This window comes from Sylvia atricapilla, chromosome 15, assembly GCF_009819655.1.
Source record: "Sylvia atricapilla isolate bSylAtr1 chromosome 15, bSylAtr1.pri, whole genome shotgun sequence".
NCBI lineage: Eukaryota > Metazoa > Chordata > Aves > Passeriformes > Sylviidae > Sylvia > Sylvia atricapilla.
Genome location: NC_089154.1, coordinates 8,345,797 through 8,842,001, shown reverse-complemented (window position 1 = coordinate 8,842,001; position 496,205 = coordinate 8,345,797). Strand labels below are relative to the sequence as shown.

Genomic DNA, 496,205 nt, shown 5'->3' with positions numbered 1-496,205 from the left:
GGGTGGCTTCTCCCTGTGGATCCTGTTGGGCATGAGCTCGTTGGAGTGGTGAGGGAGTGCTTGTGGTGGCACCCCTCAGCCACAGCCTGCAGAGGAATTCATGTGTCCACAAAGGGCATGAAAGTGCCTCCTCAGACTCCCTAAGGAGCCATCCGTAGGAATAAAGGATCTCCTTGGGCTGGATCTCAGCAACAGATTATCAAAGAACCACAGAATATCCTGAGCTGCGAGGGACCAACTAAGTACAAGGATCATCACATCCAACTCCTTGATTGTGGTCACGGTGAGAATTGGCACATCAGCCTGTCATCATACACAGCAGAACCTGACAGTGGGAAGGGACAGGAGAGTTGTACTTTGTCCAAAGACATCAGGCAGCAACTCCCTCAGAGATTCTGGGCTGCTGAAAACTGGAGCAAGCACTGATTTTATCCAGCATCTACCCAAGCTTTGAGTACAACAGGATTCACTGGCAGGTTTCTTGGAGAAAAACCAGGCAGGGTGCTGTGAATGCCACCAGGGCCACTGCAGTGACAGGTCCCAGCGAGGAGAGACTGGTGTTTGCCAGGGGGAGAACAACTCACCTCCAGCCTCCAGTGAGGACACGAGGTCTCACAGCAGCCCCTGCACTCAGGAGCTGCTGGCTCATCTCTGAAGCCCCCTCTAATTGGATGCATTTAAAGATGCCTCCTGAGCTGTCTGTGTCTCCAGCAGGACACACATCCCTAAAATGACACCAGCTAATTAAGGCCGTGGAAGCCCAAGGACTCTTCTGTGCCTTGTTTGTTATCCAGGAGCCTGAGGCAACGCTGAGGCCAGTAGGACCCTGACAGGCAGCTGGAGAAACCTGGTAATGACAGGGCCACCAAACCAGTCAGGGAGAAAGAGGCAGGAGAGCACAGAAATCAGCAATGACAATAACAACCGGCCACGCTGACGGTGGTGAGGTGCCTCCTGTGCCTTGGAGAGATGGGATCAATGAACCAGAGAGCTCCTCACCTTCTCCCAGGTACCTCCAGGCCAAATGGGATGGAGGGTGGGGGTGGCACTGGTGGGGCCCTGGGGATGGAGTCTGCTGCTTGAAGGTCAAGATACAAGTCTCTTTTCAGACTGTTCTCATGATTTCTGGGAAAATGCAGCAGCACCCCTCTAGTTTGGCTGGAGAACTGTCTGACTGCCCAGGATGATAGCTTGGAAACCCCTCACCCTGCACTGTTCACAAAATGTTGGACCAAGCTTCCCAGGGCAGTGGTGAGTGCCCATTGCTGGAGGGATTAAAAAGCCATGTAGATATGCCACCTGGGGACAGTGTAGGGTTAATGGTGGTCCTCAATGATCTCTGAGGCCTTTTCCTGCCTAAATGATTCTGTGGTTCTATGAGATCTCCTTTACAGGGTGTGTGTCCTCTCCACTGTTCCCTTTTCTCTGACACCACCACACCAGAGAGGAAAAGAGATGACTTTCGTGTCTGCCATGGCTGCAGCACCTGAGCAGACACCAGGAGTGCCACACCATGGTAATGGTTAAGGGTCTGCTTGTCCCTCTGGCCATGTTCTGGTGCCAGAGGAGCTGCTGAGGGGCTTCCAGATCTTGTTTTGAACTATTCCGAAACAAAACCAGAGAGACGTGTCTGGAGAGGGCTTTCAACCTTTCGAACAAGGTTTCCCCAGCAGCATCTCATGGTCAAGGGAACCCCATACAATTCTATGGTTTTTATGTTAGTCCTCCATTGTTTGAGCTTCTCAGGTCTCCTTTATACAGGTGATGGTGTGTGAGACAGTGACCTACCTGGAACAAAGGTACTTGGTAAGCACTTTGGGGGACAAGATAGCTTCAGAACAAGAGCAAAATTCATTTTACCCAATTTCAGACGCCTGGATGGTGCTCACAGTCCCATGGTGGAGTTCAGGGTGGTCGTGTGAGGAGCAGGGAGTTGCATTTGATGATCCTTATGGGTCCCTTCCAGCTCTACAATTCTGTGTCTGCAGGTGGGAGGAGGTGCAGAGTTCTGGGTGTACCCAGCATTTTCCCTCTCTGTGGTCAGGACAAGGAGCAGCCTCAAGCTTGTCAAGAACTGTTTCCAGTGAGGGTTGTCTGTCCCAGTTTCTCTGGTGTGAATGATTATTCGTGTCCATGGATGGACCATCAAATTCAGCACTGACCAGTAACAGAAATACCCAGCTTGCACATGAGTGGGGTGACCTTGAAATGGAGGAGAAAAACAAGGGTTAGAACCAGCAGAGAACCCTTTTTTGCCATGAAATCCATTCATTTATTGTAATAATAAAAAATAAAAATCAGTTTTGGCTCTTAATGATGAATTTTTTTCCCCAGCAATAAGCAAGTGGGAGGAAATGGATGTGCTCAGCTCAGAGGGGTCAGGGGCTGTCTCAGCTCTGCATGTGAGTGCCACGTTCCCACAGAGGCTCTGGGGAGCCTGCAGCTCTCCGAGACACCACGTTACATTTTGCCTTCCTTCTTCCACTTACTTATGATTCTCTGAACATCCAAACCCTGCAGTTTACATTATATGACAGAGCAAAAATGTCCTATGGGCAAGGGTCTAGGGAATCACACAAATAGCAATTTACTAATTTCATGCTGCCCGGAGAAATCCTAAAGGCCTGGGGGCCTGGAGATGGGATGTGAAGCTTTTCTCTTTTGGGGCAATTAGTTTCAATCCAGCCTTTCTAATGACTGAAGGTTCTTGGTTGCCTGAAGGGACTTCAGAGGCCTGAAGGAAAAGGGTCAGGGTCTCTGTGTATCTCTGGTCTCCAGATCATCAAACCCATGTTGGTCTGTCATGGGATAAGTCAATGAGGTTTCACCCTTCGGGATGGTGAAAAGACTCATCATAAAGATGGTGCAGGTGGACAAAGGTATGGAGTACCCTCAGCTTTCCACATTTCCCTGGAAATTGTGGTCCTGAGTGAGATTGCATAGAAAGCTCCTGGCTTGGCTGCAGAGTCTCTACAAATAATTTTTGTCTGGTCTTAGCCAGACACAACCAGACTCCACATCCCATTGCAGAGCCACAGCAGTAGAGATTCACCAAACACAGGAGCAGGTTTCTGCTCTGAGCTGGTGGCCCCTGGGTGCTGAGCTCCCCTGGCCAGAGCCTGAGAGCTCAGGCCTCATGGAGCAGGACCTTGTTGCTCCCCTGGATTTTGCTGAGGAAGGCAAGCAGCAGGTCCCAGCCTGCTGTTTGTTTTGTTCTTATGGAGGTGACATTCATGAGATGTGGTTTGGATATATATTTTATCCCATGATGTGATGGATAAATGTTTGCCTGAGTAAAGACCTGGTGAGGACTCCAGGATCCTCAGAGAAGGTTTGGAGTGTTTTGGGGGGTTCTGTGACATGGGTGTGACCTGAGAATTTTGGCCAGGGAACTGCTCCCATGTGAAGCTGAGAGAAGACCCTTGGGAAAGGCAGTTGGAACCAGAAAACCCCCAAGGTCTCTTCCAACCCAAACTATTCTATGGTTTTGTGAATCTTTTACAGAGAAAATCTGGGACAGATATGAGACAGAAGGACCTCCTGGGGACCATTTCAACTGCCCTAGAACAGGACCTTTTCTGCAGGGAGCAGCAGTGACCTGTTCCTGTGGCAGCTACAGGACGACCCCACAGCCCATCCATCACTCAGCTCCATAGCTGCACTTCCACTGGGTTGGCTCCTGCAGGTATTTCTCCTGGGGCTTTTCCACGGGCTGGGGATGCTGCAGGGGTGCTCTGAGCAGCCCAGCTCAGCTCCAGTTGCAGCAGAGCAGCCCCAGCTCTGGCTGGCAGCTGCAGAGAGCCGTGCCCATCTGTTGCTGTCCCCAGCCGCTGGCTGCCTTCCCCCGCGCTGTCACAGCACTGACACGGAGCTGAGGGCAGGAGGGAGGATCTCACCCACTGAGAAGGGATTTTAGCTTTGCTGGGGTTGCTAGGAGGCTGAGCCGTGCCCTCAGCGAATTTGCTGACCGTGCTCGGCTCCTTACAGCTGGGAGCATCTTTTCTTCTGGAGCCCCTGGCCCAGACAAAGCAGGTGGTTTGAGTGAGGAGCAAAGAGGCCTGGCCTGACCATGGGGCACCGGGAGGGCTCTGAGCCAGACCTGCAGGGACCCCAGCTGTCCGGGAGAGACACAGACTTCGGGGTCCTGTGGTTGGTAACAGGAGAGGAGCATCCATACAGGCCAAGCTGCTGCGCATCCCACCCTGTCAGGGACACAGACCCGGCTGCCTTTGCCTCACCTCCTCCTCCTCCTCCTCCAAGCCGCCATTGTCCCACCTCTCACCCAGCGCCAGAAGAGGCTCCGCTACTGCAAACACAAACCCGGGGCGCGTCCCCTGCCCTCAGAGCCCCCTCAGAGCCCCCTCAGAGCCCCTCAGAGCCCCTCAGAGCCCCTCAGAGCCCCCTCAGAGCCCCTCCGAGCCCCCCCAGAGCCCCCCCAGAGCCCCCTCAGAGCCCCCTCAGAGCCCCTCAGAGCCCCCTCAGAGCGCCCTCAGAGCCCCCTCAGAGCCCCTCAGAGCCCCCTCCGAGCCCCCTCAGAGCCCCTCAGAGCCCCTCAGAGCCCCCTCAGAGCCCCTCAGAGCGCCCTCAGAGCGCCCTCAGAGCCCCTCAGAGCGCCCTCAGAGCCCCCTCAGAGCCCCCTCAGAGCCCCTCCGAGCCCCCTCAGAGCCCCTCAGAGCGCCCTCAGAGCGCCCTCAGAGCCCCTCAGAGCGCCCTCAGAGCCCCCTCAGAGCCCTCAGAGCCCCCTCAGAGCCCCCTCAGAGCCCCCTCAGAGCCCCTCAGAGCCCCCTCAGAGCCCCCTCCGAGCCCCTCAGAGCCCCTCAGAGCCCCTCAGAGCCCCCTCAGAGCCCCCTCAGAGCCCCTCAGAGCCCCCTCAGAGCCCCTCAGAGCCCTCAGAGCCCCCTCAGAGCCCCCTCAGAGCCCCTCAGAGCCCCTCAGAGCCCCCTCAGAGCCCCCTCAGAGCCCCCTCAGAGCCCCCTCAGAGCCCCTCAGAGCCCCCTCAGAGCCCCCTCAGAGCCCCCTCAGAGCCCCCTCAGAGCCCCCTCAGAGCCCCCTCAGAGCCCCACGCGTGGCCAGGAGCCACGACCCTCCGCCACAGCCCCGTGTCGCCGTGCCGCCGCCGCTCCCCCCGAGCCCGTCAGCGCTGATGGGCCCTGACAGCGCTGCTCTTTTTCTCAGGGCCCGCCGGGTGCTGCGAGCGGGGCCAGCGGGCCCGGGGCAGGCGGCGAGCAGCTGTTCCCCGTCACATCGCCCGGCGCCGTCCGCGCCGACGGGACGCGGCTGCCGCAGCGCCGACGCCTCGCCGGGAGCCGCGGAACCGAGATCCCTGCGGGCAGGACGGACACGCCGGGCGGGGATGTGGCTGTCGGAAACCCGCGGCAGGTGCGGGAGGTCAGGCAGGGCTCGGCACAGCACGGCAGGGTTCACCCTTCGCTGCGCTGGCCCAACGCGGCGGTCCCACCTGTGTGCCCTCCCTCATCCCCTGCGAGACATTCCTCTCTCATCTGCCACCTCCAGAGGTGCAGCCAAGCAGGCTGTACCTTTCCTTTGCTATTCTTTGCTCATCCAACCTACGGTCAGTTCTGGCCGGGAGCGTTTTCCTGCTGAAGATGGAGGGTGCCCTGTGCTCCTCCGTTTTGCATCCAAGCCTACTCCTTTTCTCGGTGGAGAGCAGCCAGCTTTGCAAAGCTGCTGGTGGGTTCAGCCCGGATGCAGTAGCCCCTAAAATGTGTGGGGCACAAGCCCGGTGTCAGGAGCTATTCCAGCTCCTGCAGAGAGGAGGTGGAAGATGAGGGGTAGAGATCCCTTTCAATCCAGATCCTGAACAGAAATAAAACAGAGCAAAGGGACCTGTGCAGGTCCTGCAGCCCAGTGTGCCCGCCACAGCAGTGATGTCCACAGCGCTTCCCTGAGCTCAGGCTCACTCCTCCTGGCCTCCCTTGGGCAGCAGAAGTTCCCATTCCTGGTGCTTGCAGGAGTTCTGCAGCCTCACTGCACAGCTTATCCATTTTTAACGAGCACACCTCATAAATACTTTGTAAAGCACCTTCTAGCCAAAGTGCTTTTTTTGATTATTTTTTTCTTCCCTGGCTGCTTGAAAGAGCTGCTCACCCTCCCGTTTCTCTCTGGTCTGCGGCTCCTGCTGTTGTCTTGCACACATTTGCTGCTCTGAAGTTACAAGGCTCTGCCTCCAACACCTGTGGTGAGTCACAGTGAAGGACCACAGTGCTCCCCTTTGCTCCCTACACCTTTCCCAGCACCCTGCAGACCCTCTGGTACCTCCATTGACCCCACTGAGCACTGGGAGCAGCCCAGGTGAGCTCCTTCAGACCCTCACCCAGACCTTCCTCACCATTTCCATCCCACAGGGCCTCCTCCTCTGCTGTCCACCTTGGCTCCGTGCAGGACTAGAGAGCAGGACCTGCCTTCTTCCTTCCCCATGGCTCTCACATCTTCCCACTTGCCTCCAGCTCTGCCATTTTTCCATGAATTTCCATCTTAGGTTAAGAAGCAGGTGGGTGGCGGAGCAGGAGAAATGACAACCCAAACACAACTTGCCAGAGTTGACTCCCTGCCTGGGAGATGTTCCCAAGCCAGGACGTGGTTGTTCCACATGCAGCAGGGTATTTTTACCTTTCTCTCTTTCCTGAATGAGTGTGCTGGATGGCATCAGACCAGCACTTCCAAGGCAACTGGCCATAGAGCTGTTCTGTCACTGGCCAAGCTTCATCCTCTCCAAAAACATGTCAGAGCAGATGAGGGAAGCCAGTTTGTGTCAACTGACATGGACTTGTCTCCAACTCCTCATTATATGGCTCCAGCAACCCTTGACTTTGCCAGGTGCTGGTGTCCAGTGAGCAGCCCAGCAGCACCAGCTTATCCCAGTTCCCTGTTCCCAGCTCCTGCCTATCCTGGTGCCTCTTACAGTTTAAATGTACTGCTGTGAGTGCAGCCTGCTGGGTGAGGTTCACAGGGGCATGCTGGCTGTCCCAGCCTTCACCCTCTCTAAGTGTTTGGCCCCATTTCAACTGAACTGGACAAAACAGCCAAAAATCTGAAAAGTGGTAAGAATTTTTATGAAGCTTCTTGGGCTTAGTCCAGTGAAAGACCCAAATTTCCAAGGAAATGCTGCCATGTGAAGTCACAAGGACCTCGTAGAAGCACCACCAGGGCAGCCAATGTGTGCATGGGCACCCAAGCAGCACCAAGGCTCCAGGAGGTCCTGCAGGATAGGATAAGACAGGGGACAGGAATGGGAAGGTCTCACTAGAGTGGGGAAGTGGGTGAATGTAGTGTGTCACGGGACAGAGACCACAAAAGTGAGGTGGGAAAAGATTGGGATGTAAACCCAGGAAAGCTGCTCCTGCTGTGGCTTTTCCCATCCTTTAGAACCTCTTTTGCTGGGCTCTGAACCTGATTTCCTCTTCACTGGGTGGTAAAAGCATCCCAGACAAGTTGAAGAGGCTTTTTGTCATTTTTCTCCTGCTGGTTTTTAATTTTGTTCTCATTTTTCAGCTGTGAGAGCCTCACTTTTGTCCAGCACCTGTCTTGTGCAGGTTTTGGCACCCCCAGCCCGGCGAGGACTTTCCCAGGGAGGAAAGGGACAACTTCAGAGCCTTTTGTTGCTTGTTCTCTCCCTGCCTTGGTGTTAATGGCTCTTGAAGGCAGCCGGAGCCCATCAGGCAGCGCGGAGGAACCCGAGCATCGAGCGGACACGGCCGCCCCCGGGCGGGACCCGCCTGCGCGGGGTCAGCTCGGCTGCTGTCACTGCCCATCGCATCCCATCCCATCCCAACCCATCCCATTGCATCCCATCCCAACCCATCCCATCCCATCGCAGGGGCAGCCCGGCCGTGCGGGGAGCGGCACAGGAGAGGAGGGGCTGTGCTGGAGGCTCAGGTGTGTCTGCATCCCCGCTGGCCATTTGTGGTGCCGGAATTTTAGGCGGAGATCCCGCACCTGGCAGACGCCAGACATCGCCGGGAAACTGGGATTGGGGCACAGGAGCAAGGGGGACAGAGGGCTGAGTGACTGGCAGGTGACACGGATCTGCCCGGCTCGGTTGGCTGGAAGGGGTGACAGGTGCGAGCTTCCCTTGTGGCTTTGAAACCACCAAGCCCCTGGAAGGGGGTGGAATGCACATGGAATAGATCCCCACGTGTGACTTTGGGATCCAGCAAGGACACTTAGCAAGGAAGGGAGAAGCCACCCCTGCCTGGTCCCTTGTTAGCAAACCAAGCTGTGAGGTCCAAACACAGAGAGGGAAGGCAAGGTGAAGGAGATCAGTTTTCAAAGGAGTCTGGGTATTTACTGGGCTGGTGAAAAGCACTTTCCCAAAAGAGCAGGTGTGGTGACATGTGCCCATGGCAGCTGCTCTCCAGGGCAAACAGTGGGAACATCCCAACAGGAAAAGAGTAGGATCAGCTCTGTCTGCAGCCAGAGTCCTGCAGACTGGTGGCTCCACGGAATCATGGAATTGTTTGGGTTGGAAGGGACCTTACAGATCATCTCATCCCACCCCTGCCATGGGCAGGGACACCTTCCACCATCCCAGGTTGCTCTAAGCCGCGTCCAGCCTGGCCTTGGACACTTCTAGGGATCCAGGGGCAGCCACAACTTCTCTGGGCACCCTGTGCCAGGGCCTCTCCATCCTCACAGGGAAGAATTTCTCCTTATTAACTAATGTAATCTTGCCCTCTGTCAGTTTAAATCTCTCCCAGCTGCCAAGAAAAAGGCCAGGCCACCAAACACTGACCACAGCTCAGTCTTGGGAGAGTTTTGAGGAGGAAGGATCAGCAAGCAGTGGAAGGACCTGCCACGGGGAGCATTATTGGTATGCAAGTCACATGTCCCCATGAAATGCTGCCAACCAAAGACCTGTGGCAACCAGGACATCTGTGAAAGCATTTTACAGTGATGGAACAGAAGATTGGAGGGGTAAAAAAGCTCCCAATCTCTCTGCCCAGCCTAATCTTTCAGAAGACATGGCAGAAGTGATGATGCAGCAGGTGAGCTGGATGGGGAAGGTGCTGACTGACTGGGTGCTGTGCAAAGCCTCTCACAGCTCCTGTACTCCTGGAGAGGTGTAGAGATCAATCCCTGAAAAGAAAAGCAAAGTCAGTTTCTTTCTCTGAGTCACTGAGCATTCCCTTATCCATCCTGTTACTGCATTTTCTGGGCAAGTGCACATTCTCTGGTGGTCTCAGTTGCCCAGATTTAATATGAAATATCTCTGGGTACATGTTTCATCCAGGCACAAGATAGAGGAGCTTCACACCAACTGAACGGAGACTTTAGATTTCCATTTTATCTTATTCAGATCTTTGTTTCAGCCATCTTTGCTCAGTTTGGAATTGAGGACAGCTTGATCAGAGCAGTTCTTGATTCAATGAATTACTGGAATTACTTTCCCCTTGAACACTCTTCCCCTCTGTTCTTCAGGGTTCCACACCCAAATTAAGATGTCACTTGCTGCTTTTTTTGGAAGCCCCTCAGAGATCTGCACATCTGCTCTTTGGAGCACCTTTGGAAGCTGCCTGAAAGTCAGGAGTCTGACCCAGCTGCTCTGACCCTGCCTCCCTGTGCTTTGCCCCTCATGTGATCATTTGTACATGTTCAAAACAAACACAGGCTGGGGATGAAGGGCTCAGCATCCCAGTGCCAGCAAGGCAATCAGAGAAGCTGCAATTTTAATGATATGGAGGAAGTCACTCTTTTAGAGCCTGATTCGTGAGGCTTCATTGCCCGTGACAGCTGATGCTGGGACTATATTTGCTTCTGCTCTCACCTTCCCACATTTCTGGGACAATTTTTATTCCTCAGATTACTTTACCTCATCTGTCCTGATTCCCAATGCTCCTTAATTGGTTAAGAAATACAGAATTAATCATTCTATAAATTGTGTCATATTTTCAACACTTTCATTCCCTCTGTTCATAAGCAGAGAACTCACCTCTGCCAGGCCAATGTGGCTTTTGGTAATTCAGTCACTGAACTTTCTGATTAACTTTTTTGTGCAACTATCCCTCCAACCACCTTGGGTGTTGGAAACCAGCTGGGAATTACCTGCATGTCTTTTCCATGTTTTCCCTGTGGAAACACCTTTCACTGGCTTTGTTGGCTGACAGGTTCCTGTCTCTCAGACAAGGTTTTAGCTGTGTTCACTGCTCAGTTCAGTGCTAAGTGGTGTTATAAATAAGCACTACTAGAGGGATTATCATTCAAACCCAAAGGGAAGAGGAATATGTTGCTTATTCTGGGATTTAAACTGTAATTAGCTCTGATTGCATGGAGGTTTTGGTACGAAAAATGGTTGAGATCACTCATCTCTTCACGATGTTCCCTTTTCCCAGCTGGTGGACTCCTCTCCCAGCCCCCTCCTCCCTGCCCCACTGGCTCCACTTCTCTGCCCCCGTGAGTATTCCCAGCCCCCTGCATGGGGCTGCCAACATGGAAATGTCACTGCCTGTGCTTTGGGGACTTCCTCAGCAGCGCTGTGGCAGTGATGGAGATGTCCAGCTTGTCCTAGCTGGTGCCAGGGATTTCATGCCTCCTTTGTTGGAAAGTTTTCCTTGCAATTCTGGTGAATTCAGAGGAAACAAGAGCTTTATCTTTCTGTAATTCCCAGCTCCAGATGCTAAATGGATTGCAGTTGGACTAGGTGGCCACTTTTGGTCTCTTCCAACTGAACTCTCCCATCCCATCCTATTCCATCTCCTTCTATACTAGAGAATGGACAAAGCTCTTCACAGTCATTGCAGCAGCACTCTGAGCCAGGAAATGCCCCAGGTCTGGGGAGATGTCTGGCCCAAGTTTGGGATCTGGGGCAGCAAACTGGTGTTTTGTCATTACAGAACCCATACACGGGCACTGGCATTCCTCTCTGCAATGGGTGTGTCCTGCTAGGAAAACTTAAGGCTGGAAATTAAATTGTTCCTGTGGCCCACCCGTGACCAGAAACAACCCAGTTTACCATTGCCAACTGGAATTTGGAGTTTAGCTGAGACCATAAAGCAGAAATATCCCAGAGAAAGACCCAGACCTTGACCTCCTATGCACCTTCTTTTAGTTCTGTCCTCCAACCTCCACAGGAACAAGGTCAAGCTCTCCCCCTTCCAAACTGGTGGAGGTGCCTGCACAGTGCTTTTGTTCAAGAATGAAGAGTGGGCTTTTGGCTGCTGAAGGACTCAGGTTGCTGGTCACTGTCAAGGTTGAGCTGGTGACAAGGTGCGTGTGTCACCGATGGCTGGTGGCCTGGAGCTTCCAGCTCCTTGGTCTCTGGGAATACATGGATTGTACTCTGAGCAGCTTTCCACAGGACAGACTCCAGTTCATGCATAGTTCAGTAGGTAGCTCCCCACAGCTGGTACAACAATTCCAAGGTTTTTTCATGCCAATGGTAAATTTGTGGTAGAGGATCTCAAAAGGTATTATTGGAAAAGCATCAAAAACACAGGCCGGGTGAGCGGACTGAACTTTTTGGCTATCATCTGAACAAGCAGTGAGTGGTTTGCACTTATCAAGTTTTTCCAGCCCAAGAAATCTCCTCTTCAAGCACATTTGAACAGGATGAAGAAAGAAATTCAAGGGAAGAATCTCCATCACCTTTTCTCTGTTAACCACGTGGACCTGCTTCAGAAGCATGGTAAAACAAATGCAGTTCTCATGGTTGTGATGTCCCATTGCACCAAATTCAGCCAGGATGAAGAATGCAGTGTGGTGAAAAGAATAGGAGGGGAGAGGATAAAAGGGGGAGGTGATGTCCATCAGAGGAGAAGAGACAGGTTGTCCCACCATGGCCCCAATGCCCAATCCATTCTTTGGTTCTGAGTAGCATCAGCAGCTGGGGTGATGCTGGGACTTCTGCATCCTCTCCCAAGTCTGCTGCACCTCCAGCCATGGCCTTGGACAAACCCAGCTGTCCTCCTCCCTCCACTGTGGCACCAGTGACACCACTTTGTGTGACAGCTTTATGGCATCGTCAATGTTTATGGTTTGGAGCTCCTTGGGTTGGGAGAGCAAAGGGCTGTTGTTTAATGGGCATCTCCACAAGCACTGGAGGCACCACCACACAACAGCCTTTTGTTCCAAGACCCTCCAGGACCCTTGGCCTTGCTGGGTTAACGTGTTGCTGGTGGTGTCCCCTGTTGCTGCCGCGTTTCCCCCCTCTCCCTCACCCTCACTCCCCCTCTGTCTCTCTCCTCCTCCTCTCCCGGCTCCGTAGCAGTTTCCTCGGGAGTGTTCAGCTAGCTGACACATTTGCCACAGATGGATGGTGCACACGGAGACAGCTGTCACTCCCGATTTGTGGTCCACTGCGTGACAGCAGGACTGATGCCTTCTGAAAGGCCGTCTCGCGGAGCACATGCACTCTGACATTCTTCGAGATGAGCCCTACAGACACCTCTCAGTGGACCTCAGGAGGAGCTGGCAAGCGAACCCTTCCCGCTCCCCCTCCCTGGAGCAGCCTGCAGGCTGGAAGAAAGCAGCCACTCTGGTGTGCACACACACACACACAGCACGGCCAACCTCCTTGGGTAGTTCTGTGCCACTACTGGTCTGCCAGGTCCCAGCCCGGCTGTTTGCTCCTGATGCTGGAGGATGAAGTGAGGCAGGCTGAGATTTGCAGGAGGGAAAGGTCACCAGCGAAGCTGCTCTTTTCCCCTTTTCCGCCTTTTTAATTGCAGGAGGGAAGGATGTGGGCTCCAGATTCATTCTGTCACAGCAGCTGCCTCCAGCCTCTTGAGCTCCTCTGTCACAGCAAAAGCTGATGGACTTTGCAGCCGCAGCCCCTTCAGGCCTCTCTGTCTTCTCCATCACCTACAATGGTCTCCACCACCTCTGAACCACACAGCAAAATGGAAATCCCTCCTCTTGGCACGGGTTTCCTCCTACCCTCCCACCCCAGCATTGCACAGGGCAATGGGGCAGCTGCTCCTGCAGGGCCCCAACAGCTCCCAGGGAGTTCCTCTGACCAGCTCCAGGCCAGCTGCAGAGGCAAGGCTGACCTAGGCAAGGCTGGTTCCTTGGAAGACAAGGCTCTGCCCCCTTAACCAGGCTCAGGCTCATAATTTCAGGCCCCAATCACAGATACCTGTCCTAGGCACTGATGTGTAGACACCTCTGTGTTCCATTTTGAGACCTTCAGCAAAACTCTTCTGGTGGGACTTTCAGCTGAACAGACAAAGTAAACTGGAGGAAATTGTCTTTAGTTCTGGGCAGAAGAACAAAACCCTCCAGATTCAAGACTCTGTGGCAATGGGAACTGGTCCTTCCTTTGGTCCTCAGAGAAACAAATTCCTTCCAGAGAACAGATATGCAGGCTGTTAATTGTCCATTTGATTTGTGAAAGATTATAATCAAGGCAACAGGTCTTCCTAAAAGGGAAAACTTGTACTAATTCTAGAGAATATCATCCGGGTGCCTCTGAAACTCGCCTGAGACTTCCCCATCTTCTTCAGTGTCTGAACCCACCACAGGAAGCACAAGAAGCTGGTGGCTGCACAAGGTCATGAAAAAAGTCCTTCTAGCAAGATCTCTGGTGGTGCTCAACAGTGGAAAGGGGAGAGGACACATGTGGAGCAAACTGACAGGAGACTTCTCCTGAGCCCTCTCTAAGCTTCCTGCTGGTCAAAGCTGGGGAACTTTATGAACCAAGTGTGATTTCTCCATATTCAGTGACTGCTGCTGGAGCTCCCACCTCAGCACTGAGTGCCTGGCTAGATCATCCCTCCTACTCCAAAGTCCTTGTGAGCCATTCAGTTCCTGAATATTCACAAGTACAGAACCACAAGGACATCAGTTATCCTGGCTGCTTTCATCCCTCAACTCCTGTCCCCATCCCCTGGGAGCAGGCTGAGCCTCCTAGCAGGAGCCTGCTCAGCAAGGAGAAGGTGTGATTTGCCCCAGGACTCAGATTCCCTGGATCCTGCAGCAAAAGGAAAAGCATCTCCCACCAGGGTCTGGGCTGTGTTGCCTTTGAGCTTCCCAGCTGGATGCAGCTCTGTTATCTGAGCAGGAACACCTCCAGCCTGGTGGGAGGTCTTGTCAAAGTGGCATCAGCATGAGAGGAAGGTGTTCAGTGGGATGGGGATCCTGGCAGTGGGATGGGGTCCTTACCCAACCCCAAAGCTGGGAAAGCATGCTTGTGTATGGCCAAATGCTAGGATAAGTGTGGATCCAGTAAGAAATTCCATGATCAGAACCATGAGTTCAAGATTTCTGAAAGTCACTGAGAACCTCAGGAAGAAGCTGAAGGGGAACCCAAATGAAGTTCAAACTAAAGAGATAGGGACAGTGCCATTTCCCTCCTGATGAGAGCACCCAGAAAAAGAGAGCACCCGCTCTGGAATGATTTCCCTGCACTGTTCCATCAGGCCATTCCTAAAGAAGGTGGGACTGCCCTGCTCTGAAGATCATAGCTGTGGCTGAGGGGAAGAGTCTCAACAGGAGACTGTGCTCCTCAGCTGGAAAGAATTGAGCTTTCACAAAGCCTCAGCAGGTTCTGGTCTGACACACAGCAGGATATCCCTGGGAATGGAGATCCAGGGAAATATCCTTGCTCTGACACAGCTATTTTTACTGAGGCTGGGAAGACCAGACCTCCTGGCATTGCCATGGGCCCCTCTACAGCAACACCAGAAAGCCCCAGAGCACACAGAGATAGCAGAAACAATTATGCTGTGAGAATATGGCACTCTGAGGAAATCCTGGTCCATCTGGACAAGACATGCTCAGACCAGGCATTGGCCTCTCCAGGACTTCTCCTCCAAGATCCTCAGAATGATGAGAACTGGTAAGACTGAGCTTTAGCAGGATGGAGGTGTGAGCTCCAAGGAAGTAGAGCTCAGCTCAACCGAGCTCCGATGAACCAAAGGCAGTAGATACAACCCCAGCTGGAGCTCTGGCAGCTTTTTGGGGACCACAACATAAAGAAGAATAAAGTCAGGTGAGGAGTAGCTGAAGTCACTTGGTTTGAAAAGAGGAGACTGAGGGGAGACTCAGACATGGGACTGCAGCTCCTCCTGAGTGGCAGCTCTGGTCTCTGCTCTGTGACCAGGGACAGGACCTGAGGAAAAGGCTGGTGCTGTCTCAGGGTAGGATCAGGCTGAAGATTAGGAAAATGTTCTTCCCCCAGAGGGTGCTGGCCCTGCCCAGGCTCCCCAGGGAATGGGCACAGCCCTGAGGCTGCCAGAGCTCCAGGAGTGTTTGGACAGCACTGCCAGGGATGCCCAGGGTGGGATTGTTGGGGGTCTGTGCAGGGCCAGGGTTGGACACATGATTATTTTGGATCTCTTACAGCTCAGGATATTCCATGGCTCTATGATTCCAGATATTTTCTGCCCAGAAAGACCCTTCAATGCAGACACATCACCAGCCTGACCCTTGGCCCTTCAGTTCCCAAGGTGTTATAAGGAAATCTTTGCTCATGGGGTTGGTCCAGATGCCCCTTATTTAGATGGTCCTATCAGATGCCACCTCAAATTCCCCATATTTGTGCCACCTGAAGATGGGAATCCCTCCCCCAGGTTCAGCTGTGAGTGTACCCAAGGTTCCAGAATTGTTTCAATTAAGTGGCGTAACATAAAGTTATTTTTTCCCAATAGTTCTGAAGAAGGTAGAAATGCAGTTCAGAAGAATATGCAGGTTTGTGGGCAGGGTCTGGGACCTTGGGAGCACACTGTCAGCCCAGCCAAAGTTGGGATCTTTGGAAACAGAAAAAATGATACTTTTGATGAAGAATTCTTAGGTTTTGAACCTTAACAAAATACAAATTAAAACATTATGTAAAACCCCCACCACATTCATAATTAAAACAGGAACCCATCATTACAGACAGAGGAATGGCCCATCTGTGCTGTATGTGACCAAGTGCACCAGAAGACATCAGACTCCAAGGACGAGTCTGGGTTTGGGAGGAACTTATCACCTCGTGTCCCCTTTCTGGGAACAGGGAGGCCAAGGCTGTCCCGGAGAAGCTCCAGCCAGGAATGCCCTATCCAAAACAGGAGAGTGACATGCCCTGCTTGGCTCCCAGCCGAGACACACAGGAGGTGAGTGGGGAAGCAGGACCTGCACATTGCCCTGGGGAGCTGCTGAGTGGTGGCAGTGGTACCAAGGATTGGGAACTCCTCAGCTAAAATTTGGTGCAGAAGATGGTGAAACTGGGATTTCTGCAGCCTCTGCTCTGCACAGCCAGCTGTGCACCCCTGCTGAGGGAGCAGATAGGGAAAAGGGAGGAACTCCTGCTTTTTCTGGAGAAATGTCCTCAAACCATTAGGACATCTGGGAGGACAGTAGGTGCAGCAGGCTCCTGCTTATCCTTCCTGTCCCCATGGCAGTGGTGACCAGGACACTCACGCCTGACTGTGCTGGGAACTCCCCATCAGCCCCTTTCCCTTGGGTGGGTGAGAGGAGCAGCCCCATTCCAAGCACCACACAAAGCTTTCCTGGCCAGCACTCCACTCCAGGAGGTGCCATCTCAGTGACTCTGCACCCGTGTGATGCCCCAGGGTGCTGGTTTGGGGCAGGATGGTTGGGAAGCCCTGGGAGTGCCCCATCCCTGCTCTGCCTGGCAGCACTGGGGGCATTGCTGGGCAGGGATATATATATATATATATATATATATATTCAGTGCTGAAGAGCTGTAGGTGGATGGCAGCACTCGGCAGAAGCTGCAGCCCCTCACCTGCTCGGAGGTGAGGCAGGAGAGTGATCAAGGTGAAGGCTCCTCATCTCCCCGGCCTTGAGTAGCAGATGAAAGGGGCACTGGGAGCCAGGGATAACAAAAGGAGAGCAGGGAAAGTTCAGGTCAGGCAGGGATTTCTGGCTGGTGGGTTTTCCACTGAGAAATTCTCCCTGCCTCTTTCATGGTGATGAAGATCCTTTTAAATTTTTTTTTCCTTCCCCCTTTCTCCTCTCCTTCTTCTTTTCCTCTTTTGCCAGGCGGATAGCTGGGAGCCGCGGAGCATGTGATGCATCTTCCATATAGGGGCAGGAGCAAAGCAAGACCAACTGATGGACGCCCTAGGGCCAGACTTGCAGACAATATATAACCTACTGCATGATCTAAAACGCTTCCCACTTCCACAGAGCGAACATCAGGCAGAGCGGAGCCGCAGCGAGGGCAGAGGAGTCCTGCGTGCAGGTAAGTCCCCTTCGTCTCCTCCTCCCGGAGGCTGTCCCAGGCAGGGGGAAGGCGCGAGGGACCTGCTCCGTGCCCAGCTGCCGTGCAGGCAGGTGAGATGGGGCAGTTGTTGCTGTTATCAGTGGGGATTTTTAAAGTCTTTTTGGTGCCAGCGGAGCTCAGGACAGTGGTGGAGAGTGTGGGAGATGGAATCTGGCAGAGCCCAGCCTCAGCCTCTGTCCCTCCAAACACGGACATCGGGAGTGGGAGAGCATCCCGGGCCAGCCGACGTTCCTTTACTCGCATTAATTGCTGTCGAGGTCCGCCTGGGCTGTGGGAAGCTCCTGGCTCCTGCCCGGCTGCTCTCCGGCATCTCCCGCCCATCCCTGTCCCATCCCACCCCACCCCGTTGGGGGTCCGTTTGCATTTGACAAAGCAGCAAAAGGAATCATTAAATAACTTTAAAAAGCACTTTTGCTCAGCCCGCCGCCTTCAGCGCCTGCCTGGCTGCCTTCACCTTCCTGCACTGGAATTTCCTTTGCAAGGGAAACTGTTCCCAGCTGGGACTGAAGGGGGGACGTGGGCTGGAGGCAGCGGGGTGGCAAAACACAAACCAAAGTGTGCAGACGAGGGTTTGTGTGGGTGTAGGGGGGGCTCTGTGCAGCCCAGCTGCTGCGGCGTCCCTATACCACACAGCCGGCCTCGCGGAGGGGCACCGGGCTCCGTGCCGGGGATGGTTTGTGTCCCGCTGAATGGAAAATCATCCTAGCAACAGCTCCGTGCTCCGCGGGGCCTCGCCGAGTTTGTGGCAGGGAGGGATTTGTTCGCTTTGGGGTATCCACTGCGCCTGCTGGTGAGGTGGGGGTTGAGGAGCTGTGGCTGTGTTTGGGGCTGGGGAACCTCTACGAATTGCCAGAGTCCTGGACAAGCCCTGGCAGTCCCAGGCAAAAGGGACTCCATAACTTCATTTGGGATAAAGATGGATAAAATCATTAAAATTAATGTTTGGGGGTATTTGGGGTTATACACCCCCAGCAAGTGCAGAGATGATAAAACTGCTCTGTCGGTGCAAGGCTGAGAATGTTCCCTTGCTCTGTGCCTCAGTTTCCCCATCTCTGCTCTTCCCTGGGTCAGCCTTGTGCTGGGCAGTGCTCAGTGCAGTGCCCCAGATCACGTAGGAAGGGTCAGCCCAGGGGAGCATCAGAACTCAGACACCGAGTGTAATTGAGATCGCATTCGGATAAGGTGACTCAGAGAACCTGCAGAGGCACCTCTGTGACCCTGCGGCTGCCACGGGCGGCAGGGGGACAGCTGTGTCCCCACCACCCACCCCGGGACAGGGCTCACCCGGCAGCACCCTGTCCCCTGCTCTGGGCACCGGGGCTGCTGGCACGGCTGGAGAAGTCCATCCTGAAGGCAACCAGGTGTGATCAAGTCGGGTTTTCACCCGGGGTCTGACACGAGGGGCCAGGGATGTGCTGGGGGTTGGCAGGGATTTGAGGGTCTGTGCCGGGTGCCCAGTGTGAGGTCGGTGATTTGGGCCAAGCTCTCTCTCTGCTGCCATGAGATTTTCCTGCGTGAGGGGTGGAAATCTGAGGGCTCTCAGTAGCTCAGCACGGCCGGGATCAGGCCGCAGGGACTTCAGGGAGTCCCCTGCCCTTGGCTTGGACCATAGCAGACAAGAGAACACCCCATCCCCTTGGCTCTGGACCTTTAAAAATCCTTCCTGACAGCAAGTGCTCTCAGATTTCTCTACTGAAATGAGGACAGCTCAACCCCTCTCCAGCTTTTCTGAGCCACCTTGGTTGTGTTCACACCCCAAAATCCCAGCTGTGAGCAGGGCACAGAGCTGCTCCCTCCCGGGTGCACAGGAACAAAGCGTGGCAAGAACTGAGCAAAATCTCAGCTAAATCAGGCCTGGAACTGCTGGGTGCCGCATCCTGGTGCCACTGGTAAAGCAGGAGGTCCCCAAAGCCACACACTAGTGCTCAGCCAGAGGGAGAGGAAAAGATGTCAGGGATTTTTCCCCCCTCATGGGATAATGTAAGCGTTTTCTCCCATCGCTTTTCTCCTCGCCATTTTTCTCCTTTCCCACCCTTCCCAAATCTCAAATTTGGGACAAATTTCAGGGCACTTTCAGCCAAGGTGATGCCTAAAATCAGCCCTTCTGGCTCTCCCAGGCTCTAGACTGGTTTTGGCTAGCAGTGCTGGGTTTGCTGGGGGAGACAACGATAGCATGAAGCATCCACTCCAGCGCCATTTCTCGATGTTCCCATCTCGGTGAGCACCATCTGGAGAAGGTTTTACCCCTGCAGCGCCTTACCCTCATCCAGGGATTTTTCCCTGGGTTTCTCAGTGACACAGCTGCGAGGGCACTGCCTGTAGGAACCACCAGCCCTGCTAGGAGCACCAGCTCTGCCAGGACCAGAAAAAGCACAGCTCCTAAGCTGAGGGCAGGACTTGTGTTCCCCATGTCCTGCCAGCACCAGCTCTTGCTGGACCTGGAGATAACTCAGCTTGCTCTTCTTGGTCCAGGAGATGGGCTGAGTTGCCCATCTTCATGCTTGGTTGCCTGCCTTGGAGCCCACACTCGAACTTGGACTGTGTCCGTGTTTGCATCAGGCTCAGGATAATAATAATAATAATAATAATAATAATTATTATTATTATTATTTCTGATTAGAGTGGTACAGAAGTGTGGGGTGGCCAGGAGACTTGATAGGCACAGAGGGCAGAGCTGTTGCTGTTCCACAGATTCTCCTTATGGTTCTGTGGAGCCTGGGAGGAGAACCCTTTGGATGTGGGGGAGAAGGGACTAAGCCTATTTCTGACCTGCCTTACGGCAAGGAGCGAGCCGGGATGGAGGGACCCTCACACAGGGCAGGGATTGCGGAGGATCCGATCACTCTGCGGGATCCAGGGCGGTTTCCTGACACTGAATCCCAAACCCGGGGCAGCCACGGAGCCTGGCACTGCTGGAAAGGGCTGGCACAGGCATCTGATCACTGCAGGATGAGCTCCTCTCCGGGATCCAGGGGGTTTCCTGGGCACAGCATCTGGCGTCCCATCCCAAAGCCAGGGCAGGCGCCGAGCCCGGCACCGGGAGCACCGGGAAGGGCTGGCAGAGGCAGCGGGGCTGGCACAGCTGTGTGGCTTTCAGAGATACTTGATCGATAGCTCCTTCCTCCCACTCCCCTCGCTCCCCCAATCCCCACATGCATTTTTCATGCTAACCCCTCCTGGGCAAAGACTGTCTGTGTAGGAAAAGAAACAGGAAAAAAAAACCCTACAAAACACAACAAACCGCAACCAAAACCTACGTTTGTTTCTCTTCTCCCTGGAGATTGCTGTAGTTTAAGGGCCAATCTATAGATTCAGGGCTGGGAATATCTTTGCTCCATGAACAAAGAGGGATGAAAAAGCTCCCCGGGGCTTTTCTCAACCTTCTTCAGGTTGGCCCAGAGCTGGAAAAGGCTCTGTACTGTGAGGGGTGCAACTCTGCCTGGGCAAACTGGGGAGGCTGGAAGGCGGAGCTGGGCTCCTCTGCATCTCCTCCTGGGTTCACAGCCCTCCCAGGATATGCTGGGATGCTGTGAGGAGTAACGGGGGTCTCTCTCTGGGGTACAAAGGGTCTCCAGGGCTCCTTGTGCAGCTGAAAGTCAACTCACGCATGCAGAGCTGGGTCCAGGGTAATCCCAGGCCACAGCGGCTGGGAAGGCTGCTGGATCCCTGGGCTGGTCCTGCCTGGCCCCCAGGAAGAGCTCAGTTGAAGGCTGGGGTATTTCTCAGAGTTAGGAAAAAAAAAAAAAAAAAAAAAAAAAAAAAAAAAAAAAAAAAAAGGGGCAAAAAACTGCAGGGTTTGAGCAAAGGGCAGTTTTCAGGGTGAGTCCCCTTTTTCGGTTTCCTGTTGCCAGTGAGGGGTGTTCCTTTTTTGCTCCCCACTTTTGGGTGGCAGCAGTAAGACCCGGGAGCATCGCACAGCTCATGTTTCTCCAGTGCTGGAATGCTCCCGTCACTCTCCTTCCCATCACCGGCGCCTGCCCAGCCTGCGCAGGGAGGCTGAGAGCTGACCGTGTGTGTGTGCTGAAGGACCGACCCCGAGCGAGGTTCCCGGGATCCCTCCAGACCCACGCTCCCCGCTGCATCCCGGGCACCCGTCTCCTGGCGCAGCACCGACTGCTGAAGCCCCGGTACCTCGGCAGCGCCAGCGCCGGTGACAACCCGGGGCCAGACCCACCTCCTCCGGGTTTGTACCGCGGTGATTCCTGTAGCATCCCCAAATTTCCATTATTTCCCCGTGAAGCCGATGGCACACGGCTCCCCCCCGCCCTGCAGCGGTTTCTCCTGTCCGTGAAGAGCCTGGGCGGCGTGGGCAGGCACAGAGCATCCTCCCCGTAGCGCTCCCACCGCCCCCGGGGCCAGGCGCCGGGGACGCGGCCGCACCGAGGCGGCGTGTCCGGGGTCCAGCGCACGGAGCGCTCCCCGTCTGCCGGCGAAAGGGCACGGGCCAGAAATAGAAGGGGGAGGAGGACGCCGTGACCTTTCCAGCAGCCGGTGACGAATAAAACTTTCCGGCTACCTGTAGGAAGGCGCAGGGCAGGCTCCGTTATCGGCTCATCAAAGGACGACGTCCCCTGTGAGCAGGACAGCCACAGTCGCGGCGCCCGGGGGATTCCTGGGACGAGCCTCCCGGTGCGCGGCTCCAGCGGGTGTCGGCACGCGGTGGGCTCCGACCGCTGCCGGGAGCTCGCAGGATGCTCCTGCAGCTGAGCAGGGAGGGAGAAGAGGATGATGAACAGGGGTCCTTTGGCTGCTCCCATTGGGGCACCCTGGGACAGGATGTCCCCATGCTCAGCCATGTGCTCAGTGCAAGAGGGTCCGGATTCAAGACACCTCCAAAGACCCACCCGGGACCCACCTCTGCGTCCCTGAGCCAGGGGACACTCAGAGGTAGAGGGGAATGAATGCTGCAGCCAGCCAGGGCGGCCGGGGTTGAATTAAAGGGCTCAAAAATATTCCCACAAGCCCCACTGCAGCAGGAACCTGCGGCGGGGCTGCCCCCTTCCCGTCCTCTTCCTCTCTCCGGGATGCAGCGGCATCCACCCGGGCGGAGGGACGCAGCCGGGCTGCTCCCAGCCCAGTTGTCCCCCTGCTTGCTGACCCGGGCGGGGGGATGGCAGCGCCCCCCCGGCCCGCCCCTCGCAGATGGCGAGGGCAGCCAGCACAGGTGGCCCTGTGCCACGGCAGATTGGGGCCGGCTGCCTGCGGGGTGCCCGCGAAGGGCTGTGTCCCTGCCACGCTTCGGGCACCAGAGCAGAGCCAGGGCCCTCTCACGGCACGAGGGGTGCAGAGCCGAGGGGTCCCCACAGCGCTGTGCACAGTGCTGGATCCAGTGCTTCAGCACCGACACCAGAGCCCCGGAAAATAATAAAGCGATGAAAAGGGAGGGTGACAGGGAGCTGGTGGGTCAAGTGCGAGGGGGGACAGGACACAGGGTCTCCTCTCTTGGCCCCGAAGAGATAAGCTCGCCCAGAGTATCAGGAGGTTTTGGAAGGGTCCGATTTTAAGGAATTGCATTAAACAATGCCATGTAGGGACAGCCCAGTGCAGATGTCTGGACTGGATCCAACATCTCGTGAGGAGATTATGGGGATACAGCTTCCCACAGTCCTTCCAGCCAGGGCAAACACACAGGTAGGTGCCAGACACCCCAGCTGGATGGTCTGGGACTCACTTCTAGGAGAAAAGGACCTGCGAAGGGAGAAGGGAAGCACCCAGACTCAGAATCACCCCCACGTGCGGCTTCTGTCTCTCTCCATGGGTGATGGTGCTCAGCCCACGCAGGGCACGAGTGCCAGTGTGGGCACGATGTGGCAGTGATGGTGTCGGCTCCAGGGTCGGCACAGGGTGGGGATGATGGTGGGGTTGTCCCAGCCCGAGGGGACCCATCTCGTGGCATAGAGGGGGATCTTGAGCCGGAGATGTGGTGCAGGAGCTGTCAGGGCAAGGGTGGTGGCTGGAGCAGGTAAATCATTAATGCCTGAGAAAACCAGGCTGGCATCCTGCCCATCACTCGTCGATAGGAAAAGTTGATGTTGGAAGGGGAATTTTCACATGTAACCTTCCCCTCCCTTCTCTGCCTTCCCTGCGGGGGCACAAGGCTGGAGCGAGGAGCCAGCCCGGAGCCACACACGCACCCAGCCCCAAACCAGCCTCTCGCCGAGCACGTTCTCTTCCAGCCCAGCTGGTTTTGCTCCCAGCCTGCTCCGTCTGTGCACATTAAAGCTTTTTCTAGGTCTGAACTGCTTTTGGCAAGCCAGGCTCCTGTTGGTCCCCACCACCCTCCCCGTGGCTGCTCCCCCCGATCCGCTCCCCGTCTGGCTCCCGCTCCCCCTCCCCGGTCGAAGCCCTGCCAGGGACATGGCAAATCAGCGCGAAGCCTGCGGGGCAAATCGGTACAAATGAGACCAAGCAAGAGGGTGGGGAGGGACGGCGAGGGGGGGGCGATGACTCCTGGGTTGGCGCTTCTGTTCCCGAGTTTGATGTTTCCTGCAAACAACCCTGTAAATGCTCAGGAGTGACTCCGGACATCACCTGTCCCCCGCCTCGGCGGGGTTTGGGGACGCTGGGTCCCAGACGGGGGGGACGGCCCTCGCCCCGCTCCCAGAGCCTCCCCGCAGCCTCCTGGCCCTGAGCAGGGACCTAGCCGGGACGGGGGCCGAGCTGTAAGTCCTGACATTTCAATCTGTTTTGGGGAAGGATGGGGTGGGCGGAGGGTGGAAGGTGCTGGAGGCAGCAGAGACATTCACTGCGGGTCCGGGCAGGGAACAAAACCGACCACGGACTTGGAGCGGGAAACAATCCCCTGTTAAAAACTGCCTGCTCCTGCCAGTTTTCCAGTTTCCCAAATAAATTTCCGGGCATCTGGCGGTGCCCAGGGAATGCCTGTGCCACGCCAGAGGCACGGGCTCTGCCAGGAGCAGCAGCCGGTACCCGGAGCGGGATGTGCAAACCCGCCGGGAGCAGGGAGCCGACTGTTCCCAAGTGATGCTCTTTGATCCCGCTCTCCGGTCTCTTTGCAAGCCGTGTTACTCCTGATTATTAAAGGCACTCGGCACCGGGGAGGTCATATGGGGCCTTTCTGCTTGGGTTGCTCTCCTAATGACACGTCCGACTGCCTTCACCGGGGATCTGCTCACGCGAGTCCCTGACAATAGAAAGTTTGTGGAGGATTTTGGATGCTGTCCCCGTGACCGTGTGGTGGTTGCAGAGGTCTGACTGGTTTCCCCATTGAAAAATGAAAGGATACGTCGCGAAAAGGGAACCAGCCTGGGAGGACACAGAGGGCAGGTTAATTTTAACGTATTTATCTCTCCATGTTTGGGTAATAAGCAAAAAGATCAATGGTTTTCTGCAGGTTGGGAGATGTGATGAGTATTTGCAATTGTAAAAAAATACAAACCAAGGGAAGGGGGGAATTTCACAGTAAGACAGTATTATCTTTGTTATCCATATTTTTTTTTTCCCTCTAAATCCTTCTTAAAGGAAGTGAAAACTAAACTGAGCTGTTGGATTGCCAGAGGAGGTGAGTTACTGAGATGCTTAATGGTGTCAACTAGGAATATACTTCCTCACACCAGGGAATGCGTGTTTGTAGGAATTTTGGCAATTAAATCAAAAGGTCACATAACAAGGAATAGTTCACAGCAGTCAGGGGCTTCTTGAAAAAAGGTAAAGAAATCAGGTCAGTGAGGCCCAGCTGTGCATCAGGATGGTGGCAAATCCTGGGACTAGCACAGGGAGAAGTTTCTGGCACTCACTTGGATGCTGCTGCCCTGCTCACACTCCTCCTCCATGGCAAGGATTTGGGTTCCCCTCTGTGAAAATCTGCGTCAGGAGGTTGTGGATGTGTCACCCCTCATTCCCTTAGGTCTTCTCACCTTTTCGTGGAGATCCCAAGGAGTTTCAGAGCGCTGCCTCACCCAGAGGCAGTGGAGGGGGAGCCCGATTTGGAAGGGGGATGCAGACAGACCCCCTTCCTGCACAGGCATCCCGGGGACTGTCACAGCGGCTGCTCCCGGCACCGTGCGGGCACTCGGGACCCGCAGGAATGCGGCTGCACGACCATTCCACCTCGTCCTGCGGCACAGAGCCGGTTAACGAGCTGCATTCCCGCTTCCTGCACCAGCTAATAACATCCCTGCCTCCCCCCGGTGGCTTTGCCTCGGGCCCTTGTTACTCCTCCTGGTCATCCCTGGGCCAGCACAGACCTCGCTGGGCAATTTGAGAGCCAAGTGCTCCCTGCCCGCTCGGCGTCCCTGCCTCTAGTTACAGCAGCATCCCTCGGCTCCCGTCCCCGCGCTGCACCAGGCACTGCTCAGGGTACGGGGCCAGGGCCTGAGCGGCTCAGCCCGCTTTGGGGTGCAATGGAGCTGGGAACACAGGGAGGATCCCAGGAGGCAGCAACACTCTTGGTCTGCGTTAAAAGCCCAACCAAACACCACCAAGTATCAGGCAGAAGGTAGAGGTACCTGCTGCCCACGGGTCAGCCCACAGCACTGCAGAGATTCCTGCCCAAGATGAAATATGATGATGATGATGATGATGATGATGATGATGATGATGATAATAATAATAATAATAATAATAATAATAATAATGTGTTTTGGAGAGAAATCTGCATGCAAAAAGGCTGTAAAGAGGTGTAATGTGCTCAGGGTGTGATGTGCTGCCTGATGTGCTCCGTGTCCCTGCCAAAGAGCCTCCTCTCTACTGGGAGCAGGGTACCCCCCAGGAGCAATCTGAGTTCATCTCCTGAAGGGTTTATGGACGTTCTCATGTGCTGGCGCTGCACCAGGGTGTCCCAGCCCTGTGAGAAGGAAGGCTTCTGCCTGGCAGAGCTCCTCCACATTCCCTGGAGTCCATCCCGACCAGCTTTTCTGCTCTGCAATTTCCCTGTTGTTCCCAAGCTCTCCCAACCAGCACTGGACTGTTTTCCCTTCAGATTTTTATTTAGTGGGCGGAATTGTTTGTGCTCCTCTAAGGATGGGGAGGGAGAAGCAGAGGATGCTCCTACTTAGGACAATTTTGAAATGGGTTTTACAGCAGGCTGGATTTCATGGATATGGTCACAAAACTGCATCAGTGTCGCTGCCAGATCAGCGTATCAAGCCCCCCCATCTCAGTTTGCTTTATTTGCCTTAACCTTAAACATACCAAGTCATTTAGCAGATGGCAGTTGCTTGGTGGCTGGTTAGACCTCGTCATTATTTAAATGGCTCCATCCCAAAATTGCTGGCTGAAGCCAGTGCTGGGGGCTGGCAGGCAGGAGCAGGGATAAGCCCATGTTCTCCTAGGTGGGGCCCCAGCATTGCAACAGCCCCCCTTTTCTAGGAGTGGTTGAAATCATGGCCCAATCTTGACCATGTTTTGCTAAAAAGAGACCTGTCCTTTAACTTAGGGGAGGGGGAATCTTTGGGCAATTACCCTGGGAGAACAACATCCCAGCCAAGAAAATGAAGCTGTGTACTGTGTATGAAGCAAGGTCTGTTCCCTGTGACCTGTGGTCCTCTTTCCTGCCCTCCCCTGCCCCCCTGAGCTGACAGGAGAGCCCATGAGGAGGGAGGCAGTGACTGCGTCTGCTGGCAGGTCTGGATCCTGAGGGTGTCCTGAGCAAAGTTCTTTGACTGTGTGGGGTGATCCCAAATGAGGGCTGGGTGCCTGCCACCAGCAATGCTCTGCTTTGCAAGCCCCTGGGGACACTGACCCAAGTGAGAAAGCCCCAAGAGGGCCAGCTGTGGACACTGCTGGCTCCATCCCAGTCTCTGCTGAAATGTGCAGAGGTCTCTGCAGGGACACGATGGCCGCTGGCCCTGCAGCACACATGGCTCAGACCCATCAGGGAGCACCCAAAGTGAGCCAGACATAATCTTGGTCTCTAGGACAGCTGTAAGCCCTCCTTGAAGTCCTTTCCATCTTCAAGGATGGCAAGAAGGTGCCAGGGTGAATTTACTGGGGGCAAATCTTGCCAGAGCAGCAAAACTGCCCACTGTGAGGACTGGCTGCCAGAACAGGGGAAGGAGAGAAAGGAATCCTGTTTAAGTGACCTTAGCATGGCCCCTGACAAAGTCTCCTGCAGTGTCCTCAGGGCCAAACTGGAAATGCAAAGAGAAGGTGGGTCAAAAACTGGCTGGAGTGCCAGGCTCAATGGGCTGTGCAAGGTGCAGCTCCCAGCTGGAGAAAGGGAATGGCAAAGTCCTGCATTTGGTATTCAGTAATACCCTGCAACAGGGCATGTCCTGGCAAATGGGCTAAAAAGCAGCTCTGCAGGAAAACAGCCATATCCAAGACACAAGCAGAGACAGAATATTGACTGCCAGGAGCTGGACCAAGAGAGGAGAGGATGGGAAAGGCTCTGAAGATAGCAGGAAGAATGGAGAAAGGAAAGGGTGAGGGAAGTGCTTGGGATGTCCTTGTGCAAAGCTCCTCTCCTGTAGCAAAGGATAAGTGAGGACACAGCAATGGACACATCCAGGAACAGGAGAGGGCTGGGCTGCAAGGCAGGAGGGGGGCAGGCAGGAGAAAGGTGAAGACTCCCTGTTGCTGTCCCCAGAGAATATGGAGTGGATTTGAACTGCAAGAAGGTGCATCTTCTGGTGGGAAGATGGAAAGTGATTTGGTGGAGCAGGACACCTGAACAGAAAATACAAGAACAGCAGGTGGGAGAGAGCTGAGGGTGTGAGCAAGGTTGTATCAATATGGGAACCTGTGGCCATTTTTTTTGTCTAGGAGACACAAAAAGAGCTGGGCTCTGCCAAGCCAGGAAAAGCAAAGTGGAGGAAATCTCCTTCCTTTCTTACCATTCCCATCCCCATGAACTGTCCAAGGATAAATGTAAAGTGGAGGAGAACATTTCTAGTATGAGGAACTGGGCTGTAGGAGTTTGGGGAGTCTCGGCGAGCCTTTGAGTTGGTCAAGGGGTGACCAAATGCATCTCAGTGTATTGCAGAGCTCATTGCTTTGCAGAGGAGGTGGCAGAGGAGGTGGCAGAGGAGGTGGAATCTTGTGCATATCCAGACTGGGGATCTGTGCTCGTGTGGGCAGAGAGATGATCTAACCTCTGTGTCCACACTGAGGACACCCATGTGGTTTGGAGAAGTGGATTTTGGTAATCAGAGCAGAGCTGAGCCCCCCACTGCCAGTCTTGGAGTGTTGCTGGTGTGCCACAGCATACAGAGGGGACAGGTACTAGTGACCAGATAGGGATTCCAGAGATTGTCACCATCCCCAGAGGTCCTCCAGATGGAAGGCTGAAAGGGAACCTCCCAGTGGAGGCGGTCACAGGCAGTGGGATCCATCCCTGCTGGCTGCCACACCAGCGGGAAAAGGAGAAACTTGTAAGTGGGGAAAGGAATTTCAGAGGTCACAGAAACTGGAAGAAGCTATGGATTGTTTTTTCTGGAAACAGGAAAGCCCAGCACGATTCAAGCATGACACAGACTTTAGCACAAAGGATGGCAGACCTACATTCCTCTTCCAGCTGCACACATTTCTTAAGCCCCCCAAGTTCTCTCCAGCTGTCCATCACTTTCCCATGCTTACCATGCCAGCCCAGACACCACCTCCTCTGCACAGCCCTTTGTGCCTACCACCCTGTTGATCCTCCTGAGTTGCACAGACACCTTCCCCTCTATCCAGCTGCACAATTCGGACACTGACGATGTCTTAAAAAAATTTGAGATCATTTTGCCAATGAGCTGCTGACTTCATGGCTGGGAGCCTGTGGTCTCCTGAGGCTCCATTAGCAGGTAGAGGGAGGTGGAGGAAGATGTAGGAAGCTCCCACAGAGGGGCTGAGGCAGGAGCTTTGAGGGTGGTTGATATAATGAGGAGAGACAGTCTTATATCTCCTCACCAGGACCTGCCTCTTCCCCCGAAGGGTTTGCAGCAGGAAAGGCTGTGGAAGGAAAGCCTTTTGCGGTGGAGGACCCTCACGTCTCTGGAGAGTAGCCTGGAGGCTGTGACGGCCTGATCTCATCTCTCAAGGAGCCTGTGAGTTGTGCTGTAAGTGTCACAGGCAGACGATGATGACTCCAGCCCATTGCCACTTGGTTGAATGCTTTTCACGGGTGTTGGGGTTGCCACAGGGAGCCTTCAGGCCAACTTTTTGTGGGTGGAGGCTAGAGGAGAGGTCAGAGACTAGCAACACTTCTTGAGCAAGTGCACAAATGGGAGAAGATTTGACCCAAAATGAGGCAAAACTTTTCATGTGGAGGGGCTGTGACTGCAGTGGGTACACTCATCACCTGGCTGAAGGACACCCCAAGGCCAGGCAGGAGATGCCAGATAACCTGCACATCCAAAAGCAGCAATGCTTACAAAGGTGGACCCATGCCATGTCTGGGCTGGGGTTTGGGTCTCACCAAAATCCACCTGTAAGGAGAGCTGAACTTCCCCAACCAGAAACTCCAGATCCCTCCAAACGCTGGAAACCCAAAGGCTGGGAACCCAAATGCTGTCAGATCTGTAGACCATGACTCTGACTTTGACTTGCCCCTGGGATGTGAAGCACATGGTTTGGTGAGCCCACATATGGAGACACAGAAGTGGTGATAAAGAACCCTCCGAGCAGCAGAGCCACGCTGAGCTACAGGACTTGAGCCACAGCCTCTAGCCTTGGACATAAAGAGGTGGTGGGTGGGCAGACATGGAAAGATTGACTCTTTGGAGGAGACAGGAAACCCCAGCTCTTCTGAAGACGTGGTTTTGGGAAGAGATTTTGGTGCAACAATTGAGATCAAGGTGGAGGAAGGCACAGCTCGAGGTGGGAATAGTTTCAAAGCTGCTGATGTAAGGACCCAGGGGCAGAGGTGGTGGGACAGCCTCACACAGGCACTCACACAGGAGCTGGACAGGGTGAGGCTGGGGAGGCGCAGAGCTCCCAGCTCCACTAGCCCCGGTCCCTCCTCCTGCCGAGTGCCTGCTGCTTTGCCATGGCAAATTGCCTTCATCCCAGCTCCGATAAACGCTTAAAAGCTCAAATCACACAACTCCAGGCTATGAAAACGAAAAGGGACCCGATAGCCGCTAATAGCCGAGCAGCCCCTGCGGCAAAAGCGTGTAGTGTAGGGAAAGTGGTTCGCATTGATCAGCGGCTCCCGCCCCAGCCGCTCCCCTCCCGGCTGCTCCAGCCGCGGCGCTGGGGAAAACGGGATAAAGCCCCACGGGAATTTCCAGAGAGGCAGAGTCCGGGTAATTGCAGGGGCAGGAAGGTTGGTGGGATTGGTGTGAGATCCCATCAAAGAGTCATCCTTCTGCTCCACACGGTCCTGTTCTGGCATCATCACCAGGGCAATACATCCCTAGATGACAAAAAGCAATGCCAGGGCCACACAGCCTGGAATGATGCTGAGCCCTGAGAGTGGCCTGGACGGCCTGAAAGGAAGCAACTGGTGAATGTAGGAGCAGGGAAGAGTTGTCCTGGGATGGGTGCTGGGTGTGCAGGGCACCACCAATGAAATCTCACCTGTGGAGGGTAGGACCAGCTTGTAAGAGACCACAGGAATCCTCAGCTGCAGGACAAGGTGCAAGGCAGAAGGTTCATCACAACAACACTGACTGGAGAAGAACTTCAGTGCCTTTCTTGAGCCCATTCCTCTGTGCCATGTCCTACAGCCATCTGGGAAAGGTTGAAGGCAGCCAATTTCCATGGGAGCGTTGCAGCTCACTGGCAGCCTCCCAGTCAGCAACTGCAGCACTTGGAGGTCAGCAGCAAAGAAAGGACATCATTTTGAGAGATGGAGTCTTTGCTCTAGTCAGAAAAGCTCTTGGGAGTCTGCAAAAGCAGATGGGGCAAGTTTCCATGCCCACCTATGGGCAGAGAGAGTTCGTACTGGTACAGGAAACCCACTGGACTGAGCCCCTTCCTGCAAGTGGCTACCACACACCCGGGAGCAGGCTCAAGGAAGGGGATGGGATCTGGAAGGGTCTGACCCTGTGTCCAGCTTCAGCCTAGAAAGGAGATGGTGAAGCAGGGGTGTGGTGATGAACCATGTGTCTGGAGGGTGGACAGGAGCTGTGGTTGCCGCTTTTACCAGTCAAAGAACTGGGGGGCATCAAATGAGACTTGTGGGGACAAGCTGGAGGATGAAGCTCTGCGTGATGTGCCAAGAATTCCCTGCAGCAGCATACTTCAGGGGCTAAACAATTCCATAGCTTCCAGAGAAGCTCCTGCAGATTCAGAGTAGGGATGTGCATTCTTTGTGCTGCGTCCAGTGGCACCCAGCCTGCTGGGATGGCTGATGGGTTTGGAAAATTGGAGCAGTACCATAGATGCTTGTCCTGTGTCCTGGAAATGGAGTTTTGACTGTTATTTGAGACATGAGCTGGATGGAAAACTGAGGTGCTTGATGGACAACTGAACTCAGCTACTCCAATGGCTGTGTGCCCTTCCCTGCATCCCTGTGCCTGGAGACCAGGCTGGGATTTTTTTAAGTACTGGAGCACCGGGGATCGCAGATCTCTTTCGTGGGCATCTCTCTCCTTCCTTCCCTTTGTCTCTCCTTCTCTTTCTTCTCCCCTTGCCATCGGCTCCCTCCATCGGAGCGTGCCCCTCTCCCCTCGGCAGTCCCGGGGAGGAGAGCGGGGATGCTGCAATTCCCAGGCACAGGTGCGCGGTCCCCGCCGCGCGCTGCCCCCAGGCACGGCCCCCACCGCCGCGCCTGACAGCCCACTGGAAATAATGTGTTGTGGCAGAGAGAGACTCAGCAGACCACGAAGATCTGCTGGTGCGGGAACTGCTCAGCAACCAGGAGCCACAACGCCTGTCTCCCGGCTCCGCGGGGCCTGAGCCGGCTCTGGGGATGCCTCCGCTCCGCCGGAGCCTGCCTGCCTCACACGCAGGGCACTTCCCCACTCTCCCCATTCTTCCTCTTGGCTCTTTCCCGTTTCCTTCTCTTGCTGTTCCTCTCTGCAGCGTTAAGGATGTGAAAGCAGCCAAGCTGCCTGTCCTTACCCGGGACATCTCTCCGCCATCCTCTGCACCACCGGGCACAGGAGGGGAACAAACGGCTCTCGCAGCAGCCGAGGAGGAGGAGGATCAGGTGTGCAGGAATGGAACAACCAGTTCCAGTCTTCCAGCAAAGATTTAATCTGCCTCTGGCATATAAACAGCAAATGTTTGTTCAACTGACCTGCAAACAGGCGACGTGCATCGCAGCAGGGCCAAGGCGCCCAGCTCCCTGCTGCGCCACTCTTGGTTTCTTGCCCTCTAGCAGGGTGACATGGGGCAGGGGACCAGGGACAAGCAGGTGCAGGATGCTCAGGGCACCCCCAGGCTCAGTGGCTGGAGCCAGGGAGTGATGCTTGGAGGGACCCCATCCTGCCCAGCTGCTGCTGCATCCCTTCTGTTCCCCAGGGCAGCGCAGCGTGCGTGGAGCTCTCACACTCACAGGAGTGACGCACACACAGCGTGGCTGATGGCTGAAGGACAAGCGTGTCCCCGCGGGGAGGCTGTGAGCGCTGAGGTGAACCTGCAGGTGGGAAGCCCCAGGCTCTGCCCACACATCCCACTGTGATGGGAGAAATCAGCCTGGGCTGCTGCAGTTCAGGGCTGCACCCCTGGGGCTCCCCTCCACATCCCAGGGGACACGGGTTCGGTACAAGAGCGTGTTTGTGCCTGTTTTCTGCACGAGCAGATCTTAGTGGCAGGGTCGACTGCCAGCTCAGCCCATAACGTGGGCATGCAGGGGGTTGTCCCTCAGCCCTGCCTGCAGCTCAGCCTGCCCCTGGGAAAGCCACAGTATGGCTCATTTCCTGTCCCCATGGCAGGTGGGAGATACTCCACTGTTTGATGTCAAACTTCAGAAAGGAATTTAAAAGAGTTCTATGCATGTAATTCAATCACACAAATGCTCTCACTGTGCTCCCAGGGGAATGGGATGCCCCTGGGTCCCCGTGGTGAGAGGAGTGGATACCAGAGCATGGGGGCATCCTTCAGCCCAGCACAGCCACTGCACGGGTCTGGTGAGACTGTCCCCAGGGCTACTGGTATTGCAGCTGCAGCCAGAGCATCCCTGTGTACCTGGAGCAAGATGATCAGGGAAAAATGCACGGGGCTGTGGGGCTGCAGGTGAGAGGCCAGCCCCAAGGTGTGGGCTCACCAAGGGGAGCAGGAGGAATGCCATCCAGCTGTGGGAGGTGGGCACTCTCTTGGTGCCACGTGGCAATCCATCCTCTGGTGTGATGCTGCTGCAGGAGCCCCTTCCCTGCCCATCCCACTTTGATGCCAGCCCCTTGGCACTGCTGTGCCAATCCCCCTGCCCTGGGAGCTGCAATGATCTCCCCCAGTCCTGCAGGGAAGCCTCCAGACCATGTGCAGACAGATGTGGGCTATGGCTAGGCACACTCCAGGCCGCTGGGGAGCAGGGCCCATTGCAGGGGCTGCCAGGTTCTTGAGCCACTGCCTGGGCCTGCCCCCAGGCAACTCCCTGTCCCAGCTGCCCAAAGTTGCAGAGACACACGCTGTTTCCTTTCCAATCCTCCAAATCTTGTCTCCTTCTTCCCAGAAGCCAGCGAGCAGATTTTTCCCCAAATGGCTCCAGCTGCCACATTGGTGCCAATCTGGAGCTGCTTCTGGCCTTCTCCTTTCTGCATTCCCATACCAGCCTGGCTGCAGGGTCTCTGGGGCAGAGCTCTGCCCTGAGACCTGATACATGGGGGAAGGGTTTGGGCCCTGAAAAATGAGCCCCAGACACACAGAATGAGCCCTCAAATTCACTGCTCTTCCCAGGAGAAGCTAGCAAGTCTCTCCAGAGCAAAGCAGTGTCCGGAGGGGTGGCATTTGCATCAGTGTTGGGTGCCCTGTGACTGCTTGGCCATCTGTGAAGGAACCCAGTTTCATGACTGTGGTGCCTGTGCAGGTCTGGCTCCTCTGTGATATGACGAGTGGGGGGGCTGTGCCCCCTTCCCATCTCAGTCCTGGTGGGGGCCAGGCTGTAGGACAGGCATGACACTGCTGCCCCCAGGGAGCTTGTGGTGGGAAGCACAGAGGGGGCAGCCCAGTGTCAGAATCCTGCAGGAGATTTTTGCCTGGACATTTTGATCTTGGCATCACCTGGAAGTGGGAGAGGTGTAGTTTAGGCTGGGTTGGTTTTCCATGCCAGATTATGTCTGTTCTGTCACAGGACAGTGTCAGTCCCAGGAGCTGTGGAGGCTGGGCTGCTTTTCCAGCAGTAACACCAGGTCACAGGCAGTCAGTCTGCAGCCTCTCCCATCCAGTCCATCCATCCCACTGCCCTCTTTGCACCTCGATCACACATGCACATGCAGGGTTGCAGGTATCAGATTTAGCTAAGCTCTGCAGCAGTTTTGGTGCCAGGGCTTTGGAACACCTTGGTTGGCTCTGGCACTGCCATACCCCAAAATGAGTCCAAATGAGCAAGGCCAAATGAGTCCATGCCCAGCGTGGTATTTGGGCTGCTGAATCTTTTCTTTTTTATCCCCTGCCCTCAGCAGGGAAATGGTCCCTGAGCTGGGCTGAGGCTGTCCCAGAGAGGCTCTGGCTGGCCAGGCAGGTCACCTGGACACCTCAATGTCAGTTGAAGGTGGTTTAGCTCCAACGCCTTTAATAGTGTTTGTTTTCCTTGTCCTCTGGGATGGTTTGATAGAAGAGGGTCAATAATGGGATCAGTGTATACAGGCATACCTGCAGGGTTTGAGCAAAAATTCCATCACTGGCCTGGGTTTAAACCTCAAACCTGGGAGCTCCATACTGTGGTTCCAGAAACTCCACTCTCTGGGGCCCCACTCTCTGAGGCCAGGAGGTGCCCAGAGAGAAGAGCCATCTCCCTGGGAGCTGCAGGCACAGCTCACCACCTCCATGCTGTCCCTCTTCCAGGGCACACTGTGCTTCCCAGAGAGGCGTGGGAAGATTCACCTGCCGTGTCCCTCCATTCCCACCAGGAGCCATCTCCAGGCAGCCTCCACCATGTCCAAGGACGACGGGGGCTGCAAGCTGACCTCAGTCTACAAGCACAAGGAGAGGAAGCCAAAGAAGCCTCACTACATCCCGAGGCCGTGGGGCAAACCCTACAACTACAAATGCTTCCAGTGTCCCTTCACCTGCATGGAGAAGTCCCACCTCTACAACCACATGAAGTACAGCCTGTGCAAGAACTCCCTGTCCCTCCTCATCGAGTCTGATTGGCCCTACAAGAAGGGGAACCTGCTGCACCCGGAGCTGCGGCTGCTGCACACGGAGAGCGCCCGCCTGCGCGGGCGGCGCGATGAGCAGGACACCTGTGACACCTCGGCCACCCCGGGGGGCTCCGCCCGGGCCAGGCACGGCCCCACCAGGGACGGCCACCAGGAGAAGCCGATGACAGGGGTGGAGATCCTGCCTGCTGAAGGGGCTGGGGAGGAAGGCGGCCAGTTCCAGGAGGAGGAGGAGGATGTTGCCGGCCTGCTGAGGGAGATGGATGCGGGGGAGAAGAAAGAGAGAAACGAAGAGGCAGGTTGTCAAGGTGACCCAGCTGAACCAGAAGTGAACACTTTGGTCTTCGGTTTCAAGAACAAGAGGGACAACAAGCCTTGCAAGGAGATGGAGCCCGACTTCATCATCACAGATGTCTTCTCCCTCAAGAACCATGTCATGAAGAGCAGGGAAATGGCCTCCCCTGACCTAGATGCAAAGCCAAAGCATTGCAAAGTGCCAAAGAAATGCCTGGCCAGCGGTGGGATCTTGATGGAGCAGTGGAAACTGGTGGCAAATGGGCAAAGGAGGAACACACCTGAGGTCTCCCCACCTTGTACTGACAGCAACATCATCCCATGCTACCCCCCTCCAGCCTACAGTGACTACCATGAACCTCAGGGCCTGAACCTCTCACTGCTGGGTATTAACTACCCTTTGAACCCCAGTCTCTTCTCCTACCTGAGCCCCACCATGGCTAACAGCACGACAACACACCCTCACTTGGCTCAGCTGCCCTTCCTGGCCTCCACAGCCCAGCTGATGCACCCCCATGCCTCCCACTTCCAGCCTCTGCAGAGCCCCGAGCGCTCAGCCTTCCTGCCCCGCTTCTACTACCCCCTGCTCTTCGAGCACACCTTCGGCTCCATGGAGAGCAAGCTGTCCTCCAGCAAGCCAGACCCCCAGCAGCTGGTGGGCTCAGTCATGCCCACGCCACCCCAAACCAAACCTCCCAGTGAGCCAAACAAACCCGGGCTGCTGAAAGTTCCCGTGCTGAAGACGGGTTTTCCTTGGTCCAAAGGTGTCCGAGAGGAGCCAGGCTCCGAGCTCGGCCACTCTGCTATGCTGGGGCAGGAAGAAGAGGAGAAATGGTTGTCCCAGGAGAAGGACAGCAACCCAGCTTTGGGCCTCAGCAACCTACGCAAGAAGTCAGCCACTGACATCTACCAAACTGTGATGGGGATGAAGGATGGTGCTTTCACTCACAGCAATGTCAGGAAGACAGAGTTGCCAGTGGTGACCTGTCTGGAGACCAGCAGCCCTCCAGGAAACCCGTTGAAGAGGAAGTTCCCTGCCAGTGGGTTGGATTTGATAGGACCTGAAAGGATGATGCCTGGGAAGCTCAGCTACCAGAGCAGGTAAGGTACTTGAGATCTCTCTGCCCCTTTTTCACTTTAAGTTGACATTGTTTATCTCCATATCCCGTTGTTTCTCTGTTCCCTCCACTAATCCATGGGATGAGCCCCAGGGAGCTCAGCACTTTTCAGGCTGGTGGTCCACACCAGTGCCCACCCAAGCAGAGCTCCCTGCCCTCCAGGGCCTCAGAAGTCCCCAAATGCACCTGGGCTATGTCAGGCTTGCTGTCCCTTGCCTTCCCCTGATCTGTACGGAGCCAGAGGTGATGTGGTGTCTGTGTGGGGTGGATCTGTGCTCCTCAGGTGCCAGGAAAGCACCTCTCATGTCCCCAGATATCCCAGGTTTGCTGGAACAATCGTTGTCTATTTTTAAACATACACATTTGCATTCCTTTGATTCACCTTCTGGTTTCAAAGCCCAGAAGGAGGGTCACATTCCCAAACATTTCCTTTTACCTGGGGCTAGAAATGTGCACAGCTCCTTTAAACAGAATTTGAGTTCCTCCCCTGGTTGTGCAAGTCCAGCTGTGGCTCCAAGAAAAATGTCACAGTAAACCCACTGCTTTGACACCCAGAGGAGCTTTCTCTGGAGAAGATCCTCTGTGGTTTTCTATCTCCACCTGCCCTTTCCATGCTGCCAGGCTGGCTGGACAGATTCCCTGCAATTGAGCCTTCAGGACTGTGGGATGGTCATTTTCATCAGCATTCTCCAGTGTTCCAAGAAGAGGGGGAATCCAGGCTTGGCTAGATGAGGTGGGATCAGCACCATCTCCCTAGACTGGCCTCTCCCTTTGTCAGTGCCATGAAATAGTGTGTGTCAGGGTCTATCCTCCTCTCAGAGAACAGTGCCAGGAGCAGGTCCAGCCAGGCTCTGCCTGCTCTGACCAAAGCACTTCCTGGAAGTGTCCCACGTTGGCAGCAGCCAGTGGAGGAAACCTGGCTAAATCTGGTAATGCTGGCCCTGGACATAAGTGTGAGGATTTTCCTGTGTTTTTCCTTACTGATTGTATGCATTTCTTCTCTGCAGTGGTTCAAGGGCCAACCCTGGCCACATCTCCACGGCCCTGGACCACTGGCACTCGGATGTCCTCACAGGCCAGCCTGAGGAACCAGAGAGGGGCAGTGACACCGAAGTCCTTCCCTCTGTGGGTGGTGCCCTGGACCATGGCCTCTGCAAGCAGAGCAGACCCCAAGAGACTTCAGCCATGACAGGCTCTGAGGCCACAACTGTTCTTATCGGGGACCTGTCCAAAACCTTGGAGGAGTACCAAGAGGTGGAGAAGAAACTGTCAGATCTGGCAAAGGAGGACACCCCCGGGCAAAAAGAGCTGAGGGACCAGCTGGTCAAAATCCGAAGGGAGCTCTACCACATCCACCAGGCACTGGAGAAAGCCACCAAACCCCATGAAGGGCCTCTGGACCTGTCGGTGAAGAGATCCTCGGAAGGTCTGGAGAAGGTCCAGCAGGCCAAGAAGGAGCCCTGCAACGTGAGCCTGGGAAGTGAGAAGCTTCACAGCAAAGACCAAGGGCCCCCCAGCAAATGTCCAGCCAGCGGGGAGGCTGGAGATGGGGAGGGGCTGCCCGACTGCCTGCTGGAGGCTGAGAACAAAACCATCGACCTGCTGATCAAGATGAGCCGCTCCGAGAGCCTGCGGGCAGCCTCCTCCGAGGCCCCTCTGGGCGCCGTCATCAAGGCGGAGGTGCTGCCCCTGGCCGTGCCCCTGGAGCTGCGCCACGTCATGGAGCCCTACTACAGCCGGACCACCAAGTGCGAGGCGGACTCCAGCGTCCTGCTCTGCTCCGACGGCAGGTCCAGCAGCACGCAGGGCCCACAGCTCCCAGCCAGCGCCGAGGATGGGCCCCTGGGCTGCCGGGCCGTGCAGCGCTCCCTGTCCTGCAGCCTGCCCAGCGACACCGATGCCGTGTGTGTCCACAGCCCTCTGCATGCTGACCCCTAAATCCGCCTTGCTCAAAAGCTCCCGGATCTCACTGACCACCTCATGCTTCACCTTCCCAGTGTCCCACCTCTTCACTCCTCCTCTTTGAAAGCTCCACCATATGCTGGCTGGGACCATGTTGGGAGGGGTTCCAGCAGCTCCCCCAGCTGAATCCACCAGGTGTAAAAACCCAGTCCCTATGCTCCCCAATCAATCATGGACAGTGCTGCTGGGCTCTGCATGCTCCCAGCCTCAGCACCCCAGTCCTGGAACTCCCTTCGAAAGGGGAGTCACCTCAGCAGGCACCAAGAGAAAACTGCTAAAAGCACCAAGCTTTCCTCAAAAGGCTCACCCAGTCCTCTCATCAGGGACACTCAGGGACATTTGCAAACCAGTTCCCATAATCTGTGGACAGGACACGGACTACAGAGGGCCAAGCCTTGGCCCAGGTTGTGCTCAAACAGACCATGGCTGTCACCTTGTACACAGCAAAGACACAGTGGCTTTTTCCCACAGAGGCTGGAGGGTCACAGATGCCCAGCTGGGTTGACCCAGAGGCCAAGAGTTTTCTGCACTGTGGAGACAAGAACATCCTGCCAGTACAATGACAAGTGCAACACAGGAGCCACCTTGCCAGCTCCAAGCCTGGGTCCTGAGCTCTCTTGCCTGGGCCATTTGCCATGTGTATGGAATACTGGGCTATGGGGATTTGTTCCTGCCAGTTCACTGGCCATCCAGTGTCCTAGTCCTCCTTTTGCATTCACACAGAAAGGACCTTCCCTCTCTCTCTCCCCATGCAGACGTGATGCATGTTCCTCACCAAGGCCCTGATCCTGCAGAGTTCAGCTCCCAGGAGCTCCTGCCCACTAGTCCTAATCCCCCAAATGCTGGCCCATGGGACACAAAATGGGTGAGAGGATGCTGCTGTGAACCACAGAGCTCAAGGGACACAAACCCCAAAACAACTGTGAAGGGACAAACTTGGCCTGTCCCAAGCTGGAATAATGTGGAGCCACCACCCCTGAGCCAGAGCACTGGAGATCAAACCACCCAGGCAGGTGCTTATGGGACCAGCACTGGCCTTCCCTAAAGACCACATCCTCCCTGTGTTCATTGGGGCTCCTGATTCTTTGGGCAGACTGGGACCCACTGCAGGGCAGTCACACATCTCTGTCCCCACCACCCTTCTGAGAAACATCTGTTCTGGCTCAAGATGCCCTCATGCTTGGGCCAGGAACTCTTGGAGTCCCTCCCTGTTGTGCTTTCCTGGAACAGCATTTCCTCTCCCATCCACACTTTGTATTCAGGACATGGTGGGGTGTTCTGTTAGCACCCAGGGCCTTCATCAGCTTGGTGGCTTATTTCTTGAAATGGGAAGCGCTGGGCTGGCGGCCAGGAAGGCAAGACAAAGAAGACAGTGACAAAGCCACAAACAAGGGATATAGACAGCACATCCCAGGAGCTTTACACACTCTGGGCCCAAAGAGGACAATTCCACTGTGGTAGCTGAAGAAGGCAAGGCCCCATGTGGGACCTGGGACTCCCGGTGGCTTTGATGGACCCAGACAATATGAAGGCTCTTCTCACCTGATTGCTCTCTAGACAAAGCTTCCACATCACCAAAGGGGTTTCTTTCTCATTGCAAGAATTTGCTTAGGGCACAGGGCCCTGTGGGGTTATTGGCCTGTTCTCTCTGAGAGTGTGGGGTGGGAGGGAAGGGGACATTCAGAAGGAGAGATGCTCAGCTCAGCAGTGTAGCCCTTTGGAGCCAGCTTCAGATCTTCCTGATGGGCCATGTCCTGCTGCTTCCCAGCATGGCCTTGGTCCCACAAGGGAAGGTGGGAAGACTCCACCAGAACAGACCCCAGAACCTGGGTGGAAGTTCCTCAGTCCCAGAGCCCAGGGAAGTGGCATTGCCCAACCTTTCTGGGTGTGAATTGTGCTGTCATCTCTGGATGCCAGAACACCATCAGCGCAGCAGATTCTCCACATCAAGTACCTTGCTCATGTCACCCTCCTCCAACAGCCTCCTGTCTCGCTCCAGCCTCTTCTGCCATCCTGTGCCCTTCTGTCACCCCATGCCCTGCTGTCACCTCCTCTTCCCAGCTCCCTAACTGCCCTGGCAGCTCATACTCCCCTGCCAGCACCTCTCTCTTCCCATATCTCAGGGCTCCCTACTCTCCCCCCTCACCATCTCTTCTTCCATGCCTGGACCTTGACTCCAGTCACAGGAGGAAACTCACAGGCACAGCCAGGCAGTTGGAGTCCTATTTTCCCATTGCATCCTTCCCTGCCCACTCTGCCTTTACCTGCTCTGAGGAACAACAAGTAATGTAGGTGTCTCTGCCTACCTGGAAACCACATCTCTTCCCAGTTCCAAGCATCATCCCATATTTTTTAAAAGATTCCCCATCTGAACGTGGGCACCTTGAAGGTCCAGGACACCAGAGGGGTAGCTGGGGTCAGGGACCATCAGCCCTGAGCTTCAGCAGGAGATCCACACCCAGACCACCAGGCAGTGCTGCCTTTCACCCCTTTTTAGCTGAGATGTTGCCTGCACACTGTCACCTCTCTGTCCCCAGACCCGGACTCCAGCCTGTTGCCACAGCTCGAATGCTGCCTTGCTCTGTGGTGCCCGTGTTGTGAGCTGGGCACCTCCAGTGAGTAGAGTAGCCCTCCCTGAGTCACTCACTGTGTCCCTCACCTCTGCAGAAAGCTGGGGGGGGCAAATGGAAGCTGGGGGCCGATCACACAGTATTTATTGTTCACAGTTTTACGAATGTACAAAACAAAAACCAAACCATTAAAGGGAAAACCTCCAAGCAGGAGCTGCTGCTGGCTGCTTTGTTCTTTCCTGGGAGTTCTGCCTGCTCTGGCTGGATCCTGCAGCAGTCTCATGACACAGTTCCTGTCACAGAGTCTCTGTTTTTGAGGTGCCAGGTGAGCCACCAGCAGGATGTGGCCAGATGTTAACACTGGCTGAGTGTGGTCTGTGTTTGCATTGGTGAGCTTTGACTCTTGCATTCTGCTGGATCAACCAGGATCCCACTGGCTTGTCCCATGCTGGGGAGAGGGGCTGCCCACTGTGTCTTACAGCAGAAGTGAGGCAGAGATATGTCCTCACAGAAGCCACAGGTGTCCTAATTCATAGAATCCCAGAATTCCAGAATGGTTTGAGTCAGAAGGAAACTTAGAGCTCATCTCTTTCCACCACCTGCCATGAACAGTAACACCTTCCACTATACCAGGTTGCTCCAAGCCCCATCCAGCCTGGCCTTGGACATTTCCAAGGATGGGGCAACCTGTGCCCAGCTTCTCTGGGCAACATGTGTCAGGGCTTCACCACCCTCACAGGGAAGGATTTCTTTTTAACTGGTAAGCTAAACCTACTCTCTTTCAGTTTGAAGTAATTCCCCTTGTCCTATCACAACGCTACTTGCTCCTGCAGAAGTCCCTGCACACACACATAGCCTTTTCCTTCCATCACCTTTACAATTGACCATGGCTGGACTTCGGGACCACAACACCAGACCCTGTGTTCTGGTGCAGGGAAGAGTAGAAGGAGGGTGCAGGGTCATATCCCGTGTCCCCAGTTCCACCCTGTCCATCAGCCTTGTCCCCAGAGGTGCTGGTAGCACCCCCGCAGAAGGGATGGCTCTGCTCTCTGCCCTGTCATGGCTGTCCAAGGCAGTCCCCTTCCCAAGGACTCCTGCCTGCAGGCCACCAGGGAGGTGGCTGAGCTGGTGGGCACCGTTCCAGTTGAAAAGATGAAAGCATTTACCCTTACATTTAAATAATGGATGGGAGTTGAACTACCAGGGTGGTTTATCCAGGCAGCAATCTGCAGCCCCAGGGCCCTCAGCCCACTCCAGCACAGGACCCATTACACGGCTATTTGGTCACCCTAAAGGCATCTGATAGTGAGCCATTACCCACCCTTTACACACAGGACCACCCGATAGCCATCGTTCTTGGCCATGGTTGACCACACTCACCCTACTTGCATGTCCCTCTCATTTTCCTGCCATCCAAGCCCACTCCCAATCAACAGGTGGAAGATCCAGCCAAATCCCTCCCCTGCCCTGATGAGGCAGCAGCCCCCTTCTCCTTGGGCTGGGGGGATATGGGGTCACAGCAGGTCCCTGGCACAGCTCAGAGCCCAGCAGGTCCTGGTCAATGGAGCTGCACAACTTTTATGGGTTTCTAACCCCAGGTGGGTACAGCTGCTCCTGCTCAAGTATTCCTCCTCCTCCAGCTTCAAGAGCAATGTAGAGCTCAGGGATTGGGAGGGAGGGAAGTTTCCTAATAAACAAACCCTGAGGGAAGGCTTATCTCAGGCAAGGCAGTGGAAGGAACCAGATTCCAAGGTTCCTTGTAAAAGCGGAGGTTGTTATGCTGCCATCCCACTGGCACAAGGACACGGCCCCAGGGAAGCTGGGAATGGAGGAGTGGAGGACACAGAGGGTGGGTTTGCTGTATCCCCAAGCAGTTTTCCAGCAACAGTTGGTGTGACTGTGAGCTCTGGCTGGACGCCCTGCCAGGGTCAACAGCAAGGGGAGAGAGTATGGGGGCAAACCAGACACCCTGGGACAAAGGGATGGGACCAGAGCTCCTGGGGAAGAGTGGCAGGACGTCATGTCAGGCTGCTCATTGTGCGCATGGCAGCCCCGAGCATGAGGTGGGAACATCCCAGAAACCCCTGAAAATGCTGTGTCCCCAGATTTCCCCAGCTTGGTGGCAAAGGGCCAGTGACAAAATTTGGGGGTTGATCCCACGCTGGAAGAGTACATTCGCTGCAGAGGTACAGTCAGCAGGAGTCCCAGGAGTCATCCACCCACATCGAGGGTGGCTGGAGCTGTGATGGGTATCACCTCTTCCCACAGCACTCCAGCCTGGCAGGGAAATCGTGGTCCAAGGGATGGAGCTGCAAACTCCCAGGGGTTTGCCCACAAATAAAAGATGTGGTAGAGCCCATGCCATGTCCAGAGTTGGATGCTGCCAAGCATCAGATGGGTGCTGGGTGTGACACCAAGAAATGGGGACACATTTGTTTCCAGGAGGAGTTCACCCCTTGCGCACCGCAGCATGCAGCTGGGTGGTGGAGATCCAAATGATTTGGGACCACACAAATCCAGTGGCTGAGATAACCAAGAGAGTGAGTGCTGAGGTGCCCCACCCCGCTGTGCCAGGGCACCCGAGGCCCCCCACCTGCGGCAGGCCGGGGAGCTGGGCACTCACTCGGAACTGTGGGCTTCCAGGTGGAACCAGCTGGGGACAAGAAGTGGTTCCTGCCCAGCACAACCAGTTTTCTCTTACCCCAACATGGGCAGGCCAGAGCTTGGAGCAGTGGAAAGTTACCAAACGTGGGCTCAAGAAGGGCCAAGGTCGGCCAGGAGATTTCCGAGCAGACATGTGAAGCTGCAAAGACAACCTGGAGCAGAATTTGCTCCATCTCTGGCAGGAGGGAAGCAATGACCCGGCCTTGCAGCGGTGACAGGGCAACTTTAACTGTGAGCTGAGGGCAGGGAAAGACACCAGGCTGAGAGGACCCTGCAGCTGGGAAGACAAATCAGGAATTGACCCCAAGGGGGTCTCATCACTCCAGAGGACCTGTTCCAACCCACCTTGCACTTCCCACCTGGAGAAAGGCTGGGAAGGTTTTCTTTCTGCCAAATGACTGCATGCTGGGGGGTGTTTCCCCATTAACTTAAGTAAGGACTGGCATTGTTCCTGGGAGCTCCAAGTAAAGTGTCCTGGAAGGTACTAACAGTACAAGGAGATCACCCTTTGTCTCTTCCTCTCTCCTCTTCTCAGTATTGTTCCTCCCTTGGCCTGGAAGCTTAAGCACAGTAGGAGCAAGCAGGGGAGGCTGTGACTCCCCTTGAGGCAAAAATGTTGCCCCCAGGGCTGGTAGCACACTAGGGAAGCAGCACAGATGTGCTGAGACCTGGCAGGGGCTGATCTGCCAGGGCAATGCTGATCAGAGGGACAGCCCAGCCCGGGCCTCCACCTGCTCTCAACCAGACTGCAGCTCCTGGGGAGGAACAGCAACTCCTCCTGATCCTCCTGGGAGCTTCTCTGTGGGAGGAAGAGGAGCAGAGGCAGCCAGAAGCATCACTCCACACATTGCCTGTGGCTTCTTTTGGATGGTCTGCTCCCAGCTGTTTGTGGAAGCAGCACTACTGCTCCACTCTCCCCACCACAGCCACTGTGGTGGCATCTCTGCCTCGAGCCATCTCGCTGTGCCCTGGTGATTGTCCCCTGGTTCTGACGGGAACATTGCTGCACTGCAGGTGTATTTTGAGTCCCACATGAACTCTTCAACCCCCATCAGCCACAAACACTGAAGTGCAGAGCAGTGCCTGAGACTGCAGCTCCAGATCTGCTCCGGCAGCAGCCGTGTTCTCCATCCCCCCCATAGCACATAACCAGTGTAGAGGAGTAGCTATCCCATCTCCTCAGCTTTAAATGAGGAACAACAGTACAAAAGGCTACAAAATTTCCCTGCTGCATTTTCCCATCTGTTATTGCAATTGGAGGTTTCCTTTCCCTGCTCCTGGATGCCTCCAAATGGATCATTTCCCCGGGGTATTTGCCCAGGGCAGAACCTTTCTAGCTTTGGAGCTGGATCAAAGGCCCAGGGAGTGAAACAGTGAGGGTTTAAGTACTTAAAAGAGCAGGGGAGGGTGAGAGCAGTGCTCTGGGTGAGAACAGTGCTTTGGGTCTCACCAGAGCTGATGTTTCCAAACGCAGCCAAGCTGAGCAGAGAGAAGGTTTCCCTCAGGCTTTGCAGGCTAAGGCAGGGTGAGATCCTGGCTGCTGCTGTTTGATCAGCTCCTGCCTTCCTGCCCACTTCCCTGCCTGGAAGGGGCCCATGCATGCCTGCTGGCACTGGGGCAGCACAGGAGATGCCAAGTGGTACCAGGGCACCGCAGCTGCGTGTTCCCCACTGCTGCCTTGGGATACAGGAGAAGATGCTGAGGGTCGAATGGCTGAGAGAGAAAGAGCAAACATTCCTGCAAGGCAGAAGCTTCTTGAAGACCCAGAAGCACCTGCACAGCTGGGTACTGTGCCTGGGCAGCCCTGGCTCCCCCACCCCAGGCAGCAGCTGCTGCAAAGCAAAAACACCCACATAATTTTCTCAGATCCAGGGCTCACGGATTCAAAGCACTCAGCCACCGTTATTTTCTCCATGATTTTAAGTGCAGGGTACCCAAGGATGTTGACAGTTTGTGGTTTGGGTGGGAAGTGGGAACAGAAAGTGCAGGTGCAGGTGCTTCCTTGCTCACCTGTAGCTAATGGCCACAAGCTTGTGGCACACCAGCAGTGCCAGCCTGCCCCCTTCCTCTCCAGAGGAATCCCTCATGGAAGACCAATTGGCTCAGTACCATCCATAAGGGAATGTTTCCAGCACATCACTTTGTTCCAGTAATAACCATTCCCTTGGGATTCTACAGATTTCCTGGACATCCAGAGTCCTTCTCCTCAGTAGGGTGACCATGGAGCTGTGTTTGCAGAAAGCTTCTGTTTGTTTCCCACTTCCTGCATGGCCTTGGGATGCTGTTCCCTGCCAGGACAGGAGGATGCTTCTTTCCTCCCACCACCCCTCCAGACCAGGGGGAGAGGCCAGGATGGGGTGGATTGAGACAGCCTGGTGAGACCATTACCCAGCTCCCATCGCCCTGGGGACAGGTGCGTGCCCCAGTGGGGTGGAGAAGGGGGTGGCAATGGGGATGCTGCCACCAGGGCAGGGATTCATCCACAGGGCTGTTCCTGGCATGAAAGGGGCTCTGTGGCAGTGCCCCACTCTGCTTCACAGCTTCTGGCCCTTCCCAGCAGGCTCACCAGGGAGCTTGATGTCTCAAAGAGGATTAACTCCCTAATCCTCTTGTGAGCCTTGTGAGCAAGGAAGGCTTGGAGGAGGAGGGAGAAAGGGAGAAGCTGAGGCACCAGCTGAGCCTTTATCAGACTCTGGAGAATCTTTTCCATTGGTTAGCTAACCAGCAACAGGGATTCCCGGGGTGTCCACACTGGCCAAAGGGCAGAGCCAGGTCAGCTTTAGGGACCAGAGTAGTTACAGCTTTCCTTTCTGGAGGGATTTCTGTGATGCCTGAACAGGAGCTCTGTTCTTGCGCTCATCTCCATGGAACCAAGTTTAGGAAGCCCCAGCCGAGTCTCAGTCTGCATGGGGGATGAGAATTCAAGATCTGTGTCCTCCAGTGTCCCCAAGACCCTGCATGTCCCCAGGTGGACACTGCAAGCATTCCATAGACAGTGGGAGAGTGCAGCCAGGACAGAGGCTCTGCTCAGGCTGGGGATCGTGTTTTCTGTGTGTAGATGTGCAGTGGATGCTCCAGCTGTCCACTGAAACCACAGTCCCGGGATACGACTTTCCCTTGCACACACGCACACACACACACACAGACACAGACACAGACACGGCGCATTCCAGCTGTTCGATGCTCAGTGCCAATCATCCCCGGTTGTTCGGACAGACGGGGCCGCCTGCTGTCCGCGCAGAGCAATGACCAGCCCCTGTCCAGCCCGTGTCCATTCAGCTCCGTCCCTCCATCGCCCCTCGCTCCCAGCAAACCACCACAACCCTTGGCCGCAACCTTCTTACGCTGACAGTGGTGTGGAGCAGGCTGCGGACTGCTGCAATCCTCGGGGCCGGAATCTCTGGTGTCCAGCAGGGACCAGAGCCACAGGAGGGTTTTGCAGCTCCACAACTGACATCGGACTGACACTGTGGAACTTTCAGGTCCCACCACACTCTTCCCAGTCACAGAGCTGTGCTCTGGGTGAGGAAATAGTCTCAGTGGATGATTGTGTGTTGTTTTCCCACGAGTCTGTGACTTGGGGCAATGACCTTGACTTCTCGTGTGGGATCTCCTGCTGGCTCCCTGCACACTTGTAGACACCGTGCCTGTCTCCCTGGGCACAGGGACTGGCAGAGACCCAGGGCTTGTGTGTTCCTGGTGGACACACAACCAAGAGCTGCTGTCCGTGTGCCAGGGGAGAAAAAGCCACAAGGGGTGAAGTCTGCCACTTATACCTGCAAGGAATGTGCTTCAGGAAAACCTGAACTGAACCCAGCCTCTCTTTCCCTCGGTCCATCTCTGGCAGCAGCAGGCTGACCATGCCCATGTCCTTGAACCCTGCAGCTCCTGGTGCTGGCGTGAGCATGGGCTGTGCCAGGGTTCTGCCATGACACAGGCCTCTCCTGGGGTCTGGGGTGGCTTCTGAACAGGTTGTGACAGAGCCACGGCCCTGGAAAGGTGAACCGGAGCCCCAGGGCCAGGCTGTGTTTGTTTATCCTGGTGATGGAGCACACAACAGCGAAACAAAAGGTCAAACCCTGTTGCCCTGGGAGATGGTTTTTGAAGCTGCCTCCCATCCTGCTGGGGCCCGGATGGAGTGGCCCAGCGCTTGTCATATCAAGTTATTTTTGTAATTTTGGCTGGTAATAGGTCTGAGGCAGGCAGTGTGAGGTTCAGGGATACATTGATCCAGGACCAAAAGGGACCTAAACACCTGGTGAGAAGAGGACCCAGCCCTGAGGCTTTGGAGGCAGTTCCCCATCCCACAGCTCCTGCAGCCAGATGGACCCCAACCTGCTTCCTTAGTCCTAAGGAAGCAGATGCAGCTCCTCCAAATACCCCAAAAGGTGGCTGAGTCTGACCAAAACTTCACTTACATTTTGCCCTTCTGAATAATGAAGAGACACAAACTTCTTCACAAATTGGCCAGGTTTAAGGTGGGTGGTTTGAGCTCACCGCGGGCAAGGGCAGAGAGGGAACTCTCAGGAAGCACTGTCAGAAATCACTGCCAGGGAGGGAGGGCAGGTTCTGAGCAGCCCCTTGCAGGCTGCTCCTGCTAACTCTGCTTTTACTCCTGACCCTCTTTGCTGGGGCAGAACTAATAAACGCCACCATCAACTCCAAGCATGGTTTTGTCCATTTGTGGGTAGCCTGGCTTGAGCAGCATGAAAATGGAAAGGGGGGCTGCTCCAGCAGTCCTGGTTGATGTGCCTCTTCTAGAGATGCTTCTCCATCCCTGCACCTCAAAGCCTGACATGGCAAAATTCACCAGTCTCCTTTTTGTAAGTGGGGAGACTGAGGCACACACGTGCACCATGGCCAGGCTGGGGCACATGGGGAGGCAGTGGTGAAGCCATGAGGAGCCCTGATTCACCATGTGAGCCTCCTTGTCCCTCCTCAGCAGCTGCCAAGGGTGAGGAGCAGCAAATCAGCCCTTTTGCCTCTACATGAAAGCCCCAAATCCCCCATGCAGCAAGGTACCTCCCTCTGGCAGGAGCAAGTAGGTGGGACAGAATGATCCTGGGGGAAAGGCACCTTGTCTCTGGACAGGAGACCAGCACAGAGTAAAAACCGTGTGGTTCAGCCCTTGTCTTGCTGCTTCTGGTTGTCAGCACAAGGAGTTCTTGTGTTTACCCAGACTTCAGGGCAATCGTCCGTCACTAACAACACAACATCCCTTGGTCCCACTGCCCTGAGCCAGGCGAGGCAGCAGGACAGAGCCAGTGGGAGGCCAGTGCTGCCAGGGAAGGACAGGCAGCCCCCAGGACAGCAGGACTAAGGTAAAGGATCTGTGGTGCTGGGCTTGTATCCACAGGTGGTTGGCCTGAGCTGTGTGGGGGACAGTGTCAGAGCCCTCTTCTTGGTTTGGACCCCAAACAGCTCAAGCTAGGCTCAGGATACACCATTAAGGGTCTGATGGCAGCTTTGGGAAGCAAGGTGGATGTTCCTGATGAGGGGTGTGTGGCAGCTGCACATTGCCTCCCTGGCAGTGACTCAGTTTCCCCATCTGTAAAATCCAGCTTCTTGGATTGAGGACTCTTTCCATCTCTGAAGGAGCACTCTGACAAGCAGTCCTGGGATATGGAGGGCTTGTTTCCACCAAGCAGATCTCTGCTGCTGGAGACACAAGGCATAACCAGCATGGGGAAGAAAAAGCTGTTCCCAAGCCCCAAAACAGCAGAAATTGGTACTCTGTATCCTCTCATCCCCACCATTGCATATTTGCATTTGGTAACTCTGCAATTATTTAGGGATGATGTTGTAGTATTTGCACATGAGGAGGACCCCTTGGCACTGTATGCCTTAGCTTTTTTCAGCTGTGGTCTGGAGAAATGTCACTTTTGTGAGCAGCATAAGGCACATGATTCAGGCAATCATGGAACATGGGGCAATAAAAGTGGAGTGATGACTTGCAAACAACTCAAAACAGGCAGGTGTGCCCATTATAATATAAATTATAATCATATTTAAAGCAAAGTAAAGCCATGCCTCTCCAGGAGCTTCAATGAGGTCATATTTCTCTTAACATCTCCCTTGCCAGCTCCTGGCTGTGTGTTATAAGCCATGCTCCAGCCAGGTCTGGGGAGAACACAGCAAAGTTGGCTCCCATTGCTGCCTGGTTTTAAAACAGAGGGAGAGTGTGAAAAGAGAAATTTGGATTCTCATGGTGGCTCACTTGTCTGAAAAAGATAATGAAGATTGAATGTATCTTGCAGAGCAGAACCTCCCTTTTGCTTCCTGACAAGCTGTTGGCTACTTCAGAAATAACTTGATCAGCAGGTGCTGATTTCTGCTCCCTGTGACAGGGACAGGACCAGGGAACAGCTGGAGCTGTGCCAATGGAGATTTAGATTGGATATCAGGGAAAGGTCCTTCCTCCAGAGGGTGCTGGGCACTGCCCAGGCTCCCCAGGGAATGGGCATGGCCCCAGGGCTGCCAGAGCTCCAGGAATATTTGGAACAGCACTGCCAGAGATGCACAGGGTGGAATTGTGGGGGTGTCTGTGCAGGGCTGGGAGTTGGACTCCAAGATTCTTGCGGGCCCCTTCCAACTCAGGATATTCTGTGATTCTATGAAACTATTTGGATGGGACAGGGGCTGCCCTGAGCAAAAACATGCACTGGCTACATTTGACATCTGAGATGTGGGACTTGAGGAATGGTCACCCTGAGTGACTCAAGTGTTATCATGAATTGAGCTTGGTTTGGAGAGATGAGGCTCACAGAAAATAGGGGTAACAAGTGTTAAAGACCTGAAAAAAGCCACTATCTCAGGAAATGGAGAGTCTGAGGTCTCATTCAATATGTTCACACACACAGGGCTGACCTTCACATATAAATCTTCAGGCCACATCTGACATCAGTTGAGCTGTTGGAGCTGTTGGATCTTTTTGGCTTGTTCCTCCAGCTGCAGATCCAGCTTGGTGACCCTTTCATTTCTGTGCCAAGGTCCATGTTTGTCTTTATTTCATAACTAGCTGGGAATAAAGTGATGTGGTCTCTCTGGCATGAAGTGAATCCACACTAGCACCAACACCTTGACCCTGGGTAGACAGCAAGCACAATAGCATGGCCCCAGAGATGGCAGCAGGCAGGGAGAGTCATGGTCGTAACTGCTTCCCCCAAACAGAAACAAGAGATTTGTCATGGACTACACGGTAGAGACCAGCCAGCTAAAGCAGAAGCTTCTGAAAAGCATCTACAGCCTCCAGGTGAAGTCACTCACCACACTTCAGTCAGCCAGCCCACTGCTGCACAACCAGCGTGGCATGGGCATGGTGACCCAGCACCAGGTCCACCAGCTGGCAGATAAGGCCAAAAGCCTGTGTGGAGATCTGGACAACATCAAGAACCTCCTTCACTATTGCCAGGATAACTTGGTCCGGCAGATTCCCAACCCCACCGGCAGCCGCTACGGGGGTGTCAGTGGGATCCATTGCTCCTTGGATGGCTCCATCTACGTGACAGCTGAGAGTGCTCCCTGGGTCCACGTCCTCAGCAGCACAGGCTACACACTGCAGGCCCTGCCCTGCCAGCAAACGGGCAAGGGAGGCAGCATTTTCTTGCCAGAAGACGTGACTGTGACTAGGATGGGAATGGTGGCTGTAGCTGACATGGTGAATGAAGCCATCTGGATCTTCAACCCTCACACCAGGCTCTCCAAGAAGGAATGGATAAAGATCAGGAAGGTTGGTTCCCCCAGGGGTATTGGAATAGACTCCACGGGCAAGATCTTGGTAGCAGACTATGCACAGGGCCAAGTGCACAGCCTTGCTCTGGACCATGCCTTCAGGACAATCAGTGTCCAGTCTGTCCCCAATCTGCAGGGACCTCGCTACATCAGTCCAGCACCCAGGGGAGGCTTTGTGGTGAGTGAGGAGTGTGGAGACGTCAAGGTCTTCATGAGCAGCCACAAGCTCCTCTCCTCCCTCAGCAGCAAATATGGGCACCAGTTTGGTAACCCTGCTGGGGTCTGCGTGGACACGGATGGCAGCATCCTGGTGGCAGATGAGCAACGCCGTACAGTCCACTTGTTCCCAGAGCATGGAGCTCCCATCTGCCTGGTGTCCACAGGGCTGCAGAGGCCTGCTGGCATGGCTTGCTCCTCCTCTGGGCACCTTTTTGTGGCAGACACAGTGGAGAACTGTGTTAAAGTCTTTAAGTACTGTGTGAGGCCCCCGTACAGACCCACCAATGCTGGGGCATCATTGGGGGCATCACCAACGCTTGGTGCTGATCCCAAGCAAACATAGGGGTGGGGAGGGGAGGTGGTTCCCCTGTAGCTGAGATGTGCATCTGTTGGTGGGCTGGGAGCTCCACTGCTCTCAGACATTCATGTAATAGAATCATAGAATGAATTGGATTGGGAGGGACCGTAAAGACCATCTCATGGCAGAGACTCCTTCCACTATGCCAGGTTGCTTCAAGCCCTGTCCAACCCGGCTTTAGACACTTCCAGGGATGGGACATTGCCCCCAACCTGACTGCCCAATGGCCCCCAGCTTCTCCAGGGCTAGACCAGCTCTGGACCCACCACAGTATGTAAAGGATGATCCAGCTACTCAGAATTGGTCGTGCATTGGTGCCTTGGCAAACTTGGCACACCCTCAATTCCCTGTGTTTTTTCCAAACCTAATATAAATATTTCTCCTCTCTCCGTGCAATTTTGGTGTGCCATGGTCCCATCTTCCTGATGTCAGATCATGGCCGGAGGGGTGAGGTCATGCCAGAAGTCCATGAATCATGGAATCACACAATGGTTTGGATTGGGTCCTTAAAGATCACCTAAGTCTACACTTTGCCATGAGTAGGAACACCTTCTACTAGATCAGGTTGCTCCAAGCCCTGTCCAGCCTGGCATGACTGAGCCAACTGGTCTTCCCGAATTCATTCTCAGGCTATTAGGGTGAGTTTTGCAATCAGAGAACGGCACACTGGGTCTGCAGCAGACATCGGGAAAACGGTAAGATGAAGGTAACTCCTTCTGTGCTGCATTCCTGACCTCTACAGGGAAGCAATAACCACTGCATGGAGTAAATTCCGTATGGAAACGTGGAACTCCTCACACTGCCCACGTCCTGGGGCTGGAGCTGCCCTGTTGTGCTCTGGAGAGCAGGGCTCAGCACCTTTATCGGCAGGGGCCAGGGGCAGGCGGGCAGGGTGTGCCGGCACAGGGCCGGGCGTTTCCTACTCCCTGCTCCAGCCCTCGGTGCGGGCACGGAGGTCAACGACTCCTCGGTCTGTGCTGATGTCCCAGACCCGAGTCACCTCCTCTCATCCTAAATGATCCCTGGAGAAAGCCTCGCTCCCTCCTGGCCCTGGAAGAGGCAGGGAACACAACAGACACGCCGCGGTGCCCTCCAGGCCCGCTGTCCCTGCAGAGTGGGGCTGCACGGTCTGCAGGAACCGGGCGGGGGAATCAGCCTGCCCCATCCCGGGAAGCTGAGCTCCCTCCGAGAAGACTTAATCTCCCCTATCTTATTCCCAATTCTGTGGCATCCAACAACAAAAATAAAACCCCAAACCTTTTCTCTAGCCCACCCCCACTTCTGCCCCTGCTGTCCCTTTCCATATGGGACCTTCTCATGCTGCCCAGCATCTTCCCGAGCTCACTGGCCCCAGACCACTGCCAGATCACAGGACAGAGCCCTTGGGCACCTGTTGGCACCCGAGGGCCTCTGCTGGGCCAGACATCCACTGAGGCAGCTAGGATGGGGGTCAAGAGGGTCCCACCAGCACAGCCGAGCCCCTTGCCAGCGGCATGGCGGACAAGAGAGTTGCCTGAAGAAAGGCGAGTCCTTGGACTTCAGGGATGAAGGACAGTGAGGTCCCACAGGGAAGGGGGACTGCCTGGCCTGTGGCATGAGCGACGGCAGTGTCCTGTGAGAACAGCGGAGCCCCTCGATTTTGGGAAGAGAGGACAGAGGGTCCTGTGAGCTCCTGGGGACGGGGCCGGCAGTGTCCCGTGGGCACGGCCGAGCCGCTGGCCGCGCTGCAGCCCGGGCGGTGGCAGGGCAGGCGGGGGCCACTGCCGCTCCTTATCGCGCCGCTCAGGCGGCCCCGCCGCTCTCGGGGCCCGCGGGAAGGCGCCGGGACGAGCCCGGGGAGCGGCGCTGCCGGCGGCGGGGCCGGCGGGAGCCCACACGCCGGGAACCGGGAGCCGGGACACCGCGGAACGCGGGCGGCGGGCGGCGGCGCCGGCCGGGCCCGTCCCGCTGCACAGCCGGCGGCAGCGGCGTCTCCGAGCAACCGCGGGCGGAAGCGGCGGAGCGGAGCGGGCGGTAGGAGCGGGGCGGGCCGGGCCGGGCGCGGGCACCGGGGAGGCCCCGCCGGGCCCCTCGCCGCACTGAGGGGCTGGAGCGTGTCCAGGGAAGGGAACAGGGATGGGGAGAGGCTGAGGGAGCTGGGAAAGAGGCTCAGCCTGGAGAAAAGGAGGCTCAGCGGGGACCTTGTGGCTCTGCACAACTCCCTGACAGGAGAGGACAGCCGGGAGGGCTCTGCTCCGAGAGAACGAGGGGCAGGACAAGAGGAAATAGCTTGTAAGTTGTGCCAGGAGAGGTTTAATTGTATATGGATAGGATAGATGGGGAAATTTCTTCACATTAAGCATGGTCAGGCAAAGTCACAGCCTGCCCAGGGCAGCGGTGGAATGCCAGCCCTGGAAGTGTTTGAAAAGCCGTGTGCATATGGCACTTGATGGCTTGGTTTGGTGGTGGTGGTGCTGGGGGAATGACAGGAGCTGATGGTTTTAGAGGGCTTTTCCAACCTTTACAATCCTACGGTTCTATGATTCTTAATATCCTGGCCCTAACCCCCCTGCAAGGAAGATGGGATGCTCAGGTTTAGGTCTGCTGTGGGATCAGTCCCCCTTGGCAGCCTGTGGCCACAGGACAGTCTCTGGGGTAAGATCAAGGGCATATCCCACCATTCACCTTTGCTTTTCTAACAAAAATTCTGGAATTAATCAGTCCTGGCGTCCTGTATTTATTTGTTGGTTGCATTAACACATTTTAGGTGGTGTTTATTTTGTTCGTTTTGGTGACTTGAGATCATTGCATTGATGCTTTCAGGGAAGATGTTTTCAGCAGAAATCGGTGTATCTCGAAGATTTTAGGCACTTGATAAACAGGGGCTGCATGAGCATTGGTAGAATTTTTCTGTTAAAATTAGCAGCAGTGAAGCAGTTGACTGTGATGACATTTGATATTTCAGTCTATTGAAATGAATGAGGTGGATGCATGACAAGTCGTGGATTCGGGAATATGAGACACATTAACATAACAATAGTTGATCAGCCAGGTTTTCAGCTATCAAGATATTTTTTACAGCCTGAAAATCATATCAGAATCTTCTCTTCCATGTCTCCAGCAGCCAAAGGGCAAATAATTTGAGCTATAGCCAGAGTAGTTGGGTGCATAAAACTATGTTAATTTAAAAAGTTGGGGAAGGTGTAAGAGGAAAAACTGACAAACTAGAGAACATAAGGATGAGAAGTGTTTCTACTCCATGAGAAGTTTTGCCAGAGGATTGTGACTGTCTTTAAAAACAATCTCAGTGAAAAATGTGTGTATGAAGAGTCAGTTGACAGTTCCTCTCTGAAATGTGCTGTGGATGGACAGACCTTTATGGGCAGCCGTGCACAGACACTGAGAGTCTCTGGTAGCAATACTCACAACAGCTCTCTCCCCTTTGATGGGAAAAACATCATGGAGCTGTCTTCGATGTTTTTTCTTGGACTGAATTTTCCCTTTTACTTTGCAAAAATGCAAAGTACATCCCAAGGCTTCCCTCCTGAGGGATTTTGTTGGCAGTGTGGTCCTGGAAGCACAGTGTTTGGAGGTGCTGAAAGCAGCCAGCACTGGCCCATGCTGCTCCAGAGATCCTCCAACCCCCAGCAAGATCTGGAGGCCACAGAGGGAATTCATTTCTCCCTGTTTGACCAGAGGGATAACCTCAGAGACCTGGAGTCTGTGAGGGAGCCGGATCTCAAAAGAGTCATAGATCATGGAATGGTTTGATCTGGAAAGGACCTTACAGACCATCTCATTCCACCTCCTGCCACTGGCGGGGACACCTTCCACTGTCCCAGGGTGCTCCAAGCCCTGTCCAACCTGGCTTTGGACACTTCCAGGGATGGGGAGTCCACAACTCCCCAGATTACCCCACTGTGAGTGATTAACCCCAGAGGTTAATCACTCCCCATAGCTGCTCCTCCATCCCTCCATGCTGTAGGAAATTCCCAGGTGCTGAGCTTTACTGGCTCAGCTCTCCTCTACTAAGGGAGAGGAAAACAAAGCCACCAGGCCCTTCCTGCTGCACATCCTCTCTCCGTGTTGTAAATACCCTCTGTGTTCCCTTTCCAGCTGACTGGGTCCCTCGCAGAGGAGCAGCCTCGGGGGCCTGCAGAGTTTTCACATCTCTAACAAAGCACTGAAGGACAGGAAAGGACAACGGGCACCGGGTGCCGCCTGTTCTGCGCCAGCGCCCTCCTTACTGCAATTACATTCCTGTTAAAGCCTCCACCTTATTTAAAGAGACACTGTCAACTGCCTCAAAGTTCCTTTCTGGAAAAGTCTCCCAAGGCCATTGAGATGTGTTCTTAATGATGGGGAGAAAAGCACTAAAGATAGAGTACTGATAAAGTGGAGACGCTTCTCCTTTCTTAGGCTGTTGAATCAAAGGAATTAAAACTGCTTCAATTAATTGCTATAGTCCTTTCTGACACAATGATCATGTTGGTTTCCAGATGAGAGGAGTGAGGCAGGAGGAGCTGAGTGATGAGATCAAGGTTGCTCTGTAAGTTTGCTGCAGAACAGAGCTCTGGGTTGTAAGGTGGTAAAGGAGACTGAACAGCGTGAACCAGTGTTGGATTGTTGGTAGCAGCAGGAAATACTCCCCAGAGGCACCGTGGTGTACTATGATTTAGTCCCTTCTTTAGGAAGTGCTCTAGCACATCCAGTGTGAGATCCAAGATCTAAGGATGAGTGAATTCCAGATCTTGGCTGGTCTGATGGGCTGTGCTTATCTGTGTACCACCATGAAAAATCTTTCCAGAACTGGGAAAAGGACTTTTGTGGGAAACTCTGGGCTCGCCTTCCCTCACTTGAAAGACTGCAGATCATCAGAACCTCCTGAATGTGTGTGTGGCTGTTGGCTGTCACTAATGTCATTATTCAAGTGGTTTGGCTTAGTACTTTCAAACATGCTTGGTTCTCCTCTCTGCTGGCTTTGGCCAGCTCAGATTTTCCTTGCCTTTACTCACCATCCTCAAGTTTAATTTTTGTGTTTATTGTCAGGTATACGTCCGTCCAGGGTCACTGCCATGGTACTGAAGGTGTTCTTTCCATCGTGCTGCTCCTCAGCAGACAGCGGCATTTTGATCGGCCGCTGGATCTCCGAGCAGAACTCTGCTGTCATCCTTGCCGTGGTGCACTTCCCCTTCATTCCTGTCCAGGTGAAGCAGTACCTTGGGGAAGTTCAGCGTGTGACTAAAGTCAGTGTTTCTGTGCTTGGCTCATGGAACAACAGCAAACAGGAGAAAGAAGAGAGTCTCAGTGAGTTCTTGGAAGACCTTGGGACCATATTCTGTCATGAGCCGTGGATCCAGATAAGCAAAGAGGGAGACAGCAAATTCTGGAGCTGTTCTACCCTTAAGAAACACTCTAAGAACCCTCAGGAGGAGGAAATCATCTTGGTGTACTATGACCAGCGCAAGGTCATGCTTTCCCATCTTCACCCCCCTTTGGACACGGCTGGCCAGGGTGCAGAGGATGCCTCAAAGCTCTCGGCCATCTTCGACACGGTGGCCAGGAGCCAGGTGCTGTTCATGACAGACAGGTACGACGAGGGGCCCATCAAGCTGACCCACTGGCAGTCAGATGGGGTGGAGGCCAGTATCATCGTGGAGCTGCTGAAGCAGGCCTCTGTGCCGGCCTGCATGCTGCTGACATTCCTGCTCTCACTGGTCTCTGGGGTCTGCAGGAGCAGGTAGGTGATGTGGCATCACCCAGCTTGTTTTGCCTGGCAGTGTAATTCGTGTTTTTTGGCATTGCAGGGCTACTGCTCAACCCCAGTGAGAAAAGTGATACAAAAATGTTCTGTTGGAAATGGGTTGCTGCAAGAGGTCCTGTTGGAGTTCTGCTGAAAATAAGGCCAAAGGGTCCCTCAGAGCTCCTTGTGGTGCTGGGAGATTTTCTGGGGAGGTATTCACATCCTCCCTATTTGCACCAGGGATAGCTCAGCCCTGCTTCAGTTTCATCACAGTTGAAACAGTGGATTTCCAGCCATTCTGTGGCTTAACAGGATGACATGAGGCTCTCCTTAATGGCTCAGTAGCTGGGGACTCCTTCCTCCCTGTCTGCTGTGAGTCCCTCTGCAGCTGTGAAACCTCAGCAAATACTGTTCCTAAATCCATCCTCTCTCCAAAAGACTGTGATGCTGCAACCTTGGCACTTTATAGCAATTTAGAGGGATTGCTGCTCAGCCTGAATCCTTAGTGAAATCCTGTTCTCACAACTGTGAGCCTGAATAGGGTGCTCTAAATGTAACACATGGCAAGTGCTTGGACTGAAAGCTGATTTCTGAGGAGATTTGAAGGGATGAAACTTAGAATCATGGAATTGTTTAGCTTGGAAAGGCCCTCTACGATCATTGAGTCCAACCATTAACCCAGCAATGCCAAGGCCACCACTAACCTATGTTTCCAAGTGCCACATGGTTTTTGAATACTTGCAGCAATGGTGATTCCACCACTGCAGCTGCCTGGAGAGGTTGTGACAGAGAGGGGAGTGGAGTTCTGGTTCTAAGCTGCAAGGGGACACTGTAATTGATGAAATCCTTATCCAAAGGAAGGCACTGCTCCTGCAGTTTCTAGCAAGGATCAAGAAAACACGCAGGAGTTCTGGTTAATGGAGCTTAATATTTGCATGTGATCCAGATTTGGAAAGACTGTTTCTCATCTGATATCTGAAAATTCCCCTCTCACTCTCGGGAAAAAACTGAATTGGAAAATCAAGATTTACTCATGGAGGCTGTGTTAATTTATTGCTATAATTCCATATATTTGGAAATACCCCAAAGATCTCCTGCTGCTTAAATAATGCAGTGACACGTCACTGGATTTTCGTTGGTTTTTTTTTTTTTTTTTTAATCTGGTTGGTTTTCCATTGAAATTCTGAAAAAATTGTTCTATATAATGTGTGGTAAACAAGTGGGAGTATTTCTGGCAATGCACAGTTGATGTGCAAAGGGGTAGGGGACCACGCAAGGAATATTTTTTGCTTTCTTCAGTTCTCACAGAGAGGAGATTTCCCACAGCACATCTTGCAGCTGCTCTATTGAGCTTTTTGCAGTATTCTTGTATTTTTATTTCAATAAGTATGTGTAGGTATTTCCTTTCCAAAGAAAATATGTGAGTAGAACAGAGGTTGTGCTTGTGATGGTGAGTGAAAAGACAGTCAGTTGTAGCACAGGCAGTGACATCCCTCTGACGTGGTTTTGGGCCCAAGGTGTCCGGTTGAGGAGCTGAACCATTGCAGGTTGCACAATGTTGTGTTGCTCTGGGGATGAGGCTGCTTTGGGAATCATTCCCACTTGTGCAAGACATTCCCCAGGCAGACAACAGCAGCCTGTCCTTGCCCCTGGCTGGGGATGTCAGACTGGGGGTGACCCAGGGGCTGGCTGCCTCCAGCTTGAGGAGCAGCCGTGGATGGTGAGAGACACCCACTGCTGAGGGAGGATGGGACTATCACCCAGTGAGTGTGTGGTGTACCACAGGGCCCTGGAGCTGCTGCTTTCTGCCTGAGCTGACAGGGTCTGGCAGCTGGTGTTTGACCCATAATTCTTCACCTTCAGCCATCTGTACATAATCCCACAGGTAGAGCGTTCCTCCTTCCCCTTCTTTACGTTTCAAGTGCAATTCTCTGCTCTAGTCAAGTTTTGCCACACCAGAATTTGTAACCACTGAGGTGGGGCATAATCGGAAGGGAAAACTCATCTGCTCTTGTGTCTCGGTGAATCTGTGAGCCCAGGTGTGTGTGATCAGTGGCCAGAGCAGTCATCCCCCTCTCCCTCCCCTGCACCGTGCTCTTTTCTCCACCGCCTCAGGTCCCTCCCCCTGACAAGTCAGCTGAGAACAGTGCATTCATTTGTCTCCAAGGTGGGAGGCTGTAGCGCAGAGCTGAGTAACTTGGAGACCTCAAATTAAGAATGATTCACAGTACAGTGCGTGTGTTTCAAACCCGATGTGTCTGAAATTTGAATGGTGAGGGAGGGGGAAGGGGGGGAACTTCAACACTCTGGTCCTTAAGCTGACAAACTGTGCACAAAGTGGGGTTCAAAGGGCTCAGGAGAATGTGGGGAGGAAGGGGACAGCAGCCCCAGGGAACTGAGCAGGGTTTGGAGGAATGGAACCCTTGTGATTGGTGTGAATTGTATAAAGAGCAGTGGGCACCCTGGGTGCCCATCCTGGCCAGTCCAGGGGGCATCTCCTGCTGGGCATGGGCTGGCACACTTCGGGTGAAATCCATGGAAGGCACGCACAGGTTGCAAGGACATCCATATCCAGGCCATGCTCAGTAATGATCCAAGCAGCTGTGCAATTTCCAAAGTGAAGCAGGATACCAGGAATAATGGTAGTGTGTGAAATGAATGTGACCTGAAAGACCGTCCCAAAGCAGCACAGGAGAGTAGATGAAGTGACTGAAAGTGACCGTGGATTCCTGGACCTGTAATAAAAACACTATGAAAATAGTGCAACAACTGCACTGGCTGGTGTAGTGTACTCCTGTGATTTATCCCCCAAACCAAACCTGGTGCCATGTGTTGCTGTGGTTTTTGTGACCAGCCTGCACCAGTACTGTGTCACTTCAGCCTGCACAAATTGCCATCTGTACTTGCTTTATAGGTTGTGTGTGAGGTTATAAAAGTAACTCCTCAAAATAATTGAGCATCATTTAGTACTTTGCTTCTGAGTCATAAGAAAAGAACCTTGTGACTGTTTCCTCCCCTACAAGCTTACTGTGGATGTTAACTTTGAAACCTAATTAAATGCTAAATGTTGTGTTACCTACATAATGCTGGTCACGGCAAGGCAGTGGAGAGAAGGTAGAAGTGAAGACCTTGAAAAAGGATTTTGGAAGTAATAAAGGAAAAAAAAAAAAAAAAGAGAAGGATCAAGTGGAAGAAAAAAGAAAAAGGGAGGAAAAGGGGCATAAACTGCGTGTAGGGCACAGCTGCTTGTTTTACCAGGCTCACACAACACAGAGACTTGTGATCACCTCTGCTCTGGAGCCAGGCTAGGGGAGCTGGGGCTGTTCATCTGGAGAAGGGAATGCTCTCAGGGGACCTTGGAGCCCCTCCCAGGGCCTAAAGGGGCTCCAGGAGAGCTGGAGAGAGACTTTGGACAAGGGATGAAGGGACAGGACACAGGGAATGGCTTCCCACTAGCAGAAGGCAGGGTTAGATGGGATATTGGAAAGGAATTGTTCTCTGTAAGGGTGGGGAGTCCCTGGCACAGGGTGCCCAGAGAAGCTGTGGCTGCCCCTGGATCCCTGGAAGTGTCCAAGGCCAGGCTGGATGGGGCTTGGAGCAGCCTGGGATAGTGGGATGTGTCCCTGCCCATGGAAGGGCGGGTGGAGTGAGATGAGCTTTTAAGATTCCTTCCAACTCAAACCATTCCATGATCCATGATGAGTAACACTGGGATTTGTGCAGCAGTTACATTGCTGTATTGTTGCACTGAACACAACTTGACTCTGCTCTCCTGGAAATTGGATGCTCTCCTGGCATTGTGCAAGCCCAGTGATGTATCCAAAAGCAGAGGTTGGAATCAGGATTGCCTTGTGGCTTTCTTAGGAGAGTGAGACATGGTTTGACAGAGTGTAAATGAGAGCTTGGGTTGTGTGCATGTTTTGGTCTGGCAAGGCTGCCTTAATTTTGTTAACCTTTCAGAGAGTCATTACCATCTAATCACCATCTGTGGTTGCACAACCTTAACTTAAACACTGACTGTTTTACATGATGTTGGATGCTGGCCTGCCTGCTGCATGGCAAAGGCAAGAGCAGACGTTCCCATGTGTTTCTGCAGGGTGCTGAAGTTTTGGCCTTTGTCTTTCTTGTGGAGCAAACTCTCAACTTGTGAGCAGCTGGGACATCGCCTGCAGCACCTCCAGGTCATCAGCAGCAACAAGAAGGCTCAAAACCAAACTCAGCTGATGAGGTATGGAGTACATGTAAAGTTAGGTGTGTCTTGGCTCTATTCCTGTCTCCTGTGTGGAACCCAAACCACGGATCTCATGCCTTGACAGCGCTAGGTCCTCACTGCACCCTATCATGTTGCTCTACTCCATGCTAGTTTGCACATCTTTACTTTGCACTGTATTCATATGCATATATATATGTATCTTTATATGTTAATTATGCCTTTTGCCAGATACCTGCCTTTTTTCCCTGGCCCAGGAAAGGCAACTGGGATATTGCACCCCAAAAACTTGTACTGCACCCATGTGTGAGTGCTTTGCTGTCCCTACTCCCACAGGCTACTTGCTTTCACATGTGGTGCTGTCAACCATGACCATCCATCAGTGTTCAGTGGCACTTTCCATAAGACCAGAGAGATTTAAATGCTCTCCTCTTTCACCCACTCTTTTGGGGAAGCTTTTTGTGCAGAAACTGCAGACCAGAGATTCCACTTACACTGTTCGAACAGTAACAAAGTGTCAGAAAAAAAGCAAACATGCAGCACAGTGAGAGGAACAGAGCAGAGATCTGAGACAGATATTGGATGCCCTAAGGCTCCTCCACAACCAGTCTTGTTCTGTGTGGTTCTCTGATCTGCAGTAATAGACTCCCAGGGAACACTTAAAATAGATTAGCAGATTTGAAGGCCAAAAGTAACTGTGATTGTTCAGTCTGATCTCCTGAATAACTCTTGTAATGGAATTCCATTCAGAAACTCTAGTGAGGAAGGGGCAGCTCAGCAGCCTTTCTGGGTTTCTGAATGAACCCAAGACCACTATTTATTCCCTTGTCTGGCAAAACCATCTGATCTCAGTGTGGATGTGCCAAGTGCTGGTGCCCCCGGTACTGGTAATTGGTAAATCCCCCCCTGAGTGTGTATAAACCTTTTTGTCTGACATTCCTCTTTGTAACTTCAATTCCCTTTTTGCTCCTTACCAAGAAAAGTTTCATGGCGTGGCAGGCTCTGAGTGGCTCTGGGTTTAGAATCATGGAATCGCAGAATATCCTGAGTGGGAAGGGACCCACAAGGATCATCCAGTCCAACCCTGGCCCTGCACAGACACCCCAACGATCCCACCCTGTGCATCCCTGAGAACTTTTGTCAAACACTCCTGGAGCTTTGGCAGCCTCGGGGCTGTGCCCATTCCCTGGGGAGCCTGGGCAGTGCCAGCACCCTCTGGGGTAGGAGCCTTTTCCTGCTATTCAACCTAAACCTCCCCTGGCACAGCTCCAGCCGTTCCTTTGGGTCCTGTCCCTGGTCACAGATTGGAGCTGCTCCTCAGGAGGAGGTTGTAAACAGCTGTGAAGTCTTCCCTCAGTCTTCCTTTCTCTAGGCTGAACAAACCTGTCCTGTGCTTGGCTACAGAAGGAACAGCACACCAGTGGAGGTGAAAAGTTTACAAAATTTCTCTTCTTCAGTGAGTTGTCCTGGTGTCCCTGGGCCATTAAAGGTGCTACATAAGCAAAGCCAACAACTGTCTTTGAAACATTAAACATTGTCCTTCCTTTTTCTCTAACTCTGTTTCTCTCTACCCTGCCTGCAGGAAAGCCAACATCTTTGTGTCTCTGCTGATTGATGTGGCCCTGGGGATACTGCTGATGTCGTGGCTGTACAGGAAGAACCGCATTGGTCACCTTGCTGACACTCTCATCCCTGTGGCTGATGTAAGTCTGGCCAAATCTGATCCCCTTTCACCTGCTCTGGGCACTGCCCAGCTCCTGCCTTCGGTGGTTGTAAGGAGGCAATGCCTCACACACAAGGGTCTCAGAGAGACCTGTCTTAAATCATGCAAATTAGGTCTCCTCAAGAACACTGAAATCTTCAAATCAAGCCTGTTGGGGCTGCTCAAAAGAAATTCAGCTCTACTTTGCACGTGCTGTGAATAGTAATTAGATGTTTATGGAAGGGCTCCTCCAGCTTCTAAAGGAACAGTTATCGCTTGGACAGAGCTCTGCAGCTGCAGATTGGCTGGTTATGGAGCCACAGTGGTTTTGTTTTTTTCTGTAGTCAACCGAAAGTGTCCTCAAGATGTTGCTGTATGGGTTGTTTGTGGTGAAGAAAAAGCTGTAACCTGGGTTGAATCTGATAAACTGTTGGAAAGTCAGACATGATAAGCAGTGCAGCTGTGCTTGTGAAGGAAGTTTTGTGGGGAAATCCAAAGGCTTTGCTGGTCAGGGTACAGACACCTGAAATTCTTCCTAAGAGCTCTGGGATATGGATGCTAAATTAGGAAAACTTGCTGTGTCTTGTGATTTTCTTAAACATAACTCCACTTGCCCACTAAGATCCCTCAACATCAGCAGAAATTCATGGATAGCGAGTATGACTCACACTGTCCTGCTCTTCTGGTGGTTCATTTTAGGTGCAGAGCTCCAGTATATCTGTTTAGTGGCAGTAAGGAACATATAATGTACTTCAGAGGCTGGAGACCAGACCATTAATCTGAGGTCAGCTCTGTTTTAAGAGCTTCTGTATCTTGGGAATACATGTGCAGCAAATTTTGAGCCCTGCCATGCAGCTGCACAGCCTAATCCTTTCTCTGCCCACTTTTCTTTCGTTTCTGAATTGGTTTGGAGAATGTCTTCTCTCTGCTCTTTCCCCAGCTTCTTGGTTGGGAAGAATTAGATTTTGATCAGAGATTTCCAGCAGTGGTTTATTTTTCCTACTTATGCTGCACTTCCTGGGAAGAGCTCACATTTTCCTTCATGATGATCTTCGTGGTTCGTGTCTAACTCCTTAATTATTACAAGGTCTCTGATCATTCTTGTACATGCTGGACTTTCAGAAAGCATGTATGGAGTGTCCAGCATGGCTGTGGATCAGGATTATTCCTGGTTTTCTTACCTTTCATAGTCAAACTTCTAAGGACAGCATGTTTGTTGTAGACACTACTCAGCAGTGGTGGTGGGTAGGAAGAACCACATTTGTCGCAGGACACTTGCTCTTGTGTTTGAGCTGTAACTGGAAATATTCTTCTAGGCCTTATTCCTGCATCTTTTCCCTTACAGATATTTTAGTTGGAGAAGTTTGTCTAGAGCTTTCCCTTTGGGATTACAGAAAGTGCCCAGCTCTCAGAAATCTGATTTTTTAACAAGTCTGCAGGGAAGTGGCTTTGGCTGCATTCCTGGTTGCACAGGTGGCTCTGGGAGGGATTCCATCTGCCCAGGGTCTTTGGCAGATGGACACTCGCCGTGCTCAAGGTGTGTCCAACCCCAGCACCTGTCCTGGACAGGCTTTCTTGGGAGGGTTGCTTGTTTGTTCCTCTTTCAGTAATTTAGCTCATCTGTCACTCAACTTTTGCATCACAGTGACAGCTATCTTCACCAAGTCTCCTCCATGTGTGGGCTCTGTTACCTGGCTATCACCAGGAGCTGTTTGCTTTCTTTCCTGGAAGTGTTGACTCCTCCATGTCTGGAGGAGCTGATAGCCTGTCAGTGCCTTTCTTCCCTGTTTTTCCAGGCTTATCAGTTCAGGCCACTCACAACTCTTCTTTTTTCCAGCCTTACTTTCTTCTTCCAGGCATGTGAGATTGTGGGCATAAAATCATTTGGAGTCCTTTTACTCCCTTTGCTGGGCATTGATTTATATGCATTATGTGCAGGCCTTAAAAAATGCAGATCTGAGTGATCCCAAAATATACCCATGACTTCAGCATGTGGTGTGCAAGCCAGCACCACTTCTTTTCCAGTATGACAGCAAAATCTCCCCTCAGCCATTCAGCAGTAGGTTTCCTCTCTGCTGCTGAGTGTCCATCTGGTCTGCATTATTCCCATCACTGGGCTTTCTCAAGTGCTTGTGTGTTGCCAAGTTCAGTAACTCAGCATTCCCTGTGTGCACAGAGCTCCTGTTCCTTCCCTAACACTCTTCTGCTTTGAGCTGTGCTCAGATATGCTGATAGCAGTGACCCTACTCCTCTGTCTGTTGGTAAATAGAACGTTGGATATCTCATTTGCTCTAGAGGGTGCTGGCACTGCCCAGGCTCCCCAGGGAATGGTCCCAGCCCTGAGGCTGCCAGAGCTCCAGGAGTGTTTGGACACCATTCCCAGGGATGCCCAGGGTGGGATTGTTGGGGTGTCTGTGCAGGGCCAGGAGCTGGACTGGATGACCCCTGTGGGTCCCTTCCAACTCAAGGTATTCTATGTTGCTATTATAATAAGGTTGTTATGTATAATAAGGCTATATATATAACCTCACTTTAACCTTATTGATTTTAATATTGTCAGGCTACCCTTATATAACACATAACCTTATTGATTTGATTGATTGATTTTACCATTGACAAAATCCCAGCACTGGATACAGTGCTCGGGTTTTTTTCCAACCAGCATCTCTCTGGAAGGAAGCAGTGCAGGTGGGTTATTTTGACTCTCAGCACTGCCAGGGTCACAAGCTCAACCTGCTCAGGTCAGGAGTTCAAGGTGTGTTCCCTGGCCATCCCTTGTCATCTTCTGATAAAATGGATCTCAAATCAGCACTTCAGTGCCAACTGTTGATGCTGCACAAGACATCACTGAGTGCAGCTCCCACTTTCGCAGTGTGGTGAGCTGTGCTGTGCTGGCTGTAATAACAAGTTACTTTTGTCACTCAGTGAGGCAGATGTGATTCAGAGACACCCAGGGAGTAAGTGGCAAAGGATCATTTAGGAAGGACTGATTTTTGAAGCAGGCTTTCAAATCCAAAAATGGAAAGCTTGAATAATCTTCTCTCTGTAGATGCCCTCACAACTCCTACCTTCCTCCTTCTCTTGATCCCACCAGGCTTCCCAATGGTTGTCCTTGCTTTTGCCTTCCACAAGACAGCCTTTTCTTTCAGAAATACCTGACTCAAAGCTCTGCACTGGTTTTAAACAGAACTGTATACCATCTCCTTTTTTCCCTCTTCGTCTCTTTTATCCTTGCCGATGTCTCTTTTTCCTAAGTTGCAATCTGTTTGAAACAGTTACATATTTATCGTAAATTGTGCCTGCAAAAGCTTTACTGGGGCTTGGAGATAGTTGGATGTATGTTCCTACTCAGTCTTGTTCCACTGATCCATGAACAAAGCAAGCAGAGAGAACACTTCCTGAAAATTAATTCTAGATGTTAATTTATAAAATAATGTATCTTAGAGCCCCAATCACCTGCAAAAGACACAGGGCAGGTGTGTCTGACAGGGAGAGCTTTGGCTCTGTGTGCTCTGACTTGCACCATACAGAATGCTTAAAGCTCGAAAGGACCTTTAGGATCGCTAAGCTCAACCATCAGCCCAGCACATCTGTGTTCAGCACTAACCCCTGTCTGCAAGTGCCCGCAGGGATGGGGACTCCATCACTGTCCTGGGCAGCTGTGCCAGTGCCTGACCACCCTTTCAGTGAAGAAATTTCCCCTGTATCCAGTCTAAACCTCTGCTGGTGCAACTTGAGGCTGTTTCCCCTTGTCCTGTCCCTGTTCCCTGGGAGCAGAGCCTGACCCCTCCAGGCTGTCCCCTCCTGTCAGGGAGCTGTGCAGAGCCACAAGGTCCCCCCCTGAGCCTCCTTTTCTCCAGGCTGAGCCCCTTTCCCAGCTCCCTCAGCCTCTCCAGGTGCTCCAGCCCCTTCCCCAGCTCTGTTCCCTTCCCTAGAGCATCACAGCACCCTGTGTGTCCTTCACATCAACATTAGTCCTCTGCACATGGAAACCAGGAAGAAGAGCATGACAGTAAAGGGAATATTTCCACAGTGAGCTCATCTAACCCTCATTAGCTCCAGTCTCTCTCCAGTTTGGTCATGTCCCAGCACCTTGTTATGAAACATTTCCAGACCACTGTATCTGATTTATTAATATGTCCACATTCAGTATTCATGACGGCAGGAGAGGAATCGGACTCACAGTCACCTTTCCTCATTCTACTTGCTATTGATCAGTCCTAAAATATCTGTCTGGGAAACAACCTGCAAGAGTCCTTCAGGACTCTGTGTTGAGATTTCTTGCCCAGCTAAGTAACAGCAAGGTAGGGCACCTTTCCAGGGCTACTTGCCCCTGTCAGAGTTTAGCAGCACCTCTGGGACTGGCAGCCTCCAGAAATACTCACTGCTAAAACCCAGCCTTGCTGAAGGACTGCTTTCAAGCATTTAAATATTTCATTAAAATCCCCAAATGCTTTTTCTAAGTTACCAGTCCAACACTTTAAATATTAAAACCAGTCTATTTATAAAGCAGCAAAGGCTTCTCAGCCACAGAGGTGAGCTCCATGGGATCCAATCAGTCCTGACTTGCAGTGAGACAGAGAGAAAAGGAAGGAATTAGACAAGCCTTTTGGAGGAGTTGAAAATGGAACCATTAATTTTGCCACTGCACTTAAAGTAAATGTTTACAAACTCATTTTGCCAGGATGTGTTGGTTAATAAAGAAAATGGAATCATTCCTTGGAAATAATTTTTGCTTAGGGAAATTATATGTGTGAATGATAAGGAAAGTAGACTACAGTGCATCAGCTTTAGGGAGCGTGGCTTGATGAATCTACACGTGGGCAGTTTTCAGTGCCCTTCACTTGCATGGGCTGTAAGTGGGATTTTTGGAGAAAGAGGGCCTTTCCTCACAATCTCTGTCCATGTGGAACAGTGTAAGAGGTCACTTCTTCCAAGTATTTCCCCCACTTCTTTGCTGAAGGTTATCACTTCCCTCAGTTCAGAGCTTGGTAACGAGCTCAGCAATGGTTTCAGCTTGGGAGAGCAGGGCAGGTGTGAAGTTCTGAGGAGAAAAATCACCCAGTTGCAAAGGGAGTGTGGAGTAGTGGAGTGGAGAGAGAAAAGCAATTAATAACACCAGCCTGGGCTGAAATCACCAGACACTGTGAATCACATCCCTCAGTGAAGGGTCTGGAGCACATGTTTGAGGTAGGGAGGAACAAGCCCAGAGCTGGGGTTTAGTTTGTTCTGCAGCAGTGAAGTGACAGCACATGGGGCTGGAGTGTGTCCAGGGAAGGGAACGGAGCTGAGGAAGGGTCTGGAGCACCAGGAGAGGCTGAGGGAGCTGGGAAAGGGACTCAGCCTGGAGAAAAGCAGGCTCGGGGCGGGGGGACCTTCTGGCTCTGCACAACTCCCTGACAGAAGGGGGCAGCCAGGTAACAAGGGACAGGATGAGAGAAAACAGCTTCAGGTTGCATCAGAGGAGGTTTAAATTGGATATTGGGAAAATTCCTGTATGAAGAGGGTGGTCAGGCATTGGAACAGGTTGCCCAGGACAGTGGTGCAGTCACTGAAAGTGTCCAAAAAGCCATATGGATGTGGCACTTGGGGATGTAGGTTAGTGGTACACCTGGCAGTATTAGGTTCATAGGACTTGATATTCTGATTCAGTGATGTGGGGAAGAAGCTCCAGTAGTGTTTTTCCTCAGTGATTCCAAGGCTGCTTTGTTGCTGGGATGCCATGAATATCTGTCCATGAAGCCTGCAGAGAGTGACAGGCAAGATCAGGGCTGTTGCCTAGTACACCACAAAGTATCAAGAGAGTTTGTGCATGGAATACATTTGTGTAATTGTGCTTTCTACCCTGCTCTAAATGAACACAGATTGTGTATAAAAATTCACTCTCTTTTGCCCATTAGTTGGTGTCATCTTCCTCCCTTTTAAAATCCTGACAGCCTTCCCCCAACTCAGCTCTGGCTCTTCACGTGACTGTCCCCAGAAGTGGATTTGTGCACCAGCAATTGCCATTTATTTTCAGAACCCTCATTGCCCCAAGAAATCCCACTGTACAAGCCTTCCAGAGGTGGCCAGAGGTGACACATATTCCCAGCACAGAGACCACGGAAGCAGTTCAGGTTCCTCTCAGCTGTTGTGATTGATTCAGTGAGGAGTTAATGAAGGTGCATTTCTGATTTAGGTAGTTGTCTGTATAGCAATTGTTTGGATTTTTTCCCATTAGTTTGAAGGCTCTGGTGGAATAGTTTGGGGGGGGCAGCAGTTACAATACACTGGCCCTGTTCAGTGTGATTTTCTCCTTTTCTCTCCATGGCCTGGCTTCCTTGTGTTTGCAGCACGTGGCTGAAGAGCTGCAGGACCTGCTCCAGTGGCTGATGGGAGCACCAGCTGGACTGAAAATGAACCGAGCCTTGGATCAAGTTTTGGGCCGCTTCTTCCTTTATCACATCCATCTTTGGATCAGTAAGTGAAACTGTTTAACTTTCCAGCCTCCCTTTTCATTTCTTCCCTCTGAGTGTTTAATGTTTGCCTAGAGGTGAGTAATGAATCAAAATGCACTTCTGCAAGTACAGACTTGTCTGGGAGTCTTCCTGCTGTGGGAACTGAAGCCAAAGTTGGATTCCCACACAAGGAATTCATGCATATTAAATAAAGTGCTGGTATTGATGCTCTGCAAGAAGTGCAGATCCTACTGGGGTTTAGTTCCTTGGTGTCACTGGTGGTGAGTGTCCAAGGGAAGGCACTGCTGTGAGGTCTTTTGTAGGGATTCATGGTCTTTGCCATGTGAGAGGCAGCTCTTGGGATAGGGATGAGACATATGCAGGGATGCAAATGCCAACCCTGTCCTATCACCAACTTAAGCTTTGTGCAATTTTATTATTTCGGGTTCTTCCTTGAAATAGCACACCTCTTGTTATCCTTGATGGAGCAGTGCAGGCATGATAGTTATCTTACTGATACTTTGCTCCAGTCAAGTATGGTCTTGTTTCTGTGACTTTGGCCCACTTTGGTGGTGAAAGAGGCTGTTTGTCTGCATTGCTTTATTTTACAAAAGCCATATGAAGTGGCTTCTGTGGGAAGAACAGAAAAACATGGAACGGTTGCAGTAAAGGTTGATATGTGCAATTAAAAATGTACTTAAGAACCTGGACACAAATGTAGAAAATCAAATGTTATATCCCTGGAAGTGTTCAAGGCCAGATTGGATAGGGATTGAAACAACCTGATCTGGTGGAAGGTGTCCCTCCCCATGGCAGGGAGGTGGCACTAAATGATATTTAAGATGCCTTGGAACCCAAACCATTCCATTAAATCCCATGTGGGGAAAGGTGACTGCTGTGACTGCTGTGTTCAAGCTGTGCACTCTCCTCCCCATCCTCCCAGTACTGCCCCACCTTGGGCAGAAGGAGAGTTTTTGTTGGCCCTCCTAAAGAGAAGATCTAAAGGAGTTTTCCAGCTTCACTTCCATGTTTTCATGGCTCTGATTTCTGGAGCAGTGTTCTGGGGCGAGGGGAATTAGCCTTTTGAGAGAGTCAAGAGGGAGATGAGCCAGTTGAACACTGACCCTCTGCCATGCCCACCAGGCTACATCCACCTGCTGTCCCCCTTCATTGAGATGATCCTGTGGTACGTGGGGCTCTCGGCCTGTCTGGGCCTGACCGTGGCTCTCTGCATCCTGTCCGACATCATCGCGCTCCTGACCTTCCACATCTACTGCTTCTATGTCTACGGGGCCAGGTGAGTCCCCCTCCCTCTCTGGGGTCTCTTTGGAAACACCTCAGGCCACGGTGAAGGATTCAGTCCAGGTGTAGTTCTCCTGAATTTACATTTTAACCCCCAGTTAATTTCTTGCAATCTTTTAAGCCTGTAGAAATGATGGCCATGGTAGTACAAGGAGCCCATCTTTCATTTCTCCTGCGTTTAGTTATTTATCTGTCGTGGTAATGACCTGGAAAAATGACACTACACAACAGGCAGAGGACAAGAAAGCAGCTTACCCCCTCCCTTTGGTTCAGCCTCATGGTGCTTTCCTCCATTGCACCCTGGTAGAGATTTGGAGGGGAACCCCTGTAGTTTTGGAGAAGCCTCAAAATCCCTGTCTCTGTCCTGCTTCAGAGGTCCTTGACTGCACTGTGGAGCACACGTGGCAGGTTTGGGGTTACAGGGGGTCTGTGACACTGTCCTGGTATCATTGTCTGGAGGGTCCTGTGGCCTGAGAGCTGGGCAGAGGCTCTGAATGAGGAGGAGGAGTGCAGGGGGCTTTGGGGCACATCTGGAGCATGTTTGAGTTCCTGTGCAAGAGGTGCCCATCACTGTGCTCTGTTCCTGCTCTCCTCTAAGGAGTCCCACAGGATGTGCTTGCCAGGGAGATGGGATACAAGAGATCTTTTTTGCCTTATAAATGGCTATCATCCCTCTTCAGACTTTACATAGCAAACAACACAAAAAATAGTAAATCTTTAGATATGGGTAGTTTAGGGAATGGTTGGATTGGAAATACTGACACCTGATTTATGAGCTGGGTCTCTTGTGAGTATAGGTCTTACACCCAGAATCAGTAATGTTAGGAGTCGGAGGTCTCTTCCCAACTCCTCTAATTACTGGAATTTCTGTGTTGGTCTGTGAGGAACGGCCTTGCTCATCCTTGTTGTGCACAATGGTAGTAGAAAGTAGGAAGAGTATTTTGTCAGCTGATTGCTCTTCCCTGGAGCTGCATGGAGCCAGCAGTCTTATCTTGTGTTTGTCAGAAGTTCAGAGAGCTGTGTTCTGTCCCCATGGAGAGCCAGGAAGAGTCAGCAGTCACCCACAGCCACCACAGCCCTGTGAATTCTTGCAGCTGGCAGGAGGAAGAATTTGCTGGTTCAAGTGCTGGTGAAGGCTGACATCTCCTTCTGGAGCAAACCACAGAGTGAAACAAGGGCAGGCATGTGCGTGCAGGCAGCAGGGCAGGCAGGGCAGGTGCCACTGCAGCAACACCCACTGGCTGTCGTGTCGGGGAGTGCAGGGAGAGCATGGCCTCAGTCATACCATGGGCAGGTGTGTGCCAGAACCTGGAGGAGTTGTCCTGGGCTCCCTCCTGCCTAGAGATTAGTGCACTAAGCTGTGCCTGCCAGTCTGGAGGCACCCTGCCAATTCTTTGAAGCAGTTGGTGTTCCTCAAACCAGATTCTTCTCTTGGATGAGACTCCTTGCCTCTGCTTTCACATTGCTGTTGTGAAATCTGAGCAGCCTCCACACCTTAGCTAGCCTGGTTTGGCAGTCTGGCTTTTGTAGCTGAGGCTTTCTCAGACTCTGTTGTGTCCCACACATTGGCTATGTCCCCTTTCTTTACATCCCTGTATGTTCGCACTGCTGCCCTGGGCATTTTGTGCCTCTTCTCCATCCCAAGGGCTCTTTCTTCTTTGATGTTATTCCATAAAGAGGTGTCTGTTTCTCACCCCTTGCCACCCTAAATTTCCCTCACTGTTGTCATTTTTTTGTGAGGGAAGTAGCTCCAACTCTTATAGCACAAAGTTCTGAAGGCCTAAGGAAGGGGTGCAATAGGAGCTACCAGGTATTTCACTGGTCTCCTCCCACTCTTAGGGATTTTTAGAGCTATGGGTTACTAGAGAAGCTGCAGGGACTCTACTCCTCTCCCTTGCATCTCTGCTGCAGAGGCACAATTGCATTTCATTGACTTAGGTGTGGGGTAAGACCATGGCCAGCCCTGTCTGGAAGGATGTGAAGGCAGGGGAAGGGACAGATCTGAACTGGGAAGACACAGGTGAAATGGGATTGCTGGTTCTTTTCATAGAATCATGGAATGGTTTGGGTTGGAAGGGGCCTTAAAGCTCATCTCGTTCTAACTCGTGCTGTGGCAGGGACGAGTGTCCCAGTGTCCAGTGTCCCAGGCTGCTCCAAGCCCCAATGTCAAACCTGGCCTTGGATGCTTCCAGGGATCTAGGGGCAGCCACAGCTTCTCTGGGCACCCTGTGCCAGGGCCTCAGCCCCCTTTTGATGCAGGGGAGGTGTTGCCATGAGGCTGGTGATTGCTGTGGCTCGAGGGCATGGCCTGGCCATTGCCCTTCAGTGCCCAGAGCTGGCTGCAATAGCCCCTGTGCCAGGAGGCAGCCCAGATAGGGTTCCCTGAGCCATGAGTCTTTATCTGCACCATTCCCAGTGGATTTCTTTTGCCACCCCTAGCTCTGCAGGTGGGTGAGTGGGTGTGGAGCTGTGCTGATGACAGCTGGGTAGTGCTGGGGCTGGGAGCTGCCAGCTGTGCTGCAGAGTCTTCTCTTTGCTCAGGCTCTACTGCCTGAAGATCTACGGCCTGTCATCTCTGTGGCGCCTGTTCCGGGGGAAGAAGTGGAACGTGCTGCGGCAGCGGGTGGATTCCTGCTCCTATGACCTAGACCAGGTAGTGCCACAGCCCTGAGGACACCCCAGGCCACTGCCCTTGATGATGCCCTTCTGTCCTGCTCTGACTGATACTGGGACACAGACACAGGAGCCTTTGTGATGCCCAGAACAAGGACATACCCCTGCACTGAGCCCATGGCTCTTCTGCTGCCTTACAGCACTGCTTGACTACCCTGCAGCACCCCTTCATTGCCCTGCACTCTTTCCCTGACCTCCAGCACCCGTTCCTTACCTGCAGCAGCCCTTCCCTTCCCTATACCACTGCCATTCCCTGCACCCCTCCCCTTCCTTGCAGTGCCTCTTCCCTGCCCTGCACCCCTTCCCTGCTCAGAGGGCCGAATTCTGGCAAGTGTGGAATTGCCTGAGCACCTGCCAGGCACTCAGCGAGCTGCGGTGGGTGGGTGCTGCAGATGCTGGCAGCTCCCAGAGCCTGGAGTGGGAATGGGGGAGGGATGGAGGCAGTTGGAAATGTGGTGCCCAGCAGTGTTGCCACAGTAACAGCCGTGGCAGCGTTTCTATTAAAAGGCCCCGTTTCATTCACGTTGTGCTGGAGCCTGGCCCACACACTCTCACTCAGGCAGAGGCAGTTTTTTGTGGAGTGCTGTAAGCTCTTTTTAATTTCTGAAATGCCATGCAAAAGTCCAGCAGAGCTTCAACTGCTCCAGGCCAGCAGCTGCAAACATCACTGAAATAATACAATAATATTTGGAAACTTGCAGGGTCAGTGCCTCTCTCTATTACAGCAGATAACGTTGAGCTTCTTGCACCACAGCTGAGAGCTGGTTTTCTGTTTCTTTGGTGATTAAAAACCTCCGTGCCAGGTTTGCATCAGGGCTCACTCCCTGTGTACTTTGAGGAGAATTGGTTTGGCACTTCAGGCTTCATCCTGCTGCTCTGGAGACCAGTGGGAATTGTGTCACTGGCTGGGTAGAAAGAGACATTCAGTGCAGACCTTAAAAGACTTTTCGAGGTTTAAACAACTGCAGTGGAATGACAGGAGAAGGGAGAAACAACTGCTGTGAGGAGAATGGATTGGGTTGTGATCTATTCCTGGTGAAATCCCTAAAGCTGCGATGCTGATCCACCTCCATGCCGTGGCTGCTGGGTTGTTGTCTTTCATGATATCCCGCAGCTGTGGTCACTTTTCGCAGAGGTTGCAGTGCCCTGTGCTCCTTTGGCCTCTCTGGTCTGGAAGTGGTGACTGGAAATAGAAGAGTCAGGTCCCTGTTTGGTATAAATCTGCATTTCTCCCACTTGGAATTACTTAGACCTACGCCAACTGGGCTGGCCCAGAATAAAAATAACTTTTTCTGTGGGCAGTGGAGCTAATGACACCTGCTTCCTTGGGGATTTTTCTCCTTCCTCCTCTAAATATTGCTCCCTGACTCCAGTTTCTTCCTCTCTCCCACCTTCCCACTGAGCAAGAGGCAGAATTCCTGTGGCTGGATAACTCAGCTGGTTGCTGCCTTGGGGAATGTTTATCACCCAAATTCTGTCAGGTTTACACCAGGTGCCTGCACTGCTAAAACAAGGAGGAACATAAGTACTTCTCAACTCTTTCCAGTATTCCCATTCAAATAACCACTTCTTTGTTATTTTCCACATTTTTCTGTTAAAATCTGATCAATGGCTCTAAAACTTTTGGACATAGAGAGTGGAAAAATTGCAAGATCACACAAGTTTTGTTTCCTAAGGAAGCTGACCTGAAATGGGAAATCTTGAATGTTGTCTGTAAATGAAAAGTGCTGTCAGGATCTAGCTTTTATTTATCTTTCCAAATGTACTCCCATAATAAGGAGTTTTGAAAAAGGCCCAGTGAGAGGAGAAATACTGAAAATATCCAAGGTAACAGCATTATTCACACAGGCAAGATAAAAACACATTAAGGAGTCCTGCAAACTTCCATTGCCTCAGAGTCTCTTATTTTTTATTTGCAATGTATTTTATTTTGCCACTGCTCTGCTCATGATTGTGTTTCCTTTTTCCCTAGTTATTTATTGGCACTTTGCTGTTCACGATCTTGCTGTTCCTCCTGCCTACAACTGCACTGTATTATTTGGTGTTTACCCTGGTAAGATTTAACCCTCGAAACAAGTCAACCACTATCTTCTGAGGTAGTAAAAAATGCTTTCCTAGACATTTTATGGTCATCCATAAAGAAAATAAAAATGTGGGTATCTTAGGAAGGATTGTCACACAGCTCATGTTTGTGTTTTTCCAAAGGGAATTCCCAGCAAATCTTGGACAGCAGGACAAACTGTTCCCCTCTCTTTCTCTCAGAAGTTGTATTTTATGTTTCCATCCACATCTGCAGTGATGGCCTCTCTAGTCTGACCCAGAACTTTTTTTTTTTCAGGGAATTTATTTGCTGTACTAAAAACTGTAAATGTTTTCAGCCAAGCTTTCCTCAGAGGCTGGAACTTCTTTTTTTTTTTTTTTTTTGTTTCCCCGATATGGCTAGTCCTATACACGGTCTGCCCGGAGCCAGATTTTCCACAGACTGTGTCCATCACATGCTTGTTGCCCTGATTCTTTAGCTTTCTGATTGTTTACATTCTTGGACTGGAGAATTTAACATAAACAAAGTAGATTGTTTTCACATACCTCTCTGTGATGGGCTGCTGAATTGACCACTAGGGTCAGAGAGGTGTTCCTCTCATCTCCCAATCCTTGATCAAATCCCAAATTCTATTTAAACCCCAAATCAGAATAAACTGCTCTTCTTTCTCTGTTCACCTCTCAACCTAAGTAAGTGTAGTTCTTTCGTGTCCCTAACAGTGACACATGCTTTTAGCATCTTTTTTGGGCCCTCTCTTTTCAGATGAGCTTGGCAGCAGAAAATAACTGCAGTGTGAAAAAAGGAGGTGCTTTAGTCAGGGACAGAAAACACAGAGCAGGAAGCTCATTTCTGCCTGCTCTGCTCTTGCTTAAACTCTACATGGGGCTTCTTCAGGCTGCAAAGAGCTGTTGCAACTCACTATTGGAGAGAGGAAGATTTACATTCACTGGTACACAGTGATGGAGTTGACACAAAGTAGGAGAATCTGGGCTTCCTTTTCAACTGTGGCTGTTGAAATTGGAATAGTTCTCATGTCCTTCCTTGCTGGTCACAGCTGTAAGAGCTTCATTACAGTTACAGCTTAAACCCAGATTGCTGAGGACCCTCACACAGGGTCTGGATGCTCAGCACTTTCAGACATTTGGGAGGCTTTAGCTTAGCTCACTGCAGTGTTAGATCCCAGCTCAGCTCAGGAATTTTCAAGTGTTTAATCTCCTGTTTCCTGAGATGTTCTGTTAAACTGGTTTTTGTAGCTCCGGTTGCTGGTGGTGATTGTGCAGGGCCTCATACACTTGCTGGTGGACCTGATTGACTCCCTGCCTCTTTATTCCCTCATCCTTCGCCTCTGCAGATCCTACAGGCTTGCAGGTGAGTCCCTCAGCTCTGGCCCTGCAGCACTTCAAGCATTTTGCATTATGTGCCTGATTTTGGTGCACTGGGTCACTCCTGAATTGAGGATGCAGTGCAGTGGGGGTGGGAAAGAACCCAAGGCTCAAGTTGTCAGGTGTCCCTACTGTGAACCAGTTCCTGCAAGGAGCAGCATAAGGATGTCAATGGAAAGAAATCTGAGCCTGAAGCAGAATCAGGAGCACCTTTAGAAAGCCTTTGGCCACTAAAAATGACATCCAAACAAGCACATATAAACGAGGTCATCTTTTATTCCAGTTCTAGACAAGTCAGATAAAATTTCTGCAAGTCAGACGTGGATGGAGCTGTGCCACAGGAGGTTTAGGTTGGATATTAGGAAAATGTCCTTCCCCCGGAGGGTGCTAGGCACTGCCAGGGATGCCCAGAGTGGGATTGTTGGGGTGTCTGTGCAGGACCTCGAGTTGGACTGGATGATCCTTGTCCCTTCCAAATCAGGATATTCCATGACTCTGTGAAACAAGCTTTTAACTTTGAGTGTTTGATCTCTGAAACAAGCCAAATCACAAAAATACTTGGAATATCAGCCGTTCCAAAGGGTTGGATCTACAGTCGTTGTAAATCAATGGAGCTCTTTCAGTTCTGTGCTGACTTTGACTGACTGAAGCCCTGAGCTGAGGTGTTTGGATGAATTTCAAAGCTCTGGGCAGAGTTCAGATAATCATTCCCTTTTTGAGACTAATCTGTCACCATTTTGAAACCAGTCATTGTTTTTCCACTTTGGGTAACCATAAACCATGGCTGGCACTAGAGTAAGGACTCATTTTGGAATGCCTTTGACTGTCCACAGCTACGGCTGATCTAGTTAGAGTCAAGCACATCTAAATTATTATCTCCCATCCTTTTCAAGAACATGCAGCAGGAATTTAGCATAGAAGAAAGAGCTTGATCATCAGTAAACCAAGGCCAGTCATCAAAGGCAGAGGAAGCTCAAGGCAACATCAGCAGCTTTGTCTGCTGGAGTGCTGCCAAGTTCAGTTTTGGGAAGGTAGAGCTGAGCTGTATAACCAACTCTGTTGCCTTTCCATGGAAGCCTTCAGCAGGTTCCTGTGAATTTCCTGGCAGAAACGTCTTAAACCCTTCAGGCATGTCTTTGAGGAACAGGCGATGCTGCTGAAGAGAACTGATGTGGTAAGGAGCAGGATGTAGGGCAGGAGGAAATCCTGGTGCCACTGAGAGGTGTAAAACTGTGAATTCCTTTAGGTTATGTCAGGCCACAGGTTACTTCTCATTCCTGTTCAGCCAGGTCTCTGCTGCAGGAAACAAGCCCCCACCCGAGCAGAGGATTGACTTCTCAGCTGAGTTCTTTAACTGGCACTGCAGTGCCCTGGTGCCTGTGAGAGGCAGAGGCATCTCTGAGCATTTCTGCAGCCTGTGTCCCTACCCCAGCACAAAACTGTGGCGTGGCAAGAGGAACAGATGGAGCAATTAAATCCAATGCAAAGGACTTCAGAGAGTACACATCACGTGGTGTCCTCACTGCTGAGGTGCTGCCTCTCTTGTCAGACTCAGAGCTTGGAGAAGACATCCTCTGGCAGGTATTAGGGCAGCTGATTCTACAGGCACCATCAAGATGGTTCTACCAACATAAATGGATAGTTTTTGCTGGTAGGAAGGGGATTGAGTTTAGCTCAGTTCATCTGTGGCATGTGGCCTCCAAGTTCTCTGACTGTTCCTGGGGTGAGACTCCAGAGTGGTTGACCACATATCTCAGCCTTCAGTGCCTGCTTGTTTCTGTCTCTCTCTGACAAAGTCTGTCAGAAAAGTAGTTCCTGGAATGGCTTGGGCACTTACTCATAGCCAAAGCTCTGTGAATCACGTTGAGCACTTTGGTCATCCAGTACATTTGCTTGTTGAGGCCCAGGGTACTCAAACGTCTATTTCAAGACTCTGGGGAAGCCCCTCTATCAATATAATCCAGGAAAATGCAGATAAATCCCTCCTGTCCTGGACAGAAAAAGCTTCATGATTTGGGGAGGGGGTTTAAACCAGAGCTGTGTGCTAGAGAAAAGCATTCTATCCCAGGACTGAACTGTGTGATTTTAATTAATTCAGAGCTTGAGGAAAAGGAGAAAACATTTTGGTTTTTCAATGTGTAAGAGACATAGAGATACTGCAGCAACGGCACTTACACTTAAAATAGTGAAGAGTTTTATTTCTGTTTGTGCTGCTGTCAGTGTTTGATCTGTGCCTTAGTCTTCTCTCATCTTCTTACCTGCAGGAAAGAATAAACAGGGCATGCTTGGCTGGAAAAGGTTTGCAGAGATGAATTGGTCTTATTCCTGTGAAGTAACTTGACATCTTTGCAAGAAAAATGCCTCTCTGGTCCAAGCCGTTAGCTTTGAAACATTGTATTAAATCTGTGTGTGCACTGTGTCACCCTTGGAATCCAAAATCTTTCCTGTTTGTCTTTACAGTATTGGCAATGAGGCAAATCCAAGAGGAAATAGAAAAGTGGCAGGTTTGATGGGGTTAGCCTGTTAAAAACACGGATGCTGGTTTTAATGGGCAGGGATTGCTTTGAAATGTTTTAATGCCTCCAGGTCAGCCACTTCTCTCCCTCAACCTGAAAGAGGGACAGATTTGCACATGTGCTCTGTCCACATGAGCACAAATTAAAGGCAGGCTCTCTGCCTGCTGCTAACATGGACTTCCTATTCTGATGGAAGTTTGGGAAAAGTGGAAGGGTTTTCTAGTCCCTCTGTGATCCTCAAGTCTGGCTGGCTGATTGCTAGACTTTGTGCTTGCTCTAGGACTGAGTTTTCAAGCTGGAGGTGAGAGGGGTTACTTTTAATGGAGCTGTGTCATTAGGCTTAAGGCCTTGTAGAGACAATCCATGCTTCCTGTTGAAAATGGAGAATGTTCCCAAATCCAGAAATGTTGAAGACAATTTCTAGGGAATCAGTGCTCAGACAACAGCACTGGGCAGCAAATGCATGGTCTGTGCTCCTGGCATTGAACCCTGGAATATCGTGAGTGGGAAAGGACCACAAGGATCATTGAGTCCAGCTCCTGACCTTGCACAGGACACCCCAACCATCTCACCATGGGTTTGCTTTCCCTGTTTTGTGTCTTTGCAGCTGGAGTGAAATTCAAAGTCCTTGAGCAGCAGGATGGAAAACCTCTGCGGCTCCTTATGCAGGTAAGGCTGCTGTGCCTTCCATGACAACTCCTTCCCCCAGAGTGACCTCAGTCCATCTGTGCTGCTCCCATTGAAAGGCTCCACTTCAAAATTATCAGCTGTGAAATGCTGAAACAAGGGAAATAATCTCGTGTTGCTTTGGCTGGCTGCTGCTTTCTGTGCTTTTTGATGCCCTGCTTGCATCGTATGTTTGGAGAAAATGCAGTGCCCTGGATAGTGTGAAATGAAATGTAGAAGAAGGGGAGGTAGGAGAAACATAGAGCTGTGTTACTTCTGGGATTAAGACTTCATGCCATTATCACCTCCTGGCCCTGTGCAGTTTCATGTGATAATTGCTGAACACTGGGAGAAGCAAAAGTTAAACCATCCAGAATGAAGCAGCAGGAAAAGCTCTTCCCCTCCAGAGGTGCTGGAAAGCCTTGGCTACTCCATAAGGCCATCAGGACAAGAGCTTGGGCAAGATGCTAGAGGAAAGGGCCTCCTCCTTTTCTCCTGAGTTGCTCTGGTGAGGGGTACTGGCAAAGCTTACCTGTGCTTTTGTAACCCCCCATTCCCATGCTCTGGCATCAAGGATTCTAAAGGAAATTATCTTCTGAAAAGAAATGAGGTGTTGTGAGCAGGGAAGTTCTCCTTTCACTTTCAGGAGTGAAATTTCCATCTCCTGACCCAGCAGGAGCACAGCCATGACCCAGGGCAGCTTTTCTTGCTCTCTGCATCCTGAAGAGAAGAGACTGCCAGTAGTGTATAGCACTTATAAAAGCATTTGGACACTTGGGAGAGTGTGTGGGAAGGATTTAACTGCAGCTTCCCAGTAGTTTTGCTTTTTCCATCAGCAGTCCCACCCTATTTCAGCAAAGGTCAGACTAGCAGGGAACCAGCAAACCAGCTAGTAGCCATTCCAGAGGGAATCCCTTCTACATATGTCTTCTAGGGCAAAACTAGCATTCTCTAAGCAAGGTGTCTTCCCAGCTCCTGCCTTTCCGTAGGATAGTGGTGTAAGAACCAAAATCTGCCATCCTCTGTGGCCAGGAGATTCCAGGAAAAGGAAACCAGACACCAGAGAAGAGGCACATTGGGCTCACAGGAGCTGCTGAGCAGAGGCTTTGGCATGGGTGTTTGTGAGAGATGAGGTGGATGGAGTCTGCAGAGGGAAAAGACCACGACTTAAAGAGCAGAGACAGTGAGTCATATGACTGATGAGTTTTCCTTGGACCACTGCAGGAAGATCCATTTTCTAGCTGGAATATAGCACAAGTCATCACCTCAAGAGGTGGAAGTGCTGCAGTAGATGTCTGTCCTGGCTGGCCTTCTGTTCCAATAATAATGAGCAGACAGTCAGAAAAGGCACTTTTTTGCTCTCTGTGCTGGTGAAAATGAAAAATGAGCTTGTATCAGAAATCCTGCTAAATATCCCACTTTCTGATAAGCCTTTGGAGACGGTAATAAAAAACCTCTATTTTAAAGTGAAATTCTTATTTATTGTACATGGTGATGTGCTTTTCTTGAGAATCTGCAGTGGCTTTGCCCCCTGTCTGTATGGAAGCCCTCTTGGAGCAGTGCCTGGTGGAGGTCAGGCTGGATGCATGGGCCGATGCCCTAAATAATTGCAGCTGTAGGTGATAGTCTGAGCTGTCCTGTGGGGCACTGGTAATGGATTAGAAATCAATAATGCTGGCTTTGAGTATTCCAAACCAGCTCCTGGTTCAGCCAAGGGATTATTTTTGATTTTTAAGATAGTGTCTCTGGATTGCAAAGTCCAGACCCTGGAGCGGGGCAGAGGATGGGGGATGATATTTCCATTCCAAATGCTACTTAATATTCTTCAGCAACTCTTTACACAGGTCAATGTTTTCATTAGTGTTTCAAGTAATTTCTTTTGGTGCACAAGAAGAAATAAGTCTGGCAGTGTGGCTCAACTGAACTGATAGCCCAGGGAGAAAACTGGTTTTGAGCTGAAGGAGGGGTGGTCTGGAGTAGATATTAGGAAAAAATTCTTCCCTTTGAAGGTGGGAAGGCCCTGGCTCAGGGTGCCCAGAGAAGCTGTGGCTGCCCCTGGATCCCTGGAAGTGTCCAAGGCCAGGTTGAATGGGGCTTGGAGCAACTTGGGATGGTGGGAGGTGTCCCTGCCCACAGCAGGGGTGGAACAAGATGGGCTTTAAGTTGCTTCCAACCCAAACAGTCTGAGATTTTGGGATTCTAGAATGCAATGAGTTTGATCCATTCATGTACCTTCTGCTGAAAGTCTCATCTTCTCCAGCAATTGCTCTGGAAAGGGTTGAACCACAGAGGAAGGGAAAAAGGAATATTCTAGCAGGGTTTATTATAGCTTTGACCTACAGAACTTTCATAGGGGGAACAAATATTGCCTCTTCACTGATAATGAGTTTTGCCTGTTTGCTTCCATTTGTAACAGGAGAGGCAGAGACGTGAATTGCTGTGAGTGTAAAAAGCCCTGGTTATTACAGTGGCCATGTTACCCCTGGGTATCACCACTCTGCCCAGGGATGCTTCTCAACAAGAAATGTGTGCAGACCTTCCAGCCCACACAGCTAATAGTCGAAGGAACACACGCTGTGTCTCTCCCTTGTAGACCAGCAGTTCCTGTTGTCCTCCCCCAGCGTGTTTGCACTTAAGACACTCTGCTTTTCCCACAGCTGAAGAAATGGGCAGAAATAGTTACAGGGGTTTTACTTGGGTTGTTAAGTGTTGAGGACAGGTTTCTTTGGCCTTCCCCCCGCCCCCGTTTATTCTTTTATTGTAATTTTCCCTGCAAGCAGCTGCCCTGGCCTTTTTCCTAAACTTCCCATGGATGCTTCTGTGTACAGGCATTTCCCCCTTCTACTTGAGCAATCTTTTACTTTGAAACTAACTTGACAAAGATCTCCAGGATTAATTCTAATGAACTTGTAACTCAACCCTGCTTTCCAAGATCTCCATCTCTGTAGGCACTGCGGGTTCATCACTCCATGAGCTCCAGGCAGCTGAAGCAAGCTGGTGGCACAGGCAAACTCCTAGAAACCCAAATGCTTTTTAGTGGACAAAAAAAAGTTCAGCTTTGACTAAGTAGTGACTGTGTGCATACAGCTCTGTATGCTGTCTCTCTTTCCTTTTCTGGCTGGATTCTGTGCTGTGAATTACAGTCCCCTTTCCCAGAGCTGCTTGGTTGGTTCCAGCAAAGCTGAACTCTTTTACTAGAGAAGGATGTACTTTCATTTCTCTCCACTGGCCAAGCTTTCCCTGCCTCTGTAAGTCCTCATCCCTGGGCAGATGCCCTGGGCATCTCTCATCATCTGTGCTCTGAGCCCCACCATTTCTATGCCATCTTTTTGGTCCTTTGGAGACTGTGCTGTACATCCTTTACATGCATCAGATCTTGGCTACACTGGATCCATCCTGTGGCCTTCACCTGTCTCCCTGCCCTGAATGCTTCACTGGGATGAGCATTTCCGAGGTCTGACATGCTTCTGTCACCCCTTGTACAGTTAATGTGTCTGTTCACATCCCTGTATTCAAAAGGTCAATACAGCAACTGGAGACCATGGGCAGAACTTTTGTAGGCACAGACTTGGGGTGGTGATTGAAGTCAAATTAAAAAAGATTAACTCAGCCAAGGAGACTTAATTGAAAATGGTAATGAGGAGCTCTGTGATGTGATCCTGTTGTGCTGGGACTTGGTTCTGCTGGGTGGTTTTGAGTGATACCAGGTTTAACTTAACACACACCTGTGGGCTGAGGGTTCATGAGAGGTACAGCTAAACTGGTCTGTTCCAGAGGAGTCCTTGGAGTCCCAGTGCATCCCTGGTGCAGTATTAGATGTAGGTTTAAATTAGATATTAAGAAATATTTCTTCACTGGAAAGGTGGTGAGATGCTGGTACAGCTAGGGCTGTGGTGGAGTCACCATCCCTGGAGACGCTCAAAACAGTGTGGATGTGGCATTTGAGGACATGGGTTAGTGGTGGCTTTGGCAGTGCTGGGTTAAAAGTTGTACTCAGTGATCTTAAAGGTCTTTTCTAAGTTAAAAAAATTCCATGACTCTGTGATTCTGTTGCTGTTTGCTGTCTCTCCAGCCACTGTCCCCTCCACTCCGGTGTGTAACACACACCCCTCTCATTCCCCCAGCTCTTCATGCTGGTGCTTGAACACGTGTCTTGTGTCAGGTTTACATGTGTATTGCTGTGGGTGAAACAATGCATGCTTACATAAGGAAGGATATTATCCATGTCTCTTGGAAGTTGCCTCCTGGTGATTAATCCTTTACCATGTTTTTCCCTTCATGCTTGAAGAGGGCTTCAACCTTACTTGGAGCTGGTGTGCTTTGAGCCATCTTCTTTAGGATAAAGGTGGTGTCATTTGAATGCAAACAGCATTTTAAGTAATTTCTTAATATCTAGATAGCACTTATACAAATGTTTGGATAACTGAAAAGTCAGTTTATAAAGGCTCCTCTGCTTGGGAATGAGTCTAGTGACGCCCATTGCCAGGTTCCATTTGTTAATGTTGGGGGACACTGGGGAAGGATAAACAGCCTTAGCAAGCCAGGGAGGGATTTTGATGCTGTGTGAGGAGCAGGACTGAGGTTTTCCTTGCTGCTGTCCCCTTTTCTCCACACAGATCAACCCTCTCTCCTATGGAGGTGTGGTCCAGATGTACAGACTGCCCACCTACAGCTGCTATCCCAGGGACTCCTGGGCATCTCTCTGCAAGAAGCTGTTCCTTGGAGAGCTCATCTACCCTTGGAAACACAAAGGAGACAAACAGAACTAAAGACAGTGGAACAACTTAGGAACTTGACCTGAAAAACATACTGGCTCCTAATGCTTTGGGACCAAAGGCTGCTCAGAGCCAGCAACTGCTCCATCCCTTTAAATAGATTTTGGTACATAGGAAGGGCTGAATTTTTAAAGGCAAGTATTTTTAAATATTATTTTTCAACTTTCTCTTCCCCTACATTGTGTTTGTATATTATGCTAATAATTATTTTGGAAGCAAAAGCTTAAACCTGTCAGTGCCTCATGAAACCAGCACTCAGTGTCATGGAGAAAGCAGCTCCCAAATGGTTTGGTGATGAATTTCTCCTTCCACATCAGCTCACAGGGCCATAGCAAAGCAGCCCCTCAGGTGGTTCAGAGCCACAATGCTGTGGTCCCTTCAGCCAGAGCGTGTTTTGGACCTTTTATGCTTCAGTCTTCAAGCCAGCTGATCAAAACCATGTGGAGAATCAGCTTGTGGAGTCCTACACTGAAAACTGAACAGCTGGGTATCTGACTTCATGGGATATTTATTAATTTCTTTTGAGGAGGGCTTGCACTCACCCTCCACCAGAGAAGGTGTTGAAAGGATGAGGCTGGAGGCCCAGAAGCACAGACTGTTGTATCATGATTCTGTGATTTCTCTTAGTGGAGTTTTTTGCTTTGGATACATTTCTAAAGTGCATCAGTGCATTGGCTTTCCATGTCCTGGGCTCATTTTGCTGTATCTCCTATTCTGTCTCTTGGAAAGGGTGGCTGTGCACTGGGGGTGATGTCCCACTGGGCATGCTGTGGTTGTGTCAAATTTAAATACAGTCTTTACCCAAAATACACCTCCTCCAGCTCTCCTTGTTCCTCTGCCCCAGCTCAAACAAGGAGTCAGTGTCACTGTACCCTGCTATTTGCACTGGCAGGTGAGGGCTGTTCTGGATCTTGCCCTTTTCCCCCTGGCTGGGCAAGGAACCAAGAGTGGAGGAGGAAGAGGAGAAGGTGCTGTGGCTGCAGTGCCCAGCCCTTCTCTGGATGCCTGCCTCTGGATTCCAGTGGGTGTTGGCTGGGCAAGGTGCCCTGTGGCTTTAGGATCCTTCAGTCAGCACTCCCAGGGACAGGGTCAGAGTTTCCTACCCCAGCCCTGTGTCTCATCCATGTGCTGGCAGCTGTCACGGAAGGGTTATGCCCTCCCTGCTGTGAGGCATCCCTGGCCAGATGTATTCGGGTTGCCTGAAGCTGCTAAAAGCCCATCATGGTGCAGTCACTGCCTCTACAGGCACAGCCTGAGCAGGAGAAATGGAAGCTCTGCAGGCAGGTGCATGGTCCAGACATTCCTTAGCAGGCAAAGCTCCAAGGCCTTTGAGGTTTCTTAGGGACATGTGAGGGAGGCTGGACTACATGGGCACTGCATGATGCCCTGTCACCTTGAGCCAGGGCACATCAGTATGGCAAACTCCCACTCAACATCTGCCATTGCAGGCTCTGGCTGGGACATCCCTGTCTGCAGAAACTGGAGAGAGCTTGTTCTTCGATGGTCCGTGCTTAAAACTCTTGTGCAGCATCTCCTTGTCTTGGAATTATCACTGCCTGAGTAATTCTGTGCACTCCAGGTGGGAAGAACTGCAGGCTATGATGCATTTAGTGGATGAATGGTCTAAATAACATTTTCAACTGGAGTCAGTCATGAGCCATCCTCACCTGGCACTGAGCAGGGCTTCCACCTTACCTCCCTCTCACCTTTCCCCTGGAGCTCCTAAATTACATCCCCTGGTTCCTCCCACGCCTGCACAGTTCAGTTTGCCGACTGCTGTGAGAAACTTCGTTGTTTCTGGTCTTGTGGAAGTAATGTTTCTAATATCCTGGCTTTTAAAATCTTTCTGTGGGACCAGACAGTTCATTATGGTTCTAATCATGGTCCTTAGGGATCAAATGCCATGAAAGCCCCAGAGACAGGACAGAGCCATGAAAACCAGCAACTGTGACCTTCCTATTGGTAACCTGCCAGATGTATCAGATGTTCCAGTGTTGGGTTTGTTTACTAAAGGCTGATACTGACTCTGGGGTGGGGAAATAAATACCAAACTGAGAAAAAGCTCTTCCTCAAACCTGAGATCCTGAGTCTTCTGCAACAGAGAACCTTGAGCCGCCTGGCTGGGCGGTGGCAGCTCCTTGTGGATGCAGTTCTCCTGTGTCACCTAGAGCTGGTGCCTGAGCTGCCTTTCTGCTCCTCACACTGGGTGTTCTCCTTGTCCTCGATGATATCTGAGCATCTGAGTTGCTTCTGCTGGATGTTTGCCACGTCTCTCCTCTTCCTTTCCATTCTCTGCTCTGAGTCTTTCCCCACCCTTTTCCGACTCTGTGCAGAGACATTACAACAACGTAGCAGACATCCTGCTCAAGAGCACTTGACCTTATGTCATCTCTCTAATTAGAAGTTAGGATCAGCCTCATCTTCCAGGGCAGCACAGACTGCCACAGCGCTGGCATTTCCTCAGGCTGCTGGTAAGGCTCTGGCTCTGATTTATCCTCAGATCCACATTATCCAGAGCAGCCCTTGGATGAGAACTAGTTAAAAATTCTAGATCTCCCATTCTTACCACACACCCCTTATAGCAGGCAGCAAGCAGGCTTTGCCAGCCATCAGTAAAAGACTCTAATCTTACAGACTTTTTAAAATACTGCATTTCCTTATTATTTCTCCCACCTTTTGGTTCCCAGTGCTGCCACAAACCCCGTCTTTACTTAGGCAGGGGGTTTGTGAAGGAAAATGTGATTCACTGCGTGAAAAACTGTATCCTAGAGAGAAATTCTGTCTTGGAGAAATACTTTTTTCCTCCAACCAGGACAGCATGTGACAATGCTGAAAGAAAACCTCAGTAATTACGCTGTACTGTAGGCTGGTTATGGGTTTGGGAGTTTTCCCTGATGCTGCAGCTGGACTGTACTCTGTTCAGGCCCACACAAAGACTCTTGCACAAATACACAACCCATATATTGACTTTGAGTAGTGTAAGGCAGGAAAATCTGCATTTCATCCTACAGAGAACAAGCTGCTTTCCTTCTGCCCTGTGCTGTCACTTCCTGCTGCTACAACTCCATCTTCATGCTTAACTCTATCCCTCAGTGATCTACTCTTTTTGCTTGGACCTGCTGTTACACCATCACAGGAAACTGGTGGAGGTTGTGATTGTCTGCTCCAGCCCCTGCTCGTGCAGGGCCACCAAGGGCTGGTTGCCCATGGCCATGTCCAGATGGCTTTGGGATATCTGCAAGGAGGACAACTCCAACACCTCTCTGGACAACCTGTGCCAGTGCTTGGTCACTCCCACAGTGAAAAGGTGTTCTCTGCTCTCAGGCAGGGTTTGATGTGTTTCAGTTAGTGTCCCTCATCCTTGTGCTGTGCAGAGCTTGGTGACACCATAACTCAGATTGCCTCAGTAAATGTGAACATTAGCAGACCCGTGTCATATCTGCTCCTGTTCCCCCTCTTTAGGGACTGATCAGCAGCCCTTTTGCTTTTTTGGGGGCTAAAGCCTTTTTTAGGGATGTGCCTGTGCATTGATTCAGATCCCTGACCTGCTCCTTGGTCCTTTTCTAGCCTTGGTAGCAGAGAGCACTTTCTCTCCAGCCACACTCATGCCTGTGCTGAGCTCACAGTGGGAGCTCTGGGGACTTGGGCAGCAGAACCCCAAACCTGGCAGTGTCCAGATCTGCAGGGTCAGGGAACAGCCTAAATGTGAAGCTCTGGGGCTTTGCAGCGTTGAGTGCTGTGCACACACGGGATAGGTGTGGATCTCAGCTGATCCTCCACACAACAGGAGGCCACAGGGCTTCCCATGTGGATTGGGAGTTTTGGGTGCAGGATAAACATGTTCACAGCAATCCAAGCCTCATATGGGCAGCTGATCTGCCTTCCTGAGTGAGAACAGAGTGCTCACCACCTTTGCCTCTGGCTCACCATTTTGCATTAGGAGTTGCTGCAAGAGTCTGTTGCCTTTGGTTCCAGTTCTTATCCACGCCTGGGCCTCAAACCAGGAATGCTCAGAGTCCCCCTTTACCATCTCAGCAAGCTAAATAGGAGTGTTCCTGCACTGATGAGTGTTGCAGGTGACAGAACACAACCCCCTGCATTCCCAGGCAGGTGCTGGGGCTGGGAGCAGTGGAGGTGTTTGGAGGAAGCTGCAGAACCCAAGCCCAGCTCAGGGCAGGGATAGGCTGCAGCTCCTCTCTCATCCACTGTGTTGTTTAACATCTGGCACTGGAGAAATTCATGAGAACTCCACAGTTCTTGTAATCAATCCTCCTCGCAGTGTTTTCTGGTTTTAAGTAAAGTATTACAAAAGAGCACTGACTCATTGAGAGTTTCATTAAAAGTGTGTGAGTATTTGTGAGTGAGGTTTGGCAAGGAAGTTAAAAGCCACTGTGCATTTCTCCTTCCCTCACGTGAACCACCAGGCGTCCAGCAAGAGCAAAGTGCTCCTGCAGCAGCGACTCACTGTTTGTTTTAAATGTCAGCACTAACCCCAGCTGAAGGTGACTTCCTTCCCACTGCAGCCCTGATGTGAAATGCAGCCTAGTGATGTGAAACACAGACCAGTCCCATGAACCAGTCCAAGAACAAGCCCTGGCTCAGGAACCACATTGGCTCCAGGCTCATGGCAGCTCCAGTTCTGCAGGCAGGAGTGCTGGGCTAAGCAATGGCAGCCAGCAGGACAGTGACAATGCCAGCAGTGCCAGCTGCAGTGGGGATGAGGGATGCTCCACATACCAGTGCTTGCATGTGAGTTTAGGAATGGAGACCTTTGTTCTACTGATAGGTTTTATTGGTTAGTTCAACCTTTTAACCTTTCAGAACTTAAATGGATTTTGATTACACCAAAATAAAGATGTTGGGAGGAAAATGGGATTAACTGGAAGCAGCCAGGCTGGAAACATCAATGGTGAAGTGTCCAGCTCTGGAAAGATTAGCAGGATGCTTTGTTCAGCACAGGGATTTGTCAGCAATGATGGCAGGGAGAGGATCCTCCACTCCTTCCTGTTGGGAATTCCCTAGGATTGGATTTGGGATTGGTTCCTAAGGGATGTCAGGCCAGTGCCAAGGGATTCCAGTGGAGAACATGCAGGAGTTCCAGGTACAGGCTCAGCCTAGCACCCACAGCCCCACTGCCACCCCATTCCCTGGGGACATGCTGGATGTCACCATGGCTGCTCCCTGCCCCACTGACAATGGGCTGCACACACCTCCCACCCCATAACCCACTGCCCGCCATAAATTGGATGTTCACCCAGCTGGGTGCCCCCAAATCGTGGGTGCCTCTCTTTCTGGATGCCCACACCGTATCTGGAGGAGGACACCTGTATGTCCTCCCTCCCTCCCACGTACCCACACACCTGGACACATCTTACACCTGGATGGCCCCAAATCCTGGCTGCCGCCTCTTCTTGGGTGCCCCACACATCTGGATGCCGCCCCCCCCCCCCCCATCTACGTTCCCCTCCCATCCGGATGCTCAGCACACATCTGGATGCCCTCCCTTCCTGGATGACACCTAGGTGCCCCGCACACACGGGTGTTCCCCAGTCCCGGTTTCCCAACCCCGGTCCCCAGTCCCCGTTCTCCAGTCCCGGGTGCCTCTCCCAGCGTCGGGTGCTCCCCCGCCCGACTCGCTATCCCATCATGCCCCGCTTCCAGCCAGGCACGCCGGGAGCTGTAGTCCGTAGCAGCCCAGCAGCCCGCTGGCCCTGCCCCCTGAGCGGTGAGGGGCGCGGCGCTTTTGATTGATATCTGACTAGGCCTATGGAAGCGGCGGATATGCGGGGGAGGCGGTGCCATCTCTGATTGACGCACGGCTCAGCCTATGGGCGTGGTGAGAGCGGGGTCGAGGCACCGCCTGGGCTCGGGCGGACGCGGTGGGTCCGTGAGGCGGGGGCGGCCCGGCCCGGCCCGGCTGAGGTGGGTGGCGGGACCGGAGCCGGGGCTGACCCGGCGCTGTGCTGCGGCCCGGCGAGGCGGGGCGGGCTCGGGGCCCGGTGGGGCGGCGGCGCTTTGTGCGAGTGGGAGGGCGGAGCGGAGCCGTGTCAGCGGCGGGGGCGCTGCGGGGCCGGGTCGGACCGGGCCCTTCCTCCGCCTTCTCCTCCTCCTTCTCCTCCTCCTCCTCCTCCTCCGCCGCAGGTCCCAGCGCGGCCCCGGCGGAAGATGCGCGACCGGCGGTGAGCAGCGGCGGGGCAGAGGCCGCAGCCCGAGGCTGGCGGGCGGAGGATGCGGGCCGGGCCGCCCCGCCGATGAGAGGCAGGATGGGCACCCAGGGCAGCCCGGTGAAGAGCTACGATTACCTGCTCAAGTTCCTGCTGGTGGGCGACAGCGACGTGGGGAAGGGGGAGATCCTGGAGAGCCTGCAGGACGGCGCCTCCGAGTCCCCCTACGCCTACAGCAACGGTAAGGGGGGCTGGGGGAAACCGGGCCGCAGGACCCCCATCACTGTCACACCCCTATGGCTGTCACCTCCCCCCGCCATTGCTGTCACCCGCATCCCGCGGGGACTCCCGAGGGCCGTACTCCAGCGCCGAACTGGGAGGCAGCGCCGGGCAGGGAGGGGTTGTTTTGCTTTTTCCTTTGTTTTTTCTTTTTTTTTGTGTTTTTTTTTTTTTTTTTTTTTCATTAACTGGGAGCGCAGCGCGTGGCAGGCAGCTCAGAGGCCTCCTCAGCTTCTTGAAATACCCCAAATCTGGAGGAGAATGTGGGTAGAAGGGGCTGGTGTAATCCCTGGATGCGCAGCCGGACCCTTCCCAAGCGGTCCCACCAGCAGGGCAGGGCTGCCCTCCCTCTCCCCGGCTGCCACAAGGATTGAGCCATCCCCAGAGGAAGCAGGGGCTGTAACAAAAGAACTGGAGCCTGATTCCCAGCCCGAAGTCGCTCTGGCTCGGTGGCTGTACCGGGAGCGGCCGGGTTGGCTGATCCACCTCCTGCCAGCGTCGAGATTCCTAATGGAGCCTATGGCAGACCATTAACTACCGTATCACAAGACCGTAATTAAGAGCCAAGGAGCGTCGCTGTGCGTTTCCTGCAGTTACAGTGTAGCACGGCCTGGCGGGGTGCGGGTCCTGCTGTGGGTTTCAATCTGTCATCCGTCCCCCTCCTCCGTGCATAATAACATCCCCACGGGCTTAGACCCTGCATCATCACTGCAGCCCAGGGCAGGAGCAGGCGGTGCCGAGTTTTGCCTGTATCAGGAACCCGAGGGAATCGGAGCTCCTTGGTGCTCTGCACTGGCCAAATTCGGAGCGTGCAGAGTGGTGTGCACGACCACACTCGGTCCTTGGAGCCACCAGCAGCTCCCCAGGAGCTGATGCAAGTGCAGCACCTGCTCCACGGAGATTTACGGGGAGGTGGTGACTCAGAAGTGGAGCTGCCTGTGAAATGGGAGCAGCTCTTCAGGAAGGAGAAGGCTTTGGTATCGTTCATCTCCTCGGGTGGCTGGCTGAGCTGGTGTGGTTTGCCTTCGAGGAGAGCTGCGCACTTTCGAGCTTCTGTGAAGAGAGTTTGTGTTTGTGGAGAACCTGCCTCACCGGGGAGCTGCTCTGTGGGGTTGACGTTTACTATGCGGAGTGTAACGGGGTGGCTGTTTTAAGTTAAGTGTTACAGTTAATATTGTCTCCTGACTGAAGTGGGTTTGAAGCAGACTGGGTAGGAATAAGGAGTGACTTAAGTGAGGTCTTTGGTATAAGCATGAAGTGCAAAGAACAGGGATTTTGGCTATGGCTATAGACCTTTTGTCTCAGAACCCACTCTTCTGTAGCAACTAAATACTGGCATCTTTTTGTTGGTAAAAGAAATCTCAGTGAATAGTTGCAGAATCTTCTCTTGTCCTCTGTGGGCAATTGAGCCCATTCCTAATTAGAGAATTAGGTCGCATACTGTTGTTTCACAGTAATATAGGCTCTGGTAGTCTCTGCTTCTGTTGATTCTGGGAAGCGACGCACCTTTAGGATAATCAGCTGGAGTGGCTTTGATATCCAAGTGAATTTGATCCTGCTGATGCTTCTGACAGCCTTGGCAGAGGAACTCCCTGTGCCTCTGGCACAGCTGGGATGTGCTGACAGGGTGTGCTGCTCCCCTGTCCTGACAGAGACCATCCCCTGAGCAAAGGCTCTTGGATTTTGAGAACAGCTGGAGCCTGACATCCTCTTTGACACGTACCTAATGCCATCCCAAAACAGCAATGCCAGAATGTTATGTGGAGGTCGTGTTTGTAAGTCTGCTTGTAAGCACGTTGTCCTCGTCCTCATCCCCTCCCAGATCCCACATCCCAGTTTTTAAAAGTGTTGTATCATCTTACCACTATTTTGGTCAGTGCAGAAAGCACAACTTGGCTGTGCTGATGTGTGCTTTGGGCTGCTCTTGTGGTGGGGACATCTCGTGTGGAGCTCAGATCCCTGACCTTGGCAGGGAGGGGAGAGAGCATTTGCCTTCTCTGTCTGGTTGGGGTCTGCTGCTTTTACTCTGTTGTGTGGAAACATTTGTAAGCAGCCAGGTTTTGTGGTGCAGTGTGGAATGGATTGTCTGTCCAGCTCAGGGAAGGCACACCCTTAGGAGTGAAGCTCTGTAAATGTAGTTCTATGTTCTAGCTGCTCTTATCCAGCCTATTAGAAAAGAGATTGAGGGATTCCTCTCTACTCCTTGGGCATCTGGGTGTTGGATCAGCACACAACTGAGAGATGAAAAGCCCTTTTTCTCTTGGCTTTCAGGTGCTGTAAGCAGCCTCTGCCTGCCTGTGTCCACTATCCAAGAGCCTTGGATACAGTGGGAGCTGTGCCTGTCAAACAGCACCACAGGTGCTTCTGTCCATCCTTTTTCAGGATCCCTGAACAGAAGTGTCACTTCTCAGCGCAGCCTTGGAGCTTGGCACCTCGTTCTAAATCGGGCACATCTTAAATTAGCCCCTGCATTTCCTGTGGTGCATAGCAAGGCCTCAGCAATGTCCTTTCTTTAAATTGCTGGCAAAATGAACCTGCTCTGTGGGAGCAGAGGTGGTTGTTACTCCTGGTGCAGGAGAAGATGTGAGCAATGCCCTGACCATTGCTGCACCAAGCTGTGAGGGCACTGAGTATAGAACTTTTAGTGACACAAAGGTGACATTTTGAAGAGGAATTTGAGGTCCAGTTGTCACTTGTGTGTTCTTTCCTAGGTTCATGCTGGAACTATGGAGTGTGTCAGTCTCCAGGAGCATCAGCCAAGCACACTCCCTGTGAAGAACAGGGAGTGTTGTTTTTGTCCTGTGGCTGGATATTGTAACTGATTTGGACTTAACTTTTGCTTTTTCTTGGCCATCCACAGAAGCCCCTGAATTAAGCCTTCCTACTATTGTTTTGACAGGGAGAACATTCATGTTCTTCTGGACTTTCAGTGTTGTCCTTCTTCCCAGCTTTCATCCTCCCTTTCCCAAATCTGTAGTTGTGGAGGCAGGATGCTGTTCTTAGAGCCTCACTGCTGCTCTGGACAGCTGGAGGATCTCACCTGGGAACCAAAAATCCTGTACTTCCCCTGAATGCCCTCTGCTGTCAGTGCTGGCTCCTTCTCCCCAGGTGCAAGGAGGGGCTGCTCTGGCCCCTGTACCATGAGCCACGGAATGAAACTGCTTTATTTGTGGATATGAGTCCCCTGCACAGATCACTTTGGTCTTTAAACAGCTCCCTTGGGGTCTGTCCTTATCCATCCCCACGTACTGAAGCAGGACAGAAATGCCTGTGGTCACAGGGTGGTTTGGGACATGAGGTGTGGTGGAGCTGCACATGAAAGTAGGGGCAGTGTGCATGCCGTGCATTAGGGGCACGAGGCAGCTCTTCACCTGAGGGACCCGTGGCTTTGTCACCACCGTGTCACACATCCACTCTGGAAGGGCTGGTTATTCATGTGCTGGGATGAGCTCACCCAGCAGGTTTGTTGGCTTGCTGGAGCAGCCAGCCCCGAGCCTGGCTGAGTCAGGGCAGGCACCAGGGCCGGCAGTGCCGGTGCCCCAGGAGCAGGGCCGGGGCTGGGCTCACCACGCAGACGTCAGGGTGATGTGCTCCCTTCTCACATGATGGAGGGCTTTTTCTGCGGCTGCCTTCCCCCTCACCTGCTGCTGTTCCCACAGGAAAGCAGAAATGTGTGTTAGGGAGAGAGTAGAGCATGTTTTGGAGCAGATGGCTTTGACTGGAAAGGGGGTGGATTTTTATTTTTATTTTCCCTGTCCTCAGCTTGTATTAAGAAAGTGATGAGGATGCAGCCAATGTCCTCACTCTGATCTTGCAATGTGCACACAGAAGCTAAAATGAGAGCCCTGCCCTGCACAGAGTTGGTGCTGACAGCAGCCTTAATGCACTGAGCTCCAGCACCTCCTTTCAAGCCTGTCTCTTGGCTGGATTTTAGTACCCTGATTCAAGCACCATCCTTAGCTTCTCTGTATCCCACTGCTATCCAGACCCAAGGCAATGTCAGGGAAAAGGCACCTGAAGTGCTCAGTGGAATAGCTGCTGACAGATTTTATGGTCCAGGTGAAAACTGGATCTTTCCCAAGAGCTCTTCCCCTATAGCACAAGTGCAGGAATTCAGCTCCAGGGCAGCAGCAGCACTAAGCCCACCAGAGGTGGGGGTCCATGCCAGGAGCAAGGGCTGGGGGAGTGCAGCTTCCTGCCCTTTCCCTGGCCAAGAGGAACAGGAGAGGCAGCTGAAGACGCTGCCCAGCCCTTGGAAGTGGTCGGTCCCCTCCAGCTGCCTGTTTGCCTGAGGACTGCTCTTTCTTAATTAGCAGGTTTTTTATTTGAGTGATCCACAGCTTTAGATGTCTTTCCCTCTGATTGTTTCTGTGCAGCTGTGTGAATCTGGAGATCCCTAAGATGTCTCTTTCACATCTTCCTTTACAGCAGTTCCTCTCCTGGTATGTCCCTATGACCCCTCAGGCACCAGTGTGCAACCAGAAACTCCCCTGGTAGTTCCATGCCAACCAAGAGAGAACCTGTCCGACAGCAGTGTGCGCTGGCAGGCAGTGAAGAGACACTGTGTCATCCTCCTTGCTGCCCTGGAGGGCATGTGAAGGGATGTTTCCCAGTGCTTCTGCTCCTTGCCTGCTGAGTTTCCAAGACTGAGCATGGAGATGGTCTCTTGCTTCTGATCTGCTGCCTCCTTGGTGCTGCTGTGTTTGGCTGGAGGTCCTGCTGCACTGGTTCACTTGTCACAGCATTAAAAAGTCTGTAGTGAGCAGCTCTGCTCTAAACTTGAACTCATGTAAGCACAGGACCTCTCTTGAGACTGCTCACCCTTCTCAGCAGACAAGAATTGCTGGGTGACCCCATGTGCATTAAAACCTCAGCCAGGGCCGGCACTGATGTAGTGGCATCTTCTGGGCACAGACATGACAGCTACAGGTGTTGAGCCCAGGTTTCACGTGGCAGCTGAGTCCTCGTCCTGGTGCTGCTGCCCTGTCAGGGCCCTCTTTGGCATCAGCAGGGAGGGAAGCCTTGGTTCTGGCGCTGCTTTGCTGTCTCCTCCTCCTCCTCACCTGGCCCAGTCCCACCCAGCGTGTCCTGCTCTGCTGGAGCAGCACTGTCCCTGTCGGTGGTAGACACGGGCTGCCCCACTGCTTCAGCTGCTGCACACCAATGGAAACTGCTCTTTGTTTGCTGGCAGGACTCTATTCTTTGGAATAATGTTTGGAATAATATTTCGGTTTGAGGCTTTAGCTCTCTCATGCAGGGAGGATTGAGGCAAAGTGTTCCAAGTGTAGCTCAGCCATCACGTTCCTGTAGTGGCTGCGCAACTGATGCGCAGGAAATGTTTGAGCTGGACTGTGCTAGTCGTGCTGCTGGAAACCTCTTTGGATGGCTTGCAGAGTGGTTGTTACAGCAGTTCCTGCTGTCTGCCAGCACTTACATCAATGTCCTTCAGAGATGTTCACTTCCCTGTCATCAGAGATGCAAAGCTGATCTCATCAGAGCAGACAACTCAGAAACAGCTCCAGCATCTCTTATTTCTCCATTGTTTACTACATAACCTTTGTGTGAAGAATAGTTTCAAAGACACAGTGCTGAACCTCCCGCTCTGCTTGTTGTGGGACTAACCAGTTGCAGTTTAAATTCAAATCTCAAAACAAAGGCAACAAACAAAAAAATCCCCATCAAGCCAAAACCCAACCCCCAAACCGAGTGCCTTGCAGGTTTGGGCTCTCTCTCTAGTCAGGATTAGAGGTGCTCAGCAGTGTAGGTTGTTTTGTGCGCAGAACTTTTGAGGAGGGTTGTGTTTTTGTTGGGGTTTTATAAAACTGGGGACCAACTCTGCAAATTCTGGATTGTGCTGCAGAATTCTCACCACCTCTAATCCCTCTATAAAAGCTGTGCTTCAATGGCTGTTAACGTGTTCCAGAGCCATGAGTGCACAAAGGTGATGTGAGCCAAGCAGAACAAAGCTGTAATGGGTGGAATGTTCTTCTAATAACTGGGATTAAAAGTTTCTCTGTGTTTTTTGTTTGTAAAAAGCAGGCAGGTTTTGGTCTCTCCAGATTCCACGCCAACACTGTCCACTTCTCTCCTGGTGTGGGGGTTTTTGGTTGATTCAGTATTTAAGCTGCATAGGAAAGACCATGGAAATTAGTCTCCTCCTCCTCCTTCATTTTTGTTTCCAGCTGTTCCCTGGCATGTTTTCCTCTGCAGGCTCACTCTCTCAGAACAGCAGAGCATCTTTCCATTGCACTTGAGAATAGCTATGCACTGAGCTGAGGCTTTGAGCTGTGGTTCTATAATCTTGCTGGTTAAAATCTGGTTTTCTTTCCCTTTGCCCCTTGCTGTCCCCTGGCACTCCAGCTTGAGCTCTACAGGAGCATTATGTCATGTCAGTTCCTGTGTGATTGCAGGCACTGGAGGAGGAAGGAAGCTCTAATGTGAAAACCTTCAGCTTTGTTTTGCTAAAGGCTTTGCCATAAGGTGAGACTCACCTGAAAGAAAATTACCTTGGGGCACAGAGGGTGGTGGCTTAAGGCAAGAAACCTCCATCAGAGTCTCTTTGCTTCTGAAAAAATTGTAGTAAATAGTAAGGTTGCAACATAGCTTGGAGATTGTTCCTCAGAGATTGTTTGTTCCTATAGAGCTTCTATTTGCTGAAAGTATTTTTACGTAGCCACAGCTTTTTAGATTTTCTTCCTCTTTTCTGCTTCATGTTTGTTTCATTTCTATCGGCCCATTCTAGACATTGTTAGATAATTTTACAACTTTGACACGTGTTCTCCTATAAACACAACACCTGAAATTCTTGATGTCCTGTATGTTCTGTGCAGTATCAGTCATTGAACTGGGACAAAAGTCCTTGTGCAATTCAAACATAATATTTGCTGGTTAAACTAACCGCGGTTAAGGAGGAGACAAGCAGAAAGGGGATACTGAAAGGCTGAACTTAAATGGCAGTTTAACAGAAGGTTCTGAGCATCTTTGGGGTAAGCTTTTAAATAAAATGCAGAGTTAAAAAAAAAATATTTTTTTAGGGATTTTTAACTTGTTTCCAGCCCAGCTACTGAGTTCCTGGGCCCATTTGGAGGTGTTCCTGTGCTGTTTCCCTCTCTGTGCAGGTAATTGCCCCTGCTCTGTTCATTACCCTGCCTTGTTTCCTTTGGTACCAGCTGTAACAGACCTTTTGCCCATGGTTCTGGAGTGGAGGCTGAGTGGACTGGAGACAGAACAGATGGAAAAAAACCCAACCAAACAACGAACAATGAAAATGCAACAACCCACCCTCTCACCCAGTTTTGCCCATTGTTTATTTAGTCTTAAATCCTCTCTTGTCCCAAGAGTTGCTATTTTTCAAACTGTCTTAGTAACTTGGTGGTGAAATCCATGCAGGAAACTGCTGCCCTGTGCTGTGGCACAAGGAGATGAAACTCTGTAGGGTAGGTCTTACCTGGGTCTTACCTGTGCTGCTCACCCTGCCAACAAATGTGTTTGCTGTGGGTTGAGACACACTTGGGTTTGTGTACGGTTCATCTGTATTAAAAGGCTGAAATTCAATACTTTATCCTATTTTAAAAATGTCAAATGCTGGCTTTTCCCTGGTGGCAGCAAAAGTGCTCCAGAGAGTCTGCCAGGGTAGCTGGAGTGAGATCTATGTCCTGTAGGTCAGGAAGGGACCTGGGAGGCTCCAGTTTGGGCTTTGAAAACCTGGTTTCAGGCTGGTGAGAGCTGCTATGAGGCAACAGAGTTTGTACAGGTGTGTGGTGAGGTGCTTGCTGTGCCAACAGGCCCAGTCCATCCTTCAAGGACAAGGAGGGAGAACTCAGCACGCCTGCCATGCACCCTAAGTCAAGTCCATGGAGATTTGTTGTCATTGGAAACAGCACATGGAAAGGTGAAACCAAAGTTAGCAGCCATCTTGGTGCTTCCAGCATCGACCAGCCCTTTCCTGGCATTTGGCTTGTGGTTGGTGCAGCAAGACCAAACTTGGAAGCCAGAGAAATTCCTGAGGAGTGGAATCTCTGTAGCTGTTCTGGCAACTCTGCAAGTGTCTGCTTAACCTGTCTACACCCAGCTGAAGAGCTGCAGCTCTCTTTGGGTGTTCAGGTGTGCAGTGTAGGTCTGGAGGTGCTGTTTTGTTGCTGGCAAAACCTGGAGATGCCAGCTGGGGTGTGGATGGGAATCCCAGGGATCAGAGCCAGCCTCTGCTGGGTCCCTGAGCAGGTGGCACCTGAGCCTGGCATGCACCATGCAGGCTGCCCAGGCATGGTGTGGGGATTGCCACAAGGATATGATGCTGCAGAGCAGCATTGCCCTGCACAGTGTCCACAGATGTAACTGTGGAGGGATAGGATATTAAAAGTATTTTGGACAAAAGACTTGGATTTTTCTGAGTGTTGGGATTTTTTTTGTCTCCAAGCATATCTTGATGTTTGTACGGTCATCCAGCAACAATGCAGACTGTTATGGTGCCCTCTGATTTCCCGCACAGGCTGCCTTTGTTTCTGCCTGCAGCTGTGTAGTTTTTATGGAGATCTGAACTGCAAGGCATGAAGAAACTCTTTTGTTTGTTGTCGTTTCTGTGCATAAAATCGTTCTTGATTTTCTTCTAAAGCACAAATCCACTTCACATCGCTGATTCTGGACTGACTTTGGACTGTTTCTGGGATTTCCCGGGTGTCTGCTGAAATTGTTGGAGCTTTAGGAACAGATTTGCTCCTGGCTTCAGATGCCGTTTTCTGATGCAATTGTCCCCCTTATGTGCGCCCAGGACAGAGTTCCTCTGTGTGAGGACCATATAGCTGCTCAAATGCTGTTGGGCTTGGAGCAGGCAGTGGAGAAGTGAAATCTGCAAATCCGGGCTTCCTAGAGGTCTCCAAATCAGTGTTTTCCTTTTGGCTGGTTACAAAACCAAACTGCAATTATTTGCCAGAGATCCCCACCTACGAGCCCTCCCAGTTGGAGCTGAAGATGCCTGGGAACTGATGTGAGCAGACTTCCTGTGAAAGTCATCCAGGCTAAATGGAAATCCCTTTCAGCTGAAATAAGGCGTCTATGAATGAAAGATGGGAGCGTGTTTTTCAGGAAAAAATCTACAAATCTGGGTAACTACAGATAATTGAAAGGCGTTTGTTCTCTCTCTGTTTCAATATGTGTGTCAGTACAAGGTGCTTGGCAGCCCGTTGGATTTCTCACTGAGCTGCCAAACCCCGCAGCAGCTCTCCGGGGCTGGCAGAGCTCACGGAGCTGTGGGTTCTGCATGGGGCTCCCCTCCTGCCCAAAGCAGCTCCCGCTCCTCTGCTGCACACCGAAATGATGGGAAGCTCTTGTTGCCTCCCAGCGAGTGGTGCAGTGAGGGTGGGTTGTGTGCGGGCTGCCCTGAGCAGGCGATGAAGGCAGGAGCAGGGGGCGGGAGCTGTGCTGCTCTCCTGCGTGCCCAGTGGCAGCCGAGACCTCTTGATCCTGTTCCCAAAGCTCAGCTGCAGTGCGGGACAGGATCACAGAGGTAAAATCACGTGCTTGCTGACCTTCAGTCCCAGCTCTGCAGGCAGGAGCTGGGCCATTTTGCAGTGGTGCTGTTGAGGAACTTCTATCCTCCTGCTTATAACAGAGTAATGATACCGTGAGGTAAACTGTGACACTGAAAGGCACAGATCTGGGATGAATCTACCTGTGTTTGGTTGACTCCTGCTGTTGGTGATGACAATTTGTTTCTCTCTCTAAAGAGTAGGTGATTGAATGCATGACTCAAAGGGATGAGCTCATGTGTTGTTTGGAAGGGATTTTTCCCATGGCTCACAGCTCTGAGCTGACTAGTTAAATTGCTGCTGTTAATGTGCTGCTGTACACACTTTTTAAGGTTGGGTGACTTCATCAGTTGTTATTTGAATAGCTTGAATTCTGTTTTTTTCATCTGTTACGTGTATGCCCTCATACCACATTTTTTCTGAACAATTTTAGTATCACTTACAGATGACAAAGGCAGTAACTACTCCTCTGAAGTTCACAGTAGGAGCTGGGGTGGAAGATAATACACCTGTAGTATTTTCTTATAGATGTTGCTACCTCTTTTTAAAGTGCTCATGAGATGAGAGGATCTCAAACCTGCATCTGTCGGTGCTGGCCCCAGCAGCTGCCTTCTTCCTGGGAGTGGGTTTGGTGTTGGATTAGTACATTTGGTTAAACCTGTTTGCTTTCAACATGCTTTCAGCAGCTCCTGGCAACCTGTGATTTCCATGCCCGTCTGCCTCGTTTGACTAGAAGTGAAGCAACAACTCTTCTGTATCAGCTTTTGCCCACAGACAACCAGTTCTGATAGCTGCCCTTTTGCTCACAGGCTGCTGAAGGCTTGTAAAAAAAACCCCAAAACAAAAAAAAAACCCAAAGTAGGACATTTTAAACCACATTTATAATGTGTCCTAGCTTTGAATGCTGCTCTTGGAGCAACTTGGTTACTGGCCTTAGTTGCTGTTAGTGACATTTCATGACCATCTCCACCATAAGCAGTTCTTAAACAAAAAGGTGCAGGATGTGGGGTGTTGTGAGAGGGTGCAGTGAAGGTGGTGTCGGGGGTGTAGTCTCTGTTGTCTTGTGGAATATGGTCCTGTCAGAAAATGAGTGCCCACTTTGGTGTGAGGGAGAGCCTGTGGAGAAGCCAGTGAGTTTCTGTGGCCCTGGCTGTGTGGGAGGAACGTGCTGTGGAGCTGCTCTGGAGTAGCTCTGTCGCTCCTGGTCTCACCTTGTGTAATGCTCCCAGCTCACCCCCAAGCTGGGCACTGGAGAGGCTCTGCTGCAAACTCTGCCTGAGGGTAACACCTTGTGGCTAGGGGGCTGTTTCACCCTGAAATAACCTCACCAGGAGAGTGTTGGTTCAGTGCTGCTCCGAGCTCCTCTGCCAATGTCCGTGCTGTCCAGATTCCTGCTGTGAGCCCCATGTGTGAATGTGGTTTGCTTGTGGAGGTGACCTGGGATCTTTGCCTTGGTTTTAGGGTGAGGTTTTTGCATGCTGAGGATTGGAAGTGGGAGTGATGTTCCTATTCTGTAGCTGATCTGCCAGCAGATCTGGGGCTATTATTCTCACCTTTTGGCCTCAATTTTGTGACCTCCCAGCACTCCTCCTCCCTCCTTTATTCTCTTGGGCTTGTTGAGGATGGGACATAGCTGTATGTTGCTGCTTCTGCCTTTTTGTCATACTCAGCAGGGGTGGGGGTGTCTGGCCACTGGCTGCTCTCCCCCCACAGTGGTTCCAGCTTTCAGGAGGATCTGGGCAGCCTCAAGTGGTGCCTGCACACAGAGGGGCAAGGCTTTCTATGCCCCAGCCGTGTCAGTCATGACTTGGAAAGGTATGGATCATCTTGGGAAAGGACTGGTAACATCCTGGAAAGGTCTAGTATCATCTGTGACACCGAGGGTCTTGGTAGAATAAGCAAGTGGCCTTTGGACACTGCTTGGGTATTGCTGGCACTTGGGATAAGTGAATTTCTGCACTAATGGCCTTAGGCTGGACTTAGCAGAGCACAGAAGGGCTGCAGTTGCAACGTAGTCATAGGGGCAGCCTTTGCACTCTGTGCAGCACAGATTGTTTTTTAATCCAGCAGGAAGGTTGGCACAGGCCCTTTGGAGGGAAAGGGAGGGACCTTTCAGCATACACACCAATAAGATGACAGCTAGTCTATATGACAGAAAACATGCTGGTACGTCCCCAAAGATGTGCCAGGGGACTGTGGCAGAGGGAACCTGAGTAATGCCCTGCCAGCCCTGCAGTAGGGCTCAGAGGAGGGGACACCCTGACTGGACCCCTCATGGAGAACCTGGCTGGAAGGGGCAGGATGCATAATTTATATTCTCACAAAAAATCACAATTGCTGCTGTGTTCTTGGCATCCATGGTCTTGTCTAAACTGGTGATAAGGTTTAAAACCAAATTTACCCATCTCTGCTTAGTCACGGTTCCTGGAGTCCTTGCTGTTGAGAAGCTTCACCACAGATTCATCCTTAATGTTTTCCTTTTGCAAACACACAGTACAGGATTTGCAGTCCACTGACCCACTCTAAAGTGTTTCTAGGTGCTTATCTGCCTTTGTAGCAGTGAGAACATGCATTTAAGCCCAGCTGCACAGTGGGTGATTGTGACTTTGATCCTTCCCTGTGTAGTAAGGAAGGATTGTCACAAAACAGGTTGCAAATTCCTGGCTGGGTACTCTTGGTGTTGGCCTGTTTTATAATCATGGCATGTCTCTGAATCTCTCAGCTCCTTGTTCTCAGAGCTCTGCATCTCTCTCTCTCCCAAGGCTCCTCTCTGGTGCCACACAGCACCACCAGCCCTTCACATCTGGTTACTCAAGTTCACTGAAATCTCAGCAAGTTAAATATTTGATGTGTATTCTCTGTGTTTTCATTCCAGCCCTGTGCTCTCCCCTCTTCCCAGCAGCCAGTGGTCATTGTGGCACTAAACCTATAAACCTTTAGGGAGACCTTTCAGGAGCCTGAGACCTTCTGCACTCAGCAGAGCTGACGACCTGTGAGCAAACAGAGAAGGCTGCAGGTTTGGGGGAAAATCCAACATTTTTAGTTAGACATCTGTGGTGTGGTGGCTTCGACTGCACTAATGACAATCACAAATCAAAGTCCATCACCAGGCTGGCTGGGTGAGGCACTGAGGTGACACAGTGAGTCTTTCTGGTGGATTCTGAGCCAAACTTAAAACTTCCAAGTCGAGCAGAGCATTTCTGTAGGGCTGCAACAGACCAGACACAGCTCACCCTCAGCCTTCTTCGGAGTGCTCAGATGATGTCAGAGTTGCAGAATGCAGCCACTGTGACGTAATTATGTCTGTAGATAAAGGAACAATCCACTGAATTGCAGCATTAGTCAGGTAACAAAAGTCCACTCAGTTTATCTTATTTCTTATTTATATGATGCACTGAGTAAAGGCTTGGCCTTGGTTCATCATCACTGTACACGTCCAATTTTGCCTGTTGACCTTATGTATCACTTTGCAAGCAGGTTGGTTATCTTTTTTTGATTTATGCATAAATGAAACCAGATTTAATTTTTAAAAGGAGGAAAAAAGCTGAGGTTGCATTATATAACATGTGTCTATAAACTGGGGGAACTGAGTTTTAATGAAGTTAAAATAATGTGCACTGGGTTTTTTTTGGTGGGTGGACCAACAGCGAGGTGGATTCCCAACTCCCACAGACAGAAACATTCATGTAAGAAATGAGGTGACAAAAGCATTTTTGGGCAATCTGACTCATGCAAATTGGAAATGACTGCAAGTGACAAGGAGTCTCTCAGAAGGAAAGCAAGCTTGTCTTAAAACTATATCAGTGTTTCACTTGAGTACATTGATTTATTTTTACTACTTTAAATTTTTTTTTTCCTTTGGAAAGAGCTTTTTAAGCATCACCTGGAATGTCTTCTGTCCCAGATTTGTGAATAAATTACATTCTTCTTAGAAACACTGCAGATGCAAACTGGAGATGATGCTGGCAGCTTTTGAGGAAGGTCTCAGGAAGACCTGCTGATGGTTTGGTTAACATGGGGCACGTCCTGGTTATACCTTTGTGATATCTGTGTAGGCATTTTTAGCTGGATCTTGGATCATCAGAGCATCCCTGGAGGAGGACACGATTTGGACCAGTAACCTGAAATGTGATGTTGGCTCTGGCATTACCCAGGGAGCTGGAATCACCCTCTCCACAGTGTGGAGCAGAGATCACCTTGGAAAGCTAAAGGAGGAAAGAGGCACATGCTGCTGTTAGGTTTTGCTCAAACCTGCCTTTTTAAGGGGAGGTGCCCTTCTGGCCCCCACCCAGGTGTTAGCGCAGAGTCACCTGGTGAGTCTGCAACTGCAAACTTGTCTCCTTTCTCTGAAACAAAGACACACACAAAACCCAGAAACCACTGTGTTTCAGTAGTAAATATTTATAGAGCTTTGTTCACTTGAGCTATTTAAAGCAGTTTTCCTGAGAGATCCACCTCTTTAAAGAGAGAGCGTGAAATGCACATCTCCTCTGTGTTTTTCCCTTTTCCAGTGTGACTTCCAGATCCATGTACCTGCTTGGTTGCTGCCTCCTCCTTCTTGTTTTTGCTGCTCGTGCAGGTGCAGGGCAGAGCAGAGGCCTGGCAGAGGGGGCATACACCTGTGTCCAAGCCATGAATTCCCAGGGGGAAAGGGAACAGCCTGATACAAAGTGGTATGAAAAGGTTCCGTTTCTCTTGGAGGGGTTTTACTTTTGCCATTCACATCAAGTATCGTCTTTTGGGTGAAAGCTTTAAGTAAGGTTGAGTGTGGAGTTTTCAGGTGGTACTGATCTGAAGTGTTTTGTGCTTGGCATGAGTAATTTGGAAGAGATTAGAGTTTCCTATAACACATCCTGTGGATTCCCATGGGAAAATGACTTGCTTTCTTCGGTTTCCCTTATAGCAACTGGCAAAAGAAAGAAAGGAAGGTTTGGGATTCCCTGGAGCCTTGCCCAGGAGCATGAAACCCAGCTCCGTGGAGGAGAATCGTGTGTCCGACATCAGGCTTGGTACAGCAGATCCCTCTGCACAGTGCCCGATGCCAGATTTGCTCTCTGCTCCAAGAATGGGGCTGGGATGGCATCAGTGTAAGCAGGAGTCTAAAGCAGGGCTGGAAAAATAACACAGGAGTCGGCCTGAAAGCTAAATCCAAGAGAACAGCCCAGACTTGTTCTCTGAGCCTCATTCGCTTTGTTGCATCATGCTAATATCAGTGCAGAAAGAGATCGGTTGATATAAAATAGGCTTTAAAGAAGAGTGTTTTCTCTTTTCCCCACCAGCACTGCTGAGCAGGGCCAGGCAGGGCCGGTTCTCTGAGCTGTGTGTGCTGCAGGAGCAGCCCAGTGGTGGGGCTGGCCCTCCCTGTCAGGGGAGTGTGATCTGAGCCACTCCGGCACAGCAGTGTCTGCCCCAAAATGAGCTGTGCTCGGCTGTAAGCAGAGGTGATGCTCAGGTCAAGGAAACCCTGTCACCTGCAGAAAGAAAGTTCTAAAAACTTCCCTTGTGTCTGAGCTGCCTGAAATGTAAAGGCAGAGCAGCAGCCCTGTTTTGGCCGTGGCCATGCACTGCCATGCTGCCCACAGCCTCAGTGCAGAGGTGGCATCTAGTGGCTGCTGTGACCCTCTCTCCCCAGATCCCTGGGACAAGGGGGGAGCCAAGGCTGAGCTTGGGCCTGGGAAAGAGAGCTCGACTGCTCAGCTTCCCTGTGAGCTGTAAAATGTGGGAATGCCTTGGGCTGCAGCTTGGGACATGGTTGTCTGTTACTGGGACTGAAATATAAGGGACCTGTACTGCCGTTTACCACCGTGGTGAGTCCCATGATTTTGAGGGCACCTCTGATTGATGCAGATTTTGTGGCACCAGTGAGCCATGGGAGAGCTGTACTTGTGAACTGCAGCCTACTCAGTGCTAACCAGTTAGAATAACAGACCAAGACCAGGGAGTGCCTTTGAGCTGTCCTGATGCACTGAGTGTTTATGGTAAAGGGAAGCTTTGCTTTTGGAGAAATTTTCTCCAAAACACTGCAGTTGTGCAGGTTTTTGTCCTTCATTAATGAGCTTATAGGCAAAGTTTGCTCCAAAACCTTTTGTAAATTCAGTCTTAGTCTCAGTTTGGGTGTTTGCAAGTTGAAAAGTGCAGCACTATATCCTCAGCCCATTACCAGATACCAGCTTGCCTTTAACTAGAGTGTGTGTGTGACCTCCTTGTGCCAGTGTATGTAACACCCAAAGACTGGTGTCCCTCTGGATTAAAGGATGTGATGCCATTTCAGATGAACATAGATTATTTAAAGCATTTCTCTGGTGACCAAGTGATGAGTTTTGAGGACAGGGAGCCCATGTTCTTCTGGGGATGTAGGCTGGGCAGTTAGTGGGCAAGGAGCTTAATGAAGATATCTGTGTATTTGACATTTCCATTAACAAGTTTCCTTCTCTTCCCAGTTAAGTTGAACCTCTCTCACTTTTAAAAGCTGTAATTAAGCAATTTGTTTCAGCTCAGTACTGGCATTTTGGAAGTTTGTGGGCTCCATGCCCTGAAAACTGTCCCTGTCCCCCCTCCGTGGTGCTTTCATGCAACTGCTCCACCTGTGCACTGCTGGTACTGAGGGTGATAGGGACTCACTGCTGACAGAGAGCACTTGTGCCTGAGGAGCAGGTAGAGTCTCTGGGAATTTTGCATCTGAAACAGAGCGGTGGGCTTGATTTGTCCCTTCCTCAACAACCCATCAGATCCTGGTTCAGAAACTGGTAGAGGGAGATGTCTGCATGCTCCCTTTTGGTAGCAGAGCAGCCTTACTCCCATTACTCCTCACCACCCCTGGGGATGAGGGAGATTTATATCTGCCTGAAAATAAATACAGATCATTCACTTGTCTCTGGAGGAAGATGAAATGTAAGCTGGCCATTTTCTGTGATACAGCACTGGAAATAGTTAGAATTTAAGATAATTATCTTTATTGCTTTTTATAGCACCCTATGAAGGCTGAAATCTAATTTGTTTTTCACTAACAGGGAACTCCTGTGGATGACTCAGAAAAATCCATTTGCTTTATTGACAAACTTGTCTGGTTGTCAGGGCAGTGTTCTCCTTGCAGGAAAAGGGAAATGCAGGTCATAACACAACAGTGTGGGGTTTTAATAGAGATTCAAAGTTTGATATCTGTTGGCAGGAGGAAAAACTGAAGTTGATGTAATTAGAGTGAAGTGACTCTGCTTTATTAAAAGGTTGTAAATTAGTTGATGCTTCAGTGGGTGTGCAGTAATGGTGCTCTGTGCTTTGTTTATGCAATTTCACAACACTTGAAGCTTATTAACAAGAGCTTGCCAAGAAAGCTGCTTTTCCTGGGCACCTGGTGCCCCTTGGCTTTGGGAAGGAGGTGGGAGGTGCAGTTGTTGTGCCTCTTGCCCTCTGCCTGGGGTTGCAAGGAATGCTGTGTCCAGTGTGCTTTGGGCCTATTGCTTGCAAAGGGAGTTGTTTTTCTTTTTTTTTTTAATTTCTCAGTCAGACTGTGAGACAGGCTCCCAGTTTTAACAAATTTCTTGTGTGTCTGAAGGTAGTGGACACCCCTTGTATGAGTGAGTTGTGTGCCAGCCCACGTGGGTGTTGTGGTTTGGGGGTTTCTGCTGCTCCAGTGCTGTGGCTCCATGAAAAGCAAAAGCAGATGTCTCTGTGCTGCTTCTCAGCCCTTCACAAGGGGGAGTGTGTTCTGCCTTACCTGGCCCTCTGTGATCCACCCCCCAGAGGTGCTCAGAAGAGGCAGCAATCTTTGGGCAGCCTTCCTGTAAGATCTCCCAAAATGTCATGTGGCTCCAGGCAGTGGTGTTTGAGAGATGCTGGGACTGCGTGCTGATGTAGCAGAGATGTATCTAAATTGTTTGCCTGTGACTCACTCCCCGGAAGTCTAATTCATATTTTTATTATATCCATATGGGATAATGCTACAAATCATTGAATCTCAGAGAATCATTAAGTGACTTGGGTTAGAAGGAACCCTAAAGCTCACCTTGTTCCATCCCCTGTGCCATGGCCAGGCACACCTTCCTAGGTTGCTCCAAGCCCCATCCAACCTCTCCTACAGCTCAGGTTCTGAGAGGTTTAAAACCACAGTGAAGAAGTCAGAAGCAATGTAGGGGTTAATGGTGTTTGCAGGGAGGAGGGACGGAGCTCCATGAGAGCAGTCTTTGCCATGGAGCAGAAGTCTGTTCCTGTCACGTCTCTGTAGCTCTCCTGGAATAGGCAGCAGAGCAAGGAGGAAAAAAACATCTCTTTAGGAAACATGAAATGAGAGCTCCATGTGGACAGAGCAAGGTTCTTGTGTGTCTCTGAAGATGTTCTCAGAGTTTGCTCAGTTTTTCATTGCTTTTCTTTCAGGAATTGACTACAAGACCACTACTATCTTGTTGGATGGCAGAAGGGTCAAGCTGGAACTCTGGTGAGTGTTTCTGGGCCTTTTTAATCCAAGCCCTGGGAGCTCAGGGCAGGTGAGCAGGGACACAGGGCTGGGGAGATGCTGTACTGGGCTGTGCAGACAGAGTGTGGGCCAGCCCTGGCTCTGTGGTGAGACTTCCTGGCTGTTCTTACCAGAAAATATTCTGGCAAGTAAAATTCCTTTCTGTCAGTCAATTGGCACAAACACCATGCTGCTCTTTGCTGGAATAGCTTGAATTCAGTCACTGTCTGTCATAACTGAGCATTTTCAGTGTTACTCTGCACTTGAGACCCTGCCTGTAGGTCTGTTGTCCAGAGCTCCTGGCAAAAGAAAGACATGAATATGATGTAAAAGGTTCAGAGGAGTCTATGAACGTGCTCCAAGGGCTGGAGCCCTCTGCTCTGGAGCCAGGCTGGGAGAGCTGGGGCTGCTCACCTGGAGAAGAGAAGACTCCAGGGAGAGCTCAGAGCCCCTTCCAGAGCCTAAAGGGGCTCCAGGAGAGCTGGAGAGGGACTTGGGACAAGGGTCTGGAGAAGGGGGAATGGCTTCCCACTGGCAGAGGGCAGGGTTAGGTGGGATATTGGGAAGGAATTGTTCCCTGGGAGGGTGGGCAGGCCCTGGCACAGGGTGCCCAGAGAAGCTGTGGCTGCCCCTGGATCCCTGGAAGTGTCCAAGGCCAGGCTGGACTGGGCTTGGAGCAACCTGGGATAGTGGGAGGTGTCCCTGCCCATGACAGGGGGTTGGAGCTGGTTGGTGTATAATGTCCCTTCCAACCAAACTATATCATCATTCTATGTTCCCATACAGTTCTTGATCAGTGAGGGACTAGTATTGTTTTGGAAGCAATACTGGATTTTCCTGAAATCTAAGAATGAGAAATAGAAACAAGAGAAGGGAAGTAGAAGAATAAAACAGGTGAAGCCCTTAGTCCCTCAGCAGCTGGATATTTCTCAATGTCTTGAATAGAGAATTAAAACAAGCTGTGAACAGACATCACAGCATCAGGGTGGGGTGAATCCCTGAGAGCAGGACTGACTGGGGTGACCAGACACTGGGACAGAGATGGGAGAACACTGCATGGGAGGAGTAACCCCTGCTTTATCTGTCAGCACCGGAGGGACAGCTGGAGTCCTTCTGGCTGAGCTTTGGCTGAGGTCTGACTTGCTGAGGAGCTGACACAGCAGTCTGTGGAGATGAAAGAGGAAGGGAAGTACAGGACAGGATAGGTAAGGACAGGTAGTCTCTCCCTACCCTGGTTTTCACACAGATCAGTAGGGAATGACAGAGCTCCTAAAACATGGAATTAAATATCCCCTTACAAATGCTTAGGTCAAGTAACAGGAATATTGTGAACATGTGTGAATTGTTAAGTAGGAATGAACTCCATGTTCTCAGCCTCAGTGACTGACTCTAGCAGTGTGTAGTTTGGTGGTTTAATTACACCCCTGCTCTCTGAAGCTGCATGTCCTCATTTTTCTTACAAAAAAGAACAGAAGCAGCTAATTTATCTCTTCTAGCCTCCATGGTTTTATGTGCCACTTGGATTCTTGTCTCTCTTGTAAGATGCCTATTTTAACATTTCAGCCCCAAGTGTGTAGTAACTTAGTGCTTCCCTCTTGAAACCATCTTTTTATACTGTAATTCTTAAGCTGGAGAAGAGCAGAGGAACTGGAAAGCTGATAACACTGATTGATGATGCCTTAGTGTAATTTTTTTTACCATTACTTACCCAGTATTTGATTGTTGAGGGAGAAGGACATGTAAGCACAGGCTGTTAGATTGATGTCCAGGATCCTACAAAGCTTTAGATCTGAAAAAATGACTGTCCTGCGTGTGAGGTCAGTATGTTTTTCCTAGAGCTGCAAATCTGGGGCTGAGGGATTCCTCAGCCTTCTCAGTGGTCATTAAAGTGTCTTTTGTCCTGGCCCAGGGAATAGATTTGAGAAAGACCATAATGTGTCTCTGATTAGCCTGACACATTTCAGTATATCCTGGTTTAATCACAGTGCTGTTCCAGAAGGGCACTGAGGGGTGCTGGTAATGTTGTCAAACCGAGTTACACCTTGTCTAGACAGGTGTGACTGAAAAGCCCCTTATTGTCACAGTGGTCTAGAGACACTGTACAACACTCCTGTTCCTCAGCTTTCTGTAGGGTGTATAGACCAGCTCTGTCAGGGATCTGAGTATAAAAAGAATTCCCTTAAATTTTGGTTAACATGTGTTTGAAAAGTAAGCAAATCCTAGTGCAAGATTTTCCCCCTGTGAGTAGTCACATTGAGGTTGGCTGTTCTCCGTGGCTGGGAGACCTCTGCAGACTCACCCTGACTTTGAACTCCTGTGAACTGAAGGGAACTAGGCAGAAAATCCTTTGCCCAGGGGAGTAATATGACTTATACTCTCACACATCATCAGGTTGTGCTGCAGCTGAGTGGCTTGGGCTTGTACCTGCTCCATGGGAAGTATGATGACGGTGACAACCTGTACCAAAGGTAGAGATGTACCCACCAGTTCTTCCCCAGAAGAACTCACCATGCAGGGCACTTTGGGTGCCAAGTACATCCTAAAGATCTGACAAGATCAACACTGATTTTTATTTTATTTTTTATGGCCAGTAGGAGATATGCTGTAAGGGAGTCAATTCTCCGCATCTCATAGCTGTAACTGTTCTGTGTTTTAGGGACACCTCAGGCCAAGGAAGATTTTGCACCATTTTCAGATCCTACTCCAGGGGAGCCCAGGTAAGTGCTGCTCTCGGGGCTTTGATGGGACACATTTGCTTTTCCTTTAGGCTGTGTAAGTCTTTTCTGCCATAGTAAAGAGCTCTGAAGAGGAATGCACTGATCACCAGAAGAATCTCTGTAGATGACAGGAGACACTGAATGTTGTCTTGTTGCCTGGGATTCTGTTCTTATGAAGTGGTGGGAGAGAAGGGGAGTGAATGGCAGACTTAGCTAAACTCCTACAGAAAAGTTCTGAGCAGACAATATGCAGTCTGAGTTTCTAGAGGAGGGCTGAGAGGTTTGAGTTAGAGAGGATGAAGCAATTATCGCTCTAGATCTGCCTTAGCTTTAATGTGGGACCTCCTACTTTCTGAGGTTTTTAAAATTTATTTAAATATGGCACTGGCTTTCCCAGTGGGGTTCTTACAGTCTGTGTTGCTTTCAAGTCAGTTCCAAAAATAGGGGTGGCTCCTACATGAGGCAGACTTGAAACTAGAGCAGCTCAACTGGAACGTAAAGTATGTATGTTCCTCAAAACATGAGGCAGAGTGTTACATTTTGATTTTCTTCTTTGGGCCCTGCTCCAGGATAGCATCAAGATACTCAACAGCACAAAAATCTTATGGTCCTCTGGAAAATTGCTGTTTAATAGTGTTTTCTCACATTTTGCTGTTGTCCTTTTAGTAACACGTCAAGGTCCTCCCAGGATAAAGTTTACCCAGGTGAAATGTTACTTTATTTTCCTTACTCTTTTCAAGTTGGAAAACTTTTGAGAAAATTCCTCTTCTGTTAGACACTAGGAGTAGGAAGCTGTATATCAGCCTCCTGAGCATGCCAGTATCCTGGGAGATTCCCAGCCTTTGGGAAATAATGTACTTCTAGTCAAGCTCTTACCATTCTTGCATTTTTGCCCCGTGTATCTGTAACCCTTTGCTTTGCTAACTGGTAAATCAATGTTGTTCTCTTCCTATGACTTCCTGCAAATTCACTCATGCCATACACATAGGTGCACCTCATCTGGGGTGTGCTGTTGAGATCTCCCTGTGTCCTGTTTATTCATGTTAGTGCACGTCTCTGGTGGTCTGGGTGCTTTGAGGCAGTTCCTTTGAAGCAGAGGCCAATTTCCTGGTGCTTGCAGGAAAGTGCAAGAGAAGGAGAGTTGGAGTTCTGCAGTGGGAGAGTGCAGGATCTCTGATTCACATGGTCGATCCTGTGTCTGAGTTTCTTTCACCTTCTGCATTTCATTTTCTTTCAGCTTTTGCTACATTTCAGAAAAATCTGGAACTCCAATCACATAATCGCAGTTTGCGTTGGAAGGGAGCTTAAAGCTCATCTCATTCCAACCCCCATCCCCTGTGCAGGGACACCCTCCACTAGACCAGTGTGCTCCAAGCCCTATCCACCCTGGCCTTGAACACTTCCAGGGATCAGGAATCCACTCCCTCCTTGTGGAACCTGTGGGCTTGAGGCCACGTTGCTTTCCTCACCAGTTAGAAGTGAACAGAACTGGTCAGTGTGGTTTTCTGGTGACCACAGAACTCAGCTTTGGTCAGGCTCTTTCTGAGACCTTGCTTTGTCAGATGCTCAGATCAAACTGGGAGTAGAAAGCAGGAGCTACTGTGTCCAGGAATGCCACCTGGGAGTTTTTAGGCCTGTGTGCAGCCCTGTGTGACCTGGGAGGCCCTCAGAGCAAGTGCTGTGTCTTGGCAAGGCTGCACCCTCAGAGCCTGAGCTCACATGCCAGAACATGTACCTGCTGCTGCCTGCATGTACCAGGGCAAACTGGGGCACAGGACAAAGCTGCAATGAGCAGTGATGAGAAAACACTCGAATTGGATGGGGGGAGAGACACACATTTGTCTGGAACCTGCATGGAGCTGTGAGGCACTGGCACAGCCCCTCCATGGGATTCCTGCAGCCTGTTCTCCCTGGACACTGCATTTGGGTGCCACAAGGTGTCATGTACCTGGCTGCCCAAAGGCTTGAAAGGGATTGATTTTCTCTTCCTTCCTCGAAGCTGAACCTTCTTCAGCTGTATTTATCAGTAGTGCTGGAGGAGCTTCACCTGAACATCAGCAAGGTTTGCCTCATCCATCTCTTTGCCTACCCTTCACAAAGAGTGAGTCTGAGAGGCAGTGAACCTCATGGAGCTCTAATGGGAATGCTTTATATAATCACAGAATCACTAAGGTTGAAAAAGCCCTCTCAGATTGAGTCAAACCAGTAACCCAGCATTGCCAAGGCCCCAGCTAAACCATGTCTCTCAGCACCACATTCTACGTGGATTTTTTTTTAAACCTCTCCAGGGATGATGACTCCACCAGTGCACTCGACAGCCTGTGCCAGTGCCTGACCACCTTTCAGTGAAGAAATCACCACACAATGCAATCTAAACCTCTCCTAGCACAACTTGAGGTTGTTTCTTCTCACCTTGTCACTTGTTACCTGGGAGAAGAGACCAATCCCCACCTGACTGTCACCTCCCTTCAGGAAGTTGTAGAGAGCAAGTCACTGCTGAATGCTGGGGAATGAAGCTCACTTGCACAGCAAGGTGTGGCTCACACCTTTGCCTCAAACCTGCCCTCTGCTCATGCAACAAATGCGTTTTCTGAAGTGCTGTTGTGATACCTTAATCCTGGTCTGCCTAAACAGTCAATGCTTAAAAGCAGCAAACCAGCCCTAAGGAGCAAGCCTGCCTCGGAGGAGGAGAGGTAATTCCCAAGGGAAGTGTCTCCATGCCTTCTGAAAGTGCCCAGGAGATGAGCACAGGGAAAGTGCCTCTTGAAAATGACTGGAGTCCTTGTACAGTCTTCTCCAGGTGGCTTGGAGTAAAACTCAGATTGTTTTCAGCAACAAGTGGTTGCCTCCCATATGATGTTCCAGTGTTACTCTTATATTAACGGGAATACAGATACCATGTCCCTTAAATAAGTCACCACTGCTTTCAATGGGAGAAGAAAGTATCTAAATTCTCTGAATGGTTAACTAAAGCAAGAGGACTGTTTGTTTTGAATAACAAATACCTGTGTGACTGCAAGGATGGACTTCCCAGTACCTCCAGTTATTTTCAGTATGCAGAAACTGACTTCTTCTGACATGGCCTTAGCATAAAAACAGCATAACCTGTGTGTTCTTGGCAGAGAAGCACAGAAATGCTTCTGAGTTCTCTCGTTTAGAATAATGGAATGACTTGAGTTGGAAGAGACCTTAAAGCCCATCGGATTCCAGCCCCTGCCATGGGCAGAGACACCTTCCACCATCCCAGACTGCTCCAAGCCCCATCCAGCCTGACCTTGGACATTTCCAGGGATCCAGGGGCAGCTGCTCTAGGCACCCTGTGCCAGGGCCTGCCCACCCTCCCAGGGAACAATTCCTTCCCCAAATCCCATCTTAATTCTGTCCTCTGGCCATGGGAAGCCATTCTCCCTTGCCCTGTCCCTCCATGCCTTATCCCCAGTCCCCCTCCAGCTTTCAGAAGCCCCTTTAGGCACTGGAAGAGGCTCTGAGCTCTCCCTGGATCCTTCTCCAGGTGAGCACCCCCAGCTCTCCCAGCCAGGCTCCAGAGCAGAGAGGCTCCAGCCCCTGGAGCATCTTCATGGCCTCCTCTGGACTGTTACAAGATGTCCACATCCCTCTCATGTTGGAAGCCCCAGAGCTGGGTGCAGCACTCCAGGTGTGGTCTCCAGGATGTATTGAAGGCTGTGTGCTGTACTGGCTTCTTTAGCTGCAGCTGTTTGCTTTCCTTTCTACTGTCTTGGAATCATCAGACTTCAAGACTTCTGCTGTAGGAAGGCTGACGCAAATCCCCTTGGAGGCAAGAGAAACAGCTTATTTAAACCAAAAGCCAAAAGCTCAGGAAGAACAAATCCAGCAGAGAAGAGAGGTGCCAGCATGGGAAAAGCTCTGTTTGAAGTTCAGTGTGATATTTGTACAAGAACAGATTGGTGTAAACTGGTCTTGAGCACCTTCACACTGAGACTGAGTGGAAGGTTCTCACTGAGTAAAGGACTAAAGAGCACAAGGGGAGCTTGAAGAATGAGGTTCCAGAGAGGGCTTGTACAGGTTGGCTGTGAGAGCAGTAGGCTGGCAGCCCTTTCACAGGTCTGAATAGCCAGTGCTCAAGAGAATGCTTGGTATGAAAAGTGCCTCCAAGCCAGAGAAGCATGCCTGACTTTCCCACACACTCTGTATTGTTTCTCAGGTGTAGTGATAAGAATTGCATTTTCTGAAGTAGACCCTGGAGAGGTTGCAACACGGAAAAACAGTCTCCAGTCAGTAGGAAGGCCTTCTTGGGAGTTCTTTTTTCCCCACTGCACAGCCTGGTGCAGTGCTCAGGCTGAACTTCTGGCTGGTCCCTCCCTAGGGAAAGGACTTGAGTACCTTGATGCCTTCTCAGTTTCAGCTCCGTACCAGTGGCCTGGGTCCCAAGCCACATGACTTTCATGTTCAGCAGGAACTTCTTCCTCTTGAAATTATCTGCAGTAAAACATCCTTGCTGCTCCTGATGAGCTGGCTCTGAGAAGGAACCAGCCCCTTCTTCCAGTATGATTGCCTCAGGGTTTGCTGTGAGGATCACAGGTCTGTTGCCTTCCTCCCTGCCCTGCCTTAGCAGATCTAATCTCATCAGGGACACATTGAGCTCTTGGGCTCCAGGTGGAGGCTTGTGGTGCTGGTGTGTCTGACAACCCTCTCTTCAACCTTACTTCCCAGGTGTAGAGTTTTCACTTCATCCCCTTGTCTGTTGGGGACTGCTGGGCCAACAGATCCTGAGCACATCACTTCAGGGTTTCCTTTTGGGGCAAAAGAAGAGCATTTGTGTCTGGGATAGCAGAGCACTGACCTCCAGCTCTGATGGGGCAGGGGGTGTGTGCAGCCAGTCATGGTGGCTTCAGGGCCAGGGAGAGATGAAAACCAAGTAGTGTTGCACCCCACAGAGTCAACTTGCAGTCTGCAGCCTTCTGTGTTGCAGAAGGATTTTTATGTTACTTGTCACAGTACGGGGTACAGTGAAAAGTATTTAGTGTGCTTAAAGGTGCTGCAGAAATCCTTTCTGCTCTTGCACTTGGGTTCCTTTTCTGCTTGGCTTCAAGGTCTCAGTCATTCCAGCAGAGCTGGCTTGCTGATCTCGGCTGTTGTGAGCAGCTGTGACTCTTCTGGTGCTGTGAGCAAATGCAAACTATTCCAAGAGTGATCACAGAGGGGAGAAAGAGTTGTGGTGGTACTTCCTGATCTAGCCAGGAAGAAGCAGTGATAGGATTGGTCCTAATGTCTTCATATGCCAGTGATTTAAACTGTTTCTGAAAATGTGGCTTGCCAAACTCTTCCCAGACAGTGTGATAAAATGCTCCCATCTTGCAGCAAAGCTACAGCCCTAAAGAAATGATGAATATTGTAGACTTCTGCTTAGGCAGGTGGTTTGAAGAAGCTGATGTTTATCCTGTTCGGGGCTTCTTAGTATGCAGGAAGGTGGTGGAATTTTGGCAGCTCAGCAGACTCAGGGTAGATTCAGCCCTCCCTTATGGCTTTTTTGGTTGCTGCAAATACCTCACCTGCCTTGGGTCATTTGGACAGGATTGTCCAGCTGCTGGAGGAGCCTGCCCTGCATACCAAAATACTTATCAAAAGCTCAGTAATAAATACCCTCCTGGTGTACTATGCTGTTGGGAAGAGGTTTGGCAGCAGGATGTCACTGCCCATGAGCCAAGGTCCAAGGTGCCAGCTGGAAAGCCACGAACAAATGGAGCTGAGAGAGCAGACAGAAGACAGTGTCCTGGTTCCTGTCAGCAGTGGACCTTCTGTTTAAGGTTTATTTCATCTTGTGGGACAGAAAATTCACTGAGGGGCTCTTCAGCCTTCTTCAGCAACAGCTTTTTTCCATCAGTGGAGAATATCAGCAAGTGACACTTTCCTGGCCACTCTGTCACCTGCCTGCATTGGGCTGAAGTCCTTGGCAATTGTACAAGTGTTCCTAGCAGCTTGTGTACTTGAAGCCCCTTAAAGCATCCGAGAAGCCTTTATATACAAGCCTGCTTTGCATTGACAGTGTGCAAGCTGATTTTCTCTTACCTTTAAAAGCTTTTTGCTTATAAATCTGGTCCAAACCTGCTGCAAGCAGGCAGAGATATTTCCTCACCACCACCTCAGTTATGTGGACAGCTCTTTGTGTAAGCTTCTGCTGGAAGCAAGTTGTGGGTTTTGGCAGAGTAAGTGTCCACATGTGCTGCTGGATACAATAACTGGTGGTCTGTCCGTGTTCCTTGTTCATTATGCAAGGCACTTGTGGAAATTTCGGTCACTGTTTGCTGAGGGTTGTGCCAATCCCAGTAGTATGGAACAAAACCAGAGTGGGAATGAACTCTGAAAATCCAACTGTGAAAAGACCCCAGATGGATCTGGGGATGAGTCTGGTCATCTTCTACCTACACAAAAGCTGTAGGCAGACTGAGGAGTGAAAGGAAGGCTGTTGGAAGGTTGTGAGGGGTCCAGGTCTCCTTGGTCTGAGAAGCTGAGTGTGGAGCTTTTCACTCCATACTGTGGGAACCTGGGGTACATAATGGTACAAAAGGGCTTTGTGAAACTAAAAATTGAAAGCTGTGAAGAAATAGGGTGTTGACAACCATCTAAGCATTTAGAGAACAAATTAGGCTGCGAATGGGAAGCTGTTCATTTGTTGATTCGAGGAAATTAAAATTCTGTGCACATTATTCCAAAGGAGACTTTAAGAAAGCCTGACAGATCTTACTTGGAACTGTCTGCAGAGATGGAGCCAGCTCCCTCCCTGTGCATGGCTGAGTGCTGTTCTCTCTGGGGCAGAAATGGCAATGACAGAGTGGATTTGGGATGCGTGCTCTGGAAACATGTATGCAGCATGCCAGTGCTACTTGGAAGCAGTGTGAGGTTATCTGGCAGGACCAGAGCTGGCCAGGGGTTGAGCAGCCTTCTTCCTCCCCCTACTGAGCTGCAGCACAGCTGGGCTCCATACCCAGCTGGTCAGGAGGGGGATGGAGCAAGGCAGGGCAACTTGGCCTCAGTGTCTTCTGATCTTTATAAAGCTTTCCTGGACAAACTTCACTCTAAAGGTGTGTGCTGAAGCCATGGTGTGGCTTGGAGGCTCAGCTGGCAGACAAGGTGTCATCTTTTGCATTTAGAAATCATGGTCTTGACCTTCCACCCTGCTGAGGAAGTAGGGGTGTGTTTTTGCTGAAGCTTTTTACCCTTATTCCCATTCAGAGAAGATCCAGGGAGAAGCTGCCAGCAAACCTAAAAACTCTCTCCTCGTCAAGCATATTCCTGGCAGAAATAGTCATCACAAACTAGGTCTTGGGTCTGTTTCTCTTGGCTGAAGGAACTTGTCAATCCAGAAATGAAGCAAGTAGACTTTATTTATCTTGCTGGCCATTTGTGTTGGAAGTGGCTCATCAAACCCTTTGCTTCATTATTTCCTGACTGTCATTAATTTTCACACGCAGCCTTGGAAGCTGGAAATCAAAACAAATAGAGGAAAAATTAAAAGAAAGCTCAGAGTATTTTTTTTTCAATATGCAATTAAAATGTAACGTATCCTGCTAGTAGGTATTTCTAGATTGGGTCCTTGACAAGCAGTATCTTTGGTTTTGTAGGATTTTTTATTATGGAAAATCATTACTCTCTTCTTATTTTTCCTCTCTAAATCTATGAGAAACTGATCCTTTTCTCCTCCAAAACAAAAACTACCTCCATTTCTTTTGATTATGAAGTTTTTGGACTGTTCTAGAAATGAGATTACAAAAAATTATTGACTTTAGGTAGGAGCTGCAGACTTTCCTTGGAGGAAACTGAAGATGCTTCCCTCACCCCACAGATGCTTCTGCCATTATGTAAACTCACCTTCAGGTCCTACAGAACAGCCTCAAACCCAGCCTTTGAAGGGCTTGCTCTTTGTGTTGGGCTGTCAAACATGAAGCCAACCCACCTGACTTGCCTTCTATGCCCTCTGCCCTTGTATTTTTATGCATTTGAGCCTTTTTTGGGGGGTACAAATGCAGATGTGGAGATGTTGGAGGGCCAGCAAGGATAGAAAAAACAGATTTCACCTGGAGAGTGACTGCCTGGGATGGAAGCAGTGGGCAGTGAGACTGAGGGTACAGCTCAAGAATCAGAATTGTTCTACAAGGAAGAATCTGAATTGTTACAAAATTATAAAATTGATCAGGTTGAGAGCTGCTTATTCCAAAAGAGCTGAGAGAAAGGCAGACAAGGTCAAGGCACACCCAGTGCATTCCGGGAAGGGCTTCTGTTCCATGAGGGGTAAGCAGTGCTAGTGCCAGCTCCAGATGTGACTTTATTGTGAGGATTCAGATGCCTTTGTGGCCCAGATGCCAGTTTATCATTCCCGTGTGCTTCACATTTCATGTTAGTGATATTTTTTTTGTAAATTTGAGGCATATCATACGCAAGTCTTCTGCAGAGGCTCCTCTCAGTTCACCACAGGGGTTGGCAGCTACAAGGATTGTAAAGCTGGGGTTTGGGAGGACTGGCTAGCTTGTGTTTCCTATCTGTGTAGCACATTTTCCATTTCAGCAGGTAAAGGAGCAATTCCACAGGTACATGAGGGTGCTCCATGGTCCCTGACTTGTACCAGGACAGATGCTGGGAGTGTATCAGCTCTCTCCTTCCCTGTGCTCAATCCAGGCTTCTCATAGGGAGGACTGGGTTGAAAGCTGAGACTTTCCTTTGCCAGTTTAAGATCTCTGCTTATACTGAGGCTTTGCTATAGGGGATGGCTGTTCCTGGAAGATACTCCTGATTCAGGGAAAGCTGATTCTGCAGAACCAGTGATCTGGTTTGGTTTGCCCTTAGTCTTGCTGCTGCTGGGTTCCCTTTCATCCAGTGCTGCCTTCCAGCCGGATTCCTCCTCTCTCAGCCGGATTCCTCCTCTCTCAGCAACTAGGAGGATTCCTCCTCCCTAGTTCCCATTCCAGATATCTTGTACTGTGATTCTGCTGAGTCAGCTTGGAGTGCCTGTTGTCACTTGGAATGTCCTTGATTACAAAGAAGAATGGCAAGAAGTCAGAAAAACAACAGGAGGGTTGCAGAAAGGCTCTGCTGAGGACAGTTCTGTAAATGCTGTCTGTGCCCAAGCAGTGCTGAGCAGCAGCTCCTGACTTGTGTGCCTGCAGGGCCAGGCACAGCCTCCTTTCCTCATGTCTGTCCTCAGGAATACTCAGATTCAGGAAAAGCTCACTTGCTGGGAGATGCTGTGGACCTGAGTGGTGTCCAACAGTCTGGCCATGCTGCTGGGTCCTGCCAGCGTGGCTTGGGGTGAGATGGAGACTCTTCAGGGCTGCTCCGTGTCTTTCCTGCCTTGAGTCACTCCTGTGTTGCTGCCAGCACGATGTGCTGCACCTCAGGAGGTGACTGGGAGGCAAGTCATGGATGTGGGTGGTGTTCAGGGACAATGGGTGTGAACCCGAGGATGCTGTAGGTACTGAAAAAAGCCTGAAGAAAGCGTTCTCTGCCAGTGTGGCAGTGACAGTGGGAAACACCCTCAGCAAAGTCTGGATGGACCCTAGTCCTGAGAGCTCAGTCTGTGGAGATACTGTGGTGCTTATTGGCATTATTCATCTTCTTCCTTGTCAGCAAAGGGCCCACAGTGACACAGGTTCTGGAGAAGAGGGGTGTGCTTGAAAATTCCTTCCTATCCTGCTGCCACCTCAACACTGACTGCAGCTGTTCTGTGTAAGGGGATAGAAAAAAAAGGTGTGTTTCTGCCTCAGCGAGTTTGTAGCAGATTTGTGACAGGAGAAGGGTGTGTTTTGCTCCTCCAGATACAGCCACCAAGGCAGTTCCTCCTCCTGTTTAGAGACTACAGCTTCAGAAATTATTTGGGGGATACCAGAGCCCAAACAGGATTAAAACCTTTCCTAATGACCTGGGACTGCATTAGGACAGCCCTGTGGTCTCAGTTCTTGCTATAAGTACACAAATGGTGCAGCTGGAACAATGTTCTGTTCTTTGCTTCTTGGTTTCTTCGTGTGGGGGTCTTCCAGAGGTATCCTGCCCCTGTTATGTTGCCTACTATGAAACTTCCTGATTGCTTCTGGTTGTCTTCCACCAGGGAATTCTCTTGGTGTACGACATCACTAATCGCTGGTCCTTTGATGGGATAGACCGATGGATAAAGGAAATAGATGAGGTAAGTGAATGGAAGAACATATGCAGTGATCTACAGCAGAGAGATGGGGAGCAATCACCCAAGGTGTTACCTGATACGAGGACAGGAATGGCTCTGCTATGGAGGGGACCTGATGGCAGTGCAGTCGTAAGTGAAGCAAAGCAGTAAGTGTCTCCCCTCCACTTCTGTGTAAATCTGGAGTAGTAGGAAAGGGCTCAGGAATGGTAAAGAAAGACAGGAGAGTTCCCTCAGAAATGAATGGACTCAGAGGTTACAAATGACTTGTCCTCACCACACAGAGGAGCTGCTGGGCAGCCCCTCGGCCACAGAGCAGCTTCTGCTTCTTTCCCTTCACTGCTATTGCAACTAAGCAGAATGCTGGGTGTCGCCATGATTTCCCCACTTGTTCCTTTGTTGCAGCACGCCCCAGGGGTCCCGCGGATCCTGGTGGGAAACAGGCTGCACCTGGCCTTCAAGCGGCAGGTGCCGACGGAGCAGGCGCGCGCCTACGCCGAGAAGAACTGCATGACCTTCTTCGAGGTGAGCCCCCTGTGCAACTTCAACGTCATCGAGTCCTTCACGGAGCTCTCCCGCATCGTCCTCATGCGCCACGGCATGGAGAAGATCTGGAGACCCAACCGAGGTCAGTGGGCAGGACGGTGCTCCAGGTGGGAATTTGGGCTCACGTGGAGCCGTGGGGCTCCGGCTGCCCGGGTGGGAGGTGTGGAACTGTGGGAGCTGTATCCACCTGACGTGGAGAAATGCCTTGGGCCAGACAAGCTGAAGCTGAGCCAGAAGCAGCCTGTGCTGGTGTAGGGATGGGCAGTTCCAGAGGGCAGTTCAGCATGTCTGGGACCTGAAGCGCTCTGGGGCATCCTCCACCTTTCCACTTACTCTGAATGGGTTGAGGGCAATTAAGCTCCCAGCTTGAAAGTACTTCAATCAAACAGCTGTGTGGGATAATTCCAGGTGTAAGCACCCTACTCCTTGCCTGAGCCTGTCCTCCTCGTTTTGGAGGGAAGCAGAGTGTGCCCAAGCAGCTGAAAGGGACTTAATCCCTGCTGTCAGCCTGCAGCAGTGGGCTGGGTTATTCCATATATCCAGGCATGTGTGCCACAGGGAGGGAAACCACAAGCAGATTCCATGTTACGTCTCAGCCTGTTGAGTTTGAAGCAGAATAATCTCAGTTCCCACATTATTCCTGGCTGGAGGTAGCATTGTGTCCCACTACAGTCTGAGCAGCAGCAGATCTGTGTTCCTGGGGTGACCCGCTCTCGTATGGACTTTCAGCTCCTGCTCACCAGGGTGAGAAAATCCTGTTTGCCAGCCCCAGTCACCAAATTTTCTGCCTGGGCTCCCGTCCCCAACCTGGGTGCTATGCCATGGTCTGCATGACACAGAAGGATGGTGGGCAGAGACTGGGCTGAATGCACAGACCTTTCCTGAATCTTTTCCAAAGGATTTGTAACTACAGGCTGCCTGCTTGAGAATGGAAAGGGCAAAAGAAAACGGCCACAAATTGTGCCATGGGAGGCTTAGATTAGACATGAGGGGAAATTTCCTCACAAAAAGGGTAATCAAGCACTTAAACAGGCTGCCCAGGGCAGTGGTGGGGTTGCCATCCCTGGAATTGTTCAAAAAAGATGCTGATATGGCACTTGGGGACATAGTTTAGCGGAGGCATTGGCAGTGCTGGAGGAATGGTTGGACTCGATAGTCTTAGAAGGCCTTTCTAACCTAAATAATTCTGTGATTCCATGAATGAGGAGCTCCCTAGCAGGGAATGGGAACTTGCCTGGTCGGGAATGGCAGTGTGGCTTTGGCAGTCGGATAAGGAGTGCCCTCGTGTGGCCTCTGGCTGGGAATTCCCCGGCAAGGAGAGAGACTTCAAGACAGGCTCACATGGTGCACCTCTGAGCTGGGAGGATGCTGGGAAGCTGGAAAGGGCAGAGTGGTGTTCTGGCTTGTTGAGGTCTCTGTGGCCTGGGGGTTCTGGAGAGAGCTGCCTGCTGAGCAGGTCCCAGGTGACACTGTCCTGTTTCAGGACTTGCTGACCCCTGTGCCTCTTTCCCAGGCACACCCTGGTTGCCAGAAGATGGGCTGAGAAGCCAAGTGTCTGTCAGGAATGTGAACCAGGCCCTGCCAGCCCCAAGTGCTGAGCAGAGCAGGGCTGGCAGTTCCTAGCCCTGTGTTCACACTAAAGCTGGTGTCTGGTGAAGCGCAGACCTCCAACAGCAGAAGTCACCTTGATTTCCCAAGCTTTTGTCCTAAATATCCTGCTCCCTCCTCCTGCCTCCTGTGCAGTCAATACTGACATATCTCCCTGAGGAGCTGGAGCTGTGCAGCATAAGGAATAGTTGTGGGGGAATGGCAGCCTGGGAGATCTCCTGGCCCTTGACTGTGTGGTCCTTTCTCCCCGCAGTGTTCAGCTTACAGGACCTGTGCTGCCGAGCCATCGTGTCCTGCACCCCAGTGCACCTCATCGACAAGCTCCCCTTGCCTGTCACCATCAAGAGCCACCTGAAATCCTTCTCCATGGCCAACGGGATGAACGCAGTGATGATGCACGGCCGCTCCTATTCCCTGGCCAGCAGCGGGGGCGGGAGCAGCAGCAAAGGGAACAGCTTGAAGAGATCCAAATCCATCCGGCCGCCCCAGAGCCCCCCACAGAACTGCTCACGCAACAACTGCAAGATCTCTTAGCAGGATGGGCGCTGAGCTTCTGTCAGATCCACACCCACCCACCGATGTACAGCTGTTTGCACACCGAACCCTTTTCCACCGGATCCTTTCGGATGGGCCACGGTTGCTTTTCCAATGGCACGCACAAGCGTTAGGAATGTGCTCACGTTTTGGCTTGGCATAGGAAGAAGCATGGTGCCGGCTGGATCCCACAGCGCTGGCGGGGAGAGGATCTGCCAAGTGACCCTCCAAGAATGCTTTGGGCTTTGCCTCTTGGCCTGGGGTGGAAAATTCAGCAGCTGCCGGGTTGGGGAGGGGGGAAGGGGAAAAAAAGCTCATCCAGTCTCAATGGAGCAATGGATTTAATGGAAGATTGAGAGGCTTAAGGGAGTAGGCAAGGAGAGTCTGTGCTGCAATTTTAACTCTTGGCCTCCTGAACAGATTGCTGGTGCAATAGTGATCATTGGATGTAGACAAAAAGAAACGGGGGCAGGGGACTAATGACAGTTTTCACCGGGATGTTAACCTGCTGTTGCCAAAAAAACCAGAGAACAAGGCAAGAGTTGGCCAATTGGAAAGGGGAAGGCAACGCTCCGTTTGCCGCCTTCACTTATTTATGTAAATATTATACATATATATAAATATCACTTGTTTTTTAAGGGTTTTTTTAAAAAGCAGTCAGGGAAAATTTTATGCAGCCATGTAAATACAAGCACTGGATTGACTTTCCCAGTGTCAGCAAAGCGGACAAGTGGAGGATTTTCCAATGAAAACACATAAATGCTTTAAGAGACTTTTCCCTCACCTCTGGGCTCCTGCTGGCGTTTTTAAATACTACATGTGCAGAAGGAAAGGATGATTGGTGTGGAACATGCCCCAAGCTGCTCTATTGCTGTCATTGTCTAGAACTTGTGAGTGCCGAAGTCAGGGTGGGATGGCAGTGCGTGGAGAAGCAGAGCAGCAAGGCCTGGGTCCTGGAGGGTTGGACTGTTTTGGCAGGCAGGAGGAAGAGGCAGCTCTGGGGTCAGACTGATGCCTTGCTCTGTTTGTGCTTTCTTGTTGGGGATTTGAGAGCAGGGGGAGGAAGCATTGTGCCTAAAGCAGAGGAAAAATGCTGAATTTTGTCCCTTATTGCTGCAAAGCCTCAGCCATTGCTTCTAGTGCCCTCCATCCATGACAGCACCCCATGTGATAGGCCCTGGATACTGGCTGCTTCCAGCTTTGCTTTCCCGTAGATGCTGCCTGAGCTCATGCTGCTGTGGCTCCTCCTGGATGAAAGTGGGAAAGGACAGAAGCGGCTCTTCCCACTGGAGCATGAAGGAGCAGGGACTGGGAAGGTGGAAGATTGGGGTGGGGAAACAGCAATCTCCACATATCGCAATGGCAAAATCACTTGGCTCTTGGGGCAGTCCCAGAAGACTGGGAGAGCAAACTGCTTTGCTCCATGGGATGGCTTCTGGATCTTGGAGGGGCAAGAGCTTGGGATGGATCTTCTGTCAAGCAAGTGTACCTGCCTCCCTGGCTTTGTTCCACAGCTGACCTGTGCTGGAAATTCACCTGGAAACTGAGAAATAGCACCCAGCCCTTACCGCAAAAGCTGAGGGAGCCTGGCAGTGGGGCTGGCCCGTGGTGGCAGGTTCTCATAGGTGGCCAGAGTGTGTAGATTGTGAGTAGCGTGGTAGCAAGTGAAGTGTACAGTGCTGCCATCTCATCCAGGGATCAGCTTGCTCTGCTCCCCCTTTCCAGGCAGCCTGGGGCACTGCATGGGCAGAATGAAGCTGCTGCAGCTCCTGCGTGGCCGATGGACCCACTGTGTCCAGGCAGCAGGGACAGCAGGGACACGTCCCCCTGTGGGGACGTGGCTTTCCTTGCTCCCAAGCCAACCTGGGAGGTGCTGGAGGCTTCCCCCTCCCCTCTCTGCAGAGCACAGCACGGGCAGGTCTCTTGGCTCAGCTCTCTCGTGCTTTATCACCCAGCTCAAGTGAGCGAGGACAGAATTAAACCCCAGGCAGGTGGAGGGGGAGAGGAATCCTTTGAAGGGGTGCTTTGGCTCAAGAGCAAAGCCGCAGCCGGACCGTCCTGGTGGCACGAAGGCCGGGGGATTTGGAGAACCTGTCTGGGATGGCTGGCACCTGTTTCCCATCACTTAACACGCAGCAGAAGACAATCGCTGGCTCAGCAGCACAGGGATATACAGCCAACAGGTGACCGGCACCACCAGCGGTGGCTCCTCCCGGGAATCACCCCCGGGCACCACGGCCCCGGTGTGTGGGACTAAGAGGGATAAAGGGATCCTTCCTGAAATCACCAAGCTGCTGCATGTCTCAAAACTTGCTGTACCTCTGCTTTGGTTTGGCTGTGCCACGTGTGCCACCTCCCCATGCTGTTTCCCTGTGGTTGGTTTAGGTTTTGTCACCTTGTGAAGTCTCACAGATCCTGTCTGGAGTGGGGATGGAAGATTTCCCTGGAGTGATTGCCCAGCAACAAACTTTTTTTTTTATTTTTTAATTTAAAAGGAAAAGATTCTTGCATCTGATGTCAACACTAGTCTGTAGCTGCTCTCCAACACTTGTACCATTCCTGAGTTGGGTTTTTTGGACTATCCTTTTATTTTTTTATTCCTTTGTACAGTCAGTGTTGTTTAACTGATTCTCCATGGTTTTGTTTTGTATAAATTAAAGTCTTTTTGTTTGTTTTGAACTACCAACTGAAAAGAGAAGAGGTTGTATCCATTTTTGTGTGGGCTGAGAAAAGGTTGAAGGGAAAAAGGTGGTGGTTTTGCCCAGGCTTGGAGATTTGGGACTGTTTGTGGTACAGGTGTGTATTCCCATTTCCAGGTCATCCACAAAATAACTTGAATTACATTTTCTGGGGAGCCATGATTCCTTTTCTGTAGATGCAGAAGATAAATCTGTTCTTGATTCTCGGAAGAGAACCACTGATTCGGGATAATGGAGCCCTAAGAAAACACAAACTCATCTCCAGCAAGGTTGGTCCCTTAGGTGGCTGGGGAAGCCAGGAATGGTGCCCAGTCCCTGCTCCACAGGGACAGGACAAGTACCGTCAAACCCTAAATCCCTTCTTTGGGTCTGAGTGATCCCAGGGAGCAGTGAGTGCTGTGGCAGCAGTCCCCCATCCTGCCCAGACTGGAGCAGTACTGGGACAAATGGGACTGAAAGGGAGAGGATGCTGCAGCGAGCTCGGAGCACCAGTGTCACACCAGGGTGGCCTTTGGAGGCACCAGGAGCCCCAGAAAAGGGGGATTTGATCCTGGGGTGGAGGGAGACTTCTTGTCTGATCCCCTTCTCCCAGCCCACCTCCCCTTGACCTCCCTTTTCCCCTGCCTTCTCACTTCCCTAGGATCAGATTTTCCACTTCGTACCAGACTGGCCATGCTTGTTTTAACAGCTTAAGTAGTAATTGCTGGGGCTGGGAGGGGGCAGGGGGAAATGAGATCGTGTCTGCAGCCTGGAAAACCCTGGAGCTAAGGTGAAAGCCTGGTCAGGGAAGAGGCACACAGCCCTTTTTTTTCACCCTTTTTCTTCAGGGGGTTCTGGAAGTGTCTGTTCCCTCTCCCAGGGCCGAAACAAAGGCTGTGTGTGGTTTCAGGTGGGGTCGGGACAGCCGGAGCCCATTACGGCGGAGCAGCGGGGGCTGCCGGGCCGCAGCTGTCTGCTTGGGAAGAGCAGGGCAGGAAAACACTGCACAGCCTGAGCCGGGTGGGAAGGCTGCGAGAGCTTCAAGCCTCTCTGCTCCTTGGAGAAAGGAGGAGGGAGCAGGTTGCTCTGGGATGTTTTTTGTCTTTGGTCACTGAGTGTGTTTCTCCGCACCCACCTTTCTGATGTGCGGTTTCTTGGGTTGGTCCCATTGTCCCATGGAGGCTGGAAAGTGGTGGTGACCTTTGTGCAGCTACAAGATGCTTGAAAATGAGGGTGCAGCTGCCTGTGAGTGCGTTGGTGGGGCAGGAGCCCACCGGCTGGAGCAGGTTCTGGGAGCAGGGGCACGTGGCATGGCATCCTTCCCTCCAGGACACGGTGCTGAGCTGATTCCTTGTCCTGGAGGGAGAATATGAACCATAAAACCCTCATCTGTGTCTGAGATCTTTGAAAGTGACCCCAAAAATCCCTGTTCTAGCGTGCGGTTGGTGCTTGGACAGAAGGAGGTGAACAGTTTGGAACTGTTGAGATGGTGGAATTACTGTGGGCTTGGTCAGGGTGGGAAAAGTTGCTTTGTCATTCACGTTCAGTTAAAGAAGTACTAGAAGAGGCTGGGTGGGGGTCCCAAGGTGTGGCTGAGGATTTCCAGTTGTTGGGAGCTGCTTTTCTTGCCACATAGCAGCTGCCATCCATCCAGCCTTGCACCACTGAGATGAAGGTTCCTGGCTTGTCCTTGCAGGCATGAGGTGCCTCGGGCTCTGATGTGAGACACGTCACCCTCTGGGGCTGCTTCTCTGGCTCTGGAAAGGGGCAAGAGCCAACCCAGACCCCAGCATTGTGCTGTGACCACATGGAGCCCAGCCATGGGTGCGGGCAGAAGTTGGGCTCCGGGTCTTGTTCCCTCTTCCCTCCTGCACCAGCCCCTGGAAGGACCCTGGGACACCCCCAAGTGGCCCTATGCCTCTGGGCTGCATCCCTGGGGACCAAGGTGTCATGCATCTGCCACGTTGCTTCCCAGCTGGAGTTGGTGTGCATCGGGGATCTCCAGACAGCAGGTGCCTGGGGCCAGGTGGGTGGGTCTGGGGGTTTCAGGCTGCCAGGGCATGCAGGATACAGGCCCTGGCAGCTCCTGGCTGGGCTATCCTGATGCAATTCCATTTGCAAAACATCAGCCTCCCCATGAGTGTCCCAAGGCAGCATAACCTTCCCTCAGCATCCGCAGCTGGATTGGACCCTTTGGTGGCTGCTTGGCTGTGGAACAGGATTTGGGGCACAGCCATAGGACATGCTTCAGCCTTCCATGCATGGTCATGGCCACCTGGTGACAGACCTGACTGTGCTGTGGGGTTTGGGGCCCCGGGGAGCCCCAGAATCAATGGGCAGCCCAGAGCCAGCAGCAGTGCAGCCGTGTGCTGGCCCCAGCAGGGAAGTGGCAGGGGTGGCCGGTCACAGCACTGTGTCGGTGGTACTGGCTGGAGGTCACCGTGCCAGAGCATTGTGGCTGCACCCTGAACACAAGTGTGGGGGTGTTCAGGGTCCCCAAAATCACCTGGTCTGGTGCAAAAGGGCTTCCCCAAGGAGCCACAGCCTGGGGGGGCGTCAAACCATTACATGCAAAATCAGCTCTGGGGTAGGGGTGAATCCCCCCCCAAAGAAAAACCCCACAACAAAATAAGGAAAAGGCCCCCAGCCGTTTGTGGGGTTTTTTGTTTGGTTGGTGTTTTTTTTTTTTTTGTCCCCTTCACCACCTGGACCCCAAGAAGAGAGACTGGAGGTGCTGAGCTGCTCCCTGGGGCAAAGCACCCTCGGGTTTGCCGTTTCACAGGGGCTGCAGACCCCCCTCAGGGCTGAGGCTCTCACCAGAGCCGGAAGAGTTAATGCTCCCAAAATGCCATGAAATGTTCCTGCTGCAGGTCAGTCTCCGTCGGGGATTAGGGGGATCTGGCCGGGGAGCCGGAGCCGGCTCCTGCCAGCTCGGAGCTGGTGCGGGAGGGTGCTGGTTGAGCCCAAGCACAAAGTGCCGGGATCTGGTGTGGCTCAGGCGACATCCTGGCTGTAAATCATCGGGAGGGAGGGCTGGGAGCTCCAGGGGCCTGGGGGAGCCCCTCCAGGGGGCCTGGGTGGGCACCCACCCCGCCAGGCGAGACACGGTCCCGTGCCAGCAGCACGGCACTCGTGGGATGCGGGCTGGGAAGCGGGGATGGATCCGCGCCGGTGTCCCGGTCCCGGGCGCCTTCGGCTGTGGTGCCGGTGGGTGCCCAGAGATGCGGCGCGGGGTGAGGAGCTCCCGGAGCAGCCGGATCCCGGCCGCCCGAAGCGCGGGCTCCATGGGCTCCGCGTACCTCCCGCCGGCCGCCCCGTCCGAGGGGACCGCAGGCTCCGGCTGTTTTCTCATCCTGCAGGAATTCGGCTCCGTGGGCCGGGCGGGTTTTTGTGTCCCCCCCTACCCCCCTTTCACTCTCCCTCTTTGGAGACTTTCTGCATTCTGCCTTTGATCTCCCCCCGTGTTTGCCCAGGGATCGCCGGGCTCGCCGGGGTTAGAGGCTGAGGTCAGCGCCTTTCCCATTCCAAACACCCAGAAACATCAGTGGGAAGGGAGGGGATTCAGATTACAACCTTCCCGTCCTCCCCTTCCACCCCACTCGCCCCGCTGGCCGTGCCGGGGATGGACTGAGCCCCGAGAGACATCCGCCACCGTCGCCGTGTTCCCGGCGCCCCGAGAGCCCAGCGGCGGCGATGGATGGAGGCGGCGGGCGGCATCGCCGGTGGTCCGGCGGGCGCCGGGTGTGCTGAAGGACAGAGGTTTGGACCTCTCCTCCTCCTCTTTGTCCCCCCGCCCGCCCGCCTTCTCTCTCATCCCGTCCGTCCTGAATGTGATTTCTCCCGAGCCCTCGCCAGCGAGCCAGGCCGGCGGCGCGGGGTGGCCCGATGGCTCCTCGTGGGAGAGGCGGGCGCGGGGCCCGGGACCAGCGTGCGGGCGGGCGGCGGCGGGTCCCCGCGGGCGTCGCGCTGCTCCTGCCCGTGCTGGCGGCGGCGGCCGGGCTGAGCCTGCAGCCGGGCAGGATGCGGCACCTGGGCGTCTGCCCCAACCAACTGAACCCCAACTTGTGGGTGGACGCGCAGAGCACCTGCGAGCGGGAGTGCCAGGCCGACCAGGTGAGCGAGGGGGCTGCGCGGGCGGCGGTAACGGGGGTTGGGGTTCAGTTCCCCGAAGGAGATGCTTTGGGGTGCGGGTCCTGTGCCGGGGGGGCACAGCTGGTTCAGTCGTTTCAGTGCAACGGGCTCAACCTTGCTGCAGCTTTGCCCCCTAAGCCCCTCCTGTCTGCTGGGCTCCCCAGTCCCCCACAGGAGGAGAAACTGCTTGTTGCCCCCTCATGTCACCCCCTCAGACCGTGTGCCATGGTCAGAACACCCTCCCCGTGCAGCCCCAGGATGCTTCCACTCTGTCAAAGGGCTGCTGGGATGAAGGGAATGGGTGTGCTGGGACACGGACCCTATCAAGCCGAGGACAGAATCCTCTCCCGGCTTTTCCCTGAGGGCCGGAGGCCACCCACGGACCGGGCTCTCCATCCCAGAGAGCCCTGGCTCTGAGCTCCACCAAGCTGAGCAGGGGCAACCCCACCCCGGTTAGGGCTGTGTGAACCCAGAGGGTAAATTCCTCCACAGTTCACCTGTACGAGTTCTGCCTGCCCTCGGCCAGCAAAGGCTGAGAAGGGCAAGTTGTTCTCTGCTGTGGGGGAGAAGGGACCGTCTTCACTGCGGTGCAGCCCCGAACATCCTGGGGATGCCGAGGGTGGGCTGGGGCTGGTGCAGCTGTGCCGGGGAGGTCTGGCTCATACCCAGAGCCCAGGGTGGTGAAGGTGCACAGGGCTGTGCTGGGGACACCTGCCCACCCGAAAGTCCCAAAGGGGTGGGAACCGCACCCACAGCCCCAGCACAGCGGTGACCTCCACGTACTACCCCCTCCTCTCCCCCCCAAATCTCTCCTCCCCTCCGCGACCAGGACTGCGAAGACTTTGAGAAATGCTGCACCAACGTGTGTGGGCTGCGGAGCTGCGTGGCCGCGCGCTTTGCCGACGGCAGCGTCCCGGCGCTGGCGCTGGCGCCCGCCGCCTCCTGCGAGAGCTTCGTTTGCGCGCAGCAGGGCTCCGACTGCGACATCTGGGACGGGCAGCCCGTCTGCAAGTGCAAGGACCGCTGCGAGAAGGAGCCCAACTTCACTTGCGCCTCCGACGGCCTCACCTACTACAACAAGTGCTACATGGACGCCGAGGCGTGTCTGCGCGGCACCCGCCTCACCACCGTGCCCTGCAAGCACATCTTCACCTGGCCCGACACCAGCCCCGTGCCGCAGGAGACCACGGCGCGACCCACGCCGGGCGCCGGCCCCGAGGTGCCGGTGCCTCCCGCCCTCTACACCAACCCCTTCCACCAGTCGGTGCGCGCCGGCGGCACCGTCAGCTTCCGCTGCGACGTGAGCGGCCGCCCGCAGCCCGACATCACCTGGGAGAAGCAGAGCGAGCGGGAGGAGAACTTCATCATGCGGCCGGACCAGATGTACGGCAACGTGGTGGTCACCAACATCGGCCAGCTGGTCATCTACAACGCCCGCCACGAGGACGCCGGCATTTACACCTGCACGGCCCGGAACGCCGCCGGGCTGCTCCGCGCCGACTTCCCGCTGTCCGTGGTCAGGCGGGAGCCGGGCGGAACCCCGCGGACCGGCAGCCCGCAGCCCTTCCCCAGCGCCGAGTGCCTGAAGGAGCCGGACCGGCGGCGGTGCGAGGCCACGGAGGTGCGCTGGCATTTTGATGCCAAGCAGGGCTCCTGCCTCACCTTCCGCTACGGCGGCTGCGGGGCCAACAGGAACCACTTCGAGACGTACGAGGAGTGCCAAGCCGCCTGCCTGGGCAGCGCCCGGCCCACCTGCCTCCTGCCCATGGTGCAGGGGCCCTGCCAGAACTGGGAGCCGCGCTGGGCGTACAACCACCTGCTGAAGCAGTGCCACTCCTTCGTCTACGGCGGCTGCGAGGGCAACACCAACAACTTCGAGAGCAAGGAGACCTGCGAGGACGTGTGCCCCTTCCCCAAGAGCCTGCAGTGCAAAGCCTGCCGCCTGAAGAGCAAGATGGTGCTGAGCCTCTGCCGCAGCGACTTCGCCATCGTGGGTCGGCTCATGGAGATCGTGGAGGACCAGGACTCCGGCATAGCCCGCTTCGCCCTCGAGGACGTCCTCAAGGATGAGAAGATGGGCCTCAAGTTCTTCAACATCAAGTACCTGGAGGTGACCTTGACCGACATGGACTGGAGCTGCCCCTGCCCCAACATGACGGCGGAGGACGGGCCCCTGATCATCATGGGCGAGGTGCACGACGGAATGGCCACGCTGGACCCCAGCAGCTACGTCCGGGCGGCCAACGACAAACGGGTGAAGAAGATCTACGAGCTGATGGAGAAGAAAACCTGCGACCTCCTGAACCGCTTCCAGGACTAGGGGAGAGCCGGGATGTGCCGGCGGGGGGAGCTGCAGACACACCACCGAGGGGACAGCCTGAGGGAGCCCCTGCACCAGGGCCTGTGTCTTAGAGGTTTTCACTGTCATGTAGCTCCCCCCAACCCCATGCTGAACCCCAGACCAGCTACCACTTCCACTGTAATTTATCTGCCGCATGTTCCCCCACCGTGTGACACCCCCCAGCCTGTCCAGGAGCAATAGAGAACTGGGTTGGGTTGCAGAGGGGTGGGAGATCTGCTAGGACCACCCCACTCATAAAACCTTCCCACCTCATCAAACCCTCTGGGCCCAGTGTAACACCCCCGGTGCTGGACCTAACCCTTTCACTGGTGGTGGAGGTGGAACTGGGGGCACCCCCACCCCCAGCGTTTGTGCTGAAAACAGAGAGCTGCTGGCCGTGTGAAAGGCAAAGCCACGGAGTTTATTGTGGAGGGAGCAGCACAATCCTGGGAAGGGGGGGAAGGGGGACGCTGTCAGCACAGCATCCCCCGAGGAAATGGAGCAAGGAGTCCCCCCATGCCCAGGGGTGTTGTGTCCCCTACCCCACACCTGTGCCCCCCGTGGCTCCTGTGGTCCAGGCTGGAGCACCCCACTGCAAAGGGACCCCAAAGGCACCAGGGGAGATGGACCCCCCCCAGCCAAGTCAGCCCCAGCTGGGGTGAGTGGGGCTCTGTCCCACCACTGCTGTCCCCAGCCCCGCTGGCAGCCACGGTGGGACAATGACAGCCCTGCAGGAGGCATCAGTGGGGACAGCAGTGCCGGGAGGCGCTGGGAGTGCTGCCAGGGCAGGTTACAACTTGCGGAAGATCAGGCTCTTGTTGTTGGCCGGCATGTCCACCTGGAAGCACAGAGCCGGGGCTCAGCGGCGCACACCGGCACGGGGAGCAGCCCCGGGCCCATCACCTACCATCCTCTCCAGGCACAGCCCGTTGGCCTCGGCCAGCTCCCGCAGCAGCGCCGTGTCCCGCAGCCCCCAGGCGGGATTGCTGCGGGAGAGAGGCGTGGGTCACCTCGGGGACACAGCGCCCCAGAGCAGCTCCATCTCCCCGGGGCACCCCCGGCTGGGGGCTGTCCTCAGGCGTGCCTTATCTTGAAGGACCACGCTGGGAGGGAGCTTCCTGCAGCTGCCGGGGCGGGGGCAAGATGGAGAGGACTGGATGGGCCCCCAGGAAGCCCCTGCTACCTCTGCCTCAGGCTGCGGTCAAAGTCCACGTTGCTCTGGGGGGTGATCCGGCCGTCCACAGCGTAGGGCTGGTGGGACACAGCTGGAGCTGCAGGCATGAGCCACCCTGTGTCCCCCCCAGCCCCCCTTCCATGGGCTGCTGTCCCCACCAGGCACAGAAGCCGAGCAGGAAGAGACACGACCCCCAAGGAGTCCCATTACCCACTCTGAGTCCTGTCAATCTCCACAGGCCCCCCCAGACCTTGCCTTGGATAAGGTGAGGGAGGACAGGATGTCTCTCGTCCAAAACTGCCCCTTTCAGGGCTCAGCATGTGCTCCAAAAGGCAGAGACCCCCCCCCAAACCCAAGCCCCTGCATTTCCCAGTTCCCTCCCTAAGCCATGACTGGAGCTGCCCTCCCAGCCCCAGTGTCCACTCTGACACTGCACCCCCAGGACGCTCCTGCAGCAGGACAGGTGACCCACCCCGTAGGTGAAGAGCACACCTCCAGGCTTCAGCAGCACCCCGGCACCCTTGAACAGGCCCTGGGGAACGAGAGAGGTGGGGACCAGGTCAGGGGGGCGGGGACACCCCCGGGAGCCCCCCCCGGGCCCTGGCAGGGGACAGGGGCTGCCGAGGGCTGCTCACCTCGGTGCACCGCAGCTCTGCGATGTGCATCATGTTGATGCTGACCAGGAGGTCCAGGGTGGCGGGCTGGGTGCCCCCCCAGGTCTCCCAGCCCTGGGACACGTCCAGCACGATGGGGGGCAGCAGGTTGGGCAGCCCCGTGGCCTCCACGTAGGCGGCGATGCTGTGGGCACCAAACCCCACCTCAAGTCCTCCCCGGGCAGCCCCCAGCACCCGCTGCAGGCGGGGACAAATCCCTGCATGGACTCCCAGATGTGGAATAACAAGTATGTGGGTGCAGCACAGCCTGGGGGCTCTTTGCCCAGCCCTTTGCTTCCAGCTGGCAGATGGAGAACTGGAAGCACCTGGACAACCAGCAGCATGTGGATGGAGAGGCCCCAGGGCCTAAACTCCCCAATTTTGGAGCACCATCCCCTCGTGGAGCAGCCCACTTGGCACCACTGCACCAGCACCTCCTGATTTTGGTGTTATTTACACCCTTTTTGGCACATTCACCACCCAGGTCTCAGCTCCTGCAGCGTCCCAGCACAGGGATTTTTTTACCCAGGTTGATGAGTGCTGCTGGCTGGGCAGCACAGAACTCCCCTTGGACAGGAACTGGTTCCAGCACCTCCCCACCAGGCTTTTTTTTTTTTTTTTTTTTTTTTTTCCTACGGTGGAAAGCAGGATTTTGGGAGTTTTCTGTGAAGAATAAATTCCTCAGTTGGGGCGCACGGGTTGTTTGGGAGCTGGATATTGGGGATTTATTGAAAAAAATTTAGTGAGTATTGACCTGGGGAGCCTGAGCTGGGCGAGAGTTGAATATTGTGGTTTGCCTGGAAAAAATAAAGCATCAAGCCAGAGAGCCTGGGTTGTCCAAGAGGGTCTTTGCTGGGAAAAAAAAAATACACATTAAGCTCATCTGAGGGCAGAATATTGGAGTTTTCCTGAAAAGAATACGGCCCTGAGCAGGAGAGCCTGGGCTGCTGGAGAGCTGGCTACTGGGCTTTTCCTGAAAAAAAGAAAAAAACTGTGGATCCTGGGCCTACTGTTGAGTAGGTCTTTTCTGGGGGAAAAAAAAATGCATCCAGCTCATGCAAGAGTTGAATACTGGGGTTTTCCTGGAGGAAACAAAGCACTAAGCAGGAGACCCCGGGCTACAGAAGGGTTAGACACTGGGGTTTTCCCAAAATCATCATACGAAATGAAAAAAAAAAAAAAAAAAAAAAAAAAAGGGGTGGGAGGGGGTGGGGAGGAGCAGGGAACCGAGGCGGCGGATCCGTGTGCCCACGGGAGGAGGGGGCTGCAGGCGGTGCCCCCCGGGTTTCCCCCCGGTTCCCCGGCCCCGCTCACCTGCGCAGCGCCCGGGGGTCGATGTCCGAGGGCTGCCACAGCGCCCGCGGCAGCTCCCGAGCGAAGTGCGCGGCGTGGAGCCCCGCGCCCGCGCCCACCTCCAGCACCCGCAGCGCGCCCGCGCCGCGCCCCGCGTACTGCCGCAGCACCTCCAGGATCGGGCCCCGGTTCCGCTCGGCGGCCGCCGGGACCTGCATGGCCGCGCACAGCGGCGGGCCCCGCGGCGCCGGGCGGAGCTTCCCTCGGCGGGGAGGGGAAAAAGCGGACGGAAGGAAAAGCAGAAAGAACTGCGCCGCCCGGGAATCGAACCCGGGTCGCAAGAATGGGAATCTTGCATGATACCACTACACCAGCGGCGCGGCCGGCAGCGCTCCCGCCCCGCGGCTGCTCCGAGCCACCGCCCCCGCGGGGACCCCGGCCCGGGCACTGCCGCTCCTCCGCCCCGGCACCCCCTAAAACAGCCAAACTGAGGCTTTGCGCCGACACCTCAGGAAAAGGGAGGTGACGGGGACCCCCACCCACCCTTTCTGCGACAGCTGTCACTGGTGATGGAGGTCCGGAGGGATCCATCTGGAGCACAAGGATTAGGGGTTCAGCCCGCCCAAGCCTGGAGAAGCTCAGGGATGCGCCAACAGGCAGTTAGAACCCCCGGGCAGGTCCGGGGGGAAACTGAGGCACAGCCCCCAGCACGTGAGAGGGCGGGTGACAGCCAGCAGTGACATCTCGTGGGTCGAGGTTGTACTTGGGCACAGTAACAGGGCGGGAGGTGACAGCAGTGGATGCACACCCGCGAAGGGTTCACACGTGCCTGGCACCCACCAGGGTCAGGCGCTGCTGGGCTTTTATGGGAGGTCCCCTCCTGCACCCCTCCCTCCCTGGCCACTACCGTGGCAACGTGGCGGAAAGGCAAAGGTCGCCTTGGTGGCACGGCTTTGCAGCCCCTGGAGCCACCCAGAGACCCCAGTGTGTGTCACACGATCTCTCCCCAAAACAGAGGTGGCCGGGGGACCCTATGGGATGGCCGGGGTCGTGTCCCGGGTCTGCACCTCCTGCCACGTGGGGGGACACCTTAGAGGGACCTCCCCGCTCCAAAGGTCACACCGTGCTGGCCGGGACCCGCTCCGGCTTCCTGCGCTGGTCATGGGATGTGCCGCTCAGGACTATACACAGCGTGGGGGGCACATCAACCCCTGCCTCTGCACCCCTTCACTTTTCCCTGCCTAGGTCCTTTGTGTCCCTGGAATGACCCCTACCTGTCCCCTGTGCGTGCCGCGGCTCCTGTGTCCTGTCCCCTGAATGTCCCCTCCGAGATCCCCGTGACTCCCATGTCCCCTGAGCGCCTGTGCCATCTTGTGTCCCACGTGCCTGCTGCGCCCTCTCCCCTACTTATGCCCCGCATGTTCTAACGTCCCTTGTGTGTCCTGTGTCTCCCATGTCCCCTCTGTGTCCCATGGAAGTCCCCACATGTGCACCCAGCATGGACCCTGCTGGTCTCCAGTGCGTCCCTGTGTCCCCATTAACCCCCCACGTGCACCCCGACATGCCCTACGTGTCTCCAGCGTGTTCCCACATCCTACAAATGCCCCCAGTGTACCCCACGAATGTCCGCGGTGTCCCCACGTCCCCCGTGTGCGCGGTGAGCGTCCCCACGTCGCACGGGTGTCCCTTGTGCGCCCCACGCAAACCTGATGTGTCCCGCTTATCCCCTGCGTGTTCCACATCCCACGCGCGCCCCCGATGCGTCCCGTGGGTGTCTCCTATGTGTCCCCACAGCCCAGACATGTCCCTTACACGGCACGCATGTGTCACACATGTCCCCGCACACCCGCCGCTGTCGCCGCGCTCCCCGCGCTGTCCCTTTAAGCGCGGGGGGGCGTGTCGGGCGGCGGCCCGGCCCTTTAAAGACCCCGGCGCGGGGGGCGCTCGGCACTCGGGCGGCGGGGCCGTGGGCCGGGGCCGCAGGATGTACACGCTAACGCGCGGCCCCAGCAAACTCGCCACGCAGCGCCGCACAGGTACCGGGGGGCGCGGGGCCGGGGGGCCGCGGGGGCTCCGCGCCGCCCTCGCCGCTCCCCTGACGCCCCGCACCTCCCGCAGGTCCCACGCAGCAGGCGGTGGAGAGCAGCAAACTGGGCGAGCTGCGGGGGCGGTCGCAGCCCGGCCCGTGGCCCCCCGCCAGGTGAGCCCCGCGCCGCCGTTGACCTTGGGAAAGGGGACCGTGCGCTGGGGCGGCCCGGCCGTGACCTTGGGAACGGGAGGCGGGACAGCCGGGCCACCCGGCGGGACTCGGGACGGGCACCTGGGGTCTCCGCTCGGTGCCGCTCGCCCCGGGGGTCTCAGCCGTGCCCGTGCCCGCCCGCGTCCGCAGGAGCTGTGTGTACGCGCGGTGCGGGCCGCCCCGCGCCGGGGACGCGCCGGAGTCGCCGTCCCTTCTCCTCCCCACGGGCCGTCCCCGGATCGCGGGCAGCGGGAGCGCTGGGGTCACGGCGAGGAGGCGGCGCGGGGGGGTCCCGGTGCGGGGCAGAGCCGGGCCCGGGATTGTCCGGCCCCCCCGCGGGCGGCCCCGATTGCACAAACCGGCGGCGGGACCGCCCGCCTTGGCCGCGCCCACGGGGCCGCGGAGCCCACGAGGAGCTGGCCATCCCCCTCTGCCCCGAAAGCCGGGGCGACACGTTCTGGGTGAATTCTAGTGTCCAGCAGCAACACCTGGAGCTGGTGGCTGGGTGCCGTGGGGTGTTCCAGCGGCTCGGAGGTGGTGATGGGACCCTTAAGGTGACCCTTTCCTGGCTGGGGTCAGAGCACACCCGGCCAAGGCAATGGGACCCTGCTAGTTCTGCACGTTCTCTCCAGCTCCAAGAAATGGATGATCACCTCCCCCTCCCGCCCGCCCTCCCAATTCTTCTCCTTCCCAGGATCCCTGGATTCCATCCGAGTGGCGTTTGCCACACTTGCCCTCCTGCCTGCCCACTCCCCCTGGCTCTGGGGACTTGAGGGTCACTGCTGTCGCCAGCCTCTACCTGCAGGTCTGCAGGAGCTGCCTGCTCCTAGTCTCTTCTGCCCTCCAAACTCACTCCTAGGGCCCCTTAGACTTTGTCCCATGAGGAACGTGGCTGTTGCAGACATGTCCTGCCCTAGACCTGGGCAGAAAAACCATAATACTGGCGTTTTGCATTGAACATGCTGCTAGGTCTCATCCCAAGTTTTTTCTTTGGCTCTGGTGGGTGTTGCTGCTTCTAGGCCAGGGGGTGGTTGAAATGCCCCTCACCAGAGGAGATCCCAGCTCTGAGGAAGCCTGCTCTGCTCCCACTTTGCAGAGTGTTAAATCCCAGTTGTGGAGCACCTTGGGGACATGCTGGTGCCAGAGCTGTTCCAGTGAACCTGGGTGCTCCATCTGCAGAGGATGGCACATCTCCTGTCCAGTACTGAACTGGATTTCACTTCCATTTCCTGATAATCCTGCAGTTTTGGTGGCAGATTCTTTATGTTAGGGGCTGCACTTGGTGCTAGGTTGGAGGATGGGGGATGCACCCTTCCTGTGTCAGAATCCCCTATCCCTGGGGGCTGGATCCCTTTCCATCCCGGTCTTTGGGGACAGGACAGGGTGACTGCAGCTGTGGGTGACTTTGTGCACCGTGGGGCAACCCAGGACACCTGAACTGCCCCAGTTCTTGCTGGGGTGGGCAGACCTGCCTGTGTCCTCACCCTCCCTTACTTCCCTCCTTCCACAGCCCAACGCAGAAACTCGTCTTCAACAGAGTGAATGGCAAGAGGCCCCCACTGCTGCTGGCACAGATCTCGGCCCCTGAAGAATGTTACACCTTGGCCCACGAGGAGAATGTCCGCTTTGTCTATGAAGGTGAGGGCAGAGGGTCCCTGAGGCAGGCCCCAGGGGAGCTGGGGCAGATGTCCCTGTGCTGGGGACATCGGTGACAGGGATGGAGTCCCCGGCCTGGGGACTTGCCCTCCTTTGCTCTGTGTCCTTCTCCTGTCCCGCAGCCCCCCACACTGGGAACCCCTGTTGCAAACCCACCCAGTGCTTGTTCCCCCTCCCCAGCCTGGCAGCAGGTAGAGCAGCAGCTGGACAGCAGCCGGAGCGGGGAGAGCGCCTGCGGCCCCGTGCAGTACGTGGAGAAAACCCCCAACCCCCGACTCAAAAGTAAGTGGGCAGTGGTTGTGGTACTTTGGGGGCATCAGGCTCAGGGTGCAGTGAGTGCCTGTGGGCTCAGCCTGCACCTGAACAGGGCTGTGGTGGAAGGAGGAGGAGGATTCCAAGGCTGGATGTGACAGAGGGGCTGGTTGGGTCTGTCCTGCTGGTGCTGGACGCTCTGGGGGTGCTGAGGAGAGACAGTTGGCCCCAGAAACTCTGGTGGGGGTGTCCCACTGTGTCCCTTGGATGTTCCACTGTGTTGTGGACTCTTCTGGGATTCAGGTCTTCTCCTGCCACCAATGGGTTCAGCATCTTGCTGGAGAGAGAGGAGCCCCCTGTGGGGACCTGCTTCTCCTGGGGCCAGCAGGACCAGTTGGGTATGGGTGCAACACTTGTCTGGTGACACCTGGAGTCAGGGCAGTGACAGCAGCCTGCGATCTCTCACAGTGTCTGAGAACTCCCCAAGGAAGAGAATGTTCCTGTAAACCCAGTCAGGCCTTTTGGGGACATGGCACAGGCGTGGAGGAGGCCTGGGGTGTCATTAGATTGGATATCAGAGAAAGGCTCTTCCCCCTGAGGGTGGTGGGGCACTGAACAGGCACCCCATGGAATAGGCATGGCCTCAAGGCTGCCAGAGCTCCAGGAGCCTTTGGAGAATGCTGTCAGGCCCAGGGTGGGATTCTAGGGTGTCTGTGCAAAGCCAGGAGCTGGACTGGATGATCCCTGTGGGTCCCTTCCAGCTTAGGATATTCTGTGATTCCATGGTTATTTTTTCTGGGGTTTGGAAGGGAGCGCCCAGAGTTCTGCTCCCGCTCCAGCTGCTCCACTCTCTCCCTCCCCTCTTTTTCAGACTTCGTTCCCATCGACCTGGAGGAGTGGTGGGCACAGCAATTTCTGGCCAAAATCGAGAACTGCTCATAAAAGGGAAGAAAAGGTTGCGTTTGGTTTCTTCATAAGAGAAACGAAGCTGCGAGCACCTGGTCACAACCCAGAATCGGCGGCGCTTTTGAGCCACGTTTTAAAAGATGCCCAAAGTGGAGTGACCCAGCCCAGCAGGACCGGACCACAGCCATGCCCGGCCACGCGCCCTCTCCACGTCTGGCAGAGGAGCAGCGTGCGGCCCCAGCCAGGATTCCTTAAGTGCCAGTTCTCGGACTGCTGCAGCTCCTGCAGCCTCCAGCTCCCAGGGACACTGCGGTGCCACGCTGGGGCGAGGGAGCGGCTCCCCCCTGCAGCCGTGGCCACAGGGAGCACAGTGGGATGCTGCAGCAGGACCGCCAGACAATAAAGCGCTGAAACTGCCCGTGGAGACATGCTTGTGGGATGGGGAGGAGGGGGAAGCAGAGGGCTGCAGCATCACGCCCTGGAGAGGGGAATGCTTCCAGCTGACGTGGCTCAGTGGGAACCTGGCTTCTGTGCATTCAAAGGGTTGGAGCTCCTCATCCTTGCCCCAATGCTGCCTCATCTTCTGGGGCTCAGCCACGGGCTGGTGCTGTCTTAGGTGATGTTTGTGATTGAGGGGGGTGGCATATGAGCATCTGCAGGGGGCTGAGCACCCTGGCTGTGTTCCAGAGCTGGGCTGCAGCATGCAGCTGGGCAAAGCTGCAGGAATGGGAGTGCCAAGGGCCAGCTGCCCACTGCCATGGAGGCCAAGAGGCATTTTGAGCACCAAGCTTGAGGTATCCCCCTCATCTGTGGTTGTCTGGGGGAGCTGAGAGAGGACAGCTGTGGCTGGCTGAGGTAGAAAGGATGGGGACCCCAACTTCTGCTTTTACAAAAAAATCTCCTCAGCTGCTGGGCTTTTCCAAGCCAGACTGAGCCTTTCCAGTTTTGGTTTTATAGGACACCCCTCACCCCCCATATTCTTCTCCCCAAGCAGAGAGCAGGAGGCCAGCACAGCCTGAACAGAGTCTGATTCCAAAGGAGGCCAGGAAACGCCCACTGGAAAAAAAATTACCTTTATTATTCCTATGATGGGAATAACAACCACACTGCAGCCAGTGGGGAGCAGAAGCTGCCCAGGAGCTGTGTTGCTTCACCCACGTGGCAGGCCAGAGCAGGTCCAGGAGCAGCTGTGCCCCTGGCAGCACCTGCCCATGGAACACTCCTGGTTCTGCTCCCTGCCCTGGGCTGGCAAGCCTGGCACTGTGGCTGTGACTGAAATCAGGAGCAGCACCATGCACAGCCTGCAGTGCCTGCCTTGCTGACAGGCAGGGTGTTACAGCCCCCCCGGACAGGGAAGTGCTGCTTCCACAACACTTCCTTCATTTAGGCCAGGGTGGCCTCAGAGTGATGGAGGGCTGGGGGATGTCATCCTTGCCATGGACTCTGCCAGCAGCTCTGCCACAGCATCGTGGACGGTGTGGGGGTTATGCTGCCTCTGTGTCCCCACCCCAGCGCCACGCCTTGCAGGGGGCACCACAGCCAACAGGACATGGACTGTTGCTGCTGTGCTCAGGCCACTGCCAGCCTGTGGCAATTTTGTATCTCACCCCCTGAAAACCTCCACATTCCCACTATTCACCATCCAGGGCAAAGCCTGGGACGCTCTACTACATCCTGCTGTACTCCCCTTTCCAGAGAACAGTTACTGGGAGTTTCAGCACTTCAGCCATCCTCTCAGCAAAAAGCATACCCCCCTTTTTCTTCCCTCCCTAGGAAAGTCACTGGTGCTGGGATTTCCCCCTGCACGGTGCCTTGGCAGTAGCTGGCTCTGCTGCCCACCAGGATGCTCCCAGGGTGCAATCCATCCCTGCCAGCAGCTCCACAGGGCTACAAGGTGTCTAGGGAGGCCATTCACCTGGTGGCTGCTGACTAATAAAAACACACATTTTTAAGATCCGGGGAAATTCTTAGTAACGTGATGCACCATTGTTCTGAACAACAACATTAGGCAAAGGGAAGAAATGGAACAGGAAAAATGAGTCCGTCACAAGGGAAAAAATGAAAACCCAACCCAAAAATATAACCCAACCCCTGACAATGCAATCACTGGGAGGGAATCACCCCTCCCCCCCTTGCCATAAATATTAATTAGTTATGTGCAATTGTGTGTAGTACTATAGTGCAAATAGCTCTGCATTGATCATGGGGCAGCACCCAAAGGGCTGCCCCAGGTGACACAGGGACTAGTTAAGGACAGACAAGAATCAACACAGATTTCCAACAAACAAAAAAACCCCAACCCAGCCATTGGGAAACTCCAAAAAGAATTTGCCTCCTCCAGCTGGGCCCAGGCAGGACTGGGCAATGCTGGTGGCCAGCAGCATCCTGGAGCCAGGCAGGGGCAGGACAGGGCCTTTGCTCCCTGCCTGCTGCCAGCACAGCCTGGTGAGGGGCAGAGGGGATGGGGATGAGGAGGGGGAGGCAGGACAGTATGGTTTGGTTGGAGCTGTGTGGGGTGTAAGGGGTGAGCTCAGCAGGACATGGGCACAGTGAGGGCATCACTGGCTTCAAACTGGGTCCTGTAGCTGCACTGCACAGTGTGGGGCTGGCAGAACCCGTGCATGGGCACAACTCTGAGGCCAGCATTCCTGGGCACCATGTGACACTTCACACCCATCCAACAGAGCACAGCCGAGACCCTGCAGCACCTCTCACTCAACCCAGCAGCAGCCCCAAGGACCTTGTGGCACCCCTCACCCATCCCAGCAGCATCCCTGGGCGCCCCTTGCTGCCTCCAGCTCTGGCTGCCCAGCCGTGCCCATCACGTGCTGCTCCTGGGGCCAAGCTCTGGGCATTGCTCCAGCAGCACGTTACCTCTCACCCAGTGCTAGCACCACACAGCTCCCCCTGCACGGCTGGAGCCCAGCGCCAGCTCATTGGGCCAGCCTTGGCAAGCAGGCAGGAGGAGAGAGTTTTCCCAAGCATTTAAAGGAGACAGAGCCTCCTCTTTCCCAAGCCAGGCAGCTGCCAGACAGGAGCTGAGCCAGCCCCTCTGGCCGGACAAGAAGTGCTTCCATGGGCAATCCCAGCGCATCCTGCTGACCCCAGGGACGGTTTGGATCTGAGCTCTGTGACAGCCTCCTGCTAAACTATGAGCAACCACCCAACAACACATGGACAGGGGTGAGGACCACGGGGCAGCGCCGCGCTGGGTGTGAGCGACAGGCAGGGAAGAGGGGAGCAGAGGGGATCCCACTCCTCCTCTACAAGCCCAAGTCCAACACCCCGCTCCATCCACCCAGGCTCCTCCTGGCTTTTTGGGCAGATTTTTTTGCTGTATGGATGGATGAAGGCTGGAGAGTGGCAATGTCACATGTGATCACACATGCACACCCACACATGCCCAGAGCCAGTGACGGCAGCAGGAGCACTGCCATCCTCTCACCCCTCCCCGGTGAAAAGTTTTACATTTATACAGTATTTAAGACACGCCGATATATAAATTACTGTCTCTATATATACTATGTATAGGCTGAGGGCCAGTCCGTGATGAGGGGCACTGGGAGGACTCATTTCCCTCTGTCCTCTGTGTAGTGCTGGAAGCGAGTGAAGCTCATGAAGACCTGCTCCAGGGAGATCTGGCTCACCGAGTAGTCTTCCAAGCGATACTTCTCTTTGGCTTTCTCCAGGGCCCCAAAGACCTGCAAGGGAGGGCAGGGACATGAGGGCAGCATGACGTGGTGTGGGGGGACTTCCAGGACCCCAGGGGGAGCCCCAAGCTGTGACAGAGGAACCCCCAGGCTGTGATAGGGAACACCACACTACGATAGGGAACCTCCAGGCTGTGGACCCCAGGCTGTGCCAGGGAAAGCAGAGAAAGCTTTTTTCTCCAGGAAGATCTAGGAAAACAACCTCTCCCCTGGCAGGAGAGTAGGAGGAAGCTAGGAATATTTGACATAATTTAAAAATATATGGTGTGGATATGATTGTTTTATACATTTATATGTGATAAATGCATATATATATATATACACACATATACAAATACATACATATATATATATGTGAATATATGTATTTATATATATATACACACACATATCTGGGTTTGAATCCCTGCCCAAGGTTTCTGCTAACACATTAGATACAGAATACGTATATAATATAGAAATAACTACATAGGATACTATATACACTATACATAACTATCTGCATCTAGCATACACATTATTTTTATATTGAGCTGTATATAATACACATATTTATAAACTCACTCTTTAGAGTTTTTATATAATCCTATATAAACCTATATATATAATCCTACCAAGAACACGGGAAGGGGCAGGAGGAAGGTGCCCAGTGCTCCCTTACCTGTGCCCAGCTGAGGTTCTTGTTGGTCAAGTGGTAATGCACCATGCCCTGGTGTTCATGCTTCAGGACACTGCCTGGGGAATTGAGCAAGGAGAGGCTCTGTGTTAGGGAATGTGCTGAAGTCCACACCCAGCACCCTGTCCCTGTTCTGGCAGCAGCCACTCCAGCAGCTCACGGTACCTGGGAAAGTCTTCTCCACAAAGGCCTTGAAGGCCTGCAGCTCACCCTCCTCCTCACTCTGGGTTTTGGCCAGCAAGGTGTATCCACTACCAAACTTGCTTTTGAGATGCTGGGGGCTACCCAGGCACTTGAACTGCCCATTCACCATGATGGCCAATCGTGTGCACAGCGCCTCACACTCCTCCATGCTGCAGGAAAGAAAGGAATTGTTCAGAGAATCCCAGGATGGTTTGGGTTGGAAAGAACCTCTAAAGATCATCTCATTCCACCTCCTGCCATAGGCAGGGACACCTTCCACTAGAACAGGCTGCTCCAAGCCCAGTCCAGCATGCCCTTGAATGTTTTCAGGGATGGGGCAGGCACAGCTTCTGTAAGCACCACGACACAAGCAGAAGCTTCTGAGAAGGGGCTGGAGGTGTATTCCCTTCTCTCTGGACTCTTCGAGGAGGGAGATTTGGGTAAGGCCAGGCAGTGGCTGCAGGCAGTGTATTCCCACCCACCAGACCAGGTGTGTCCCATCCCTTGGATCCCACCACTCTCCCTCATCTCTCATGCCAAGCCCTGCCCAGCCAAGTGTCACCTGTGGGAGGTGAAGATGATGGATTTGCCACACTCCCGTGTCCGTGTCACTGCATCCCAGAGCAAGCGCCGGGCCACAGGGTCCATGCCAGTGGAGGGCTCATCCAGGAAGATCACGGGGGGGCCACCAATGAGGGCAATGCCAGTACTCAGCTTCCGCTTGTTCCCACCACTGCAGAGGAATCACAGAACCATTAAGGCTGGAAATGACCCGTGAGGTCATCAAGCCCAACATTCAACTGAAATTCAACGGCAGTCAAGAATGGGGACAGAGACCCAATGTAAGCACAGGGAGCATCGTGCAAGAGGAGGGACAGCAGTTAGTCCAGGCCTGTGGAGATCCTCGTGCCATTAAAGGGATTTCCAACTGCCCTTCCCTGGAAAAGTGAAGATTAAGGATACCTTATGATGTAAAAGGCTTCCCCCCATGGATCCTTGCAGACATTGTGCAATCTTCTCCCTGGATTTCGCAAGTCCTTCACCCACCACATGGTGTCCCCTTTCCCTGTTTCCCCATTGCCTATGGGGCTTGGTGTTCTGTTCCTCTCTTCCCTATGGTCACTTGCCCCCTGCCCTGCCCCTTGTACCACCCATGAACCTGAGACCCTATAGAACTAAGAAAGACCACATGTTCACCCTCTTTGCCTCTGGATTCACCTTCAGCACACTGGAATAAACGCTTGCTGGAAATTGATCTGGGGCTGGAAGCCCTCTGCCTCTCTGCTGAGCCAGCCTGGTAAGGTGTGTGGTTGTGTGAGTTTAATTGCTGCCTGAATACTTCTCAGGCAGTTTCTCTAGGGAGAGGCTGGCTGGGATTTAGAAAGGCTGTGGCTGCACTCCAAAAAGACACACTGTTACACAGGCCTGCTCTCACCTGTAGGTCCTGACCAGCTTGTCGGCGTGCGGCTCCAGGAGCAGCCCCCGCAGCATGTTCTCCACGCAGCTGCCGATGTAGCGCTCGGGGATGCCGCGCAGCCGCGCGTACATGCTCAGCGTCTCGCGGCCCGTCATGTGCTCCAGGAGCGCGTCGAACTGCGGGCAGTACCCGATCCGCTGCTGCACCTGGGGCCGAGAGGGGCACACGGCCATCAGCTAGTGGGCTGATCTCTGAGCTGGAGGTGCCTGGGCACCCACAGACTTTGCTGCTCCTCTCTGAAGTTTTGCTCAGAGTGATGAGAGTTGAGCCGTAGCTCTGAAACCGTGGGTGGAACGAGAAGGAAATGCCCCTCTGGGGCAGCTGGGCTGATAGGGATGGACAGATGTGTCTCTGGACAGCAACTGGGTAGGCTCACAATGCTTCTGCCAAGCTGGTTCCTCACAGGAGGGACCATTTTGGGGTGCCCAGGCTCTCAGAAGAAGGAAAGTGCTGGAGGGCTGGGACCTTCCCCATGTCTTGGTGACTCCCAGGGACAAGAGCATGAGAGAAGGCATTTTAAGGGAAGGAAGCAATCTGGAGCATGCTCTCAAGGAATGTTCTTCATGTCTGACCTTGTCTGGGATCCCCATTCATGTAAGAGTTGGACTTAATGGTCCTTGTGGGTCCCTTCCAAATCAGAATATTCTGTGAAATCTGGGACAGTGGTAGAGGAAGGATTGGACTGAAAGCCTAACCCCTGCTAATCTCCTCCTCTTCCAAAGGGAGTGGGCAATTTCCAGCAAAAAGACCCCTAGTAGAGGTCTGGAAAGGTTTGATACACTCATTTTAGAGACCATCCTCCAATATTCTCCGCATTTCCAACTGTGGAGGTAAACTCTTTGATGAAGAGTTTGCTACCCTCACCAGTTTTGGCCGCCTTTGTATTGCATCTGTGATCCCAGTGGACATTTAATGTCCACATGGACAGATTATGGAGAGCTGAGGCAGCCAAGGACACAATGTCCCCGGGATATTGTCTCCACCTGTGAAACTGCAACCATGTCCTTCTGGAGGCACCCACAAGGTGGCTCAGCCCAGCCGAACACAGGACAGTCTGCAACACCACCCTCACCCCTGCAGCCTTGGCTACCTTCTTGATGTTGGCCAGAATGCTGTGGCCATCCACAAAGGCGTCCCCCGATGTGATGCTCTCGTCACCTGTCAGCATCTTGAAGGTGGTGGTTTTGCCTGCTCCGTTGAAGCCAAGGAGACCAAAGCATTCCCCTTTGCTGACGGCCAGGGAGATCCTGTCCACTGCCAGCAGGGACTCCCGGCTGTCGTAGACCTGGAGGAGACCACACATGAGCCACATGTCACTGCCTGATGGCCCAGCAAGGCAGGCAGTGGCTTTGCCAGCCCCGAGAGGACACGGCTCAGATGGCAGCAACATGCCCAGGTGATCTCGCCTCACCTTGGTGAGCTCCTTGATGACCAGAGGGCTGCTAATAGACGACAGTAATTCTGGTGGCGACTCCAAAACCTTCTTCCTCTCATCTGCCACGTCCCTGTCCTCTGGCAGCACAGACACCCTGTTCAGCAGGGCCACCTGAACACAGGGGTAAGACACACTGTGTCATCTGGCTGCTGGGGGATGAATGGGTTCCTCCAGTGTCCCCAACCCTGGCAGGATCCATCCCTTCCATCAGCCACCTCTGGGGAAGCCTCACTCCCTTTGCCAATCCATACACTTAACAGGATTGGCTCCTCCAAGTTCCGGGGATGCTCCCTGGGAAGATGATTTAGGTGATGAAGACCTGTCTCTAGCTCACAGGGACTCCTGGGCTGGGCTTAAAGAGCACAGCTCCCTCCCACGTGCTTCACTCACCCACTTCCGACGCCTGCAGATGCCACAGACCAGAGTTCTCAGTCTCCAGAGAAGGTTTGTCTCAATGAGGAAGAGGAGGAAGAGGAAGGAGAAACCCTGGACAGCCAAGGAGGTCAGGTACCGCCCGATCCCAGGGGTCTCCCAGGAAAAGTAGTTCATCTGGTAACTGATATCTGAGGAAAGATGGAACAAAATCAACTCCTGGATCAATCCACATTTTGGGGAGGGGCAGATAAACTCCAGGATGGAGGATGCTGTGAGCCCAAAGCTTTGCCAGGTTCATCTCCATCCCACACAGGCTCCCTGCCCACAGCTCTTTCCAAATGCTTCCCACAAGAGGATTTGGGTCTGGAGGGGATCTGGCAGAAGATGTCCAGTGGAAACAGGCAGAGGACACCAATCTTGGTATCAGGATTTCTTTACTCATCTGTGAAACTTCCCTATGCCCATGTTTTCCTCCAAATCATGAGTAAGGTGATCCAGTCAAGGAATTTTTTTCCTATATATGTCATAATATGCTGCCAAATTTTTGCTCTAAAATGGTAACCTGCAGCTACTGCCCAGGCAGAGGCCCCATGATACTTCCCAGTTCCACCATCCACCCCACACAATCCCCCAGTGATACTGTGGGGCTTGGCCAGGTGAGGACACAGAGACTCACTGAAGGCCTTGCAGATGAAGATGGCTTCAACGGAGGAGGTGCAGAACTGAATGAACTCATAGTTCTGGTAGAAGTCACTGATGCATTGGCCCAAGCAGTAATTGGGTAGGACAAGAAAAACTTTATCCAGGGTTTTGGAGAGGTCCACCAAGCCCAGCTCTGAAAGAGAACAGGTGAATCACTGGATTAGAGACAGCTGGTTTGGGAGAAAAAAACCTGATACTGCCAAGTTTAAAGGGAAACCAAACATATTTTGTCACATTTAATGGGTGGGAATGGACTGTGGTAGGGTTTTATGGCTATTGTGGGAACAGCCCTGGGGTGAGAGAGCCCCCTTGGGGGGTGGACCTTGTTGGTGATGGCTGGGCAGGTACAGAGGGCAGTGACCCACCTGGGATGCTCATGATGGTGACGGCGAGGAAGGTGGCAGTGCCGGAGAGGATGTTGAAGATGGTGAGACGGGTGTAGGCTGTGGCTGCCACCGAGAAGAAGAAGCTGAGGAGGTACATGAGGGGGATGATGGCCCAGCCATAAAGGAGGAAGATCAGCATCACATCAACAAGGTGGCTGTCTTGGGTGAAGGCTTGCACATTGAAGGCTTGGAATATCACCTGGGGCACAGCAGTGTGGGGAGAAGGAACATTTGGCTTGACCTCAGGTGATGTCTCATTGTCCCAGTGGCCCAGGGTAATATCAGCACTGCACTGACCCATACAACCCCTCATGAATGGGTCCTATCAGCAGCCCATGGCTGTCCCCACAGGAGGCCCCTTCTGCAGACTGGGATGCAGAAGCGCAGATCTGGGGAATTTCTCTCCAAGATCCCATGGATTTAACATTTTCTAGTCCCAACAGCCAAGCTGCCAGAGGCAACTGTCCCAACTAGATGGCCGTGGTCCAGCTCCCAGCAGAACCAAGGGACAGCTTTCTTGCTGGTCCTTTCTACAGAGACAATGCCAGTGGCCCTGTCCTTCATCCCAGAGGAGCAGCACCCAGCACTCCCACAAACAGGGAGAGCATTGGGGTGCCAGGGGTGACTCACCAACATCAGAGCACAAGGGATGAGGAAGTTGATGATGTCCCACAGCAGGGCAGAAAGCCAGAAGTTGACCACATAAACGCCACTGACGAACTGGACGTGCTTGGCCTTGATGGCGCGTTCGCTGACCAGCAGCAGCGCGAAGGTGCTGGCGAGGGAGGCCATCCCATACAGCAGGTTGATGGCAATGGCAAACCCAGTCTGGCCTCTGTGGGGACAGAGGAACACCTTAGGGCAGGGACACCTCAGCAAGACAATGCCAAGGCTACACATGGACAGCACAGAATCATAGAATAGTCTCACTTAGATGGGACCCACACGGGTCATCGAGTCCAAGCCCTGGCCCTGCACAGACACCCCAACAATCCCACCCTGGACATCTCTGAGAGCACTGTCCAAACATTCCTGGAGCTCTGGCAGCCTTGAGACTGTGACCATGCCCTGGGGAGTCTGGGCAGTGCCTAGCACCCTCTGGGGGAAGAACCTTTTCTTGATTTCCTGCTAGCCTAACACTCCCCTGACAGCTTCAGCTGTTCCTTCAGGTCCTGTCCCTGGTCACAGAGAGCAGAGATCAGCACATGCCCCTTTGCTGCCCCTCTTGAGGAAGCTGTGTCCAGCACACCCACACAGGGCTACTTAAAGAGGCTACACTCTGCCAACATGCTGAAGAAACTCTCAAGTGAGACAATAATTCCCCATGCACAGCCCATCCTGCACACCACAAACCTCCACTCTGCCTTGGTGAGGTCACAGACATGGCCCTTCTGGTCTAGGTGAGGTTCAGAGACCCTGGATATGGGGTTTTGTGAAGAGCACAGCTACATGGCCTTCCCTGCTCTAAGCACCCGGGAAAAACTAACCCCAGCCATTTTCTTGAGGGGAACAGCCAGCCTCTGAGATGTGCATGGTATGATGTGGCTGCCAGGCTTGGCAGGGAAGTTATCTCCACAACTTTGCTCCCCTGACCTCCTGAGTGCAATCACAACTACATTTGGGTCTGAGAAGCTCCAGCCTGGCTTCTCCACTGACCCCAGTACAACCAAGGCAACCTGCACCCATGGGAGCCCTGAGCCCTAGCAGGAAAGCGCCATCATCACACATACTCCATGAGCTGGTCCTTGGCCTTCTCGGTGATGTTGCGGGGCTGGGGGTAGTTGGTGACGGTGATGGAGGCGTTGGGGCCTGCCAGCACCCTGAGGATGGCGCTGTCAGCCAGCATGAGGGCAGTGGCCGGGGAGTGGTAGGCCTGGTTGTTGAAGAGTGCCGTGACCAGCGTGCGGTTCCCCGTGCCCTCAAAGGAGGCAGCTGCAATGTAGTGCTCGTTGAAGGCTCCTCCTTCCTCAGAGGCTCGGGAGATGAGGTACTCCTCCAGCCCACCTGCCAAACACCATCGCTGTTAGGGTGGGCTCCATCACACCAGAGCTAACTGAGGCCGACTGGAAAAGACCCCAAGCAGACTCAGCTCTAGTGGCCCACCCTAGTCCTGATCACAGAAACAGATCCATAGAATCTCTTGAGTTGGAAAGGACCCACAAGTCCAACTCCTGGCCCTGCAGAAGACACCCCAACAATCCCACCCTGTGCCTGAGAGCATTCCCCAAAGCTCTTTGAGCTCTGGGAGCATTGAGGCTGTAACCATTCCCTGGGAAGCCTGTTCCAGTGGCCACAAACATGGGGTTATGGAGAAGACAGCTCTGCTCAGGTGAGGAGAGGTCCTGCCAGCAATGTGACACTCCCACACAGGGAAGAAAAGCATCAGATATGCCGCACCTGGGACATAAACCACCCACACCAGTGGCCCCTGGACACCCCACCAGACACCACCTTCTCCAGGAGTGCTCCCTGTGCCCTCACCCAGCACCTCCAGCGGTGACTGATGCTGAGCATCCAGCAGCTCCACATACTGCTCCGCCAGCCTCTGTGGCAGCCCCATGGTGCCCGACACTGAGAAAGGCACGACGGTTTGGCCGTAGGGCTCCAGGGTCAGCCGCAGCAGGGACGAGTCCCGCGGGCCCGGGAAGGTCTTGGCCACGATGAGGGCAAAGGCAGTGAAGATCAGAGGCACGAGAAACTGCGCCGCCACCATCTTCCAGTTGCGCCAGCTGTACATGGCCCGCTTCATGAACATGGCGTAGAACTGCTGGCAGCACAGGCAGAACTGCAAGGGGAGAGGCCGGGTCATGGTGAGCCCTGCCAGCTGTGGACACATCACCCCATGCAGCTGATGGGGAAGATAACCCCAAATCACCCCCATCCTGTACGCATCTGCCAGCCCACAGCAGAGTCTGCTCTCCAGCTAAGCCTATCAAGGGATTAGCAGGGCAGCTACCCAGCTCCAGCACATGCTACTCCATGGCTTCTGAACAAGTCACAGTCACTTTGAGATCTCAGGTGTTAAAAGCAGCTTTAGCCATGACCTTTAGCTTCCTCTACCTCCCAGCAGCTGAGGCTCAATCAGGATTACTGCAGGGCAGCTGAAGGCCAGAGTGACTGGGTGAGACACCTGTGAGTGCCCAGCCCAGCCCCTGCAAACAGCTTCTGTGCTTTTCAAAGCCAGCAACATCCTTCTCCTCCTCTGCCTTTGAGACATGCCCTTGAGAAGACAAGGGTTATTGATCACAGGTGCTGAGGCAGCGGGGCATGAAGGGCTGCCAGGGAACTGGAACACAAGTCTAGCGAGGGAAGGAAGATGGATTTTCTCATCTTCCTTCTGGAAAATGCCAATGATGGAACACCAGCAGGCGGAAAACCACATTAGATCACCTTCAAGAGCAACTTCAAGATTAACATGATGAGGGTGAAAGTGACCAACCCTACCAACCCTAAAAATCATCTGCAGATTCCAACCTGATCTCTGAATTGGATGCTCCAAACCACAAGCAACAAGAGCAACCGAGGAGGAAGCTCCACCTGGTAACCCTACTTCAAACCTTCCCCTTCACATGTCCCCTCCCTGTTTGTGCTGCACGGGCCCCCAGCACTGACCCCGGTGTTGAGCTTGATGCTGGAGCAGTCCTCAGTAATGAGCGCCCCGCTGTCATCCGTCATGTCCGTCATGCCACTCAGGCTGCTGGAGTCATCCATGGCCCAGTCGTTGGAGCGTCTCTCGTGCTGGTACTGCAGAGCAGGCAGCTGGATGGCCTGGATATCCATGCTGGAGTCCACGAGCTTCCCAACCCTGTGCCACGAGGGAAAGCGGGTGATGAAACAGAAATCCAGGCAGGATACAGCTGTTCCGAGCTGGGGAAGCCAAAGCCAAGACACCAAAGCCAACAAGTGCCCCAGAGAGCTGTGCTGGACATCACCAGATCACACGGGCACTGGTCATCCCTCCACCTACCTGAGGAACACCTCCTCCATGGTGGTGACTGAGGCCCCATAGCTGGCAATGCCCAGCTCCTCCCGCCTCTGCTCCAGCTCTGTGAACAAGGCCTCAAACCTGAGTGGAGAAGGGAGATTTCAGACACCAGCACTCATGGGAGGGGGCACTCAAGGGTGAAGGCCCTCTGGTCATCAGTTCTGCAGCTGGCTGGAGTCCTGCATGCAACCCCAGGGCGACCTGTGGCATTGAGCACACCCCTGACCCTGAGGACAGATTTTGGGCTCCACTAGCTGTTTGTTCTTGCTTCAGCTATCACAGAAAAATGGAAACACAAAAGGGTTTGAGTTGGAATGGACCTTACTGACCATCTCATCCCACCCCCTGCCATGGGCAGAGACACCTTCCACTGTCCTGGGCTGCTCCAAACCACATTCAGTCTGGCCTTGGACACTGCCAGGGATGCAGGGCCTGCCCACCGTCCCAGGGAACAATTCTTTCCCAATATCCTCTTTGTCCTGTCCCTCCATCCCTTGTCCCAAGTCCCTCTCCAGCTCTCCTGGAGCCCCTTTAGGCCCTGGAAAGGGCTCTGAGGTCTCTCTGGAGTCTTCTCCAGGTGAACACCCCCAGCTCTCCCAGAACAGGGAGGCTCTAGTCCTTGGAGCATCTCTGTGGTCTCCCTGGACTTGTTCCAGCAGCTCCACGTCCTGCTGCTGGTGCCTCCAGATCAGGAAGGAGCACTGCAGGAGGGGTCTGATGAGAACAGAGCAGATGGAGACAGTCAGCTCCCCTGACCTCCTGGGTCCACAGTTCTGATTTCAGAGCCAGTACATCCTGCCTCAACTGTGCCACCCTCAGCACTACAGGAAGAACTGAATCCAATTTTCCATGACCAGCACTGATGCAGGGAGCAGCTCCCCTCTCCAGGAAGCCTGTGAGACAGTGTGTTAAGACAAGGGGATCCCCTCAGGGAGGGGCAGCAGAGGACAATGCCATTACCTGTGTGTGCTCTCCTTGGGCAGGATGAAGGACAGCTCTGCCCCAGCATTACTCTCCATGGTGGCGTTGGGCACGTACTGGCAGATGAGGCGGGAGATCTCCCCCAGGTTGCAGTAAGGCTCCTTCACCATCACCATGTGATATCCTGCCCCTGGGGGGAGCCACGAGAGAAAGGAGAGGAGGGTCAATCCCAGCCCAGCCTGGCCGGGAGTGGGGGCTGGAAGAGAGAGTGATGCACAAGCACCAGGTACAGATACAGTGCAAGAGCAAATGTGGAGATGAGCCTCAGGAGAGGCTGAACAGCAGGATGGGGAGCAGCCAGCCAGCCATCAAGCAAGGAGCAGTGGATCCCCTCCCTGTTCTCTATTCCCCTGCTGCTCCTCCCTGGCCAGCAGAAGACACAGAGCACTGCCTGTTGCTGCTGCCGTACCATATTTGCGCTTGAGGAAGAGCGAGGAGCCGCAGCACTGCAGCTCGCCCTTGGCCATGATGGCTATGCGGTCCCCCAGCAGGTCTGCCTCGTCCATGAAGTGAGTGGTCAGCAGGATGGTTCTGTTGCTCCGCTGTTGCTGCAGGAGATCCCACGTGGCTCTGCGAGAAACTGGGTCCATCCCTGATGTTGGCTCATCCAGCATCACCACCTGCACACAGGAGATGGGTACAGGTCAGAAAGGGCTGGGAGAGGCCCAGCAGCACAGGAGGGGGCAACCTCAGGGCCCAGAAGGAGCCTTGGCCTCACAGTAATGATCTTGGGGAGCAGCTACCAGACAGCAGAGCCTCAGGGCATGACCCTCAGAGTGGGAGTGCTCCTGCCAGTTCCCCGCTGTCCTTGCTTCTCCCACCAGCTCACCATAGATGAGGGACAGCCTCAGAGCCACCCCAAGGACCTGCGCTGGCCCCAGGTGAGAGGGGAGACCACCAAAGCCACCTGCCTTGGAGTCTCCGATGAGGGCGATGCCGATGGACAGCTTGCGCTTCATGCCCCCGGAGAGAGCCTTGGTCAGGGAGCAGCGCTTGTCCTCCAGGTTGAGGATCCTCAGGATGTGGCTGATTTCCTCAGGACACTTGGAGGGTGGGTATCCCTTCAGCTGCCAGACAGGAGAAGGGACGGATGAGCCCACCTGCAGGGCTGTCAAACCCCACCACACCCACTCCTCCACGCACAAACAGCAAAGTGGGGAAGCAGAGATGGACTCCTGCCCACCCCTGCAGGAGCTGGCACAGCTGGCAGGGGTGGTTTCATGGAGCTGTGCTGTCTGAGACCCTCCACTCCTCCACCAGCCTGCAGATGAGGTGGGAAGAGGATGCAAGGGCTCTTCTGCTTATCATGGAATGACAGAATGGTTTGGGTTGGAAGGGTTCTTTAAGATCATCTAGGCCAGCTGCCCTGTCACAGGCAGGGACACCTTCCACTAGACCAGGTTGCTCCAAACCCCATCCAACCTAGCCTTGGACACTTCCAGGGATGAGGCAGCTACAGCTTGTCTGGGCACCCTGTGCCAAGGCCTCATCACCCTCACAGGGAAGAGTTTCTTCTGTATATCCCATTTAACCCTGCCCTCTCTCAGTGTGAAATTGTATCCCGTTGTCTTGTCATTCCAAGCCCTTGTCCAAAATCCCTCTCTTGGAACCCCTGTAGTCACTGCAAGGGGCTCCAAGGTCACCCTGGAGCCTCTTCTTCTCCAGGTGAACAACCCCAGCTCTCCCAGCCTGGCTCCAGAGCAGAGATGTTCCACCCTCTGATAATTTTTGGACCAACTTGATAGATCTCACAGCACTTCCTCACCTCCAGGTGCCTCCCCCAGGGCTGCCCCCCTGCTCAGTGCCAGGCTCACCCCTGCATAAAAGTGGAGGTGCTCTTCCACGGTCATGTTGTCGAAGAGGACGTCGTGCTGGGGACACAGCCCCAGGCTCCGGCGGATCAGGACCATGTCCTGGGAGATCTCATAGCCATTGATGTAGGCCTGCCCGCCCGTCGGGGAGTGCAGACCTGTGGGGAACAGGACACAGAAGCTCAGGGTGACTCCAGTGGCAAAGAGCCAGTGGAAATGTGGAGGGTCCTGATGAGCATACCCCCCCTGCCACCAGCTTTCTGCCAGAAAACAGAGCAAGTCTGTCTTGTGCTCAGGCTGGGTTATAACAGCTTCCTGCTGCCTGCAGGATGGGCTGCAGGGCACCCACCAGCTGGAACTGGGCCTGCCAGTGCAGAAAGGAGAGGAACAGGCAGGTTGAACATGGTTCTGAGCCATGCAGAGAGGCAGGCAGGGCCAGGGCAGAGCTCCAGGAAGGTCCCGTGAGCCCCCTGAGTTGCCAACGGCAGCTCAGAGCAATACAGACCAGAAAAGGACCATCAAAGGTCACTGTGTCCATCATGCCAAAATCGGTATCCTGGAGCCCAGTAGCTCAAAAATGACAAACACCAGCTCTACCTTATCTGCTTTATCATGGCAAAGCCTATGGAGAGCAATCCTGCAGCAGGTCCAGTCTTTTCTCATGGCTCTCCAGCACAAAACCTGGCCATCAGTTCACCCACTGGCTGACCCCACTCTTGTGGAGAGCTGAGCAGGGACTCCTCCATGCTCCTTCCACCTCCCTCTCCGTACCCTGGCACTCCTGGCTACTAGCTCAGCAAACTGAAGGTGTTCCAAGGGAGATCAAAAACCCCTTCATGCCTTCAGAGACAGGGTCTGGCTCTTCTTTGACGGTCAAGCCATCAGTTCCCACAGCAGGATGCTCCTACCTGTGAGCATGGACAGAGTGGTGGTCTTCCCAGCACCATTGTGTCCCAACAGGACCGTGATCTGCCCTTCGTACATGTTCACCGTCAGGTCCTTCACTGCCTCTTTTGTCTTGTTTCCCACTTTAAAGACCTGTGGAGATCACATCCACGAGTTGGTGCTGCACTTCAGCCACGTGCCTCAGCTCTACCCAGCAGGCAAAGCCCAGAATGCTCACAGGGTGTTAGCAGTAGCCAGTGGGTCTAATTCAGCTTAAATTCAGATGTCAGTAAGTTAAATACAGATGTCACTGCACCTCTAAATACCCAGCACTTCATCCCACCACAAAATGCAGCCAGCTCTGGGGAAGAGCCATACCCAGCCCTAGGGCAGCACAAGGATACACAAGCTGTCTGCAGGCAACAGATTTTACAAAACCAACATTACAGTGTGTTTGTGCCCTGCTGGGCAGTCAGTACCTTGGACAGGTGCTTTATTTTGATGCCTGACACGAGGTCAGCTGGTTCCTCCTCAATGTACTGACTCTTCAGGGCTTTCTCGGGGTCCTCCTCCTCCTCTTTCTCTTTCCCCACAACAGTCCTGGGCCGCCCACACCAGTATGAGGGCTGATGGAGGAGGGGAGAGGTAGAAATGAGGCACAGGCAGAGCCCATCTCTTCCCAGCCTTGGCCACCCTCTTCCTCCCACGCACACCTCCCAAAGATATCCCAGACTGCTCTCCTTGGCCTGGGAATTACCAACCAGAACATCTTCAGCAGGCAGGGCTGACATGATGGAACACCTCTTCCTGCCCTCTGGCCTTCCTCCATCTCTCCCTTACAGCAGGACTGCCTGTGATTACACAGCAGCTTTTCCCCATCTTCATCTCCATTGAAAAAATTCCACTGAGAAGCAAAATCACCCAGGCAGAATGATCCTGCCCAGGAGCGCCCATGGATGACCACCCCCTCCAAAACATCTGAGAAACTCTAAATACAGACTGGGGTCCAGCTGCTGCAGTAACAGCTCCTTTTTGTTGACCTGGCTCTCTAGGAATGAAACTAACTCTTTGGGACCTTAAATGCCAGTGGGAATAACAATTCAGTAACTCCTGGATGCAAAATCAGCTTTTGTCAATGGCCACATCTCAGTTTCTCTGGTCTGACTGCAGGAGGGAGTGAGACGCTGAAGTGAAGCCACTCTGGGATGAGAATTTAGATAAGCCTCTCTATCAAGTAACAAAGGATCCATCTCCAATATCCAAATAGAACATATCCTCTCTGCAGCCATGGAGCCACAGTGCTCACTGCAGCTGCAGCTGCTGAGGGTGATGCCAAGGGCTTGGCTTGGCAGAGTGAGGGCGACTCAGCTGATGAGGTGACAGTTGTCACCCAGCCCCTGGCATGTGGCGGCTGGCAGTGGGACACACAGGTCACATGCCTGCCTGCACGGCAGCACTCAGGGGTGTCAAATAGCTGGATCTGGCTGCTCCCACCTGAGGTTTCTCTCCAATGCCTTTGTTTGGGCCTGGAGACATTTAAGAACACCCTGCATGCCAGGAAGTGCTTCAGAGAAATTTAAAGCAAACACAACTTTCATCCACAGTAAAACCCTACAGCCGCATCAGCCTTTAGTGAGGACATGCTGCAGGCCCTGTGATTTTGTTGGCCAGATGGTGCCACCCTAGCCCATCAAACTGGCCTGCTGCATGGCACGGAAGTGGTGACTGTCCCAAGTGACACTCCTTAAGCCCAGGGCAGGGGTGTAAGCAGTGCTCACCGTGAGGAAGAAGTACCAGGGCTGTGGCACACCATACTCCCCAGGGAAGACGGCCTCCACATACCAGGCCACCACACCATAGAGCACCGAGTCCAGGAGCAGCATCCCCAACACCTGGGCCAAGGTGAAGTTGTCATCCACGCTGACAGGCTTCATGAGGTCCCTCCACTGGATGCCAGTCCCTGTGAGGCACACGGAACACTGCTACCTCTGCATCCCCAGGTGGGATCCATCTTGTCCAGGACTGGCAGAGAGCAGCCCCTCTGCCAGCTCACTGCTCCATAACCAGGAGCACCTGCACAGCTCTATGATCCTCTGCAGATGGAGGGAAAAGAGGCACTGACACCTCAAGGCTCCCCACCTTGCCATGCTCCTTCCATGCCATTCTCTGCCACTGCCTGGGAAGAAACAATCCCTTCTGCGGCATCATCCCTCCATCACTACAGCCACCAAGCTACCACCACACTTACTAAATGCATGGCTCTGCTCGAACCAACGGCAGACTCTTTCAAATTTAAGATATATATTTTGAAGGAGGAAATGCAACTGTTCCCAGGCATTAGAACAGAATTCCTTTAGTAATGAAAGTGAGGATGGCATTTTGCACAGATCAGGGGCACAGGGACAAGTTAGGAGAGCCCTGGTATGAGAGCAATCAGCTCTAGTAAGAAGAAGGTAAGTGCTTCTTCTCCCTGATGTCTTTCCACCAAGCCAGTCCCACCCCACCACAAAGTCAGGCAGACAGGAAGAGGATGCTCCTCTCCCAGGAACAGATGGCCCTGCTCACCTTTCCCTTCAAACATGCCGATGAGCTGTGCCCCCATGGCCATGGCCACGTTGGAGATGAGGCAGGATGCCAGCTTCTGGCTGTGGGACATTAGGTCGTAGCGGGGCGAGATGAAGAAGTAGGGGATGTAGGAGAAGAAGTAGAGGAAGCCGCCAGCAGCAGCCGCAACATTTGCTGCCAGCACAAGGAAAAACAGGAGGGAAAATGTCAGGGTGATGCCACCCATCACTCCTCACCAGCTTCCCATCCAGGGACATTCTAGATTTGTGCACAAAGCATGGTTATGTGAGGGCAGGACATGCCAACATCCCACAGCAAGGCAGGATCCTGACACCAACCCTGACCTCATGGGGGGCAGCTGCAGGAGCCTCCTGCCCATCCCAGAGCAGAGTCTGGGGTAAGCCAGACAGATGAGGCCCTAAGACAGGAGCAGGTCATGGTTCCAGGGAATGGTCTGGGTTGGAGGGGACACTAAAGACCACCTTGTCCCACACCCTGCCATGGGAAGGACACTTTCCACTGGACTAGACTGCTCCAAACCCCATCCAGCCTGGTCTTGAGCACTGCCAGGAATGAGGCAGCCACAGCTTCTCTGGGCACCCTGTGCCACGGCCTCAGCACCCTCACAGCCAAGAATTCCTTCCCATATCTCACCTATCCCTGCCCTGTCCTCTGGCAGTGGGAAGCCATTCCCCCTCATCCTGTCCTCCAGGCCCTTTCTTTATACACTTTTAAGTTTGAGCCTGCTTTGCTTTTTCTCCTAACTCTATCTCACAGCAGGAAAAGAGTAAATAATTCTAGTGGGCACTCAAACCACTACACTAATTGGTGCCCTGACTCAGATATCGAAATTGTCGAACCTGAAACCCCTACACAGCCCTCGTCTCAAGTCCCTCTCCAGCTCTCCTTTAGGCCCTGGAAAGGGCTCTGAGGTGTTCCTGGAGCCTTTTCTTCTCTAGGTGAACAGCCCCAGCTCTCCCAGCCTAAACCCAGAGTAGAGGGGCTCCAGCCCTTGGACCTGCTCTGGTTTGGGAAGCAACAGTATCCACACCCCTTTCTACACAATCCGTGGAAAATGCAGCCAAAAATGGGAAGAAATGCCCAAGTCTTAAGTGGTCAATAAGAAAAGGAGGCAGTGTGGGGAGAGACTCACCTCGTGAGAAGAAGGTGCTCACCATGAAGTTGAAGGAGATGGAGGAGATGGAGAAAATGGCAAGGAAGGTGAACACCAGGGTGGGGTCACTGTTGGTGAGCACCGCTCCCTGTTCGCTCACCTGCCAAGAAAATCTTGTGAAGCCCAGAGCTGCTGGAGCCAGCCATGGCTTTAGCAGCACAGACTTGATGTTCTCCAAGTATTGGAGACAAATGAGTGAGATGAGTGAGAACACCCAGAAATTCCCAGACCACTCCAGAGGGAGGAAATACAGATTGCTCTCGTGTGATGCAGGGTCTAAGGGGCAGGGGACACCCCGATCAGCACCCAGACAGCCCCCTCCTGTTTCTCCTGATGTGGGCACATCCAGAGGGGAGAGCTTGAGGCCCTCCAGAGGCTGTGGGAGCAGAGTGGTCCTGCTCTGCATGCACTGTCCCTGGGGCTCCAATCCCCACCTCCCTCCCTGGGGAGTCACCCTGCCATGAATACAACTGCGGGGCAGCACTGCCCATCTCAGTCTGGGAAACCCAAACTCCAGGCTTTGGAGGAGCCCTGGGACACCAGGACAGTCCCATGGTAGAGCAGCCCTGTCATCCCCATGCCTTGCCCCACAGCTCATGGCCTGGGGACAGACGCTCACCTTGACACAGAAGAGCACAGTGACGAAGAACACGGACACCAGGAGGAAGAGGAAGAACATGAGGAACCAGGCACTCCAGTGCAACCAGTTGCTGAGGCCCATCATGTGCATGTACTCCTGTGGGAGGTCACAGTGTCACCTAGGGCTGCACCTACTCTCCCCAGGCACGGCTGGGACAAGGCAGAGGTGGCTTTGCCTTGTGACACAAGCCAAGAGATGGCAGCCTCAGGGATCACCAGAGTGGTCCTGCACAGCTACGAGCATGGCATGGTGTCCCCCACATTGCCAAACAAGGGCTGCCATGACTGCAGCAGTCCCCAGAGAGCTGAGCTGAGCCCAAACCCAGATAGGGTGCCAGTGGTGCTACCGGGGCCACCCAGCACAGGGCAGGACACCCAACATCTGGGGAAAGCCAAACCCTGCTGTTGTAACCATGCAGCTGAACTCCAGGTGTTCCCACAGTACATGCACAACGCAAAAGGCAAAAATCTTCCTTCCAACAGGCTGAACTCTTGAATCCACAAACTCAGGAACCCACATTGCCCTCTCTCCCAGCCCAGGAGAAACACCACCCCTGTGGTCCAGCACCCCCGGGTTGCACAGCCAGGAGAGCCCAGCCTCCTCATGGCAGCAGGGTTAGCAACACTTCCCTGGGGCTTGCTAATCCGCTGCCATCCTCACCTCATGCTCACTGGCCCTACATTTAGCAGGGATTTTGTTCCTAATCTAAAGGTATCATCCATTGGGAAAGGCCCCAGGGGGAGAGGAGCACATCCCAGGGCTCACCTTCAGCTTCTTCTCCTTCTCGTGGACGACGGCGCGGACGATGTTGAGCGAGGTGTAGGTGAAGCTGAGCATGAGCAGCAGTGGCAGCTGGTTCTGGATGGCCAGCAGGAAGAGGTCGTTGACATAGGCTGGGAAGGGGAAGCGCTGCACCACCACAGTGATGTTCTCCAGCAGGCTGGCAGAGCTGGCACTGGCATGGTATTGCATGATGGCCCTGTCCACTGCATGCTGCACTGCCAGGAATCCCTCCCGGAGATAACCTGCACGGCAAGAGCCATCGGGAATAGAGATGTGTCTGAGCTTTGGAGGGACAAACAGCTTTGTGGGAAGGATTGCATGGGAAGAAGAACAGGGACTAAAATTGGAGTGCAGAGGAAAAGCAATATGAGCATCACTGTGACAGGGGACTGCGGAAGGATTGAAAACCACAGCAAATTCACGGAATCGCTGGTTTGGGCTGGAAGGGACCTAAAGTTTATCTTGTTCCACATCCTGCCATGGGCAGGGACACCTTCCACTAGACCAAACCGGTATCTTGCACAACCATCATTTCGAAGGAACTGCCAGGAAAACTCTCTTCATGGTTGCTGTCCTGCAGCATGGCTGTGATTTTGTAATGGGGAGCTTCTCTGTCACCATCACTCACCACAAGTCACTGGGCTTGCGTTTCACCTCTTTTTCTTTGTAAACCAAAAGAATAAACAACACTACACAGGTAGCAGTGAGAAAAAGTACATCCTGTGACTCACACATGTCGCTTACATTTTTGCGCATTGGAAAACACTGAAAATATTTTATTTTCCCAACAGCATCTCCCAAGTGGGAAGGGACCCACAAGGATCATGAGTCCAACCCCAGGCCCTGCACAGACACCCCAACAATCCCACCCTGTGCATCCCTGAGAGCATTGTCCAAAGGCTTTTGAAGCTCTGGCAGCCTTGGGGCCATGCCCATTCCCTGGGGAGCCTGGGCAGTGCCCCAGCACCCTCTGGGGAAGGACTTCTCCTAATATTCAATCTAAAGCTCTCTTGACACAGCTTTAGATAACAAAATAAACTTAAAATCGTTTATTTTTAAGTGGAATTGCTGCCAAGTGTTACCTGAATAGGAGCTTAAGTTCTCTTACAAAATCCCAAATGAACATTTTGAACGTGAGTCGGCTAAAATGACCCACAGAGAGAGAAGATAAAAGTGGAATTATGAGATTGGGAACTTTGTTTGATATTAACTCAGGTACTAAGCAAACACTCTGGGGTTCTGCTTTATTTACACACTGTGAGCAAAACCTGTTCACCCACTTCCTCGCCCTCACTCTCCCCGGACATTGCAATGGAACATAGAGGGAGAAATCCCACTGAGGGAAATATTGCCTTTGCCACCACAGAAGTTCCCAAAAATCCAGTCCTAAGCCAGCACCAGCTTCAACAATGTCCCTGCTGGCTCCTGCTCTGCCAGTGGTTTGGCTGCCCTTAAATACCTCAAACCACAGAACTGCTCTATTTACTTTTCAAGTACTTAAGCAGTACACTAAACACTGGGCAGTTTGGATTGTGAAATAAAATTTCCATTAAAAATCGAAATGGGAAAAGAATTAAATTTTAAAATTATTCATTCAAATTGGAATTTATTCTTATCCAACTCAGCTCAGCAGAGGTGCCCAGAGGCCAAGCAGTGCCCATGAAGTCACAGGATAAAATTTAAATAAAGGATAGCTATAAGGAATATAACAAAATTGTAAATATAGTCCAATTATATCTCAGTAATAAATAATAATTCAACAAAATAAAGACATATGACTTAATATATAAATAAATATTAAGAAGCTCTATAGTTAATACTATTATTTAAATGTTAATTTAAAATTGTGCTATTATTTGTTAAATTGCATAAAACTGAGTATAAACATATACAAACATGTAACCAATTAACTATTTATGTATTCATAAAGATTTAGATGTAAATTTACAATTTTTAATATCGATATAAATATTTAATAGTTTGCCTATTTATATAAAATAAATATATGCTTATAATAAACACATATTTAATTGCTTGCCTTTATACAGATACAAATTCAATGCTGGCATAAATATAAATCAATACTTCATAACAACTAACAGAATTTAATTACTTCTTTTAAATGAACCTATTTATTTAAAAGCTCAGAGCATGCCAGGTGCTGTAGGAAGGTGACCTCATGTCCTCAGCCGTGCTCACCTGGTGTCCCCCCATCAGCAAACTTGGCCTCCCGGGGCCCGGGCAGCTGGAAGAGCGGGAAGAGGTAACTGGTGTGCCAGTCCCTGTCCAGGTTGGGGTTCAGCCCCGTCTGCTCGCTCCGTGGCGCATTCCTCGGGCTGTACTTGAAGCGCAGCTCATACTCCACCTGCAAGGAGCACACGGAGGGTCGAGGTGGGTGGGACAGACAGCGGTGACACCCGGATGGCAGCTGGGTGGGGGATGCTGTCCCCACCTTCCCCTGGCTCACCTGGAGGGGCAGCGGGGCCGAGCTGTGCGGGAAATGGTGCCGGAACACGACGGCGGCCAGGACGTTGCCCGAGCGGTTGTCCAGCCTGACGTACTCCTCGAAGTCCCGCTCCGAGGGGAAGCCCTGAGCTGTGCAGGGGAAAACAGGGAGATGCAGGGATGGAGCACAGCAATGCAGCATGCATTGGTGCTCAGCCATCACCAGGAGCATCGTTGGGTCCATGACAGGAGGGATGTGCCGTGCCTGCTGTCAGACACGGGGGAGTTGCACAGGATGCTGCCCTGTGTATGCAGACATTCTTCCTCCTTGAGAGTAGGAGTCAACTTTCCCACAGAAAATCGTAATAGTTTGGAACACCAAGTGCTAAAATTTTCTGTGCCAAAAGATTTACAAAAATACTCTTTCACAGGGAAGCAGTGCCACCTTCTTTAACTGTTTTAGGGTGATATTTTTCTAGATGGAAACTGTAATAAAATGAGACCAAAAAGCAACCCAAAATCCGGTCATCTTAGTGGAAAAAAAATAAAAAATAAATTGAACTATAGCCTTGAAATTCAGGAAAAAATGGTGTTCCAGGAGCATGAGGATTTAGAATCAGTCACAGAACAGTTTGGGCTGGAAGGGACATGGAAGACCATCCAGCTTCAAGACCCTGCCATGGGCAGGGACACATTCCACTGGGCCAGGCTGCTCCAAGTAAGGATTCCCACCAATTTCTGGGGTGTGAGGGGCAGCCCCAGCCCTGCTCACCTCTGATATTGATGGGCAGAGCTCTCTCCACCGCCTCGGCGATGCTCCGGACGGCGCTGCTGTTGGAGGGGACATAAGCCAGCTCCCAGGGGTTGCTGGCATGCTGAGAGGAGAAGAAGCTGGGCAGGTCATCCAGAGACTCGTTGGGATAGAGGGTGGCGTTGGGGTGGCTGACCGAGTGCACACGGTGCCGCAGCGCGATCAGGATGGCCGCGAAGAGCAGCGGCAGGCACACCTCGATCACTGTCACCAGGATCTGCCGCTTCTGCAGGGCAGGAGAAAGACACAAACATGGGCAAAAGGATATAAAATATTTTATGTATCTATATATACAGACATCTAGATATCTACCATAGGTATGTATCTATACACAGATACCTATCCATATATAGTACACCCTCTCTTCTCAAGAGATAAAAAAGAAGACGCAAACACAGAAGGTAGACGAGCACAGTCACGAGGTTTGGGGCATGAGAACACCAAGGAGCAATAGCATTTTTACATTCCACAAGGTTTCACAACCTGGGTTTTTCCAGAGGCCAGGAATGACACTGTGCTGGTTCCCACATCCTTGAGGACTCTCCAGCCAAAGTGTCCCCTACCCTAAGCATTGCTCCAGCTCAAACCAGCCTCCATCAGAGCCTTCCTCACCATGCTGCTGGGTCAAATGACCAAGGCTGGTCCTTTGCTTCTTTCCTGTGCCCTGGGGCTCTGCCACATGCAGCAACACTGCTGGAACCAGTGCAACTTTTCCTGCTGGAGCTGAGTTGCTCCAGGCAGCTGGATGTGGGATCTGCATCCCAGGACGGGGCCCAGCAGAGCCTCTGGCTACAGGATGGCTACAGCACAGCAAGCTCACCTATGGGCATGCCCAAGCCACTGCTGCACTACACACATTGGCTCATATTTTTAATTGAGGTTCAAGTAACTGGAGAATTAATTCAAGCCCTGGACCTTCATCCATCAATTCCCCCAGGGCTACCTCTCCTGCATCACGCCCTCTAACTAGTAACACCCCCCACCAACACAGGTTTATTAGCATCCAACCAGGTCAATTGGCATTTCAAACTGGTGTCCCATGGTAACTGTGGTCATATGAGCAACCTGGTCTAGTGGAAAGTGTCCCTGCCCATGGCAAGGCAGTGGATGGATGTTCCCTTCCAATCCAAACCATTCTGGGATTCTGTGATTTCCTCCTGCAAACCAAGCTGCCTTCATCCCAGGCCAGGCTCAAGAGCAGCACAGCACACTCAGCCTCACACAGCACACTCACACAGCAGTGACAGCTCAGAGATGTCCCTGGCCACTGGGGTTCATGGCTGCTCACTTGGAGCACGTGCCTGGAGCAGCAGCAGCAGCATTAACCTTTTCTAAGGCCTCTGGCTAATGCGAGCTTCACAAGTCGTGGGGATTTTCCACCTCTCCTTTGCAAAGCTGGAAAGAGGAGCACCACTAGGAAAGAGGAGCACCAAGAGCTTTAGTCTCACAACTTTGCTGTTTCAGCAACTGGATTTTATCCAGCAGCCAGTAGGCAGGCTCAGGTGGGCAGAGTCTCCAGTGGGGCAGGTAGGGAGCCCTGAACACAGCCTTGACATCCTGGGAAGAGAGACAGCCCTGCAGGAACCAGGATGAATGGGATCTTGGACAATTTGTCAGGAGATGATATGGGGCCTACCATCACCCTGGTTCTCAGCACCCACTGCCAAAGCCCAAAACACCTCTTGGGGCTTCCCTTGGGAGGAACAGTCTGCTCTAGCCACAGCCAGCCCCAGTAGCACAGGCAAGAGGCAGCAGCTTTGGGCAAGCAGGGAAAAAGGAGCTTTCCCAAAGCTCATAAAAGCAAACGCTGCAGATGTCTGATGGGTTTATAATGCAGCCCTGGCAGCCCAGCTGCCTCTTGCTGATTTACTATGGTACTAAACCTCTCCCTGTCTCCTGGGCTGCCTCCAGAACAGTTCTCTGCCTCCCTGAACTTGCAGGCTCACACACATTCACCAGCCTTGCGGCAGAAATCATTCAAGCGCTGTGCTCCAGAGGTGACAGGGATACTCATCCATAATCACCACCTTCGCCTGGCTAGAGCAGCTCCGGAGAGCCCACGTGTGCCTGCATCCATCCTCACAGCAGGGTGGGGGTGACTTGCAAGCTCTGTGTCTTTATCAGGAACAGGACTTTTAGCTATATCCCAGCACAGTAGACCTGAGTCAGCTTGTGGTCTTGGAAAACACACTGAGATGTGTGCCCACCCCAGAGCACACCCAGAAAACAATGTTTTTCCCCTGCAGAGGGCATGGAGGATGCTCTTGGCTGCAAATCAGCCCTGCTGCCAGTCCCTTTCATCCCCTCCAGGCCCTGCTCCCTGTTCTGTGCCTGCCGGAAGGCCGGGTGCAGCCAGCACTTCCCTCTTCCTTTGGTTTATTTTTACAGCAACGCTGTGCTGAACTGCAGACGGGTAATTGAAAGTGTAAAGCCAGGCTGCAGCCACTCCTGCTCCCTCCTCTGCCCCCACACTCTGCCAGGGCTGGCTCCTGGTCCCAGCAGAGCCACAGCACCCGCCCAGTAACACCCACATGCTGCTTATAGGGGCTGCAGCTTTGGCCAGCACCAGCCAGGACCTGCTGGCCCTGAGGTGCCCAAATCCCTCAGCACCACCCAGCTGCCATGGTGGGAGATGGGCTGGTAGTGGGTTTAATATCTTTAAGACCCCAAAAAGCTGCTCCTGAAAGAGAGAAAGCAATGAAAGAAAAAACCCCAGGGCTCCAGTGGGTTTTGGAGGCACCAGCACTTCCAGAAGAAGTTGTGCAATGAGAAGCTCAAAAAACCCCACTGTCACATGGGTGGGGTGTGGGTTACCCTGTTCCAGGGAAACAGCAGCTGAGCTCATTGCCAGAGAGCAGGCGGGGGATGCTGGGGACAAGGAACTGAGTACATAGCACATAAGGTCACACAGCCCAGCACAAAAGACACCACGTGCACAAATAACCCAGCTTTCCTCCTTTCCTCCTCCCCAGCCCTGTGTCCATGGAGGAGGTTTCCTGGAGGAGCCAGAGGCTGGGCAAGCTCTGATATACCCCCATTCGGCAGTGTCAGAAGCAGCCCCTGGGTGGAGTGCCAGCCTACCTGCAGGATATAGTTCTTCCACAGCAGCAGCCTGAACTGCCTGAGCACAACCATCCTCCCATCAGAAGGGGTCCAGCGCTGCCACCACTGCTCCACAGGACCCTGGAGGAGAGGAGAGAGCCATGAGTGCCAGGTGCTAGTGGAGCCAGCAGTAGGAGGAGCAGCAGGAACCCACCCACATCCAGTCCAGGGCAGCTCTCTGCTTCCAGCCTAGTGCCACAGTAGCTGGCTTAACCCCAAATAGGGCAAAATAACTATTGTGTTCCCTCTGCTAAGAGTAAGAGCCCCTGGTTTCTGGCATGCTGTTCCCAGAGATGGAAGCTGCTGTTTCAATACCCGACCTGGGTCGTTCCCAGCAGCAGACAGGAACAGCTTTCCTCGAGCTGCAGGAGCACAGGGTTACAGAAGTGCAAACACCACCCCCAGGAAGGCTGTCAAACCTCTGGCAGCCCATTATTTCGGGATGGGTGGAGACTTCAAGTTGTGCCTCCACCTCCTGCCGGGCGAAGGGTTGGTTCTGCAACACTGCCGTGCTTTCCCAGCAGAAACTCTGCTCGGAGACGCAAGGATGAGAAAAGGGCAGGGAAGCACAAGGGAAGGTCGGTGCTTGAGGACGATCCCCCGCCACCTCCTCCCCCTCTCGGGAAGCATACACCATCCCTTCAAGTTGTTTATGTCTCCATTTGCAGTGGCATTTCCTGAGGAGCACTGTTGTCCCACCACAAGACTTGCTGGGATTTTGAGCTTGCAGAGCAGCACGGAGAAGAGGAAGGGGCAGCCCTGGCACAAGCACAGCCTCCTGCCCATACTGTCAGACTCTCGGCAGCTCCCACGGAGCAATGCCAGCGTCTGAGCACGGCAAATCCCGACAGGATCACAGCGGGCAGCTGCCGGGCTCAGCTCCGAGCCGGTGCTCGAAAGCCTGGCAGCACTGAAAGCTGCCACAGGGACACGGATGGGCACGTAACTCACGAGCAACGCCCTGCAGATGCTCCACTGCACTGCTTGAGATGGTGTCAGCTCCTCGCATGCAGCCGGCACCCAGCAACCCCAGCAGGGGTTTCGGGGTCCCACAGTATGAGGAGGGGAGGTTGCTGACCCAGCCTGGTGCTGGTGAACGCACACAGCAAGCACAGCTCCAGTGGCAGCAGAGCTGCAGCAAGAGTAACCGGAGACTCACGCAGGGCTGCAGGCACAGCAACACCCACCTGCTTCACCTTGCTCCTTGCCACCAGCTCCTCGAGCTCTCCAGGAGCCTTCTCCAGCCTTGGCACACACCTTCCAGCCCCAACCCTAAACCCAGGAGCCTTCTTCTGCCCAGGCACACACCTTCCCAGGATCAACCCTAAAAACCAGGAGCCTTCTCCTGGCTTTGCAAGCACGTTCCCAGCCCCAATGCTAAACTGAGATGTGTTCTCAGAGCACAAAAAACCCACTGTCTCTGCCACTCCATGCACAGGAGACAGATTCCACAACAGCAGGGACATCTGTGTTCGAGGATTTTTCTCCAGTCGGGAAAAAGCAGAAGAGATCTTATGCTTCAGCCCTGAAAAGTCCATCGGAACCCCCACCCAGAGCAAGCAGGAAAAGAATAGCAGCAATGGGGACTTCAAGCACCTCACAAAGTGCCATGTCTCCAGCTGACCTCTGGTCCACATGTGGCCAAGCAGAACCCTCCATGCTGTGCCAAAGGATCCCTTAGCAGGTCCCAGAGGCCCACACACACATGGCAGCATCTGAAACACCCCCCAAGTAAGCCCCCCCACCCCCAAGCAGAAACCTTTGTCATGCACCCCCTTGAAGGAATCCAGAGCAAACCAAGGGAATCCAAGCTGTGGCTCACTTTAAGGAGTACAAATGCTCCAGGTCAGGCAGGAGCAGGCTGTAGCCCTTTCAGAGATCCCAAATCCTGCTTGCCCCGCCACACCCTCAAAATCAAACTGTCCCCCTGACTGCCCCCACGGGTCTTATGGTTGCTGCTGGGAAAATGTCAAGCAGCTCTTGGGTAACACAAACACTATGCAAAGGCTGAAAACTCCATTATTGCCAATAAATATTTTGCAAGTTTTTAAGTGTTCCAATAAAACTCGAACTGGACCTCTCATTTGCAGGAGGATGAGAGGAGGAAGAAGCTATGTTACAAAAGTTCTTACTAGATTGGAGAGCGAAAATGGTTTTCCAGGCTCTGGCATCCAAAACATGATTTTTTTTTCCAACCCAAAAGAGAAAACCTGTTTTGGGAGGTGATGCCTGGATCAGCCCTGAGATGTCCATGACCAGAGGCAGGACCCAGAGTCCATCTCTGGGCCCATCTTTGGCAGGAAGGGAGGGCTGAGTGTCACAGGTTGATGATGATCTTGGAGGCACCAAGGTGCCTCGCAGGAGGATAGGGAGGGGCAGCACACTGGATTATCCCTGCCGGAGACGCTTCTACCTGACCTCAAGCACTACAATACAAAACTGAATTTCCCACCAAGAGGCAGGGCCAAAGATCTGGGAGAAGAGAGAGGCAACTACCACCAGCTTCTGGGAGAACAATCCAATTCCTCTCCCTGCTCTCTGCATCTGACCACAGCAGGAGGAAGGGTCTCCTGAGTACATGAGTGTGGACACACCCTGGCCATCCCCAGGGAGGTCAGTGAGGAAGGAGACACTCCTGCCAACCCACGGCCTGCATGAGTGGATACGAGAGTGATCCTCACCACCTGGTCCTCACCAGACCCTGCCACAGTACCAAGCTGTGCCAGATAACGTGGTGGCACCAGCTGCCAGCCTGGACCAGAGCTGTTCTGCTGGTGGATTTAGATGAGAACAGGCTGAGGATCGGCAGGGATCAAGGCCACAGCATCCCACCTCCTGACCCACTTCCACATTGCCTCAGTGCCCAGAGGTGGCTGTACCCAGCTGCCACCGCAGCAGAAAGGGCCGAGCAGAGGCCACATGCTCCCGGGAGCTGGCAGTTATTTTAGAGCACACCCCGCATTTCTGCTCTTCTGATGTCCCGTTCCCATAGAAACCAGCCTTGGAAACAGCAGATGTTGCCTTTTTAATATAAACCCGGCGTTTCTTCCTGCTGGTTGACAGAAACACCGTGTCACCCCTACAAGATGAGATGCCAGGTGCCTGCACCTCCACAGCCGTGCTGAGGAGCACATGGTGCCTGCGGTGGTGGCATCACAGACCTGGCCAGGTCAGTCCCTGGGTACTTTCCACACTGTCACTGGAGCAGGAAATTCGTCTCTGCTCCTCACAGTGTCTGTGTTGGAAATTAAGCAGCCATAGCAGGGCAAGGACTTTTTATGGCCACTGTTTTCAGGACGAGTGAGTGATTTCCAAGGCGAGTGCATCCAGAAAGTACGGGGTCCTGGCAAAGAGCAACCAGGGCCAGCAGCCACCAGACCAGCCATGAGTGTTCAGTGACACAAAGCTCTCACTGCTAGGGTGTTTTCACCTTTTCAGTTTCTACAGAGATCTGGGAGTCACGATACAGCCAGACCATAAAAACTTCACCTTGGTTGTGCAAACAGTAATAAAATTTTCTAAGATGCTGTAAGGCTGATGGGGTGCTGCAGGGATCAGTGACCTCACAGCCATCTACAAATCCAACACCCAGTGCCTGACAGATGCATGAGTCTGGGTTTGACCCAGACAGGAACTTCAGGCCTTGACATAGAGAAGAGAGCTGGGGCTGGATCCTGTCAGCAGAATGAGGGGTTGGCTTGTGCCCAGCTGCTTCCCTGCAGTGGCAGGAGTTGGTGGGCATAGGGAGCCTGGTGGGCTCCATGGGTGTGTCTGTAACTGCCTTTTTGCTGGGGCAGCAGCAGGAGAGGGGGGACAGAGCTGCTGCAAGAGCTGGCCAACGCCTTTGCCTTAAAAACACCACTGGTTTGCCCAGTGAGTTTGCAGTTGCCTGTGAAATGGGAAGCTCTGCAAACTCACTGGCTTCATGAATCTAGCAAGAACAAGGTCTGTAGCTTAACACATGGATTTTTCATTAACCCTTGTACAACCCTGCTCCTGCCCTGCAGTGGCCCAGGGGCTGGGCAAGACAGGCCACCCGGGCAGCTGTGAGCAGAGGACAGGGATATCCCTTCTGCTTCTACTTGAACACTTCCAGGGATGGGGACTCCACCACTGCCCTGGGCAGCCTGTTCCAGTGTCTGACCACCTTTTCCATGAAGAAATTTTCCCAATATCCAACCTAAACCTGTCCCGGCATAACCTGAAGCTGTCTTCTCTTGTTCCGCCACTTGTTCCCATGGAGCAGTCAGACCCCCACCTGGCTGCACCCTCCTGTCAGGGAGTTGTGGACTGAGAAGGTCCCTCCTGAGCCTCCTTATCTCCAGGCTGAGATTCCCCAGCTCCCTCAGCTGTTCCTCACTAGAGCTGCGCTCCGGACCCTTCCCCAGCTCCGTTCCCTTCCCTGGACACGCTCCAGCCCATCAAGGTCGGTCTTGGCATAAGAGACTTTCTCATCCCGAGCCAGGGCACCGGGGGCAGAGGGGTCGGCAGACGCCCCCTCGGTGCCCGCAGCCCCGTGTGTTAGTTCCCCGGCAGGGAGGGGTGGCCCGATGTCCCCCGGGATGCCGGCGGGTCCCAGGCAGGCGCGGCCCCGGGAGCGCCGGACCGCGGCCGAGCATCCCCGCGGAGCCCGCGCCGCCTCCATCCACCGCAGCCTCCGGGGCCGCGACCCGCGCCAGCCCGCACAGGAGCCACGGCCGGCATCGAGCCCGAGCCGCGCCGGAGCGCGGAGGCGGCAGCTGGAGGAGCTGGCCCCAAGGGCCCCGGCGCTGCCGCAGCTCCGGGCGGGGCCGCCCCGCCGACCGGCCGAGAGGCCGCGGCCCCACGCATCCCCTGCCCCGCCCGAACCCCCGCTCCTGCTGCCATCCCCCGCCGGTGCTCATCACCCCCCGGCGCCCATCGCCCCCCGTGCCGGTGCCGGTGCCGGCGCCCACCGCCCCCTGCTCACTCACCGGGCCCGGCGGCTCCGGCTCCGGCTCCGGCTGCGGCTCCGTCCGGCCCCGCCCGCTCCCGCCGCGGGCCCGCGGCACCGCGCACGCGCCCGGAGGAGGCGGGACCGTGGGAGGGTGAGGAAATGTGTGTGTACGGCTGCGTGTGTGCATCTGTGCATACACACGTGTGTGTGTGTGTGTGCACACCTCTGTGCCGCTGTGTGCGTTCATGTGTGTCAGTGTGTGCGTGCCTGTGTGTGCACGTCGTGTGTGTATTACTGTGAACCTGTCTGTGAGGGATGTGTGTGTTCACATCCCTCTGGGTGTGAAATCTCAGCGTGTGCACACACCCCCCTGGCCACTGCATGCAGCGGTGTGTGTGTGCAGAGGGCACTGTGCACTTGTGTGTGTCGCAGGCATTGCGTGTGCCAGCTGTAAGCGTGCAGCCATGGCACTGTGTGAGTGTACACCTGGGCATTGCGGCGCTGTGCGCGCATGGACCGGGCATTGCACGTGTGCCAGGTGTGGGACACACACATTCACATGTGACCACTTGGACACCCGAGTGTTGTAGGGCTCTGCGTGTGTGTGTAGGGGCTGTCGCGTGTGTGTGCGACAGGAGCTCACACGCACTGGGGTGGGGGAGCAGTGGCTGTGAGCAGCCCTGCTGGTTCCCAGTGTCAGTTTGTCTGTCCACCCCAGTCCCTAACAGCAGCACTCCACAGCAGGCCCTGCCCTGGTGCCCTGGTTTTTAGAAGCAGGTGCCAGCCCCCGTGTGTGGGAATGCAGTGCTCCCGGGCCACTCCTGGGGTCAGGTGGAATTTCCAGATAAGGATGAAAGTGCCGGCGGTGGAGTTGGGGTCACAGTTGCTGCGAGACTGTGCACAGTCTGGCTGCCCTGCCTGCTGGCTGCCAGGTTGGCAGGAGAAGTGCTGCTAGTGCTGTGAACACCAAAGTGGGGAAAGTTTGCCTAGTATGGGGAGAGGGAGGAAGAAGTGAAGGGTGGGGAAAGGAGACTGCAATGGAGACAAGGACAGCCGTGGCTCGAGGCAGCCCTACTGAACAAGGGACACCTTGGACACCTGTCTGGTGCTGTGAGCGTTGGGGGGGATGTGGGGTACCCCAGTGATCCCAGCCTGCCCCAGGACATGACAGGCAGGAAGCAGGGCAGCCCCCAGACACAGCCACTGCCTTTTCCACATGATAAAGAGCATCAGAACAGGCTGCTGAGAGAAGTGTGGAGTCCCTGAAAGTGCTCAAAAATCATGCAGATGTGGCACTTGGGGACATGTTTTAGTGGTGGCCTTGGCAGTGCTGGAAGAACAGCTGGACTTGATCTTAGAGAGCTTTTTCAACTTAAACGATTCTATAATTTTTGGGGGTCTCCATGTAGCTGAATGCCACAATGATAGCTTTTGAGTATGACTGCTTTGGAAACTGTGTTCCTCTCTGATCTTTGGATTTTTGTAGCTGCTTGCTTGGACCCTGGCTGGCCCTGGGAGAGGAGGAAATGAACTGAGAACCAGGGCAAGGGTAAAGGTGTCTGGGTATGGGAGCAGGAATCAGCAGCATTGGTGTTAAGATGAGACCTGTACAAACAGAGAGTGACACTTGTGACTGCACTGCCAGGACCCCCTGAGCTGGGAGACCCCACTCTCCACCTTGGTGCCTTTGATCCCAGCGATGGCCAAAGCTAAATTTTGGCTCCCTGGGGCACTTGAAGCAACTCACAGCTGCAGGTCTGGCCCAGGATGGGGTGCTTGCAGTTGATGTTCTGACTGTCTGGTCTGTGCCCAGATCCCATCTCCCACTGGGCTGCACTGGGAGAGGCCTGGACCTAGAGCTGCAGCTGGGAGCCCTGTTCCTGCCCTCCTTTGACGGGCTCCACAGACACCAGAGGAACTGAAGCTGTCTGCCATGGGTGACTGAGCAGCCACCAGACCACAGCAAAGCTTCCCCGCTCACACTCATGTCCTTAGCAGCACACAGCAAAGCTCATTACAGTGCTCAGAGCTGCCTGGCTCAGAGTTGTTATCCCTCAGCAGAGCCACACGAGCATTTTGAGATGCAGATGATGCAAGTTGGCCAGGCGTGGGGATGGCACGTGCCTTCCCTCCAAGCATGGCCTGGCTGAGGTCCTCTCCCTGTTTGCCTTTCCCCATCATGTGTCACCCTTCTGCACGGCATCCTGCTGTGGCCACCTTGGGAATGGTGTGGCCTTGCCCAGCATCTGCATCATCACAGGGCCCCTGGCACTGTCTCAGGTGATGCCAGCAGCCAGCTAAGTAGTTACAGGTAACTGTGGGCCTCGGGAGTATCTGGGACAGTCATTGCCTGTGGTGACACGCTGGTGTCATGCCAGCCCGCGCTGAGCAACCTGTCCACACCCCTGCTCAAGCCTGGGTTTGATCCTCCCCAATTACAGCTGCCTCACTTCTCCCTGTGACCTTCCCTGTTGCCTCACACAGTGCCTCTCCATGCCTACCTTTGAAGGAAGCTTAGCCATTAGATCAAAACAAAAATCTTGCCAAAGAAAGTATTTACAGGCTCCTCATGGTGCCTGGAACAGAAGACGGGAGATGTTGCAATGAGGTGCAGTGGCATTGCAGTGACTCAGCTCACACCCAAGGCTGGGAGTGTGCAGGAGACTCAGCAGGAACACGGGAGAAATCCAGAAAAGGCAGGATCAGGCAGAGAGGAATCAAGCAGTGGGGATCAAGCAAAGAGGAGGCAGGAGGGACATCAGGGATTAGGTAGTGGGGAAGCAGTTGCCTGGGGATGTCCCTCTCTGGCCTCTCACATCAGCCTGTGCCAAACTTGTCAGCCCTGCTCCTGCCACTTACTGCTGGCATCTGTGTCCCTGAGATCATGGCTCAAGCTGTTCACCACCTTTACGTGTTGGTTGTTGTCACCCCCATCACCCATGGGGTTATTCCCAAGGGACAGCGACAGGGACCATCCTGTCAGTGGCAGTGGGGTCTTCCATCCTGCTGCTTCAGACCATCTGGGGTTCAGAAACCCCAGCCCTGCTCACCCCATACATGGTTTCAGGGTTTAAGGTGCTCAGAAAACCATCTTATCTCTGTCCATCAAGGACATCAAGGACCTCGCCTTCCCCATCCAAACAACACCTGAAATACAGGACAGGTTGGCAGGGGTGCTGGGGGGGAGGGCTGTACCAGTGAGTCCCCAGGCCAAGTCCCCAGGCCAGCTATGCCAGTGTGGGCTTGGCACAGGGTGCTTTGGCCCCTCATCTCTCAGCCAGCAGCCAAATGCAGACGTTGGGAATAGGGACTTGGTTAAGTAATTCCTCATTCAGTTCCTCTGCTCTCCCCACAGCCATGCCACCCTGGGCAGTATCTAGGCAAGGATTTTGGCTGGGATTCACTACCACTGTGCTCGTGTGACCACATCTGCATTGCTCCTTGCCCTCCATCCCAGCCTCCTGCTGCTCCCTGTAAGGGAGGAAGGAATGTGAGCAGGGCATACACCCCATGATGCCCAGTGGCACCTTCCTCCAGAGCAGCTGGTGGCTCAGGGCCATGCAGTGAGGGCTTCCTTGGACACATTTTGGGAGCTGTGGGGCAGGGACAGACACACCAACTTCTGTTGAGAGCGTTTTTCATCTTGTCCTCATTTCTTCCCATCCTTAACTTTGCTGCAGTGCTGCCGTGCAGCCCTGACATTTTTTACCCTGCAGTGCCATCGTCCAGGAGTAAAATGCCAGGATGGTGGTTCCCACTAATATGTGTGAGTGGATCCAACACTTTCTCTTGTTTCCCCAGACTTGCCAAGGACCAGATCTCTTTGGCTTCTTTTCCCCAGGGTGGATTTCCTATTCCCTTTCATCCCAAGGCATCCCAGCCTGCAGCCCCCCAGTCTTGGCTGCCAAGTTGGAGTCTCCTGGTGTATCACTTTGCCCTTTAAGTGCTGGGAAGATGCACAGTGAAACAGACTCCTCTTAGAATGCTCAGACACAGGAAAATCTCCATGAGCTGGGAAGAATGGTATGGGAGGAAGCTTTCCAGAATACCTGCTGCTCTTCCTAATCCCTGCTCTCCTCAAGTGTCATTTCCCTGGCAGTGTTCTGCAGGAAGCTGGCACATTTTCTGCCCACACCAGCCTCCAGCAAAGTGGGCCCAGGGTGTCCCTGCTCTGTCCCCGTGTCCCTGCTGAGGATAACAGAACTCCAGGCCCTTGACAGATCCTGGTGCATCACCAGCATGGAGGAAATGTGGCTGGGAATTTCAGCTACCATTGCTCCTCTGTGCCTGAGGGAGCCTCCTGCTGTGGTGGGAGCTGCAGAAGCAGCACAGCCTGGGACACATGGGCAGGCTCTGCCTGCACTGCCCAAAGGCAGCCTGGTTGTCCCTTCAACCCAGAGAGGCAGCTGGTGTCCCCAGGGCCACTTCCCACAGGTGTGCCAACAGCCAGGACCTCTGACAGCTGCTGGATTGGACCTGGCAATTTGGAGCTGAAAGGGTTCCAAGGCCTCTCCCAGGACTCTAGCATGGCTTCTCAAGAGGCAGCACTTCAGGATGCAAGAGGCGTGTAAATAAAAAGGAACAGCCTCATTTCATTAAGAGGTTGAAGAACTGGCAGCTTTGGGCATTCTGTCAAGCTCAAAGATCTCTGCCAGCACCTAAATCCGATAAGTCACGTGTTTGGGCTGCTGGCAGTGTGCTGTAAAGCCAGGGGTGAGATAAGGGAGACATAACTGAGCTGGTACCAAGGAAACTCCTGCAAGGGGGACACAGGGATCTTTCTGTTGCCACCCCAGCTGTCTGCACTTTCCCAGAGGGCACAGCAGCACAGACTTAGAGTGGGACTCAATGATCCTTGTGGGTCCCTTCCAACTCAGGATATTCTGTGACTCTGTCAGACCATCTTCAACACACAAAGGTCACAGGAAGACAGGTCTTCTCCTAAAAATTGAGTTTTTCCTCTTCAGAGAGCAAGGGAGAGTTAAAAATTCACCCAACCCACTGCTTTAGAGGAGGCTGGAACAGGGCAGGCAGTGCTGCAGCTTGCTGCCTATGGGGTGTGGAATTTCAGCTTACAGATAAACCATAGAAACTTGGGGGTTAGAGGGAGCATCTCCAGGAGAGATGAGCTCTGGCTAAGGGAAAACAAAACTGGGGTGCAAACTCTCGAAATGAAACCCTGGGAGGGGTTTTAAATGACAACTAATGAGTGAGATGGGTGAGCAGTGCAACAGGGAATCATCCAGAGGTAAAGCCTTCCCTGTGAGCGTGATGAAGCCCTGGCACCTCACCCAAGGACTTGAGAGCTGAAAGGTTCAAAGAACCAAAGCTTGACCTCGAGATCTGCTCTGTCATGCTCTCCAGAGGCTCTCCAGGAGCCTGAGCCTTCTGCAGCCCAAAATCCAGACTGGTTTTCAGTGCTCGAGGTAGGAAAGAGGGAGCAAATTCCTGCTGAGACCAGGCAAAAGGTGCACTGCTGCAGACGCAATCCCTAATGGAGTGACTGTAGGCACCCAGATTGGCATGTTGATGCAAATTACCAGTTATGAACTTGAAAAATTTGTTAATTATTCCCCTTTTCATCTATGTATTATGGGTTTCTTTTTTATTGCTAATTATCACTTTCAATACAGCACTAAGTATGGATGGAGGTTTCTCTTCTCTGATGCTGGGCTGGTGGCTCTTAATAATCTTAAACAAATAAAGAATTCCTTTTCCCACTATTTTCTGTCTGCCTTCCCCTATCACTCTGTTTTTCCAGTTTTTCTTGTGTTTATGGGTCTGACTTCTTAAAGGATTCTGTATTTCTGTTTACTGCATGGATTCTTCTCACCCCAAACTGGGTATAATCAGGTCGTGCTCACTGTTCACTAGGCAACCACCAACGAAATTATAGAGCTATGATCAAGAATTAACAGCTTAAGAAAGTTTAAAAAAATTAAAACTGTAATTGGAAGACTTCATAAATCTGCTGAACCAAGGTATTCCCAACTAAGTCACTGGTCACCGAGAGAGGCTTGGGGACAATGATCTTGATTCAGGAACTAGGGGACACAAAACACCACCCACCAGCCTGTTAAGGTAAATTCAAACAAAACTAATAAAGGGCTGCTTCTTTTCTGTCAGAATTCTGAAGGGATGCTTCAGTTAACAAAGGAATTGAGGCTGTACCTGCATGCGATGTGGGAAGAGCTGGAACTGAAGTGGTTGTGCAGGGGGCTGGCAGTGGAGGTGAGGCAATTCAATGTCCTGCTGCTGCCTGCAATGCCAGGGGAAGTAACAGAGTGATTGTGGAGTGCAGTGTCCTGGTGGCTGTGGTGAGCAGAAATGGAAGAATCCCTCCAGCCTGCCCTGTCGCTCCTGACAGTGTCCAGGTGGTTTGAAAAAATCATAGCAACAGGCTGCAGAAACCGATTCAAACACATGCCAAGCTTCCCAGAGTCATTTGGCAGAGTTCTGGCTTTGCTGAGACTTTTTGTGTGCTTAGTGAATGCAGGAACACGCCCTGGCGTTTGGAGTGATTGAGAAGTGGCAACCATCCTGTGGCAGGACGAGGTCTGTGCAGGACACTCTTATCTAGAAATGCTTCTTCCAAGCCCTGCAGCCCCGTGGTGGGCTCAGTCAGGGGATTCATGCCCCGGGGGTTATTTCATGCTGCCTTCCACCATTGGCACACGGAGCTCGCTCCTGCTTCACGCTAAGCTTTGGTGGGGAGCGGCTGCTCCGCTCAGCTCTTCATGCAGTGGTCAGTCACCTTCCAGATCTGCTTCGCTCCTGCTCGCCCCCAGTGAGTGGCGTTCCATGGCACACTGGGATGGACTTTGAAAAACATCTTTACATGTTCTGTGGGACAAGAACCAGGTCCCTGCTGTCCCCACCTCGCCTGCCTCTGACACCCATTGCTGTGAGGGCTCGGGGGCCAGGCACCTTCGCCCGCCAAACCCTGGCCTCAGCCCAGCAGATGGGAAAGGTTTAAGTCCACATACACGTCACCTTATGGAAACGGTGTGTGCTTGAGGTGCAGAATGTACACAAGGGATGGGACACACGGGTGCCGTATGCTGAATACACAGCCCTGTGCCGCACATTCACTCCTGCGCTCATTACCCTGTGAGCACCTGTTCCGCAGTCCCACACCCAGAGTCCTTTCTGAGTAGATTCTGAGTAGTTTCCTGGTGTCTTTGATGAAGTACTCTGGAAACACTCCGCCCCAGAAGACAGTGCTGGAAGCACAGCCTGAGAGGATCCCGAGTCTCCCCCGGCCCCCACCGGGGAGGTCTGACCGCCCGTGTCCCTGCCCGGCCGGACCATGGGGAGGCCGCGGGACCGCCGTGAGCCCCGGTGCCCCCTCACATCCCCGGTGTCCCCTCAGAAGCCGCCGTGTCCCCTCAGATGCCGATGTCCCCTCACAGCCCCGGTGTTCCCCTGGGCACCCCGCGCCCCCTCAGCCGCCGCCCCTCCGCGGCAGTCCCGCTGTCCCGGCAGCCGAGGCGCGGGCGGGCGGGCGCATGCGCGGTGGCGGCGCGGCGGGCGGCCCGCGGTGCTCGGCGGGGCCATGGCGGAGAGGAGGGTTCGCGGGCGGCGCGGGGCGAGGGCCGGGACACAGACCCCGGAGCGGCCGCGGGCGGAGCCGTCCGGCGGCGCCGCAAGGTGCTGGGGGCTGCGGGAGCGGGGCGGCGGGAGCGGGGCGGCGGACGGGCTCTGACGCTGTGTCCCGCAGGCCCAGCCGGTACTGCCCGCAGTGCGGGCTCGCCGTGGAGCCCGCGTTCCGCTTCTGCCCGGCCTGCGGCGGGAGGCTGCCCGCGCCGCCCGAGGAGCACACCGAGCCCGCGGCGCCGGCACCGAGCCCGCCGGCGGCCCCCGGCCCCGCCGCCGCCCCCTCCCCGCGGGCGGCCGCGGCCCGGCTGGGCCCCTGCTCGCCCCGCTCGCCCCGCAAGTCCCGGCCGGGCCCGGCCGCGCCGCTGCCGGCGGACACGGTGCTGACGGACCAGGGAGGGCGGCGGTGGAGGCTGGTGCGGCTGCTGGAACAGGGCGGCTGCGGGCTTGTGTACGAAGGTGCTGCGGGGCCCGGGAAGGGCGGAGGGGTCGGGGAGGCGAGGGGCGGTGGGGAGGGTCCTCGGCTCTGGGTTCGGCGAGGACTGTAGGGACATCCCGAAACCCCCAGAGCCCGCGGAGTGGGTGACACTGCCCTGTCCGCCGGGCTGGCAGTGACCCACAGGCTCCAGGATCCGTCATTCATACAATATTCTGGGCTGTAAGGGATCCACAAGTACCCTGGAGTCCAAGCCCTGGCCCTGCAGACACCCCAACAATCCCACCCTGGGCATCCGTGGGAATTGTGTCCAAACACTCCTGGAGCTCTGGCAGCCTCGGGGCTGTGCCCATTCCCTGGGGAGCCTGGGCAGTGCCAGCACCCTCTGGGGGAAGAACATTTTCTTGATACTGAGTCTAAACCTCCCCTGGCACAACTTCAGCCGTTCCTCACTGGGCATCTATCTGCCTGTCAGCCACTCTGCCACCAGCATAATATCAAGCCGAGGGCAGGCTGCTCTGTTGTTATGGAGTTTCCATTGTTGGGGCCGCACTTCCTGTTTCTGTTCTTTTAGGTCCTAAAATTATTTGCTGGCACTGTACAGGAGTTCCTGTGCTGTAAGTGGTGTCAGTACCCACTAAATGTCAGTTCTCATCCTGTTTTGGGCCAAAGAAAAGAACTACACCACACAGGCTGCATCTCAGCCATTTAGTAAGAGCTGATCTTTTCAGTCTAGTTGTAAACTTCCAAAGGGGAGTTTTTGATCTTCTCTCTTGTTAATTTGGAAACTCTCCTGGAGGACTTTTCCTGTTACCAAGTTTTGCCTGATGTTTGGCTTTACTTTCTTTTTCATTGTTCAAGCTGTTGCATAACAAAGTGTGAACATCCACCTATGTTTTTAAAAAAATGTGATAAAAAGGAAAATCAATAGTGGAGGGTGCTTTTATAGAAGTAGGTTTAGGTGATGAGGAGCGGGTTACCTGTGGACAGCACTTGGTCTAAGAGCAAGAGAAGAGGAACTGCACTGCGGCCAAGTCATGGGTGCAAATCCTTTTGGAGAATGGAAGCCACATACCACTCTAATGTCAATACAGAGCAGAAGGACTTGGATCCCTTACAGACTTTTCAAACCATGGAGTGAGCTGGAGGGAGTGCTCAGTAAATGAATTTGAGGATGCCTTTGAGATTCTGCTAATGATCTATTCTTTACAAACTCCTCAAAGCCCACTCCCCCCCCCCCATACTGTAGCCATGCCCAGATGCCTCTGTGACTTAAATGGAACTGCACTCACAGCATGTCAGGGGGCTGAGTTCCTGGAGCAAGGTAAGAATTATTTTGTAGTGATCTGGGAAGGTGCTTTCACAGAGGTTGCTTTGCAAAGCTCAAGGGAAGGAAGCAGAGGATGAGTTAATCCAGCTGCACAGGCTGCATTTAATGATGCTCAACCTCTTTTCCATGCTCCTGTAACAGCATCTGTTCCATCCTTCCACAGCACAGTCAGCATCTGGAACCTGTCCTCAAAAGCAAAGCTACTCCCTCAAACTTGTGAGTTTTGATCTGTTTGGGTAACAAATAGTGCATAGAGTACCGTGTCCTGACCTGTTTGGCTGAGAGTATCTGAGGAATTTGGAGAGAGTGGTCAGAGAAGTCCCTGTTAACTTAGGAGATGGATCTAACCTCCTGAGGATGTTGTGCTGGAATTTTGGTTGGCTTTTCTGCTAAAAGTGTGAAGCAAATGCATATGAGGTTTAAAAAAAACCCCTGAAGCCATAATCGGAAGGCTGCGGCTTTGATTGACCAGGCTCAGAAACCTGCAGAACTGAACTTGATGGTGTGATGTGATCTTAATTCAGGAATGTCAGACCAACTTTTCTCCTCTGGCAGGTGTGCGCACACCTTGCTGAAGTCTGGGGAAACTGGAGAGGTTGGAATTTGGTGCTGTGCTGAGACTGTGAGAGCCAGCATGGAGACACTGTGTAAAGCCAGAGCATACTTTGAAATCAAATAGGAATTATAGTTGGAGTTCCAAGCCAGCTTTCCAGGTACTTGTCAGTATCTTGGGTTCTCCAGAAATATGCTCTTTCCAGTAACAGCTGTTCTGTGGTGGAAATTCAATTAATTGATTTTCAGTAGCTCACAAACCAGAGCTGAAAGAGTGTTTTCTTGTCTATTCTGGCTCTTGCTGGTCTGTAGGAGGGCCAGTGCTGACTGATGGCTCTGTGGGGCTCTTGCAAGCACTTGGATAATCCTGCTGATTTTTGTCAGAGGAGACCTGTAAGAGGATTGAGAAGGAATACAGTGTGGATGAGAAAAATCTGCTAAGTGCCACAAAACTAGAACCAGTAGGTGGGAAACTAATCACTTTTGTAGGCAACACTCCCAACTTCTCTGTTTTGTATGCTTTGGCTGCTTGGTGGTCTGCTGAGCACTATGGAGTGTGATATGCCACATGAGAGCATTTTGGCTCTGGAGTTTGATGGCCCAGGTGGGCTCACAGGCAAGATGCAGATTGAGGGACATGGTCTGTGTTGTCTGCAGCCTGCTGTTCCTCCAGCTATCTTTGACACCGGTTTTGTATCAGACCAGGTAGGATATTACACTGCTGCTTTCTCCCACACACAACAGCAGCTGTCCTGAGTTACTGTTGAATAGATATGTGAGTGTAGGCAAACACAGACATTCTGAGTGTGAACTGTGTGCAGTTGAGGTCAGTCAATGACAGTAATACCTCAAATGTTACTAATACAGACTTTTTTCTCTCATTTTCTGACAGCTAGAATAAATGTTACAGCTCTCTGTTGAGACTTGTGTGTTTGTAGAAATGCCCTCATCTTTGCTGTGGCTAACAAGGTCACCTCTGGCTCCCTTTCATGTAACAGCTGTGGGGCCAGAGCTCTCTCCATGCTGTGCCTGCACTGCCGGCTGTTGTTAACCCTCAGACAGCTTAAACGGACTGCTGGAAAGGCCCAACCTGAGATGGCCCCTCTCCTGTTCTGTGCTGATGCTTAGAGTTTATGTGGTTGTTAGGGGCAGCATTAAATAGGCAACCAAGACACCCAAGCTCTGCTCTCAGCTCTGTTAGTTGATCTTTGCTTTCTTTAAAATGAGTAGTGAAGGTCTTATAGCAATCTTCCCCAAGTTTCCCTTTCCAGCAGGATGTGTGTGGCTGAAATAATGCTCCTTCCTGTTCCCTTTAGGATGCCAAAGATGGGAGGATCTACAATGAACAGAATTTCTTTCAGCGAGCTGCAAAGGCAGGCACAGGTTGGTGCTTCTTGGGAGGGTGAGGACTGAGGATAACTGGCATTCCTCTCTGATCAGTTATGTGAATCTCTTGGAAGGCCAGGCTAGGAGAAATTAATGCCCTGCTCGGTTAGTGCCAGAGTGCTGAGGAGTTCAGTCAGTGCCAGTTCTCCCAGCAGTCTTTGTGCTGTAGGGCAGTGCAGTATGAGCACAGCTTTCTTGGGCTCCTCACTCTGTCTTGATGTGTCTGGGAGCTGTCTAGCCCTGAAGCCTGACTCACCTTGGCTCACTCTCCTGTCCCTCTCCCACGGGTAGTCCTGTCAGCTGCTCTCTGGTATCAACTCCATTGATCCCAAAACTTGAGCAAGAACAAAGCTGCCCAGAGAATGTAGGCAAGGGGGATGGAAAAATTTATGTAAAATTTACACTTCTGGGAGAAGTGTAAAAATCTGCTTGTCCTCCCTCCTCTCTCTCCCCCCTCTCCTTGTTTTCCCCAGCTGTGTAAGCAATCCCTTGTCATAGCCTGCTCTGGTATTCCCAGAATCTTCCCTGTTCCATTCTTGCTCTACAGTGCTATATGCATTGACATGCCAGTGCATACATCAGACTGGAATTCTGGGGACAGAGTCAGGATGAGAGGCCACTGTCAGCTGTCCAGGGCAGAGAAGACCTTCAGAGGAGGAGCATCCCAAACTCCTTCCTCCTGGAACTCCTCAGCAGCATCTGCTGCACTGTCCTCTTCTCTTGTAGTGGAGAAGTGGAAGAAGTGGCATTCTGTGCCGCTGCTGGGCATCCCCAACTGCTTTGGCTTTGGACTGCATGCAGACAGCTACAGGTGAGGTGACTGAGCTCTTGGGCTGTCTGAGCTTTTTTGTTTTGTTTGTTTGGCTTTCCCTCTCCTCCACTTGCTGTCTGCTAGTTCTTTTGTCATTGTCCCCCCTGGGTTCCTGACCTTATGCACTACACCTGTCATTTACTGACTGCTTTGCCTCTCATTACTTTGTTTCCTTCAGTCCTTATGTTGCTGGTGAAGTTACTGCTTTTGCTGCTGCCCTTCAGGCCAGGGGATCACCTTATTCTGGTCCTTGACACTTGGTACAAAGGGGAGACTCAGGCTGTGTGTCTGCAGCACATGACAAGCACACCTGTCTCCTTTATAAGAAGTTTTCTCTTATCAAAAGTCAAGGAAGTGTTTGCCCAGGTCGGCTTGGAGTTGAAGTGGGGTCCAGTGGATCACTTGACAAGTGTCTGTTGCAGGGTCTCCAGACCAGGTAGGTACTGCCATGTGCAAAGCCCTTTTCTCCTATAGGTTTTTGGTGTTCTCTGACTTGGGGCGATCTCTTCAGTCGGTCCTGAGCGATGGCCTGCACCTACTGAGGGAGAAGGCGACTTTTCAGATTGCAATTCGTGTGGTATGTGGAGAACCAATCCTTCCCAAGAGACTTTTTCAGAAAAGATTTTTAACTTCCTTCTGGATCTCCCAGAGGTGTTCTAAGGCTCCTCCAGGGGCTTGGGTGGGGTCTCTTGAGTAGCATCTTTCAAGCCTACTGTAAACTTCAGTAGCATCTTTTGAACACTGTGTCATCTTGAAGAAATTTGGGATAAAAAGAAAAAACTGTGAAGAAAACCTGACCTTTGAACTTGAAGGCTGTGAGACATGGTGTTTTTAGTGTTCCTTCACATGGCTGCAGGGAGCTGGGGAAGGTCCAGCTCAGTGATAGCCAAGGTCCTGCAGGAGCCTGCATGGATCTGATATGTTCCCCTGTTTATTCTCAGCTAGACTGTCTGGAGTACATTCATGAGAATGAGTATGTGCATGGGAACATCACTGCTGAGAACATCTATTTGAACCCATCCGACCTCACCCAGGTAGGGAACAGGAGCAGTGCTGCCAGGAAAGGGCACTGGAGGTGGGACTGTGACAAGGCAGCCGCCAGGTCCCTGCCTTGGGCAGGGCAGCAGAGCAGGCTGGGCAGTGCTCAAGCAGGGGCCATGGGGCAGCACTGGAGGCTGCTCTGCACTCAGGTGGGTGCTCTGTGCTGCCCTGCAGGTGACCCTTGCTGGCTATGGCTTTGCATTCCGGTACTGCCCCGGGGGGAAGCACGTGGCTTGGCGCGAGGGCAGCAGGACCCCTCACGAGGGCACAGTGGAGTTCATCAGCCTGGACAGCCACAAGGGCACAGGTGGGTCTGGGTTTGTGACATGCTGGAGCTGCTCCTGTGGTGCTGCTCCCTGGAGCTGGGGCTCCCCGCTGGCATTGCTGCTTTCCAGGCATTCACATGCACCAGGAACCAGGTTCGTATTTGGGCTGTTCACTCCTGCCTCTTGATGGCTGCTGTGGTGGGACTTGCCAGGTCATTCAGTGGCTGCAGCAGGGATGTTCCTGCTCCATCTGGAGCAGACGTGTGTGGGGAATAGAAAACAGGGCCCTTCATGCTGGCTTAGCAGGGATCTGTTTCAAGCCAGACTGGATCCCTGCCCAAAACAGATTTGCAGCACGCTCTGCCCTGACCTTGAAGTAATGAGAGCTGGAAAGGCATTTAAATCATAGAATTACTTTGCTTGGAAAAGACCTTTGAGATCATTTGAGTCCAGCTGTAAACCCAGCACTGCCAAAGGCACTGCTAACCCAGGTTTCTAGGTGCCACATCTACGTGACTTCTAAATCCCTCCAGGGTTGGGGACTTCATGCTGTCCTGGTCAGCCTGTGCCAAATTCCGTCCTCCTGGTTGGGATGTGACTGCTCTTTTTACAGTATTTAGGAAATCTTCCTCCAGAGATTGGGTGGTGATTCCTGAACTGTGAGTTAGCAGGCTCCCAGGAGTATTGATATCCCAGAGCACATCCTCATGAACCTCTTGAATTTCTTTACTTCTGCCCTTTCATGAGGGACATGTGAATATCTCATGCTTTTCATTAGGACCATCTCGACGGAGTGACTTGGAATCTCTGGGCTACTGTCTTCTGAAATGGCTCTGTGGCATTTTGCCGTGGTCTGATGAGCTGACCAAAGTAAAAGCTGTGATGGAACAGAAAGAAAGGTAGGATAAATCATCTGTTCTGGGAAACGCTGAGCAGAAAGCTGTGAAGGGGGTGTTTGTGACTGAAGTCCCCAGGTCACAACACACTGTTGGGATGTTGTAAATCCCGCAGCCAGGGCTGAGCCTGGCCCCAGGGGGTTTGATGAGTCCCAGCTTCTGCTGCATCCAGAACATGGCCAGCTGAATTCAGCCTTTTGGGGATTTTTTTTGTCCTTGTTGTCAAAGCCAGGTGCCTGCTCCATTGCTTCTCACCTGACAGGAGTCTGTGCTGATTATTCCAGGTACAGAAAGGATGTGAGGTGCCTTCTCCGACTGTGCTTCAGGCAGAGATCCATTCCAGGTATGGGCTTGCTCTCAGTGGTAGCAGGACTCAAGGATGGAGGATTGTCTGAAGTACCTGAAGCCAGAACTTTCTCTGTGCTGGTCCAGAATGGTTTGCAATGGTGATGGTGACCAAGCATTGCATGGACTGTCTGGCAGGCTAGGAACAAACCCCTTGTTTTCTGTACTGAAGGACAAGGGCTGCTTTCCATAATCTGCTTTCATGAACCTTGCAGAAGGGACAGCTGTGCTGGTGCATTTAGAAATGAAATATCTGGGGCTAGAGGTCACTTCCCATCCCATTTTTTTCTCAGAGAAGCTGTGGCTGTTCCATGCCTGAAAAGCGTCCAAGGCCAGGTTGGATGGGCTTGGAGCAACCTGGGATAGTGGAAGGTGTCCCTGCCCATGGCAGGGGGTGGAAGGAGGTGGGTTTCAAGGTCCCTTCCAACTGAAACCAATTGGTGATTCTATTTTATTGTATAATTCTGCGATTCTTTGAGCTTTGTATTAGCCTTAGTGTGGTTTTCCTCTCTGCAGCTGCCTGGGGGGATGGGGTGACCTGACTGCAGGACAAGCAGCCTGAAATGGCCATGCAGCTGGAGTGTCTGTGCTGCTCCAGCGTGAGTCCCTCTTTGCAGATGCCCTGGAGAGCTACCTGGAGCAGGTGATGGCACTGGAGTACGAGGAGAAGCCTGACTACGTGGCCCTGCGGCAGCTCTTTGGGAAGCCACTGGAAAAGATGAAAGCTTCAGCTTATGACTCCGTGGATGTCCGAATGGTGCCCTGAGGTGAGTGCTGGTACCTGCTGCGTGTGCCCTGTGCTGCCACAGGCAGGTGAGGGCAGAGCAGGCTGGGCTGCTCACCTGCTCCTCTTGACATGTCCTTCCATGTCATTGAAACCAGTCCAGTGCTACACAAAGCCAGGCTTAGCCAGTGTTTCCTCAAAATTTTATCAAAATACTTGCCCATGAAGGAATACAACAAGGGTTAATAAAGCAAAGGCTGAAGGGGCTGCAGGGCTGTGGAGGTGATAACAAAATGCAGACTCAGGCCATCTGGTAATTTTTTCTTTTTATAAATCTGAAGCTCTGGGCTGTACTTTTTGCTTTTCTCTCTCAGAAAGCAGCCTGTAGTTCTGGTTTTAGTGCCTCAACCCTGAGGCACTGGCTCTCAGGCCCAGGTGCTATTTTAGCCATGAGGCACCTCCAAGAGTGAGGCTTGATACAGAGCCAGATCTAGTTTTAGTGCAGGGCTGCAGCAGCCAAGGCTCTGCATCCAGGAGCAGGAATACAGAGCCAGCTCTTCATCTAATTTCCTCTTCCTGGGAAGGAATTAAACTGATTCATCTTTCCCTTCTCTGCTTTTATTTTTCCAGATCAAGGAAGAGGTCAGCTTTCTGCAGCGAGGCCTTTCCCTGTGATATGTTTCGCTTTTACTAAAAGTGATATATTTTCACTTTTACCAGTTTTAGAATGAGAGAGGTTTTTTATAAGTTTTCTTCCCATGTTAATGTGACCCAGTGCTGAAGTTTGAGCAGCTGCTGTACGGAGTTAATGTGAAGACATTCCTGCATGGCAGGTCAGGGGAAGCAGCAGCTGGAGAACTGCAGTGGAGCCACCGTGAGCCAGGAAACTAAATCAGGGATTTTCTCTTTTGAACAAGAGGGGCAGTACATGGTTTTGTAATAAACTTTGTGGACAAGAACCCAAGGTTGCTGTTGGTTATTTGGCAGATTCAAGGCCTTTCTGGAGCTGCTGTAGGGTTGTGAGGGTGATTTTAGCCCTCACAAATGTGTGCTCCTTTGTGAGATTTGTGTAAAGAGTCTTCAGGCAGTGCCACTACAACTTAACCATCAGAACTCAGCTCAGAGCTAAACCCTGACCTTATTCCAGCAGTTATCCAAGCATCAGGCCAAGGAATGGGGGGAAGGAAGACTGCGACCCATCTTTACTAACAAAACAATTTTATAAAAAATACAGTCAATAAACACTCACTACACTGTGTGTATGTGAACTGTTGCCAATGTCACAGTAACTTCTAAAGAGTCCTGGAGTCCAGTTCCAGTGTTAACTTCAGTGACATCTTTTTGAAGTCTTGTACCTTGGAATTCAATTCCTCTGCGTTAAGGCACTGAAGGATTTTTCAGGTGAGGAAAACATGGCAACAAGAGAAGAGGCAAATGGAGTTTAAACCATGTGAGAGGTAGGTGAGAGAGCAGCTCAGACCTGCAGTGAGCCTTCATTTACCTCTGGGGTTTTTCAATAAAAACCTTGTATCAGTGCAGCAAATGCCGTAGACAAGAGCAGAGCTGAGGGAGACCTGGACAGATTAAAAAGGCAGTACGACCTCAAAAGAGGTCTTTCAAGTGGAAGAATTCAAGCATAGTGTTACATTCAGAAACTTGAGAACTGATGTCAGTTCATTTCATTCCTAGTGCCAGGCCTCAGAGGAAGCAAGGGACAGGACAGTTCTTTTCTATCACTAAAGAGGGATGACAAAACTGGGCTATGAATTTCGTAGAGAGAGCAGAACCTTAGCAGAGAATCAGACAATAGGGGGTATGTAAAAAGGCAGCTGTAAGGGGAAGAAATAGCCCAGATGTACAAGACAGACAAGGTCGAAGGGAAGGTATTTTGGAGGTATTTACAATTATTCACTATCATCCCTGTATGACTGCAACAGAAATATGTTTTCCAGGAATCCTGGAAAAGTTAAAAGCATGGAGAAATCAGAGGCTTAAGAAGCCCAAGTTCAGCCTTTCTTCAGTATGTTCTGCCATGTTTTTTCTCTTTACTTGCCTCCCGTGCAGGTAATGAGGCTGGCACGGCTCCTTTTTCATGGAATTGCCATGGGGCAGTGCTGAGGTAGGTTTGGGAGGAGCTCCAGGGCTGCCTTCAACAGAAGATGTAGGACTGGCAGTGTTGACAGAAGAGTAGCCTGAACTCCCCTCTGGGTTGGGATTCCTTGGGGTGAGATATGCCCCTGGCAGCTCCCCCTGCCTGTGGGGTGCCCCAGAGCCATCCCACTCGCCAGGCAGGCTGTCCTCATCACTGGAGTCCTGGGCACAGTGCTCTGCAGGGTCCAGGTACAGCACTGTCACATCCAAGATCCCACTGGGGCTGGTCACTGCAGGATGGGAAAAGAGAAACCTTAGTTTGTCCCAATCCAGAACCAAGCAGGGCACTCAGCACACAGCTGAGGAGAAAAAAGCCAAGCAAGAGTCAACCTTCTGTCTGGTCGCACCTGAAGAGCAGAACTAAGTTCACCCTCTATTTACACAGCATCTTTTCTTCCCTCAGACTATCTGAACAGGTACTAAGAGCTGTTAGAAAATGAGCAGCCAGGCCCAAGGTCAGCCAGACCCAACAACTAATTAGTGTTTCTAAGACAGTGGCTCATTCATCACTGCAGTGCATTTGGTGCACTGCAAACAGCCTGACTTTGAAATGCTAAGCAAATACAAAACCCCTCATCATGATATGAAGCAGAGCAGAGAAAGAACAGATAGATACCTCTGAGAGAGTTTAACAATTATAACCACAGGGGAAGGGAAAGAGTTTTTCCAACTGGTCTTCAGCTGAAAGTACAGGCATCTGGTGCCCGAGAAATAGTTTTAAGCAAAAATGAGAAGACGAGTTTAATCCTCTTGGCTGGTTTTTATAAGAATAAACTGCTCACCATCTCCTTCTCGCTCGCCTTCACTTTCCTGATCACCTTCATAACCAGAGCAGGAATCTAAACTCCAGTCAAGGAAGTTGTCCAGCAGACTTTCTTCCTGGGAGGACAGCTCTGCTGTGGGTGTAGTCACAAAGCTGCCTCTGTCATCCTGAATGCTGTCTTCTCTCCTCCTGTAGCAAAACACCCCAGAAATCACATGTTAACAGCCAAGTCTTTTCCAGCCCTTTTAATAGGTATGTCAAGATAGTGACAAGAAAATTGATTGTATTTAGGAATGAAACCTCAGGGTACCAGAGAGGAGGAAAGGCTCTGGCTGATCTTTAGAGCTGCTGACAGCCATGAGCTATACTCACCTTTTAGCTCTCTTTCCAGAGGGAGAGCTAAGGAAAGTCTGAATTTCCACTACATTCCTGTGCAAGGGACTGGGCTCTGGGTCCTCTTGTTTCACACCCAACAATGAGCAGAGCTGGCTGTAACTCATAACCTAAAATATTAAATAAATAGATTAAACAAAAGCACCTGTAAGAATTAGACCATGAGATTCTTATAAGAACTAAATAGCCAGAAGGACACTATTTATTTTCTAGGAGAAATCTATCCCAGTGAGTTCTTCCCACAGGCACTCAGACATCAGTTGAGTCCCTGCAACTCAATTTTTAGCTCCCACTTTATTCACACAGCCTGTCATGGGGCAGCAGCTCTGCTCTGGTGTCAGCCAGCAGCAGATGCAGCCATAGCTCACTCACCTGTTCTTTGCCTATTTCTTCATAGCGCTCATCTTCAAATCGCTGTTTCACTGCCATTAGGGACACCTGCCTGTAATCCTTTGGGACATCATCATGGAAGCTGCAAAGAAAGATTAAAACCCCTATTTTAGAATGGATTCTATGAAACAATATTAAGAAAACCTGCCAAGTTAGCTAATTTCTGCCTGTCCCTCAGTGCTGTGCTAAGGGAGTTGGTGTTTCAGCAGCTTCATCAGGATACCTGGTGGCTTCTGAGTATGTGAGCATCTAATTACATTTCTGTCCCTGTTTTATGTGACCCAGGGCCAGACCAGCTGGCAGAAATAGAACTAAGGTCCCTGAACTGAACCTTAGTGCCTTGTGGCAGGAGAGCAAGGCAGATAACCAAAGGCCCCTCCTTCACTGGGAAGGGCTGACTGTACAGGTTCAGCACATTTGCAAGAGCTGCAATCCAAGTACTCATGTGCCCCCCACTAAGAGTCCCAAAACCATTACCACTTTTGGTGGAGGCTCAGCACACAGGGCAAGAGGTCTTCTTGAGAGAAACCAGTGCACTCAGACAGCTGGCTGGTCCAGGGGTGTGCTGGAAAAAAGAGTACATATTCATGTATTGAATTGCATATTCATAAAGTATAGTAGCTCTGTAGTGAGTCAGCTCTTTTTTTAAATAGGATAAGGATCGTGATATTTGCAATCTTATATCTGTCCACAGTTTGTTCAAGTTCATAACTGGCTTCAGGAATAGGTTTATCTGCCAAACTCATGTTATACCTAACAATAGAAATCTTCAGTCTCATGTAAACACAAAGCTTGCATAGTCTGATGCTAATGCTCTAGTTCATCACTGCTATTAAGAGGTAAAATAGAATCAGAGAATCATGGAGTGGTTTGGGTTGGAAGGGACTTCAAAGCCCTTCTTATTCCACTCTCTGCCATAGGCAGGAACACCTCTCACTATCCCAGGCTGCTCCCAGCCCCATCCAACCTGGCCTTGGACACTGCCAGGGATCCAGGGGCAGCCACAGCTTCTCTGGGCACCCTGTGCCAGGGCCTCCCCACGCTCCCAGGGAACAATTCCTTTGCAATATCCCATCTAACCCTGCCCCCTGGCAGTGGGAAGCCCATTCCCCATTGTCCTGTCTCTCTAGGCCATTGTAAAGAGACTCTGCCCATGTCTCCTGTCAGCTCCATTCAGGTACTGGAAGGCCACAATTAGGTCACCCTGAAGCTTTTCTTCTCCAGGCTGAACAATCCCAATTCTTCCAGCCTTTCCCCATAGCAGAGCTGTTGCAGTCCTCTAATCATCTGAGTTGCCCAATACAGCCAACCAAGCTGAACTCAGCTCTTCATTCTGAATTCTTATACCCACCCCCTCTTCTCCACCCTTCTCTCCGCCTTCCCCAGCCAAGTGACTGGGACATCTTGCCTAAAGAAAAACTAACACCCAAAAGCCCTCAAAAAAATCTCTCTAAAAAGAGAAGGCAGACTGGCACTCTGTGCTGCAGCTCTGCTTTAGGTAAGATTGGTTACCTTGCCCATGCAGCATCTTGGCCAGCAGCAGTGCAGCAGCAGCCAGCCGGGCTGGGGAATACACACTGAGGCTCGTGTTCAGGAGGGACAGCTCACAGATGAAGCTGTAGAGGTGAAAAGTTCTTCTCTCCAGCGAGACGATGCTTGACAGAACTTCTTTGTAGTCCAAAATGGTGGGTATCTAGTGCAAAAAGGAGAACAGAGGTTGGAAATACAATACCAGCAGTGTTTAGAACAGCTGTTTCCAGGTGCTGGGTTTTGTTTATTTGGGGCTTTTTTGTTTAACTACTACATTGACATTATCTCTATAGAAGGCGGAGGGTTTTGTTATCTGCATGCTCTGAGCAATGCACAGGCTCCACAGTTGATTGAGAACACTGACATAAACCCCCAACTTTTTAGATAAGAACTGCTGCAGCCCGACTTGAACAGCAGCCCAGAGGGAGGAAATATTCCATCCACTTTCCAAACTCACCCTTATCTTTCCTTCTAAGGCAGAAATGATCTCGCCCATCATTCTGACCAACTCTTCATATTTGTAGGAGTTGTCTGTCAGCCACACAGCTTCCCGAATCGTCAGCATCTCTTTGCTGATGAAACTGTAATGTTAAATAATGAGTTAGCCCCAGCAGAAAGGGGATTTATACACTTAAGGCAGATAACTACACCCACAATGACCAGAGTTAAACAACTTCACAAGGCATTTTTCTCAGGCAAAGAAAGAATTGCAGCTCTTCATTTCACCTGTAAGATGGAACCACCTACTAGAACATTCCTAATTTGAAATGATCTTCCTAATACAGAAGAAAATCTTGGCTGTGAGGGTGGGGAGGCCCTGTAACAGATTGCTCAGAGAAGCTGTGGCTGTCCCTGGATCCCTGGAAGTGTCCAAGGCCAGGTTGGACAGGGCTTGGAGCACCCTGGGATAGTGGAAGGTGTCCCTGCCCATGACAGGGGGAAAATCACATGATCTTTAAGGTCCCTTCTAACCTGATCCAATCTGTGATTCTCTGATCCTAATTCTTCATCTATGAAGCCTCTCTTAGGTTAAGATACAAGATATTAAGGAAATTAACACAGAAGGATAATCTTTGACCACACCATGCAGTTCTTTTGAGTGTAAACAGGCTGAACTATGGAAGGAACACTGCTGCTGTTATTCCTTTCCAGCTTTCTCATGTCAGTATGGTATCAAAGACTCCAGTTGCTGATGGAATGCATTTAGAGCAATCCACAACTATGACCATGTGTTTAAATAAGAAAAAAAGCTGCAAGGAACTTTTTTGCCTCATTTACAGAGTCTGTGTTTGCATGTAAACACAATTAAATTGCAATCAAAGTAGGGGGAAGTCAAAGAGCCTTTCCAGTGTTACAAGCAAAGGGCGGGGTTGGGGGAGAAGTTTGAGCTGTAGGAAAGAATTTGGATGCTCACAATGAGCACCTCTGCCCACCAGCCAGAACCTCACCGTGTGCAAATGACCATGCAGGCTATTCCCAAAAGCTGGAGCCGAGCACGAGGTACAGGTCTCAGCTTCAAGTAACGGTCCACACATCCCACTGTCATGTGAAGGCACAGGCTAGAAAAGTCCTTCATGGTAGCCACTTCCACCAGCCAATCCACCAGGATATACCTAGAAAAGGAAGAGAGACTTAAGGAAGAAGTTGGGAAGTGGTGTGCCACATGATGACATCCAACTGGGGGAAGAACCAGGCCAAGCAGAGCAGTGACAAATGTTCCTGAGATGCCTCCTAAGAGAGGAACCAACTCCCTCGAGCAGGATTGTGGCTGTGCTGGATCCTCTTGCAGTTCTTCTGGAAAACCTGCCTGCTCCATCCTCTCCCTGCACACCAACACACACAGTGTGGGGAATAAACAGGAGGAGCTGGAGATGGGTGTGTGGTCACAAGGCCACGATCCCATTGCCATTACAGAGCCATGATGGGACACCCATTTGGCTGGAATGCTGCCAGCGATGGTAATGCACTTTTTCAGGAAAGGAACAGTGGCAAGGGGAGGTGGTGGAGCTGCCCTACACATGACAGAGCAACTGGAATGTATCAAGGTCTGCCTAGGGAAGGATGAGGAACTTATCCATAAGGATTAAGGGGCAGGCTAACACAGGTGACACCGCTGTGGGTGTTTATTCAGAAAAAGAGGGTCAATAAGGACTTTGGACAAGGCCTGAAGTGACATGACAAGGGAGAATGGCTCCACACTGACAGACAGCAGGGCTAGATGGGATATTGGGAAGAAATTCTTCCCTCTGAGGGCTGTGAGGCCCTGGCACAAGTTGCCCAGAGAAATTGTAGAGGGATTGTAGAGATGTAGAGGGAAGTAGGGAATGGTTTCTGCTGTGGGGCCTCACTCCTGGATCCAAGTTCCTACCTCATTATTTCATTCATTCCTTTCTGCACAGTGAAGATGCTTTGCTTGCTGATAGGAAGGGAAGCTTGAAAGATTTGAGAAACCATTTCCCTGGAAGACTTTGCTTCTAATCCTAGTTGGTTTCCATTCCCACAAGCTTTGGCTAAAGCTATCTGTAGTAGAGAGAACACAAAATAAAGTATGCTTATTTTACCAAATGCAAATTAAGGCAACAGAGGATGGTCCTCTATTTTTCTTGCTGAAAACAGGGAACATGGCAAACTATTTGAATCAGTAGTTCTTAGTTTGGTTTAAATATTGAACACACAGATTATTTGGGGCCAGTCTTTTAAGTACATCAAAAGATGCATTTTTACTCCATTCTGCAACAGGTGTGCTGTAATTTCCAAAGGGGAGAATCTGCAGAGTAGATACAGATGGGTTTGCAAAGACACTACTCAGCAATGCTGGTCCTGCTTCTAAAAAGAGAAATCTAAACCTATAATGGCAGCACAGAAAGACTGTTTTTCTAGGAAATCTCAGTCTTACCTGTGCTTCCCAGCAGCCCTTGGCTGCATAGTCTCGTAGCTTCCTGAGACTTTGGAGGTATCTGCCAGGATCTGACATCTACAGAGAGGAGCACAAACAGATGTAAAAACTCACAGCCTTTACACAACAAACAGAAGAATTGTAGCACCAATATCCAGAAAAAGACCACTGCCTGAAGGTACATCTATTATTTCAGCAACAAGGCTGTTTCTCATCTTTACACCACTGTTTTTAAGAACCTCTTTTCAGTTCTTGCCCAAGGTCTCACAGGAAATGAGAACAGTCACTCAGGATTCCAAGGGGACAGCTTTGGCAGATTTAATAATGACAAGGCAGGAGCCTCCCCCTCCTGTTCTCCAGAGCCCTGGGATCACTGGCCAGCAATGCCCAGGCCTTCAGCAGAGCTGGAGTAAAGCAACCTCTGTGGCACCTTGGCTACAACTGCTTTAGCCTCACTCCAAACATCCAGGCAGACACCAGAGCTCATTTCAGAGACTTCTTACCACCCCCCTTGTTTATGAAGAAGGTAAGCTCTGAGGAACAGCAATTTCTTTCTGGGGACATTCCTTGCACATAACAGAGGTGCAGAAGTTAGTGTAAAGGTTGTTTGGAGATAAAAAATGACTACTTACAGCAGCTTTTCTGTTGTTTTCCCAAAGGAGGTAGGAGCTGATTAAACAACCCTGTTTTGATGATTCTTCAAGCATTTCAAGGGATTCCTTCTTTTTTCCTTCATCCTAAAAACAAAAGGCATATATTGGTATAATTTCTGTCCAGATGAGTGGATGCCTCAACACTTCAGAAGCTACAGAACACTGTACTAAAGCTACAGAGAATCCATCCCTCGGGAATGCCCTTCACCTCTGAGGAATGCTCCCACATCCACTCAGTGCTGCCATTTGCAGATGCAGGCTTTAGTTAGTGTTTTTCATCAGCCAGACAAATGTTTTTTTGCTTATTTGCCACTGAAGGCTTTTTACTTTATTTTTTGTTTTGCTAAGCATTACAACTGGAAGTCTTCCTTTGAGACGTGAACATACTGCAAGCCCATGATTAAGCCAAAATTAATTTCAGTGTTTGTTCAATTCAATAAAGTAAGTTAATAATGTTCCTTTAAACAACCAGTAAATTAAACTCATGAGAACAGAAATTCTTGGGCCACATGGGGAGTGAAAGAACATCTGGCTGATTTATGTTTTTAATCAAGGTAAACAGCATTAGCACCACCAGAAAAAAAAACCCAAATCTGAACATATCACATCAGAAATGCTGCTCACCTCAAAGAAATTCAAAACCTTAGCCAAGCTGTGGAGAATAGATCCTTTCTGAGCCTGAAGAAAGCATAAAAATAAAGCATTGTTAAACCACAGCAATTCTTGGTAGTAATTTCAGACTACAGTTTTGGTTTATCTTTCAGTCATTCCTTTTCTTTATGTTTTGTTATCATTGAGATGGCACTGAACCTTTTTGAAGAGACAGTACAGGCTTTCAGCACTCATGATCTATCACATGCAGCTTGGCAATAAATTCAATAAAATGACTGAGCCACAGTCATTGAAGCAACAAGAGCACAGGAGGCTCCTTGGGGAAACAAAACTATTTTTCCAAAATAACGAGACTCAGTTACTGACGTAGGGTAAAGCCAAGGGCAGAAAGAAACCAGACCTTGTCAAGCTGACACTCTGCCTTGAGACTCTCATAGACCACAGCTTTACAGCAGCTTCCAGAGAAGGACCAGGGAGGACGGATGAAAAGCCAGATAAAGGGGACTGCACACACATTCAGATGCTCTGCCAAGCTGAAGTAGTGAGATGCCTTTATTCCGTTCACTTCTGCACGCCCGTGACCCGTGATGGACACTGGACCAGAGAGAAAGCCAGGAATCAAGTAGTGTTTGTTCATAATGCCTGCCTGGTGTTCAGTCAGGCCAAGACAGACAAGAGGAAACCATGAGGAAAAGGTTGAACTCTCTCTCTTATTTAGAGCCTTAGAAATCATCGAGACTGCTAAAGAAGAAAAAAATCTTACTACAGTCAGGCTTTAGGAACACATAATCTAAGTTGCGGGGTTCATTCTGCAAATACTAACTGCCTTGCCAGGATCCTGTGTGAGGAGGCTTCTCCTGTCACCTGTGGGGCCCTTTTGATACATTTATCCTACTCCCAAAGTAGCTGAGTTTTATCACAAGTTTGCAGGGGATAACTCCTAACCCTGAATTCCCAGGCTCTATCCTGCCCCATCACTGAACATCTGGCAGCTCTGTGGCCAGTGCCTAAGCAGAGCAATGTAAAACTTCCTTGTGCTATGCCACATTCACCAAAGCCCCAAGACAAGCTCCCACACTCACAGCCTTCGTTATACAGGTACGCCAAGCTCAGCTTCACAGCAGCTTCGAAGTTCCCACTTTCAGCAGCCCTGAAGGACAAACAGAGAAGGCACTTGAGGTTGAAATCCTTCCTAGCATCAGAATCCACAGTTTGGACCTTGTGCCCTCAAGGACATGCATCAAAACATCAAGCCCATCAAGCCCTTTTGTTCCTCCCTCCCAAACTGATGTGCACATAGTGGTTTGCCTCAGAAAGAAGTGACAGTCAGAAGCAAAACTACTATCATGGCATTTAAACCTGTTAAAGAAATCACTGACACCAATCGAAATCCTATAAATCAGATGGATAAAAAGATGGCCCCCATCTTTTTAAAGCAGATTTATTATTATTACCCTTTCAAATTTTGTTACTGAAATTCACCTGTTTTTCAACACACTGGTTTGCACAAGAAGTGACCAAGCCAACTCAGACTTAGAAACAGGATTGTTCTCTGGAGCCCCTGACCTCACTTGTTCATTCACATGGGAGCACCAGAAAGAGGTTTTAGGGAATATGTTACGTTCCAATCTGGAATATTAATGCCTATGAAGAGAAATAACTTTGGTATATGCAATATGCTGCTCTGTTTAAAGAGACAGCAGTGACCAGCTGCAGCTTAGACCTGAAATTAACCATATTTTCATTTTCAAAGCAAGTTTTTCCCCTCTTTGTACAACTCGGATCCCCCAATTACACTCAGGGCTGGTAAGAACAGTTAATCTCCCTTCAAACATCCTCTGCTAAAAGGCCAGACAAATCTGATGTTTAAAACTTACCTTTCAAACATACTCAGATGGTTTGGAGATGGCCACAGGTCTTGGAAACTTGCATGAGCCCAAACACTGGAATGATTATCCACAAGGTATTTAAGATGTGAGTGCACCTGCACAGAGAGAACACAAAATAATGACTACCAAAATAAGAGGACCAACAGAAAAACAGGTCTCTGCAATCTTATTTTAGGGACATAATTAATTGCAAGGTACGTTTAACTTGTTGCCTGCCTGATAATTAGTAAGGCAAGCGATGCCAAACCAAACCAATTTGTTCAGCCACAGTAATCTGGTAGGACAATTGCCACAGAAAAGGTACAAAAAGCAGTCAAATACTGCTGCTACTCTTGACTTGAGCGGTGAGAAACAAAACTGTCCCTGGGATAGCAAAAATCTCAACCCTGCAGGCACTCTTTGGGTTTCTTCAGGCTCTGTGACATGAGAAGCCTGTTCTGTGAGCAGTCCAGGCTCCTGAAGGCAGAGCTGAGTACTGGTGCCTGCCAGACGGGAAGCTGCAGCACTTACAGCTCTGACTGAGAGGATGTCTGCAGCAGGGAGCCCCTTCAGGATGTGAAACAGAACATCCTCGGGGAGGTTCAAGAATGTCAGGACTCGAGGCCGTTTTATTATCCTTCGCTTTGAGGGGAAAGAAAAACATCTGGAACATCTACAGTGAACCACTGGAAAAGAAAAACACAGGACACCTCAGTCAGTGATAGAACAGCACAAGGAAAAAAGGTACTACATAGTATTACACATGTACATAGGTGTTCACTTGAGTACCTCTTCCTCTTGCAGCACAGGACACTTGCAAACACATTAACCAGGGAAATATAGCTCATGCCTCATAATGCCACAAGACTAAGCTACAGAGTAGAAAGGGCTTGTTCAAATTGATTAATGAACCCAAGAGACTCAGAAGGGGTGGCTCAAGCTCAAGTGCATTTCACCCTCTGAGCCCTGACTCCTGTGATCATGTTCAGTAGTGACAAACTGTTCAGCTGTCCCTGTTCAGTAGTAATAGACAGTTTAGCTGTCACTACTATCACTTCATTTACCTCCCCATGCCCCAACTTTTGCTTCTCAACTGACAGCAGTCGCTGGAACACAACCAGAGCTATTAGGAAGACCACTCAAGCCTATCTTTCCAAACAGTTGCTGCCAGGGGTGCTAATGGAAAATCCATTGCTTATATCTTCTGGAGGATTATTTCAATGCAATATTAAATGTATATGTATGTATATATATATAAACACACACAAGAGATGTTATCCCCAGCAGTATTATTGCCATGAAAATGAAATGGACACCCAAACTGGGATGCCAGTTCAGTCTATATGAGCATCCAAATAGGGACCAGGGGGTACAAGAGCAACTCAGTGAGAACTCGATTTCTACAGACAGGAAGCGGCACAGGTTCATTTCCAATGTGTTGCTTCATGAAACCAGAGTGGTTTACGCTGGAAGAGAACTCCGGGGGTCACCCAGCTCAACCGTCCCGCCAACTGCGGCAGGACCACATCCAGGTGGGTTTAAACATCTCCAAGGATGTGGATCCCACAACCACTCTGGGCAATCAAGTACCATCGTTCAGCCACCCTTACAGTAAAAAAACCACTTTTTCTTACTTTCGAACGGGGGCTTTCCTGCACATTCCTGTGCACCCTGCAAACTCACAGCGCCCGAGATGTTACCCCACGCACAATACACATTTGATCCCTTGGCTTTGAGGCCAGGAGCGCTCAGGTACAGCCGCCAGCCACAGCCACGGACGAGCTGAGGCACGGCCCCGGCGGGGGACACTGCACGGCCACAGCCGGTCCCGAGTCCCGGCCGGACCGGGCCGGGCCGCACTGCCCTCCTCCCCCGAATTTGAATTTGGGCGCGCAGCCGCCGGCCCGGCCCCCCACCCGCTGCCGGTCTCGGCCGTCCCTCAGCCCAGGCTCGGGGCAGCCCCCGCCCTCAGACCTCCTCAGAAGGCGCCCTGCAGGCAGAGCCCTCAGCGCAGGAGGACCCGGGAAAGAGCAGCGCCCGCGGGCAGATCCGCACTCACCGCCCGCCTTCATCGCGGCGCGTCCGCGGGGACTGAGCGGACGGACGGAGCACCCTGACCGGCTCCAAAAGAGCGGCACGGGCGGAGGAGGGACCGGAGCGCCGGGGGCGGGCGGGGACTGCGGGGCTGACACGCCTTGCTCGCAGCGCGGGCGCGCCCAGTGGGCGCCGGGAGCGGCGGGAGCTCCGCCCACCAGACCCGCCCGCCGCGCTTTCGCCCCGCCCACCGCCCGCGCTCACTTGTTTTAAACACAGCAGACGCTGTCATTGGCCAGGAGGCCGATAGGGCGGGGCCGTATCCGCCCCGCGCGCTGTGATTGGTCGGCGAGGATGCGAATTCGAATTGGGGCAGTTGGCGGTTCGAACCTCTGGTGCAGCGGCGCATGCGTGGGCTGCGCGGCGCCCCCTGCCGTGCGGGGCGCTACAGTGAAGGGGGCCGCAGGGGTTCCCCTCACGGTGCGGGCGCCATGTTCCCGTGGTCTCGTTACCTCGGGCACAGGGGCCGCCCCGGTTTCCCCGGGGGCCAGGACTCCCTTCCCTCTCGGCCCCAGCCGGCAGCAGCCGTGCGTGCTGGCGCTGTGTCGCTCACAGTCATCTATGCTCAGCCGAGGCTGCCTGGCCAAGGGAGCTGTTGAGGGGAGGAGTGGGGGCTTATTGCTGTCAGATGATTTCCACCTTGAACATCCAGCGCTTAAGGGTGTCCGTGCTGGAGCTAAAGCATTAGGGAAGTCGTTGCATGTCCCAGCCTGGGGTGGGTGTGACCTGCTGGACAGCAGCTCTGCAGAGAAGGCCCTGGGGGTCACAACTGTCCTTGGCCAGCCCTGTGTCCTGGGGCCAAGGTGGGGGATCCTGGTGTGGGAAGGGCATTGCCAGCAGGTCAGGGAGAGGGTCCTGCCCCTCCGTTCATCCCTGGTGAGGCACATCTGGAATGCCGTGTCCAGTTCTGGGCTCCTCAGGACAGGAGGGACATGAAGCTTCTGAGTATAGAATCATAGAATGAAAGGGACCTGAAGGACCATCTGGCTCCACTCCTTGCCATGGGCAGGGACACCTTCCACTATCTCAGGTTGTTCCAACCCCTGACCAACCTGGCCTTGAACACTTCCAAAGATGAGGTGGCCATAGCTTCTCTGGGCAACTTGTGCCAGGGCTCACCTCCCTGACAGCCAAGAACTTCTTCCTAATAAGCTAACCCTATCAGTGTGAAGCCATCCCCTGTTGTCCTCTCTCTCAAGCCTCATGTCCCAAGCCCCTCTCCAGTTCTCTTGAAGGCCCTTTAGGCCCTGGAAGGGGCTCTAAGGTCTCCCTGGAGCCTTCTCTTCTCCAGGCTGAACACCCCCAGATCTTCCAGCCTAGCTCGAGAACTAGAGGGTTCCTGCTTTTGCAGTATCTCCACTGCTTCCTCTGGACCTGCTCCAGCAGGTCCACAGAGGGAAGGTGATGAAGGGACTGGAGATCTCCCTGATGAGAAAAAGCTGAGGGAGATGGGACTATTCAGCCTCAAGAGGACACACAGCTGAGAATGGCCCTCCTCCATGTCTGTCAGTGTCTGCAGGGAGAGGTCAGAGCACAGACCCAGGATCTGCTCCATGGGGCCCAGCACAAGAGGCAATGGACAAAAAGTGAAATCCAGGATATTCCACCTGAACATGAGGAAGAACTTTCCTGTGCACGTGACTGAGCACTGAAGAGGCTGCCCAGAGAGGGCATGGACTTTCCCTCAGTGGAGCTATTCAAAACCCACCTGGAAAAATCCTGTGTTATGTGACCCTGCTTGAGCAGGAAGGCTGGACTCTTTAATCCATTGTGGGCTTTTCAGGCCTGAACCATTCTGTGATTCCTGCTTGGCAAAGGAGGCAGGGGCTGCCTGGACAGAGTCTGTTTCTAATGTCCTGAGTTGCAACCTTGCGCCATCCCTCCCCAGCACACCCCTGTGCCTGCCCCTTCCTGGCCTTGTGTGGGGACAGGGGGAATTAGGCAGACAACTGAGAGTCAAAGTTCGAACCTGAGAACAGGATTCAGAGGAAAGCCCTGATCCTCACAAGGCAAAGGGCAGAGTGGGTTAAGGAGATGTATTGAAAAGGCTGGCCGGGAAACAAAGCAACGTATGGAAAAAGCAGATATTTAGTTCACCCAACTGAAGACTTTTGTGAGTCTTAAGACTTACAAACAAGACTTAAAAACAGTGAGGAGCTCTTGTTTTGTAGGACATGAAATGACTGCACCCCAGTTAATGGTGGCTGGAAACTTTCCCAGCGTTGTACCTTGAATAAACATCATCCATCCCAGCAGAGCTGAGCTTTCTTCCTGGTAGTGTGAAGATTGAGGATTTTACAAGTGCTTTTCATTGTTAGAACATGAACTTCTGGATGCTTCTTTGCACCCACACCCTTCCACCCCGCAAGGGGTTGGAATAGCTTTGAAATCTCACTAGAGATCTCCTTTTATGGTTGGTGAGGCTGGAGCCCAGCCCACAGCACTGGCTATGCTGGGCCTGGCACCTTGTGCATTGTCCCCCAGTCCCGTGGGGTGACCCCAGAGAGAGGAGCAGCTGTGGACAGCCTTTCTCCTGTGCAGCCCCACCTCCACCTCCATGTGCAAAACTGTGTTATGCTCCTGGGAGCACAGCAGCTGCCAACATGGAAAAGTGGCACCAGGAGCACAGGGAGTATTTAGCTTCGTTTAATTGAGAAGCAATTTGAGTTAAAAAGTTAATCATGCTGTCAGCTTCTGTTCCTCATTTCTTCTCCCCCTCACAGCTGTTTCTATCAACTAAAAATAAACTGAAGCAGCAAACAAAACATGAATAATCAGCTGCCTACAGAGAGCTCAGATCCCAGCAAGAGATGCTCCTTGGATGATCTGCAGTGCAGAGTCCCCTCAGGTAGATCCCATTCTTGCCAAACATGGCAGCAGCAGAGCAGGAGATGGTTATATTTGAGGGACAGGTATAACCAAAACTTGGGTGGGCACTGGGAGGTGGGAGGTGAGATTCTCAGCAGCAGTACACCTTGGCGTGGTTTGTTCTCTCCAGAAGGCCTGGTTTGTTCTCTCCAAAATAGGATGGCAGGACATCCAGGTGGTTTTATCACTGACAGACAAACCAGAGCAGAGGCTGACAGGTGTGAAGTGGCACTTGTGTTACCTGAGCACATCCATCTGACTTTGCTAAGCCTGTGGTTCGTAACTGCTGCCCAGAGGTGGCAGGCAGGACAGGAATGTGACCTGCACCTTCACTGACAGGCAGCCGATGCTGGGTGGGATATGCCAATCCTAAACACACTTGCACCAATTGGGAAGCCATTACACAGCAAAGAGTCAGTCACTACAGAGGAGAAGCCAGATTTGTGCATGTCTTAATCTGTATTGCCAAGTCCTGAGCTGGGCTTCAGATCAGTTTAGAGAGGGACTTGTCACAACAGGGAATGGCCTTAAGCCATTCTTAAGCCTTATCCCCGTGTGATAGCACTGTCCTATCACATCATTCGCTGTGAAGGTGCTGAGGCCCTGGCACAGGGTGCCCAGAGCAGCTGTGGCTGCCCCATCCCTGGAAGTGTCCAAAACCAGGTTGGAGAGAGCTTGGAGGCATCTGGGATAGTGGAAGGTGTTCCTGCCAATAGAATGGGATGAGCTTTAAGATCCTTGCAACCCAAACCATTCTGTGATTCTGTGATTTCCCTTATATGCCTTTTTCTCCACTGAAGAGCCCGCAGAGAGTTGTGTTTCTCTTCAATCCAAATGGCTCCTTGTTTTCTTCTTTTCTGCTGACTCTGAAAATGAAGGTAAATACAAGAAAGGCATTTTGTTTGCCTTGATTGCTGTGATTTAATCAAAACTCAGCACAGGTGTAACACTTACTGTTACGCCAAACCTGGGATTCTCTTTAGTTGTTTTTACCAGCTCTGGTTTCACTCAAGGTGTTGATCCCTCTTCTGAAGAGATCTAAGGGCCTGAGACCAATGGCATCTAAGCAAGACATCCAACAACATTCTCCTAGGAAAACTGGAAATTTGCTGAAAATATCTCTTAGCCAGAAAATATCAGCTCCCACTTTGACAAGTCCATGTGTGAGAGAAAGAGGTTTATTGCTACACAGATTGCTGCTCACTTACTGCCTCCATCACTTCAGCCTTTAAAGCCTCTTCAGATGGGCATGTGTGAAAATCTCTCCTATTTTTCCACCCAATTTGTATATTGTGATCAGATTCAAATGTGCAGATTTTAAGGAAAGAGCGAAGATGAAGAATTTCAGTCAAATGGGTTTTTGAGAGTGATATAAACAAAGATTAATGTAACACCCCCTCTAAACTCTCAGACAGTGAACAGCTTAATAAACAGCTATATTTAGACATTTGTAGTGTTCGGTCTGGTGAAAAACTTGCAAACAAGCACCTGAACACTGGAGATTGCATTACACACCATTGCAAAAGCAATTTCATTTATATAGACGGTGAAATGACATCTGTCTCATTGCACGGCAGAGCTGCGTGATTTGCAGAGGTTTTTCCCCCAGATTAACACTATTCCAGATAGTTCCAGTATTGAAAACAGAATGCCTGTGATATTACAGGGCTACATAAAAGTTAATCAGCCAAGCTGAAACCTAAGAGTAATTAGCTCAGCTGCAGCAACGTCCCAGCTATGCTGCCATCAGGATCCAACACTTCTGCAGGGCCTGACATGATGCTGTCATGGATATGATGGTGCCTGAGGCTCGGGGAAAAAGCAGGAACAGGGAGTCATTTCACTGCAATTTGTACATGGTCTGTGATTATTCAATCAACGAACATGAGAGCTTGATTTTAAAACAGCCCAGGAATGCATTCTGGCAGTTGTAAAGTGGTGTCTTTCTTGCAGTTCAGAGGGCAAACAAAAGCAATCTGGGCCATTTGCTGCATGAAAGGCTCAAAAGCTTCATGAATGCACCTGGCAAATCGCTCTCTGCTACAGTGGCGAGAGGGGAGGAGGAACAATTTTCTTTTGAAAGAGCCAATTCTCCGTTGAAATATTCGTACCAGTCCTAGTATTTTTTGTTCCCCTTTTTAAAGGGTGAGATAATTCAGCTCTTTATTACACTCTTAGCACAATATAATGACAACTGGGTTGGAGGGGGAAGTTGCTCTTCAAAGGAGGAAAGAACTCCTTAAAATTTGAAAATCTAACGGTGAATTCAGTAGACCTGTTTGGTTCCAGAATGATGGGGTGAGTATGGCTAAATATCAGGACATCTCAGACTATTCTGCGATGGCCACATCCCTATCTTGAATTTCCACATTACTTTACAGAATAATGTGCAATCCTTCTGTTTTACACTCATACTAACATTTATTAACAATGCTGTGGAGCTGCAAATCAGCAGTGAAGAGCTGGAAATCCGTCTATCTTCATCCTTTTTCCAAACTGTTTCTCTCTCAGAAGGAACCTGCTCGGGAAATCCTGAGAGATCTGCCTTGCAAATGAGGACAAAGAACTACCACGAGGTGGCATCAAACCCATGTAATCGGATGTCGTACTTTCTTTTTCGGGGCGTTTTTCCAGTTTTAGGGCATCTCAGGGCAAGACTCCTAATCCAAAGGAGCTGCACTGATATTTTAGAAAAACTCTAGTTTCACGAGTCTTCTTCATGCTTACTACTGCTGTGTGTAATTTGACTGCCTTCAACCAGTAGTACTCCGTGGTGGTACATGAACAGGGATCAGGCAGTCTGCATGAGGTAGATTAATGTAGTGCTTTCCAAAATCTAGGGCTGGCCCCACCAAGGAGGAGGCAGGCTGAAGATGGCTTTTAGGAACAAAAGATTTAGCAGAAGTCTCATGCAGCAAGTTTCTTTTTTTCCTGAAAAGAGGGCTGTGGGTTCTGCTGGTGCTCTCTGCCACCTGCCCCTGAAGGCTCAGCCCAGGTGGTGAAATGAGCACGTGGCACCGTGAGCTCGCAGCCAGCTCACAGATGTGTGCCTGACCCGTGTGAAGTCGTCGTCCTGGCAGGGTGTTTGACAGGGTAGAGCCCCAGCACCGTGTGGGAGGTGATGGATCACTCAGGAGGACTCCTGGGGATACTGCAGGACCCAGGGTCAAACTGCACAATGCACACTCAGCCATGAGCAGCAAGGGGAGGCTGGGGTGGAAAAAGTGCAGTGGTGCTGCAGGAAACCCATGGAAAAGAGAGCATAAGGAGTAATGCTAATGTCCCATAGGCCCTGACAGCTTTGTGGCTGTGGTGGTGTGGGTGAAACCTGTGCCTTGGCTCAGTTGAGGTCCAGTGCCAACCCACCAGCTGTGATGGCCAGACACAGCTTGGGCAGCCCCAGGAAAGGCTGCAGAGCAGTGACTGAACTCCAGAGGTTCTGAGATGAATTCCAAAGGTTCTGAAGGAGGTTCTGGAGGCTCAGTGATTTCACTGTCAGCCCAGGCCTTTCCCATTCCCTAGCTGGTTGCATGTCTTCACTTTGGGGATTTCTCATCAGGGCAGTTTTTACTTGCATTCCATTCAAGGGAAAGCTTTTCCCCCTTCCAGCCAGAGAACACAAAATTTGGCCAACTTCTAAACAATATCTCATTATCTTTAAACTCTTTCACTTTAAACACTTGAGAAGTACTACTTCTTAAATAACCCACACTTCTATGGGAGTGAGGTGCCTGGAGCAGAGCCAGCGAGCTGTAATTGGGAGACAAGATTCCAGGAGGCAGGGAGAGGAAGCAGATATATATCTGCCAGACAAGCACTGGATGTCATAGCACGGAGCAAAAGACTCTCACTATCGCCAGACTTTCTTCTCCCAAGCTCTTGCTGATATGAGACATTCCGTTTATAACTTTTTGGTTTTTATTTATCTTTTTGTGCCACATTTACTTGAGGCAGATCCTCAGCACCTTAGAGACTGAGGTGCCAGCAAGGAGCTGCTTGGCCCATGATAGCCAAAGCCTCTGACACTACTGGGTAAGGTGAGCAGTAAGTTGGCTCTTGTCCATATGAGCAATTCTTTCCTAGAGGTCCTTAAATGCCACTAAAGAGGATCTGCCTCACGACACCAGGACAAGTCTCCAGAATTAACAGCCCCTTGATATCTCTGTAGCATTTTTGAATGCTATCCTCCTCTCAAAACAAAGTCATTGTGAGCTGGGTCTTCCTTATCTTGCAAGGCTGAAAGCACAGCTTCCCTCCTTGCATAAACCCATCCCTTGAGGACTTCTTACCTCCTCCCTTCCTTGGGAACCCCTCACTTTGGCCCTCCACCACAGGAGTTAGAGGCGCTCCATCTTTCTATTTTCCCCTCATCTTCCTAGGGAGTTCTTTTCTTTTTGCCTTCTTTCCTCAGAGTTAGGGAAGCACAACCCTGGTTCTTGCTGGGATGGTGTGGGAACATGAGATAAGGAGGATACTGGGATCACTGAGCTCAGGTCCCAAAGTACACAGCACCCATATACTAGGTTTGCTTCAGGAGAGACCCTGGAGCTTCTTCACTGCACATCCTGTGGCACTATGGACAACGAAAAAGTCTTCAAGACATTACTGTATGTTTTATAAGTACATGTAGAAAATGAAAACTTAGAAAGAAAAAACCACATACTTAACTCCAGTATGCACAGGGGGCTTACAAGAGAGCTGGAGAGGGACTTTTGATGAGGGCATGGATGGACAAGACAAGGGGGAATGGCTTCCCACTGCCAGAGGGCAAGGTTAGATGGGATATTGGGAAAAAATTCCTGGCTATGAGGGTGGGGAGGCCCTGGCACAGGGTGCCCAGAGAAGCTGTAGCATCCCTTGGATCCCTGGAAGTGTCCAAGGCCAGGTTGGATTGGGCTTGGAGTAACCTGAGATAGTGGGAGGTGTCTCTGTCCATGGCAGTGGGTGGGATGGGATGAACTTTAAGATCCCTTCCAGCCCAAACCATTCCATGATTCTGTGCCTAGTGCTTGCAGAAAACACCACAGCTCAGTGCTTCCCAGCAGCTCTGGGTCCTTGGGAAGCCCATGTGAAATCTTGGAATCAAATAATGAATAACATCATTACAGCTGAAGCAGTTTTTGCCATGATGAGCAGCACACAAGTGATTTTAGGAACCACTGAGTTCCAGCTCTCGCTGTGCTCCTCTCCTCGAGCTCAGCTCCCCTGTGCTGCTGACCCTTTACAGCCAAACACTAATTCATGGCAGACAGTGGCATCTGTGTCACGCCAAGTCTTGGGACACATCAGGGAATACTGTCCTAATTCCATGGCTCCATGCTGATTACACTCCCTCAGCCACTTAATACTGGGAGTAGAGTTGTTTTTATTTCCTGTTAAGAACAGAATGTTTGGCAAAAGAGGGGAGTGAGAATGACAACTGTGTACACATTTCACATGTTTCTAGTATTATTTCTCCCCCAGAGAAGAACAGAGGTGTTATTAATAATTACCTTGCCAAGTTTCAGAATTGATATTTTGAAATGAGCTGGGTATATAATTTAGGAACCACAAGCAAGGGAGAAAATGTGCTTTCAATTGAATTTGAAATGGGTGGAGAGTTGATGATGCAGTGAGATAAATGTTGGCAATTCTGGAGGGCTAAAGCTGAGTGAAGAAAGCTGTAAAACAGACATTTTGCAGATTTTGTGAAGTTAGAGGCATCTCAAGGGCTCAGGAAGTGAAAAGAGGTGCAGGTGGGGGAGACACAGGCAGAATCCATGCAGGTGAAGTCCTTAATCTGGAATGGAAAAGGCATTTATATGGGGCTGAGCATCATGAGACTGTGTCTCTGCACAAGCCAGACACAAGAGCTGGGGCCTGAGAGGTTTCAGGTCGGAAGGAGGCTGCAGTCTCTCTGTTTTGGTCCCTGGCCTCTGATGGATTTCTTGGCCTGACCTTGGGCCAAGTCCTACTGCATGAAGAGTCCCCTTCCCCAACACGCAGGGTTTTCTCTGCAGTAGCATATATCAACATGGAGTCTGGACCATGATGAGAAGGCTGGAGCACAATCTCCCGTGACCTGATTTGGATTAAATACAGCCCCGCCAGGCTGAGCCCTGTAAACAAGGCAGCTTCCAAGGAGCTCCCAGTGGTGCATCTGCACTTCTTGTGAAATCTAAGCCTCAAAGCCCTGAGCACACATGGCACAAAAACGTCAGTCACTTCCCAGGCTCAGCTTCAGCAAAGAAGAAATTTATGCAGAGCCACGATGGAAATTCATTTCCCTGAGTTTTGCAGTGCCAGAATTTCACAATGTCTCCTGTTACAGTTCAGTGGCAATTTTGCAAGGTAGATCTTTAGAGACTTGGATTCTTACTACAAAAGAGAAGTGGAATATGAAAGGTTGAAGAATATCTTCTAAGCTCTCTGCAGACTGAAAGAAGCTGCTTTCCCTCATGTCATTTGTCTTTTGCAAATAGCTAATGACATGCATTAAATACAGGTCCAGATCCTCAAATGTATTTTCCCAAATGCCATCGATTTTCTTTATGGATCTGTGACTGGTTTCTTTGTACTGTGCTCTTCTACACAGCGAACTTTGCAGAACTGTAGTAAAGACTCTGGCTGCTGAATCTAATTGCATGAGAATGAATCATTAGCACATTTCTAAACAGTTTAACTAGAACAGAAAACAGAATTAAGCTGTAAGACCATCATCTGATTAATTAGAAGGGCGAAGTTCAAGAATTAGGCTGGAAAAAGCTTCCCATATGAATTCTTTTGCAATGGAAAGTTAACGATTGTGAAGCAAAATCAAATTGGGCAAGCTCTGACAAAATTATTTTCGATTGCTTGGGTTTTGTTTTGTTGGTCTTTTTTTCAATTTGGGACAAATGATCTGGTACGTTCTTTTGAATATAATAATTTTCAGACACAGCTGTAAGCAGGGGGAGAAATTGCAACTCCCCCTGTATTCCACAAGGCAGGAAAAAGTCTGTGCCACTGTGGGACACTGTCAGTTTCTTTGCTGTTGGTTAATTACAACACAAAAACTTGGAATTAATTAAAAACATTTCTCTCTTCACCCCAATTGCCTTTGTTTCAGTTTATATCCCCTAAATTGTTATGAGTAGGTATGAGTGAAAAGTCTGTGTCCTGCATTGAGAGGCACCACTGACTCTGTACCGGCTGCAGCTGTGGCTGGAATCTAGGACAGAACAGAAGAATTGGTTCTGTATTCAGTGGATATTTCTTCGTCTTGTCTAATGGATCAGTGTAGAGCTTCCCACACGTAGATTCAAAACACAAGGTGTGTATACCTGGGGAGCCTTTGGTGAGGATGGGGCACAAAGCTGGGGAAGGGGCACAGCAAGGGGGAAGGTGGGCACTGACTGCATGGTTTGCATGAGCCTGAGCCTTGCAGAAGGCTGTCTGTGGGTCAGGTACTTCCACTGCAAGATGTGGATTTCTAAGCAAGAGATCTGTCATCCTGCTTGTTTGTACTCAGGAAAGTAGGCTTTGGGTGTATTTTCTGGGCATCTGTCCCATTACACTGAGGAATTTACCTGACTGATCCTCACTCTCCCTCCAGCAGATCAAGCCATGCCAAGTCTCACCTGTTCTTATGCCACAAAGGCTCAGCAGGAGGCCAGTTTCCACCTCCCAAATCCCCACTGAGTAGGCGAGTGAAATTTTCACTTTGTTCTGTGATGACCGAGATGAAAATGAAGAGCTTACACTCATCCAGCCTACATTCAGACCTTAATTAAATGATGTAACCCGAGTCTTGGTGCCCACTGGTCTGGTGGAGCCAGCAGTGAAGGGCCAGGGCCAGGGGTTCTATGGCATGTGGATCACACTCTATGTAGGTGTATCACCAAGACAGACCCTATTCTTTAGGCTCAAAATGCATAAGGTGGGGTGAATTCAGGCAAAAGGGACATCCTTGCTGTTGGAAATAAGATCTGCAGCAGGCAACCACAGGCTGGTAACTCAGCTGTGGAACTGCCTTTCCTCTTGCTCTGGTGTAAGTTAAATTTAGGTTAAATTTTTGCTCCTGCAATATCACACCCCTGCGGTATTTCTGTTGTTGGCATTACAGTAACCCTGAGTGGTTGTTGCTGTGTGTGAAGCCCCTCGTGTTTCAGGCTCTGCACAAGCACTGTGAATTGGTTCCTGCCAGAAGCGTGTGCTCACTTGGTGCTGCGTGGCAATGTGATAAATCGAACAAAATTGTGTCCAGGTAGTCATAGACACCAAGTTTGAAGATGACATTTTCCAGTTTCTGCTACAAATCAAGATATTTTTTAACATCCTGTGAAATAAAACATTTGCAAGGGAGCCTTGGTGTGAGAAAAGGAAGTTACTGATATACTTGTGATTGCATTTCTGACTTTATGAGCTACAAAATTACCGGTGATTTCTGTAAGTGGGCTGAGGGTGTAACAGAAGAAGCTTGAACAAGCAGATCGGAAGAGACCAGCATGGGAATGTGTTCAAAGAGCTGCTGTGGGCTCAGCCTGCGTAATGTCACTGACAGCTGGCCAGGAAGACACCAAGGGCCAGGCTCTGTCCCAGGAATCTGCAACACAACACCGGCAACCTCGGAGCTGGGACATCAGCAAGGAGGAAGAGGAGTGTGTCTGCAACAGGAAGGAAGAGAAGAGCAATAAACACAGTTGCAGAAGCAAAAAGGTTGGTGAAAGACTGGAAAACAGGGAGTACTGGACAAGAGGGAAAGGGATGGAGAAGAGGCAGCCTGCAGGACAGCAAGAGAAGACAGGAATAGACAGAGGGAAGGAAAATAAGCTCCAACTCAATTTTTAATAGTAGTCATTGTGGATTGGGGCACATACCACTGTGCCAAGGCCTACAAGCATCAGCCCACCCTGGATGTGGCACACTAGGAGAGCTTTGTACTGCTCTCAGCTGGCACAGCAGCACCTCTCTGTGATCCTGAACCCTTACTGGTGGCACCAGGAAGGTAAAGAGTCAGGCCAAGACCTCTGAATGTGCCTTCCTGGCGCTGCCCCAACACTCCAGCAGGTCCTAAACTATTTCCCTCTGGTGGTATCTGTCCTCAATAATTACAAAATTTCATTTTCTTTGTGGTGATGCTGTAACTGAGCGAGCTGGAAACATTCCCAGAGAGAAAAGAAAACTGTATTCTGAAGACATTTATTTTAATTGTTTTATGAGTTGCCTGTAGAAAATGACACTAAGTTGTCTCTGAAGAGACAGCATTAAAGCGTGGGGGTTTCTGCTGCCAAAGAGGCACCTCACGCTGAGTCTCTGACAGGTCCACTTTGCCTCTAATGGGCTTCTTCATGCTGCTGTACGCTCTTTGCGGATGATTGATGGCTTGATTTTCAGCTCTTCATCTCTGATGATGGTTAGTCAGTTTGACTTGGACTTCTCCAAAGTGAGATAAGAGCAAAGTTGCCAGGAATCCAGGTGATCTCAGAGAAGGTTTCCAAGGGGTAAAGCTTTCCTGATAAGAGTTTCAAGATGTCAAGCTGAAGCCATTTTCAAGAAGAAAATTGCAGGGGGAAGAAAGAGAAACAGTGGAAGAATAAAAAGTTAAGAAGAAAAACTTCAAATGCTCTGGAGTGAGCACTGGACTGGCAGGACTCCCATGAGGCTGTGGCAGTAGAACTCCAGGACAGTAATTACAGACTAAATACAGCTTTTCAGGGCAGTCTTTAGTCTAGGCTTGGAGGAAAAACCAGAGGATAAATTTCTGGAAACTTTGGTTTGCCACTGGACAAGTTGGGTGGAGAAGCTGTGGCCCCTTTCAGTGCTCTGGGCTGTGCTGGTGACCCCACCACAGGCTGTGAGAGGACCCAGAAGTCACCCCTGTCCCATGAGCCTTCGCTTGAGCGTGACACAGACCCAAACAACCAAATCTCACATCCAGTGCTTCAGAGTCTGGTTTGAGCACTCACAGGGAGCAGTAACTTTGTGAACCAGCTTTCCTTCATTGAATAGTCTCTCCATAACCACAGCCAGTACAAACTGAGTGAAAAAATGTGTTCAAGTCATGGGCTGAAGATTGGGTGAGGAAGTTATCCAGTCCCTTGTGATTATCCATCAAGGCCCAGCACTGCACTCCATTAGCTTTTATGAAACATGCAGGGGGTGTGTATGCAGAGAAGATAATAATTGCTTTAATTAGAATTCTTTTGACTACCAATTTTTTATCCAGTGTCAAGAAGATTGCCTGTGTTTTAGGAGGGATTGCTTATGGGTGCCATGCTGCCTGGCCAGCCTGAGTTTGCTACCACCACAAAGCAGTTTGTGGTGAGAAACATCTGGCACGAAGCTGCAGTTTGTGCCTCTGCTGCTGGGGTTTGCTCTCATCCCTCGTTGATAGCACTGCTGTGCAGCCCAGCACTTCATGAACATTAAAGTAATGCAATAAGCATTCTCAAGGCTGCATTAAATACCAACTTGACATCTTCTTGTCAAGCAGAATTGACAAATGAAAAACGAATAGTGACAATGTGGGCATCAAGATGAAGATGAATAATACACAACAGCTCCTGTGATGTGCAGTGGGCTTATACTATAATATTTTTTAGACACAACTCAAGTTCCCTCAGGTACCATTTGAAATGGTACAACAGCCATTCCCAGCTCACACACCTCGCCTTCCTTCCATGCTTTGATCAGCAGAGGCTTGGATAAACAGATGGACCCTTTGGTCAGTCACTTGTCTGAGCACCTGCATTTGCTCTGCCTAGCGAGGTCCGTGAGGCACATTAACTGTGCAGCCTGGAGACAGACACTGATGGATTTATTTACACTCTATTCCACATTTAGAGCTTTTTGTCTCTACAGGCTGAAGAATTGGACATTAAGTGTTTTAATTAGGATGTAAGGCTGGAGCTTCATGGAGGAAGGCAGCCGCCAGAGCAGCAGGATGGGCTGAACTGCTACAAGCCTACCCTGACGAGAAGTGTGTGTGTGCAGCCCCATCCCTCCTCTCTCCCAGATGGAGCTGTCTTCAACTCTGCCAGACTTCAGGAAAAGTTAGGACCCACAGATTAAGAGTCTCCTGATACTGAACTCTGAAGTTTAGGGGACCTAGCAGGAGAGAAACATTCGTGTGTTCTTACACAACAGGGGAGAGTGAGACAGGAGCAATGGGAAGCTTTTAGAGAGCTATTTTCAGCCTTTCCCAGCCAATTGAAGAGCTTTACAAATTGCAAGTGAGGGTTGTGCCACAAAAGCTTCCTCAGGGTCAGTCCTGTCTCCCATGAGAGCACAGGTTGGAGAGGTGCATTTCAAAGGGCAGCAGCTGTGCCAGCTGCCAAACAGGGATGACTTCCATTTAGGATGAATCATCACCAGACCTTATCACAGAATCCAAGGGCTGTCTTTTAAATCATCATCTTCTGACACAAGGCACTGCAGTCCCTGGCCTAGTGCTCAGAGCTTCAGCAGGAGATGTCAAGATGAAAAGCAAAGGCTTTGGTTAAGTCACATGTGGGATCTACAGCAAAAAAGGGAACCAGTTCCAGATATCCACTTCTAAAGGCAAAGCTTCTGCCTTAAACACATCTTTTGACTCCAACAGGAAAGTTCCTTACATTTACTGCCTTATCATCATGGAGAAATTTCACCCAATATGAGCTTCTAGCAACCAGCAGCAGAGTTTCTTAGAGAGCAAAACTTCCATGTCAGATCTTCAGATCTCTCTCATAGCCAAGGGCTGTTTTCCATCTGGTTATTGCACAATGCTTAAACAAGAGGATGGGAAGGTCCCTGTTCTCAGCAATAAACCAAGGGAAATATCAAGAGGAATATGCCTGCATGTTTAGCATTGAATGTAAATATGCATGGAACCCCAAGGCTGAGTCCTTTCCTCTGAGAAGATGTTAATAAAACTTTACCCTTCAGCTCACAAGCCTGAAAACAGATGAATAACAGCCACATCCTGGTAAGCTCCGAAAAATTTCATAACAGAAACAGAAGAACCTTCTGGGCACTCTTTCATCAAAACATGAAGAAAAAAAATAGTGTTTTTTCAGTAAGATTAGGAACGTCCTCCTGCCACAGTCTGGCTGCTCGTGCTCCGTGCTCTGAGGAGTGGCAGCCTTGGAGAGCTGCTCCCTCCTCCTGCACCGGGGCCAGCTGGGCTCTGTGGCAAACAGGAATTTCTCCAGCTGCAGCACACAAGTCTGAGGGCACTGGCTGCCTCCCAGAGGGGTGGTGTTATCCCCTTGGGAAATGCGTGTCTGACAGTCCAGGGCTGCTTACAGTCGACATTTACACCTGCAGAAGGCAGGAACTTTCCTCTCCTTGCTGGGGCTACCTGTGTGTGCCCAGGGGACAATAAATGTTGGTGCTCCCTGCTTCTGAGGGACTGCATGGCCACATGTGCTGGGAGCCAAATCTCAATTCACTTGTACTTGTTTTCAATATATTGCAACATATCTAGAAGACCTTGAGTTCTTCAGCACAGGGACACATCTTATCTGAAATTAAATTTCACCCTAGGTTCTATTGTAATAAAAAATAAGAGAAATTATTTCTATGAATCTGCAGTGAAATTACTGAAAACTCTTCAATGTGTGAAGCTACAGACCAGCACACCTATTGAGTTCCCGTTCCTCATGGCAGAATTCACTGAATTCATCCCAGAATTCACACAGGCCTTTGTTTTTACTAAATTAATCTGGGGTCCTTTGAGGGGGTTGGCCGTTAACACATTCTCCCTCCTGCAGAAATTGATACATTAACATTTCTCCATCCCAGTGAATTCCAGAGAAACAAAGGCATAAAACACAGACGCCTCCACAAAGGTTAAGCTGCTGTTGACGAGAAATGAAATGTATTTATGAGTGGAAGGAGAGGACAGGACTTCATGAGTAGTTCCTGGAGCCAAAAATCCTTTTAAATCCTATTTGTCCAGCAAATACTCTGAAGCAACACATCTGACCCGGACCCTGACTGTGCTAGAAACAAGGGCAGCTGTCAAGGATGCAGAGGGAAGCAGCAGCTCTGCCGGGATGAGGGCTGGGGAGCTGCTCAGAAATATAAATGCTCCATGTGTAAGGGGCAAACTCCAGCAGCTGGATGTGAGATTGGAGAAAAAACCTTTCCCATGGTCACAGCTGAGGCATCTGATCGCACTTCAGACTGAGGCCACTGCACTGCTGCAGCTTTCCTTTCAAAAGGGGGGAAACTGTTGCCATTAGGGGTGGGAAGCGACTCTTAGGGAACAGCACAGTTCTGACAAGTGATGATGCCCCTTGACTCGAGTCTCACATGGCTCTGTGCTTGCTCAGCCCTTTATGGGGACTGTGCACCCCAGCACCTGCTGGCAGGGCCAAAGGGGGCAGACAGGATCAGGCCAGGGCCCAGCACAGGGCTCAGGTCAGGGTCAGGTGAAGGCTCAGGACAGGGCTCAGGACAGGGCTCAGTTCCAGGCTCAGGACAGGGGCTCAGGTCAGGGCATTGTGCTGGCCAAGGGAGGCTCTGGCACACATCCCTTTGGACTCTGCTTCCCGTCCTCCCACGTCTGCTGCCGCCTGGGAGCCTGTGATGCACCAGCTGCCTTGTCTGGGGCCTCTCTCTGACTCCCTGCAGGGAAATGAGTCAGGGTAATGAACGGGGGAGAAAAAAAAGGTAATAAGTGAGTAAAGGTACTTCCCTGAAACTCTCTGAGAGCCTGAAGGGAGAAATTTAACCAACCTATCTGAGACTGAGTCCTTTCCTTCCCCTAAGCCTTCCCTGCACCCAGGGCTGGCACTGCTGGGATGACTGTGGTGGTGGATGCACCATGGGCTGGCATGGTGGGCAGGCACGAGGCACAAGGCAGCCCTGGCCAGCCGGCACCAGGAGAGAGTGGAAAACTACAGAACAACAATCTGAAGAGCTTTCTATAGCCCCAAGGAGGCCAACGAGGCAATCTTTAAAGGCGTGTTACTATAGCAGCCCTGATGGTAATTTACCACTACATCTCCTTTTCTCTTCTTCACACCCTTTTCACAACAAAAAAAATGAGATTAGGCTCATCTTCCCCAATTACCTCGCCATGTTCCCTCAGAGCCCTCAGCTAACAGCTTTCCAGAAAAAGCCCTACAACATCTCTGCACAGCCCAGGGCCCCTGTTGTTCTCCCCTAGAGCCATGAGGAAAACAGCCTGTACCGGGAATATCCTGGGGGACAGGGAGGATGGCACAGGAGAAGGCATGTGGCACTGGTGCCTCTGCCGTGCCAGCCACAGCTCGGGCAGGAGCTTATGCATGAGCAGGAGAGAAGTTTTGCTGGAGGTGTGGGAAGGAAACATTCCTCTGTCTCGAACCCCATGAACTTCTGGGATTGGGAGTAAAGACACAGACCAGGACCAGATTGCCACTCTCTGGTTTTGCCTGTGATAATCTGTTAAATTTCCCTGTTCCATGCCAGGTTGGACAGGGCTTGGAGCAACCTGGTTTAGTGGAAGGTGTCCCTAACCATGGCAGGGTGTTGGACTAGGGGACCTTAAAGGTTCCTTCCAACGCAAATAATTCTGTTACTCTATGATTATATGATGATATGTTCTTCCCTGGAGAGAATAATGAAGTTTGAGGTCTGGTCCCACCTTGAAGGCTTGAGGACTGCAGAGGAGGGGTTTTTGGTCCCACTTGAGGAAGCTCAGAGAATATTTAATGCCTGTTAGAAAGCAGGTGCTGGGTGCCCCATTCTTTGTTGCTGCCTGCTCTGAAGGGTGCCCCATGCCAGCTCACCCCTGCCTGGTGCCATGTGGAGCAGGACTGGAGGGACAAAAAAGGGATCATGCTCCTTTGGGACTCTCAGCCAGGGCAGTGATGCTGCAGCCCCCTCATCTGCCCACTGTTCCAGCAGTGGGGCTCTCTTGTGGCATGCTGTTGGATTTTTCTATGCTTATGGCACTGCAAGTGAGGAGCAGAAGCCTTGAGAAAAATTCCATGCAGGACAGTCAGTGCAGGTCTGGGGCAGGTGAGCCTGACCCAGGCTGGTACAACCAGTGCACCATCCTCCTTCCTTATCTGCAATCTCATCACTGACCTGGGGACCACCCAGAGCCAGCCCCTTACTCTCTCCTACTCTTCTGTCCCTTTCCATGTGGCAGTGGCACCAGAGCCTGATGAAGATCTCTGTGGCAGAGCTGGTATTCAACATGCTCTTTCTTCCTCAGTACTCTTCTTTTATGCTGCACCAGAGGGGTGATGGGAGCTCTCCCTTCTCTATCGGTGGTGCCTGAACAAGAAAGACTGCTCCCACTGTGCTTCCTGCACAAATCAACCTAATTACTGTTCCACTGGCAGCTAATGAGCTTAAAGCTTTCATAGACAGCACCTCCTTCCCTCCCTGCGGGAGAGCAGCTTCAGTCAGGCCTGTCCTTAGCTGGAGAGCTTTGATGGTGGTGGAGGAACAGGAGGAATAATCTTTGGGGAACAGCAGATGATCATTGGTGCTGCTGAGCACAGAGCTGTTAGTCCTGGGCAGTGCTTGAAACCCTTGCCATGGCAGCGAGGGGCAATGCTGATGGAAGGGAGTCTGGGGGCTCGCTGCTGCTGCTACCTCCCTGTTCCAAATCCTGTGCCTGCAGCAGCACATAGACATGGGGACACATTCCCAGGCTCGATGTCACAAACCTGTCCCCCACACTGTTGATGTGGTTGGCAGCACATCTGTGGGACTGTGCAGGCTGCTGGGGCATGAAACCCCTGTGATGGAGGGAGACACCAGCAAGTGCTGCTCATGGTGACATCTCTGGGTGCACAGGGGTCTGGCTGCTTGCCCATGCTGGCTGTCCCAAGATCAGGTCTTCTGGGGAAGGCCAGCCCATTCCCATCACCAAATAGGGTCATAGTATCATAAAACCACAGAAAGGTTTGGGTTGGAAAGTACCTTAAAGATCACCTCTTTTTACCCCTTCAAACCTTTCACTATCCCAGGCTGATCCCAACCTCCTCCAATCCCATCCTTGAACACTTTCAGGGATGGGGCAGCCAGAGCTTCTCTGGGCAGCCTGTGCCAGGGCCTCACCAGCCTCAGTAAAATAAGTTTCATCTGATGCTTGTCTTCCCAGTGTCACCTGTCCCTCAGTGTCACCCCAGGACGGGCCAGGTGGAGCTGAGGTTCCCGTTTGTGCAGTGCTGTCACCGATCAGCAGCACAGTCTGGTGCCAGGCTCTAGAGTCCCCTTTCAGTGCAGCCCCCTGGGGCTGTTCCAGCCCTGCAGCACTGACCCATCGGGGTTCTGGGCTGCTGGCAGTGGCTCACGTGTGTGCACAATGCCATTTTTTAAAACTATGATTGGTATCCCAATTTCAAAAAAGCCATCTGGCAGGCTAGGGCCCCTTCCAAGGTTTCCTGGAAATATGAAGGTGTTAAGGAGGTGCTGCTGGCAGAGGTGCTGAGCCAAGATCAAGCCCATTGCTCAGTCCAGCATTGGCTGGTGCTGCTAAGCCAGGACTGTGCTTTCCTAAAGTGCAGTCAAACCCACAAAGGCCAGCTCGCTCACAGACCCAGAGCTGAGGAACTTATGTGTGAATTCCAGCTTGGCTGGCTCCCACACAACCCAGCTTATTTGCAAGCCAAGCCCAAGTTCATCCTTTGCCTCCAGGCCTGATCTGCTGTGCAATGTTACGTAGCCTGTGCTGCCACGCTCCTCCCACCCTCACAGATGTATTTTGGGACTGTACACAGAAGAATGGGAAGTGCTTGGACACCTTGGATGTGAAAAGATGAGGGCAGAAGATGGGGGAAATGCTCACAGAAGGTGAGTGAGGAAAGAAGGATGTGAAAATTTCAAGCGAAAGTTCCAGCCATGTCTGTCCTCCAGCTACTCAGCAGATTATTTATTACCTTTATTAATTCTCTGTTAAATTACCCTTTTCCTTTAATTTTTCAAGAGGTTTATTGTTTAATTTGTCTGGCTTAAAATGACTTCTTGTAAAAGTAAAGCTTTCAGGAGAGACTGGCATGAAAGAGCATCTGTCTATTCCCAGCATGGGCACAGAGCAGAGCCAGAGGACAAGTCACCCTCTGCACAAACACAGTCTGGGCAGTGTGGCTGCCACAGCTCCCTCAGCCAGGCACCTGATGCAGGTGAGAGCACATTTCTTCCCTGAGCCTCATTTCATCAATTAAAAGCAATGCATTAAAACAAGAATCAGAAACATGAAGCGTCACTTCAGCTGAACCTTTCCTTGCAGACATGCTGCCCTCAGTGCCTGACAGGGGAAATAGATCTTTTCTCAAGCTCTCAAGTAAAGAAAAAAAAAATCCATTTCTTCTGTGATGAGGTGCTGGCTCTGAGGCTGAGGGACCCTAAAGGGCCACATGTCCTCACAGCCTCTTCTGTTCACCTGGGGAGAAGGGGTGAATTGCAGCTGGGGGGATGAACCAGGGGAGAGAAAGGGTCCCTCATGCAGGTGAGAGCTCAGGCCTTTGGGGTTTGAGAGGGGAACTGACGCTAGTTTACATTTCTGTGTGGATTTAGAGCCATAGAATCACTGAATGGTTTGGGTTGGAAGGGATCTTAAAGCTCATCTCCTTCCTACCCCCTGCTATGGGCAGGGACACCTTCCACCATCCCAGGCTGCTCCAAGTCCCATCCAACCTGGCCTTGGACACTGTCAGGGATCCAGGGGCAGCCACAGCTTCTCTGGGCACCCTGTGCCAGGGCCTCCCCACCCTCCCAGGGAAGAAATGCCCCCCAATACCTAACTTAAACCTACTCTCTGAATTTCACCTTAAAGCCATCAATGCACATGGTAGATGTGGGCAGCAACCTCTGCCAGGGGGATGTGCCCGGTGTCCCCCAGCGCAGGGCAGAGGAGGCAGAGGAGCTGCAAAGGACAGTGCCAGAGCCTGCAGAGGGGCACTGGAGCAGTGAGAGCAGCCACGAGAGTGGCTGCAGACACTGCTGGGAGCACTGGCACTGCAGGAACACTGGGACTGCCCACGGGGCTGGCACTGCAGGAACACTGGCATGCAGGAGCACTGGCACTGAAGGAGCACTGGCATGCAGGAGCACTGGCATGCAGGAACACTGGCACTGCAGGAGCACTGGCCCTGGCAGCCCGGGAGCGCTGCCCGTTCTGAGCGGGGCAGTGGCGGTGACTCACTGTCACTGTCTGTACCTGCCGGTGACTCAGCTCTCACTTCCCCGCTCTGGCAGAGCTGGAATGAGATCCCGGCCTCTCGGAGGGTGTTAGTGCCACCCCCAGAGCAGGGTCAGGGCCATCGCCCACCCGCGGGGGATGGCAGCAGGGTCACAAGAAGGCTGCGGGCACAGCCCGAGGCTGATGGGGAGTCTCCTGTCAGCCGGCCAAGGCTGAAAGGCCAAAGATAGAGAGGCATGCTTTAAATGCCATTTAATGAATACAGATTGGGGCTCCACTGAGCCTGCGTTTGTGCCTCTGTGTGGGAAAGTCCCATCTCTCCCTCCCCAGCTCAGATCTGCGGCTGGGTCTGCACTGCTCCAGGTCAGGAACAGCAGCACACCAGAGACACACTGCTGGAATATCCTTGAGGTTTTGCAGCTGAGAACATGCTGCCACCTTCACTGAGCACCACCAGCCTCACAAAAAGATTCATGTGGTCTCTTCCAGCTGTTTTCTTGGAGCTCCTGACTGTAAAGGTTGGTATTTTTCCTTGGGCTTTGGCTTGCCCCTTCCCTCTCCCCAGAGACACCTCCTGAGCCACTCTTCAGCCACGCAGGGACAAGCTGATGGATGTGCTAGACTTCCCTGCTCTCTGTCCTGGACTCTGCTCTGACCCCTTCAGGAAGGAAATACCTTTTTCCCACCACTTTCTTCTTCACAGCTCTCCTCTTCCTCATGTCAGAGCAATTTTGCACCCCTCCTGCTCATGCCTCAGTTTCTCTGGCCATGGCTGCTGTGTTCTGTGGATGGGATCTCACAGACATCTCAGCCAGGCTCCCTGCAGAGCAGAAAATTTGCCCTTGGAGAGAGCCACTTTGGGTACAAAACAAGCCAGGGATTTGTACCCCCAAAAGGCTGTAATGCTGCTTTCCTGCAGGGCCTGTGGCTGCAGGAAATGCCCCAGAGACTTCTCCTGTTGGGAGCTTCTATCCAAACAGACCAACTCTGCCAGAATCCTGCTGAGAAATACCGAATAAGAGCAGGGGTTTTGACACTGCACAGCCTCTTCCTACCAACATTCCTACAGGAGATGGTCTAGATCACTGAACTTAGAAGAAATGCTGCTGGTGTATTTCCCAGGAGTGGGTCTCAAATGTTCAGAATGCAGCCAGAGAATAGGGTAATGGTCCCATGCCAAGATCCTGCCATCCAAAACAACCAGCAGGTGCAGCCTGTGGACAGAGGGAGCAGGAAACAGCCAGGATTTGGTTCTGATCAGCACATGCAAGATGAGAGCAACTGTCCCCATCTCCATGACTTGTTGGTGACACAAGAAAGGCAAGTGCTGGGAAAAGGTCTGAAGAACAGTGGGGTTGGTTTGTGGCTCTCTACAGGGGTGTTCTCCAGAAAAAAAAAAAAAGGGAACAAAAAGTCCAGAAAGCATTTCCATCAGAGCCTCACCAGGCGGCCTTGAATGATGTCCAGGCCAGAAGCAGCCTGGACACAAAAATGGGAGCCCTCACCCCCATGTGCAGTGACAAAAGCTCTGAAGTCCTCAAGCCAAGGGACACGGAGCCACAGGTCCTCCAGGGACCCAGCTCACTGCCTGCTGCCCACACAGCACCCTGGGGAGTACCCTTGGAGGGGACTTCTTCAAATTGTCCCTCTCCCCAAAATGTCAGTCTGAGGCCTTTAAGGATGTGATGTTTTGGAAATAGCCTTCAGATTGATGCCATCTTTTTGCCCTATTTTTATCTCCTGTTTACAGGCCAGAGGCTGTTCATTGCTTCATGGTCTTCTGTCCCTCATTTCCACTTTTCATGATTTATTACTCCATTTTAATTTAATTTAGCCTATATTCCCAGCTGGAACGCTGGTCATGAAGTTCAATGCCTTCTTAACCTTTTCAGCACTGTTTCCTCTGTAGCTAAGACTGTCTCTTAATATTAAAGTTAATGCATCCTTAGAGGATGAGCTGACAACTGTCTGTGTCACAGCAGCACATGGCAGAGTTCTGTCTCTCAGCCCAGGGAAGGTGTTTTCAAGGTGTCATCCATGGAGTTTTCAGACATCTACTGGCATCACTGGAGTTACTCTTGCAACAACCTCTGCATGTCCAGAAACTCCAGACAAATGCCCCAACATACCCAGTCCAAACAAATCCAACTGATCCTGGGGATAAGTAATGGCACCTGAGCTGGGTGAGGTGAGCTTTAGGATGGACACCAGGAAAAGGTTCTTCCCCCAGAGGGTGCTGGGCACTGCCCAGGCTCCCCAGGGAATGGGGACAGCCCCGAGTCTGCCAGAGCTCCAGGAGTGTTTGAAAAAAGTTCTCAGGGATGCACAGGGTGGGATTGTTGGGGTGTCTGTGCAGGGCCTGGAGTTGGACTGGATGATCCCTGTGAGTTCCTTCCAACTCAGGTTGTGTCTCATGCTGTGGATACCACTTCAGACCCAGGTTAGTGTCTGCAGAGGGGTTTAGCCTTCAGTTAGAAGCCCTCTTAATTTAAATCCAGTCTGTGTATGAGGTTAATGACTTTCTCCTGTTTATCTTGCAGTAAATATGAAAATTCCCATTCCTGTAATGGCACAATGATATTTGTCCTAAACAGATTGGATTTAAGCCTGTGTAATGCCCCAGCACTTGGAGCTCTTCACCGGTCATTTCTAAAAAGCCTTTAGGAAAAAACATTCGCCTTCTGTATATTCTGCCACTGAAGGCTGTTCCTGCTCCTGTGAAGGTCTGCAAATAAAGGAGCCAATCAAGCTACAGGCAACAGAGTGTTGTAAGTGTATTGTTTTGCTGATGAGAGAGCAGAAGGAACATCAGTGAGGCTGGAAGGCGTGAAATGGAAAAGTGATGAAAACAGTCTGCCAACACTTGGCCACTCTATTCTCTGCCACGTGTTATTGCAGGGGGGAATATTCAGCAGAGCCCCCGAAAATAACCCCCCACCTTGACATGGGGAGGTGCAGGGGTGTTGTGGGGCTTCTACTACCAACAGTAAATTGTAAAACTTTCTCATTTCTTTCTCAGTGCAAAATGCCTGGGGCTGAGGAAGAGGCACAGGAGAGCAATTGGTGGGGGAGTGAACAGAAGCTCCAGATCTGAGCTTTCCTCAGTGGATTAAACCTTCAAATGCCTCATAATGCATCAGAATCCCCTGGCAGACAGTCTCAGAGGCTGGGATTTAGCTCCTGCACTTGGTTCCTGCATCTTGTGGTTGGTTTGACTTGAGAACTTCTCCGTGCTGCCCTTCCAACCCAAGCCATCCCATGATTCTATGGTTCTATGAACTGTCAGAAACCCAAAAGACATAAAAGTGCAGTAATGTTGATTTAGGATTTAGAAATGCCAGTCAGGTCCTCTCAGCTCTACCCCCTTGATGCCCCCATTCCTCTGCTCTCCTCTGTGGTTGCCACATCCCTGTGGGACTACACCTGCCATGACCAGTGTCACCAGACAGCCCAGCTCTCTAAGAGGGGTTGGACACATGGACAGCAGGGATGGGATATGCTGTTGCTGTGGAATTTCTAATTATTTGTGTTTGTTGACCTAATATAGCCCAAAATTTTTAGTCAAACTGAAAATCTTGATGTAAAGGTGTGGTAATGTCAAACATTTTTTAAAGATGAAAGCCAACACTTGCTGTGAAGAAGAACAGATTTTGCATGATTTCTTGTGCCCTTTATCCCATCAGGATCTGGGTCTGGTGTAGCAGGCTGTGAAATAACCCATTTCAGACTTGACTCTGGGATTCACCTAAGAATGTGTAAAACTCATCAGTCGAGATCCTTCTGAGCCCTGGAAAAACATTCCAGCATATGGTCTTGAACACAGGCTTAAAATAAATCCCACAGGAACGCTGCACCAGGCAGGAGCACTGCCATGGGCCATCAGCTCTGTCCTGGGAGTTCTGCAAATCCAGCCTTTGTTGGGCAGTTTTAAACCCCAGCAGAGGCAGATACTGCAAATAAAACCAGGCAGCAAAAACTGACCCACAGGGCCTGAGCTGGAGCCATGGCACTGCTGGGATGAATTTTGCTGGTGTGTGTTGCACTTTTCTTCCTCCAAAGTGTCTGCTGGGTGCCCCGGGAAGAGTCATCAAAACAGCTCAGTGTAATGAAAAACCAGGGAAAACAACTCAATTGGTGAGTGCCCTGTGGGAAATCAAACCCCTGAGCCAGCCTGGCGGGATTTCTGCCAGGCAGCTCTTCAGGAAAACATCCTCAGGACAAAGGACTCAGAATAAACTCATGATTTTGCTGTGAACAGAACACGGAAATGATAAAGTCCTAAAAATGCCATGGAATAATGGAATCATTAAATTTGGAAAGGACCTCCAGGATCATTGAGTCCAACCATTCCTCCAACACTGCCAAAACCACCACGAAACCATGTCCCCAAGTCCACAGGTGCCTTTTGAACACTTCCAGGGATAGGGACTCCACCACTACCCTGGACAGGCTGAGCCAAGGCCTGACCACCCTTTTAGTGAAAAGATTTTCCCAATATCCAACCTCAACCTCCCCTGGCACAACTTGAGGCCGTTTCCCCTTGTCCTGTCCCCGTTCTCTGGGAGCAGAGCCCGACCCCTCCAGGCTGTCCCCTCATGTCAGGGAGTTGTGCAGGGCCACAGGGTCCCCCCTGAGCCTTCTTTTATCCAGGCTGAGCTCCTTTCCCAGCTCCCTCAGCTGCTCCTGGTGCTCCAGCCCCTTTCCCAGCTCTGTTCCCTCCTCTGGTGCAAAAAGTTGCAGTGGTTTTGCTTGCAGGGAGCTGGATTTTGGAAACAGTGAGGATCCAGGGGTGCTCAGGGGTGGTGCAGGGGGTGGAAAATTGCCTGTGTGGGGCTGGACCAGCACCCACTGGGAGATGTCTCCAAAAGCCTCCTTGGCATCTCAGCGGAGAAGGACAAACTCACAGGCATAATGTTTTTGAGTATCTAAATACAAAGTTGGAAAACGGAGACATAGAAAATTCATAACTATAATCCAAGAAGTGTTCTTTAAGAAGAGTTTTTAAAGAAACGTTGCTGCCTTGATCTCAGTCAGAGAGAGTTCACCCGTGAGATCTGCAGTGAGAGCTCTCCAGCCCTGACACTGGAAGAAAAGACCACTTCAGTTTCAACAGAATTTCATTATTGTCTCTCTTTATGCCAGCTATTATTATTTTTCCTGACTCCCTGGTTATTATCACCTCTCCAGTGCCTGAAAAACCCTCTGCTGTGCTGCCTCCTGCTAGAACAGCTTTCCCTGGTTTTTTTTAGTCTTGCTCTCCTGGAGGATCTTGCTGCTTCCTTTGCAATCCTACTGTGTGACACCTTTTCGAGAGGGATACAAACCTATTCCTGGATAACAGAGTTCCCCAAAACACCCTCATTGCCCATCTAACCCTCCATTTTAATGATTTCCAGGTTAGCTGCCATTAAATAGCTGGGGGTTTGCTTGGATTTTTGATATATTTCAGAGTGTTCTTGATCCTGTGCGGTGACTTAGCGGAGGATGATCACATTTTTTACTTCATATATCACAGAACAACCTGAGTTGGAAGTCAGCTGCAAGAATGATCCAGTCCAGCTCCAGGCCCTGCACAGACACCCCAACAATCCCACCCTGGGCATCCCTGGCAGTGCTGTCCAAACACTCCTGGAGCTCTGGCAGCCTCGGGGCTGTGCCCATTCCCTGGGGAGCCTGGGCAGTGCCCAGCACCCTCTGGAGGAAGAACCTTTTCCTAATCTTCAGCCTGACCCTCCCCTGGCACAGCTCCAGCCGTTCCCTCCAGGACAGGTCCTGGTCACAGAGCAGAGATCAGAGCTGGCCCTCAGGATGAAGCTGCAGCCCCAGAGACCTCTGCCCTCAGTCTCCTTTCCAGGCTTCTCCAGGCTGAATGAAGGTACTTTCCGCTTAAAATATGAAAGTAAGATTTCACTTCCTATTCAGAGCTGGGAGTGCAGGAGCAGTCTCCATAAGCACAGTGGGATGAGGAGGCATTGCCACTGCCTGTGCCTCTAAAGGACCTGATTTTAGCCTGTCAGGAAGCCCTGATGCTGGAACTGTCCCTGGCATTTTACCTTGCTGATGTCATGGGATTTACAGCCTTTTCATACACTTTGTGACATCCTGCTGCCTTGTACCTGGTGTTCAGTGAGTGGGAATGATGCCTTCTGTCATTTTCTACCATCTCCACAAGTTCTCTATGGATGGATTTAGGAAAAATGGGGTTTGCATCTTGCCAGATGGGAAACACAGACCAGGGGTGGTGCAGAGAGTCATGGAATTATTTAGGTTGGAAAAGCCCTCTGAGATCATCAAGGGCAACCATTACCCCAGTGCTGCCAAGGCCACCTCTAAAACATGTCCCCAAGCGCCACATTTATGTGTCCTTTAAATCCCTCCAGGGATGGGGACTCCACCACTGCCCTGGGCAGCTGTGTCAGTGCCTGACCATCCATTTGAGGAAGATACACCAATATCCAGTCCAAACCTTTCCTGGTGCAACCTGAGGCTCTTTCCTCTGGTCCTGCCCCTTGTTCCCTGATCCCAAGAAAGGTAGTGGGGAACATGCAGGTTTCTTGTTCTGTCACATCTCAGTCCCATATTAAAACATCTTCCTCCTGCTGAGTAGGAGTGAGCTGGGGAAGGCTCTCACCTCAGCACTGCTCACTGGGCACCAACATATTTTCATTTTGAATAAAAGCTAGCAGAATTTTGTCTTAAGATTGGCAGTTGGCGTTCTATGGATGATTTAGATGTATCCTGAATGTCTGAAGTGCTGTGCTTTCCTGTTTCCCTTGGCATAGCACAGCCTGTATTTGTTAGATGGTCTTTAAATGGAATTGTTGCTTGCTGGACTGAACAGCCACAGGCAGCTTCTCCCTGGTCTCAGGCTGTCAGGACAAGGTGGGTGACTGACACACAGAGCCAAAATGGGAAAAAAAAAAAAAAAAAAAAAAAAAAAAAAAAAAAAAAAAAAAAAAAAAGGACATGGGCAGAAAGGTCATGGGAGAGATTTTGAGATTTTTAAAGATGATGGAGCCCATGGGTCTTATTCTTGAATGAAACAGAGTATTTCATAATGGGCAGAGAGGCCCATGGAGGAGAGTCACGATTTAACCCCAGCCAGCAAGGAAACAACACAGAGCTGGCACAGACACTTCCCCCTCCCCCTGTGGGAGAGAAGAACCAGAAAGAAAAGATAAACTTGTAGATTAAGAGCAGTTTAATAATTAAAAGAAAATAAAACATAACAAAAGTACTTATAATGAGGATAATGCAATGGAAAGGAAGGAGAGAGGAATAAAGCCCAAGAGAGACAAGTGATGCAGTTGCTCCCCACCCATGACTGATGCCCAGCCCATCCCCAGCAGCTGGCTCCTGACCAACCCTCCCAGTTCCCATACTGGGCATGATGTTCCATGGTCTGGAATATCCTTCTGTCCTGGCCATGATCCCTCCCAGTCCTTGTCATCTCCCCAATGGCAGAGCATGGGAAATGGAAAAGTCCTTGACTTGAGGAGAGCATTTCCCAGCAACAACCAAATCAGCAGTGTGTTATCAACATTGTTTTCATCCTGAATCCAAAACACAGCCCTGGACCAGCTACGGGAAGAAAATTAACTCCATCCCAGCCAAACCCAGGACAGGGAACGTGTGCCTCAGCTGCAGGCCCTGCATCCCACTGCTCCTTCCCAGGAGGAAGTGAGGAGGGTTTCACAGCCATTTCCCCATCCTCCCCTGGCAGCAGGATCACAGCCTGGTGGAAGCAGCCACCTGTCCCCACCGTGGCGTGTGACACCGGCCACTGCAGCCATCTGCTCCTGGCACCGGAGGGGCCGCGGGTGGGAGGTGGCCGGGGCTGTGCCAGCACCGAAGCACAGAGAGGTTTGTCCCTGTGGGCTCTGGGCTGTGGCACAGTGCCACGATGTCCTTGGCAGGTGCAAGTCCCCTGTGCTCCTCCCCGCCCGGTGCCAGCCCCAGCTCAGGCACGGGCTGGTGGCCAGCTCAGCACAGCTCCAGAGACAGTGACATCCAGCCCTGCCTGGACAAGGCACGTGGTGTCCGGCTGAGCTCCACAGGCACCAGCTGCTCCACTCACGGAGAGCTGAGCTCAAGCCTCAGCTTTGGAAAATTCTGTGTGGGAAACGGGATCAAATCACAGGGTTTCTGTGCTTCAGCTCCATTCTTGCTTGGGAAGAAATATCTCCCGGTTTTCTTGGCAGCGTGAGCATCTCGAGTGGTAGGAGTCCCGTGGCAGGGATTGGAATGAGATGAGTTTTAACGTCTCTTCCAACCCAAACCATTCTGGGATTCCATGATCTTTGGGTAGCTGCTTGCACCAAGGATGACTGCCCATGGATGAGGCTCTAGACACTGCTCCAAAATCTTGCAGCCAGCAAAAATATATATAAGAGCTTCCTTTTCAGCCTTGTGGTAAACCCACATTGTTTCTACTCCCCATTTGGGACCCCTGCCATGCAGTGTCACCAGAGTTTTACTCCTGGGCACTGAGGATGTCACACAGTGCCATGATGTTTTGCAAGAAGGATAAGCTGTTCATTTAAGATGTGCATGTTTGCCACCACAGGATGGTGGCAAACAAGGTTAATAAATTCTGGGCTGATGTAGGAGATACCCTGAGGTGGGAGCACTTTTCCAGGGCTCTGGAGTGGTCTCTGAACTGAGCCTGCATGTGATGACACAGGGAGAGAGCTGCCAGCCCCAGCAGAGCTCTGGGGAGGGATCAGCAGTGCTTGAGAAAGTTCAGCAGGAGCATATGAGAGCCTGGGGAGAGTTCTGGGTCACAACATTTGGAACCCACACCAAGGGAGCAGAGATGCAGGCACATAGATTCTTGGAATGGTTTGGCTTGGAAGGAACCTTAAACTCACCTCATTTCAATCCCTGCCATGGGCAGGAACACCTCCCACTATCCCAGGCTGCTCCAAACCCCATCTGACCTGGCCTTGGACACTGCCAGGGATCCAGGGGCAGCCACAGCTTCTCTGGGCACCCTGTGCCAGGGCCTGCCCACCCTCACAGGGAGCAATTCCTTCCCAATCTCCCATCTAACTCTGCCTGTGGCAGTGGGAAGCCGCTCCCTGTGTCCTGTTAAGCTTTGGCCTTTGACCACCACCAGTATCTCTGCTGCACTGAGCCCTCATCTCTCTGTGATATGTTTTATGCTACATGATTTACAAAATCCTTCTGAACCTTATTGCTCTCAATCCACGTAAAATCCTGGAGGAAGATGATATAAACCCAAACCAGGGCTCAAGCAAGAGGAGCTGGGCCTCTGATGAAGGTGTGACCTGCTGATCTCATCCTTGGCTTCACTCACCCCCAGGTACCCCCTCCACCCCTTCAGCAGTGATGGGCACCTTCCCTGCTGCTGGGGCACCAGCTCTTCTGCCGGGGTGCTCCAAATTTAAGATATGGCCACATTTGAGAGACCACTCTGGGTGTTGTTCAGAGCTCCCAGGTGGAGCTGGAGCTGGCTGGGACAGCCCTGTAGCAGGGACACAGGGAGGCTGCAAGGATGTTTCTGTGGCAATAAATCCTGCATGCACACAGACCAGCAGAAACTGCATTTATTTGGAAAAATATTCTGTAATTGTGCATTTGGAGCTTCCTAAACCAAGATTAGAACAACTCCCTGAGAGGGAGTTCTGGGTAAGACAGTCTGTTGGTCATTTCCATATTCCCAAAAGTCTTCTCCCAATGCCCACCCTCTGCCTGGCATCCTGTCCTTCGTCCCTGCCCTGGGAAGACAGAGTTTTCCATGCACAGATAGGGAAAAAAAGCTGTTAAATTTTCCATTTGTGTCCCTGCACAACAAATAACTATCAGAGGAGTAAATAAATTAGTTGATTAGCCAGGAATCTAGCCCAGCTGACTCAGTTACTCATTATTTTGCTGGCAGCTTTGAAATGGAGCCAAGTAGCTGGGCTTGGCTGTTCCCACACCTCCCTGGGTAAATGAATGTGTTTTTGAAGTGCAGGGAATGGTAATTTTTGGTAGGGATGGATGTCCCAGGCTGTGCCACCTTCCCTGCTCCTGGCTGGATAAGGAGACCTGCACTGGTGCTGTGAGCTGTCCTGGACCTGGACTCTGCTTGTGGCTGGTAGAGCTTTGTTCCTCTTTCCCGGTGATTCCCAGACCCAGCTGACACCTGAAAAAGCAGCAAAACTAAACGTGGTTTTAGGCTTGTATGAGCTTGTGTAGGAAGGTGAAATGTGTGTTTTTAGGGGGCCCAGGTGCAGCACAGACACAACAGTTTTGCAGGGCTTGGGCCACTTCTTCCACTGGCCACAGCTGGTCCCTGGCACCTCCACTCACCTGGAGAGGGAAGTGTGTGACCTCAGGTACATGCCCCAGCCCTAAATTCTGTCCCCTAGGACAGCACCTTCCCTGCCACACCAGCCATGGCAGTGGGAGAGCAGAGTGGGCAGAGCAGGGAATGTCCCCTGTCACAGAGAGACCTACAGGCACCCGCTCTGCCACCAGCCACCTCACCCCCATGTGACGTGGTGGCTCCATTCCTCCATCAGCCCTGCTGGCATCATGAAGCTGCCAGGAAAAACAGTCCCTCTCCAGCTGTCCCTCTGTCACTGCTCCTCTGAGGGGCTCAAGGCTTCAGTCTCCACAACAGGAGTGGCAGTAGGGGTACCCATGGTCCTGGTGAGGACTGGAGATATCCTGAGGAGACCTGGGCTCCGGTGGGAGCTCCACCCTCTGCAGCCAAACCCAGGCAGTGGGAGCAGCCCCACGTGTCAGCCAAGATAAGAAATGAATGTCAGGTTTATTTTAGGGATGCATATTTTTATTTTTATGTTTTCCTTTTGCAACTGTTCCCAATCTGGCAGCAATAATTCTTAACCCTTCCCTTTGGTGCCACAAAACTTGCATTTTTCCCTTGAATTTTTTTAGAGTTGAAAGGGGATTGGGGTGGATCTGTCAGAAACAGGGCCCAGGGCTGTCACAGCAGCTGAACACGTTGCTGGCATGGGTTGTTGTGTGCAGAAAGCCTTGGGGAGGCTGTCACTGGAGGTGAGTGTCCCTAGGCTAGGAAATGTTCTCCCTGCACTGGAAGAGCAGCCCCTGACAGGGGCTCTTGGTGCAGTGCAGGGTGCAGGTTATATCAAGGCATGCCTTTGAGAAGCATGTGCCTTGCACAGCCTTTAAGCCATCTTTCCACCCTCAAGAACTCCCACCAGGGGCACGGAGGCCTCTGGAAGGTCTCTGAACAGTGAGGCAGCACAGCTGGGCTTGGATGCAGCTCCAGGCGAAGCAAATGAAAACTGGTGTTTGAGTGAGCTTGACAGGTTTATTAGCTTTTGTTTTGGTTTCCCTGGAAAGGGTGAAGAGTGTCTCAGCCCCAGATTGTGGTAAGGCAGCCACAGCTCTGCCTACCCAGGGCACTTCCCTGCTCCCAGAGGCAGATGGATCCATCTGTGCACCAACAGCTCCTGTGCCAGTGCCTGAGCTGCTGGCTTTGGACAACACTCATGGGTATCCAAGTGAGCACTTTCTCCCCAAACAGTGTAGGGGTGGGATGGCTGGCCTTTGGCTCTGCCATGCTGCAGGGCTGAGGCCCCTGGAGCCCAGGAGCAGTGCCAGTGTGCAGCCTGGGTGGGATTCCCAGGTGGGATGTGCAGATGGGATGCTGCAGTGGGGTGCCTGGGTGGGATGTCCTCTGGAGCCTCTCCAGCTTGCACAAAGAAGGGAACAGCTACAGCCAGGGAGCTCCCACACATCTAAGATGCCACCAGTGGCACCAGATGCCACTTGAGGAGGAGGAGGGTGCAATGGTGGCATTGTTTGCCAGCAAACACAGAGCCACTGGCTCCATTCTGCACTGCCCAAGGAAGAGCAACATGGGGTGATTCAAGCCTGTAGCAAACTCTGGATCCTCAGGTGCTTTATGAGTGCAGACTCACCACATGGCTCCTTTCATCTTCTTCCTTCCAAGCTCTCTGCTGACCTGGGTGTAACTTTCCCACCCATCTCTTCTTGCAGCCTCAACCCCCACTTGGTGCTGTTTAAGGGGCTGCATTTCCCCAGGACTTGGTCTCAACCAGTGCAGTCCTGTGGGGGAACTGCCAGAGTCCCTCCATGCAAATAAACCCTCAGAGGCAGCAGGAGGGGTGGTTGTGGCTGTGCCTCTCATGGCAGAACTCAAATCCCTTAAAGCTTTCAACATCACAAAACAAAATGTTGGCCTGTGCAGGACTGGCATTCCAGGCTGTCTCTGGAATGGGCTCCACTTCTCCAGGTCCTGTTGAGAGCCACCTTGAGGGAGCTCACACGGAGCAGGGGAGAGGTGATTTGGCTCTGGAGAACTGGATTTCAAGATCAAAGAAAGGTGAGATATAACAGGCCTGATGCCAGACATTTTGGGCTGGCTCCAAGGCTTTCCTCAGGTGGACCTGGACAACCATCCCACCATCCTGTTTAGATGGGTTTGCTTCAGAATGCTGGGGAAGAAGGGCTGAGCCCGTGAGAAGTGAGCTCAGTTTGGGCAGGATTAGGAGCAGCGCTCCTGGTCCTGGTGGTGGCGATGGGCAGGGTTAGAGCAGAGGGGTTTGCAGGCAGCCACAAGCATGTTTGCTGAAGTATTATAGCAAGGAGAATGCAATAAAAAAAAATAAATAAAATTCATCTGGCATCTCAAATCCTCATGAATACATGAACTTATCACTGAGCATCCTTCACACCACACAGCACTGAGTCCCCGTGGCTGGAAACCCCAGGTTTGCTGACCCTGAGAGGCTGAAACCTATTTAAACACCTCAAAACAATGACCAGGCTTACAAAGAACAGCCTGGGTTCAATGTCTGCTAAACTCATCACCTGCCACAGAGCCGAGTTCTCTGACACTGTCCTAAAAAAAAGTAAAGCTTTGGTCAGATATGAGGCTGAAAATGTCTCCAAGCCTCCAGAACTCTGGGGGTATTTGAGCTTGGATTTGTAGGACTGGGCCTCCAAGCCCTGGTACCGCCGGTATCTCACTATCCTGAGAATGGTGGCTCGGGCCACGCATGCTGTGACAAGCAGCAGCTCCCGGGGCTGCAGAGCACAATACAATCGTGAGGACAAGACCGGCGGGCAGGGAGGGCTGCATGTGACACGGCACACGCGGGAGGCGCCCCGGGCACTCGGCACAAGCTCGGCTTTGCTCCGGCGTGCCCCGCTCGTGGCTCTTGGCTCCATTCACGGGCTGTGCTGTGCATGGAAGGGCTCCAGCTGCCGGAGCGTGGCTGCTCTCTGTGGCTCTTGGCACGGCCGCGGTGCGGGAGCGCGGGGGCAGGTTTTGGGAGGCCCCTCTGGGTGCCCACGTCTCACACTTTGCTTTAGGAGTTATGAGTTTAAATGTGTTTAGAGCTAAATTCAAAGAATGGGAACATGGAAACATGGACTTCTTTAAAAAAAAAAAAAAAAAAAAAAAAAAAAAAAAGTGGTAAAAGTGCTCCTTTTGGCTGAACCTCCAGCTCTTTCTCCACAACAGCATTACTGCCACACTCCCACAGCCACGGGATGCTGCTGCGAGCTCACAGCAGAGCACCCCACCCCCGGGCATCCCGGGCACACGGACCTCTACACAACCGGGCTGGGTCACCCGCGAGGGCACGGAACGAGCCCAAGTTCCTTCTCCACGAACAGCAAACTCCTGAGAGCCGCCGCCCGCTCGAGGCTGAGTCCCTCCATTCCCCGTTTCCCCCCTGCCGCTACCAAGATCCGCTGCGCCCCGGCAGGCTCAGCCCCGAGCTGCCCTTGTCGCCGTGGCTGTCCCCGCCGGGCCGGCCCTGCTCACGCATCGCTGTCTGCTGCGTCCCGCACCCCCGCACCCATCCTGCCACGCAGCTCTCCGGCTGCTCCCCGCACCCCATTGCCTTCTAAACTCCTTCTGTCCTGCGCCACACGGGTCCTCGCCACAGGGAAGAACCGCAAGAGGACAGAAGTGGCGCTGGACTCCTCTAACCCCCAGCAGGGGTTGCCGGGCTGCCTCGGTTTCCCTGGCACCGAGCAGCGCCCTGGGCTCGCTGCGGCTCTCCGGCGGTGCACGGCAGGCACAGGCAGCGAGTCCCTGTCTGGCGACTCGATCCTTGGCCACCCTCCGGGCTCTTTCCATGCTGGTCCCAGGCAGGCGGGCAGGAGGGAGCCCCTCGCGTGGCTGGGCTGCCCCTACCCCACGCCGGGAGCGGGGGTGGCCGGACGCTGGCGCGGGCGGGGTGGAGAATGACGGCAAGCTGACCTCGGGCAGGGTCCGGACCTCCTCGGATGCGACAAAGCCGGTGCTGTCACCCCTCTGCTCGCCGAGGGGGGTGTTGTGAGCAGGGGGCTCCGGGTGGAGCTGAGCCTGTGCCCCCAGTCCGGGTCATAGGGCTCCCTGCTCTAAGGCGACGGGCTCCTGGCGCTGCCGCTTGCGCTGCCGCTCCCGCTTGGCCCGCCAGCACACATAGGCAGCCACCAGCAGGCCCACCCCGAAGATCAAGGTGGCCACCGAGACCACCTTAGCGATGTCCATTTGGGGACCATTGATGGTGAAGGTGATGCACGTCGCTGCGACGCCGATGACCACGGAGACGATGCCGAAGGGGAAGATGCAGCGGTACCAGGATTTCTCGGTCCCGCCCGTGGCCAGGGCCAGTTTGTTGAGTGTAGCCGTGGAATCGGTGGCCGTGGCCAGCGGCAGCCCTGGTTTTCCTCCCTGCAGGCAAGTGAGTGAGTTGGACTTGCAGCCCATCATGTTGGCAAGAAAACCCAGGAAAGAGCAGCACAAGGCGCGTCTTGGATGGACGAGAGTCGCTGCGCCGGTGATGGAGGGAAGATTCCGGATCCTACATGGTCACTTTGTCCGGCGGCTCAAGGTGCAGACGGGCCAGGATCTTGTCTGCCGCTGCTCTCACTCGCAGCTTTGGCTCCCGGCTCCTTTGCTGCCAGACTGATCCAGGGCTGGAGGACTGGAGCGAGGATTGGCGGTGGCAGCGGTGATCTCATGACGGTGGGAGGACCGGCTCGGCCTCGCCCCCTGTTAACTGTTTCGGGTTGTGAGCGGGCAGCTGCCTGCAGCCCGCCTGGGATCGCCCTTGGGATGTGTTTTTCCAGCTTGCATCTGTTTTCGCCAGCCCGGACCTTGGCCAGGCAGCGCTGGGGCAGGGACGCTGTCCCGACTGCCCAGTGCCCCCAAGGCCACGCCGGTGCAGCCCCACGGGCACGGAGATCCCAAGGGAACAGCGGGGCTTCCAGCCACTGCCCTGAGCCCCTTTGCCTTCTCCATGGGCACTGCCAGCACTATCACCTCCTCCTAACTTGCTTTTTCTCCTGGTGTCACCCTCTCCAGCTTTGTCCCCTGGCGCAGGGTGGCCTCACTGGGAACCCATGGACTGGTGATGTTGGTGGGACACTGCTGCGGGTGACACTGAGGGGACAGAGAGTGACCCGTCACGGGACCTGGGAGGAAAGGGGCTGGAGATGAGGTGTGGGAGGGTTTGGTATTTGAGATGATTGCTGAGCAGGCAGGGCAGCAGCCGGGAAAGATCCAGGGGGGCAGGATGCTGAAAGGCAGCTGCCAACAGGAGGGGATCAGCAGAGCCACAGGAAGCTCTCCCAGGAAGGAAGGCTGGGCTGTGGGAACTGGCACAGCACCCACCTGGCTCCCCAGCCACTGCTCCCTTTCCCTGCAGTGCCCACACCCTGACTATCAAGGTTAACCATTTTTAAACAGCAATGTTGAGCACAGGTAGGTGATGTTGGCTCTGCACTGCTCCAGCACAGAACCACACGTGTGCAGCATCAGGCAGAGCCCAGTGATGCCACCCAGGGCTCCTGGGCAGGGAGGAGGGAGACACAAACAGCCAGGAGAAGTTTAAGTACAAAATCCTCCTGTCCAGCTCTGAATATCAACAGCGACTTATTTTTGAGGGCAAAAGGTTTTTGTGCCACCTTTACCATGAGTGGATCAGAGAGGCACCGAGGCTGGACAGGGCTCAAACAGTTCCCGTCTCCTGACTTCTCCTGCACTGTTTTATTTTTTAATTGGTCTTCCTGAAGGAGAGAGGAAAGGAATGAGCTATTGCAGCAAACCTGAAGACCTGGAGCCTTTCCCAGGTCAGAGCTTCCCCCGAGCTGACGGGGCCCAGCTGTGTTTCTGCATCAACTGAGAGGAAGCCAAAAACAAGGAAGAAAATCCACACTGCAGGAGAAGCAGAGCTGGGCAGTGAGAAGGAGGTTCTGTGGAAGGTGAGATGAAGAAACAGAGGAGCTGATGGGACTGACTGAGGAAAGAGGAGGTTCAGGCATTAGTCTGTACAGGAGATGTATTATCCTCCCTTTTTTTGTGGGCACTGCTCTTGCCTACCGCACCCCCAAGGAAGTTGTGCCACTCTGGGAAAGAATAAAGCTGGTTTGGAACAGACTTTGCCCCCTTCAGGTTTGGCCTGGAAAGCTGTGTGCAACCTGTGAGCACCAAAACAGAGGGGCTGGAAGACTCCTGGCATTTCTTCTTGTTCCCAGTTTCTTAAATAACATTCAGAAATAACAAAAGTGGAAGCTGATCAGGTAACAGCTGAATCCCCAAAATTCCCATGGTATGGCCAGAGGCAGGCAGCTGCAGACACCAGGGGCCTGGGCACAGGGGCTCTGGCTCTACACAGAGATAGCAGTGGAAAAATAACTCCAGCTAAGGCAGACATGCAGCACACGGTGCTCTGCAAACCGAGTTTTGTTATTTACTCTCCTGATTGCTCATTAGGGGAAGAAGAGCAGCAGAACTCCATGAGTCAACGCCCTTTGAGTGAGGGCAGAAGGTTGATACCGCCCAGCACAAGCTCCAGTTTCAGCTTTGTGAAGCTTTGTCAAACTTGAAAATGTTCAGGCTTAAATTTACCCTGAGCTGAACCCTTGAAGAAAAAAAAATATCAGCTAAAATAGTTCAGCTGCTGCAGACAATGGGGTCTGGAAGAAAATACTCCAAGAATTAGCCTACAATGGGCCACTTACCAAACTTCTCAGGAAACTGGTGATGTGCTGCCACCTCTAAACACAGCCCCCAGTGCTGACTGCACCCCCCTGCAGCATCCCCACACCTCCAGCCTCCACACAGAGGGTTGAAAAGGACTCTTGGCTTCCACCAAAACCCACCAAATCCAACATTTGTGGATTGACAGCTGTACCCGTTTTTAAGTGGTGCTGAAGAGCACTGACTGGCTTTGAAAAAGCAGTAGGTGAGAAAAACAAGTCACAGCTGGTAAGAAAAACGCCCATTTTCATGTCTCAGTTCTAATGCATGAGGGCTTCGAGTATTTGACTCAGCAACACCAGCGTGATGCTGTTGTAGCAGCCCCGTGTCTCCTGGGACCAACCCTCACACCCGGCACTGCCTGAAGTGACACAGGAGTAAAGCACAGTGCGCACCCATCTGCAGGAAATGTGCCTGCCTCAAACTGCTCCCTACTTCCACCAAGACACGGCTCACCAGAGAGTGTTCCTAAAGCAGCAATGTACAGCCAAGGACCTCTACAACTCCACAGATGCTTTAAGAGAAATTATCTGCAGAGAGACCAGTGCAGGTCACACTGCTGCGCTGGCTTTGCTCCTGGTTTGAAAGAAAAAGAAGGACCGAGACAACCCTGCACAGGGCTCGGGCTGGGACAGGCTCACCACCAGGAAATTTCTCTCACTCACGTGTGGAAGGCAGCTGGAGGAGTCTTCCCTCATTCATTCAGAGGCCAAATTCAGGCAACTTTCTCTGATTTCATGGTGGTTTTCTATAAACTCACAAATGTGCAATGGGCTGCATGGTGTGAGTCCGTAGTTTTGGGCACTGAATCTTCGACTCTTGGTGGGGCTGACAGACTCCTCTGCCTGGGTGCTCCACTCCTTCCTCCACACTCCTTCTCTAACCAGCCTAAGGATGTAATTTTCACAGCAGAAATAGAGACTTGTGAATCCTCCTCCCTCTTCCCACAGGAAATGAAAGTGCAGCTGGGACTGGATGAGTCACTTTGCAGGAGCAGAGGGGGATGGCACCCTCTCCACACAGACACCCCAGGGACCCCTGGGATGATGGATGGGGCACAAGAGCTCTCCCTGCTGTCAGAACCCAGCGCCTGGCTTGGTGCCCTTGCCTGCGGGAGAGGCTCCAAAGCCTGGCAAAGAGCTGCAGGAAGGAAGGAAAAACCTGGGAAATTCTGGTTGAAGTGGAACAGGAAAGAGCAGAGAAGAGCGGGTGATAAAATGGTGGTGGTTGAGCAAGGAACCCAGACTCCTAGGAGGGAATGAGGAGGAAAAGAAGGTTGAGGAAGCCAGGATCCCTCTAAAACAGGAATTGGAATTTCTCCAATTTTGAAGTAAGGAAACCCAGAATCAAATATGACGCTGAGCACCACTCAGGAGTCCCAGAAGAAGCAAGGTGCACGAGATCCGCATTCTCTAGCACTGCCCAGCACTGTGGCAGGAGGAAGGAGCCCCATGGTCCATAATTATGTGAGTGACCAGAGACACTGACACCACCTCCTCACACAGACATTAGGGCCAAAATAATTTGGAGACCACGTGGAAGTGCTACAGCAAAAAAAGGCAGGGCCAGGATGCAGAGACAGCCTCGTGCCACTTCCTCTGCTTACAGCTCCAGGTCCTGCTGTGCTCAGGGTGTACAAACTCCCTCCTGGAGCTAAACCACTGCACAGGGGAATTTTGTATATGAAGGGATTATGCCTTATTTTCTCCAGAACTAGAAGGTAATGGGGCTGGGAACAAGAACAGAAAACTACATATCTGACAGGAACATCTGTGGGCAAAGATAATTGAAGATAATCTCTGTTACACAATTCACTCACATATGTCCCTGAATGAGTGAAAGAAGTAACACTCACTTGTGCCGACCTCACTGCTCATTTTTGGAACATACAGCTCAAAACTGGGGTCTAGGTTGTAGAAATCCAGCAGCTGGCAGCCTTGAAGCCTTCTTACACAGAGAACTGCTCTCAACAAGTGACCCTCACTTAAAAATTAAATGCCAACAGACGACAGACGTTGACAGAGGAACTGGAAAAAACAACAAACCCCATCAGTTTGTAATAACTTAGAAATTCCCACAAGGTTTTTTTTCCTTTGGCTCTGCAAGGAAATTAACAATTCCGCCTTTATTTGGCTAATACAGAATCATGGAATTGTTAAGGTTGGAAAATCATCAGTTCCAACCACTAACCCAGCACCACCATGATCACCACTAAGCCATGACCCCAGGTGCCATATTCACACATTTTTTTAAATCCCTCTGGGGATGGTGACTGCACCATTGCCCTGGGAAGCCTGTGCCAGTGCCTGACCCCCTTTGCATGATGAAAATCTGGTACAGTTCATGCGAGAGCCACATGATAGATTAAGACTGGGGTAGGAAATACTGAATAGCCATTTACTGCAAAACTGTCCCCCACCATAAATAAACTTTGACTGCAATGAAGAGCTGCAGAGAAATGAGAGTAGGTGAATATGGCACCAACAACGACAGCTGACTGGAAAAAACCTTGGCAAAGCCACTGTTAAGCTTTGAGCAGCTCCATTAATTTAAAGATAAAAAGCAGGGAAGAAACTCACGCAGCAGGAAAGCGTCATTAAAGAAGCACAGGTGGCATCTCATAGTCCATTTTAAGCTGCCTTGTGCCAAGTAAAGCTGGAAAACAGGCAGCAGAATAAATCAGGAGGCACATTCTTGGATCCTCAGTGACCTAAGAAGTATTTTCCAGGTCTATGATTCAGCAAAAGGGAAATAAATAAATAATCAAAGCGGGGGAATAAAGCACCAACAGCTATCAGGAAGTGTGGGGCTGAAAATAGCAGCCAAGTGTCACCTTGATCCACTCCAACAAAGACTTTGGCAACAGTGACAAGTTGCTGGGTGACATCTCTGAGCTATTTTGGGCCATGGCTTTACACTTTGTGGGGAGCCCCTCTGGGCCATTGGCACGGGGAGAATGCCAGCACCAGCCACAGCGTTCCAGAGGAACTTCCAAACGACGGATGGAGCTTGAAATGAAGAATTCATGTGTCTCAGAAGAAGGATGCTTTCTTGTGGATTCAAAGATGGATGGGAGCAGATGGAAAAGAATCATTACATCACCCCCCCAGCCACAGCCACGTTCCTTCCCAGCCTTGGGGCTGAGCTCACACAGACCTTCCCACCTCGTGCTGCTCCTCAGTGCCCAGCTCGGGCCAGGCGGGCACCACCACAAACAGCACTGAGACCCAGCTGTGATCCAGACACAGGGAAAACTGCAAACTGGGAGAGGGGACCCCCAGCAGCTTTGCTAATATCCTCTGTCCTTGGGGAAGGAGCTGTGGGTACTCCTGGCACTGCCCAGGGAGCTGGGCAAGGCACCAGTGGAGCTGAGTGACTCATACACCCAGGCACACTGGTTTTAAGGCTCACAGATAAGAAATGCACCTAATACATAGAAATAAGTTGTTTTACTGTAATTAGTTCTTAAAAAAAAAACCAAACCCAAAACAAAAAAAACCCCAACCTAATCAGAACCCTAACCCCAAATAATGCTGTTTGCATTGTCATAAGCAAGACCCTGAACTTCTCCCTGCGAATGGAGACCACGGTGCTCTCACTGGTAGGAGGAAGGGAGATGGAATCACACGATTCAAATCACTAATGCTTTGTTCAGTCAAACAGCTCCCTTAAATCCGGTGAGTTTGCTCTTGCAAGGACAGCAGAATCTCTCCCAAGAGCTCTGTCACTCTCAAGAAGACTCCAGAACAGCACAGCACAACAAACACCATTTAAAACTGAGACAATACCAGGTAGTTAGGACAGAAAATGGTTCAAAGGATATTGGCAAACACACTGAATTTCCTAATTCACTAATTTCCTGACCCTAAAGGTGAGCCTGGAATGGTCACAGAAACATGTGGTTATGTTTAAATATATATGCCCAAACTTGCTTAAATACAAAAAATACTGTCTGACTCATCCTTGCATCCAGTATCCAACCATTTGAATTCTATCCCATTATGCAGTCAGCACAATATTTTAATTTAAGCACTATTTATGCTTTCACAAGGTTTTTCAAGGTGGTTTTTTTGTTGTTGTTGTTGAGTCACTATCCCTGAAGAGATTTAAAAGATGTGTAGACATGGTTGAGTAGTGGTCTTGGCAGTGAAGGAACATTTGGACTTAAAGTTCTTAAAGGCTTTTTCAACCTAAATGATTCTCTGATTTCTGTGCTCTCTCCTTCATGTTCCTGTGCCTGGTTGGTACCCAAAACTCCCATCCTGAGGGCAGTGAGAGCTGCAGATGCCATCACCTTGCGTCACAGCACTCAGCTGCCCAACAATTCTAAAAGCAAGACCTACTGCTAACATGTCCTCTAATAGACTTCACCTCAAGAGAAAACTGCTGGTATGTTCTGAAATTCAGAACCTGAAGCAGGAAAACAAAACCCCAAAGGGTGACAAACTCACGAACTGCAGAGCTCTGAGGCTGTGGCAGCTGAACCAACAGCTGTGGCACAGTGGTTTTGAGAGAAGGAAAAGGATGCTGAGGTGCTGCAGAGCTGGGAAAATCAATAGGAAATGGGAAAGGTGAAAGGGAATGTGCAACCCAAGGTCATCTGCAGGGCAGGAAGGAGCCCCCACTGGAGTCCTGCTGACCTGGACGTGCACGTTAGGCCTCCCCTGAGTCTTTCTTTTAAGCTGGAGCTCAGATGAGATAAATAAATTGTTTCCCCTTACAACATGTAAGGGCTGAGGACAAACTTAATGGCAGCATGAGCACACCTGGGAGCTTGTGTTACTAGAAACCAAGAGGGAAGACTCCAAACAAGCTTTTTTCCAAGGCCAGGCTCCTCTACTGACCCACATCTTGCTTTTAGTTATTTTTCTTATCCAAACTCCTGATTCACTGGTTATCTTTCTTGTTGTGGCTAAAAACAAGTCAAACATCTTCATTTGTGTGCCTAAATAACCCATTACTTTAAACTTTTGACTTCTGAAATTATAGTTCATAACTCCCTTTTAATTTTTTCCCCCTCCCATTCCCAGCTCTTTGTTCCCTCGCACATGTGGCATGCTGCTTCCTGCCCTCTTCTTTCTAACTGAGCTCAATTAATTAACCAGCCATAGATCATTCTGTATTACAATGCTAAACCCCTTCTTTCTCCACAAATTAAAACCAAGATGATAGATCTTTTCTTCTGGGTGGTGGTTGCAAAAATAATACTCAATCTGCGTGGTGGATGGTAGGAACTTTAATACCTATTTAATGAATTGTTTTCATGTCAGACTGAGCAATGGTTGGGGTTTTTTTTCTTTTGTGAGGTTGTTATTAATGACTGTGAGGGAGGACTAGGAAGCTGCCAGTGAAACCAGATGTCAACTGCATCAGTTCCAATGTACATGCTTATGAAAATCAACCAAAATCCACCAGAACGAGACCTTGCTGCAGAGAGCACAGACATACAGAACCAAGCTCATGAGCAAGTGAAATCACATCAGCCTCTGTTTTACAGATAACAAGTGACAAGCCCTGGTGTCAGATCCATCATCTGCTTCAGACTTTTAGTGACTCCACAATGGTGACAGGACTCAGGACTGGAAATGCACAGCCATGAACTGGCTGCCTGCCCACAAAAAATCCCTCTTGGCTCCTTCTCCTGGCATTCATAAGGCTATTGAAGCATTTCCCACTCGCTGCTTACAGTATCCTGATAATTAGACACCCTGGGACAGTTGGAGGAGCTCTCTGCATCCTGCAGTTCCCACATCCAGCATCCTCAGTGTGCTCTGCACACATATGGAACCCACAAACACCCCTTTCAGATTTAGCAGAAGCGGACAAAATTTCTCAGAAAGCTTCAGCTGGAAATCACAAGCTCATACTGAATTCTGTAACTCAGGGAGAGATTGATTTGGGTAAAAGAATATAAAAACTAAAAAATTTGTGTGGAGGATATACAGCTCCCCCCACGTAGCTTCCCTAAATTCCAAGAGCTCTGTCCCAGCATTTTGCAGCACCAGTGCTCTTTCTAGAACTCTAGACTGGCACAACAACTTGCTGAGTCAGGTGTTAATGCTTCAGGCTTGACTCACACACAGTTTTAATCAAGTAACCTGCTCTCTGGAGCTCACAGAGAGCTCATTTAGAGAATAACATCAACAGCAAATTTGTCATCTTCAGAGGGGGCTGGAAGTTTTCCTCCCACTTCAACATCTACCATCTTAAACTGCTCTTTGATGAAATTCCCTTATCCTTCACACAGCTCATCAGGGTTTGCCTCTCCAAACCCTAATGTGTGCCCCTGGCCCAGGGAACTCCTCCTGCCCTTTTCCCAGGGGTGGGAGTGTGCCATGGATAGTCACAGCAGCAGGGCACAGGCTGTCATGGTCTGTCACCACTCACAAGCTGCCAGATCTCTCAGAAGGACTGGAAGAGGCAGGACATTCCTCCACACCACTGCTGGTGTCATCCCTCTTACCAAGAGTCCAGTTATTTCTGTTTTAGATGGGGAGCACTCCTAAAGCCCCACTGTTGAGTCTCTACATGTGGCACCGCCTGAGGAGGGGCTTCAGCAGCACTTGGTGGCAGATCTGGTAACACGTGCAGGATAAACCCCTTGGAGAGATAAACAGAGCTTCAGAACTAAGCACAGCTGAGGCTGGGGCTGCCCTTGGGTTCCTGGAAGTGTCCATGGCCAGGCTGGATGGGGCTTGGAGCAACTGGGATAGTGGGAGGTGTCCCTGCCCGTGGCAGGGGTCGAACTAAATGATCTTTAAGATCCCTTCCAAGACAAATCGGTCTGTGATTCTATTATTCTCTAATGCTAACCAAAACCAACTGGTACATGTGAGACCCTCCAAGAGGCTCTGCTGTTTGCAGTGTGCATTAACAGCAGCACTGCTGCTGTTCCTCCACTGGCCAAATATTTGCAAAACAACCACAGTCCGTGGAGAAGTTGCAGAGGGGAAGGAGAGAAGAGAGCCAGGGGAACAGACAAACTGTAGCAGTTGGAAATACTTAAAAGTCACAGATTCTGGAAAGAAAAGAAAAAACCTGCCTCCTCGTCAGAATCCAATCCTTCAGTAGGAAACACCCAAAAACCTTTTAAATGCTTCTGCAGGGGACAAAGAAGGAATAAGAGCTGACAATCCTCCCTAACCCTTGCTCTGCTTTCTCAGCTCATGTCTACACAGCACTGGGATCATCTATCACTTTCCAAAAGTACTGCTCATTTCCTGTATTTCTGTAATTCTATCTCCTGGCATCAAACACTACCTTATGTCTTTGTTTCCTCATGTCAGATGGATGTACTTTCTTCTGGTAACAATGGCACATTCTATAACAAAGCCCCCCCAGCCCCTGAGTTCAACTGCTATTGACTCTCTCTATCTCTGCTATGGCACAAGACTGGTTTGAAAGAGTGAGTCATTCAAATGATTTAAAGTCTTACACGTTTCTGAAAAATTTAAAATGTGGTGTGGGAAGAGAAGCAAAACCCCACTGCACCCATAGGCAGAGAACAACCCAGCTTCCTGACATTCTGCACCCCTTCTGCACAACTCCTACATTGTTAGCTTGCCTTCTGAGTTTGCAACAGCCCCTGTGAACCCTCTCTGGTGAGCTGTCTCCTTTCCCCAGCCCTTTCCCACCTCTGCAGTCCTTGCTGTGGTGCTGAAGTTGCTGCCAATTTACACTGGCCTGTTCTGAGCCCAGCAGCAGATGCTCCATGACTCATGCAGTGCTTGCAGACACAAGTTATCCATAACAGCACCCTAATTAACAATACCAAATGTCAGCTCTCCCATTCAAACATGGACATGTTCATGTGTATGAACCACGCTCATTTAGGAAGCAGTGTCTCCTCCCTTGCAGCATTGAAGGCCAGGTTGGATGGGACCTGGAGCAACCTGGTTTAGTGGAAGGTGTCCCTGCCCATGGCAGGGTGGGGATGAGATGAGCCCCTCTTCTAACCCAACCCATTCTGGGCTTCTGTGACAAAAATACAAAGGGAAAGTAAGAGATGCTGATTTTCACCCATCATATGAATGATTTTTATTGAATTTTGAGTGTCAGAAAGAGCCAGACATTCAGAAGAGCTGAGCAGCAACCTGGCCTTGAAAAAAGCAAAGGAAAAAATAATGAATTTCTTTGCACTGCTAATAGCTAAATTACACACACAGACACACACACACACAAGCAGAGTCCAGCTTTGAGATGCGGTCTGAGTCAAACTGTCCTAGGCTACGGTACAATTCCTGAATTTTAAGTACTCGCAAGCAGAGGTTTTCCGCTTCACTCCAAAACTTGACCTGTCACTGAAACGCCAGGGAATTTGGGGATTACACGCAAAACCCCAGCATGAAGGAGAAGCGGCAGCCGGCCTTTTCCCGCGGTGACAAGGCGGGAGCTGCCGCGGGGCCGGGCTGGGCACCGGCGGGTCGCTCCGGCTCCGGGGGCACCGCGGGGCCCGCCCGCCACCTGCCGGGCACCGCCAGCCGCGCCGCAAGCCCGGCTCGCTCCTCGCTTCCTTTCTCCGTCAGAAACAATCCCTCAACACTACATGACCCCGCTATGCCAGCTGGATAACACTAGGCGAGCAGCAGCTCAGGCTCTCAGGATTTCTGGGTGCTGGAAGGCCGTGCCCCATGATCTTATGGTTATCTGATCAATGTAAACCATGTTTTGTTCCGTGCTGCACTGTCTGCATCCAGGAGCCTGGCAGTTAAGAATCTAAAGGTTGGTAGAGACAGCCTTGGAAGAAAAGGCAAAATCAATGTCTCTGAAGCCTTGAAGGGGCTTTACAAGACCTCAGTTAACAGGTCAGGAAAGTGATACAGAACAACAGAATCACAGACTGGTTTGGGTTGGAAGGGACCTTAAAGCCCATCTCATTCCAGCTCCTGTCATGGGCAGGGACACCTTCCACTATCCCAGGTTGCTCCAAACCCCATCCGACCTGGCCTTGGACACTGCCAGGGATCCAGAGACAGCCACAGCTTCTCTGGACACCCTGTGCCAGGGCCTGCCCACCCTCCCAGAGAACAATTCCTTCCCAATCTCCCACCTAACCCTGCCCTCTGCCAGTGGGAAACCATTCCCTGTGTCCTGTCCCTCCAGGCCTCTGTCCAAAGTCCCTCTTTAGCTCTCCTGGAGCCCCTTTAGGCACTGGAGAGGGCTCCAAGGTCTCCCTGGAGCCTTTGCTTGGGGCTGAACACCCCCAGCTCTCCCAGCCTGGCTGCAGAGCAGAGGGGCTCCAGGGGCTCCCGATAAAAAAGGAAATTTAAAAAAGAAAAAAAAAAAACAAACCCATGACAAAAACAACCCCCTGGAAGTTAGCTCAATAAACAGGCAGAGTAAAGAAGTTAAATAGAAAGATTTATTGCTTAGAGCTGTCTTTGGCTCTGTGCAGGAGTAGCAGGAGGCTCCCCAGCTCAGTCCAGCAGCTCGTCTCTCACCAGCACAGGGAAGCGCCGGCCCCCCTCACAGAGCTGGGTGTGGATGGCCCGCAGCAGCCCTGCAGAGCCCTCCAGCAATGGCCTGGCCTCCAGCACAGGCAGCAGCTCTGCCATCATCACCTGGGCAGGAGCAAAGGAGACACTGTCACCAGAGCCAGCAGCACTCCAGTATTCCTTGAAGTGGCTGCATAACAAGTGAAATCTAATCACATCAGTATGACTAATAACAGGCTAATTGATTGATGGATAGTTTCCTTTGTCATATTTAATAAAGGCAGAGTGGTTCATTTTCTGCTCATGAGCTGCTTCGGCAGCCACCCAGCATTTCCAGAGCAGTGAGACAAATGGCAGTGCTGCTGCTCCACTGCAGGGCAGGCCCAGCACTGGGATGAGATCAGCATCCTGCAAGAAACTGAAGCTGGTGTTGGCTCAGGAGCTCTGCAGCCACACAGTGAAGTGCTCTCTCACCCGAGGGTAAGTTCAGCCCTTCACTCAGGACTGCTGCCATCACCTCTCAGTTATGCCAGAGGTGTAACTGGCCAACTCCAGCCCAAACAAGCTACAGGGACTGCCCAAACTGTCCAACATTCCCTGGCCTGGCTGCTGCCCCATTAAGCTGTGTTGGGATCTCAGTCCATGCTGTCAAACCACCCAGTGCATCAGTATCAGCTCTGGGATTAGGACTGACTGACAACTCAAGCACAGGTCATTTCAGTCACTGACAAAAACTGGTCTTTGGTGCTCCACTCTTGAATTAATGCTCAGACAGACATTTTGCCTGGGATTTTTACATTTTTTCGTTTTTCCCCTGGAATGGGGTTATGAAGTCTGAACAGTCTGCACAGCAAAACCCACCCAGCCTGCTGCACACTCTGCCTGCCTAGGAGAGAGGACAACTGCATGTGTCAGCCACCTCCCTAAAGGCTGCCAGAGCTCCAGGAGTGTTTGGACAACACTCTCAGGCACAGACTGGGATTCTTGGGGTATCTGTGCAGGGCCAGAAGTTGGATTTGTGATCCTTGTGTTTCTCTTCCAAATCAAGTTATTCTGTGATTCCATGATTGTTCCCTGGTGGATACAGAGGAAGACCCAAACAGAGTAGAATATCTACAGGAGGTTCCTCTATCTACAGGGTATCTACAGGAGGTTCCTCTCCTGTTCTACACAGGTCTCTCCACAGGGACAGGGGAGCAGGACACAGCTGCTCATCTCTGGGAAATCTCTTTCCACAGACATGGAAGCTACCTAAGGGGAAAGCTGGCACATGGAGGAGTGCTGCACTGCTCTACTTCCATCCACCTGCTCTGCTCCTGATCCCTAAGAAGAAACAGATCTTCACCATCAAAGACAGGCTAAGAGCTACCAGGAATTTCTATGATACTTGGCATTCCTCTGGGGAAAGGCACTGCACAGGCTTGGCCCAGAAATAGGTACATCCTTTTCTGGGGTATTTATCTTGTTCCATGTCCACTTACTTCACCTGTCCCAAGAATTTCACTTATCCTGTGCACTCTGCACAGAGCTGCTTCAGACCCTCAGGGCTCACCTGGCAAAAAGCACCTATTTGGGTACATGTGCAGAAGAAACTGAGTCAGCCAATAGAGCAGCAGGAATCAGCCTTTGCTCACCACTTTATTTTGGGTGGATAAAAAAAGCCCCCAAACCCTTCATAATCCATAATTCAGGATTGTGGTGCTGAAATCCCATTTGAAGTGAATCTGTCTTCAGCCACAGGGCTGCAGCCAGTTATTAATAATGCCTCTCTGGCTTACAAAAATTACTTTTCCAAAGCCTCTATCATTCAGGTCAATGGCAAAGAATAGGTCAAAGGAGTAGATATGACTTCACAGATCTTCTCTACCCTTTGCTGCTGGCTGAGAACAACAAGTAATCCCTGTGTGTAAGGGATTCAGTAAGCCTCTGCTCAGGCTGCTGAAGAAGCTGACACCTCCTACCCTGTTCTTACAGTCTCTGAATGGTAAAAGCAAGAATAGCAGCACAGTGGTCTGAGATTTAAAAGGAAAGCAACAGAGAACAGAGGAGTTCTCCAGCTGGAAATCCCACAGGAGGGAATGAAGGAGTGGGTGCCCTAATAGGGCTGTAAAGGTCTGACATAAGGGGCATTACCAACGACATCCTCCACTGCCAAATTTTTTCAGAACAGGTAAATAAAATCTTATCAGGAGAGGGTCAGGCATGTAGGGGCCGCTGCTCTGGCCCTAACAACAAGTCCCATTCACCAACAAAGAGAACAAGGCATAAACACAGAAACATCACTGGGGGAGCTTGTTATGCTGCTGCTGTCCATCAACACCTTGTACAGCAGCTGCCGGCCCACAATTGTTCTTTTCTTTCCCTGCTCCGGGAGCACTGACACTTCTCCAGACTCACCTTCTGTAAGGCAATCTCTTGGTGCAGCATTGACACTTGCAGCTTCAAGGCAAACAAGTCTCTCAGCTCCTGGAGACTGGAGTAATAGAGGAGAGGCACAGCCAGCATGTCTGCACTGTCACACGTCCGTCCCCTGGCAGGGACACAGGCTGGAGAGCAGCTCCCCACATCCCCAGTGCAGTCTGGGCGCAGCCTCAGCTGGGACTCCAGGGCTGCCAAGGTAAAAGAAACAGCAGGAGACAAAAACATACAAGTTAAATCTGTTCTTGCAGACTTTATGATCTGTTCCCAGAAACGAATGACTAAAGACACTGTATTAATCAGGGTAAGCGCCTCACACATGGCACAATCAGGACACCCTAAGCTCTGGCCTGCATTGTCCCCTCCCCAGCCTTCTTGATCTGCAACTGCAGCTCAAAGCTCCAAGTCTCTCCTGAACACAGAGGGGTGGCACACAGGTACCACAGATTTGTTTGCCACCAGAGAATTAAGTGCTCCATTACCATGAAGATAATCAGGAGACAAATAACCTTGGTCCAGCATTCTGCACACAGATGGCAAAGGGCCACGTTCATACCTGACCACAAACACAGGGACTTGTCTCACCTGCTCGCAGGCACTGCAGCTTCTGCAGGCACTGGGACACTGTGGTTTGCAAACCCTCCAAAGTCAGAAGGCTTTCATACTCTGCTTGCAGAGTGGGAGGGTCTACAAGAGAAGCAGACAGAAGGTGTGAGCACTGGAACCTTCCTCCCCAAACAGCTTCCAGAGTGGCCTCAGGTTCACCAGCATTCATTTCAGGCAGAAAATGTTCCCGTCCCTCCTGTCCAGCATATGCCAAGGACACAAACCACATGGAACTGGAGTCCAAATCATCCTTATTCCACCTTTGACCCTCCCACTCCCCCCTTTTCCGCCTCACCTGCAGGCTCAGCTTCCACACACTGCCTCAGACGGGAGGGGACATCCTGGAGGCCCCTTAATTCCTCCTCTATCTCTGCAGGACTGGGAGTCAGCTTCGGGGAGCAAAACTCAAACAGCAGCAGCTTAAGGAAGGTTCCACAGCTCTGTGCAGCATCCCGAGCCCCAGGCCAGGCCAGCTGGGATCAGGGCAGAGGGGACCAGCCTGGGAAGTGGCACTGCAGGGGGAAGGTGAGGACAGCACAGCACAGCCAAACTTGCCCTGTGGCCACGTTTGGCTGGATCAGAAGTTTTGTAAGTGCTCAACAGCTGTACTGTGAAAAAACCCACTGCCTAGAGACCCAACTGGAACTGCTGGTTTTGGAGGCATAACTCTCTCCAGCTGGGAGCTCACTGCAGAGCAATTGCACCCTGTGCCTGCTAGGAAAGGATACAGTCATCTGGATCCTCTCCATAAAACGGGTCCTCGCAGCTGCTGCATCTGCACTTGTTTGGCACTGACGACATCTCTCCCATGCCCTGAAATTCCGAAGGGGCAGGAGGTGGAAGTTACACTCCTTTGTACCAGACAGCTCACGCTGAGCTGTGACACACCAGGGTGGCACAGCAGTGCTTTAATTACAAGTGTCTCCCTCCCCCCTGCTCTCTCACAGGTTATTTACCAGCCATTCCCAACTCACTCCCACGGCTGCTATCAGATCAACAAGGGCACCCTGCAGAAAGCATCAGACACTGCAAAACACCCGTTACTCTCTCTGCTTGTTTTGAGGGGAAGGATCAGAAGACAGATAGCACATTTCCATAAGCAGAACATGAACTCACAGCACATCCGTCATTCTCTTGTATTGTCCTGCCTGTGTTTATACCCCATAGGAAACAACAAATTTTCCCTTCCTTTCTTAGGAGTAAGTAATTTGCATTTCTGTACATTTATTCTGTTAGTAGAGGTGTACAAAAAAAAGCAGCAGACAGGACAAACTCTCAGCCCAACTACTCCATATTCCAAACTTCAAGATTCTTCTTTAATAAATTTTTTGTAGGGGACAAAGTGGTATGTTTGGCAAGCAGAATGACAGCAGCATGTCAGGGATGGAAGACAGGTTTAAGGACAGTATCATGAGGAAGCTGGCCAGGACTTCACAGCAGAGTGCACCAGATTTTTAGATAAAGCATTGCACAAACAGCAGGACTACCAGAGAGATGCATTTCACTCACATACTCATGGATGCACAGCCCCCATAATATCCTTTCCTTAAGGACTGTCTCCCAAAACCTGCTGCAGTAAGTGAGAGCCATCAGGAGGAAGCTTAAAATAGTCCTGCAGTGCCTGACTAACTCGAATGTGCATGTGTCTTCTCTTTAGCCTAATGGGTCTTTTAAATCATGTTAGAATCTGCAGATTTCAGAAATACATTATGCAAAGAAGTGGCAAGGTTAATGGAACAGGAAAGAACAGAAGTTCCCAGGCAAGATGCAAACCCTCTACAAGGATCTTTAGTGCAAAGGTTATTCTCAATCTGTTACTGAGTTCAAAGCAATAGTGAGAAGTATAAAATTACACCAAAGAGATTAGAATGCTGAAAGGCTCAATTTAGAAGTGAAAATTAAGGGTATAAAGTCTTTACAACTTGCAGAAGGGCAACTAACAAACTGATGTCTGATAAATGACAGTTTCCAAGAGGAGGAGGAATTCTTGAGGGTAGCACAAGGAGCTTTAGTTAGATTTAAGAAAGGGTTTATGCTTACTATCTGAACAAAGTACATAATGAGCAATCTGCTCAAGTATGGAAAGATTTCTCAGAGGAAATGTGGAAAACCCTTCCAGAAGACTGGAGAATGGACTAGAGCACGCAAACCCCAACCACCTGCACCATCCCTGCAGTAAAACTGTAGCTGGCTCTGTGTAAGAGTTCAGCAGCAGGAACCAGCCTCAAACTCACACAGCTGTGGTGCTTCCAGGCTGCAAAGGCAGGGCAGGGATGGTTTGGGAAACTTGTTGGATAGTGTATACAGACACCCATCTCACAGGGTGTCCTGCCTTCAACAGGTGTATGGCACCAGGAGTGACTTTTGCTGCACCAAACCCAGGAGTAAAGCGTTCCAGGAACTTTATCACTCAGTGACTAACAGTAATCAGCACTTGAAAAACAAAAGTAGCACTAGTGGCTACAGTCACAGAACACATCCTCAGCAGCAGCCTTGCAGTAGGGGAAATCTCCCTGCTCCACATTCAGGGCCCTGTGGGATCCCTCCCTGCCCGGGCACACAGAACAGCCACACCCAACCCTCCTCACAGCCCTGAAACTGAGGGTAGTTCTGGACTGAATTAGTCAGACTGGTCTTACCTGGAGTTTCTGGAATAGGCTTTCCTGTAGGGAAGGGGGAGCTTCAGCTGGCATCTGTAAAATAGGAGAAGGATCAATCCCAGCAGCTGGAAAGCAATTAACTGAGCCTTGCCTTCCAACAGGGAAAATGGTGTTTTGTCAAAATCTGAAATTAATTTTTCTGCAATGGGAGATGTCAGCAACTCTGGAGATTGGATCCACCACTGTCTTCAGACTGTTCCTCAAGGAAGGAAGATTAGGTTTCTCATTTGACTCTGCAGGCATCATGGAGCTGAGCTGGGAGAGCTGCTGCATCCTGCCACCCATGAGAGGTTCATGCAGGGTGGGCAGCTGGGAGCAAAGCCATGGCACAGCAGAGCACAGCCACCTTCAGGGAAGCTGGTTTGCCATACCCTGTTGCCCTACCTTAGCAGGACAAGGCAGCTTTGCTTAGCACCATATCACACTCAAAGAAATAGGGAGGCTTCCACTGGGAATACAATTCTTAACCCTGAAGCAGAATAATCCCTAAATTGTTATTACAAAAACAGGAGGGTGGCAGCTGTTAGTCACGTGCAGACCAGGAATGCAAGGCCACAGTTGGGAATTGAAGCAAATGTTTGAATCCAGATCCCTGTTCCCACAGCAACTGTCTCTAAAGTGTTCTGTGGCCCTTCCAATGCCAGTGAAAAGGGTAATTTCCTCCCTGCACAAACACAAGAGTTAGGTGGTGGCAGCAGAGACAAATACTTCTCAAAACTTTCCAGGGACATCAGATTGAGCTTCAATGTTTAGTTAAACTGAAAGAGGAAAGAAATTACTTAAACAAGACAGACTGGCATGAATGCAAAGCCAATCTTCCAAGTATAATTTTGCCACTTTTCCACAGAAAATCTCAGTTAAGATTCCCTTCATAATCCTTCCTACACCAAACCCTTGAAACAACTGCACTCTAGTCAGTCTTGATTTATGTAGTTACATGGGCAGTATGTTACAAGTTAACAAGGACAGTATTAAACCCAGATGCCATCACTCCAAACAGCACTGGGCACATGCTTGAGAGAGAGGGGGGGGGGAGAGAGAGAGAAAATTCATGCATTATGCATTATCACTGTGTAAAAAACAGAATAAATAAAAAATCAATATGCTACAATAGACAGTACACTCAGAGGAAAGCTAAGGCTAAGAAAGCTCTACAGAGACAGCTTTCCAAAACACTCACAGGGGACTATGAAACATCAAAAGTCTTAATTGAAAGGCTTTCAAAGTCACAGCCATCCAAGAACAAGCCCTTAAAATGAAAACACTTGCTCAGTCACAATAAAAGCTTTTAAATTGTATAGGATCCTTCCTCATGAGAGTGATGTGAAGAGGATGAAGCCAGGCTGGGACCCCCAGAGCAGCCACAGCCAGCAGGATCTGTACACGTGCCTGTGAGTGTGGAGCAGAACAGGAGAGGTTCTCCCACACTTACCCCTTTTCCTGCAGGGTGCCTGTCTCTGGTGAGGTGCTCCTTCCCCATGTACCTGCAGTGTCCACCTTTTTGCTGGACTCTGCCAGGAAACCACAACTTTTTTTCCCTGCATCAAGTATGGAATTCTTTCCTGCAGCTGAATCCCCTCCAGAAAAGCTTTGCTGCTCATTTGGGGCAGATTCAGACACGCTGGGTGTCTCCTGGGGTTCAGCTGCAGCACAGACCTCTCTGGCACTGGCACCAGTTGCTGTCCTGTGACTCCTTCCTTGTTTGGAAGTCATTCCTTTTGAGGAAATCTTCCCAGCTGTTCTGCGGCCTTGAGAAACACATCTGGCTGGGACCTTCCTTTGCAGTTTCTTCACATCTGGGTCAGTCCTGTAAGGGGCTCTTAACTGGTATGGAGAGGGCTTCTTCAACAACAAAAGCTTTTTGCTTCCAGCTCTCACCTCCCTGCACTCAGGAACATCCTCAACAGGTACAGGCACTTGCTGCTCTTCAGCTTTCTTGGGAGCATGTGCCTCACCTGCCCATTTTTGTCCTGTAGCTCCCTGAGCCTCTAATGGAGTTTTCAGGATGCTTTTCCTGACTTTCAGTGCCTTCTCTAAGGCCCTGTTCAGCAGTTCCAGCTCCTCTAGCTCCTTGGGTGAAGGCCTGTCTTCTGCAAGAAGAGAAAACATGTCAGAACACTCAAACCTGGATGTCCCGCATTTGACTCTTCACTAACTTGCTCTTGCAGAGGGCACAGAAGGAAACGAAACCTAATGAACAGTGCAGGGGGTATTGCTTTAGCTGTGGGAACAGGCGCTGCACAGAGGATGCAGACAGGACTGCCAGAAGCTTTGAAAACCCAGGATGGATGTGAGCCACAGGAAGATAGTTCTCCGGAGCCAACCTCAACAAGTGACATTCCCACACCTGGGTCAGGCCCACAGTCACTTCACTGCCGGCCTTGGCTAACGAGGCACGACTCCAAGCTAACCCCAAGGAGGAGAGCAGGAGGGAAAAGGCAGAGGGGGTTATATAGGTGGATGCAGAGCATTGGAATGACTCCTAACACCGCAAGTGGCCCGGAGCCGCTGTGACATTGAGGGGGCACCGGCCCGGGGGAGAAGCGCTCACCATGTTCAGTGCTGGAGCCTGGCTGTGGCCGCTGCTCCTCTCCATCATTCCTGGAGGGAATAAACAGCGACGGGGGCCGGCGTTGCTGCACCGGGACGAGACCAGCACCCGCGGCCCGCGGGGCCTCGGACACGGGCCCAGGGAAGGTTCCGGCAGGGGGGTGCCGGGCAGGGGGTCCCGCACTGACCCGGGTGCCGCACTGACCCGGGTGTCCGCACTGACCCGGGTCCCGCACTGCCCCGGGTGCCGCACTCACCAGCCCCACAGCAGCGCCCGGCTCCGCGCCGCCCGCCGCTCCAGCTCCCGCCGCCGCTCCGCGCCCTCGTCCAGCGCCGCCCTCAGCGCCGCCGCCGCCCTGCAAGGCCCGGCGGATCAGCACCCGCGGGGCCCGGCCCGGCCCGGCGGTGTCCCGGCCCCCTGCTCCTCACCTTCGGCCGCAGCCCGCAGGCAGCATCAGCCCGGCCGCGGCCCCGCCGCTCGCTGCTCCCGGCCCCTCACGGCCCCACGGCTCCACGGCCCTGCCAGGACCTGCGGGCGGGGCGTGCCTGCCGCAAGGCGGGAGCGGCCCCGGGCCTCAGGGCGGACGGGCGGTTCCGGGGTCCCGCCGCAGCCGGGAGGGTGCCGGGCAGGGGTCCCTGTGGTCACTGTGGTCCCTGTGGTCACTGTAGTCCCTGTGGTCACTGTGCCTGCCCGACGCGGACGGTGCAGTGCCGGGGATCCTCCGCTGGGCCCGGGGAAGCCGCTTTTCCTTCCGCTGCCTTCGGCTCTTCCCGCTCTTTCCTGCTCCTCTGAGGGCACCGCGGGCCCGTCCCACCGCCCGGGGTCCCCGGCCTCTGCTGGGCTCAGGCCACAAACAGGGATTGTTCCCGCAGCCTTGGCAGCGGAAGCGGGGCCATGAGCGGGTGTAGCCCGGTTCCCCAGGAACCCTGCCAGAACCCCTTCAGCCCGGCGGACACAGCGCACGGCAAACTGCTGCCGCCGCCCGTGGTTCGCATCAGCACAAAACAGAATTAGTGGGGGTTTTTTGGTTTGTTTTTTTTGGATGGAGGGTGGAATCTGCTTTGCCCTGCGGCTGTGGGAGCTGCCGGATCGGTGCCGCGGGAATCCCGGCAGACGCAGCTCCTGGTGCAGAGCAGTGCAGTTCTCCGGAGGAGCCCGTAGCTGGCACTCGGCACTGTCTGTTCAGCCGGCTGAGCAGGAATACAGTCCTCGCCCTTGCACAGCAGAATGAAAGTTAACAAAAAGTTAGAAAGTAGGAAAGTTCTTTGCCTTCAGTGGCTGAATCTTGAAGCTGAGGTGCTGGTGATTTTCTGCAGCCAGGTGACCACAGACTTTTTAAAAGAGAAGTTGAGAATTCCGGGTGATTCATTGACACAGGACTTTAAAACCCCTTATAAAACATTGCAAAGTAACAGAAAAATCATCACACATCGTGAGTTTCCACATTCACGAACTTAACATTCTTCCAGTTGTGATTTGCATTTTTGGCACGAAGAATGACTTCTCCCTCTGTAGAATTTGCAACTGAATCTGGCAAAATAGGCTGGCCCCTTCCTGCCCTGAATCCTGTGTGAGTTCACTGTCAGAACACTGTGAACAGTTATGTTTCTGAGGCATGAGCCAAGGTAGAGCCCAGCCAGGTATCCGTGGTCCCAGCAGGGCTGACAGGGATATCAGACACTCAGAAAATATTTTAATCAACAAAGTCACCAGCTGCATTGCTGTGAGACCCTGGGAAGCACAGCAGCAGGACAAAGAAGAGCTCATTTTCAGACAGCTCCTTCTCTATAATCATGAAATATCCTGAATCAGAAGGGACACACAAGGATCATGAATCCAACTCCTGGCCCTGCACAGACACCCCAACAATCCCACCCTGGGCATCCCTGGGGATGGTGTCCAAACACTCCTGGAGCTCTGGCAGCCTCGGGGCTGTGCCCATTCCCTGGGGAGCCTGGGCAGTGCCCAGCACCCTCTGGGGGAAGAACCTTTTCCAGATATCCAGCCTTTCCCTGATATTCAACTTGACCCTCTCCTGGCACAGCTCCAGCCGTTCCCTCCAGGACAGGTCCTGTTCACAGAGCAGAGATCAGAGCTGGCCCTCAGGATGAAGCTGCAGCCCCAGAGACCTCTGCCCTCAGTCTCCTCCAGGCCGAACAAACCGAGTGCCCTCAGCCACTCCTCACACAGCTCTAGTTCCCTCGAGACCCTTCACCATCCTCGTGTCCCTCCTTTGCTCTCCAGTAAGTTTAGGTCCTTCTGACACCGTGGTGCCCGAAGCTGTGCCCAGGGTAGGTGTATTCCTGCAGGCTGAGACTGGCCAGGAGATGGAGCCCTGGGCTCCTGGAGCCTCCAGCATCACCTGCTGTCCCAGGGGGAGCGCAGCCTGGCTGAGAGTAACAGCTCTCCTCAGGCACCTGCATGCACTTGGCATTTCAGTATTAAAAACAACCAAAAAAGCGATCAGGCTGCTGAAATCCGGGGAAATCATCTGAGGCATGAAGCCTGCTGGAGCAGCACTACTGACATGGCTGTTGCCCTAAGTTTTCTTGCCTTCTGATTGTTTGAATCTTTGTAGTTGAAATTCTCACACAGCTTCATGTAAATATTTAAAATTATCTACTTTGTTTACATATTTCTCCTCTAAGAGGAGTCTTATGATTAATAGTAATGTTCACCTACAAAATTAAAAAAGTAGCAACTTGTGTAGCCAATCTTTTACCTTTTAATAAAGTGCATATATAGAGAGTAAAAAAATTAAAATAGAGCTTTCTTGCCTGACCTCCTACTGCCTGCCTCATTCTTTTGTGTCCATAACAGCAACACATGGCTACCTTTTGCATTTTGCAGTCATTTTTGGGCCTGAAGTCATGAGAATTTTGCACAGGTGAGATGTACTGGAAGTTACACTGTCAGCACTCGTTCACTGCTCAGGCTGACGGGTGCCAGGTGGTATTCTGCAATCTGTATTTCTATTTTCTTGAGAGCCCGACTCTCAAATACCTGTCAGCTAATAAAAATAACTGTCCAGGTACTGGGTTCTCCTGCTGGGTGCCTAAAGCTCTTTGAAAGCCATGCCCATAACCCATCACGGTATGATTCCCTGGGGTAAAATTCAAGTAGACATGACTTAGCAACAAGAAGAGAAACAAATTAAACCAGGAGACAAACTTCACCACTAATACATCTCCCCACACTTTCTATATTATTGCTATATTATTTTATTCCATGAGTTGTGCTCCTCCTGTGTGCTGCCTGTGGGGATCAGTGCTGTTTGCTGAGCTGCATGTCGTGGTTTAACCTCCACCAGCAACTCAGTGGCTGTGAGATTTGCATGATCATTTCGTGTTCTGAGTGTTTGCATAGCACCATTAATTCCCTGGAAAGTGCAGCTTCTGGGAAGGGGGGGTGAACTCTGGGCCCATCACCACCGGAGGCTGTGGATACTGAAGTTTCCATGAGTTAAAAGGGGATACAGAGAGGCTATTAGCAAAATTCATAGGAAAAAAAAAAAAAAAGAACAAAACCCCAAACTGCATCAGGAATGAAATGCAAAGATCTGCTGGCTGCTTCTTGGAGAAAGTTCAAACCTAGGGCATGCACGCCTTGGAGAAACAAGGCAACACTCAAACACATTCACATCTGTTCCCAAACGTTTGCTTTCTACTTGAAGAAATTAACACCAAGCCTTTAACTTTGACAGGGCCCAGATTTCCCATCTCAGGACATTTTGGGCCAGCACAGTGAGGGATGTTTGGGAGGTGTCTGTGCAGAAAATGGAGCAGAGCACAGGTGGGCTCAGCCTGACCACCACACTGCCCTCCTGCCTCTGCCAGCTCTTCAGGCATCTTCTCATTGTCCCATGGCCCCTCTCTGCCCACTGGTAGCAACTGGTCAAACTGGGAACTGCAGCAGGAGCTCCTTCTGGCTGCTGCCCAGGTACCAGCTGCCTGCTGAAGGAGCAGATGCCTGTGCTGTGTGAGCAGGGCCTGATGGGACCATGTGTGGTGCTGGTGGAGGTGTGGAGGTGGTACAGAAAATTAAAACTGGTGAAAGTCCAAAAGTTTTGAAAACCATAAGGTGCAAAGGCACAAGAGTGAAGTGAGCTGGCGGTAACTGTACAACTAAATCTGCTTCAGTGCTAACTGAAAAGGAGCACAGGCTGAGAAAGAAAAACCCCTGGACACTCCTGTATGCATGTAGAGAGATCCACAGTCAGTGTCCAGAGGGCCCTGCTGGTAACAACGAAAGGACAATAAGCTATGGCTTTACTGATTGCTTCTCCTCCCTGTCTTTTATTATTTTCCCTATTTAGTTAAGAATTAGGAGTTCGACAGGAAGGGCATTGTCAGCTCTGAGTCTGGGTTGTGGTGACTGATGCTGCAAGAGATTGCAGTAACATATTTAGATTTTACTAAAGCACTTGACACTGTGTCTCAGTCTTCTGCAAAAACTGATTAAGTAAAATTATACGTGAAAGCTGATGATGGAGAAGACTGCATCAGGTGGAGGAAGGTATCTAAATTTTTGCAGACATGACTGCCAGATTAAACTCTGATTAATCAATGCAGATTAACACCATCTTTATCTTGGCTTCTGGTCTCAAACAAGACCTTTCAGCCCCAGGCCATCATATCATCTATTGCTCAGGTAAGAACATTTGATGAGCTCCATCCTGTTCCCTCTGGGCAGCAATCAAGCTCAGAATTAAGCTTGTTTTTCTTTATTCAGTTTCATCTTCCTCTTCTTGAATTCAGAAATTACTGCAGGCCTTCATGGGCTGGAAACCTCATTTTCATTCCCACTGAACTTGATTTAAGACCTAAGTTGGAGTTTTTCAGGGCAGTTGAAATTCACTTACAAATTCAGCTGTCCATTTTGCATTTCTCTGAGGGCATTCAGCTGAAACAGAGTAGAAGTCTTCCATATCTTTCAAAAGTCATTCACACTCAGTCTCTAACTCATGTCTGCTCATCTTTTCCTTCACTGTTGGTATTTGTACTGAAATCACCCCCCACTTCTCATCCTTTGTGGAGAATGTCAGCAATATCAGACAGGTCCAACTCTCAGATTTTTTCAGGAAAAAAAAAATCCCTATCTGCAATTTTTGGTGCTGTAGAAATAAAAATTCCGTTCTTGTATCATCATTTTAAATGCTTCATCTCTGGGAAAAAATATTCGTGGTGGGCACCTAGATCATCTAGGAAGGGTTGTTGTGTCCATGTTATGTCATCTGCCCAAAGCAGTTCACCCTCTCTTGAGCAGCTTCACACTCTGATAACATCTCCAGCAAGTGCTTGAGTTTCTATCTGACTAAGAGACAGAAACTCAGCCATCACCAGGGGTGGTTGTTGGTTCTTACTAGGAAGCCAGATCAACATGCAGAGAAAAAAGTTGATTCAATTCTCTTCTGTGCTTTGAAGCAAGGTCTGAATATGAGCCATCAGAGGTGCTAATCAGCATCTATGGCTTTTATAAGTCAGCTTTTTTAAGATAGGCCAGCCACAGAGACCATCTTCCATAACCTCCTGATTTCCCCAGGCAGTTTGGTCATGCCTAACACTCTGAAAGACCAGAGCAACTTTGAAGAGGTTTTGTTTCCATCATAATAAATCAGATATCTAATTCCAGAAGGCATCACAGGATCTGCATTGCATCTGTCTGTAAAAATACAGGGTGAATTCCCTGTGAATTGGGTTTTTATCTTGATTAGGGCTGAACCCAACTTTGGCCTGAATGGGGAAGGGTCCAATCCAGCTCCTGTAAGGTGAGGGGAGTGCAGGAATCAGTGCAGAACTGCTGATGGAGTGGTTCAGAGACCTTGATGCCCCCAAAATATCCTCTGTACTTTACTGTAGAATCACAGGATGATTTAGTCTGGAAGGGACCTTAAATTTCATCTTGTTCCAACCCTGCCCTGCCATAGGCAGGGATGCCACTCACCAATCAGGTGCCAGGAAGGTGTTTTACAGGCTTTGTTTTCAGTTTTTTACCTCTAATTTGAGCTGACAACGTTGTTCTGTAGTTCTCTTACTGCAGGCCATGGCCTCTATTCTGATTCAAAATTTCTGGATAAGGAGCTAATTGTGACTGTGGTGATGTAGTTTGTAGGGGACCATGTTCCCCTGACAATAAAATCACCTGGGAAAAAGACTCTGCTCTCGTGCAAGCTGGAGCAGGCTGTGGACAGAGTGGGTGAGAAGTAGTAGGAACTGGGAATAAAGAATTTCCTTGTGTCAGGTGAAATAAGCTTTAGCAGGAGCCGAAGGCAGGAGGGGACCAGCCAAAGCCATGGATGGCTCTTTTTCTGAGGCAGAACAGATGCACAGAGTGGTGCTTTCAGGTGCCTGTGGTTTTCTCCAGCAGCTCCCTCTCCCTGACAGCATGGGAGGTATCAGTGGTGTGCTCAGAAATTTGTTGCACAGGCTGTTTGGGGACTGTGTGGTCAAACATCTCTATGTATTCTAGGACCTCAGATGGCTGAGGAGTTAAGCAGGAGGATCTCAAGGTGAACTGGGAGTTCAGAAAGGGGGGATTAAGCCTCTGTGTGTGGCCAAGGACAGGAGTAAACCCTGGGAGTTAATGGCTTGGACATAATCTGGGAGTCTGTGGCCTAGAAAGAAACTCAAGAGTTCAGGCCAAAGAACTGCCTTGACCTGGCTGTATTGAAGATTGAAAAGGATTCAGCAGCTCTCATTCCTTTCATTTCTCTTCCTCTGAGGCAGGAACCTCCCAAACCACTATAAAGACTGTCTGCTTTCTTGGAGAAGGCTCTCCACTTCGCTGCTGATGGCATCAGACCCCTCCATCCCCCCCAGATGTGGGGATGCACCAGATGTGCCAAACCTCTCTGCACGTGGGGCAGCACAAGAAACTTGAGTGCCTGCTGCCCACAGAGGGATGGCCCCATAGCCCTGTGAGCCCTCCTGGGGCAGATCCATCACCCTGCAAACCCAAGGGATGGAGCCTGCTGGGAAAGGAGCAAAAACCCTTCTCCTGCCTGGGGAGGAGAGACACCATGCTGAGTTTATGCTGTATCTGTGCAAGTGCTCATGAGACATCTCAATGCTCTTGAGCTGTCAGATGGCATTTTTAATCAACCCAAACTTGACTTTTTAGAAATTGTTGTTAATTATGCTCTCCAACCAGAAAGCACAGGGCTTTGATCAGTGCTTTTCAAAGCAAGTACGATCCAATGCTGCATCTTGTGTCAGCTCATTAGGAGCTGCCTTCATTACAAATCCTGCTTGTTAGCTGTGTCTGAACTGCAAGCCTGTGAATTAAGAGAGGAGTTAGACAAGGTTTTATATCTGGGTCTCAAACCATAGACAACATAAGCATAAACATGGTTTATGCTTTATAGACACATAAACATAGTTTATAGGAAGAGCGCTTGTGGGAAAGGTGCAGTCCCTGATGAGCAGAAAATAGAGCCCAGCAGGTGTCCCAGAAGTGAAGCAGGTGTGTCAAACAGGGGGATTTGTCACTGTCTCATCTGCAACCCCAGGCCAGGGTGACCAATATCATGTATGAAGCAGGAGAGATAAACAGGAGTGCAGCAGGCTCCTTGGAGCTGATCTGCCAGGGTAGGGTTTGGCCTCAAGGGTGCAGTGCCAGTGTTGGTGTTGGTGTTGTCAGCCTCACCCACCACACAGACAGGGACTTTAAAGCACAGCTGGTCTCTTGACCTTGGAAAAGCAACTCACTCCAGAAGACTTGTCCATGAGGCTGCCCTGCCATCCTGGAATCATTGCTCTTCATAAGCTTATAGAAGACTGGAAAGTGAGAGATGCTCAGTGTTAATTATAGTTCATTTTTCTGGTAACCCACTGTTACATGGCAGACTTAGAGCTGCCTGGAGGGAGGTTGAGCCACTTTGTCCAACTGTCTGGAGAATCAATCTAAAATAGGAATAGTGTGATGAGGGATTGTTGTGGAGGCTTGTAAAACTGAGACACATAATACATTCAAATGAGATTTATTTTATATACCAGTTAAACCAGATTAACTGGTTTTATTAAATCAATTCAATAAATTAGGCCAATTAATCTCCATCAGCATTTGAATACACATTCATGATGTCCAGTGGAATTGGTTCTACTTGAATGACTTCAGATTTCTCAAGGTTTAGAAGAGTAACTCAGAATGAGCTGGGCTTTACTCCAATGACATGAGGGTTCTCAGCCCCATGGAGTTATCTGAGACAGCATCCTGACACAATGGAAGAATCTCAACTGCAGACCAGCTTGCTGCCCTGAGGGGGGTTGACTCAATTGACTCCCCAAAATCCACACCCCAACTGGCTCAGACAGTCCTGTGAGCCGTCACTGGCTGGGGTCTGATGTACACCCACAGCACCACGCAGACCTGGTGGGGTTTGGCCTGAACAGGAGGAGGGAAGCAAAGCCAGCCATGGTTGATGAGACTGGGGGCAGAAAAATGCTCATGACACCATGTCAGCCCTTTGCAGCAGCCTTTACTCCTTGCTAAAGCAGAGTGGTGAATCACAGGGTTATGGAATGGTTTGGAAGATACCTTAAAGTTTATCTCATTCCAGCCCCTGCCATGGGTAGAGACACGTTCCACCTTCCCAGGCTGCTCCAAGCCCCATCCAGCCTGGCCCTGGACACCTCCAGGGATCCAGGGGCAGCCACAGCTTCTCTGGGCACCCTGTGCCAGGGTCTCACCAACCTCGCAGGGAACAATTCCTGCCCAATACCCCATCTAATCCTGCCGTCTCTCATCCCCCCTTGTCCTGGCATTCCATGGCCTTGTCCAAAGTCCCTGTCCAGCTAGCTTGGAGCCCCTTTAGGCACTGAAAGGGGCTCTAAGTTCTCCCAGAATCTTCTCCAGGCTGAACAGCCCAGCTCACAGCATGGCTTTGTAGGTGAGGGTCATCAGTCCTCAAAGCATCTCTGTGGTCCTCTTGTATAGGACTATTCATTGAGTAGGAATATTTGATGTAATCTAAAATCAATTAAGCTGAAAAGGCCATCAGCATTCCTTGTGTTCCTTTTGCTTGAGACCCGTGCATTGGCTGGCTTTCAGGAAATCCACATTCTGGACCTGCAGACTGGGCAGCTGGGGGTGCCCAGTACCCTTCCCCTCAGGCCTCCTCCTCCCCATGGGCAGGCAGCATCAGGAGCCCCTGGGGCACAGCCCCTGCAGAGGAGCAGCACCTGCACTTTGCTCTGCTCTTTTGGGGCAGAGCGTGTCCCAAGGGCTGGGAAATGCTCCCAGAAAAGCCTTTCAGCCCCCTCCTCTTTACGGCCTGTGACCATTAACTGCTGTGTGGGTCAGCACCTGCACTCTGTGCACTGTGGAGGCTCAGGTTCAGCCTCTCCAGAGCAGCTGCTCAGCCCGAGCCCCTGCAAGGTGCTACTTCCACCCCACCAGCTCTCTCTCAGTACTGATGCTTTGCATCAACGGTGCTCTTGATTGAGAGGGAAAGCAATTTCCTTTCCTTATCCAGAGCATGCCTCAAGCATTTTAGCTTGGGAGCTCAGTGTATGCCACACGTCCTCTGCCAGATACGAGCCTTTCAGAAGATTTTCTCTGTCTAATTGTACAAAGAGAAATGAATTTGCCATTCTTAGCAGACCATTTCACTGTGGTGTCTCTTTCTTCACCCCACAGTGTATTTTCCCCTGCTTAACTCATGCGTTTTACTCTGTGTGCTTGTGTTTTGCCAAATGTGAAGAAAGAGGGTGATGCTGTTTCAGAGACAGACTGATGAGGCCCAGATATTCCCAGTAAAAAGCTTCATGCTAACACAGGGTTTCACAGATGCTCCTTGGGCTGCCCATCAGCACATTTATCTCCGCTGGTAAATCCCAGAAGCCTTAACCTCCAAATCTTGCTAATGAGAGGCAGTCACACAAACCTTGGGCTGGCAGCAGAGGCTGCTGATACACATCACCACAGTGTGAGTGTTCTTAGAATTTTTTAACTGAAATTAAATGCTCTGTGGCTCTGCAGAATGGCAGGTGGGTATGAACAAAATACCAATGGGAAGAACATGGAATGAGAGGCAGTTCCCTGCCTGAATTTAAGAGGTGTATATAGTGTGTTCTGGACTCAACACCAGGGGGACATTGTGTCCATAACCTCCCATGGTTTCTAGCCCACCCTGTACTGCCCATGCAGCTGGACGTCACAGAGAAAACCCTATCTAGCCCCAGCGAATGGACAAAGCCAATTTTGGGGCTGGCTGATGAGTTTGCACAAAGAAACCCTGACCCTGCTCCAATCTGCATCTTTGTGCACAGGTCTAGGGCAACGCAGCAGGAACAGAGAGCAACCTGCAGCTCGCTGTTGTTCTGCACTGCAGCACTGAGCTGCGGAAGTGGTGGTGGCAGGGGTCTGTCATTGTGGCAGGTGATGGAGCTGACCCCCACAACACTGGCACTCAGGGTTGTGGAGCCCCAGCTCACAGGGGCGCACAAAAGCACTTTCCTGAACCCAGCAGAGCTGTCTGCGCTCCCTGGCCTCAGTGTATGTGGGTGGTGACAGGCTGGGTTGGGCTGCAGGGGCTGGGGGCTTCAGGTGTGTTGGGACTGCAGGTGCCTCCAGCGGGCAGATGGCTGCAGGGGGCTGCAGGCTCCACCTGGGAAGCATGGCCAGCTCCAGCTGCATCACCAGTGGAAAGCAGGACAAGCTGTGGAGGGGAAATTAAACGATCAGCAGGGATGGAGGGAACACAGGGAGGAGCAGCCACTCCCAAAGAGGAGTTTGTAGTTATGGCAAAGTAGTGTGACTCCCTGATCCTCTGGGGGTAGCAGGAACCCCCAGGCCATCAAAAATGCGGGTCCGGCTCCTGCTTTGATGCAAGGGGACCTCACCTGTGAGCTTGTGGAGCAGTGTGTGTGCTGCCCACAGCCCACAGCTGCCTCTGCTCACGAGCACTGTGGGTTTGCAGGATTTAAAATGAACATCTAGCCCGGGACAAGCACTTCACTTTCTCCAGGCATCCTGCTCTAGCGGATGTCTCCAGGCTCTGCGGTTAGAACCACTTAAGAACTAAGAAAGCCACAGGACGATTTCCAGCGGGAAGCGCGGGCGGGGTGCGGCGGGGCTGCCCCTGTGCCCGTGCCCGGCGCGGTTCGGAGCAGCTCCGAGCACTTCCCTCGCCCTCCGGCAGGCTCGGGGGTTTTGCCGCTCCCTGCTCTTTCCCAGCGCTCCAACCAGCGATTTCAAACCGGCTTTGTGAAACTCGGGAGCGAAGCGCAGCGGAACAGCGCGTTGCCGTCCCGGCCGAGGCACGGTAAGCGCGGCTGTCCCCATCGGGCAGAACCCCCGGCCGCGCCCGGGGACGCGCACCGGCTGCTCGGGGCTGCGCGCTCCCGGCTCGGGCGGCTCCTCCCGTCCCCCGCGGCCGCCGAGCATCCCGGGGCGGGCTGGGCTGGGCTGTGCGGCGGGCGGGGGTGGCTCCGGGGCCGCCCCCATCGCCCGCTTCCTCCCCCGGGCCCCGGCCGGAGCCCGTTCCCTCCGTGCCGGCGGGAGCGGGGCCGCAGCCCGGGCAGTGCGCTCCGGCTGCGCCGCGGGACGGGCCCGAGGGACGGCGGAGCAAGTGAGCGGGCTTCTCTTCCTCCCTCTTCTCTTCCCTCTCCTCCTCCTCTCCTCCCTTCCTCGTGGGTCCCCCCGCCTCGCCGTGGCTGTCGGGAGCTCAAGGCTCTGCTGCAGGAGCCCGGGAGTTGCAAAACATCTCCTGGCTTTGCAGCACGTTTTGATATTTTTTTTTTCTCCTTTCCCTTTTCCCTCTTACACTTGGAGTAGCTAATTGGGTAGGAAAACACGAACTGCAGGGGTGGGATTACTTCATGCTCTTGCAATGCTGTTTTGCTGTTCGATTTCAGTCGTTTCGCGTGAATAGAGCCTGCCTGGCGCTGCTGCCCTGGAGCGCGGCGGGGGCCGGGCGCTGCTCTGCCGCCAGCGCCTCTTTTCCGTAGCAGGTTTTCACTTTTCAGGACGATTTCGTTGTCTCTGTTGCTGCTTGGTTTCCGAGGAGATTTGCTCTTTTGAGCAGCGGGTCCTGCAGTAATCCCGGTCCGTGGTGTGTGCCCAGAGGCTTCCACGTCTGGCAGGTTCATTCCGTCACTAGGGCTTTTCTCCTTCAGTTTCGAGATTTCCGTACAATAGATGATCTCCAGGGAAGCGGCGATGCCGGCAGCGGGGCTGTTTGCTTCCCAGCCTGCTGGCTGGTGTCCCGGCTCCTGCAGCCATGGATTGTCACTGTGTGGGGCAGCTCTGATTTTTCTCTGTTGGTAAAAGCTGGATTTCTTCAGGTTTGTCTGAGAATGGGGGAGCAGGGGAATTTCACATGCAGGTGGCATTGAAATTCAGCCAGCCAAACCAGCAGAAATTGCTTCCCTGAGCATACAGTATGTGCAGATGGGCTCCCTGAACAGATTATTCTTGAATATGAGCAACAAGTTTTGTGGGTTTTATAGAAATAAATACAGAGGAGGTGAGTGCTGGGCAATGATTCCTGAGGCCTGGAGTCAATAGGATGCTTCAGTGTGGGGATGAGCAAGTTGGAATTGGTCCTTGGGTTGTCTGGATGCATGTTTACACCACTGGAACATCTGCAAGTGAAGGACCAGTTTGTGTTTGTCTCACACTCAGCTTTCCTGTATATTCTCCTCCAAAAGGGGATGATGCAGTGTGTGCCCAGGAACTCGCTTCTGCTTGTTATGTTCCCCCTAAGGGCATTGTTTTTGCTCTCAACTGGCAATTCCAGCAGTGGAATAAGGAGGGGACAATTTCTCTTCCTTCTTTACCATAATTTCTCCACCTTCTTCACCTTTGCATGTGAAACAGTAACCTTAAAAAATATTTAAACCCAGGGAAATTTGCTTTGTGCTTCTTAAGCCTGGGCTATCTCCAATGGTATCATGCTCTGTGGCTGGCTGTTCTGCTTTATTTGCCTGAATTAATTTTATTGTGGCACTGAGAATTCCCCTGTGGTCCCTGGAAATTGTCCTGCATTTTGAGAAGTTCAGAACTTGCTGAATAACAGTTTTTCTTCTCTAAAATAGAGGTGGGAAATTTCCTATCCCAACCTGAAAGTTGAGTTCTATGGCTTTCACCTCAGCAAAGTTGGGCTTGATTGATGAATCTTTTTTAAAGTGACTTGTCTTGATCCAAAGTTATGAAAAGTTGATATTTCTCATAATAGTTGGATGAATTAGTTAGATGAATAGAGACCCTTCTTTCCTCCACTTCTGCTGAGTGAAGATCCACATCTGTTTTTATGCTGACAACAATTGTTTAAATGATTCCCAGCCCCAGGGAACCTACATTCCATTCCTGTTTGCACCCTGGAGCCCTGTCAGTCTCGGATGGTCTTTCCCAGTGTAGGAATGTAGCAAATGCTCTTGGTGAGGTTGTTCCCCAAAGAGCCAGAGCCCTGCAGAGAAATTGGTGTCTCTTTCTGGAGAACAGCCTCATTGGGATGAGGCATCTCCATCCTTGTGCAGTGCCAGGAGCTATCACAACTTTCTCTGGTGACACCTGCTGTGATGTTCATGGGGAACTTGGGGTGTTCATCTGGGAGGGAGCTCAGTGACAATGTCCCATGTGTTCCTCCAGGATGAATAGAACAGTGGTCAGAGAGGGGTCAGGTGTTCTCTCCTGCGTGGTGGTCATTATGGCAATAGGAATGTCAGTTCTTAGCCCTTTACCTCCAGCGAGTCATAACTCAAGAGCAAACACTCTTCTAGTCATCTCTAAGGTTTTAATTTTGTAAGAGGGCACATTATCACCATTTGCACAGAGCTCAGCTGCAGTAATTCCTGTCCCTGCCATGCATTGCTGGCATTGGGAATGGCATGGGAGCAGTGCAGGGCTGGGGCAGAACTGTGTGTCTGGAGCCAGCAGCAGAGTGGCTGGGGAATCCCCAGTGGTGGCTTGAGACAGAGCTGCAGAGGATGTCACTTGTGGGGAAGCCAAGAGCCCTGTCTGTCCTGGCTCCTAGCAGTGGGAGCTGTGGGGACAGCCTTGGGACACGGCTGGCAGGGCCTGGCTGCTCTCAGGTGCAGCAGTGCTGAGACAGCTGCTCCCCGTGGGGCTCTTTCTGTCCCAAAAGGAGAAATGTGTGTTGGCAGCTTCCCCACCACCGGGATGGCAGCAAGAGCCAGAGCTGTGCTCAGCTTGGGGTGGAGTTTCTGCTCCTTGCAGCCTGCATGCTCTCTAGCTTGGTCTTGCAGTCCCCTTCCAGCTTGCTTCAAGCTTTTCCCAGCTCTGAAGTTGAGATTTTAAATGACACCGCTGTGGCAGGTGAGGGATGCTGTGTCCTGCTGAGGCTCTGTGGAATGCCACAGCCTGTTTGCTGCAGCCCTAAGGCAAGAAGGGACAAGTGCCAACCCCTGTGGCTCCTGGTCCTGGGCAGCCCCATGATCCTGTCACTGTGTTCCTGTATTCTGGGCCTGTCCTGATCAGCTGCAGGAGTCTCTCACTTATCTGAGAGACTGGGTTTACTGGGTCAGAAGGAAAGCACGGGGACCAAATCCTGCCTTGGCTGGCACTGCTTGGGTGTTTTTTTGGGGATGCAAAAAGGTATGAGGAACAACCACAGAGCTGGAGGATGGACACAGAGTCAGGGAACAGAAGTGTCATTTCAGGGACACTCAGTTGTCCTGGGCAGAGTGACAGGGTGGGCTGGGTGCAGTTGCTGAGGTGGAACCAGTTACTGTGGTCATTGCTCCCCTTCAGCTGCTGGGTGGGAGAGGATCCTGTGTGGCTCGGACCTTCCAGCTCCCTTGCTCCTCCCTTCTGGAGGGAAGTGTTGGCAGTGTGTCCAGGAGCTCTGGTGCCATCCCAGTGCTTTCACGCTTTGTGATTGCACCCGTGCTTTGCTCAGCCACGTGTTGTCCCTAAGAACAAAGGGACAGGATGTTGCTGGCTGGGATCACCTCATGGGTGACCTCTCTCCAGGATGGTGCCCAAGGGAAAGGCAGTGCAAGAGCACAGGTCCTTTTTTTTTTTTTTTTTTTTTACTTTGGGAGTGAGGATCCTCTCTGCCAAGACCCCCTGCACAGGGGGAGGCTGTCCCACCAAAAGTCTGCTTGGATCTCCCTCGCAGTGGTGGCTGGTGTTTGGTGGCACGGGCTGTGGGCACAGCCCTGTTGGGCTGTAGTGGCAATGCCAACTCACTGGTGCTGGCAGGGCTGGCACAGCTGGCTCTAGGTGGAGTGTTTGCACTGGGGAGCCCAGGCTTTCAGCAGCTTTAATAGGGAGTTATTTTTTGTGATAAATTGATGGCTTCATTTTTTGACCTTTCAAAGCTTTTCATGCATTAGCTACATGTAGGAAATGTAATTTTCCATGCTGAGAAACCAGCTCTGAAGCAGAATGACTGATGTGATCTTTTTTTGGATGTCTGGCAGACCAAATTTAGTGTGAAACAAGGCTCGGGTCCTGGGCTGAGCTCCTCTGCCTCAGAGATTTGGTGTCTGCATGACAGGGACTTGAAAAGGGGAGCAGAGAGAAGTCAGTAGAATTATTTTCTTTTGATGGCTGTGAAGCTCCTGGAGAGACACCAAGGCACAAGGGTTTCCAGACTTATACAGGGATTTCAGTGACTGTAAAGTAACTTGAGGGGAAAAAAGAAATGCTAAAATGAGGGAGGCTGAAGACTCCTTGATCCTGAGCACCTTGGTCTGCAGAGCTCCTCTGACGCTGTTACCAATGGTGGTGGCAATTGGGATCTGATCCTGCTGTGCTGAGCAGAGTTCTGGCAGCTCCAGTGTTGATCTGTGTGCATCAAGGCAGCTTCCTCTGAGCTGTCATCTCTCCCATTGCTGTTCTTCCAGCTTTCCTGGGATGTAGTGCTGGGCTGCCCCTGTTTTGGGTGCTTTGGGGTTATCATTTATAAACCTCCTTCCAGAAGAGAGGCAGAAACTTGCCTGTTCTGAGAACTTGCCTCTGTATTCTCTACAGCTGCCATGGGTTACAGAACCTTCAGGTGAACGTTCTTTGTGTTCCTGCATGTCACAGTGGTGCCAGTATCCAGCCTGGTTCTGGGCACGTGTAACCAGTCTGACACCCAGTTTTGGTCTGTGTTTGTGGGACGTACCTGGGGACATCACTTCGAGGTGCTCTGTCTGCAGCAGCCTTGGCTGGCAGAGGGTGACTTGGCCACTTGGAGCATCGTGAGAGACACCGTGAGAGCTGCCCTCACACATGAGCCTGCAGGTGGTAAGAGTCGGGCAGGGCGGCTGCCTGTCTTGCTTTTAATATTTCATAGAGTGCTAGGAATGTATGACCTGCATAAGAGAGCCCACAAGTCCCTGGGATGTGAGCTGTGCTTTCGCTTGAAGCTCCTCCTGCCCTACAGCCCTGTGCCGCTTCCACGGGGTGAGAGCAGTTGCCCTCTGGCTGTGATTGAGCTGCTTAGGTCGGACCTCTTTGCTATTTTGCTGCACAAACATCCCTTTTTAACAGTGCAGAGGGGAAACCGGACTAATCATTTCTTTAAATCCGTTTAACCTGTGTTCGAGCCTTGGCTGGGAGCTGTAAAACACGTGGCCACAGAGCCCCATCACCTCACAGCAGAAGCAGGCAGCACTCCTAGTGCAGCCCTGCCCGGCCAGGTGGGTTGAGCTGCTGAACTCCAGACAAACCCGTGGGGAGCTCAGACAGCACCATCTCCTTTTCTGCGGGTTTCTCCTTATCTCCGAGATGGGGAGAAGCGATTTCCCAGCCCTCCTGAAAACCAGAGCTGTAAGATCTTGTTAATTAGTGATTAGCAAGTGCTCAGAGGCTTTTGGCGACAGGGCCGGGGGAGAGGCAGGCTGGGGGATGGGGGTGTTATGTGGCAGCACTATCCTGAGGTCTTTTTGTCCCAGCTGCTCCAAGTATAAGAGAAATCTCGTCATGGCCTTGGAGTGGGGGCTGTGTAGTGCCGGCACCTGAGGTGCTGTAGCACAGCCCGGTGAGCAGGTGACTCTGTGACAGCCGGTGGGTTACATCAGGCCCTGAGTGCAGGTGATCCTGAGGGAGAAGTATTTAAGCGCTCCCTGTGCCACAGCCGCCTTCCCAATCCACCTCCTGCTGCCTGCTGGGTTCCCAGCCGCCCTCCCGAGCAGCAGGAGCCTTCGGGTGTCGGTCCGGGGTCTTCCCTCTGCTTTGTCCCTAAAACCTGACACATCTGAGCTTTCCCTGCATAAGGAGAGGTGCCTTTGCTGGGGCAGCTTGTTCTGAAGCTGGTACGTGCTGAACGCCGCTGGGATGTCTGTAAGTTGGCAAAAACTAAGGGGAAAACATTTGAAAAGGTGGCTCTTCGTGGAAGGAGCCTTGCTGGTGTGCTGGTACCTCGTGCCGGAGATCAGACTGACCCGAGGGCGGCTGGTAGCCCTGTTCAGCATTGCAGCAGGAGAGGTGTGAGAGCTTTAGGGAGCCGCTGGTCAGCTCCACACACACACACGGTGTTCCCTGAGGATAATAACTGCGGTGTGAAATGGAACAAATTTCTGTGGGCTCTTACAGTGAGTCTGGATGCCCGGAGTTGTTCTCTTCATTCACAGAGAAGAGAAGAGAGGCAGGTTTGCGATGGAGGAGGAGCAAACCTGCTGTGCAGGTCCGGCAGGGATCTGCCGTGGCTGGGATGGAGCAGCTTGTCCTGGTGCCTGCTTTGAAGAGGCAGGGAAGGGGGGATTGTCCCACACACCGGTCCTGCACCCCGGGTTATTGTTCCCGGCTGCAGGGTGATGTTTCTCCATGCTCTCGGTCCAAATTGCTTCCCAGGGAACAGCCTCTGGATATGCGGGTGTTGGCTTGGGTTTCCTCCTATGCAAATGAGTTTATAGGAATGTACTAATCTCCTTTACAAAACAGCTTGAGTGCTAATGAAAGACATCACTGTGTAAGAGAAAAATATTGTTAGCACATTACTGCCATCGTTAATGAGGTCAGATCATTGCCTTGGAACAAAATTAGTTTGTTTTTGCTCTAATCAGTTTTAGTGGCTAGAGTGCCCAATAATTACTTGTGTCCTTGTGAAAGGGATGGGGCAGCATGACTAGAACTGCTGCCAGACTGCTCTGACTCTGAAATGAATTGTGCAGATGATTTTTGAGAGGGCATCTTGCCAGCTGCACAGTGCCCCTGGAGTGATGCTGGCAGAGCCCAGCTTCAACCAGGAATGGTCATGGTCCACAGCACAACTCCTCTGGAAAGTGTGTCCCGAGGGGATTCAGAGAGGCATTAGCAGCAGGAACATCTTTGGACTCTGCTGTTGCCTTCATGTTTATGATCCTATTTGACTTACAGCATGTAAATGTCTCTCTGAACTATTCCTTTCTGTAGTCTATGCAAATTTTCAGTGCCCCAGGAGCTCTCAAATACAGCTGCTCTCTAAACCAGAAGATTCACTTCTGGGTATTTATACCTCTAGAATCTTCTCTTTATTTTTTGTTTTTCCTGATGTCATTGGTGTGTTCCTGAAAAGACAGCCTGTGGCCACCAGGATGGATGGACAGGGTGCTGAGAGCCATTGCTGTAGTGGTGTCCTGGCTCAGGAGGAATGATTGTCAGCAGGCTGTGCTTCCCCTCACAGGTGAGATGGTTGTGCATGTGGCTTTTGCATGCACAGCTGCTGCCTACCAAGGGAAGAGCAGTGGTGATGGAGACTTTCTCCTGTGCCTTGCTCAGGGCAGTCAGGATGGGTCTGCTGTGCCCTCAGTGTCTCTCACTAGTCCTGTACCTGTAAAATGAGTCAGAGTGCAGCTTCTGATCAAAATCAGGCTGAGCTCAACCATCCCACCCATGCTGGAGGTGAAAGGTCCTTTGGTTCCTCTTCAGCATCTGCCTGGCAGCTCCCTGGGAGCAGGGAATGGCTCCTGCTGGCACTGTGGCCTCGTTTTGTGCTCTCCCTTGTCCTCGATGGATCCTTGCAGGAACCTGAGTCAGGCTCACAGTGCCACAGCTCAGCAGTTTCTTTTTAAGTGGTTCTTTCCTGCAAAAGGACAAGTTTATGCTGGAGCCCCCAGCTCTCCCTCCTCTTAATCCACTTGCTGACTTCAGCTAAAATGGTGTTAATCCTTGCTATACTTTCCATTTCCTTCCTTGTATTTCCTTCTGGCTCAGCTCAGATGTGTTTTCTGTCCTGAAGCTGAGGGAGGTGCTGCTGGGCAGTGACTCTTGGAGGGGTGCCAGGAGTGTTGGAGCTGGGGCAGTCTGAGGGCTGGATCTCTGCACCTTAGGGTCTGCCTGGCCAGGGACAGTGACGTGTCCCTTGTCAGGAGTACACAGGTGCCTTGCTGGGTCTGCTGCTCCATCAGTGTCCCCCCGGCACCTCATGGGCACTGCAGCCAAGGCTGCTCAATGCCTTCTCATCCCTGACCAGCTCTTCCTTATTTGTGGTGAACCCCAGCAGAGTCTCTTCCCGCTGTCCCCTCTCTCCTGTGTTAGGGAACTGTCATGAGTGCTCCCCAGCAACCACCTGCCTTACCTGAGTCCCCCTGTGCTGTTCCTGCAGCACATATTTGGGCTGTTGAAATCCCCTGGGGATCAGGATCTGCAAACACGAGACCTCCACCATTTGCCAGAATGCCTCAACTACTCTGCCCTGGGCAGGTTGGTCTGCGGACACCCACCACCATGTCACCTCTCTGTTCCCCCAGCCTCGAGCTCTCAGCAGGCACAGCCCTGAGCAGCTCCTCCTCGCTGTCTCACAGAGCCCATGTCCAGCTGTGGCAGCTCTTGGTCACTCAGCTGAGCCACCATGTCCTGTGGCCCTGGGGAGGGCTCGGCTGTGCCCCACCCCTGTCCCCAGGTGCCATCCTGGGTGTATGGGTTTGAGCCATGCAGCAGCTGCAGCACGGGCCTCTCTCTTAATCTGTTTTGAATTTCCCACATTTTAATTCCATTGAATGCCCTTAATTCCTGTGTCGTGGAACAAGGAGAGCTCTGTCCAAAAAAGCTCTGTTAGAGATGTGTATTTTGGCAATTCTAAAAATACACCTCGCTCGCCCAGGCTTGTGCGGGGTAGCCATGGCAACGTGGCTCCAGGAGCAAGGTTAAAAACAATTGTGCCAATTATGGGGGAAATGGAGCTGTTCAAACTTATCAAACCTAAAAATTTAGAACGTCTGCAGCAACAAACACCGTGTGTGATGCTGTGGTCTGTTTTGGGTTGGTTGATACTGTCCCCCTTCTGCTCTTAAGGAACATCCCAAGTGCTGACAGAGCTTGGGAACTGGCTCCATCAGCTAGTCTGGAGAACAGACAGCTCCAGGGAGAGCTCAGAGCCCCTTCCAGGGCCTAAAGGGGCTCCAGGAGAGCTGCAGAGGACCTGGGACAAGGGATGGAGGGACAGGACACAGGGAATGGCTTCCCATGGCCAGAGGACAGGGATGGATGGGATATTGGGAAGGAATTGTTCCCTGTGAGGGTGGGGAGGCCCTGGCACAGGGTGCCCAGAGAAGCTGTGGCTGCCCCTGGATCCCTGGAAGTGTCCAAGGCCAGGTTGGACAGGGCTTGGAGCAACCTGGGATAGTGGGAGGTGTCCCTGCAGATGGCAGGAGTGGAATGAGAGCATCCTAAAAGCCCTTCCCACCATTCCATGCTCTCTGAAAGACAGCAGCCTAGTTGAAACATTTGGGAGTGTTTTGAGGACAAAAGCATGGTCTGAAGAACAGTTTTGGCCTGCAGTGCTGGCCTGTGAGAGGGCAGGTGGGTGTTATAATTTGTGTGCTGAGCTAAAGTCTCTCAAGATCAATGGAGATGCTTTCATTGATGAAAATCAGCTTAGGGCTGGGAACACAGGCTTGGTAAAAGTGACCAGATCAGTCTGAAAGCAATGTGCTTTTGTTTTTAAACTTGATTTGCTTTAATTGTACTTGCTGGGCCCTGGTCACGGCCAGAGGAACCCTCAGGAATGTCATGAGCCTGCTGGGGATGGTGTGTCTGTCTAGTGGAGCTGACCAAGCAACATGCTGCTTCAAAAAGTTTTAAATAAAATTATTTCAAGTCCCTTATTTTTGCTGTGCCTCAAAAAACCAAAAACAAACCAACCCCCCGCCAAATCAAAAAACTAAAACCAAACAAAACCCCAAAAAACAGAATGAAACGATTTAGAGCATCTCTTTCCCAAATATTTCCGGGTTTTTGTCGATGTTGCAGGCATTTTCTTTCCCTGACTGATTGTGCTTTGCCACCTTGGCATGCTGATGCCATCCCAGGTTTTTTGGGGGATGGACAAAGGGGTTTGGGTGCATATGTGCCCGTGCTTGATCTTCAGAGAAATTTCTGAGCTCAGGGCAGAGAGTGGTGATGCTACTGCTGTGTGTTCTTGGGCTTGGACTGAGCTGGTGAGGATCCTGCCTTGGCTGCTCTCCCCAGGAGCTCAGCTTGGGTTTTTTGGAACCTCTGGAAGCTTCTTGCTGTGTGTGAAAGCACTGGAGAGGAGGAGCCCAGGGAAAGGTCCCAGTCAGTGGCTGGTTTGGGTTGTCCTGGAGCACACAGGCGAGCTGGAGGTTCAAGCCTGGGCCCAAGGGGTGGATTGAAGGCAGAGGTCTGTGCAGAGGAAGGAAGTGGGGGCGTGCAGCTGCGTGGGGAGGATGCTGCGCCTGCTGGAAAGCAGCAGCGGGGTCTCCTGAGACAATTTAGGTGAAGGAAGCTGCGATGAAGTCACTGCTTTACTTGGCTTGGTGGTGGCAGGAGGTGTCATCAGTGGTGCTGGGGGGTGAGGAGTTCACGTTAAAGGGAGTAAAAAGTAAAGGGGCACATGTGCTATGTACAGGGCACGGTGCCTGGGCTGTGCCACGCAGGAGGAGCTCAGTGTTTCATAGAAGCACAGACTGGTCTGGGTTGGAGCAGACCTTAAAGCTCATCTCATTCCAGTGCCTTCTGTGAGCAGGTTTAACACAGCTGCCACAGAGAGGATCTCTGGTTTCCAGGATCTGGTCCTTCCTCTCCCTGCGCTGGGTGTGAGTGAAATCTCAGCCGTGTGCTGTGCTTTGGGCAGGGTCTCAGGTGAGTGCTAGCCCCCAGGGAAGGCAAGTGTGGGTGTCCCCATGGCTCCTGGGGGCTTCAGGAGTGGCATTGGCCCAGGTGGAAGAAGTGCAGCCGCTGTGACCCTGTGGCTTTCACTTGCAGAGAAGCTTTGGGCAGAACAGGAATTGGAGTCTTTTAAGAGGCATATTGTTGGTTTGCTCAGTGCACAAGCCCTATTTGTTTTCTCTTTTCCCAGCAAGCAAAGATGCTACTGCACCAACTTTCCTGCCTTTTCCAGCACTGGATGAGAGTCTGCTACAGTTTTAGTTTTCCATGTATGCAGCAGCAAGAGCAAAGGCATTGGTCTTTAGGCAAATTTTAAAAATGTTAGGGTGGATGTCTTTAACTCCCTTTGACTTATGTTTTGCATCAATTTGGGTGAATGGAGCTGGAGGCCATCCCATAGTGTGGTTTATTTTTGCATAGGTTAGACCAGAAGTGCACATGGAGCTGTTCTGGGAGCTGGGCCCGGCTGGGGAAGAGGCAGAGCTGGTGGGGGAAGGCTCAGACAGGGTTGTGGTGAAGCTGGTGGTGCCAGGAGCCTTCCCAGGCTCCGAGTCAGGTGCTGGTTCCTGGCCAGGGCTGGTTTGGTGGGTGAGGACTCACAGGGAAGCTCCTGGGGAGGGGATTTACCTTGTGCTCAGGGAACAGTGAGCTGGGGAGGGCAGAGCAGAAGGGCTGTGTGTGGAGCAGCTGAAGGCTCACGCTGTGACTGGAGCTGCAGGAGTGCTGGCAGATGCAGGTTTGGCTCCAAGCCTTGTTGGTGGGAGAAAGGTGGGCAGTGGGATTTCACCCTGCTCCACAGGCTACTTGGAAGGGCTGTCCAAGCCTGGGCCTTCCCATGTCCTCTCGAGCTGTCATACCTTGCAGTGTGTGGCACAGCTCCAGTGGGATTCAGTGCTGGTTTTCCTCTCTGACTTTGGGTGGTCTTTGCATGTTACTCGATGTCAATCTGGTCCTTCAGCTCTCTGCAACCCTTCCTCCAGTGACTCTGGTGTTGAAGTGTCCATGTACCATTCCTTTGCCTGTAGCAGGGATGCTGTGGAAGTGAAATCCTGCCGTGGTCCCTTGTGAAATGCCTCTGCTCTTCCAGCTGAGCCTGCACGGGGGGATGATGTGTGTGTAGGGAAAGAGGTGGCATAAAGAGCTCTGTTCCCTCCCTGTGAGGTGTAATGTCAAGATGCTCTCTTACAATGTGTGCTTGCCCTATTGCTGCAAAATTACAATTAGTTCTAATTAAGTGGAGGTTAACCTCCACTGTGCATCCTGCAAATTATTGGAATGTGCCATTACCTTATCTTGCAGCACTAGAGGTTCTTGAAAATTACTTGGAAAGGGGTATATTCTTCTGTGTGGTTTGAATTTTTAATTTATGTTAATAGTTCAAGCTTGAATGAATTAATTTTAAATTATGGACCTTTGATCTTTTTTAAACACTCTTGCTTCTGCAGCTTAATTTAGCTTTCCAGCTCTTCTCCCATTGTAGTGAAATGAATTGGGTAAACATACATAGTACCATAGAAATGTGCAAATACACCCTGAGCCACAAGGGTGGTGAAGCTGGTCTGGTCTCCCTGTCTGGGCGTGCACTGAGGGGGCTCTGCTGCTGTCACTCCAAGGGGGAATGCAGCAGGATCCACAGGTTTAGTGCAAGATATTGTCTTGCTTTATCTTGGAGGGAGTTCTGGAGACTGAAGTCCAGGTAGACACACAAATCCACAGACTTTTTCTCCCATCAGCTGAAGGGATCACTCTGTCACAGAAGGTCCGGTTTCTCAAGCAGGCCCTGCCTTTCATGAGCTTCTGCTGGCTGTCCCTGATCCCCTGGCTGTCCTGAACACACCATGTGGTTGCCCCAAGATGATCTGCTCCGTGAACTTCCCTCCACTGATGTCAGACTGGCAGTCCTGCAGTTCCCCAGATTCTCCTTCCAACCCTTCTTGTGGATGGGCATCACACTGGCACCTCCAGGCAGCTGGAGCCAGGAATGCTGGTAAATGATGGAAAATGCTTCAATGAGCTCTTCCAGCACCTTCCTCAGCACACTTGGGTGTGTCCCATCCAGCCTCAGAAGCCTGGCAGGGTCTGAGTGCTGCAGCATTTTGCTGACTCTTTCCTCTTTTGGAATTTATGGGGTCTTCATTCTGCTCCTTGTCCCAAGCTTGGGGGGCTGAGTACCCAGGGAACAACTGGAGTTATTATTTGAGCCAGTCCTGCAATGTTTTAAAATTAAAACAGCAGACATCATCTCAGAAGTTTCCGAGTCCCTGCCAGAACATTGACCTTGCAAGGCTGACTTCAGATGAAGCCAAATCTTCTGAGAAGGGAGGAGGAACCAGCCAAACGTCCTTTCCCTGTGTGCTCCCAAGATGTGGGGACCCATGGGTGTCTCTGAATCCAGATCCAAGTCTGTCCTTCCGGACTGATGTCGATGTCCCTGCTCCCAGCAGTCCCCTGCTCTCGTGGGAACCTTTGGTTGTGCTGTTCCCAGCTCCTTATCTCACAGTGCAGGGACTGGCAGGGGCTTCACCGTGGTCACCATCCAGCATTCCTGTTTTCTGCCTCTATCCAGCAGCTGTGTTACCTGGGATTGAGGGGTTTCTGTCTGGGAAGAGCAAATTTACTGTGGGGAAGGGGAGGCCTTAAGGGTGAGCTTGCTATCTTCTCAACCCATGAGAGGGATTTGGAGAAGCAGAGGGGTTGGCAGCAGTGCTCTTGCTCTTTATTTTTGTGCTCAGTTGCTGTCTCTGAAATGACAGTGATGCCTGTGTAGCAGAGGAGGTCTTGCAGGAGGGGGACAGAGATGCTGAAAGAGACTGCCATAGCAGTTGTTTCTTCAACAAAACCCTCTTGTTGGATTGGGCACATCGTCCAATCCTGGGTCATGGATTCAGCTCCTGGTCCTGCACAGACCCCCCAACAGTCCCACCCTGGGCATCCCTGGCTGTCCAAACACTCCTGGAGCTCTGGCAGACTCGGGGCTGTGCCCATTCCCTGGGGAGCCTGGGCAGTGCCAGCACCCTTTGGGGGAAGGACCTTTCCTTGATCTCCAGCCTGACCCTCCCCTAGCACAGCTCCAGCTGTCCCCTGGCTCCTGTCCCAGGTCACAGAGAGCAGAGATGGAAGCTGCAGGCCCTGATAAAGTCTGCCCTCAGTCTCCTCCAGGCTAAAGAAGCCCTCAGTCTCTCCTCGTATGGCACCTCCAGACCCTTCACCATCCTCATGTCCCTTCTTTGGATGTTTTCCTGTTTAGGTCTTTCTGATATTGTGACACCCAAAACTTGAGGTGACGCCCCAGGACTTGAGGTGAGGCTGGACCAGCACAGAGCCCTGGTGCTGGTGTGATGCTGTTGGGCAGTTTTGGGAGCTCACAATGTCCAGGAAAACAGTTCAGAACTGTAATTATGATGTTCTGGAGTGACATCTCCCAGTGTGGCTATGACATGGGCTGGTAGCACCCGGGTCCTGGCCATAACTCATCTGGCCCTGGCCTTGCCCAGCTTTTCTGGGGCTGAGGTTGGGGAGGGAGAGATGGCTGGGGCTGGATCAGGGATTCTACTCTGCTGGAGCCAGAGGGGCTTTTCTTCAGCCTTGCAGGGTGGGGAAAGCTGCCTGACCTTTAGTGCAGATTTGTTTCTGCATTACTTGCCCTTTTAACACATGATTGAAAACAGGCTGTAGGGGAGAGGGAGCCAAAGCTCGGAAATCGGGCTACTAGATTGGTCAGGAGCATTTCTAGGAGAAACAGAGCAGAAAAAGGAGCATATAGAAGGAACAGATTTTGCTGTTGGTGATGGATTGCCTACCTGTGTGGAGATACAGACCTGTCTCTGGGGTGCTGCCACACAAACTGAACATGAGGGTCACAACCCCTTGTGTCATTGCTCGGTGCAAAAGAGCTCGGGAATGTGCTGTCATCTGGCATTTGGGGAGGTTTTGGAAGAGGCTCCGAGGGGTGTTTGCTGCAAACCTCACCTCCTGCAAGTGCACTCACCTCCAGCCACTCCTGTGCCCTCAGTCCTCTGGGGTGGCTCCTGCTGGGCTATGGGGAGAGTGGGCACTGACGTGGACAGAGTGGTGTGTGTGAGCTGAACACCCGTCCCTGGGGCTGGCAGGGGGACAGTGGCAGGTGAGCACAGGAGCAATCTGAGTCCCTGGCTGCTTGTGGGTGCAGATTGTTTCCCTGTGGCAACAGTGCCTCGCTGGTGTTTGTGCTGAAGTCTTATGAAATCTTTATATCTTAAGTGTACGTGACCTGTTTATCTTTGGGCACTGGGCAAACACGGAGGGATATTGGATAAAACACTGCAAATATTTGCAGTTCCCTGGGAAGAGAGCTGGGTGAAACTTGAGGTTTCCTGCTCCATGCTGTCCTTTATTGCTCTGCTTTTCAGGTTTTGATCTTGAACTGCTTGGCAGAGGGGAAAGGCTGACCTTCTACAGTCAGGGAATTGCAGGGCCCTGTCACCTCTGCCAGTCCTGTGCCTCACACCCGTGACTGACACAGTCTGCATGACACCAGGATCTGCCTGGGATAGAGCGGGGCACAGGGCTCTAAACCTATTGTCCAGGGACTGATACAGCAGCCCTTTGTGGAGTCCAGTGAGATCCCCTGGCCTGGCCAAGTGCTTTGGGACCTTTTGCAGGGATTTCTGTCCTTCTGGGCGATCCTTTGGGCGTGGTTGGAGAGAGATGGTGAATAGAAATCCCGAGGAGTTAGGCATATCTCCATATAGAGGGTGGCATGATGTGGTGCAGGACAGACCCATTCCCAAGGGCAGGGATGGTATAAGGTATTTGGAAGTCCAGTTTTTTTTTCTCAGCACAGGAGAAAGGCCTGTACTTGACAGGGTTGGCTGGAGGGGAAGGTGAGGTGCTGGCACACCATGGGTGCAAGGGTGCTGCTTCCAGCCCCCTAGGAGGCACCTCAAGTTGGAACCCAAAGGTTTTGGGTTTCAGCCACTGTTCACTGACTGGCACATCAGCTGCTGTGAACTCTGTAGTCTTTCCATACCACCTTTTGGAAACTTGGAAGAAATGTTTCCACGTGTACCCCAAGCAGGTGGGGCAAGATGGGAGGTTCCCAAGCTGTGAGGGTTCTGAGGGATGGTGGTCATGGCTGCAGTCATGTGCTGCATCATTCATTAATCCCAGGCACTTAAAGGCAGGGAAGTGGGCAGTTTAAGGACATTGAATCTTACCTCACCTGTACTGGAAACGTCGAGAGTATCCTTCAAACCCTGAGCAGAGAACACTACTTAAAGGATCACAAACTCCCCTTTTTGTTGGGACACTAAAATTCAAACATTACTAGGAATTCTCCTGCAGAAGTGACAATTGCAGCAGGTCTGATCCTGGAATAAGGGCTTATGTAGCTTGGCTTGGCATAATCAGAGGGCTTGCCTGGGGCCAAGTCCAGTGGCAGCAGAGTTGAGGGGGGAGGTCTTGCCATAGACTTGAGTGATTTTTGACCGGGAATACTTGCTGTGTGTGTGTACAGAGATGAGCTCAGGATGTGCTAAAACAGAAGTCTGTGACCAGGTAAGTGTATCTGACAATGTTTCCCACTTTCCCTCCCCTTCCCCTGTTTGAGCTCTCAGCTGAGCCCCAAGCTGTCACTTGTTCCCAGTTCACTGTGAACCACGTGAGATGGATTTGCTGTAATCTCTGAGCCAGAGCCCAAGGTTTTCCAGCTAAGCTATGCTTACAGAAATGTTCCCAAGAGATGTTTTCTGGGAGGACTTGGAAATTTAGTTGTAAACAGAGATATCAGAAACATGTGATTATTCCTCTGTTTCCCAGATGATGACAACAATGTTTTCAAGTGACAGAACACTGCAGTCCTCCAGAGCAGGGGACTGGGACTCACTCCTGCAGGGTGGCCTTGTGGCTACCTTCAGAGCGGTGGCTGTGGCACTCTCTCATGAGGTTTTGCTGAGGGCATGGATCTGGCACACCTAGGGGTGCCCTGGCTAGGGCATTTGTCAGTGGATTTGGGAAGAAAACAGATCCTCTGTGTGACTCCAAGGGTCCCATTCATCCTTTTTGAGCCATCCCTTCCCACTGGACTTGAGCTGGGGCTCTCAGCACTGCCTCCTCTGGAGTTGTGTGGTGAATGTGTGATTCCAGCTTTGCTTAGGAAAATTGCAAACTTCAGCACTAAGGTCAGCATTAAAGAAACATCCTAGAGTAGGGCTCAGGTAGAAGTTTATACTTGCGCTTCCTCACACATTTTCAGATGTGTGCCTTGACAGGCACGTATTAAGGTAGGACTTTAGCCATTATAGCAAATATCTCGACTGAATTTCTACCCTCACGCACTACTCCCTACTCCTCACTGGGGCCAAAATCGATACAAGACTCTTGTTTTGGCAATGGTTCTCATCTGGGATTGAAAAGCAATATATGCTTTGAGTGGGAGCTTCACAAAACCACAAGGTCTCCCTTGCTCTCAGCAATCATATGTTTGAAAAATGTTGAGGGTTTTTTTTTTTTTTTCCTTTATTTGGGTTTCCTCCAAGCTGAGCACTCTGGGGTTTAGCAAATGTTGAGAAGCAAAGATGTAGTTTACACTGGGATCACAGGGTGTTTAAGCAAAGCCTCCTGGTGAAGCTGCTGCTGCAGTGATGCTCAGGCATGACCTGAGTTTGTTTCATTTGCTGTGCTGCTCTCCTGTTGGGATGGGTTTGTTTTATGGCTGTTTGCCCAAACTGTGGCTTTGCTGCTGGTCATAGCAGCAGGAGAGTGAGCCAGGAGCTTTGCACTGAAGGATGCTGCACCCCCAGCGTGGAGGAATTGAGAGTCTGAGCCTGATCCAGCCAGCAGCTGGACACCAGGAGGTACACAATGTGCTTACTGCTCCCTCAGGTGCCACCAGCTGGCTTTTCCATGGAGGCTGGTGTGTGCTGGTGGGTTCAGGTGCTGGCTGGCTGGTGGGATGCACCTGAAAAGGTTCTCTTTTGGGTGAGAAGCACCCATGGCCCCATGTGCCCCTGCAGGATTCAGCTCAGCTGTTTCTCATTTCAGGTCCTCCAGCACACAGAGATGAGGTGAACATGGTGCTGGGTGGTTGGATTAGGTGATCTTAAGGGTCCTTTCAAACCTCTGTGTTTCTAAGAAGGGTCTTTCAGGTGCTGCAAAGGAGTTGGGTGATACAAGGCAAAGGATCAGTTGTGTGTCACCTTTGGAGTGTTAAGGATGGAGAAGTCAGTGGTGGTAACACCTCAGGGCTGGTGTGGGGGCTCCAGCAGCAGCCTGGAAACAGGAGTGAAAGGAAATGTGCATTTATTGAATGAAAATGGAAATGAAAACCTGATCCAGGCTTACAAAATCATGAAGGCTCTGAGTCAGAGGAAGGTGTAACTGTCACTCACCTCATCTCTCGATATAAAAAACCTAGAAGTTGGCAGTGAAACTCAGGGATGGTTAATGGAAGAAGGATGAAGGGATATGCTGCTTCCCCAAGCAGGTAACAAGCCTAGACCTTGGTACTGCAGTGGTCTGGGGAGGCAGGTGGCTCATGTGAAAGGCACTAGGTGCATTCTTGGGTGGCAGATCTATAGATGGATCCAGAAAGGACTCACCTGGATATATCCACTGTCATACCTCATCCCATAGTTGTGGATGCCAGGAATGGGCCATGGAGCACCCACGCTCCCATGTTCTCCCTAAGCAGCCTCTTTGGAGAAGAAGGGCAGAAAAACTGGAAGTTTCTGATGGTTTTTGAGGATGCTGAAATCTGCTGGGGACGCTCAAAGGTCAAGACAAATGTGTCTAGGGCAAGAACATCCCCAGTCTGTCTTGAACTCTGCTTGACCATAAAATGTGTCTGTGGCACTGCCAGGCTAAACTGGTCTACTCAGGTCAGGGTCTGCCTCCTGTAAGGACTTGTTTCTAGGCTGTAGACTGGATGTCTCTGTTATTAAATGAATGCAGCACGTTTCACTTGAGGTCTGCAAAGGTGATTTGGAGCCCAAACCCCCTTGAGAGAGCAACTTCTCTTCCCAAAGCCAAGTGCCCATCATGTAAGTCTTTACCCCGTGCCAGGACCAGGGTTGGCAGAGCATCCAAGTACAGCAGTGGGGCGGTGTCAGGGGAGTAGGAGGAGATCTGGCCCAGGAGGAAGGATGCTGTTTGCACTGGGTTTGTTGCAAGCCAATGATTTGTCACTGGCTTTAATGGTAGAACAAAGCATATTTACTCAGCTTGTTTGGCCGGTGAACAAGTGCTGGATAAGAAACCGTCAGATGGGAATCAATTAGAGACTTCATCTCTGAGTGAACAATCCTATTTGACATCAGATGCTCTGTGAAACCCAGTAAGGACAATGCTGCTATTTATGTGGTCCTTTTCTTGTTCCTTCCCTTCTTCCCTGTCATCATCTGTGCTCTAGTATTAGAGCTCTGACCCTGTGTGTTGCTCCCAGAGCAAGCGCTGACACCAGCCCTTTCACGTGGCTCCTGTGAAGAGATCTTTGTGTTTGTGAGGGGGCAGGAGCTGGCCGAGCCTTGCATCCCTCTTCCCTGCCCCCTGGGGCTGACGCAGTGATTGCAGAGGGCTGGTTTCTAGCTGGGCAGAGCAGCACAGGTAGCAGCGTGTGCCCTGCAGTTGATGTGGGAGATGTGGCTTGTGTGGCAGCTGAAGCCCAGGCTGCCATGCAGCAGGTCAGGGGGTGGTGCCTGTCCGCTGCTTTGACTCTGAGTTCTCTGCTTTGTGCTGCACTGTGGCCTTTTCCTCCTGTCCACTTGACTCCTTGGCACGTTGAACAGTGACACGATTTCCCTCGCTTCTGCTGGGAGCTGTCCTGTCACAAGAGCAAAGGAAGTCCCTTCCCGTGTGATGATGGTCTGTGGCAGGAGGAGGTGGGAGTGAGTGCAGAAGAGCAGAGGGGGGCTGATTGCTGTTGGAAACAAGCTCCTGCCATCCTGGAGAACCTGTAAGACTCTTGTGTTAGGGGACAGTCACCGGGTCCTTGTCACAGTGACATCTCCTTGCCTACAATTCAGCTCAGGCTGCCCAAGTGAGTGAGTCAGCAGGCAGTGACTCAATAAGGTCACTGGATGGATTTACCCTCCAGGCAGAGACATTCCTGGCTGCATTTATGACATAACTGGCCTAAAACTCTCATCACTAACTAGTGACTCTTTATACCCTTGCCCAGGGCCTCTGGGCAGGCTGCATTCAGCAGGTCCTAGGCACTGCAGCTATCAGAGAGGAAAGCACATATTCCCCTGGCAGCTGGAACTGTGGGCATCATGCAAAAACAGGAGGCTGTGGAAGGTTTGCAGTGGGCTTGACTCTGCCCTGCCTCGGTACCAATGACTGCATCAAAGAGCATCTCCCCTGAACACACCCAGTCCTGAGTGGGAACATTCACAAGCTTTTCAGTGAGGTAATTACTTTGCTCTTCTTACCTCGGGACTTAATTTTGAGGTTTGCTTGAGGTTCACAGCCCTTGATCTTATCATAGCTTCTTAATCTCCTTTTCCTCCCTTTAATGATGGTGCAAATAAGATTTGCAACTTCTTTTAACTGCTGACTCTCTAGGAATGCTTCAGTGGTGGTGCAAAATGCTGTAGGATCTTCTTAGATCTGTGGGTGGACCTGTAACTGTGGCATTGTCTCTTCTACGTGCCTTAGAGATAACTTCTAGATTTGAAGGGGTTTTGGTCGGCAAGCTGAAACCTCCTCTGTGGCTGGGGTGTGCCATTGGATTTGCCAGAACTGGGGAGGTCAAAGCCCGCCCTGCCCTCTCAGTGCCTGGTTTGCTGGGCTCTTCCTCCGCCCTCTGAGCCCCAGAGAGGTCTCTGCCCCTGGCACACCCTCAGGCAGCCTGCTGGGACCAGCCTTGCAGTCTAACACGGGCACTGGTGCAGCTTGGCTTTGCAGCACATGGAGGTGGACTTGGAAAAGAAGAGGAGCAGGTGAGTGAGCTCCAGGAGAGATGCTTAGAGAGTGAGATGAGCTGTGGTGGCAACGAACAGCTGGAGGTACTGGGGTTCAAACCTGCCAAAGCTGTCCTGCTTTTCAGTGATGCAGCCCCTCCTGTGTATGGCTGGAGCTGATGAGGATCAGTAGATGGGACACCTGGGAGAGGCAGAGTGACCCTGCTTGCCTGGGCAGGTTATGTCACCCCTCTGTGCCCCACTCTCTCAGGACAGGAGTCCTGCCCTGCTCTCCCTCAGGAGTGTGCAGAGGGGCCACAAGGAGCTGGGCAGGCTGGCCGGGGCTCAGCAGCTGGGAAACCACTTTTACCTTTTGCCCTGAATTTGACCAAGAGAAGGGAAACACTGACAGCTGGCCAGGTCATAATTAACTGGGCCAGGTATCCTTGTAATTCTTCCTGGGTGCAGTGCCCAGCCTCTACAGAGCTTGATGCAGGGGGCAGCAGGGGTGAGGACTGGGTTTTGCCTTCTGTAATATTTTCCAGGGAATGCCGAGCATGTCCTGGGGGTGAAGGGTGGATGTGGAGTGCCTTTGGGTACAGTGGATCCTGGGTGGGTAGAGAATGGGCTGTGTCCTCAGAGGGGACAGCTGCCGTGGGTGGTGGATGTCCCGTGGGTGCTCTGACTGTTCTTGTGCTCTTGGCTCATCATGGGGAGCTGCATGAGGAGAGGTGGGTGGGAGAGCAGCTGAGAGGGACATGGCCTCGTTGCATGGAGTGGTTGTGAAGCTTTCCCAGTCCAGATGTGTGTGTGCACCCCAGAGCATAGTAGTGCCTGTGCCTGGAGATTTGGAGGTTGGCCCTTTTTTCAGAGAAGGCCCAGGGTGAAGTGCTGGAGGCTGTGGGAGATGCCAGGCTGGCAGGACACAGCCTGAGCACTGCCAGCATCCAGCCCTGCCTGGGGGGCTCCCTGGCCTGGCCCTGGCTCCAGGCAGCTGCTGGGAGCCATGGCAGTGCTGAGAGCCTTGGCAAGTTCTTACTGTTGATTTTGCCTCCAGCGCCAGCAGCAGGAGGCACACTGAAATGAATTAAGATGACTAGAGGAAAGCCAAAGTGTCCCCATGGCTCCTGCTGGGGGGCACTCCCACAGAATGCTTAAGGGCTGAGGTGTCCCTCTGTGCCTGGATCAGCTCCGGGCTCAAAGTCACATTGAGATGGGAGCTGATGAGCATTCTCTGGGCTCCCAGGAGATATGCATTGAGTAAATCAATCCATACACCTGTAGAGTTGTAACTGCACAATGTATTAACAATGCATTGCAGCTTATCCTGGTAGCTATGCGAGCTGGGTGTCCAGAGAGTTCAGAGCTGTAATGGCTGGGCCCTGTAAGGACAGTGGTGTTCTTTCACACTGCTGCTGGTCAGTTTTTAACGGGGATGGGGCTTTTCTTTGGTTACAGTCAGTGTTAAATGTCCTGGTTAACAGCCCTGCTCCTGCCAGCCCTTAGCCTGGCCCTGTGTGCCAGCACAGCACATCCCCTCCAGGCTGGCAGCGCTCCCAGCAGCACAGGCACGTCCAGGTCACCTCTCGGTGCCAGTCCCACCATGCCACAGCTGCTGCTGAGTTTGGCCCTGCTGCTGTGCCTGCCTTTGCTTCTCTGGGATTTTGGTGGGCTGTGCCAGGCAAAGGGGAGGGCTGACTGTCCAGGTATCTCTGGGCACACAGGGCTTGTGGCCTGCCTGGATCTCAGCCCCTCCTGGGATGATGCTGGAGCATGATGGATGCTCATCAGTCAGACATCCTGCTGTCTCTTGCCTGCAGATTTTATTGGTGTGACTTGGCTTTCTTCCTCAGAGGTGAACTAACAAGAAACAAAGCTATTTTCTCTCTTTTCTTGCTTCATGGATTTGATTTGGGTTTTATTTGCGTGGTGTGAAATGGTGACAGGTCACTAGAGCTGATGTGCATCCTCACAGTGCCACTGGAAGAGGGAGAGGTTGGGTGGCTGAGGAGAATGAGGCCTCCTGTGCTAGACCCAGCTGTTAGATCAGAAAAATACTGGCAGAGGCTGGAGGGAGGTTCTCTGCTGAGTTTTCTCTCTGTGCTTGAGCTTGTTGTCTGAAGCAGCAAGATGGTGCTGCAGGGCCTGGCTGCTGCCCTGGCACAGGGAGAGGAGGAGGATGATGGTGCCAGCCTGGGCCAGCCCAGCACCCTGAGTCCCTGCCTGACACATGATGGGTGTAATGACCACTTTTTTCATACTCTGGTACTCATAAATTGTTACATCTGAAGCTGTAGAGTTCTGCTGGGCTTTTGGGGGGCTGAGTTGTGTTTGGAGAGGAAGACTCCCCTTCCTCCAGCTGTGCTGAGCTGCAGGAGGATCCTGCAGTGCCCTGGAGGCTGCGCCCGAGCTCAGATCACTGTCAGCGCTCTCCTGGGAGAAAAACCACCCAGGCAAACACAGAGGGTAACTTGGCAGCCAAGAAGTGGATGCTTTGGGAATTAACAGCATTTTTATCAGCAGACTTTGGTGTGTGTATTCCCAGGCTGCTTTATTGCTCAGGGCTGGGCTGTTTTGCTGGTCCAGCACTGGATATTGCAACTCATTACTCTCAGGAGTAATCAGGAGGATGTTTGCAGTCATGAGCGCTTCTCCTTTTTTTTTTTTTTTTTTTTTTGTTTTTCCTAGGAGCTGCTGTACTGGAGCTGAGGCTCTGTCAAACTCATTATCTTTGAACACATCTGTCCCCATGGTGACTGGGGAGCCAGGCCCTGTCCCAGCAGAGGACAGGGCTGGGAGCTCTGGGTTGCTCCAGGAGGGAACCGTGGCAGTCATGGCCCCACTCCTGTCTCCTCCTGTCCCTCTGAGCTGACCCTTGCCTTTGGCATGGGTGACTCCTGTCTCCCAGGAGCCCTGCTGCTCTTTGCAGGTGCCATTCCCCAGGGCTGAGGTGTCCTGAGCAGCCTGGGGACAGGTCCCATGGCGCTGTCCTTGGGAAGCCATTTGAGCGCTCAAATCGAGAAAACAAATGTCTCCTCTTTTTTTATCTTTTTGTTTTAATCAGTAGGTTTTTTTGGAGCTGGCAATTTAAAGAAACACAGTTAATCAGGGTGTGGGGGAAGAGCTCTGCTCTGAGTAATGAGGCTGGTCCCTGCAGGGTTTTGCTTAGATAAGCAACTTTATCAAATCGTGGAGGATACCTGAGGCTTTGGGCTGTTAATGCTGGATTTACTCCTAATGCAGGTCAAAAAAAAAAGAGGTAATATTGTGTGTATCTCATTACCCTGCAGTTTTGTAGAGCAGCTCCACAGTAAAGGAAGAAGCTGAACAAACAACTGGGAAAGCTGTGAGATGCTTAGATTAGGGCAGCTGCCTGGTGAGGAAGTTTGTGCTTGTGTTTAATCAGTGATGTTGGCTGTGTAGGGCTCAGGCTTGGCCTTGTCAGCCTCTGGGCCTGTCAGGAAGAGAGATTTGGAAGCAAGACCAGGGAGAGATATACATACATATCTCAATCTTATTTTTAAAATATGTCTCTTATGTGTTAAAATGGCTTTCTTGGCTTTCCTTGAGCTTTGCTGCTTTATTATGTGGCTTAAACTGAGCCTTCCTGGACTTTGGGCAATGGTGTCGTATCTGGGCTGAAACAGAGGGAAAATGATTTGCCCAGCAGAGGTGGGAACTCAGGGCAGGTTATCCTAACAAGGGTATGGAGTGACAGGACAAGGGGGAATGGCTTCCAACTGACACAGAGCAGGGTTAGATTGGACACTGGGAAGGAATTGTCCCCTGTGAGGGTGGTGAGGCCCTGGCACAGGGTGCCCAGAGAAGCTGTGGCTGCCCCTGGATCCCTGGCAGTGTCCAAGGCCAGGCTGGACAGGGCTTGGGGCAGCCTGAGATAGTGAAAGGTGTCCCTGCCCATGGCAGGGAATGAGATGAGCTTTAAAGCCCTTCCAACCCAAACTATCCCGGGATTTATGGTCCCCACCATGAGCAGCTGCAGGTTGGAGGGAAGAGAGATCAGCTTTCCTTCCCTGCCGGTCCCTGGGACACCCACTGCCTCCTCAGAGCTGCTCCGCTCACAGGGGAAACTCCCAGAGGTTCGGGAAGAGGCCTCACAACTTGTTCCTATCAGAGAAACCTCTCTGACACAGCAGAAATAAAAACAAAGAGCTCTTCTTCAGTGTTTACTTTTATTTTTAGAAGACAATGAGCGAGCGGAGGGCTCAGCAGGCGGAAATGATGGCTCCCGAGCCCAGGCCCCTCCGCCCTCGCCAGGAAGCTCACGCTGCACGTGCGCCCGGCTGGGATGTTTGTAGACAAAGAGTTTCTTGATGCTTTTTTTTCTTTTTTTTTTTTTTTTTTTTCCTCCCCCCCTCCAGTTCCCTTGCCCATAGGCAAAGAGGATTTGCTTGCAGGGAGCTCCGAGAGCTGGGGCAGCACAGCTGTGCCAGGCGGTGTCTGTCAGCAGCCATTGCCTTGGGTGGCGGGAGAGCTCCTTGGATCTTCTCTTCCCTTGGATCGGTGAATTCAGCTGCGTGGGGATGAGGACGGGAGGCTGAGGGGGTTCCCACAGCCCTCCATGGGGCCAGCCCTCCCCAGCGTGGACGGAGCTGAGGCCGCGGGGCTCCCGGGCCACCAGGAGTATGTAGCCTGTTTCTCTTGCTCCTTTGCTGTCCCCCTGGGGTGCCGGGGTGTTCCTGGGAGCTGCAGGGCTGTGTCACGGTCATGGGGGTTTGTGTGAGGCTCCTCCTTTGTGTTGGCTCTGCCCAGGAGTCACTGACAGCTCCTCTGATACCCCTTCTCTTCTTCCACCAAGAAGGGATGCTGTGAAAAACCAAGCTGAAAACTGAGGAGTATTATTCTCCTTGTTGTGCTGGGCTGTGTCCATCAGGCAGATAGCCTAGCCTGTTCCTCTGGACCAAGTGCTCCTCGGTGAGCTGGGCTCTGCCCAGGGACACACGGCCTCCAGTGCCCTGTTTGGAACCCTGTGAGTTATGGTACTTCCTTTCCATGGGCATTGGAGTTTTCTCTGTGCCTAGGATGTCTCTTTTGTGCCTGTGGCAGAGGAACCAAATTTGAAGCAGACCCTGGGCGGTGGCGGCTCTGGTGTGACCACGTGTGGTGCCTGTGTCCTGCCACGGTGCTGGGCCCAGCTTAGCCAGGGCTGTGGCTGGGTTATGGACAGAGAGAATTTGTGTTTGTGCACAAAAGCAGCAAAGGCTCTTTCATGCAGCCTGCGACTGTCGTAGCATGGCACGGTCCCTGCTCTTCATGGTCTGGTCCCCTTGCACAGCTCCAGCTGGGATCTGCAACGTCTGGAGGCAGCTCTGAAAGCAAAGGGCTGTCTGCCTTTCCGAGGAGGACGAGGGCATGGCTGCTGGTTGGGAATGAAATGGAAGAGCTGCTGCTGTTTTGGGGCCATGGTGATGCAACACACCCTGCCTGCATCTGCCGGGGTGTGGCCAACAGCTCCCCATCCAAACAGGCTGCTGTGTGCCTGGGATGGCTCGTCCTGCCTTGCTCTGCATCCAGAGAGACTGTCTCTTGCCTTTAATGAATTTCCTCCATCCCCTGGAGTTGGCAGGCGAGGGATTAGCTTGTTCCTGAGTGCTTGCCAATGCTGACAGAGTGAGTGTTTTACATGGACTGCGTGGCAATCCCTGCTCCTGCTGGGCAGCAGCGTGGAGGGGAGGCTGCAGAGGAGCAGGGCTCTGTCCTCCCTGCTGTGGCAGGGCTGGAGGGTGGCAGGCAATCTCTGGCAGCTGTAGGCTCCCACCTCTGAGCTCCTCCAAATGCCTTTGCCTCTGTGGGATGTGGGGCTAATTCCTCTTCTTGGATTCTGGCTCATCCCCTGTGCTGGTCCTCTGGGTCTGGTGCTGCCTGCTCTATTCTTGGGGGGTCTGACCCACAGCAGAGCAGCAACCTTCTCTAACCAAGGTCTCTTTTGATCTCAGCCTGGGGAGCAAAGCCCAGCCCAGCAGGTTTAAAGGCTGTGTGTGCAGCACTGTCTGACTGGTCTCTCACCCCTCTGCTGTGGTACTGAGGAGATGTTGTGCTGTCCTGACCTGTGAGTAGTGTGTCTGTGTCCCTTCCTGTGGACAAGTGCAGCTCTGCTGCCTCCCTGAGCTGGGGGAAGCTTTACAACTCACAGCAGTCTTCTGCCAGATCCCCACCTCGAGCTGGTTGTGGCTGTGGCAAGAGTTTGTGGCATTGCTCTTAATCCATATGTAGCCTGAAAGTTTCTCCGTATTTTGTTTTCATCCTTATCTTTTCCAGGTGCTTGCTCTTAGGAAGGGTGAAGGGATTTGGCAGCTTGGGCAGCCCCTTTGAGGGTTGCAGGGCTGTGCACTGCAGGTGACATCAGTGCCATCCCTGCCCAGGGACACGGGGCTCCTGGTGGGGCACAGGGTTCTCCCAGTGCCTGTTGTGGAGCTTTCCCTTCTTGCAGTGGGGTGGGTGGGCAGGGATGGAGAGCCCTGCCCTGTGGCAGCTGCTCTGGATCAGGATGGCTGCAGAGGCTGGCACGGCTGTGTCTCCCTCCTGCTGTCTGAGCAGTGACTGTGTAAGTCTCACTTCCTCCTCATTAAGTGCCTAGCTGGTGGCACATGCAATAGTTAAGGGCACAAAACTCTTTCAGTACTATGTATTAAAAGCAAGACCAGACAAACAAAACCAACCCAAGCTCCCAGGAATTCCTGAATGGTCTGTATTTGCTCTTGGCAAAAGGGAGTTTTCTCTCCATTCTTTCGAAGGGACCTGCTGAAGTTGTTTATTTCCTGGCTCTCTTGGCTGGGACCATTTTATGCAAAGAAGTCAAAATCATTAATATAAAAACAAGGGGTTGCCAGGCTAGTGATCCTCACTCTGCAAATACTACAGAAGGTTTGGCTAAAAGTGCAGTGACTGGGCCCTGTATGACCTTAACTCTCTTTTGAAAGAAGACAGGTCGGGCTGTTCCTCTGAGAGTTCCTGTGTGGGCTGTGGGTTTGCATCCCTGGCTGCCAGTGGTAATGTCCTGGAGTATGGAATTAATCCTCTTCTGGGAAGCATCTGCTGCAATACCATGGGACCAAACCTGCAGCAAGCATCCTTTTGGTCCTTTGCACATCTGGGCAGTTTTACTTCATCTGAAAGAACAATTTCCCAGGTCCTGTGGCACCATTGGAGAAGTGGAAGGTGTAACCCAGTTTTTGTGGTAGTGGAGCTTTGCTTGGTCCTGCAGTGACAGCAGCAGGGAACCTTTCCCAAGGTGGGTTTGTGCCCAGGCACTTTTTCTGCAGAGGGGGAAGCCAGGTGCCCTCTCTGAAATCAGAAATGTGGGTGCTCACAGCTTCCTGCATGTACTCTCCTCAACCTCTTGTCCCAGCTGGACAAGTTCTGGAGAGCAAACCTATGGCCTGCTGAAACAGGCTCGGGGGGTGGCAAGAAGCAGCATCCTGTCACAGCTCCTTTCAGGTCTGTCCTTTAAGGGCATAAAACTGTTTTCTTTCCATTCCATGAGAATTTCAATTGCCTTGCCCTGGCTATGGAAGAGATGTGTTGTTGTGGTAAAACCTGGTTTTGCATGGATTTGGGAGGAGAGGGCTGGGAACCACTCCTTCCCACCCTGGGTGTTGTGGTTCCCTATCCACAGCCAGAGGTGGGTTTTGAAGTGCTCAGCACCCACGGGACTCTGATCTGTAGCTCTGATGTCAGTCCTGGCAGTGAGCCCTGCCCAGCTCTATTACCATGTGAAGGGGTTTGCCCTCAGGTGGCCTCCTCTCTGGGTGCTGGTGCCAGGACAGGGGTAGAGAGCACAAACTAAAGCACAGGAATTACACTTAAAACACCAAAAACGCTGTTTTACTGGGCTAGTCCCAGAGAGGTTGTGGAGTCTTCAGCCTTGGAGATATTCACAACTCAAGCAGAAGCTGTCCTGAGCAGCTGTAGCTGGCCCTGCTGAGAAGTGTCTGGCTGGACTGGGGGGTCTCCAGAGGCCCCCACTGCCCTCAGCCATACCATGATCTCCATTCCTGAAGCTCCAGGTGAAGCTGGTTCCTGTGATTGCCACCATCTGAGGAACATCTCCAGCTGCAGTTGGTGGGTCTTCCCCACCTTCCTTCCTTGCCTCAGGACATGGGACTTCGGGACACTGGCAAGTTAAATATGAGTCACAGTGTGCCCTGGCATCCAGGAGGGACAATCATGTCCTGGGGTGCATCAGCATGGCTGAGTGAGGGAGGGGATTGTCCCTGACTGGGGCACCCTCACCTCGAGTGCTGGGGGCACTTTGGGGCACTACAATATCAGAAGGATCTAAAACTGTTAGTGAGTGTCCAGGGTCACAGACACGAGCATGGGGAAGGGTCTCGAGGGGAAGCCATAGGAGGGGCAGCTGAGGGCACTTGGTTTGTTCAGCTGGAGAAGAGGAGATGGAGCACAGAGCTCACTGGGGCTACAGCTTCATCCTGAGGGGCAGTTCCAGTCTCTGCTCTGTGTGACAGGGCAGGGCCAGGCTGGAAATCAAGAAAAGGTTCTTCCCCCAGAGGGTTCTGGCACTGCCCAGGCTTCCCAGGGAATGGGCACAGCCCTGAGGCTGCCAGAGCTCCAGGAGTGTTTGGACTACGCTCTCAGGGGTGCACAGGGTGGGATTGTTGGAGGGGTCTGTGCAGGGCCAGAAATTGATCCTTGTGTGGGTCCCTTCCAACTCAGGATATTCTGTGATTTTATGCTTTTGCTTCTCAGCAGTGCAGGCTCCATGTGTCTGTCTGTTTGTGGGACTATCACAGAGTGCCGAGTTCCCCTTGGTGTTATCCTCTGCCTCCAGCAAACCTCCCTCCCTGGCTGCATCTTCTTACTGGGGAGAGCAGTGATGACTGGGCTCCCCTTTGGCTGTGGTCAGGATGCTCTTCATGGCCTTGGCAGTTAAACTCATCCTGCTTGCTGCACTCTTTTTGCCTGCATTTTGCCTTTTAAATTCTCTGCAATCTGCATCACTTGAGTGCAGAAGTTTTCTTCCAGGCTTTCTTCTATGTCAAAAATTTGATGCCTCCCCTGTACTTTGGGAGCCCAAGGATGCCTCAGCTTTGTTTCAGCTTTCCAGGCAAACCAGGGAGGAGCATTCCTTGGCTGAGAGATGCTCACAAAGTGAGAGGGGAAAGAAGTTTTGTGATTAGCTGCCCTGCACTTGGGGTGTTACTGATGGGGCTGCTGTGTAGTGAGGGTGACCAGGAGGGGCAGATGGGATGTTTTCTTTTGTGGGTCAGTTTAAGGTAAATCAGAGAGCTGCTCTGCAGCCTCGACTTTCCAATCTCCAATTTATCCAAGTGTTTCTTAACACTGGGTAATGAACTGGATGATTTATCCAGTGCTTAAGGGCAAACCCCATTTGCTATGTTGCAATAAAATTTCCTTGACACCTTTCTCCGTGTCAGATGCAGTGATTTGATCCATAATTGCTTGGCTGAGATTGCAGTCTCCGATTTGCAACCAGAAAAATAATTCTGGCTGAAACTGTGGTTTCCAGGCTTCCACCTGCCAATTGTCATAGAATCACAGAAGAGACTCTAAAGATCATCTCATTCCACCCCCTTGCAATAGGCAGGGACATCATGGCCTGGAGTTTGTCAGATTTTCTGAGGGTAAATAATTTTTGGGAGATGCTTTCTGATGCCCTGGCAGCCCCAGCTGGACCAAGAGCGAGGGATGCAGTTCACTTGGTTGTATGCATTAATCCAATTTCAGTCCTGGCTGGCTGAGAGCAGGAGCCCTGATTAGCAGGTGTGACTAAGGATGTGATTCAAATATTCCTTTTGCATCAATGTCCAGCTCTAGTGAAGCAAAATAATGATTTACACATCATGGTCTGTGTTGTGTTTCCCCCAGCCCCCCACCAAATTTGCTTTGAATGTAAATGCTGGAGCAGCAGCAGTTCCACCATGGAGACTGAAGCCAGGCTCAGATTTGTCTGAAATTCAGTGATGCTGAAAGCTGGCAGCTGCCTTTTTCTGTCTGTCACAGGGTGAATGTGCAACAGGCAGTGAGTGACAGGCGTGTCGGGGTTTGGGGGTTAAAAGCACAGGTGCCATGAGCTGAAACAGAGGAAAATGGAGCAGTGTTGTGCACAAAAAGCACTGAGAGGCTTCTTTTTAGTTGGTTTTTTCTCTATTATCTCTAATGGAGGAAAACTTGATGCTGAAGGTCCTGACAGCTTTTGGCACTTCCCTGTACTCTCTGGTTTTTGCTAACAATATCCCAGTGAGCATCTCCTCAGGGGAGCCTGCACCTGCTATGAGAGGGCTGTGGCTGCTGCTGGTGAGGCTCCCTGTGCATCAGCTGTCCCCCTGGGACAGCAACCCCTTCAGCCCACAGCAGTGTCTGCTGATGCTCTCACCCCATTTAGCCCTTTTCCTTCCCATCTCCATCCTCTCAGGAATGGCAGGCTACCCCAGGACAGCCTGGGTACATGGTGCTGGGGTTTTCCCCCTGTGATGTGACCCATTGTCACCAGTTCCCACTCCTGGGAGAGAGTTTCTCTTTCCCCAGCAGTTTGTCCTTGTGCCTTGGCTTCTCAACAGGGCCTGTGACCTCTCTTTAACACCCCAGGCTGCAGGCTAACGAGCACAGGGCGATGTAATTAATAAATGACCATCAGCGTGGTAGTGAGTGAATGCATTGGGCACTCTTGCCAAGCTGTGCATGTCTGCTGGGGTCAGGAGGAAGCATGAATAAATAAATTTTGGCTGCCTGTGCCAAATAGAGGGGAGAAAGGATAAATGAATGTAAAAGCCCATAGTTCTTACTCACACATCTGCTTTTTACTGCTGAATAAGAAATTAATGTAATCCATGAGCTAATGCAATCTATCATCAGTCCAGTGATTGATAATCATCCCGAAAGAGGGCAGCATGTCCTGGTTTAATATCAGAGCAAGGAAGGGAGGTTTGTCTGTTCATAGAGAGAGACTCAGGTTCATGGTTGCTGGGATCATATAATCATGAAATGGTTTGGGTTGGAAGGGACGTTGAAGTTCGTCTCATTGTGTTGCCTGCTATAGCCAGGGACACCTTCCACTGTCCCAGGTTGCCCCAAGCCCTGTCCAGCCTGGCCTTGGACACTTCCAGAGATCCAGGGGCAGCCACAGCTTCTGTGGGCACCCTGTGCCAGGGCCTCCCCACCCTCATGGGGAAAAATTTCTTCCCAGCATCCAATCTAAACCTTCCATTCTTCATGTTAACACTACTGCATTCCTTTAAACTGAGCTCATTGCTCAGGCCTGAGACAGGAGTGAGCTGAAGCTGCTGATGGGACAGTGCCGGACCAGAGGTCCCTGGAATTCATATCCCTGTGTGGGTAGGAAGCTCAGCTTGGCCACGGGGCTGCTCTCCTGTGCAGGTGTCACTCACCTCTCACTGACCGGCTGCTGGTGTGTGGGGATCATCCACACACTGCTGGGCCTGGTGGCTCTGTCCCTTGCGGTGGCACAGGCTGGCAGGAGGCAGAGCACGGATGTCTCTGTGCTGGCACAGGGACACGGCTGCCCAGGAGGAGCTGCTGTGACAGCCCTGGGGTGAGGGACAGGATGGACCCTGCCTTGCGCTCACGGATGGCTGGTGGAAGAGCTGTGCTGGTTTTGGGGAAGCCGAGCCAACACTGGCCCCTCCAGTGTGAGCATTTGGGGTGCTCCATGCCTCAGCTCTGTTGTACTGCAAGGAGAAACAAGGCAGGGGCTGCAGGGAGAGACTGTGCCTCACCACGTGAATGGTGCCTGGGCTGGGGACTTGCAGCATTTCACTGTTTTCATAAAGCCTGACAAACACCAGCACAGCACTCCTAGGATGTGATGGGGCGTGTGGGGATTGTTGAGTGGGTTTTTAATGGAAGTAGTGCCACGTGAACTGGCTGTGACTGTACCAGGGTTTGTATGAGGAGTGAGAACCAGGTCCTGTCACATCTGACAGTTTCACTGTAGCAGGGGTTAAGCATATCTGTTTAATTTCCATCCATGATGTTCACTTTCCAGAGTGGGGAAAACAGCTCTTCCTGATTCCCTTTATATTTGGAGTTGTTTTTCGCATTAAGTTGCAGGGAGGATTTGCTTTTTCAGGGAGGATCCCCTGGGAGGAGTGTGCTGAGCTGAGCTGTCCTGGCTGTTCAGTAGCCATCAGTGGCCACTGCCTAATGTTCCTACCTGCGAGATCCATGCTGAGATCACTTAAGAGTGACCCCAAGGGTGTGGGGGTGAAGGCAGTGCATGTGCTGTTGTTGTGTGACAGGGGCAGCAGTGAGGACAGGCCACCAGCTCACTGCAGGCAGCAGAGCTCCTCTCATCCCAGAGCTGGAGAATGAAGGAAGTGGGATAAAACCTGTTGTCCTTGGGGGTTTGCTTTTCTGAATATGGAAATCATTGCTGGCAGGGATGTGAAGTGCAAGGGCTGGGAAGGGACAGGATGGAGTAAGTCCAAGGGCAGGAGCACAGACCCTGTTTGGCTTTGGTCCCCTGAAGGAACTCTTTGGAGCCCCTGGCCCTCTGCCAGTCTGGGGGCAAAAGAAAAACAAGGATGATAAAGGGATTTAAGATGGGATGTGTCAAACCATACAAGAGGAGAGGCTACAAGAGGGCTGGAGAGGAACTTGGGAACAAAGGGCATGGCTTATCACTGCCAGAGGACAAGGATAGATGGGATATTGGGAAGAAATTCTTCCCTGTGAGGAGGGTGAGGCGCTGGCACAGGGTGCCCAGAGCAGCTGTGGCTGCCCCTGGATCCCTGGAGGTGTCCAAGGCCAGGCTGGATGGGGCTTGGGGTAACCTGGGACAGTGGAAGGTGCCCCTGCCCATGGCAGGGATGGAATGAGCTTTAACGTCCCTCTCAACTCAACCCCAAACCTGTGATTCCTGAAAATTCTGTGATTCCGTGAAACCCCTCTTGTCTTGGTCTTCTGTTGATACGAGAGGGCTCTCATGGCCCCTCTGTGTACTCCAGGCCCTTGCCCCAGGGGTACCTGTGCTGGGCTCCCTACCTGGTCTCACAAGTGGGGCAGGCAGGAGAAGGGACACTTCTGCTGCTGTCTGCACGTGGGCTCCCACCTCCAAGGGACAAGCAGCCAAATCCCAGGCTCCAGCGTGGAGCTCTCCCTCATCTTTTCCCCAAAGCTAACTTTGCCTTTGCAGACACAAAGGCAGGTCTGTGTCCCTGCCTTGGCAGGGCTCGCTGTGGCCCAGGGCTGGCTTTGTGTGCCCCGGGCTCCCAGAGCTGCAGATGGGCTGGGGCGAGTGTCTGCTCAATGCCAGCATTGTCTGTGGCCACCCCCCTCCCGTGGGGGCACAGGCAGGGGGTGCTGGCTGGGCTCCCCTTGCTGCTGCTGTGGGTCCCCAGCACCCCCAAGAGCCAGGCCCTGCCTGGGGGCACAGAGCTGCTCTACTGACCCTGTCTGACCCCCATGGTCCCCTGGCTCCTGCAGGGCCCTCTCTGGCTGCCCACCTCCTCAGAGCAGGAAGGAGGGTTCATCCCAAGAGCACGTGGTCCTGCTCGGATGGAGTTGCACCAGCCTCAGCCTTTGCCATCTGCACTGCTGCCACGTGGGTGAGAGAAAGGAGCCTTGGATACATCCCCACTCCAGCAAGGTTTTAGTGCTCTTGCCATGGGACAGAGGGATGGAACCCCTTGGAGAGTGTGTACCCCCCAGGTGTAGGCACCAACCGTCTGCATTGTTGCTCCTTGACTCCCTGCCCTCCTCTGCTCTCCCTTTGTTCATATCTGTCTCAGACTGCAGAAGGAGAAGGTGGAAAAACCAACCTGTGAATAATGCAGGGACAAGTTTGGGGTGCTGGAGCTGGGACAGGGGCGTGGGGGATGTGGATCCATGTAGGGTCTTGGGGGATGTGTGCTGTATTTTCTCCAAGTGCATGTATGGACTGCAGCATCCTTCAGGTTGACCTGGAGGAAGAGACAAGCAGGTGTTTGGTCAGGGAGAGCTTGGGAGGAGCTGCCTGTGGACAACGTGGGCTTTGTGACTGCTGCAAGAGTAGGTGGCACAAAACAGCACATGCCAGGTGGGCACAGGCCATGTGTCCCTGGCCTGCTTTCTTCCACTCTCCCTCTTTTGACCTGCCTGTGAACACCTCCTTGGCCATCCAGAGGTGTAGGAATGGTGGTCAGATTGTTTTAATGGCTGAGCAAAGGTGAGAGCAGGTTTCTATGGGTCCCTCTGCCCCAGGCTCCTGGCAGGAGTCTGATCCCTCTGTGCTTCCTTCCTGCATCCTGTCTGCATGGGGATGGTCAGGGGGCTCTGGCTAGAGACCTCTGCTCCCTTTTCCATGCTCCTGCAGTGGAATTTCAGGGTGAGCTCTTCCTTGAGATATGGGGAACTGCAAGCACTGCCCCTGTCTCTGATCCCCCATGCAGCCCCCCTGCTTTCTGGATGAAGGTAGGAGGAGAGGAGGGAGTAGCAGGAGACTGGAGCTGTGGTCCCCAGGGGAGAAGTGATTTATGTCCCCATGGTGTGTGGGGTAGGGGCACTGCTGCTCCTATGGCTCTGGCACTTGCGGGACTGAGATGCACTGCTGGAACCCCTCACCTGTGCTCAACCCTCCAACCTGTGTTGATCCCATTGCCTTCTTCCACCCCACCTCTGTGTGCTCTTTGCTCAGCACCAGACTCTTTTGGGTGGCCAAATACCTCTATCTATCTCATGGAAGTTCCATCTTTCTGAAGAATTACTTCTTCATTTTCACAAGGGTTGTCTCCCGAGGAGGACAGGCCTCGTGCTGTTGGAGCATTTGATACAGCTCCTGCTGAAGGAGCATCTGTCCCCCAGTGCCCTGTGGAAGTTGCTGCTGTCCCTTGTGCCTGGTCACCTGCCTGCCCTTCATGCTGCCAGGCACAGTGATGGAGGGTACCACATGGGTGGGCTGAGAAGGGCTTCACAGAGGCTGCTCTTTCTCTGGTGCTCTGAAATCTGGCACTCCTGGGGCTTCTGCTGTGAGCTCCCTGCCTAGGTTACAGCTCTGGGGAGAGGGAAAAACGCCTCTGCAGAAGATGGTGGTTAAGACATCAAAGGCATTGAAGCAGGAGGGATGTAACAAATAAAATTGTCATGGGTTGCTTCTCTCTCGGTGCTGGGAATGAACTGTGCGAGCTGGAGAGAGATGCTCTGCACAGAAATGTGCCCTTTGGTGGTGTCAGAGATGTCAGGATGACAAGGTGCAATTCCCATCTAAGCTCTTGCTACGAGGTGCTGGCTCTGGCAGGGAGAGGCAGAGCAGGATGCTAATCCCTTGGGAATGAACAGGAGGCAGAGCACTAAGGCTCTTTTTCCTTTTTTTCCCTCCCCAGCACTTGTAGATCTGACCTAGAAATTCTTTACTACATTTGCTGAGCTGGCTTAGTTAAAGACTTGACTAATTTCTGGAGGATTAATTATTCAGAGAGTATGGGGAGGGAGGGTAATGTCTATTCCTAACACTGTAGGCCAACCTGCTCAGGGTTCCTGGCTTGGGGACAGGTGCTGGTCTGTCCCCAGGTGTCCCAAGGGCATATCCACTGTGCAGGTGTCTATTGGGGAGCACAACATGATGTATTTGTGTCTTTCTCTGGTCCTTTTATTTGTTTTCACTCCGTTCACGCAGAAAACCTCATTCTAGTCTTCAGTGACACCATTTCAGCTCATGCTGCTGTTCCTCCTCCCTCGAGGTCCCTGTGACTGATGTCCCCAAGGCCCTGTCTCAGCCTCCCAGTTTGAGGTGGCCAGGACTTTCACAGCAGGCCTTGGCCACAGGGATCTCTGGAGCCCCCCGGAGAGGGGCTGCCAGCAGCAGAACTGCTGAGTTCTGGGGGTAGTGCTGGGGACTGGGGGATGCTTGTGCCCTGTCTCTGTGGGTGGGGTGGTGCTGGTCCTCCCTGCAGCGTGCCTGCAAATCACTTTCCAGTCTATCCAGAGCCGCTTTGGAGGGAGCATGCAACAAGCTGCAGTGTGGGTAGTACTTGTTCCTTTAAAGCCACGTTGTTGTGCTCAGGATCATTCCTCAGATGTGCAGTGACAGCAGCTGTTTTTCAGGTTGCAAATAGCTCCCTGCCTTGGAGGGTATATGGAGGAATGTATTTCCTCGATCTCCACAGGCTCTTGATGTGCTGATGAAAGCAGATTACCTGTTTACAGCAAAGCAAGGGCAGGTTGGCGGTTTCTTTCCTTTCTATGCTTTTCCCACAGTGTTTTGGGAGAAAGCAGGGTGAGGAGGCTGTCAGCAGCCCTGGGACCCATCTGCAGTGCTGGGGGGTGACTCAGGGGCTTGGTCCTTCTCTGCAGTTGTGGGAAGGTGAGGGACAGACCCACAGCCCTGCTGGGTTCCCTGCAGCCCTGCCAAGAAGTGCCTGGAGAGAACACGAGCTCCTCAGGAGAACTTCTGCAGGGAGTGATTTTGTTGGTGTCTGTTCCTCTGCACAGGGGCTTTGTCAGGAGGCAGAGTTTGTCCTGGACACCATCGTACAGGAACAGCTGTCACAGCTGGAGGAGCCTGGGCCACCCGGGCTTCTGTAAACCCCGTTTTCAGAAGGCAATACCCAAAACGTCTTGTTTCCCTGACCTGTGTGAACAGACAGCTTTGCTGGTAGTGACTGCAATGCTTTTTGTTTGTGTTTTGGCAGAATGATTGCAATAAACAGCAAATGATTTATTAATAACCTGCAAGTAGCTGCCCACCATCTGAGCAGTGGGATGCTCTCCCCTTGGCTGCAGGGAGCTGCCAGAAGCACCAGTGTTCAAAGCTGACACATTTAGCTGACAAGCAGGGCTGTGCAGCTGCTGGGGCTGCTCCTGGGACTGCAGTCACTGGGTGCTGAGGCTCTCCCCAAACCCAGCTGCTTTCACAGAGTGCATGGGCAGCACAGGGGCTTTGGGGAGGGCGTTTCTCTGCTGGATCTGCACTGGTGCCCACAGCAGAAAAACATGGAGGTGAGGAGAGCTCTGCCTGCAGCAGCCCCGTGAGCTTTATGGGTGCTGGGGGATCTGTAAAGGAGCTGCTGTCACCCTAAAGGGCCAGCCCAGGGAAGTGCCCTGCAGCCTGCCCGTGCCTCCCACACTGATGGCAGGAGTTGGCATTTCACACCAAGTCATCATCTCAGGTGGTCTGCAGGCATCTATTTCCCAATTTTTCCAACTTCTCTCCCCACTGGAGTTTGGAAATCTGTGGGCGTCTTTGCTTGGATCAGAGCAATTGAATTTTAGCTGTTATTTCCTTCTGTAAGTCCATCTTCATCCAGGTCCTTTCTCACAAGCTCCTGAACCAGGAGGGGTTTAAAGGGAGTGGAGAAGGGCTGGGAGAGGATGTGAGTGGCTCAACTTCACCCTGCTGTCAGAAGCTGGGATGATCTGGAGGGGAGTGAGTGAAGGACAGGCTGTGCTGGTGGGACTGAGCCCAGCCCTGTGGTGTGGGGAATGGCACCCCAGGGTAGTGCCTGACTGCATGGGATGTTCCCAGAGCCGGGCTGGCACTGTGGAATGGCCTTTCCAAGGAGCAAAGCACTACAGCAGTGAAGGTGGTGGGGGCAGTTGCTTCAGGCACCTGTCTCCAGGTGTGTGCAGGATGTGGGAAGCAAGCTGCACCAGAGATCTACTGCAGAGGAGAGTTACCCATGAGTGTGACCCTCCTCCAGAGACTGTGTGCCTGTGAAGGCACCTGGATCTCTGCAGTGCATCCCGGCACAGCATCCAAGCCAGCAGGATGGCTCCCGTGGAAAGGAGTGGGAATTGGCAACTGTGAGCCCAGGGAGCAGGAAACAGTGTGAGGTCTGCAGGTGGCTGCACCTGGAAACTCACACTCAGGACCTGGAAATGCTCCCTGTGCCTGTGACACCCGGGGCATCAGCTCTGGTTCCCTGGGAAAATTATCTGCAGGTGCCTCATGCTGGGTGGGTGGGTTTGCTGTGCTGAAGGGCTCTGTGGATGCCAGTGGGAGCTCTGCTGTGTGAACTCTCCCCCTGCATCTGCTTCCTTGGGACAAGTCCAATGTTTTACTGCTCAGGCTCCATTGGGAAGGTGCTGAACACTGAGAGGGTGTCGGAGTCCAATTTAATATAGTCTGTGCTGCTTAGGAAGTGGCCCTTGCTACAACCTCAATAATGCTGTACTAAACTGGGTTGTCTCCCCAAAGCCATGAGATTCTTTAGCATGTGATGTTCCTGATGCCATGGCAGCTTGTGCTCCCCTGGTGCTGTCAGTTCTGGATGAGGGAGCTGGGGTTAATTCCTGCCTGCCTGCCTGGACAAGCACCAGCAAATGCTTTGGGTTCCCAAAGCGCCACGGTCTGGATGGGGTCTGCTGTGTCACTCACAAATCCCTGTGAGGTGCTGAACCTCCCTCTGCCCCTGGCCTTGGGGCTGTTTGTCCTGTTCCTGCAGCCTCTGGAGTCCCTGAATTCCAGAGGGAAGCAGTGAACGATCACTGCCAAGCGTTCCTTTGCATCTTCCCTTGGAATCAAGGTCTGCCTCTCTCTCTCTCTGCAGGCAGGGCACGGCTGTGTCTGCACATTTGCTTTACTGCTAATGGAGCTGCTGCTTTGCCCATTGGTTCCTGCATCCAGAAAGGGCTCACGAGAGCAACTGCAGCTTTTCCTTTGCTCCACAGAGCCGCTCGGGTGCCTGGATAACTGCAATGTTTGCTGGATTTCATCAGAGGAGAGGCGCATCTTTCTTAATAGCCTGTGTAATTTTTTCCAAAGGGACCCATTGCATTAAATCTTCAATCCAGCCAGCTGCTAAGGGAGAACAGTCAGGCTCTCTGCTTTTGCTGTGGAGCTCTTGCACCGCCCTAATGTTGCCCGAGAGGCTTTCCCCTTCGGGGTAGCTGGAGCCTTTGGAAGGGAGCTGGGATGGCAAAGGGCCTCGTTGCTCCTTTGCTTTCTCCCTGTCCTTTGCTGTAATGCCTTATCCACGGTGTGCCAGGGAAGCAGGATTCTCTCTGTGCTGTGTGCACTTGGGTCACATCAGCTGGAACAATGTGAGATGAACTGTGTAGGATTTGGGATGTGCTGTTGCAGGGCTGTTACCAGAAAGCCTGTTCCAGCAGGTTGCTTCTGCTTGTGATTTCTTTTCGTTCCATCCTCAAAAATCCTTGCTTGCCCCAATTTCTTAAGAATTTCAGGGTTGCTGACTGTCATTTTTGGTAGCTTTTTTTAAAAAATGCCTTTTGCAAATCGGGTGACATTTTGCTGAGCCTGGTGCTGCCTGCCCTGCTCCTGGGCAGAGGAGAGAGAGGGCTCTGCTAGCCCATCTCACACTGTCCCATCCTACTTGGTGCTGATTGGACTTTTATGTTGCATTTGCTGCATGCTCTGACCTTTTCTTCCTCCCTGTCCCCTGCTCTCTGCCCTCCTACCCTTCTCTGTGAGGCAGGAGTAATTTGGGAGGAAGCCCCATTAGTTTTTCATGCTCAGCTATGGGTGCAGCTGTTGGCTGTGTTGGCAATTGCCTTTGCTAGACGTTTACAGAGACAGTGACCCGTGAAAGAGTAAATCAAAGACTCAAAGCTGGTGCCTGGGAGGCACCTTAATCTGATGTGTTCCTCTGCAAATAGTTGGCAGGTAACAAAGACACATCTGTGAATCAGGCCGAGTTCAGCAGGGGATGCAGCTTCCCAAAGAAAAGGGGCCTGAGGATGGCTGGGACATCTTCAGACTTATCACAGAATCATGGAATGTTCTGAGTGGCAACAAACCCACGAGGATCACTGAGTCCAACTCCTGGCCCTGCACAGACACCCCAAAACTCCCACCCTGTGCATCTCTGAGCTCTGACAGCCTTAGGGCTGTGACCATTCCCTGGGGAGCCTAGATACCACTGGTCATCAGAGCTGCAGGGCTGGAGGGAGGGTTATTAAGCTTGGATTGCACAGCTTGGCTCCTGTAGCTGTAGTTCTGCATGAGGCTTTTCTGTGGATGAAAAAGATGCTTTGCATCCTAATTTATTTTTTTCTAATTTTCATGTTGCCTGTTTTTATTTGCATCTTGGTGCCTAAAAAAAGCCTTAGCTCTGAGCACCTCTGTGCTCCCATGGCTGGGTTTTTGGGATGCCAGGACCTGTTCTGGGGCCAGAGAAGTCCTGGCCCTTATCCTGCTGCAGGGCTGAACTCACTGCCTGTGTCTCGAGGCGATTCAGATGGATTTCAGCCACGACCAACCTCCCAGGCAGTGGCACCCAGCGTGGCAGATGTGCCTCACAGGTGACACCTGGCTCAGACACTGCCAATCCCGTGCTCTGGGCTGAGTGTCTGCAGCAGGAAAGCTGCTCCAAGTGCCAGAGCTGCCCTATTATCACTTCATCTTATTCCCGTGGGGCTGCTTCTGTTGTTCCAAGAGCATTCACCCATGAGTGTTCACAGGTCTGGCTGCTCTGCTGGCAGCTCCCATCTCTACCTGCCTGGGACAGCACTGGCCTGACAGCAGTGACACTGCGGCCTGTCTGATGTCCTCTGGTACTTGCTACCTTCACTGCTGCTTGTTTGCAATTTTCCTTGCTCTCTGAGGTTTCCTTCCCTCTGTCAGCACGGCAGCATCCTTTGAAGGCAGCAGTGAAGTAAAGGTGAAAAATAGAGGTGATGAGCTGATGCTGCAGATGGTGCAGGATGCCAGGGTCTCCCTCCTTCTCTGCATCCTTTATCTGCAGCAGCAGAAGCTTTGGTCTCCCCACACAGGGCTGCAGTGTGGGGTGTGAACCACATGTTCCTGGCAGGAGCATAACATGAGCATGTGGAGCAGAGTCCTGGGAGCAGTCAGGTTCCTCAGGGCTCATACTGGGAAATGGAGACCTTCCCGGAACCCTGGTGTGTGGCTGCCCCAAGCACAGCTAATGCCACCAACTTGCAGGCCTGTGGGTGTCCCAGAGGTGGCAGAGCTGACGTGAGTGCCCTGAGCAGCTCCGTGACTGGAGCTCTGTCTCTGCTGCCTGCTGGGGATGTGAGCAGGGACAGCAGTGCCTCGGAGCTGTACAGCAGCAGAGTTCCTCTCAGGTGAGGAATCTCACCATGCAACTGCTCATTTTGGTGGCACTCACCATCTGGATAATTGTCTCTGTCCTGCCTAGTGGGGCTTTAAATATTTTGCCTATATTATGAAGGATCAGATGTGATCTGCTCTGTCAGTTGTCTTATTTTCCTGAAATAAGTCAAAGTGTTTGTTTTCCATTGGGTGCTATTTGGGCTCTGTACTCTGGCAGTCCTGGAGGTTTTAATTTTACACAACTAGCATTTCAGAAGTTGTAGAGGTTTGTTTTGACTTTGTTTTAATTAAATTGGTATAACCTGGGGGAAATCTTTGGCGTTAATTTAAATGGAAAGCCTTATTCTAAGTAAATCCAACATCCCTGTCTGGCTGGTGATTGTGCTGTTCAGAGTTTTGATAGGAAAATTTAAAATTTTACTCCAGGCTTGGAAGTTTGCAGCCATTGACTGCAAGAGGCAGGGCCAGCTCGGTAGTGTAAGAGGATTACGTTATCTATTGTTCGGGAAAGAAGTAAGATTTTAATAGATTCTGTTTTGATGCAGAAATGGGATAATTACTGCTTGAGAGGTGAAGAGGAAATGGTTGGAACTAGAATTGGTGCCTGGTGTTAGATCCTGGGCTTGTTGAGGATGTCTGTGCCCCTCTGGGCCAGTGCTTCCTGAGGGATGTGGTGCTTGTTTGGGGAATAGGGAGGATTAAATTCCTGTGGGGCCCAAGCACCATCTCCTCCTGGAGCAGTCTCTCCACCACACAAACCCCAGATGCCAGGCTAGATCTGCTGCCAGCTCTCAGAAGTCCATGTGACCTTGAGTTGTGAATCCCTAGGAAGGAGAGGTGCTCAGGACTGTGCCTCCATGTCCCTGGGATCAGTGGAAGTACTGCATACAAATCAGAGGGAAGCTTGAAGCTCTGGATGAGTCATTTCCCAGAGAGGCTATTGCATATTAAGAAGACATTTTTTTCCTTGTAAAGGTGGTGAGGCCCTGGCACAGGGTGCCCAGAGAAGCTGTGGCTGCCCCTGGATCCCTGGCAGTGTCCAAGGCCAGGCTGGACGGGGCTTGGAGCAGCCTGAGATGGTGGAAGGTGTCCCTGCCCATGGCAGGGGGTGGGATGGGATGAGCTTTAAGGTTCCTTCCAGCCCAAACCATCCTGTGATTCCGTGATCCTGTGATTTATCCATAATTCCTTTCCAGGCAGGCTGTGCCAGGTGCTGAGAGGGAGCTGCTCAGATGCTCACCCTGCTCATTTTGCTGTGTGTGAGGGGATCTCTTGTGAGGGCTCAGTGAGTCTCTCGGGGCTTTCCCCACGCTCCCTGGCCAGCTCTGGCACCAGCACTGCAGTGGAGGGACAGTTCAGTGTCCTGGAACACGTCCCTGATCCCGTGGGTCCTTCCCTCAGCAGGAGTGTGAACAGTGGTGAGAAGTAAAGGACGGACTTCAGCTGGGTTTTATTAATTCCACGTGACTTCTTTCCAGCCAGGAGTCCGCCTGCCAAAGCCAGTGCTCCCCTTTGGGTGGCACCTTTAGTAGGGGGTGGGGAAGTGGGATGGGGGCAACTTGGCACCCATCTCAGAGGAAGGGGAGTGACCCAGAACATAAAGGACAGACAGTAGAACAAATCAATCAATTAGGGGGGTGGGAGTACTGAGACCCTGCCAAATCACTTGACTTCCCCACTAGAACCTTCCAGGCATCTGGGTGAGGTTGTGGTGTGATGGACAAGACCTCTAATTGTGAGTGACATCTGACAGTCATTGGGGTAGACCAAAAAGGGTTTAACATGGGGTACAAGGAGAAACCATTGTGAAACAGTATAAAACAGGAACAAATACAGAAAACAGGTAAAACTCCAAAACACACCACTACAGTCTCTTATGCCTGGCTGTTAATTGAATTTTGGTCCTTCTCCAGCCTGTGGCCCCTGGTGCCACCTCCCTGCCCTGGTGAGCCCCATGAAGGGACGTGGCAGCTGTGGGCAGTAGCCAGCAGTCACAGGTGGTTTAGGAAGCTGTGAGCACAAGGCCGGGGTGACAGCCACCATGGTGTGTACAGGAGCAGGAGGAGTGGGGACAGCACAGCACAGGGACAGTTGTGTGGCCTGGTGGCTTTGCCCCACGGGCTGGCAGCTGGGCACAGCCCCTCCATCCCTCTTCTGCTTCGACTTTCTCCAGCCACAACACTGTGGGTCCTGGCCCCTTTTGGGGTTGTGTGCTTGCTAAAGAAACCCTTGTATCAGTCTTCCTGGGTGTGACAGGGGTGTTGGCGGACACAATTGTCTGGAGCCAGCTGTGGGAGGGGGCTGCTCCTCCTTGGAGCTCTGCTGTCTGTGGGATGTCGGCAGCTGCATCGATCCAGTCCCCTGCTCTCCCAGCCTGGAGACTGCTTGCTCCATATTGATTATATTTTTTTTTCTGAAGACTGATGAAGTTTGCTGGGCTCTAATTGCATGAATTATTCTCCTTTCCATTTTCTGAAACCCTTGATCATGTTAATAAGTTTTCCAATTTTTGCTTTGGGTTTGCCCAGGGCTGCTTTTTCAGGGAAAAAGAGCAACTGGTGTGCAGTGAGCTGGGTCTGTTCCCAGGCTGCTTGAGTAAGTGGGGACTGTACATGTCCCAGTTTGTCCCACTTGGACAAGCTCTGGGGGGTTTGTTCCTTTTGAGTTGAAAGAATCATAGAATTACAGAACATCCTGATTTGGATGGGACCCACAAGGATAATTGAGTCCAACTCCTGGCCCTGCACAGACACCCCAACAACCCCACCCTGGGCATCCGTAAGAGTGTTGTTCAAGCGCTCCTGGAGCTCTGGCAGCTTCGGGGCTGTGCCCATTCCCTGGGGATTAAATGAATTTTAGGTGGATCTCAAGCAGGGTGAGGGCAGAGCCAATGGAGCCGCTTTTGGGAATGGTTCAGCAGAGGCAGCACCCCTTGCCCATGAGACATCCCTGCCAGCTCCAGATGTCTTCAAATTAGCCTGCCTTTGTTTCTCCTCTGGCTGTGTTTACTCACATCACCTCACTGTTGACGTTTTAGACTTTCTTCAGTCCTTTTGAACTCAACAAACTATTTTTAGGAGGTATCAATCAATTTTCTTTCCCTTTTTATTCACTTAGCAAGTATCTAAAGGCCTGTATGACTCCTCCAGCTGCCTGTGCTGCTGGCTGCTTTTCCCTGCCCTTATCTCTTCCCTGCAAACCTGAGCCACGTTTTTATGCAGCTGTCAGGGAGCAGCACCAGGGACAGCCCTGCTTTGGGAGGTAATTATCCCTGTGTGCCCATGATTTAACTGCACAGTGCTGCAAGTGGGAAGAACCTTTTGAAGTGGGATGAAATAACCTGGCAATTTCCATCGATCCAGGGGGTTAAAAAGGGAATTAGATTTCAGGAGCGTGCACATCCCATGCTGCTCCATGGGAAAGGGACAGATGCTGATAAGCTGCTGCAGGTGGGTGACTGGCTCAGCATCTCTGTGCCACCGTGCTGGATTTGGTGATGATTCCACCTCTGCTTCCTGGGTGCTTCTCTGCGAAGGTGAATTTTTATAGAATCATAGGAAGGACCCACAAGGATCATGAGTCCAACTCTCCACCGTGTACAGACACCCCAACAATCCACCCTGTGCCTGGGAGCAGTGTCCAAACACTCCTGGAGCTCTGGCAGCCTCGGGGCTGTGCCCATTCCCTGGGGAGCCTGAGCAGTGCCCAGCACCCTCTGGGGGAAGAAACTTTTCCAGATATCCAACCTAAACCTTCCCTGACAGCTCCAGCCTCAGGTCCTGTCCTTGGTCACAGAAAGCAGAGATCAGAGCTGTCCCTCCACTGCCCTTCGGGAGGAGCTGCAGCCCCAGTGAGCTCTGTGCTCCATCTCCTCTTCCCCAGCTGAACAAACCAAGTGCCCTCAGCCTCTCTTCCTACGGCTTCCCCTCCAAACCCTCCCCCATCCTTACAGTGCAATGCTCTCCGTATGTGAGTCTATGTTATTTCCAAGGAAGAGGGTATTTTACCTTAATTTGGGCAGCACATCTGGGTTTGCTGCTGGAATTACAGTAGTTGTGCTAAGTGATACGTTGGGTAAATCAGTAAATTGATGTGGTAGGTCCCGGCATGGAAGTGTGTGCGTAATGCAATAGAGCTGGCAATTACAGCAAAGTGCCTGCTTAGACTGAAATTATTGAGCCTCTTGCACACTCTGCACTTTATTACAGCTGTGCTGAGATGTAGCACTTCCCAGAGGGCTCCACAGCTCTGCCAGAAAGTATGTGTCACTCCCAGAGCTGCGTTGTTCCCAGGAGTCAGCTCCCAGAGGCTCCAGACGTGTTTCCCCAGGGCACTGGGCACCAGAGAGGACCTGCAGTGTGTTGTGCCCCCTGTGGGCTCGTGTTTGTACAGAGCACGGGCATATTTAGAGTCAAGATGAAATGCTTTGATGAATTCTGGATGGAATCGTTTAGGTTGGCAAAGTCCTCCAAGACCACTGAGTCCAACTGTTACCTCAGCACTGCCAAACCCACTCATGTACCCTCACAGAGAGGAATAACTTTCCAATATCCCATCTAATCCTGCCCTTGGTCAATGAGAAGCCACTCTCCCTTGTTCTGTCACTCCAAAGTCCCTCTCCAGCTCTCCTGGAGCCCTTTAGGCCCTGGAAGGGGCTCTGAGCTCTCCCTGGAGCCTTCTCCTCTCCAGCTGAGCACCCCCAGCTCTCCCAGCCTGGCTCCAGAGCAGAGGGGCTCCAGCCCTTGGGGCATCTCCATGGCCTCCTCCAGATCTCTCCTGATGTCTCTTGTGCATCCGTTCCTTAACTCAGTTCATACTTCCATTCAACATATTTCTTCACATGTGCATGCTGATAATTGGTTTTGAACATCCTGTGGAATAATGTATTCCAATTTTATTTTTAGAGCCATCCCAAAACACTTGATGATTCTCTGGTACACTGGGTTAACCAGCAGTGAAAAACTTGGCCTCAGTCAGTGTGGGTGTATTTAAAATAGGGTGGAAGAAGTTTACTTCCTAAACCCCAAGAATTAGTGCTTAGAATTTAAAAAAAATAGCGATTATCAAAATTCTTCTGAATTAGCTGAAAGACTTGACTGGGAGCTGATGTGTGATATCAGTAGCCAGTTTTCAGCAGTTTGGAAAATTCCTGTCCCAAAGTCCTTTGAAGTCCCCGTGGTGCTTTCCCAGGTAACTTGGAGAGGCCGGTTCCTCCCCAACTGGCATTAAGAGAAGGATCATAAGAAATTCTCTTCACCTGACCTGAGGACACAAATGTTTTCTTGGAGGATTAGGAAGCTTCCTCTCACCCAGTTTTGGGGATCTCAGCAGGTATTTTTCCCTTGTGGGGAGAGGGACTCTGATAAGAACAGATAGAAACTGGGTTACCAAGACTCCCAGGATGAAACGACCCCTTCACCACAGGACATCCTGGCATGAGGAGGCAGCAGTGCCTGCTGCTCCAGGCTCTTTTCCTGATGAGCTGCTCAGGCTCCAGTTCCTCCTTTGGCCCACCTGGCAGCTTTTCTAGACTGTTCTGCTGTTGTCACTGCTCAGTGTCACACCTCCACTCTAGGACTCCACTTGTGCCTCCTGCTGGGCTCTGTTCTCTGCATTGCTGGAGTTCTGCTCTCCGGGTATCAGCCAGCCTGGGAAAGGGACAAGGGAAAGGGAGCCTGAAACCAGCCAAGGTTTTGCTTGTAGAGATGGGGTGGCTGCTCCCACGATGGCTTAAACATGTTTTAATTGGTTCCCCCAAACACTGGGAGGTCGGGTAGTGGTGAGCATCCCCCATCCTGTCCTGGGGGAGAGGTGAGCTGTAGGAAGCATGGCTGAAGGAGGAGCAGGATGGGCTCTGCACCAGCTGCTGAGTGGCTTTTAGGGATGCAGCTCCCCAGAAGAGCCAGGGCTCGAAAGTGAATGTGTTTAACTGGTGTTGAGTGGTCTAGGTGTGGAGTGAAACTGGAGCCCTGAAGAAATACAGTTAGAGTCCTCTTGGACTGTAGGAGTGGATGAAGGAGCTGTCAGCTCAGAAGAACCCCCTTTTCCTCTTTCCCTGCTTCTGCCTATCCATTTTTTAGAAGTGTAATTGGAGCAAAAGCTGTTATTGGAACTACAGAGATGTAGCCAGATCACAGTGGGCTCACAGCATAGGGACTGGGGCTACAAGGAGTCTCTGGGAATGGTGCGAGGGCCACTCTCCAGGGCTGTATGGCTTGTCCCACTGTGCTGGCTGGCCACAGAACCTGGCAGAGAAGCTTCCCAGTTGACACTTAGGATGTCTGAGCTGCTGGGATGTAGCTGTGATGATTTCTGCCTGAAAAAGCATTGTGATTGTTTGCAAGCTGGGACCAGTGCTGGTTCCCATATCTGTGATGGCTTCACTGTGTTTGGAAGGTTCTGAAATGGGAAACGTTGGTCTCTAGGGCCCAAAGCAGTACTTGCACAGGAATGCATGAGATGGCCCAGATTACCTGGCTCTGTTTCACTTGTGGGTATTTTTCTCCTCCCAAAAGCTGCAGTCAGAGGTGTGAGATGTCTGTGCTGGGGCTGGGTGGTGGCTGTGCAGCCGTGCTCAGCATCCACCAAGTCCCAGTGCTGTGCGGGTTCTGATTCCTGCTTTAACATCTCCTCCACGGCTCCTCTTAAAAATCAGTTTATGTCTCTGCAAATTAAACCACTGTTTCACTTATGAAGTGTTTCATTCCACTGATAAGTGGAAGTGGGAAGCTGTCGCATCGCTGAGTGCGTGGCTGCAAACCCCAGCACAGCAGATTGTTAATGTGAAATTAGAGAGTTCAGCAATATCTTGGCAGATTGTCTCTGCTGCCTGATAGGAGGCACGGAGCTCCTCTGGGAGCCAGCTGGTGTGACAGCCCTGTGTGAAGGGCTGACCACTCATTCTTTGAGCAAGGAAGGGCCTCAGGGCTGTTCCATGTCCTTGGGGCAAAGGAGACAGCCAGTCCCTTGCCCCAAGGCACCAGCACAAAAGCAGAGGCTGCAACTCAGAGGAGTGGTGAGGGAGCTTGTGCTGCCTCTGTGCCAGCACTGGTTGTGCTGTCAGCCAGATGGGTCCCACTCAGCCTGGTTCAGGGTGACTGGGGTTTGCTGGGGAGGGCCGTGGGGCTGGAATCCCCTCTGGAGTATCACTTTTTGGGCACAGATGGAAGTGTTTATGGAGTGGTCTGAGCTTTCAGGCATTGGTACCTTCAGTGTCACCATCCTCAGCTTATCTGGAGTTTTCCTGAAGGTGGTGTTTCCTCCTGTTTGTTTCCCAGATGCTGGCACTGTTGGGCTCACAGATTGAGCTCTGCAACCTTGTTGGGAGCCTGACTCCCTGCCGAGAGCCGTGGCTCCTACTCCCACCGGAGGGTACTGCAGGAATATGTGGTGTCTTTGGCTATAGGGTGTCCTTCATGCGGCTGGAATGCTGGAGATGTGTGGCTTGTTCCTTGGGTTTTGTGTCCATCAGTCTGTCGAATCCTCCTGCTGGTGTTTTTTTTTTTTTTTTTTTTTTTTTTTTTTTTTTTTCTTCTCTTCTCCCTGCAGTCTTCCAAATTGCCCTTTTGCCCCAAACAGTTCTGCTTTGCAAAGGCCAGAGGAGGATCTCTGGGGCAGCGTCGCTGCTCCTCCGCCCTCCCCACAGGTGGTGGGAGGAAGGGAGGCAGAGAGGGATTCAAATTCACGCCGCTCTTTCCTCTCCACTCTCCCCGCTGCCCTCTCCTGTTGCCTCGGCAGAGCCCAGGAGCAGGTAACATCACCTCTGCCAGGTGACCCCGCTGTGCTCCTCACGCTCCGAGGTGTGCGTGTCTCAGCCCGGATTCCTCCGGGAGAGCTGGTGCTGTGCCTTTTTCCATAGCAGGGAAACAAGAGTTTGTCCCTTTCTGCATCCCCTTCTCCGATCTCCCTCCTCGGCTGCTTCCCTCCGCTCTCCTCCGCTCTCCTCCGGCTCCTCCGCTCTCCTCCGGCTCATCTGACCTCCTTTGACGTGTTGCATTTCAGCGCGGTCGGTAACGGGGAGCCGATGGCAGATAAGAGCGGTGACAGTGTTACCGCGGCGCACGGAGCCCGCCGGCCGATGCTGTGCCCTCTCCGCAAACCCATCGATTTGGGGGAGCGCCCCGGAGCCCTCCGCAGCCGCGGCGGAGCCCATCGCAGGGAGAAGGTGGGAGCCGGGGGAGGGTGGCTTGTGCGGAGCACTGCGTGAACAGCTCCATTTCCCCGGCTGCCGGAGGGGAACGGCCCCCGCTCTCCCTCGCAGCCCGTGCCGGGGCGGGAGAAGGTGCCCGGGGGACGCTGTGCCTGTCCCGGGAGGTGCCGGCAGGATCCCCGTGGCCACGGGCCCCCCCGAGCATCGCCAGCCGCTGCTTTGTGTGCGGCTCTGCGGCGGCCGGCTCTGCTCGCCGGGGTGATCGTCAGCGCCCGGAGCGGGGAGCAGGGAGTGGGGATGCTGCAAACAAATTATCGCCCCCCGAAAAGCGCGGGCGGGGGACGGGGACGGTGACAGAGACTGTGACTCTGCCGGTCACAAGCAGCCGGCGGGGGCGGGTGTCCCTGGGCCGTGCTCCGCGGGGCGCACCCGCCTGCTCAGGCATTTCATTTCGAGGGGAAAGCTGAGCCGGAGTCTACGGGAAAAGAAAGAAAATAAGCGGGGAGGGAAGTGGAGGTCGGGAAGGGCTTTCGGCAGCGGATGGCCATCTCTGGTGGCGAGGGGGCTGCTTGCAGGGGATGGCTCTAAGCAGGGAAATAGCAGCGAATGCAGGTTGTTGATTTTTTAGCATGGCATCCACACCGGAGGGATAAAAGGGTGTTCAGGGAGCTTGGGGCTCCGCCAGCTGAGTTACCATCAGTTGTCCTTGCTGTTTCCTCTCCTGGCATGGCTGGGAGTTGCCGTCAGACACCCCTTCCCCTGGATATGCTTCACTGACTCGATCTGGCTTTGCTCCGTGGGGCTGGAGCAAGGTTTGGGTGGTTTTTTTCTGAAGCCCTTGTTTTTTCTCCGCCCAGCTGGCGTCAGGCGCCGAGGATGCAGCGACAAGTGCTCCTGACTAGGGGAGGGCTGGCAGGAGGATTTCCCTTCGGGTTCGCAGCATCCCCGTGTCTGCTGTCTGCTGTGGAAGGGCTTTGTGCTGGAGCGTGGGGAGCAGAGCTCACAGGTGACCTCTAACCGGATCGACCTCGCGTGCTTTAAATGCCTGTCCCTCTCCTTGGGCTCAGGTGTTTGGTGACAGGCTGGAAAGTCATGGTAGGGAGGTGCTGCTGGCAGCTGAGGGTGCCTTCTGCTCTGGAAAATAGGGAGGGGAGGAGAACTGGTGGACTCTGAATAGCCTTGGGAAGAGCAAGCGGGGATCCTCTCCACGCTCTAAGAACAAACCCTTTGGAATTCATCTGAGCAGCTGATTTCTTGGGGTTTCTCATCGCCTCTGAGATCAGACCCCATCCCGTTCCTCATCTGGGGCCACCGCAGCCACGCTGGGCCATCTACTGAAGAGGGCAGCTCCTCCACCTGCCCAGTGCCACTCGCCGTGGGGGCTCGCAGACCTCTGCCAGCGCTACCGAGGGACCCTTTCCAGCACTTACCATTTTTCCTCTTCCTCCTTCACTCAGCTCTGCAGCATCACATGCAATGCATGTTCAGCCACCAACTGCCCTGAGCTGTGACCTGCGCTTGGCTCAGGGGGACAGGACTTAGCACCCTCCAGATGTGGGGGCTCACTGCAGCATGCTGTGGACTGTCCGAGTGACTCGTGGCTGAACTCCTCCTCCGCTGGGGCTGGCGGAGCACGGGGCAGCGGGCACGGCCGGGCTGTAGCATGCACGAGTGTGCAGAGGGACACAGGGACACCAGCGTGAGCCATGGCCTCGTTTGGGAAGCTGACGGAGTATTTCAGCCTGAGGAAGTCGAGGCCGGAGCTGCGCTCCAGGCGCTGGGGCCGGCGGAGCGGGAGCTGTTGCTGTAGTGTCACCGAGTGCAGGTACGGGCTGGCAGTGACCCGGCTGTCCCGGTGCCTCCGTGTGTGCCCGGGGGCTGCGGGATGGGGCGTGAAATCCTCGGTGCTTTGCTTTCTGTTTACTGTTCTTGGGGCTGGGAGGGCGCTGGGAGCGAGCCAAAGGCTCTGGAAGCATCGCCCCGTTCCTGTCTGGGGCTCCCACACAACTCATTGCTGCGGGATGGCTCTGGCAGGCTCTGTCACCTGGCACCTGTCTCCCTGCTCAGGGCATGTCCCAGGTGTCGGTGGCACATCTTGGGTGTCTGCTGGTGGACCACGTGCACCTGTACCTGCCTGCCTCTGCCTGGTGCTCTCTCTGCTGTGCCGCCACATGGTCCCTCATCAGAGGAGCGAGGTGATCGCACCAGAATCACCCTTCCCTCCACCTGCCCCATGCAAAGGCCTCTCTGCAGGGGCAGCAAGAAGTGGCCTCTCAGCTGGAGTGGAATCTGTGTGTATGAGGTGCTGATGGAGCCTCCTGTCGTGCAGGAAGGGTCTGGGCAGAGGAGAAGGGGAGCTTCTCTGGGCAGACAGACACACGGTTCATTGGCAGCTTGTTTGGGGTATGGATTGATGAGGGGATCGCAGTGGGGATGGGAAGGGTGGCATTTGGGCTGAGTGGAAATCTAGGAGTGTGTGAGTGCTCAGAGCTGCATTGGGGGGCTGCACACATCCTTCTTTTCCGTGTAAACGCAGTCACTGCAATTAAGAAAATTGCTCTTTGCCTGGGTGGGTTATCTTTGGATGTTTTGTGTAGCCTGTAGGACAGGGCTGGCACTCAGTGCTGCTCTGGGCTCTTCCCCATTTGTGTGGGCTCAGCCTGAGCAGTGTGTCCCCAGATCTCCTGCTGACCTGCAGACGGTGCCTCCCTGCTGCTGTGGGATGTAGGTCTGTGTAGGGACACAGGGCAAAAAGCAACACCAAGGTGTTCACTTACCTTCCTCCCAGGTTGTTGAGCACTTTGTACTCGGTAAGGCAATTAAAATATCTACAGATTCAGATGAAGTTGGAGCCCCTCCTGCTGCTGCCCGTGTTGCTGCTGAGACAGTGAGGCGTGCACAGCCGCCGCCGTCTCCCCTCTTCCCTCGCTGGCTGGAGAGGAGTTGCCTCTTCCCCACTCGCTCGTTTCTCCGGAAACATTCCTGCCAGAGCCAGGAGCTTTGTTCTGCTCCTTTCTGGGTGTTGTGGACAGAAACCCTGGGTTCTGCCCTCAGGTTTTTGCCGTGCTGGTGTGGAGCTAGGCATGAGGAAGGTCTGTTGTCCAGGTGCTGCTGAACACAGTCCGTGCCTGGGGTTTGCTGTGTGCAGCCAAGCAAGTGCCAGTGCCTGGCCCAAGGGACAGGAGGAGGTGCCACCCCCATGCGCAGGGTGCTGTTGTCCTGGACCTTGGGGTTTGGGGTGAGTTGGGTGGTTTCCTCTGTGGTGGGAGATGTCAATGGTGTCTTCCCAGCCCTGGAATGTGAGCCACATGCCAGCCACACAAAAATGGCATTTCATGGTGTGTAGTTCTTGCACCAAATTTCCCAGGGGATGCTGGCTGTGGATGTGGGACTCACAGCAGCCTGCTCCAGTGGAAGGCATCCCTGCCCATGGCCGGGAGTGGAACACGATGAGCTTTAAGGTCCCTTCAACCCAAACCAGTCTGTGTCCGAGTTATCCTCTGATGCAGGACTGTGGCTCACTGTGTGTCAGCCGTGGCCACCAGGGCCACTGCCTGTCAGGGCTCTGTTCTGTGTGGGGCTGGGGGACCCCCTTCCCCCAAGCAGAGGTCCTGTGTGTGTGCCTGGGTGCTCTGGTGTGACCAAGCTCGAGTTGCACAGAGCTGTGTTCTGCCTGTTTCACCCCCTGGGGCAGCTCTGCTCTGGGGCAGCTCCTCTGGGCTGAGTGCGAGTGTGTGGACAGATTTCCTGGTGTCCCTGGCCCCCGCAGTGACAGGGCTTGAGTGTATCTCTGGATACTGAGCCCATTCCTTTGATTGCCGTGGTTGATTATAAAAGTAAAACTAAATGTTGATTGAAGCGCGTGGTGCTTTGAAATCAGTGTCACTTCTCACCCCAGCTGCTTGAGCTTCTGCCTGTTTCCCCCTTCTCCCTCTCCCTCCAATGTCTGTGCCTTGAGAAGCCCCAGGAAATCTCCATGGCAGAGATCCAAAACACAATGCAGCTGCTGCAATGTGTGGCCCTGCCCTTGCTCTAGATGGTGCTTCTTCCAGCTCTGTTGTTCAGCTTTCTGCTTCTACTTCATTCTTCACTCTGTTGTGAGCGAGTGAAGTGTGGAGATAAGATCCTTAGCTCCCACATTTCCACGTGCATGGATGTACCAGAGATCTGCACCCCAGGTTCAGCAGGGTGATGTCTAACAGCCCTCAGCCCAGCCCTGGTCTTGCTCAGGGCAGCCAGGCTCCCACCACGCTTCCCAAGGCTGTGCCATCCCCTGGGACCACAGGGAACAGACGTAGGCAGGTATTCAGTCGAGAGCATGCACTGACTGGAGTTATTAAGTTCTAAATATAGTGGTCCCACGCATTCTCATAGGACCCAGCAGAAATCAGCAGGTGTGCAGTTATGGTTTTAAATAATATTCTTGCATTTTTAAACTACGCCTCCAGATAGAGCAACATGAGTGAGCCGGGATGAGTAAGTCTGCTGGGCCTGAGACTTTGTGGGCTCATACTTGTGTGCAGAAGTGGAACCCAGCAGGAGTTCGAGATGCTCTTGGGCAAAGGTGCTGCTTCCAGGAGCTCTTCAGCCTCTGCCCTCCTGCTCTGCCCCCGCCTGTGGCACAGAGGGTGTCCTGAGTTGTCCCTCTGTGTTGTGTCACCTGGAGGCTCCTCCAGCCTGAGCCCTGTGCTGCAGGAGGGGCTGTGGCACCGCTGCCTCCTGTTGTTAAATCAGTCACCTGGACAGTTGTCCCTGGGGCTGGGAGGCCCCAGGTGTGACAAGGCAGACATCAGGGTGTCCCCTGCACTGGGACAGGGGCTGGCACTGTGAGTGAACACCCCAGCCAAGCCCAGCCCAGGGGAGCAGCTGATTGATTTGCAGCAATTTTTCCTGTCTAGCAGGGGCAGTGATGGATGAATGAGAAACTCCAGCTGACAGGCTCAGGAGCAGGACTGCTTCGTGAGGGATGAGAGCCCAGAGAGTCACAGAGATGTGAGGATTTGTCTGCAGAACTGGGTGCAGGTGCCTGTGGATGAAGCACAGGAGGGGCTGGGAGGGTGCTGGCTGTGCTCTGGGGAGTTGTTCTTTTTGTTATCTCATGATGCCAGCCTGAAGTGCTTGTGCCCAGCTCTGTGTGTTGTCTGGAGGGGCACAGAGGATCTGCTCTGGGATGGAGGAGAAGTGGAAGGGAAAGGCAAGTTACACTAGATCGCTCTTCTTTTAGTGAGCTTTTTGTAAACTGAAAGGTCTGGACAACGGATTTTGCGTTCCTGCTGCCTTTGCAAAGTGGATCAGAACATCACTGTTGTGTTGTTGTGCTGTCACTGGGCTGAGAGAAGGGCCCTGCCCCACTGTGAGGGGGGCTCCAGGGTGGGCAGGAACTCTGGAGCATGATGGCACTGTCCAGGCTGCTGTTTGCTGCCAGGGCTGCTTAGCAGTGAGCCAACCTGGCAGAGCATGGGCGTGGGACCCTGGGGGCCTGCAGTGATTCTGGGAGGACAGGGAGCCCATGTAAAAGTTAACAGGTGTGGGAGAATTTCCCAAGGACACTCTTGGAGTTGTTCTCAGTCTGGGTGCAATGCAGGAAAGCAGAACTGCCTGAGAATGCAAGTTCCATCACCACAGAGGTCACCTGCAACAGTAACTAATTCATTTAAAAAAGCATTTAAAATCCCAACTGAAAGTCATTAAAAATCCCAAGTCCTGTCCCGGGATGGCTTTTGAGAGAAATTTTCTCCTCTGGGCAGGGACTTGTGGACTTCCACTGTTGGCCCAGGACTGTTCTGAGACAGATCCCTTCCCTGGCTTCAGGAAGTTGATGCCTGTTTCCTCTTTGACTTCTCCCCTTCTCTGTGGTCCCCAGAGCCCCACACAGTCCCCACAGAGGGGCTTCAATAAGCTCCCCAGGAAATCTGCCTAGTTATGGAAGAGAAGATATTCAGGATGGGGGAATAGAGGGGGAGATTTGTGCCTGGGTTTGGATCTTGCATCCTGCTCCTGGGGGACGCCTTCGGCCCTGGAGGCAGCAGAGATGACAACTCCAAAAACCTGAGGGTGAATACCCAAGTCCTCAGTGGGCTCCAGGAGAGGAGCTTTTCTCTGGCTTGGGGTGTCCTGTGGTGAGAACTCAGCTTGGGGAAAGGGGAGGAGAGGAGTTTGGCTGTGCTGGGCCTGCAAGGTGGCAGCTTTAGGGCTCCACTGCCTTTTTTTCTCTCAATACCCGAGTTGGGAGTTGGTGTTAATTAACAATGAATTAGATTACATAAGATTCAAATTACATAAAAATTCCAATTTGCTGGGCCTGTTTTTTGCCCATGTCATTAGATACTGCCCAGCTGAAGAAGGGGTGCTCGGGGTGATGCTCCATCTTTGCACTTCTGGGGGTCAGAAGTGGGTCCAGGTGTTCCTGCTGCTCCCAGGGTCAGAGCCTGTCCCAAGCCTTGTGGGAAGCTGGACCGAGGAGCTGCTTTTTGCCATGGGGAGCTGTTGCCTCCACTCCTTTAGGGGTCTTTTCCACACTAATATCCTGATCCATGTCCTCGCTGTGCAGTGTGATGGGCTTTGAGGTGGGGAGGGGTAGGGAGGAATGTTTTCCTGGCAGGATTGTGCTTCGTTGTTTTTCGGTGCTTAAAAATATCTCCTCAGCTCTGACAGCACGTCTGTGTTCAAGCACACGATTGTGATGGGGGACAGGAGGAACTGGCAAGTTTTGGGGCTGGGAAATGGCACCGAGGGAACAGCTTCTGTTTTAGCAGCCAGCAGACAACATGAGACAGGTAAAGATGCCCAAAGGGGTGACTCTGAGGGGCTGTCCTACATGGCTGAGAGTTTGACTGACTTTTCCTACTTCGTTTTTGGCACATTTTGAACAAAACCTTTCTGCTTCCAAATGACACGTCCATATGGAAAGACGTCTGCATTTTAAAGGAGAAAACTAGCAAGGAACTTGGATGTGTTGTGGGTTAAGTGCAGAAAGTAAGTTTCTATTTAGAATTAGTCAATAAGGTGTTTGTGACACTTGTACTCCAAACTCCCCAGTGCTCACACCTCCCTTGCCTGCTGAGATGCCATCAGGAAAATGCCTGTGGCTGCATGGATTCCTGTTTTTGGCTGCAGCAGATCACTGTAACCCGTGGACAAATGGGTGTCCATCACCACTGCATGGAAGTGGTCAGTGCTGGTGCTGGAAGTCCTAAATCCAGTGTTGGTGACTCAGGCTCTGCCTGCTTGGCAGAGGTGCTGAGCATCCATTGATCCTCTTAACTGGAACAGGCAGCTGAGCCTCAGTGATTCTGCAGCTTGGCTGGACAAGAACAAGGGACCTCATTCAGCTGGGAATGTAGTGGCAGGTTTTGGGGTGCCTGAGGCTGCACAGCTCCATGTGGGGCTGTCTTCAAGGGCAACCTGTGTCCTCTTGGGTGAGGCTTGTTTGGAATGACGCTCCAAAGACTGGAGCCCCCTCTGCCATGGAGACAGGCTGAGAGCTGGAGAAGAGAAAGCTCTGAGGAGACCTTAGAGCCCCCTTCCAGTGCCTAAAAGGGATTATAGAAGAGGGAGAGTGACTTTTTACATGTGCAGACAGTGACAGGACAAGGGGGAATGATTTTAAACTACAAAGAGGGGAGATTTAGATTAGGTTTGGGGAAGGAATTGTTCCATGTGATGGTGGGGAGGCCCTGGCGCAGGGCGCCCAGAGAAGCTGTGGCTGCCTCTGGATCCCTGGCAGTGTCCAAGGCCAGCTTGGACAGGGCTTGGAGCAACCTGGGACAGTGGGAGATGTCCCTGCCCACGGCAGGCATGGAATGAGATGGGTTTTGAAGTCCCTCCCAACCCAAACCCTTCCATGATTCTGTGCTGTTACCCACCTGCCCTGTGTGGTTGTGCCAGCCACTTCAGCTCACAGAGATGCCCCATCTCTCTCGGTGCTGGTGTCTGTGGTGAGCTGCAGGACTGAGCCTTCCTCCCCTCCCATCTGTGCCAGCCTCTCCCTGGGCTGTGTCCCCGGTGTCTCATGACAATGACAAGCTGTCAGACGTGAATGGCTGTGAGCAGAGTGGCAGTGCCACGAGAGGAAATGACCTTTGGCCGTTGTTGCTTGACTGAGCTGCCTGGGGCTTGTATACTAAACCTAAAGAAGCCTTTTGGCTTTGTTCTCCCTGCTGTTTGCAGCACCGTGCCTGGGATTTGTCAGGAAGGGGCTTGGGGAGCAGGACAGAGCAGAAATCTGTCTCCCCACCAAACTTGTCCTTTGCAAGGGGCCTCTCCACCAAATCTTGACTTATCCTGGTTCTCCGTGGTTTCTGTGCACTGGGGGACTCCTGGATGCCTTCTCAGTTCCAGCCCTCACTGATGTGGTCTCAGCACCACAGAGTTCCTGGTCTCACTGTGGGCTGTGGCTCTGTCCCCTCCTGTGCTCTTGGGGTGCAGGGGGAGGTGATGTGGACAGAGCCAGGGATGCTCTGGGCCTCTGCCTCTTCCTGCTCCTCAAAAACCTGCTCCCATGGCTCTGTGGAGAGGGATGTTTAAGATCTATCCCATAAAAGATCTATCCCAAAATGATTTAAGATCTATCCCATAAAAGTGCCAAGGCTTGGACCTGGTGTTCTCCATTTCTGCCTGGCTTCCAGTTTCCTTTGAAAGCCAATCTTTAGGATAGGAGTTGAGCTTGGGAGCTGCCTAATTTCTGCACAAGCTGAAGCTCATCTTTGCCTGGATTAGGCAGAAAAAGATGAATGGACATCCTTTATTTTGGAGTGGTAGTTGGATGGGGTAGTGGGAGGGAGGGAATGAAACTGGTATTAAAGGGAATTACAGACAGAGCGTGACTGCAGGAGCCGGCTCTTTCAGCAGAAAGCCTTGGCCGGTGAGTCACACTTTGCTCGAAAGGCTGTTGGATTCCTAATTCCCACTGTTTTGGCACTGAGTCACAGCTGGGTGGGGGCGCAGGTAGGAAACAGGGAGAGAAGGGAGGAAATGATTCCAAACAGCAGTGGGAATTTAGCAGCTCCCGAGGGGATCGGTGGCTGGCATGGGGAAGATTCTGAATGGGGTTGTTCCAGGGTGCAGGGCAGTCCCTGGGGAGTGGGGGGACACCTGTGAGCCCCCAGGCTGCAAGGGGACACTGGGCAGCCCAGGTCCTGGCTTGGTTGGCTTTGTCACTCTGCTCCAGGTGGGAGTGGGAGCTAGGGGAGACCTGCCAGGCACAGGGCAGCTGTGGGGTGCTGCCTGCCCCAAAACACCTGGGAAATGTCCCACTGCATCAGCATCACCCGGTGGTGAAGGGAAGGGGCTTGGTGTCCTTGTGTCACGTTGAGCTGAAAGGCACGTGGGGACAATGGAAGTGTGAGAGCTGTGACTGACGGTGGGATAGTGGCAGAGCCCGGGAGCAGGGAGAAGATACCACTTCGATTTGGAGGCACAAATTATCCTCCATCCACCCCCCGGTGCAGGGGCCTGGCACTTTCCTGCAGGGAACTTTGGGTGGGTTATGTCCTGCAAACAGCCCCTTGGTGGGGAAAGAGCTTTCCTAGGAGGAGAGGGCTGCTCCAGGGAGAGCACCCAGCTGATGCTGTCCTGCAGGAGGTGGGCTGAGCCAGCTCTAGGAGAGCTGGAGAGGAAGGGAGAGGGGATATATAAACAAAAGAGATTTTCTCTGGATCCAGAAAGAAGCATTTCAAAAAGGAAAGGAAAAAAAAAAAGGACACTACTGTTGGGAATGCTTCAAATGGGAAAACTAGAATACTTCTTTTAATAATTAAAACATCTTTTCCCCACAAAAATTCTGTGGTTTTTTTCCTGTAGGAATAGTTGCCAGTTATACAAATTAATGCAAGATATTTTTAGTCCGCATTTTCAGATTTTTCGATGGAAAGAATGCAGACAGGAATCAGCAGCTCCTCCTGGTTCTCTGGCTGTAGCAGCCCCTGGGTGTGGGTGCTGCTGCCTGGAGCATCCATGTGCTTCTACAGGTGTTTGGAAGCCACTGGAGCTGGCATTTGTTCCTGTTGACTGCCTGGATGCTCTGGGCCCTCTGCTGCCTGCTCTGTGTGCAGGATTTGTGTGGCTGTCTCTGGTACATCTATGTTTTGGCTGCAAATCCGTGTTTGTACAAAAACTGGAAAGCTCCAGTGCATTTTTATGTTGCTTTAAAGAACAAATACATCAAAGTTATCACAGAATCCCAGGATGGTTTGGGCTGGAATGGAGCTTTCAGCTCACCTCGTTCCAAACCCCATGGGCAGGGACACCTTCCACTGTCCCATCCCAGCTGGCCTTGGGCACTTCCAGGGATGGGGCAGGCACAAGTTCTTCACTGGGAGAGAGGGAGGCTGTTCCAACTGAGGATTTTAGGGGAAGTTTTTCCTGCAGCAGGGATGTGTTTCCCCTGGCAGAACCTGTCTCTTGCTTCCTCTGCAGGTGCTCACACAAGTGGCAGAGTCCCCATGCCCGGAAGCACTGAAAGATTGTGTGCATGTGGCACTTGAGGGCATGGGGAATGGTGGTGGTGCTGGCTTGGTTGTTGGATTTTATGATCTTAGAGGTCTTTTCCAACCTTGATGATTCTGTGATTCTCCAGACAGCTGAAGCTGTGCCAGGGTTCTTGTCTGGAAATAGGAACTTTTTGAGCTCTGCTTCCTTGCACCCCATAGCCAGCCCCCAGCCCAGCCCCGTGGGTTGGTTCCTGCTGTGCAGTGGGCCTGGGGTTGGCTGGGACCCAGACTTGATCCTGCCCTGGAGGAATCCTGTCCTGAGTGCTGCTGCCCAGGCTGGGCTTCCTCTGGCCTGTTTGCTCCTGTTCTTCCCCTCCCAAGACAGATAAAATCCATTATCTCAGCCATGAGCTGGGCTTTGCCACAGCTCTGCTCCCAGCTCCCCTCAGCCCCCATTACTCCTGCACTGAAAACCCTCTTTTTAAGGAATTTTACTGTGGTACACTGGAAGCATAACAAATTTTTTCTGTTCAATGAGCTTCTCTCTCTGACCATGGTTGTGACCTGCCTCTTGTGCTTCAGAACAAAATGAAAAACAGCCTAAGGCTCTGGTTGAAAGGTGGTGCCCAGGAAGGCTTAAAACAACACGACTATGATTGACTATAAATCCGCTTTTTGACCAAAACATATGTGAAAAATTATTTTTGCCAGGGATTAATAGTCAGAGATGGACCAGCTCGGCCCCTGTTTAACTCCAGTGCTGGGAAACTTGGTCATGTGCAGAAATTATAGGATTTCAAGCAAACCAAGCAGCTCCACCAGCTGTCTGGAGCATCTTTCCGTGCTGGAGCACATCAAATTCAGGCCCGAAGCATCTCCCCTGTGGTTGTCAGGAGCAGCAGTATCCTTTCCAGGATGATCTCAGCAGCTTTTTGTCTCTTCTGTCGTGTGACTTGGATTTAGAAGCGAAAGGAGAGACCAGTCGTGTGTCATGAGGCTGGGAGCAGGACCAGGAGCCGGGGGGTTGTGGTGCAGCAGCATCTGGGCTCCAGTCCTGCTCCAGGGATTCTTTGGGAATGCAGGGTCGATGGGCGAGGGCAGGAGGTGGGTGCTGGAGGTGACAGTGATGCTGAAGCCCTTCACATCCTCCCTGGAAGGTGTTTTTAAATGCAAAGGAGGCAATTAGGTTATTTATCTTGTGAATTAGCCAACCTTTTAACATCAGAGCCGGATGTTTGTCATCCATTACTTGTGCTTTATTAGCTTTTGTCTCCGAAATGTTTCAGAGGAGACAGGAGGTGCATAAATGCCGCGGAAGAAAAGCCAGGAGCCCGGGCACAGCCTGAACCTGGGCAGTGGGAGGCGTTTGCAGTGCGCTGGTCCTGGCAGGTCAGCGCTGTGGCTCCTGCTGGGATGGCAGCGAGGCTCTGTTCACAGCCAGAGCTGTTCCTGCTGCCCTGCCCTGCTTTGCTCTGCCCTACCCTGCCCTGTCCTGCCCTGCTGCTCCCCTCTGCCCCTTGTTGTGTTCCAACCACTCTTGGCTGTGTCTCTCCTGCCTCGGGGCTCGCCAGCCACTGCTGTGTCCCTGGAGGTCACATCCTGCTCGTGATCTGACTTCCAGCGTGGAAGGAGCTTCTTTCTGCATCTCAGACACCCTCCTCTGTAAGCCTGAGACCTGTTCCTCCTGGAAAGTGATCCCTGAGCCTCTTGTGGAGTGTCCCAGGTGCCTTTGGCCATCCTGTCTGCTTCCTCTGGATGGCACAGCGTGGCTGTGAGCACGGGGACCCTGGGACAGTCACCACACTGATCCCTGAGGATGCAGGTCATGCTCTGGAGCTGCCAGGAGGGAGGATGCTCATCTGCCCCATTGTTGTGCTGGGGTTCATTTCACATTTGTCTGCCATCTCTCCTCATTTATCAGAGAGAACTCTGTGAGCAGGATGAATGTTCATGTTCCACGAATGCTCCTGCTTCTTTCCCTGGCCCTAGAGGGACTTTGTCTTTGGACTTTTTGTTGTGCAGGTCTGAGCTGGGCTCTGCCAGAGCCTCCTGAAGTACCTGGTCCCTGCTCAGCCCCTGTTAACGGGGTGTGATCAGGGCAGCAGGAGGGCAGGGAGTGCACAGGGCTCCTCTCACCTGTGGCATGTGGAGGGGATGGTCTGGTGTCACCACAGGGACAGAGAGTGACAGAGAGGGCAGGGTGACCACCAGCAGGAACCCTGTGGGGTCCTCCTGAGCTGGAGAATGGAGGGAGCATCCCTCTGGCTGGGGATGTCATTTGCTGCCTGCAACAGAGGTGGAAAAATGGGTTCTTTTAACAAAGAAACCAACATACTTTTTAATGAATGAATGACAGCATCTGGCTCCAATGTATTTCCTTATCCGTTCAACAATTGGATTCCACTGAATGGTGAGATGGAGGCGTTGCTACAAAACACAGCCACAGCTCACAGTTTGAGTGCTGACGTGAAGGGTTTGTGTTTTTCCACCTTGTTTCCCTGGGGATGGCTTTGCCCAGCTCGGCGTGCCGGGATGGTGTCGTGGTGGTGCCAGGGGTGAGTAGCAGCAGCAGCTCTTTAGCACTGGGGAAATACCTGGTGGGGGAGAGGCTGTGGGCAGTGGCTGCTGTCACACCCCCAAGAACTCAGGGCTTTTCGGGCAGCATCTGCCACAAAAAGAACTCCTGGCCTTTTTCAGGGCTGTTTGGTACTTGGCTCCCAATCTCCTGGGTGCTGGGAGCAGGGCTGGGCTTCAGGCGCTGGGAAATGCTGCTGAATGCTCCTCCAGGCAGCTCTGGAATGTTCTCCTGAGGGCTGCCCCTTAGCACAAGGAGTGTGTGACCCCCCGTCCTGCCCTTCCACACCCCTCTGAATCCAAGTGCAGTTTGTAGGGACAGGAGCAATTATTCCCTGGATGCTGGTGGTGGTTAGTTCAGCACTCAGGTAATGGCCCCGCTGCAGAGATGCTTTGCCAGTCAGAGAGGTGGCAGGAGAAGAAGCTTTTGGAAACCAGCTGGTGGAAATCATGGTATTTACCAGCTCACAGCTGAGCCTGGGAAGGTATTTTTATAGCTTCACGTGGTTGGTTTTCTCCTTTTCTGAACTTGCACACTGAATACTGTTCTGGGTTTTGTTTTGCTTTGAAACTGTCTCATAGTCAGATGAAAGATGCTCTGTTTCAGCTCTCATTTTCCACTCTTCACACACATACACCAGCCAGCCAGAAAGGAAGGTGTTTTGTTTGGGTGTTTTTGAATGTGAAGGGAAGATTTCTCAGTGATTTTCTCTGGCTTTGTCATCCACAGGGTCACTGGAAATAGTGCCAGTGACTCATGGGTTTGCTCACAGCTGGTGAGGTTTGCAGAGCAAAGTTGTGATTTGAGTAGGTGAGGATGCCCTGAGAAGGCTCTGCTCTTCCAAAATCCTCAGGGTTTGGTTTCCAAGGCTACTCCGTGTGTTACCAGTTGACTTCTTCCTCTCACACTCCCTCTCTTGGCTTCACCACTGCTGTGGGATCCCCTTAAACTGCATTCCATGCCCTCCATAGGATCCTGCCACTGCTTTGGGTGTTGGACTGCACTAAACCTCATCCCAGGGGCTGCTGCCACTGCTGCCTCGTGCTTCTGTCCAGGAAGAGCTTCTGAGGAACAACAGCTCCTGTGCTTCCCCTCTCCTGCTGCTCCTTCTCCTGCAGAGCCCCTTTGCAGACCCCAGCTGAGGCAGATGTTGGCTTGCCTCCTGCTGCTGTTGGGAGGGGGATGGAGAAGATCCTTGCCCAGATCTCTGCTCAGGCCCGTGGCTCACAGCAGAGCACTGCACTCCTGGGCTGTCAGAGGCACAGTTGTGCCTTGCTTCAGGCTTTGGGAGCTGGGCTGGCCTGGCTGCAGCACCAGGAGTGTCCCAGCTGTCCTTCAGGAGCACGTTCTGTCTGCCCTGGGTGGGGACACCGAGTGTGGTGAAGCACCAGGACAGGACTGTGCTATGTGCTGAGCACCGTGGGGAAACCTCAGAGAATCCCAGAAGGGTTTTTGTTGGAGGGAACCTTAAATCTCACCTTGTTCCACCCTGGCTGTGGGCAGGGACACCTCCCACTGTCCCAGGTTTCTCCAAGCCCCATCCAAACTGGCTTTGGACACTGCCAGGGATCCAGGGGCAGCCACAGCTTCTCTGGGCATCCTGTGCCTGCCCACAGCATGCCTCAGCCAAGAATTTCTTCCCAATATCCCATCCATCCCTGCCCTCTGGCAGTGGGAAGCCATTCCCCCTTGTCCTGTCACTCCACAATCCCTCTGCATATCTCCTGGAGCCCCTTTAGGCTCTGGAAGGGGCTCTGAGCTCTCCCTGGAGCCTTCTCCTCTCCAGCTGAGCACCCTCAGCTCTCCCAGCCTGGCTCCAGAGCAGAGGGGCTCCAGCCCCTGGAGCACCTTTGTGGTCTCCTCTAGACTCATTCCAGCAGTCCCACATCCATCTTGAGCTGAGGGCACAGACCTGGATGCAGTGCTCCTCCTGCCCAGGCTGTTTAACACTCCTTTGCCTTTGGGACTGCGAGTCCTTTGGGACCTGCGTCCTCCCCCTGTACCTGTCACACCCACCTGCATCTCCACGAGCAGTTTCAGGAATGGATGTGGGTGTTCTGTTGATTTGTTTGCATTCTGCAGCCGTTGTTTGTGTTGCCATGGGGCTCAGGCTGTGCAGGAGGTGCAGCCCCTCCCCACAGCCTCCTTTGAGAGGGTGTTTGGTGGCTGATGGCTCCTCCTGGCTTGTAACATCTCTCATTTTCCTGAATCCAGCTGGAACCCTTGCCGAGTTTTTAAGGTCAGGTTGCTAAGTTACACCTCCTTGGAGGAGTGGGCTGAGAAGTGAGTGAGCAGCCACGGGCTAGGAGGATCTGGGAGCAGTGTCACTCTGCAATAACTGGGCTCTCCTGGCCTCTTTCCCTGCCACTCTCTTCGCTTGTACCACATTTAGCTGTTCTTCCCCAAGCCTTCTGCTTTATCGAGTTCCTTTGCTCAGTAGATTTAGTGAATTAATTAACTGAGGGGTTACAGAGGAGCCTTCTCCAGTCGCTGTGGGATGCTGTGTGGTGCTGCAGGAGGAGGGGCAGCCCTTTGTCTGTTTTTGGTTTGAGTTTTGGGGCTGTGAGGTCTTTGGCACATGTGTTGTCCCCTTTGGACCTTGAAAGTGGCCTCACAGGGCATATGGCTGTCACCAAGCCACAGCTCTGGAGCAGGTGGGCAAGGTCTGGAGTAGCTGCTGCCCTGCTCTGCCCCTTTCTCTCCTTACTCTTCCTCCCCAGATTAACCTCTTCTCCTTGCTGTGCTCCACCAGCCTCCTGCCTCTGGGAAGGGATTAGCACAGTGGGTGCTCAGGTTTGTGTCAGAGCTGCTGGGACTGGGTGCTGTGGCAGGATGAAGCTTCCCTATTCCCAGGAGTGGGACCATCCGTGGGCATTTCCAGGACATGTGCAGGAGGTTTCCTTTGCTTTGTTCCTGGGCTAATCATATAAATCAGTGAGGCTTATTGAGGTCCTTTCTGGATAGTGAGAGCAGTGGGTTTAGGGTTATTTTCCCCTCCTGGTGCTGCTGGGGTTGTGTTGGGGCTGCTGTGGTGACTCCCCATCCTGCCCTGGGAAGTTGCAGACTCCACACTCCCTGGGTTGGGCTGGAAATGTCCTTGGGAGAAGACATTGTGCCCTGCCTGGCACAGTCTCTCCTGCCCCACAGCTGTCCCTGGGGCTGGGGACAGGGACCTGGCCCTGATGATGTTCCCACATTTCCTCATCTGGCTGCGGGCTGGGGGTGACAGAGCTGTCACTGGGCTCCTGCCTGAGCTCTCACACCCAGCCAGGAGGATTTTTCCACCCCTGTCATGACTCGATTATGTGCTCTTCTTCCTACCCAAATGCCGAATGGCAGCTAAATATAGGCTGTAACAGTGTTGATTGTGGCTTTTCTAATTGAGCTTTACACTCCATCAGGGATCTTTACTAATGGGATGTGGCATCCTTGATAGCACCCAGCTGGGACGCCTGCTTGGGAAGCAGACGGAGATGCAATGTGACTTCCCAGTGCTGTCAGGGCCCGCCTGGCAGTGCCTGCTGAGGCCTCTGGAGCTGTGCACCAGCTCTGGTTTGGGCTGGGATAGAGCTCATTTTCTCCCCATGGCTGGTCCAGGGCTGTGTTTTGGATTTAGGATGAGAACAGTGTTGATAACACGTTGGTGGTTTGGTTGTTGCTGGGAAATGCTCTCCCCAAGTCAAGGACTTCTCCTTTTCCCATGCTCTGCTACTGGGCAAGGGACAAGAACTGGGAGAGATCATGGCCAGGACAGAGGGATATTCCAGACTGTGGAGTGTCATGCCCAGTATGGGAACTGGGGGTTGGCTGGGAGAGGCTTATTACTGCTGGGGAACAGGCTGAGCTTTTTGGGTGGTGAGAGACTGTGTTGGGCACCACTTGTCTATGTGGGATTATATTCCCCTCTCTCTTTTTCTTATTCCATTTTCATTACAGTAACAACAATAATAATGGTCATAATAATAACAAACACCACCAGCAACTGCATTTCAATTATCACCTCAACTCATAAGTTTTATCTTTTCCCAATTCTGTTCCCCCGCCCACTGGGGGGGCAGGGATGAGTGAGGAGCTGTGTGGTACTTATGTGCCAGCTGTGGTTCAACAGTGACAAGTGGGATAGTAAATCCATGGAGCTGAATCGTGCTTGGGAATTTGAGTTCAGATTTCAGAGCTAAACAGGTTTCTAGTTGCTTTGCTTTTTCTGACAATATAAATCGCTGCCTGAAGATATATAGCTTGAAAATTGCTTCTCTAACAGAGTGAATTCTTCTGGTTTTTTCCCCCCCATGTGACTCTTGTGAGTGGCCCTGTGAGCACAAAAGGAATGGGAGCACTAAAATGCTAATGGGGTTCTGCAGGTGATGGAGCTGTACACAGGTATCCTGGGATTTACATGCACAGAAAAAGGAATGTTTTGAACTCATTTATGCAGCACAGCAATGTGTTAAGCTCTGTCCCCGTTGCCTTGTGCCAGTGAAATATGTTAAGATGAGAGGTACAAATGCTCTGCTGGAATGGAAACTGCTTGGGAAGCTAATTCTGGCTTTGTATCTCTTGGCACAGCTTGTTTGCACGCTGATCCCACTGAAGCATGGGGCCTGGGGTGGGCAGGATGGTGCTGAGCACCTGGCACAGCTGTGGCCCTGCTGCCCCAGGCCTAGGGGAGTGCTGTCCCTGTCCCAGCCCCAGAGAGCAGCAGTGGGGAATCGAGAGAGAATGTGACTGATTGATACCAATGAACTGCTGACCTAGTGTCCAGATGTGCTGCCCAGCCCTCTCTCAGGGATGTGTGCTGTGGGGCTGGCAGAGGGTGCCCAGTCCTGGCCCCTGCCCCCACGGCCCTGTGCCCCAGGGCTTGGTGTCACTGTCCCTGGGAGGTGGCTGCATGGCTGGGGCACTGCTCTGGCCCTGTGTCGCTCTCCTGAGTGACATCAGACTGACACCACTTGGGAGCTGCTGCCAGGTCTGGAATGGGAGTGGGGAGCCATGGTGACAAACATCACAGTAACAGGCGAGCACCAAGGGTCAGCGTGACAGACTCTGCCTGTGTGACCCCGAGCACTGGAGCATGAAGTAGGATATAATTTAGTGGTGGAACATGCAGGGAGGCAGAGGGGTTGCTCTGCTGTCTGCACCAGGAGCTCAGGTCTGCGTGATCCCCAGGCTGGAGCCCTCTGCTCTGGGGCCAGGCTGGGAGAGCTGGGGCTGCTCACCTGGAGAGGAGAAGGCTCCAGGGAGAGCTCAGAGCCCCTTCCAGGGCCTAAAGAGGCTCCAGGAGAGCTGGAGAGGGACTTGAGACAAGGGCTGGAGGGACAGGACACAGGGAATGGCTTCCTGCTGCCAGAGGACAGGGCTGGATGGGATATTGTGAAGGAATTGTTCCCTGGGAGCGTGGGGAGGCCCTGGCACAGGGTGCCCAGAGAAGCTGTGGCTGCCCCTGGATCCCTGGAGGTGTCCAAGGCCAGGTTGAACAGGGCTTGAAGCAACCTGGGATAGTGGGAGGTGTCCCTGCCCATGGCAGGGGGTGAAATGAAATGGGCTTTGAAGTTCCCTCCAACCCCAACCATTCTGGGATTTATGATGCCCCAGGATGAGTGGAGAAAGCTGAGTCCAAGATAGAGGGAGGGCAGTGAGGAGTGTGGAAGCATCCACAGGGAAATGAAAGCTAATTTTGTGAGAGGAGACTGAAAGAATTTGCATTAATCAGCCTTGAAAAATGCAGGCAGAAAGGGGCTGGGACTTCATTATAATGAAAATTAATCATGGGAGCAAACACTGTAGAGGGGGGATAATTATTTAAGCTTAAGGTTAATATTGGCACAAGAGGAAATGAGCATAAGCAGTGAAGAATTGAATTTTAGATGGAAATTTGAAGGATCTGTATCAGTCATTATGAGATTTACCCACGGCAGGGGGTTGGAATATGATCTTTAAGGTCCTTTCCAACCCAAAGCATTCTGTGGTTCTGTGATTTTGGAACAGCCTTGGGGTGTGCTGGGGAGCTCCTTTGTGCTCAGCTGTGGGACAAGAGACAGCCTTGGGGTGACCCTTGGCCCAGGACACCCCACAACAGTGCTGGGCTCTGCTCCTTCTTATTGCATTTCTGGGATCCTTGGAGCACGGCCTGGGCCAATGTCATACCTGAGGGGGCACCTGAGGACCATCCCTTGGCTCTGGGCTGCAGCAGGAGGAGCCCCTGCAGGCCTCTGGGCTTTGGGAAAGAGCTGGCAGTGCGTGGTCATGCTGCCACAGGGATGTGTGTCCTGGTCACCCCTGCAGATTTGGAGCCCTATGATCAAACTCAATTGAGTTTTGACCTTGCAGAGACATTGAATTTGTGTTTCTACATGTTCCATGATACCCTGAGGACCTCTGCAGTCCCTGTTGTGTGAGTCAGGCTTTCTGGAGTCTGGACCTTCTCTAGTGCCTGTCCAGTTACCTGTTTTCTACCTCAAATCCCTTTCTCCTGTTGTGGATGATGTTTCACTATCTCAAAGGAAATTTTTATCCCTTCAGTCTTGAGCTACTGGGTTTCTTTATTTGGTTAATTCAGATTTTCTGGGAGTTTTGAGGTGAGCTGTGGACTGGAGTTCTTTTTGTGCTGGTTGTGCCTTGCAGCTCAACATGCAAATCCTAATTACAGTACCTGGCCAGGGGAGAAGGCTTTGCTGGCACAGCAGCACCTTTGCTAACAGAGGGTGCAGTGTGGTGCTGAGCCAGGTGTGCCCAGGTGAGCACGAGGCCAATGGCACCTGGCCTGTGCCATGGAGTGGCCACAGAGCCAGGGCAGTGCCAATGTCCTGTGCTGGGCACTGCTGAGGCACCTCCAGTCCTGAGGGCAGCTCTGGGCTCCTCACAACAAAAAGGACACTGAGGGGCTGGAGCGTGTCCAGGGAAGGGAATGGAGCTGGGAAGGGGCTGGAGCACCTGGAGAGGCTGAGGGAGCTGGAAAGGGGCTCAGCCTGGAGAAAAGGAGGCTCAGGGGGGACCTTGTGGCTCTGCACAACTCCCTGACATGAGGGGACAGCCTGGAGGGGTCGGGCTCTGCTCCCAGGGAACAGGGACAGGACAAGGGCAAACGGCCTCAAGTTGTGCCAGGGGAGGGTTAGATTGGATCTTGGGGAAAAATTCTTCATGGGAAAGGTGTTAACGTGTTGGAACAGGCTGCCCAGGGCAATGGTGGAGTCACTATACCTGGGAGTGTTGAAAAGACCTGTGGATGTGGCACTTAGGGACGTGGTTTAGTGCTGGGGTAATGGTTGGACTTACTGATCCTGGAGGGCTTTTGCAACCTGAACAATTCCATGATTCCATAAAGGGTTCTATGCTCAGCCAGGAGCTGCATGTGTGTCACAGAGGGGTCCTGGCTGAGGAACCGCTCCCACCTCCTGAAAGCCCCTGTCCTGTGTCCTGTCCCACCTGCTGACCTCCCGTGTCCTGTCCCACCTGCTGACCTCCCGGTGCTGTCCCCGCAGGTCCCTGGACAGGAAGCCGCCGCGGCCGCTGCTGGGGAAGTCGCGGACTCTGCCCAGCATCCCGCAGTCGCCGGTGCTGAGCCGCCTGCCCCCGCTGGAGCCCGCGCCCTACAGGGACGAGATGCCGGAGCAGAAGCCCTACAAGCAGCACTCAGCCTCCGAGCCCCAGAAAGGCTGCACGGTCCCTTCTGCCGGTGAGTGGCAGGGCCAGCACCCACCCCTCTCTTTCTATAGGATCCCAGCAGGATTTCCTGCTTCTCCAGGGGCACAAATCCAGCTCTAACCCATGTGGAGTTTATTCTACTCTGAAAAATAGCCCTTCTTGGTGAACTTTTGGGGTTTTTTTTGCCCCTGGTCGAGTCTTTTTTTGAGCTCGATACTTAAACCTCCCCATTCTTTATATTACACTGATGACAAAGAAGATGAGAGGTGGGGAGGTGATACTTAGAGCCATCTGCCTGAGGGTGCTGGGGTGACATACCACCCTGAGGCCTCCTTGGCCAATGCAACAGGCCCAGGTACCTCTTTTCTATGTCACAAAGCGGCTTCAGGGCACTTGTAGCCCACAGCCCTGGCCTTGGAGATTTGCAAATGCTCCCAGCCTAGCACTGTGTGTTGGCCCATGGGTCTGCTCTGAGGATTTTTATCATGTTCTTCTACACTCATGCTGATCCCGATGAAATACTAATATGGCTGGGCCAGCTGCTCTGAGCGAGTTTATTGGCAAAGCTGCTGATGGCCAAAGCGTTTCAGTGCTTTTGGTGCCAGCAGAATCACACTGGGGCTATAAAAGTGATGGGAAAGTGGATTGTTAACACTGAAACAAAGATAAGGCCTGGAAGCCAAGGCTGACAGTCCAATGCTGAATAAAATCCTTATAAAACAACTCCCCTCAAACAGCACCCTTGGATTTTTTTTTTATTTTTATGGGTTTTTTTAAAATTATCCCTCTCACAGTCAGATCCCTGTGTTGCTCAGCAGAGCAGCTGTCCAAACGCTGGATTAATTTTGATGCTTTGCAGGCTGCATTTCATTTCCTGGTGCTACTAATTCCCCCAAAAGTTGTGCACAGAGCAGATCTTTGCACATTGCTGAGCCTGTCCTGTCACTCTTGTCGTGACAGATCTCCTGGGTATCCTGCAGCACCTGAGCCATTTCTTCCATGTGTGGGACCTGTGAGTTTTCCTTCAGCCCATCAAATTGTTAGAGTAGGTCTTGGAATGGGAGGAAACCTCTGGGAAAGCTGTGTAGCCCCCACAGGGAGGACATTCCATCCAGAGCTCCCTTGCACACCTACAGGTCCCCAGCTGCTCTGTTGGTGCTTCCAGTGAGCTGTGCTGGAGGTGAAGGGAGGGAGTGGGAGGCTGGTGTAAGACCATGGGGTGGTGTTGCTGTGGGAGTGAGACCCACTGCAAACATGTCACCCTCTGCTGCAGACACCTCCTGTCCTGGGAGGGCTCGTGCTCCATGGTGCAGCTGTCCTGGAGCAAACCCTGGGCACAGCCCTCCAGCACACCGGGAGTCACAAAAAACTCTGAGTGCACGTAACAAGTGCTTCAGATCTTACCTTTACTCATGGCTGGAAGGGCCCAGGAATGCCAAGAGGAGGAGGAGGAGGAGTAGGAAAACCCTTGGAGACTGGAGGGCTCTCTCCACAGCCAGAGCAGTGGATGAATGAGTGTGTTGTTTTCTGTCCAGATTTTCCCACGTTCTTTTCCTGGCTCATTTAGGAACTGCTAATTAGTTACTCATGAAGGCTGTCAGGATGCTGTCCCAGAGGAGAAAAAGAAGAGATGGTACTGCTAGCAGGATGGGACATTTGGGCAGCACTATGGGAATGGAGCAGCACGTAGTGCTGCAGGTTAAAACCAGCCCTGGGATGCTGACAAGGAATGCAGGATTCCCATAAGGATTTGTGAGTAAGAGCTGGGCTGCTGGGTATCAGAATGGAGAGAAGTTGGAACAGAGTACCCAGAAAGCTGTGTCTGCCCCTGGATCCCTGCAAGTGTCCAAGGCCAGGTTGGATGGGGCTTGGAGCAACCTGGGATAGTGGAAGGTGTCCCTGCCCATGGCAGGGGGTGGAATGAGATGAACTTTAAGGTCCCTTCCAATCCAGACCATTCCATCATTCTCGGATAAGGTCCAAACCAGTCTGTGATTCTCTGACTTCTTGATCTTCCTTTTCTGACTGTTCTGGGCTTGATCATCGATTTACTTGTTTGGTAGCAATCAGTACAAGCTCCTTCAGCAGGTAGAAAAGCATTTTGGGGTAGACAAGGTCCTGTGGTGGCTGTGCACAGGGAGGAAGGACTCAGTTTGGTGAGGATCACCCCTTGGGCAGGCCAGGGAGCAGCTGCTTCTGGTTCAGCTCCTGGCCTGCACTGGAGAATGCAGCTTCTGTAGATGAGAGATGAGACCAAAAGCAGCAAAAAATCCTTGGGGAACTGGGATCAATGAGAGCAGATGTGGCCCAGCTGCTCTGTAGGATTTGAAACCCAGCTCGTCATCCTTGGGTTAGGTGCCCTGCACAGAGGCGTGGGCACAGGGGTGAATCCTTTCCCTCATTCAGCACATGGCCTTGGCCCTCCCTGCTCAGGGCAGCAGAGCAGTGGGGGCTGTGTCTGGGTGAGCTGTGGGGCTGGGAGGGGACAGTTTCGAGGACACAGGGTGGCACAGGCAGTGGCTGGGCCATTTCAGGTGAGCACGGTGGGAGGGTTCCTCCTTTTATGTGTGACTTCCCTGTGTGTCCCCTGCGTCTCCTGTGTCAATGTTCCCTGCTGTGCTCCCAGAATGATGCTATCTCAGGATGGCAGTCTGGATCTGCCTCCGATTGACGTGTTTGTGCATGGAATAATCACAGCTTTCAAACAGCAGTTCCTGTGTTGTGTGAGGTGACATTTGGAGAGGAGCAGCAGCAGCTTATTAAATTGGAAGTAGGGGAGGAAAAATCTGCATGAGCTCGGAGTGCTGTATTCAGGGTTGCCTCTTTCATGGAATGGTTTGGGTTTGGGTTGGAACGGACCTTCAAGATAATCCTGTTCCACCTCCTGTCCTGAGCAGAGACACCTCCCATTAGATCTGAGCTCCAGGCTCTGTCCAACCTGCTCTGGACACTTCCAGGGATGCGGCAGCCACAGCTTCTCTGGGCACCCTGTGCCAGGGGCTCAGCACCATCACAGGGACCAATTCCTTCCTAATGTCCAGTCTAAATCTGCCCTCTGGCAGTTTGCGTAGGTATCTCCTCCTCTGGTGTCTTGTAGTCCAGCCTGTGCCTGATCATATTCCATGTAAACCCCACAGCCTTTCTGGGTAAGCTGGACTGTGCTGCTGAACTGGGGCTTAAGGCCATTATCTGCTTTACCCCAGAAGTGTTTTGCTCCTCAGCCCTGGTGTAGTGGGGTCACGGTCGTTCATGCTGAAAGGTGCTGGGTTTTTCAGAAATGAGAGGCGAAGGACATTGCCTTGGTAAGAGGCTGCAGGAGGGGGAGAGCCCCTGAAGGCAGTCCTGTGAGATGCCCTTTTGGGCTAATAATTGAGAAGAAGCTTTTATTGATTGTTTGTCATGGCTTGAGCAGTGATTTTGGCTGAGGGGAGGAGGCAGGGCAAGCTCCAGATGTAAACAGGAGATTGGCAACAAAGAGCAGGCGACAATCCGAGCCAAAGGGAAAAGAGCGCAGCAGTGATATTCTGGAAACATCTCCTGTTGTTTTGTTGTTCTTCCCTTTTGTTGCAATGAAATGTGGCCAGTCCTGCCCTGGATCACCAGCCCTGCATGGTGCCAGCTTGTCCTCTGCCACTGCCACCACTGTCACAGTGCTAGTGAGGTTTGTCGCTGGGGCTCTCAGTCCTGCACTGCTGCATCCTGTTGCTTCTGGTGACGGATGGATGGAGAAGGGAGGTCTGGCTTCTGTCCTTCGTGGGGCTGTTGATTTGTTCCTGGCCATGCCATAAAGGTTTGGGGTGTTTAGGGGTTTTTTTTTTTACCCTGCAGGAGGAGATGGCAGTAAATGCATTTGTAATTTGTTACGCTTGTGATGCCTCATTTTTCCCATTCACAGAGCAAGACTTCAGGGCCAGGCTGGACAGGGCTTGGAGCAACCTGATGAAGTGGAAGGTGTCCCTGCCCATGGCAGGAGCTCGGAACTAGATGAGCTTAAGGCTTCCTTCCAGCAAAAAGCATTCCACGATTCTAACTGTGTTTGGATGATTCCTGCCAGGAAGCTGGTGGGGGCTGTGTGTACCTGGGGTGGGCATGCTGGGTGCAGAGGCTGTTGCCTGGGGCAAGGGGTACATGGGGATTTGTGGGAGGGACCTGCCCTCTGAGTAAATTCCCAACATCTGTACCCCACAGCTGTGGGATGGCCAGAGGGGGTCCAGGGATGCCCACTGGGCATCCCCAGAGCTGGCTCAAGGGGTATGACACGTCTGAGCCGTGCTCTGATGGGGAGGCATCTCCTTCTTCTCCGCAGGCGAGGCGTGGCGGCTGGAGGATGACTGCTCGGAGCCCCCCCGGGCCCCCCAGCTGGGCACAGCGGTGGAGGACGCCCCGTTCAGCTACTTCCGCACCCGCTCCTTCTACATGAGGAAGAGCCTGTCCGTGGACAACCACCTGGGGTCCCTGAGCTATGCCGTGCACCCGGCCGAGAGCAGGGCCGAGCGCGTCAGGACCAAGCTGCGGCGGCAGTTCGTGAGTATCGGCTGCGGCCCCGCCTTCACACACACCTGGCCTCCCAAAAACACATCTCGGGGAGCTGTTGATGTGCCCAGTGTCGGTAAAACAGCACAAAGAGAGGCTGCTCCAGAGTGGTGGAGCGGATGGTGGCGGCAGCTCGGCTTTGCCCAGCCCGTGATGGAGCCTCTCTCCTGGGGGGTCCTGTGCCCCCACTGGCTCAGGGCAGCTGGTGCTCAGCTGGGTGAAATGTGGGACGAGGGCCTGGACTCTGGGAATTGCTGACCAAAGCATGGAACAGGGCTGAAAGTAGGAAATGAGTTTTCCTCGTTTTGGCGAAATGTGGAACTGCACCTTCCCAAAGCTTTGCCGGGGGGCAGCAGTGAGGAGCTGGGGCAAAAACGAGCCAGCGCTGAGTCCCCCTGGGGCAGCTCAGACCTGCCTGGCCCTTGGGAGCTCCTGGTGGCAGGACAGCAGGGATGCGTCAGGACTGCACTGCAGCTGTGGGAGCCTCTGATCAATGTTTAAAGGGCTTTGCTTCTTCTCTTTCCCAGAGACACCCGACTCCGGGGTTCGGATGTCCTTCCCCCGCCTCCTTACCCGCTCGGGGTTGTAATGAGGGCTCAGGTGTCGAAGTGATGAGAAGCCCTCGGTGCTGGTTGGCAGTGGCTGGGAGAGTAGGTGCAGTGGGAATGGAGCAGGGAATGGGCTGAGGCAGCACAGCTCACCCTGCCCCGGGCTGTGCACAGACACATCTGCTGCTACCCTGGCAGCACAGACTTCCTCTGCCCCAGAAGAAGGGCTGGTCCCTCTGAGGTCACATGCACTGGGGGTTTCTCCTGGTGTACCTGGGCAGTGCCACAGCTGGGTAGTGTGAGTATTTGGGCTCACCCTCCCTGCCTGTGCCTGCATTGTTGGGTGTACCCACCGCTTTTGCCCCTGGGAGCGCAGCTCTGGTCTCGCAGCCTGGGTGTGCTGTGGGGTAGGCTGTGGGAGCTGCTCACAGTTCCAGCACTGCCAGTGAACCTTCTCTGTGGGAACTGCTGGCTCAGGAAGTGCCTGAAACCTCAGGGATGGAGATGAGCACAAGCAGGATGATGCACCTGATGAGCAGCTGAAAGGTGTTGGAGATGTTTAAGATGAGGCGGCCCTGCTGTGGGGTAAGAAATTGTCTGTGTTTTCTGTCTGCCTGGATCTGTGGCTCCAAGCTGTACCCAGGAGAGCAGGAGTGGTAGGAGGGCACTGAGATGTTGGGGACTGTTGTCTTTCCGGGATGTTTTTCCAGTATCTCTGTGGGACTTGTTCCCCGCAGCCTCTGTGTTGCAGTGGAGATGGGCACAAAAGGTGTGGAAGCCCTTGGGTTTTAAGCGCAGTGTCCTGGTACCTGCAGAGAGCTGGGTTCTGCCCTTCCTGTGGGGCAGCCCCCTGTCCCTCCCTTCTTGGTGCCGTGCCAGCACCTCCCTGTGTTGTCTATGGCCAGTTTGATTTGGCCTTTGACTTACTCAGGTTTTGGGGACCTTTAGCTTTCTTTGGTGTACCCACAGAACTGACTGTGTAAATGAACAGAGCAGGTTTTTTGTAGGATGTGGGGTTGTTTTTTCCTTGCTAAATCATTTCTGGCTCGTTCCAATGTAAAAGTTGCTGCTGTAGACTCAGCCATGGGTTCTGTCCTTGTGAGACTTGCTGGGAAAAGCAGACTCATCCTACTTGGAAAGGGCTTCCAAAGGGCCCTTCAGCAGAGGCAGAAAGTGTGGAGGAAGGTGAACTGGCAGCGCTTGGCTGAGGCTTGGGCCAGTACAGGACCAGCATTCCTGACACCCAGAGCCTGGTTTGTAGATTCAAAGTACAGATCCTGCCAAGCTGGGGATATTATTTCCAAGAACAGTTCTGGGCTCTGTGTCCTCCCAAGGCTGGGCTAGTTACTTCCCATCTCTGTGCTGAAGGTGTTGCAGCTTCCCCTGGGCTAGTGCCCTGGCTGTGTGTGACACTGGCTCTGCCCAGCCCTGGCTGGGAGAGGAATTGCTGCCAGGTGGGATCTGCTCTGCTCCTGCATGGCACAGCACGTACAGGAGGGGGCACGATTTGCCATGTCATAGTGGCTAATCTTTTAGGAAGAAACTGGATTCATTTCTCTGGGCTGTGGCACTTCCTCAGCCCATAACGTTGATTTTTGGCTTTGCTCTTTGCATGCCTGACAGTCTGAGCCACCTTTGCTGGGTGATGCAGCTGCTTGGCTTGTTTTTAAATCTCCAAAAAAATATGGGGAATTTGGGGAATTTCTAAGAGAGTGGAGAGGCTGTTGAAGCTTTGGGTGAGACCCTCCCATGGCAGGGTGGATGGTGATGGGCAGAGCTGTTGCCCACATGCATCCATTGCAGTGTGGCCACCTCACATCCATGTGATCAGGTGTTGCCTAAACAGAGGCTTTGTGCTCGTCATGGGCACCTGAGCCTGTCCAAGGGAGAATTTGCTATAATTTATGTGGAAACACTGGAGTCTGGCTTCCCTGCTCCCCTGGCTGTGCCTTGCTGGATGCTGCCAGGGCTGCCAAAGCATCTTTCAGTGCAGAGGGAGTACCTGCAAATCCTGCCTGGCCCCAGTGTCCTGGAGCAGGTGCTCTTCCTGTGCCTGCCAGAGGCCAGCACAGCTGCCTTCCTCCCAGAGCACTGGGCAGGGTGGGATTTCTCCAGCCATGTCGCTGGTGGCATGTGTCTGCTGTGTGATGGATCTGCACGTACAGATTACTGGAATTTGCATAATTTGAATTTTAAATGAATTCCAATTTTTGTGATTGTCAGAATGAGTTTTCTTTCTTATAAGCCTTTCCTTTTAACTCCTCCAAGGTCTGTAGTGCTGTCAACATTCCTGCCTTGGAGACAGGGGAGCGGCTGATTGCTTTTGACATCTGTCTCTCACTTGGATCCCCTGCCTTGTCCCAGTCACTCCGACTGTGACAGAGACAACGACCTGGCCAGGCTGTGACCGTGCTCTGAGACCTTGGGCATGTTGTTTGGGGTCACTTGGTGATGGCCAAGGGAGTGTTTTTGGTTTTGTGCCCAGCCTGCTCCTGAGATGGGCTGCAGGAGCAGGGGTGGGACCTTCTGCAGTGTCCCTTGCCAGGGGAGGAGAAGTGAGACGTGGCTGAGTTACAGACTGTGCTGATCTCCTTGTCTTCACTGGAAAACTGGTCATTAAAGGCAGAATTAACCCTGTTAAACTCAGGATTAACCTTATGGAGCATTAAAAGAGGTCACCAAGGCTGAGTCACACTCTGTGGTGGCTGCTGGGACAGTCAGTGCAGATTGCAGCAGGGCTCTGAGGGAATTGTGCTCTTCCCTTTTCCCCATGGGAATTCCAAGTTCTCTGTATCTAGGCCAGTCGTTCTGGTGTTGCCCGCTCGTTTTGTGATGTTACAGCACAGATCCTGCTGCCTCTGGAGAGGAGGAGCCAGCAGTGCCCAGGGTTCCACATGCTGCCCCAGCTTGGTTTGAGGTCTCTACCCTGACCCCTGTGCTGCTCTGAAATGATGTGCTGCTCTCTGAGCATCATGGAGGAGTCACCTGGTGTGTGCAGTGGAGGTGGAGGAGAGCAGCCCTTGGCATTGCCATGGCATCCCTGGTGCTGCCAGGGACACTTCTGCTTGCTGTAGTTTCTGCAGGCTTCACATAGGTGAGTCAGGGTTGTGTTGCTTTTCTGCCTCTGCACTAATTAATTTTACTCTGTACTCTCATGCACTAATTTATTTTTTAATTAATATTATTTGTGTATGGTATTTTTCCAGGCAGTGATTCTGATATGAAATGTCTGTGCCCTGCAGGAAACACACTCTGTCTTGAGAGTTCTACAGATGAGTTGAGCAGAGGGAATCCCTGCCTGACAAAGTGATGATGACAGAGACAAAGTGAATTGGGATAGCAGAGCCTGGGAAGGGAGGCAGTGACGGGAGGAACTCACTGTGTGTCAGAGACCTGGCCACACCTGGTGCTCGCTAGAGTCACTTGACAGCACCTGGCTGGCACCAGCGGGCAGGTACCAGGTTTTCCTATTCCAGTGAAGAATAATCAGCCCAGAGATGCCTCCTGTCACTGGTGGTCCCTGCAATGATGTTGGGGAGTGCAGAAATTGCCTTAGCCCAGAGCAGCACCTGTCCATGGGGTGTGATTATCCCGGTCTGGATTTTGGGTGCCAGGTGAGCTGGAGACAAGGTAGGACCTTGAACCCATCTGTGTGTTATCCCAGTGGTTTGTTCCTAAATGTGCAGGGACTTTCCCCAGGTCTGTTGGGCGCAGCCAGTGCTGGAGGCTCTGGTGTGATGCTTATGGTGACAGTGAGGTCATGCTCACCCTGCCACGATCCCTCTGGTGCCAGTGAAATCCCACTCTCTCCTTGCTGGTGGTACCTCTCTTTGCTGTATTTTATTGGGTTCTGTTCTGACACTGCTATGAGCCATGCGCTCTCATACCCGATTTCAGAGGGGATCAGCAAGCAGACAGAAGATTCCTGGCTGTGTCTGTAGTTCAGTGTGATAAAAATAAATAAATGAATATATAAAAATAGAATCATAGAATTCCAGGGCAGTTTGGTTTGGAAGGAGCCCTAAAAACCATCTCATCCCAACCCTTGCCATGGGCAGGGACACCTTCCACTATCCCAGGTTGCTCCAAGCCCCAATGTCCAACCTGGCCTTGGGCACTTCCAAGGATCCAGGGGCAGCCACAGTGGTTGAAAAAATGAGTTGAAAAAATGACCATGTGAGAGGCAGGTCAGCTGTGCTTGGTGATGGAGGTGAAGCAGAATGATGAGAGTCATCCTGGACCTCCACACAGACTGCCCCAGCTCCCAGAGCAGAGTGGCAGTGGCTGCCTGAGGGAGGTAATTGCAAAGGCAGGTAATATCTGAGCTCTGTGTATCGCTCCTGTGCCCAGCCCCTCCTCCCCACACCGCTCACTTGCCGACTGTTCTTCACTCAGTGCTTAACAGAAAATCCCAAACCTGATAAATAATGTGTTGTTGGAGCCAGAGAGCAACTCATTCCCTAGAGAGCAGTCCCTGGGAGCTGGGAAGAGGCTTCCTGTGAATCACCCCACTTTGCAAATTAGTGTGGGAGTGAACAGGCACAGCAAAGCTCGAAACCAAAACGCACCCGGCTCATTTCTCTGGCGAACGTGGTTTTATTTACACCAGCCGCCTGTGACGTCCCAGCTGGTGCTTTGTGGTGCCTGTAGTAAGGCAGGGATGGCTGGGGGAGAGCACAGCGTGCTGTGGGACTGCTCTCAGCATTCCCACACAAAGGGAGATGTCTCCTGTGGGAGGAACTAGGAAGCAGAGGAGCATTTGTGGGGAATGCCGTGCTGGTAGAGAGGGAGTTCTGGTGGGGCTGGGGACACTGTGAGACATCCCACTTGGTCAAAGCCAGGCTGGGACCAGGCATCTGTGACAATCAGTGTGGGCTGGGATGGGTGAGGCCTCTCCTGTTTTCCAGTGCTGGGAAGGTTGAGGGCACAGGAATCTAAAATCAACATACGGAAGATGTGGGATCCTGAGCTCGAAACTGGAAGGGTTTTGTTTCTGAGGACCAGACTTTGGGTTTCATTTCAGTGCTGCTGTTGCAGGGTGGGTACTGGTGAGAGTGACGTGTCATTTTCCAAGAATATCTGCAGGCTGGCTTTGGTCCTTACCTGGGCTTTTCCAAATAACTTATGCAAACTCCCATAAAATAACCTCTGGATTCAAATATAGCAAGCACAGTGAGAAACCACCACGGTCTCCCTGCAAACCCACAGTGTTTGCTCCCTCTGCTGGCTGTGCTCTGGAGAGGAGAGCCTGGATCCACCTGCCAAGGGCTGGCCATGCTGTGGAGCATGGGGCATCCCTCAGGCTGGCAGAGAAAAAAGCAGCAGCTTCAGCAAGCCCCAGTGCAACATCCTGCACCCAGGTCGGGGCAGTGCCAAGCACAAGCACAGACTGGGCAGGGAATGGACCAGGAGAAGTCCTGAGCAGGACTTAGAGGTGTTGGTGGGTGAGGGTTGGACCTGCCTCAGCCATGTGCACCTGGAGCCCCCCAAGCCCTGAGCTGAGCTCCCAGCGTGGGCAGCAGGGAAGGGGGGAATCCTGCCCCCTCAGGTGAGACCCCACCTGCAGAGCTGCCCCAGCCCTGGGGCCAACAGCAGCAGGAGCTGGAGCTGCTGGAGAGAGTCCAGGGGAGCCCATGGAGAGGTTCCAAGGGCTGGAGCCCCTCTGGAGCCAGGCTGGGAGAGCTGGGAGTGCTCACCTGGAGAAGAGAAGGCTCCAAGGAGAGCTGAGAGCCCCTTCCAGGGCCTGAAGTGTCTCCAGGAGAGCTGGAGAGGGACTTGAGACAAGGGATGGAGGGACAGGACACAGGGAATGGCTTCCCAATGCCAGAGGGCAGGGATGGATGGGATATTGGGAAGGAATTCCTCCCTGTGAGGGTGGGGAGTCCCTGGCACAGGTTTGCCCAGTGAGGTGGAGGCTGCCCCTGGATCCCTGGAGGTGTCCAAGACCAGTCTGGACAGGGTTTGGAGCAGCCTGGGATAGTGGAGGGTGTCCCTGGACATGGCAGGGGCTTGGGATGAGCTTTAACAGGCCTTCCAATCCAATCCATTCTATGATTCTATGAAGTTTCCAGCCTCTGATGTGTTACCATTTATATTTCTGCACAAGGAACATCAAATGCTCAGTGAGCAGCAGGGCTGAGGAGGAGGGGAGCAGAGTCGTTTGCCAACTTCCAGTTACACTCTGCTTCTGCAAGAGAGACTCACCAAAAATGTGCACCTCGTCCTTTGGTGTGTGAAGTTTGTGTGAAAAAAGAAAATAACCACAGTGGTTTAAAATAAGTGACACACTATTTTGTGAGCTGGAGTATTCCTCCTCCGTGACAAGACTGGGGTCTTACTCAACTCAAAAGACTTTTTGGGTTGGAAGTGCAGCCCTGTCTGGGCTCTTGGCAGTGCAGGGTGGGCTGGGGATGCTTTGGGCTACAGCCAGCAGTGGTCCAGCTGTGTGGGAAACCAAATGCTTTTGCCTCTATCCTTCTGAGTGTGAGCACTTGTGCTGGCAGGACCCAGATCAGTGTCTGGTTAGTGTGAGGGGATGCTTCAGCTTCTCCACCTGCCTTTGGCTGGTTGTCCCCTCCCAGCAACTGGCTGTGGGGGTGTCAGCTGCCACATGTCTGCTGCCCAGGCCCTTCCTGGCCTTGACATCCAGCAAGAGAGGACCTGGCTGGTGGGTCTGTTCCTGTTAATCCCAAAGTGTACACTCTGTGGGTTCCTGATTCCCCTTTCTTCTGGGGTTTGGCAGCAAGAATGGCTTTGTGATGGCAGGTCCCTGGATGCAGCTGGGCCACTGCTCAACCAGGAGTACTAAATCCTGTCCTCTGCTGCCCATGGGGCCTCTTAATCTGTGCACTGTCCTTCCTTTTGTTTCCCTGGGAGCTGTATTCCTCTGCTCTTCCTCTTGTTTCCCACATCTCAGAAAGGAAATCTGGCTGTTGTAATGTGTCCTCTTACAGTTCAGACCCTCAGCCTGCAGCTCTCTGTTGCTGTGAGGGAGGCAGGTGCCCCAGGTTTGTGAGCAAATGGTGCAATCCCCATCTGCCTTTCCTGTGCGGTTGGTGCCAGCAAAGAAAGCGCTTTGACAATGTGAGGTTTAAATCCTTCAGACTACCTTCCCTACGAGCTCATTTCCTGCTGGGGGTGCTGGTGCCTGAATAAGCCCTTTGGGACACAATTGTGGCTTCATAGAGACTCCAGTGGGTTCAGCTGCAGGGCTGGGAGCACTTGAGTGCAGTGGCTGCGTGGAGGTGGCACTCCGGGTGTGCTGGGTGCCATCAGCTCTCCGGGTGCAGCCCGCCTGGGCAGCGCTGGATCAATCCCCAGGGGGCTGTAAGGCAGATTTGGCATGAGGAACCGTGGGGCTCTGAGCTGCTGGGCAGCGCTGGAGCGTGGCTGCAGTGGCAGCCGTGTGCTGCAAGAGGTCTCTGCAGCACCGCGCTTCATGCACCCACCCTGCAGCTGCTGCTCCAGCTTTCCTTACCTCCTCTGGACGGAGTGCTGTGTTTTACCTGCCCCTGCTACTGAGGTCTGACTTCTCAGCCTCTGAATCGTGGGATTCCAGACTGGTTTAGGTTGGAATGCACCTCAAAGCTTATCGCAGTTCACCCTCTGTCATGGGCAGGGACACCTTCCACCATCCCAGGCTGCTCCAAGCCCCGTCCAACCGGCCTTGGACACTTCCAGGGATCCAGGAGCAGCCACAGCTTCTCTGGGCACCCTGTGCCAGGGCCTCACTGCCCTCACAGCCAAGAATTCCTTCCCAATCTCCCATCTATCCCAGCAGAAAGCCATTCCCCTATGTCCCCTGTGACTTGTCACTCCAAGTCCTTGTCCAAAGCCCTTCTCCAGCTCTCTTGTAGCTCACAATTTCCCCACTCCTTATGCCTGGGAGTCTTTGGAAACTCTCAAAGCTCCCCACAGCACTAAGGGGTCACCGTGTCAGCACCCAATGGTCACATCTGACTGTCCATCATTAGTGAGCAGGGTCAGGACTCTCCGCTCTCCCTGCACATGGAGCCAAGGCTCTGCTCTTTGCTGCTGCCCCAGTGTCCAGGGTGAGCTGTGGCCAGGGTGAGTGGTGAGACATGGTGCTCCCAGAGAGTGCTTGTCCTGCTGCAGCACCTCATGTAGGGTTTGCTGGGTATTGCTGATCTCAGCTGGGGCAGGAGAGGCTTTGGGAGCACATTGGTACAGACCAGAACTCAGTGTGAACATAGCTTTTTGTGGGGCACAGACAGCCTTACCTGCCCCTCCTGCCCTGCAGCTCCCGTGGGGCTCACAGTGACAGAGGCCAGCAGTTCCCTGGCAGTGGGATGTGGCAGCACAGTGTCCCTGCTCCATGGGACACTGGCACGTACAGGGCAGAGCTGACTGTCCCACTGGGGTTGCCATGTGTCCCCTGTCCCCCTTTGCTGCACTGTGCCCACGCTGGCACCCGGGAACCCACGGGCACCATGAGTTGGGCACAGGCTGGAGCTAGTTCAGCTCCTTGGGGAAGGTCTGGTGGGCACTGGGGATGGAGAGAGCTCTCTGCCATCCCAGGGGCCCTGGCAGGCGCCTACAGCTTCTCTCCCTCTCCAAGAAGCCTGACACTTCCTGAGGAGCCCAGCGAGGCCGAGGTTCGGGAAGGAGCTGGCAGTGACCTCAAAGGGGACATTAAGGTTGGAGATTAAGTGGAGCATTTCCGGTGGGAACAGGCTCACGTCTGGGCTCGGGTGTCACCTTGCTTTGACTGCAGCAGCAGCTTTGTCGCAGTTGGGAAGGATGGAAAAAGAAAGGATCCTGAAACCTAAGAGCTGTTTTGCTATTTACTTTGGTTCTGGTTTTACTCCAAGAATAGAAACAAAGACGGTGGATTTGCATCACCAGGAGCAACTTGAGGAGGGAGGAGGAAGTGATGGGACCTCACTAATGACAGGAATGTGTTGGCAAGAAGAGGGCCCTGGTGACAGGGAGGCGGTTTGACCTGGGGGTTCCTATTAGCATTTTGTTCATCTCACTTGTGTTTTATTTTTTAATGGTGGGTTGGCGAGGTTCAGCAGCCGAGCCTTATCTCTGTAAGGGAGCACTTGCAGAGGTAGAGGGTGCCCAGGCTGCTGCACAGAGGAAGGTGCCTTTGGGGGTGCCCCACTTGAATAATTGGGTCTTGATCTCCTGGAAAGAAAAGGAGATTTATCTCCTTCTGCACTGACTATTTATATGTCACGTATAAAGCTGTTTTTCCTCCTTCCTGCTGCAGCAGTCACATCTCCAGTCTGAGCCCAGTCCCAGCAGAGGACTGAGAACAGCCACAGTGGGGTGGTAGGGGCATTTCTGTGAGACCCTCAGACCCTCATGCCGGGGGAAGGGAGGGCTGGGATGAGGAGGGATGGATGCTTTGTCTGTGGAGCTCTTGACACTCATTTAGTGGCAAGGGGTGTGTTTGTTGCTGGCCTGCTGAACCTGTCTTTGCTGACACCTCTGGGCAGCCCAGGAGAAGGGGATCTGGCACCCAGGAGCAACTGGCAGGGGAGCAAGAAGGCTGCATGATGTTTTTGCAGGAGAGAACTTCCCCGGTTCTTTGGCTGTTACAGAGGTGACTTTCCGAAGTAGAGAGGAGATTTTCTGAGATATCCAGCTATCAGCATGACAGCATTCAACTTCTGGGTGTCCCTGTTCCCTGACAGCAGAAATGTCCAGCCTTGTGATAAGTTTCAGCACTTCTGGACAGTTTGAGGAAAGCAGGATGGAATGGCTGTCCTGGAATGACCCCACATGCTCCCAGTGCCCCTGTGGGGTCCTGGAAAGACCCCAGTTTCAAACTGGGATGTCTTGACACTCTTGTCCATGCCCCTGTTACCTCCTGTGGAGAGAGGGAGGAAGCTGATTGCTGGAGCAGATCAGGGATGGAGCATCATGTCAGGAAGCCTCAAGGGACATTGATAGGTCCCTTGGGCCAGGGCCCTGGTTCAGCCCCTGCTGCCTTCCCCTCTGGCAGCAATTGGTGCACAGGGAGGAGGAGCCACACCCTGGGCTGGGGTACCTGGGCTTGGAGGGAACTTGTGCCTACTCTGCTTGGGGTTAGTGCTGCTTCCCCTCTGGGGGGTGTGTGTGGGGGTCATTCTCTTTCAGTAGTTCACCTCTGCATCTTTGTGGGTGGTTGAAAGTCAGCAGCAAACCCAGCCCATAGCTCTGCTGATCATCCAGGTTTTGTCCAGATGACCATTCACTGTTCCATCTGCAGCCTTGGCTCTGCAGCAATCTGTTGTACAATGGGTGGTAGGATAGAGCACTGGCTGCCCCAAAAGTAGGGAAAATAGAGTCCTAGTGCCTGGTGCTGGCCTGGGAGGGGGTCTGTTCTGACTGCAGCCCTTTGCTTGCTGTGAAAAGGCACCAAGTCCTTTGCCCTTTGACTGAGCCTTGTGATGCTCCAAAAGGAACACACAGACCAGTTTCCTGGGAGCCTTTCTGTTGTTGAGCCCATGGGAAGGATTTGGGCAGGAAGCAGAAGGTGTGCCTGGAGGGTTCCAGTGGGCTTCAGGTGAATCCAGCCTTCCTCCCAGAGCTCTGGCTGGTCTTTGGTTCTGGGTGCTTTTGCCAAGAGCCTCAGGGTGACATTTTGCTCATCTCACTTCTGGAGAGCACTGAAGAGGCTGCCCAGAGAATTTGTGGAGTGTCCCTCACGGGGGATGTTCAAAACCCCCCTGGACACAATCCTGTGCCGTGTGTTCTGGGATGACCCTGCTTGAGCAGGCAGGCAGGTCCAGGTGACCCCTCCAGTGGTCCTTCCAACCTGAACTATTCTGGAATTCTGTGACAATGCTGGTGGTCTGATGCAGCTTTCCTAACCTTTCTGCATCGAGCCTGTGAGGAAGCACCTTCTCAGGGAGGTACAGCCCTTCTGCCATCCTTCATCTTCTTCTTGAGATGTCATCGCCACCAGAGAGCCTTTGGATGTGGTTATGTATTGCCTGGTACATCAGCAAAGCTGCTTTGGCACCTGGGAAGCCACGTGGGCAAACAGCAAATCTTCAGCTTGAGTGTGGCTGTGAGTGAATTAGTAACTGGAGCATCCCTGGACACTGCCTGCTCTGAGCCCTACGGGACACATGGAGCTGGAGCAGCTCAACATGGTTTGACCAGAGCTCTGTCAGCTGGGCACATTCTCCTGGAGGTGTCAAACCAACCAACCAAGCGGGGTTTAATTCCCAATATGTTCAACAGATCAACATTTTCCTTACCTACCCTGGCACCAGGCAGCCACAGATGGTGTCACTGAGCTCTGAGGTTGCAGTGCCTGAGCTCCTTCTGGAGAGATGTCTGTCCTCCCTCTGGGTTAGGTGTTTTGTCCAGCTTGGGTCCTGCTTCTGGTGCCCTGTTCTTGCCTGCAGTGGGAATGCTGAGCTGCAGCCATCTGTGTGTTTGAGCTAGATTTTCGTGGGAATCCTCAGGAACTGTGGTGTGGTGAGACACCCGCCCCAGCACACACACCCAGGGTGCAGATGGACCTGTTTGTTCTCGGGGAGCTCCTTTCAGGCCTGAAGCACTTGAGACAGCAACAGGCACGGCTTCCTCTGGGGTCAGGCTTTGTCCTGCGTTGTGGCAGCTCTCATGGGAGCGTTCCCGGGCTCTGCTGGGCAGGATGGGCAGTGCTTGGCATGCAGAGTCCCTCTGCTGCTTTTTCAGCCCAGCCACAGCTGGTTTGGGTTCACTTTCCTTGTTTTCTGTGTGTGAATCCAAGAAAAGCCCAGTTGCCTCCCTCAGGAGAGCATTGGGGAAGCCACGAGAGCCGCAGGAGCTCCGAGCGTGCTGCAAAGTCTTTATTGAAGAAATCAGTGCCCTTGCTGAGGAAAGGCAGGGTTTTAATCCTGGCAAGGAAATAGATGACAAAGTTACTGTCACAGAGTGATGCTGGAGATATCCTGCATTTGGAGACCTCTTCCAAACAGTGACAAGCTGCCTCTTTTCTGTGCAGGCCTCCTTGGCCACAGAAAGGCATTTAGATCAGCAGCAAAGGCAAATCTTGGTCCAGGGACATGAAGGGTTTTACTTTCCAGGTTCTTTTTGCATGGGGTAGACCTTTATTTAGTCTTGGTTTTGTTTGACAGTTTCCATCTCACACAGACTCGCACCCTCACACCCGTGGACTTCTCCTTTCTCCAGGACCATCCAATGCCCCCACGGGCATCACTCCCCCTTCCCAAAAAGTTATTGTTCCTAGAAAACAGAGCAGCTCTGCTGGAATGTTAATTGGGGGAAGTGAATAACCAGGGGTCCCCTTTGCCTAACCTTCCCCAGCCCCCTCTTAACGAGCAAATTGCATTTATTTAGGCACTGAAGCTCCTGTCTCTCCTCCCCTGGGCAGACTGAAGTGTCCATTGTGCAGCTCTGCCTTGGGATTTGCTGCCATTTGTTCAAGGAATGCTTTCTCAAAGAAAGGCAATTTTTAAGGAGGGTGGGGGGTACAACACCCCTTTCTCTCTTGCTGCAGGGAGAGATGAGTTATGGTGGGCAGAGGTGGGCACAGAAGTGGGTTTGTCACTGGTGCTGTTCCCTGGGTCACAGGCTTCACACATGGGAGGGAATGTGAGTGTTTCCCTATCTTTCCTTGTTGAGGCCGTGGAGGAGACAGGGAATGTGAAATCCAGCCCGTGTCTGTAGTGGGAAGCAAATTGATCATGTGTGGGTGCACAGGGTGCTGCTCCCTGCCAGTGTGGGGCCTGGGTCCTCATCCCACCTCCTGCCAGCCCAGCGTGGCACTGCAGGGCTGGGCCCCAGCCCGTGCCTGTGGGGAGAGGTTTTCCCAGCAAGGATGAGGTTTGAGGCCATCCCTGAAAAGCCACTAACCCCTCCCAGGGGGACTGAGGGTTTGTGTCCGTGTTTCTCAGTGGTGAATGCCCATCAAGTGCAGCCTGTCCCAGCCCTAGGCTGTGGTTTGTGGCAGAGGTGACACTTCCCACAGGTGTGCACAGCTGTAGGGCTGGGCTGGGGGAGCTGCCCCTCGTCAGAGCTCAGACACCACATGGGGGAAAGGCTGCAGGTCAATTTGCCTGCAGGCTTGGAGGTGTGTTTATCTATGAAAGCATCATAATTTTTGTTTTCCTGCTCACTGGGCTTTGGGTTCACCAGTTGAACCACTGAAGGGTTTTAGAATCACAGAATCCCAGAATGGTTTGGGTTGGAAGGGACCTTAAATTTCAACTCATTCCAACCCCTGCCATGGGCAGCGACACCTTCCACCATTCCAAATTGCTCCTAGCCCTGTCCAGCCTGGCCTTGGACACTGCCAGGGATCCAGGGGCAGCCACAGCTTCTCTGGGCACCCTGTGTCAGGACCTCACCATCCTCACAGGGAGGAATTTTATCCCAGTATCCCATTTGTCCCTGCCCTCTGGCACTGGGAAGCTGCTCCCTCTTGTCCTGTCCCTCCAGACCCTCATCCAAAGTCCCTCTCCAGCCTTCCTGTAGGCACCTTAAAGTCACTGGAAGGGGCTGTAAGGTCTCCTTTTGGTGGTGACTGTAGGGATGGATCCTCACCTTGTGTTGCTTATGTCACAACAGTCCCAGATGTCACAGCTCAGCTGAGCTTGGGCTCAGGACTTATCACGTGTGCAGCAAGTGCTTTGCTTAGATGAAACCCTGAAATTCTAGTTACAAATGGGATTGGCTGGTGGGGTCTCTCTGGTGCTGTTTATTTTGACACTGAATTTGTCACGCAGGATGTTTGCACAGGTAATTGCAGTCCCACAGCAGGCTCCTGTGGTACCCTGCAGGTGTGGGGCTTGCTGGGAGGGTTATGGCAGAGAGGAGGCTCCTGGCATTGGAAACACATCACTGTAACCCCATCACTTCTAGGCAAGTGATACTTCAGACCAAATGAATAATTCCACAGAGTGGTTAAAGCAGGTAATTCTGCAGAAATAGCATTGGATTGAAAACTGAGACCTCAGTCCAGATCTCTGATATGATGTCCTGCAGGATCTCAGGCCCCTGGAAAGCAAATTCCTCATGATGTGTGCTGAGTTTTGGCAAGCACGCCTGGGAGGTGGTGAGCACAGCACAGCTGCCAGCAGCAGGAGAGATGAGTTTTGTGCTGGGCTGATGCTCAGCCCTGCTTTGTACTCAGTCCCTGCCCTTTTCACAGAATCACAGAATATCCTGAGTTGGAAAGGACCCACAAGGATCATTGAGTCCAGCTCTTGGAGCAGCACAGACACCCCAACAATCCCGCCCTGGGCATCCCTGGCAGAGCTGTCCAAACACTCCTGGAGCTCTGGCAGCCTCGGGGCTGTGCCCATTCCCTGGGGAGCCTGGGCAGTGCCAGCACCCTCTGGGGGAAGAACCTTTTCCAGATATCCAACCTAAACCTCCTGACACAGCTCCAGCTGTTCCCTGGCTCCTGTCCCTGCTCACAGAGCAGAGATTGGAGCTGCCCCTCCTGAGGAAGCTGTAGACCTGATGAGATTCCTTCTGCGAAGCAACCCTCTGGAAGTTCTGGATAGCTCCTTCTTCCCAGCTCTTTCCCACGTGCATGCAGTGCTTTGCACTGATGGGTATCACTGCCTGCCCTGTGTCCAGCTGCTTACCAGCTTTGGAGCATGCAGAAAAGGCCTGAGAGGCAGCAGAGGCAGGTGTTGGATGCTTGGGAAGGGTCCTTAGCCTGCTTGGCGGCAGCAGCCCATGCAGGGCTCCTCTGTAGCAGGGCTGGTGTTAGATGTTGAGTGTAGCAGCAGCAGTGCCTGCCTGGGGACTTGCACCCCCTCCCTGGGGTTCAGCCCACTCTGGGACCCCCCTCCCTGTGGTGCCAGCCCCACGTTCTGCCTGGCCAAGGCTGCACAAAGCAATTCCCATCTTCTGCATGGATTGCACTCCACATTTTTCCTTCCCAGCTCGAGTGACTGTGCAGCTCCAGCCCCTCTCTGTTACCCAGCCTCTCCTTCCCTCCAGCCCTTGCCTCTGCCCACCATCCCTCCCTTCTCCCTCTCCTCTCCCCTTTGCTCCCCTCTTGCAGCCGCTGCTTCCCGCTCAGTGCTGGGCAAGCTTTGTCAGAGTAGGGAGAGGTGCAGGCAGCATTCCCATGTCTGGGATTCAATGGGAGAGGCACTGTGGTGGCAGGAGGAGGTGGCAGGTCCTGGCTTTACCCATCCTCTCCTTTTTTCAGTGCAAAGGAGGGAGAGCAGCAGCTGAACCAGACCGAATTCTGGGCCTTGTCTGTTGCGTTCGGAGACTCTTTGTTGTTCATGTGTTGCTGATTTGTATATTCATGATTAAACCTGCAGCTGTCCAGTGTCGGGAGGATTTGGGATGAATTAGAATGACAAGAGACATGGTCTTTACAAATAAAGTAATCATTTCTCCCTGCACTTCACATTCATCCTCTTTCAAAGGGTCTCTGTGTGACGCAGATTTGCTGCACTTAGATGCTGGGACTGCTGGGAGATGTCTGGATCTTGCAGTGCTCTTTATTCCCGTGGCAGCCGTGGGTGCAGTGACGTGGGAGGAAAGGGCAGTGTGTTAAATGGTCTGATAGTTTCTAATGGTGTCAAATTCTGCCATTTGAATTGGGACTTTCATGCTAGAGAAGAATTGAAAGGAGAAGATGGGCGTGAAAATCGCTGCCGTGGGCCTCCATTCCTCCTCAGCGTCCCTGTCGGGTGCTTGTTGATCAGCCTTCCTCCCCATGGTCCCGCTTCCCCTCCCACTGGAGCTTAATCCTCTGCTGATGGCATCCCTGTGTTGCCATGGAAATTGCCATCTGCCTGCTGGAGAGCTGGAGCCGGGGGTGACCGAGTGGGGAGGTGGCACGGTTCCTGCTGGACCTCTGATTGGTGCTGTGGTGGCTGGGGGTCAACACGTGCCCTACAGCAGCAAGGGGACTGGGACATGGTTGGCATCAGGAGTGTTCCCATCCGGCACGTTGTAGCTGTGGCTTTGACTTTTTATTGGTGCCCAAAGTTTAACAGCCAGGAGAAGTGGTGGCCTGTGTTGCTGGTGGCAGTGTGGGTGGTCGGTCACTCCCTGGCCCCTGTTTTCCATGGCCAAGCAGTTCTGCATCCTGTTCCCAGGAGTTGCACCCTACATCACACTGCCTGTGGCCTTAGCGTGCGGTTCTTCCAGCAATCATCCACAGCTCATGCTAAAGCTTCCTGAAGTGACTGCAGCTTCTGGTCCTCACCCTCCTGAAGTCTGTGAGTGTGAGGAATTTGCTCATTAAAAACTCCCCAGAGATGCCTGAGACCTCTCCATTGGGTGCTGGACAGGTTCTTGGTCCCTTCCCGAGGTGTTCATAGGGGCAGCTGCTGTGTTTTCCTAGCACAGCATGAAGGGTTTGTGTGGGCAGAGGGCAGGTGGAACCTGGGGTGAGCCCTGGCCCAAGGCCATGTGGGTGATGTAGGAACCATATTCCCAGGACTGTGGGACCTGCCGGGATGGGGAAGCAGAGGAGTGTGGATGTGATGGTGTGGAACGTTTCTCCCAAGCTCCACTGAGGAGCGTTGAAGCCCCAACAATTCCAGCATGAGAGGAGGGTTCAGTGGGGGCCTGGAGGTTTCTCTGGGTCCCTCTGTAGGGATGGCAGTGTCTGGGAGCTCTCAGGGTGATCTCTGACTGTCTTCTGCTGCACGGTGGTAGCAGGGGGCCTGTGGGCACGTCTTGCAGGAGGTTGGTGGTCATACCCAAAGGCCAGGGCAGGGGCAGCTCTACCACAGCTGGCACAGGCTGTTGTGGCACTGGTGGGTGACAGATACGTGGGACAGCATTGTCTTAGGCACCAGGGCTGGGTGGAAGGAGATCCACTGGATCATGTTCTTACTGGTGTCCAAGGCCAGGTTGGATGGGGCTTGGAGCAACCTGGGACAGTGGAAGTTGTCCTTGCCCTTGGCAGGGGTGGAATGGGATGAACTTTAAGCTCCCTTCCAACCCACACCATCCTAGGATTCTAAAGCAAAAATATACAGGACTGCATGGGAAAGCTGGAAGTCATGTAGTAGGTAGGACAATGCAGAACGTGCTTTTATTTCTGTGTTTTCTAGTTAAAAGCCAAACAGATTATAGTTTTACAGTCATCCACCTGATTGGAATGAAACCATAAAACATCAATGTTTCCCAATAAAACGCTTTTGACAAAGTAGCTGCAAAGCTCCCAGGAACAAAAATTCTCTTTGAATAAAATGCAGGGCACACATTTGGGTTGAGTAAGCCTCCAAGCTCTTTTTTTTTCCCCCTTTAAATAGCACATTTGGAAGATAAGAAAGTAAAAGAAATGTTATTTGATAGTAGGTCTGTTCCTGGAGGGAAGCACATGGAGCACGTGGGGTGTTTGCTGTGCCTGTGGTATAGAGTTGGGAGGATGTGTGGTGGGGAGGGCTGGGCAGGGCCGGGATCTTCACCCCCCTTTTTTAGGCAGCACATGTGTTGTTATTAGAGGCTGGCTTGGGAAGCCATAAACAGAGCAAAGTTTGCTTCGTTGCCAACCCAGATGAGATAAAATAGTTTTATAGAGATTTATGGGGATAATAAACGATGTAGGGAAGTTTATGACACGTCTGGCTGTGATCAGTGAACCTTTAAAGGGTTTATTGGGCAGGGATGTTGTCTGCCATGGACAAGCTTTGTGTGGTGTTGGAATAGTTGGAATTGTGCTGTTGGTGTAAAATATTTTGATTTAAATCATGTATTTGCCTCTTCCCAGAGTCTCTTCATAAATGAGCCTGGCAGAAACTGTGTGCAGGGGGAGGACTGGGGGTCAGTCACCTCCAAATTTTCATCCAGACAAGAGATGAAGCTGAGGGAAATCAGCTGCAGGACCACATCACTGAGCACCTTGTGCAGTACAAAGTTGTGCCAGCTTCTAGTGCTTAAAACTGGGAGAAACTGGATTTCTGTCCCTAAGCCATTCATCCAGGGTTTCTGATTGCCTAGATGAGTGTGTGTCTTTCTGCAAGTAACTAAATAATGCCATAAATAAAGTCCTGCCTGTCCCGGAAAAAAAGGACAGGAGTGGAGAATGTGGAGATGGTCAGAGTGCAGGACAGCACTGCTGTGGGAGGACGCTGAACTGAGCATCTCCTGCTGTGCCAAGGGAGCTCAGATGTGAGAACAACCTGGGATTCTCCATGTAGGAACCTGGACCTCTGTTGCACAAGAGATCTGAGAGTGAAACCATCAACTCTGGCAAATCTGAGATGACAAATGTGCATGGCTGTGGGAGAAATCCCAACTCCCCTTTTACTTTTAGCAGAGTATTACCCAGATACTACGGCTTCGCACAGACCTCGTCTACTGAACGGCCTCTGAAATTTTGAAGTAAAGGCAGCCTGTGTTGGGTTTTAGGCAGGTTGTAGGAAGAAGAAGCTGCTTTACAGTGAAGTTAAGTGACCACAGGAGATGAGAGGTGGCTTTGATTCCAAAATCAGGGTCTGTGTCCTGAGGTTGTCCCAGCTCACTCCCAGCAGCCTGGCCTCAACAGCTCTCACCTTCCTCACCCATGTTCCATATCCAACAAGCATTGAGTGTCCTTGATTGTTTTGATTCCTGCCCACAGCTTGGGGATTTTATGGGGAATTGTGTTCCTTTCCATCTCTTGCTGTCAGTCTGTCTGGAGCAGAAGGGAACTGGGAAAGGAAGAGGCTGCCATGGGAGTGACAGGGCTTCCCCTGCCATTGAGCTGGGAACCTGAGCAGTCGTGTGGATGGAGTCAGTCTCCAGTTGTGTTTCCTGTCCCCAAATGAAGGCATTTCCTCCTGTTTCACTACCTCCATACACAGTTTCACCTCCTTTTTCCTTATGCTTGGTGTCTTAGGAAACCTTTTTCTTCTTCTGTATTTTTCAAGCAAGGGAAAGCTGGCCCTGATGTCCCCGAACTGGGGCAGTGATTTTAGATCACACTGTCATTTCTGCAGGGAGGTTTTGCACAGGTGGGCCTGTCCCTCTTGCACCCACTACTCACCCAAGGTACAGATCTCCACAGACAGTGATGGCCTGATCAGTGCTGCCTTCCCATCAGCTGGAGCTTCCCTGCCCTCACACTGTGCTCCTGGTGCTTGCTGATCTCTAGCTCTGCAGAATTCGTGGTGCCTGCTCCTTGGCAGGATGCCTGCTCCTGCTGTTCAAGGAGAGTAAGGTATCTTCAGTTTTCTAAGCACAAAATCGATTTACATGAGAAGATTTTTCCCTGTTGCTTTGGGAGGTGATCTCCACTCGTGATCTGCACTCTGCCTGGGGGTGGAAACAGAATTTACCTGAGAGGGGTTTGACAATGCAGGGATGGAGCCACATCCTCTGAGCCTGGCGGGGCTGAGCATTGGCCAAGGGAGGCAGAACTGTAGAATGAATTGGGTTGGAAGGGACCTTAAAGCTCATTCAGTCCCACCCCCTGCCATGAGCAGGGACACATCCCACTATTCCAGGTTGCTCCAAGCCCCATCCAGCCTGGCCTTGGACACTTGCAGGGATCCAAGGGCAATCACAGCTTCTCTGGGCACCCTGTGCCAGAGCCTTCCCACCCACAGAAGAAAGAAAATTCCTTCCCAATATCCCATCCATCCCTGTCCTGGGACAGTGGGAAGCCATTCCCCCTGATCCTGTCCCTTCCTATAACTCCCCTTTAGGGACTCTGAGGTTTTCCTCTTCTCCAGGTGAACATCCCCATCTCTCCCAGCCTGCCTCCAGAGCAGAGGGGCTCCAGCCCTCTGAGCACCTCCATGACCTCTTCTGGACTCACTCGAACTGGTCCCACACATGGGCACTGAAGGATCTGCCTGGAAAGGCTCTGGGACTAGAAGGTCTGATTCTCACTCAAAACTCTGCTTTCTTTTCTTCTTCTTTTTTTTTCTTTTTTTTTTTTTTTTTTTTAAACTAAACTTGTCCTTTTCTCTCGCAGTACACAAGGATTGTATGAAATGCCTCCTATGTGGTGGTCCCTGCAGAGGTTCAGTGTGTGCCCTGTGAGGAAGTGTGATGGTGGTGGTGGTTTGCTTCGCTCATGTTGTCACGTCTTCCTTCAGTTATGGGATAAATATTAACACCACAACCACCCACTAACTAGGCACTGCCTGCCATGGCTTATCATCCCAGCCCTGGGCTCTTGGAAAAACTTTACAACACCCTTAAGTTTAAAACAAACACACGTGAAACCCAGTCCCTCTGGGTCTATTAGGGCTGACCAGCAAATGTGCATTTCATTACCCAAAATATGCTGGTAGACCCAGCAGAGTGAGTGAGCCAAGGGGAAGTAGACCTGCAAAACACTTTGGATAAAATACAAAAAGTGTTTTTTATTTTTCCACCCCTCCCCTTTCTCTTCTTGATTACTCCTGCCATGAATTCCTGGGTAAAGACTTGCATTTCTGAGGGAAGCCCGGGCGCCAAGCTGGGAGACGGATTGCGCAGCCCAGGCCCAGGAATGGCAGGAGTCAACCAGTGGGCGGTCAGAGAACACACTGTGTTTTATTTTTATTTATTTTTTCTTCTTAATGGTGCCAGGGCTTGGCTCTGGTCAGGTGCCTGGATGGGAGAGTTTCTTGGTGTTGTCCCTCCATGTGGTTCAGAGTCCCATTCAGAGTCCTGTGGTCCTTTGCTGGACTTGGCATCATGTGGGAATGGGGACAGGACAGGGTGTTCCTACTCTGCCTGGGGGGGTTGGCACAGCAGAGACCTGCATGGCTGGGCACCACAGAGCTTGGCTCTGCCTGGGTCCAGCAATTCTCTGCTGTCACCTTCATAAGTGGGAGGGAACAGTTTTAAACTAAAAGAGGAGAGATTTAGATGAGATACTGGGAAGAAATTCTTGGTTATAAGGGTGGGGAGGCCCTGGCACAGGGTGCCCAGAGAAGCTGTGGCTGCCCCTGGATCCCTTGAAGTGTCCAAGGCCAGGTTGGATGGGGCTTGGAGCAACCTGGGATAGTGGAAGGTGTCCCTGCCAATGGCAGGGGGTTGGAGTGAGATGAGTTTTGGGGTCTTTGCCAACCCAAACCATTCTGGGACTCTGTGATTTGCATGTGATCGGCAGGTGTGGCTCCAAGGTCGGCCCCATCCATGCAGAATATCTGGGATGAGAACTGGTAACACCCAGCCCTCCATTTATCCAGCCTGGTGCAAATTACAGCCATCAGGGCTCCCCTTTCATCCCTTCTTGGTGGGCTTGGCAGCAAAAGCGCCTGCCTTTTCCAGTGGGATTTTGAAGGCGTTCATTACTTTGCAGTGTTGATGATATCTCCTGGTGCTTGGAAGGATTTTGTCATCCGAGCTGTGCTGCACAAGAATCCTGTGTTGGCCTGATGTGCAGGGGAGGCCGAGGCCCAGCCCATTTCCATGGGCTCTGAAGAGCCACACAGTGAAATGTGTCTAAAGAGTTATCTGCTTTTTTGGGGGGAAATATTTTGCCTTTGGATGACTGGCTCGTTGTTCATGCGGCGCAATGATTTTTTATTCAGTAACGTCCACATAGCCCACTGCTCTCCCTCCAAGAAAAACACAGTGAGCTGTGTCACCAGTTCCACCAGACTGGTCTCACGGAGTGGAGCCGGCTGGTGGCTCCACGCAGGGAGTGTTATTGCATGTGAGAAGGTGAGTCACCAGCAGGCCTTTGGGCAGTAGCAGCTCAGGGCATTTTCTCTGCCTGCTTTGGGACAGTTTAACAGAGACATGTCAACTCTGTCCCGTTTTTCTGATGGAAAAATAGGTGGGAAACCCATAGTTGATGAAATGAAAGAAAATTCCTCCGTTCCAAGTAATGTGAAGAATGGTAGTGGCCATACTTGTGAGCTCTACTGTCAGTTCTTTTTTTGGTGGTACTGGGAAAGGTGGGATTTGGTCACAACATATGGGAAAATAGGCAGAAGACAGCAGCAGTGGGAGAGCACCTGGGGATGGCTTCAGGAGAGGCAAAGCAAAAACCACCCCCCAGGTGTGCAAACATCACAGAGGGGTGCAAACAGCCGAGAATCCCAGTCCCTTCCCATCCCCATGCCAATGGGAACCAGCTTGGATGGGGCTTGGAGCAGCATTGCCTGTGGAAGGTGTCCCTGCCCACTGCAGGGATTTGGAATGAGATGAGTTTTAAGGTCCTTTTCAGTCCAAACCAGTCTGGGGTTCTGTGATTTTTGGGTTTTCCCTTTGCTCTAGAGGTGAAGGAGATGCTGAGCAGCACCAAGGCAGAACACCTTGTCCCTGTGGTGAGACAGCTCAGGCATCTATCTTCCTCCACAGAGGATGAATCTCTGGAGAGAGAGAGAGAGAGACTGGCCTGTCAGAGCTCTGAGCCGGGATCTGTGCATCATCACTGGGATGGGCTGTGGGAGAAGACCACCCTCTGGAGCTCATCCTGCAGTCTGTATGGCTGCTCTGAGTGGTCCAACCCAGGCACTGGGAGCTGTGCAGGAATCTTCAGTGCCATGTGTTCAGCTGGGTGAGCAGGATGTGTTTTATTGGCTCTGGATGGCCCCGCTGCTGCTGGGGAGCTACCTGCCGTGGCTGGGCACTGGGACACTGAATTTTCAGTGGGCTGCAAAGGGCCCTTGATTCAGCACTGACTGCATTTGTTAAATGAACTAATCTAATTCAGGATGCAGAATTCCTGACAGACTGCTTTTCAATATTTGCCTGCAGTGTGTGATAAGGTTGTGATATGCACACCTTAGCAGGTTTCTTTACAGACTAATTAATTTGATTCACAGCTCACCTTTCAGTATATAGCTCAGTCTAAACCTCCACACTTAACAGTGCAGCAATGTGTGACCTGGTGCAGATGTCAGTGCTGTTGGGCTTGAGTGGCCCCAGTGCCTCTGGTAGTGGCTTGTGCTGTCCCCAAGCTGCACCAGGGCTTTACTGGTGGCAGCAGGAGGTGCTGTGCTTTTCCTTCTGCTTTTAGAATTTTAGGGTTTCTGCTTCAGAAATGTTAAGAAGCAGAATTTGTGGTTATTTTTTTCCTGTCTGTGGAGTGGCTCTGCCAAAGTGTATTGGGTGGAAGTGGGAGGAAGAATGGAGACTGGGATACTTCCCTGAGTTAATGGAGATGGAGAGCAGAGCCCAGGGATTGAGGATGTGCTTTGCCTTCCTCTGGAGTGGAGCAGAAGAGCTTTGTAGTGGTGGGACTGGGGAAGGAGAATAAGTGCAAAGGCCAGTGGAGCTCAGTGGGGTCCCCAGCAGGGGCTGTGGGTGCTGGGGCTGCAGCCTCAGCTCTGGGACCTGCGTTGGTGGGAGATGGTTTCTGAATGACTTGTGCTGCACGGGAAGAGGTCCTAGAAGCCCTTGCCTTGGCTGTCAATTTTTTCTGTGCCTGTTTCTTCCCTCACTGGTCTTCACTCCATTCGTGTTGAGACAAACCTTCTCCATGCTGGCAGAGCCTCTTGATTATGTTCCCAGTGTCCAGCTTTCCTGTGGCCTTTGCCTTTTCCTGCAGTGGTAGAAAGGGAAGGGTTTAACCCCCTAACCCAGTCTGTGCAACAGGTGGTCCTTCTTTCTTCTTGTTCTCTCTTTGCACATCCTTCAGACCTCCAATGAGCAGCTCCCCTCTCCCAGCCCCTCTTGGAGTGCTGGGCTGATCCCTGTGCTGGGAGGGAAATGCCTGTGTTGGGGGCACAATCCCAACATGATTTGGGTTGGACGGCACCTTAAAGCCCATCCTGTTCCACGCCCTGCCATGGGCAGAGACACCTGCCACTAGACCAGATTGCTCCAAAGCCTTGCTCTCAGAAGGTTTCCCCAGTGGTGGAAGAACATCACTGCAAAGGGTTGGGCTTGCTGAGGGTGAAAGGTGTGTGTGAGCCCTGTGTGACGCAGAGGGCTCAGCAGCACAACTGGGGCTCGTGTGCCTCCTGGCCTCATGGGTTGGCATCCTGCCCCTGACCGTGTCAGCATGGACAGGGGCAGGATGTCCATGTAAGATCAGGGACTGGGAAGTGATTTTTGGAAGCTGGATTCTCCTTTGAGGAGAATACAGCAGCAGAGATCCCGATGGCTTCAGTACATGTTTCTTAGAGGAGCACAGGCTGCCGGGTCACACAGGCTGCTGTCCCACCAAATTTTAGCTTTTTCTCTTTAGGAAACAAAGTGCCCCACACTAGAGCCTCCCCAAATCTCCTGTTGGGATCAGGAGCCTGTGTTTCCTCTTATGAAAGCAGAAGGGATGTAATTTTTCATGAGCACAAAGCCTGTCCCTGCACAGGGTGGTGTCTGGGAAATTTCTTCCTGGGTCTCTCTTCCCAGTGCTGCTGCTTTTTGTCTTTTAGCCTGGCTGCATCTCCTGCCATCATCTGCTCCTCCCTGCTCTGTGTGGAGAAAATGGACCTGTTGGTCCACAACACAGAAGAGGTACCACAACACACAACCAGAGGAGGTACCACAGAGAGGTACCACAACCACAGCAAGGAGAGGCAGAGGTGCTGCGGTCTGACCTGGTTTTTGGGGTTTTCCCAAAGCAAGTAATCCTGCATGGTGGGATGTGAGTGCCCTGTTACAGTTGCACAAGCTGGGGCAGGATGAAAAAGGGATTTCTTCAGTTTTTTTTTTTTTTTTTTTCCAAGGGATAGCTGTGGCAAAGACCAACCTGGAGGCTCTGTCCCCACTCTGAGCTGCCCAGATGTTGTCATTCCTTGTGGGGGAACATGAGCTCAGTATCTTGCCCAAGACCACATGCACAGAGAGTCCACTCAAAGTCTCCAGGTGCTCAGGATCCAAGTTTACTCAGCAGCCTGTGCTGCCTGGGGGTGGTTCCCTGTGTGAGCCCAGAGTGGGTTTAGTTAAACATCCTCCCCAGGAGCTGTGTGTGTGTCTGCTCCTGTGAGCCAGCAGTGTCTGAGTGGGGTGCCTGTGATTCCAGAGGTGTGTTACCCTGCAGAAATAGTTCCTATAAATACACAAACAGACAAGGGGGTTGCTGCTCTGGGATGTTCCTGCACATAGGCTCTGGTGTGTCTGCAAACTCTGGTGTGTGAACAGCCTCACTGACAAGAGCAGGGCAGAGTGGCCTGTCTGGGGAGGACATTTGAAGGGAGGATGGGATGCTGGAGCAGGTGGATTCCTCCAAAGCTCACAGCACCTACTGGGCCTCTCCCCGGGGTGGATGGAAGGTTCATCCATGGTGAGGGTGGGCTCCAGTGGTGGCCCTGCCTCTGGTGACACCATGGCTCAGGCAGAGCCAAAAAGGGACAAGGGACTTCTGGTGTACTGCTTTGCTGGTGAGGAGCTGGTTTGTTGGGAGCTACTCCTGCTCCCAGTGCCCCTCACAGGGGATGTGGCCATGGCTGAGCAGGGTCAGAGCTGGGGGACTGCCAGAGGACAGGGACAGCTCTGCCCCCAGCTGTGACCACGGCTGTTGGATCAGGAGAGACACAGCTCATGGTGCCCAAAGGGAAATCTGCTTTGCTTTGGGAAGCACAGCTGGACTTGAAGAGATCATGGAATCTTGGAATGGTTTGGTTTGGAAAGGACCTTAAAGACCATCTTGTTTCACCCCCTGCCATTGGCAAGGACACCTCCCACCATCCCAGGCTGCTCCAAGCCCCAATGTCCATCCTGGCCTTAGACACCTCCAGGGATCCAGGGGCAGCCACAGCTTCTCTGGGCACCCTGGGCCAGGGCCTCCCCACCCTCCCAGGGAACAATTCCTTCCCAATATCCCATCCATCCCTGCCCTCTGCCAGTGGGAAGCCATTCCCCCTTGTCCTGTCACTCCAGGTCCTTTCCCCCAGTCTCTCTCCAGCTCTCCTGGAGCCCCTTTAGGCCCTGGAAGGAGCTCTAAGCTCTGGAGCCAGTCTGCTCCTGTGCTTCCCCTGCCCTCTGCAGGTGTTTGTGCCACTGCCAAAGGAAGATGGTGGCTTTGCCTGGGACCTGAGGGCAGTGCCTGGGCTCTGGTGTAGGAGAGCTCTGCCCAACATGGAGCCCAGAGAGCTGGGACGTCTCCTGGTGGTTCCTCCCAAAAGGGAATAAAATCATTCTTCCTCCCGACATCGCTGAGTGAAGCCAAGCAGCTGTTGGGCTAAACCAAGCTGCAAAGGGCAGAGCCTGCTGTGGATGGCTCTGGGCTCTGCTGGGGGAGCTGGAGAGGGGTTTGGAGGAGGAAAGGTGGGAAAAGAACAGGGAAAGGAGAAAGGGGATTGCGACAGCAGGAGTCTCTGGGGCAGGAGGAGGACAAGGGCAGAGAGGCTTGAGATGAGTAGGAGGAGCATCCCATATTTGGAACCCCCATGGAGGGGCTTCCATCACTTCTCTAGTGTCACTTGTCACTGCATGTTTCCCTTAAGGGGGCTTATAGAAATGAGGGAGAGGAACTTTTTGGATAGGCAGATAGCAACAGGACAAGGGAGAATGGTTTTAAATTGCCAGAGGGCAGGGATAGATGTGATACAGGGAAGAAATCCTTCTCTGTGAAGTTGGTGAGGCCCTGGCACAGGGTGCCCAGAGAAGCTTTGGCTAGCCCTGGATCCCTGGAAATGCCCATGGCCAGAGTGGATTTGGCTTGGAGCAGCCTGGGATGGTGGGAGGTGTCCCTGCCCATGACAGGGGGTGGAGTGAGATGAGGTTTTAAGGTCTTTTCTGATCCAAACCATTCCATGATTCTGTCTCAGGTGTTGGGAGCTGGCAACTCGAAAGTGCCCCATCCCCTCCCAGCTGGTTCAGTCCCTGCTCTGTGAGTGGAGCTGTCACAGCAGCCCAGCCCCTCTGCTGGCACAGGGACACAGCTGGGCCCTCTCTCAGCTCCAGGATCTCTGCAGAGTCCTTTATTCCCATTTGCTGCTTGTGTGTCTGTACACTGGGGAGCACTCTTGCCTCTCCCTGCACGTCCCACACAGGATGCTCAGAGCATGTGCAGCTTACTCCAGAGGCACGGGGACCCTTTCCCATCAGTGGTGCTGCTTTTCTCCTGCCCTTCACCAACTTGGTTAGAAGCAATTTTGTGGACAAGCCACAACCTCAGTTTGTAATTTGTTTATCAGTGACTCTGTGTGCTGGAATTCCTCCATTAAATGCTTTTCCCTGGCTAACTGTGTGTGTTTCAGGGCAGAGGGAAGAGCTGATGCTCAGCTGTGCTGGGAGCTGCGGGCCTGTGTGCTCACAGCGGTGTTGAAGATCTGTTATCCAGATCAGCTGCTTGATTTCAAGACTCCATGTGATCAGTAACTTTCGCTGTCGTGCTTTTTCCTTCCTCTTCCTCAAGAGAGATTGGAAGGAAGAGGGGGTTAGATGACCACGAGTGTGCTCAAGTGTTTGTGGAGCAAAAGCAACTCTTTGGGAAGAGCTGACACAGATTGATTTTCTTTGCTGGAGCTGCAGAGCTTGGCAGTGCTCCGGTGCCTTGACACAGCAAAGCTCTCCCTGGTTTTCACACTGCCCCTTTCACTGGGCTGCCCCAGGAACCTGTTTTAGAGGTGACCATCTTCATCCCACAAGTGTGAATATGAGCTGGATTTTGGCTGACAGTGTTCCCCTGGCAAGAAGCAGTGCTGGGCTGCATTCCCCAGGCTGCTCCCAGCCCACAGGATGCCCCAGACTGGTTTTCCTTTCATGGCTCTACTTTTCTGCCGCAGGGAAGGGAGAAATGTTAAGTTACAGCTATCCATGTGTTGTGCTGATCGGTTTGGCTCAGCAGAGGAGTGTTTCTCAAGCTGGGCACTGCTTTGGCCCTGGGGACAGTGACCTGTTCTCCTCTGTGCCTGCTTGGGTGTGTGGCAGCTGCTTGGCCCTGGTTCAGATGAAGGCACAGGATGGAAGGGCTCTGGCCTGCTGGCAGTGAGCTGGGATGGTGTGCCAGAGCTGCCAGCTGTGGCTGTGGGTATCTGCCACCAAAAATGTTTCCTTGGAGCACCAAGGGTGTGACAGGTTTCTCTTTTTGAGGTGTTTCTTTTAAAGCACGTGCCAGGGATGGGGACTTGCAGAGTCCTGGACAGTGGGGAGGATGGGGTGGGGTGTTTCTCCCTTTGCCAGAGCCGTTGGTGGCAGAAGGGCCATGTCCTGTGCCCAGCTGCTGGTGCCAGCAGTTTGTGGAGGAGCCATGTGGTTTATGCTGCCCTGAGTGGGACACAGGAGATGTGATGTTCTCTCTTCCTGGGGTTTTCCAAATACCATCCAGCTTTCTGAGATATTCTGGGAGAGGAGAAACTTCCCCAGTATCAGCACAGTCAGCTTAGGTGCTTGCAGAGGAGGAAGAGGAGGGATTTCCTTGGGAGAGGTGTCCTTGGCAAGGCCTTGGCTCCCCTGTGCTTCCCAAGGTCCCACAGCCCTTTCTCTTCCCAACTCTTCACTGATTGCTGCATTTGAATCTCCCTGTTATTCACCCCTCCTTTTTGGGGAACACCCAGTGGCAGGGGTCCTTGACAGGAGCTGGGGGATTCCGTGGGGCTCAGTGAAAGCTGAGTGTGGATGTGTGGGACACAAAACACGCTGCAAACCCCGAGGGCTCCAGCTGGGATGTTCAGAGCTGTCATAAGCTGATCGAAACCAGATTATCTGCATCCATTGGAGATCTTAAAGGGTCCTTCCCACTTCTTGGGACTTTGTTGTGAGGCTGTGACCGCCACATCCTTGTCTGGTCCAGGAGGAGGAAGCTCAGAGCTGAGGGGAGCAAAGGGTGGGAATGAGAGCCGTGGGGAAAAGCACTGGTGGTCCCGCTCCAAGGTGTTCCCAGCAGCCCAGGGGAGCAGCGTGGTGTTAAATGTCATTTTAATGGGGACAGCAGCCCCCTAAATGGAGCAAAATGCAACATGAGATGAATCAAAGCTGTGTTAATGGTGGAAAATGTCCATGGCTTTTAAAAATGGCTGTTGCTGTAGGACTCGGGCTGTGTGTCACGGGACACCCTGAAAGGTTGGCCCTTGGCTTGGCCCTAGAAAATGGGAGAAAAGCTCCTGGCTGCTGGAATGTCTCTGTTGAACTTAGGGTGGTGGGACAGAGGAGGGAGGGAGAGGAACAGTCACACAGGATAAGATTTGCTTAAAGGATACTCTACCCTTGGATCAGCAACGATGGAGAAAAGAGAGCAGGGAGAGGGGAGGGAGAATCTTTCTGTCACCATAGTTGTGGGGGGTAAAGGGAAAGCCAGACCTTCCCCCTCTTTTAGAATACCCCATCCCGAGGATTTAAACTCTGGCTTTAAAAGGAGAATAAAAAAATAATGAGGACATGGATAGATGGTTTCTTTTTATCTCTACAACTGAAGAGATAAATGTGACATTAATTATGTGACACAGCTTTGAAAATCATTATGTATCTCTGTTTTATTTTTTTTAAAGAGGGTTTCAGATTTCTGTCTGGGACTAATAAAGAATGACAATTTGAAAAAAAAAACCCTCCAACTTTAAAGATGATCTGTAGGGAGAGTTGATTGTCTTAATTTTCCCTTCTGTAGATGAAGCTTGTTCAGCTCTCCTGTCTCTTGCATGGAGCGAGCACGGATGTGCAGGAGCTGCTGAGGGAGGGAGGACCAGGAGGGGGCCTGGCAAGTTTAATAGGACAGAATGTGCTTTGAGATGGATGAGGGTGAGATGGGACCATGGGAGGGGGAAGCTGTGAGCTCTGCACCCCTCTGCCCCCAGGAGAGGGGAAAGGACAGCACTGAGTAAGGAGTTTGTAAAACTCTGTCACAGTCTTCAGGCAGCTGCCCCCTGAGCCGTGTCAGGGCAGGGAGACCATCGGGTGGGTGAGCTTTGTGATGGTATTTGGAGTGGTGGTTGTAGGATCCTACAATCATTTAGGTTGGAAAAGCCTTTTAAGATCAAGTCCAGCCATAAACACAGGACTGCAAGGTCACCACTAAACCACATCGCCACATGTCATAGAATCATCACAGAATCCAAGGATGGTTTGTGTTGGAAGGGACCTTAAAGCTCATCTCGTTCCTCCACCTCCCATGGGCAGGGACACCTTCCACCATCCCAGGCTGCTCCAAACCCCATCCTACCTGGCCTTGGACACTGCCAGGGATCTAGGGCCACCCACAGCTTCTCTGGGCACCCTGTGCCAGGGCCTCCCCACCCTCGCAGAGGAGGATTTCTTCCCTGTATCACATCTATCCCTGCCCTCTGGCACTGAGAAGCCATTCCCTGTGTCCTGTCCCTCCATCCCTTGTCCCAAGTCCTTCTCCAGCTCTTCTGGAGCCTCTTTAGGCCCTGGAAGGGGCTCTAAAGTCTCTCTGGATCCTTCTTTTCTCCAGGTGAACATCCCCAGGTCTAACAGCCTGGCTCTGGAGCAGAGGAGCTCCATCCTTGGAGCATCTCTATGGTCTCCCCTGGGCTCACTTTCCTGTGCTGGCAGCCCAGAGCTGGAGGCAGCTCTGCAGATGGGGTCTCACCTGAGTGGGGCAGAATCCCCCCTTCCCTGCTGCCCACGCTGTGGGATCAGGCCAGCACATGGGTTTCTGTGTGCACATGGCCAGGGCATGGCCAGTTTGGCATCCATCACACCCCAAGTCCTCCTGCTCAGGGCTTCTCTTGATCCATTCTCAGCCCAGCCTGTGCTTGGGATTCCCCGAACTTTGCCATGGGTGCTGGATCTGCACAGTGCCAGGGATTCAGGCTGCAGGGATCAGCACATTTCATGAACTGGAGCTCAGGAGCTGTGACCTGTGTGTCTGCAGGCCTCAAGCTCGCACGGCATGATGCTGCCTAAAAAACAGACTACCCCATGGTTTACCAAGACTTCCTTGAGCTTGAGCTTGGATCCCACTGTGTCCTGCTCCACACCTGAAGCAGCCTGTACAGGGGGAATTGTTTCCGAGGGCAAAGCTTCCCAAAGTGTGGTACTGATTTGATATCCTGTCAGTGCTGTTTTGGTGAGGACCCTGCTGCCCTGTGCCCTCTGTATGGAGCCAGGGGAGCTGTGGGGCAGTGCAGGTTCTGCTCCACTGCCAGGGGATGTGGGAAGCTCTGACTCTCCTGCCCAGGGTCCACCCAGGCACCCCTGGCCCTGCACCACTGCTCACCCATGCAGCCAGTGCAAGTCTTCAGCTTGGCATGAGTTCTGCTGTGAACCTGTCCTGGTGGGACCTTCCTGGCCCCTTTCTCCATCTCTCCATGGATGGGCATTTCTATTGGACAACAGACACCTGGGTGAGGAGCAGAGAAGGCTCTCAGGTCACTGCTGGCCATCAGAGCCCACCCCAGTGGCAAAGGGTCACTGCGCTTTGCAGTTGCAATCAGGCACATGCAGGGCACTGGGGACACAGGACAATGTCATGGTCACCACAGGGAAAGGCAGCAGGGAAACACCCTTGTGAGAAAACAGGGAGGTTCTCACTGGTGTCAGTGCCTTCCCCTCCAACACCAAATAAATTCTGGAAACATTTCCCAGAGGAATGCCCCCCTGAGTTTGGGTGGTTTGGGTGTCTGGAGTCCATGGTGGCTTTGGGATTTTTAGAACATTCATCTGCATGCTGGATGATGGAAAGCCAGTAACTCCTGGATGGGAGCTCCCAAGGGAATTTCATCTTGCTACCAGAGATGGGCTCCAGGGAAAAGCCAGGCAGCCCAGATCCCTTCTCCAGGAGTGATTTTTCTCCTGACTCACACATGGTGGCTGGGAGTCTGATGCAGCTGAGCCTGTTCCACCTTGGCGTCTTCCCAAGGCAAGATCATGCCATGGTCTTCCTCCTTCTCCACCCTGATGGATGGTGGCTGTGCCACCGGGGGACCCGCAGGATTATGTCACCCTCTGTGGTGGCTCCTGCTGTGTGGTGGCCCCACGTCACCTTCAGCTCAGGCCCTGCTAATATTTGCTTTATGACACATCTCTGATAGTGCTCGCTGTGTGCTCAGCCAGGCCCTAGAGCTCGGCAGCGCCGGCAGGACGTCAGACCAACAATAACAAAAATAAATCACTCCACACTTTCCGTCGGGTGTGTATTTAGTGGTTACTGTGCACGAGCCCCCAGGAGAAGCCGATGTGTTTATTGGGGCCAGCCCTGCCCCTCCCAGGGCTGCCCCCACGCTAGTGCTGCTGCACCCCCCGAGGCTCGGTCACGGCAGGCTGCAGAGCCCAGGTCACCCCTCTGGCTGCCTGTCAGCATCTCTGTAAATCCTGGGGCTCTCCCTGCCCTCGCCCAGCGTGGGCTTGAACTTCCCTTGGAACACAGGGAATGAGCAGAGCCCACCCAGAAGGTCTGGATGAGGGGAGTGGGGATGCCCCCTGTGTGGTGCTCCCCCTCCCAGCTCAAACACTGGCTCTCATTTACGCTCAGGAGAGATATCTCTTCTCTCATGCTGCCTCCCCAGCCTCCTCCCAGGTGGAATTTTAAACCCTCCAACCTCAGTGACCACCTTTCAGCTCTGAAGTTTTCTGAAGAAATAGAAGTGTCTGAGCCGTGGGGTCGTTCTTCCTGCTGCCCTTCCCTACACACGCTGTCTCCAGCCTGTGCTCCATGGCAGCTCATGGCAGTACCTGCTGCTCAGCTTAAAAACCTCAGCCCTAGCAGTGTCCTTGTCACTGGGCCAGCTGCCCGTGCCACAGGGACAGGTTCCGGGGGCCGTCTCCTCCTGAAGGATGTTCTCTGGTTTGCAGTGTCGTTGGGCAGGTAGGCAGGTGCTGTGTAAATGGGCAAGGGAAGAGAAACCTTCACTCCTCTTACCTGAGTGAAATCCCTGTTCCCAGTGTGCCAACCTGGCACTTTTTAAAAGGATCTGGTGGTACATTTTCTTCTCCAGTAGAACTGGGCATGGTGAGAGGTGATAGAATCCCTTTGAAATGCAGAAACCTCTGTGCCCTGTATCTTCTGTTGCTTCGGTATACATGGATGGGGAAGTCTGGGAGAAGAGCTAAGACATGGCCACTTCTGTGGGCAGCAGCAGAGAAAGGCTCTGGCCTTTCCTAGGGGAGAACTTGTCTGTGGCACTGTTTGGGCTGCAGGGATTGAACCTTTCCAAATGGTGACAGAGTGACCTCTATTATTAAGGTCTGATGTGTTTTTTCTCCCAGCAAGGTACAGACAGTGGTCACTGCTGGATGTATGGGTTTCTGACATTTTCGTGCTGGGTTTCATGGCCTTTGACTGCTGTGTTTGAGGAAGCTCCTGTGAGCTCTTCTCAACACAGCCCAAGCACTTTCTGCCTCCTTCTCCCAGCCAAGAGCTGGGCATTACCAGATACCTTCATCCAGCAGGAAATGCCTCTCTCTCAAGCCCTCTCAAACAGGGTTTTCATGCCTTTATTCCTTTATCAGGTGCCTGCCTCTGCAAACAGGCTCTGCTTCAGCCAGCTGGCTCACCTGTGGGACAAGCAGAAAGCAGTTTTTTGGGAATGGCAGCATGAGCTGCAGGTTCTGTGCTTGAGTCACGGCTTTCATGGTGGGCTACAAGGTCTGCTCTGCATGTAGCTGTTTCATAGCGTCCTTTCTGCATCCCTGGGTTGGGTTTGGACTTGTCAAGGCCCTTGTCAAGGCCCAAGGGGCACCCTGGCTGTTAAACATCTGCATTTGGGCAGGAGGGGTCTGTGGGCAGGAATGAGTGGCCACATTGAAGATGCCTTGGCTCCCATGGCTGAGATACAGCAGCTCAGGCAGGCTGGGATTGCCAGTTCCTACATTTCTTTGGCACTCAGCCCAGTGAGAACCAGATTTTAATTTAGGCACATCACCTGGCCACCCTCAACCTGCTGAACCCTGCAGGGCTCTCACCCCTCCCTACATGTGGTGATGACTCTGCCCAGGCCCTCATTGCTCATGCAAAAGATTTGCTCTGCAATTTGTTTCGTTGGAGTAGCTCTTGCTCTTAATTACAGGGAACCTGCAATCAAAGCCAAAGTGTCACAGGCCTTGTGGCTGTTCTTGGCAGCAGGGCAGCCTCTGTGTCCCATCCCTGGAAGTGTTCAAAGCTGGACTGGACAGGGTTTGGGGCAATGTGGAAGGTGTCCTTGCTCACAGTAGGGGGTAGAATGAGATGAGATTTAAGGTCCCTTCCAACCGAAACCAAACTGTGATTCTGTGATTCTGTTTCCACTTTCCTTTGCTGATCAATGGAAAGTGCAGGAAGATCCCTTGTCCTCCAGGCTCTCCTGGGTCTGGTTCATGAGAACCAGCTGGAAACCAGGCCCACACCTTTCCCAGGGCACAGGCATTCCCTATTGTCTTCACAAGGACCTTCACAACAGCTGGGTGAGAAGAAAATCCCATTTCCCTGTTAAAAGGAGCATGCAGATGTCTGAGTGCAGATGCTGCACGTCCTGCTGCCATGTCCTGCAGCTTCCCAAGATTTGGGGTTGGAGTAATTGATGGGTTTAATTCAGCCTGGAGTTCCCATCCAGATCTCAGCTGCTCAGTGCTAACCACAATGTGTGAGGATATCCAAAACCATCTTGCTGTGAAGGTGGAGAACCAAATTTATCCAGACAAACCAAGCCTGGTGTGTGAAAGCAGTGTGCACTCATCCATGCTCTGCTTGCTGCCCCTGGCTGTCAGCCTGCCTTGCCTTCCTCTGATGATGCCTCCAGTAGGGGGGGAAATGGGAATGGGACTAATGGTTTGTTACTAGTTCTGCACAAACAAAACTGGGCTGCTGGGTAGCTGCAAGATAATGGCCAAAATTGGGTGGTGGTGTCATGTGGAAGCATCTTGCTGTCATAGATAAGGATCCAAGACAGCACCTTCCTGCCTCTGGTGCTGGGATCTCTTCAGCTCAGCCTGTGAGGTACAAGGCTTATCTCAATATTAAAACTGATAATGATGAGTACTTTTAAATCCTTCCAACTTCAAACACACTCATGGTTTGTAGTTCTGTAGTGCCTTTCAGCTGAGCCAGCTCCAAGCTGTCAGCAAAGAGGGAGGCAGAGAGTCCTTGTGCTCCTTGGGAGAGGAGGCAGCCCTGCAGCAGGGTTGGGACATACTCAGCAAACTCACACAGGTCTGGGGATGGGATCCCTCCCCTCTTGCCAGGTATGGCTCAAGTATTCCCCACTTGTAACTCAGCAGGAGTGGAGTCATTGGATAGAGGAGATGAAATAATTCCAGATTGAAGTAGAAATTATGAGTGCAGCCCTCAGGTAGCTAAGGTGGCTCCAAGAGAGCTGGAGAAGGACTTTGGACAAGAGCCTGGAGTCACAGGACAAGGGGGGATGACTTCCCACTGGCAGAGGGCAGGGTTAGATGGGATATTGGGCAGGAATTGTTCCCTGGGAGGGTGGGCAGGCCCTGGCACAGGGTGCCCAGAGAAGCTGTGGCTGCCCCTGGATCCCTGGTAGTGTCCAAGGCCATGAACAGCCTGGTCAAATGGAAGGTGTCCCTGCAATGGGATTGGAACCAGATGATCTTGAAGGTCCCTTTCAATGATAGATGTTATGTTATGGATGTAGTTTTGTCCTTGCTTCCCAGAGGTGAAGCTGGAAAAGGCTCCTGAGGGTGCTCTGCTCTCTCTCCAGTGACAGGGCTGAGGCTCAGGGGCTGTCACTGCCCGGGGCAGATCTGCAGGCACTGGTTTGTCTCTCCTTACACAGGCTGCCTCCCTGCTGGGGATGCTGCGTGGGGGTAATGAGGTGGAGGTGGATTTAATCAGAGTTAAGCCCTGCCTGGCCTCCCTGTTGCAGGAAAATGGATTTTATCTCCAGAAAGTATGTCATGACTGCTGGGACACCCCCATACTTTCTCCTGCTCTGTGGGTGCCAGAAAAAGCTTTGTCTGAAACAGCTTCCCATCAGGGAAGGATGGGTTTCAACATGGCCTCAAGCACCAGTCTGCAGCAGGACTGAGTTTTGCATTTATTTTTCATCTTCACTGAGCATCTGCTCAGATTCTTCTCTGAGGTTATCAGACAGTAACTGCTACCTTCTCCAAAATGTGATCACATCCCTGTCTTGAATATCATGGAATTCAGGTTCCAGCCTGTTCCAGCTGCTGGGAGTCCCAAAATGAAGGGGGACAGGATGACAGAGGGCTGATTATTGAGGGGAACTCTCCTGTAAATAAGAGCTTTGAAACCCATGCTGGATACCAGGAAATCCCTGACCTCCCTGAGTCTGTGTCTTTATGAAAGCAGGTGATGGTTGTGCTCCACAGGGAACACCTGCAGCCAGCAGGGTCGTGGTTATCCCTGCAGCTGCCATGAGTCCTGGGTGACTGGAATGTCCCCACAGCACTGAGACTGGAGCTGTGCAGTGTTTTTCCTATGTGGAGGGTTTTCCCAGCCAGTGCCCTGGGCTGTGCTGCAAGGGGCTGGCCAGGAGCAGGGCTTGGGGCCAGTGAGGTGACATCAGGTTGCCCAGGAATGGGACAGGGCCAGATGGCTGCTTTGGAAGGAAAGGCATGGAAATGTGCTGCTGCCTGCTGGACACCCACCCCTCCTGCCCCAAATACTCCCAAAAATGAGGTTGTCCTCAGTGCTCCAGGTGGGGTAGAGCAGCACCCAGCCAGGAGCCTGGATAATTTCAGGTTTATTTTGTGTTTCCCAAATACTTTTCAGCAGAGGTTCCCAAAATGCATTTCAAATAATGGGCATTTTTTTTTTACTGCCCCTTTCAGGCTACTAAATGCCATTTTCCTTTTTCATGGAAGCAATTTTGGGCACACAGAAGCTGCTTGGCCTCTGCAGACACGTGCAGTGCAGCTGAGGCTGGGAGAGGAGTCATTGAAGAGTCCCAGGCTTGACTTCCCCTTTTTATGCTGTTTCTGCCAGATTTGGGTCTACGATTCTCCACAAAAGGTAGCCAAGGCAAAATAAATGTGGAATTAGATAGTACATGGAAGCAGACTGAGTGATGGGTCCCAGCCAAGCTCCAAATCTGCTCCTGATGCCAGGGTTCATGGATTGCTGTTAATCTGAAGGGTAGCATTGTACACTTAATAGGTGTGTGACTGATCCTGGTGCCAGGAGATTGGCCGTTCTCATCAGGTCATTCTTTATTTATAACCTAAAGCAGCTGGAAATTTCCTCCTGGAGGGAGCAGAGGTCCCGGAGCCACACTGGCAGGGACATGGCAGAGTCGGTCCTTCTGCTGTCACCAGCCTGCTGTGAGTTGGCCACAGGGTGAGTCCTGGAGCCGTGGTGGCTGGAGCTGGGATCACCCTCCCTCTGGCATGAGGATAGAGCAGAGAAGCAGCTCTGTTGAAGGACCTGCAGCTCCTCTCAGCCCACGGCCTCTCTTGCAAGGAGAGGCTGTGCTGAGAGGGACGGTGCTCAGGATGGAGAGGGACTCCTCTCCCTCTCTCAGCCAACCCCTTCCCACCCATCCATCAGTTTAAAAATAGCTGCTGAGGGTCTTTTTAATCCCAGAAGCCTGAGGCTGGTGGTGAGCCTGGTTGGGAAGGGAAGGGAGCGATGTGCCTGAGCACTCAGTTCAATTAACCAGCGCCGTGTCAAACACCACTAAGCTCCCTGTCCCCCTGCCCCGGCTCAATTAGCTCTCCCTTTAATGAGAGCCTGCCTCTTGCCTCACTCAGCTAATTAAAGAGCCCATGCCAGTAAGCCGTGGCACCAGGTTGACGGTGGGGAGCTTTTCTGAGCAGGATGTGAAGGGAAGAGGGATCACACTGGCAGCAGCTGCTTGGCTGGGGGCCCTGTGGATTCAGCTCACCCCCACTGAGCTACTGGAAATGGAATATCAGGTTTTAAACCCTGGTTATAAATACGAGTGCGGGAGCTGATGCAACCCTGGCAGAGAGCGAGGTGTTTGGAAACAGGAGACTGCTGGCAGGGCAGGCAGAGCTGCCCCACTCCAGCTGGGAAAGCTGCTGAGGGGGTCCCTGCCCCCCTCTCCCACCACCCCCACCGACCTGGGGCTTCACTGAGGGAATTTGCCAGGGTAATTGTGGGCTCCATTGGCTCCTGGCTCTCTTGTCCCCTCTAATAGGTTATTCAGCCTGGAGAAATCTCTGGTGAGACCTTCCAGTTCCTAAAGGGGCTACAAGAGAGATGGTGAGGAGCTCTGGACAAGGAAAAGGTACTGGGAGTGACAAGATGAGTTTCTGAAGCACTTGGGACACTTTGGTTCCCCCCTCCAAGAGCAGATCTGTGCCGAGGTGGGTCAGAAGGGGACTGGATGGGAAGCTGAGGGAAGGATGTTCACAGAATCCAAAATGGTTTGGACTGAATGGGATCTTCAGGACCATCTCATGCCATCCCCCTGCCATGGTTGCTTCAAACCCTGTCATCCTTTTCTCATAGGAGAAGTGCTCCATCCCTCAGGTGTTTCAGGACATGCTGAGCCCTGGCAGCACCCGTAGGTGTTTTCTGGCTGAGTTTGGGTGTCAGAGCTCTGTCTGCAGCCAACTTATCACCTGCAGGGATTGGGAGTGGAAGTACCAAGCCAAAAGTACCAAAGTAGTACCAAATCCAGCTCTGCTCCCTGCATCTCTGGATGCTCCAAAAGTCCTGTTCCCATCAATAGAAAAAATGTCCTGCTCTGAATGGGGCAAAGGGGGGTGCCAGTGATTTGGCTGGGGTGAGGCCCTTGCACTGCAATCTCTCAGCTGCTTCACGGCAGTGACTGTCATTTATTAGGAATAGACCTTTGTTTGGAATTCAGGAAAGAATTTTGCACTGGCTGAGGAGTATTTCGGGCTGGTATAGGAGAAGTACAGCAAAGACTCTCAAGAATAATAAACTCAGTAGCTTTCAAAGTAATGTCTTGAGCAGCCTAATGATTTGATACCTGTGAAGTTCCTTGCAGAAGTTTGCCACCAGGCATTTGTCAGGTGTCAGAGAGTGATGGTAAGCAGGGGAGGGCAGTGCAGGCAGAATCAGAAGTTTTGGGTGTGGGGGCTGCTCTTGGCTCTGTGTCCACACCTGCTGTGTTCTGTACCTTTCCACCTTGCCTGTTTTCCTTTTCAGTAGTAGATATGTTCCTTGCTTGAACAGAGAGTGTGGCACCAGCCCACGGCTCTGTAGAGGATAAAAGACAGCCCCCGCTCTGCTCCTGCAGCCTGAGCCCTGCTGCTCACCTTCCAAACCATCCTGCACCTCCATGCCTAAGCTCTGGGCTGCTTTGGCCACGTTTGGATGTGTCTGCCAAAAGGCAGAGCCGCTGTTTCTGCAGCCCCGGGGGAGGGCAAAGAGCTGATAAGATGTTGGTTCATCCCTGCAGCCCCCTCACCCTAGTCCCCTCAGGGGCCGGAGATCCGCGCTGCTCTCGGCGAGTTCTGTGCATTCCCTGCGGGGTTTTAGTCCCGGCACGGCGTGTCCGGCCCCGGCGCCTGCCGCCGGAGGGATGCGCCGGGGAAATCCGGCGGGAGCGGGGATGCGGCGGGGAAACCCTGCCCGTGCAGCCGCCCGCGGAGCCCTTTAGATGTCGCGCTGGAGCAGCGAGTCCCCCGTGAGCCCTCGGCCTCCTCCTCCTCCTCCTGCCGCTGCTCCCGCTCCAGCCGGTGACTCTGTCCGCCGGCGCCTGGCTCCCGACGAGTCACCCGAGCCGTGACTGCCACATCGCCTGGCACGCACGGACAGCGCTGGCACCACTCGAGGCTGTGGCTTGGAGATCTGTTGGGATCTTTGGGATCTCGTGGGGTGTCCCAGGGCGCTGCCTGGTGCCGCTTCCCCCGCCCGTGGGGGGCTCCCGCTGCTGCCGGGACACGAATAAATCACTGTCCGTGCAGGAGCCGCCGGGTGTCCGGTTACCCCGGGCTCCGAGGCATCCTCCTCGCAGGGCCGGGGCTGTCTCACATGCCGAAGCTTTGCTCAGGGCACTTGGCCGGCTTTGGGGAAAATCTCAGTGCGCTGGCGGTGACACAATATGGGCAACGTTTTGGGGAACGTTGGGAACTCCTGGGACACTCATCTCCTGTTGCTCCATGTCCCATGCGCTGGTGATGGAGCAGAAATCCAGCTCTGGGATGGGATGCAGGATTGGAAGGGGTCAAAACGAGGAGCTACTCCCACTCTGCATCTGCTCCTACCCCTCTCCCCCAGGGCAGGCTGGTTGTGACCTCTGCCATGTCTCTTCCCCTGAGATTTTTCCCCCACTGTTGTGCTGCCTCTCAGCTTTGCATTTTCTTGGCCTAATTTTTCATTTTCTTGTTCGTTTTGCAGTCTGAGCCTTGGTTCCTTCTCCTCCCAGTGCTAGCTCTCTGCACACCCCTGGGTCCTGAGCCAGCTCCTGAGTGATGCTGTCCCACGGAAGGGGAGAGCCCTGCCTGGAGGAGAATTTGGAAGCTCCAGGGGAATATGGGGAGAGGGTGTCTCCAAGACACCCACAGCCCAGTGTGGCATCTCTTTGAACAGAGCTGTCCAGGTGTAAAGTATCCTTCTGCTGGCACATTAAATTGCATTTCCAATCCTCTTTGGGCGCCTGTCCAACCAGAGGAGGACAGGTTATGGACCCAAACTCTTGTGCCCCGTCTGCATTTTGCCTTGGTTAAGCTGTTTGTGGGCTGGCTCGTTTTGTTCCTGCTCTTCCATTTCCAGGGTGAGTGACATCAGAGTCTCCAGAGTTGAGCCACTGGAGAGGGAGGGATTTGGTTGTGGAAAGATTGGATCATTCAGTTCAAAGGTAGAAGATCCTGCTTCTCTGGAGGTAGTTCAAAAAAACCTGGCATTGCTTCCAAAACTCCAATTCCCTGACCTTGGGCATGACTGCTGTGCTCCCTGCAGGGCACCCTTGCCAGGCTCTGGAAGGGATCTCATCCCAGCAGGATGCAGCCCAGCCCTCAGGACATGCTGAGGTGCTGTTTGAGGAGCTGAATCTGGTCCCCCTAACCCGATGGCCCTTGGAGCTCCCTGGTTTGCAGCAGTCCCTGTGCCAGGTGCAATGCAGCCTGAATTCCTGCCTTGAAGGTCTGAGTTCTTCTTCCACTTGTGATGGCTTTGTCCCTCCTTGGTTCCCACCAGGAGATGGATACAGGGAAGCTGCTTTCTGGAGGAGGCACCTTGAGGTGTGGAAGGGGCAGGCATTTGATTGGCACTTGTAAGTGGTCCCCAGAAAAGCCACCATGGGCAGGAGGTGTCAGTGCCTGAGCGGTGACAAACATGTCCTCTGTGAGCCAGTTTGGCTTCCCAGACCACCTAGCTGTCTGCCCTGTGGAACATGGCTAATCCTCCCCCAAGGTCAAGTCCTGCTCTGTGGGATTTCTACCATCCCTTTCAGCAGACAGCAAGTTCTGGGCTGATGCATTTGGGAGATGGAGGAACAGAATAAGCAGTTATTATTTATGGTTCTTCTGTGGGTCATTTGCTGTGTGTGAGAAGGAAGCTGTGTTGGGTTGCTGGATCGTTCCCAGGGAGAGAGGACCTCCATGGATTCCAGCTTCTTTCCACAAGGCTGACTGTGGTGAAAGGGGAAAGGCAGAGAGGCAAGGAGAGTAGTTGCATGGATGCAGTGCCGTGAGGAATGGTACAACACCTAATGGTGACCAACGTGCTCCCAGGGCTGGACACGTTTCCTCCCAGTGCTGCTGGGCCCTGCTGAGTGCACAAAGCACCAGCAGCAGCCAGGATGTGGGTGAAACAGGGAAGACATTTCCATTCCCTTTCCCAGCAGGCTGGAGGAACAGAAAGAAGCAAGGTTCAGTGATAGGAATGTGGGAGTACAGATGCCTCTCCCCTCCTTTTCTTTCTCCTGACCTTATAGTACTCTGTGGGGTTTCCCTAAGCTGCTCTGCAGCCCAGCAGCACCAGGCACAGCTCACAGGGCTGTGGGTCCCATGCGCTCCCAGGGTGCATCCGTGGGAAATGTGGGATGGTGGCAGCAGGGCAGAGGGAAAGGAGCAGGAGAAGGGTGTCCCCCTGAGTCCCCTGCACCACTGAGTGTGTGGTGAATTCCTGCTGGCTGGGCTCATGTGAGAGCATTATCCCCAGGATGAGCTCATGCGCGAAGCGCGCGGGTTATCCGTGTGATTCCGGGTGCTGGGGCACCGCTGGCGGATTCCCTGGAGTTATGTGCAGTTGCCATTTCCACGCATTCCTGGGCTAACAGCCGATCAGGTTTCGCTGTTCACATCCCCATTGAGTGCTCAGGGCTGTGGCTCCGACGCTGGTGATGGAGCGAAATCCCTTGGCTGTCTGGCTTTTGCTTTCCCAAACCTGGCCTTCCCCGTTCCTCTTCCTTGATCTGCTCCAGCCCCTCCCTCCTCTCTCCCACGGCATTGACCACATTGCAGGTTCTCCATCCTCTCCCTCATTTGAAGTTGAGCTTTAATCTGTGATGCTGCTAGAAGTTGGTTGGGGCCATTGCTGTGGGATTCTTGGAGAGCTCCTGTCCCCTCACTGATGTGTGGATCAGGCTGGCCATGAGCCACCACATCCACCACAACCCTTGCTCTGTTCCAGTGGGGTGTCCTGGGAGAAAACCAGAATCTGGAGCAGGATAATTCCCCCCTGTCCCTTTGTCTCTGTTTCCTCACTTATGGGGGGACCTCGGGGAAGGTGGCCAGCTGAGGAGGGAGACCTGGCTGTGTTTGACCAAGAGACTTGGCTTTCTGTTTATCATCCCAGTCTCCAGTGGGTCAGTCACGAGACCAGCCCTGGAAAGGTGTATGTGACTACAGTGGAGTCAGGTCATCTCAACCACTCTCACCCAGGCCATGAGAGGGTCTGCCAGGCTCTGGGGCATCTGCATGTGGCTGTTGGGTACCTGTGGCAAAGGACACTCTTTCACTTGCTCAGCTCTTGGCCCTTTCCCTGGTGAGGAAGGGGTGTGGGAACCAGGACAGCCGTAAGTTGCATAGAATGAGCTCTTCTGGGTTTGGTGGGTGTCCACGTGCAGTAAGAGGCTCAGGGCTGAGACCAGACAGTCAGGGTTGTGGCCCCTCACCTACACCCATCCAAGGGAGAATCCTGGGAGAGCCAGATGTGTCTCCAAAGGGTGAAGCCAACACATGTAGATCAATGTCCATCTCATTTATCATTGCAGAAGTGGCTGGAGCCTGTTCCTCTGCTTCCCAAGGTCACCCCAGTTTTTAGAGGGAACATCTTCATGGAAGCTCATGGCTATGGTGGCATCTGCCCTGTAACTTCAGGGCATGAATTTGCTGCCAGTCCATAGCACAGATGACTCTGCAAGCCTTGGAGTAACCCTCAAAGCCAGGGCCAGGCAGGGAGACCATGGAGGTGATGATGGGGAGATACCACTGCTTAGATTTCCCTGCTTCCAAGGCAGGGAATGAAGTGGGTGAGGAAAGAGCCTGATCATCCAAAATGATTTTCACGCTGAATCCAAGGGCCCACAAAGCCAGGATGGAATCACCTCATCCCTTGGGAGTCTGCAGGGGAGTGCTTGAAAAGAGAACTGTGGGAGGGCTGGACCAGCTGGAGAACAGGTGAATTTTCTGCTCTGCTGAAAGTTGAAAGTGTTGGCTGAGTGTTGGGGGGTCGGGCAGGTACTCTGGAAGTGTAAATGTTGGTGCTGGCTCTCACAGTCTCGAGCTCATCCCCTCCCTCCTACTCACCTCTGCAAGGATGGGAACTGTATCCCACTACAGCAGGGAAGAGCTGCTTTGGATGCTCTAGGAAGCAGCCTTTCAAAAGAAAAATAATGCATGAATCGCCCTTTTCTGGAGTGTTCTGTGCTGCCAGTTTGTTAGGACATGAGCAAGAGGCATTTATGACAGCAGCCTCAAATAAATTGCTGAAACTGTCTGTGCAAATGGGGCAGAGGACTAAACTCAGAGATTGATTTTATTGTTTTTCCATCTTCTGTGCCTTAAAAAGCAAAAGATGGAGTGACGTGAATAGATATAAAACACAATAATGGCCAAATTTGGAAAAATCTTAGAAAAAACTGGAAGGACATGGCTGTGATCATGGTAAATGTGTTTGCTGCCTTCTCCTGTGCTGATCCTGCCCTGTGTAGATACAGGCACTGGTGTGGTTCTGCCCTTCTGGGGAGGGGCTGCCCTGACATGTTATTTTAGAAGATATTTTATATACATCCTAGCTGTGCGTTGCAGCTCTGTTACCGTTGTTAGAAGAACCTTTTTAATTTCCTGCCCCTTTTTTTTTTTTGCCCTGTGCAACGTTAGGATGCTGTAAGTGAAGTTCACTTTGTTGGTGTGTGGAGAAAGAGGGAGAGCTGAACGTGAATGGTTGGAGAGGAGATGCTCCACTGCTTGGGAAAGGGTCTCGGGGAGATGGGGGTACACTGGGCTCCCACCCTGCAGCAATGAAGGGGAGCGAAGTGGAGAGAAAACACAGCTGAGGATCAAACTCATGAGTGTGCACTGAGTTGTGCTGGTTCAAACCTTCTTCTTGTTCAGCAGCAGTGAGGTTGAAAGGTGTTGACATATTAAGTGGTGGCAATTAGGCCGGGAGTTAACACCTTATTAAGCGGGACTGGGGGCAGTTGGCACCTCCAAGCCTCCGTGTCTGCAGACTCGGCAGGGACACAGCATGGAGAGACTTATTCCCGACCATTGGGGCTGTGCCAGTTGTTTCTGTGAGCCATAAAACCCTCTTGGCTTAATGGACGAGGCAGCAAACCCTTGGCAAACCCAAGGGCAGAATGGAAGTCTTTGGGCTTGCTGTGGGGCTGGCATCCTGGAGGAAGGGCTCATTCCTCAGTGACTGTAAGAGGGAGAGGAGACAGCAGTCCATGAAGTGCAATAAATCCTGTCATGTAGCACTTTTATCGTGATTACTGGGATACATATCCATAAGGGCATTTCATGAGACGCAGGACCTGTGTTTGCTAGTTGGCATTTACTGGCCTTGTTTGTCCTGCTGCTGATTCAGCCCATCGGAGAAATTCCAGAGATGCTGTTGGGCTTTCTTGGGTTGTTGCCCTGTTTGGAGAGTGAAACCCCAGCCAGTCCTAAGGGTGGCAGTGGGGACACCCTTGGAGCCCCGTGTGGAACAGGACCTGGCCCATGGGGATATTTTGGAGTTGGCATCTCTTCCAGCTGAGCATGGTGCAGGAGGAGCTGTGCCTGCCAGGACATCCCAGGACATGCCAAGGGGGGCTGATTTTCCTACATTGGTGTTGTTTGGCATTCCCAGATGCAGCTGGGGAATGCTCATCTGACTTCCAAGACTGTTTCCAACTCCTTTCCTTGCAGGTTCATTCAGCGGGATGACTGCATGGCCTGGGGATGGGGTGAGGTTAATTCTTGCTTGGACAACCTGAGTGCTGCTCTGCTCCAGTCTCTGCTGACATCACTGGTGGAGTCAGCATCCCTGGAAGTGTTCAAAAAATGTGTAGATGTGGAATCTGGGGACAAAGTTCAGTGGGGCACATGGCAGTCCTTGGTTACTGGTAGGACTTGATGATCTTAGAGGGCTTTCCCAACCATCGTTCTGTGATGTCCACACCATCCTCTGCCTTCTCCCCTGCTTCCTCCCGTTCTTCCCATGCTTGGGAAGGGGGTAGGTTTGCTGGCCTCTGTGAGCTGTGATGTCACTGCTGTCACCGTGGCACGGCAGGGTGATGTCACAGCACCATGATCCCAGGGAGGAGGAGGAGGAGGAGGAGGAAGAGGAGGCTCCTGGCAGGCGCGAACACACGGGAGGGGCTGCGGGGGGAGCCATTGAACTGAACCGGGATGGAGCTACGTCAAACCGAGCGGGCGTCAGAGCTGCTCCACTGTCAGTGCCATGGCTTTCGGGGTTTGCTTTTATGTGACAGCTGCTCCCGAAGGCTGGCGGCTCTCCAGGAGCCCGGGCGGGGTGAGCAGTGTGGCCGGTCCTCCAGCAGCGTGCCCTGCCCTTCAGAGAGACGGGCTCCGTGCTGCGGACAAGAGGCATTTTTGTGGTTCTTGTGGTTCCCTTGTGTTTTTTTGTGAGAAGGGAAGAGGCGACTGGAGCACAGACTCTGGGCTGGAGCACACTCTGGGTCAGGCCAGCAGCCCTGGGGGTTTGCAGTGGCTGGGCTGGCACAGTGCCCACAGCCCAGGGTCTGCTCTGGGTCCCCAGTGCCATGTCCCTGGGCTCCTGTGCTCACTGTGCCCACCCCGTGAGCGATGGCATGGGGTGATGGCCCCTGCCTTGTCTGCCGGGCCGGGGGAAGAGCCCAGGGGAGCCCAGGACATGGAGGCTTTCCTGTGGCCTGGGGTTTCCAAGTCTGCTGCTTTGGCACGGGGCTGTGTGAAGGCATCTTTTACCCTGACAGCAAACCCATGGTGACAGCTACCGCGAGGGGTGATATTAAAACCAGATGCACTCCTCTCTCTCCAACGCCAGCGAAGCCAGAAACAGCCCTCTGGGGACGGATAGTCTGGGAAGGGCTGGGATGTGCTGCTTTGCCCCTGCTCGGCCCGGGAGCCCAGAGGCTCCACTCAGCCCCGGGCCGGGGAGTGCCCAGCCGGTGCTGCCAGGCAGGAGTGGGCACCACGGGGCCCTCGCCCAGGAGGCAGCGTGAGCACGTGTGGCCGTGGCTAATGAGAAAAGACGTCGTTAATTAGAACAAGGCAGCGCGTCGTATGTGTGGCGCCGGCTTTGAAAGGGCTTTGCGTGTTGTCTTCGTTAGGGGTGTGAGAATGCGGCTCACTCGCTTTTTCTTTCTGAACAAATTAAGGACACATTTCACCCGTCAGGAGATGAAATAAAATATGAGCAGGGAGGGAGCATGCCTGGCAAGCTCCCTGTGCCCGTCCAGTCTCCTCTGCCCCACGTGTGGCTGCCCTCATGGTGTGCAGGTGCTGCTGGTCCCTACCTGCCACCACATGGGGCCTCATGACCTTCCCAGCTCACCTGGCGTGAGCAGGGGGACAAGGTGCAGTTTGGAGTTCCTGTAGGCTTGTCAGGATGAAGATGCCCATGGCTGGAGCAGTTGGTGGAACCTGAAGCCGTCAGGGTGCTCTGGCCTCATGGCAGACCGAGGTCTGTACTACGGTGGGATTCCTCTCCTCAGTACTGGTTGCTTCAATCATAAATTATTTTAAAATTTTCTTTTCTTGCTGCTGGACTTGACCTCCCCAGAGAAGCACCATCACCATCGTGGGGCCTGTTGTGGAGGATGAGGTGTGGGCTGAAGAAAGAGACAGGGAATAAAATACAGCTGTTGCTGTGAGCCATTGTGATGTTAGTGTTCCACAGTCAGTGGTACCAAGGGCCACAAAGAGCATTTACCTGGAGAAGAGAAGGCTCTGGGGGCACCTTTGAGCCCCTTCCAGAGCCTAAAGGGGCTCCAGGAGAGCTGGAGAGGAACTTGGGACAAGGGATGGAGTGACAGGACAAGGGGGAATGGCATCCCACTGGCAGAGGGCAGGGATGGATGGGATATTGGGAAGGAATTGTTCCCTGGGAGGGTGAAGAGGGCCTGGCACAGGGTGCCCAGAGAAGTTGTGGCTGCCCTGTCCCTGGAAATGTTCCAGACTGGGTTGGACAGGTCTTGGAGCAATGTGGGGTAGTGGGATGTGTCCCTGTCCATGGCAGTGGCTGGAATGAGATGGGCTTTAAGGTCCCTTCAAACCCCAACCATCCTGGGATCCTGCGAAATTGGCACAGACAGCTGCCAGCCCTGGCTCCATGGGAGCCTCAGTGCTTGGAGCTGTCAGGGATGTGCTGGGCAGAACACATGGGCTCTGCTGGGAGAGGCCCTGCAGCAGCCAGCACACCTGGGGAGGTCTGTCCAGTCTGGGGACACGGGTCTGGCCAAGCAGCCATGAAGGGACTCCAGTCCCCTGCACCACTGTCCCGCTCCTTGTTTCAGCCGCAGAGCATCAGAACTGCTGAAGCCTGAGAAAAAAACCCCAGTGCAGCCATCCCTCCCCCCTCAGTAATCCATTCCCTGAGCTGGATTTAGGGATTCACTGTGGCATTAAATGCAAATAACAGACGAGTCGGTTTCGCCCCAAATGGGGGAGGAAAGCGAGTCTGGGAAAGGAGTTTGTGTGCGGTAACGTAACCGTAGCTCGGAGGGGCCCACGGCCCCACGCTCTGTGTGTCTCTGCGTGCCTCTGTTCTACCCCTAATACTCGTGGACTGCTGGCTTGTAACGTGACGACTTTTCAACGTCAATAATGTATTGAATAACACTGTCAGAACCGGGGGAAGCGTTAACTCTTTCCCTAGGCTGCAGCTCACTGTGCGAGCCCCTGCAGAGGAGCTGCAGTCCCGTCAGCAGGGCTGGGGGTATTCAAAGCCAGCCCTGGGGGATCTCTCGCCCCAAGAATGTGTTCCCTCTGCCACCCCAGGCACAGGGACAAGAGCAATGGGAACCTGGTCCCTCCCCATCTGATGGTAGCCTTGCTGAGGGGCGTAAAGTGTGGCACGTTTACCACAGAACTTTTGGATTAGTTAGGAATTTACCAATTAAGTCACATTAACTGACAAGGCATTGCTTGCTGTTAAATTTGGCACATCTCTGATTTTTTCCCTCTCCTGGTGAGTGAGGAGCAGCTTTTAGCATTTCCAGAGTGGATGTTCCCCACGTGAGAAGTGCCTCTGCCTCTCGGCTGTACCAGCCCAGCTGGGACCACTTCCCACCTCACACTGGTACAGACTCCTGCCCTGTCCCTGGTGACATTTCCTGCTTGCCAGGAGAGCATTTCCTTTTTCCCATTCCTTGGTGCATGTAATTTTTCCCCATCGTGGAGACTCCCCTGCTATGGCCAGCAGGCTGCAGTTGCTTTGTAAGCCATTAATCGTAGTATCATAGAGTCATAGAATCAGTAAGTTTGGAAAAGACCTTTAAGATAATCAAGTCCAACCATTAACCCAGCAGTGCCAAGCCACAAGTGGCACATCCACAAAGCTTCTACATCCCTCAAGGGATGGGGACTCCACCACTGCCCTGGGCAACTGTGTCAGTGCCTGACCACCCTCACTGTTAAGAAATTTTCCCAGTATCCAATCTAAACTTCTCCTGGTGTAACTTGAGGCTGTTTCCCCTTGTCCTGTCCCTGTTCCCTGGGAGCAGAGCCCCGACCCCTCCAGGCTGTCCCCTCCTGTCAGGGAGTCGTGCAGAGCCACAGGGTCCCCCCTGAGCCTCCTTTTCTCCAGGCTGAGCCCCTTTCCCAGCTCCTTCAGCCACTCCTTGTGCTCCAGCCCCTTCCCTAGCTCCAGTCCATTCTCTGAGCCTGCTCCAGCTCCTCAGTGTCTTTTCTGTCATGAGGAGCCAGAATTGACCCCAGGACTGGAGGTGATTCAGCAGTGCCCAGCACACATCTCTGCCCTGGGCCTGTGGCCACACCATGGCTGGTCCAGGCCAGAGGCCACTGATCTTCTTGCCCACCTGGGCACATCTGGGCTCAGATTCAGCTGCTGTCACCAGGACCCCCAGGGCCTTTCCCACTGGGCACTTTCCATCCACTGCCCCAAGCCTGGAGCTGCAAGGGGGTGTGGTGACCCAAGTGCAGGACCTGGCACTAAGCCTTGTTAAGCCTCATATGATGGGACTTGACCCACTGCTCCAGCTGATATAATTGCTGCATCTGTGCTCCTGTAATGGAAGCAGAGAATTTCAGTTTCGGTGTTTGCAGCAGACAGGAGGATGGCCAGGCTGGCAGCCCCTGCCCTGCTCATCCTGCTCTCACCCCATTCTCACTCTGCTCACACTCAGCTGCAGAGCAGCAGTGCCAGGGTTTGCCCTGGAGTGATCGAAGTTAAATTTCACAGCTCTGCCCCGTGTGTATGTCTGAAAAAAAACCTGTTAGGGTGAGGGCACTGTGCTCACACTCCTCTCCTGCTGCCCCCAGAGTCCCTTGGCACAATGGATTGATTGTCGTGTGCCCACATTGCTCAGCACTTGCTCTACATGGGACAGCCCAGCGCTGCCCCCTTGGCCCTGTCCAGGCTGGCACTTCTGCAGGGTGCCTTAACACCACGGGCTTGTGGGCTTTGAGCTTTGCTTTAGTAAACCATGCAGCTTCCCAGGCCAGCTCAGAGCTGTTTGGGATTTGCAGCTCTAGGGCTGCTGTTGAGGAGACGGAGCAAGAGACCAGTTTGGGGGATGTTGGTCAGCCAAGGTAAACCCCAGCCACCCCTGGCAGCTGGGGGTACTCACTGCTCCCTGCTGCTTCTCCTGACTGGGGACAGGGCTCAGCATGTCCCTGTGTCCCAGTGTTTTGGAGAGTGAGCCTGACTCCCAGTTGCATTTCACTGTGCTCTGTGGGATGGCATGGGATGGAGGATTTGGATGCTTGGTTTGAAGTGGGAGAGGAACACGTTTGGATACTCCCGTGTTGCTGAGGACACAGAGCAGCTGTGCCCTCCTCCTGACACCATCCCATGGCTACCAGCCCTGCTGTGGGTGGTGTGGATAGCAGGAGCCTCTGTGAAGCTGACAGAGATGGGGATGCCATTGGCTCATTGGAGTGGCACAAACAGGGCTCACTTCAATCCCCATGTGGGCCATTTATTTAAGAGCTGGACTCAATAATCCCTGTGGGTCCTTTCCAACTCAGAATATTGGGTGAATCTGTGTCCACTCTGCAGCCTCAAGGTGTGATTCCCTCCTTTCCACCCAGGCCATGCTTACTGTGCCCACCCCATGTAGGGGACAGCTTCCAGATCATTTTTCATGTTCCTTGGAAAGCCCTGCAGCTCCTTATGTGGCCATGGGGTCACATGAACTTGACTGGTGTTATCCCTGGCGCTGCATTTTTCTTCCTCTCTCTTGCTGTTCTCAGGGAAGTTTCTAAAGAGGGACACCCTGTCTCCCTGTCGATGGAACCTGGTGGTGCTTCCCCGGCTCCTCCAGGAGCAGCAGTGATTCCCATGAGCCAGGAGCGGACAGTGTCCCTGTGTGAACACTGTGTCACTCCACGGTGTCATCCCACAGTGTCACCCCACATGCCCTGCTCACCCAAGGGCTGCTGTGGGGATGGGGCTGCAGGAACACAGCTGGAAATAGGGAACTGCCTGGGAATAGCTGCTTTCCAGCCAATGCAACTTTGGCTAAGTGCTCTGGGAGACCCCCTCCTCCTGTTTGGCCTCAAAGAGAAGAGGGAATTAAAAAAAAAAAAGCAAAATGTTGGTTTTGTTTTGGCTGGGGAGCTGGAGCCACAAGGAATGTTGGGAAGCCACAGCTCGGGTTACCCTGTTCCAGAGCACGACATGGTGCTCTGGCAAGGCGGCACGAGGGGCTTCTCCCTCCCTGCCTCACTGGGACAGAGCACAAAGCCCAGTGCTGGCCTGCAGGAGTTCTGTGGGAAGAGGGATTGCTGCTGGGAAGTGGCAGCGTGCAGGCAGGGTGGGGGTTGCCCACTCCAGGTGACAAACAGAGATCTCTGCCAGGAGAAACCAGTGCAGGTGGCACTGGAAGAGCAGTGCTCTCCCCACTGTCTGATGCAATACACACCCTAAAATAGCCAGGGCTCTCTTTTGAGGGATTTGGTCATGGGTCAAGCCTCTCAAAGAAACCAGAGCTGCACAGAAGAACACTCAGGCAGGAGATGTTCTCCAATGGATGTGGATGGGATCTGAGCCTCCTAAAGAACCAGCTTGGAGTCAGTGGTTCCTGGAGTGATGGTTGTGCTTCTGGACACCCTGTGCTGAGCTCCCTGACCAGAGCCAGAGCTTGTACTACAGGACCCTTGGAGATGGTAGAAGTGGTACCACAGGACAAGGGAACCTTCACCTTTGGGTGTTGTCCCCCATGGTGTAGGGACCTCACCTGGCCAAATGAAGGCTGAAGGCACTTGGTCTGTTCAGCTGGAGGGAACTGAGGTCTGATCTCATTAGTGGCTAGAGTTTCATCCCGAGAGGCAGCCCCAATCTCTGCTCTGTGACCAGGGACAGGAGTCAGGGAACGGCTGGAGCCGTGTCAGGGAGGTTTAGGTTGGATATCAAGAGAAGGTTCTTCACCCAGAGGGTGCTGGCACTGCCCAGGCTCCCCAGGGAATGGGCACGGTCCCAAGGCTGCCAGAGCTCCAGGAGTGTTTGGACACAATTTCCAGGGATGCCCAGGGTGGGATTGTTGGGGGTCTGTGCAGGACCAGGGTTGGACTGGATGATCCTTGTAAGTCTCTTCCCATTCAGGACATTCTGTGATTTTAGGGAATGCTCAGAGACCAGCTACATGCAGGATCAATGAGAGCTTGTGCAGAGCCTTAGATATCCCACTGAGTCTTTTCTGATGAAAAACCAGAATTTCACACAGGACATAACAAGAAACCTGTTTTTCTGGAGTGTGTCTGAACACAGAAACACTGGGGAGCAGGGCAGGGGGAACAATAATTGTCCCTGGTCCAGAGTCCTGTGTGTTCACCATGCAGAGCCTTGAGTTGAGGGGCTGGTTCAGTGCCAGAGGTTAGAGGAGGGTTTTACACTAAATACTGTAGGTTTTTTCCATCATGATGACCTTGATCCAGTGCAGGTCATCTATGTCACACCTCTGGGGCAGGTGAGGTTTTAAGGTCACAGTAGCTGCGTGACCCAGGGCAGCAGAAGCCCTGAATTCTTGTGCTGACATGCAGGTACAGGGTGTCTCCATCCAGGTAGGCTGTGGTGTGGAGAGGGACCTCGTGTTGCAGGTCTGGGCTGTGTCACACACACTACAGGGTGTCACATGTCAGGTGACAGCAATCACCTGTGGGACAGCTCTCACTGTGCAGTGCATTGCTGGAGGGCAAGAGGAGTTTGCAGACAGGACCAGGACCCCATTTGCTGCTGCCCATGGTGGGTGAGCAGGCAGGGGGGTGGTGGAAGCACTGGCAGGAGCTCAGGAAAGTCTCCTGAGCTGTGGGATGTGCCACCTGCTCTGGGAATGCCCTACCTCGCCCCTCTTATGCCACTGAGAGCTTTTGGAGCATGACAGCAGGGACCTGAAAGCCCCTTTTTATCCTTTGGTCTCCAAAACCATCCACTTCGGAGGAGATAGCTTAAGAGGAAGGAAGGAAGAGCGAGCTGAAACCAGAGCAGGAAGTTCCTGAAAGACGAGAGCAGCCTTCATCCTGGTGTGCTGAGCTCTCCTCTCCAGCGTCACTGCCTGAGCCCTGAGAGGTGCTAAATCCTAACTGCAAACTCTCCTGAAGTTCACATCCTCCCTGCTGGTAATAAATCCAGCCGTGGTCGTTGCTGAGTTTCTCATGTGGCTCTTGTGAGTTTATCATGTCCCCTGACCCTGGTTTCTGTGGGTCTGTCCTGACTCTCCAGCGCTGTGTGGTCCCCACGGACCTGCTGGCGATGTCCCTGCAGGGGAGGCTGAAGGTGCAGAGCAGAGTGAAAGCACAGGAGCTGTGAGCTCCTGGGGGGAGCAGAGCAGTGTGGGCCAGGTCCTGCAGGTTCCCTCAGCTCCTTAGGTGCTGTGTGTGAGCATGTCCCCACTGTGGGACACAGGGGACCCGTCAGCTCTGGGCACGGGGTGGCATCCAGTGAGACAGCAGCATCAAGTGCAGGGCTCTGTGCCTGGAGCTTGGGCTGTGTCTGGGATGTTCCCTGTGAGGAGAGGGGGCATCTGCTGGGCAGAGCAATTCAGCACACAGGTGTCCTGCGTGGGGAGGACGGTGGTGACATTCACAGCGCCCAGGCAAGATGAAAAGGCATTTTGGCCATCGAGGTGTGGGTGGCAGGATGACACCACAGGCAGTGTCCCCACTGCCAGAGTCCCTTCCTGTGGCACCAGCAGGGATCTGGGCTGGGCTGAGCTGTGGTTCTGGGGCTGGATAATGCCTCACAGCGTTTCTTGCTGATTCAAGGGCAGGCAGGTGGGGGCACTGGCTGGGGTGGGAATTTTTGATAAAGATAGCATGATTTCCAGTCCATGGATTAGGCAGGGGCTGGATGTGCTCTGTGTAAGTGCTCCTGAGCATGTGCCTTTCCCAGTATTTCCCAAGGCCGGAGCTACTGTTGAGTGACTGTGGAATTAAAGTATCGTTTGCAGTTTCTACATTCCAGAGCAGTGTCGGGTTTTGGCAGAGGGCAGGCTGCCTGTGTGCCTGTGCTTCCCTGGCCTGCAAGCCCCCAAATGTCCTGGAGGCCACGCTCGTCACTTTGGTCCTTACCAACTCCTGCTCAGGGAAGTGTGGGAGAGCCGAAGGAGGGAGCACAAACTCCCAGCAGCTTGGCTGGGCAGCCAGTTACTTCCAGTCTAACACTTCCAAACCAAAAACTTCACCTCAGCAGCACTGATTCATTTTCCCAGCATTCTGAACCACGGGAAGATGGGAATCCAAACACACACCGAGTGCCCGTGGCCAAACAGCTCTCCCCAGCATCAGGCGGGGGGATGTCTCCAGAAAGGCTGCCCACAAATGTAACTGAAATCCCAGTCTAAACCCAGTTAACTCCAGCAGAAAGAAAGAAGGAAGTTGTTGTTTCACAGCAATCAATCCATGTGCTGCCCCTTGGGGGACTGGTGGAGCTGTGGGAGGGCAGTGGGGCTGTGGGAGGGCAGTGGGGCTGTGGGAGGGCAGTGGGGCTGTGTGGGTTTGGGAGCCTGCCTCCATCTGCACAACAGGGTTAAACAAACACCATCTCGGGATTTCCGTGGTGGTGGAGGGGGGATCTCAGGGAGTTTGCAGGCTGGGATGAATTCAGCCTCACTGTGTTGCTGGGGCTGGGGTGGGATGGCAGCCACAGGCTGGTTTGCTTCTGCCACGAGGGAAACTGAGGCATGGGGAGAGGAGGGATGGCATTTGCCTGTCTAAAGAGGGATGTGGTGGTGTCTGTTCTGCGTGTCTGGAGTGCCACTGTGGGTGCTGGAGGGCAGTGGGTGTCACCAGAGTGCCATTGCCTGGTGTGGGTGGGGCTGTGAAGCAGGAAAGGAGCATGTTTGGGTACCCCTGTGTTCCACGACTGGAGAAGATGCTTCTGCTGCAGGCAGGGAAAGGAAGACAGGCCTAGTGATGTTTCCAAAGTGACATGAGAAACATCCAGCAGAAGCAGAAGTGGGATTTGGCTCTGTGGTGAGCCCTGGGTGTGTTTAGTAGTCTGACTCCATGGAGGGCTTGACCAGCCCCACCTGAGCTTTGAGCAAGGAGTGTCCTGGTCGTTATGGAAGGAAACTTGCAGCAGGACCTCTGTGGGGGCTCTTACAGCCCATCTCTGTTGTCTCTTATCCCACACATCCATGATGCCCACCTGGGCCCTCCTCTGTACAGCTCTGAAGGGTTTCCTGGAAACACTCAAACTGAACAGGATGTGGCCTGGAGCCTCAGCTGGAGCACTGTATTGGTGGAAAAGGTGCTCCTTTCCTTCTTGGGAACCTTGGGGTTCAAGGGTACAAAGAGAACATTTGAAGCAGGCAAACTCTTGTGTTTGTGCTGGAGCAGCTCCCGGCACCTCCCCTACCCCGTGGGAGTCATTTGTAGATACCAAAATGCAGTTGTGAGGCTCTTGTGAAGAATTGATCAAAAGTGAGATTAACTCACTCTAAATGAGCAGTGATTTCTATCTGAATGAGGGGAAGGAGAAAAGTCCAGCCCTGTCCAGTGGAGATGGATGTGCTGGGAGCAGATGTCTTGCTCTCCTCTGCTGAATGAGGGAGCATCTCCAGAGGCTTCCTCCTCACTCGTCACATCCTCTGACTTCTCCAGAATGAGACAGGACACATCAGGTGTGGAGCTGCTCCCGTGACATTGTGGGGCACCAGTCAATATTCCAGCAAAGTCTCTGAGGCTGATTGAAGATGGAGATGTCCTTAATCACCATATCCCCCAGACAGGCACCTCTGCTATTTCCTTAATCAGCTGCGTGCCTTTGAAGCAGCCCAGATGGTATCTCCTGGGCCTGCCTGCCCTGCTGCTGGGGCTCCTGCATGGGAGGGAGGTGGTGAAGGTGAGCAGGTACTTCGTGTATTTTTATATATACAAATACAGAAGGAAATTAAATAAAGCTGGACTTTCCTCTTGGTCCTCAAATTTGGGAGGTGATAGAATATTTTTGATGACAAGGTTACTCCACAAGTGTCCTCTCTGTGGAGGCAGCCTCTACCTGGCTGCAGAGCCAACTGCCCAGGTCTGCTCTGAGCTGCTTCCCTCTGGTTGTGGTTCTTGGATTTCTGGTGCTTGGACTCTCTTGGACTTCTCTGGTGAAGAAAAAGAAAACAAAGACTTGTTCTTCTTCCCCAGAGAAGCTGTGGCTGCCCTATCCCTGGCAATGTCCAAGGCCAGGTTGGATGGGGCTTGGAGCAGCCTGGGACAGTGGAAGGTGTCCCTGCCCATGGCAGTGGGTGGCACTGGATGGGCTTTAAGGTCCCTTGCAACACAAACCATGCTGGGATTCTGTGACTCCCAGAGACTCTTGTTTTTAGCAACACTGAATAGCAGTGAGGTTTTCCTCCAAAAACATCTTTTCTATGTGGATATTTAGAACCTCCCTCATACATAACCCAGTGTCTTGTCAGACACTGGGAATGTTTTCTTATCCCTTTGGTATGTCATTCATGGCAGGATGATGATTCACTTTTGGGACATGACTTTGAGGAAGAGCTTTGGCTATCTCCAGGCCCATCTCGCAGTTCCCTTGGGATGCTCCCTATGTGCCTCTCCCTGGAGCACCACAGGCCCAGCTCTGACCCACCAGGGTCCCTCTGAGGAAGCCCATGAGCTCATAGCCCAGGGCTGCCCTGGCTGTGCTGGTGCTGAGCACATGCTCCAGGCTCTTGACTCATTTCCCAGGACTGAAGCACGCATTTCCCCGGCTGTGAGCCTGTGAGGGGAGCAACAGAAAGAAAGGACCCTCTTGGCTTCCATCTCTTGGTATTTTTCTCAGTATTTGTAGACATTCTTGCTGTTTCTATTCTGAAATTGTTTTCTTGTGCAATCCATGTGGGTCTGTACTGCTATATTTAATACTCTGCTAGTATTGGATTTTGCTTTCAAGGTATTTTAAAACAAAACTAATAAAAATAAATCCTCTTGAAGGAGGTCACTGAGGTGGAATGGCTTTTTCCCAAGTGCTGACATGCTTTGGACTTTTCCCTGCTCCCTGTCCAACCTTATTCTTCCTTGCCTAGAGGCTCTTTTCCCCCCATCACCTGACCCTGTGCCTAGAGGTGAAGGAAGCATGAGATGTGTGGTGCTGTGTGTGTTCAGGGCTGCCTGTAGTGGAGGGCATCAAGGACACTTGTGCAGGGCAGTGACAGGAATATCTGTCCTTAGTCTGCTGCTGCTGCAGGACTGGTGCTGCCAGGACCCTTGGTTCTGGGAGCTCACTGGTCCCTTGGCCTGAAAACATCTCTTTGTTTCTAGCATCAAAGTTTTGGACCACTGTGGCAAACAGGTTGCCCAGAGAAGCTGTGGCTGCCCCATGCCTGGAAATGGCTTAGGTGACGTTGGATGGAGCTTGAAGCAGCCTGGTCAGTGGAAGGGGTCCTGGCCTGTGGGAGGGTGTCAGAATGGGATGAGTTTTAAGGTCCTTCCAAGACAAACCATTACATGATTCTATGAAATCTGTTTCCAACTTATTCCAGGCACTGTTGTTTCTGCTGGGGAAACTGGTGGCTGTGATGGGCCACTGAACAGCTGGCCAGCCCAAGCAGAAAGGATGCCATTCACCATCCCAACTGGATCTGTGCCATCAGGAGTCCCCCAGCCCACTGCTCCAGAGCTTCTGCTTTGAAGCTGGGGCAGAGCAGCTCTGGAAAGGTCCTGCTGATGTCCTGGCCTGCAGGAATGCACCTGTGGTACCCAGATCTCTGGGAGGAGGATTGTGATCTCGGCTCCCTGCGTGGCCATGCGAGCTGCTGGGCACCGTGCAAATGACCGTGTATTCTGAATTTTCCAAAGTTGGGTGACGTAGGAACCGAGGCTCCCACTGCTCTCTTTTTATTTTTATTAGCCAAACCATTTAACCAGCAGAATTGTTTGCAGAAGCAAAGCACTTTGGTCCCTGAATCGTTGAGCTTCCGCTTTCCATCCGCTCTCCGTAGGACAGCAATCATGTGCTAAATCCCAATTAATCATTAAGAAGATATTTGAGGTTTAACAGCTATGTTATAAGATACAGTTTTTACTGGTTTTGACCTCAGTTAAATATGTTTTTAATAGTGGATGGTATTTAATTAAACATAAAATAACAGAGGCTTATTAAATCTAGAGAGACCTTTCCTAGTGATGGATATTGAATGTTAAGTAAATATCACTTGGTCATTAGAAGCATATTCAGAGTGGTTTCACAGCTATGTAATAGGCAGGTATCTGATTACCCATCTGTCCAAGTCCAATGAATAAGCTCTTAATAATCAATTGCCACTCATTTAATATATCATAATAACTGTCCTATTAGACCTGAATTAGATCCTTGTAAGAGCAAACAGAGGCAACCTGGTGCTCACTGGGATTTTGAGCAGATTTTGTTTTATTTCAGGTTGATGGTTCATTGAGATTGGGGTGGTTGGAGATTGGATGACACTGGGCTGGATGATGGATAAGGAGGTTTCATGTTGTGTTTGTGTGAGACCTGCCCAGCACCACCACCCCTGCAGCCAGCCCAGAGTGGGGCACAGGGGCTGGTGGCAGCATTCAGGGCTGGGACCATCCATCTGGCATGCAGAGGCTCCCAGAGCTGCAGTGGGGGTTGCTGGCTGTGAGGTGATGCCGTGACTCCTGGTGTGTCCTTTGGGCTCTTGGTCTTTCTCTGGGGCAGGACATTACACCAGGCTGGAAGGAAGGAGATGCAGCGCTGCCACACGTTCCCATTAACCTGCAGAACTCGCTGCCATTCAGCACCTTCAAAGCCCAGTCATTAGCTGGTGTCAGGGGAGGCTGAGACTCGTCTGGGGGTGATATGATCAGAAAGAGGCACTTAGGGAACAGTGATTTGTAATTCAGGGCTGTGTTTAAGGACAGAGCAGCAGCTGACCCTGTTTCTCAGGCTGATCTCCATCTCTCTGCTCCATGAATCCAGGTTCTAGTCCCTTGTTTCTCCAAATTTTTGTGTTCTATGTCTCAGCAAAGTACTTTCTAGGTTGCCAAGTGTGTGCCTTGTGGGTGGACAAGGACCCTAAGAGGACTTGTGACACTCTCTCCCAAGCTCAAGAAGCAGGATGCTGAGTGCAGGAGGCTTTTGCTTCATTTTGAGATGAAATATGATTTATTTTGCAAGCCCAGCAAGTGATGGTTGTTCACTGCTATATGGCAGGAGCTGTTCTGGGATGGCAAAAGGGGGCTGGCACACCTGGCTGGAGTGGGACTTTTCTCCTTACCTGGCAGAGATGGAGAACCCTGGCAGCCTGGCAGCTGGAGATGATCTGGACAGTTTGAGAAGGGTGGTTGTCACTTGCTCTGAGACAGCACTTTCTCCAGGAATTACCGTTTCCCTCATCTTTCAAAATCGCATCTTGTACTTTTGGAGGAAGTGATCGATCAGGACTGTGAGCATGGGAGCTGTGGGAATAGTGTAGGTTTGGGTTGGAAAGATCATAAAGGTCATCTCATTCCGCCCCCTGCCATGGGCAGGGACACCTTCCACTATCCCAGGGTGCTCCAAGCCCCGTCCAGCCTGACCTTGGAGCCTTCCAGGGATGGAAAAGGCTTGGGATATCTGTGTGCAGCACACGTGCAGCCCAGCCAGGGTGGGAGGAACAACCAGACCACGTCATCCAATTAGGGTTGAACATAAAAAATTATAAATAGAGAGGTGGCAACTTTTAAGCAGAAAGAAGGCTGCTGCTGACTTCTTGGCCCTGTGAGGGTCCGGGGGGTTTGGATTTCTGGGGGGCGAAGCTGGAGTCCAGAGCAATGCTTTTCTGGGACTCCGTGGGTAGCCCTATTAGCTTGCTTACAGCAACACTTCTTTCTTGATTCCTCCAGTGCTGCTGGATTTCACAGGCCACAAGTTTCTCTGCTGCCATTGTTCCCGGCGCAGCAGCACTGACTCAGCGCTGGAACAATGCGCCAGCAGCCGGAGCCGGTGATTCAGCTGCCGGCTCAGAGGATGAGCCCGGCTCCTCTGCTCGCTTATTAATCTCTGCTAGTGCGTGAGTCAGGTTCTCCTCGCCCCCGGGCAGGAAAGCAGCCGTGGGGGGATTTAACCAGGGAGCCGGCAAGGGGCCCAGGGGAGGGTGACAGGCAGGGGCTGCTGCTGTGGGCACTCTGCTCCCGGGGCTCTGAGCCACCCAGTGCATGCACAGGGGACGTGGCTGTGCCGGCACCCAGGACATCTCTTGTCCGTTCCATCCTGTCTCGCCAGCTTGGGGGGGTCTTGCTGCCATGCCATGGATTTCCTTGGTGGTTCGCAAGGTGGGCTCATGGCCAAGCCTGCTCTGTGCAGGCTGTGCCCTCCTGTTGCTTGTCACAGGTTTGGAGGCAGAGAGGTGACTGTGCCCTGCTCACCCCTCTTGGGTCCTTCGCCCACCCTGGACTCGTCCAGGTGTGCCCTGACACCCAGTCCCCTTGGCCAGTCCCTTTGGCAGTATTCCCTGCAGGCTGCAGCCCTTGGCAGGAGCTGTAGGACAGTACTGAAACCAAGCAGGCTCATCACATGTGCAGCAGTGCTGCAGAGTGGGGATCCTGGTGTCCCAGCAGGATATCAGACCTCCAGGATCAGCCCATTTATGCTGTGCCAATTACCAGCAACACAGGTCTATGAGAGCAGGCAGGAGGTGAAACTCTGAGAGCAAAGGTGTGGGAGCACCCAGGTGCTGCCTTGGGCTTGGCTCTGGCCAGGCAGGCAGTGGAGAACCTGCAGGAATTCCTGCAGCCTCCAAAGGAAACACACCTGAAGCTGTGGGAGAGGAAAAGTCCCCATGGCTGTTGTGCCACGCTTCTTCATGCCCAGGGTGGTTGCCAGGGCTGCCGTACCCATCCGACAGCTGTGGCCTTGGGCACCGGGGGCAGTCCCACACCGCGGACGAGGGCACCACAGCCTGACTCTGGGGGTTCACTCTGCCTTCTCCCCTGGTTCTCCACCCTCCTCACAGAGCCCTGAGCCGACCCGGCCGCCTTGGCCAGCCTCCCCAGGGCCAGCACAGCCATAAAACCCTCTAATCCGAACAGGCTGGGGCAGAGCCGCCCGCTGCCATCGGGACAGCTCTCTGTGTGTGGTTCCCATTTAGCGCAGATTTATTTCCTCTGGGTCGCCGGCTCTGCTGTTGCTCACTCCTTGGCTCTGCTTCTGGGAGCATCCAGCATTTACCTTCTTGCAGCAAGGGGCTTTGGGGGACTGTAACTTCATTGTACGTGTCAATTAGGAAAACACCCTCAGGAATTTCCTTTCTGATGCCGCCTGGCTCTACAATAACCTCTGTCTCCGTGGCTGCCGGCTCCCCAGAGCCCGTCCCGCCAGAGCAAACCGACGGGGAGCTGGGAGCGGGCTCGGCTCTGCAGATGCCTCCAGCTCCTGTTCCAGCTCCCTCTGAGCGCCGAGCCCCATCTCGTTTCCACTTCTCCTGCGCTGCTCGCTCCCTCTCTGGGCGCTGGGGTTTGGAGTTGTTTTGGAAACCGCTGCGACTCCGGCATGACGTCACCAGGGTTCTGTAGTATCTCTGTCTCCATCCTAGTTAGGCGCTTCCTGCTCCCTGGCTCTCACTCCAGCTTGCCTGGCGTGTCTATGCTCTTTCTTCTTCTCCACAATTCCCCAGGGATTTCTTTTCAACTTTCCTCCCCGCCCCCCGCCCCCTTCTCTTCATCTCTTACACAGCGGTTTTGTCTTTCCCTTTTCTTTTTTTTTCCTTCCTTTTTTTTTTTTTTGGTTTTGTTTTGTTTTAATGATATTATTTTATCCCCTGCCTCTCCAAAACCAGCCCTTTTGCCCCAAAACTGGCTTTCTCAATTAATTTTTTTTTTTTTTTCGCAGCAGGCATTGTGTCCGCTCTGCTGCTTCTGGGAATCTCGAGGTGTTGGGATGGTCCTGGCCAGCTCATTCCCAAGGTCAGGGGACAGGCAGGGGAGCAGGTGATCCCCACAGTGCCGTGGTGGCATCGGGCAGGGTCTGTCCTGTGATGGGGTTTTCTGCTGCCCCTCTTCTGCCAGCTGCAGGGCTCAGGCTGCATCTCCCCTCTCCTCCCTTAGCTCCTCTCCCACCATCCCATCTCAGCCCAGCTTCTCAGGCATAGCAAATCCATTGCTCTACCCCACATCTGCAGCCAGAGCTCCTTGTGCTGCGACACCTCCTTCCCAGTCAGCATCCATCCTGCTCTTGCTGTGAGTACCCACATCCCTGTGCCACCCTGGGGCCAGCCCGTGATTCCCAGCACTGCTGTCTCCTGCCTGGAGAAGCATATGTGTGGTTTCATCATGACTCTCCAGTGAGTGTTCACGAAGCACGAACAAAATACGATTTATTTCTTTAATTTCTTCCCTCACCACTGCTGAAATGCTGCCTGATTGCAGGCAGACCCCCCAGGGCCGTGGCTTTCCTCCCTCCTCTTGATTATTCATCCCGACCCCCAGCCAAGGCAGTACGGGGCTGTGCTTCCCATGGGAGCTGCTCTGGGAACAGCACTATTAAACATAAAATACAAATACGTATATAATGTGTGGGTGGGAGTGTGTGGGTGTGTATACATGTGTGTGTGTGTATATATATATATATATATTTATGTATATTTGCAAGGGCATGTAGTGATGGGACACAGGGGAATGGCTTTGAACTGACAGAGAGTAGGGTTAGATGGGATACTGCAGAGAGAATTTTCCCTGTGAGGGTGTTGAGACCCTGGCACAGAGTGCCCAGAGAAGCTGTGGCTGCCCCTGGATCCCTGGAAGTGTCCAAGGCCAGGTTGGACAGGGCTTGGAGCAGCCTGGGATAGTGGGATGTGTCCCTGCTCATGGCAGGGGGTGAGATGAGTTGGATTTTAAGGTCCCTCCAAATCCACACCATTCCGTGATTCTACGACTCCATGGCTCCATGATTCTGTGATATGCACCTGACCCCTTGTCCTGCAGGAGCTGGGCAGTGCCACACCTGCCCATAATGACTGGGTAAACTGAGGCACATGGGGTGAGTTCTAGGAGGACCTGTTGTGACACACACCATTAGTTTTCTGTCCCTGGGTGTGCCTGTAGCTTGTCAGGTCACTTAATCCCTGGAGTATCTTTTTAGTGTTATTTGGATTAAAGTTGGATTTGGGCAGTGGCTGTCCCTCACTGTGTGAACATGTGGTACCCAGGGGTGAAACCTCAGTGAAGATCAGAGGCTTTAATACAAACTCCTGGTTAAGGTTTTGGCTCTTTCTGGAGAGAAACGGGGTCTGGATGCAAGAGTTTCTTTATCCTAGTTCAATCAGTTCTTCCTCAGCCTTTTTCCTCCTCACCCTTCCCAAAGATCTATGCTCATATTTACTTCTAAGTCACTCTCTCCACTTGTGGTCAGCAAAATTTGGGTCCTATTCACTTGCCACAAGCTTGTGCTGGACCAGAGGCTCCTGCATCCTCCCTGGTGTGCCCATCTGTCACTAAAATACACGGGTGGACCAGCAGGAAGTGACCAGGGAACTCCTTGCAGTGCTGTTGCCTCTGGGCAGTGGATGGACAGGACTGGGAGTCCTGGTTGTCCTGCTTAGCAGGGAGGTGTGAGGGCTTTGGTGGGACAGACTGTGGGAGTGGGAAACGCAGGACCCTGGTGAGGGCACAAACCCCTCCTGATGTCAGAGGCTGCTGTTTTCAAAGCACAGGGAAGTTGGGTTGAGTCTGTGCTGAGCACTAATCTGGCAGGGCCAGTGCTGCTGGGCAGGGCTGGGAGTCACACGGGGATAAGGCAAGGGGTGTGATGCCTTCAGTGGCTCCTGTAGGACGGGACAGGGAGAACAATGTCATTTGTTGCTTGTGGAATATGGAGGATTTGTGGCGAGAGGAGCTGTAAGTTTACTGTAACTTGGATGAGCAGCGTGGGCTTGGTGTCTGCTGCAGTTGGGAATTCCCAACTTTGCCCTTTGGATGGGGGTCCTGGGCTTTCATTGTGATCACACCCAGAAAGTCAGAGGTGAAGCGAGTGTTGGCTGAAAGCCACAGCCCATCACATCTGTGCCCCACTGCCTCCCCTGGCTGTGCCTCTTTGGGGAACACCCTGAGCTCAGGGGTTGAGGCTTCTCCTGCAGCTGCTGCCCAGGGCCCTTCCCTGCCCTGCCCAGTGCCCCAGCACCCACACCTCGAGTGTGGCTGCCAAAGATTGTCCCGTGGGTTTTCACCAGGAACTTTGGGATATGGATGTGGCATTAAAGGGTCACTTTGTCTTTGCAAATGCTGGGCTTGTGCAAGCTTTTGGGGTGGGTGCCCCAGTCCCACAGACCTGTCTGTGCTGGGAAGAAGCCATGGGACTGGGGATGGGGCCACTGGAATGATGGACTGGGACCCTAAGAAGTACTTAAACCTTTGTTTTTTAGGGGCAGGTTGGTGTCTTTTCGTTTCCCTCCATCCATTTGTTTAGGAATATCACACTGCTGGCGTGTGCAGGATGCTCCTTTTCCAACCCATTGCAGGCAGGAGTTGGCAGGGACAGGTAACCCTGCCTCTGAACAGACATTTCCATGAAGTTACCTCGAGGTCTGTCATTGCTGCTTACCTGGGACAGCCGCAGAGGCCTGTAATTGTTGGGAGAGGCTGTGGGCGGCCAGATAGGAATCTTGGAATAGGCTGCTGCCCTCCCGGCAGGGAGAGCCTGCCCACCCAGGAGGGAGAGGAGGAGGACAAGGAGAGAAGAAAGAAGACGAGAACGATAGGGAAGAAGCAGGGACCTCTGTGCAGCTCTGAGTACTACAGAGATGGTGAGTGATTTCACATCAGACTAGGGGGGTACCAAGGAGATTTACTGGGAAAAAGCAAAAATGCATTTCAAGGCAGTTGTTTTTTTCATGAGGCTCATGAAGACTTTTTGGCTCTGGCTGTGGTGAAGGGCCAGATGGGCTCAGCAAGAATCCTGGGGGACTGCTGCCCTGTGGAGTGCAGAGCTGAGCTCTGCCCAGACCCCCGTGTGTGGGAGGATGTGCCAGAGCAGGGGCTGTGCCTGGCCAGGGACACAGGGGCTCTCCAGTGGCACTGTGGCAGCCAGCCCTGGTCTGCCCTGGCTCTGAGCCGTGGCTAAGGGGGTGTGGGTTTGGCAGTAGCCTCAGCCCAGGTTTGGAGGGTTCCCATGCCCTCCATGCCGGAGCTGGGCAGGTGGGATGGGGTGAGCATGAGGACACGGCAGGAGCTGTAGGGTGGGACCAGGAGTGGGTGCCACAGGGAAGGGCTGTGGGAGGCATGGGGAGGAGCAGAAGCCCTGCCCAGCCCTGAAAGCCCCAGCAGGTTGGAGGTGTGCCTTTTGCACGCAGGATGTGTCACCTGCCTCCCGAGCGGCTGCTGCATTTCGGCACAGCCCTTCCACCTTGCCTCAGCTGCCGTGGAGGATGCCCTGCCTCAATGTAAGAGCCCTCTCTCCGTGCCTCTTGCCTTGCCCAGGGATGCTGGGCTGGCCTGCCCTCCTACAACCCAGCTCAGCTGGAGCTGGCTGCGGTTTTACTGGACACCAGGTGGGTCCTGTCTCCCTGGTTTCCATGTCCAGGGGGCGTGAGGACTGTCACCGTGCTGTCCCTCAATTGACAGTGTGCTGTCACTGAGGTCCTGCGTGGGGCTGGGCCTCTCTGGGCTCTCCCATGACGCCTCTGTCCCACAGGCATTCCTTAGGCTTGTTTGGTTATGGACTCAAACTGGTTCCCAGGTCCTGCGTGGTGGAGGAGAAGGGGTTGTGTGGGTTCCAGAGGGGCCAGGCAGCGGTGTGTGGTACCAGCCTTCGTGCTGGGTGGCTGCAGGGAGGTGGATTTGGAGCTCTGCATCATGGCCCCTTGGCAGAGCTGGTTGGAAAACTGAGGCTGAGAGCACTGTGCAGCTCTGACCTGACCTACTGTGAGACAGAACATGGTTTTATAAAACAAGATATGAGTATGACATGGTCTGAGCTCTCTGGCAGGATTTACTGAGGCTGTATCAAGTCATGGGCATCCCTTCTGCTCCATCTGCAGATGGAGTTGGATTCAATGCTGTAGCAGTGTTTGTTTAGAGCTTTGCTGTGCTGCACTTGGCCAGGCAAGTGTCAAATCTCCTCTGCCTGCAGGAACAAATGCTTTGTAGTGGTGTGGGGCATCCTAAGGACCCCGTGGTGCCCCACTCCCAGCAACCTCAGCCCAGGGACAGGAGGGCACCAGTGGGGCTGGGGATGTCTCTCCCTGGGCACAACTGCCACCATCTTGGCATGATGTTGGATGAGTCTCTGAGACCAGCCATTGGAAACACCATTTTCTGGAGGCCCTAAAAGGCAAAAATTATTAAAAGGCTGTGGTGTGATAGGTTCTGGTGATACCCAAGCCTCTGTGTGGTGTTGGGGTCACTGGGCCCTGCAGTGAGGCTGCTGTCCCTTCACTTTCCCTGCACCCTGGCACAGAGGTGCTGCCCTGTACTTGCTGTGATGTGGGGACTGTCCCAACCAGGCAGTGCAACAGGTACAGGTGCTGTAGCAGGTTATCAAATTCTGAGTAAATTTGGAAGGGTTTTCAAGCTCCAAAGAGTTTGTCAGTTGTGTTCTCAGTCTCACATCCCTGGTAAAGCTGCCAGGAGCCTTCACGTTGAGTCCAGAAAGGGGTGGAAGGTGGATGCTCCCTCACACACACTTCATTCTCCATGCTGACAGCAGGACTGCCAATAAAACAACTTTTTGTTGTCTGTGGTGGTTTGATGTGCTGCACTAAGAGCATGTGGAGCTCGTCCAGCCCCAGCTCCCCAGAGCGCTGTGTGAACATGACGTGTGGCTTCTTGCAACCAGTAAATAGCATTTGGGGAATGAAAAGACAAACAGAAAGGTTGCTTTGTTATTCTTAGTGATATATGAAAGGGCTGTCAGCTCCATCTTGAAATCATGAATCCCTGAGTATTCCTGGGACAGGGCAAAGGAATGCATCCTGCATGGTTTTTTTTTCTACTTGGAACAACCATTTGGCTCTTCTTGGTATGAGAAGTTAAACTTGGGCTGAGTAACAAATTAATGCCGTCTCTTAGTCACTGTCTGGCTGGGATGGAAACACTTCTCTGACCTGGTTTATCTGCATATCCATCCTGATGGCTTGGACAGGGCTTGCTGTTGGCTGCCGGCTCCTTTCCAGGGCGCTGCCGGCGCCGCGTGGTGCCGATGGTGCGGGGGGGACGTGGTGCTGCTGGTCCTCATCTGGGTCTCAGAAGAGATGCTTTCTAGAAGGTTCTTATTTTTTAGGTTTTATTTTCTTGTTTTATTTTCTTATTATTTTTATTAGATTGGTAGAGCTGGATAAAATATTTTTTTCTTCAGGCTGCTTCTTTGTAGAATCGTGGAATAGTTTTGGTTGGAAGGAAACTTAAAGTTCATGTTGTACCAACCCCCTGCCATGGGCAGGGACACTTTCCACCGTACCAGGTTTCTCCAAGCCCTGTCCAACCTGATCTTGAACACTTCCAGGGAGGGGGACCTGGAAGTTTCAGATCGGTGACAAGGAGGCTCTGTGCCCCACCCTTGACTGGTTTAAAAACTGATGAAAGATGAGATGTAGCCCTAATTTCCATCTCCTGGTCCAGATTTCCATCTCCTAGCCATCCTTCCTATCTTCTCACCTCCTGCTGTGAGCAGTGGCTCCCCAGATCTGGTGGGAGGAATATGGAGCTGCTGGGGCACTCATTGAATCTTCTGCACAGGAATTCCAAACAGGAAAGAAAACTTGGAAAGACACCACCTGCACTTCGTGTATCATTTGTGTAGTTCAGGCAAGGAACCAGCTCGTTGTGCAGTTTCAAACATGACAACACATTCCTGGGGGCTTAGGAGTTTGTGGGCAGATTCAGTGTCCCATGTTTGTGTCACCTGCCCTTTGGTGCTGTGCCCAGTCCACACCAGTGCCATGTGTTCATGCTAACAGAATTCCCGGTGCTGTGTTGCATCTGCAGAAATCCAGGAAAAAGGAGGATTTTTATTCACCTCAGATCCAGTGCAGGGTAAGGGGGAGTTTGAGGCTGCCCATCCAGGGGTCCCTGCGTGGTTGAGTGCCATGGTCAGCTCCCACATCCCAGGCTGGGGCTGGAGCACCTCCACAGGGGTCAGGCTGAGAGAACCCTGCCTGGTGCTAGCCCTACCCTGAGACATCCTCACTCCTCTGCTGCTCAGGAGACCCCAAGCAGGATGGGCTGAAAATTTATTTTAAAACCCCCAAGGAAGAGATGATTTCCTAGTGCGGGCCAAGAAACGTGACACTGAGCAAATAGTAGAAAATAAAACAAAAATAAAGTTCACACTGGATCTGGAAACGGACATTTAATTTGCAGCATCGATGGTGTCTGCGTGCAGAAATCTTGATTTCAGCTCAGGTCTCACAAAGCAAAAGTCCCTGTAAATGATATTCCTGTACGCACGTTCTGGAGCCCTGTGCCATGTCGTTAACAGAGCACTCCTTCTGGGAGTACATTCTTCCCTCATTTTCTATCCCCATACATTAAATTGATAGTTTGGGGGATTACTGCTCTTTCCAAGCTCACATGGGTGGAGTCCCCTTTATATGGCCATGCTGGTATGTAGTGAATTTGAATTGGCGCAGCAGAAAACTGGAAAATTTGGAACAGATAACTGTCTCCTATCTTTATATGGGAACATCAGAGTTCCTAGCTTTATTCTGGGGTTCTTGCCATTCCAAATATAATTTATTCTTTTATATAACTGTTTTCATATGATACACTCTGAAGAGTGGATAATGGTTTGGGGAGGATATAATCATTTTTTTCCCCCTCCAAGGCTGTCTTCCCAATTAATGAGAACATGTTCCAAAAATCTATTTTTCCTCTCTGGGCTTTTTCTAATGTACTCAATTTATTCTGTAGTGTGTCTTGGGCTTCCTTTATGGAGTTTGATTCCTGAATATTTGGTGGTGGTTGGCTGGCTGGAGCCTGTGTAAATGCTCAGGGTATGGATGCAGCTGCAGGAGCAATGAGGGACTGGCTTTCCCTGTCCCTTTACACTTGGGAAGGTGGACTTGGGGCATAGCAAGGTCATCATTGTCCCCACCTTACTGCTGACCTCAATCTTACTACCAGATGGGGTGGCTTTGTGGGAAGCTGTGTGCTTAGTGGGGTGGAGGGGAATCCTTGTCCCCTGGCTCCTTTTTCCCTCCTGTATGGATGGGAGGTGGGTGGCCAGGACTGAACCAGGGCCTCCATCCCTCAGGAAAGGCTGTTCCAGGAGAAATGTGCAAAGCTCCAGGGGCTATTTCTTCTTAAAGCCTCACCTGTAACTGAAGTAGATAAAGTTCTTGTAAGTTTTTCTCTACTCACATTGGTGATGCTCAGGAACCTGTGGCATATTATCCTAGAGTCATGGAGTGCTTTGGAATGGAAGGGACTCATCTCAAAGGGACCTTAAAGCCCATCTCATTCCAGCCCCTGCCATGGGCAGTGACACCTTCCACAATCTGAGGTTGCTCCAAGCCCTGTCCAACCTGGACAGTGCGAATCTGGCACTTCAGGGATGGGGCAGCCACGGCTTCACGTGGATTTCATAGAGCTTGCCTCTCCAGAATGGGTTGATTGATACGGTACAAACCATATTTAAACAAGCAAACAAACAAAAACTTTTAACTTGAGAGTAAAAGTGAATGTTTAGGCCTAGAGGAGTTACCTTGGGCCACTGACAGTGGCAAAGAGGTGCTCAGAACAGACCTTTCAGTGTTACCCAGGGAGTGAAGCGGTTCCTGCTATGTCTAAGCAGTGGGTTTGCTCTGTATTGGTGGAGCTCAGGTGCTCCCTCTGAGTTACATCTGTCCCTGTCCTGGCCAAACCATATTTTAGCTCCTCTTGGCTTGAGATAAAGCTGAGGCAGCACCCCAGGAGTGTGTTGTAGCCTTCTGTAGCACCCAGCTTGCCCAGTCTTATCAGCTCCCCAGGGATGAGCAGTGCAGGAGGAGCAGGTTTCCCATGCATTGGGCTTGGTGCTGGGTACTGAGGAAGAAGAGGAGGACGATGAGGAGGCCAGCTGTGAGGAGCATCCTTGTTTTGTGGTAGGCATGTCATTCTGCAAACAGCCCTGCTCTTCCTCCAGGGCTAGGAACAGTTAAGATCATTTTGTGGTGGCAGCCACAGTCCTGGGAGTGGGGATTCACATTTACACTGATTGAGTCAGATGCTCTATGTCCTTGGGGAGCCACTTTCAGGGCCAAAAGCATGAGAGAGCTGCTCTCCAATGGTATTTTGAATTCTGCGTGGATGTTGTTGTCCAGAGAAGCTGTGACTGCCTCTGGATCCCTGGAGGAGTTCTAGGCCAGGTGGGACAGGGCTTGGAGCACCCTGGGACAGTGGAAGATGTTCCTGCAGGGGATGAAATGAGATGAGATTTAAGGTCTCTTCCAACCCATTCCAGCCCTGTAGGATTCTGTGTCTTGTGTGAGGGCTGGGTTCTGTTCGTGTCCCTGCAGGTCTCAAGTGTGCTGTGGTTGTTAATAACTTGTGGTTGGGTGCCCAGCCAGGTCCCCATGATCCCTGCTCTGCTCAGATCCGCCCTGTTTTCCACGTGTGTCCTCCCAGGAGTGTTTTGGTGACAGGGGACATTTCCTGAGGGTGTTGTGCTTTGTTGTTCTTGGTCCCACTCACTGAGGTGAAGGCTTTGCTGCCTGCTCAGGGGTCTGTGGTGCCCAGGCTCCTCTGTGAAGCAGCAAACCTCATGCAGTGGAGGTGGGACACCTGTGGGACTGTGGTCCACTTACATCTGATGCCTTGTCCCTGTCAAGGGGCTGAGGCTGCTGGAGGAAGGGGACATTCCCATCAACTTGGTTTTCCAGGCAGACTGGAGGGGTTCCTCCAGACCCAGTGCTGGGGGTGTACAAAGGCAGCAGGAGAGATGAGGGAGATGCAGAGCTCTGTTCAAGGAGAGCTGGGGTGTCTGGAAGGACAGCAGGGATGGGATGGGATGGGATGGGATGGGATGGGATGGGATGGGATGGGATGGGATGGGATGGGATGGGATGGGATGGGATGGGATGGCATGGGATGGGATGGGATGGGATGGGATGGGATGGGATGGCATGGGATGGGATGGGATGGGATGGGATGGGACCAGCAGCCTGGCTTCTGCAGTGAGGTAGGGTGAGGTTGAGGGTGTATGTCAAGCCTGCTCCTTGCCCAGGTACCCTTGGGAGGGTCAGGGCCCTTGGACAACCCCCGACACCGTTTCCTGGATACTCTGATCCTTGTGCTACTCACTGGTCCCCTGCATGCCTCAGGGAAAGGTCTTCCCCAGCCCGAGCTGCAGCCGTGGCTCCTCTTGGGCAGAGCAGCAGCGGAGCACCCAGCAGGGAGGGGGCAGGAAAGGAAGCAGGGAGAAGGGAAGGGAGGGAAGAGGAGGGCAGGAAGGGCAGCCTGGTTTGCTCCCCACACTGTAATTAGCTGGGCTGATGGGCAGAGCTGCTGTCAGGCTGCTGACACCCAGCCAGGCTGTGAGCATGCAGGGCCTTGTGTGAAGTGCATGCTGCAGGACAGGGTGTAATTAATCAGCTGCAGGCCCTGGGAGCTGGGAGCTTACTACTCATATCCAGCTTATTTTCCTGCCTTTTTAATTTTTTAACCAGCGTTGAAAGATAGAACTTCACCTACAAACCATTATAAACATGTAGGAGGATGGAAGTGTTCAAGGCCAGGTTGGACAGGGCTTAGAGCATCCTGTTCTAGTGGAAGGTGTCCCTACTCATGACAGGGGTGAAATGGGATGAGCTTTAAGGTCTCTTCCAACCCAAACCACTCTGTGATTCTATGACCTGGTGTGCCCAAAGATTAAAAAATAACCATTTGTAAATACCAGGCAGCACATGAATGCGATTATGAGATCAGACAGCTGACATGCCCAAAATGAGGCAAAATAAAAAACCCACCAGGTTTTAGCAGGAACACAGGCCCAGCCACGCTCCCCTCCAGCGCGTGCTGTGCTCAGGGCTTCCCGCTATAAATAGCAGTGAGTTCAGCTCCACAGCTCAGCCCTGATCCTGCAAACACTTAAGCCCAGGCACAGCTCCTTCCCGATGTGCTCCAAGCTGCTGTAATAGTTTGCAGGCTGTAATCACGAAGAAGAAGGAAAAATAAGGTGGAGAAGGGTGGGTGTGCAACCCAGCAGCGGTACTGGCCACGGGGGACTGCAGCCCCGTGCCTGCAGCTCCCCTGGTGCCTCCTGTACCCTCCCTGCGCTCCGAGGCTTGGGTGAATGGCAGCACGGAGCCCAGGTGCTCAGGCCTATGCGTGCATGTCACTCTGGGTGCTGTGGAACTGGCAGGTTTACAAGCTCCCGTGGTTTTGCCAGCAATTTGACAAGTTCTTCCATCCGGAGAAGCAGCAAGTGCAGGGTCTGGCTGTGTCAGCCCCGGCAGAGCTCCGGGAGCTCTTTCCACAGGGAGACTCCAGCACAGAGCCTGTGCGTGCCTGCGTTGCTGTCTGTGCATGAATGAATTCCTACAGGCATGTTGCAGTACAATAGGAGTGGAGAAAACAAAGTTTCCTGGATGAGCTCTCAGTAAAGAAATGCTTTGAAGCTTGGGTCAGCCTTAGCGTGGTGTGAGCTTCGAGGGGTTTGTGGGTGAACTCCCCTTGGCACGGGGAGCGTGGCTGGGAAGAGGCTCAGCTGGGGAAAGCAGGGCTGGGAAGATGCTGCAAGGGGTGGGAAGGCAAGGAGGGAGTGCAGACTGGGGGTGCTGGCAGATGCTCATGAGCAGACTCACTCTTCCTCGCACAGGAAGGCAGGCTGGGATGGAGCTGGTCCTCCTTTCGTGGCTGACGAGGAGCCCCAGGTCACTGTGAGGGTCTGTGCTGCAGCCAGCCCACTTGTGTGGGTGTAACCCTGAGGGAGGGAGATGGGGGCGTGAGGGGTCTCTGGAGCCATGCTGGCATGGCTTGTGCAACTAGGACCTGGCTCCTTCCTCCTGCTCCAGCACAGATCCCTGCTCCACCTGTAGGGGTGAGCTCCGGGCTGGAGTAGAAGGAAGAGGAAGCAGAATTAATGATGCTGGGAAATTTGACGCTGTTCTGGCTTGGCCTGGTCCTGAAGAGTGTATAACCTGCTGGCAGGGCCAGGCTGAGCTGCAGAGACATGCTTTGGAGTGAGGGGCCAGTGATGGGGCTGCTGTCCCAGAGAGCCCATCCCATCACTGCCCTGGGGCTCAGGGAAAGGCTGGGTGAGATCACAGAATCATGGAATACCCTGGAATGGACCCACAGGGATTGGACCCAAGTTGGACCTAAGAGCAGGACCCAAGTCCAACTCTTGCCTCCCTGAGAGTGTTGTCCAAAGGCTCCTGGAGCTCTGGCAGCCTTGGGGCCATGGCCATTCCCTGGGGAGCCTGGTCAATGCCCCACCACCCTCTAGTGGTCACCCCATTTTCCAAAGAACCAGGTTTAGGTTTGTGTTTCAGGCCCTAGAAAACTATGAAGGGCTCTCCTGTGGGTCCCAGCTGTGAGGGTGGGTGAGCAGCCCACGGAGCCTCTGCAGAGCTGAGCTGGAGCAGGGTGGTGCCCACCTGTCCACAGAAGGATGTCCTGGAATTGTGAGGGGCTGGGGTCAGGTTGGTGTCTGAGCAAGGCTGTGCCATCAGGGAGACACTGAAACACAGCCCTTTTCCCTGGTGGGTCTGTGGTGCCTTGGGCAGGTGCCTGGAGGACACCAGGAACTGCCCAGCTCCAGCGTGTGGGTTTGATGCTCTGCTGGGGGCTCGCTGCAGGGCCTTGGTTCTGTTCCCTGGATTACTACAGTGTACCACGTGTGCCTAGCCATGTTTTCCTTCTCCTTCCCCTCTCAGTGGTCCAAAACCCCTTTTCTCTGGTTTCCACCATGTTTTTCACCTTCTATTGGACTCAAAGCCCAGTTTGGGTGTACGACACTGCCCCTTGTGCATGCACAGGTCAGGGCTGTTTGCAGAGTGTAAGAGCTGGGTCAGGCTGTCGCTCTGAGCTGGCTGGGATGAGGTAGCTGTGGAAGAATGAACGTACTGGAGCCATTGGTGTCCTCCTCTGGCTGGGTTGTGTCACCATCCCCTCCTAAGATCCATTGCAGGATCTTAGGAAGGGGCAGGATCAGTGTGATGAGGGGCTGGGGCTGATGGCTCACACCCCTCCCTGTGCTCCCACAGGTGCTTTGGCCTTGCCAAAATACCACCCTGCAACAAAGACCCTTCCATGAGTCCCAGTGGATTGTGTTCCCTCCTTTCCTTCAGCCAGCCATTCTCATCTAGACAGCGCTGCCTGCCTCACCTGACCCTTCTGCTGCCACCAGATTGGTTTTGCTGCTTCACCCACTCTTTATGAGACATCCCAGTTCTCCATGCCTTGTTCTCCATACTTCAGCACACAGGCAGGATCTGCTCTCCATCCAGGATGGCCTTTGGGAATCTGGAGCTCCCTCTAGGCTGGGACTCACACTGAAGGCAGGAGTTACCTCTGTGATTTTCAGCTCAGCAATCCAGGCTGATGAACCAGGCTGGTTCATCCGGCCTGAAATTCAAGTTTTAGGATCTGAGGACTCATCTGGCCTCAGCTGATGTTTTGGGGCTGCTTGGGGCTATGTTATCTCAGGGCCCTGGCAGTGCAGGGGCTGTTGGAGGAGTGCAGTGTTGGGGGCAGGTGGGATGGGTGCTGGAGTCCACAGAGGGGAGGCACCACTCCCAGAGCCCTTTGGCTCCTCAGCCAGCCCTTGTCAGAGGGCTGGAGGGAGATGGGGTGCATGGAGCACCCAGCCTGGCCCTGCTCCAGCCCTTGCTTGGGGGGATGCTGTGAGCTGGGGTGGGGGCTGCCATCTCCTTCCTCCTCCTCCCAAACAACCACTCACATCCCAGGCTCTGAATTTTATTCCCCTTCCGACAGTCAGGCATCACCTCCTGATTACTCATAACTGCAGCATGTTGCAGATACAAGGAGTCTGAGGAATGGCTGTGCCTGGGAGCAGAACCAGCAGGATCCAAGGTGGCAGCCGGGGTGGAGGGGACAGGCTGTGCAGCCGTGTCCCCAAACCCTGCCCTGGCCAGGGAGCCAAGCACCTTCTGCTCATGCCCAAATGCCCCTGGAATCTGTCCAGCCCAGCTCCAAGTGCAGCTCAGGGACGTGTAGGTCCCAGCAGGTGAGCAGGTGACAATGGCAGTGTGGCAGCACAGCCTGCAGCCAGCAATGGCTCGTGAGTTTGTTTTGCAGAATCCTCTTTTAGTGTGGAAAAATCACTCATCCCTCAGTTTTCCTCTGGTTTGTTTGTGTGGGCATTGATTACGCTGGGAGTTACTGAGCCAGATTTTATTGGAATGACTTAGAAAGCTGCCACCTGTGAGCAGCCACCAGTCTGTGCAGATTATTTTGGTGAAGCTGCTAAATAATTGCATGAGGCTTCTTCAACCTTACTGATAACTTTGTTCTCCCAGGGACATTGCCTAGAAAAAAAGATGAGCCAAGATTATGCTTGGCAACATTTACAAGAGGAAAAAGTACAACAGGACTGATGTCTGCTGGCGGGAAGAAATAAATAAAACAATACCTTTGTCTCAGCCCCTCTGTGAACATCCTTGTTTCCAACCCCAGGTCTGTTATCTCCCCAGCATGGCTGAATTTTGGAATTCAGCACACTCTTTTAAACCACTCATCATTTCTGTCTGCAGCATGATGTGCTAATTCTGACTAGGGACCAGCAAGGCTGGCTCTGGAGATGAGCTGGCCTAGGGAATCTGGGCTGTTAGTTTACCTTGTGTAACTCACAAGATTATGTAGTTAGTGCCTGAAAAGTGAAATTAAATGAACAAATTCAAGCCTTCCTGTTGGCCTAGATTCACAGAATCAAGGAGTGGTTTGGGCTGGAAAGGACTTTAAAACTCATCCTCTCCCACCCCTTGCCATGGGCACCTACCGCTGTCCCTGGTTTCTCCAAGCCCTGGCCAACCTGGCCTTGGAGACTTCCAGGGATGGGGCATTCATCATCTGGGACAGCACCCTTGTGTCCCACCTTCTCCTCCTGGCCCTGCTGGGGCACTGGAGGGATGGAATGCCTATCCTGGGAAGTTTTGGTGGCTGCCCTGCTCAGTGCCACGTGCCAGGGCAGCAGGGGCTGCTCCTGCCCCCACAAGTGCCTCTGTGCTGCCCATGCCCACAGTCCCTCACTGGAGGAAAGGGTATCTTGGAAGGAAAGGGTGGAGATGGGTGCAAACCTCACTTGAGGTGTTTGTTTTAGAAAGACAAGCTGATAAAAATTATTTCATTAAGGGACTTAAAGTGTGCTTCCTCAGCCCTGAGTCATCAGTGAAGTGAGCAAGCGAGGAGCAGCAGTGGGTCCCGCCGGAGGGTGACTCACACTGCAGCGTGGGGCTCACGGGGACTCAGAACTGGGTGATGCTCCCCTCCCTCTGGCTCAGCATGGCTGGGGGCTCCCAGCACCCTCAGCACCAGCAGGAGGTATCTGGGAGCCTTTGAGGCTCCTGGATTGATTTGGGACTCTCTGCCCTCCCCAGCTCTGCCTTGATGCACAGGAGCCACGAGCAGTCACTCCTCCAGAAGCCTGGAGACCATCCAGGAGCAGAGCATGCACACAGGCTGGCATTTGAGCTTTTATTATTTGCATTGCTAGAAGCCTGCAGATCCCCTCTCAGTCCAGGAGGAACTGATCTCTCCTCCCAGAAGGCACAGGAAAACACCAGGCCACTTTTTGCTCCTCTGCCTCTTTCAGATCCCAGGCTTCAGGCACAGGCAGGAAAAGAAAAGCCAGTCCCAGCTCCCAGTAAGGTCAGGACCTGTCCCCTCTACACTGGTTTGGTTAGTGAGTGCTGTAAAACCTGCTCTATCCCTCCCACTTGGAGATATTGAAACTCTGTTCAAGGCCAGTGACAGGACATTTTTCCTAAGATACAGGATGTCTGTTTCCTTTGCCTGACCCTGCTTCCTTACATCCCACCCTTCCCTTGGTCACTTTTCCCTCATCTTCCCCTCCTGTGGATGTGGCTGAGGCTGCGAATACCCATGGGATCGAGGTGGCACTGGTGGCACTGTCCTGGTCCTGCTGGTGCTGTCCCTTTGTGTGTGACACTCCCTGCACTACCCCTCATTGATCTCTTCAAGCCATCAATGACTCCCTCGATGGGGAGGATCTTCCCAGGCTGGGCTCTGAGCTCTCTCAGTGCTCCAGTTCCTACCAGGATGTTGTGATGTCCTTTCCCTTGGAAAGGCCTCCAGCAAACTCTTCTCCATTCACTGGTGTTTATTGTGCTTTCCTGGACACTCTCCCAGAAGAGAGTGGATCTCTGGATCCATGGCCACTTTGGTTTAGTGCTTGCATTAGAGAGAGAAATGCAGCATGGGAGGATTGACCTGTGCAACTCCATCTGCCTGCTGGGCATGGTTCTGTTCTCTTCTGGAAAGAGACTAAAAAGGCAAAGGGCTGTGCACAGGCAGTATGGGGAAACTGAGGCACAAAGTGGGAAGAAATGGCTCAAGGCCAGACTTTGAGGTGATGGTACAGCCAATAGCTGATTCAAAGCTCCTGATCTTGCTCCAGGCCCAATTCCTTGGACGTGTTGCTGAAATTCTGCTTTTCCTCCTTATTTGCTATTTTCTTCATGAGCTTTAAAATTAATAATTATGGCTCATCATTGCTGTAATCACTGCTTATTTTATTGTTTTTTTTTTTTTTTTTTTTTTTTTTTTTTTTTTTTTTTTTTTTTTAATCTCTCTGCGAAGTTAGTTCCTCATTGTTTCATCCCAGAAATCTAAAATCTTACTTTTCCACTGGCTATGGTATTGATGGGAGCTGTTCCCATAGATCTCCGCTGTGGCAGAGTGCAGGGTCTGGCTATGTGAGGTTTGCCAGATGTTGTTTCAGTAGCATTGAGAACGCTGTTTGTGGGTGATTTCTCCTTAAATATCAGCAGCTCTCTGTGATCCCCACTAGCACAGAGAGCAGAGGGAACTGAATTTGTCGTGGCTCTTGTACTTTGTTGAAACTGATCCATAGTTTGGGAAGTACCACTTCAGGTTTTGGATGCAAGTTGAAGAAAGTAAGGAAATATCAGATGGGAATGCTGTACTGGAAGGAGTGGAGCTGTTCCTGGATGTGCTGTGGGCTTGCAGGACAGCTCCCATTGCTCAGATCCCATCACTCACCCTGAGCAGTCACTGCTGGGCTCATTTCTCTGCTACCTCAGGAATGCATGGAGTGGTTGGGGAGATCTGGGGATCTCGTGGAGATCTCTCAGTCCAATCCCCTGCTCAGTGCAGGATCACCTACCCTGGATTATCTTGGAAACCCAGAGCCATGTCCAGTGAGTCTTGCGTGTCTCCAAGAATGGTGACTCCGCCACCTACCTGGGCAGGTTGTGCCAGTGTTAGATCAGCCCAGTTTGGTGTCTGGCCACTGATTTGTGGGGCTTTGCTAGAGCTTCTTGCTGCTGTGGGGTCAGAGGGGCAGCAGGGGCAGCCAGGGGCTGTCCCCATCTCCACCCGGCGGGGCTGCTCAGAGCTCTGGCATGGTGAGGTCGGCACCAGGGCAGGTGACATCTGAGAACCACAGAATCACAAAATCTCCTCAGCTGGAAGGGATCCACAAGGATCATCCAACTCCTACCCTGCAAAGCCACCCAAACAATCCCACCCTGTGTCTGGAGCATTTTCCAAATGCTCCTGGAGTTCTGGCAGCCTTGGGACAGTGACCAGCCTGGTCAGAACTGCAGCATCCTCTGTGGGAAGAACCTTTTCCTGAGATCCAGCCTAAACTTTTCTTAACAGCTCCAGACATTCCCAATGAGCTTCTCACTCCAAAGGGAAGCTGCTCCTTGTGTGCTCCCAGCTCTACCCTCAGACCTCTGTGTGCCCTAGGCTGAGCACGAGGATGTCACACATGCAGACTGATGTACCCTGTGCTGTGGGGTGGCTGCTGGTGACCAACCACAGTCTCCCTACCATGGAGAGGGTCACCCACCACACCATCACACGCCCATCTGGCTTGGCCAGAGCTCCCTTTCAGTTATGTTTTGGTGACAGTGGATCCCTGCCTGCTTTCAAGCTGGGGGTCTCCTCTCCCTGCTGGCTTTGGTGGGAGCTCTCTTTGGGTTTGGCTGGCAAGGGGAGGCTTTGGGATCGCTCTTGCAGGCCTGATTAGCATTCGGCCCTGCTGCTCCCGCTGTTTCAAGTTGGAGCTCGCCATTGCCTGGCAACCACAGAGCAAAACCACGGCAGCTGAGCCCCGAGTGGCTCCCGCGAGCCGGCACCAACACGCGGGGACAGGGGACCCCGTGCTGCTGCTCGCTGCCTCCCACCCCACAAGGTGCACAGGCAAGGATCATCCTCAGGACGAGGAGGAGGAGGAGGAGGAAGAGGAGGAGGAGAAGGCAGCTGTGGCAGTGCAACAGCTTTGGTGACACCCAGGTGTGGTGGGTCTGTGTCTGTCTGTCCCGGTGCCGCCTGCCAAGAGCATCCCACTGCACATCCCTTGGTGCCGGCACCGTTCTGTGCTCAGGGAGCTCATGCCATGGACTGGGGCCTTGGAGCTGGGCTGGGGGCCAGCAAGGTGTGTTGGAGAGAGACTGGGATGTGTGTGGGGCACACAGCCCCATCCTCACAGCGTGAGGAGCTGCGCACACGCTCTCTGTGTGTGCCATGCACACACCTGGCTGTGCACCCCAGGTAGGGTCTGTGCAGTGCCCATCCCCCAGGGGAGGCCTGGCCTCACTGGGGTCTCGCAGGGAACCATGGCACAGCTGACCTGTGGTGCTCTCAGACTTCTACTCCATAATGCTGGGAGTGGAGTTGGAGGGATGGGAACCTGAACGAGCATCGGGGCGGTCTCTGCTTCCCAGTTTTGCCTGTGTCTGGGGCCTCACGTGATTTTCTTGGCAGAAGAATTTTGTTGTGCTGCTCCTGGCAGGAATTGTGGGGCTGGGACTCAGCCCCTGACCGCCAGAGGGTCTCTGCAGTGGTGGTGGCTCAGCTCCTCCACCAAACGCTGTGCTTTGTCCTCTTTCCAGCTGGGCAGACTTGAAAGGACTTGAGTCCCCTCCTGATACAAGGTGCCACACTTCTGCAGGGGACACAGAAATGCCTGAGTACTTTGAGTTCAGAACTGATGCATCCTCTCACCTCTAGTATAACTCTATACTTTTACATCTTTGGCTGCTGTGGGCTCTGCCTGCAGCTGGAGGTCCAAGCTGTCCAGCCAGACAAGTGCCTTTCAGGGCTTCCCCACACATCCTCATCAGTGATACTGATTGGATTTCCCAGTTGGAAAAGGGTTAAAAAAATAAATACATCTATCTTTTGTGTCTTGCAGAGCCTGGGGTCGGCGGACAAGAAGGACTTTTACCAGGCAAAGTAAGTGCCAGTAACAGTGGTGAGTAATTGCATGGAAATTCCCGGCTGGTCCATATTACCCAGCAGCTCCATGGCTTGCTAAGATTAGACATTTCAGCGTACAAGAATAGCTGCTGCAATTACACAAGTGAGGATAACAGTGGAAGGGCTGTCAGTCATGCTGGCTTCAGGGCTTATGCAAATCCTTCCATCAGGTCAGAAGGAACCGTGACAGCTTGACTGAGCCTGGGGAGCAGAGCTGGGAGAGGGGGTGCACGGGTGACCTTTTCCACCTCTGGCTTCCTCTGCTTGTGGTTTGCACAGCTGAGCTGCTGTTGGGAGTGGAAGGGTTTCGTTGTGTGTCACGACGGGCTGGTCTCAGAGCGCGTCTCCCACAGCTGCGCAGTGACGCTGGTGCCCGATGTCTTCCACCCGCTGTGCTCAGCACTGTCAGCTGCAGGGGGAGAGGAGGGAAAGGGGTTTTGTTAGAGCTGTGGATGTGAGAAACTTGCTGCAAACCACTCCACCCACACAAGCAGTTGTTACTTGGTGTGTGGATTAGGTAACAGAACCTCGCCGCAGCACAGCACCTTCTAGGTAAGAAGGTTGTGCTTGCTGGAAGGACAGGTTTGTTCCCATCATCGTTTGGATAATGGCAAACTCTGTTAAAAGCCCTGCTGAGAGGTTGGGTTCTGCCCTGGCACTGAATTATGTGTTGTGCTGCTGAGCACATCTCCTGTGGGACCTTGTGTTGCTCCTGCTCTGCTTGGGAAGGTGAAGGTCTTCAGCTTATCAACTTGTCTTCTGAAAAAAAAACCCAACCCAAAATATAGGTAGATTCAAAGTTGTGGGACAGTGCTCTGTTGGGCAGGATTGTCAGGGGAGCATGGCTTAGGAAAATTCTGAAGGAATTAGGTTGAGGATATTTCTCCTCCAAAGCTCACTGCCCTGCTCTTGCTCACTCTTCACTGCTTTCCCAAGCATTCCTGCAGCGCTACATCCCAGAACTGCCAGCAGTGTGGCAGCATCCTTGGTCCGAGTAAGCCTTGGCCTCAGAAGGAGCATGTCCAGGTGTGACAGGCTGTGCCAGGGAATGCTGTATGGATGTGCCTGCTTGCTGGCAGTGGTGGGAGAGCAAGTGTGGGGTGTGAGTCTGTTTTTCAGTTATCTGCCGATTCCTCCTTATGCCACCAAGAGTTTTTGAGACTTGATGCTGGTTTCTGGGTCCGTACTGAAAGTCTGATTTGAGGGAGCTCCTCTGCCTGTTCACCCCAACTCAGTGTGGCTCATCAGCTTTCCAAGACCTCAGGCAGATAAAGACTTCTGGAAATACAGAATATCTGTTTAATCCTGCATGGCTTTCTCAGAGATCGGAGGAATATCACAGGAGGTTATGGAGTCATTGTGGATGCCACAACAACATGAACACACATTTGGCAAAGAGCTCGTGGCTGTGTTTTTGTAACGTCTCCCAATAGCTGTCCAAGATTTCGGTGCTCCTGAGTGTAGTGCTGTGTTTGTGAGGAGCCTGTTTTGACAAAGCAGGTTTAGAACAGATTGAAGCATCTCCCATGTCTCTGTTCCAGCTGAAGCTTTAGGGAGGCTTGAAGTAGGAGATTTGGAGATAATCTGTAGAGCTCTTACTGTTCAAATTTCCTGTTTCCTGTGGTTTTGGCGGTTGGTAGCAACAATTAGTGATGCTGCATTTATAACTCATCTCCTCTGAGAAATGAGGAATGTTTCCCCACCTTGAGTGGGAGAACATGGGCTTCCCATCTCGCTGAAGGTGTGGAGCTGCTGGGTCAGAGTGAGGGGTGCCTGTAGATACAGGATGTTTTATGGGTGTTCGTTTCTCTGTGCCACAAGGCCATGGGACCTCATGGTTTGGCCCAGCAGCTGTGGCTTGGCTGGTTACAACACTGTGACTTTGGTTAATGCCCATCCCATTTACACTCCTCAGTGGCTGTTTTGGGGTTGTGGTGGGTAAGTCTGTGGCTGTGATGTGGCCTGGGACCACTGCCCTCATCCCATCTGGCTTTTTGATGCACCAGCTGATGCCACACTGTGTCTGTTGGAACCCATCTGAAGGGCTGGACCAGGTGGTCTTTATGGAGCCCTTCAATTTCCTGCAGGGCTGGAGCTGTTCTTTCTCAGCAGAGAAGAGTTGCTGGAAAATGCCAGAGGTCAGGTGGCCCTGCCAAGGACTTGAGACAGCTCAGCTCTTCTGCAGCAGCTCCACGGCCCAGATTCACAGTTCCCCAAGCCCTGGGCAAGGTGGTGGCGAGCAGCCAGATCATGGGAAGCAGCTGGTTCCCAGAGCTGAGCCCAGCTGTGGTGGTTCCTGGACACATCTGTGCAATGAGGCTGGTGAGCTGAGAGAAGTCTGGCAGTGTGTAGCTGGTCCTGCAACTCTCATGTGTCAGAGCAAACTTGACTCTGCTTCTGGTTTTTCTTTTCTGGCTTCTGAGGCATTTGGTATTGGCTCACCTGCCACCAAAGCCCTGAGCTGTGGGGCAGGGTTGGAACCACCCTGCTCTTCCATCAGGCTTTCGGGCTCTCCCACAGCAGATGTTGGTCCTGAAAGCAGAAAAAGGAGACACACATGCCAGAAATCTCAGCAGTGAGTTTTGTCACTGCTTGTGCTGAGAGTGACTCCTGCTCTGTTCCTGCCATGTTCAGCTTTCTCTAATCAGGTGCCCTCCTTCTCAATGCACATCAGATATATTCCACCTGCTGAATTTCCTTGTGTCTCCCGGAGTGACTGCTTTCCTTCCTTTGTTGCCTCTTCCCTTCAGCAATGGGAATGCTGTCCTCACCCCACAGTCCCCATCAGTCTGTCTCAGGCAGCAGGCAGGTGTTTCCTAAGCTCCTGGAATATCCCAGGGCTGATCAAGGGCATGGAGATGTGTCCACCCATCCACCCCTGATGGCCCTTCCCCTCCTCCCAGTCCACCCATGAGGTTTGGAGGTGCAGATCTCTCCGTGGGTTTGCCCCAAGATGCAAAGGAAAGCACCCAGGGAGGTGTAGGGAAGGTGGATCTCGGCTGTAGGATGTCAGAGGTGCTCAGATTGGAGCTACTGGAGCTGAAATGCTGCTGCTGCCTGCTCTGGGGATGCCCTCCTGCTTGCAAGGGCTTCAGTGGTGGTGCTTATGGATATTCCTGCAAGAGCTGCCATATCAGGAGCTGGGTCTCCTGGTTTTTAGTCTGGGAGGTAATGTTCCCTCTTCCCATGTTAAATGTAAGGATGCAGCCTGAGTCGAGAACGTTGAAGCATTAATCTTAAGAAAAGTTACATGAACTGAGAACTGAAAGAGACTAGCCAAGGAAGGACCAGCACAGGCACATAAAGAGCTCCTAGCTGAAATATCTGAGAGAGGAACCTGGCCTGTTGGGAATGGCCACAAGTTCAGCTGTTAGTGAACATCTATACAGGTATCCTGCACTGACTGCTCCAGGTGTCCCACATGAACAGGTACAGGTGCCTTCCCGTGTTTCCAAAACAGTGTGTTCAGACACCAGAATGGTTTATCCTCACCTGGCTGCAGCTCTGCTCCCTCTGGGGTCTGACCAGAGTTTGTAGGGTTTGGGGAAGAAACATGGGGTGTATCAGTCTAACCCCTGAGCTGCTTATTCCTTTATCACCCCACTTCTGGAAGGTGCTGATACAGCTGGAATGCTGTCAGAATATCCAGGCTTCCAGAGGTCCTTCCAAATTTCTAACACAGAGCCCTGACTTGGCTCTCAAGGCAGCAAGGAGCCACTGAGCCAGCTGAGGAGCCAGGGGCAAGGACACCATGCTCAGAGACAGGAATAGGCTTTTCTGAGACAGGAGGTAATAACTCTCCTGCCAGTGCCGGGTGGAAGTGTCTTGACAGGAACCGAGGTTGTCCAGTGTTTGCTAATTGCTCCTGGCACGTATTTGCTCTTCAGTGTCAGGAACTCATTTTCTTTAAAGCAGAAAGAAATGTTGGTAGTAATGACACTCATAAACTCCCTAGCAAATGCAGGCTGCGATACCTGGGCTCAATGGAGTGTCACTGCTTTGCAGTGGGAGCTGTCCTCATCCCCCCCGCGCTGCCTCTGGTGCCGAGGGCGATGCTCAGCTGTCAGGGAGATGTCACTTGGGAGCAGGGAATATCTGCCAGGCACTCTGAGGTGTCAGGAGAGACACAGCTGTAGTGACACGAGCTGCTCTGCATTGATCCCCTCCTGCCGTCCCTGGGGGCGATGAGGACGTGCGGAAGGGGCCGGCTGTCTCAGAGCCTGTCCTGCAGCAGCAGGATCCCACTGCCCTTTCAGGCAGGCACCTCGTGGCTCTGTCTCCACCTCCCATTAAAGGCTGCCCCCGCCCTCTGTCCTCCAGCCTCAGATGTGCAAACAGCCGAGGAACCTTTGAAACCACCTCCCAGAAAGCAGCAGCTCCTGTTTGTTTTGCCTCAAAGTCATTACACGGAGCTGTCTCCGCAGCTAATTCTTTGTCACCTGGCCCTTACAGCAGAACATTTAATCTCCCAGACTCCAATCTTGCCATGCTAGCACTTAGATGAAAGTGTTTCCTTGCTGAATCATTATCTCATAAAACGTTGGTGGTTTTAAGGCTCTAGAAATCAGTATTTACATTTTGGAAGCATTAAGGACCATCATAATAAGCTCGATGCGTTCCTAAACCAGGTTTTCATTTCAGTACCTCCTTCCCTCAGACATTATTGCTGTAGTAATGATGGTAATCACACACACACTGAGGCTGTGTTTGACTTCCTCTGTGATGGCTGAGAGTTGTTCAGCTGGGAGTTCAGGTTCCAAGGGCTGAGCAGGAGGAGGAGGACACACGTGGGAGGAAGAGATGGTGCCAGTGACACCAGGGAGCTGTAGGGTAGGAGAAGCAATGCCAAGACCACCTCTCTGTAGAGGATACTCATTGGGATACTCAGTGATGCAAGAAACTGTCCCCAAACCACCTGCACAAGTCTGGAGAATGCTCACTGCTTTGGATGTAGGAAAGGATGAAGCACCATCACCAACATCTCTGGTGGCAGTGGGATGGCAGAGCCCTGGAGGGTTGGAAGGGAAGTGTTGGGGTCTGTGGGGTGGGTGCTCTTTAGGCAGGTGCAGGTTGGAACTGAAGGGGAGTGTAGCCCTCCAGAAAGGATCATGAACATGATTTCCTCACTTCCAACCCGAAATCCTGGCCAAGCCAGATACCTGGAGAGTCGAGGAGTGATCTCCTTTACATGCAACATAGTTAAAGAAGATTCTGGTGCTGGTTGGGGTATCCTGGCAGTGGGGCTGAGCCATTGAAACTGTACAGCAAACTTAAAAAATATTTCACCTGGAGTTTGGCCAGTGGATTCAGTTTGAGCTCCAGGCAGGTGGAGGGACTTTATACTTTGGAGTGCAGAGAGAGGAAGGGAATCCTGGAAAGGCATTTTGGAGAAATGTAATCATTCAACAAAAGCCAGTGTGGGAATGGAGAGCAGAGCTGACCCTGGGCACACTGGGAGCAGGGAGTTAGGAGAAGCAGGAATGAGCCGTGGGAAGCAACAGGGAGCTGGGGATTAGCAGAAGTGGGAATGAACTGGAGGCTACCTCAGGCATGGCAGAGGCTTGCTCTGGACCTTTGCAGTGGGTGCAGGAGTTCAGCTGATCTCCTGCCAGTTCAGAACAGCCAGGTCCAGGCTGTTCCTTGGGGCTCCGGGGGGAATGGGACAGGGCCCCGAGGAGGAGTGGTGCTGGCAGGGATCCGGCAGGAGCTCAGGCGTGGAGGAGCCATCACCCCGCTGGTTTGCACTGTGGCCTCTGGGCTCCCTGCCCAGGCTAACATTGCTGTTTGCTTGGGAAGCTGGAAACTGGCACCAATTTGTACCTGGGATGAGAGCAGGGCTCCCTGCGAAAGGGCTGGCTGTCCTGCCTGTCCCCTCCCCACTGCAGCCTGGGAGGGCAGCACTGTATTCTGTGCCTGGGAGGTCCTGCTGAGGACCATGGTTCTGCTGAAGCCTGGATGAACACTGCTCTTACTCATTTTCCTTTTTTTGCTCCTTGAGTGAGTGCCCTCCCTGGGCTCCTGTGCCCACTGGGCCTGGAGGATCATGGTGGGATGTTCTGCACACAGAATGGGTCCTGAGGAGGCCACAAAGATGCTTCCAGAGCTGGGCCCCCTGCTCTAGAGACAGGCTGGGAGAGCTGGAGGTGTTCAGAGAAGAGAGAAGAGAAGAGAAGAGAAGAGAAGAGAAGAGAAGAGAAGAGAAGAGAAGAGAAGAGAAGAGAAGAGAAGAGAAGAGAAGAGAAGAGAAGAGAAGAGAAGAGAAGAGAAGAGAAGGCTTCAGTGGCACCTCATTTCAGCCTTCCAGTACTTAAATGAACTTATTAAAGAGAGGGAGAGTGACTTTTTTACATGGACAGACAGTGGTAGGGCAAAGGGGAATAGTTTTAAAGTAAAAGAGAAGAGATTTCGATTCAGTATTGGGGAGAAATTTCTCCCTGCGAGGGTGGGAAGGCCCTGGCATGGATTGCCCAGAGAACCTTTGGCTGTCCCTGAATCCCTGGAAGTGTCCAAGGCCAGGTTGGATGGGGCTTGGAGCAACCTGGGATAGTGGGAGGTGTCCCTGCCCATGGCAGGGGGTTGGAATGAGATGGGCGCTAAGGTCCCTTCCAACCCAAACTATTCTGGATGGGCAGGAGGAGTTGTTTGGGCTGGCTGAACTCATTTCACCTGGCAATGGGTGCACAGGCCATGGGAGAACTGGATCAACTCCAGGCCCTGTGCCTGCTCTTCCCTGGGAATGCCCTCCTGTACCTGGTATAAAATAAAATTTTGGGTTTCGTTGTTTCTCTGCAGCTTTTAACGTGTTAAGTGAGATTGCATTGTAGGCTCCAACTGTGCCAGTCGACAGAAACTTGCAGGGCTTTTTGCCCTGATCCCCCAGCCCATTTCTTTACACCAAAGCAGAGTTGGATTTTGTTCCCCCTGTAATTTCAATTCCACTCCAGCTAAAAACCTGCCTGGGCCTGATTCCCTGTCTCCAGCACTGCCACACAAGGACTCAAAATCTTTCTGTCAAGCTTCCTGTTGTCCCAGCTGAAGGGTGTGTGTTCCCCTGCACTGTGCACTTCCCCATAGCAGTGAGGGGATTCTGTCCCCATGAAATGCCAGCAGGAATTTGGGCTCAGCCCCTGTCCCTCTGCAGTGTCTCTGGGCAGCACAAGACTCCTTGCCCACCGTGGGGTCCCTCTCCTTGCTGCTTTTTCCAGAAGGGAGGAGCAGAGTGAGCACGGCCTCTCCATACCTGAGCACTGAGGTTCCCCAGGCCACTGGTGGGGACATTGGGATGGCATCTGCCTGCCCTGCTGCTCTGAGCCCGAGGCTGCCTTTCCCTCTGGTGCTGGGAGGATGATGCTGCCAGCTCAGCACTCAGGCTGGCACAGGAGCCACCTAAGCACCAGCTGTGGCCCTGCCACGATTGCAGTGCCAGGCATTAATCATGGAAAGGGAATTGAGCATAGGAAGATGGGCATTTTTTAACAAATAACCAAGGGTGCACTCTCCCCTAAGCAAGAGAGCAAAATGTTTGCTGCAATGAGTCAACACAGAGATGCTTTAGCCATGGGAGGTACTACTCCCACCCACAGCAGCCGTCGGTCGCAAAGACAAAGGGGAGAAGTGGGGAGAGGTGTTTCCTGAGCTGCTCAGCCAGCAGTCCCTGCTGGGCTCTCTCCAAGACAGAAGGATCCTTTCTCTCATGCTTTTCTTCTGGCACAGGACTTGATGGGGACTCCTCAGAGGTACCTGCACTTGTAGTTCAGGAGTTCTGCTTTGAGGAGGTCGGTGCAACCCCAGCTCCTCATTGCTCCAAGGCCAGGACTGTCTCATAGCGTCTGAGAATGGTTTGGGTTGGAAGGAACTTGAAAACTCATCCAGTCCCACTCCCTACCACAGGCAGGGACACTTTCCACTATCTGAGGTTGCTCCAAGCCCTGTTTAGTCTGGCCTTGGACGTTTCCAGGAATGGGGCAGCCACAGCTTCTCTGGGCACCCTGTGCCAGGGGCTCAGCACCGTCACAGGGACCAATTTCTTCCTAGCATTTACTCCAAACCTGCTCTCTGTCAGTTTGAAACCATTAAAATCCTGTCCTGATCCTTCATCCTGTGCATGGCAGGAGTCAGCCCTGGAGCTCCAGTTGTGTGCTGGGATGTTTGAGTGGGATTTATGTCTCTTAGATCACTCCTTTGGCCTCCTGTATGCTGCAGAGATATGAATTGCCCACGAGCTCCTGGAGGGGTTTCAGTTGCCTTCTGAGAGTTTTTTAATTCTCTGAGCATCCCTGAGATGTATCTAATCCTGACCCAAAACTCACTAGAATTTGCTGGGCTCCACTTCCCAGTCCCTGCCTCCTGGCACATCTCGCTGATAGAAGTGGTTGGCACCACTCTGGTTTTTTGTGGGTGGCAGATTTTTATCAATAAACTCAATATAGCTCAAATCTTTTGCAGCACGATATTTTCTCCAGCCATCAGATCAATTTTATGACTCATCCCTCCAGGCTCTGCTGTTTTAGTGTCCCCTTTAAACGTGGACACCTTAATTGCGGGAGTGGCAGTGGCAAGTCCCAGCAGTGCAGTACGTGCAGCTCTCCTGCTCTCCCCCAAGAACTGCATCAGCTTTTTTCATCACAGCATCACATTAGAGCCTTGTGCTGGGCTGCTCACCCGTGGTGACCCCTGACCCTTTCTGGAGGCTCCCTCTTGTCTGGGATCCAGTCCCTGTTCAAAAATACGGCCTGAAATCCCTCTCCGGAGCGGTGTTATCCTGTGCTGGGCTGCATTATCATGTACACTGTTTGAATGGGCTCAGCACTACCAGGCAGCCCACATTTCCCTCTCTCCTCATCAATATTTACTATTACATCAATCTTCCTGTCATCCACTAATTTTTTGAGTGAGGATTTTGTATTTTCGTCGTGATCATCGATGGAAATATCGACTGGCGTGTTCCCCATGGAGCCTCGCTAACGATTCCCCATTGACACCTCCTATGTGAGACCTGTCAGCCGGCTCTAAATCTATTTAAAGCGCTTGATTTGGGCTGCACAGCCTCATCTTCTGAAATCAGACCGTCAGGGAGCACTGAGAGCCCTGCCTGCGCAGCTGGGATGTGCACAGGGCCTTTTCCTGCGAGCGAGTGTTCATTACACAGGGACATCAGGCTCATTTGACAAGATCTCTTCCACCAAGACACACTGACTGACTTTAATTAGAACTTACGTCCTTTAATTATTTCTTAATTTAATTCCAGATGAGCCCTGCCTTCTGGGTCCCATATCAGGCTGACCGTTTGGTTGTTAACTAGGTCACCCTTACTGCCGGGTGGGAATGTTGGGGGGAAGGAGCCATTTCCATCTGGATGTGGCAGCCTGAACTTTGCTCAAAACAAGTAGCAGAGCTCAAAAACCCTCTTCTCAGCCTTTGGGTCCATGTTGGCTGTGCTGGCTGCTTGGTGCTGTTTGACCACATGCGATACACTTGGATGCTAATGATTTAGGAGAGCTTCATCTCTCCTAGGAATTAGTTTACTCACTTTTTTTTTTCCCAAACACAGAATAAATATGGACTATGTTTTTCTGTTCTGCATCATTTGAGCAGTCCTATAGACTCTGCTTTAAAGTAGCCCCAGTGCTCCTTAAAACCAGACCTATTGCTAGCCGTTGTTTGGCTCCCAATAGCAGATTTTCCATGTCCAGCCATGAATTTTCCCCTTCTTTAGTTTCCAAAAAAATTTCCCTGTATATTTCATTCGTATTGACTACTTTATCCTGCACTCTATGGCAGGAGGTTGGAACTAGATGGAAACCAAACCCTCCCATGACTCCATGATTTTACTGCTGGCTCTGTTAGTCTCCCAGAGTGCTAACACATTATTTCTTATCAACTGGGAACATGCATTTAAGGCTGAGCTCCTGCAGCTGGCTTCGGTATGATGGGCTGTGCCTCATCCCAGTCCTTGGAGAGAAGGTAAATATGTGTTTATTCAAGCACCAACTGCTAAAAGATCTGTAATTCCAAAGAAAAACATATAATGGTGTGTATTGTAAGCGTGCAGTGCCCTCCTCTTCACTCCCTGCCACCCTCCCACGCAGGCACTGCCGATCACGTACAGCAGTTCCAGGAGTGCTGAGTGCCTTCAATTTCTGCTCGTGAGGGAGAATTCCCCATTCCTCATTCTCTGTTCTCCACCTTGCTGCCTCACAGCATCTCAAGGGCTTCGTCCCTCAGCACAGCACAAGCAGGGCTCCGATACAGTTCCTTGGAACAGCCACGGATTAATCCAGGTTTTTATTCAGATACCATTGTGGTATTTTCTCAGGTTGACAGCTGGGCCGTGGCACTGGAGAATCACACAAGGGTTTGGGTTGGAAGGGACTTTAAGGATTATCTAGTTCTACCCCTCTGCCATGGACAGGGACACCTTCCTCTGTCCCAAGTATCTCCAAGCCCCATTCTTGGAACACCTCCAGGGATGGAGCAGCCCCAGGTTCTGTGAGCAATCAGCTGGATCTCCTGGAGCTCCTCTGGCTCTTTCTCTGGCAGGGATAATCAGGCAGGATTGGGCTGTGCTTGGCAGGCTGCAGGGAGACATGGAGATAGTGCTAATTTGCTCAGGGAAAAGTGTGACTAAGGGTGTGAAAGGAGGAAACGCGCTGTCTTCCCTGCATCCTGACAAAGCCGTGTGCATGGAGGGTCATCCAAGGATTTCAGCTGTCCTACAGCTTTCTGGCACTGACAGACACAAGATTTAGGGTAGTGCAGTGGCTGTACAGTGGGAAGGGTTGAGGGTGAGGGTGCTTATTTGTCTCTTGAGGCTTAGGACATTATGTGAAAGGGCATCATGACCAACGTCCTGTTTAATTTATGGGGAAATGAATTCTTACCTCTCCATGGACTGCACAGGGAGCCTGGGGACAGTGCAGAGCTCTGCCATCAGGGCTGCCCCTGGGGACTTCAGCACATCCTGAATGTAGGGTGAGCTGATAATAATCACTGAAGAATCATGGAGTCCCAGAATGGTTTGGGTTGGAAGGGACCTTAAAGCTCATCTCATTCCATCCCCTGCCATGGGCAGGGACACCTTCCACTGTCCCAGGCTGCTCCAAGCCCTGTCCAACCTGGCCTTGGGCACTGCCAGGGATGGGGCACCCACAGCTGCTCTGGGCACCCTGTGCCAGGGTCTGGAACAATGAATAATGGTATTTACACCTAAATTAAAGACTTGACTGAAACAAGCTGTGGACAGCCTGAGCAGGCTGACTTCAGGCACACTTTGGAGCATTTTACTGAGGGATTGTGGGAGATCAGCTCAACTCCCAGCACAGGAAAACACCACCTTGTCCCACAGTAAATGGAAATGTGTGTGGTGCTTCAAGGAAATGGGTTGGTGAAGCAGATGAAAGGAACTCTAGGACCTGCAAATTCCCATTTTTAGATTGGAAACAGAAAAGCCTTCCCAGTGAATGCTTCAAGAACACCTCTGGAGCTTACAGTTCTCAAGCAGGGTCTGTTGTAGGTTTTCCTTTGCAGTTTGAGGTAGGAAGGAAAAAGCACGCAGGGAGAGAAAGCTCAGCTGCACTCATTGTCCCCTCGGATGTCAGCAGTGCTTTGTTTTCCAGAAGTGCTTATTATTCATGCAGTGTCTCACCAGGCAGCTGGAACACAGCTCCAGCGTGGGGCTGGTCCTGGCGTGGGCTCTGCCATGGATGTGCTGTGGCTTTTCCCTCCTCGTGGGACATCCCACCAGAGCCAGCAGTGGTGCTTGGTGCCTGCCTTTGGCACCACTGCCAGGGGTGGTTGGGTCATCTTTTCCCCACAGTGTTCCCCTTTTGTCCCTCTGCATCCTAAGCCATCACCTGGCAGATGTGGGGGCTTAGTTTTGTTTGTCTTGAGGTGCTCCCAGCGGCCACATTCCCAAAGAAGGCAACAAGAGCTGCTGTCTCCAGGTGTGTCCAGGCAGCCCCTCTGCCTGCACAGCCTCTTCACTGCCTGCCTGGGGTCCCAGCTGTGCCAGATCCGTGTTGTGCAATTTGTCCACTTGGCTTTGCCATTTCCTTCCCAGTGGAATGGTTCTGAGGATGAGGAATGGTTCTGCTTCTGGCCTTTTATCAGGTTTCTCTGTTCTCTCACCTCCCCTCCACTGGAGTGTGTTGCTGAAAACTCTGGTGTGAACCAGGAGCCAGACTCAGACTCGCAGCCAGTTTCTGGCCATCTCAGACTGGTCTCTCACCATCTTGGCTTTGCTGCTGTAAATCAATGGCTTCATGAGCCACAAGGCTGATCTCTGAAGGCTGGGAGGAGGAGCATGGAGCACTGCTGCTTCTGCAGACATTGGCTCTGCTTCATCGAGTGTCCCGTGTCCCCTTTCTTTGGGATTTTGTTGGCTGGCTGGAGCCCCCACTGCAGTCCCCAGGAGGGGCCACGTCCATCCCAGCAGCGTGATGGATCCCACCTTCTCCCAGCAGAGGTGGAGAGTGGTCCTGGGGGATTTCCTGCCCCACAGGGACACCGGAGGGGGTGTCAGCCACAGCGAATGAGAAACTGTCAATATTTGTACACAAAGGCCGTGCTGAAATCCCTGTCCCAGTCCAGACATCAGAGGTGTCAGTTTTGATTTCCCAAACACAGAGAGAGCCCTTTCAGCCCCAGCCTGCCCAGACACTGCAGCTTTAATGTCCAAGCACCCAGCGTGTTTCCACTCCCCTCAAATGCATCAATCAGGTCTCGGTGAGGCTCTGAAAGAGCCAGTTTGTTAAACAAACACACTTAGTGTAAAAAGTTTATTCCAGTTAATTGGGACTTCATTGCAATGGAAACAAATTACCCAGCTGTCATCTGCCAAGGCAAACAGCAGCAGGGGAGCGGGGGTCCTGGCCAGGCGGGAGACAAACAGCCATCTCAGGCAACCTTATTTATGGCCTTTTTATGTATTTCTGTATTTATTTGGACATTCCTGAGCTGGAGAGCTGGAATGGCTGTTGCCGAGCTGTGTGCCCCAGCACTTGCACAGGGCAGGTTATCTGCCTTGGGGCTCCTGGGCAGACAGACAGCTGGCACCGCACCGGGGGGACACCGCCGTGGGGACCCCCGGGCTGGGTCTGTGTCCCTGGGTAGATCCCTCCAGGAATGCCCAGGGCTTTTGCTTCACAGCCAGAGAGAAGGTGCTGGCTGGGAATATCAGGGCGAGCTGCTGGTCCCTGGAGGCTGGGGATGTCAGGGATGTGGGGTCCGTGCAGGGAGCAGCAGGGCAAGGGGGCACCCAGGAGGGCAGGGGCTGGTGGCCACTGGGAGCTTTGCTGCCGTGCTTCCACTGTTCCTTGCCCAGTGCTAGACATACTACACCCTCACAGAGGTGCCCCGTGTCAGCATCGACCCCACGGGCAAATCCCCAGCCCCAACTCCACTCCTGTTCTCCCGTCCCAGCCCAGGGAAGTGTTTTGTGGCGGGAGGGTTGGGAGCACTGTCTGATGAGGCTCCCATCCCTCCTAGCTCATTTGATTTAACCAGCACCCTGTCAGCACCCTTTTCCCCCCCAGTTTCTGTGCAGAGCAGTGAGCCGGGCAGAGCTGGGGCAGTACAGCAGCCCGGGAGCCCGGCAGGATGGGGCTGGGACCCGCAGCCGCCGCGGAAGTGACAGATCAAGCCGTGGGATTAGCAGCGTGTATCGTGTCGGGACAGCAGCATCCCCTTTCCTGCAGCCCTCGTCACCCGAGCCGAGCTGCCCGGGGGAGGCAAGGGAACATCGGATTACCTCCTCCCCGGCTCCTGTCCCTGCTCCTGGGTGGCCTGTCCTTGCCTCACGTCCCTCCAGCTCTGCCCTTCGGATCGGGGCAGCTGTGGCATGGCTGGGGTGGGGACAGACCGAGGGCCACGTCCCAGGCCGTGGATGGGTGCAGCTCCCCGTGGCACATCTCTGCTTGGCTGTGGGTCGTCGTGCTGTAGATGAGGAGGTGGGGATGGCATGAGCACAGGGGGGTCTCCCAGTCTCCCTTGGGATGCATCCTTCCCTGCTGGCCTTGGGGATGTGGAGGACAGCAGCAGCTCTCTGCCTGTGGGCTGGCACCTTCCAGCAGGCTGGAAATTCTCCTGTGTGCCTGGTGAGCAAACCCAGGGCTCTTCCACCCTGCTGACTGACCACATCCAGGCCAGATCCGTCTGGTCCTGTGAAGTCCTAAAATTCACATTTGAATTTCACGTTGCAGTTGAGCTGCCATGCAGAACCTTTTATCCACTCCCCAAGAGTGTTTCTGTTACTTTACAGTTGTGAGATTATTGTGACCTGCACTCTGAGGTTTCTGTCTGTGATGGCACATGTTCAGGGGTGGAAGGCCTGGATTGGGATATGAATCCTTGGAGGGGTCTAGGAGGCAGAACATAGCAAAGCCAAGCACTGATAGACACAGAGATGAGTCCTAAGATCAGACTGATCTTTCCAGAGGGATGTGGGAAAGATGGTGACCAGAACTGGAAAGAACATGAGTTTTGGCTCCATTTCTGGAACTTGGAATGGAATGGAGGAGGGACTGGGGGGTTTGGCTGAAGCACCTTGGTTCCTTGGAGTCAGCTGGCCCATCTCAAGAGACAATCTGAAAACATAAGGTAAGAAACAACAGGGAAACAATGCCACACTTCCCTGTATGGGAGCTGCTGTCTGCTGGAGGCAGAGGCAGCAGTGCCCCCCCTCAGTCCCACATTCCTGTGCCCCCACTCTCTGCAGGATCCTTGGTGGGCAGAGCCAGGGCACAGGGTGCCGGGCATCTCCCTCCTCCACCTGGCAACCCTCTATTATTAGGGATTTTAGCTTTCTGTTTCTAGATTGATTTGTTGGTGGTGGTTATTTTTAGCTCCTCCAGTGCCTAGCAGATTCCTCGAGGGATTCTTTCTTTGCCTCTCTCTCCCACAGGTTTGTTTGTAATGGAGCCGAGTTGATTTGAGCCACAAGCAAAAGGTTCCAGCGCCAGCAGGGGCTGTGCTGCCGCACTCGGGGAGCAGATCTCCCTCCGTGGTTTAACCCAGCTTGGTGTGTCCATGGGGGGCTTCCCTGTGTTGGGGAGGAGCATCACTCCCCCCTACAGCCACTGGTGTGGATAGTGTGCAGCCCCCACCCGAAATCACTGCCAGAGCACACCGGGTGGCTCCTTGTCCCCTTGCTCCTCTCAGCACTGCCCTCCCCAAGAGTTCTCTCTTTTCACCACCCATGGGGTGAAATTCAGATCAGCGTCGCTGTGCGTGGAAACAAACCCCAGGCTCCTCCTGCAGCTCCACAGCCAGGCTGGATGGAAATTTTTCAGCATATTTTAAAGCCCAGCACAAAGTAAATCAAAACAAGTTGCGGGTATATTTTGGACTCTGGCAGAGCTGTTGTTATCGCCTTGCTTCGCCTGCTGGCTGTCCCAGACAAGGGCTCACTTTGAGTGTACCCTTCTGCTGAGCAGGGGGGCAATGTTTTCATTCCTAATTTAGAGCATCTGTCCCACGGGGGCCCAGCCCCATCTCCCACTGAGCCCAGCACAGCCAAGAGCCCGGAGCTCACCTGTCACCACCAGCTCCAGGGATGGATTAATGTTCCCTAGAAAATGTGACTCTCTTTGGACTCAGCTGCTTCTGCTCACCCCAGGTTGACACTCGGTGGGGCATGTGTGAAGGTACAGTTTGTGCTCTGTTTTTTCCAAGATTTTTGTTATTTTGTAGAGCAGATTGGGTTGTGCTTGTTTTTAAACACCTAAAGTATAGGTTGATACTCAGTATAGGTTTGCTGTTTTTTCCTGGGGAGAAGCAGCCCTGGGAGGTCTCACTCAGGTAGGGCTTTGATGGTGGCATCTCCATCACATCCAGGAAAGTTTTTCTGGAGAGCTGATCTCCACAGGCTGCTCTTACCTGGGAGATGAGCACATGCTGAAGTGTTTGATTGGACTTGCTCCTGTAAAAGCAGTCCCTGCAGTGGCCAAGGAGGCAAAGCCTGAAAACCACTCAAGTCTTCAAGCAAACCATTCAAGCAAACCTGAAAGCTACTTGCAAGGCCACAAACATCATGGTGTGGCAGCTCCTCTTCCTCTCTATGGATTAACCAGCTCCAAGGAGGTGTGAGGAGGACACCAGGGCCACTCGTCCCAAGGAGTGTGCTGAAAGAAAAGAAAGAATTCGTGCCTGGATGGTGCTTTTAGTGGCTTCCCTGGTTCTGCTATCACCTGATTTCCATCAGGATTGAGTGGTGGCTGGCTGCAGTCATACCCAGAATTAGCAGAGGGCCTTGGGATACCTCTGTGATGAGCCTAATGCCGGACTCTGCTTTAGTGGAGCAACCTGGTGCTGGAGGTGAAAGTTCTGGAATCTGGACCCAGAATCCACAGGGAACTTTCTTCTTTCTTGGCTGTTTTCCTTGGGGTTGAATGGCAGCTTTTCTAGGGTTGAAGTTGTCATTGACGTTTTCCTGGTCTTTAATTTTATAATGTTCATTAGCACAGTTCCTGTCAAAGAACAGCGTGTTCCCTCCCTGAGCTTGCTGTCTCCCTGGTTAATAACCCTTTGCTGCTTTGGCTCTTTTGGAAAAGGATGCAGGAGCTTTGGGAATGACTCCTGGTATAATAGACAGACACCAGCATTGTCAGTCAGATCTGAAAAGCAGCGTTAATTCAAAGGGAAATGACTACAGAAGGCCCAGGGAATGTGTTGGGGAGCACTGAGGTAACCAGTCTCAAACCACAGCAGTGCCTGTGTGTTCCTCCAGCTGCTGAGAGGTGCTCTGAACCCAGATGGCTGCTTTGCCTTTCAGGAATGGCCCATAACAGTAGCTTCCTGCTCCTCTCCTTCTCTCCCGAGGCTCTGCTTTGAAGATGTCCGTTCCTGAGGCTCATGGTGCAATGAAAAGGCTCCATCAGGGTTGGGCAGTGCAGGAGAAGACCTGCAGTGCCAGAGGCAGGTGTAGGAGGCACATGCTGTGCTTTGGCTGGGCTGAGCTGGGAGATAGTCCTGGTTTCTGAGCATCTGCTCTGCTCCTGAAGCCCCCATCATATTCCTCAGTTGGGTTTTATCAGCTCTGAGGAACAAAACAAGGGCTCCAAACTGAGGTTTAAAGTGAGCAGGGACAACCATTGCAAGACCACATGCAGACCTGCTGCCTTGGGAGATGTGGAGCAGGTGCTGGCATTGCACCCCAGATGCTCAGCCCATAGCCTGGGAGTGTTTCCTGCAGTTTGGGAGCCTCAGAAGAGGGAACTGGTTGTGTCCCCTGGGTAGTTTCAGTCAGTCTGGATTTACTTCCAAGGGAGGTCAGGATTGCCGTGTGAATTTGACAGTCAAGGAAAAGGAAACAAGAGGCACCAGTCCTAAATCTTGGCAGGTCTTCAGCTTATGTGCCCTGGCCTTGACCATTTCAGGGTGCCCTTTCCACTGCCTGTGAAGGCACAGCTTCCCAGAAGCATTCCAGCCACTCTTCTCCAGAGCAGAGGGTTCAGCTCTGCAAAACCAAGGTGTCTGTCTGTAGAGCCTCCAGAAACTCAGCTGTGGGCTGCAGTGGCCTGTGGACACCAGCATGGTGCTGAGGAGTTGAAATCCCCTGCTCTGTGACAGCCTGGATGGAGTGGCAGTGAGGTGAGAAGAGTGCTGTGTCCTGGTGACCTGCCTCCTGTGCTGTTCCCACCCCAGGGCAGTGTTCAGTGTGTGGTTTTGACAACAGCGTGCAACATGTTCTGCTCTGGAGTGGGAAGAAAGCTGGAGATCATCCATGGAAAAGCATCTATAGAATAGCATCCATGCTGCTCTTGCCAGTGTGAATGCGTCACCTGCCTGGCTCATGTCTCCAGTGCTGGCTTTACCCAGGTTGTGGTCTTTGCTGCAGGATTCCTTGGCTGGAAATGAAAGTATCTCCTGCATCACTCCATGCTCAGTCCAGAATGATGATGACAGCCTCTCACATCTCTGTCCACCCAGCATGGCCCATGCAGCCCAGGACATTTCAGGTGTGGCAGTTCTGCTGATGGGCAGTGCCTCATCTGGAGGGTGTCACATCACCTACCACTGGTTTTTCTGCTGGGAGGTGTCTCTGGCATGAAAAGTGTCCTGTGTCAGAATAAAGTGCCTTTCTGCAGCCTGGCTGGCACAGCTGCTCTTCACAGGCTCAGAGGAAATGGGCCTGGAGGTGATTTAATGGTGCTGGTGCAGTGTCAACAGGTGGCTTCTGAGGAGTTCAGCTCCCTATGGGTGTTCAAACAGCAAAGGCCAATCCTCACAGCCCTTGGGATTAGGGAGATAATAAGAGTTTATGGGGAAACTGAGGCATGGGGGTTTTAGCTCACAGGCAAGACCATGGTCCAGCCAGGTTCCCAGCCCTGGAAATTGCTTTGGCTTGCCTCTCTTGGCCTGCACTGTAGTGCATCCCTCCTCCCACTCATGCTGGGCTTTGGGTTGCCCTTCCCTGGGTGCCTCTCACTCTCCCTCACTTTGGTGCTGGAGTGCCTCGTGCCCCAGGCACCAAGGAGCTGTCCTTTCCCTTGGCTGCAGAAACAGGCTCAGCATCCCAGAAATTCAGGCTTTCGTGCGGGAGCCAATAGTCACACAACCTCCATCCAGAAACCATCATTATCGGCTGCCTGCTTTTTTCTTGGTTTCTTTGAACTACAGCTCCCAGGATGCCTGAAGATATGCAGACATCCCGAAGACAGTGGTTTCCCATAAACTTTTGGGGTTTCATGCTTTGCGAGCAGGAATGTTTTTATTGCACTGCAAATCCCTTCAAGTCCCTCAAACCTCCACGGCAGCCGCGGGGGCCGGAGCCGGCCGGGGGGGAGGCACGCCAAGGGCTTTTCTCTCCTGCATTTTCCCCCTTCTTGCAAGAGGGATCTTTGTAACTCCCTGTCATGCCTTTTCAAGGGAAATTTTGGACTAGGAGGAAGTTGGAAGAAGCCGTGGTTTGCCTGTAGGGATGTTTCCCATGCTCCTGGCCCCCATTATTTCAAGGGCTGCTGAGCAGTGTCCCACGTCCCCATGCATGTTGAAGTGCCTTGGGTAAGGTGGGGAAAGGTTTTTGCTGAACTGGGAAGAACTGGGACACAGGAAAGAGAAAAAGATGAAGATTCCTGCACCAGTGCAATGAGCCCAGGAGACTGGGGTTTAATTCCATTAATTGACATGCTCACAAGTCCTGAGGGAAAACCAGAGAGGGAGGGTTTTGTTTAGCATGGATAGATGTGGCTGGGATTATGGCCTGGAGGGTCTCCACCTCCCAGCCCCCAGCCAGATCCACCCAGGGGCCAAGGCACAAGTTCCACAGGTGCTCACACAGCTCTGCATCTTCCTGCAGCCCATCCTGGAATGAGGAGGTGCTGGAAGCGGTGTGGGCTCTGTGGTGTGGGCCCAGCTGTCCCTAATAATCACTTACTCTCTGTAGGAGAGGAACCACAGAGAGCAGAATAGTGCTGTGGTAACGTGGTGGCATTTTATGGTCACGTTCTTCTGACCGTTAAAGTACTTCAATAAGTTTTTCCTCTATGGTGCTGGTGAACACCAGTGTTACATCTCATAATCAGACTTGTGGTATTTTGCCATTCTTCTTTTTCTCTTTTGGTTGCCCAGGATCCTCTTATAGGTTGGGATTTAATATATCTTAATTTCTTTGATAGGTCTTTACCAGTTTGAGGAACTTTATGAGTGAAACACAGAGGTACCGGGTGCCCTTGGAGGGTTACCAGAACCCCCAGCTACCCAGATCTTGCAGAGGCAGCAGAGCCATGGCTCAGGTTGTGTGTGCCATGGGATCAGGGAATGGTTAAGGTTGGAAGGCACCTCTGGAGATTATCTTGTCCAACCCGTGCTAAAGCACAGCGTCACCTACAGCAGGTTGCACAGGATTGTGCCCAAGTGTGTTTTTAACATACGTGGGGAAGGAGACTCCCCATCCCCTCTGGACAGCCTGTTCCAGTGCTCCACCACCCAAAGGGACATGTCCTGGCCCTGCTTTGTACTGAGCACTGAGGCCCCTGGAATTCCGAGGGGTCCATTTCTGGGCAGTTCTCCTGGTGCCTCTGGGGTCTGGGCTCGTTCTCCATCACCCTTCTGCCATCCTTCACCCTCCCTCCAGGACTGGACACATGAGCACATCAGTGTGCCCCGGCACCGCCAGCTGCTGTCACCTTGCTGTCCCCATGGCGCTGGTGGCAGTGGAGTGGGCTGCTGGAGGAGGTGGGTGCCAGCCAGGAGCTGAGGCCGTGGAGCCTCTGCGGCCGGCTCGCCGTAACCACATCACTGCTCCCTGCTCTTGGAAGGGCCCTGCCGCCCGGCAGCCCAGAATAACAAGCTTTTCCATTCCTGTGTGCAGCGTGGGACGCGGGGCCATGGAAAACAAGAGGCGGCTCCAGCGCCAGGGCTGCACAGACTAAACAATGGCACGTCCCCCGGGGCGTCTGTCCCCGCACAGAGGGGAGGGCAGGCTGCAGGCACAGACCTGGGGACTGCACGGGGGGATGCCAGAACAGGGCTCTGCTGCTTCACCATGTGTGGGCTCAGCTGGCAGGAGTGGAGGGAGGTGAAGGTCCCAGGAGGAATGAGCCCTCAGGAGCCTCCTCACCCATCCCTGCAGATTGCACATGAACAAAGAGATTGCTCGGATTTTATCCTTTTCTTTATTTTCTCTGGTATCTTTTTAATTAGGATCAAAGCTGTAATTGGTAGTAGGGGAATTCTGAAAACCTGGCTCCTGGCAAGACGGGAGCAAGTCTGCACGTTCCTCTGTCTTGGCACAGGGACAATCCATCATGCTCACACAGCCCACTTGGAAGAGCCCAAGCGCTCTGTCCTGCTGCTCAGGAAGGAGTGATAGATATCTTCATTAAAAACAATCACAGAGGGAAATGATAGGATTCTTAAAAACAAGAAAAGGGACAGGGATTTTGCCCAAAGAAAGGAATTTTTGACCATGTTGTTTTGTAGGTTTTATTTATTGTGTATGTGTATGGGTGGATTTTTGTGTTTAAAGTAGACTGTTAATTTTGAGAGTGAAGCACACTGGTATGTGCCACTCATGAAATGGTCCTTGTCAACGATCTGGTTCATGGTTGGGAGTCAGAAAAAGATCTTTGCTTACATACAATCATAGGATCATGGAACAGTTTGCATTGAAAAGAACCTTAAAATTCATCTTATTCCACCCCCCGCGATGGGCAGGGGCACCTCCCACTATCCCAGGCTGCTCCAAGCCCTATCCAGCCTGGCCTTGGACACTTCCAGGGACCCAGGAACAGCCACAGTTTCTGTGGGCACCCTCTGCCAGGGCCTCTCCACCCTCCCAGGGAACAATTCCTGCCCAATATCCCATCCATTCCTGCCCTCTGGCCATGAGGGGCCATTCCCCCTTGTCCTGTCCCTCAACCCCTTGTTCCAAGTCCCTCTCCAGCTCTCCTGGAGCCCCTTTAGGCCCTGGCAGGGGCTCTGAGCTCTCCCTGGAGCCTTCCCTTCTCCAGGCGAGCAGCCCCAGCTCTCCCAGCCTGGCTCCAGAGCAGAGGAGCTCCAGCTCTCAGAGTATTTCCGTGGCCTCTTCTGGATTCAGTGCAGCAGCTCCACGTCATTCCTGGTCTGGGACTCCATGGCTGGAGGCAGCTCTGCAGGTGGGGTCTCACCTGAGGGGACAGAATCCCCCCATTCCCTGCTGGGGCTCAGCCCAGACTCGGGGTTCTGGGTGCACACAGCTGGGCAATCTCCAGCTCTCAGCCAGCAGCACCCCCAAATCCTTCTCTTCTCTTCAGCTGTTTCACAGCACCAAATGTGAGAGGATCTGAATGTGACAATGGCACAGGTATGCGGATCCCAGCCTAAATATTGCTTAGAATCTGGAGAGAGAGGGAACTTTCTGGTCATCTTACATTCTCTTCAGGATCCCACCTCTTCCAAGGTCCTGTAGCCCCTTTTCAGACCACATTCATACCCCTGGGCTCTCAGCAGCACGTCCTGCTGCCTCTGTGCTGTGTCCACTCTTGGGATGCTTCCTGTGGGGATGGGTTTCCAGCTGGAAGGTGTCTGCTCAGGTCCAGTCCCCCCAGTGGCACAGGCATGCTGGAGTGCAGAATGACTCACCAGGCTGTGGCACATGTGCCCAGCATTTATGTCACAGAACAGATGTTGGTCAGAAAGGGGACAGTTGTTATTGTCAAAATGCAAATGAGTAAAATTATTGTTTTGAGAGAGAGTTTTTAGGGGAAGGACATGCAAATTTACCTTCCATTCAGATTGTGCATTAGTATTAAAATGCAATGTTTGAAAGCCAAAACAAAGGAACATTTTAATTTGGGACTCATCAGATGGTTCCTTCTGCTTGGATTAACATCATATACTTTGCATCAAATGCTCTAAGTTTGACAAAACTCTGGTTTTCAAAGAAAACAAAAAGATATTCTAAAAATGCCAGCCATTTCCAGGGATTCTAGCTGCTGTCAACTGTCCTCAAGTGACTGGCCTGGTGCTGAGCACTGGACAGGCCGATGGAATAGGCTTTGTGGAGTTCAAACAGGATGTGTGGTTGTCTTCCCTCCTGGAAGCTGCTTTCATCTGGCTTCTAAATAGCTTAGAAAAGACTGGATGTTAAAGAAAATTCTTCACTGGAAGAAATGGAAGGGTTTTCAGGCATTGGAAAAGGCTGCCCCAGGGCAGTGATGGAGTCACCGTCTCCGGAAGGATTTCAAAATTGTGTGGATGTGACACTTGGGGACGTGGTTCAGTAATTGCCTTGGCAGTGCTGGGGAATGGTTGGATTTGATGGTCTGAGAGGAATTTTCCAACCTTAACAATTCCATGAAAAGCTGGACCAGGGTTGTGCTCTGAGGCACAGGACCCCACAGGTGTGGTGGGACCCAGAGCTCACCTGGAGGCTGTGGACAGCCCTCACCATCGGGGAGCCAGTGGGTGCAGGGTCAGGAGCTGCCCACAGATGGCTGATGGAGGCTGTGCTGAAGAAATGGATTGTGTTTCTCTACTTGGCTTTCCATATAAACACCCTCCAAATAAAACTCGCCTTTGCACAGCGCTTGGAAGCAGCTGTGCTGCTTATTTAAACCCACTGCGAGGTATCTCTGTCCTGCTTCCCTTCTCCTTCTTCCTTGGAATATCGACCTGCCTCATGTTGCAGACCAGAAATAGAGACTGGCCACTGACTTGCTAATTGTAATGCAGCCTGATAATGCCAGCTATAATTAGATCAAGGTATCCAAGTGCTTTTGCTGGCAGACGTTTCTGTGACCCTGTTATCATACTTTAAATAGAGGATCCCGTCTGCTCTGCCTGGCTTCTGGCTGCAGAGCCAGGTCCTGCAGAGTCCAGCTTGGTCCTTCGCAGGGAAGCCAGCCAAGCATCAGTCCTGGTGCCTGCATCTGCTTGGCTTGTGAAGAGCCAGGCTTGGCACAGCAGCGCTCAATGACAGGCTTTAAGCACTGATTATGCTCCTCAATATCTGGCAAATGTCAGTGACCACTGACACTTTTGTTGTTATAAAAATCCCTTCCCCGAGTCCCCAGTGACCACAGCTGTGTTGGGCCAGTGAAAGGGGCTGCCCTGGGCTGTGGTTTTCGGGGGGGTTGCACTCTGACCCATCTTTCCTCTACTCTTTTAGGGTAATCAAAGGAATGGCTCATGTTGAGGTGAGCTATGGCAGGGGGAGGAACAGCTCAGGGTCTCAGGATCAACTTTTCTAGAGATGCAGCCTCTTATGCCAGGGCTGTCAGATATCTCTCCTTGTTCCCTTTGGATGAGCCCTCTACATTCTTTCTTTACCCTGTCCTGCAAGTCCTGTCACTCTTTCCCATCTTCAGCATCTCCAGGATCCATCTCCCTGGCCTTGAGAAGCCTCAGGCTGCTGCCCAGCTGTCCTGCCCTTGAGCACTCTCTTTGCTGGGTCAGAACAGGCATCCCCAGCTCTGCTGGCTTCCACCAGACAGGCTGGTTTGGGTGTGAGGCTGTGTCCTCAGCACGTGGGTGAGCCAGGGCCCTCACAGAGCTCATCCCCTCAGCACTGCATGAGCCTTTGGCTCCTTCTCTGCAGCATCACCCAACCTTGGCTCATCACGCAGATCCCCAGCCCTCTGGGATAACTCATGGAAAAGTTTGGTTGGGTGAATATGCCTGAATTCATCAGCTGCTCTCAGTGTGGCTGCCCACAGCTACTCTGACACGCTGTCTGGTCTGTCCTGATCTCATCAGGGAGGGAACTGAGACCCCCTTGAACACCAGCGTGCCCTGGAGGGGGACAGGTTTCCTAATGTCATATCCTGCAGGCAGGCCTGGGGCTGTCACAGCAGCAGAGCTCAGCAGTTAATCACGGCTGAGTCAGCCTGAGAATTGGGACACTCAAGTCCCAAAGGAAAATCAGGGACTTGGAGAAACTGGATAAGCCAATGCCCCGTCCTTTGGGTAGGAGCCAGAACTCCTGAGATGTTCTGCTGCCTTGCTAGCCCAGCCGAGCTCCTGTGCTGAGGAAGGCACCCCACTGCTGTGTTCTGGTGGGACATCATCCTAGATTCCCAATTCATAGAATCCTAAAAACCATGGAATGCTTTGGGCTGGAAGAGGCCTTCGTGATAATCTTGCTCCACCCCTCTACCATGGGCAGGGACACCTCCCACTATCCCAGGTTGCTCCAAGTCCCATCCAGCCTGGCCTTGGACCCTTCCAGGGATCCAGGGACAGCCACAGGCTCTCTGGACAACCTGTGCCAGGGCCTCATCATACTATAGGCAAAGAATTTCTTCCAAACATCTAATTGAATCTCCCCTCTTTTACTTTTAAGACTGCTTCTCCTTGTCCTATCACTATAAAAAGCACCCAAGTAAAAGGGCATGCTGCCTCTTTCATTCCTGGGCAGTACCTGGGCAGTGGGGGTGAGTGGAGGTTGAGCCTCCAGAGGTGCAGTAGAAGGGCAGTGTCCCACACAGACACGGGAGTTCATTAGCAGAAGCCCTGGGTGGGTGATACTGGCAGGCAGCACTGGCCATGTGCAATCAGCATCTGTCCCCAGGATAAGGAAACACATGGGAAGTCCTCAGGCAGGGTTCTCAGCATTTCCCAGCTCACCTAGAGCTAAGGTTGGGCTTGGGAAGTCTGTGTGGGCAGTATCCTGTGTTGGTCCCCAAAACAGTGATGACAGTGATGGGAGAGCTCAGTCCGTGGTTTGTGTGCCCCAGCCATGGGCACTGCTTGTAGATTTGGGAGATCGAGTAGGAGGAATGTCAGCAGAGTGGAATATGTGGCTGTCTGCAGCTCGCCAGATTGCCTGCATGGTCACCCATGAGTCCATGGAGGTTGGAGACCAGTGGCCCAAAGCACTTTCCCGAGTGCTGAGGGCAGGGGCAGGACAGCCTGGCAGCATGGGAGCTCTTGGGGCTTCCTCCTTCAAGGCTCACCTGGGGACCCCAGAGGTTTTGGTGGGACTCAGAGTAGTTTTCAGCATCCTTGCCTCTGCTTTCTCCCCTTCTCAATGGGAACAGGTAGTGAGGCAGGGCCGTGCAGAACGATGGGCTCCTGGGGGTCCACCAGGATTTGGTGACATGTCATTACATCAGGGGTGTCACAGCAAACCCAAAGCAGGTGAGACATTGCTGCCTTCTACCTGGTAATCCCTCCACAGCTGAGCCTGGTTCTCCTCACCTGAGCCTGATCCTGCTTACCTGAGCCAGGTTCTCCTTGGCTGAGCCCTGTGGCCCTGGCCCGTACCCCCATCTGAGCCCGCACAGGCTCCTGGTTATGTAAAGCCACGGCAAGCGCAACCAGGAGATTCTTCAGTGTCGGAATCTGAGTCACATGGGGCTGTTTTATTTCCCCCTCTGCTAATCTTGTTTCTATAGAAACAAGATTGGGAGGAAAAAAAAAATAAAAGAAAAAAAAAGAGCCGAGCACAGAGCAAGCGAGAAACCTGAGGTGATGGGTGAGGGAAGCGGAGGTGGCAGCTGAGGAGGTCAGGTGGCGTGGATGGGAGCAGAGGACCCCACTCAGGATGGGAGTGGGCATAGAGGGGACAGGGACTCTCCCGAAGAGATGCTGTGGGATGAGCTGCTGCTCTGGCAGTGGGTGAGCCGGGCGCCAGGAGCGACGGGAGCAGAGGCTGTGCAGGTGAGTGAGCACCGCTCGCGTGGCTGGCGGGCGTCTGTCCCTGTCCCTGCAGGGCACAGCTGAGCATGGCTCACTGGGGTCCTGGCCCTGGCTGCTGCTTTGGGGACACTCTTGTGACTGGGACTATGGTCAGTGGGAAGCGTGCCACCGGTGGAGCGGGGCTTGCCGGAGCGCCGTGCGCAGCCAACGCTTGCCTGGAGGCTGACTGCGTGTTCGTGGCCGTGAGTCTGTCCTTTCCGAACCCTCTCTCTCCCGAAATACTGCTCTCTGCTTGGGAAGAACCTTTCCAGCTTTGGTTATTTTCCCTCTATTTCCCCCTGATTGTACCTGTGCAGATAAGCCGCTGACGGCAGCCAAACCCCGCAGCTACAGGGAGTGTGTGCAGGGTTGTGTGCTCCCAGCACTGCTCACCCCGGGCACAGCCACCTTCCCCGGACCAGCCGCAGCCGGGATGCCGGTGGGATTAAGCCCAGCTCAAAGCTGTTTGTGCAGGGGCTGCTCCCCAAGGAGGGAGGACCAGCTGAAACACTTCTTGTTTGCCTGGGCTGCCTGCAGCCCATGGCTCTTCCCAGGACTGTTGCCTGTGCTGATGGAAGAGGCTGGGAGCTGCCTGCCTACATCTGGGTTAGTTCAGAGCCACAGGCACGTGCTGGCTCCCGAGTCTCAGGCTAAGGAGTGTGCAACAAGTGGGAGCTTTTCCTGCCTGGGTATCTCGTGGGATGGACGGCTGGTGCGCGCGTGGTGCTGAGGGCTTTGGCGGGGTGCGTTGGTGGGGCAGAGGTGTTGCTGGTGCTGGTCATCCTGTGCTGGTGCTTGGGCTGGTACTGTCGTGACCTCGGTCATCCCTCCCTCGTGGCTCGGTGCAGCTGTGCCTGCATGGCTCCTGGAGTCCCTGGCCGGGGCAGAGTGTTGCTGTGCCAGCAGGGACTGAGGCACCCGGGCTGCTGCGGGCACACGCTCACCTCGGCGGCCAGAAACTGCCGAAAGGCTTTTAGCGGATCGCTACAGGGGGAGGGAGGGATGCGGAGCCGAGGGATCAGGATTTTGCTTGTCATCACTTCCCAGTTGTGGTGCGGGGAATGCGGTGGTGATTGCAAACCCCCAGCCGGATTCACGCCTGTGTGCGGCGGGTGAAGCCGGAGGGATGGATCCAGTGCCCGTGTATTTCTGTACTGAGCTTTGGGAAATGCCACTGCTCATCCGCCTGCCTGGCCAGCGAGGGGGTGGAGGGCGGCGCTTCAGCCCCTTGTCCTCATCCCAGGGCAGCTGAGGGATTTGTGTGCCGGGGCCCCGTGTCCGGTGCCGGCTCAGCGAGTTCCCGGAGGCACAGGCAGGATGGCGACAGGCTGCCAGCCCACCGTGTCCGTGCTCTTCCCACTGCCTCGGAGGGCTGGGGGCTTTGACAGTCAGCCCTGTGGGGCTGGACTCCCAGGAAACCCGTAGGATGAAGGGATGAGTACAGACTCGTGTCACACAGAGCATGACACACGACACACTTGTGTCACACACAGCAGGAACCGTGCTCTGTGCTTAGCTGGACTCTTCCCCCTTGGCCAGGTTGGGGTCCAAGTGCTGCTCTGGGCACTCTGCTCGTCCTGGTTGCACACTCCGGGGCTCTCAGCACACACCAGGCTGGGGACAGCACTGTCCCTGGCTCCCTTTAGCAGCAGCCTCAGCCTCTGCCTGTTGCCGCCTGCTCTGTTCAGGGTGCTGGGGGCCATGGCTGATGCCAGGGGGGAGTTTGCCGTGCCAGACCCTGCCGCTCCCTGTGCCTGGAGCAGTGGGCTTAGGGGGGACATGTCACAGGGAGGCTGTGCATTGCTGTGCCGCAGTGGTGGTCCTGCCCTCGGGGAATATCAGCTCTGTTCTGTCCAGAGCTTTGGAGGGAAGGGCTGTGGATGGATATTGCTGCAAGAGCCTTCAGCACTAATAATTATTTCTGGGAAAAGATGCCGTGTTCTGACTTAAACGCTGACATGGGACTCTGAACACGTGTAATCTGGCTGACAGATGGCAAGTCATAGAGGTGTGATTTATGATACAGCACAGTAGCTGAACAACCTTCTCTGGTTGTCAGGAGACAATTCTTCCCGGTGCTGCGGTTGATGTTCCAATTGATGGCTTTTCCCACGTGTCCCCTTGGTGTGTGGGGACTGCCTTGGCAGGTGCCAGCTGTGCCTGCCCTGTCAGCCCTGCCTGCTCCAGTGCTGAGCTGCTGCAGAGATGCTGCCTGTGATGGAGGGCCGGGCAGGTGAGCCCGGATCCTGCCTGGATGGACCTGGAGCAGTGCCAGGATGGACCTGGAGCAGTGGCAGGGCTGGGGGAGCAGTGCTGGCCTTCTCTCCATCCCACAGCTGGGATGAAGCTGGATCAAGATGACAGTGGCACTTGGGGCTGCCTGTTCCCCAGACCAGCACTTGTGGGGCTGAGTGTGTGGTCCTGATAGTGGAAGGCACCGAAATCTTGCCCATCAGATAAGCACACAAGGGCAAGGATGTGACAACCACGGGGAGTCTGTCTTACCTGCACACCCTCTCCGTGCCTCAGTTTCCCTGCTTCTACTTTAAAATCCCTAACGCCGAACCTTCTTAAGGGACAATGACATCTATTATTGTTTGGAATGCACTTAGGAAGTAACAGTGTGGTCTCTCCCTGTGGGGAGGCTCAGCTCCTCTGCCGCCTGCAGAGCCGTGCCCGTGGGAGCCTTCTGGCCCTGTGAGCACTCTGAGCGCTGGGGAGTGGAGCAGCTCAGCACAGGAGCTCGGAGGAGCTGACCCAGCTGCAGAGCCCTGCTGGGGCGAGGGGCAGAGGGCTGCCTGTCCCCGCTGGAGCAGCCACGGCAGAGCAGGTATGATTCATTCGCCCCCCTGCAGCACGGTTTATGTAAAGCAGCTCTGTATAAACCTCCAGATGATCTGTAATGTGCTCCTGGCTTCTAATTAGTGATGCTTCTGCTGAAGGTTTGGGGTCTGGCAGAGGTGAGGGAGGCTGGTTCATGGCAGGATGATAGCAGCTGGAGGTGGTGGCTGGCAGGTCTTGGGGGGTGAAACGAGCACCCCAAGATTCTTGGTAAACTTCGGACTCATACATGGACTGGCTTGTCTGTCCTGCGTCAGATCTGGGCAGCACCTGCCCTAGGCTGGAGACCATCCATCCCATGTGTCCCCGTGCCTTCCCCTTGATGCCATCACTAGGGACTCACAGCAAGGCCACGTTTTTCTGAGCAGCCAGGTGGCTTCTCCAGCCCCAGCAGCCCACCCTGTCCCCAGGACTAACTGTTCTTCATCCCTAACCCTGATGACACGTGGCACATCACCCTGTTTTCGCCCTCCAGCTCTTCTTGACAGCTGCTGTTGGTTTTATCCAATCTGAAGGATGCAGTGGCTGCTCCTGCCATGCTTGGGCAGGTGGATACAACCAGGTAAAGCTCCTGGGTGTGTAGTTGTCCCCGTGGTGGTCATTGCAAGGGCCGTGTACCGACACCACAGAGGCACTTGTCACAGGGGCTGCTGCCCTTCTGCATCTGTGCAGGGCATCTAGGATTTCCCAGCCCCTCATCCCTGCTGGGGCCAGTTTGGGAGGGGTGGCTGTAATGGTGCAGGGTGTGTGGTGGAGGTGGGGTCAGCACAGCAGACAGGTCAGGATTCTCCAGGCAGTTCTCAGATCTCAGGAGATAAACACCCCCAGCATCCTTTCAGCTGGGGCTGGAGCCCTCAACCCTGCAGGGCGGCAGGAGCTCCTCCTGGACAGGTGGGAAGGGGCAGGAACAGCCAAATGCCACAGAGGAGGTGCTTTAGGGACAGAACCTATCCCACTGCCCAGCCCCATTCCTGGGTCAGCCTTGCTTATCCTGGTGTCCACACGCTGCCTGGGGCTGCTGTAGAGCATTGGCTGCCAATGCCCACCTCTCACCCGTCCCTAAATGGGATCTTCTCCACTCCAGCTGAGCTTTGACAGCAGATCAAAAGGGAGTGAGGTGGTGGGGATGGTATTGGTGCAGGGCTCTGCTCTATGGACACCAGGATCCCTCCTCTTCATCACCTCTTCCTCTGGCTGTGAGCGAGGAAACACTGGGGTTTGAGTTTCTTGTTGGGTTTCTTTCAAGGCAAACCTCATCCTTTGCATCAAAGAAGGATTTTTTTCTCAAGAATGTAAAGAATGACCCTGGAAGGTCTGAATCGCGTTTTGCCGGGTGGGGACTGAAGAGACAAGAGCTCTCTCCAGAAAGCTGTCTCCACCCTGTCCCCAGCAACAGCAATTCATAAGCTGAAAAATAAATCAATAACCAGTTAATGAATTGAAGATGTCTGTGTTTAAAATGTATCGGGGAAAAAAAACTGTTAGCTGGTCAGGGCTGGCCTAGTTACTGTGGGGAAAGACAGGGAGCTCTCAGTTCTGAGAAACAGCTTCTCTTTTTTTCTTTCTTTGGTGATATTTTGTTTGGTTGAGGCAGGAGAGAGGAGAGGAGAGGAGAGGAGAGGAGAGGAGAGGAGAGGAGAGGAGAGGAGAGGAGAGGAGAGGAGAGGAGAGGAGAGGAGAGGAGAGGAGAGGAGAGGAGAGGAGAGGAGAGGAGAGGAGAGGAGAGGAGAGGAGAGGAGAGGAGAGGAGAGGAGAGGAGAGGAGAGGAGAGGAGAGGAGAGGAGAGGAGAGGAGAGGAGATTTGCTTTAGCAATGTGTGTAGGTTCCAAGTTCCCCATAACTCTGTCCCCTATCCCCGGGACCTCTGTCACATCACTCCTGTCCCCTTCCCTGTCCAGCCCTGGCTGAGCCACGGGGGCAGGTTGTGCTGGCACATTAGAGGAGGACAGGAAGCAGTGGCTGTGACAATGTGTGTGGCAGGGCTGTGACACGGCCCTGGTGCCTGGTTTTGTGCCCAAGCCCGGGTGTCCCAGCTCCCCAGGCTCATCCTCCCTTGCTCCTGTGCTGGCAGCAGGGATAGGCTGTGGTTCAGCCCCGGGCTGGAGGTGCCACCATCGGCACAGGGGGCTCTGGGGGCTCCATGTGCCAGACGGAGGCAGAGGGTCTCCGTTGGGCAGGTGCCTCTTTAGCCAGTCTCAGCTTTGTTCCACTGGGCTTGGGGACAGGGCAGGTGTGCCCTGTGCCAGCAGCTCCCCCTGGATAGGGCTGGGATGGATGGGAATGTGCAGCACATTCCCGGAGCCTGTGGATGTGCTTTCCCCAGGTCCCCGGGGCTGGGAGCGATGCTGGAGCACCCCACCTGGTGGGAAGGGGCTTTGTCAGCACAGACAGGTCCTTCAGTTGAATCCATTTGCTCCCACACATTTCTGTTTCTTCCTCCAAAACCTCTGCAATATGGGCTGACTTCCATGTCAATCCTCCTCAAAAAAGCTGTTCTGGTGTTTGGGAGCCCCAGCTGGGAGACCACAAGGGCTCCAGGATTTCTCTGAAGGAGTGTGTGGACTTGGATTCAGTCTGCTTTGGTTCTCTCCACCAACGTGTTGCTGGCTGCTTCTCCAGTGCTGGCTGTCACCAGTTGGAGTTTGGAGAGGAATGCACAGCCTGGGGATGTGATTTTGCTGCACAGGGAGCGGGACCTGGCTCTCTCAGCCTGCCAGGCTGCAGCTCCAGTTCGGGTAACACGGACCTGTGCTGAGCAATACCAAACCTGCTGCTGCTCCTCCACTTCCCACGGCCAGGACTGCTGCCACCGACCCTCTGGGAGCCCCGTCCTTTCAGCACCGAGCACGTGCTGGCCTTGTGCCCCTGGAGCCAGGGCTGCAGTGCCATTAACACCTTTCCTCTCCCCTCCCCAGGTCGGAGAGCAGCCTCGCTAGGTTTGCCCACCGCTTGTCGGTGAAGCAGAAGCAGGAGAAGAGAAGGAAAGCTGAGTATGGCTCGGCCGAGCTGTCTGCCTTCCGGCCCAGGTCTCTGAGCATTGAATGGTAAGAGCTGCAGGACAGGGCTGGGGGAAGAAGCTTCTGCTTCTCCAGTTGCTCTCCTGTCCCCTTTTCCCACTGCTGCTGTTGTCAAAGTGATGTCCCATGGGACAGCACCCCTCCAAACCCCTCCACCTGCTGCAGAGACTTCCCCAAGGTATCAAACCAAAATATCCCCCAGCTGCAGGTCTGTCAAGCTCATGTGGGTAATGGGAGTGTCTGCTGAGCTGGGGCACACAAGCACACAGCCTCTGGCAACCCCCACCACTGCCCCCTTCCCTTCCCTTCCCTTCCCTTCCCTTCCCTTCCCTTCCCTTCCTTCCCTTCCCTTCCCTTCCCTTCCTTCCCTTCCCTTCCCTTCCCTTCCCTTCCCTTCCCTTCCCTTCCCTTCCCTTCCCTTCCCTTCCCTTCCCTTCCCTTCCCTTCCCTTCCCTTCCCTTCCCTTCCCTTCCCTTCCCTTCCTTCCCTTCCTTCCCTTCCCTTCCCTTCCCTTCCCTTCCCTTCCCTTCCCTTCCCTTCCCTTCCCCCAGGAGCACAGGGAATGGGAGGCAGAGGGAATGGGAGCTGCTGGAGGATGCATCCCGTGGTTCCTCCCTGCCCAGTGCTCCTCTGTTGGATCGGCCAGGACTGAGGGCTGCAGCGGGGTGGGAGCTCTGGGATCTGGGACACGTTCAGGGGCTGTCCTCTGTCACCATGGCCTGAAGGAGCAATGAGAGGGTCCTGGGCTGTCCCCTGAGCCACCCTGCGGGGCAGCCCCATGTCCCAGAGGGGGGCAGAGCTCCCTCCTTCCCTGCTGCTGCATTGCCTGGGGCCCCTGGTGTGAGCACAGGTCTCAGAGAGCAGGGAGTCATTCATCCTGGGATTCTGAGCTCTGAGGCAACAGTCTTGGAAACAGATCACAGCCAGCCATCCCAGCCTAAGAGGTGACTTGCTAAGGATATTTAAAAGAGCTGGAAATTGCATTGCTTTCTTCTTCCCTAGATGGATGAAGGAGGGTAAAACTTAAAGAAGAAGAAAAAAAAAAAAAAAAGAAAAATTCTTAGAAATTGCAAGAATGTCGAGTTTGGTTTTCAATTTCCCTGCTTTTTTTGGAGATCTTTCTGGCATTTATTGTGGGTTCTAACACTTCAGTGTGAGACTGTGGAATCCTCCTCAAAGGCTTCCTCTCTTTGTGAGGTTCCTTGAGCATCAAAGCTCACCAGGTATTAATGAACCAGACAAAGAATTTAGGATATTTGGGGACAGACTGCTTTCTTCTCTACTTACACAACTTTCTTCCCTTTGCTAAGAGGATGTCATGAGGAAACCTAGTCTGCAATTACTCTGAATCTCCCAAAGAGACAAATATGTGAATTTGTAATGTAGCAAATTGGGAAAGAACAACGAGCTCATTAAAAACAATCAGAGTTTGTCTTTATTCATAACAAAGAAGCATGAGAAGCCAGCAAATCTCTTTCCTCTCTAAACGCGTCTTTGAAGCCCCCAGGTCCCAGCTTAGCCCTGTTGGGGGATATTTGTGGTACATTTCCCCCCCACTCCATAGCGTTTTCCTGGGGGAAACCATCTGTCTTGCTTTTGGCAAACCACCTTGTGCAGCAGCGGCTCGCAGCAGTGGTAGATGATGCTCTTTTAGAGGGATTTTGCAGAGCAGCCTGGAAATGAGCTGTGAGTGAGGAGGGAGTGCCCTCGCCTTTGGTTTGCCGTGTGCCATCGCACCAGGGCTCGGGGCTGTGAGGCTGAGGGAGACACAGCTGATGTCCCCATCCTGCAGAGACACTGGCACAGCCAGGTGAGGCTCCCACCCTCTACTGGGGGTTTTCTCCATGGCTGGGAGCTGGATCAGACAGCAACCTGACAGCCAGGGCTGGCAGGGCACAGAGCAGGGGTCACCTCAGAGAGTCACAATGATGAGGGGTGGCAGTGAGCTGAGGACGCTGTCTGCTGCCTGCGCCCATCCGTCTCACAAGCACAGGTCCTCAGAGAGGCATTCAGAGATTTTTCCAGCCTTCTCTGCAGCCATGACCTGCTAAGGGATGCCCTGGCCTTTTCCTTGGCGTGAAACAGCTTTTCTCTGTTCCCTGTACATCACCAGGGATCTCTGCTCATCACAGCAGGACCAGCATCCTCAGTTAGTCCCTCCAAACCATCCTGGGCTGCAGGTCAGGGTGCTCCTCACTGCTCTGGCTGATGGGAAATTTGGTTCACATCCTGGCAAACATCCTGGCAAATCTACAGATGCCTAATCTGTCTTCCAGAGCAAATACCTACCTGCATCAAATCTGTCTGTATTTACAACCCAGGGTTACCTCCTTTTTGCCTGCCTCTGCCCAGGGGTGAACACACACAGGAGTGTGTGGCATGGAAGAGCAATGGGCCGTGTTTTCCCAAATCAGCAGCTTCTGAGAATCCTGCCCATCTTGACCCCAAGGCTTGAAAGCAAAGGACAGCTTCTCAACCTGCTGTTGCCTGTTGCCAAGGAGGAGGTAGAAAAGCATGACATCATCCGTGCTCTTTGCTTTGAAAAGCTGGGTGTCAGTCTGGGGCAGAGATTAGAGTTTCCTGCTTGAAATTCGTACCAAAGTATTGTCAGTACAATCCATCCCCGTACAGAGCAAGCTGGGTTTTCAGTGTTTTCCGGTGTTCCAAATTATTCAGGTGCTTAAGGGTGGATGGAGCCAAGAGACAAGAGAAGGAGCTGCACAGGGTCACAGAGTCTGCCTGACACTGTGTTCCTGCACTGAGCACAGCCAGGTAGGACAGGACACAGATGCCTTCACCTCCACTTGGCATTCTCCAATGCCAGGAGCCCTGGGCCAGGAGGTGCAGTTCTTTGCTGCTACAATGAATGAGGGATGTCCTGTGCTGCTGCCAAGCCCAGGGATGCTCCCAAGGCAGGTCTCACAGTGCCTGTGTCCATCAGAGCACATCTCAGTGGCTGGGACAGGCTTATGGCTCATGCTGTCCCAGGACAAGGCAGCTCTATATCCCATGGCACGTGTTCCTGTGCTGCATCAGGCCAGTGGAGCACGGCCCTGCTCCCCAGCCCGGCCAGCAGCGAGCGAAGCCCTATTAGTTCCACTTATTAAAACAAAATTGCTGGGGGGAAGGGAGAGAAGGCAGAGAAAAAGTGAAGTATTGAGAAAACACTTATTTCATTCATACGTTGTTTACTGAAATAAATACTTCATTATTAGGCCTTTTTTAGGGTATTTTTTTAAAGCCGGTGCCACAAAGTCCCCAGTGTTTGGGCCTGTGAATGTGCTGGATCACCTCAGTCCATGGTGCCGGTGTCCTGCTGCTGGGAGGTGCTGGAGAGGAGCTTTCCCAGTCTTTGGGAGAGACCTGGGGGCTGCACATGTCTGGTTTTGCCCAGGTTTGCTGAATCCCTTATCCTCTTTGCTGGATGGCTTGTGCTGGGTCACCAAGGCAGCTTGTGCTCCAAATGAGGCAAAACCTGGTAACTGAGGCAAGGAAGGATTTGGGATTTCATTTATTAAAGCTCTGCTTTCTGTGGTCTCTGGTCCTAATCTAGCTCCCAAGCCTAAATAGCACAAGGCTGCTAAATAAATCACTCCGGACTTGAAGCCCACCACATTCTGCTGTTGGAGTGCAGAAGGTGAGAGCTGGTGATTCCCATGGAGACCTCACACTGTCCTGCAGCAATGTCAAAACTACAACAGTTCCTGTTCTCCCCAGTTAGAATGAGCTGAGGCCTCCTCTCCTCCAGTGCCTGTTACCTGAGATATGTTCCACATTTATCTTTCCTCTTAAGTGAGGGTTAATTCAATGGAAGGGCTGCAATCCCTGGATTGTTCTTGTGTGGGCAGAGCTGGGACCCTCTGTTCCCTCTCGCATCCTCTCAGCTCCATTGCTCATTGGGTGTTTCAGCCCTGGCAGGCTTGTTCTTCTGAAATCCTTCTGACCCTTCCTTTTCCTTTCTAGCTCTGGTTTTCCTTCTTCTGTGTGTTCCTGGCCTTGCCTTCCCCCCAGACTGCTTTTCCCATACTCACCACTTGTTCGCCCTGATTTCCCTCTGTCTTCTTCTGCCTTGCTTACTCACTGCTTTTCCTCTTTGGGCTCCCTGTGCTTTCCCTGTCAGGCAGCCTCGCTGTGATCCGTGGTCGGGGTAGCCTATTCCCACGGCGGCTCAGGAAAAATGCGGCGCATTCCTGTCTCCCGTCATGCCGTTATCTCGGTTCTGCTCCTTGGCTGCCCACCACGGGGCTGAGGTCCTGCTGGCAGCAGCGTGGCTGTTCCTGGCGACAGGCGGCTGCCTCGGGCTCAGCCCTGCCTGCGGCTTGTTTTCCTGCCTGACCCCTGGCACGGCGCTGGATCCCAGCTCCTCGCTGCCGAAAGCTGGGATGTGCAGGGAGCTGCCAGCCCGGCAGCCACCGTGCAGACCACACAGGCCCGGGTGGAAGGTGCCAAGGGAACAGGAGGCACCGGGCATGGGAACCTGCCTGGCACCATCTGGTTGGTGGAGGTGGCACCCGTGACTGCTGCCGCGTTCTGCCTTGTGCTTCGGATTTGGTTGTGGAGAAGTTTTTTTTCAGGGAACAATTTTCATGAAAGTTATTTGAAGTGTCATGGTGTAATATTTCCTCCTTGAGTGGTGTTGAGTGGTGTGGAGGTTCTGCCTGTATGGCTGGGCATGGAATCCCTGCTGTGGAAGTGCCTCCTAGCATTGGTGCTGTCGGTGCTGTGGGCAAGCAGCCAGATGACCTGTCCCCATCCATGGGGTCCTCACCTCCTGGCACCAAGTGCCGTGGTCCTGGTGGAGCTGCAGGGCTTGGGGGAGTGCCCAGCTGCCGACTGATCCATCTCAGTGCATGGGAGTGCTGCTATTGCACAGCTCCCCGAGAGCCTGGTGCTGTTCCCACAGCTGTCCTCAGTCGTGTGGGACTGTCCCCAGGACTCTCTGTGTGACATTTGTCCCTTTGCCAGTCAGCCAGCACAAAGTGAGTTGTCATCACCTTTTTGGAAGGCGGAGTAGCAGCACCATGAAGACAGCGGGCTCAAACCTTCTCCAGGTTTCGTGACCCTACTCGAGCTGTCTCACTCCAGAGAAGTCTTGGAGCTCATTCTCTTCCAGGACCAGGAAGCTCTTAGCCTGAGTGAGGGAAAACAAGGAAAACGAGGCGCTGGGTCTTGCAGTGGAAGGGGAGGAATGTGAGAGCTCTGGGGGCATAGGGGAGCAAGGGATGCGCTGGACAGGCTGCACCGCCTTGGCAGCGCTCTCTGGGGGTGAGCCAACCTTGCCGAGAGCATCACCGCCCCCGTGCCGCCGGTGCCGGCCGCGGCTCCGAGGTGGAACACGGCCCCCAGCCCGCCAGTGCCGAGCGCAGGTCCCGCCCGGGCCGGCGCGGCGTTGAAACCAAACGCGAGGCGCTTTGTCTTAACTGGGAGTGCTTTAAGCCCTCGCTCGGGAACAATGGCCAAGCTATGGGGTCATTTGTTCTGGTATTTCAGCAGCTCCTGATGATTTATGGGATGTTTTGTTCTGCTGCTTGTCTTAGCTTCCCCCTCTCCACCCTCCCCATCTCCATCCCTTCTCCATTTCAGCTCCTCCTCCCCCTGCTCCCAATTCCCCTAATAGCTGTGGAGCCTCTGTGCCTTATGAAGTCATGGTATCTGTGACTTATTGAATTAGCCGAATGGGAGCTGGACTTGCACACTGCTCCGGGCTGTGCCGGGGTGTCCGGGCTCCCGGGGAGCCTTGCCCGGGGCTCCGTGCAGCTCCCCGCTGGGGCAGATGGACGTGGCCATCGGCAGGATGCTGCAAAGTTGGTTTAGTGGCCGTGAATGTGGTCAAGAGGAGCTGGAGCTCCAGCCAACAAGGAGAGCTCCGTCGGCAGGGACACTCCTGTGCCGGGGGTCTGCTGGCAGTCCTGGTGCTGCCATTGACCCAGCTCACCTCTCTGGGGCTGAGGTGGGTGCCAAACGGGGAGCCCCAGAGCTCCTGGTGTTGAGCCACACATGGGACAACGTGGTTCAAGAGCTTGGTTGTGTGTTCTCAGCAACCTGAGAATAACCATGGCCAGTGCCTCTGGATGTGCTGAGGGAGTAGGGACTCAGATGTCCTGTCCCCAGAGCTGAGGGACAGTGATTTAACAGTGACTGTGAGGATCATGCTGATGGGCGTGGGGAGGAGCGAGCCCTCCAAACATCTCCGTGAAAGTCAGGTTAACTTCAGGAGAGCATTGCAAAGGAATAATTCACTTGTGAACCATCACCTTTTATCCTCATTTTCTGAGTTGCCTGCAGGCAGGCAGAGGCTGGAGGGCCACTGCTGGTGCCGGTGGGACTGACATGGTGCTGCAGCCAGTCCTTAGCCCAGAGGCAGCTTTGCCAGAGGAGCCTCGGTCCCTGCAGCTCTGCTTCTGCTGCCCCATGCTGCCAGCAGGGAGCCGGGAGCATCCTTACCTGCGGCTGCAGATGGGAAAGGAAAGATCTTGTCCCTCCCCTCCTGACGCCACAAGCCTCTGGGAGCCCAGTTTTCCTGCTCTTCTCTGGCAGTTCAGCTTGTGATTACGATGAGGGTGGAGAGGTTGGGAGCAGAGTGAGGCCTGGACCCTCTCTGTGCTGCCACAGGCTCCAGCAGGTCCAGCACTCTCATCCCCATTTGTTTCTCATGTCACTGCAGTGGGAGAAATTGAGCCCTCGGGGGAAGCAACAGAAGGAAAATGTTCAGAGAAGACTGATGTCCAGGTTCTCCCCTTCTGGGACCAGAGCCCTCAGCCAAGATCCTTTCCTCTCTGAGAGCACAGGCAACAAATAACATTTAAAAGACAAATATAAAATATTGTGCTGATTTGGTGCTCTGGCCACTTCCCTCTGCTGGTAGCTGATACCTCCAATAAGGTTATTTCTCAGTCCATTACCCTCAGCACACTTTAATTTCTCTTAGATAGCCCGATTGCCCGATTCGTTTTATTGTCATCATCCCTCTGGCATTTCCTGTGGCCAGGACCTGCAAAGCAGGATGGATGCCTTGGTCCCTGCTGAAGAGTGTGGAGGATGCTCTTCATCCTGCAGGATCTCCTCCACTGGTTCTTCTCCATGGATGTGCCTCTGTCTGGACGGTGCCAGTGGGTTTCCACAGCAGGCAGCCCAAGCCCCATGGGTGTACTGGGGAAATTGCAGAGATGCCACAATCCTTGGTATGAAAGGGAAACCTCATGGGGATCTAAATCTCAGTGCAAGTCAAGCTTTTCCACACCACCTGGTTTGCCCATGGAATCATAGGAAGGTTTATGTTGGAAGGGACCTTAAAGCTCATCTCATTCCACCCCCTGCCATGGGCAGAGACACCTTCCACTATCCCAGGTTGCTCCAAGCCCCATCCAGCTTGGCCTTGGACACTTCCAGGGATCCAGGGGCAGCCTGGATTCTCTGGACAATCTGTGCCAGGGCCTCCCCACACTCACAGGGAACAATTCCTTCCCAATATCCAGCCTAAATCCTTTGGTGTGAAGTCATTCCCCCTTATTCATCACTACATAGTGCCAGTGCACTGGATTTGGAAGGTCTTTGCTCTCCCAGTCCCCTTACCCAGCACACAAAAGTATCTTAGTATGTTTCTTTTCATGGGAATATCCATAATAGTCCTGGTTTCCTACTATTGGTCGGGTCTTCAGATATCCAGCCATGAAACTCCTTCTCCATGAGCCAGTTTGGACTTGGGGAAGGGCAGTGTGGAGGAGTTGCATGTCTAGAGCAGCTCTGGGAAGGGCAGCAGCTCGCTCCAGTTCTGGAATGCCAGGCTGCACTTCCCTCCATCCCCAGGAGCAGAAGGGATCACTGGTCCTGCTACTGATGCTTCTGGAGACACTGGGTCAGGAAACACAAAAGCATGGACATATCCAGGTAGTCCTGACAGCTGGCACTTCTAAGATATTCCAGTACTTTTAATCCTTCCTTGTCCCTTGAGCAGTGGCAGTCACTGTTGGGCAGGTTTCCTCTGCTCTTAGATAGTTTCCTCTGGCAGAGACAATTCCGCCTGCCAGGGCTTCAGGAACCTCCTGTTTATCTTCCTGGAGAGTGTCTCACAGTGCCAGGTCGATCTTGGATCTACTGGCTTAGATGCTGGCAGGATGAGCAGTTCTCTGTGGGGAGGCCAGATGGAAGGGAGGAGTCAGCCCAGGACACTGGGATAAGGAGGACCATGTCCTTGGGTGTGTTGGGACCCAGCCCTGCTGTGCCCATGGTCTGTGCAGGCAGGCGACCTGGATTGGCTTTCCTGTGCCCTGGAATCCTGCAAAGCACCCGGCCAAGTCCTAGGGAGCAAGAAGGCTGCTTCTGGACACAGATAAGCTGCTGTGACATTCAGTCAGTGCTCCTGCTTTCCCTGTCTGTGCCTGGTGCCCTGCTGCTGTCCAGGTGTGGTGTGAGGAGAACCTCAACACTGAGCACACTCCTGGAGCTCTGTGAGTGAGGAGGTGGAATTCCCTGATCTCTCTGCAAGTGGAAGATGGATCCTGCCAAGAGATCCTGTCCTCCCAGCACAGTCCTGGCCCTGCTCTGCCCTGGTCATGAGCTCTGGAAGGCTCGTGGCAGGCAGGAGAGTTTTGCTTATGGAGCAGAGCTCAACTTGGGTGAACTTCACATGAACTCGAAGTTTCTTTGGCTGTTTTCTTTCCTGATGATGCAGGCAGGTCAGGATCAAGATCCTGCACGGCACAGGGACCCAGGCTGCCTTCCTTGTGCCCCAGGATATCACCTCATCCTTCAGTCTCTGCTCTCTGTGACCAGGGACAGGACCCACAGAACGGCTGGAGCTGTGCCAGGGGAGGCTCAGGCTGGATCTCTCAAAAAGGTTCTTCCCCCAGAGGGTGCTGGCACTGCCCAGGCTCCCCAGGGAATTGGCACAGCCCCGAGGCTGCCAGAGCTCCAGGAGTGTTTGGACAGTGCTGCCAGGGATGCCCAGGGTGGGATTGTTGGGGTGTCTGTGCAGGGCCAGGGGTTGGACTTTTGACCTTTGTGGGTCCCTTCCAGCTCTGGCTACTCCAGGATTCTGTAATTCTTGGTGTCCAGGCAGGAACACCAGCAGACAGATGGAGCTGTTCCTGTGTGCCACTGGGACTGTGCTGCTGTAACTGTTGCTCTCCCCAGCACCAGGGCTTTAGTGGCCTGCTCAGGGTCAGATGGTCTGTGAGAGAGTCAAATCCCCCTCCTCATGATGCTCTCACACTTTACCTGGAGATCACTCTTGCTACCTCTCTTGTCTTCATTCAGACCACAGAAAAATTGGGGTAATGGAGCAAGGGAGGTCCTCAGGGCTGAGGGCTTGTTGGATCAGTGGTGGGAAGGTGTGATTGCAGCATGATCCATCCGTGTCAACACAGGGACGAGCTGTGGCATCCTGGGCCAGCATGTGGCAGGGCACAGTGGGAACAGTGGGGTTTTCCAGATCTGTGAGCATCCCTGTCCTGAGGAAACTCTTGCAGCAGGGTGAGGAGCATGGTGGGAAGAGCTGGGTGTGTGAGGAGCATGAGGGTATCCCCCCCCACCCCACTGCTCAGGGGATGAAGAGGGGGAGGAAGGAGGCAGCAGCACCCACCATGTGTTGGGGCCACCAGCTCTGGAGATGGTTCCCAGCCTCTTGGTGATGGAGGCCCTAAGCTGGCTGTGTGTGGCTCAGAGATCCTGCTTGGTGTAACTGTGTGAGCAGGGAAGTCCCAAGGGCTTTGGGAGATCTTGGAGGTGCTGTGTCCTCTTGCCCGCCTTGCCACCTCCCGTCTCCAGGGCCACCTGCCACCATTGGCCCCTGCCACCCTTGCTCTTTTGGGAAATCATCCCTGTGAGCATGGAGGGACAAGGAGGGCACCACAGCTCACCCTTGGTAGGGCTGTGAAGCACTTCCCAGAGGAAGTTTGTTCACTCTTACCTTTGCCAGGCTTTAACTGTTTGGGCTGGATTGTTCCATGCTTTTCTGCCGCAGGCTGAACTTTCTCCTTTTTTTTTTTTTTCCTCTATTTTCCTCAATTTTCAGCAAAAGATTGGGGGAAAATGGTAGCTTTGCCAATTTTTTTTTTTTCCTCCTGTCTCTTTGTTTGAGGGCTTCTGGTGTCTCCATTCTTTGAAAAAAAGACTTGAAATTTGGCAGGGTTGCTGCATTCCTGCTGGAACTCAACATGGATTTGGTCAAATAGTTAGCCATGGATTTGGTCAAATAGTGTGGCTGGGCATCCCTGGAGGAGCTGCCGGTGTCCCCATTTGCTGGTGTACCCACTCTGGCCACTCTGTGTCCTCCCATCCCTTTCTCTAGGGACACCTCCTGGCCCACACAAGTCCAGGTCAGGAGTGGTGGCTGAAGGAGCTGTTTCCCAATAACAAGTCCCAGAAGCAGTGTACCCAAGATGATGTTGTCTTTGCCCCCATTTCCCATGCCTGGCACTGGCTGTGGGTATCACCTGCCTCTCTCCCTCAGCAGAAAGAAGGAGCAGAGCTCATGCCAGGTTGGGCAGTGCCTTGAGGGGAGGAGAAGCTGTGGAAACTCTTGTCATGTGAGACCTGGGAGAGGGTGTTTGTGGACATGCCTGTCCCATGGCTGAGCTCAGCAGCGTCACATCCCTGCGTGGAGGGACAGAATCATTACAGCTGGGAAAGACCTTCGAGGCCATCAAGTCCAGGCTGAGCAGGGGCAGGAGTTCACAGGGAATAGAATTTTGCAGGGGACAAAGGCCTGGAAGCTGGAGGTTTGACCTGGTGATCCCTATGGTTTTCAAAGTTGCTCTTTTATATTAGAGTGGAAACTTTTTCTAAGTGCTGTCCTCGGGGCTTTGGAAATTCCTCCACAGGCACCATTATCTTCAGCTGGGGTTTCTCTGCTCGATGGTATGTCAGAGCTCTCTGCAGAGAGAGGAATGACACATGAGCTGGCAAAGCTCTGGTTTGATGAAGGAGCAGGCATGCCCCAGCTGGAAGGAGGCCCTGCTGGTGGTTACTGTCCCCAGTTAGTGCAGTTACAAGAGTGCTCGGGCACTTGTAGGATGTTCTCTAGGAAAATGGTGGAAAAAACTGGCTTCTCCTCTTGAGCTTTGGACCCTGACTCCATGGAGACACTGCTGTAGCTGGGTGGCAGGGACCCAGCCCCTCTGGTGCTGCTCACGAGTTGGGTGGTGCTGGCATGAGACCAGCCCCAGGGCAGCGTGGTGGGGTGGTCAGAGAAGACAGTGGTGGGTGCTGGGCAGGGAGCTGATCTGGAGCGAGCTGGGAGCAAATCCTGGTGTAAAGCTGTGCCAGGCAAGGGGTTTGCCAGGCTGGGACATGCTGGTGTGGGGACATCCCGGCGGGGGTGGCTGTTCCTGGTCGCCGTGCCAGGGACAGTCCGTGGGCAGTGGCCGGCGTGCCCAGCACTGCTGGCCAGCTCCTGCTGGGTGCCTTCCAGCGGGAAAGCGGGTTTCTGACTCCAGTAACACTTCCCAGCTGGGCAGCAGCTCTGGAGCCGGGTGTGGGCGTCTGTCTGCTCTTCCATTGTGACTTGGCCGATGTCTCCTCCTCCCCGCCGAGATCAGTGGCTGTGGGCTCCCTTTTGTAACCCCTTTGGGTGCAGCTCTGCAAGTCTTCAGCCTGGTTTCCATCAGAACGCCGGGCCCATCTGACTGGATGTCTTGGGTGGGACAATGGGATGGAGGTGGGGTTCCACCAGAAGGAACATCCAGTGATGGACTGGAGGAGTAGGAAGTACAGGTGAGATGTAGGTGGCTGAGGATGGAGCCCAACCATAGGTATGGGGGAGTGAGCTCAGGGGACTCCCAGAAGACCTTTTTGGGCCATTTTTCTACCATTTGATGGTTCTGAAGGAAAGGTGGTTTCCGCCGGGAGGCACATCCCGGTGGCACGTCCTTCCCGGTGGCACCAGGTGGCGCAGGAGGTCAAAGGATTCGATTCTCTTCAGGCCTGGGTCAAATGGATTGGCTCCCACTGCTGTGATGAGTCTGCAGGTCTCAGCCCCCAGCACACGGAGCTGTGCCCCCACACCAGGCCAGCCTCAGCCTCAGGGCAAGGCAGTGGGGTGGGACTCCCTGGAGCCCTGTTTCCAGCAGAACCAGGAGCTCACCCAGCCTTTGAACCATAGTGGGGGGCCTGAGTGTGGACCCCACCATGCCAGGAAATGGCACAGTGATGCTCTCAGGGGGAGAGCCCTGGTGGTGTCAGTGGAGTGAGGAGACAGTGGAACAAAACCCTGGGGTGAGGCCATGACAAAACACATGACATCCCTCTGGCACAAGGTCAATCTGTCTTGGGCACAGACAGGTGAGTGCTTCTTCCTGGCTCCTGGAAGGTCCTGGGCTTTTTGGTGAGGTGCAGATACATGGCAGCAGCCCTCAGAGCAGCTGGGACACTGACATCCCAGCCCCCTTCCTTCTCTTAGTGGAGCAGCCTCTGGCTCCATGGCCTCTGCCCTGCTCCCTCCCCAGAAGTGTGTGTCAGAACCCAAGGAAGGGGACAGGACCAGGCTTAGGTGAGTGTGACCTTACATCCTTTCTCACTCCTCCCAGCATGCCAGCTGTGCCCCAGGCATCTCTGTGCTGAGCATCTACCTCCTGCTCTTGTTGGATCCCAAGTGGGCCCCTGTGAACCCACAGGGATACTTTTTCTCCCTTCTTTTGCCTTCAAGTGATCTTTGATTTCAGTTGTCGCATGACTCAGCTCCTGCATTTGATCCCTGGAGCAGGGTTTGCACACATGCAGCTGTGGCAGGAGCGCTGCTCATTCCTGGTAGGCCAGGCTGGGATAGGGTTTCCTCCTGACAGAGGGGCAGTGAGTCCCCACAGCTCCTCTGCTTCCCCGTGTGGAAGTCTGATTTAAGCAGGGTGATGTTGGTGGCTTGAAGGTGTCTCCTAGAGCTCTGCTGACCTGCTCCAGCATCTGGGCTTGTGAGACCCTGGCAGGATGGGAGTGGAGCAGAGCAGGTGCTCTCTGGTCCCTCTGTCTGCCTGCCCACCCATCCCTACCTGCACAGATCTGGCTGGTTGCTGGTGCTGGAAGCATGAGGCACATTTGGGTGTAGGGCTAAACACGGGTTCTGGCAGTGGGTGTGGGACTGATAGGTGAATACCACACTGCAGAAGGTGATACCACAGTTCCCATGAAGGGCAGTCTAGGCGCTGACCTTTAGCTCCTGCCCCTTCTTGCTGCCTGTTCTCTGCGAGCAGCTCTGGTCTGGAGCAGCTCCTGGCTCAGCAAGGAGCAGCCAGCAGCGGTGCTGAGCTCGCTCTGGGGTGCTGGGCTCCCTTTCTTAGGGGGCCAGGCAGGCACAAGGTCACAAACCCCTGCAGAGGTTTGCAGGGAACAAGGGTTTACAGAGTGCAGGGATTTGCTGGGCACAGACATTTGTAGGACATGTGTTGTCTGGGGACAGCATTTTTCAGGGGACAAGGGTTTTCAGGGGACAGGGGTTTTCAGGGGACAGAGCTTTGCAGGGGACAGGGATTTGCAGGAGGTTGCAGAGGCAGGAGTTCACAGGGAATAGAAGTTTGCAGGGGACAGGGATTTGCAGGGTGGCTGCGAGCTCCCACCAAGCCAGGCCCCAGGGCTGTGTGCTTGGCTTTTGGCACCAGAGTTCTGGCTCTGTCTGCCTCCTCCCTGCCGGTGCCAGGGTTTTTGGGTGGTCACAGGGCTGTGATCACAACCAGCACTGCCTGTTGTGTCGTCGGTACCTGGCACCACGCTGACCACACTGGGCTTCCCCAGGAACTTTGATCGTGGCTTGGGGCAGCCTGTCCTGCTCTGTCCTGTCTCCATCAGGTTCCAGTTAAAACCAAATGCATTCTCCAGCCTAAGCTGCACAGCCGTTTGAGTCCTTCCAAAAATGAAACAAATACCCACGGACTGCAATTCGAATTGCAGCTCAATTAGGGCTTGTTCCCAATGCGATCATAAAACCTCCAGTACGAAAACAAACAACCCAACCAAACCACATCCAAGCCTGACAGCATCCTCTGGAATGCCTTTAAAATAACAAGGAGGGCAGAGGAAGATGAAAGCAGTGTGGCCGGTGGGAAGGAGGCTCTTTGGCCCTGAGGGGCAGCCTGGAGGTGGGCTGAGCAGGTGTGGGGCAAGGGCGCTTTGGGAAGAAGGGGAGAGCACAAAAGTGACGGATGTGATGGAGACGGGCTCGATGGGTACCACAGAGATGTGGGCCGGCGTGGATGTGATGAGCACGACAGAAACGGGGGCAGCCTGGGGCCCAGGGCTGGGCTGCTCACAGCGGGATTTCACAGGGCGAGGAAGAGGAAGCTGCAGAGGTGGTTTGGAGCGTGGTGGTTGCTCTCGGAGAGGCTCCGATGTGTGAGCAGGGCGGGGGGAGCGCGGGGCCGGCGGCTGGAATGCGTGTCCCGCGTAACCCTGGCTTGCACCGCGTCCAGCCAGTCTGGTGCCGCGGTTCGGGTTTCACGGCGGACTTTAAACCCGGCCATATTTAGCGTGAGCCTCCCTGGCCTGTCAGGGAGGGGAAGCCGCAGCACAACTAATAAAAAAAGCCAAACAAAAACAATGTAATTAAAGAGACTCAGCACTGTGTGTTCCCATAGAAAGAACATTTACCCAAGACTTCCTTGCTAAGATACTTAATGTCAAGCAGCAATTAAAGGCTGGCTTTGTGGCGCGGCGACGAGGAAGGTTTGCCCTGGCCGGGAGATAGGAGCCCAGGGCTGAGCCACCCCCGGTGCCTCTGCTGGTGGGGAGGGACCGGCGGCTTTTGGCCCTGGGAGGTGCCCCAGGGACACACAGGGATGCTGCATCCCGAGCAGCAGCTCCCGAACCCCTCCAGACAGAGATGCTCTCAGTCCGTAATGCACAGACCCACTCAAGTCCATCCCCACAGAAGTTTGGCAGCACAGAAGCAGAAAAGTGGATTCTAGGTAGGAACCTCTGGGCAGGACGCACAGGAGCTCTGCTGGGGTAAATCCTTGTGAAAACAGTGAAATAAGCAGAGTTCAGCTGAGTGTAGAAGCTTCCAGCATCCCCTTCCTGACTTAGATCTGTGGATGGAGACTGCGTGAACCTCTGAAGTGTTGAATCTCCTCCTTCAAGGGATGCTTTGGGGTGCCTGGAGCCAAGCTAGGATGCCAGGAGCCAGGCTGTACCCACTGGTGTCCCCTTCACTGCAGCCCAAGGCGGTGCTCATGGGCTGCTGGTGTTGGCAGCATCACCCGCCGTGGCTGCTGAGGCAGTCATTGTGCCACGTCCCCCAGCACAGTCCCCAGGGGGAGTGTCCCCGTGCCCTGGCAGCGCTGCAAGAGGTGTGTGTGCAGGAGGATGCCTGGGCATGGTGTGGCCGGGACAGTGGCACTTTGCCTGACAGCATTCCTGACCGTGTTGGCAGATGCCACAGGAACACTGCGAATGAAAGTCTGATTTGGGGGTACATTTTAATGGGCATTGAACCACAAGAGCCTTCTGGTCTCACTTTTAAGCAATGATCAGGAGGTCTGATTTAAAAAATAAAGAAAAGCCAGAAGCAGCAGCATTGTTGTATTGCAGCAGAGTTTGCTCAAGTGTCTCCCCTCCCTTCCTCCCCAAAGGCATTGCTGGGCCTGGAGTAGTGGGGTGTTTTATGGGACACTGTCAGCGAGTGATCTACTTGGTTGGCTCTGAATGTTTCTCAGAGTCCTGAAGTCTCAGTCTTTCCCAAATTCAGCCTGTGATTTAAGAGGGAGATGCAGTGGGGATGAGACATTTGAGCAGGCTCTTTCGTTCTGTGCCAGGGGACATGGCTCTGCCTCAGGAGGACAGTGCCTACCCCCAGCCAGCCCTGTGGTGTGGGATCTCATGTCCAGCCTGTGTGAGTCCCTTCTGCCACGGCTGAGTGAGGACTGGCTCTGGGGGCTGAGGATCCTGCCATGTGCTCCCAGCACAATTGCTCCCCAAAGGCTGCAAAGCCCTTCTGATTTGGGGAGCAGCCTGGATGGCACAGGAGGAATGCTCAGAGGGGAAGTGCTCCAAGGGGGAAAGCTCCTCTTCATCCCCTGGGCACTGGGCATTGCGGGATATTGCAGATCTCACCCAGGATGTGCTTTTCATTTAGGTACCGAGGTGCTGGGAGTCAGCTTTGCATTCCAGAGCTGTGCTGTGCCAGGGTGGGCTGTGTGTCCACAGGGGTGTTCTCTGCTGCCACGGGCCATGGGCTCCTCGGGCAGCACAGACACACCATGCTGTGCCTGGCATGGGGACAGCAGGGACCATGTGCTGCCCCTGGTACTCAGGAAGTTCTGCACTGACCCAGGGGCCTGACACCACACTGAGCTCCTCCGTGCATTGGGGTTTAACAGCACTGGGCTTCTGGAGCTCCAACAAAAATGTCCTGGCAGGAGCAGCATCTATATAAGTTACTTGTTATTGCTAAACAAAGGAGGCATGCTCGCTTTGGCTCCACTCAAAACAAAACCCAGCAGGTTTGCCAAGTGGGGAGAAAAGAGAAAAGCTGGAGCAAACAAACAAACAAACCAACCAACAGACAAAGTCTGCTTTGGTGCCTTCACCCGGACCCAGCTTTCAATAAGCAAGTGCATTTTCTAGGCACACAGATGTTTCCATGGAACAGGAGTGTTTTGCTCTGTGTCTGCACAGCCAAGTCACTGCATAGCACCTAAATGCCTTGGTGGTCTGCATAGCCCAGGGTGGGTAACTGCTGTGCCTGCTGCTCCATGAGCCCTGCTGCCCTGCAGGGATGCTGATCATGGCATTTGGTCCTAGTTCTGAGCGTGCTTTTTGGTGGGTTATGAAATCCCACTCTTTGGAAGGGCTCCCCTACTCATGTTCCATTTTTAATCCAGCCTCTATTTTGCCAGTCATGAAAAATTGCTTATGCTTGGGCAAAAGGAGTGGAAAATCCAAAATGCATCAGCAGCTCCTCTTCATGCAGGACACAGCACTTCTTTTTCCTGTCCCCATGGCTGTAGAGGAGCTGCTCTGAGTGTTGGTGTCCCAGTGTCCATGGCCCCAGCTGTGAATTCCTGCTGCACGGGGGTGAGCATGGCCCTGGATGTGGGTCAGGCCAAGTGTGTTCAGGTGTGGAGAGACCTCTCACACTCAGATTTTTCTCTCAGGAAACACCTGTATGTTGATCTTGCCACTTAGTCTCATAGGATTGTACAGCCATGGAACAGCTCAGGTTGGAAGGGACCTTAAAGCCCATCTCATTCCACCCCCTGCCATGGGCAGAGACACCTTCCACTATCCCAGGTTACCCCAAGCCTCATCCAACCTGGCCTTGGACACTTCCAGGGATCCAGGGGCAGCCACAGCTTCTCTGGGCACCCTGTGTCAGGGCCTCTCCAACCTCATGATAAAAAATTCCTTCCTTATGTCTGGCCTGGTGACCTGTAGGTCATTCTCTGCCTGTCCAGGCACCTGCTGGGCTCTGGGCTCTGTCATGGGCACAGCAGGCAGGTCTGTCAGGGACTGGTTCTCAGCTGGAGACTCAGAGGGGCTACACCCTTCAACAAAATGCACTTAAAATCAAGGAATTGCAGCAATTACTAACACTTTTTACTAGGCCAAGATCTGCAGTATTGCAAACATTAATATTCAGAACACCACATTATGAACTACCCAGTGGATTTGCTTGTCTGCGATGCTGGAAGAAGGGATAAAATGAATGTGCCTTATGCTCATCCATCCTCACAGAGTTTTTAAAAAAGAAAACCACCTCTATTGCATTGGTTTCCTGAGGCAGAATCATACATAGAATCACTAAGGTTGGAAAAAATATTTAAGATCATGAAATCCAACAGTTAACCCAGCACTGCCAAGGCCACCACTAAACAATGTCCCCAAGTGGCACATTTACACAGCTTCTAAATCTCTCAGGGGATGGTGACTCCACCACTGCCCTGAGCAGCCTGAGCCAGTGCCTGACCAGCCTTTTAGGGAAGAAATTTTTCCAATATCTGATCTAAATTTCCCTTGGCACAGCTTGAGGCTGTTTCCCCTTGTCCTGTTCCCTGGGAGCAGAGCCTGACCCCTCCAGGCTGTCCCCTCCTGTCAGGGAGTTGTGCAGAGCCACAGGGTCCCCTGTGAGCCTCCTTTTCTCCAGGCTGAGCCCCTTTCCCAGCTCCCTCAGCCTCTCCTGGTGCTCCAGCCCCTTCCCAGCTCTGTTCCCTTCTCTGGACATGCTCCAGCCCCTCCAGGTTTTTCTTGTCATGAGAGGCCCTGAACTGACGCCAGAGGGACATGACCAGCCCCAACTCATCTTTCCAGAGAACCTCAGCCTCTTCCATGGAGCGGGTGATGGAGTTTGCTGGTGCGTGCGTTTATGGCACTGCAAACCTGATGTCCACATCACTTCCCTGATGGTCACAAACACATCCCCCATGGCCAGACACCTGAGGTGCTGGGGCAGGCAAAGCTCCTGTCCCCTGCTTGCAGACCGTAGGGCAATAATTAGCAACAAGAACCAATTTAGTTGGGATAAATTTAGTTTGGCTGCACTGAGATTCTTCAGGCAGAGGAAGTGGGATCTCCTCCCACACCTCCCTGCAGGATGGGGCTTTGCCATGGGTGAGCTGGTGTTGGCTGCTTGGCCCCTGAGGGCAGGACATCTGTAGGTGTTGTTTTCAGCTATCAGTTGCTCCTGGGCAAAGCTCAGCTCTAGATAAATCACGATTATTTCACTGAGTCCAGATGACTCATAACCACAGGGCAGGAAACTCCTTTATCTTGGGGGCAGCTGGTTTAATATACATAGATGTTCACTCCTGAGCACTGAATCATTTCCATCTCTTTACTTCTCATTAAAAGCAAATCAGAGGAGGGCAAACAGTGAGAAATTTCTCTGTCTCTGTTTCTGCCATCTCCGTGAGAGCTTCCTCCCAGCTGTGCAGTCTGCCCGCACTGGGTCATTTGCCATGTATTTTAATTGGCAGAACAAAGGACTTTCTCTCCAAAGCACCACTCCATTTTAAACTCTGATTCTGCAGGCACTAATGGAGCAGGGATCTGTTATAACAGAGTCTGCTCCAGCTTCTGTACAGGGAAGAGCATTCTGTGTGGGGGAGCACTGTGGCCTCCTTTGAAGAAGAGGAGCCACTGGAATTTACATATCTTGTTGATGAGCCTGCTGAAAGAGCCACCTTCACCTCTGAGCAGCAGCTGGAGGTGGAGAGGAGAGAAGAACTTGGGCTGCAGGGAACTATTAAACACAAGAGGAAGGGCAAGGTTTTGCTGGAGAACGTCTTGATTTAGTTCTCTTTCCTAAATATGCCAGGCAGTGCTTTGCTGCACTGGGGTCAGGACCTGCCTCCGTGTCTCTTCCTGCCAGAACAGCTCTGCCTGCTCAGGCACAGGTGGCTTTTCTCTCATCTCTGTGCAGAGCAGTGCAAGGCCGCTGTCCTGTGCCCTGTAGGATCCTGTCCCTGCCCTCTGCAGAAGGCTGTGTGTGCTGTGTGTGAGCCCTTGGCATGAGGAGCCCTCAGGAGAGTCCATGCCAGGAGCTGCTCCCTGTCCATGATGACATGTGCACGGGCTGAGGACTCCATGAGAGCCAGGCAGGTCCCAGAGACTGCAGGATTGGTTTTCCAGCCCTTCCTTACATTGTGCAAGTCTCTCTCACCATGGTGACATGCTCCTGCATGCTGATCCCTTTGTCCCCACCAGAACCAGTAGGACTCTGCTGCTCAAAACTCACCCACTCCCATGTGGCTGCTCAGGGTTATTTTGCCACCTGAAGTGTCAAAAGACCTGTCTGCTTTTGCAAATGGGCCTTTGGTTTGTGTGCTTGGTGCTCAGTGTCTGATCCATGAAGGCCTGTGTTCAGATGGTGTCCATTCCTGGAGTAACCCAGGGCAGCAACGTGACACCGTGGCTTGGGCCACACTGGAGACCTCTAAATCCACAGGCTGAAGCTGGTGAGATGAATGATTGCCAGGAGCCAACCTCCACAGCATTTTCCACTCTTAAATATCACAGGAGTAAAAGGTGAAATCATTAAAGTCCTTCTGCAGCCCACTGTGCCTGCTCTGAAATGAGGATGACAAAGAGCACAGAGTGAGGGGTTATTAATATCCCGTCTTACGATGATGGCTTTATAAACATCCTTACTGCAGGCACAGCCTCACTGGAGTGTTTTGGCATAACCTTATGCCAAATGTTATGCTTTTATCACACTTGATATTTAACCAATAAAGCAAGGAGAAGACTTTGCCCCTATATATCTGACCTTATACACAAGGGGATGGGGTCAAAACTGAGAAAACCTGTGTTAAGTGTAGCCATGCTAAATGCTCCTTAGACCTGATGCTCCTCTCTGGGAACTGTGCCAGAGCTCCAGCAAGAAGGGGATCAGATGTTTGACACAGTGGAAACCCTCATGCCATAGGAGATGACTCATGGGCAAAAGCCCCACACAGCAACAAGGCCAGGTTAACATCAAAGCAGGGATTTTGACTGGTGGGATGAGGTGTTGATGGAGTCAGGAGGGTCCTGGCTGCAGGGAGAGGGACGGCTCCCACTCTGGAGAGCCCCAGAAAAGACACCAGCTTTCCTTGTGACTTGTAGATACTGAAAATAAGAATCAAAACCATGTCCCAATGGCAAGGCATTGGAACCAAATGGTCTTCAAGGTCCCTTCCAACCCAAACCAGTCTGTAATTCTACAGTCAGAGAGGGGAAAAGATTTTGTAGGTTAATGGGTGGAGAAGGTAAGAAGCAGCTGTGAAGTCTGGAACTCTTGGTAGCAAAAGTCTGGGGTCACTGGTCCCCACCAGGAGCTGGCATTGTCTGGATGCCCTTAGAAATGGCCCTTAATGTTCTCTGCTCCCACTTCACTTCCAGAGAGTGCCCTTTGCTGGAATAATAACTCTGAGAAAAGTCATGTACCAAAAGGGCTGAGGGATGGTGGTAAGTGCAGGACATGGGTTCCTGTAGAAGGGTGGGTGTGGAGAGGGTACACGAGGCTATCCCAAGCCAGTGGTGATAGACAGCACTCACCCAGCACAGGTCTGGGTGCTGCCAGGAATTGCCTTTTCCCACTGCTGAGGGGGCTGGACATCCCTGGATGGGGCAGCCCATCTCTGTAGGAGCTGGATGGTGGAGACTGGGCATGTGGAGAGATTTCCCTGGCCAGATGGATCCAGACCAGTTGTAGACCTGAGCAGCCTGAGGTGGCTTTTGGCATCCCAGCTTGTGTCTGGATGGAAATGTCTTACCTGCAGGGATCATACGAGCCCCTTGGCACACCTGCAGGGCCAGCAGCAGTGGTGGGGAGGAGGAGCAGATCTGCCTGAGCTGAAAACAGATGGGTGAGGGCATTGCTGGCACTGGCATCCACCTTGCAGCTGTTCACACTGGTGCTGCCTGGAAGTGCTCTGGCTGTCTCCATTCCTGTCTTGGTCCTGACAGTACAGATGTGCCTCTGCCTTTCTGGCACATCCTCCATGCCTCATTTCCCTCCTGTCTTTTCCCCAGGTCATCCTCCCCTAAAATGACGCAGCAGATGCGGGACCTGCAGCTGGCACAGGCCAGGAAGCCACCAGGCCCTTCCTCACCAAACGCGGCCAAGAGGCTTTACCGAAACCTGTCTGGGAAATTCCGTGTCAACTACACCTCCTTCGACGAGGGCAGCCTGGTGGGACGGGGCGAGAAGGAGAAGCTCCGCAAGTCCTACCTGGTCAGTGCCTGCTGGCTCCATCCACGCGGGGACAGAGGGTCCCCAGGGGCTGAGGGTGTGCCTCTGTGGGTCGTGCTGCAACCCAGGAAGGAGCACAAGGATATGTTAAGTGAAGCTGTAGCAAGTTCAGCTGGAGCTGGTCCAGGTGTTTGCTTGGCATCATCCAGCTATGTCTGCAAAGAGCTGATGCTCCCAAGCCCTTGGGATGAGGGCACCCTCTCCCTGATTGGGTTCACGGGGAGCTAGTGAGGGTCCAGGGTGTTTGGTGGGATGGAGGAGGGTGCCCCATGCTCAGCCCAGCTGCATTTCTCCTTTCGCCCAGTTCCAGAGCAATGCTGCCCTCTTTGAGGCCGTGGAGCTGCAGGACCTTGACAGGGTGCAGGAGATGCTGAAGCACTACAGCCCTGAGGAGCTGGACCTCAACACCCCCAACAGCGAGGGGCTCCTGCCCCTGGACATCGCCATCATGACCAACAACGCTCCCATCGCCAGGGCCCTGCTGCAGGCCGGAGCAAAGGAGAGCCCACACTGTGAGTTGGGACGGGGAGCTGTGCTGTGCCCATCACCTGGCTCTCCAGCGGGATGCAGTGGGGCAGGTGATCACTGGGCTCTGAGAGACTGCAGGCTGCAGCAGGGCTCGAGGGGAACTGTGCACTCGGATGAACACCAGGACACAGAGGGAAGGGATGGGGTCTCGGGGTGGGGAATCACAGCCAGCAGAGGCAGAGCTTGCTTTAACCACCTTCTCCTCCCTTTCCTCCTGGACCCCCTGGGCCTGCCCACCCTCCCACAGTTGTGAGCCTGGAGAGCCGCTCGCTGCACCTCTCCACGCTGGTGCGGGAAGCGGAGCAGCGTGTCAACGAGCTGATGGCACAGGTGGTGAACGAGGCGCCCAACGCCGACTGCTCCGAGAAGGAGAAGCAGCTCAAGGCCTGGGAGTGGCGGTTCCGGCTGTACAAGCGCATGAAGGCAGGGTTTGAGCATGCCCGTGAGTGACCGCAGCAGGGCTGGGGCTGGGGGGCTGTCCCTGCTCCGGGGGAAGGAGCGGGGCTGTGTGTGGCACCAGCACCTATCAGAGGATCCCTGCAGCCTGTGGCCAGGACTTGTAGTATGGGTGCATGGAGGGGAGAACGTGTTCCATCAGGGAATGTGTCCCTGGGGCCCGGGAGAGGCCTGAGAGGGACGTGGGGAGGTTCAGAGTGACCATCCTCACTGTAGCAGTCCCTGCGCTCTCTGTCCCCAGGAGTGCCAGATGCCCCCAGCAGCGTCCACCTCTCTGTGGCCAGCAGCTCCTCATTGCAGGTGACCTTCTGGGAGCCCCTGAGCGTCAACTCAGCCGTTGTCACCAAGTACAAAGGTAAGGACCAGGATCCCTGCAGCAGGGCAGGGTCACACAGACACAGCAGGTGCCTTGCACCCCTTGCACCCCACGTCAACACAACAGCCATGGGCAGTGCTGCCAAGCCCCAGTCAGGCCACTTTTATGCTGGAGAACAGAAGTCAGGGCTGTTGGACAGCCTGGCCACCACCCAAATCCTCTGAGCTGGACTAAACATCATCCTACACCAAGGCAAAACTTGGGGTGTCACTTGTTGGCTGCCCCCTCATCCTGCACACTGGGAAGACTTTGTTGTCCTGCACCCCTTACTCACTTAAACCAGATATTTTTGGCTTCTGGAAGAATTTCTTCCATCCCCCACTTCTGAGCCACCAATTAAAGGTGCTGACCCCATCCTGTGTGGCTTGGTGAGGACAGCAGCTCCCCATGACCTTCCCCCCACTAAGAATCGCCTTTTCCCCTGCCTTCACTCCTCTGCCTCCATCTCCTGTGCTGTCTGCAGTCCCCCTGCAGCTGCTGTCTGTGACATGCTGCCCCAGCCCTGGTGGCCTGTCCCCACGCCAGGGCCTCATGGCACCTTGGGGTCTCTCCTTGCAGTGGAGTGGAGCTGCTCCCCCACCTTCTCGCCGCTGCTGGGAGAGGCTGTGATCGACAAGCTGAAGGACCTGCACTTCACCATCCAGGGGCTGGTGTCGGTGAGTGCTGGAGGTGCCCATAGCAGGCAGGGCTCGGCAGGGAGAGCTCACAGCTGGGAAAAGCCACAGGTCACAATGCAGCCTGCAGGGAGGGGATCAGGCACTGGCACAGGCTGACCAGGGCAGTGGTGGAGTCGTCATCCCTCAAAATGTTCAAAAGATGTGTATTTGGTACTTGGGGATGTGGTTTAGTGGTGGCCTTGACAGTGGTTGGATTCAGTGATTTTAGACGCCTTTTCCAACCTTGATGATTGTTTGTTTCTATGATCATTCTGAGCAGGAACAATAGGATTGTGCCACGCTGCGTGCCATGGGCACAGCCTGGGCAGAGCCAAGGGTGCAGGGCTGGGAGAGGCATCTGTCTGCCCCCACACGGCTGCAGCCACTGACAGGGGCACCTCCCTACCAGGGTGCCTGGGGACTCGGCAGTGACAGGCAGAATGGGCCCATTCACATAACGCCTGATTTATCCTCCATCCCCATTCCCGCTCCTGTCTCCACCCAGGCTCCTCCTGGGCAATAAATCAGTGGCTCATTCCTCTGCCACCTGCACAGTCCAACCCCTCACCCCCGCCTCGATGTCACCGAGAGGGGGGACCAGCCCCATCTCCATCTGAGGGATCCCAGCAAGGTCATGGCTGGTGGGACTGTGGCTCCCTGCTGTTTTATCTCCCTGAGAACCACAAGAGCCATGCCTGGGCCAGCACCGCGGACATGGGGACTGCGGTGGGGTGGAGCTCAGGACGGGAACAAGGACAGATGCTGGGATAAATGGGGTCACCCTTACCAGGAGCAGGGAGGCAAGGAGCACTGGTTCTGGGAGCAGAAAGCCCCTGGTGAGGTGAGAGGGGCTGAGGCGCAGCAGCAGTGCTGAGCCCGGGAGCGCTGTCAGGCTGGGAGCTGCCCTCGGTGAGCAGGAGGGGCTCAGGCAGAGCCTGAAGCAGCATCGCTGCAACAAACTGCTCCAAGCCCATCAATCACACTCTCAGAGCTGCTTCACAGGCTCCTATCACCTTCATGAGTGCCTGGAGGCCTGGCAACATCTGACAGCTTGGCTGGGCTGTTATCACTGTGCTACAAGCCCTTGCCAGCGCTGGGCCAGCTCCCTGTCTCCAGGGGCTGGATCCTTACATGCCCCAGGGGATCACCAACACCCCAATGCACAGAAGCACTTAGTCTTTCAGCCTGGAGCACCTCTGGCAAGAGGCATTTGCAATGTCCATTTCTTCCTCTGCATGCCCTAAACCCACCCAGCAGGGCCACAGGGATTCTCTAGTGTCTCATAACAAGGACTTTGTACAGGAGGGGAGGTAAGAGCCGGTGACTCATGGTGCTCCTCGTGGTGTACTGGAGCAGTGGGCTGGGGGGAACCCTCCTTGCCTCACCTGCCAAGCCAGGTGTGCTGAGTGTGCTGCTCTCCCTGCAGGGCACGGCGTACCACATCCGCGTGTCTGCCTACAACATGAAGGGCTGGGGTCCCCCGCAAGCCTCCACGCCCCCCTTCGCCATCCCTTCCAGTGAGTACCCCTGGAACACTCCCACGGGAGCCAGCCCAGGGTGAGGGGGGGTCAGGGCAGCTTCCTGTGCCATTCAGGGGTCTCTCTCACTGCTGGGGTGTGAGCCAGCTGACCCAGGCGCAGAGGCAAAATTTGGAGTCTCAGGGAGGCTGTGCCTGGGGGTCTGGGATGCTGCCTCCAACCAACAGGTGCTTTGCCAAATAGTGATTTTTCAGCCTCGAATTATCCTTGCCTCCTGGGAAAGAATGAGCCATTTCAGACCACCTGGATCAGGTCATCCCATGGAGGAGGAAGCTGGAAGGTGGCTGAGCTAGGACTCAGAATGGTCCTGGGTGGCAGTGGCCTCTCACTCTGTGCCACCACATGGGCTCTCCCATCCAGCCCAGACCCAAAGACCTGCATTCCCTGGCATGGAGCTGGGATGGGGGTCATGAGCCCCAACAGAGACCAGCTCTGGGCTCTCAGCACTCTCCTCCCCATGCTGACTCCAGGAAAAGTGTGAGGATACAAGCCACTGGATGTCACACAAGACACCCCGGGGTGCTGGGTGGAGAAGGGCCAGGAGGACTGAGCTGGAAGGAGGAGCCCAAAGGGTAAAGTTCTGCACTGAGGGGACTCCAAAATGGCCTCTGCCACTTGTCACCAGTCCCAAAACAGGTGCCTGTGTGGTGTCCCATGGGATCGGTGCTGTGAATGAGTAAGGAGCAGCCCCATGGGAGGCTGAGCTTGTCCCAAGGATCAGGCCATGGAAGCACATCCTGTACCACCAGCAGGGCTGCTGCTCCCGGGAGCAGTGAGGGCACTGAGAACAGGTGGATGTGAACATGGGTCAGAGATGTGCAGCACCATGCACGGCTCTGACTGCACATCCACAGAGTACTGAAATCACCAAAAATCCATTTGCATCTCTAGGAATGCACATAGTAAGGGCACAGCAGTCCACTACCCGGGCTTTATCTTGTCCCTGTCATGTTTGCACCCACTTTAAAGCCCATTTGCCACCTCACACAGGTCACACTCCCTGTGACCAAGATCCGGGTGGCATCAATTGAGTGTGGCTGAAGTGAATCAGACAGGAGTGGGCTTTATTTATTTTACTGCCAGTAATATTTCTCCCTTCAGTAGAGATCCCTCCCTGGCCCAGCAGAATATAGTCAGGCACCTCCCTGGGTGTTTTTAAAGCTACTAAAAATAGCGGCAAGTTCTAGCCAAAGTTAACAGAGCTGAACTTTCCATGGAAAACAGCAGCAGGCAGGACACAGGGGGTGTTTAAAGCAATTAATATACAGTTGAGGGAGAAGAGCCGGCAGGTCCCCAGCCCTGCTCATGGTCCTGCTGCCGTCCCACAGCGGGTGGAGCTGGCGGGAGTTTATTTGTGTTTGTCGAGGTAAGCTCAGCTCCCAGCACTCATCTGGAGTAACTGGGGAAGACCTGGAGGAAGAGACTGGAAAGAATTTTATTTTTTAGGGCCAGTGAAGTGCAGCAGCAACAGACAGAACCTTGTTTCCTTCCCTCTCGTGTGTCCCTGCCACGCTGTGGGAAGGCTGGGGGTGGTCACAGGCTGCTGTGCAGGGCTGGATGTTCCTGGGAAGAGTGGCACAAAACCAGCGATCTCCCAGCACCCACAGCTGCTGCCATGCTGTGGCATGATGGGGACACCCAGATGATGTGGGAGGAGGGGATAGGAGCCCCTTTTCCCCCAGGGCAGGGGGTGCGGGGGGTGATGCTGGTCTGTCCCCACAGACTGGCGGGAGTACGACGGCCGGGCACCACGGCGGAGGGGACAGGCTGAAGCTCTGGACCATCTGCTGGGCCAGGTGAAGACTGTCCACCAGCACTGCATTTGCCACGGTGAGCCCACAGCACAGTGCTCCAGAGAAGCTGGGGGGGTGAGTGGTGCAGCTGAGTGCGCCAGGGCTGTGGTGTGATCCACAGAGCTGGGGTGCTGCAAGAATCCGTCTATGCCATGGATGAGCAGAGTAGGGAGACAGCTCAGGCAGTGGAGACCTCAGCAGAGCCTTCCCAATGGGTTGGCATCAGCTCTTCATCTCCTACTGCATCATCTTCTGCTCTCTGCTCCACAGAGCCCTGCAAGAACCAGCCCCAGAGCAGAAAGCATTCGGTCTCCAAGAGCCTCAAGCACCTCTTCCACCCAGGCAGCAAGTTTCTCAAGACACTGAAGCGGTGAGAGGCTGGTGCACGGGGTTGGTGAGAGTCTCTGTCCCAGCAGGGCTTCAGAGCTGCCCATCCTGACACCTGTGCCTGCACATTGCGGGCTAGGGGTACTCAGAGCAGGGTCTGCACTGGGAGTGAGCTGGTGATGTCAGGGGAGATGAGTCCCATGGCCCAGAGATCAAAGGTGCCTCCGTTTGGACTGGCCAAGCTGTGCTGGTGCCCAGATCCCTGCACCACTGAGTGTCACCTGCACCCCACCTTGTCCAGACCCAGAGTGTTCCCTGCACAGTCTGGCCCATCTCTGCCTCACTTGCTGCAGCATCATGGGCCATGGTATCTGCTCAGGTTCCTATTCCCATACCAGCCACAAGCCTCTTCTGCCATGGGCTGTTGGAGACAAGTGGAGACCTGGGGGAGGGCATCTCCTCTTCCCTCAGGAAAGAGACCCTTTGGGAGATGGAGCTGGCAGCTGGGGGTGGCACTGAAGTCTGTCCTCCCTCCCATGCAGGGGCCTCTACCTGACAGCCATCTTCTACAAGGATGACAACATCCTGGTGACCCATGAAGACCAGATCCCTGTGGTGGAGATTGATGACACCTATTCGTGCCTGCTCATGCAGGATTTCCTCTGGCTCACCAAGGTACATGGCCAAGGGGACTCTGTGCTTGGGCAGAGGTCCAGGAGTGCCAGGGTCACCCAGGCAAGCATCAGGCAATGCCACTGCCCCTCCAGCCTGGACATTGGGGCTTGGGAGTTCAGGTAGCCCATGGACTTCCAGCTTGCTAGGGCTCAGCACGGACCAGGAAACTTCCAGGGAGTGGCATTTCATCCCAACCCCTGCAAGTCCAAAGATGGATGACAGACCAGTACCACATTGGGCAGCCTGTGTGCCAGGGTGACTGGGCACTGCCTCTCCACAGGGATGCCAGTGGCTGTTGAACTGCTTCCCCTCAGCATCCTGCCTTGGCACCTCTGCCTCTGCTGTAGGATGCACAGGGAGCTGCTGCCAGCTCCTCCAATATCAGCAGACCTAGGGAAAGGGCATGCAGGCAGCTCAAGGCCAAAATAATTTGCTATGTGGTCCCTATGTACTGATGGAGAGTCCTTTCTTCTCCCTCCCCACCTTGGCCAGCTTGTATTCAAAGTTAAGGTTTCAGTCCTAGATGAAGATGGGTGTCTGAGTGGACATGGCTCAGGGCTGTCCTTGGGTACAGACTCTGGAGGCATCTCAGTGCCTGTGGCACAGGGATTTATTTGCACTCCTGGTGAGAGGTGCTGCATGCCCCAGCACATTCCTAACTCAACTCAGAGAGTCAAACGATTTCCCCAAAAGCCCCTGGTGTGACCTAGTTGCAGCAGTGGTGACACTCCTTGGTGTGTGCAGGTGTCATGTATGTGGGATGAGATCCTGTGGCTGCGGCAATGTGTCACTGTGTCCCAGTCCTCCTGCTCCTGCATCCTGCAGACACGCTTCAAGATGCTGCTGGCCATCTCACAGATGCAGGTGAGGGTCAGCCTGGTTGGGGAACAAACACTTTAAGTGGGACACTGGGGTTTGAGCTCCCTTGGGAGCAGCATGTGCACATATCACAGTTGGGATAAACCCAGGATCTGCTGGCCATGACTGTGTGTCCCTGCCAGGACTCTGGCCATGAGACTGTGAGGTGCTAAGTGTCATGGCAGTCTCATGAAAAGGGGCTGGGGACCATCAGGGTGCTTTTCTGGGCAGACTGGTTTCCAGCAGGCAGCTACAGGCACATCCCAGCTGCCCAGACCCAACGTGCCTCCAGGATGTCCCCTGACCCTCTCCTTTCTCCTGCCTTCCCACCCTGTCCACAGGGACTGCTAGGCATCCAGGACCTGGGGCAGGTCTTCTTTGAGCCCATCAAAGACAAACAAGGCAACATCCTCATCGTCACCCTGAAGGAGGTGAAGACCAACCAGACCTTTGAGAGTGTCCGCTGGGTCCCCATCTGCAAGCTGCAGACCAGCCGCAAGTCCGTGTCCTCCCCGGAGGAGCCCACTGCTCTGGACACACTGCTCATCTCCCTCCAGGTGTGTCTCGGGGCAGGGATTGCAGTGGGCTCCCCTGGGAAACACCCGTGCTGCCTGCTCTCCTTGGCCTGGAAAGGTCACAGCAGAGCCCAGCCAGCCTCCAAAATTCCTGTTGTTTCAAGGGGAGGCATCAAGGTGGTGCCAGATTCACCCTGGCAGCACCGGGTTGTCTTCCTGTGCCTCTCCCTTCTCCAGCTGGGCTGGCTGTGCTATGGCATCAGCACGAACCCCTCTGTGAGGACTGGCTCAGTCCAGCAGTGCCTTCGTTCCTAGGACAAGCTGGCTTATCACCAGCGGAGCAGCCATGCCCTCTCTGCAGGCCTCTACCTGGGCTACCTGAAGCTGTGCAGTGCCGTGGATCAGATCCGAGTGCTGGTGCCAGAGCAGCTCCCCAACATCCTGTGCCACGTCAAGATTCGCTCCAACCCCAACATCTCCAGGTGGGATTTGTAGGGCAGCTCAGCCAGGGCAGCCAGGCTGCTCTGTCCCACCCAGGGCTAACAGCATCCATCACCTCCTGCTTCAGCAGCAGCAAAATATTCCCACTTATCCCTGTCATGCAGCACTCTCAGGCACAGGGTGGGATTGCTAGGGCGTCCTGTGTGGGGTCAGGGCTGAACTCGACAATCCTTGTGGATCCCATCAAGCTCAGCATATTCTGTGATTCTGATTCAGCCTACAGCAATCCAAGTTCTCTCTCTACCTCCACCTCTCTGACATGGTTGGGATGCTGCACTGTCTGGGAGAGGAACTGCCAGGAAAACACAGCTCTCAGAGAAATTGTGTCCAAGTCCATCCAAACTTCTCCCTCCTTCACCTGTCTGTCTCTGGCCTTCTGCAGGGAGGAGTGGGAGTGGCTGCAGAAGATGGCCAGCGTGGAGGAGCCTGTTCCCACAGAGCCAGAGGCTGACAGGTCCCAGAACCCCTTGTTTCAGGAGCTCCAGGTGGCCATCAAGGAACTGATGACCCTGGTGAACATCCCATTGCAAGAGGTAGAGGCAGGAGCCAAAATCTAGGGGCAGAGGGAGGGGACGGGGCTGTGAGCACGGTGCTGGTGGTTGCAGCAGGTGGGGTACTGCATGTCTGGCCTCCTTCTGGCCTGGAGCACCCAGATTTTAGTGCTGTGCAAACAGAAGGTGAGTGGTGAGTCTGCCTGCCCAGGGACAGTGTCCACAGGAGCTGTTTGTCCTTCCCACATTGTACCCTCAAAGCAAAACAGCAAATCTGGGTTTGTTACTGCTGCCAGTGGTTTGATCCTGGGCAGCACGAGACCAGCCCAACTCTGCCCCCTCCAAAGCAGTCTGGTCCCTGGCCAATGCTGGTCTGGAGCTGCAGCCCCTGGGGCCAGACTGCATGGGGAGAGTTCTTCCACCATGCCAAGTATCTGCTGGAAAGCAACCCATCAGTCCTAATGACAGGCATGTGCTTCTGGGAGGGCACCTCCCTGAGCCATTGCTGGTGGCACATTTTTGACACCCTGCCATGGTGACTTAGACCAGAAGTTTTGAGACATTTAAGAAAAACTAAAGAAGAAGTGATGAGATTATGCAGATTTTGCCAGAAGCAAGAAGCCTCTGGTTATGTGCTGAAGCTGCAGTGTCCTGTGCCTGCAGGTGGTCCCTGAGAACTACTCTGTGCACCGGGACTGGGCAGAGGCCCCACCAGGTGATGTGTGCAGCTGTGACCTACACTGTGTCCTTGCAGGCCAAAGACTTCCGTCTGTACAGCCAAGAGGTGCTGGACTTTGGGGATCAGGTCTCCTTCCTGCTGCTGCTGCCTCCATCAGATGATGTCTGCACTGCTCCAGGCCAGAACAACCCCTACACCCCTCGCTCTGGCTTCCTCACACTGCCGCTGCAGATCTTTGAGCTGGGTGAGGAGAGGGAATGCCAAAACCCAACCCTGCTGGTCCCCCTGTCCTCTGAGGTCTCCTGGGAGCTGGGCTGTGCAGTGGATGGCTAGAGTTCCCTCACACCCTGGGGAGGAGGGCTGGAGGGCTGTACTGAGGGCTGTCCAGGTGGACTAATGGACAGTGTTGTCCCCTCATCTTGGGTGTAGGGCATCCATAGCATGGGACCTCAGGTTTTTCACACCCCCTCTCGTTTCCTCTCCCAGTCCACTTCTTCACCTACGACAGGGAGTTCATCACGCAGTACTGCCAGGTGTCTGCCCTGCTGGAGCTGGAGTCACTCCTCTCCCAGCAGAGCCTCAGGGAGGCTTTCTCTGATGCTGAACTCTCCACTGCCAAGCAGAAGCACCAGCAGGTTCAGGACTACATCCAGGTATGGGGTGGGTGCCAGGCTCAACAGTGCCCCTGGCCTGCCAGGACTCAGGCAGCAGCATCTGCACCAGGGCTGGTCCCTGGTCCTGGTGGCCCTGGGGTATTTCTCTGATGTGGCTGATGAGCGGCTGGTCTTTCATAGATTCATGGAATGGTTCGGGTTGGAACAGACATTAAAACTCATCCAGTTCCACCTTCCATTATCCCAGGTTGCTCTAAGCCATGTCCAGCCTGGCCTTGGACACTTCCAGAGATCCAGGGGCAGCCACAGCTTCTCTGGGCACCCTGTGCCAGGGCCTCCCCACCCTCCCAGGGAACAATTCCTTCCCAATATCCCATCTAACTCTGCCCTCTGGCAGTGGGAAGCCATGCCCCCTTGTCCTGTCACTCCATCCCCTTGCCCTGTCTATCGAGGCCCTTGTCCCATCCCTCCAGGCCATTGTCCCAAGTCCCTTTTCATCTCTTGGAGCCCTGTTAGGCACTGGGAAGGGGCTCTCAGGTCTCCCTGGAGGCTTCTCTTCTCCAGGCTGCAGTTGTTTTATTGAGCAACTTACCGCAGTGATCACATTAAAAACCACAAGGAGAGACCCAAAAACTTCAGCAGTGCACATACCTCCTTGCTAGAAAAGGGCCTGCAAGTGCATTTGGGGATGGGCTTGCAAAAGAGCATCCCACAGTACCCCTGTCCCCAGCACCCCTGCTGAACCAGCAGCTGTGTGCTCCTCGTATCTTGAGAGCACTTTCTTTGCATTTTGCAGCTCAGGGATTCCCCCAAAGCTCTGGGAGAGGTGTGTGTACAGACCCTTTGTTTTGCCGTGGGTCTTTCTTTTGTGGGACTTGCTGTTGTTTGCTGTGTGAAAGGCCTCCCCCATTTCCTCTGTTGGCAGCAAATGGAGGAGATCTGGCGAGAGATGCGCTGGATCATGGATGTCCTGCAGCACGCCCGCTACAAGCAGCCCTCCTGTGGGGTATCTCTCAGTGGCTTCCTCAGTGAGGCTGGGGGGCCAGTGAAGGAGAAAACCCAATCCTCTTCATCCCACCTTGACTACCTTCCATCCCCAGTGCCCTCGCCAGAGACCAGCCGCAAGCTCAACTCTGGTAAGGACCTGGCTGTGCCAAGCTCCTGCCTGGTGGGCTCAGGGGCTGCCCGTGCTCAGGGGTCAGTGAGTCAGGGGTGGCTGCACCCGAGGAGCTGGCAGGGCTGGAGTTGGGAGCCGGGCAGGGTGGGTAGTCTCAGCCAGGGCAGGACCCACTCTGCTGTGCCGTGGCAGCTCAGGTGTGCCACAAAGGGGTAAACCTCAGAGGCTCCCTTGGATTCCACCTCAGCAGGGGCTGTCCACAATCATGCTGAGCCCCTCTCTGCTCCTCTCGCCCCTGGCAGACTCACACGGGCTGTCGGATGAAGAAGGCTCCTCGGAGGTGTTCCTGGCCACTGACAGTGACTACGACTCCAGCCGGGCGCAGAGCCCGAAGGAGCTGGACTTGCTGTACTCCTCCTCAGGGCCCGAGTGCTGCGGCCGGCGGGTGGCCCGCACCCTGCGGGACAGTGCCCCCGACGTCCTGCAGAGCCACGAGCTCAAGACCCCGCCGCCAGTGCCGCCACCGGCGGAGGAGCCGCGGCCACCGCCCAAGCTCTACGACAGTGACTTTGTCCTGCCCAGCCGGCAGATCGAGCTGCTGCGCATCACGGAGAAGCGACAGGCGTACTGCGTTCGGACCAGCAGCCTGGACTTCCCCAAGCCGCACTGCCCCGGCCCGAGGAAGTCGTGCCCCGGCTCCGTGGACAGCTCCCCGGCAGAGAGCAGGACCGCGGGCCCCTGCGGCCAGCTCAGGCTGGGGACTGGCTCGGCACCCAGCCCCGAGTGCGGCCGGGGCAGGCAGGGCTCAGAGCCCGTCTGCTGGACACGCGACGATGAGTGGACTCAGAACTTGCCAGAGCAGCAGCCAGAGCAGCCCGGGGGCTTGGCCGACCAAGGGAAGAAGCCGGGCTCTGTCACCTTGAGGGTCTGCCCTCAGTACGAAACGGGACTCTCCAAAGAGACCAGTGTCAAGGTACCAAAGCCTGTAAGAGGTGGCGGAGCAGTTCTGCCGTGCCCCGCGGGACAGGGCTGGCAGGATGGGGACAGCAGGGCTCATGTGCCCCTTACCTGGCACTGCCCTCCCCATCCTACACCGCCCCAGGGGTGAGGTCCCCTGGAGACCTGCAGCATTCCTGCGCTGACTCCCTCTGTCCCTGCAGTAGTGATGAGGCTCCTAGTAGGATAACGTGTCTCTGCAGGAGAGATGGCTACAGCTGCAGAAGGAGTGAGCCAGGGCCACATGTAGTGAACTTTGGGGACAAGGTAGTGGGGCTGAAGTTCAGCTCTTGGTCTGTGGTTCAGCAGGTGACAGTAGGTTGGTCCCACCCAGTGTGGGCAGGCAGAGAAAAGGACACATTGCCATGTCTTTGTCACATTCTTGCCACATCCTGGTGTTCAAACACATCATCCTTCTGGGCCAAAATTCAGCCGTCACCCCTGCCCTGGCCGTGCTCCTCCTACAGCCTCCCCTCCCCAGGTGCATGGTCTCTGCTCCAGCCTTCCCCATTAGGGAAGAGAGAGCAAGAGCCTTTAGTCTCCTGTCTGTGGCAACTCCAGCGGCAGAACTCGCTCCAGTTCCAGCTGGGGCAGCAGGCAGAGCTCCTTCCATGCTCCTTCAGACTGCTGGAGCAGCTGTGTGACCTGACTCCTCTCCATGAGGGCTTTGCTGCCAAGAGCTGACCCCCCTAGCTCTGATCACTCACACATGTTCCAGGTAGGATCACCCATAGAGGACATCCCCCAGGACGCACATCTGGGGCAGGTACCCTCTGGCTTTGTGACCTCCTTTGGTCCCAGCCATAGAGATCCTTCCCCTGTTGAAATTTCCCTTCTGAGATATTTCTGGTGCCCAGGACTGAGGATGATGGAGCAGAAAATCATTAAATCATGGACTGGTTTGTGTTGAAAGCAACCCTAAAGGAACGGCAGAGGAAGAACAGAGCCAACAGGCTGATTGGTTTATTGCTGGGGAGGTTTGATAGCCAGTGTCTCTGCACCCAGCCAGGACATCCTAGCAGAGACAACTCTGCCTCGCTGGATTATTTTCCATTTGAGGAATGCCCATAGATTTCTGTGGAACTGAAGCGCAGCCCTCGGGTTCTTGGCAGGCTGCCCATGTGGCTTTTGAAGTTGCAAAGCTCTGGACACGCCTGCTTGAAAGCGTTTTACGATGTTCTCCTCGAAGAAAGGCGAGTTCAAAGGCACGGCTCCTCGGCTGGTGTAAATCAGCTGACCCCTGCCACGGCTGTTTGGGGCTGGCAGTGCTCACGTGGGCTCAGGGCTGGGACCACCCTGCTGGGGCAGCGCTCCCGGAGCTCCACAAGCCCTCACAGATGTGCCAAAGGAAATGTTGCCTTGCCTGGGCAAGGATGGATGTCCTGCCTTTGGGCCTTTGCAGCCAAGCTGCAGTTCCTGGAGTTAGCAGCTGGGATGAGCTCATTTTTGTGACAGGACTTGGGATCACAGGGCTGTCCCCAGGGAAGCAGAGGGCAAGGGTAGCTGTTGGTGGGAGAGCCCCGAGCTTGTGCACGGGATGAGATTTAGTGCAAGTCTCTGAAGAGGTTTCAGCTGTAGTTTGGCAGAGTGGTCCAGCTGTCTGAGGGTCTGGACCCTGCTCACAAGAGAGACTTCACACAGATCCCTCCATGGTACCAAGGAGCAGGACAGGGACAGTCCCTCTCCAGCTACAGGTGATGAGAAGGTGGGGCAGTCACAGCAGAGCTGTAGGTGAGACATGCAAGGGTTGAGTGGCAAGGGCTTGGCGAGAGGTGTGGAGGCAGGAGAGCAGTCCATGAGTTTAGGTATGTCAGGGCACCCCTTGGGCGTTTCCTGGGCATGGTGTGCCCACAGCTCTATATCAGGTTTCTGCCACCTGCTCACGGGCACCACTGGGGCAGCTGTGGTTTCCTCCACCCTCACCATTCCTCCATGCCGTGTGTGCTGCCTCCGGCCCCTGCTCCTCCTCATTCCTCCCCCGTACCATCCATCTCTCCCACCTCTTTCTCTCCACAGCTGCACATCACCAGCCAGACGCCTGCCAGGGAGGTGGTGAAGCTGGTGGTGCTGGAGATGAACGGCCTCTCCCGGGACGTGCTGGGCAGCTCGGCCGCCGTCTGCTACGGCGAGGAGCAGCTGGAGCACTTCGGACTGGTGTTCGCTGCTGACCAGAGCGAGCGGTGGCTCCCTGACGACTTCTTGCCTCTGTCCCTCCACACCAGCCAGCCCGAGGGACGGTTCTACGTTCGCATCAAGGAGACATCCCCTCTGGTGCTGCAGTACGGCCCGGCGACCACCGTATGAGAGCAGGAGAGCCGGCGGCACGGAGCGGAGACCTCCGCGTCCAGAGAGCAGACAGCTCGTCTCTGATGCTTCCCTCTTCCACAGACACCCTCTCATCAGGCGTCCGCAGGGTGGAATGGGATCGTACTGGGTTGTGTGTTATTTGTTTGTGCTATTTTTTTAATTTTTTTTTTTTTTTAACCAAAGAGACATCGAGACTCAGTTTTTCTGACTGGAGAAGAGGAGGGTGGAGTCCGGAGACTTCAGAGCTCAGGAGGAATCTCTGCAGGAATGGAATTTTTGAAAGTAAACATTTTTAAGGAGAAAGAGGGGGAGAGAGAGAAAGAGAGAGGAAAAACATTACAAGAAGAAGCAGCAATACTTTTTTTTTCCCTTTCTTTTTTTTTTCTGAAAAACCTTGTTTGGGATTCACTGAAGGCAAAGCCACAGACGATTGCTGGGGAGGGCTGTGGTGTCAGTGAGGAGAGGGCAAGAGCCACAAGGACAACCCTGGGAAGGGTGTTTTCCTATCTGCCCTCCTTTCACTGCACCTGGAGAAATGATTCTTGCACACAGTTCTTGAAACAAAATTATGTTAGTATTTTTATCCTGAAAAAAAGTCAATAATGATTGTGCCAGAGCCACTGGAAATAGGTAAAGGTGAAGAGCCTTTGACTTGTGTCCAAGACTAAAGGAACCCATGCAGCCAGCCCCCTGCAATCGCAGACGTGTCAATACCACACTAGAGTTTTGCTATAGGGCATCTCCTGCAACCCCCTGGGCTTCCCTGTCCCCTGGGTGCTGTTTTGTTCTGGTGATTGTGCTTCTCTAGTCCGTCCTACAGCATGACATTTTGTTAGCCGCTAGGTCTCCTGTTAACAAGGTTCCTTTTCTGATCTCCTGTGGTCCATAGTAAAGACAACTGCTGCTGACTGCATGTCACTTGTCCTTCTTGTAGCTTGGTGCGTAGCATCCCATCATCCATGTCCCAAACCAGCCCTGATTCCAAGGAGGAATCCCATGAGTGGTTTAGTGGGACGCTTTCCACACTGTGCAATGCTACATTAGCGCACAAATCACGTGTGTGGGAGCAAACTACAAGTCAAGAATGGTCTTCTGGGATTCGTTGCTCTGTAAGGCAGCAGGATAAGCTTGGGCGTGCCGAGGCATC

At 52.9% G+C, this 496,205-nt stretch overlaps 12 protein-coding genes and 1 non-coding gene across 20 annotated transcripts; 8 read left to right on the top strand and 5 right to left on the bottom strand.

Moving 5' to 3' along the window:
* Positions 1-35,073: 35,073 nt before the first annotated feature.
* PRR35 (proline rich 35) lies at positions 35,074-38,684 on the top strand. The gene is made up of 2 exons (XM_066330404.1): positions 35,074-36,729; positions 37,754-38,684. The coding sequence occupies exons 1-2, from the start codon at positions 35,108-35,110 to the stop codon at positions 38,682-38,684; spliced, it is 2,553 nt and encodes an 850-aa protein (XP_066186501.1). The 5' UTR covers positions 35,074-35,107.
* A 12,388-nt stretch (positions 38,685-51,072) lies between these two features.
* Positions 51,073-52,242, top strand: NHLRC4 (NHL repeat containing 4). The gene has a single exon (XM_066330032.1). The coding sequence runs from the start codon at positions 51,129-51,131 to the stop codon at positions 52,233-52,235; it is 1,107 nt and encodes a 368-aa protein (XP_066186129.1). The 5' UTR covers positions 51,073-51,128; the 3' UTR covers positions 52,236-52,242.
* A 1,790-nt stretch (positions 52,243-54,032) lies between these two features.
* On the top strand, positions 54,033-139,177 carry PIGQ (phosphatidylinositol glycan anchor biosynthesis class Q). Of its 3 annotated transcripts, none has more exons than XM_066330028.1 (11): positions 54,033-54,263; positions 57,279-57,969; positions 62,069-62,200; positions 63,765-63,885; positions 70,217-70,343; positions 71,465-71,618; positions 74,165-74,276; positions 76,269-76,349; positions 77,591-77,705; positions 80,843-80,904; positions 85,518-86,485. In XM_066330028.1, the coding sequence occupies exons 2-11, from the start codon at positions 57,305-57,307 to the stop codon at positions 85,668-85,670; spliced, it is 1,722 nt and encodes a 573-aa protein (XP_066186125.1). In that variant the 5' UTR covers positions 54,033-54,263; positions 57,279-57,304; the 3' UTR covers positions 85,671-86,485. The 3 variants fall into 3 exon arrangements, with proteins under 3 accessions (XP_066186125.1, XP_066186124.1, XP_066186123.1); XM_066330027.1 differs by lacking the exon at positions 85,518-86,485 and adding an exon at positions 139,121-139,177 and having other exon boundaries at positions 54,131-54,263; XM_066330026.1 differs by lacking the exon at positions 76,269-76,349 and having other exon boundaries at positions 54,131-54,263.
* Positions 91,639-128,345, top strand: RAB40C (RAB40C, member RAS oncogene family). The gene is made up of 6 exons (XM_066330035.1): positions 91,639-92,081; positions 110,014-110,074; positions 112,749-112,809; positions 122,888-122,965; positions 123,365-123,587; positions 125,367-128,345. Exons 1-6 carry the CDS (start codon positions 91,928-91,930, stop codon positions 125,645-125,647), a joined length of 858 nt encoding a protein of 285 aa, XP_066186132.1. The 5' UTR covers positions 91,639-91,927; the 3' UTR covers positions 125,648-128,345.
* WFIKKN1 (WAP, follistatin/kazal, immunoglobulin, kunitz and netrin domain containing 1) lies at positions 131,403-135,052 on the top strand. 2 transcript variants are annotated; one of them, XM_066330025.1, is made up of 3 exons: positions 131,403-132,084; positions 132,171-132,438; positions 133,286-135,052. In XM_066330025.1, exons 1-3 carry the CDS (start codon positions 132,023-132,025, stop codon positions 134,774-134,776), a joined length of 1,821 nt encoding a protein of 606 aa, XP_066186122.1. In that variant the 5' UTR covers positions 131,403-132,022; the 3' UTR covers positions 134,777-135,052. The 2 variants fall into 2 exon arrangements, with proteins under 2 accessions (XP_066186122.1, XP_066186121.1); XM_066330024.1 differs by lacking the exon at positions 131,403-132,084 and having other exon boundaries at positions 132,124-132,438.
* Positions 135,194-138,940, bottom strand: METTL26 (methyltransferase like 26). Of its 3 annotated transcripts, XM_066330038.1 has the most exons (7): positions 137,939-138,940; positions 136,607-136,769; positions 136,444-136,503; positions 135,981-136,048; positions 135,705-135,783; positions 135,551-135,635; positions 135,194-135,508 (listed from the first exon to the last, which is right to left on the bottom strand). In XM_066330038.1, the coding sequence occupies exons 1-6, from the start codon at positions 138,133-138,135 to the stop codon at positions 135,588-135,590; spliced, it is 615 nt and encodes a 204-aa protein (XP_066186135.1). In that variant the 5' UTR covers positions 138,136-138,940; the 3' UTR covers positions 135,194-135,508; positions 135,551-135,587. The 3 variants fall into 3 exon arrangements, with proteins under 3 accessions (XP_066186135.1, XP_066186136.1, XP_066186133.1); XM_066330039.1 differs by having other exon boundaries at positions 135,194-135,635; positions 136,444-136,539; XM_066330036.1 differs by having other exon boundaries at positions 135,194-135,635.
* Positions 138,227-138,297, bottom strand: TRNAG-CCC (transfer RNA glycine (anticodon CCC)). Its single transcript has one exon. It is a non-coding gene; the product is annotated as a tRNA-Gly (tRNA).
* Positions 139,178-139,849: 672 nt separating the features above from the next.
* On the top strand, positions 139,850-143,388 carry MCRIP2 (MAPK regulated corepressor interacting protein 2). The gene is made up of 5 exons (XM_066330008.1): positions 139,850-139,953; positions 140,036-140,117; positions 141,667-141,794; positions 141,993-142,094; positions 142,936-143,388. Exons 1-5 carry the CDS (start codon positions 139,902-139,904, stop codon positions 143,004-143,006), a joined length of 435 nt encoding a protein of 144 aa, XP_066186105.1. The 5' UTR covers positions 139,850-139,901; the 3' UTR covers positions 143,007-143,388.
* A 639-nt stretch (positions 143,389-144,027) lies between these two features.
* On the bottom strand, positions 144,028-176,098 carry ABCA3 (ATP binding cassette subfamily A member 3). Its single transcript, XM_066330007.1, has 31 exons — positions 176,049-176,098; positions 171,076-171,177; positions 167,956-168,220; positions 167,206-167,333; positions 166,938-167,103; positions 164,721-164,980; positions 163,935-164,051; positions 163,295-163,415; positions 162,142-162,315; positions 161,355-161,536; positions 160,056-160,202; positions 159,600-159,729; positions 158,695-158,849; positions 157,792-157,947; positions 157,290-157,500; positions 156,860-157,010; positions 155,882-155,980; positions 155,527-155,719; positions 154,396-154,699; positions 153,645-153,918; positions 152,545-152,749; positions 151,894-152,113; positions 151,503-151,661; positions 150,842-151,014; positions 150,428-150,562; positions 150,107-150,301; positions 148,975-149,162; positions 148,102-148,272; positions 147,522-147,709; positions 147,342-147,415; positions 144,028-146,671 (listed from the first exon to the last, which is right to left on the bottom strand). The coding sequence occupies exons 2-31, from the start codon at positions 171,127-171,129 to the stop codon at positions 146,540-146,542; spliced, it is 5,127 nt and encodes a 1,708-aa protein (XP_066186104.1). The 5' UTR covers positions 171,130-171,177; positions 176,049-176,098; the 3' UTR covers positions 144,028-146,539.
* A 7,450-nt stretch (positions 176,099-183,548) lies between these two features.
* On the top strand, positions 183,549-192,351 carry VRK3 (VRK serine/threonine kinase 3). Its single transcript, XM_066330031.1, has 12 exons — positions 183,549-183,661; positions 183,732-184,066; positions 185,537-185,589; positions 187,242-187,308; positions 188,038-188,122; positions 188,597-188,699; positions 189,064-189,156; positions 189,338-189,470; positions 190,208-190,328; positions 190,610-190,668; positions 191,288-191,437; positions 192,025-192,351. The coding sequence occupies exons 1-11, from the start codon at positions 183,567-183,569 to the stop codon at positions 191,434-191,436; spliced, it is 1,293 nt and encodes a 430-aa protein (XP_066186128.1). The 5' UTR covers positions 183,549-183,566; the 3' UTR covers position 191,437; positions 192,025-192,351.
* A 595-nt stretch (positions 192,352-192,946) lies between these two features.
* Positions 192,947-204,816, bottom strand: CCNF (cyclin F). Its single transcript, XM_066330021.1, has 17 exons — positions 204,710-204,816; positions 203,182-203,336; positions 202,660-202,766; positions 201,865-201,932; positions 201,183-201,376; positions 200,795-200,848; positions 200,150-200,254; positions 199,518-199,595; positions 198,990-199,141; positions 198,070-198,234; positions 197,079-197,202; positions 196,604-196,784; positions 195,569-195,656; positions 195,074-195,173; positions 194,681-194,811; positions 194,328-194,497; positions 192,947-193,775 (listed from the first exon to the last, which is right to left on the bottom strand). The coding sequence occupies exons 1-17, from the start codon at positions 204,720-204,722 to the stop codon at positions 193,378-193,380; spliced, it is 2,283 nt and encodes a 760-aa protein (XP_066186118.1). The 5' UTR covers positions 204,723-204,816; the 3' UTR covers positions 192,947-193,377.
* A 47,221-nt stretch (positions 204,817-252,037) lies between these two features.
* Positions 252,038-341,905, bottom strand: TEDC2 (tubulin epsilon and delta complex 2). Its single transcript, XM_066330323.1, has 11 exons — positions 341,817-341,905; positions 260,794-260,910; positions 260,622-260,720; positions 260,366-260,415; positions 259,247-259,904; positions 257,794-257,847; positions 255,883-255,967; positions 255,450-255,558; positions 255,134-255,235; positions 254,528-254,739; positions 252,038-252,256 (listed from the first exon to the last, which is right to left on the bottom strand). Exons 1-11 carry the CDS (start codon positions 341,903-341,905, stop codon positions 252,113-252,115), a joined length of 1,719 nt encoding a protein of 572 aa, XP_066186420.1. The 3' UTR covers positions 252,038-252,112.
* On the top strand, positions 341,852-495,966 carry LOC136368061 (ankyrin repeat and fibronectin type-III domain-containing protein 1-like). Of its 3 annotated transcripts, XM_066330019.1 has the most exons (22): positions 341,852-342,039; positions 346,315-346,532; positions 426,960-427,000; positions 458,878-459,006; positions 480,412-480,613; positions 480,936-481,143; positions 481,407-481,601; positions 481,857-481,970; positions 482,550-482,647; positions 484,074-484,164; positions 485,908-486,015; positions 486,249-486,348; positions 486,848-486,980; positions 487,725-487,844; positions 488,180-488,395; positions 488,669-488,835; positions 489,237-489,387; positions 490,100-490,268; positions 490,511-490,677; positions 491,564-491,774; positions 492,058-492,728; positions 494,768-495,966. In XM_066330019.1, the coding sequence occupies exons 1-22, from the start codon at positions 341,967-341,969 to the stop codon at positions 495,053-495,055; spliced, it is 3,870 nt and encodes a 1,289-aa protein (XP_066186116.1). In that variant the 5' UTR covers positions 341,852-341,966; the 3' UTR covers positions 495,056-495,966. The 3 variants fall into 3 exon arrangements, with proteins under 3 accessions (XP_066186116.1, XP_066186115.1, XP_066186114.1); XM_066330018.1 differs by lacking the exon at positions 341,852-342,039 and having other exon boundaries at positions 346,337-346,532; XM_066330017.1 differs by lacking the exons at positions 341,852-342,039; positions 346,315-346,532; positions 426,960-427,000; positions 458,878-459,006 and adding an exon at positions 452,707-453,103.
* Positions 495,967-496,205: the final 239 nt, after the last annotated feature.

Excerpts from the sequence above, each read along its gene's own strand:
- PRR35 (XM_066330404.1), top strand. The coding sequence starts at position 35,108 with ATGTCCAAGGACGACGGGGGCTGCAAGCTGACCTCAGTCTACAAGCAC. Across the intron at positions 36,730-37,753 it reads AAGCTCAGCTACCAGAGCAG|TGGTTCAAGGGCCAACCCTG; the intron begins GTAAGGTACTTG and ends TCTTCTCTGCAG.
- NHLRC4 (XM_066330032.1), top strand. The coding sequence starts at position 51,129 with ATGGACTACACGGTAGAGACCAGCCAGCTAAAGCAGAAGCTTCTGAAA.
- PIGQ (XM_066330028.1), top strand. The coding sequence starts at position 57,305 with ATGGTACTGAAGGTGTTCTTTCCATCGTGCTGCTCCTCAGCAGACAGC. Across the intron at positions 74,277-76,268 it reads GCTCCTATGACCTAGACCAG|TTATTTATTGGCACTTTGCT; the intron begins GTAGTGCCACAG and ends CTTTTTCCCTAG. Across the intron at positions 80,905-85,517 it reads CTCTGCGGCTCCTTATGCAG|ATCAACCCTCTCTCCTATGG; the intron begins GTAAGGCTGCTG and ends TTCTCCACACAG.
- RAB40C (XM_066330035.1), top strand. The coding sequence starts at position 91,928 with ATGAGAGGCAGGATGGGCACCCAGGGCAGCCCGGTGAAGAGCTACGAT. Across the intron at positions 110,075-112,748 it reads AGGGTCAAGCTGGAACTCTG|GGACACCTCAGGCCAAGGAA; the intron begins GTGAGTGTTTCT and ends TCTGTGTTTTAG. Across the intron at positions 123,588-125,366 it reads GATCTGGAGACCCAACCGAG|TGTTCAGCTTACAGGACCTG; the intron begins GTCAGTGGGCAG and ends TTCTCCCCGCAG.
- WFIKKN1 (XM_066330025.1), top strand. The coding sequence starts at position 132,023 with ATGGAGGCGGCGGGCGGCATCGCCGGTGGTCCGGCGGGCGCCGGGTGT. Across the intron at positions 132,085-132,170 it reads GGGTGTGCTGAAGGACAGAG|CCCTCGCCAGCGAGCCAGGC; the intron begins GTTTGGACCTCT and ends ATTTCTCCCGAG. Across the intron at positions 132,439-133,285 it reads GGGAGTGCCAGGCCGACCAG|GACTGCGAAGACTTTGAGAA; the intron begins GTGAGCGAGGGG and ends CTCCGCGACCAG.
- METTL26 (XM_066330039.1), bottom strand. The coding sequence starts at position 138,135 with ATGCAGGTCCCGGCGGCCGCCGAGCGGAACCGGGGCCCGATCCTGGAG. Across the intron at positions 136,770-137,938 it reads GACCCCCGGGCGCTGCGCAG|CATCGCCGCCTACGTGGAGG; the intron begins GTGAGCGGGGCC and ends TGGTGCCCACAG. Across the intron at positions 136,540-136,606 it reads CAGAGCTGCGGTGCACCGAG|CCCCCTGACCTGGTCCCCAC; the intron begins GTGAGCAGCCCT and ends GGGTGTCCCCGC.
- MCRIP2 (XM_066330008.1), top strand. The coding sequence starts at position 139,902 with ATGTACACGCTAACGCGCGGCCCCAGCAAACTCGCCACGCAGCGCCGC. Across the intron at positions 141,795-141,992 it reads TGTCCGCTTTGTCTATGAAG|CCTGGCAGCAGGTAGAGCAG; the intron begins GTGAGGGCAGAG and ends CCCCCTCCCCAG. Across the intron at positions 142,095-142,935 it reads CCCCAACCCCCGACTCAAAA|ACTTCGTTCCCATCGACCTG; the intron begins GTAAGTGGGCAG and ends CCTCTTTTTCAG.
- ABCA3 (XM_066330007.1), bottom strand. The coding sequence starts at position 171,129 with ATGGTTGTGCTCAGGCAGTTCAGGCTGCTGCTGTGGAAGAACTATATC. Across the intron at positions 152,114-152,544 it reads TCCCTTGTGCTCTGATGTTG|GTGATATTCCAAGCCTTCAA; the intron begins GTGAGTCACCCC and ends GCTGTGCCCCAG. Across the intron at positions 146,672-147,341 it reads AGAACCTCAGCTGGGCACAG|GTCTTTGGGGCCCTGGAGAA; the intron begins GTAAGGGAGCAC and ends CCTCCCTTGCAG.
- VRK3 (XM_066330031.1), top strand. The coding sequence starts at position 183,567 with ATGGCGGAGAGGAGGGTTCGCGGGCGGCGCGGGGCGAGGGCCGGGACA. Across the intron at positions 189,157-189,337 it reads ACCCATCCGACCTCACCCAG|GTGACCCTTGCTGGCTATGG; the intron begins GTAGGGAACAGG and ends GCTGCCCTGCAG. Across the intron at positions 189,471-190,207 it reads GGACAGCCACAAGGGCACAG|GACCATCTCGACGGAGTGAC; the intron begins GTGGGTCTGGGT and ends GCTTTTCATTAG.
- CCNF (XM_066330021.1), bottom strand. Across the intron at positions 201,933-202,659 it reads CATCTGAGTATGTTTGAAAG|GGCTGCTGAAAGTGGGAACT; the intron begins GTAAGTTTTAAA and ends TTTGTCCTTCAG. Across the intron at positions 197,203-198,069 it reads TGCATGGTCATTTGCACACG|TTTCATCAGCAAAGAGATGC; the intron begins GTGAGGTTCTGG and ends TTAACATTACAG.
- TEDC2 (XM_066330323.1), bottom strand. The coding sequence starts at position 341,905 with ATGCTGGGCAGAGTCCGCGACTTCCCCAGCAGCGGCCGCGGCGGCTTC. Across the intron at positions 260,911-341,816 it reads CAGCACCGGGAGGTCAGCAG|GCACGCCCCGCCCGCAGGTC; the intron begins GTGGGACAGGAC and ends GCCTTGCGGCAG. Across the intron at positions 255,236-255,449 it reads TGTGGAAGCTGAGCCTGCAG|ACCCTCCCACTCTGCAAGCA; the intron begins GTGAGGCGGAAA and ends CTTCTCTTGTAG.
- LOC136368061 (XM_066330019.1), top strand. The coding sequence starts at position 341,967 with ATGCCGGAGCAGAAGCCCTACAAGCAGCACTCAGCCTCCGAGCCCCAG. Across the intron at positions 487,845-488,179 it reads TGGCCATCTCACAGATGCAG|GGACTGCTAGGCATCCAGGA; the intron begins GTGAGGGTCAGC and ends CCCTGTCCACAG. Across the intron at positions 491,775-492,057 it reads CAGCCGCAAGCTCAACTCTG|ACTCACACGGGCTGTCGGAT; the intron begins GTAAGGACCTGG and ends CGCCCCTGGCAG.